At 39.7% G+C, this 565,056-nt stretch overlaps 3 protein-coding genes, 1 long non-coding RNA gene and 1 other non-coding gene across 12 annotated transcripts; 3 read left to right on the top strand and 2 right to left on the bottom strand.

Moving 5' to 3' along the window:
* Positions 1 to 110,393: 110,393 nt before the first annotated feature.
* LOC124515671 (uncharacterized) lies at positions 110,394 to 289,081 on the bottom strand. Its single transcript, XR_006962859.1, has 4 exons — positions 289,023 to 289,081; positions 128,837 to 128,970; positions 113,827 to 113,981; positions 110,394 to 111,738 (listed from the first exon to the last, which is right to left on the bottom strand). It is a non-coding gene; the product is annotated as an uncharacterized LOC124515671 (long non-coding RNA).
* On the top strand, positions 276,087 to 276,192 carry LOC124516732 (U6 spliceosomal RNA). The gene has a single exon (XR_006963140.1). It is a non-coding gene; the product is annotated as a U6 spliceosomal RNA (small nuclear RNA).
* On the top strand, positions 287,751 to 454,935 carry SPATS2L (spermatogenesis associated serine rich 2 like). Of its 5 annotated transcripts, XM_047084682.1 has the most exons (13): positions 288,143 to 288,178; positions 310,326 to 310,375; positions 371,178 to 371,238; positions 394,538 to 394,646; positions 398,080 to 398,129; positions 400,738 to 400,984; positions 417,469 to 417,675; positions 419,027 to 419,162; positions 439,319 to 439,377; positions 445,588 to 445,697; positions 448,266 to 448,368; positions 451,228 to 451,448; positions 454,033 to 454,935. In XM_047084682.1, the coding sequence occupies exons 3-13, from the start codon at positions 371,200 to 371,202 to the stop codon at positions 454,426 to 454,428; spliced, it is 1,677 nt and encodes a 558-aa protein (XP_046940638.1). In that variant the 5' UTR covers positions 288,143 to 288,178; positions 310,326 to 310,375; positions 371,178 to 371,199; the 3' UTR covers positions 454,429 to 454,935. The 5 variants fall into 5 exon arrangements, with proteins under 5 accessions (XP_046940639.1, XP_046940638.1, XP_046940635.1 ...); XM_047084683.1 differs by lacking the exons at positions 288,143 to 288,178; positions 310,326 to 310,375 and adding an exon at positions 287,751 to 287,851; XM_047084679.1 differs by lacking the exons at positions 288,143 to 288,178; positions 310,326 to 310,375 and adding an exon at positions 342,707 to 342,779.
* Positions 454,936 to 465,285: 10,350 nt separating this feature from the next.
* On the bottom strand, positions 465,286 to 552,012 carry KCTD18 (potassium channel tetramerization domain containing 18). 2 transcript variants are annotated; one of them, XM_047083933.1, is made up of 8 exons: positions 551,939 to 552,012; positions 524,616 to 524,703; positions 483,783 to 484,018; positions 482,031 to 482,242; positions 479,537 to 479,730; positions 478,373 to 478,467; positions 473,343 to 473,445; positions 465,286 to 466,110 (listed from the first exon to the last, which is right to left on the bottom strand). In XM_047083933.1, the coding sequence occupies exons 3-8, from the start codon at positions 483,949 to 483,951 to the stop codon at positions 465,630 to 465,632; spliced, it is 1,254 nt and encodes a 417-aa protein (XP_046939889.1). In that variant the 5' UTR covers positions 483,952 to 484,018; positions 524,616 to 524,703; positions 551,939 to 552,012; the 3' UTR covers positions 465,286 to 465,629. The 2 variants fall into 2 exon arrangements, with proteins under 2 accessions (XP_046939889.1, XP_046939890.1); XM_047083934.1 differs by lacking the exons at positions 524,616 to 524,703; positions 551,939 to 552,012 and adding an exon at positions 486,443 to 486,486.
* Positions 510,524 to 558,688, top strand: SGO2 (shugoshin 2). Of its 3 annotated transcripts, none has more exons than XM_047083929.1 (9): positions 510,524 to 510,591; positions 518,132 to 518,263; positions 520,074 to 520,249; positions 521,048 to 521,125; positions 528,910 to 528,995; positions 542,664 to 542,791; positions 544,018 to 547,215; positions 548,190 to 548,340; positions 558,361 to 558,688. In XM_047083929.1, the coding sequence occupies exons 2-9, from the start codon at positions 518,134 to 518,136 to the stop codon at positions 558,374 to 558,376; spliced, it is 3,963 nt and encodes a 1,320-aa protein (XP_046939885.1). In that variant the 5' UTR covers positions 510,524 to 510,591; positions 518,132 to 518,133; the 3' UTR covers positions 558,377 to 558,688. The 3 variants fall into 3 exon arrangements, with proteins under 3 accessions (XP_046939885.1, XP_046939888.1, XP_046939887.1); XM_047083932.1 differs by lacking the exon at positions 510,524 to 510,591 and adding an exon at positions 510,940 to 511,110; XM_047083931.1 differs by lacking the exon at positions 510,524 to 510,591 and adding an exon at positions 510,940 to 511,121.
* Positions 558,689 to 565,056: the final 6,368 nt, after the last annotated feature.

Below are 565,056 nucleotides of genomic sequence, written 5' to 3'. Positions count from 1 at the left end.
TTATTTCTGCTGTGTTGGTTGTGATCTCTCCTCTTTCATTCTTGATTTTATTTATTTGGGTCCTTTCCTTTTTCTTCTTGATCAAACTGGCTAGTGGTTTCTCAATTTTGTTAATTCTTTCAAAGAACCAGCTTCTGGTTTCGTTGATCTGTTCTATTGTTTTTTGTTTTTTGTTTTGGTTTTGATAGCATTAATTTCTGCTCTAATCTTTGTTATTTCCTGTTTTCTGCTGGCTTTGGGTTTTATTTGCTGTTCTTTTTCCAGCTCCTTAAGGTATAAGGTTAGGTTGTGTATCTGAGATCTTTCTTCCTTCTTTAGGAAGGCCTGGATTACTATATACTTTCCTCTAATGACTGCCTTTGCTGCATCCCAGAGGTTTTGAGTTGTGGTGTTATCATTTTCATTGACTTCCATATACTTTTTAATTTCCTCTTTAACTGCTTGGTTAGCCCATTCATTCTTTAGTAGGATGTTCTTCAGTCTCCAAGTATTTGTTACCTTTCCAAATTTTTTCCTTTGGTTGATTTTGAGTTTCATAGCATTGTGGTCTCAAAATATGCACGGTATGATCTCAATCTTTTTGTACTTACTTAAGGCTCATTTGTGTCCCAGTATATGGTCTAATCTGGAGAAGGTTCCATGTGCACTACAGAAGACTGTATATTCTGCTGCTTTAGGATGAAATGTTCTGAATATATCTGTTAAGTCCATCTGGTCCAGTGTGTCATTCAAAGCCATTGTTTCCTTGTTGATTTTTTGATTAGATGATCTGTCCATTGCTGTGAGTGGGGTATTGAAGTCTCCTACTATTATGGTATTACTATCGATGAGTTTCTTTATATTTGTGATTAATTGATTTATATATTTGGGTGCTGCCACATTTGGCGCATAAATGTTTACAATTGTTAGGTCTTCTTGGTGGATAGACCCCTTGATTATGATATAATGCCCTTCTGCATCTCTTGATACAGTCTTTATTTTAAAGTCTAGATTGTCTGATATAAGTATGACTACTCTGGTTTTCTTTTGTTGACCATTAGCATGAAAGATGGTTCTCCATACCCTTATTTTCAATCTGAAGGTATCTTTAGGTCTAAAGTGGGTCTCTTGTAAACAGCATATAGATGAATCTTGTTTTCTTATCCATTCTGTTACCCTATATCTTTTGATTGGAGTATTGAGTCCATTGATGTTTAGAGTGAGTACTGGAAGATATGAATTTATTGCTATTATGATGCTTGTAGAGTTGGAGTTTCTGGTGGTGTTCTCTGGTCCTTTCTAATCTTTGTTGCTTTTGGTATGTATGTATGTATGTATGTGTGTGTATATATATATATATATTTTTTTTTTTTTTCATCTTTTATCCCCTCAGAGAGTCCCCCTTAAAATTTTTGCAGGGCTGGTTTAGTGGTCACAAACTCTTTTAATTTTTGTTTGTCTGGGAAACTTTTTATCTCTCCTTCTATTTTGAATGACAGCCTTGCTGGATAAAGAATTCTTGGCTGCATATTTTTCTGATTCAGCACATTGAATATATCCTGCCACTCCTTTCTGGCCTGCCAAGTTTCTGTGGATAGGTCTGCTGCAAACCTGGTCTGTCTTCCCTTGTAGGTTGAGGACTTTTTTCCCTTGCTGCTTTCATGATTCTCTCCTTGCCTGAGTATTTTGTGAATTTGACTATGATATTATACCTTGTCGATGCTCAGTTTTTGTTGAATCTAATGGGAGTCCTCTGTGCTTCCTGGATTTTGATGTCTGTGTCTTTCCCCAGGTTAGGAAAGTTTTCTGCTATGATTTGCTCACATAACCTTCTACCCTATGTCTCTCTCTTCCTCTTCTAGGACCCCTATGATTCTGAGATTGTTCCTTTGTAATAAGTCACTGATTTCTCTAATTCTTAAATCGTGTTTTGCCTTAATCTCCCTCTTTTTTTCTGCTTCATTATTCTCTATAAGTTTGTCCTCTATATCGCTGATTTTCTGTTCTGCCTCATCCATCCTTGCCGCTGCTGCATCCATCCGTGATTAGAGCTCAGTTATAGCATTTTTAATTTCATTCTATTTTTTACTTCTTTTATCTCTGAAGAAAGGGATTCTAATCTATTTTCTACTCCAACTAGTATTCTTATTATCGTGATTCTAAATTCTGGTTCAGACATCTTGCTTGTATCTGTGTTGGTTAAATCCCTGGCTGCCCTCTCTTCATGCTCTTCCTTTTGGGGTGAATGCCTTTGTTTTGTCATTTTGAAGGGAATAAAGGAATTAATGGTGTAGAAAAATTAAAATTGGGGCGCCTGGGTGGCGCAGTCGGTTAAGCGTCCGACTTCAGCCAGGTCACGATCTCGCGGTCTGTGAGTTCGAGCCCTGCGTCAGGCTCTGGGCTGATGGCTCAGAGCCTGGAGCCTGTTTCCGATTCTGTGTCTCCTTCTCTCTCTGCCCCTCCCCCGTTCATGCTCTGTCTCTCTCTGTCCCAAAAATAAATAAACGTTGAAAAAAAAAATTTTTTTTAATAAAAAAAAAAGAAAAATTAAAATTAAAAAAATATTAAAATTAAAAAATTAAACACACACACACAAATCGAATAAATGATGCTAGATCCTAGGTGTGTTTTGGTCTGGGTGTTGAAAATGGTTGAAAGGGTTGGGGGTGGGGGTGAGAAAAGAAAAAAAAAAGGAAATTGAGAATTTGACAAATTGAGTACACTGAAGTAGACTAAAATGAAATGATGGGAGTAAAATAGAATTTGAAAAAATATACACAAAAGTAAAGAATATAGTAGGAAAAAATTAAAGAAAATATTTTCATAAAAATTAAAAATAAAAATGAATTATTTTTCTGTATTCAAGAAAAAAATGAAAAAGGGAAAAAGATTAAAAAAAGAAATAGTTTGAAAATTTGAAAAAGTGAATACCCTGTAGTAGACTAAAATAAAATGATGGAAGTAAAATAGAATTTGAAAAAATTTACATAAAAGCAAAATATATAGTTAACAAAATTAAAGAAAAATATTTTTAATAGAAATTGAAAGTAAAAATGAAGTTTTTCTGCATTCAAGAAAAAGAAAAGAAATGAAAAAGAGAAAAAAAGAAAAAAAAGGAAATCATTTGAAAATTTGGAAAGGTGAATACATTGAAGTAGACTAAAATAGAATGGAAGTAAAATAGAATTTGAAAAAATTTACACAAAAGTAAAAAATATAGTAATAAAAATTAAAGAAAGATTTTTAATAAAAATTGAAAATAGAAATGAATTTTTTCTCTTTCTGTATTCAAGAAAAAGAAAATAAGCATAGAAGAGAAAAAAAAATTGAATAGATGGAGCTGGTAACAGATTGAAGTAGGACTGAAATTACTTTGTTTTCCACTAGAAGTCAGACTATGTAGTGCTTTATAGTCCATAAACTAAGCAGCCGGTGTGATTTGTGTTCTTGAGGAGTGAAGTTGGCCCAGTTGGGCGGGGCTCAGTGTAACAGCTCAGCTCTCTACTAGATGGCACTGCTAGCCTACTGGGTGGAGTGTTGTGGCGCTCGTTGGTGTGTGTGCACATGCACGGGATAGGTGAAAATGGTGCCACCCAGCTACCCAGTCTCTAGTTTGGGAACTCTGTTCTCCAGGATCAGCAATCACGCACCTGTCCTCTGTCTTCAGCTTTGTCCACTCCCCACTTTTTCACTCTCCGTGACCAGACTCCAGGCAGTACCTCTCTCCCGAGTTTTGTCTCAGATGCAGCTGTTTTCCCTGACCCCTTACTTCTGAAGGACTGTGGCTTTGACCCGTTCCGCCCCTCTATGGGAGGGTCTCACCAAGCAATGACTGAATGAGCAATGGCCAAATGTCGGCCGCACCCAGGAATGCTTGCTGGACCCTGCTGCTGCCGGTGCCCCGAGACTGCAGCCAGGTGCCAGCCCGCCCCAGAAAAAGTTCACGAGTTAGTGTAGCAGCAGCTTTTCAGGGATTATGGGAAATCACATCACACATCTGGCACCAGGCTTAACCACCTTGTTCCTGCACCAGTGAATGTGGTCGTTTTCTGGGGTCTGCTTGGACCAGGTGGCTTCAACAGTCTCTACCAAATGTCCTTCCGGCAGTGGAACTGCTTTTTCCTGTGTGGCCTGAGAACCTCCCGGACCCCACTCTGTTCCTGGGGATTCGCCCTTCCCACCAGAGCACCACCAGGTATCGAGCTGCAGAGCTGCAGCCTTTGCGATCCCCTTGTTTACAGTCTTACTGGAATTTAAACCCTCTCCTTTCTCCTTTCTCCCTTTTTAGTTTGGTCCCTGTGGCTGTTTCCAATTTTCCACTTTCTCTCCAGCTGCTTTTGGGGAGGGGTGCTTTTCTTGTATTCTCTCCCCCCCACCCAGTCTCCATCCTCTCTCTGCTTGCAAAAGCACCTCCCTTCCTGTGCCTTCTCGCTCCCCAAGTTCACTTCTCCGCACCAGGTGCCTGCTGAATTCTGTGGTTCAGGTTGTGCAGATTGTTATGTTAATCCTCCAATCAGTTTTCTAGGTGTGCAGGATGGTTTAGTGTTGGTCTGGCTGTATTTCATGGATGGGAGACACACAAAAAAACTTCCATGCTGTTCCCCTTCAGTATCATTTCTAATGTTACCTATATTATGTATATACATAAGCTAATTTTATAGACAGTAAAGAAGGTATTGAAAAAACTACACATTTCTAAATTAATAGTCCTTAAATATTTTGTGGTTAATACATCTATACCAATAATTCAAGTATGTCTAAGATTTATTTTTAAAAATCACTGCTGCTATTTGATTACCTCTGTTCACTAGCTAGTTGAGAAGGACTAGATGGAATTCTATATCGGTCACTGCAGAACTAAAGATCAATGAAGTTGAAGCTTACTACAAGCACCAAGAGAAAAATATTACAACAGTGCCTCAGCCACCTCTGGGATAATATCAGGTCTTCTAACATTCTTGTATTTCAAATCCTAGAAGCTGGGGTAGGAGAGACAAAAACAATGTGAGAAATAATGTCTGAAAATTTCCCTAATTGATGAAAACTATAAACTCACAGATCCAAGAAATTCAACAGGAAGGGTGACACATAAAGAAAACCTCTCTAAGGTATACCATGATCAAACCAGAGAAAATTGTAAAGCAGCTGGAGAAAAAAAAAAAAAAGGATACATTCCATACAGAGAATGACTGTATATGTCTTTTCTCAAAGTGGAAATTAGAGACCTTGGTATAACATCTTTAAAGTGCTTAAAGAAAACCCTGGCAACCTAAATTATATATTCAGCCAAAATATCCTTCAGAAAAGGTGAGAAAAGACTTTTTCAGACAGGGAAAAGATGAGTAAATTTGTTGCCAGTAGACCAGCACACCTGGTTTATAAGAAATGTTAAGGACCATGCACAGAATGGAGTTCAGAAATAGATCCATGCCTATTGGACATTTGGTTTTTGACAAAAGTGCGAAAGTAATTTAGTGAGGAAAAGACAGTCTTTTTTTTTTAAGTTTATTTATTTTTGAGAGAGAAAGAGCGTGCATGTGTGTGCATACGAGTGGGGAAGAGCCAAAGAGGGGACGAGAACCCCGATGTGGGGCTTGATCCCATAAACCATAAAATCATGACCTGAGATGAAATCAAGAGTGGGACGCTTAACTGACTAAGCCATCCAGGCACTCTGAAAGGTAGTCCTTTTAACAAATGGAAAAATTACATATTCAAATGGGAAATAAAGCTCAACTTTTGCCTCACACCATACGTAATTTTAGTACAAAATTGAGATTGTGAAATGGGTCATAGACTTAAATAAAAGCTAAAACTCTAGAAATTCTAGAGAGAAATTGAATTTTGAAATCGCTTTCTTTTGATAGACAAAGATTTCTTAAGACACACAAAGCATGAATCATGAAGAAAAAAATAATTGGAATATATTAACATTAAAACTTATGCTATATTTGGGATAAATATATTTGACAAAAGACCTATACTTGGAATATATACATAATGCTTATAGGTCAATAATGAGCTAAATATTGAGCAGGGAGAAGCTCCAGCCTAATTCCAAGCCCCTGAGGCTTCCAGGTATCCACTGGAACTCACTGCTGGCTTCAAGGCTGCACAAAAGGCAAAGGGCCCACCTTCAGGGCTGATGTGCCAGGTTATTCCTGGGGTCAGAACATCCTCATGGAGCAAGAAAGAGGCCTTCTTCCAACAACCTCCAGTTAAAATCTGTCCTGGCCTCTGATAGAAACCCACTAAAAGCAAACATGCTGTATGACCACGGGGAATCACCAGGAAGGCTCTCTCCAGTTATCTAAACTGCAAGAGAGATCTCACCTAATAAAGGCTTTAAGGAAATTTAAAAAAACAAAAAAATGTCAATGGATGTTCCATGAAAGACATTAAAATTGCCAATAAACACATAGAAGGATGCGTGACATCCTTAGTCCATAGGAAAAGAAAACCACATGGAGATACCACTACAAACCCACCAAATGGTTTCAAGAACAAAAACTGCCAGTACCAAATATTGATGAAGATCTGAAGCAGCTGGAACTCTCTAACATTGTCAGTCCTCAAAATGGTACGGCCATTTGAAAGGTATTTTGGCAGTTTCTTATAAAGTTAAACATGTGCTTACCATAGGATCCAGCAGTTTTATTCCTAGGTACTTATCCAAGAGATGTGAAAACATACATCTACACAAAGTGTTGAATGTTCATAACAGCTTTTTTCTTAATGACTCCAAACTGGAAAGACCCCCAAATGTTCAGTAGATTGATGGATAGACAATCAAGTGAAGGAAGTCAGATACAAGAGAGGACTTACTGTATAATTATATTTCTGTGAAATTCTAGAAAAGTTAAAACATGCTCATTGCAGCATTATTTACAATTGCCAAGGTATTAAATTGGGAGCCAGTTATTTTATCTAAAGGGACATAAGTTTGGTTTGATTTCTAGCTAGTTTACCATTTAAAGCTCTTTGAAAATGTTCAGCTACATGTTAGAACTCTCCAAATTGGCAAATTTCCATTTCATTGTACTTTTTTTGATTAAATCCCCTATTTTAGGTGTGAGCCCAGTCATGCTAAGAGAACAAAGTTCCTTTCTTTCAGGTGGTGGGTGTACTCTGTCTACTCTGTTTAAAAGTTTCCTGAAATTTATTTTTAAAGTCTGTTATTAATTTATCATCACTTCCTTTACAATTTTGAATCTGCCTTCAATTATCCATAACAGAAAAATGACATGTCCCTATGTAGTGCAATTCATATATATATTTTTTCCCCTTTCGAAGCCATTTTCTTATGCACAGTTGGGTTATTTAAATCTCCTCCTGCTGTCCCCCATCCTGCTGCTTTTAATCATTTTTTTGCTTTTTGAGAGGCTAGAAATTAAGCAAGCTAACTGTATAAATTAGATAGCCAGGGAAGATACATATACAGTAAAACCTTGGATTGCAAGTAACTTGTTCTGCGAGTGTTCTGCAAGAGGAGCACACATTTCTGGGGCACCTAGGTGGCTCAGTCGGTGAAGCATCTGACTTTGGCTCAGGTCACGATCTCACCATTCTTGAGTTTGAGCCCTGCATCGGGATCTGTACTGACAGCTCTGAGCCTCTCCAAGCCTGTGTCTCCCTCTCTCTCTGCCCCTCCCCCACTCATGCTCTCTCTGTCTCTCAAAAATAAATAAACATTAAAAAAAAAGATGAACAAGCATTTATAGTAAATTTTAACTTGATAAATGAGCAATGACTTGAATTACAAGCAGTATGTGACGTCCAATGTCACATGATCACAACTGGGCCAATGGTTCTCTCTCTCTCTCTCTCTCTCTGCGGGATTGTGGGTGATCGTCTCCTATGCTTGGATGCTCAGTCTCAGGGTATGGTGTTTGGCAGAAATTAATGATTTTTCACAACGTTGGAAGGTGCCCACAACTGGCACCAGTGTAATTTTTGTCACTTCAAAGCACATATGGAGAGTCCTTTCTTTTTCCATGCAAGAGTAAGCTTAGGAATGCTTTGCTTCATTCTAGGTCAGGCTGTCTAGAGATATAGACCCTTTCCTCTGCTGTCTTATTGCCAGTTACATTAAATACAGTATATTACAAGAGTTTATTAGTAAGTACTGTAGTCAACATCTGTGCAAGCGAATATAATGGCCCCATGCAGAAAAAAGATTCCACTGAGCCAATAGATAGCAGTGATTCCATTAGCAATAGTGGAAGTCGTCCTGCACAGTAACCCTCCTCTCTCTTTTCTCTCTCACACCAGCCACAAAGGTTTTCAAAGGTAAGTGCAGTTAATTTGTTTTTCTTATATTTTGTATTTTCTTTACTATTTTATATTATATTACAGTATTGTAATAATCTGTATGTGAATATTTTGGGTTGTGGAATGAATCATCTGAGTTTCCATTTTTTATGAGAAGTTCACTTTGATATATAAGTGCTTGTGATTTCAAGCATGTTTCTGGAACGAATTTTGCTTACAAACCAAGGTTTTGCTGTATGTATATATATATATATATATATGTATACACACACACACACACGCAATATATATACAGTATATATATACAGTGTATATATATATATACTATATATATATATATACACAGTGTGTGTGTATATATATATATATACACACTAGTATGTAACATATATATCCTATTATGTGTGTGCTATATATATTATATAATGCTCTATATATGATATATAATAAAATATTTCCTGGTATACATGTGCTAGAGAGAGAGGGAGAGATGGAGGGAGAGATTTTAAGGAATTGGCTCATGTGATTGTGGAGGCTGGCAAGTTCAAAATCTGCAAGATAAGCAAGCAGACAGAAGACCTAGGGAAGAGTTGATGCTGCAGTTCAAGACAAAAGTGGTGTGCTGACAGAATTCATTCTTGCAGGGGAGTGGTATCCGTCTTCTTCCGTGAAAGCCTTCAACTGATTAAATGAGGCCCACCCACAGTATGCAAGAAAATCTGCTTTACTCAAATCTCCTGATTTAAATGTTAATCTCATCTAAAGATGCCTTTATAGAAACATCTAGAATAATGTTTGGCCAAATATCTGAGTGTAATGACCTAGCAAAATTGACTCATAAAAATAACTGTCACAGGTACAAGATACAACTACATACTCTCTCCTTAGAGTCAAAACACATTAACATTTTGCCATAATGTTTGCTCTTTCTCCCACCTCTCTACATATACAGTTTTTATCTAAATCATTTGAAAGTAAGTTTCAGGCAGTGTATATTTCACTCCTAAATATTTCAACATTCATTTCCAAAAAAAAAGGACATTATCCTACATAAATATCAGAACATTAGCAATAATTCCACAATATCATCTAATATTTAAGCCAAGTTTAAAGTTCCACCAATTGTCTTTAAAATAACTTTAAACCAAGATCCAATCAAGGTTTATACATTGCATATATTTATCATGTTTCTTAAGTTCTTTTAAAACTTTTAAAGGAGAGGAGCACCTGGGTGGCTCAGTCAGTTAAGCGTCCAACTTTGGCTCAGGTCATGATCTCACGGTCTGTGAGTTCGAGCCCTGCGTCGGGTCTGTCAGGTTCTGTGCCGACAGCTCAGGGCCTGGAGCCTACTTCTGATTCTGTGTCTCCCTCCCCTCACCTCCTCCCCTGCTCACACTCTGTCTCTCTTTCAAAAATAAATAAAGATTAAAAAAACATTTTTTTTTTCAAACTAAAAAAACTTTTAGAATATCCTTCATTCATTTTTATGACATTGTAATTTTGAGGAGTCTAGGGTAGTAAACACATAGCATGTCCCATATATGGAATATGTGTTGTTATTTTATTATGGTGTCATTTCTGTAAGCTGGCTGGAACTTAGGGCTAAAGGTTTGATTAGATTCAAGTTAAACATTTTTGGCAAGAATATCCTACAAGTGATCTGTGTACTTCATATCATATATATATGTATGTATATATATATGTGTTTCTGTGTATATATATGTATATGTATATACACATATATATGCACATACACATATATTTACACACATATATACACATATATACACACATATATATGTGTGGTAGGCTGTATAAGTCTCCAGAGATGTTTATATCCTAATGCCTGGAATCTGTGAATATGGCAAAATGATAGTTTGCAGATACTGTTAATGATCTTGTGATGGGGAGAGTATCCTGGATTCCCTGGGTGAGCCTGATGTTATCACAGGGGTCCTTATAAAAGGGAAGTAGATAGATTAGAGTCAGAGAGAAGAAGATGCAATAATGGAAGCAGAGGTGGGAGTGATGTGAGGCCATGAGAGCCAAGGAATGTAGACAGCATTTAGAAACTAGAAAAGGCAAGAAACAGATTTGCCCTAGAGTCTGCAGAATGAAAACAGCCATGCTGACCCATTTTAGACTTCTGACTTCCAGAACTATAAAATAATAAATCTGTGTTGTTTTAAGCCACTAAGATTGTAGTAATTTGTTATGTCGGCAAGAGGAAATTAATATACAAGATGATCCTTGCATGAATTTCTATTACAGTTTGCAAAATAATGATTCTCTAATTCCATAATACCTTCTATTGGCACTCTATAAAACAGAGCCCCTTCCCTTCAAAGAAATAAATCACCGCAAACTCATGATTTTTAATCATCCAATGTAATATCAATTATAGTTAATGTTCTCTTGATGCTTAACTAGTCCCCATTTTGGCTAATGGGAGCCCCTATAATTTGTTTACTGTGACAGGTTAAAGACTATCATCACCCTGTTTTTTAGTTTTTGAATGCTTCTGCATTTTTTAGCATAACAAAATGTCCCAGGATCTTCATATCTATTTCCTGCCTCAGACTTGAAAAAAATCAATGTTACCTCAAAGAATCATGATTTCTTTTCAGAATGATTGCTATAGATTGAATGTGTCCCTCTCAAATTCATATGTTAAAATCCCAACCCTCAATATCATGTCATTAGGAGATGAAGCCTTTGGGAGGGATTCAGTAATGGGGGAAGAGGCCTCATGAGTGGATTAATGCACTCAAAAAAGAGACCCCAGAAAGCTCCCTAGCTCCTTTGCCATGTGAAGACACAGTGATAAGATGGCCATTTACAGTCCAGGAAGGGGATTCTCACCGACACTGAATCTGCTGTCACTTTGATCTTGGACCTCCCACTCTCCAACTATGAGAAATAAATGTTTGTTGTCTAAGCCACCCAGTCTATGGTATTTTTATTACAGCAACCTGAATGGACAAAACAGGATAATGTTTAGAAACCAAGCTTTGGGTATCTTGAAACATTGAATATCTGCAAGAGAATGCTCATATTTATATATATTTGCAAATTTGGATCATTTATCTAAAGTAACTTTGGGGCAGCTAAATGTAGACTGTTTTCTTTTATTTCTGTCAACATTTAAAATAATTCCTTCCCTTTCACTCTCTATGCCCTGGCCCAGATTTATTTTGGTTTATAGGACTTATCATATCTGCCATTGTAGTATATATTACTTTGTTGATTTATTCCATTGTCTGTCTTTCCAACTAAGGCAAGGACTTTGTCTATCTTGTTCATTGCTGTATTTCCTGGGCCCAGAACAATATCCGGTACATGGCAGACCTCAGGAAATATTAGTTGAATGAATAAATCAATGAGCAAGCCTCACTACTACTGAGTTTCCATGCTCACATGACAGGAACATTTTCCCTCCTGCTTTTGATTGGATGCCCTAGCAAGGTGTATGTAGTTTCTTTTATTATGTATAATCCCCTTCTCAATGGGTAAATGGTATAATTTGATAGGTGAACTTGCTTTTACAATCCTATAATAAATGTCATTTATTCTAAATACCACACGGTGGCGCTAATTGTGTATAGAATCTAAATGCCAGGATGGGCAGTAAATTTGATAGGGTCTGAAGTCACTGAGCAATGGGAAGATGGCTTTGCTTACGGGCAGACTTTTCGTAGATGGATATGTTGTAGGAAACTGCTCAATAAAAAGTTTAATAGACAGAATTTGTTGATGTTAAAAGGGTTAAGTGCATCAGTCAAATCAGAGGGAACTTACCTACATCTCTTCTCTGATTGCTGGAACCACAGATTTTATCATTGAGTTCTGCTGTGATTACCCCCATCCTCAGAAGGTTTTTTTCTGGATGGTGTAGTATATCAGGATAATATAGATTATGCAGTAACAATCAATCTCTAAATCTCAGTGGATTCAAACAAACAAACAAACAAACAAAAGGTATATTTTTTGTTCACACTACGTGTCCAGTAAGAGATACTTGGGGGCTGTGCTCCGCAGTGGTATCACCTGCCCTCCTGGACTCAGCTGATGGTCAGCCTCTACCTGATATGATGGTAAATGAGACAGTACCTCTGAAGGATCTCACATGAGCAATTAAATCCTAAACCTGGAAGTGATACAGTTTATTGGCCAGAACATGACCCTTCTCAACTACAGAGGTCCCCCAAGTACAATTTTATCATGTGGCTGGAAGATTGAGAAGCATTGGGTAAGCAGTAACAATAGTTAGCACATGTTGCAGGTAACTATCTCTCTTGTTTTAATTCTAAGAATGGCTATTGTAGAGCCAATTAACTCATACTATTGCATCAGAAAGATCAGGAAGCTCAGGAGAAAAAGGAACTTCCCAGATCTTCTGGTGACTTATTATTAGTTGAGAATTATTTACTACTCTTCTATAGGAGCCTGAAGGTGAAGGTCTCTATTTCTATATACCAATGATTGCAGATCTTAAACCAGTGTTAAATGAAAAAGGCCATAGAACACCTGAATTCCATTTTCTTCATTTGATGAGATCTACCAAGGTTCATTAAAACACCCCTTTGAGGGCTAGTATCCAAAATCTATAAAGAGCTCACCAAACTCCACACCCGAAAAACAAATAACCCAGTGAAGAAATGGGCAGAAAACATGAATAGACACTTCTCTAAAGAAGACATCCAGATGGCCAACAGGCACATGAAAAGATGCTCAACGTCGCTCCTTATCAGGGAAATACAAATCAAAACCACACTCAGATATCACTTCATGCCAGTCAGAGTGGCCCAAATGAACAAATCAGGAGACTATAGATTCTGGAGAGGATGTGGAGAAACGGGAACCCTCTTGCACTGTTGGTGGGAATGCAAATTGGTGCAGCCACTCTGGAAAACAGTGTGGAGGTTCCTCAGAAAATTAAAAATAGACCTACCCTATGACCCAGCAATAGCACTGCTAGGAATTTACCCAAGGGATACAGGAGTACTGATGCATAGGGGCACTTGTACCCCAATGTTTATAGCAGCACTCTCAACAATAGCCAAATGATGGAAAGAGCCTAAATGTCCATCAACTGATGAATGGATAAAGAAATTGTGGTTTATATACACAATGGAGTACTACGTGGCAATGAGAAAGAATGAAATATGGCCCTTTGTAGCAACGTGGATGGAACTGGAGAGTGTGATGCTAAGTGAAATAAGCCATACAGAGAAAGACAGATACCATATGTTTTCACTCTTATGTGGATCCTGAGAAACTTAACAGAAACCCATGGGGGAGGGGAAGGAAAAAAAAAAAAAAAAGAGGTTAGAGTGGGAGAGAGCCAAAGCATAAGAGACTCTTAAAAATGGAGAACAAACTGAGGGTTGATGGGGGGTGGGAGGGAGGGGAGGGTGGGTGATGGGTATTGAGGAGGGCACCTTTTGGGATGAGCACTGGGTGTTGTATGGAAACCAATTTGACAATACATTTCATATACTGAAAAAAAAAAAAGAATAAAACACCCCTTTGATGCAGGGCATCTGGATGACTCAGTTCGTTGAGCATCTGACTTCGACTCATGTCATGATCTCATGGTTTGGGAGCTCAAGCCCCATAACGGACTCTGTGCTGACAGATCAGAGCCTGGAGCCTGCTCTGGATTCTGTGTCTGCCTCTCTCTCTCTTTGCTCCTCCACCACTTGTGCTCTCAATCTCCCTCAAAAATAAATAAGTGAATTAAAAAGAACAAAACCTTTTAGATTAATGGGGGCATCAAACAAACTCAAAATTGATTGGCTAAGACTTTATATAGTGTCAACCTTTATTATATATTGTTTATTTTTTAAAGTTTATTTATCTTTTTTTTAATGTTTATTTATTTTTGAGAGAGAGAGGGACAGCATGAGTGGGGAAGGGGCAGAGAGAGAGGAAGACACAGAATTGGAAGCAGGATCCAGGCTCTGAGTGGTCAGCACAGAACCCCATACAGGGCTCGAACTCACCAACAGCGAAATCGTGACTTGAGCCAAAGTCAGACACTTAACCAAATAAGCCACCCAGAAGCCCCAAGTTTATTTATTTATTTTGAAAGAGAGAGAGCTTGAGCAGGGGAGGGGTGGAGAGAGAATCCCAAGCAGGCTCCATGCTATGACTGCAAAGCCATACAACGTGGGGCTCCATCTCACGCATCCTGAGATCACCAGCTGAGCTGAAATCGAGAGTCGGATGCTTAACCAACTGAGCCACCTGGGCACCCCGATAAGTTGTTTATTGCTTCAAAATAATAATTTTAAGAAACTTAGATAAAATAAGACCTTATGAGAGTACTTAATCTTGGTCATTCAATCTCAATTTGAGTAGATTATGCAAATATCGATGTATCATTTAGGATTAGTTCTGACTGCATGAAATAAACTTTTTTTTTTTTTTTAAACGTTTATTTATTTTTGGGACAGAGAGAGACAGAGCATGAACGGGGGAGGGGCAGAGAGAGAGGGAGACACAGAATCGGAAACAGGCTCCAGGCTCTGAGCCATCAGCCCAGAGCCTGACGCGGGGCTCGAACTCACGGACCGCGAGATCGTGACCTGGCTGAAGTCGGACGCTTAACCGACTGCGCCACCCAGGCGCCCCGAAATAAACTTTTAAGATCATGACTTAAATAATATAGAAGTAGTTGATTTTTCTTACACACAAAGTCCAGATATAGGATTCTTTGGACTGGTATGCCAACTCCAGAGTTGGGCGTCTCCACAGAGTTGGGAGTCTCCACAGAGACGCTCTTTAGGCATCCACGCTTCTTCCAGTCAGCATTGCCTTCCTGAGAGTATGACCCTTGTCCTCATAGTACAAAATGGCTAGTGGAGCTCCAGCCACTAAATCCACATTCCAGTGGCAGAATGGGGGGAAGGAAAGAATAAGCAAAGATATACATCAGTTGTCTTTTAAGATGCTTTCCCAGAGATCATACAAAACCCTTCCACTTAATTTCGTTAGCTGGGAATTAGTCATACGACCATACACAATTTTGTTAGGTCTGGGAAATACAGTGTTTTAGCTGGGTACATTTAATTGCCCCAAATAAAACTAGGGGTTCTAAGACTAAAGGAAGAGGAAGACGCAACTAGCAATTTGCTCTAATTAGGTTACTTGAATCGTGAGTGTGGACTCTGGTAGATGGCTGACAGGTTCGCCTTGCCAGATTTGCTGACTGAGAACGAGCTTTTAGAGACCCCACATGCTTTCTAGCTGGGGTCTGGTAGTAGTCCTAAACATTGCCCAACTAGTTTTTAAAACCTTGATGTAATAGAGCACCCAGAGAAAATTTTGATTCCAGAGTGGCTTAAGGATGCTCCAGATAATATATCCAGACCTTTGAGGGCTCACTTCCTGTTGTTTACACCACACACATTCCTGCCTGGAGGACTCTGGATATAGTTTATCCCATATTCAAAAATAGAAACCTCCTCTTGACTGTCCTCCCCTCCATTTTATAAACCAAATCAGTCTATTGGACATTCTATCAAAATTTGCCTCATACACTTGCTTAATAAATTACAACTCTGGTTCAATTTTGTATGAGTAGTAGTTAAAGTATCCTGTGATACTTTTTGCCTTCATGTGAAGAAATCCATCAAGAATGGTGGAAAAAGTACCTAATCAGATCCTTTGGTGAGACTTTCCTTAGCCTCTGATTGTGAGTGCAGAGGAGATATGGGCAAAGCTGCATGGGTTTAGCGGAGCACCCTGTCTGCCCCCCTCCCACCCCCTATCCTGGCTTTATCCCTCCTCAGAATGTGCATTGCGATACAGCATCCTACTCAGGGCAAAAGCTCTGATGGAGCAAAATACGCTTGATCTCAAACAGAAACAGCAATTCCAATAATTGGCTAATTTATTGTTAACTAATTTACTGCTAGGAAAGAGGCTCCCTCTTATTGCTCCCTAAAGGAGGAAAAAGACCAACTTAAAATTTACGCCACATACCAAATCATGTATTTTAGTTACCATCAGGTGCTTTGAGGCAACATTTTTTCCTAGGGAGTACACCACGAGGCAGCATTGTCCAAAAGAAGCCATTCTGTGTGGCCTGATTGGAATTTCACTTGCCTTTCTACCTCCTTCCTCAGCACTAGCTTCCTATTCTGCTCCTGAGGCACATCCAGGTTGTCCCTACGGTGGTATCTCTGCAAAACCTGTCCCTTTGCCAGCTCCGTGCTCTTTGCTCAGATCTTCAATGACAGAAGGTTCCAGTTTAAATGTCACCTCTTCTAGGAAGACTTTCTGCTCGTCCAGTCTGAAGCAGCCCAACCCGATCATGCTCTGTTCCTGCTTTATTTTTCTCACAGCATTTACTGTCATCCAGTAGTTTCTTGTTTATTTATTTGTGTATTGTCTGGCCTTCCTCCACTAGGATGGGGGCTTCTGATTTCAACTTAGTGCCTCCTCATATCTGGCAAAATACTTTTTACCTCATTTGTGTTCGGTTCAGGGCAGAGTTTCTTAACCTCGGACCTACTGACACTTGGGCTACACACTTCTTTGTTGTGGGAGGAGCCGTCTTGTTCACTGGAGGGTATTTAACAATATCTCTGGCCCCGAGTCTTTGCAATTGCCAAGTGTCCCCAGGGGAACAAACTCGCCATCAGTTGAAGAACACGGGTTGAAGCTATTGGCTGCTGTGTTGCCGTGTTGGTATTCAGGAGGCAGTATTGTCGGAGAGTGATGGTACCTATCATTTAGCGATGGCTACAGATATTGGGCACTGTTCTGTGGGTTTTACATGTAATCAATGCAACATCCCTTACTATAGGTACTGTTATTATCCTCAGTTTACAGATCAAGAGACTGAGGCACAGAATGATTCGTTAACTTGTCTAAATTCACACCATTAGTAGGTGGTACAGCTTGGGATTCAAACCAGACAACAGGGTCCCGGACTCTGTGCCACGATGAATGGGTAGTGCTGTGGGTATCTAACTGTCCTGCCTCTGGTGGTGGAGACTGGGCATCAGATGGGCTCCCATCCCCCCAGCCCACACGGCAGTTCCTTCAGTGACCATGGGCAAGTGACAAGTTTCCTCTCCAAGCTTCATTCACATCCGTATATAAAATCAAACACATAAACAAAATAATCTAAAAATTCCATGCAGAGTTGCTTTAGGAATTGATTGCGATAGCATATTTGTACATACCCTGGTTTCCAGCACAGTAAGTCCTAAATTCATTTCTGCTCTCCTTCCCTTCCACTTGGCTCCATGCTCCAAGTACTGAGAGCAGGTCCTAAAGATCTTGGTTAGACAAGCCCATTGGGAAATCTAACCTTTAAGCAATCTGCAGGGTTTTTGTTATTGTTGAGCAGGAGCAGGTCAAAGCAGCCCCCTTACAAACAGCCTGCCAGGCTGGCATCTCATCCTCTTCAACTAATGACCAACAGCTACAAGCCATCAGCACTTCCCCATTAAGCCAAATGGAACTTCTAAATCTGCACTGATTAGATGCCCCAGAGCCTGGCTGACAAGTAGCTTTCCTGCTCCATTTCTTGATATGAGTCAGTGAATTAATTGCCTGACCCATTGTTTTCCAACACGGCCAATTAAATGAATTTTCCGAGGACTAGTATGAGCCCTCCGGCCAGCAGGGGGCCTCCTTTGCCAACATAACTGAGTTGGTGCTCAGGCTAGCTCAGGCTAGCTGGGTAGCTCAGGCTACCCACCAGAAATTGGGTACCTCTGAAAAGCTTGCTTAGAACAGGGCTTCTAAATCTGGGGGCCACCATCTCTATGGATAGAATTCTGTGAACTTGGGTGAGGGGAAAACTGTGTTTATTTTCACTAATCTCTAACTGAAATTTAGCATTTTCTTTAATTATGAATGTAGGTAACGAATCACAGGTATCTGTGGATCCCAACATAGTTGTGGCAGAGATCTTGAAATATTGGTTGTATCCCTCATTACTTCAAAATTCCAGTAGCAAGAGGACCTGCTGCTGGATCTTGTTATTTAATACATTAATAAAGAAGGACATATGGACCATAGAGCAAATTTGTTGTTTTTTGTTGTTGGTATTTTAATATTGAGAAAATTAGTTTACTTTGCTTTGTTTGTATTTTATTTTATTTTATTTTATGTCATTTTATGTTATTTTATCTTATGTCATTTTATTTTACTTTGTTTTGTTTAAAACATTCTGAGTAGAGGCCCATGGACTTTACCAAACTGTCAAAAGTATTCATGGTATAGACAGAAGGTTAGGAACACTTGGCTGAGAAGCCACTAGGCTGGTCTCTGGGAAAAAGAAGTTGGTCTTCAAGGGAATCTTTACACTTAATAATTTTTAGTTGTGACTCACCTCTTGCTCTTCCATCTCCTCTGGTGACATAAAGATATGTCAAACATATCAAAAGTATTAGTTACAGTGCTTGTCAGTGTACAATTTATATCAGAATGAAATTTTAGTGTATTCAGAATTGTGTTGAGTAAATTTTAGGGCCTGTCATCCTGACCTTGGGGAGGAAGGGACCTAGCTTTTCCAGTGCCTTTGATTTCACATTTTCACTACACTTGGTTGAAATCACCTGAGGAATCATCTGAAATTGTAGGAGTTTCTGTCCATGCTCAGCTCTGAGAGAGAGTCACTTACTTTTCAGTGAGAAGGCCTCAGCCCATGGGAGTGTGGCTTCCAGAATCTCTTCTTCTTCCACTCCTGTAAGAAATGTTCTGAAATATGTACACTAGAAGTGGGGATGTGGAGAGTTTCTTTCCCCAGATTCTTCTGTTCCTTTTCCCTCATAAAAGTTCAGCCACACTGGGAGATGGCCAGGCTGTGCTCAGCTGATGTCCAGTTTTCCTGACCAACGTTGATAGCTTGTCCTGGGCCTCAGCCTTGGGGGCACTCAGAAACCCAGCAAGCCCACACAGTAATTGTCACCTCAGCACTTTCTCCTCCCTCTTTCTGAACCTCCTACTTTCTCTGGCGGGCCTTTATGCTGTCCCTTCCCCTACCACTCCTCAGGCCTGCCCTTTCATTCCCAGGTCAAACCTTTTTTAAAATTCTCTAGGAAGAAAATGGCTCCAGGGGCTGCAATAATATCAAAACCAAGAACCATTCCTTTCTGAAAGACCTGTAACATGCAAGTATTGTGTGAGGCACTTTTCATGTACCCTGTCCCCAAATTCATGTCCACTTGCAACCTCAGAATTTGACCCTATTTGGAAATAAGGTCTTTGCAGATGTAATTAGTTAAGAATCAAGATGAGATCATCTGAATTAGGGTTGGCCTAAATCTAGTGACTGATGTCCTTCAAAGAAAAGGAGAGGACATAAAGATGCAGAGAGAAGGCAGTGAGAAGATGAGGCAGAGATTGGAGTTATGCTGCCATAAACCAAGATATGTCTGAGCCATAAGAAGCCAGAAGGGACAAGGAAAGATTCTTCCCTAGAGCCTTCAGAAGAAACATACCCCTCCCTGCTAACACCTTGATTTTGGACTTCCAGCCTCCAGAACTATGAAAGTAAAAGTCTCTGTTATTTTAAGCCACCCAGTTTGTGGTGCTTTGTTACAATAGCCATAGGAAACTAACACGCCAGCCAATGAGAGGGGCATTATTACTCACCTTTGTCAAATGAAGACACCAGGCTCAAGAGGCTACATACCTGCATAGATTTGCACAGCCGGTGGAGGACCTGGAATCTGAGCCCTGATTTAAGAAACCCCCAGTGCCTTCCAACTTCCCTTCAGCAATATTGGATTCAATTAGTTGTTAACTTTGATAGTGGATTAAAGTAATTCATTTTCAGGTTCCAGGGAGACATTGGGCACAAGCTGTGGCTGCATTGCAAAGAGGGTATGGAATTCCTAAAAGACCTCTAGCCCATCTGGGGAGGGGAGAGGAGAAACAGGAACCGCGTGCCAGCCTCCTGCTTAGTTGTTGTTGGAGAGCCACCCTGGAATGTGCACTCCAGGACCATTCTTTGGGGAGGCTCGTTCTCTCCCTTCACTTGCTTCCTTATCCAGGCTCTTTCCTGGGCTCTATGGATATTCAGATGAAGAATCAAGATCTTCCTCTAAGGCAGGACTCTTGTTATTACAGTGAGCCCTCTATTTCCCAGCAGAGTAGGGTCCTAAAGGCTATTAGGGACTTTTTCATAAGCCCAAAGTGGCATATGTTGGTGAAAAAGGCTTGATTTAGCTCAGGTGCACAATTTTTTTTTTTCACAGGAACATTTCAAAGAAAATGGGTGTCTGTCCTTATAAAATCATTTAATTCCTGAGGCTCTTAGGGGTTTTGTCGTATTTTACCTATCAGGCCTTATAGTGGGGTGTGAAGTTCCTGGGGATGTTGGACACCTGTGTACCCCATCAGCATGGTGGACGGCTGGCCTGTGACTTGCTTTGGTGATGCTTCCAGGAACTCAGCAGTGTCGGGTCATTTGACTGAGGGGCTGGCAATTTATTAATGTCCCTATCCCTGGCCTATCAAGAGTTACAAGGTTACACGCTGACAGGAGAGTTTTTATTTAAAAACTAGGATTTCTAAGACAAGATCAGTTTTAGTCTTGGCAGTCCTAGTACTGTCACTATAGGTAAAACTCATAACAAGTTCAAATCCCAGCTCAGTTCTTACCAGGTGGGTGTCCTCAGGCAAGTTCTCAATCATCCGTGGTTTCTGGGCCTTCCCGTTTTGAAAACACTAACCCATCTCAAAGGCCTGTGGTAGACTGAAAATTTAAAAGTCAAACAGGATATAAAAATGGGAGAAAAAAAGTAATAAAAAAATATGTGCTATCCTCTCCCCAATTTAATACTAAGGGCTATAGTCAGATGTGAAATGACCACAGTGCCACATGCCCAAAGCAAGAAACAGATTATCCTAAATGATTTTTTCCTAAAAAGCTATTGATCCCCTTCCTTTTGTTTCCCACCTAGCTCCTAGCAGGAGAATAGATGATGGAGAATAATAACCTATGTCAAGTTGGCAGTTTTTGTACTGAAGTACATGATTGTGCTGTTATCAGTCCTGTGAGATCAGGGGTCCCTAAATATGTGAGACAGGCTTTCTTTGTAGTTATGTTTTAGTCAGGACCCTTGAGCTTTTTTGTAATAGGATCCTAGTGTCTTGTAGAAAAAGCTTCAGTGTCAGCTGGTCCAACCTCCTCATTTGACAGACAGGGAAACGGAGGCCAGAGAGTCACAGTCTCTTCAGGCTTCATTTTCCTAATCTGTAGATGAGGCCCTATATTTTTAGGGCCTAGAAAGGTGCCTGGCATGTGATAAGCCTCATATAAATGTTTGAGAGGCAGCAAAGCTTGTTAGTGGAGAGAAAAATCTCTACATCAGACTCCTGGGTTCATATGCTGGTCTTCCCCTTACTATTTTGTGGCCTTGGGTGAATTAACTAAAGTCCCTATTCCTTTAAAGAAAAAAATTTTTTTTAATCTTTATTTATTTTTGAGAGAGAGAGCGAGACAGAGCATGAGCAGGGAAGGGGCAAAAAGAGAAGGAGGCACAGAATCTGAAGCAGGCTCCAGGCTCTGAGCTGTCAACACAGAGCCCAATGTGGTGCTTGAAGTCACGGACCTCGAACTCACCGACTGTGAGATCATGACCTGAACCAAAGTCAGATGCTTAACCGACAGAGCCATCCAGGCACCCCAAGTCCTTATTCCTCATAGAAATGTTGTAAGGATTAAATTAGTTACTATATGTAAAACACCTAGTGCTCAACACATAATAAGCACTAGACAGGGATTAATTCTTAATATTGCTATTTTAAAAGAGATTACATGGTTTGGATGAGACTGCCTACTTAGTGGCAGAGCCAGAAAAAGAATAAAACTTGTTGGCTCCTACCTATGCATACTCTCTACCAAACCAATGTTCCTCCCCAAGGAAACTAGTTACGTTTCTAACCTCTTTGAGGCTATTTCTGATTCCTAGGATTATGATAGAGCTGAATTGTTTATTTCACCCACAAGGATCGTAGAGTTTGCAATACAACTTACTCGATAAACTGTGAATAAGGTTCATCGACAAGCTATACACAATTCCCTGGGACTGAAAGGAAAGCTCTGCCATTTGTCTCCATTAGGGGGCGCCAAAGAGGAGACAAAGGTGCAAGGAGGAGGAAGAACTAGCTGCTTCCTGTTCTTTCTGTTCCCGTGGGGGTTACCCAGCAATGGCCCTTCCCCCTGACTCTCGCCCAGAGGCAATGATTTCAGTTGTGCAGTTTTCCCAATCTTCGCTGACACCCCTTGTCGGAGATCTGAATTCATTCTCTAAGATCCTCAGGCACCAGCACCAGCCAGGCTCCCTTCCAAACGTCTAAAATGTAATAATCCAAAAAATACTACTACTAATAATCCTGGCCTCTCTTTATTCCCTAGATGGAGGTGGTGGGTACTTTGTGCATTTATTACCTCTGTGATACTTCAGTGTTCTCTTTATGCTTTTTTAATTCTTTTACACCTGGTTAAAAATTCTTTATGTTAAATTCTCACTGTTAAAATAATTAGGGTGGTTTATTTCTTCTGAGACCTTGGCAGATACACAGGGGAACATGCATTTACAAAAATAAAAATAATCCAGTAATAGAGGCAAATGCAAGTCCTTAATCATCCTTTCTCCCTTCTCATACTCCATATTGGATGTGGTCAAGTAAATTAGGTCTTTTCTGAGTGCCTATCAGTTACTCCATTCCCTAGAGGAAGTCACAGTTATTAGCAGGTATCTGTCCCTCCAGAATTAAAAAAAAAATTTTTTTTACGTACATGTGTGTACACACGCATATATCATAGACTATGCTTACATAATGAAAACATAATGAAATAATGTAGCATTAAACATAATCCTATATTAGCATTTAAAGTCCTTTTTGTCTTTTCTAAGAAAGTTGATTTCTTCCCTTTCAAATCTTAACTAGAATTAGATCCCAGTTCTCTAATTTTCATCTGTTCCTACTTTATTTCCCCACTCAAAATGCCATAGTCTTTCATTTTTTTATTTGATATAACTTATGCTAGGTACAAGGTAAACACACAATAAATGGTGTCACGAAAAGAAGAGAATGCCAGAAGGGTTCAGAATAGGAAGAAATCACTTTCAACCGAAGAAGCCAGCAAAGACTTCACAGAGGGGATAGAATTTGGGTTGAATCTTGAAAGATGTGTTGGGCTTGAAATAAGAGAAGAGAAAAGCCAGAGAGAACATTAAGAAGCCTGATGTATGTGGTCTAGAATCTCTATGACGGTGAAACAACCTGCTTTCTGCCTCACGGAGTAGGATTACACAAAACCCACCATGAGGCTGATCCAAGAAGAAAAATATCCATACATAAAACCATGAGATGGACCCAAAGAGGAAAATATCTATTTCTCTGGTCTCGGATGGGATGAGTCTACCCTGCCATGTCCAAGATGCTATAAGATTCATTTCCTTCTTTGTTTATCCTTCCCACTGTTCTGACAGCAGCTCCATCGTGCCCTCTTTCCCAACACTGCTCAAGGCCCCTCCCCACCTCAGAAAACCCAAGCCCTCACCAATGAACAAACAGGATTTTTTTTTTTTTTACATTTTTAAAATTCACCTAAATTTGCAGACCCTGGTCTTACATTCAAAATCAAGCAGCCCTGTTGCATTATCATTTGTAATCCCTTTAGATTTTCCCTTAACATCTCAATGAAATTCTCTCATAAATCCCCTTCTTTGCTGACCAAGTGCTGTGCAGTTGCTGATTTTGCAAGATACGTGCTAATGTAAAGTATGTCTCCTTTGAGTCTCTTTATCACTTGGTTGCTCTCTGCTCCACCTTCTCCATATTTATGTCCTTATCAGAGCTGCACACCGTATTTCAAATGAGCCTGTGTTCTTCCTGCCATGCCAGAATATTGACTGTAACCCGATAGCCTATCTCAAAATTGGTGAGGGGGGGGGGTGGGGAGGATTCTTTTTCTCATTGTGGTTAAAATAGCTTGCCTTGTAAATGCCAGAATATATTTTGGCAGATTAGGGTTTTTACAAAGAATGGTGTCAAATGCTTTCCAGAAAGGTGTTTGAATTATTTGGATAGGCTGCTTCAGCCATTAACATGTTCCTTTGCAGCTTAACCTCACAGGTTTGCAAGACAGTTTCCCTGCTGAAAATGTGTGCTGATTTCTTTGTAATTAAACATAACTTTCTTAGCAATCCCTACATTCAAGCTGTGGCTTGGAGCTTCAAAACGCTTTCCCTGCTGCTGAAATCATGAAGCCCGTGGTCTCCTAGATATTTTCTAAAAGCCTCGCTTAACAGAGAAGAAGGCTTCACAGCTTCTGTCTTATTCAGCTGTTGCCACTGATAATTTCAAAGACATATTCACAGACTCTGCTCTGCATCAGGCAGCTGTTATGTGGTTACTGAGTGTTTGTGTGAGAGTTTGTGGCTCCATGTCTCATTTCAAGTTTCTACTTGCATGGAAGATCGTCTGTTTGAGGAAGGTTTTGTGTCCCGCCCCCCCCCCCCCTTCCCTGTGCAGCGTGTTTCCTGTTTTCTTTGGGAGGGCTCTGTGCTGTAATCGTTTTTCCATTCCAAGTGCCTTCTGGGCTGATTTACTTAACTGTTTTGACGCCTTCTCTGTGTCTAAATTTGCATTTCCGCAATAACAGTTTTGGCATTTATTTCCTATGGGCAGAGCACATTTCACTTCTGTCTCCTCCCTATCATTTCTCTCGGCTCAGTTTATCTCTGCACATGCCGCATCCTTCCAGACCTGAGACCTGAAACCTCAGTTTTGCTTCCCTACTGCTTGGATTGATGTCAAGATGATTTATAAAGCACTCTCATCCCAGTGCCATGGGCCAATGATACCATCATTTTCGCCGCTTCTGAACTGCTTACCTGGACTCGCCTATTGATTAAGGCCACTACCAGATGCAGCTATTCCATGCGTTCCATCCAGCAAGCCCTGGTTTATAAGCCAGTCATTTATGATGAGCATCATTTCAGTCATCATTGCTCGATGTGCCTTTGGCACTTTTTTGATTCACATTCATAGTCTGCAGTCACCCATAATTAAGTCCTGTTGCTGTTGCATGAATTATTTTATCTCGTCATATTTAATTCACCTCTCTCTTCTTTTGGAATCTCTAGTGAGCTTCAGGCTTCATCCTGTAGATCTTTTGTCTATTTCTGAAGCTAAAGCTAGATTGATTACACATTCTGGCCTTTGAATACTTCGTGCTCGTCCTCATGCCAGGAATAAAAAGCAACCTATCACCAATTTCATTTTCTCCTTGCTTTCTTCTGTGGTATCCAAGGCTTTTCAGATCACTGTAATCCACCTGAAGACAGTAAGTGTTTCCCTAGACTGGTGGTTCTCCACTGGGATGATTTTGCTCCCTAAGGATGTTTGGCAATTTCTGGAGACATTCTTGGTTGTTTATAATTGATGATACTGGCATCTAGCGCACAGAGGCCAGAGATGCTGCTGCACATCCTGCAACACACATGGAAGCTCCTCACAATAAAGAATTATTCAGTCCCTCAATAAAGCATTATGGAGGCTGAGAAACCCGGCACTAGACCATATGGTTCTAGATGTACTTGAACGTGGTAATGATATATTTCTGCATGTGCCTTCCCAGATCCCGGATACCTGGTCTCTGGATACAGACGCCATCAGACTCTCCTTTAATAATATATCTATACTTCCAACTCCGGTTTTAGGATTATGCATGTGAGTGGTTGAAACTGTGTGTGCAGAGCCCAAGTTCACTGTTAATCCTTGCTACTTTCTTAATTTAGTTACACATGATTCTTTCTTTTAACCAGAAAAGAAATAATAGCCAGCCGGTGTACATTGTTCATTCACGAATATTTCACAAATATATTTTGAGTGCTGAGCGCTGTGCTAGGATGAACACTGTACTAGGTGCTGGGAAGCAAAATCAAAATGCTTTTTTGTATTTTTGGAATTTACAGTCTAGTCAGGAAGACTGACAAAATGGAGAAAAGTATTATGAAGAAAACCCAGACTGGTGATACAGAATAATGGGAGGGAGGGAGAAGGGCGGAGGGAAAGCGGTTCACAGAGACAGAGGACAGGGAAGACCTCTCTGCGGGGGGGGGGGGGGGGGTGACGTTGTGGCTAAGGAGGATCCAGTCATGCAGAAGCAGAGATGGAGGGAAGAGCATGTGCTAAGGACCTTAGGCCAGAGCAGCTCGGCTTGTGGGAGGCACCAGTGTGGCCATCCCACAGTGAGCAAAGGGACAGCAGGCCTATCCCAGGTCAGAGAGAAAGAGGAGGGCTGCCCCTCGCAGGGCTTTTCAAGCCATAGGATACAGTAGACTTTATTCAAAGTGTTTTGAGGTTTCCCCCACTCCAATAACCCCATCAGTCCTTCCTCCCCTCATTCTTTACTTGCTGCCTACACAATGTTAGGTAAATGACACTCAACAGTCCTTCTTCCAACCTGTATAGAAATTCTGAAGCTGCAAGTGCAGTGGAGGCTTTAGCAGGACAGAGATATCATCTGATTTGCATTTTAAAAGATCATTCTGGCTGCAATGTGTGGAAAATGGGGAACAGAGAGAAGAAAAGGAAGTGTCTGGAATTGTAATCACACCAGTCTCGATTTGGGCTGGGCTGGTGGCAGTGGGGATGGAGAGAAGGAGGTGGCTTTGAGAGATCTATCTGAATGTCTGGCCTATATACTGAATTTGGAGGGAGTGGAGGAAGGGGAGGAGTCATGTCAGTGCCTGTAGCGCTACAGAACTACTCAGTGAAGGAAGTAAAAGGACTTTGGGTTCCTACTGACCACAAACATCAATCCAGAAGCCCCCTAAATCCTCACTTGTAAGCATCCCAAGTGAGTTATGATTGAAGGCAGAGGAGAAGAGACTGAGTAGGAATTCATTTAGTCATTAATTCTGACCAAGTGACCTCCACTGAACCTAATCCAATGAGGTAGCAGTCATGAAGGCAAGAGGCAAAGGAGGGTGTAATGGAAGCATTGGTAGTAGAAGCCACGTGGAGAACAAGAGTACAGCTCTGGTCATCAGGGGGACTGCGCCTGGCCCAGTGGACAGGCCCCAGCTTCCTTCAAAGGCTTGGCTTACAAAGGAAGCATGTTGGGTGAGGCAGGGAGCTGGGAGCAAGCATTGGCCCTGTTTACCATCTGTGGGGAAGAGGACAGCCACAGGAATGACAACAGCCACTCGCTTCTCCACCTCACCATGGATCCATAGATGGTGGGACGGTCCTCTCTCTGTTCTTTCTAGAGCATGTATCTCTCTCAGTAACCCACAGAAATATTGATGCTTACCATTCCATGTATAATCCCATTCCCCATTAATTTAAGCAAGCCGGCAATGGCTCAGACCTCTCTCTAAAGTAGAAATTCTTCTGTATTTAGAGACCAGGTTTTCTTGACCTGAATTGTCTAGAATATATCGACTTGTACTCAGAGCAAAAGAGAATCTACTTCAATTGCAGAGTAAAGTCTGAGAGTGCAGTTTGCTCTGAGCTCTGGGGAGTCAGCTCTTATGTTCCTTGGGTAATCTAAACATGACCTTTCCAAATGTTTTCATCTAAAGCAAATGATTTCACTCTCTTTCACCAGAGGAACATTGTCCTTTTATTATTTTCCTTATTGTTTCTGAGATGTGTGGGGTTTCTTATGTGCTCAGAGTTGTTCTTTGGAAATCAAGTCAAACCACTGCACTGGTGTTCCATACTTCTATATCCAAATAAGGATTCCTATTTTTTCTCTGGCTCCAATATTAACTGGGATTTTTGTGAATGTCTTAAATCCTTTTCACAGCTCACTCTACCAGACTTGTTTACTTGGTCTACCTGAGCCAAGGTATACAACAGGTACACTGTGAAGGAGTGGAGGTTGGGGGGCTGCAGACCCAGTCAAAAGGAATCTTTGCTCAGACTCCAAAGTCATGACTCATCGAGAGTCAAGCCCACGGGACTCTGGCATTTCCACAGGTGTTCTTTGGAAAAAAACAAAACAGTGGCCCAATCATTTCTATCTCTGTCTCTATCTTTATCTCTGTCTCTATCTCTGTCTCTATCTGTTTCTATCTTTATCTCTATCTCACTATCCCTCTGTCATCCCTCTATATCACTATTAATGTAGGCACTTATAGCAATAAATATACTTCTCTTAATTGGTACACAGAATAAGTAGGTAAAATAGAGTAAAAAAGAAGTGCTTTTTTGAACCACAACCTGAAGTCACTCTGTTTCTAAGGCACCAGACTATGTCTGTATTTATTTGAAAGGCAAGTGTTGCTTTTCCCCTCCCATTTTGCTTTCTCCCACCACCTTCTGGTTTAAAAGAACAGGAAAAGAGCATTAAGCTACTTTTGAAAAGAAATCAGGGGAAGAACAATAGGAAAGGAGAAGAGGAGCCATGAAATGTCATCCGTGGAAAGTCACCAATGGCAGGTGGTGGTGGTGATGGTGGTGGCTCTAGGACTTTTAAGAACAAGAATGCTTAACATTGAAATTTAAAGCTATTTGTTGCTCAACATTGAAATTTAAAGCTATTTGTTGCTTAGTGCTGAAGTGTAAACACTGTTGCTTCCCTGGCTTCTTCTCCATCCTGACTAATGCTCCAAGACTTCAAGAAAGTCTGCTTCATCCTCAAATGCCTGGTCAGGTGGTGTTTGGAACCAATGAGAAAGCCATTTCTCATCTGGGTCATGTTGGAGCAGAAATCTAAGAACAGCTTCGTGAGGAAAGATGTGAATGAGACGGAGAATTTATAGGAGCAGCAAATTAAAACCAGAAGTGCTCTTGAGAACATAAGACACCAGGAATTCATAAACATCCTGAAGAGGACATTGAACTTTTGCAGGAAAGAGAGTTCCTTTCAACTATATGTAAATCTGAAAGAATGGGTACCTCAGGCTGATGTCTGAGTTACTTAACATTCAAATACCTGTGAAGGAGGACCAGATATCTCAAGGATGCACATGTAAATTGACAGATGAGGCACATCTGAGTCATTCACTCATTATTCAATAAATACAGTATAGAGCAAATGCTGGTACATATACCAGACCCAGTAGCATATGATGATGGACAGGACAGACACAGCCTCTGCTTTTATGAAGTTAACATTTGTGTGGGAGGAGTAGGGGAAGACTCAGGGGGAGAGACAATAAACATTTACACAAATGGTCAAAATAATGATAGATTCTGGGGTGCCTGGGTGACTCAGTTGGTTAAGCACCTGACTTCAGCTCAGGTCAGTGGGTTTGAGCCCTGCGTCAGGCTCTGTGGTGACAGCTCGGAGCCTGGAGCCTGCTTCGGATTCTGTGTCTCCCTCTCTCTCTGCCCTTCCCCCGCTCACACTCTGTCTCTCAAAAATGAGTAAACGTTAAAAAAAAATTTAAAAAAAAGATAGATTCTATCCAATGTTAATAATGGGAGGACTGTAATAAAAAATACCAAGGCAGGCTATTTATGTAGGATAGTCAATGAGGTCTCTTAGGAAAGGAATATTTAAGCTGAGACCTTAATTCTCCATACAAAGAGCAAAGAGAAAGAACACTCCTAGGCAAAAGGAGAAGTGAGGGAAAAGACCCTGAGGCAGAAGGAAATTGGAGATTTCCAGGAATTCATGGAAGACCAATGACTAAAAGTTAATGAGAAAGTTTGAAAGGTTATGAAATGAGGTCAAAAAGTTAGAGCCATTCAAGTCTTTGTAAACCAAAGAATGGAGTTCATATTTTCTTGCAGCCCAGTGGGAAGCCTCTGAAGGATTTTAAGCAAAGGAGTGATATCATCTGATGTTATAGAGAAAACAGATTGGCAAGGAGCAAAAGTGGAAGCAGCAAGACAAAAAGAAAGGCTATTTCAGACATCCGGGTAAGAGATCATCAGAATGGTAGCCATGAGATAAAGAGCCATGGGCAGGTGGGAGTATGGTTAGAAATAGAAGTATAATTAATCAGATTTGCTGGTGGATTAGGTGTGGAGCATGAGAAAAGTTAAGGGAAGCATTTATTCAACAAATACATATTGAGTGCTTACTATGTGCCAGTCACTGTTGTAGTTGTCGGATATGCCAGCGAGGAAAACAGACAAAAATCCCTTCCCTTGTGGATCTTACACTCAACAAGGATCACTAGCGAGAGCAACTAACTTGGTAGAATTGCTATGCCTTTTTCTTGGTTGAGGAATGCTGAGGAATAAAAAGAGGTTTAAGGGAATCAAAAGTTTCATTTTGGCCATTTGCAAATAAATACCTATGAGATCCCCAATGGAGAATTCTAGTGAGCTGAGTCTGAATTTCAGAGGTGAAGTTTGAGGAATATTTGTGAACTGAGGAGTAATCAGCATATAAATGGTATTTAAAGCGATCTAAACCCAAGAGAATTGAGGAGACATATCTGGCCCTTGATAGGGTGTAAAGAGGGAAATGAGGTTCGGACTGAGCAGTGAGAAATCCCAGTATTTAGGGGTTGGACAGAAGAGGGTAGACTAGCAAAGGAGCTGGAGAGAGAGGGAGATTAGTGAATAAGGATGGAAATCAGGAGACAGTTGGCATTATGGATGCCAAGGAGGAAAGGTTGAAAGGACAGTGGTCAACTTCACTGAAAGCTGATGTGAAGTCAAGCGAGATGAAGATAGAAAATATTCTCCTAGATTTTCCAACATGGAGATCATTGGGGGTCTTGATAACAACAGTGGCAGCAGAGAGAAAGGAAGGAAAGCCACAACTATGACTATGTCGTGGAGGGAATGGGGATGAGAAAGAGGAGGCAGATAGTACTGACAATTCTTCTAAGAGGTTCTGAGAAGTAGAATAATGGTTGGAGAGTGATGCAGGGTGAGGAGAGAGTCTCTTTTATTTTGTTTATTAAGTGGGAGATGATAAAGTGTGTTTGTATGGTGTTTGGAATGATCCAGTCCAGAAGGAAGCATTCATAATGAAGAGGAGAAAGGAGATAATGGCAGACACCATTTCAAGGACTGGGGTGTGAGCCCAAGCAGAGGGCTGGCCACCAGGGTCCTGGCCCTGTGGCTGCAGGAAGAAGACAATAAGGCAGATGCAGTTCTCCCCAGTGTGTCTTATTGAGAAAGCAAGTCAGGATCAGGAGCAAGTTCTGTGTCTGCCACTCTAAGCCTCTAGGGTTAACTGGATTCCCGGTGGCCAGGCTCCTTTGGCCACAGCTGATGTCACAGGTCAGAGGCAGTTGAGGAAGGAATGAGGGGATTTGAACTGCAAATACGTGCAACAGCCCAGAAGGAAGTTTCCAGGGTTCCAGTTTCTCCAGTTAGTCCTGTATCCTGCTCTGATCCAAGAGAAGATTTTAGTCCCTGTGAGGGTGTTGTAGAGGGCCTTCAGAATCAGGGGACGTTCAGCTATGGGGACTGCATGTTTTCACAGCTGTGGATTTACCGTCACCCTGGACTGGCCAGAGGCAGGTCATCTGGGCTGAGGTATCACTTAGCCAACAAGCAGTTTTCTGTAGCAGGAGAAATTAAAGACTTCCTCCATGAGTCTCTGGGGCAGGGAGAACTTGATGCAGGCCAGGCAGCTGTTGAGGAAGGACATGCTGTGACTGCTGAGAACAGAATTGGATAAGGGTGGGGCTCCATCAGAGAGTCAGGAACAGCAGCCCGAGAGGGAGTTTGTTGTTGGGAGCAGTGGGGGTGGGCAAGAATTGTTAGATACAGCAGGTCTTCCTGGCCAGGTTCTACATACGCTTCGGTGTTTCCAGTGGGGAAGAAGGGAAGATGAAAGGAGAGTACAGCTCATACACCTGAATGGGCCAGAATGGATTTGGGGTTTTATTCGTACTATCTTGACTCAAGCCTCATAGCAATCCTGTGAGGTATTTCCCCCTCCCGTTCCTTTTACAGGTAGGAAAATTAAGGCTCAGAAAGCTACTATGTTTAAGACTACATGGGGAGCCTGGGTGGATCAGTCGGTTAAACATCTGATTCTTGATTTCGGCTCAGGTCGTGATCTCACAGGTCGTGAGTTTAAGCACCGCTTGGGGCTCTGCACTGACAGCGCGGAGCCTGCTGGGGATTCCCTCTCTCCCTCTGTGTCTGCCCCTCCCCCACTCGCGTGCGCTCTCTTTCCTTCAAAATAAATAAATAATTTTTTTTTTTTTAAAACCAGACTATGTAACTAGTAGCTAGCAGATCTGGAATTTTAACCTGGTCTACTTGGCTCCAAACCCAAAGCATCTGCCATAATGGTGCTCTGCCATCCTGTGCCTGCAGTGAGTGATAAGAGGTGGAAGGATCAGATCAATGAGATCGTTGTTCTGGTGAAGGATTTAGCAGGTGAGGCAAGTTGGTGCTGGGAGTGAGCCTGAGTGGCCACTTTGCTGGTGCCCCAAGGGACTTGTACTGCCATCTTTTCTTCCCTAAGCTGCTGTGTGATGGCGTGTGGAAGACTTCCGTCAATAAGCTCCCAGGAAGTCTTTGGTTTCGAGGGGCTAATCAGGAAGGAAAAGGACAGACTCTTATAGGGAAGACTCCACTCCTTATTTTTTTCCCTTTCCCTCATTTCAACTACCTCTCCTTCCCTAACTTTGCCACACTGGGCTGATAGGATTTAGACTCGCCCCTCCCCACAAGGACTGGATTAAAGCCCTCTCAGGACCCATTGAGCCAAGCCAAACCTCCTATGATTTACCCATGCAGAGCACATCCTCAGTGTTTACATGTTGAATAGTTTATGATTTGCTCTACATCTGATCAGGCAGAGTCAACTACCAAAACTGCTGATCCGTGGAAACTTCACAGCCTTTCCGGGCATAATAACGGCTACAGCTACAGCTCATTCAAAGAGAGAAATAGCCTTTGATGAGCAGAGCAAGGACAAATTAAGACGTGACTCTCACCCAGTATCTAGATACCTACTGCTGCAGGCTTTTCTTGAAAAGGAATGGGGCTGGGGAGTAGTGGAGGTTTCTGTCACCCCCTCCTAAACAGCAGCAGAAGGACCAGGGTGTAAACATGAGCATACCCTCGAGGACCTTTCAGTGTATCAGAAGCAAAGGGAGGCTGTTGCTAAGGCAACTTTGTTACCTCTTCTCTTCCAACCTGTGGCAGAGTCCCTAATTGTCTGATTGTCCCTAAGTCTCCATTCTATTCTTTAGTAATAGAATCCCTCATTTTAGGGAAGTGAGAAGATAATCCAAGTTGACTGGAATAAATGCCATATTTCCAAGCCTCTTGCAGTTGGATTTGGCCATGTATCTAAGTTCTGGACAATGAAATGAAAGCAGAAATGCCTTGCGGGACTTCTGAGAAATGTCCTTAAAAGGATAGGTATATACTTTCTTCTTCTTCTTTCCAGCTTGCTAGGATGTGGATGTGATGACTGGAGCCTGAGCAACTACCTTGAGCCATGAGGTAGAAACTATTATTCAGAATGATAGATAGAAGGAGTCTGGGCTCCTAGTGATTGCAGCACCAACACTGCAGCTTGGACTGCTACTATATAAGCCATTAATATTTTTTGGCATTTGTAGTCACACCTAGTCTTAGTATACCTTCAAATGCCCCTGATGGCCCCTGGTAAGCCATGTATCCTACTAAAACAGCCTTATCAAGCAAAGAGAGGCAACAACATTTGCACTGTTAGGAGCAGTGATTTTAGGGGCATAGCAAAGCTCCACTGTCTAACAACTTTCTACCATCTGTCAGTTAGTATGGGAAATCCCACTTAATTTTTTTCTTTAGCTCAGTGATGTTCAAGTTTCTGTTATTTGTGTTTCTTTTTTTTTTCCTTTTTAATGTTTATTTTTGAGAGAGAGAGAGAGAGCAAGCACAAGCAGGGGTTGGGGCTGAGAGAGAGGGAGACACAGAAGCCAAAGCAGGCTCCAGGCTCAGCCCGACCTGGGGCTTGAACTCAAGAACTATGAGATATGACCTAAGCACAAGTCAGACACTTAACCGACTGAGCCACCAGGGTGCCCCTGCTGTTTGTGGTTCTTTGATCAAACTTTACATCCAGATTTCTCTTCTTTTATTTCCTTTTCCTTTTCCTTTTCTTTTTGAGAGAGAGAGTGAGAGGGCACGCAGGAGTGGGGGAGGGGCAGAGAAAGAGGCAGATGCAGAATCTTAAGCAGCCTCCATGCCCAGCGAGGAGCCCAACTTTGGGTTCCATCTCACAACTGTGAGATCATGACCTGAACTGAAATCAAGAGTCTTAACCGACTGAGCCACCCAGGGGCCCCTACATCCATGTTTCTAAAGGCTTTCAGGACATCTCCACGTGGGTTTCTGGCCACATCCTCAAATTGGACACATCTAAAGCCAAACTTCTTCATTCTCTCCTAACAGCCTCCAGGCCAGGAAGAGGAGCCCTGCATTGCACCTCAGGCATTACAGGGCCTCATTCCCTCCCTTCCCCACCAGTCCCCACAAGACAAGAAGTCCATGGGTCACAGGAACTCTCCATTTAAAGCCACATCCCCTTCTTTAGGCCATACCTGCGTGGGTATCCAGTACCCCAGAATTCCCTGTCCAGATAGCCTCAGGCCTGCTTCCAGGGCCTGTGCTGGCCTCTTCCCTGGGTTAGTCACCCCAGGGATGGGGTGGGAAAAGGAAACATGTTTTCAAGGAAAGTGGATGGAATGTGGGCATGAGGACTGGGATGCCCGTCCACACATGTCCTTGCACGATTGCTCCCCATGTGGAGCAAAGCCAGGTCAGAAAGAAAAGGGGGTTGTCGGGCAGGTTGGGGCCTAGTTCTTATGCACCTCCACACTCTGGCATAAAACTCTGAGGAGTTCAATAAACGAATTTTCAATCTAGACTTCAAGGACAGTGTGAAGGTATATTTGTCCAGATAACATAATAGAACATGTTTTATTTAGCGGTTGGTTGGCCTGATGTATGTAGAACTTCAACATATTTAGACATGCTATATATAGACCTCTATTTGTACTTCTACTTGGGGCCCAGGTCCTCCACGTGACCCTGCCCGGGACACAGGGCCTGTTGCCCCAGGGAGGGCACCAGGAATCCCACCTCTCCCAGGCAGGAGGTGACAAATCAGATGCTCTACCTGGGTGAGCAAGAAGGTATGTTGGAGCACAGGACACAGCTTCTGCTAGGAGCAGGGAGCAGAAAGAGCCAATGAGGGAAGCCAACCAGGGGTGGAAAGAAAGTGGAGCAAGGAGATGCTGAATTGAGAAATTCTGGGCTGGAGGGATGGGATGAAAAGGAGCTCCTAGCCACAAAGGCAGAAACCGGGGACCATCAAGGCTGGAAACAGGGACAGCAGAGGCCAGATGTATGGGACTCTGCTTGAATCAAAGACTTGCCTCTGGTTCTCTGTGTTCACATCTCATCTATCCATTTAACTAGTTTGATGGCTCCCCACTGCCCAGGACGTGAAAGGGAAGAATAGCTCCAGACAAGCTCAATGGGGCCCATGCCAGCAGGTGGGGAGGGGCGTGGGGATACAGGCAGCAGGTTTCACCACAGCCAGACAGGTAATGGCACTAGGCATCTAGGTCATTTTATTGACTGGGGCATCCAGTCCCTGTAAGAGGAGCTGGGAAGAACTGGAAGGGTATCAGGGCTCCGGTCAAGGACACAGGAGTCAGGGAAGCATTCTAGCTCTAGCAAGTGGACTGGGACAGAGCCTCAGTTGTATGGACTTTGCCAGTGTAGCAGGCAGTGGGATGAGCCAGGAACAAATATCAGATAGAAAGCAATGCCAGCTCCAAGCAGAAGTATGGCCATAGCAACTGCTCATAATCTGTGTCTATTTTTACCGGTAGAATGGTTGGATGATTGGATGGTACTCATGCTATGTTCATTTTAAAATAGCTTTTAGGGGCACCTGGGTGGCTCAGTGGGTTAAGCGTCCAACTTCGGTTCAGGTCATGTTCTCACAGGTCATGAGTTTGAGCCCCACATCAGTCTCTGTGCTGACAGCTCAGAGCCTAGAGCCTGCTTCGGATTCTGTGTCTCCCTCTCTCTCTGCCCCTCTCCCACTCGTGTTCTGTCTCTCTCTCTCTCTCTCTCTGTCTCAAAAATAAATGAACATTAAAAAAAATTTTTTACAACAGCTTTTAATGTCATCACCAACCTCTTCTTGAGTCATGGCTTGCTTTTGAAGATGGAGAAAGGGAAGTGGTGAAACTGAGAGCTGAAGGTATCAGGAGTCTATGGGACAAAGGGAACACAGCCATTAAGGGGACCCTGACTCCCTTTCTGAACCATACTCCAGGTATCTAGGGCCCTAGAAGTCTCTGCCCAACAGGCCCACTTCCTGTGCAAACCACTGCCTGGGCCTGCCTTGCTGAATGTGGACAGTACTCCCCCAGCACACTCTTCAGCCTGACCAGTGGCCAAAAACACTAACATTTATGGAGAGTATGGTTGGAGCTTGGGCTTGAGGACAGAGATGTCCACATGTGTGTGATCTTAAGACCCCCTCCACGTGCAGGATGGAATATAAAGGGTGAGCTAGGAGCCACCATGTCCTGGAAAGGAGGTCTGAGAAGCCTGAGGAATTCTAAATTTGAAACTGGCCTTCAAGGTCAATGTTTGTCAAAATATGAGAATACAATATATTTACCTAACCACTATATTATTTCACTTGGTACTTTAAAAATTATTTTTTTTTAGTGTTTATTTATTTTTGAGAGAGAGACAGAGTGCAAGCAGGGAAGGAGCAGAGAGAGAGGGAGACACAGAATCCGAAGCAGGCTCCCGGCTCTGAGCTGTCAGCACAGAGTCCTACACAGGGCTCGAACTCACGGACAGTGAGATCATGCCTGAGCTGAAGCCACCGAGGAGCCCCAGTTTACTTGATACCTTAAAAATATTTACACACAGAGAATGTGGATTCCCATTCTTCCTCCTGCCCCAGGCCCCTCGAAAGTCAGGGGGTATGGATAAAAGGAGTGTAGAAATCCTGCAGGCACAGAAAGTGTCCATTGATCCAACGTGATGAGTGGCACCCTGTGAGTGGCAAAACAGGTTTCATCATCCCCATTAGTGAATGGGAAAACTGAGGCTTAGTGAAGTTACATAACTCTGAGATCTCATGGCAAATAGAGGGAATGGCCTAGGTAGGAAACCAGGCCTCTCTACTCTTACGTTAACACTCCTTTCACCTCATATGGCCCCAATTTAACTCAGAAATAGACGTGCCAAAAGCAAACTCCAGCATTTCTTTTCTGAGATAGCCTGTGAACTGTATTTGCTCAATAGTTGGCCCGTCTGTATATGAGACTTCTTTAGTTCCCTTTGGTTAATGATATTTAATCACATGTACCTTGTAGTAAGCCAGCATAACGGAGAAGAAATACATAGAGGTCAACTAACAACATGTAATTTGATAAAACCCTGAAGCTTTTAGGGAGCAAAACTGATGCATTATATAAGGTTTCATAAGCCAAAGGTAAAATTAAAGTCAGAGAAACTGCCTAAAAATGTCAGGTAGGTGTACTGGACCATGAAGTTTCTTTTTCTCAGGCAGCTTCAGGATCTGATAACCTCGCAAGATTGCAATCCTTATGTGTGAAAGTTGGATATATAAAACAAGTCAGTAATCAGAGTGGCCAGTGTTCCTTTGGATAAGCTGGGAACTTTGATGTCTCCAGTGAGCCAGATAATGAAGCCTTCTGCAGCGCCATCGGGAGAACTTCACAGCGGCTGTTGGTGGTGATGAGGTTTCTATCGCCGAGAGATGTGGAGTTACTACATCAGTTCAACTGCGTTATGTAACAAACCATCCCCAAAACTTAGCGGATTAAAACAACAATTACCAATTAGATCATGATTCAAGGAGTTGGCCATTTGGGCTGGACTCAAATAGGCAGTTCTGCTGGTCTTCCAGGCTTACTCATGTGTCTTTGGTCAGCCCGTGGATGGACTGGATGGCTGCAACCTATTTCCATACCCTCTTATTCTTTAGGAGGCAAGTTCAAGCTTGCTTACATGGTTTCCAAGCAATAGTTCTGAACCCCAACATGCAAGCACATTTCAAGCTTCCTTTGGTATGTTTGCTAGTGTCCCATTCATAAAAGCAGGCCACAGGACCTGCTTTTGTGGTCCTGGGTTCAAGAAGGTCAGAAGCACAGGACAGAGTAGAATCTAACACCATGTCAGTGATTTCTCAGTTGGATGAGGCAAGCTAAAATGGACGGACACTTTCCATGCTGGACTATTGATTAAAACCTGGCAGGTTCAGCCTTGTAAGTTAGTCCATGATTTTAGTTTTCAACAATATAGTTACTAGTTCTCTAGATCAAATGCCTAATTTTTATAACATTCTTATTTGTTCTTGGCTTCAATTATTTGAGGGACCCTCAAGTTGTCCCCTCTCTCAACCTGCCCCTAGATTCAAGTCTTGTATGCTTTAAGATACTGCCTAAGGGCCAATTAATTGATCCTTATTTTTTAAATGGTATCTCATACTAAGATGCCTTAGTCAGGGATACCTTCCCCTAAGACCATTTGGAAACATGGAGGAGAATTTTTGATTGTCATAATGTTTAGGGGGCACAATGACCATTCATGAGATAAGTGTCAGCGATTGTATATATTCTGCAATAAACAAGATGGTTGTGCATAGTGAATAATTGATGCATGATCTACACGACTTTTAAACATCCCAAAAGACATCAATGTAGGTGAATAACCTGTTTATAATTATGTAAGCCTAAAGCCTAACTCTCCTTTCACATAAACACAGACCATATTGGGTATAGTTTAAATATATACTGAATTATCTATGAGTGCAACTACCATGCAAATTGATGGAAGATTATACTTTGCTTTGTTGTGAATTTAACAAAACTTGTTAGCCACTTCAGAAAATTGTTATCACTGACCGCAATACTGCTTGGGGCACAGGAGTTGCCAACACAGTGCCTGTAACACTGGCGTTTTTAGGTGTTGTGGTCATAGTAATCGTACATATGGGTACCAACATCTGACATTTTCATTCTTGTAATGCAGGCATGTCTGAGCTTTTACATATTGAAATATACAATATTTTATTATAAATTACATTCCTTTTATTTCTTAAAATTTCAGCTATGGCATTATATTGATTTTTTCAAGTTATGAGTGAAGTTAAGATACATTATCTGTGATTATCATCTCAAAATAGGAAAGAAGAGTCTATAAAATACTTGCTCTATAAGGAGATATTGGGTCTGACAGGGTTTTGAAGTACTACCCTAATACCCGAATATCTCTGAGGCTTAAGTAGCACACTTTAAATATGATAGGGGCTGTGCATTCCATGAGTCATACTCAGGGTCATGTGTAAATAGAAAACTATCTTTAACATTGGAAATACTTAGAAACTAGATAAGGTTCTGATGGGTTTTCTTAGCACACTGCTAAACAACATGATTTTTTTTATAGGTTTAGAAAGGTATTTTCTTATTAATTTTTATTTCAATATGTTCCAGAATTTAGCCACGCCTTTATGACCTCCTTAGATTATTTCAGTCAGTGGTCTTGGGTTCCAGGCCATTGTGTGGAAGCAACTGTCCTGTGCTCAGTTCCTCATCCCCTTCCTCCAGACTCCGGCTTGGTTGGGAGGTTGCTGCTGCTCTTGCTTCAAGGCCAGAAGGAGCTGTGGTTCCCAGCAAGGCACTTGCCTCTCACAGTGTTCAGAGAGAAGATGAGCCAATGTGATGCCTGGACAAGCCAATTCTGGCTCTGAAACTGGCTTGCCTCCAATCCTGCCCGACATTTGTTTCCCAGGTTTGACCCGCATTTTGGTCATATCAACTCTGCCGATGTTAACCTTCACCAAGTTGCAACTTTCTTCTGGGGCTTTTGGTATCCCCTACTTTAAAAACCTGGACTTGACTAAATCCTCAGAGGAGACTAATTTAGATAAGAAGTGGAAATTTTGTTATTTAGTTCCAGAATCATTGTTTGTCTCTGTTTGTGAAAATGAACCTTAAACAATCTGGTTTTCCAAATCCTTGACTAGATTCCATCATGATGGATAGCAATTTTTTTCACCACAATAGAAAGAAGATGGTCAATCTGCTCACCCAACCCCTTTTCATTAGTGTGGGTCCAACAGGAACATTTCACTCTGCTCTACTTCCAGACTTGCTTGGCCTAGCAAAGCTGTTAATCTTTTGTAGATAGTAAATCAGCTATTTTACTTTTTTGACACCTTCCTTTTCCATCTCTGCAGCTCTGATAGAGGCTATAAACTAACCAGCTGGCATTTAAAAAGAGCCCTTCTTTCTTCCATCCTAAATTATGTCTTTTGGGAGGTAGATGTATCTTATTTGGCTTTAGAAGTTTTCTATTTCAAAACTTGGTCTATCACGCTTGGTAGGTATATTGTAATCCATTGCTAACTTGCACTCTTGATATACCATGTCAAGGTGAGTCAAACGATGTTTTTAAAGCCATGAAAACATTTGGGCTGAAGAATGTGCCATTCTTTTTGGATGGAAAGGCAATACTCCCAGCCGTTGTTGAAAGTACTCTGGCAAAGTATTGAAGAAATGCTTGCCAGGCAAAGCAATAGACAGAGGGGTTGCTGAGCTTCAAATGCCTCTTGGTGTCACCTCTCAGTTCACAGCTATTTCCCCGTGCCTATCAGAGAAATGCCCTATGGGAAGACGGGGAAGTCCTCAGCAGCCATATTATGTCAAAGTGCTTTCCCTTCTGGCTAAAGTTGAATGATACAGCAAGGGACATCTGACCTAAGCTAAGAAAATCAGATTCCAGAAGGATTCTCCAATTTGGGATTTTGAATGGAGACACACAGAGATGGGACTACTTGGAGCTGATTCATGTCAGGGGCAGTGCTACAGAGAGAAGGTCCAGGGATTCCTGCTGCCAAGATTTCAGCCAGCAGGCTTGGCTGTTTTCTTCATCATTAGATTTTGAGAACTGCTTCACCATCCTTTCAATAAACTACTGTTTTACTTAACTTAGCCAGAGACTGTTTCTCTCACTTGCAACCAAAAGAATGTTAACTAACATACAGACTATGGCAGAGAATACCAATGTAGCAAAATGTCTGCCACACTTTAATGATAGAGAATGAAGACAGACAGCCTGTATGGAAACAGGGCAGTCTTTTCATCGTGGGTGTACTAGTGACCTTGGTCTCCAAATTAAAATAGCATAACATATTTGAAAGCAGAAGTGTCTAGAAATATGTAAGATGTATGGTTACTTGATGTGTAAGTGTACATACAAGACAAAGAAAAACATAATGGGGCATACAGAGGAGGGGAATAATAGAGGATTTGACAAGCCATTCTAAAATTAAAATTAAAAGCCCACTTTACTTTACCCTGGGATGGCCCTGCTTTCTCCTGCTAACCCCAAATTCAACGTTCTCTCTGGAAGAAGGCAGGAACAGCATATTAATGAGAGTTCAACTTTACATTCTTATGATCAGTGAGAACAGCCTAATATTCTCTTGATCACATGGGGTCACCTTCCTGTGCTGTTTGTTTGTTTCAAATGCAGCAGAAAAGCTGATTTGTCTACAGCTCTGGAGGTCATTGGCTTCCAGGGGGAGAAAGGACAGGGAGATGGAAGGAGCCTGTCATGTGTTGCTTAGAAAGGTACCTTTTCAGATGTGAAGGATAGTTTGGCTTCCTAAACCTGATTACAGGGGGTCATCTCTAGGAGAATACACTTTAACTCCTGGTCCCCTGAAAGAGTTAATGTTTCTCCCTAGTCCTGACTCAAAACAACAGAGTACCATGATGTCAAATGGCATGGCAATATTTATGATTTGCCAGGTGATCCATTTTTCTTTGTAAGTTTAATGTTTTCAGTTCGATAGGTGATAACTCTGATTGGATTTATGCATCCAATAATCAACTGGGAAATAGTCCTGATTCAATAAGATACATTATACAGTTGCATCCATTTCAGTAAGTAATGTCTCTGGATTCCTGTACACTACTGGGGAATTCATCAAATTTTTTGTAAGGAGGGCTATATCAGATTTTTAGGACAGTATATCTATCTCAGAACAAAGACAAACTATTGCCAGTAACATAAGCCTGCTAAGTTAATCTAGTTTGCAGTAATGTAGTCATTTTGAGGTCTAATTCATGGATACTGTTGGTAAAATCTGAAGTGAAATGAAGATGTTCATGGCCTTTGATCAAATGAAGGATGAACCAATAAGAGCAAATGCACCATTCTGTATTCCACGAGTAGTCTGACTAGTTATAGTTTATGTAATTTGGAGAAAACAAGCAGACACAATAACTGCCTCAGTTAATGGGATGTTCACTTTACAATCACTGGATGGGAAGGAATGCTTTTAACCCCAGTAGTGCCTTTCCCGCCCAACTGTGGTACGCAACATAGTGAAACCGTTACTACAATTCACAGCCTCTGGATTCCCTGCGAAAAGCCCTATCAAGTTCATAACTGCCTCTTCCCTGAATAGAAACCATTATTTTCAGAGAAATACATAGGCAGGTTCAAATTTTCAAAAGTCCATATATCTTTTTTTTTTTTAACTTGGTGTATTAAGACTTGCACAATAGTGTATCTAAGCAAGAGGATCCACTTTACAGTTCTTTTTTGGTTTTCTAAAAAAGAACAAGATTCTAACATTTATCAAGTACTTCTTATATACCAAGCACTTTTTAAGAGCCTTATGTGTGTTAAGTCATTTAATCCTTATAGTGGTCCCACTAAGTGAGTGCCATCATTATCACCATCACCATATTACAGCTGAGAGGTTAACTAACTTGTCTAGGGTCTCATACATTTCATGTGTGCTAGAATTTCAAGGTCAGTGTCTATTACTGGGTCTCCAGAGGAACCAGATATGCTAAAAACCTTGGAGTTGAACAACAAGCTGGAGCATGTTTCCTCTGAATGCATCTCACCTCTGTTCTCCTGTTTTACCGACTCTCTTTTTTTTTTATGTTTATTTGGAGAGAGAGAGAGATAGAAAGTGAGCACGGGAAGGGCAGGGAGAGAGGGAGACAGAATGCCAAGCAGACTCTGAGCTGCCAGCACAGAGCCCAACGTAGGGCTTGAGCCCATGAACCGCAAGATCATGACCTGAGCTGAAATCAAGAGTTGGATGCTTAACCAGCTAAGCCACCCAGGCACCCCTACCAACTCTGTCTTAGTAACCGTTTTTGTCCTCTTATATATCTTTTGGTCAAATAATATCTTTACTTTCCTCTCACAGTAAAGTGCACACATTGCAAGTGTAAAGTTTGATGAATTTTGATGAACATATGCACTTATAAACCAATATTCCAATCAAATTATAGACCATTGCCATCACCCTAGAAAATTCTCTTTGAAGTCTACAACCTCTCTCCTCTATATATCTCCATATATTAAATTTGCCTGTTATTGAATACACAGCATGTAGGTTAGGGGTCTAGCTCCATTCACTCAGTAGTCTTTTGGAAATTCATTTATGCTGTTGTATGTATCAGTAGTTTCTTCCTTTTTATCACTAAGTAGCATTCCCTTGTGTGATTATGCCATAGCTGGTTTCTTCATCTTTTTGTTGATGGACAGTTTGATTGTTTTTAATTTTATACTATAATAAGTGATACCATATGCTATATGTGATACTTTATGCTATAATAAGTAAATTCTTATTTCAATATTTTTCTGGACATGTTTTCATTTCTTTGGGGTAAATATCTAGGAGTGGAATTGCTGGATCAAAAGGTAGATACATTGTGAACTTTATAGAAAACTGTTTTCCAAAGTCATTGTAACATTTAACAATTCTGTAAGTCATTTATGAAAGATCTAGTTGTTCCACATAATCCCCACACTTGGTATCACCATCACTTAAAATAAAATAATTTAAAAATTCTTGGCTATTTCTATCTCCATAGAGTTGCAGTCCCACTTTTGAGTAGAGTAAGTTGACTATGGGTCATGTAAAGGTAATGTTCACACACTGCTTCCCTAACCTGATTTGAGATCCAAATCAAAAGTGAGGCAAATGCATTTCTGATATCTGCTTTGCTTGCCTTTCTCTGAAATTCTGGCAGAAAAATGTTAAGTTATCACCATCTTTAGAAGTCTTGAAAATTACTATAGTGGTTGAAAAGTTTCTTATGCGTGGTTGCAAGAACAAATTCACTCAAGTTGGGCTAATTAAGGAGAAGTTTATTTTAAGGATATAGATGCATTTCAAGGTGCCCAACTTTAGGATGTATAGCCAAATTTTACAGAACCAAACAGTTATCAGTGAAATTCTCTCTTTTGCTCACTTTTTTTTCTTTCCCTGTTTCTTTGGCTCCAGGTCCTATCCTGCTGCACCTGCTTCATGCTTTTGTCTGTTGAAAAATATTCTATTACATATGGCCCTAAAAATAGCAGCTTCCATCTCCAATTACAAATGGCATTTTAGTTTGCATATCCAAAACCAAGAGAGAGAATGTAATGGCCTCAGGTTTGGGGAGATTTCAACCTTGGTCCAATCAGCTCACGCTGTCTGCTAGGCAAGGACACATTTTCTAGGATCCCTTCTGGTCACAGTCAGACATCTTCTCTAAGAGGAGAAAGTGGGCAGCAAGAAAATGACTGGTGGGTAGAATGGTAGTCATCTCCAATATAAGGTCTTGCAAGCTGGTGTTCATTTAATTTCTCAATTGCTATTACCAATTATCAATAACTATCTTATCTTTAGACTTATAATTTGGGATAGATTCACCAAATGATGGACTACTCACCCATTCCCATCTGTCAAGAAAATGTTATTGCATATACACTTTGATTATAATTCCTTCCAAATTATTATATTTTATAGATGCTATGAAAAAGTATATAAATGGTTCATATCCTTCAATAATAATGAAATCTATCTTAAAAAAATTTTTTAAAACATTTATTTATTTTTGAGAGAGAGACAGAGTGTGAATGGGGGAGTGGCAGAGAGAGAGGGAGACACAGAATTCCAAGCAGGCTCTAGGCTGTCAGCACAGAGCCCAACCAGGGGCTTAAATCCACAAACTGCGAGATCATGACCTGAGCCAAAGACTGAGGCTTAACTGACTGAGCCACCCAGGTGCCCCAGCATTTACATCTGTCTTAACATGTACTCTCAGTGACTCACAATGGTGCTTTGTGAAGCCTGAATGATAATAAACTATGTTTATTTTTGTTGCCAGTGTGAAGCTTTGATAAAAATCCTGAAAATGATCCCCCCTCCCTTTTTTTAAATGTTTATTCATTTTTGAGAGAGAAAGAGAAAGTCAGTAGGAGAGGGGCAGAGAGAGAGGGAGACACAGAATTCGAAGCAGGCTCCAGACCCTGCGCTGTCAGCCCAGAGCCCAATGTGGGGCTGGAACCCAGGGACCGTGAGATCATGACCTGAGCCGAACTCAAATGTCTAATTGATTGAGCCACCCAGGCGCCCCTGAAAATGATCATTCTTAATGAAACCAGTTGAGAAATGATACCTCATATTTAATATATATGTTCTCTTTCTGGTATGTGATATTAAAATCATTTACTTAAAGATTATCATTGAACTTTTTCCTTTAAAAATAAAAATCCTCACATATTCAAATTAGAGAGAAGCTAAAGAGAATGACTTCAATCCCTAAAAGCAAGACTTTGGTAATTACCTTTAAGAGCTAAAACATTACCATAAAATTATCATAAAATCCTTCTTTTTTTTAAATTTTAGAGAGAGATGCAGGGGAGAGGGAGAGTATGTGGGAGCAGAGGAGAGGGGCAGAGGGAGAAGGAGAGAGAGGGAGAGAGAGGGAGAGAGAGAGAGAGAGTGAGAGGGAGAGAGAGACTCTTAAGCAGGCTCCACCCTCAGTGTGCAGCCCAATGTGGGAATGGATCTCACAACCCTGGGGTCATGACCTGAGCTGAAATCAAGAGTTGGGTGCTCACATGACTGAGCCACCCAGGTACCCCATAAAATCCTTCTTAACTTTTTTCTCTCTCCCTCTCTCTCAGAATTACAGATATTATAGACACTTAATAATTGGTCCTAACAAAATTATATATATTTAAAGATTCTCAGTTATTGGGTGTGAATTGCCCATTTGGTAATTATTTGTGGCAAATGGCTAGTCCCTGGCTAATGGACAACTGCCAATGAGCATACCTGTGCCATTCATCCCATTATAAATTAGTGTGTGGTCAGGGATAGCAAATGAATTTGAGCATTAACCCAGGGAATATGCAATTAGAAAGACCTAGCTGCAAGAAAAGGAAGTAATTGATTATGCTCCCAAACTAAAGAGCAATGTGTTTTTGAATGATCTACTGTTGGGATTATCTCCATCTCTCTTTTTTTTTAATGTTTATTTATTTTTGAGAGAGAGAGACAGACAGAGATAGAGTAAGTACGGGAGGGGCAGAGAGAGAGGGAGACACAGAATCCAAAGCAGGCTCCAGGCTCTGAGCTATCAGCACCAAGACCAACACGGGGCTCAAACCCACAAACTGTGAGATCATGATCTGAGCCAAAGTCAGACGCTTAACTGACTGAGCTACCCAGGCGCCCTGGGATTATCTCCATCTTGCTACTCTCCACTAATGCAGGAAATTGGGGGGGAGTGCATCTCTGATAACAGTTCCTAAAACCAGGCCTGTTTCTGTGCATGTCCTAAGCACTTATAGAGTCAAAAATTACATTTCCTAAAAAATGCAGATATCAAAATTTTCTTAAATTTACAAAACTGACTTAATATCCTAACAAAGAAAGCTGCTCCCACAAGAGAAAATGCCCTTCTAGTTAGTAGGACCTTTATAAGTTCCTGTATCTTAACTTTCTGCATAATATAAAGTGGGATAACCATGCAAATAAAAAAAAGAAGTGGAAAGAAGATACGCTTGGATAGCCTCTATAATTGCTCGTACTGTGGCTTTTCTTGGATTTCTTGGTGAAAGAATTCACTTTGATCAAGTTCTTCAAAGCTCCCAATTACCTACAGGATAAGGATTACAGATACCAATTTACACTGATCATAATTTAGAGACTCTAAGTATTTAAATGTAATACTATAGAATGAATAAGAATAATTAATATTAATATTACATATTTATAACACCTCAGTTTTCAGAGTGCTTTCATATACCTTATTGAATTCAATTTCTAAACACTTCTTTATGATAGTCCAAGAACATAAGGGTAATATGAAAATGTACCACTGATTTACCAATAGTAAGCATATATTTTGGCCTGTTTTGCCAATAGTCCATTTCTTCTCCAGCCAGTCTTGCAACTGCTGCCTGATTAACTTTCCTAAAGAACATCTTTTATCACTCACTTCTCTCTTCTGCTCCTCATAACCTTTCCTGGAAGGTAAAATCTAGGCTCCTTCACCTGACATTCAACCCGCTGCATCTTTTTAGTCTTATTTCTTCCTCAGTCCCCTTCTCCACTGACCCTCTGTTTTAGTCCAGATGGCCTTCCTCTTTTTCAGTATGAGCACTGATTGGTAATATCTTTTTGCCAAAAATTACTCCCTCTTTTTTCAACCCCCTCAATTAATTCAAATCCTGGTATTGCTAACAGTTTTGGATTCGTATGTTTTGATATTACTCTGAGGCTCATAAGTCAGTACTCTTAAAGCTTTTCATAGTCTATGGCTGTCATCAGTATTAAATAATCCTTTTCTTTCATTCAATGCTTTTCAACTTGAATTTTATTGTTCAATAATCATATTGCCACCCCTGCTTTGCTTATTTGTTTGGTCTGGTTTGGTTTGGTGTAATTTTCCCAGCTCTTTGTTTTCAGAAATTTAACTAATTTGTTTTAAGGTGTTCTTTCCTCTCCTGCTTTCATTTTCACTGTTATTCCCTTTCTCCCCTTGTATTAACATAATTTAAGACACCAGAATCTCTTTATTTATTTTTTTTAACGTTTATTTATTTTTGAGACAGAGAGAGACAGAGCATGAACAGGGGAGGGTCAGAGAGAGGGAGACACAGAATCTGAAACAGGCTCCAGGCTCTGAGCTGTCAGCACAGAGCCCGACACGGGGCTCGAACTCACGAACTGTGAGATCGTGACCTGAGCCAAAGTCGGACGCTTAACCGACTGAGCCACCCAGGTGCCCCACATCAGAATCTCTTTTAACTGAGGAATTTAACCCACTCATATTTATTGAGGTAATTGTATGCTTAGTGAAATCAGTCAATACTTGCAAAGCACTTAGGGCAGTCCCTAGGACAATACAGGTGCTGGGTGTTTGCTAAATCTACTAATTAGTTCTATTCCTACCTTCTTGTGTTGTGTTTTCTATTTGCAAGGCTTTCTTGACTTCGATCTTGCTTTTTTTTTTTTTGCCTGTGTTTTTCCCTTTTGCTAATAAAGTTTTCTTTTTCTTCCCATGGTATTGGAAAGTTCTAAATATTGTCCAGTATTATTTTATTGTCCAATAACTGTATATAAATTTACACTTTTTCTTGAAATTTATATTTAATCTATATCTAAAATCTCACTCCCCTCAAAACAAGGCAAATCTTTTCATTTAATTTCTCTACTCCTTTCCCTTCCCCAGGTTTTGTTGAAATTACTCTGAATTTAAAATTCTAATTATTATGGGGGCACCTAGTGGCTCAATTGAGCTCCCAACTTGATTTTGGCTCAGATCATGATCCCAGGGTTGTGGCATCAAGCCCCAATTGGGCTCCATGCTGAGCATAGAGCCTGCTTGAGATTCTCTCTTTCTCCCTTTGCCCCTCTCCCCCACTCACACTCTCTCTGTGTAAAATAAAAAACAAACACATAAATAAATTCTAATTATTATAAATTATTTTATATCTTTTCTTAAAAATTATAGTGTGGTTTATAGGCACATTATCAACAATTATTTAACTTTAATTTTTTTATTTTGTAAGTTTACTGATTTATTTTTGAGAGAGAGAGAGGTGAGAGAGAGAGCACAAGTGGGGAGGAGAAGAGAGAAGGACAGACAGAATCCCAGGCAAGCTCCACACCATCAGCACAAAGCCCGATATGGGGCTCAAACTCATGAACCATGAGATCATGACCTGAGTTGAGATCAAAAGCCAGATATTCAACCAACTGCACCACCCAGGCACCCCAACAATTATTTCACTTTAATTAAAATATCTTTTAGTATCTATTGTTTCCTTGAATTGCACTTCTTTCTTTAAAATCAACTTTTCAGTTTGCCTATTTCATCTTACAATAATTGCTCTAAGGAGGGTTCAAAAGTGGTGAACAGAGACCGTGCATGTCCAAACTTGTGTTCCTCCACATGTGAATGCCAGTTTTGCTGAAAAAAAGGAGTTCTAGACTAAAAAAAATTCCCTTCAGAATTTTGAAGGCATCACCCCATTGTTTTTTAGCATCTTGCAGTAGGTAAGATGTCAGTATGATTCCTATGCTTTGGTAAGTAATCTACTTTTTCTCTGTTGTGGTGTTAAGATTCTCTCTTTAATCTTAGACTTCAGAAAATTCAGTGTGAGGTGTCTAGGTTTGTTTCCTTTAAAATTATTCCTGCTCAGCATTCAATGAATTCTTTCTGAAGACTTATAAGTTCAATGGAATTTTACATAATTTTTTCTTCTTAAAAAATGTCTGTTTAAATGGAAAAGCTATATGTAATACACTTTGTTTTGTCTCAAGATTTTTCATTGTGTCAAAAATATACATAACATAAAATTTACCAGTCTATTTTTAAGTGTACAATCCAGTGGCATTAAAAACACAAATTATGGGGCGCCTGGGTGGCGCAGTCGGTTAAGCGTCCGACTTCAGCCAGGTCACGATCTCGCGGTCCGTGAGTTCGAGCCCCGCGTCAGGCTGATGGCTCAGAGCCTGGAGCCTGTTTCCGATTCTGTGTCTCCCTCTCTCTCTGCCCCTCCCCCGTTCATGCTCTGTCTCTCTCTGTCCCAAAAATAAATAAACGTTGAAAAAAAAAATTTAAAAAAAAACACAAATTATGGTGTAATCATCACCACCTTCTATCTCCAGAACTTTTCATCAATCTAAACCAAAATCTGTAATCACTCATCAGTAACTCCTCATTCTCCCCTTCTTTCAGACCCTGGTAATCACTACTTTACTTTCTGTCTGTACAAATTTTACTACCCTAAGGATCTCAAGTAAGTGGAATTATACAATATTTTAACTTTGTGCCTGGCTTACTTCATTTAAGCATAATGTTTTCAAGGTTTCAGCATAATGCTGAAGTATGTATCAGGATTTCATTCCTTTCTAAGGTTGAGGAAGATATTTGCATGGATATACCACACTTTGTTTATCCATTTATCCATAGATGGACATTTGGGTTGTTTCCACTTTTTGTCTATTGTAAATAATGCTATTGTGAATATTGATATGCAAATATCTGTTGGAGTCCTTACTTTTAATTCTTTTGGATATATACAAAAAAATGGAATTCCTGGATCATATGATAAGTCTGTTTAATTTTTTTTTAGGGAAACATCATACTGTTTTCCACAGCAGCTACACCATTTACCTTCCCATTAGCCATGCACAAAGTTCCCAATTTCTCCATATCTTTGTCAACATTTGTCATTTTCTGATTTTTTTCTTTGATAATATCTATCCTAGTGGGGTGAAGTGATATTGTATTGTGGTTTTGATTTTGCATTTTCCTAATGATTAAAGATATTGATAATTTTTTCATGTGCTTACATAATTATTTATTTGGTTACTTCCTCTTGGTTTTCTCCCCTTCTAGAATTCCAATTAGATAATTGTTGGATTTCCTGTAACTATTTTTCCTGTGTCTTAATTTTGCACCTATTTTCATCTCATTATTTTTTAATGCATCCTGAGAGATTTCTTTGGCCAGATATTTTAATTTACTAATTTTATCTTCTGTTATACAAATTCTGTTATTTGGGCCATCTGGTGTTTATTTTGGTGATTATATTTTTAATTTCCAAGGATTCTGATAAATTCTGTTTTACAACTATGTGTTCTTCTATGGATGTGACATGCTCTTGACTCTCTTTTGTTTCTTCTATTAACTTTGTTTCTTCAGGAAGTAGTTCTTCCACTATTTGAGTTTGCTCCCTCTCTTTCATGCTCTTCATTTTCTTCAAATGATTGATGATTGTTGGCTGTGTATTCATATTTGTTAATATTCTATATTGACTGGATTGGTGGCCAAAGTTCAATTCCTCAGCTCAAGTGAAAATCCTTGCTTCTCTGGTATTGGCAATTTCTGAATATAGCAAACTTTCTTTTGAATTTGATAAGAGAGGTTGAGGGAAAGATGTACAAGGTGCTTGTTGTTTCACTAGGGATCACAATGATTACATTTTATCTAAGGAGCTCCCTGTTTTTCTTGTCCCAACAACCACCCTGGGGATACTCTGTTATCAGATTTTTCATTTATTTGGGCAATGGAAGACTATATCCTCGGCCAAACGACAGAGTAAGCAACTCTGAGGGCAGGGGACTGGTGCAGTTGTTCTGTCCCTTTTAATTATTTACCCAACCTACCTCCCCATAGCCAGTTCTTCTTTAAATTCCTACTATCTTTGATCTTAAGATTCTAAGATTCTTTTGGGAAAACTTCTTTCCTTCCTTCAATTTTTTTCCTATTTTCTCTCTCTTTTCTCTTTTTTTCTTTTATTTTTTTTTTATTTTTTGAGGGGTGTGGGGAGGGGCAGAGAGAGAGTGATACACAGAATCTGAAGCAGGCTCCAGGCTCTGAGTTGTCAGCACAGAGCATGATGCAGGGCTCAAACCCATGAACTGTGAGATCATGACCTGAGCCGAAGTCGGTTGCTCAACTGACTGAGCCACCCAGGCACCTCTCTTTCTCTTTTTTTTAAGGGACGGTGCTCCTCTCTTTCAACTACTTGAAGTTTCAGGTTCTTCAGCTTTAGGGGAATTTTCCATTTGCTTTATACCTTCCAGAAATTCTTTACTTGCTTGGAGGTACCCCTCTCAGTTTTTTCAGTAGTACAATGGGTTTGTTATTCCTTTGACATTACTTATGACATTTTGATTGGATTTGGAGAAGGAAGAGAGATAAATATATGTATTTAGATAGAAAAATTAATCTGAAGCTTTCAGTTTACATTTCTTCTGCACAGTTTTAAGAGTCACAGTCATGAATTCAAGTCATAGCTCTTCCCAAAAAGCCATTCCTTACCACATGGGCCCACAATCTTCCCTCCCTCATGGGCCTGCACAGAGTAGTTGTAACAGAGGTAAAAATATTGTATAAAATCTAAGCTAAACATACCATTTCTACCCCATTCCTAACTCTCAAGGTTAGGTGGTAAAGGTTAATATCCCTAGGAAAACATATTAATACTGGCCTAGTTCTCTTGTAGAGACCAATGAGGAAGTAGATGAACTATCATCCAACAGCTAGAGAGTCTGGATGTGCCAAGAGAGGCCTGGGGCTGAGTTAAGGAGAACTGAATTGCACTTCATAAAAATGTGCAACAAATTATTGGCAAGGAGTTAGAGAAAGAGCAGGCTAAAATGCACTGTAAAATGCTGGGGACTGAAGTGTTGGAAATAGCTGAAAGACTTTTTAAAAATGTAGAAATCAGGGGTGCCTGGGTGGCTCAGTCGGTTAAGTGTCCAACTTTGGCTCAGGTCATGATCTCATGGTTCATGGGTTTGAGCCCGTGTGGAGCCTTGCTTCAGATTCTGTGTCTCCCTTTCTCTATCTCTCCCTTGCTCACACTCTGTCTCTCTCTCAAAAATAAACACTAGAAAGAAAGAAAGAAAGAAAGAAATCAAATACTTTTTTTTAACCTGTTCTCTCTTCTGTGATGTGAGTCCCCTCATTTGACTACTTTGACTACTTGACTACTTTGCTATACAGTAATGCTCCCCTTATCTGTGGTTTCATTTTCCATGATTTCAGTTATCCACTGTCAACTGTAGTCCAAACAGATGATCCTCCTTCTGAAATATCATCAGATGGTCAATAGGACCCCAACACTATATCATAATACCTATGCCACTCTCCTCACTTCATCTCATTCTGTAGACATTTCATCATCTTACATCATCACAAGAGTGAGTACAGTAAGGCATTTTGAGTGAAAGAAAGAGACCATATTCGTATAACTTTTTATTACAGTATATTGTTGTAATCTTTCTATTCTTAGTTATTATTGTTAATCTCTTACTATGCCTAATTTATAAATTAAGCTTTATAATATACCTTTATATACCTATAATAGGTATATAGGTATAGGAAAAAACATAGTATCTGCAGGGTTCAGTACTATCTATGGTTTCAGGCATCCACTGTGGGTCTTGGAATGTATCCCTGGAGATAAGTAAGGGCTACTATTCTCAGATATGCCTTTTTTCTTTTCTTCTCTTTTCTTTTTTCTTTTTCTTTTCTTTTTTTTAATGGGAGTATTGCTGGTTTGGTATAGAGCAGAGAAAAGGCAGCAATTGTGGGGCAGTATAAAAGTGAAAATAAAATTCCAGGGTAACAGATACTAAGATTCAAAAGTGACCTTGAATATGGAAGCCTCTGGATTCTTCAGGAAACTTTGGGAGGGAAAGCAATGTGTAGTTCCTACTGACATCTGGGTTATATATTTGTTATTTGAGGTTTCAGTTAATTGTATGTGCATATATTCATTACAAACTCCTTAGGTGTAGGAAGTTGTAGTTTTTGCTGGGTCTGTCTTTTTACTGCCCATGAGGATAGCACTGCAGTGTGCACATAACATGCTTTCATTAAATAACATTTAAATCACTGAACAAATTGAGTTTCCACTAATCTATTCACACTCTTATTTATTTTTTTATGAAAAAAAAAAAGATAAAAATACCTATTCTTGTGGTTGGGGTAAGAGGTAAGGCTTAAAGGCAACTGGTTTGTTTAAGAATTAAATCCAGGGGCGTCTGGGTGCCTCTGCCCCTCCCTGTGCTCTCTCTCTCTCTCTCTCAAAAATAAATAAACATTAAAAGAAAATTAAATCTGTAACAGGGAGCGCCTAGCTGGCTTGGTTGGGAGATCATGGGACTCTTGAGTTCAGGCCCCATGTTAGGCATGGAGCCCTCTTAAAAAAAATAAAAAAATTTAAAAAATAAAATAAATTGTTAAATCCATAACAAATATACCATAAAACCAGGTATTGAGGGATTGAAAATGCTTCATTTTAATTAAATGAAAAAATAGGTACACAAATAGAAAAACATGCAGTAGAAAGTATAACCAATGAGTGAGCTAAAATATGACATACCTGTTTTGCCTAATAATCACTGATTTTCTTATTCATATAAAATAAAGAAATCTCTGTAGAAGTGAATACCTGTGTATTTTGTTTTGTTTTTGCCTGCTTAGAATCTCTTCCCCTTTCTTTGGGTAAACAACCATTTTATTTTCCTTTAAGAAATCACCCTTCATCTATTGCAGATTTGGTGGGGCTTTTAATCAATGTGTCCCCCTTTCCTTGGTCAAGATTTAAGTAGTGCCATTAAGACTTTCCCCGGAATGTGAATGTTAAGCCAATGACTGAATTGTGACAGCTGATTCATGCCTACTATGCTGCCCTTAATAGAGTATCCATTCATTTCTGTTACTACCATCCCCTGAGCTGTCTTGATTTTTGTCTTTTCTGAGTTCTTTTTTTTTTTTAATTAAAAAAACTTTTTTTTAATGTTTATTTATTTTTGAGAGAGAAAGAGAGACAGCGCAATTAGGGGAGGGGCAGAGAGAGAGAGGGAGACAGAATCTGAAGCAGGCTCCAGGCTGTTAGCACAGAACCCGGCATGGGGTTCAAACCCACAAACCGCGAGATCACAACCTGAGCGGAAGTCAGACGCTTAACTGTCTGAGTTCTTTAAGCTTTCTGTTTGTTTGTTTTTCTAAACAAATCCAGTCCCAAAAATTCCTTTTTTGCCAAAGTCAGCCAGGGCCAGTTTCTGTTGCCTCTAACCAGGAACTCTGACATAGCTCTTATACTGATGGTACGTATTCAGAGTTTCTACCAATACTTGATAAGTTGATTTTTGCCATTGGATGGTGGGACCCCTGGTGGCTTAGTCAATTAAGCGTCCAGCTTCAGCCCAGGTCATAACTCAAGGTTCATAAGTCTGAGCCCCTGTCTCTCTCTCTGCTGTCAGCACAGAGCCCGCTTCAGAACTTCTCTCTCTCTCTCTCTCTCTCTCTCTGCCCCTTCCTGGCTCAAAAGGTTTCTCTCTCTCTCTCTCTCAAAAATAATAAATTTTTTAAAAATTAAAAAAAATTGGATGGCAACTCTGCTCAAATAAAAATTGGCTTCCTCAATCAATGACTGGAAGTTTCTGGTTATTGTGGCATTCCATCAGAAAGAATGGAGGGGCTTTCAAGGCTTCATGACAGAAAATGGGAGGGGCAGGTATGTTTCTTTACTTCTAGAGCATGTAGGTTGACAGAGGGAAGATGTATACAAATCAAAATTTGTATTGTGCCTTCTCTATTTTTGTTTGTTCCATTAATGACAAGTCCTACCTGAGTACAAAGACTAAAACTAAGGCCCAATATTATGTGTTCCTTGCTTGACTTCTGAGGAAAATTGAGAGGACCTAATAACAAATTCACCTCCTGTCTCTGCTCCTATGGCTAAAGTCTTCCAGCCTAGCATTTCTTCTCACTACAGGGATCAGGCACGGTGCCTGGTTATCTTTGAATAGCAGGCTTCAGTTCCCTGTCAGCTTGTGGAATTATTCAAATAAGCCAATTACATCCTCCCATGGAAATCAGGGGCATCTCACCCTCTTCATACTACAGCACCTACCTCCCACAGCCCCCCTTGATGTTCATTCTGTTCCCTAGTGCAACCCTCATGTGGCCATGTGTGATGTGATCCTCCTCTCCTGGGCTGCTAGTGTACATGACTCATAAATTGCTGTTGACCTCATCTGTGTAGAGTTGGCTTCATGTGTTTGGTCATTCGCATAACCCTAGGGTGGGGATCCCTCCTTCACCAATGAGGTGAATAAGAGATGATGAAAATATTTGACTCTAGAAGAGCTCAGGGCTTTATCCCTCAAGCCAAGGGAATTGCAGTTGGGTGTGAGACAAAGAAACAACTTGGCCAAGGGTACTGTGCATCCTTTTCTTCATTTAGGAAATAATGCTAAGGATTAGAGCAAAACTCCAATGGGAGAGGTAAAAGCTAAAAGCTGTCACTCTTCACAGAGAACCTCATTTGTAATAGGGCAAAGAGAAGGCCCAGGACTATCGCCTGCCTGGCTGCTCTTAGAAGACCAAGTGGGAACCAAATCTCACAGTGGCTCCATCCTACCTTCCAAAGAATCTACATTCGGCTTTGAAGTCCAAAACCAGCCCTGTAATCAGGACTGTAACTTTATTTGGAATGTTACCTATGCATGTCCTCCTCTCAGGTAAGGATTGGAGGATTCAAAATCCAGGCCATCTTTCTGTTGATCATGACTGGCATGTGTCATTTACAATCACACCAAATGAGTGACTGTCAAGGCATTTGGTTGACTGGTTTTTCTTTCCCATCACTTTCACTACTTTCCCCCATCAAAGCCAATCTACCCTTCTTTTATGTCCTGACTACCAAGATGCATATGAGGTATCAGCATCCTTCCATTCCTTTGAATATTAATTTAATTTAATTTAATTTAATTTAAAAATGTTTATTTATTTATTTTGACAGAGAGAGAGAAGCAGAGGGAGAGAGAGAATCTCAAGCAGGCTCAGCATGGAGCCCAACATGGGGCTCAATCTCACAAACCAGTGAGATCATGACCTGAGCTGAAATCAAGAGTTGGATGCTCCACTGAGTGAGCCACCCAGTCATCCTGAATATTATTTTAATTTTAATCAGGGATTTGCTTCTAGGATATTTACTTTATAGTTCATTTACTTGATCTTGTAGTGGCTCAAAGTTGGAAATTGGAGTCTGTAAGATTGTGCTTGAATCCTGGCTTGGTCTCTTACTAAGTTGTGAAATTGTGGTAGGCTCTGGATGTGGGTTTCCTCTAATGTAAAATGGAGATATTACACCTTCATGGGGGGTTGCTGTTAACATTTAATGAGGTTATACGTGTCAGTCCCTGGCACAGTGCCTGGTATATAACAGATCCTCAGCTCTTGTTACTTTCCACTCCTATTCATCCCTTTAATTTGTAAATGGGTTTCTTACTCATCAAAGGTTATTGAGTATAAACAGAGGCAAGAAGACTAGCTCTATATGGAGTGTAAGACCCAAAGAAGTAGAAAAAAAGTATATGGGAGGGGGTGTATGAAGGATGTGTACTACTGTTACTTAGAAGTATCAATAAAGTTAATTATAGCATAAAAGAATGATCAGTGAGTAGGGCCAGTCCTATGTGGATGTGAATGCCTTTTACAGATAGAAGAATAAAGGTAGGCTTGCTCTAAATCTCTTTTAGGCAGACTTGTCAACAGTCATAGGGACTCTGGTTACAGCCTTCTTACAGAGTCCCAAAGCCCCTCCACAAACTATGGCCCTCCTTATACTTCCCACAATCATTTCCCTTTGTTTCCTTGAAACACTTACTCCCAGCTTTTTATCAAGTTATAAAGGATTTGACACTGGAGTTGGTGATTAGTAATACTGTAACTCCTTAACATGTAATCCCCTTCAAAAAGGAGATTGCCATTTAATAAGGGACTGTGTCATGCCAAACAGGTGGCTTTCTAATGGCAAAATTTAATAAGAGTAAAGAGTTTAGCATATGGTTCAGAACTTGGACTCTGCAATTAGATCCGGCCATATTCGAATCCTGGTCCCATTACTTCGCAGCCATATTAGGCAAGTTACTTCTCCCCTTCTCTCCTCTAAGCCTCAGTTTCATTATCTATAAAATAAGGACAATTATACTTACCTCAGAGGATTATCATGAGGATTCAAGGAAATAATCTTTATGAAGCATTTAGCCTCATGCTGGCACTCAGTAAATGTTAGTTATTGTCATTATTGTTTTTATTACTTATGTAGAGTGCCATCTCATTGGCAATGATCAATTCTATTTATATGTAAGGACAACCCAGTAACCAGGAAAGGTGGAGGATTCATTTAATCTGAATTAGTTGTGGAAAGTGGCATATTCAGGTCATTTGAATCCCTGCCTGCCCTCGGTTGAATTCATGGTCTCACAACAGAGCCAGAACATTTCTTTTCTTTTCCAGGCAGAGTATAGAAGCTGCCTGTTTCACTGCTGATGACTTTAATTCGTAGATAAAATATTTTACCTGTTTAGCATATTGTTAAATTAGGCTGGCTCCCTATCTTCTGAAATGCACATTTTGGGATTGATGAATTTAGAATACTTTTTTTTTTTTTTTCCTAAGCATGTTTTGCTGAGTCATTAAGTCTTTTTATCGCCTCTTACATGGATAAACATTGACAAAAATCACTGAGTGGTTGGTCTGAATAAAATGGAACAGTCAAAGAAGATATAATGAAGCTTAGGATTTGGTGGTTCTTGGTTTCCAGTTTTACTTTTTCAAGCTATAGCCAACTGGAGGTTGAGGATGCTAGATTTGCCCTTTGTGAATAAACATACAAATGACTTGGCCTTCCATTTGGTCAGGCCTTGATCTCTTGAGTTAAAGAAAAGAGTGTAAGTAATTCCTCCTTTGGAGCAACAGCCTCCAGGGACAGCTGTTTTCCAGCTTATGGGGAGGAAGAATTTCTAGCTGTTACCTAGATTCAGCTGCAGGCTTTGCAGACTTCCTGCTCTTCCCCAGTTGGCACTAATGCATTCCTGATTGTCTGCGGTCACTGGCCTGCTCTCCTCATTAACAATAGGAATGAGGATCAATTTTCAAAATCACAGACATCTAAATGTATGCAGAATTTGGCTATTTTAGACATTAGTACCTAAACTAAGATGAAAAACCTCAGAGGTAGCAGTTTATATTTCAAGCTATGGAGTAAACTTCTTCTCTAAAAGAACTGCCTTTAAAGAATGAACACGGCCTTAAATGAGAAAGAATTCCAACTTCAAAACTTAAAATGAGACCAACTCTACTGAAGCATTTTGACAATTCCAATTTCTTCATCTTTAACATGAATGCAATCATTGAAGCCAGACTCGCTGACCAGTTGTGGGAAGTATATGATTTCATCCTATTATGTTTTTATTTTTGGAGATAGAAAAAAATTCTGGGCATTTATACCAGAGAAATGAAAACTTTATATTCATACAAAAACATGTGCACAAATGTTCATAGCAGCTTCATTTGTAAAAGTCAAACATTAAAACCACCCCAGAAATCCTTCAATGGGTGGATGGATAAGCAGATTGTGGTACATCCACACCGTGTACTCCTACTCAGCAAATAGAAAGGAACTGCTATATGTAACAACTTGGATGGAGCTCAAGTGAGTTATGCTGAGTTTAAAAAGCTAATCTAAGAATGTCACATACTATATGACTCTTCCATTTATATGACAGCCTTGAAATGACAAAATCTTAGAGATGGAGAACAGATTAGTGGTTGCTAGGGGATAAAGATGGGGGCTGTGGTCGTAAAAGAGCAGTACAAGGGATCCTTATGGTGATGGATCTCTTCTGTCTCCAGATGGTAGAGGTGATTTCATGAATCTGTACATGCAATATAAAATTGCATAGAATTAAATACACGATTAAGTACATGTGAAACTCATGAAGTATGTAGAAGATTGGCAGATTATACTAATGTCAATTGTCTGTGATATTACACTATGGTTATGAAAGGTGTTATTGGGGGGAACTACGTAAAGGGTACATAGGAACTCTCTATATTATTTCTTACAACTGCTGGTGAATCTACGATGATCTTAAAATTAAAAAAATTAAAATTTTAAAAATACAGAGAGTAAAAAAATAAAAATCTCTATTCCATGACTGACCAAGTAAGATATTAATCTCTCCTTTTTAGGTTAGTTGAATTTCTTGGTACTTTCTGTATTTCTGTACTGTATCCGTCATTGCTATGTGTATGGAACAGAGTGAGTTTTCAAAAATGAATTCACACTGCTATATTCGCCTAGCAGACTTAGCTTTAATGAACTAGAGAGCCATTAAAAACAGTCCTCAGGCTATATTCAGTCAGTGCTGAGCCACAATTCCACTCAGACAGTCCTCCCATGAGGTTAACATCTTCATGCTAATTTGAAGTGTTCACAATTTACTAACTTCTTTACAACAGTTTTATTAAGTTACACAAGTAATTCGTAACCTCTATAGAAAAGGTAGAAGTTCAAATAAGTGAAAGAAAAAGATAAAAACCAAAGAACCTGACTAATTTCAGATCTGATTTAGAAAGTAAACTTGTTACCTGAGAATAAATTCCAGAGCCACTTGCTCTTAATTGAGACTTTTAGCAGGAAGTTTATCAAGCTAGAACATGGATGGTACCTTACTTATCCTTCTGTATTTGTTGGTTTCCTTGTGTGTAAATCTGAGATACTATACCCATTTTGATTTTAGACTAATGAAAAAACATAGACAAGTGAATAGATCTAACTCATCCAATATGTTGCATCAAAAAAAAAAAAAAAAAGAAAATTTGTGCAGTGTCTTACAGCAATAGGACAAAACTTCACAACTTGGAGCATAATCTTCTGGAGAAATACACACTAAACCAGGTAGTTTAACTGACACATTCTGAGAGTTGGTGCTTAAATGTCCTGGGCCTCAGTTTTCTCAATGGCGAAGGACAGCTGTTGGGCTTAATGAGCACAATCATATGATAATAGTTCTATGAGGGAGTTGCATGTCGATATCCCTAAAAAGAGGTAGAAGACTATTAAAGATTCAAATGAGGTAATCATTCTTTAATAAGTTTTTCTAAGGCTGTAACATTAGGCCATTAGAAAAGAATTTGATGAGCAACTGTCAGGTTTCCAAAACAGTTACTAGTATTTGTATCAGAAGCAATCAAGCACATGTTACATGAATGCCCAGGGAAGGAGATGGCACACAGTCTTGGCGTAAGAACAAATTATCATCCTATGATAATGAAGGGGGTTAATGCTGATGCTAGACTTATGTGGAAACTCAAGCAGGTGTTTTGGGAAAGGCGTATGTGTGGTGAAGTGCCTGTCTCCAAAAACAGTGAAGAGATGACTAGGCTGCCTGTTATCTGAATGGCTTGTGGAGATGCTCCACTTTGTTCTGAAGGCACGAATGCCAACCGGCTATTCCTGGTGGTTGCTGACTCTGTAATAGCCATCTAAGTCTTGCTGTTTGGACCTCTCTAACTTCTGTGCTGGCTGAGCAGGCAGACACATAGGACTCTGTTTACCTCCATTAACTTAAGATGGAGATGAACAAGCCTGACAGCAAGCCCGGAACCCCCTTTCTCCTGGACCCCACCCACTGCCCACAAGGCCCTCAAAAAGGAGAAGCACTTTCCAAGCAGGAGCCCCTCACCCACCCCAAACTTGCCTCCAGTTGCCGAGGAAGAAAGAAAACTGGAGAGAACCAAAAAGAGGAAGCCTAAATTCATCTTGCTCCTCCTTCTGAAATTTCTATTCCCTTAGCAGAGAAGACCCCTTATATCCTCTTAAAAAGTGAGTGTAAAGAAAAGGAAAGTTTTAAATGTGCCCTAAAGGTTGAAGTATTTGACCAAGACTATATGGGGAGAGAGCCATTCTCCTCCTGTCCCCTTGTCGTATCTCAAGAACCTAGAGCAGGACAATGGTGACAGTCTCAAGTCCATTGGGTCTCTCCTGGATGTATCTAATGTGCCAATGGCTCTTGCTAAACCTTGGCTCACTTTTTTTCCTTTTTGGATTTGTCTGACCTCAGAAGGAGTTGCTTCCTACAGCCTGATCTTCTACAGCTGCTTTAGACCTTCACCTGCTGGGAAGGTCTGCATCTCTCCAGCTTTTTAGTTTCACTGGTGGTTAGGCTCAAATAGTAAAAATCAAGCTTGCCAATTCTCTACTATGTTTCTCATCTGATTCCTTAAGTCCATTTATAAATTGGTTACAACTGATAAATGAGGAGTGAACAACTGGTCCCTCTCCACTTCTAACAGCAAAGTGAAACAGGGGTGTCATTGAACCTAAACATGATCAACAACTCTTAAAAGAGAAAGAAGGGGCCGGCTCTGTTTTCAGAAGGAAAGAAATATGATCGGGGGATATAGGGAACATATACATGCTAATCCGGTAGCAAATTTCAAGAGCTACATGCACATGGAATGCCATGGTTAGGCAAATTTGGGAAAATGTCAGATGGGCCACCCAAAGTCTATTTAAACGAGTCCAAGGAAATTCCTGGAAGAAAACAAACTCATTCTAGAAAAAGGAAGCAGTTTCAATACTCTGAATTAGAATGTTACTAATTCTTAAATATTAATAGGAAGGTGATTCTGAGTATAGCAGAGTGTTCATTTTTTTGGATTTGTCTCCTGATCCAGATCTCCACCAGAAATATGTCTGGGTCTGCTCTATTGCCTGAGTGGTATTTTATTTTGAAACAGTTATGTATGAACAATGTGATATATGTGTGTAAATTAATTTTATTCTACATCTAAGGGTTAGTATATTCTTCAGTTAGCATTTGAAATTCCTTAATCTTGGGGTGCCTGGGTGGCTCAGTTAAGTGTCTGACTTCAGCTCAGGTCATGATCTCAGGGTTCATGAGCTTGAATCCTGCATCTGGCTCTGTGCTGACAGCTCAGAGACTGGAGCCTGTTTCGGATTCTGTGTCTCCCTCTCTCTCTGCCCTGCCCCACTTGCGCATGCTCTCTCTCTCTCAAAAATAAACAAACATCAAAAAAAATTTCCTTAATCTTTAATTCAAACTCCAAAAGTAGCTAAGAAAGCATTTCAAATATCCTTATCAATATCCAGCCAAGCACCATCTTGAATACTGCTAATTTCACCATTGAAAATTTATTTTTAGTGTCTTTTTTTTTAGTTTTTATTTATTTATTTTGAGAGAAACAGAGACAGTGTGAGTGGGGGTGGGGCATAGACAAAGAGGGAGAGAGAGTATCTCAAGCAGGCTCCATGCTGCCAGCTGCAGAACCTGACACTGGGCTAGAACTCACAAACCTTGAGATCATGACTGGAGTTGAAACCAAGAGTCAGATGCTTAACCGACTGAGCCACCTAGGTGTCCCTCTTTCTAGTATCTTTTATGCTAATTAATCAAGTCACATTGCTCTGATGTTCCCCTAAGAGAATTTCACACTGAATGAAGAAAGAGACATTTCCCACTACTTCCCAATAGCAGCCTGGGGGGGGGGGGTCATGTTCATCTTGAATCAACACTGGAAGCCTGCAGAGGCAGCAGGCTTGGTGGATGGGTGGTATGTCCAGCTGAGGCAGTGACTTCCAGAAGACAGGATGGAAACAAGAGAGTCATGGGGAAGCCTTGGTGAGCCCAACAGGTTCAAGAGATAATGAATATGGCAACACCCAGGAGAGGGAGGAAGAAGAGAGAATAAAAATATCAGAAGTCACTCATGAGTAATCTCTGAGAATTCCCAGAAATATTTGATAGAGATTTTATTGGGATTTGATGTCGGAATCTGGAAACATGGATTGCATATATATAATTGCATCAGAGTAGGAAGATAGACATGAAAATACTTAATTGGCATAGAAATCCAAAAAAGATCTCCCAAAGACTTTCAATGACACACTCGGCCCAGCCAAAAAACAGTTGTTTTGAGTCCTTATAAAGAAAGAACAAAAGCTGCTTTATAGAAACAGGTTGTCATAGATGCATCTAGTTCCCAGGAAGGCACATAGTTAATATAATGGAAAAGGTGTGTAGCTGTGAATTACTCCAGGCCTAGCTTGGGGTACCCACCTAAGTTCAAAGCAGTAATTTCCATTTGGGAGGCAGGTTGGGATGGAAGGGGTAATTATTTGAATTACCTGGAGAATCTTTTCAAAACACAAATTGTTCAGGTGTCACTCTGAATACTGAATCAGAATTTCTGGTACTGGGATTGAGAATGAGTATGGGAGCCTAGAGAATTCTAATGTGTTCAGTCTACTCCCCGTTCCCTACTCTGGTGGAAGACCAGCTTTATTTATAATGTGCCAGTATCCAAGAGAAGGAGTTGCAAGAGGAGAAGGGAGAGAAAAGATCCACAAGGAAAAAGTCAAATCACGTCAACAAAGGGAGAAAGTTTATATGTATTTTATAGATATAATCACCAAAAAGTATCTTCCTGTACAAATACATAGGCCAGAAGCAGTTTTCTTTTTCTCTCCTTTATTTTATTTTTTTTGATGCAACATATTGGATGAGTTATATCTATTCACTTATCTATGTTTTTTCATTAGTCTAAAATAAAAATGGGTATAGTATGTCAAATTTACACACAAGGAAACCAATAAATATGGAAGGATAAGGTGTTCATGTTCACACAAGCAGAAAGTGGTGGAACTGTTCTTTGAATATACCTTTGCCTAACTTTTAATTTTTTTTCAACGTTTTTTATTTATTTTTGGGACAGAGAGAGACAGAGCATGAATGGGGGAGGGGCAGAGAGAGAGGGAGACACAGAATCGGAAACAGGCTCCAGGCTCTGAGCCATCAGCCCAGAGCCCGACGCGGGGCTCGAACCCACCGACCGCGAGATCGTGACCTGGCTGAAGTCAGATGCTCAACCCACTGCGCCACCCAGGCGCCCCGTTTTGCCTAACTTTTAAAACTCTATAATATACATATGAAAATGAAATGAGCAATTCAGGGAAATATTTTTAAAATATCAAAATAAATACTAAATATTAAAAAGAATATCTGAAAGACTCCACCAAAAAGTTGCTAGAACTAACACATGAATTCAGCAACTCACAGGAGATAAAACCAATGTATAGAAATCTGTTGCATCCCTACATTCCAATAATGAAGCAGCAGGAAAAGAAATCAAGGAATCTATCCCACTTCCAATTGCATTAAAAACAATTAGATACCTAGGAATAAACCTAACCAAAAAGGTAAAAGATCTGTACTCTGAAAACTGTAGAACACTTATCAAAGAAAGTGAGGAGGACACAAAGAAATGGAAAAGTATTCCATACTCATGGACTGGAAGAACACTGTTAAAATGTTGATACTACCCAAAGCAATCTACACATCTAATGCAATCCCCATCAAAATACCACCAGCATTTTTCACAGAGATAGAACAAACAATCCTAATATTTGTATGGAAACATAAAAAGCCCTGAACAGCCAAAGCAATCCTGAAAAAGAAAAACAAAACTGGAGGCATCACAATTCCGATTTCAAACCAAATTATAAATCTGTAGTCCTCAAGGCAGTACGGTACTGGCACAAAAACAGACACATAAATCAATGGAACAGAATTGAAAACCCAGAAATAGACCCACATCTATATAGTCAACTAATCTTCAACAAAGCAGGAAAGAATATCCAATGGAAAAAAAGACAGTCTCTTCAACCAATGGTGTTGGAAAAACTGGGCAGCAATATGCAGAAGAATGAAACTGGACCACTTTATTACACCAAACACACAAATACATTCAAAATGGATGAAAGACCTAAACTATCAAAATCCTAGAGGAGAACACAGGTAGCAATCTCTTTGATCTCAGCCAGAGCAACTTCTTACTAGATGTGTCTCCAGAGGCAAGGAAAACAATAGCAAAATGGACTATTGGGATTTCATGAAGACACAAAGCTTGTGCACAATGAAGGAAACAATCAAAACTAAAAGCCAGCCTATGGAGGAGCGCCTGGGTGGCTCAGTCGGTTAAGCGTCCGACTTCAGCTCAGGTCACAATCTCGCGGTCCGTGAGTTTGAGCCCCGCGTCGGGCTCTGGGCTGATGGCTCAGAGCCTGGAGCCTGCTTCCAATTCTGTGTCTCCCTCTCTCTCTGCCCCTCCCCCATTCATGCTCTGTCTCTCTCTGTCTCAAAAATAAATTAAAAAAAAAAGTTAAAAAAATTATATAAAAAAAATAAAAGCCAGCCTACAGTATGGGATAAGGTATTTGCAAATGACATATCTGATAAGGGGTTAGTATCTAAAATCTATAAAAGACTTATCAAATTCAATACCCCAAAACCAAATAACTCAGTGAAGAAATGGGCAAAAGGCATGAATAGACACTTTTCCAAAGAAGACATCCAGATGGCTAATAGACACATGAAAAGATATTCAACATCACTCATAATCAGAGAAATACAAATCAAAACCACAATGAGATACCACCTCACACCCGTTAGAATGGCTAAAAGTAACAATACAAGAAACAACAGGTGTTGGTGAGGATGTGGAGAAAGGGGAACACTTTTGTACTGCTGGTGGGAATGCAAACTGGAGCAGCCACTCTGGCGAACAGTATGGAGGTTCCTCAAAAAGTTAAAAATAGAACTACCCTATGATCCAGCAATCGTAATACTAGGTATTTACCCAAAACATACAAAAATACCGATTCAAAGAGGGTACATGCACCCCAATGTTTATAGCAGCACCATCAACAATAGCCAAACAATGGAGAGAGCCCAAATGCCCACCAACCAATGAATGGATAAAGAAGTTATAGTATTATATATACAATGGAATATTACTCAGCCATCAAAAAATGAAATCTTGCCATTTGCAGCAACATGGATGAAACCATAAAGTGTATTATTCTAAGTGAAGTAAGTCAGTCAAAGAAAGACAAATACCATATGATTTCACTGATATGTGGAATTTAAGAAACAAAACAGATAAACATATGGGAGGGGGGAAAAAGAGACAGATGGAAACAAGCCACAAAAGACTCTTGACAATAGAGAACAAATTGAGGGTTGGTGGAGGGAGGTGGGTGGGAGATGAGCAAGATGGGTGATGGATATTAAAGAGGGCACTTGATATGATGAGCACTAGGTGTTGTATGTGAGTGATGAATCACTAAATTCTATTCTTGAAACTAATATTGCACTGTTAGCTAACCAGAATTGAAGTAAAATTTTGAAAAGAAAAGAAAAGGCTATCCAGAAAAGGCAACAGTATCCAAAAAAGAGAAAAGTGAGAGTCAATGGCCCCCAAGTGTCTCCAGAATGAGGAGGTAAATGGAGGGTCAGGGAATTTCAGGAGAGAGCTGGGGAATATTTGCTCATGTTAATTGGGGTTGGGATATGAGGACCAGATGGGAAATACAGAGACTGGGATTCCAGAGGGGGTAGGAGGGAAGAAAGGCAAGCACACGGGTGGCCTTAAAGGGAGCAAGAGGAATGGCACTCCATATTTTGTTAGAAAGTGGGTGAAAAAAAAGGTACAGATATAGATGAGCCTAAAGCTGGAGCGTGAGGCAGAGAGCCTGAGGTCATGACTGAAGTTCACCATTTTCTCTATGTATGAGCATGGCTGACTGTGGGTGGGGAGAAGGGCAGCTCTGAGAGGTGAAGTAATTTCTTCCAGCTTAACTATGGCTTGTGGCTGATCTGCACTACAAACAGGTCTGTCTCAGTCCTAAGTCTGGTTTTCTCTGACTCCAAGAATGGTATTCGGTCTTCTCTCTGTCCAGTGTTGTCTAACAAAAAACCCTGATATTATACCTTTCTATGTAAGTATCTTCCTTGTAAATAATTTTTGTCACAATTAATTTGGTGGATGCTGGAGACAAAACAGCTTTTTACATTAAACTACATTGTTTCCACGTCTCCACCCTGTCTCTTTGCCTCCAAACGAGGCTCCTCTAAGTCCCTGGTTAGTTAGGATCTGTGATCTTTGTCACTTGATGTGAACTTGAATTGGAAAGGAATCTCTCACTCTCTTGGTAACAATGTACAATTGCCATACATTTTTGGTCTGCCCCTTTCCCCCATTATCCTTCTTTTTTTTTTTTTTTTTTAAATTTTTTTTTTCCAACGTTTATTTATTTTTAAGACAGAGAGAGACAGAGCATGAACGGGGGAGGGGCAGAGAGAGAGGGAGACACAGAATCGGAAACAGGCTCCAGGCTCTGAGCCATCAGCCCAGAGCCTGACGCGGGGCTCGAACTCCCGGACCGCGAGATCGTGACCTGGCTGAAGTCGGACGCTTAACCGACTGCGCCACCCAGGCGCCCCTCCCCCATTATCCTTCTAAAGAGAGCTCTCGCTCTCTCTCTTTTTGGATTTTTGGCTGCTGTTTGATTCTGCAAAAGCACAATAGGAAAACAACTTCTCCATTCCTACCAGCCTAAGCTTTTTCTAAACAAACCATAGAGAACAGCCTTCCTTCCTCGGGCCAACATGTATTCATATTCCCAGAGAAGCCACTGGACTTCTGAATACTGACTCCCTGCTGCCTACTGGGAGTCTCTCCCCACATACCATCTGTATGACAATAACAGTGCTTCCCCCACTCATCATAGAAACTCCACCCAGTCACCCTAAAGAGAAAGCCCACAGATGTTCAGGAAAATGCACAATAATCCTTGGCTGATTAATTTAATATCCTTTGGAGACATTCTATAGATCACTAGGCTGCTGTTTTACTCCGGAAGCCATAACCTCCACCATTGTCACTCCTGTAATGTTTCATTTTGATTCATCTCTGGGCAAGGCAGATGATACCCAAATGTATGAACAAAGGGGCCGAAACATATATCATTGCCTCTCTGATAAGAATATCAGTGCCTAGAAAGGAAGGCTTCAGCATCAAAGTTGAAATGACACATGAAGGGACAAATGATGTGGGAATTTATAAACCATTGCACATCTTGCCAAATGATTTTATATATTTGTAATTTTTTTAAGATTACAACTTTTTAATTTCTATTTTATACATTTTCTATATCATCAGCCTAGAAAATAAGCCTTCTTACTTTAGCTTTCTGTATAATAAACAACATAAGCAGAAACGTCTATCTAAAATCTGACAAAAGTATACTGATTGTGTAGATTTGTTTTATCACCACAGTAAGCGTGTCTATAGCAGGGATTAGCAAACTTGTTTTTTTTTTTTTAAAGAAAAAGGCCAAAGAATAAATATTTTAAGTTTTTCAGGCTGTATAGTTTCTGTTGCAACTATTCAGTTCTGCTGTTGTAATATGAATGCAGCCATACACCACATATAAATGAATGAGCATGTCTGTGTTCCAATAAAACTTTATTTACACAAATGGGCAGTGGGCCAGATTTAACCTATAGGCTGTAGTTTGCTGATTCCTAGAATGCAAGCTACATAAGGACAAGTGAGTCCTCCAACACATAATGTTTGCTAATGATTGATGGGAAAACATAGTTACTGTTACTGAGAACTAATTATGTGCTAGACATTGTGTTAAGGATATATAAATATTGTCTGATGAGGGGAGTATTACTACTCCATTTCATAGATTGAAAATCGAAAGCCAGAAAGTTTACATCACTTACCTAAAATCACATGGATAAGTAGTGGGGTCCTAGGGCCTGCCTTTCTGTTGGTGAGGGTGTGGCATGCTGGGTATAGTGAGTATTCTAAAGCACTCAGTGGGATTTGTGTTGCAACACTTAGGAGATACTTGGGCTCTGGACCCCAGGAATTGTGCCCTCAATTTTATATAAAAGCCAAGATGCTAAACAATCTTGGGACAAGTATAACTGTTTTGTCCTTTATGTTTTCTCCCAAGCTATCCAGTGAAGTGGGTATATGTGCTCTGGAGCCCGAGTGCCCAGGTTCAGATCTCAGTCCTACTATACACTAGTGTGACTGGGCAGGTTGGTTTGTATCTCTGAACTTCAGTGTCCTCGTCTGCTCAACAGGAGTGGTGGTATTACTCCCCAAGAGGTTTGTTGTATGGATTAAAAGAATCAATACCTGTGAAATGCTTAAAACAGTGCATGATGAGCTTTGCTATTTTAACACCACATATAGGTCATGCCAAAAAAGAAAAAAAAAAAGAATACTGCTTATACATGTGGCTGACTGACAAGATTTGTAATCAGTGGGCAGGCAAAGGAGAGAAGGAAGAAAAAGAAAGATGAAGAAGGAAGATAAGGGTAGAAGGAATGTACATGAATATGACACGAGTGTGGTAAGAGCAAAGGTTTTGAAAGTGACATTTTGTGCATGTGATCATAATACATACGAACTGAAGGAAAAAATGCATATGCCCATAACCCCACTTACCCTACGCATATTGGATATATTTCCTCCCAGAATTTTGTATATTTCTCTCTTGCCTGTTCTAGAGAGGCTTCATATGTTTTCCCCTTTCCTCTAATATTAAAAGAATATCACTTGAACTCCATTCAAGGCAAATAAAGAAGGGCAACCCCTTCTTAAATATTTCCACATGGGAAGGACTGTGTGTTCCACCAGCCCATCCTGGTTGCTCTCCTCACCTCTTGCTGTGGACTGGCAGCTGTTCCACGCCTCTCTCTCAGTATCTCCTGTGAGTGCTTCACTAGGCTTCTGCTGCTTATGCCTGTTTGGCTGCTGTGTGGGGACCAGCCCCTCCCGTTATTCCCCATAGCCCAGCTAGCACAAGGCAGTCATGTTTAACAGACTTTATATGTCTTGAGGATCACACAAGGGAATTGCAGTGCAGGAAAGGAAACTTACAACAGAGTATTCTATACTGCTGTGTCCATTAGCCATACATATCCCACCGGATGTCTCTTTGCCATACCCTGACTTGCTGCTACTACCAAGAAAAAAGTATCAGTAGACTGAATAATGATGATGACTGATCAGACTGTAAACTCCGTGAAATCAGGAGCTATGTTTTTGTTGCTTAATACTGTCTCCCCTTCATCTGCCACAGTACTGTGGCACATAATGAGGGCTCCATAAACACTTCCTATTTAAACACATGGAGGAGCTCTTTAGAGACTCATATTGTCCATAATGAAGGCAGACTTTGGTAATATTAAACAGAATACTTTTTGCAATTGGATTTGGCTTTTTCTGCTGGCTCAGAGCTTCCCCAAGGACAATGCCCTAGGCACACCCCTTTGCCCCCTAATCCCTAACACACATTTCAGCTTCTATCCTGGAATTCACAAACTGCTACAGTTTTTTTTTAATTTTTAAAAATTTTTTAACGTTTATTTATTATTAAGAGACAGAGCGTGAACAGGGGAGGGGCAGAGGCCGACGTGGTGCTCGAACTCACAAACCACAAGATTATGACCTGAGCCGAAGTTGGACGCTTAACCGACTGAGCCACCCAGGCGTCCCTTTTTTAAATTTTTAAAATGTTTTTTTTGAGAGAGAGAGAGAGAGAGAGAGAGAGAGAGAGAAGGAGGAGACAGAGAATCCGAAGCAGACTCTGTGCTGACAGCAGACAGCCCAATGTGGGGCTCGAACTCATGAACCAAGAGATCATGACCTGAGCCGAAATCACACACTTAACCAACTGAACAATCCAGGCACCCCTTTAAAAAATTTTTTTTAATGTTTATTTATTTTTGAGATGGAGAGAGAGACAGAGAGAGAGAGAGAAACTGCTGAAGTTTTAAAAATAACATCTTTTGATGTCCAAAATGTGTTATATTATTTTAAATAGTCAAGATCATGGGGTATCTATTGTTCTATATCCTATTTTCAATCCCCCTCTGACTTTGAAAATATTTGTCAACATGATTTTGAATGACTGTATAATGTTCTATTGAATGTGATAGACATACATAATTTGCTTGAGCATTCTTCTCTCGTTGTACATTTGACTATTATAAATGAATGGCATTGCAGTGAACATTCTTATATTTAAATCTTTATCCACGGTTTATACTATTTCCTTAAGATAGATTTCTGGGAATGAAATGATGGGATCAAAATACATGAATATTTTTACAGCCCTTATATCTCTTGCCAAATTGCTGTCCAGAAAGATCGTTCCAATTTACATTCTCACCATAAGGTATGACAGTGCTTATTTCATCAACTCCTCTTCAGTATCGCCATCATTTAAAAACTCTACTCATCTCATAGGTGAAAAATAGATTGTTAGTGTTATTTTACATGTTGCTTCTTTGATTACTAAGTTGAAAGGAATTTTTAGAAGCCAGTTAGCAGTTATAGCTTTCGGTGGTAATAGATATTACAACTACAGCTATTAATCTGTGCAAGCTTTTTGTACATAATTTCTCCAGGACCAATACCCCTGCTGCTGAACAGAAGGCTATGATGGGTTATGCAGCCCCATCTCTGCCATATGTTTGGTGTTTATTATTAAGCCCAACTACTGAGCAAAGAAAGACATAATTAGCCTTTTTGGGAATTATTTTAAGCCTTCAGCAGTAAAAAGCCTGAAGTTGATTTATTTCCCAGAATCTATTTGTATTTGATGCCTTTTTAAGTCGAGTCAGACTAAATGACCAGGCATGGTTTCAACCTTCTGTGAAGGAGTTTCTCGAGTTCTAGGAGATGTTCAAAAATAATCTCCTTAGCGCCTTTGCACATCTCCAAGATACCATTTGAAGACAAAAGATTGAGTCATTTGAAAGGAGAGAGAACCACTGGGGCGCTAGCAGAGACAGCGCAAGCTGAATTTATCTCAAATTACCAGTGATCGGGATTGAGGCACTGAGCTCTGGCTTGAGAGAGTCATGAGCTCAGCTGAGGGGAACTTGGCCTTTGCTTCTAAGGTGGGAATTAGGAGAAGGCACTCTCTGTAATAAAGACACATGTTCTTTCATGGGACTGACTTAATCAAGAAAGCTGCTTCTGCCAGTGATTATCTGAGGCCAGACTTGAATCTGTGCTTCCAAAACAAAAGCAAGTTGTCTGATTCTAAAGCCGTCCTACACATTATTGTGCTTCCAAAGACTTCATTGTTTTGCAATGATAGGAACGGATTTTTACCCTCAGAGCCCTTGGAAACACACTGTAATTCCCATCCTCACCCTCCACCCAAATTGTCGCCTAGATGATTTTGTTCATTTGAGCTATTATTCATCAATGGCACATTTGGAAACAAAATCCTGAGGTTGTCACGGGTCTGCACGTATTTACAAAGTTCTCAAATGCCAAAATGACAAACACTGTGCAGATGTTCCACAGGACAGTAACCCAGCCTGCCTTTGGCAGTTTCACACGCAAATGACTAAACACATCAGCTCTGGAAATAGATGCTGTGGTATGAGTTCACTGACTTTTCTTTTCATGAAATACTCAGGGGCCAAGATTAATTAAAACCAGGAGCCTGTTACTTTTAAAGATAACATAATGATAATGGTTCCAAATGTTCCTTAGTCTTGCAGTTGCAGCAAGCTGAGGAATTCAGAACGCATGAATATAGAAGCTGTTGGTGAAAGTCTATAGGCAGAGCCCATGCCTATTTGCACACCCAAGCAAATATTTACTGAGCAGTTGTAGTATGTAGTATTTTTTAATAAACAATAAAATAAATGTACAAACGAAAGATTGAAGTAACTTCTCTAGTTCTCTAGCTTACGATGCAGCATGTAATGACCAGTAATGCCAGCCTGCACATACTGGGGATTTATTTATTTATTTATTTATTTATTATTAATGTTTATTTATTTTTGAGAGAGAAAGAGTACAAGAGCACACATGTAAGTGGGGGAGGGGCAGAGAAAGGGTAGAGAGGATCCAAAGCAGACTCTGTGCTGACAGCAGCAAGCCCAATGTAGGACTCGAACCCACAAACTGTGAGATCATGACCTGAGCCAAAGTCAGACACGCAACTGATTGAGCCACCCAGGTGCCCCCCCATACTGGGGATTATAGGTGCCTAGCCTTGTGTTGAGTGTTCCCCACACCTCTTCTCAGGCATTCTTTATGATGGCACTATGGAGCAGGTATTTCCATTTCCATCTTGGAAATGCACAGACTGAGGCTGAGGGCGGAAGACGTGAAGTGTTAGGATGAGGATTCAAGCCCAAGTCTGCTGGATTCCAGGGCCTGTGTTTTAAACCCATGTCCAGGATTGCTGGGTACTTAACAAGAGGCAGTGTTCAGCAAAAGGACACCATCTTTTCATGGCCTTGGTGATCATTTCTCCAGCCACCAAATCTGATATATTAGATTTGGAAGGCTCCTGAGAGATCACTTGGCCCAAGCTCCCTCATTTTGCAGGTGGAGAATCCAAGGTTCTGCCCCACGTCCACAGTCATTCAGCTGATCTGCGCAAGTAAGATGTATGTCTGGAACAGGTCAGCTGGCACCTGATCTGACATTTTCCCCACTGCCTCACTTTGGAAGTAAGATCAAAATGGGAATCATGTAAACGAAAAGAATGAATTTAGATCATACATATTTTCTAAAAAAACACTTAAATCAATAATGTGGTAGAATCATCCTTATAAGTTATATGCATATGTTAATTTCAAAAACTCCCATGGTAAAAATAAATGCTGAGAGGTCAGATGCACGAGAGGTACTTTCACTTAAAAACATTATTAAAATGGTGAGAATGTGATGCACTCATTAATTGTGCAGTATTTTAGTAAACACTTAAAGATGGCCTTTTAAAAAAATCAATGTGTGCTGCTTATGGGTTCTTGACAGGGTAAGAAACTGATGATACATCACTGGTTAAAGCTAACAGTGGGAGTGAGGTTAAATATGAAAAATATCAGCCACCAATTCCTCTGAACTATGTAAAGGCATCTCCTTCACCCTCTTACCTTTACTGCTCAAACTGAACCCCCCCCACCTTCCTTCAGTGGGACCAATGCACCTGCTCCCTATCAAGTTACTTCCCTCTGGCTCTGTCCCTCATGGTCCCTAAACTGTGTGTTTGCCTAAACCTAGACCGAATGTGTCTGCTGCTCTCCTGTGGAAGGTCTTTGCAGGCTCATTGGTCAAAGCTCCTTTGTATTGCTTCCCAGCCTCGTCTCCTTCCTCTGCTGTTTCCTTAAGCTCCAGAAGCACTTATAATTGGTAAAGACTCCTCATCAAAAAATGGCCATGCATGCACTCTGGAAAACAATGTGGAGTTTCCTCAAAAAATTAAAACTAGAACTACCCTATGACCCAGCAATAGCACTACTAGGAATTTATCCAAGGGATACAGGAGTGCTGATGCATAGGGGCACTTGTACCCCTATGTTTATAGCAGCACTTTCAACAATAGCCAAATTATGGAAAAAGCCTAAATGTCCATCAACTGATGAATGGATAAAGAAGATGTGGTTTATATATACAATGGAACACTACTTGACAATGAGAAAGAATGAAATCATGCCATTTGCAGCAACGTGGATGGAACTAGAAGGTATTATGCTGAGTGAAATAAGTCAGTCAGAGAAGGACAGATATATGTTTTCATTCATATGTGGATCTTGAGAAACTTAACAGAAGATCATGGGGAAAGACAAGGGGAAAAATAATAGTTACAAAGAGAGAGGGAGGGAGGCAAACCATAAGAGACTCTTAAATACAGAGAACTGAGGATGGATGGGGGGTGGTGGGGGACAGGGGAAAATGGGTGATGGGCATTGAGGAGGGCACTTTGTTGGGATGAGCACTGGGTGTTGTATGTAAGCGATGAACCATGGGAATCTACCCCAAAAACCAAGAGCACACTTTACACATTGTATGCTAGAAAACTTGACAATAAATTACATTAAAAAAAGAATTAATTGGGGCGCCTGGGTGGCTCAGTCGGTTGGGCGTCCGACTTCGGCTTAGGTCATGATCTCGCAGTTCATGGGTTCGAGCCCCGCGTCGGGCTCTGTGCTGACGGCTCAGAGCCTGGAGCCTGCTTCGGATTCTGTGTCTCCCTCTCTCTCTGACCCTCCCCCATTCATGCTCTGTCTCTCTCTGTCTCAAAAATAAATAAACGTTAAAAAAATTTTTTTAAATAAAATAAAAAAAGAATTAATAAAATAGAAAATAAAAGCTAAGCAAAAGAAGAAAGAAAGAAAGAAAGAAAGAAAGAAAGAGGGCCATGCATGGAATTCTTGGACAGATGAGTTTCTGTACCCCCAAAATTACAAATCACACTCAAGGGCTGACCAAGACCTCCAGGCCTCTCTCTAGCCCTGTGATTCTATGGCATGGATAGAATACACAGCTCACAGCCACCAAGATGCTTATGGAAAAGGCATGCTAGCTTTGAGAAAAACTAAGAGAGGATTTCTCAAGGGGGACTAAAAAATAGAGCACACACCCTCCATCCTTAATGCTAAGTCAAGTTCCTGTGATGACAGTCATTGACTGTTTGCTGGTGCATCTGCCCCTGGCATGAGCAAGATGGCAAAGGACACAAGACAGGTTCTTGAGGAAACAGCAGAGTAAGCTGTGGTGGTTATTAATTTAGCCTGTTTAGAAAGGCTTCCCACCTAGGGTTGCCAGATTAAATGTAGGATGAACTTTTATTTGTTAAGCCTGGAAACCATACTCCCCATCCATCCCATTTTTTGGTTAATAGATGCCATCTCCCTGGCCACAGAAGTAAATCCGTGCCAATTCCCATTCCAAAAGAGGTTGGCCCAAGTCATGTGCACATAAACCAACCAGGGACAGAGTCATTTCTTGTGGTGGGATTACGCCCTTTGGCTAAGATTGCTAACCTGGGGTTACTGGCAGCCATGCCCCACTATTACAAAATAATGAGTTTAAAAAGGCAAAGAGAAGAAAATTAAGCAGTGAACAAAATGGACACAGAACACTGGTAACTTTGAGTCCCTAGCTACAGTTTCTAAGACCCTGGTTCCTGTAGCTTTTGCTTCATCGCTGTGTGCTTCCCACTCCACATATAGGAACTGGTAAATACTTTTTTACCCCATTAGCCTAATTTGAGTTGGGTTTCTATTACTTGTTCCTGAAAGAGCTCCTGACTCAGACAGAATTCTGGTTCTGGGCTTTATCATTTCCTTAGGTAACACATGCAAGATGGAGAAGGACAGGCAGGACACAGGTGCATGATGCCATGAGCAGAATTCACCTAATGAAAGTGCTAATTCACCTCATAAGTGGACCTAATAATATGCACTTTTAGATTTTGAAAGCATTTGTGGCAAAAATTGAATACCAGACAATGTTGTCTTCTGGGATCATCTTCGTTCCCTTTCTCTACATCATAAAATCGAAGATCTCATTTTACAGATGAAAAATCTTGAACTAGGTGAGATTAAAGAACTTTTCTTAGACACAATGATGAAAACCCAGGTTTCAAATAAATCATTGTGTGTTGAGGTTACAGAAGTTAATTTTAATATGAGCCTGAGATAGTAAAAAACAAGAAAAACAACTTGCATGTATAAAACTCCAATGTAGTCAGTAAGAAACCATAAACGCTTATATCGCTTTTATAATTATTGATTGCAGCAAATTACACATTGGAGAGACTGTCTGTTGGTGATTCTCTTGGTAGTTATATCTGCTATCACCCTTTCTCTTCTGCTGTCAGATCTACCACTTTGGAAGCTGGTCTGGGAGCACAACCCAGGCCTGCTAGGTCATAGTACAGAACTCCATCCTCTGAGCCACAGGGATGGGTCTGGAATGGGTCATTGCCTGAGAAAGAAATGACCAGTGACTAAAGGGTAGTATAATTAGACTCCTACTCTGAGATTTGTTTTTTATTAGATCTGATGGGGAACACATTTCCCTCTCTGGTTGTTGAACTGGGAGAATGTGTCTGGAATGCTCTGCACCCATTTCTCATCCCATATGGAAAAAATCTGTTTGCAGTTGGAGAAAAGAACCAACACGAAGAGAGAAGCAGAAACAAGTGGCAGGCTTGGTTTTTACGACTTTCAAATCCCCAGATCCACCCATTTCCGAGCAAGGATCCATCTCTGCTCTTTCTTGCTTTATGAGAACCCCCCCAAAAATGTCATGTCTTACCAAAGTTATTTTGACAGAAATTTCTGACACTTGAAACTAAAAGAGTAGGTTTTTTTGTGACACAATTTTTCTTTGTTGGCATTGGTTATTGAAAGTTGCCTGCTTGTAATTTTCTAAGTTAATAACAGTCTGGTAAGAACTAACAGAAAATCTAAGGGTAGGTTTAAATTCAACATGCATTGGCGGGGGGTAGTTACACTAGTCACATACAATATTCAAAAATAAAGTTTAGTTTTAGACTTTAATGTAAAAAAAAAAACCCTAAAGACAGAATATATGAAATGTTAGAATATATCTTAGGGTAGGGAAGGTCTTTACAAGCAATTCCAAAACCTTGTAACCGGAAAGGAAAATATTGACAGATTTGACTGGGGAAATATTTAAACTGTTGGAATACAAAAGTTGCTACCAGCAAAATTAAAAGACAAATGACAAAATGGAGACTATGTTTGCAAAATGCATAATATGTAATGAGTTGATATCTAAGGTACATAAAAAGTTCCTAGAAGTCCATAAGTGAATATAACCCAATATAACAACAGTTATGAAAAGGCAATTCCCAGAAGAAAGAAGAGCAGTGACTGATTTCAACCTATCAGTGTGCAAGGAACACAGAAAGGACACAGAAAAGAAAGTTGAAGAAAAATCGGAAATCATAGCGTTTCCTTTGAGGAAAACCCCTTTGCTCACAATGCCCTTCCCTCTGCTGCTGGCCTGGAGACTCATTTTGATTTTTCCACTTCAGGTCCAAGCAGAATCCATGGAAGAGGCCTCCTTTGTGCCTCCGGTATACCTTGTGCCTGCAGCTCTTACTGCCCTTCAGCCACCGCATTGGGTGTTTCCTCTCCCTCTCTGACCAAGGGCCACATCTGTCACTTTGTCTTAGCGACAAAGCCTTAATCTCTTTGAATTCCTGATACCTTGCCTAATATGTATCCATAGAACAGACCCTTCATAAATGTAAATGAATAAATATAATTTTGGCAAACGAATAAATAGAAAATAAATGTTGGGTCTTCGTGGACATTGTTAGAACCAATACCAACATTGGATACGAAAGTGCTTTTCAGTTTCATTTTGACTATAGATATTGACACATCTTATTTTACTCATATGAGAAAGGGGGAAAAGTAACAGGGAAGATTCTACACTTGATCAATTCTAATTTCCCAGTTTGGGTGTCATTGCTGTGCATACACCAAGTAGATTTTTATTCCTGATGATGTGACAACATAAAGGCAATTCCTGCATGTTTCAATCAACAAATGATTCAATTGTGATTTGAGAAAGAACTATCCATCCTGGCATTGAATGAAAACCTTATCATTTTATAAGATCCAGGAAGCACCAGCATGAAAACTTGTAGGAAGAGTGTGAGTGGTTACAAGGTGATCTAGCATCTCTAACACGCTTGATGCCTGGAAGATACGGTGTGGAAAAAACACAGCCGTCAGCAATGATAAGTCAAAAAGCAATTCAGGGAGTCAGAATGTAAAGTTTAGAAATACTAAATTTTAGAAAAATGTAGAAAATTTAGAAAAGAATTAACCAATTTTTTCACTCATATCTTTTATATATGCACGAGTGCTATATGATAAAACCTGTCTCCATCTAAAAAGACTGTCTTAATAAATGTAAAATAAAAATTCTAAGTAATGAAAAAGCAAAAACATTACATCATAGTTGTGTAGTTGAACTGGCAGTGTTTTTTTGTTTTGTTTTTTTCTTCTGTAGTGGTATATACTACAGTGGTATATTTGCAGTCACTGACATTAGATTTGATGAAACGTGTTAATAATAATGCCCAACATACATTTAGGCCTATGTTTCCAAGGCATTTATCCAAGGGACTTTATGTGCACTATCTCATTTAACTGTTGTAACAACTCTTAAGGCATACTATGATTATTCTCATTTTATGGTTAATGAAATTGAGATTTAGAGAGATTAATTACCAGCAGAACTAGAATGTTTGCATGAATCAGAGACTATGCTGCTAATTACTGTATGCAGGAAGAAGCAACAGAGATTTCTTAGGACACATAATTTTTGCAGAGCCTTGGATTTGGGGAAACACAATAGTATGTTGTAGTGCCTATCCTGTTAAGATTATGATAAAAGCAAATTAAATAAGTATGAGTGTGGACTCATGTTTATAAATAATAAATATGAATGTCTCTTGTAAACATGACATGTCAGATGTAAATATTTGTTGTACAGTGGAAGGTGTGTTTGTAGAGCTGTATATATACCAACTAGCACAACTGTGACAAGGCATCCTCTGATGTGACAGATTAGTCAAGTCTTGTCCCTATGAAGGTGGCAGAGCATAGCCTACCCCTCTCTTTCTATCACAGAGCTTGTAGACACCAGCTGCCATCTTACATTTCAATGGCAGTTCTACTGTATTTTAAAACCTACACTTACAGTATGAGTTCACGGAATCAATTTGGTAGTAAATAAGCCAACTTGGAAGAACCTCCTAATAAGAAATATAAAGTCAAGTTAAAAAATGCAGCGAATCAGAATCAGCTATTGAACCCATATAAATATAAAGCATCTGGAATGAATCAGCAGTCTTAGCTAAAAGTGAATTAACTCTTAACACTTCTCTCAAACCTTCTAGCAGACAGTCTGTTTTAAACCCTGACTTGACCTTATTAGAAAATCATTTGGAAAACTGCTTTATTAGCTACAGGATATCTTCCCAGATGGTAAAAGTCAATACAGAAATAATTTTTAAGGCTTTTCATAGGTGTCAGGAAAAGCTGTGTGCTTCAGTTCTTACTTATATAGTTTTCTATTTATGAACATCTTCATTTCTTGAACTGATATTAGAATGACAGCTTTGTCTGAATGTTAATTAGCTGGGGGGTGAACACAAGTCTATATAAAAGTATTATCCATCATGGTTTTTAAAGAAAATATCCCTTACTTCTCATTTCATCCAGTCTGCATCTCCTCCAATACCACCCATTTTAAGGTTAAAAATACAAGTTTGTAATTTTTTCTCTTCACATAATTTTCCTGCTGGTGGGTTGCTAAGTGTCAGTAGCAACCGTCCTCAAGCTCTGAAGGTACAGTAAGATTAGTGGTTGCAACTCTGAGGCAGGGTTTTTAGTACTTTCTATTTCAAATTCTGTCAATGCTAAACCATTTGTGTCACGTAGAGGTGGATATTTATTGTTCCTGCTGTTCAGGGGAGAAATGTTAGATCTTGGCCATGGGCCCTTTGAAACAACAGCCAGTGGGTTTTTGCATCAGAGGGCATGGAGGGACATTGTTCTGAGTACTTTCCTGGTACATTTGAACTTTGCCAACAGTACACTGGAGGTGAGTTTTCTGTGTGGAGGCAGGGGGAGAGGTAGGATATTCTGTTCTCTTTTCCTATCAAGAAGGAATTTTTCTCATCTCCTTTTTGTACATACAAATCTGGGCTAGTTACCAGGGTGTCAAACAACCAGAGAATTTAATCTATAACAGGTTTAGGTATAATCCTATTAAATGGTCTTCTGTACCCTTTGAAATTTTGATTAGCTAGGGAACTACCCATGTTGAAAGCCATACGGTCTTGTACAGAAGGAATTATGCTCCTAGCTACAGTTGGCCACTAGGATCATGTTTTTGTTGTTGGGTTTTGGGTTTTTGGTTTTTGGTTTTTTCTTTTTCTTTTTTTCTTTTTCTTTTTCTCTTTCTTTCGATCCCTACCCAAGATCATTTCTCTTCACCCACTATTCTTCCCTACTTAAGAATTTTTAAAAGTCTGTGAAAAGTGAAACAGCTCAGGGAATAAATAGGAGAGTAAATCTATTAGTTCTGTATCAGACTAAAAAGACAGTCTTCTCACTGGCTTTCTGAATGTCAAATACTTCAGAGCCAGGAACTATGTCTTGTTGATGGCCAAATTCCTTCTCCCTAGAATTGCAGCTGGCACATTGCAGGCACTTAATAAATATTTGCTGAACGAATGAAAGAATCAATGACAGTTTGGCTAAATTTGAGACATTGACTGTAACATGCCAAAGATGATCACTTATTTTCTTTATTTACGATCAAGTGTGAACAGGATAGGCTAACCTCAATGTCTCTCAGGCCATCAAAGTGCTAGAATGCTATTTCATTATTATAAGCAGACAGGTCCATCTCTGTGGGAATACCGTATACAGATTTGGTGAAGCTGAAGCTACATGATAAAGGCAAATAATACACATGCGAATCTATCTTCATGGTTCTTCCAGACTGACCAAAGGATTTTTGCATTGTCACCCTGCTCTGCCATTTCATTAACTCAAAAGAGGGGACACTAAGATTCCTTTGTTCTCTATGGATGTTCCCTAGATCATAATCATATCTGCTGCTCCCCATTAATCTCTTCATGTTCCTGGGACCCTTTTTCATTATGGCTTTGGGATCAAATAAGAAAGAATTGAGCAGCATTGGATTCTGTGCTGGCTCACACACGTCTTCCAAACAAGTCTTCCAAAGAGGCTCCAGACAAAGATGGTAAACTAGAACCCATGTCTATTCCATGAGTTCTTCCAAAGGCAATTTGGAAGGAAGGGTGACAAGCTGGATCCTTTCCATTTCTTATTATAAGTTTCCTTCATTATTATTTTCCTCTCCATCTTTTACTTGTTTCCATTTTTATTTCTTTTCTAAGATTTTCTTATTTTCACCTTTTTTCTCCTTAGTTTCTTCTTTTTTAAAAAAATGTAATTCTAAAAAAGAACTTTATTAGCTTTATGTGAATAATTCTTCAGCTAGTGGTGTTTACTCTCTTTTTCTACATACAAAGACCTTAAAAATTATTTCCCTTCTTGAATTCCATGTTCGAGGTGTTTTTGTCTACTAAGTTGCACTTAAGTAAACATTTATTCCTTCTTTCTGCCTCTTTAAAAATTCATCAACTATATATAACCACCTATCAGACCTAATTGGCATGAAATAGTGAATGTTAACATTGGTACTCTATCCAAAGTCAAGCAACTTGAAAGTTTGTCTTTTAGGCAACTTATGAAGCCTGAATCTCGGTGACCTTGCTGACTACCCAGGCAATGACAAATTATTTCTAGTTGGATTTACCTTTACCCCATACAGAATGAATGCAAGGAAAAGGAAGCCATGGCTTATAAAACAAGGTGGCCATGACTGAATACTTAAAGAAAATAAAACATAGATTAATAATATTATATTGAAATTATTCAGCAAAATTAACTCATTTTATTGCAAATTTGATGCTGTCGTTTAATATTACATCTTTGATGCTGTCACAGAGATGATGCCATTTTCTCTCAGGGAATCAAAAACAAACAAACAAAAATATATTAATAACCTGTCCTATAGAGACGCTCCTAGAGAAGCTTGTAGATGCTGAATTCGGAAAGACTTGAGAACTATGAATCCTTTTTCCTTTTATCTTCTTTATTAAGCAGATGTGTTGCAATGTTTATTATAGTTCCATACTCATTGGAGGACTTCTCTGAATTCAGTTATAGGGCTCAAATGGATTTCTGAGCATTAAAAACATTCATTTATGTATAAAATAAATTTACAATAACTTTTAGATGCAAATAATGTTTATTAAATGCAGGGGGTGAATGTTCTTTTCATGTCTTTTACATTTTGCTGGCTACGTCACTGAGAGGCTAAGTGACCTTATAGAACGCCTTACATTTTCCACCAAATTTAGCAATTAATAGACAAAAAATTCTTATCTATCTTGAACAAATGCAGAAGGAAATTAAGTTCATGAAGTAACTCCAAACAGAACTGTATTAATTGAATAGATACTTCAATCCAAAGGATAGCGGTAGCCAAGACACTGGCTATAACCTAACAAATTCTATTAGCATGTTATATTAGTTTGACTCTGTAAGACTGGGAGAAAAATGCAGACACCAATTACTCTCAGTAATGAGGATTCATGATAAGGATACAAGGAAAGAACTGTGTTTTTAGCCAGCCAGATACTTCTTGCTCCAGACCTTCCAAAATGGAAAAAGACACCACCCAAAAGGAGAACTTCCACTTGGAATGCAGTCTAGCCATGTGATCTACCTTGTAATTAGCATCTTGGTCCCCCTAAAGAAAAGATGCTCCGCTCCTATTTTGTATGGAAACTCCCTCTGGACCAACCTTCAGGTAAAGCTGTTTCAGAGGCAGCTGCCGTCTCTAGGAAAAGCCCAGGCACCAATCTGTGATTGTACTGTTGTGAGCAGGATGGAAGAGCTAGTTCCACTCAATATAGAAGACACTAGATACAGGAGCTTAATGCAGACAAATACTTCTGGATTCTGTAATTTTTTTTCCTTAGCAAGAAAGAGTGCTAACAAATGATCACTTGGAAACTTCATGGCTTATTCAATACAAGTGTGGGCTGCAAGGAGGCTAGTTAATTTCCCTCAATTATCTGGATGAATCAGGCAAAGTTGTTGGTATTTAACCTCCAAAAGGGAGATAATTAGAGCTAAATGGGCTGCTTCAGAAGGCCAAAAAGTCTTGGATTTTATTTTCAAAATGTTTATCAATAGACCTATGTAGCATGTTTGAATTGTAAATCTAGTCTGAAATAAGGCTCACTTGTAAAGACAAAAACAACTAACAGGAATAAACTTTCCATCTCAGTTCTCCTAAGTTTTCTTACCTGTAAAATGGGGACAATGATAGTAGCTACTCCAGAAGTGGCTGTGAGGATTAAATGAGTTAATACAAATAATGCACTCAGAACAGTCCCTGGTGTGCTGAGCAGTTAATATATGTTGGATATTATATTGTTATTAATAATCATAAATATAAAACAAACGTATACCAACAGAAAAAATAATCCAGAAAAAGGTAGGAGTTCTGAATCTGCTAGATAATCTATTAAGGTACAGTTTTTAAAAACTGAGACTAGAGGGGTGCCTATGTGGTTTAGTCAGTGAGTGTCAGACTCTTGACCTCAGCTAAGGTCAAAATCCCAGGGTCGTGGGATCGAGTCCCACATTGGGCTCCATGCTGAGTGTGCAGCCTGCTTGGGATTCTCTCTCTCCCTCTGCTCCTCTCCCCCACTCACACACATGTGTGCTTTCTCTCTCTTTCTCTTTAAAAATGAAATAAATGAAAAATATTAAAAAGGGTCTTAAAAAAACAGACTGGAAAGTGTATTAAAATCTTGCTATTCAAAATGGATGGTTCATGTACCAGCAGCATATGCCTTACCTGGGAGCTCATTAGAAATGTAGTATCTCGGGGCCCAACCCCCTACCAAACCTCCCCAATCAATACCTGCAGGCTATCAAAGTGACTCCTGTATATATTAATGCACAGTGTTCTAAATCTTACTTAGAAGCATTGTTTTCCAACAGATCTTTGTCTTCAGCTTATAATACAGAATGGTACGTTGATATGCCTAATTTTATTTTACTTTCATTTTTTAAATAATTTTTTAAAGTTTATTTCTTTATTTTGAGAGAGACTGAGAGAGCACAAGCAGGGAAGGGGCAGAGAGAGAAAGAGGAGAGAGAGAGAGAGAGAGAGATAGACAGAGAGAGAAAGAGAAAGAGAAAGAGAAAGAGAAAGAGAAAGAGAATCCCAACCACTCTCTACAGGGTCAGTGCAGAAAGCCCAATATGGGGCTTGAACTCAGGAAACTCTGAGATCATGACCTGAGTCAAATCAAGAGTCAGATGCTTAACCGACTGAGCCACCCATGCACCCCTCTGATTTTATATTGCCTATTAATGTTAGACTTCAAAAACATTCGTTTCTCTTGACTGTCTCGGGCACATTTTGCAAAATAGGCAACACAGAAGCTTGGCAGAAAGGGTAAATGTGAACACCCGGCATGGCATCATTACCCCTTTTGCCATCAGCAGGATGAAGGGTCTTACTCTGTCTGTTGGCCTGAAACAGGTGCAGACCTGTTTCCCCCAACCACCCAGTCACCCTATCTTTGCCTCTCTTGTTTTGTACCAGTCAGTACTCTTTTCTACTTCACAGTCAATTCTTTCTAGGATATTTAGGAAAGAGACAAATCTTATTTGCTGTCTGTTTTGGGGTCATCTGCTTGCTCAGCATGTTCCTCCTATTGCCCCTGCCTCACCCCACTGATGTGGGCAGCAGTGGTCTCCACGTGCTGGTGGGGACTCTGTGGCATCCTTGGTGCAGTGCGTGATACATAATTGCATCAGCTCCTTCTCTGGGGAAATTACTGCATAGGAAGAAATCAATTGTGGTGGAATGTGCACAAACACACACACACCACTCACACCACACACACACTCCCACACACACACATACACCACACCATACATATACATCTTCACACACTCACACCACACACATACATATACCACACCACACATATGCATATTCACACACATACAGCATATACTTACACACACATACATAAACCACACCATACTTGTACACGTGTCACACACCCACACACCATGTGCACACACACACACACACAAACACACACCCTTCTCTCCCAAGGACAAAATCAATTCTCAGAGAAAGTACAATCTAAATCAATGTTTTTCAAAAGGGGATTTAGTTTAGAAACAGTGGTGTAAATCCACAGGAAGAAGTAGAATTCTTTCCCTGAATGTCCCGTAGTTTCTCCAACCTGCCTGTCTCACGACAGTGTTCTTTTATATGTGCTACAGCTTCATCCCCCTAATCATTGCCCCACCTCATAATCCAAATGGACACCCGTCTCCTAATGGCTGGTCCCCTGGCCACCCTGCAGCCATGGAAGGAGTTACTTAATCTCCCACACTTGGAGCCAAATTCTTCTCTCTCTGTGTGTCTCTGTCTCTTTTTGAAACTGCCTGACAGAAGGGGCAGGAGGGATGGCTGTCTGGCAGCTCCCTCTGTATTGGTGATCTGGGGTCTTACTCTCTTTGGAGGCCACTGGTGTCATGTTGGACCCTTTCTTGTCTGGGGTTGAGTTGACTGCAGCATTGACAGGTCCCTGAGGAATTAAAACGGAGTGTAGGGAAAACTTTCTATGTACCTAGTTTAAGATGTTTGCAGATATTTCTCAACATTCTAAAAGAAAATCATCTTTAGAATTTGTGGTATAGCAAAAGAAATCCAGGACTGATGTTCCTGAGACCTGGTGGTGTGCCTCCTTTCTCTGCCTTGAGCCCCTTAACTATAAAATGAGTTAAAACACCTCACAGCGCTGAAAAAACAGTTATGTTGTTCTTAAATATATAGTACATGATTTATTTTATTTGTTTTTTCATACTACTTATTTTTTAAAATTTATACTCTACCTTGTCTCAGAATGGATTTAAGGGGCTTTACAAGGATACATAAAAAATAGCAAGATGGCATATATTAGAAATATGTGGAGAACAAAAGGGAAAATCAAAGAGAAGGACATAAAATGGAGCCAGTCTATAGCTACCACATTCAGGTATCCATTAAAGTCTTGCCCTCTTGCTTTAGGAAAATGTTGCAGATTGCTTTTACACCCAGATAAGGCACTTGGAAGGTAAGGGACTTAACTCTCCCTACAAGCCAACCAACCAGTGATAGCATCTGTACAAGCATGCAAAATCTTCTCATTTCTAAGAACCACGGACCTGCCACAAAGGTCTTTGTATAAGTCAAAGACTACTTATTTGTTTATTTATTTATTTATTTATTTATTATTGGTTGGGGCTGATAGATATACTCGTTCATTATATTTCTTTTTAATTTAAAAGCAGACACCTCACACACAACAATATTCAATAAATTAGTCCATGTATGAAACAATCTATTTCAGTTCCATAGTGTAGTCAGTTAAAAGAGGGAAGAATTCAGGAGGGTGATGTCTACAGGAGGCTGGAACACATTTCGCAGAGAGAAGGGACACAACCACCGCTCTGAGGGGCCAGGAGGCTTAAGGTTTGGGATTCAAAATGAGTGAGTGGGCAGGGCAAGTCTGATTTTAAGACAAGGGCTGACGAGAGAGGCCAGAAAGGGATGCCTGAAAAGGCTTTTGATATTTGAAGCCAGTTCTGATGCCTCATCTGTCCGCTAGGCAGTGGTGGTGTTCAGTGGGAAAGACTATTATGCTACGGACAAAGAACTAAAACCACAGACATCACCATATAGAAATGAGGTAAGGTTCTTATCTCTCTTTCCTTGGCCTTTGCTAGCCTCCAAGCCCCTAGACACACCCTCAAATATATTCTCATAAATGCACACAGTCTCGTACACACATGCCTACTCACATACATACACATTCATACGTACACACACATTCACACACACTGAGCCTTTGTAAATTGCAGAAAAGGCCATGCTCCCTCTTACCTCCTGTCTCGAGCATACACCAAACTCCTCTTTGCAAGAGGTTTCTCCCCTTTTCTATCCCCATTGGCTTTACTTTTCCCAGCAAAGCCCACTTGTCCCTTATGATCTGCCTTAAATGCTACTTCCTCCCAGAAGCTTTCTCTCCGAATCCGGGACTAGTAATTTCCCTTAAACAACAGCTTTCACAACAACTTTGCTCAAAGCAGTACACGAAAGAGATGCAGTGTGTAACATTCACAAAAGAAATTTAAGAAGTCTACTGTGTCAGGGAAGATCCACCGGGGCGCTCCAAACACACCTTCGACCGCCTGACTCGCGAGTACCCCATGCGAGACGAACGCAGAGGAAGCAGAGGAGCTTAGAAAAATTCAGATGGATAGCAACAGATGGGATGTTTATTTATTTTACATGATTTTTGCTGGGAGAGCCACATGAGATGTATATCTTATTTCCAGAGAAGTCTCAGGGGAACCAGCTGTCATGCGGTTTCATTCCAGAACTCTTTAGTACAGTACAAACAATATAATGGAGGACAGACAAGCTAAAGAGCAGACCGTAAGAGAGAGCTGCCTCAAGTGCAGTTCGTTTTACCCCGTGACTTCTTAACACGAAGGGAAATGTTCCTTACAATAAAACAGTGCAGTGACCTTTGGATATTAAATCACGTTTCATGCTCCAGGACTATGATCAAAATATTCTCGTGCTATTTTTTTCCTTCTGAATGGCACCAAAGTGCTTTAAGAAAATTTACTGAATCCTTGAAAAACTAATGGCCCGTTACAGCCTCAGGTAAGTTACTGCAAAATTTAATTTCTGCTAACCTACCCAAGATTGCAAACAACGAAATAAATGCATGGTACTTACCTGTCTGCTGCGTTTTTGTTTTTCTCTCTGACCCACATGCCAGAGTGTGTCATTTCCTGCACAACACTCAGGGATGCCCAGCGTCTTGCAGTGACTCCTGGCATTTGTGACATTGACTTTTGTCCCTCATAGCTCATATGTAGAGAGAGTCATGGTTCATCCTTTACAAGCTCATTCATCTTGTTAAGAACTTCATTCAACATTTTTTCTCAACCAGAATGAAAATCAACTTGTTTCCAAGTTTCATCATTGCAATAAAAGAAAAGATACACAGGATTACATATAATACTTGGTGTCATTTAAGCATTTATTGTATTTTATTTGTTTATTTGCATTTATATTTTTATAAAATGTAATATATAAATATAACATATATAAATATAACATATTTATATATTTTATATTTTTGCTACCTGGAATCTAATTCCCCTTTTTTAGACAACACTACCCTAATGTCCTTTCGGTGAGTTACCTTTCTTCTCTTTATGCATCCTCAGTAGGACCTTCACTCAAGGCATGCTACCCTCCCTTAGCCAAAGGAAAGCTCCTTGAGCTAGGTTAGACCATTTTTGAGTTAAATGATAGAAAACAAAATGGTTGTCACTGACCTATTCCCATGCTGGGACCCTGATGAATTAAGCTATAATTAGGACTTATGGATTAAATCCTGCTACCTTATCTTCCAGAACTACCTCGATTGCTGTTCCCTTCCCAGTCTGATTTTTCAGTCTTCCCATCAATTCTGTGAATCACTAATACCTTTATGATATACATTTTTTTCTGCTTAATAAGTCAGAATGGGCTTCTGGTGCTTGGAACCAAAGAATCTTTATTATGAAAGCACAGGAAACCAGATGTGATACTGAAGACAAAGATAAGAAATGCTACAAAAAAAATTTAAAAAGAGAGAGAGAGAGAAGACAATAGCTCAGTGTATTAGCAGGGAACAGTGGAAGGATAGCCAGCTAGAACTGTGACCAAAATCCTGCCACAGGCTTAGTCTAGGCTCTGTGGTGTGGAGAGGGCACCACAGCTGCTGCCACTTTTCACTGAGTGAAAAGGACGTCCTGGCCCCAGGATGCCACTGCTGCCATCATGGCAACCACTCGTTTCTGAATAATGGAGGTGGTGGCTGCCCTCTTCACCAAAGGAAATCTTCACAGACCAGAGTCAAAGCTCTAGTGGGTGCATATAATTAATTGACGGAGTCGAGGTCACATGTTCACACCGCAGCTGTCCAGGAGGAGAATATCTGCCACTTGAACTGTTCTAGTGGAAAGGTGAGTTCTATGGTGCAGAATTCTGCATGTTTGGCAAAGAGGTGGGGGTTTTGCTGCAGGGCAGTTCACATCTTCACTTTTCAGGAAACTTAGTTGGGTGGAGTCAGAAATGGGTCAAAAGTGAGGATTACAAGAAAAATTACAACAATGTAATTGATGGTAGCGTTTGAAATTAAGGAACTTAATCTGACAGTCAAAACTAGACCTGTATGGAATATATAGAATATAGAGCAAAATGGTTGATTAAGAAATACAAGAATCATAAATTTCTTTCCAGTTAGAAGCCCTTGGACGGCGGCATCCAGCTAAGCTACACCTGCATTCTTGACCCACAGAAACTATGAAATGATAAACGTTTGCTCTTCCAACAAGCTAAGTTTTAGAGTAACCTGTTACATATGATTTGGTAACTAATATATACCCCAGTTAAAAGGCAGAGATACTGGGGAGGAGCCAAGATGGTGAAACAGCATGGAAGTCTTTTGTGTGTCTCACTTTCATGAAATATAGCCAGACCAACACTAAAACATCCTTCACACCTAGAAAACTGATCTGAGGATTAACACAACAATCTGTACAACCTGAACCACAGAATTCAGCAGGTATGCAGTGCGGAGAGGTGAACTGGGGAAGAGAGAAGCCACAGAGGTCAGGGAGCCACTTTTGCATATGGAGAGAGGAGGGAGACGGGGGGGGGGGGGGAGCAGGGTAGAGGGAGGGGGGAGAATACGGGAAAAGCACCCCCCACAAAAGCAGCTGGAGACAAAGTGAAAAGTGGAAACAGCCACAGGGACTGAACTAAAAAGGGACAAAGGAGAAAGGAAAGGGTTTAAATTTCATTAAGACTATAATCAGGGGGAGTGCCGAGTCTGAAACTCCGCAGCTCGATAGCTGGCAGTGCTCTGGTGGGAAGGGCAAATCCCCAGGAGCAGAGTGGAGTCCAGGGTTTTTCAGACCACATGGGGACAGGCAGTTCCCCTGCTGGGAGGACACTGGTAGAAGCTGTGTGGGTCTCCAAAGGCAAGGCCCCAGTGGACCCAGGAGAACAACCACATTCGCTGGTGCTGGAACAAGGTCGTTAAGGGTGAAGCCTGGTGTCAGATGTGTGTTGTGATTTTCTATAATCCCTGAAACACTGTTGCTACAGTATCTCGCGAACATTTTCTGGGGTGGGCTGGCACCTGGCCACAGTCTCTGGGCATCGGCAGGAGCACGGTCCCGTAAACGTTCCTGGGTGTGGCTGGCACCCAGCCATTGCTCAGTAAGACCACCTTGCAGAGGGGCAGAACGGGTCAAAGCTACAGTCCCTCAGAAGTAAGAGGTCAGGAAAAACAGCCGCATCTGAGACAAAACTCAGGAGGGAGGTGTTGCCTAGGGCTTGGTCACAGACTGTGTAAAAGCAGGAAGTGGACAGAAACCAAAGACAAAGGATGGGTACACGATTGCTGATCGGGGACAACAGAGTTCCAATACTAGAGACTGGGTAGCTGGGTGACGCCATTTTCACTGCTCCCCCCCCATGGGTATCCTCACCTACAAACACCACAACAATCCACCCCAGTAAGCCAAGCAGCGCCATCTAGTGGAGAACTGAGCAGTTACACTAATTTCCACCCAACTGGGCCAACCTTGCTCTTCAGGAACACAAGTCTCTCTGCCTGCTTAATTTATGGACTATAAAGCACTTCATAGTTTGACTTCTAGGGGAAAACAAAGTAATTTCAGTCGTATTTCAGCCTGTTCGCTGGTCCATCTATTCAATTTTCATTTTATTCTTTTTTCTTTTTTCTCTCTTTGTTTCTTTTCTTTTTCTTGAATAAACAAAGAGACAAAATATTTTTATTTTCAATTTTTATTATAAATATTTTTCTTTAATTTTTTTCTATTTTTTACTTTTGTGTAAATTTTTTCAAATTCTATTTTACTTCCATCATTTCACTTTAGTCTACTTCAGTGTATTCAATTTTTCAAATTTTCAAACAATTTCCTTTTTTTTTTCTTTCCCCTTTTTTCTTTCCCCTTTTTTCAAAAATCTATCAAACCTCTTTCAACACCCAGACTAAAACAAAACTAGGAGCTAGCATCATGCATCATTTATTCAATTTCTTTTTTGTCTGTGTTTGTTTTTAATTATTTTGATTTTAATATTTCTTTCATTTTAATTTTTTTATTTTAATTTTTTTACCTCATTAATTCCTTTTCTCCTTCAAAATGATGAAACGAAGGAATTCACCCCAAAAGAAAGAGCACGAAGAAATGATATCCAGGGACTTAACCAACACAGATATAAGCAAGAGGTCTCAACCAAAATTTAGAAACATGACAATAAGAACACTAGCTGGAGTCGAAAATAGATTAGAATCCCTTTCTGTGGAGTTAGAAGTTGAAGCTAGTCAGGATGAAATAAAAAATGCTATAACTGGGCTGCATTCTCCAATAAATGCCATGGTGACATGGATGGATGAGGCAAACAGAGAATCAGCGATATACAGGACAAACTTATAGAAAATAATGAAGCAGAAAAACCAGAGGGAGATTAAGGCAAAAGAGCATGATTTAAGAATCAGAGAAATCAGTGACTCATTAAAAAGGAACAACATCAGAACCATAGGGGTCCCAGAAGAGGAAGAGAGAGAAATAGGGGTAGAAGGGTTATGTGAGCAGATCATAGTGGAAAACTTTCCTAACCTGGGGAAAGACACAGACATTAAAGTCCAGGAAGCACAGAGAACTCCCATCAGATTCAGCAAAAACCGACCTTCAACAAGGCATATCATAGTCAAATTCACAAAATACTCAGGCAAGGAGATTTCATGAAAGCAGCAAAGAAAAAATGTCCTTAACCTACAAGGAAAGACAGATCAGGTTTGCAGCAGACCTATCCACAGAAACTTGGCAGGCCAGAAAGGAGTGGCGGGATATATTCAATGTGCTGAATCAGAAAAAAATGCAGCCAAGAATTCTTTATCCAGCAAGGCTGTCATTCAAAATAGAAGGAGAGAGGGGCGCCTGGGTGGCTTGGTCGGTTAAGCGTCCGACTTCAGCTCAGGTCATGATCTCACAGTCCGTGAGTTCGAGCCCCGCGTCGGGCTCTGTGCTGACAGCTCAGAGCCTGGAGCCTGTTTCAGATTCTGTGTCTCCTCTCTCTCTCTGACCCTCCCCCGTTCATGCTGTGTCTCTCTCTGTCTCAAAAATAAATAAACACTAAAAAAAATTAAAAAAAAAAATAGAAGGAGAGATAAAAAGTTTCCCAGACAAACAAAAATTAAAGGAGTTTGTGACCACTGAACCAGCCCTGCAAGAAATTTTAAGGGGCACTCTCAGAGGGGAGAGAAGATGGATGAAAATGAAAACCAAATAAATAAAAACCAAAAGCAACAAAAACTAGAAATTACCAGAAAATACCACCAGAAGCTCCAGCTCTATGAGCATCATAATAGCAATAAATTCTTGTCTTTCAGTACTCACTCTAAACATCAATGGACTAAATGCTCCAATCAAAAGACATAGGGTAACAGAATGGCTAAGAAAACAAGGTCCATCTATATGCTGTTTACAAGAGACCCACTTTAGAGCTAAAGACACCTTCAGATTGAAAACAAGGGTATGGAGAACCATCTATCATGCCAATGGTCAACAAAAGAAAGCCGGAGTAGCCATACTTATATCAGACAATCTAGACTTTAAAATAAAGATTGTATCAAGAGATGCAGAGGGCATTATATCATAATTAAGGGGTCTGTCCACCAAGAAGACCTAACAATTGTAAACATTTATGCACCAAATGTGAGAACACCCAAATATATAAATCAATTAATCACAAACATAAAGAAACTCATCGATAGTAATACCATAATAGTAGGGGACTTCAACACCCCACTCACAACAATGGACAGATCATCTAATGAATCAAAAAATCAACAAGGAAACAATGGCTTTGAATGACACACTGGACCAGATGGACTTAACAGATATATTCAGAACATTTCATCCTAAAGCAGCAGAATATACAGTCTTCTCCAGTGCACATGGAACCTTCTCCAGAATAGACCATATACTGGGACACAAATGAGCCCTAAGTAAGTACAAAAAGATTGAGATCATACCATGCATATTTTCAGACCACAATACTATGAAACTCGAAATCAACCACAAGAAAAAATTTGGAAAGGTAACAAATACTTGGAAACTGAAGAACATCCTACTAAAGAACGAATGGGCTAACCAAGCAGTTAAAGAAGAAATTAAAAAGTATATGGAGGTCAATGAAAATGATAACACCACAACCCAAAACCTCTGGGATGCAGCAAAGGCAGTTGTAAGAGGAAAGTATATAGCAATCCAGGCCTTCCTAAAGAAGGAAGAAAGATCTCAGATGCACAACCTAACCTTATGCCCTAAGGAGCTGGAAAAAGAACAGCAAGTAAAACCCAAAACCAGCAGAAGACAGGAAATAACGAAGATTAGAGCAGAAATTAATGCTATTGAAACCAAAAACAACCAGTAGAACAGATCAATGAAACCAGAAGCTGGTTCTTTGAAAGAATTAACAAAATTGAGAAATCACTAGCCAGTTTGATCAAGAAGAAAAAGGAGGGGCGCCTGGGTGGCGCAGTCGGTTAAGCGTCCGACTTCAGCCAGGTCACGATCTCGCGGTCCGTGAGTTCGAGCCCCGCGTCGGGCTCTGGGCTGATGGCTCAGAGCCTGGAGCCTGTTTCCCATTCTGTGTCTCCCTCTCTCTCTGGCCCTCCCCCGTTCATGCTCTGTCTCTCTCTCTGTCCCAAAAATAAATAAACGTTGAAAAAAAAATTAAAAAAAAAAAAAAAAAAGTGAAAAAAAAAAAAAGAAAAAAAGAAAAGAAGAAAAAGGAAAGGACCCAAATAAATAAAATCAAGAATGAAAGAGGAGAGATCACAACCAACACAGCAGAAATAAAAACCATAATAACAGAATATTATGAGCAATTACATGCCAATAAAATGGGCAATCTGGAAGAAATGGACAGATTCCTAGAAAGATATACACTACCAAAACTGAAACAGGAAGAAATGGAAAATTTGAACAGACCCATAACCAGTAGGAAATAGAATTAGCAATCAAAAATCTGCCAAAAACAAGAGTCCAGGGCCAGATGGCTTACCAGGGGAATTCTACCAAACATTTAAGGAAGAGTTAACACCCATTCTCTTGGAGCTGTTCGAAAATAATAGAAATGGAAGGAAAAGTTCCAAACTCTTTCTATGAAGCCAGCATTACCTTGATTCCAAAACCAGACAGAGACCCCACTAAAGAGAAGAACTACAGACCAATTTCCCTGATGAACATGGATGCAGGAATCCTCAACAAGATATTAGCCAACCGGCCCCAACAATACATTAAAAAATTATTCACCACGACCAAGTGGGATTTATACCTGGGATGCAGGTCTGGTTCAATATCCACAAAACAATTAACATGATCCATCACATCAATAAAAGAAAGGACAAGAACCATCTGATGTTCTCAATAGATGCAGAGAAAGCATTTGACAAAATACAGCATCCTTTCTTGATAAAAACCCTCAAGAAAGTAGGGATAGAAGGAGCATACCTCGAGATGATAAAAGCCATATACGAGCGACCCAACGCTAATATCATCCTCAATGGGGAAAAACTGACAGCTTTCACCCTAAGGTCAGGAACAAGACAGGGATGTCCACTCTCACCACTGTTATTCAACACAGTATTGGAAGTCTTAGACTCTGCAATCAGACAACACAAAGAAATAAAAGGCATCCACATCGGCCAGGAGGAGGTCAAACTTTCACTCTTTGCAGATGACATGATACTCTGTATGGAAAACCCAAAAGGTTCCACCAAAAAACTGCTAGAACTGATTCATGAATTCAGCAAAGTTGCAGGATATAAAATCAATGCACAGAAATCTGTTGCATTCCTATACAACGACAGTGAAGCAACAGAAAGAGAAATCAAGGAATCGATCCCGTTTACAGTTGCACCAAAAACCATAAAATACCTAGGAATAAATCTAACCAAAGAGGTGAAAAATCTATACACTGAAAACTACAGAAAGCTTATGAAAGAAATTGAAGAAGACACAAAGAAATGGGAAAAGATTCCATGCTCCTGGATAGGAAGAACAAATATTGTTAAAATGTTGATACTACCCAAAGCAATCTACACATTCAATGCGATCTCTATCAAAGTAACACCAGCATTCTTCACACAGCTAGAACAAATAACCCCAAAATTTGTATGGAACCAGAAAAGACCCCGAATAGCCAAAGCAATCTTGAAAAAGAAAACCAAAGCAGGAGGCATCACAGTCCCAGACTTCAAGCTATACTACAAAGCTGTAATCATCCAGACAGTATGGTACTGGCACTAGAACAGACACTCAGATCAGTGGAACAGAATAGAGAACCCAGAAATGGACCCACAGACGTATGGCCAACTAGTCTTTGACGAATCAGGAAAGAATATCCAATGGAATAAAGAAAGTCTCTTCAGCAAGTGGTGCTGGGAAAACTGGACAGCGACATGCAGAAGAAGGAACCTGGACCACTTTCTTACACCATACACAAAAATAAACTCAAAGTGGATGAAAGACCTCAATGTAAGACAGGAAGCCATCAAAATCCTCGAGAAGAAAGCAGGCAAAAACCTCTTTGATCTTGGCTGCAGCAACTTCTTTCTCAACACGTCTCCAGAGGCAAGGGAAACAAAAGTAAAAATGAACTACTGGGACCTCATCAAAATAAAAAGCTTCTGCGCAGTGAAGGAAACAATCAACAAAACTGAAAGGCAACTGACAGAATGGGAGAAGATATTTGCAAACGACATATCATATGAAGGGTTAGTATCCAAAATCTACAAAGAACTTATCAAACTCAACACCTCAAAAGCAAACAATCCCATGAAGAAATGGGCAAAAGACATGAATAGACACTTCTCGAAAGAAGACATCCAGATGGCCAACCGACACATGAAAAAATGCTCAACATCACTCATTATCAGGGAAATACAACTCAAAACCACAATGAGATACCACCTTACTCCTGTCAGAATTGCTAACACGAACAACTCAGGCAACAACTGATGTTATCGAGGATGTGGAGAATGAGGATCTCTTTTGCATTGTTAGTGGGAATGCAAGCTGGTACAGCCACTCTAGAAAACAGTATGGAGGTTTCTCAAAAAACTAAAAATAGCACTACCCTATGACCCAGCAATTGCATTACTAGGCATTTATCCAAGGGATACAGATGTGCTGTTTTGAAGGACACATGCACCCCCATGTTTATAGCAGCACTATCAACAATAGCCAAAGTATGGGGGCGCCTGGCTGGCTCGGTTGGTTAAGCGTCTGACTTTGGCTCAGGTCATGATCTCACGGTCCGTGAGTTCCAGCCCCACGTTGGGCTCTGTGCTGAGAGCTCAGAGCCTGGAGCCTGTTTCAGATTCTGTGTCTCCCTCTCTCTCTACCCCTCCCCTGTTCATGCTCTGTCTCTCTCTGTCTCAAAAATAAATAAACGTTTACAAAAAAAACAATAGCCAAAGTATGGAAAGAGCCCAAATGTCCATGGATGGATGAATGGATAAAGAAGATGTGGTATATATATACAATGGAGTATTACTCAGCAATCAAAAAGAATGAAATCTTGCCATTTGCAACTACGTGGATGGAACTGGAGGGTATTATGCTAAGTGAAATTAGTCAGAGAAAGACAAAAATCATATGACTTCACTCATATGAGGACTTTAAGAGACAAAACGGATGAACATAAAGGAAGGGAAACAAAAATAATATAAAAACAGGGAGGGGGACAAAACCAAAGAGACTCATAAATATGGAGAACAAACTGAGGGTTTCTGGAGGGGTTGTGGGAGGGGGAATGGGCTAAGTGGGTAAGGGGCATTAATGAATATACTCCCGAAACCATTGCTTCACTATATACTAACTAATTTGGATGTAGATTTTAAAAAATAAAAAATAAAGTTAAAAAAAAAGAACCCTGGGTATATTAGGAATGGAGGGAATCTACCAAAAATAATTACGACAAACATCATACTCAATCGTGAAGCACTTAATGTTTGCCCCCCAGATTAAGAATAAGGTAAGGATGTTCCCGCTCACCGCTTCTGTTCAACTCTCTACTGAGGTTCTAGCCAGGGCAAGCAGATGAGCAGGAGAAATAGAAGGCATCCATATTGATAAGGAAGAGATAAAATAGTCCGAATTCTCAGAAGACTATGATCATCTTCCGAGAAAATCTGAAGAAATCTACACAAAAGGTACTAGAACTGGTAAGTTTCAGGATCTAAGGGCAAGTACAAAATCACCTGTATTTTCCTACACTAGCTCTGAATGATTGGATATCGAACTTGTTTTTAATGTTTATTTTTATTTTTAATTTTTTGACAGAAAGAGAGACAGAGTGTGAGCAGGGGAGGGACAGAGAGAGAGGGAGACACAGAATCTGAAGCAGGCTCCAGACTCTGAGCTGTCAGCACAGAGCCTGACGCAGGGCTTGAATTCACGAAATATGAGATCATGACCTGGGCTGAAGTCAGACCCTTAACCAACTGAGCCACCCAGGCGCCTCTGGATATTGAAATTTTAAAAAACTACCAGCTATATTAACAAAAATATGGCTTTGGGATGAATCTAGAAAAAGATGTATAATATCTGTAAAACATTTCTTTTTTTTTTTATTTTTTTTAACGTTTATTTATTTTTGAGACAGAGAGAGATAGAGCATGAACGGGGGAGGGTCAGAGAGAGAGGGAGACATAGAATCTGAAACAGGCTCCAGGCTCTGAGCTGTCAGCACAGAGCCCGACGCGGGGCTCGAACCCACGAACTGTGGGATCGTGACCTGAGCTGAAGTCGGACGCTTAGCCGACAGAGCCACCCAGGCGCCCCTGTAAAACATTTCTAAGAAAATCAAAGGAGACTTTAATTAAATGGAGTTGTAGGTCGTGTATTTATGACTTTATTAAAGTTTGGGTGTAATGAATGGTCCACGGATTTCAGAAACACACACATAGAATATTAGAATATTATAGAATATATATATTATTCTATATATATATAGAGAATATATATTATATATATATATATATATATATATATACACACACACACACAACCTTTCATCAGAAATCAGAATCCTGCTTGATACTGGTTCCCCCATCTCCTCTTTTGCACCAGCAATGCCATCTTTTCCCCTCCAGACTCCTCCTTCTGCCCCTTCCTCCAATTTTGATTAATTTTTCATGAGGTTTGTTTGGACAGTTTGTTTCACTATGCTTTCATACTCTACCCTAAAGATGTCATCTTCTCTGAATATCAAAGAGTTTTGCTAAATGCAAACGCTTCTGTCTAAAGGAGCTCACAGGGCCAGCTGTTAAAATATGAATTGTTTCTCTCCACTACAGGCAAAGAAGAATGATAAACAGTACAAGATTTGGAAACTTCTGTACACAGATTATAAGATCTCCTACGCTTTGAAGGGGTTGAATGTTTTTATTTCAAAGAAGTTGCACTGTTAATACACTTGGGAGGCTCATTTAAGTGGTAACTTAATGAGCTAAGGTGCTGATTAAGATAGATGTGTTTGTTGCTGCTTCACTAATGGGTAGCAAACAGAAAATGGTATATTTATGTGTATGTGACATAAGTATGGGCTATATATGTATACGCATGTGTGTGTGTGTAATGTATTAAGTGCTTTGCCAAGTGATACACATCGAGTACCTCGTACATCCTCACAATTAGGAGGTCTCTACTGTTATTTCCTCCATTTTACAGGTAAGGAATTGAGGCTTAGAGAGGTGAGACACCTCCCCCAAAGTTGAATAGTTAGTGATAGAACCCATCTCCAGCAGCATCCTTGCTCTTAACCTGGTGATCTATCACCACCGAAGGACACATACTAAAATGCTAGCAGTGGGTATATCTGCGGGTAGGACAACAGTTGATTAAAAGGTCCCTTTCCAGATTTGCTAAATTTCCTACAATGGGCATATATTACGTCTGTAATAGGAAGGCTGCTCCCCCAGCACCAATAAATGTTATAAAGAGACAACCATACCAGTTTCACAGCTGACTAAAAATGCAGTGCTGTTATGAAAAAAGTCAACATTAAACTAGAATAATATAATATTAATGCCTGCTGTTCTGTATAATGATTTATAAAACACAAATTATGTTCACATGCATTATCTCATTTAATCCTTGCAATAACTCTGTGGGTTGTAGAGGGTAAATATAATGAAATATAATTATATGCTCCCCTCCTCCACCTCCCCCCCCACCCCCCACTTTTGTTTATCAAACAAAGATCAGAGAATAAATTGGCTCTTTACTCTCAGACAGTCATGGAATGGCCTAACTGGGCTGGAAGCTCCCTGAGAACCAGGAGCATGTCTGAAATGTCCACATGGCTGTATCTCCAGCCCCTGGAGTATGACACACAGAGCATGTCACGCAGTAGGTGCTGAACAGATATTTGTTGATGAATGAATGAAATTCAGTGCCTCACTCTTACATATGTCTTCTACCCATTGAACTCTGTCTCTGGTCAACTGAAGTGTAATCTTTCTATTGCAGTCTTTTTATTGCAGTCAGGCCTTTAGGGATCCATCATTGTCATCACCACCCTTTAAAGTGGTTGCAAGTAAAAACCAAAGGGCTTCAGAGAACTGTTTTAAGTTGTATGTATGTGTGTGTGGAGGGGGTAAAATATGCATGACATAAAATTCACCATTCTGATCATTGTAAAGTGAACAATCCAGTGGCATTTAGTACATTCACACTGTTATGCAACCAACACCACTATCTAATTCCATGACAGTGCCACGCCCCGAAAAGAAAACCCATGCCCCATCAAGCAGTCACTCCCCATTCCCCCTTTCCTCCAGCCCCTGTCCCTGTGGAGTTGCCAGTTCTGGGTATTTCATATAAATAGACTCATATAGTATGTGACATTTTGTGGCTTCTTCCACTTACCATAATGTTGTCAGGTTTCGTCCATGTGATGGCATATATCAGTGCTTCATTCCTTTTTATGGCTGAATAATAGTCCATTGCATGTCTGCGTCATTTAAGCACTTTTTTAAAGAATTCTTTTTTTTTAATGTTTTTTTTTGAGAGACAGAACCCCATGAACCATTCAAATCCATGAACCATGAGATCATGACCCGAGCTGAAGTCGGATGCTTAACCAATGACCCAGTCACTCTATTCTTTCTTTATTTCTTTTTTAAGATTTATTTATTTGAGAGAAGAAAGAGAGAAAGAGAGCACAGCAAGGGGGAGGGGCAGAGAGAGGGAGACACAGAATCCGAAGCAGGCTCCAGGCTCTGAGCTGTCAGTGCAGAGCCCAACATGGGGCTCAAATCCATGAACTCTGAGATTGTGACCTGCGCCCTTAACCGACTGAGCCACCCAGGCACCCCTAAGCATTTTTTTAAAGGTAAAAAGTGGCTCTGGTAGAACAGAAGCCTGGGCTGGAGGAGAGGGAACTAAAGCGTCTAACTTGGACTTGGTTTACGAAGAATTTCTTTAGGAAGTTGCCAAGAAGGTATTCTCCAGGTTTGTGGAGTACAGAGTCCAAGGAAACCATTGAGGAGGGAGGTAAGAGATTCTGGGCTGAGATCAAGTGAGGATCTTCCTGAAGATCAGAGCAGTTAAAACAAGAAGGCACTATAGAGAGGAGCTGTGTGAGTTGGAATCTCTGACCTTCAGAATGAGAAGGGTCATCTCTTCATCCCAGATGAATATTTGTGGCACATTTACCGCCCAAAAGTACTGGACAAGGCTGGGTGATGTTTCAAAATCATTCTCGCACTGTAATTCTAGGACCATGAGAAGGAAAACTCAAAGAATAGAAAAGTAAATCATGGAGGGTTTATGAAGATACAAAACTGACCATTTAGGTAACTGTATAAACAGCCTAAAATTATGTAAATTTGCTATAAAGTTAGAAAGGGGCAGGTGACATTTTGACAGAAAAACAAATTAATGAATGGAATAAAGCAGCAATTGATGGCCTTGATTATAATTTATAGTGCAAAGAAAAAGGTCAGCTCATCTTCTGGATTTTATTTGGATTAGAGATAATTATGTTTAGGTAGAAAGAAATGAAACTCCTAATTGCAAGCTAATGTCAGTTCTTTAGAGACCATCTTGTGCCTCCCCACAAAAGAGAAAAGAAAGTACAGTTATTATTTCCTTAATTTCAAACTCAAGTTGAATATAAATTACCTGGAAGAGAAAATTACCTATGAAGATTAAAAATATTGTAAATTCTCAAATCATTAGACGTAGATGCTTTAAGAAAAACACCCACCAGTGCTTTCAAACCAGTTTTAAGTCCTAATCCCTGCATGCTTAAATAAACATTACACACACAGATGCAGTGTGTGAAGCAGGCTCAGCTTTAAGAGAGGAAAGATTACGTTTCTGTGTTTACCCAAGAGCCAGCTAAAACACATTCCATTTGGCCCTGACACACAGAAATTAGAGTTTTAGAAACTGGAAAGGGAGCTTTATGTCTTTAAACACACAGACTGAAGGTGGTGTATATTTCACAGATATCATGAGAAGTTTCTCTCTTCCACCTTTTACTGAGCCATCAAAGAGGCGATTGTGTGAACAAAATAACACAGTAACATGTCACATTCCATATACATCGATTTATCAAGTCCAGGAAGAAACCTTCACACTTTCTGGACTAGTGATCAGCACTGGACCAGCATAAAAATCTGAGAAACACAGAGAGTTCAAGGGAAATATGCATGAAAAATAAGCATCAAAAAGTCATTTGGGGGGCATACTTTTAGTTACCTAGGCTCCAAAAAATTAGTCCAGGGGCCTCATCATGACTGTCAGGGCTTCGAGCCATCTTGGCTTTCATGGGCCCCTTCCTACATTAAAAGTTAACACAAATTATATTGTATGGCTTTGTTGGTATAGAGATGAATATAATATAGGCCACATTTGTTAGTATGTATTTATTATTCTATGTCCGTTTTCTGTTCTCTGATTTTAAAAGAAATGAGAATTAACCATTTCACAGCTCTCTAGAAGTTTGGGGGGCCATATGTCTATGCCTGCTGCGCCCAGGGGGTCCATCAGCCCTGAGTCATCAGTCAACAGATAGCCCATCTGATGAGCAGAGTTCTGGAATGGGCCCTGGGGGGACAGGAGGAAGTATGAGATGTACCTTACCATGTAGCTGGATTGAGAAAACTGTCACTCACAGAGGGGGAAGAAAAGAAGCTAAGAATCCATAGGAGATGGTGAGAGGTATGGTGTCTGGAAAGGGCAGGGGAGAAGGTGGAGGGAGGAGTGTAGGGGTAGCAGATCAGGTAGGAGATTATTGTTGCATGCATATTGTTGTCCTAAGGGCCTGAGTGAGCTTGATGACAGTGAAAATGATAAGAAGGAAAGAGATAGAAGAGAAAGAACATCAAAAACAGGAAGGGTAGGAAGTCACCGATGATGCTGTGGTGTTAGATGGCATCTTAAACCACAATTCTTAAAGGTTTTATGTCACATTAGTATGATTTCCTTGTATGCTGGCCTTCAATATTTCATTTAAAATGTTCTCTCTTTATTTCCTCTTCCCACAAAAGGACAGAGCCAGACTTAAAGGTATAATTATAACGTGACTTCCATTGAGCTATGTGGCCATGTTTCCACCTTGTTCTCAGTAGCCAGCTGGTTCGAACCCCCAACCCCCAAATAATTTGCATTTGTTAAAAAAAAAAAAAGAAAGTGTAATTTAAAGGCAGATTGGTTCAAATTCATGTTCTGGGCCTTTTCAATTATAGCAACCTGGTAAGAATGTCCTTGCCACCCACCGCACTCTGGGCAGTTCCCTAGTAACAGACAGCGAATAAATGACCTAGTTGAGGGGAAATTGAAATCAGCATTTGAATACTATTTTAAATGTGGTTTCAAAACCAAGTGCTTCTTCCTCTGAAACTGGCATCAGTCACAGTGGTAGCTTGTAGCACTTTGGAATAACCTTCCAGATATTTTTAGTGTTTTCTCTGTGAAAATACCAATGTTCCAAAAAAGGGAGACAAGAGTGGAAAACCCAGACCCAGGAGGTGCTCTGAAATACACCACAATATGATCAATTATCCAGGGACCAATTTCCCAGGCCCTGTGCTAGGAAGTTCATATGCAATGAAGATGGTGCCCATCATCAGAGAATTCACAGTCAGTGGAGGAGAAAAGCAAGCAAACCAGGTGGTGGCAATGTGATGTAATACGCATGACTGCAGAGGTCTGCCCTGGTGCAACAGAACACAGAGGAAGGTTGCCTCATAGCTGGAGGGACAAGAAGAAAGTGACTCAGGAAGTCTTCCAGGAGAAGGTGATATTTAGGCAAAGATTGCTAGTTGCCTACCCAATACCCACTCCCTTCCTTCTTAAACTGATGCCAGTTTTTATTCAGTGTGACAATATGCTGTGCTGAGAGATGACATTTCTCAGTCTCCCTGATGATCATGTGACTAAATTCTGACCAGTGAGATGTAAATGGACATTTTGATCAGTTTATCAGGAAGACTCCTCAAAAGAGAGGACAGCTGGAACTTGCCCTTTTTGCTTTCCCTCTTTTTTTATTCCCATCTGGAATTCAGATGCATTAGCAGGAGCTCTAGCAGCCATATTGTGCCTTTAGGTGAACTCAAGAATAGGATCCAAGGACTAAAGCTTGCAGAGCAGAACAATATAAAGACTCTTGAGTCCCTAATGATCATGGTGCCCACCATAGAGTTCTGGACTACCCACTTCAGGATTATGTAAAAAATATAAACCCATATATCTTAGCTATTATCATTTTGAATTTTCTTAATCCTAACCTATATTGTGCCCACTGAGCTCAGTTTTGAAGGATTCATAGGAGTCAGCAAAGTAGAGAGTTTTCTAGAGAGAGAAAAAACTTTGACAGCACCAGAGGAGCATGAAGGTACATGGAACACAAAGGGACTTGTAGATAGTTCTGCTTGGCTGAAGTTCTAGGAGATGAAGTGAGGGAGTAGGGTAGCTAGTCTCTTTCAGGTTAGCTGCCTCTACTAATACAGATAGTCTTTTTGTCATAAATGTGCAGCCACACTAGAGGATTGCCATTTACTTACCGGCTCCAGAACACAGGTGGGGACCTTGGTTTTAATGAGGTAGACAGAACACCTGTGCAGTAATAGGAGGAGAAGAAGGGGACAGAGTAGATGCCAGTAAAGGTGTGTGCTCAGGACCTGCTGTCTGGGTGGGTGGATGGTATCTGTTTCTGCCGCGAGGAGGAGAGGGTAAGCCTGGAAGAGAAAGGATCTGAGGAAAGTAGAGGAACTGAAACAGTTGCTGCTCATTATGCCTTTGTGTCTTTGTTTACCTAACTTCCCCTAATTAAAATGATTTCATGGTTAAAACAAATTTTTTTAATGATTTCCTGTTTCTTTCTACCTGATCTGGAACTTGTTTGATTCCCTCATCTCCAATCCCCACTGCAGAGACTCCCTGAATGCTGGGACAGGCTTCCCCTTCTCTGAACTCTTGCCTTGCAGCCATCATACACAACGTTGCTTGGTGTTGTGCTTAGCACTGTGCCTTGTGTATAATAGACACTTAATATGAGGTAGCTTTTAGCACTATTTCTATAATACATAGTATGCAGCTAATAATCATTCTTTTTTAAAAAAAATTTTAACATTTATCTATTTTTGAGGGACAGAGCACAAGCGGAGGAGGGGCAGAGAGAGAGAGACACACACAAGATCTGAAACAGGCTCTAGGCTCTGAGCTGTCAGCACAGAGCATGACTCGGGGCTCAAATCCACCAACTGTGAGATCACGACCTGAGCCAAAGTCGGATGCTTAACCGACTGAGCCACCCAGGCGCCCAGTAATCACTCTTGATTATGGTGGATCCAGTCCCCAGGATCCCTGACCCAAGGTATCCATCAACTGGAAACTTCTTTCTATAGCACCCCCCACCCCTTGCTTTCTCAATGACCATATCACCTCTGGATCATGGAAGGAATCCCGCTGCTCATTCTGGTTCTGGGCTAAGAGTCCTAAGGTCTGAGATGCAGAATGGAAGCTCCATTAGAGTAGGGAATGAGTCTGTCTTTAACTTCAGGGCTCATTTGTGTGAGGAACTTATAGGGGGCACTTAATGCATATTGATTTGTTGAATGAATGGAAGGAGGGAAAGAAGGAAGGGAAGTGGGGAGGGAGGAAGAATGGGTCTGAGGCAGCAGGACTTCTCTTTGGCAGGAGTTTCTTTTCCCATTATTTCCACTTGGGTCACTGAAATATACCTGTCCCCTCAAAAATTAGTACTTACACATTTTTCTTGAATCTTTACCTGTGCAACTTAACTCCTCATTTCTTTATTTTTGTTAATTTAGTTTTAACAGAACAGTAATAAAAAAACAAAGGAAGATCTTTGGGAAAAATAGAACTCTTAAAACCTTTCTGAAAAGAGTGCTGAACAGGCCAAGTGTGCGTTCAGCTCCTACCTGTGCTCGGGCAGGGACTAGCTACACAAAAGCAGGGTCTGTGTTCGTGCTCCACAAAGCACCTGATTCATGAGACAGCTTTGCAGGAATTTAATTAGTGAAGGAATGTGCAAAGCTTAAGCACTTCAGATGTCATTAAGCATTGGGGAGGGAAGAGGGAGGGGAGGAAAGCCCAACAGATGTTTGATTCAGCCTCGTTCCTGCGAAACAGATCGTTGCGCACGTCGTTTTTCTATTTGGGTAGCTCTTGGGTAAATCTTGTTAATGATATTTCATTCTTTCTGGAGTCTGGTTTAACATGTATCCAGTTTAAAGCGAATAAACATGCACCTTCTACCTCACGGAGGGAAAGAGACTGGTTTAAAAAAACAAAAACAAAAAAAAAACACCTGGATGTTTCAGGATTGCTTTTGTGAAGCCATTATTTGAACACATCGTGGAGTGACTGCTGATCCGTGAGTTGAATGAACGTGAATCTTTAGTTTCAGAAAGTCAAGTTACGGTCAATCTGTGAAAGGAACTGCATGTTTTGGTTTCAGTGGTTGTACGTGTTTAACAGCACTTTACTCCTTTTAAATCGGATCACCATGCTGTGGGCAAGAGAGTGTTCTGTGAGGTTGTTAGCTATAAGCGGCCAGCCATCAGGGTGGCTCCATCCAGGGCTGGCCTCTGGGCCGAAGGACTGCCAGAGAGGACCTGTGCTGGACTCCAGTTTGCTGCAATGGACAGCATTTGCTGCTTTTCCACCAAAACCGGAACGCCCATTTTACACAAAGGAGCAGGCCACTAGATTTGATGGTGTCATAGAAACAAGAAACGCAAGTCTCGAGGCCATCTGATTTATCTATCTACCAGCTCCTGTTTACAGCCTATTTGTCAGTGTCTATTTCAAGTTCTTTCTGCTGTTAACATCTCAGGATACTCAATTTTGGGTGGTAAAATTAGAAAAGGAAGGAAAAGATGCATACCAACTAGACTTGCTTTGAATTCCATGTGTAGGCTCCACTGACTTCTGAGAAATTCTAAAGAGCTAGTTCCTAAAACTTTTTTTCCCTAGAAATGTTAGCATAATGGTGTTCTGCAACTGATTGCTGCCATGCCGAAATTGCACTCTTTCAAAGCGTAATAGTAACCACTCATGAGATGAAAAAAGAAAATCAGCAGAGCAGACTTCTTGTCCTGGGCTCCTTGATTTCTGGACTTCTGTGCTCCAAACCCATAGAAATTAACACTTAACTATCTGCCACTATTTTCGGGGTCACTTTATACTCTTTTCTAGTTTAACCATTTAGTATTTAGCAGTGTATTGTCATGTGGGGTAATTCATACCAAGAATAGAAAGGTTTTCTAATATTTAGATAGGACACAAAATGTTTGTTTTTAATGTTTCTTTATTTTTGAGAGAGAGAGAGAGACAGAGTGTGAGTGGGAAAGGGGCAGAGAGAGAGGGAAAAATAGAATCCAAAGCAGGTTCCAGGCTCGCAGCTGTCAGCACAGAGCCTGACGTGGGGCTCAGACCCACATGACCTGAGCCAAAGTCGGGTGCTTAACCAACTGAGCCACCCAGGCACCCCTGACACAAAATGTTTTTGACAGTTAGCTCTGTTTCTTCCATAGTCCTTCGCTTCCAACTTTTTTTTTTTATTGTATTGATCATTTTTTAATTTACTCATTCAACCAGCTATTCAACTATTTTGTTGAGGGCTGGGCTGAGGCTAGGTGCACAGGAGAAATCATAAAGAGTTGTCAGGATCAGGGTCACCATGTACTGTCACTGGGTCACTGTCGTGTTGGGTTTGCACTGATGGCAAAGCAGCCATTGGGGCTCTGTAGCAGTCTGAAACACCTCCAACTGAACGGAGGGAGCATTTTCCTAAATCTCACAAAGGCATTTCATGTGTTAGCAGCAAACCAGTCAGGATACATACAACTGTTACTAAGCATAGTTTTTAGGTGATTCTGTTTCATATTTCTACACAAAGAGTTTTTAGCCTTCTCATTTTTATTTTATGCTTGTTTAGTTCCATATCCCGGAAACAAGAGAATACAACTATTATAGAATTTGTAGACAGTTCTGTTAGGTGATTAAGATAGTGCATCAAGGGAAATTATATTTGTTTCACACTGTTCACACTGCATGAAGATGCAAGAGTAACACCTCTCTCCCCCACCTACAGTAAGAATCAGAAAAAGCCAATTGTTAACATTACATGTGCAGTTTGCAGAGTGTTTCAAAAAAAGTAAAGCCAAAGCAGGTTTAAAACACATTATATTTAAAGTCCATAGAGGCAAGTTTAAAACTTTAAAAAGAATGTAGACTTCTGGGATGCCTAGGTGGCTCAGTAGGTTAAGTGTCTGACTCTTGGTTTCAGCTCAGGCCATGATTTCACGGTTCATGGGTTCAATCCCTGCATCTGGCTCCACGCTGACAGCGTGGAACCTGATTAGGATTCTCTCTCTCTCTCTCTCTCTCTCTCTCTCTCTCTCTCTCCCTCTCTCTCCTGTGCTCTCTCTCTCTCAAAATAAATAAATAAACTTTAAAAAAAAAAGGATAGAGACTTTCAAGAATAAAACTCTTGGCAAACTCTCTCAATAGATAGGTTTTTACACCAATATTTCCTAAAACGTTGAAGAAGATTTAAGACAAAGACACCTTCCTGGAGAAAGTTTTAAGTATCAACAAATCAAGGGTTTTGCTTGTCTTTTTTTCCCCTTCAGTTTAAAAAAGATACTTAGCACCAATTTTTGTTTGCTTTTCCACAAATGTTTTCTAGGAGATACTGCAAAACCTCCAGCTCACCAACTACAGTATGTTTTAGGAATGGAACCTTATGGTTAGCAAGGGATTACTGTATTCAAATAGTAAATTCAGAGGGCCTCCCATACCATACTGGGTTTTGACTGTCATTTAGCGCTTCATCTAAATGATTTCAATTGATTGTTGGAATGTTATCTGGGAGGCAAATCCTGTGTCTGCAAGTATGCAAAGAAACATTTAGAATCACTCCACTGAAATAGGTTGGATCAGTTTGAACAACCTTAACCCAGCAGATTGGGAAAATTCCCACAGGTTCCCACAGGTCTGGTCCACCATTACTGCTTACCCCATGACCAAATGGCAAGCTGCCCTCTCAGGAGGACCAACACCAGATGGAGTCCTCACATCCCCTGCCTGTTGCCTCACTGATTTTTCTGTATAAAACTCTCACATCTCCCTAAGCTCTGTGGAATTCTGTTCTTTTTTTTAAGTTTATTTATTTTGAGAGGGGGAGGGTGCGAGTGGGGAAGGGGCAGAGAGAGAGAGAAAGAGAGAGAGAGAGAATCCCAAACAGGCTCCGCACTGTCAATGTCTAATGTGGGGCTTGAACTCATGAACCATGAGATCATGACCTGAGCCAAAGTCAAATGCTTAACTGACTGACCCACCCAGGTGCCCCAGCTCTGTTGAATTCTTTTAAAAAAATTGTTTTTTAATTTATTTTGAGACAGAGAGATCACACAAGAGGGGCAGAGAGAGAGAGGGACAGAGAGAATCACAAGCAGGTTCCATGCTGTCAGATGTGGGGCTCGAACCCACAAACCATTAGATCATGACCTGAGCCTAAATCAAGAGTTGGATGCTTAACCAATAGAGCCACCCAAGAGACCCTTGAATTCCTAATTCATTGCTCACTGACTTTCACTATGACTTGGCAGAGAAACCAGAGTTCAAAACTCCTTGAAGAAAATCATGGTCTCCCTTTCATAATTATAAAAGGCCTTTGTGCTGAGGTGTATTGGGCATCCTTTGGGAGCTTCCATTCAACCTGTTATACTTTAATACTACTGCCTCTGAATAGAGGGTCTAGTTTCTTTTAAACCTATTATTCTCCCTAATGGAAGTTACAAAAGCACTTATCTTGTCCTCCTCTATCTTTTCTAGGTCTGACTCTAGAAATTTATGCACAGAAGCTATAACCACCCTTCCATGAGAGGAGCTGGGGCTTATCTCATTCTCCATTAGGACCGTCAGGGCTGCCCCACCACTGACCAGCATGACCTTCGACCTGGGCAAATGGCCCGCTCCACTCAAGCCTCAGAGGACTGTGCACTTCAGCAAACCTTCCTCAGAGAAGGCCAGTCTCTAATTGAAGGGACCAGCTGGAGTGGTCAGTGCCATCTGAGCAGAGTACCATGAGGTCATCTCCATCTTTCCACACTAGGGTGCTCTCCAAACTTCTACCCCGATCCAAGGTGTGGGATCAACCAGATGCCTTAAAATGTTTTGTGTTTTTTGTCTCTGCAATTGTCCCAGTCTGTGGTCAAAAAGGTTCTGGGAGGGCTACCTGGCCAGCAGATCATAGCCACTGAACTGTAAGGTATTCTTTTCACAGGATCACATAAGACTGGGCCACCAGAATGGTACTGGCTTGCTGATTTGGGGTGACTCTCTCTGATGTTGGCCACAGAACAAAATTAGGGCTTTGAACTCTTGATGGTAGACTGCCCACTCTTTAAACCTGTTATTCTCTCTTGAACTACACTTGTGGGCGCCACTTGGCTCTCGCTTACCTATATATGCTGACCATGGTGCCATCTGGTATATAGCACCCACATAGGGGAGAGGTGGTTCTACTGTCTTTTATTCTCTGCAACCCCCTCTGCTGTGGGCACCCAGGACAGTCCCCCTACCTCTTCTGTGGGCTCTGTGCCACTGGTTGGAAAGGTCCCCAGGTGTGTCTGTTCTTTGGTCCAAGAGCTTTTGAAGCTGTTGCTCCATAGCCCAATAAGCCCTTCTGAGTGGTACACTCTTCTGCCTCCAATGTATGTGATGATGCCTTGATCTTGAGGGCAAGTCTTAGTGAGGGACCAATGTTCCTTAAAGGACTTGGACTGCTCTTCTCATTCAGCCATAGGCTTCTTGCCTCTCTTCCTCTTTGGTGATGGTATCCTGGGCTACATCAAAATCAAAAGAGATACATTCTAGAAATTCAGCAATCATAGCCTAAGAGGAATATCGTACTATGCTTCCATTATAACATTCTAAAAGGAAAATTTTACCTGACCAGAAAATAAATCATTGCTCACATTTTTGCTGCATACTCTGGGTAAGACTTGCATGTTTGGTCATCATCAATGAAGCACAGAAACGACCTTTGAGAGAGCCAGTGAGGCAAGTATGGGGGCAGGCTATATGACATGACATCGTAAGTGACTCTGTGACTGACATTAAATAGTTGGTGGTAGGGAACTTCAGAGGCCAAAGATCTGTATCGTTTTGATACAAACTGGCTCTAAAGAGCTGTATCATTGTGGGTAATAGTGGTATTTCTACCTCTTACTTGTGGTGAAAGATACAAAAACTCACCAGGACCTGCACATTTGACAGTAAAGAACATAATGAGATGGTTCCTGGACTTGAGCAGGAAAAGATGGCGTGTGGATATTATGAAGACTCTTCAGATATACTGACTGGACTGTAAAGAAATACGTAAGTGCCTTTTTTTTATCCATTATTCAAAATCCTCTTCATTAAATTACTATACCCCATACAGGCCCATGGGTTTTGTGATATATTTTTGTAATCAAATTACTTATATAGACAAAGTTCCCAGAAAAAATATTTTTACCTGGGCCCCACATCATCTCAGGGCAGCCAGGCCTCTGCCTCCTGTGGTGGGGGCGGGGCCACAAGCTTGCTTCTAATCCCCTTTGTCGCTCAGTGTGCTGAGTCTTAGGACATCCTGCAGGGCCCCTGGAGATGAGAACTGAGCCCCGGCCCTGCAGAGCAGCGTGCTGCCCTGTGCTCTCTCGTATCGGTGGAGAGTGGCCTGCCACCATACTCACAGGATTGGCTGATGGTCACAACTCATTGTATGGACTTGATCTGGGCTGGGGGGCTTTGAATTATTTGACAACTCATTCAACAAAGACACTTAGTTCTTGCTACGGACCAGGAAATGCGATCAGCACAGGACTTAACAAAGATGAGTAAGGCTTGCTTCACGTCCTCTAGGAGCTCCCAGGATAGTGGGAGACAGATCAATAAGCAGATGGGGCAACAAACCAGAAAGAGCTGTCAATGGACGTGTGGGGAGTACAGATGGAGCGAGGAGGGCTGTGGGTCCTGCACAGAGTGACACCTGAGGAGGCTTCACAGAAGTCTCTTAAACAAGTCTGTTTGGACTAAACTTTGAAAGACGTGTGGGTGGGGTTTGGGGGACCTCCTGGCCAGAGGATGGGATAAGAGGAAGAAAATGGGCCATTAAGCCATCAGGCGTAGGCAAGCAGCCAAACAGGGTGGAGGGAAGCTGTAAGTAGGTTCTGTGTGGCTGGCGTGCAGGGAGGGGCTCAGTAAGGACATAACTGGAGAGGCACAAAGGGCCAAGATTGAGGGCACTTAATATACCACACAGAGGTATCTGGGCTTTACACCATGGACAGTGGAGAATGACTGATTGAACTGAGTTTCAGAGGCACAGATGGTATTTTGTTTTAGAAATCTGTCTGGAAGAGGTACAGATTATGGTTTGGGGAGAAACTGAGGGCAGGGGAGAATTAGGAGGATGCCATGGTGTGCGGTTCAGGAGAGACAGAGAGGCTAAACCTGCAGCTGCTGGGGAGGGCAGGCAGGCCAGTGGCTGGGAACCCCACACCCATTTGGATGACTTGTGTGGTGGCAAGTATTAGGACAGCATATGTTACAAATGATTCTGCTGCAAGAAAACCTGACTGACAGTGGGTTCTTTTTCTCCCCAACAAGTGCAGACCTGGAGGACAGTTGGCATTGGTGGAGAGGCTGAGCACTTTCAGGGCTGGTGTTTTTGCCCTGGGTATCACGTAAGCATTCAAGCAGCAAGAAAGGAGAAGGGGTCGCATGGGCAGTGACTGCCCCAGTTTCTTCCCATCCCAGCTGCCAGCTGCCTTCCCCCCTTCGCCAAGAGATGCAAGGCAGCAGGAAGCAGCCTCTGTAATATGGGGTGGCACGGGGAAGAGGTAAAGCAGGTCACCCCCGTCCGTGCCTCTTGCCCAGGTCAAACTCACCCCAGGCTTTGCTGATATCCTGTTGGCCCCGTGCTCCGATTTGCTCCCCATAGAAGCTGAAATAGGAAGATGGAGGGGCGTGATGAGAGGTCTCATCCCCAGTTCAAGCAACAGAAGCTATAAGCAAGGAGGCTGAGCTGGCTTCCTCGTGGGGCCTGCATGAGGAGACCAAAATGACAGCATATTAATAATATCCACAATTGATCAAGCAATTTTCATTGGCCATGTCAGGCACCACTGAGTGGCTTATCTTTTTCCTCAGCTAATCTCATATTTGATATAGATATTACCATCCCATGTTTAATAAAAAAAATTGAGGCTCGCGGTGCTTCCCTTGCCCAAGGCAACACCCAAATCTAGACAACCCACCTGAATTTCCATATGTGGTCAGCTCCTTGGCAACAAGGGTACAACCTTGACCAGGGGAGGACCAGGGCTCAAAATTTATCATGAACTGTGGCTTCAAAGTTGGGGGAAATGCTACTGACCAGGCCAAGATCCTTCCTGATGAATAACTTTCCTTTTAGCTCACAGCCCAACATCTGTATGTAGGAAGCCCTCTGTGTAGTTTAAGGGCAGAATGTTTTTCCCTTTTCCTTTACCTGCATCATGTGACTGATTACCCGAACTGCGTCCTGACCATTGGCTCCTTGGCCAGACTTGCACTAAGAGCGGTCCAGCCCCTGGGACGAAGTCTTGAACAACTCTTCCTTGGCTCCCACATCCATTGTCAGCTACCAGAGAATTGTTCTTGTTTGCTTTTTTGTTAAAGTCATCGCATTAACATTCACTCCCAACACTACCTCTATAACATTTCGATATGCTTAAAACCAGTAGAAATGTCGATAATAATTATAGGAAGGCTGGAATAATGAGTTCTTCTTGAAAGAAAACTATAAAAAGGGAGGCAAGAGATTTTTGCTCTCATTTTGGTAGGTCCTGAGTACTTTGGCAGACTGTTTGGTGGGATTAAATACAGCAAAGGTGGAGTACCGTGGCTTTGGAAGGAAAAGAAGGTGAGTGAGGCAGGGTCTCTTCCCTGGCAAAGCTGAAGAGCTCGTTTACACCAGCAACTGTGTCTCCTGGGTTCTGACTGGAATCATCCCAGGCACCCAGGCATTGCTCAAATTGTACGCTGAATAATTGCCCTTAAAAAATAGCAGCTGAATGTCTTTTCAAAGGAGATTATGGAATCTGTTCTGGCCCTCTTTAAATAAAGGACATTTGCTTATCTCCAGAATTGTTTTATTGGCTCTTCTGGAGGTGGGCATGTGATTTAGTGACCTTGTAAATTCCTCTGCAGCCCCTGGATTCCATAGTTCTGTTTCCTCCATAGCGGGTGAAAAGCAGCTGTAGCAAACCTCTTTGCCTTCTTTCTACTTTTCTATGCTGTCATCCTCCTCAGCTTTAGAGTGTATTGGTTCCCATGGAAACGGCAATGTCCTTGCTGTGGACCGAACTTAATCACAGCCGAAAGGGTGAAATAAAGTACATTTTTATCTTGGATTGAAATTTGTATCATGATTCATGCAATGGAAGACAGAAAGAAGAAGAAGGAAAACAGAAGGAAAGAAGGATAAGGGGAGGGGGGAGGAAAGAAGGAGGAAGAAGGGAGACGGTGGGGGTTGAAAATGATTCTGTGTGCATCTGCCTGAAAAAAAACTGTTGGAGCGGAGGCTGGCTGTTGAAAGGTACTGTGTCGTTTACTACGTGCCAGGCTGGGACTGTCCCAGCTCTTGCAAAGGCTCTGTAGGACCAGAGCTGCGGCTGGCCCTGCAGGCTGCTAGGCCTGATGTGATCTGAGAGACACCTGTCCCAGAGTCTTTCCCCAAATGGCTGCTGTACCTGGACTTCCACCAAGAGAGGTTAAGCTCCTTAGGAACATTTTTCGGTCATGACACAGGTCCCACTAAATGAGGGAAAAATTTAAGCCGTGATCAACTCATGTTTTTAGATGATATTTTGCTAGATCCCTTTCAAGCCCTAGCTATTATAATAGTTGAGGCACTGACGCTTAGTAAACAATAAAAGTCACAAGTCTCCAGAGAGACTCCCAACCTGTTCTTGCAGGTCCTCCGTCCTGCTGACCTTGTCACCTACTTCCTGCCATTTGAGTGCCGACCCTATACATCCACCTGGGAGCAGGCCCAGGTTTGTGGATTTTGAGAGCTTATAGGATTTTGCACCCTCTTTAAGAAAAAGGATGCATTATTACAAATAAAAAGTTAGGCACAAGGTCTTGAAAAGGGCCCATGCAAATGAAGAGTTTAATCTTCATTAGCTTCATGGTAATTCATCTCTGCATCTATTATCCAAATTAATCTTTAAAACAACACCATGAAGTACATAATTATCTCCTTTAACAGGTAAGAAAACTGAGGGTCTATGAGAGTCATCAAACTTTACTAAAAATTTACAAAAAATTTACTAAATTCATGGACACTGTTGTGATTCCTTGGGATTGGTAATTGGAATAGATCATCTAGGGGTGTCTCCACTAGTTTTTTGTTTTGTTGCATGAGCATCAGTTGTAACATGTTGAATCAATCTCACTTTTCCAAAATGTGACTTTCATTTCCCCTCTAAATCCAAGCCAGCTGATGGAATTGGATTTCAGCTGTGGTTGGAGGACTGAGATGGTATCGTGTATCCCACTTGCAAATAATCGATCGGCTTCCTGCAATGCATTGCGTGCTCTCGCCACAGAACAGACACGGAAACTGAGACTGTCAATTGGATGGCTAGTTAATATCCACAGGAAATGTGTGTCTGGTGTTCTGGGACTGGAAATCAGGGCCCACCTGCAAAGCAACTGGATAGAGCAGTTTCTGGACGCCTCCTGTTTGCAATGAGTTACAGGAATCCTCTCAGATTGACAATGGAACCAGCCTTCCTTTTCTTTCTTTTATTAGTATTAGCAGTATTGTCTAATCTTCCATTTAAATCCAATCAACTTAAAATAGGTACATGCACAAATATCCTCACTTGCAGGTGTGAGGTGTAGCTTCCTTGGTACTGTCTTCAAAATGGCAGAAACTCAGGTCAGAAGAGCTGAATGCTCTCCCACCTCATCCTCCCCAGAAAACCATAGTGAGCACATCGGAGGAGGGTAATTTAGCAGCATGTCTTCCAGAAGACCAGCTGCCACCCAAGAGAGAGCATGGGTGGTGAGAGGCAGGGCAGGGAGCCATCCAGGACAAAGTCACAGAGAATAGGATGGGAAGAGGAGATGCCCTCCCCCAACGAGGGAGCCTGGGTGTGAGAGAGAGTTGGGACCTCTGACCTGAATCTGGATTTACATATTGTGGGAAGTATTTGCATCTGAGGCACAAACCTCCAATCCAAATCTTTCTCAAGGGCTTTTGTATACAAAGTGCCGTTCTTGGACCCATAAGATAGCACAAGTTTATTTTGAAATTGCCAAGTGCCGGGTACTAAACTAGATATTTTTATATCCATGATTAAATTTAATTACCATCTAATTTATTCCCACAACACCATGAAGAAGGAGCAGTGGTAAGTAACCCCTTTTTACAGATAAGAAAACTGAGGTCACCAAGCTAGTCAGTGGTACAGAGTTCATATCTAGTTCTATTTGACTCTAGAATAGTGCTCCAGACCTTGGTGGCATTTGTGGAGGGCTAACCATGTACCAATCCCCGCGTTTGCAATTTACAGTCTGTCTCTCTCTCTCTCTCTCTCTCTTTTTAATGTTTATTTACTTTTGAGAGAGAGAGTGTGTGTGTGTGATCAGGGGAGGGGCAGAGAGACATGGAGACACAGAATCCGAAGCAGGCTCCAGGCTCTGAGCTGTCAGCACAGAGCCTGATTTGGGGTTCGAACCTACGAACCGTGAGATCATGACTTGAGCCAAAGTCAGATGCTCATCAGACTGAGGCACCCAGGTGCCCCGTTACACACTGATCTGTAGGGTATTTTATTCCTGTCTTCAATTACTTATAATTTAGTCTAGAGACAGGAGTGAGGTAAGTGGGAAAGAGATATGTATTTTTAAAACTCTAATACAAATCAGTAAAATAATAAGTGCAAAAGAAAGATGAAGAGTTTAACCAAGTCCATGGTTCTGGATTGTATTTATAAGGATAGTTTGCATTTTCAACCCATTAAGTTGAAGAAACAGGGGATTCCTCATGGAAGCATCCATAATGAACAAAGGCAGGGGCATATTTAGGAGACGGAATGTGTAGGGACTATGGTTTGACTGAAGCATAGGTTATGTGTAAAGGATACTTGGCTGGGGAGGTGGGTTGGTAATGACCACCAGGTTGAAAATCCTCAATCTGGCAGACAGAGGGAGAAAGATGATCAGGTTGGAGCTAAACTTTAAAAAAAGAAGTTGCCACAGCATTTGTAGACCGGACCAGTGCGGTAGTTTGAACAAGCGTAGCAAAGGTCTGAACTTGAACTTGGGTGGGAATAGGGAGGAGGTAAGGGAGGGTCATGCAAAAGGCATGTCTGAAACATTGGATCTTGCATTCTTACCTATGGGGAAAAGACTCACACCAGAACCCTATTCACTCTGCCACGAGTCTTTAATTGTGCCAGGATCCCCATGGAGAGCCAGAAAGTGTCTCTGGGGGAGATTGTTTCTTCAAAGACATTGACTCCCTGGAGCGCCTGAAGCCTGCACAATACCACAGGGTGGCCCATCTGCTGTATTCACTATACACTGTTTTTCCCGCATCTGTGAGCCTGGAAGCTCAAGGTAGGGAAGAGAATGGGAGAGCAAAGAGCTTAAGAAATGGTTAGTGGGGCTGGCAGAAATGTTGGCTGTCATAGGACACAAAATCTATATTTTGTAAGCATAATTGTTTTACAGATTTCTATATTTTCTTTGTTGTTTTCCTGTTCATTCTCCTTTTGTGTTTTCTGTGGTGGTGCTTTCTCAAATGAAGTTCCTACTGATAATACCGCCTGTTTCAGCTACACTGGAAGGAAATAAGAAAGAAAAAGGGATTCTTTTGCACTTGGATCTGTATGTTAAAGGTGCAAGAGCAGGAAGGCTCAGGACAGGCTATGGGGCAGTCGGCGCCCCTAACTCCCGTGCTGTTCCAGGGTCAACTATAGTTGGTTTACAAGTCTGCTTTCTGAACCAGACCACGGACTCCTTGAATATAAAACTGAGTCTTCTTCACATTGGTATCCCTGTGTCCAGTAGTCACTTGTGAGCGCTCAAGAAATGTTTGAAGAATGAATGAACCCTGAAAACTGTCCCATGTGATGCTGTGTCTGCACGGTCCCAGGTTTTCCCTGCTGCAGAGATGTGTTAATCATCTGCACAAGGAGAAATAGCATTGGTGTAGAGGGACATTATACTCACTGGGAAACAAATAAAGATGAAAAATATATTGATTGGTTAAGTGTAGGCTTCATTCAGAATCTCTAGGTTACAAGCTCCGAGCCCATTGATATTTCATGTTTATTTGTACATGGCAAAATCTAGCTTTCTGTTTTGAGAGAAAATGTTTCTCACAAAGCTTTATTAAAATGTTCAAATAGTCTCCCAGACATCAAATCGCTCTCACAACGCAACTCTTTAGTGTAAACAATCAGAAATGCAAGGATTAAATTCCCCTTCAAGTGTATGAGGGCTTAAAAAGAAAGAGCAACCATGCTTGACCAAATGAGCTCTGAGCTTTATTGAACCTCTTTTTCGATGGAAGCTCAAGACTGTCAGTCAACCAGAGACACATCTGGGGCCCGCCATGCTGACTGCAAGGAACCAGAGAAAGGGATGCGCCAGGACCTTGCAAGCCAAATATTTTCTTCTCCTTTATAATAAGGAAAAAAGCTCGAGTAGATGCCATTAGCATACCAGCTGGGCAGAGGACTCATTTTTCTTTTTCAAACAACTAGACCTAAAAGGCCAGACCTCCTGGTTATCCGTATATGATTCCCATTGACATGGGAAAGGGTGAGCAGTTATTTTGTGTGTTGTTGTTTTATTTTTAAATACACCGTAGTCTGGGAGTCTAAAATGGGGCACAGCAGGGAAGAAACAGCTACACCTGCTTTCTCAGAAATGCAACAGTGCATACACACGAAGGGCATGAGTTGTCACCATTATGTTGTTGTCACTGTTTCCCTTAAAGTGCACAATTGAAAGCAAACAATCGGGAAATCAGAGGACAACTTTTCTTGAGAATCTCCCCTTCTGAGGGTCTAGACTGCTCTTGCCTGTGTGCACAATAGATTCACTAACAAAGAAATTTTTGAAAGCACAGCACATATGCTCATATGTACATTTGGAAAACCACATAGGGTTTTTCTACATTTTAGCTTACACTCAGAAGCTGAAGCTGTCATAAGGAAAGGGAAAAGGCTGCTTTCAAGCATGAATCATTTTTCACAGACTTCATTAAAATAAAATAAACTTCTTTGCTCGTTAGTGAAAGGCAATGGGGGAGGGTGGGGACAGAAATTCTGATTCTCCCTCCTGTGCTGAAGATAATGAAACATGGTTCCATTCTTGCCGTTTCCAAGAGGTGGAAGACAACACATCCATTCTAAAGATAAATCAAATGAAGCCTGAGGATGTCACTGGAGACAGACTAGCCCAGAGACTCGAATCAACGGCAGAAATGTGGAGAGAATTTAGGTTTTCGGATTCCAAGGCCATACTTTGTCCCCTAAGGTTTAGGGGTGCTTCTAGAAAATGTCATCAAACTGGAAGGTTCAATAGTTAGACTTACACATTTTAAGGAAGATTCTCCTCTCAGACATCTGAAATATACCACAATATCAAGTCTCTAATTATAACTTGTCTTTCTCCTGACGAGTTTAACAATATATTTTAAATAGTTTGGGTGCCTCCCTTGTAAATTTTGAAATATTTTTGACCCATCAAGAAATAATATAAAAACATCTGTGTATCTACCATCCAGCTTAAGAAATAAGATTTTCAAAATATAGTTGCAACTCCCTTTGATATCGAGACTCACACCAGTGACAATTCTCTGGAATTTGATATTTATCATTTGCATTTATTTAACAGACACAGATACTCTGACAGGCACTGTTCTAAGCACTTTACAAATATTAACTCATTGTTAATCCTTATAACAACCCAATGAATTGGATACCACAATCATCCTTTCTTAACAAATGACAAAACTGTGATACAGAGGAGCTAAGTAACTTGTCTAAAGTCACACAGCTACCAAATTATGGAGCCAGGATACAAATCTGGGAGATGGATCTAGAGTCTATGCTGTTATTAACAAACAAAACATACTACTACTATCCCCAAACAAAACATACTACTATGTCAGCAGCATCGTGATGCCATTATTATACAGTATGTATGCTTTTGAGGTTTTTCCTCTTGCTAGAAGATTCATCCACTTGGCTGCAGGTAATTCTAGCTCACCCATTTTCATTGCTGATTATCGCATTATGGTGTGAACACAGGGAATTATGCATTTTAATATCAATGAACATTTAAGTTTTCCAGAATGTTTTTCCATTACAAACACTGCTGTTATGAACATTTCTGGGCATGGTTTCTGTGCACACATGCTTTTTTGTTTTCCCCGTCTACAGGGTATGTGCCTAAGAGGAAAACTACTGGGTCAAAGGGTACATTAAACTTCAGGTATACCATGTACTGCCAGATTATTTTCCAAAGGGGTTGCACTAATTCACACCCTTTCACTAGATGAGTTTCCATTTTCCACATTATTGCCAAAACCAGGTATTTTCTGAAAACTATCTATTTGGGGATTAGGTATTTTAGACTTCTTACATTCTTGCCATCTTGTTTTAATTTGCATTTCCTTGATTACCGCTTAGGTAGTAGGGCCTTGTAAGCAGGCTCTTCTGAGCATTGCCTGTTCTTTTACTTATTTATTTATTTATTTTTTCCAGTAATCTCTATGCCCAAACTCACGACCCTGAGATCAAGAGTCACATGCTCACTGACTGAGCCAACCAGGCCCTCCTGCCTGTTCATGGTTTTTGTTTTTTGGGTTTTTTTTTTTTAATCACTTTCTTCTTCAGCTGTTTTATTCTTATTAATTCATAGGAGTTCTTTGTGTATTCTGCCTAATAACCAATGTCTATAATATTCATTAGAAAATTTTTTCTCGGGGTGCCTGGGTGGCTCAGTCAGTTGAGCGACCGACTTTGGCTCAGGTCATGATCTCACAACTTGTGAGTTCGAGCCCCGCGTCGGGCTCTGTGCTGACAGCTCAGAGCCTGAAGCCTGCTTCGGATTCTGTGTCTCCCTCTCTCTCTGTCCCTCCCCTACTCATGCTCTGTCTCTGTCTCAGAAATAAATTTAAAAAATAAATAAATAAAAAAGAAAATTTTTTCTCAAGTGTTTTTTAATGGACATAATGGATATGGGTGCCAAAGAGACTAAAATACCTAGAAAAAGAATTTCTAGGTCATATGGTAGGTTTATGTTTAACTTTATCAGAAACTTCCAGACAGGTTTCCAAATTGGTTGTAATATTTTAAACTCCTGCCAGAAAGGTAGAAGCATTCTAGATGTTCCACATTCTTGTCAACATTTAGCATGGTCAGTCTTTTTTAATATATATTTTTTTAATATTTAAAAAAAGAGAGAGAGAGAGAGGAAGAGAGAGAGAGAGGGACACAGAATCCAAAGCAGGCTTCAGGCTCTGAGCTGTCAGCACAGAGCCCAACATGGGGTCCAAACCCATGAACCACAAGATCATGACCTGAGCCAAAGTCAGACACTTACCGACTGAGCCACCCAGCGCCCCTTATCATGGTCAGTCTTTTTTACGTCAGCCATTCTAGTGGGTGTGCAGTGATATCTCATTGTAGTTTCATTTGAATTGTCCTGGTCATTTATGGTGTTGAGCACTTTTCATTTGTTTCCTGGCCACTGTGCATCTACCTGGTGAAATGCCTGTTCAGATATTAGGTTATGTGTGTTTTTATTATTCACTCGTGGGAATTGTAGTTGTCTTTATATATTCTAGATACAAGTTCTTTGTAAGATATATGTATTGCAAAGATTTTATCCCAATGTGTAGCTTACCTACTTATTTTTTAACAACGTCTTTTGAAAGTTTCCATTACTCCATTTTATCAGTCTTTTTTTTTTTTTTTTATTGTCAGGTATTTCCAGAAGTTCTAAATCTTTCCTTATTTCTAAGTGTGTATATATTCTCCTAGAAACTTTGAAGTTTTAGCTTTTATGTTAAAGGTGTTATGGTGCTTTAGCATCTTGGTCAAAAGTCAACAAGTCATATAAACATAAGTCTATTTCTGGTCTCTCTATTTGGCTCCATTAATCTATTTGTCTACCTTTGCAGGAATACCACACTGTCTTAATTTCTTCAACTTATATTAAGTCTTGTAATCAGATAGCTTAAGTCTTCCACTTTTGTTCTTCTTTGTTAAGATTGTTTGGGCTATTCTAGGTCTTTTGCATTTCCACATAAATTTTAGAGTTTTTTTAATTTCTACAAAAATCTTGCTGAAATGTTGACTAGTATCGAATTGAATCTACAGATCAATTTGGTAAAAAGTAACATTTAACAATATTGAGATTTTGATGCATGAACATGGTATACTTCTCCATCTAGTTAGGTCTGCTTTCATTTATCTCAGTAATGGTTTGTAGTTTTCATTGCAGAAGTCTTAAATATATTTCATAAAATTTGTCCCTAGGTATTTTGTATTTTTAATGATATAGTAAATGGTGTTTTTTAAATGTCATTTTCGAGTTGTTTGTTGCTAGTATATAGAAATACAATTGAATTTTATATAGTGACTTGCATATAGTAGACAGCTTCTTATAACCCCCAGTGATGATCCCCTCTTCCGGTATTCATATGGTTGTATCATCCCCTCATTCTATGTGTGGGCTGGACCTAGTATCTATTTCTAACACATAGAACACAGCAAAAGAGATGGGATTTAGGTTACAAAAAGACTGACTTTTGTGTTGCTAATTCTAGCTTGCTTTAATTTGCTTTCTTGCTCTCATGGGAGTCAGCTGCTCTGCTGGGATATGTTCAATGGAGACGATTGTATGGTAAGGAACTGAGGGAGGTCTCTAAACATTACCAGCAGAAAAATGGCAGCCTTCACAGTGCATGAGGAACTAAATCCTGCCAGCAACCATACAAGTGAGATTGCAAGTGTGACTCTTTCACGTAACTTGTGCCTCAACTTTTGACCCCAAGAAATCACGAAATACTAGATGTTTTTTGTTTTATGTTGCTAATTTTGAGGTAATGTTATGCAACAATAGATAATGAATATGCCACAAACTTGCAAACTCACTTATTAGCTCTAATAATATTTTTTGCAGACTCTAAGATTTTCTACATACAAAATTAAGTTTAATTAAAAGTTTCATTATGTACTTTCCAATCCATATTCTTTTTTTTTTTTTTTTGGTCTGTTTTGTTTTATTGCATTGACTAGGAACTGAAGTACAATGTTGAATAGAAGTGATGATATTGACTATCCTTGCCTTGTTCCCCATTTTAGGAGAAATGTATTCAACTAAGTGTGATGTTGGCTGTAGGTTCTTTGTAGATGTCTTCCATCAATTGAGGAAGTTCTCTCTGATCCTAGTTTTCTAAGGGTTTTCATCAAGAGCAGATAATGAATTGTTTCCAGTGTTTTCTCTGCATTTATTAATATGATCATATTATATTAATTTGATGATTTACATTAATTGATTTTAGAATATTAAACCAACCATGCATTCCTGGCAGAAACCCAATTTCATCATAAAGTATCATCCTCTTTACACATTGCAGGATTAAATTTGCTAATATTTAGCTAGGGATATTTGCATTAATATTCATGAAAGATATTGTTTCTTCTTTTAATGTCTTTTACTGGTTTTGTTATCAGGGTTATGCTGACCTCATAAAGTGTTTTGGGAAGTGTTTTCTCCTCTCTATATCATAAAAACATAAATTAAAAAAACCAAAGAGTAAAGCAATCTGGATCTAGTGTTCATTTGTTTTCAATTTATTAATTTAAGTTGAAGTTGTTAATATGCTTTTCATTACAAATTAAGTCTAATGAGTATGTATAGGGCTGCTCAAATTTTCTATTTCTTCTTGTATGCATTTTGGTGACTTTTTTTCTTTCAAGGAATTTTTACATTTTGTATAAGTTGTCAAATGTTTTGGACAAATTTTTTCATAATATCCTCTTGATGTCATTTTAATGTTATATGATCTATAATGTTGTTCTTTTATTCTCAATATTGGTAATTTGTTGTTTGGTTGTTTTTTTTTCCTCAGTCGAGTTATGGGCTTATCAATTTTATTAATCTTTCAAGGAACTAACTTTCTATTTAATTGATTTTTCTCAATTATCAGCTTTTTATTTTGTTTCTGCCTTTATCTTTAGTAATTCATTCCTCCTGATTATTTCGAGTTTAATTTGCTTTTGTTTTTTAGCTTAGCTTCCTAAGTTGGTACTTTGATCATTATTTTTAATAGTTTACCCTTTTCAAATAAAAGTATGAACTACAAATTTCCTTTAAGCATTGCTACAATGCAGACTTTTGTATGCTGAATTTTTATCATTCAGTTAAAAATATTTTTCTGATTCTTCTTCACATTTTTTTCTACCCCAATTTATCTCTTTTCTCCTCCTAATGTTGTCCGATATTATAAGCCTTTTTTTTTTTTCCTTTCTGGGCTTTAGTTTGTATAGATTCTACTGCCTGTCTTCAAATTCACTATTTCAGCAGTGTCTAATCTATTAATAATAATATTAAATCAATAAATGATTTTGGATATTATATTTTTCAGTTCTATAATTCCTATCAACTCCTTTTTTTTATAAATTTTCTTTCTCTATTGAAATTCCCTATTTATTCCTTTAATGTGTGCATGTTGTCTTTTAAATCCTTGGGCATATTTATAAAGTATTTTTCCATGGCTTCCATCATCCCAATAATTTCTGGGTCTGTTTCTATTGCTTGATTTTCTTTCTGGTTAAGGATGCCATTTTCTTTTGCATATCTTCAGTACATTAGATATTAGACATTGTGAATGTTACACTGTTGAATGCAAGAATTTGCCTTGTTTTTAAGGGTGCTCGACTGGGGAGGGCAGGTATTTAGTTACTTATGAATCTGCTTCATATTTTTGAAGCTTATCTTTAAACTGTGTTAGAATGGGTCTGGTGTAGCTAGGGCCACTTGAGCTCCTTTGCAGGATCTCTACCAAATGCCCTGTGGGTTCAGTGAGGTCTCTCTGTTCTGGCTGGTTTGGATATCAAATGCCTCCCAATCTTTGTGAGTGCCACTAGTTGTTCAGCTCATTAGTTGGTCCACTCGTATTACTTTCTTCCTGGGTCATCTTTTTTTGCCTGGCTTGTGGAGTCTTGCTCTATGAACAGCTCAGTATTTGGTCAAAGACCCAGAGAATCTCCTGTTTAGACTTCTTTTTCTGTTTAGCTCCCTCTTCTTTGTATACTGCTCTGTAAATTCTAGCTCACCTCAAAAGCCCTGAGTTCCAATGTCTATCTCCTGTATTCAGCAAGACTACTGTGCTGTTTGACCTTGCTCTCTATACCACAGTCTGCAAAGTGCCTCCAGGTAAATAGCCAAGTTGATCATGGGGTGATCATCTCATTTCGTTCTCTTCTCTCAGGGACTGTGGTCATATGTTATTTTTATTCAACATCTGAAAACAGTTATTAATATATTTAACCTAGTTTTATAGTTGTTTGCAATAAAAAGAGCTAATTACTTCATCATGGCCCAAGAGTTTTTACTTTTTAATCATAAATATGTTTTAAACGTTATTGAATGCAGTTTTTTCACCTATCAAGGTTATCTTGTGACTTTTCTTCAATTTGTTATGGTGGTGAATTACTTTAATAACTTTTCTAATGATAAAATGTCCTCATATGCCTAGGATAAACTCAACTTGATAATGATGTTTTATTTTTTTAATACTTGCTTGATTTGTTTTGCCAATGTTTTGTTTAGGATGTTTATTCAAGAGTGAGATCAGCCTCTATACTTTCATCCTCATACTGTCTTGGATTTTGGTAATCAAGATTATGCTATTCTTTAAAAGACTCCCGGGGGGGTGTTCATTTCCTTTTAGTGTTGTAATAATTTATTATAAACTCAGTGACTTAACACAACACAAATTTTTTATCCTACAGTTCTGGAGATCACAAGTCTAAAATGAGTTTCACTGGGCCAACAGTAAGCTGTCAGTATGTCCATGCTCACTCCACAGGCTCCAGGAAAGAATCCGTTTTATTACCTTTTCTATCTTCTAGAGGCTACCTGCATTCCTTGACTCATGGTCTCCTTCCAGCTGGCAATCACATCACTCTGACCTCTGTTGTCAGTCACTTTTTCTTTCACTCTGGTTTTTCTACTTTTATTCACTTATAAGTACACTTTATATTGGATTTACATTGGAACTACATAATCCAGGATAATCTCTCGTAATCCTCAATTTAATCACACCTGCAAAGTTCCTTTGCCAAGTGAGACAAATATTCATAGGTTCCAGTAGTTAGGACATGGATATCTTTGGTGGCGGGCATTATTCTGTCTACCACAAAAAAGAGAACATTCCCCAGTTTTCTTTTCTTTGAAAAATCTTATGGAAAATTTGGATGATCTATTCCTTGAATATTTGATAAAATTTATCTGTCAAATTATATGGGACATGTTTATGGATAACTTTTTAAAAGAAACATAGCCAAAATGTATGTGTGCGTGTGTATGTATGTTTGTGTTTCTGTGTATGTTTCAAAATAACCATAAGAAAATTATTACTAAGAATATGATTATTACTTTTAAGTATTTCTAACCATAGGACATATCTTTCCATGGTATACATATATACCATCTTCCACCAAAATACAATGTTTTAAAATCTCTTTAAATAATTTTTTTCTATGTAATTAAACCACCAACTAAAGATATAGTTGGGTTCTTTTGTCTTTTTATGTTTCAGAATTCTTATAATTTTGATTTAATTTTGCCTTGTAGGGGCACCTGGGTGGCTCAGTTGGTTAAGCATCTGACTTCAGTTCAGGTCATGACCTCGAGGCTCCTGAGTTCAAGCCCTGCATTGGGCTCTGTGCTGACAGCTCAGAGCCTGGAGCCTGCTTTGGATTCTGTGTCTCCTTCACTCTCTCTCTGCCCCTCCCCCATTCGCACTCTGTCTCTCTCTCTTTCAAATATAAAAAATAAAAACATTTAAAAAGTTAAAAAAATAATTTTGTCTTATAATTATGTAAACATTTGTATTGTTCCAATATCAACACTATAAAACAGGATTTATTCAGATAAGTCTAGCTTCCTGACCAGTCCCCTAACCTTATTTCTTTCTTCACCATGTAAGTAATCATTTTCACCAGTTTTTTTGGTTTATTATTCCAGGGTTCTATTTTTAATGTTAGCAATTATGTATTTGTATGCATGTATGTATATTAGTTCGTAATTATAGAAGTATATGTGATTATATGTATTTTTTTTTACATAAAAGATTGCATGGTAAACACAGTGCTCTAAATTTTACTTTTCTTACTTTTTTCTTACTAACACTATATTTTGGAGACCACTTCATGACTATAGGCAGAGAACTCCCTTAAGATTTTTTTATAACCTCATCGGACTCATTGTGTGCATGTACCATGTTTTTTCCTTTTCAAATAATTCCATATCTTTGGACATTTGAGTTATCATAGTTTTGTTTTGTTTTGTTTTTTAACAACTGACAATCAGTTTATTAAAAAAGTTGATTTAAGCATCTTTGCTTTGATGGTGACTTCAGCCTCAACTCCTGGCTCAATACTGATGGAAGTAATCTGTTTAACAATATCAGAAAGACCGTGCAGATCAATGAGTCACTTGTGAATCCTTGTCTAAAAATGATTCCAGGTCTTAAAACCTTTACCACAAGGAGTTTTTCTTGTACTGATTCTTGGAGTCTTTAGGCATCCAAACTGGTCCTTTCACTTTGAGATTCTTTTCCTTTGCACCTCTGATCAAGTCAGCACATACCTTCTCCAAAGATTTTACATTGTGTCTTGTTAGAGTAATTCTAATTCGATGAATCGCCACCTCTGGTGCCATGGGTGTCTTTCCGGGGTCTTTAAAAGTCATGGCTGCAGTGCAAGTTCCTGGCTGACTTGTTCCTAGGGGAGAGTGAACAGCGGGGAGTCAGGAGCAGGAGCAGGTCTTCAAAGCTCTGTTGTAGCTGTGGCCCCCGTCCGTCCTCAAAGTGGTGAGTTACTTTAGTTTTTGTCTAATAGTTACTCAACAAAAAACTTTAGGCATATGTTATTTTATATTTTTCTAGTGTATTTTTATTTCTTAATTTTTTTTGAAGTTTATTTATTTTGAGAGAGAGAGAGAGAGAGAGAGAATCCGAAGTAGGCCCCATGCTGTCAGATCTTGCCAACTGCAAGATTATGACCTGAGCCAAAATCAAGAGTTGGATGCTTGACTGACTGAGCTACACAGGCCCCCTGCTAGTGAATTTTTACTATAGCTTCCTAGAAGTGGGACCACTGGTTCAAAGAGTTAGTACTTTCCTGTACATCCACAGAATCATCACAGAATATCTTGTCAAGTTTTTTGGATCATTGCCAGTATGATAGGTAAGAAATGGCTTTGCAGTATACTTGTTGAGCATCTTTCCCTAGGTTTTTTACAGTTCCTTTTTGTGTTTTATTTAAGATGGATAAAAGTATAGGGGTGCCTGGGTGGCTCAGTTGGTTGGGTGTCTGACTTCGGCTCAGGTCATGATCTCACGTTTTGTGAGTTTGAGCCCCACATCAGGCTCTGTGCTGACAGCCTGAAGCCTGCTTTGGATTCTGTGTCTCCCTGTCTCTCTGCTCCTCCCCTGTTCATGCTCTCTCTCTCTCAAAAAAAAAAAAAAAGATGGATAGAAGTATTATCTATACTTTTCTATAGGGCTAATGGCATTTTCCTTTAGTTTTTAGATATTAGATATCAACAACTTTTTGTGATATAGATTGCTAATATTTTTTAATTTGTCTTTTCCCCTCAAAATATCAAGTTTCATTCTTCTACCTAACTTCTTTTAATTTTTTAGTTGGACTTACTTTCTTTTGCCACCTACCAGTAATCATCAAGGCAACACTTCCATTAACTTTTAGTTCCCCTACTTAAACAGAGGCTCTTGAAAATTACTGTTTTATTATAAAATAATGTATACCTAGAGTAAAAAAATACAGAGACATTCTTCTGCAATTCTGTTATCCAAACATAAATATTAATACTTTAAAGTATGTGTTCCTATTTTCAAAATATAGTTTTACAATGGTAGATACATGTCATTATATATTTGTCAAGACCCATAGAATGTACCATAATGTACCGTAGAATGTACCAAGAGTAAACCATAATGTACATTATGGACTTTGGCTGATAATGATGTATCAGTGTAGGCTCATAGATTATAACAAATATACCACTGTGGTTCAAGATGTTGAGTGGAGGAGGCTTTGTGTATGTGAGGGCAGGGGGTATATGTGAACACTGTACTGTCAGCTCAGTTTTGCTGTGAAAATTGCTCTAAAAAATAGCATATTAAATTTCAAAAATATACGTATGTTGTTTTATGTAATATTCATATACTGTTATGGGCAATCTGCCATTTTCATTTAATAATGCTTTATGTTGTATAGGATTCTATTTTATTGTTTTTTTCCACTTAGTTTTTATCTTTTACATTGCAATTGAATGTCCTTATAACCAAGTCCATGATATTTCCTAGTAAAAGTTCATAGAAATGAAATAATTGCTCAAAAGAAATGCACATTTTAAATGCTTGTGATATTTATCATCATCTCTCATAAGGGCATAATAGATATTTGTTAACTGAATGAATGAAAACTGGTAGCTTTTTGTGAGGAGGGAGGAAGTGAAGAGTCGGGACAGCTGGCTTTCACTTATGAGGGCACCTGGTACTGAAGAGACAGTGGGAGAGTGAAATTGCAAACATTTTTCAAACCACACCCTACCATCCCATCTCCCAAAGACACCTGGCTTTTCTCCAAGGGGGAGAATCTCAAATGTTAGGCAGCTGTGGAAATGCTTGTGTTATACCCCTCCCCCACTGAGCCTCACTGCCTTATGGGACTTGTGATTCTGTGACAGAGAATATAATGAAGAAACAAGGCAAGTATATTTGACTTTCTGAGGCAGGAGATTCAACTAGAGAATTTCAGATTTTCAAAATGAGGGTCAAATTAGAAGGGGCTTGGTTATCTCTGAGCCTGCATGGGGCAGTAGAAGGAGCTGAGGTTTCAGGCAGAGCTATGTCTGGGCTCACTTCTTGGTTCTGCTACTAACTGTCTTTGTGGACGTGGCCACTGGACTCTTTCTGGGTCTCAGTGATGTCAACTGTTCCAATCAGTTTGTGAGGACAGAGAGAGTATAGAAGTACCCCTTACCCACGGTTTCACTCTCTGCGGTTTCAGTTACCTTCAGTCAACTGTGGTCTGCAAATATTAAATGGAAAACTCCATAAATAAACAATTCATATGTTTTAAATTTCATGCCATTCTAAGTAGCATGATGAAATCTCATACCATCCCACCGGGGATGTGAGTCGTACCTTTGTCCCACGTATCCACACCATACACACTACCTGCTCATTAGTCGCTTAGTGGTCATCTTGGTTATCAGACCACCCACCTGGGTATTGCAGTACTTGTGTTCAAATACCCCTTATTTTACTTAATAATAACCCCAAAGCACAAGAGTAGTAATGTTGGCAATTCATGGCCAAGGAGAAGCCATGAAGAGCTTTCTTTGAGTGAAAAGATGGCAGTTCTCAACTTTAGGAAGAAAAAGCAATCGTATGCTTAGGTAGCTAAGATCTACAGTAAGAATGAATTGTGTGTGCTAGTTTTATTGTTGTTGATCTCTTATTATGCCTAGTTTATAAATTAAACTTTATCATAGGTATGTATGTATAGGAAAAAACATACTACGTATAGGGTTTGGTGTTATCAGAGGTTTCAAGCATCCACTGGGGGTCCAGGAACATATCCCCCACAGATAGGTATGTGTGTCCAGGGCTTAGCACATCTGTTGCATAGTGAACTTTCACTAAATATGTGATCCCTCCTCCTTTCTGTAACCAGAGTGCCCGATGATATGGACGAGCTGAGGTGTGATGTTCTTTTTCATGGTATACCCCATTTGCAGTTCCCTACATATAAAAACCCTGCTTAGGAGCAACCTGTCCACAGAATGACAGTATCAGCCATCCTCTTTCATCTCTGCCACCAAACCCTCGATACTACTTTTGTGGGACTCTCTTCCCTGGCCTAATCCAAGCTCTCCCATTCGGGGCACCAAAGACGTGCTGCCCCTTCATGGATATCAGCTGCCATCACTGCTCTCTGCACCTCCTACCTGCCAGTATCGCCAGACTCCCACACCCCCTCTGCCCAGGAGAGTACCAGCACCACACCCTCTAAAAACTGCACCCAAATCCCTGTTCCTTTGTCCCTGGATCAGCTGGGCATTCAGCTGGTATTCCCAGTTTGAGCTCCAAGAGTGTTCTCGAGATCATGTGTCTACAAGTAGTGGGAAAGTTGATCCCACTGGCCCCTGCCTTATTTTGTGACACGCAAGTTGACACAATAAGAAGCCGCTTTAACCATGAAATACCTGGTTCCTAGTTCCTGTTCTGCCACAGTCTAGCTGGGGCCCTTGAGCCTAGTCATTTCACCTCCCTGTGCCCCAGTTTCTGTAGATGTAAAAAAGAAGAGGTCAGATTAAGTAATAATTCCTCTAGTTGGGCATTCATCATTTCCCTATGCTATTCTTTTATATGATGGGGAGAAAATAGTGGCATATTGTGATCACAGTCTCAACTCTTGGGCTTCTAGTGTTGTAGAAACACAAGTGCATCAAATCCCTTAGCCCTTGGGGTGACCCAGCAAAGCCTCAATTACTTGTCAATGACAGACCGAGGTTCCTTTCACATAACACGATGTGGTGATGGGAATAACAAGCAACTCAGCTTTCACACACTGCCCAGGATCGTCTCATTTCATCCTCATGACAAGCCTGTGAGGCTGGTTTTGTTCCATGTAATACATAAGGAGAATGAGGCCTAGTGGGATTACATACCCCATAAGGTTACCTACTTAGTAAATGTGGCCTGACTTCAGAGCCCATGCTTTCTGCCTTGGTGTGTGCTACTCAGTGATTTCCAAGCTCTCTTTCATCTTTATGATCCTAAACAGACTTTTTGGGCACTAGCCTGGGAACCCTTTCTGGTGGTGTTTTGATGGGTGAGCATGTTTAGATGGCCTAACAATTGACTTTCACATGAAAGGTTTTAAAAAAAATACAATCCAACTAAAATATAACCTGTGGGTATGGGTGTAAAAAACCAACAAATCAAGCTTTGTTATGTTTAGCTACACTCACAGCTACCATTTCTGCTCTCCCGCCTGCTTACTTTCTCAGCTCTCAACCATATCATCTCCATCACTCAGCCACTCTTGACTCCTATAGCCATGGCTAAACACCCTCCCTGCATCCCCACCCACTCTGCACACACTGTCAGGCATCACAACTGAGCTGTTCTTCTTTAAAATTGCCTCCAAGGGGTGCCTGGGTGGCTCAGTTGGTGAAGCATCAGGCTCTAGATTTTGGCTCAGGTCATGATCTCACAGTGGTGAGATCGAGTCCCAAGTGGGGCTCCGTGCTGGGCGTGGAGCCTGATTAAGATTCTCTTTCTCCTTCTCCCCTCCCCCGCTCTCACTCTTACTTTCTCTCTCTCTCTCAAAAAAAAAATTACCTCCAAAACCTGTCCTGTCTTCCAAGGCTTCACTGCTGCCCCTCACACCTCCCACATGGCAGCAGCTTTCCAGGTCCTGTGCTGTCCTTCCAGCTGGCCAGGGAGTGTGATTAGGGCATATCAAATGGACAGCAAGAACCAGGTCAAGAGTAAGGGATAGGTTTCCTGAGACCTGAAGCCCTAGCAACCTCCAAGACTGTGCAGAGAGAGGTCAGTGCAAAAGTGATGCCAAATCCAGGGTGTCAGCAATGCAAGCAACTATCTCACCTTGAACAAAGACAAGGGGAACTTTCCAGAACTGCCTCAGAACAGAGGAAATGATGTTCTGACCATCCTGGAGAGGAGAAACGTGTTGGGAGGATTTGAGTAGCTCTCTGCCTCTGACATTGGTGCAAGCCAACCCCATCTCAGGAAAGATGCCCTTCTAGGCCCTTCTGGGCATGCTCATCCAACATAGATTTGGGGCAAGGAAAAAGGGCTGGGAACAATCAGAAAGGGGGATGTGAGCACTTTGCTATCCTTCAAATCTAGAATCCGAGAAGCCTTCCTCTCTTTCAGTTTCTGCCTTGAGCCCTGCAAGATTGCTTATTGCATGTCTTTTAATCCCTGCCCCCTTCCGAGAATGACTTTGAGAGCCTCTCTCTATTCCTTGCTATCAAACATAAGGAGCCCTTCACCTCCCAGCACTCGAACCAGTATTACAGCTCTTTGGGGCTGTGGGGTTTGTGGAGAATGGATTCCCAAACAGCTGCAGGGCAACTACAGCCTCTTAGCAGACTGCCTAGCACATAGAAAATTTGTTGAACTAAATTACTGAAACAAGGCAGGCAGAAGGATTGCATTTAAAACACCCTGGAGCATATGTTCCCATGAGGTGCTGGGACTGCAGGCTTCACGGAAACAGCAGCAGCCAACATCTCAACCTGGTAATCAGAAAAGAAGATGTTGAGGGGACCCAGAGGTCACAAAACAGAGATACATAGAAGTCCTATAGACTGAGGACTTGTGAGTCAGAATTAAGCCTTCTCAGACACGCCCCCAAATCCTAGCGATTCAGAACTGACAAATTCAAGGCTCCCACGTGACCATTCCCCACCCACCGCTTGCCCCAAACGTTAATTGTGCACAAGTCTCTGTCACGGAGCCCGTAAACGCCTCAGGATCCTTCTCAACACAGTACTTCAGGAAGCCATTAACATCAAAAGGTCGGCAGTTGGGATAAAACTTATCTGCCACCCTTATGTAACATGTCTCTCTCGTTCAAAGGGGAGGAAACTGAGCTAATGACGTTTACTGAATTCTCCATTCCCCTTGATTATTTAGTAAAAGAATTCAAAGTAGCACATAGAACTTTTTACTCCTTTCCCAGTGCTCTTTCTAGTAACTATCTCTGAACCTGGAAATGCCCATTTGCAATAATATTGTCTTGGAAACTTAAGAGATTTCCCAACACTTATGACTCACAGGGTGTCTTATGAACGGCTATCTAGACTTCACCTCAAAATAGTGGAAATGTAAGTCAGTGGTGACCATGGCAGGTTAGATGTGAACTTGGGCATAATTCTTTTTGTCTCCATTTCCCATGTTTTGCCTCTCTCATCATTTCTCTAGGGGAGTCTAGCAGCTGAACTCAAATGACCATATAAATGGCAAATGCCTATAAGAGATAAATGCTGAAGCAAAACAGTCATGTTTGGGGGCATTTTAGGATCGATTTCTGTTTTCTTAAGCTTTTTTGCTTTGTAGCAAGAGCATCTTTTGAGTGTATTTTGCTCTCTTTGATTGTTCACCTTCTCATAAGGGAAAAAAAATCTTAATAAATCTTTTGTCTGTTTTGAATTCTATAGATTAAATTTTTACCATGCTAATATACTATAATGCTGAAAGAAGATAATTATGCGGTAAAATTAAGACATTCTGCAATTATATCTTGTAATATCATTAATTTCCAGATGCACACAAATTATATCTACCTCAAGAAGAATGGTAATTTCCTTTGTTTCGCTCACAAAAGCAGGTAATAGCAATCTTTCTCCTGCAATTATTTTAGACAAATTTTCCAATTTGTTATCTTAGACCTCTCAGAGCAGTAATGATACATTATCTCAAGTTTCCAGTTTTACTTTTATCATTGTATCACTAATGATCTTTTAGATTAAAAATGTTGTTTTCTTTTTGAAAAAGCATTGACACTTATTGTCATATCTTTCCAGCCTCTTCATAATCTTAGGAGAGAAATCATTAATGGTAATGAATGAACGGGCTTATTGAAAAAATTATGCCATAGATAACATGTTCCCATCTATGCTAACATGAGATCTATTTCATGCAAGACATATAGAGAAAAAATTAATGGCACAGAACAAAAGAGCTTAAAGAAGCATCCCATGAGTAGCTTATAAAGTTATTCCAATCTTTATTAGAATTTTGTATTCACACCAAATCAACAAATATTATTAAGCACTAATTCTATGCAAAACACTGTATCAGGGAGTAAAAATGTCAATGGGCCCTCTAAGAGTGCATAGACTGGCTGGGGAGACAAGAATGAAAGAAATCAGTATGGAAGAATGAGTAGCAAAAGAAAGCAAGAGGTCCAGTAGTAATACAAGACTATTACCAGGTGAATCTTAGAGAAAGGAATTCTGTGGGCTCAGAGGAAAGAAAGCACATGGGGTTTGGGGTTCCTAGAGCAGGAAAGAGATACATGGAACTAAATATAAGAGAAAAGACCCCATGGCCAAAGTAGAATTTGATCAAGTAAGCCTTCTCCATGAACTCATCTTTCACTGTCATCATCTTTCCACACCTCACCAAGACTCGCCTCATCTGGCCTTGCTTTATTTCTCATTTCTGTTTTCTCTTTGCAATATCACTAACTCTCATGGATTCAATAACGTTATGTCTTAAATCTCAGTCTCCAGCAAATCTGTGTCTCTCCACTTGGACTTTGAATCCCACTACGCTTCCTGCTTGCACTGATACCTTTCTTTCCACTCAAGTATGAACAAATCTTGTCTATCGAGCCAGTCCAGTTAAGTGCAACCTCCAGGAAGCTTTCTCTTGACCCTCTCAGTTGGAAATTATATGTCCCTTCAAGTCCTACAGCACTTTTTTTTTTACCTCTACCATGAACTACCCTTATTGTTTGCTAAAAGACTGAACTATGGTTATTTGCCATCATGATTTCCTCTTTAAGCATATGTGTATCTATGTTTCCACCACCAAAAGAAGTAGACCCAGAAGCCTAATTTGTACTATATGTACTATATGTACCTCCTGGCCATAACTGATTCTGCCATAGGTGGATACCTGTCTCTGGTTGGGCAAAGTCAATTTTCTTTCCCAGCAGTTGCAACCTAGAGAAGCAAATGAGTTTCTACTGGTTCTTGAATTTAAAATACATTTGGAATCAAACAACACTTTCAATAGCATGTAAAGACAATGCACAGAATGGAAGAAGACAGTTGCATAAGGGTCTATTATGCATAATATATAAAGAACTCTTACCACTCAACAACAGAAAGACAAACAATTCAATTGAAAACTGGGCAAAGGATTTGAATAGACTTTTTTCAAAGATATACCAATGGCCAACCAGTATGTGAAAAGATGCTTAACATAATTAGTCATGAGGAAAATGTAAATCAAAATCATAATGACATAGTACTCACACACACTAGGTTGGCCATAATAAAAAAAAAAAGGAAAAAAACAAGTGCTTGCAAGGATGTGGAGAAATTGGAGCCCCCACACATTGCTGGTGACAACGTAAAATGGTGCAGCTGCTGTGGAAAAAATGTTGGTAGTTTCTCAAAAAGCCAAACATAGAATTATAATATGAACCAGCAACCCCAGTCCTATGTACATCTTCAAAAGAATTGACAATGGGTGTTCACACAAAAACTTGTACATGACTGTTCATAACAACATAATTAATAATAACCGAAAAGTGGAAAAAACCCGAGTGTCTATCAGTGGATGGATAAATAAAATGTGGTATATCCATACAATGAAATGTAATTCAGCCATAAAAAAGAATCAAATATTGACACATGCTACGACATGGATGAATGCTGACAACATAATGCTAAGTGAAAGAAGTCAGACACAAGAGACATTGCATGATTCCATTTATATAAAATACGCAGAAGAGATAAATCCAGAGAGACAGAAAGGAGATTGCGGTTGCAGGAGACTTGGAGATGAGGGGAATAGGGAGTGACTACTTAATAGGTATGGGGTTTCTATTTGGGAGAATAACAGAGTTTTAGATCTTAACAATGATGATGGTTGCATAACATTGTGAATGTAATTAATGCCTCCAAAGTGTATGCTTTAACATGATTTAAATGATAAATTTCACAGTGTGTGTATTCCTAAAGTTATTCCAATCTTTACTCAAATGTATTCATACCAAATCAACAAATGCTATTCCATGCATATTCCATGTGTATTTTACCATAACAATAACAAAAGACATTTAGAACGGTTGTTGACTTTGTCCATTATATTCATGGAGAATCAGAAAAATCCAACCCACAAAGAGTGAATGATGAAGCAACTGAGCAGAGAGAAATGTGAAGCCTGAGAACAGGAAAGAGAAGTTGCTCCTGTCCTTCCAGAGCTGGCCTCAGCCTTCAAGAGGCTCACATGGATTTGCAGCCTTGGACTTCTACAAGCATCTGAAATTCCCTCTTCACAATTCAGTAATTTGAGGGGGTTAGTGCCACAAAGAGCTGGTAGGACACACACCCTCCCTCCTCCCCAGCTCCTTAAGGGCATGGTCTATAGGATAACTCATCTCCACTGTTTTGCCCACGGGGCTCACATAGCCTAATACCCATGGTTTAACTGGCACACAGTATATGTGCATTAAAAAGAAAGAAGGAAAAATAGATTCAAAACCAACACAGGCCAAAAAAAAGTAAAAAAGCCCCAAAACTTTTTGACCTAAGTAAAAACAGACCTAATGGAAGAATTTCCTCCCATTTCTCATAATAATTTAAATCAGGTTGCTTAGTAACCATCTTCCTTAAAATGGTACATTTATAAAAAATAGTGTTTTTATAAGAAGCTGTGGATTTCCAAGCCAGATTTTATAACCTCATGCAGGCCCATATGTCTTTTTTCCAGGCCAAATTCCAGCTGGCTTGCAGAGGGATATGCATGCTGAAAGCAATGCTGAGAATGTGGAGGGTCAGGTCGATAGGGGAGGAAGAATTTCAGTGTAACAGTAATATCAAAGGGTGCCTTGAAATGAAAAAAGATCTTGATTTTAATGCTGTATATTTATTTTCTTGGAAAGAAAATCATTGGATAGTATTGGCCAGGAGTGTCATGCCCATGACTTTCTGGTGTTCCTATCAAGTCACATGAAGACATGTCTAAAGATGGCAGAAAGGAACTCTTAATCATTTGGATTTTATATGAAAACTCCCAAGCCCTGAACAAAAACATGACCTAGGAGATACAACCATCTTGTTATTTTTTTCATGTAATGCAATTTTGGTATTCATTCTCAATTGTGTATCATAATAAGAATTACCATTTAACATTATATATTATTGCTACATTTGTATAGTTCTTACCAGTTTTCATTGATCATCTCCTAAAACAGGATATCTTGAATCAAAGAATGAAATAGGATGATGGTATTTGTTTAAAAAAAAAAAAACTTACCCTAACCAATTTTTTGGTATCCTCAGGGCAAAAAGTGTATCTCATTGCATCCTTTCTGGGTTATGGCTCCTTTCTGTGCTTGATTCGGAACAGAGGCAGACACTGGAAGAGAAAACACTCAATCTGAAAACATCCTAAATCAAGGAACTCAAAAAGTCAAGTAGGCAGTCCTCAATTGGAGTAATTAGCAGAATAGCCCATCTAATGTCGAAGTGCCAGCAGGTACCAGAACCACATCTTGATTATTACACTGTTTAAATGCACTCATAGCATAATAGTGTACTACAACTAAAGAGCCCCTGGCATTTTCTAGGTCTGCTTCCCCCCTAAGATTCCTGTTCAGTCATTTTCCCTGGGGTTAAGATGGCTGGACAGTATCTCTTTGGGAACAATATGAATTTCAATAAAATCATAAAAGGACACGTTTGAGGAGCTCAGCTGTGCTTGAGTTTATTAGTTAAATAATTTAGAAAAACTTCTTTCTGCTTGACATCTCCTTAAATTGTATGACAGGATGAATTTGTCATAGAAACTGACAGGTAGCATTCTAAGTTGTCTGTCCCTGGTCCCAGCATCCAGCTGAGGTGATGTGTGTGTGTGTGTGTGTGTGTGTGTGTGTGTGTGTAGTGAACAATGGGGTTACCTACAAGATACAGTTATACCAGGAAGACTCAGCTCAGGGGCCACTTTAGCCAGAGGAGCTCACGATGGCCCCTCCCCAGTGCCACTGTACCTTGCTCTGGCCACCAGCAGTGGCAGAGGTGGACTCTAGAGATGGATAGGTAACTGATGGCCCAGTGACCCAGGAGCCACTTCTAGTAGTTATTGCAGCCTGGCCCAGAGCTCCCAGCCCAACTCTACAGACAAATCGTTTCAGAACAACCGCTACCTGTTCAGCATGGAATCAGGTACTGTCGGGGGTTTAGAACCTTGTAATTAATGGCTCCTACTCATACTGCTTACCAGTAGTAGTCACACCCAGATATAAAAAGTTAGGCCTATCTCGCTGAATTCCTTTGTATGTACACTACGTTATTCCAGATGAAAAACACTTTTTTCTCCCTCACTTGATAACAAACCACTTCTGAGATGAAAGGCACATACTTAGAATCCAGGAATGGCAATCCCAGCTCTATCTAGCTGTGTGGCCATGTGCATGTCGACTTCTCTGCGTCTGTACTTCCCCTATTTGCAAAATGACACATGTATGCCACATGATCTCTAAGTTCCCTTCCAGCTCAAAATTCAGTATGAATGGAGTTTAAGTCACTAATATTTTAGTGGGATCATAGAATGATAAAGAGGTATATTTTGTTTTTTAGGGTTTGAGTTCCTCAATTCATTAATTTATAGTACATTTTCAATTCGGTTGAAACTCCAGTTCCACTAAGAATTTAAACACTTGAATTTTTTATGTGTTATTCAATTTGTGATATTCAACAAATATTTATTCAGTGTCTACTGTGAGCTAGGTCATTGTTTGAGCTATAAGTTAGAGATAAATGAGGAGTGAGGCATGGCCCCTGCCCTCAGAAAACTCACAGCCTAATATAGGAGAATTAAGCCAGCATTGTGTTGTGTGCCAATTAGTAGGTGCTTTGGGGGTGCAGAGGAAGGGCTTAAAGAGTCGGGCAGGCACACGATATCCAAGAGAACACCTGAGGGAGACAACCATGAGCAGGACATGAGAGAGACAGAGATGAGGAGTGGTTTGTGCAAAGGCCCAAGGGTGAAAGAGAGCATGACAGCTTGGGAACTGTAAGTAGGGGCTGGAGCCTAGGGACTGAGGACTGGAGATAAATAAGGCCGAGGAGGTTTGGAATTATCACTATTTAATAAAGCAAATTACAAATCAGAAAAAGACAATCAGAACCTCGATGATGTACTATTATACTCTCAACACATGGGCAACAATTTTAAAGGTGGACAATACCAGGTGTTGTAAAGTAGAGCAATTGAATCTCCTACATGTTGTATGTGGTGAGAATACACACTGGTACAACCACTTTGTAAAACAGTTTTGAGATCATCTATTACCAGCAATTCTAATCCACTCATCACAACATTGTTTGTAATACCCAGAAACAAAAGCAACCCAAATGTCCTTTAATGAGTGGAATAGATATGTTAGTTGTGGTAGGGTCATGTAATGGAATACTATACAAGAACAAAGTAAACTATTTATAAAGATGTGCACTAATATGATTGCAGGGGGCACCTGAGTGGCTCAGTTGGTTGAGTGTCCTACTTCGGCTCAGGTCATGATCTTATGGTTCGTGAGTTCAAGCCTAACATCAGGCTGGTGGCTGGCAGTGCAGAGCCTGCTTTGGATCTTCTGTCCTCCTTTCTCTCTGCCCCTCTCCCACTCGGGGGTCTCTCTGTCTCTCTCTCTCTCAAAAATAAATAAACATTAAAGGATAGTAATAAAAATATGATTTCAAATCACAAACTTAAGGCTGAAGGGGGAAAAAGACACAAAAATGTATATAGTATTATTCTGTTTATATAAAGTTGAAAAACAGGGGAAACTAAACTTTCCTCTTTAGGAACTCATAATATAAAGCTATTTTCTATTTTATATAAATCTAGTTTTAAAAGGAAAAATTAGGGGTGCCTGGGTAGCTCAGTCGGTTAAGCATCCAACTCTTGATTTTGGCTCAGGTCATGATCTCACAGTTTTGTGAGTTTGAGTCCCACATCAGGCTCTGCACTGATACTGTGGAGCCTGCTTGGGATTCTCTCTCTCTCTCTCTCTCTCTCTCTCTCTCTCTCTCTGTCCCTCACCTGCTCGCATGCTCTCTGTCTCTCTCAAAAATAAATAAATAAACATAAAAAATAATAAAAAAAAGAAAAGAAATTATCATAGGTCAGGGTAATGTTACCTCTGGGAGAAAGGGGTCTGTGATTTGGGAAGGGCTGACATGGAGTATTTTCTATAAAATTGTGTGTTAAACTGGATGTATATGTTATGTACTCTTCTCATTGCCTATTACATTGCACAATGAAAGTCTTAAACAAAAAAGGAAACACTAGAATCAAACATGACCCCCCCCCAAAAAAAATAGAGGCAGAGCAGGAGGGAAAGGAAAAAAGGAAAGAAGGTTAACATATACACTTAGTAGCCCTGATTATATTTGGGGCATGACAAGAGGGTCTTGGTGCAAAGATATTCGGGAGGAATGTTTGTCTCCATCTTAAGAACAACCCATTGTCTCCTCCCTCAGCCTGAGTGTGAAGTGGGAGACCACAGCCAAGGACAGAGCAGGAAGAATGACAAATAGAGTCAATCCCTTTCCTATGTGCTTTGTGGGTTTCTTCCACTTCTCCTGGAAAATCTGTTGCTGATCTCCTGTGTCCCTTCGCCCTGCCTTGTAAGTGTAGACAGGGGAGACTGTTGCCGGGAGAACGTTCTCAGGCCTTTTTCTATTCAGTTCTCTGGCATCTGAGGCCAACCAACCATGGGGCTCCAGGCCACTTACTCACATTTTCCCACTTTCTCTGCTGTATTGTTGAAACCCCTTTCATATTTTTCTCATTTGATGCTTCAAACAGTCTCCAGATGTGGGTAGAGCAGGTATTGTTATATTCATGGAAGAACAGCCTCTAAGCAAAATCCAAGGTCACACAGCTTAGACTAGGATTTGGGCCCCCCATTCTGAATCCACTTCAGTGTGCTATCTTACTGGCTCCACATGTCACCAGAATGTAGGGTCCAAGTCCCACACCCCAAGGTCAAGCGGCTCTTCCCATTTGTGGGAACTGCTAAAAGCCCAGAGATGCTATGAGGGGAAATTGCATTAACCCACATATTAAAGCACTAAATGACAAAAACTCTAATCCCCCCCAAACTTTTGAGTTCAGTCTAAATATGTCAGTAGAGCTTGCTTTCTCTGATGTGAACTTCACACGGTTTCTTCATTTCACAAAGCACTAAGGAAACAAAGGATTCTAAGGCTTGCCAAAGGTTTTAGCCCCTTCATTGTTTTATCTCAGAGAATGAGGGAGAAAGTGAGAGATTCTCCTGTGTTTCAAAGATCTAATTTTGGTGTGAAAGAGTAAATGGCTCAAAGCCAACACCTTTGAAGCATGTGGTAAAGAATGAAAAAGGAATGGACAAGTAGAAATCAATACTTCTTTGCTATTATCTATCAATGCAGGGAAACCAATCCCAAATGTGCATTTCTTTCACTATTTCAGTTGCTTGTAAATATCGTACACTAATATCAAGTTTGGGGACAAATTTTTCAGTTTTATAATATCATCTAGGAAAATTTTCAATATTTAAAATTTCTTTGTAGCTGTGCTTGACTTTTAAGAAACATACTGCACTAAAATTGTAACTGGCAAAATAGATGTGTTGGTAGATGCTCATTTGTGTTTCAAAATGATTCTTTGCTTTACAAAAAGATTCATTGATCACATACAATCTTTCTCATAGCTCTCACATTGCATTTTGAAATTGGATTCAGTGTCATCCTAAAAAAAATGTTATTACAGTCTCTTAGGAGCCATCTATTACATAAAGTGAGAACCATTTATATATTCATTTGATTACAAATTCAACACAGTCCTTTTTAAAAATACTTCAGAAATTACTCCATCACTTTCTTCTCCTTGAAGTCTAAAACCAGCTTGTGCTGTCACCAAAGAAAAAGAAATAAGAATGTGGTGAACCCAATAGTCAAGCAAATGTCTTAAGTCTTTTCAAGAGATAAAAATCAAACTAGAATTCTTAATTGCAATAAAAATCAGAACAGTGGCTATAATAATTGATTAAAATGATCATTTTTCTAATTTATAATAACTGCATCCATTTAAGTTCATAATTTATTCAAAATATCAGGTAGAATTAGGGGTAGCCCTCTTATAACTCTTATAGTCAATTTGAACAAAGATAGCAACATTACTGAATTTTTCAATTTGAGCAAATATTCCACCAAATTTTCCATATGAGCTACTTTGCTGGCCTCTTTAAAAAAATTTTTTTAACATTTATTTATTATTTAGAGACAGAGAGACACAGAGTGTGAGCAGGGGAGGGGTAGACAGAGGGGGAGACACAGAATCTGAAGTAGGCTCCAGGCTCTGAGCTGTCAGCACAGAGCCTGATGCGGGGCTCAAACTCACGAACTGTGAGCTGAAGTCGGTTGCCTAACCAACTGAGCCACCCAGGTGCCCCTAATCTGGCCTCTTTAATACCATCCTCCAGACACCAGTACCAAATCCATGGGCACCTTCTTCTGAACACCTCGTTTAGAAAACATGGAGCAGAAGAGACAGAAATGAAGAGCTTTGCCAATAGATTTCGCCACTGAGTGATGAATCGCCTTCTCTCTCTAAATTTTAGTTTCTCTGTCCATAAAATGGAGACAATAACCAGGCTCCCAAAGTTGTGAGGATTAAATACAATAATAAGCAGAAAGCTTTCAGCACACCACCTGGCACAAAGTGAATGACAGCTGTTCTTTGAGCTGGGGGTTAGGGAACATGGGTTCTACCAGTAGCTTTGTTGCAGCTAGCTACATGGCCTTGGTAAGGTTGACCCCCACCTTTTGCAGGCCTTAATTTCCTCATTGTGGCATGGAGCTGTTTTGGGATCACTAACTCAAATGCCTTCAGAGATCAGGCAATGAATATACATGCAGTAGACCAGGTGTAAGACAATTGAACGGGTTGGAAACTGTCTGAACTTTGGAGTTCTTCCCAGCCTAGTGGCATTTAAATTCTGAATTTGTTAAATACACGAACTTGCAACATCTGGGGGTCACTCTGTAATACCTTTTCAGCTCTTGCATTCTTTTCCTCTTCTTTTCCATGTTCTTCCTCTTCCCAAAATCTACTCCAGGTGGATTTACATAGTGAATCAACTAGTGGGTCAACCCAAGAGGTTGGTGATTTTTGAAAGTAACCCTGGTGTCTGCATTCCCTCCACAACTGTTCTCCTATTTTCTACCTCCAAAAACTCATTCATAACCTTCCCCACACATATACCTTTTCCTGAAACTATGACTTCGAGGGTATAGTTCACATGAGCTATGTACACATACAACTCTCTGCTAAACTACCTCTCTGTGTGCTTGAAGAGGAAGACATGTTTTATACGTTTTGTTTGGGCTCCACACTCCATGGACATTTAAGCCATCATAATGAAAAAGAGTGCCACACACGTTTCCATTTAAAGGTATCCCATTTCAGGCTCCTAGATTTTTCTTGGTTCCCTAAGCAGACAGCATAATCATATGCTTCATAAGTCTATAACAAATAAGGCATGTTCCAAAGTGCTGAATTCTTTCCCCTCTTTTTGCTTCCCATTCAAGGCTTAATTGATGCAGAACAATGACTTAAAACTATCTTTTTTTTTTTTTCCTCATGGGTTATCCACAGAATGAGTACAAACAATATATAGTAGCAACATTCTGGGTGCAGAATATACCAAGAACATCCTATGCCTACAGAAAGGAGTAAGACACAAAGATGAAAGGCGCTACCTACTTCTTTGAGGCTTTGTTCCTTGAGAAAAATCCTTTTCCTATCCCTTTCATTACCTCAGAGATGGAGGCAAATGCTTTAAGAGGGGTCATATAATACTTTGAAAGGCCTTTTGCCATAGTGTGGTTATTAAACCCTTGGGAAACAATGGGCTTCTCTCAAAGTATATGGAACAGTTGTACCCCCTGAGAGTCATCTTGGATTGGAATGAAATAAACTGGTTACTCTAGAGAGCAAAATATGATTGATTAAGGCTTAGAACCAGTGGTGTTTGGGTCTCTCACCTCTGGCTCTTTCTGACCTATTCTGTAGTACAACAGAATTCAGGTTGAGTCTTTGAAAAGCTCTCTGGCTTCTAGCTATAATGTAACATATGGTAAAATGAGCTCAACACGGAGTTATGTTTTTCTTTTCTTAATCCTCCCAGTAAGACCAAATTCCAAGAATGGGATTGAAAAAAGGAGGCGGACAGCAGAGACATACAAGCAGGCTGTGGAAGTAAAAGCTACATTAAGGCTTTGAGACTGAAAAATCACGGAAAATGCGTATTCATGATGAAGAAACAGAAAACCCCGGATGGTCCCCTCCCAAGATATTTGTGTTCCTTTGCCCAGTCCTGGGAAGTTAGGGCAATCTAAGTATTTGTTTAAATACATATAAGTAAACCGGCTTATTGGTCCAGGGGGAGAATACTAATGTGGCTCTCCTAATACTATACAGGAGAATATCTAAAACTTGAATCATCTCTTTTTTTTTTTTAACTTACTCCTTAAGTCATTTTCTATTCTGCAAGATATTTCTACAAGTCAAGCCAAGTCTGTAATAGGGAAAGGCCTTGAAATAATTCTTTCTCCCTTTTTCCCTGTGGTGCTGAAAGTTCCCAGTCAGCTCTACAGGCTACTTAGTTAGCAGGGTTCTCAACAGGCTCCGGCCACAACATCAAGGTTTTCCCTCTCTCACTGCATGAGAGGGAAGAGTAAACAATATACAATATATGGGGCTACCGGTAGTTTGGGTACAGAGGACAGTAGAGTGGAGGAAGCAGAAAATGAAAGATTTCGAGCCACGAAGGGGAGGAGCACCTGTCCAACCACATGGCTCCCGGTCACATGAAGCTGCATGGCTTCCTAAAGCCCCTGCATTATGCACATTTACTGAGAGCTTCAGCTTAAACATGGCTCTCCATTGCACTCAATTTAGAGTTTAGGAAGTAAAGCTAGTATCCAATATATCAAGATTGATCACTTTTTGAAGTCTACAGAAGAAAGGCACTTGAACCTACACATTTATTGTTTTTTTTGACTCTGAATACACATTTATTGATGTCTGGCAATTGCAGTTAGTTATAATATTTTAATAAAGAACTCTGTTTTGACTTTTAAAAATCAATATTAAAGGAATCATGTCTTCAGGATAAATTCTCTGGGATGAGATAATTGGACTAAAAGATATGAGTGAGTGCCTTTCTGTCTCTTTGGGTTCTTTTTCCTAAACGAGGTTTCATGAAGACGAGAGCAATGTAGCATGCCCGCGGCTGGGCGTGAGGGCACCAACTTCACCAGGACGTTGTCCGCACTGGATTTTCATTTCACTTTTAAGTAAGTATAAACAGGCATTTCAAAGTTACTCTACTTTCACTGCATCTTAAAGTAGTTTTAAAGTAGTTTTATCTCATTAATTTATACCAATAGGAAGAAATTGGACTCCTTCATAATGGCGTAAGTCTCCTTTCAAGATCTAATTTTCTCTACTTGTGTAGTCAGTACTAAATTGGGCTATGGATTTAAAAATGAAGTATGGTATTGAGGCAATTATCCTTCTACCCTCTGCTCTATTTTAGGAAGGAAAACAAAAAAATTTTGTTGCCAGGAGCAGTGGTAACACTACTGCCATCAGGAAAACTGGCTATGAATTCTAGATATTTCACTCATCAGCTCAATGAGCATGGTCAAGTACTTAACCTCTACCCTCAGTTTCATCTGTTGCAAAATAGGCCTACTATTTGCTCAGTTATTCACAGGATTGGTTTTTTTTTTTTGTCTTTTTTTTTAATGTTTATTTATTTTTGAAGGAGAGAGACAGTGTGAGTGGGGGAGGGGCAGAGAGAGAGAGAGAGAGAGAGAGACGCAGAAACCGAAGCAGGCTCCAGGCTCTGAGCTGTCAGCACAGAGCCCCATGCGGGGCTTGAACTCACAAACTGCGAGATCATGACCTGAGCCGAAGTCAGACGCTCAACCGACCGAGGCTCAACCAACTGAGCCACCCAGGCACCCCTCACAGGATTAAGTATTGAATGGAATGATAACTGTAATGGTGCTTTGAGAAGTAACAGTTATTTAAAACATTATAAGAAGTAACAAATGAATAACAATAAATAACAATAACCCAGAAGTTTGTCAGTAGGAAAGTTGCTATGTGAGAGAGGAAAGAAGGTCAGAATCCAAGAGAGAGAGCTTAAAAGTCCTAGCAGGAAAAAAAAAATTATTAACAAGATAACAATCCCATTATTTCCTAAACCTTTTGGGTTTTTCTAAAAAGACATGCAGTTTTCAACTAGATTTATATGTGGTGTCAAAGCTGCCGAAGAAGGTCAGTAAATATGAATCAAATTTAATGTTTATCAGTCAAAAATTTTTTTAAATGAACATATTTATACATGATCCATTGACAGATGAGATCCACAAATCCTCCCCCAAACAGAGGTGTATTGGGAGAGCAGTATCTGTTGAGGTGGCTTACATTATAAATGATAGGTATTAGATTTTCTGATGCTATTGCATTTTTTATTTCATTTTCCAATTGGTGCTTAAAACTAGAAAACATTGAAAAGAGAAATTAGCAGGCAAATTAAGACAAATAAAAGGAGAAATATTCCAAGTTTCTGGCTTGGACAACTCATGATTAAGATGTCACTTCTCCCCCAAAGTGATCAATGCAACTGTGATTCAAGAGATCCTATTACTTTTTTAAAGTGTTTATTTAAATTCCAGTTATGGAACATGCAGTGTAATATTAGTTTCAGGTGTACAATATAGAGATTCAACACTTCCATACATTACCCAGTGCTCATCACAACAAGTAGACTCCTTAATCCCCATCATCTATTTCACCCATCCTCCCACTTACCTCCTTTCTGGTAACCATTAGTTTGTTCTCGAGAGTTGAGTCTGTTTTTTGGTTTGCCTCTTACTCTCTCTTTTTCCCTTTGCTTTTTTGTTTTGTATCTTAAATTCCATATATGAGTGAAATCATATGGTATTTGACTTTGACTGGCTTATTTAGCTTAACGGTAATACTCTCTAGCTCCGTTCACGTCATTGCAAATGGCAAGATCTCATCCTTTTCTATGGCTGAGTAATATCCCACCATTCATCTTCTTTATCTACTCATCAACTGATGGGTACTTGGGCTGTTTCCATAATTTGGCTGTGATAGATAATGCTATGGTAAGGGTGCATGTATCCCTTTGAATTTAGTATTTTTGTATTCTTTGGGTAAATACCTAGTAGTACAATTGCTGGATCATGGGGTAGTTCTATTTTTAACTTTTTGAGGAACCTCCATACTGTTTTCCAGAATGGCTGCACCAGTTTGCATTCCCACCAATAGTGCAAGAGGGTTCCCTTTTCTCCATAACCTTGCCAACACTTGTTGTTTCTTATGTTGTTGATTTTAGCCATTCTGACAGGTGTCAGGTGATACCTCATTATAGTTTTGATTTGTATTTCCCTGATGATAAGTGATCATCTTATCATGTGTCTTTGGCAGTCTGTATGTCTTCTTTTGGAAAAATGTCTGTTCGTGTCTTCTGCCCATCTTTATTTTTATTTATTTTTAATTTTTTTAATGTTTATTTATTTTTGAGAGAGTGAGAGAGAGAGACAGAGAGACAGAGCATGAGTGGGGGAGGGGCAGAGAGAGAGGGAGACACAGAATCTGAAGCAGGCTCCAGGCTCTGAGCTATCAGCACAGAACCCGAGGCGGGGCTTGAACTCACGAACCATGAGATCATGACCTGAGCTGAAGTCAGATGCTTAACTGACTGAGCCACCCAGGTGCCCCTCTTCTGCCCATTTTTAAATTGGATTATTCATTTTTGAGGTGTTGATCTTTATAAGTTCTTTATATGTTTTGGATGCTAACCCTTTATCTGATGTGTCATTAGCAAATATCTTTTTTTTTAAATTTTTTTTAACGTTTATTTATTTTTGAGACAGTGAGAGACACAGCATGAACGGGGGAGGGGCAGAGAGAGAGGGAGACACAGAATCGGAAGCAGGCTCCAGGCTCTGAGCCATCAGCCCAGAGCCCGACGCGGGGCTCGAACTCGCGGACCGCGAGATCGTGACCTGAGCTGAAGTCGGACGCTTAACCGACTGAGCCACCCAGGCGCCCCGCAAATATCTTTTCCCATTCCATAGGTTGTTTTTAGTTTTGTTGATTATTTCCTTCACTGTGCAGAAGCCTTTTATTTTGATATTGACCTAGTAGTTTATTTTTTAAATTTTGTCTCCCTTGTTTCAGGAGACATATCTAGAAAGAGTTTGCTATGGGAAATGTCAAAGAAGTTACTGCCTGTGTTCTCCTCTAGGATGTTTATGGTTTCAGGAGAGACTTTATCTCTTTGTGTGTGTCCACGTACATGTGTGTGCAAATTGACAAGTTGATTCTAAAATGTATATGGAAATGCAAAAAGCCTAGAAAAGACAAGACAATTTGAGTAAGAAAAAGTTGGAAGACTTACACTACCAGATTTCAAGACTTATTCTAAAGCTAAATAATTAAGACATAATGATACTGGTACAAGGATAGACAAATGGACCACTGGAACAGAATGGAAAGTTCATAAATAAACCCACACATGTACAGTCATTTAATGACAAAGGCAACATTGCAATTCAGTGAAGAAAGAATGATCATTTGAACAAGTGGTTGCTGGAGGGGCGCCTGGATGGCACAGCCCACTTCAGATCATCGGTCCCCTCTCTCTCTGCCCCTGCCCTGCTTACATTAGTCCCCACTCTCTCTCTGCCCCTGCCCTGCTTACATTAGTCCCCCCTCTCTCTCTGCCCTTCCCCTGCTTGCATTAGTCCCCCCCCTCTCTCTCTACCCCTCCCCTGCTTGCATTAGTCCCCACCCCCTCTCTCTGCCCCTCCCCTGCTTGCACTCTCTCTCAAAAATAAATAAATATTAAAAACATTTTTTGAACAAGTGGTGCTAAAGAAACTGGATATCCATATTTAAAAAAAGTGAACTTGGACCTCTTTCCCATACCATATTGTTAAAATTAATTCAAGATAGATCATAAAGCTAAATGTGAAAACTAAAATAATCAAACTTTTAAAAAATTAATCAAGTTTTTAGAAAAAACATAGAATATCTTTACGAACTTGAAATAGGTAAAGATTTCTCAAACAGGACACAAAAAAACAGAAGTGATTACATCAGAAGTGATGATTTGGACTTAGTAAAATTAATAACTACTATTCATTATATTTATAATATAAAGATATATACAACATTTTATGTTGTACTGATGTACATGTATAATTATATACATATATAATTACATAATACATATATACAATTATATATAATTAATACAAATGAATATTTATATTACTGACAAAGACACATCCAGAATATATGAAGATCTTTCACAGATCCATAATTTCAAAAACTAAAACACCCAATTTTTCTTGTCACCCATCACAAAAGAATGTCTGAATCATGAGAAAAGATCATTATAATTTGTATGAGGGAACTACAAACCAAAACCACAATGGGAGACCACCACACATGGTCCAAAATGGCTAAAACTGAAAAGACTGACAATAACAATTTTTGAAAAGTATGTGGATCAATTGGAACTCCCACACATTCCTTGTAGGAACGTAAACTGGCAGAGCCACTTTGGAAAATATTTGGCAGTACATGTGTCCAAAGCTAAACATATGTTTACCCTATGAATCAACAATTCCACTCCTGGGTGCAAGCCCAAGGGGGAAACTGTGCAGATATGTCCACCGAGAGACATGCACAAGAATGTCAATGGGCAGCTTTACTCCTAATAGCCAAAAACTCTGAATGATCCAAATGTTCTTCAATGTGAGAATGGATAAACGAATTGTGATAAATTCATATAATGGAATACCACTCAGCAATAAAACAAAGACTACTGATCTATTCAACAACATGGATGAATCTCATAGATATTATGTTGAACAAAAAAGTAGAATCTAGACATCGTACATACTATGTGGGTCCATTTAAATGAAATTCAAAACCAGACAAAACCTGTTTATAAAAGTCAGAATAGTGGTTTACTTCTGGGGAGCTGTTGATCGGGAAGAGGCATGAGGGGACTTTCTAGGGTGGAGTACATGTCCTATATTTTGATTTGATTTGTTATTAAGGGTACATACATATGTAAAAATGCATTGACTTGTACACTTAAGATTTGTGATCATGACTCTTGTAAGTTATATTTCATCTAAGAAATAAAGAAGAAAAGGGAAATAAATGATCCTTCACTATAAAGATATTAAAAGTTAATCTCCTTTCTGAAATGGAATTCTAGACTCCTGATGTTAGAGGATGCCTTAAAGATCAGTCACCTTGTTTTATAGATGGACCTAATGACTGGAGGGTATGCCGTCTTGCCCAAGGCCAATAACAAATTAGTGACAAAGTTAGGATCAGACTCCAAGATTCCTGATAACCCTGTCCAGTGGTCCTTCTTCTCCCTCACTTCACTTTCCAAAAGCACCCCTGAGAATGATACTGGCACTTAAGTGGGCTCTTCAATCAATCCCTATGTCCTAATAAAATGTCTGCGGAACTTAAACTTAGTCCATGCATCCCCTCTGCTGGAATTCTCATTCTTAGCTTGTTTTTTTCTGCAGCATCCCTATCACCAACTTATCTCTCAAGACTTTGTTCAAGGTTTCCCATTGTTTAGAGGTCTTTCTTTATTCTTTTCCCCAGTAGAACTGATCCCCCTTTTACCTATGATAATAATATCTATTCTTTTTACCAGTACTTATTGATCATCTACTATGTACTAGGTGCTGTTGTAGATGCTTGGAATTTTGGAATCTACATTTTGGTGACAGAGAAATAAGGTCAGGAGATGAAAAGACAGCATTAAGTAATAGTGTCAGGAGGCAGTAACAGGAAGTACTCTTTAGATCAGCTGGGCAGTAAAGGTATCTTTGAGAAAAAGACATTTGAGCAAAGATCTGAATGAAGCAGATGAAGAATCTATCTGAAAATAAGACTCTCCAATGTATCTGTTTACATGTCTGTTTTCTCCATGCAAGAATCTGATTCTGATTGAGGGCAGAAATGGTATCTTAACTCATCTTTGTGTTTTGGATCCATATAGGGACTCAAAAATGTTGGTAAAAAATAAATAATGACATAAGCAACAGAAGAAACTATAAAGTGGACTTCAAAATTTTGAACTTTTGTATTTAAAAGGAAAATTAAGAAAGTGAAAATAAAATCCACAGAACAGGAAAAAATAGTTGCAAATCACATCTCCAGTAATATATCTAGAACATATCTATATATCTAGGATATTTAAAGAATTCCTACAACTTGACAATAAAAAGACAAATAACCCAATTTAAAATGGACAAAGAATATGAATAGATATTTCCTTTAAGAAGATATATAAATAGCCAATAAGCACATGAAAAGATGCTTAAGACCATTAGTCATTAAGGAAATGTAAATCAAAATCATAATGAAACACCACTTCCCACTTGTTAGAATGGCTACAATAAAAAAGACAGACAACAACAAGTGTTGACAAGGATGTGGAGAAACTGGAATGGTCATGCATTGATGGTAGCGATGTAAAATGGTGCAGCCATTCTGGAAAATAGTTTGGTAGTCTCTCAAAAAGTTAAATACAAAGCTACCATTTGACCAAAGAATTCCACTCCAGATGTTTACTCAAGAGAATTGAAAACGTAAGTCTGCCTACAACTTATATGTGAATGCTCATGTTCACAACAGCCAAAAAGTGGTAACAACCTAAATGTCCATTAATTGATGAATGTATAAAGAAAAAGTGGCATATACATACAATCAAATATTATTCACCCATAAAAACAACTGAAGTACTGATATATGCTATAACAGAGATGAGCCTGGAAAGAATTCAAATTCAAAAGGAATATTGTATGATTCCCTTTATAAGAAATGTCCCAAATATACAAATCCATAGAGATAGAAAGGAAACAAATGATTGCTAGGAATTCGGAGGTGGGGAAACAGAGATTGACCACCAGGGGGTGTGGGTTTCTTTTTGGGGTGCTGAAAATATTCCAAAATTAGATAGTGGTGGTGGTTGCACAACTTGGTGAATAAACTAAAAACCACTGAATCGTCTACTTTCAAAGGGCAATTTTTTAGCATGCAGATTATATCTTAATTTTTTAAAAGAACAAACGAATGAATATCCAGGAGACAACTCAGGCTTTGTAAAATTGTAACAAATATGAGCTCCCAAAATGCTACATCCACCATGAAATGGCAAAATACCACCAGTTCATTCCCACAGTTTTTCCTGCACTTGGTCAAGCGGCTGCCAGCTGCACCATCACTGAAGACGGTATCTGGCCCATCAATAATTGAAGCAGTGAGCCTAAACCAGGGCTCTGGCCACAAAGTCAGCATCCAGTGCCAAAGGTTCAGGAGAACATCTGGACTATGTCACAGCCAATTCAGACTTCACCCACACATCATCTGATCATCTGATTACAGCTCCTCAGAGCACTAAAAATCTACAGAGGAAAAATTCACTCAGAACAAAAGATGTCTGGGTGAGTTCATTCTCTAACGAGCCAATCCAAGGGGTAAAGCAAAGGAGAGCATAATAACAAAAGAAAGAAAGAGAGAGGGACCTTGAACAAAAACAGCAAGCTCTTTTGATCCACTTGTTTGTCAGAAATCAATAGAAATGTTTTCTTTCACTTTGGAGAGTGAGAATTGGAATTTGTTGAAATTGGATCTTGAAGCACTTAGAATGTTGTTTTTTTTCTTGGTACTGAAACAATGGCACACATTCTGTTTACCAGGAAGCTCTAACCACTGGGGCAAAAATTGTAGCAATTGTAGTAATTCTATACGCAGATTTCTGTTTTCAGGGTTGAATAGAATGGGCTCAGAGATATTAATGGGCAGTACACGAAAAAAGCCCTTAAGAGATTTTTGAAAATATGTAAAATATTTCCCTTCCTATAAACGCTTGTTTCTGGAAATGTTATCAGACTGTGATGTTGACTGGTAGGTATAACAGAGAGAACACCATTATAAACTCTGAGTGAAATTTTCACCTCAGAAATAGGAAATGATTATGGTAAATGAATGATCTCAAGATAAAACAGTTTTATGCAATAAACTAAAATGAGTGTGGCAGTGCATGTTGGCTATCTTTGTATGGCTTTGTTTTAATTAAGGACTGATACCACAGCTGCTCCTCGTTTACTTAATAATGGAGTTTTGGTGTATCAGAAGCAGAGGACCTCAGGGCTGGAAATGGTGCCTGAGTGTGAGAGGGAGCATGTCATGGTAACCTTCAGTGCACAAGCTATGAATTGCTGGAAGATTTTGCCTAAAGCCCCATGAAATTCATGGCAAAGAGAGCATTGTGTTGAGCTATGGAATAAAAAGCAGCTGTCCAATAATGCCTCCAAATAGGCCAGTGTGGGCCTTCTGCATGCCCCTGCTGTGACTCAGAAAATTCTTCACCAAAATCCCCCCTAGCTTATTAGATCTCGAAAAGATTCCCTGTCTTCCCTACAGCAAACACTGTGATCCAACTGAAATGAGGACATTCAGAATTACCTTTCTTCCTGTACAGTGAGTTTATTTCCATGTCCTTTCATGTGAGTGGACATAAGATCTGTAATAGGTTTTTTTGGGTTGATAGGCCCTTTAGGCTGATCTGCAAGGCAGTGCTAGATTGGGCCAGTGCTACAAGTACAGAAAAAAATTATTTGTTGGCTGCAGCATGTGAAAAGTTCTGTCTAATGGGACTGTTCATCCCAGCCACTCTCCAGCATGCCTACATTTTCTCTCCCCAAATCCCATCCTATCCACCCCTTGAGCTGGGCCATCCTGAGCTCTGATGCCTAAATCTTAAACTGTGTAGAGGTGCGTTCCTCTACATCAGGTAAGAATTGATAAACCCAGATGAAAAGGAGATATTGGACTGGGATAGTGCTAATATTCTGTACCTGTCCTGTCCTCAGCTCCAAGGCAGGTCTTTGTCCCTAAATGCCATGCTGAGTGAGTGTCACTGGACCCTGACTTCTTGTCTAGAGCTGGTTGGGCTGGAGGCCCCAGCATCTTAGCTAAAATCAACTATTAATAATGGACAACTGTATATGATTACTCCCCACTTTTTAAAAACACAGAATAGGGGCACCTGGGTGGCTCAGTCGGTTGAGTGACCGACTTCAGCTCAGGTCATGACCTTGCAGTTCGTGAGTTCAAGCCCCGCATCAGGCTCTGTGCTGATGGCTCAGAGCCTGGAGCCTGCCTTGCATTCTGTGTCTCCCTCTCTCTGCCCCTTCCCCTCTGTCTCTCTCCATCTTTCAAAAATGAATAAATGTTAAAAAAATAAATAAATAAAATAAAATAAAAAACTGGAACACTGTTATTTTAATTATTCTCATACAGCTTTTGCATCTAGGGTAGCTGATTCTGAATGATGAAATATTATTGTTCAATTTCCCAGTAAGATAAGTCTCCATGGCTATTTATTTTCCTGTATTTCCTAAACTTTTTCTGCATTTTACAATAAACCCTAAAAAAAATCTCTAAAATCTCTTTAAAAATCTGATTTTTATCTAAAGGAACCTACTTCTGTTCCTTGTAACCTGATGAAGCTTAACAAAGCAAGGAGCTTGATAAATGCCAGGAAGGCAGGGATCACATCTATTTGTTCACCGCTGTAGACACAAGGCCTAGACTAGAGTAGGGGGCTCAATAAATATCTGTTAAATGCATGGAAAGCAACTTCATGGTTTCTGCTTTTTATCATGGAATTTAGGTTGTGGGAATATACATTAATCTAGGTGAAGGTTCTTAAACCCTGAATATTGTCAACATTGCTAAATTAGCCTGTCTGAGAAGGATAATTTCGGGTCAAAATGAAAAGCTATTCAATTGAAGTTCAGCTGATAATTGGGAAGAATTAATTGGAGTTTGTAAAGGAGAATTCTTACTTAATGAGTTTCATCAATATGGTGTAGTGTTTTACTTGTCTTATTGATTGATGTAGATAAGAAGCTGAATGGTCTCATTTAGGGAACATTTAGGCCTCCTGCAAATGCACAGATAGATCTGGGTCTCAGAGTTCTCCAGCACTGGGGCAAGGGTCCTGGGGCTTATAGGGCAGCAGTTCTCAAACTTAGTTTGCATCAAAAATCAGTTGGAGGTACTTTTTAAACTCAGATTGCTCCAGAATTTCTGAATCAGAAGATATCCAAGTCAGGGTTCTCCCAAGAAATGGAACCAATAGGTGATAGATCTGTGTTGTATTTATAGGCACACATATGTTATAGAGGTTGAGAATTTCCATGATATGCCATCTGCAAACTAGAGGTCTAGGAAGATAGTTCTAATCCAAGTCCAAACACCTGAGATCTTTAGGAGAATGAATGCCTTAAGTCCCAGTCCAAAAGGAGGAAACCAATGTTTCAGATCAACAGTCAGGCAGAGAAAGAGAATTCTCTCTGCCTCCACTGTTTGCTCTACTTGGGTTCTCAGGGGATTGGAGGAGGCCCACCCACACTGGGGAGAACAATCTGCTTTACTCAGACTACCAATTCAAATGCTAATGTCTTCTGAAAACACTCTCACAGACATACCTAGAAATACTGTTTAGCCAGCTATCTGGGCATTCCAAGGCCCAGTGAATTTGCCATATAAAATGAACCATCACAAGTCCATCCTTGTCAAGTAGGCAACCATAAATATCTCTTTAAACCATATTTAATCACAAAATAAAGACAATAACAATGTTATAATTCTACCTAACATGAAAGAACCATCCTGCCTGTAACTGAAAATGCACTAATTCCTTCCTCAGAAGAGGAGGTAAAAACTTTGAATGATGTTCACTCTTCCCCTTGATACATAATACTATAATGTAAAATTAACAATACTTAAATACTATGATATAAAATCTATACATCTTATGTTACATGATAGGGGGATAAGAGAAAAGAAAACAAAGGTACATACACACACAACCATGTTCATAACAAAATAAGGAGAAAATACTCATGACAATTATAGTCCTCATTTCTGTAACTGGTCATGTGGTTGTAGCTGGTATTTATAACTACCTTCTTCCACTATGCATTTTGTATTCCCTTTATATTCAACAAGCACGTCAACTGGTCATGGTTTTTTTACCTGGTGGGATGACTGCAATCTTCATTCCTAAAGGGCCTAGGCCATTAGCCGTCCTGCCTGGATTGGATTGTTGTAATTTTCAATTGACCTTAATCACAGGGTATGAATGCCCTAATGGATCTCCTGTCTTCCAGATATACTCTTCCATACCTCCATTGTAGAATAGTAGTCCAATTTCCTCTTGTAGTCAGAATCAATCCCCCAGGCAACACCTTAACTCCCTTCTTTGCCTTTTGATTGAGAGGCATGAGGATCCCAAAGTGGCTGGGTGTCAATCTTAACTCCCAATTCAATGGAATCATTGTTGTATCTCTTGCAAGAAGCATTCCTCCTTTTGGAACTAAGATCCCTAGGCCAGCAGAGCATAAGGTCACAGAAACAGGAAGCAAAAATCTTGCTAGTGGGTCACCAGGTGTAGTAGTGAGTGGTGACACTCCCATTTCTCCCCCTTGAATTCTGGACCTGTCAATCTTGGCTATAGGAGATACAGCACCATATATTGGACAACTGTCTCAGAGCATATACAGCCTTCTGAAGAAATCCTGCCCCAGCGCTGCAAAGGATTGCCACCCAGCTGGCACTACAACTGTCTTCAAAAGGCCATTCCACTGCCTTAGGATGGTGAGGGGAATATAGTAAGACCAGTGATTTCCATGAGCGTGAGCCCATCACCACACTTCTTTTACCATGAAGTCAACTCCTTAATCAGGAGCAATTCATAATGCATAATGATGGATAAGGCATTCTATAAGTCCACAGATAGTAGTTTTGGCAGAAGCATTGTGTACAGGGAAGGCAAATCTCTATCCAAAGGAAATGTCTATTCCAGTAACAGGAAAATACTGATCCTTCCATAACAAAAGCAGTCTAATGCAATCAACTGACCAACAGGTAGCTAGCTGATCACTTCAGGAAATGGTGCTATATTGGGAATTCAGTGTTGGTGTCCGCTGCTGTGAGAGTAGAAGTTCATGTTACTGAGTTCATGTATAACCTCTATCCCTGTCACATGGCCACTTTGTTCATGAGCCCACTGGGTGATAACAGGGGTGGCTGGGCACAGACACTGGTATCCACAGAACAAATCATTCTATCCACTTGATCAGTAAAATCTTCCTCTGCTGAGGTCACTCTTCTGTAAATTTTCACATGGGACACAAATATCTTCACAGTGGTTGCCCATTCAGACTGGTCTATCCATACATCTTTACCCACATTTCCTTGTAACCAGTTTTCCAATCATGTACCTTCCAAGTCCCTGACAATCCAAACTATTGACCACAGTCTATGAATCTGTATTTAATTGTACATCGGACATTTTTCCTTAGAAACAAGATGAACAGTGGGGCGCCTGCGTGGCCCAGTTGGTTAAGCATCCAACTTCAGCTCAGGTCATGATCTCATGGTTCAGGAGTTTGAGCCCCGCATCAGGCTCTATGCTGACAGCTTGGAGCCTGGAGCCTGCTTCAGATTCTGTGCCTCCCTCTGTCTCTGCCTCTCCCCTGCTCATACTCTGTCTCTCTTTCTCTCAAAAATAAATAAACATTTAAAAAAAAATTTTTTTAAAGAAACAAGGTGAACAACCAGGTGCATTGTTCATAGTTCTGCCTACTGGGAAGATTTTCCTTTACTACTACTGTACTTCAGGGATGCCTCAGGAAGGGCTATAGTGTCACAGCTGTCCACTTCCAAATAGTGCCTGCAATTGCATATAAAGCCATCTGTAAACCAGGCCTGAGTTCTCTCTTCCTCTGTCAACTGACCATAGGGAGCTCCCTATGAGGCCATAATTGCAGGCCAGGAGAGGGAAGGCAGTATAGCAGAAGTAGGGACCGTGGTCATTTGGGCCAATTTTTCATGTAAATTACCTGTGCCTTTAGTTTCTGCCTAGGACCAATCACATATTACCACCTCCATTTGATAATGAAGTGTTACTGTGCATGCCCAACTTCATGATCCAGTGAGTCAATTAACATCCAGTTCATAATGGATCACATGGTAACTTTGTGGCTCATGGTCAAATATTCAGTCTCTCCTAAGGCCCAGCAGCCGGCCAAGAGATGTTTCCCAGATGGAGAGTAGTTATCTGCAGAGGATGACAGGACTTCACTCCAAAGGCCTAAGAGCCTGTGTTAGTGATTCACCTGTAGGGAGCTGCTAAAGACTCCCAACAGCATGGCTATCTGTCACTAACCCTTCAAGCAGCTTGAAGTGTTAGTGACAGATCTTCTGGACCTTATGGTCCAAATGGCAGAACAGATTGTACAGCAGCATGGACCTATTGCAGACCTTCTTTTCTTTGGGGCCCCGCTCAAAATTAGCAGCTTTTCTGGTCACTCAGGAAATGGGTTGGAGTTACAGAGACAGATGAGGAGTATATTTCCTCCAAAATCTAAAGAATCTATTCCAAGTATACATTCCAGAGCTAGAGAAATAACCACAGGATGTGTTCAGCGGCCCACTGGGCCCATGGACCTGAGATAAAACTCTGTTGCTCTCCTGATGTCCATAAGCCTCTACTCTGACCAGTGGACCAGAGTGACATTTCAAATCTCCTGAAATTAGTGTTGGTTGGTTCAGAGTCAGTATCTAGTGGTCCCCCTCAAAGCTCTGATTATTTCCTTTCCTCCAATTCATAGCTACTCTGGTAAAAGCCATAAGTCCCTTTGGGAAACACTAGAAGAAAGATGAAAAGTACAAATATTTGGTAGTTTACCAGGGCTCTTCTCAAGGGGATGTATTTTCCCCGTTATTCAAGGAGTTCTGGGTCTATAAACTGGCTCAAATCTGGAAATTGATTAAGGATCTATGACTCTGTTTTTATGATTCAAGTTACACTTTTATTCACTTGTCCTAGAACTTTTCCACTTATACAGATTAAGTAAGAATTTAGTAAGTTTCCTATCTATTTCACATCTAGGAACATCACAGTCTACGCACCAACACCAGGGGTCTATGTCAGTCAGTCTATTCTGATTGCTGCTTTAACTCTGCTGGCCATTATGGTAACCACACCCATCTTGCCTTTGGCAGCTGAATGATGCCACTTGGCCCCTGCCACCCTGGAATCCAATTATTCCCACTGCATTTAGGTTTCTCCATTCAATAACTGCAGCTCCCACTGTAAGGTCTGGTCTACAGAGAAGAGCAATCACAGAGCTCACAAATTTATTTCTCACGGTCATGGTGAAAGGTGTGTCTTCTGGAGCCTCCCAGAGTGAGTAAGTAGCTCTTAAAGACAGATCAAATCTAACATCACTATCTCCTTAAGCCTTTGAATCCCTCCCTCTGCATTAAACCAAGGAAGATCTGGCATTTCCAATTTTCTCAATGTAGGCCACCTTTTGGTTCATGTTTCAGCCAGGCAATCAGAGTCCTTTGTAACAAGCTGCAGCATCAAATGCAGAATCCCTGCTTAGGGAGCCATATCAGTAAATTTGGCCTGAGCCAATTTTATGTTCCTTCCTTCATTATCCTATACCCTTAATATCCATTCCCATGCATGTTCCCTGGATTCCTATGTCAACAAATCTGAAAAGTCAAGTAGTTCTCTTGGAGTATAATCTGAATTCCTAAGTTCATGCTTAAGTTCAGTAGGGAATGGTGAGGCACCCAAGAGAAGAGCAAGAGAAGGAAGTCACTACCAGCTCCTTGACCTCAGGAACAACAGGTGGAGGTAGTGTCCCTAGAATTAAGGGGCAGAGGGTGGTGGGGAAGCTAGAACTAGAATGGGGTCTTTCTGGTGGAGTGGGAGCCCTGGAGGAGATTTACTAGTTGTGGAAGAGATGTTGCCCTGGACATACAGAAAAGGAGGACTAGAACCCCCTGGTTTCTCTGTAGCCACCTCCTACACACACCCGTCCTACACATGCACACACACACACACACACAGCCCAGAGGCGGCTGGGCTGGCAGGCTGCCCTAGGGCAGGCAGGCACAGGGCCAGAGGGTCTACTAAATGACAAGTGGTGGATGAGACAGACATGTGCCCTGCCTTCATTGACCTTACAGTCTAATAGATTGTACAGAGCCTCACAGCCCTAGAAGATATTGGGGGCCATGGGGCCTTATGCTCAGTAGAGAAGTGTTATGGACTATTTAGGTTCCCCCAAATTCATATGTTGAAATTTAATCCCCAATGTGATGATATTGGAAGTGACATGTTTGGGAGTTAATTAGGTAATGAGGGTGGGGCCCTCATGACTGTGATGCAGGCTTTTATAGGAAGAACCCAGAGAGTCACGCCACCCTTTTTCTGCCATGTGACAGTACAACAAGAAATTGGTGGTCTGCAACCCAGAAGAGAGCTCTCACCAGGACCCAACAATGGTGGTACCCTGATCTCTGACTTCCAGCCTCCAGAACTGTGAGAAATAAACTTCTATCATCAACAAGCCCCTCAGTCTATGGTATTTTATTACAGAAGCCCAAACTGACGAAGGCAAGAAGCTTTTAAGTAAGTTGATTGTGTCACTTTATAAAGGTAGGAAAAGCAAATGTATCTATAAGAGAAGCTGGGCTTAAAAATTATAGCAATTATAATTATAATACAATGCATTTTTACTTGTCTGTATAGGAAGAAAGTTCTAGAAAGAAATGTTCTTTTCTTTTGCCCAAATAATCATACTCTGTATAAAATTAATGTTTTGAAGTGGAAAAGCTCTGGAAGTGGCAGTGGTTATCTTTTGAATTTGTGAATATTGTTACTATCATATGTTACATTAAAATTAATAGGAGCTGAGGATGTGTATTGAGGGGAAAGGAATGGATCCCTCACTGAGCTTTTGTTGGGGACTGCGGTTGTGCTGGGAAATGGGATTTTAGGTATGATGCATAATCAAGCATGAATTAATAGCATGGTAGAGTGGGGTCTACAATAAAAACGCATGGCTGTCTTTCACAGCTCAAGTGCTCTGCTCTGCTCGACATCCTAGAATTAAGCACTTAAATCAGATATCTTTTAAGTTCTTGCCAGAAAAGAAAAAAAACATATTTCTCTTGTAAGCCCGAATTTTTTTGGAGGAGGGAGTGGGTGGGTGGCAGTATTACAGAACTGTTCCTTTGAATGTTGTTCATATGGAATGTATTTGAACGACACTGACATTTGGGGGAAAAGATTCTGTGAGGATATGAGCTAACTGTGGGACTGTTTGCTGGCTGTAGTCATATGGTAACGATAGCAGCTTTGCCTGGGAAAAATGACGGCACGAAATTCAGCTGATTTGCCTAGACGAAATTACATGAAATTGCATGTGTTTGTCTGGAGCATTCTGGTAATAAGCATTAGAGGGATAGATTTTTGTTTCTTAGAGAGCAAATAATTTGGAGGCATAGTTCATACCCAATATATCATTGTAGCAATAAACAAGTGTCAGAAAAACGTCTTGTCTTTCTTTAGGATTACATGTTCCTGAGTAGCTTATTTAGTAAGATAGCATATTTTCTTCACAATCTCACATTTTAAGTAGACTATTTTATACATCTTACATTCAGGTCATCAGCTGAGTTTATCTTATCTTTGGGGAAATAATAAAGTAGTGCCTATTAGTAAAAGAACATTTTATTTTTCTTTCCACAAGATTGAGTCAGTGCTAGTATGCATACACAGTTGTGCCTCACATGATAAAATAAATGTATTCCTGAAAGGTGGTGTATAAATTGAGTCATTTTCCTATTGGCTGATATTATCTTGTCAAAGATGTTATATTTTCCTTCCAGATTGAACTTTAATTAACTTCCAACACGTTAACTTTCAGTTTCTCTTTATTCCCGCACTCTTTCCAAAAAGTTTTTCATATTAATCTTGGTAATTTTAAAAGCTCAAAAATATGGAGGAAACTTCACAACTATCCCAAGAGAGATAGATGGAGTCTCAGGCATTTCTCAACCTCAACCACCCTGGAAGAATCACTCTTTCGGGCTACTAAGAAAAGCTCAGTGGTCTGATATTTGTATAATTCTGCTTTTTTGGGGGGGGGGGAAGAGGGGGGTGATAAGGGACTGCTCTAGGGTACACACTTATGTGCAAAATCTTTTATTCCCTGTTACCATCCGTTGAATGACTGACTCCTGAAAGCGCCTCTCTGAAACATGCTGTTTGGTTCTCAGCAGTCAAGAGGCACCTTGATTTCTCTTTTTCCCCTTCTTCCATTGCACTCTGGATGTTTTCTACTAAACAGCCTATCATGTGATAGAAGGATTGAGATTGTAGGGTCCTACAAATCTAGGTTTGAATGCTATCTCTGACATCTACTAGCCATCTGACAGGTCAATTTTCCTCATCATTAAAATGGATTTAGTCAGCACTATTTTTAGGACTGTCACAAAGATTAGTAATAATATATGTGAAACACAGTGCATGGTGCACAAGTGATACACAAATTATGATAGTCCTCAACATAATCTTCTTCTTCATTATCATCATAGTCCTCATTAGGGTTAGTTATTGATTTCTCATTACTACTTGATTTGGAGACCTGTAACTTCAGAAGCCAGCACAGCGCCAGGCATAGCAGGTGCTCAATAATTCTTTATTGAAACAATTCACAGGTAAAATTGAGCGTGTTAATTATACGTCTGGAAACTCTGGATTCCTCATGCTCCACTAGCCTATGGATACCAAAATAATCCAGATTTCTGACTCACACACCTGTTCACATAGCTCCCTAGTCTCCTAAAATATGTTTCTTCAGCATTTCTGTGCATCTCCAGGGTCGTCTCACATATGCAGAGAAAGAAGTTTGGTTCCAGAGGGCTCCTGTTCCATTGCCAGCAGGCAATGTTCCAGAGCCCCAAAAGCACCGAGCTGCAAGGGGGTTGACAACAAAGGGGTGTGTCTCTCTCCCTTTGGTATTAAATCCATTCCAGAGGCTCCAAAACAATACTGCTTGGGAACCAATGTTACTGACAGGTTCTGGGCACGTGCACAGGATGGAAAGGAGAGACAGCACTGTGCCATATTCAAAATCAGCTCTCCTCTGGCAGAGGCTCTGTGCACCAGATCTCGAGCCTGGCTCCTTCTTCCTTACGCAGAATTATCTTCAGGAGGCAGCTCAGCCATCATGAAGATAGGTGTTGCTCAGGTCTGTCCCAGTGGCTCACCAGACACATGTGAGGACACATCTGAGCTCCAGTAGTGGTGGACACAACATTAGTTCAAGTTGTAACTCCTGCTACATAGCTGCATGCTGGTTGGAAAAATCAACATGCTACCTTAATCTGCCAATGACAATCTATACCTCCAGCCAAGGGCTGATTTGTTGTTTTCTACAACATTGATAAGAGTCTTATGGGAGAGCTGAGGTTTCCTTTCAGGAGCCCAGATGTAGAAGGCTCAGCCCCGCTGCTGACAGGGCACAGCACGGCACCACAGTCAGTCTGACGTCCATCTTGCCACATGTACCACAGGACTCCAGGGACTGCCAGACTGCCCTGGATTCAGAGTCCCTTTTGGAGTTTGTCGTTAAAGCAGAAACAGCAAGTGTGGCCCAAGGAATCGCAGGGTTAACCCTCTGTCGAGGCACTGGGAGCCAGGTGGCAGGACAGGCCCGAATCAGGACTTGCCTCTGTATCAATCAAGTATCAGCTAATTACTCCGAGCTCTCAGCATGTGGAGAACCTGTAAGCCCTGGGGAAGACGTGCAGCTGCTCCAGGAACAGGCCAGGAAGACCAGTGCCCCAGTTCGGGCGAGCATGAAGTGGGGGAATCTGGGTCAATGGCTAGAAAGAGAGCCTAGGAAAGAATCAGCTTTGAGGAAGCACATTTACCAACAAATGACTGCTAAGCACTTTGCGGTTGTCAGATTCCTAGGCACTGAATAATAATGAGAGGGGGCTTGGAGAGGCTAATGACTAATGGCCCCTCAATTTCCTGCTGATGTTGGCAGTTTTGTGTCATTTTGTTTTTATGTTAATTTATGCACACAGGATTAGAATGTAGCATTATGTGGTCATTTAATTTAATTGAAGTATGGAACTTCATGGGCCCAGTTTTACATTTCCCTTATAGATTTCAGTGATTTTATCTTTAGCATTTAATCTTCCCTCCAGATCACCATTCCTAATAGCAATAATAATACATTTACACTTACATCACGCTTTTCCTTCCTAGGAGCTCAAAGCACGTCATGGCCCATTACCCCACAAGAGCTGTGCAAGGCAAATGCCAGGGAGGATTTTAAGCACTTTCCTTAGGTTTAACATACATAAAAAGGTGCAGCCTTTATCATAGAGATAAGTTTCCCAGCCGTTTAAATTACTTTCGAATGCAATGAGAAGCTTTGCTTATGCATGAGGCTTCCAGTGTGCTCCGTGTTTTTCATACCTCAGAAATATGTGACCTTTAAGCCTGACAGAACCGCTCAGGGTGCTTGTAACTTATTAGGGAGTTTTCATTGATCATCCCGCCCCCTTCTCTTAAAGAATGAGGTGTTTGTGTCACACAGCCTGGAAAAACTGCCAAAGGGCATGGGGAAGAGCCAGTTGAGAAGTGGAGGAGAAAACATGAGGCTAGTGAACTCCTTTTAAAAAGCCACTAGCTCTTCTCTGGTGAATACAGATGGACCCAAGGAGCACTCTCAGCCTGCGACTCACTGGATCTATTCATGCTCTTTCTGAAGAGCCATGCAAGTAGCCACTTGGAGACACTGGCATTCAGCACTCTTTTTTTTCTAAAGGCCAAAAGAATAAGGGGAGAGTGGCAGTGAAATCTGCTGAGGTGACAGTAGAGAAGGAGCAGCTCATGAGCCTGATGGGGACAGCCCTCCCCCCCGTGTCTTAAATACGGGGCCACGGAAAAGGAAAACTAGAGGGATGGCCGTGTCATATGTGCCTTTTTCTGAGGGGCCACGAAGTAGCTGGGGCATTTCTTTTACCAGGACGTCAGAGAAGATACGATCTGACTTAGGTGCCCAGTCATTGCCAGACCGTGTGCAGCTTGGCAGCGTCTGTTGAAGCACAGGAGGAAGAACAGAGATGGGGTTTGGGGCAACAGCCAAGGACCTGCCCACAGGACTGATGTGGAGGGTTCTGTTTCAGCCCCACTACTGTACTTCAGTTCAGTTATGCACTAGAGTTAGTGCAGACACCATGAGTTCAGTGCTCAGTCCCAAGAGACTGCCCCTCCCCCTTTGATGCCAGCCACAGGTGGAGTCCCCAGGGCACTTGAACTTCTGACCAACTGGCTGCAAACTCAGGGGGTTCCCATGACCTTCCTCAGGTTCAATAATTCACTGACTCACAGAATTCATAGAATAAATGACTCCTAGAACTCAGGAATATACTTATTAGAGATTTATATTATATTATATTATATTATATTATATTATATTAATTATATTATATTATTATTATAATATACTTATTATTACAGTTTTATTATAAAGGATACTAATCAAACCAGCCAAATGAAGAGACACATACGGCAAGGTCTGGGAGGGTCGGAAGGCAGAGGGGTCTGTGCCCTCTCTCCATGGAATTAAGACATGTAATTCTCCTGGTATGTTGATGTGTTCACCAACCAGGAAGTTCTGCTGAGCTTCCTGTCCAGGATTTTCATTGGGATTTCATTTTGTAGCCATGATTGCTTGAACCTTTGGTTATATTATTTAGCCCAGTCCCCAGCTTCCCCCATAACCCTCCCCTGAGGTTGGACTGACTCCAAGTTCCAACCCTCTAAACATATGGTTGTATTTCAGGTGACCAGCCCCCATCCTGAAGCTATGTGGGGGCCTACCACTAGTCACCTCATTAACCTAAAATCAGGTGTGATTCAAGGAGCTCATGAATAACAAAAAGCCTGGGACAAAGTCCAGACAAATTCCTTATTATACAGTAAGAGGCTTCTGAATCAGGAAGTGGGGAATGTGACACATATATTCCCCACTCTGGAGATTTCACAGAGCCCCCAGGGAGAGAGTGGAGAGAATGAATCCTTGAAATTAAAGTCTTAGGAATACTTACAGTTAGGGGCCAGGAGACAAAAGACGTTTGGCTTACTTATTAAAATACTTGGATTCTAGCATCTTGTAGTTCTAGCACCTTTGGACTTACTGTCTGTTAGCAACTGATGAGTAGCCTTCTTTAATTCACTCAACACTAATTAATACCTGGACCTATATTCTCATTGTCTTCATTTACTTAGTTTGCAGTATTTTCCATTGTTCTAAAGTAAAGGAAATACTGTGTCTCCAATTGGACTTGTGGTGCATACCCGCATTAGCAATTATGTGCGAGATCCTTTGGAAGCACTTTGCTAAGTTTTCATAATCAAGTCATACTAATGCAATTGGGCATATGATATACCACAAGATAAGGTATGCAAAATTATGAATATATGGATTTGAAATAACTGTAAGCTACATGAACTGGGCATGAATTTCCACCACAATTGAGTTTACAAGAATTATTAACTTTATTTTATTTAAATCATATTAAATCTGACGCAGAAACCCCACTGCTGGGTTGTAGAGAATAACATTCTTGGTCATTATTAGGCCTTTCATTCACCCCTCAGCCCCAGTCATTATGACAAAATATTGGGGGGAGCTGTCCTCATCTCTGTTCCATACCAGTCCTGATAAATCCACTGTCAGAAGTCACAGGAGCCCTTAAATCCAGGAGTTTATTAGAAAATGCAAATTAGAACCACGAAGAGATACCATCATACACCTATTACAATGACCATAATAAAAAAATGCTAACAATATCTAGTGCTAACGAAGAAGTGGAACAATTAAAACTCTCATAGATTTTTGGTAGAAATGTTAAATGGTACAGCTTCTCTGGAAAACAGTGTGGCAGTATCTTATAAAGTTAAATATACTCTTACTATATGACCCAGAAATCTCACTCATGGGTATTTACACCAGAGAAAGGAAATATGTTCATACAAAAATCTGTACATGAATGTTCATGACAGTTTTTTTGGTAACAGTCAAAGCTGAAAACAACCCAAATATCCTCCAACAGGTGAAAGATAAGGAGATTGTGGTAAATCCATACCATGGAATACTCCTCAGCCATAAATGAAATGAACTGTTGATACACACAAAAACATGGATGAATCTCAAAAATACTATGCTGAGTGAGAGAAACCAGCCTCAGAAGGATACTGACTGTATGATTCCATTTAGTTGGCAGTCTCAAAAAGATAAAACTATGATAGAAAATGTGTCAGTGGTTTTCAGGGGTTATGAGTGGGGGTGGGGTGACTATAAGGGAGTCAGTGGAGCTTGGGGGAGTGATAGAACTATTCTATATCCTGATTACACGAATCTATACATGTCTTAAAATTCCTTGATTTGTACACCAAAAAAAAAATGTTAATTCTACTTTATGACCATTTAAAAACACTAACAACAAAACAATCAATCCAAGGGCACTATTCCCTTAATGCCATGTTTGGTTGTAGTATTCTACAGACCCTTGTGCTCCAGTGCCTGGGATCCAGTCTCCCTAGGCACAGGGGACATTCCCCCTTAAAGAACTCGTCACTTCCCCTAGGAGGCATAAGGGAGACTGTGGACCCTTCCTGGCTTTCTAGAATGTTCATCTTCTAATATTTTTTATCTACTCCTCTCCATTCTCTCCCCTGTCAGGGGACATTCTCATTTAGTATTCTCAAGACTTTCAGGAAAGCCAGAAAGAGAAGTTGTTTCAAGCACTTTCTGCTTTCAGCTCTTTAAATACCCCTGAGGCTTTGACCCCTTCCAGGAAAAAGAAAGGGGAAAATAAAGAGAATAAAGCCCTAATGGTGCTCAGTTTTGCTGAAGTTTTTAGAAGCAAAACAAAACCTAAGTTATGCCTCAGTAAATTAGCTCACACTGCTCAAGCGACAAGGAGAAAGTTTTGCTTAGGCCCCTGTTGCTCTTGATGAGAGAGCGTGGAGCAAGCTGAGGGCAAAATACAGGCTGGCACCCTCCCCTCCTTCTCCCCTGCCCTGTGGAATATGTGTGATATTCCTTGGACACTCCTGGCTACCCAAGAATGAAGGAAAGGGGTTTAAGTGCTTGCCATGGTAACGTGGGAAACGAAGACAAATGAAAAATTAAATTCCCTTACTGCCTACTGCCCATTGACAAGTCCTTGAAAAAACGTGCAGAGTGCCCTCCCTTTAGGACCTCAGCTGCCTTGATGGTGACACTTTGCTGGGAGCAAAAGAGAACTTTAGCTTAACATTATCCCAACCTTGAGGATCCTGTAAGTCTACTTCCTTTATCTCAACTGCCCCGAGATCTAGGCTGGCATTCATACTTCAAGCTTGTGGCCCCCCGACGTATATCTGAAGGGTCTCATGACTGAGGTTTTATTAAAAGGTAATAAGTGGTGTTTCCTGAACAATAGCTAGCCTCTCAAGGTCCTGGAAACCTGGCTTCAAAATACCTTAGAGACTTACTCTACACCTGACCCCCTCCAACCTGAGGTTATGTAATGAGTTACCCGTCACAACTCCAGTGCAGGGGTCCTGCCCCCATGCTTTAATAAAATCACATTTTTGCACCAAAGATACCTTCAAGAATTCTTTCTTGGCTATTGGCTCTAGACCCCGTGAGCCCCCCATCACCCCAAAACTTCATCATTCTGGCCCTTGTAATCAACACAATCATAAAGTATGGGAAAGATCAGTTCACAGCATTGTGTACAACCCAAAAATGTGTGTGTGGATTTGTGTAAATTAACAAGAACAAGAGGAACAAGAGTCAACCAAGAGTGAGATATATGAGACCCCACCCCCACCCCCTGCTCCCGATATAGAACCAGTAGTTCACCTGCTGGAAGATAAATGATTTCAAAATCATAACATCAGGCCCAAATCCTCAGGTCTGACCTAGTGGTAGAAGGGGGACCAGCAAGAGCTCTGTGACGACTGAGGTCAGGATCTGCCCTAAGACTTAAAGACTTGCAAGATGGAAAATGGTCCCAGACATTAAGGGGAATGAGCAGGGGCCATGGCTGAGGTTCATAAATGCATTATATTGAAAAGAGCAAGAGAGAGAACCAATGATGAAGTAAATGAGGTAAAATATTCATAATAAATGAATCTGGGTAAAGAAGTACAGTTCTTTGTTTTCTTCTTATTCTTGCAAATTTCCTGTAAGTTTAAAATTATTTCCAAATCAAAAGGTTTTTTTAAACAAAATATTCTTTTATAAAAGGAGTCCTTTTGTATGATACTATGTCTACATATCATAAATGTGTGAATACATGTCATAAATTTATTCAAAACCATAAAATGTGCAAGAGTGAACCCTACTGTAAATGAAGGACTTTGGATGGTAATGATTTATCAATATAGGTTGATCAATTATAACAAATGTACTGCTCTGGTGGGAGATGGAGATAATGGGGGAAGTGATGCATGTGTAGGAACAGGGAGTATGTGAGAAATCTCTGTTCCTTCTGCTCAAAATTACTATGAACTCAAAAGTGCTCTAAGGAAAGTCCTTTTAAAAAAAAAAAAGAGAGAGAAGATTCCTAATGCTCAAAAAGTTTGGGAACAACAAACTTCAAAGAATGAGTAGTTAGCATACTTATTTCCAATGGCAGCCTTCTGTATGTTAGATCATAGTAAATATACGGTTAAATTCTGAAGAGTGACTGAAGAGTTGATAGTCTTTACTGTTGATTAGAAAATGCCTCAATATTTAGCCAGCAGACAGCCAGATGGCATTCAGTTATGATAATTTGGAGTTTCCCATTCTCCGACCATCATCCCACTTTATTTAAAGAAGATAGGTCCCTACAATGCCTAGGGACGTGGTGCCTCAGCCACAGAATTTAGAAAGATTTTTTTACTTTTTTTTTTTTACATTTCAGAGGAAAGTCTAAGCTGCTTATAAGTGTGAACTGACACAGGAAATCAGTCTTCCTTCCATGCTTTTTCCTTAGGCAGTAACTCTGGACTGACTCTTCAAAGAGTCCATGAGCAATTCTGATGGGCAAGAAGTATTAATAAGAGTGTCAGGAAGGTGGGTCTGGCATTTGAGAATTTGACAGATTGGGAGTGGCACCAGCGGGGCATCAAACTCAGATCAAACTGGGGATCATTACAGTTGGGATATTGGTTTCCTATGTAGCTGTGACATTGGACATCTGGCTTCTCACTCATCAGTGGTTTCTTCCTGGCCTCCTAAACACCAAGGGGAAATACAAATTGGGTTAAGAAATGTCAAACCGTATGTCCAGAGGTGAGACTCTGACGCTGTAATAGCATTGTAAACTATGACTCGCCTTTCATCGTACCTTCAGAATCGTAAATCTTGTCCCAAGCTAAATCTGGATCTCCCCAAAGGAGAGGTAGGTAGGGGAGAGGAAGAGATTCTGTATTATGTTACTTCCTGAGAATTCTCTTTCATTAATCTTTGCTCTGAAGGTGCCTTTGAATGGCTCTTGGTGCAATGAATAATGCTCACACACAATCTTTCCTGTCAAACATTTTACTCACTCCAAAGTCTGACGACAGTTTGGGAGCAGTGTCTTTTGCTATTATGTTTTTCAATTGGCTTTCTATTGTCACTTCAAGAAGTGTGGAAACACCTGATTTATGAGAGCCTGGCTTAAAAAGTGTCATTTTCATTGCTTCCTTAGTAACTGCCTCAAATAAGCAGAGGACAGCAATTTGGCTTGAACTTGCTTTGAGAAGCTTTCAGTTTAATTTATACATTGAGTAGAGTTCTCCAACTCATTGAAATTCTACGTGATGCATCCTCAGAAAACACCTGGAAGACAAGAAAAACAAAGCTACGGTACGCACGACCCTAGTTAAGGCGACAGCTGTGTGTTTGTGAATACAGTCCCCAAGCAGGTTCTTGTTTCTCTTTCTTCCCTCCACTGTCAGAACCTACGATAAACAGAATTTCAATGAACTCAGAAACTACACCGCAGTTAATAATTAGACCTGCTTCTCAAAGGTGCTTTAATCTCTTTATTTCCTTAAGTACCTATCTATACTTTGTCTATGTTATTCCTGTTATATTTTTTCCAATAGCCTCATTTATGGGGCATGGCTTAAAAGTCAGCAGCAAAGAACTGGCAGTTTGTGAAAAGAGGAAGTTTAATTTAATATGTGCAGGCACTGGAGTCTCTTAGAAAATGATTGGTGCCAAGAAATTTGGAAGGTCATTATGTGGAATATCTGTAGCTCAGTATCTTTTGAACCTTTGTAATGGGTAAGGAGGAACATTTATGCATAATGATATGGGACTTATTGTACCCTTGTCCTCAAAGCTGTCAGTCACCTGCATGACTCTAAGATTGGTTTTGCAAATGCAGGCTCACACCAAGCTGAACAAGCGGTTTGAAAGCTCCTCTCGGCCTCAAGTGGTGAGAGTTTCTTAGACACTGCTTTTCCAACTTTAATATGCATGTACAGCACTTGGGGAAAGGCTAAAATGCAGAGTCTGCTCCTTAAGGTCCAGGGTAGGACCTGGAATTCTGCATTTCTAACAGGCCCTCAGGTGATGTAGACGCTTCTGGTCCATTGCCTATACTGTGAGTGGCAAGGACTTGGAGGACAGTGTTCCCCAGCTTTCCTCCCCTATGTGGAAAAAGGACTGGGTTACTGGGGTTCATACAGCTCTCCTGCTGTGCTGGTGGATGCTCTTCAGTTTCATTTCCCTTATTTATTTGCACTTTTTCCGGTCAGCTACAGAAGGCCTTCCTGTAAAAAGTGAAGAAACTGAGGCAAGAATTCAAAAAACTTTATTTGAACGTCTGAGATTACGGTCTTATGCTTTACTTTGGTTTAGAAACATGATTTTTTTTTCTTTTTTTCTTTTTTTGCCCAGCTTTGAAACAAAAACAACAGCAGGCAAATAGTAATTTGGAGATGTAAAAGAAGCAAAATGTACATACAAGGATGGCTTTTCTGTGCTCTCTCTTTTCTCAAATGAATAATAAGGCCAACGTGGGATTGCCAGGTTTTGCCATAATTTAGGCAATTGTTTCCATGTGTGGAAGTTGACTTAGGATTCTCTATTGGTTGTGTTTATCATTCCCTTTTCATTATTTCATTAGGGCAATGTATGCTTTCAAAAGGGCCAAGATCACACCACATGGATATGTTAGGGATCCAAAATTTGAAAACAACACAGACTGTAGATTTTTTTTTAAGGAATATCTTTGTGGTTCTGGGTATTCCTTTCTAGCCTTCTCAAGCATTTTTCAGTCACTCCATTTGGAATATGGAAATTTCCTGATAAATTCCACCAGCCAAAGAGTTCATACTAAGTGGGTGTCTGTATTAGTGGTGGAGAGGGGTGGTCAAAGCCTGGGACGGTAGAACTCCAAAGGGTCAACATCAAAGTCACAGTGTCATGATAGCAAACCAACACTGACACATCTGGATAATACTTTGCTGTTTATAAAGTTCTTTACTGTGTGCTTTGATCCTGAGAGTAAAATAAGAAGGTTAAAAACGGCAGCCTCCTCTTTACTGATTCAATTCTAGTGTAACAAAGAATGTCTGGTGCTACAAGAAACTATAAAATCCTACAACTACAGAAAATACCTATTACAGCTAAACCAGCTAAACTTAGCCTCAGAGATCAGCTTCTTTTTTTATTTTTTATTATAAATGAAAGTTTATTTTTGAGAGAGAGAGAGCACATGCATGCACGTGTGTGCTCACGCACATGCGAGCTGACGAGGGGCAGAGGGGGAGAGAATCCAAAGCAGACTTGAACTCACTAACCATGAGATCATGACCTGAGCCGAAATCAAGAGTCAATTCTGAACATAGCCGTTGGAAAGATCTTTTGCAAATGTAAGTCAGATGATACTCCCATCCCCTCAAAACTGCTCCTTTCAGAGGAAAGACTCAGATTCTTTCAGTGACCTACAAGTACCTACACAATCTGCATTCCTCCAATACCTTTCTGAAATCACTCACATGTCTGCCAATTGATGATGCCTATCATCAGCCAGAACAGCTACATGTGGCTTCTCCATGTGGCTTCTTGGGCTTCCTTATGGTATGGTGACTGAGTTCCAAAAGTGGATATCCCAAAGAGCACCACATGTATGCTGTATCAGCTCTCATGACCTAGCTTCAGAAGTACATAGCGTCCCTTTCACATAGTCACAAACCTACCTTGGCTCAAGGGGAGAAACATAGACTCCCACCTTCTGATAGGAGGGGTATCAAACTTACATTCTAAGGAAAGTATGTGGGATGGGAAATACTGTGGTAGCCATCTTTAGAGAATACAATCTGGCACACCTTCCCTGCCCACTTTATTTTAAATTGCAATCACTTTCTGCCTCCTGCCTCCTCCACCTCAAAATTCTCTATCCTCATTCCTTTATTTTCCCCATTGCATGTAACAAATTACCACAAATTTAGTGGTTTAACACAAGTTTGTTTTGTTTTGTTTTGTTTTGTTTTACATTTCTGGGTCAGAAGTCTGAAATCACAGAGCTAAAATCAAGGTAGGCAAGCCTGCATTCCTTCTGGAGGGTCTAGAAAAGAATCTGCCCCCTAATCTTCTCTTCCCAGCTTCTATTGGCTGCCTGCATCCTTTGGCTTGCTGCCCCACATCACTCTGACCTCTCCTTCCATGGTTGCAAACTCTCCCTGACTCTGTCCCTTCTGCCTCTTCCTTACAGGGCCCCCTGTGATTACATTGTGCCCACCTGGATAATCTCTTCACTTCAAGATCCTTAATGTAGTTATAGCTACAAAGTCTCTTTTGCCATATTAGGTGCCATATGTGTAGATACCAGGGATTAGGATGTGGACATCTTTGGAAATGATTATTTAGCCTACCAGAGCAGCTATCAGCATTTTAAACACATGACACATTCTAATATTTATGTGCTGTTTACTAGAATATAATCTCCATTACATTAAAGACTTTTCCATTTTATTTTCTGCTGTATCCCATGAGCCTAGAACAGTCCCTGGCACATGTTAGGAACTCAATATATATTTGTTGAGTGAGTTATTTGCTTGTCAAATGAATGGTCCCATAAATGTTATTGACTGCCTATTATATGCCAGATTACATGCCTGAATCAAAGCTTTGCTAACACTTTTTCCCTTGTTCCCCTTTTCAATACATTGTGTCCACAAAGAAAGCCTCATGTGTAGTTCATCAAGGTAAAAAGGGGTCCAGACCATAACCACAATAAAATTGACATTTTTCATGTCTTTTTAAATATTATGCAAAAAAGTTATTTTCTCTATTAACACAAGCATGCAACCTGAATCTCTGTGATCTCCCCAGCCAGTCACTTGCCCTTTATAAAGATATCATGGGTGGAGGGAGAGTCAGACCTCGGGTCTTAATTACCTACACAGGGTTTGAGCACTGTTATTCATTTAGCTCTTAATTGAACTGTCCCACGGCCATGCTTAGAGTTTTGTTTCCATAACATTCCATGATATTTCTCTAGACAGTACACAAATAAAAATGGTTTTTATTTTGACTTTGAATTTCCTGATTCTCTCTGGATCAAGCCAGATGTGTGGAAGTGTGTGTGTGTGTGTGTGTGTGTGTGTGTGTGTGTTTAGACACCAATCCATATGCTTGCACGGATGTGAATTCTGTGACCTTCTGTTCTTTCTTTTGCTTGATGACTTGTACACACAACCTCATAAGGCAAATCTCATAATTAAGTTGGATCTGATTCAACCATGAATTTTTCAAAAGATCATAATCATCATGGTTTTCATGTTCATTTAAGAAACAATGTAGTCACATATGTCCACAAATGAACCTCACAAAATACTGCCCTTATCAATTTGGTTTTGGAACAAGGGCCAAATTGGACTTATTTATATTCATTAAGATGTAATGCCTTAGCCTGTCACTAAACATCACACAGAAAGCAGAACCTCAAAACAACATAAGATTAAAAAAACCAATACTCTTTTCTGTGTTAACTAAAGTTAGAGACTATAGGAGCAGAGCGACAGAGTAAAGAGCTTAAGTTTCTTTTCAAGGCTCTGTTTTCACAGCTGTGAAATGGGAACACTAAAATCTTGTTGGCAACCTCCTTGATCTCTATAAACTTGAATTCTTTATATATAAAATCGAGATGATAGTAATACCTGCAACACAGGGAGTTATTGGGATGAAATTAGTTTCAGGCATAAAATGTTTCTTTCAATGCCTGATGCTCAGTTAAACATTCAACAAATTCTAACCCATTATTAATATCTACTCATAGCATTTAGGAATTCTAGACATTTGATTTACATTAATTAATTGGTAGTTATTGTTTTTGCAAGCAGAAAAGACTCCTCTAGCTGAAAGACTGAAGAGTCACTCATATAATGTGATCTCAGAGGTACTAAGAATGTTCTACTTACCTTTAGAAGGTTCTCTTCCACCTTGAAATAAAGCCTGATGCTTCTCCAGCAAAGCTTAATTTATCTGACTTAAAATGTTAAGATGAAAATACTCCTAGGAGAAATATTACTTTAAGCATCGTTTGCTATTTACACTTTAGAATGAGTGAGTTTTATGTCTTGTTCTGAGAAATTTCCCCAGGGGTAGAAAGACACAACATGAGACAATTGGCGGCAAGGAAAACAACTTCACCTGCTCCACAATTATAAATAACTTATATGAATATCAAATTTAATGACATATATAATGTTTAGTCTCAGTGTGTATCCCACAACTGCCTCCCGACACCCCAACTGAGTCACTATGCCTCACAGATATTACACATAAAGGCAAAAACCCTTTTACTGACCTTGATTGGACATCAAAATTATGTGGGTAACGTTAAATATTTTTCAAAGGAGTGTTATCTCTGTTTCTAGAGGACATTTATTTGTTGTAAATCTCATGGCTGGGACTAAAGCTTGAGAAAAAACATAGCCATTGCTTTTTTGCTCCTGTTTCTCCCTCTCTTCTGACCTTGCCAGGCACCCGAGATCCACACATCCCCCCCCCCCGACAAGGCACCCCAGCCAGCCCTGGTCCTGCCAATAGCTTTACTGGCGGAAGGAGAAACACTGCAAAAAAGCCACAGAGTGCAATTAGGTAGATTGCCTATTGAGGAAGCAGTGAATATTTCACTCAGCTGGTAAGGACCGAGGCGCTCATCCCAGCTTTCACAAATGAGCTAACCCTGGCAAATCATATCCATTCTCTTGGCCTTGGTTTCCCTATGAGCGGAATGAGGATCACAGATGATAATCTGTAAGACAACTTCTCTAGTTCTAAGACTCTATGATTACTCCTTGACAGTTTTGTGTTTAACTAAATGCCAGATGTCATTAGTTCCTAGGGTTTCATGCCCAACTGGAAGGTAAGCTCCTTTAGGCTATGGCATCAGTGCTCCTAAGCTCCTGGGACAACTTGTCTTTCATTGCCTACATGCAGCAGTGATGGTGCCCAAGGATTCCAGCCTCTCCTTTTCTCCCCCAGAGTCATCCAGGTAGAAATTCTGGAATCTTATGCCTCACTCAAACAGGTTATCTAAATTCTCTGAGCAGTAATTTCTTCTTTTATAAAATGGGAACAATAATCCCATCTCACTGGGCTTGTGGTGAGAATGAGTTTACATAATGTATATGAATTGTCTAGCATGATGCCTGACCTCTACTGGCAATTGTCTCTTCCCTTCAGTTTCACTGCTCTGTGCTTTTAAAATTCTAATTCTTCCTCCACATTAAAGGAAAGGAAACTATTTGGTGAAGCTGAAACTCATTTATATTGGATGATGGTTCCCCCAGGCTCCCGTGGGGTTCAGCCTTTTATCTCTGACTGTGGAAGGCTTTGACGGTTCTAAAAATGATCCTAAACATCTGGGGTGCAGGTGGGAAGTAGGGTTCTCTTGCTAAGCTGGGACTTTGCTCTGATTCTGAGCTCAAATGTCCTCATCAGTTCCTATGTCTACTTATTTCCTAGGAAGTCACAGAGAGCTGGGTAAGTCTGAGTCGGAAGGAATGGCAAATCTCTACCAGCTCCACATGCCAAAATGACAACTGTTTGGGCTCCCTTGGGAAGCAGCGGCAGCTGCTGGAGATTCTGGCCTGGGAACTGGTGGTGTGGAGGGTGAGGTGCTGGCATCGAGGGTTGTTTGCACTGAATCGACTATCCCCTCCAGCTGGCCACAGGAGTCCGGGTGAGGAACAGGTGGAAAGAAGAGGAGGAAGAGCCAGGAGCAGCTGGACTGTTGCAAGGATCCCACAGAAAAGGCTATTCCAAGATCTGAGCACTTGGACCCAGTTCAGGGAACTCAGTCCCAGGTCATTAGCAAGGGACTCCCTCCCGCTGCTGCCTATTGCCTTCGAAGGGAAGTCCAAAACCCTTTCATGGTATCCAGGGCCTTTCCCAGCATAATTGCTACCCAGCTTCATCCCCCACAACTTTCCCCACACCAGCTCCTCAGCCTCCACGCCTCCCTGCCCCCTCAGTCTGGAAGGCCCCTCCTTTTCCATACTGAAAACTCTAACACAGTCACAAAGACCCATCTCAGTCTCACCTCTGCATAGGCCTTCGAGTCTCTGCCCTGTGCCTCCACTGCATGCACACCTGGGCTGTGACCTTTCACACCACTGCATCACTGCTGTCTACTTACATGGCTTATTCCTCCTCTAGGATGCAGGCTCCTTGACAACAGGGACCTTGCTTGATCGCCCCTTATCGCCAGCCCTAAGCCTGTGTTGGCACAGGGCAGGTGCTCAATAAATGCCCTTTAAGTGGATATTGAGCCCTGGTTGCAAGAGAATTTATAAGGAGAACATGGGATTCCCCCCATGACTATGTCTAAGAAGACCAAGAGGCTCATAGTACCAGGAACTTAATCAGCACTGACACTGATCAGTCTATTAGAAGATTAACCAAAAATAAAAACTAGAAACTTGACTCAACTGTTTAAAAATAGTATTCATTTTAGCCACTTTCTTCCATATTCAAAAATATTCAAATATTTTTTCCTTGCCCATTAAAAAAAAATCCTTTTATTGTGATAGCAGAATCGCATGCTCAGCCTCCAAGGAGACTCGCGGTGCATTTCACCCCCTTCCTTATCTTTATTATCCTAGAGAAGCAGCTGAGAGAAAAAAAATAATGATCATTCACTGAGGGTTTCAGAACTTGGTCACAAAATGGACATCAGGGCAGCTAGCTGAGGGTAATTTTTCTTTAAGAAAAAACTCTGTACTGTATGAAACATGCAATAGCATTTTCTAGCTTCTCTATCCATTTCCTCCACCCATGGAGGAATTCCAAATCTAATTATAGGCATTTATGGGAACTGCTTTCATTTATGCCTAATTACCATGTAGTACGATAACTATTATGTACCCCACTATATGTGTCAGATTAACTTTGCTATCAGTTTTATTGAATTATCATATGAAACTCTACCAAAGCACACTCTGTCTGGTTAAAGCAAGTTTGTCCACTCTGCATGACTGACCATTTGCTGAGGACAGTTATCTACCCATGTTTTAGAAAAAGTGGTCAGAGATTTGGTGACAGTTATTTCCTTTGCACCTTTGACAATACCTGCATGCCACGGGGCCACCCTGAGAAATTTCTTCAACATCTGCAGCAACCGTCTACATCCGAGAGAATGTGGAGTGCCGTGGAAAACGCCCGGAGCGTTCAGAACGTTTAGTGGCACAGAAGTCTTTGGAAGACTCCCTGGGACTTCTAATCTGGCAGGAAGAGCCACACATTTTGAAAGGGGTCTTTTGAATAGTTATTTAAAGAGAAATGTGATTTTAATTTTTTGTTACCTTTGGACCTTTCAGACACCCTACCATGAGTGCCTTAGGTCTAAGATGGGAGCAAATGTCCCCTGGAGCAAATTTCCTAATATGAGGAGGGGCAGGGCAGAGTGGGGTGAGGGAGAGAGAGCCCTGAGGGGAGTCAGTTCCAGTTCTGTCACTCCCTGGTGACTTGGGGCATTCCCTCTGGGCTTCCCACTCTGTAAGATGCACCCATGGCCCAAAGCTGCCGACTGCAGGCTAAAGTGGTGTGGATGTGAATGTCGTGAGCTAGGCACTGTGGAGGGCCGGGGTGAGATGTTGCTGGAATCGGTTTTCATTTGCAGCCCTCCTACATCTGTATGTGGATCAGGGCATTGTGGAGGGAGGGAGATGTGTAACAGAGCCCTAAAAACCACAGGGAATATTCACTGCTCTGAAAGTCGTCCCAAGTTTGCCAAGCACAATGTCACCTGCCCTGTCCCCACGGCCCTTCTAGGCCGTTTGGGCCTTTTCTCTCTGAGATATCCCTTCCTGATATGTGCTACAAATGACTGTTCACTCTGACATCTCAGGAAAGCTAAGGAAAGAGCCCTTGTAAAATCACTTGTTTGGATAGGCTGGGAAGATGGGGTGGGAGCAAGTCCGTGTGGCTGATGGAGTCATTAGATAGTCCCAAAATGGGAGTTGAGCCCCCAGTTACTTGGGGTTCACCATGGAGGACACAGTCCTGAAAAGCACTGTGTTCACTGGAAACCAAGAACTGAAGGAATGAAGCGTGTGGATGCTGAGGGAGAAGGATGGTGGCAGGAACGGCGGCCGGGCTCAGATAGCCCTGGAAGAGAGAACCTGCATGGGGCATCTGTGAGCTGAGGGCCAATTGGTGGCGTTGGGGTCAGGCCACCCCCTTCCCAGGCTGCAACTGAGCCGGCAGGGAGCCGAGGCCTGGCTGGAACCACCTAACACGACCTTCTTGGAAGAGGCAATCGTTGCTCCAGACGGGCCTCCTCACTGGGCTAGCCAAAATTTCTCAGAGTTTCACCGCAGCCAGTCCTCTCTCCTTCCCTCTCTCCTTTAGGGACAGCAGACCTACCTCCCGATAGGAAGGCTATCCCCTGCAACCCGCACCCCCCCCCTCCCCGCTCCCGCTGCAGCGGCTCCTTCCCTTTATCTTTCCACAGTGGTTTCCCCCAGATTGCTTACACTTCTAATTCTGCTTTGATGTCTGCTTCCCAGAGGACCTGAACTGATCATGGGTATATGCCCCCAAGATAGGAGAAATTTATTGTGCCTTTAAAAGGTTATTTTGACTCAGAATACAGGTTCATAATATTTTACTCACAATTTAAATCCAAAAATCTCTGAAAGCACCAAACCTTGATCTGACCTTCTATCAGGCTAATTGTAGTCTATAGTTATTCCACTTGAGTCGTGCAGTTTATTACAGAGTTATAAGGTGTGTGGTTATGGGGCTGCCCCAAAGTCTGCTGGGTATATAATACACAGTACATGCATTATATTCTCTGTAAAATATTTTAGAAACCCGAATTATGGAAAATACGTGTGACTCCAAGGGTTTTGAATAAGAGATTGTAGACCTGAGCTATATAGAAATTAAAAGCAGCATGAAATAGCTGGCCTTTAAAACAGGCTGTCAACGAACCCTGCCTCCCAGTCTTCACACCCTTGTGTGAAGATTCAAGGTCCTCTCACTTTGAACCTGGGTGCTTTACCCAGAGCATATGGCATAAGTGATGTTCTGAGTCTAGGCCTTAAGAGATACCAGGGAGTCTGGCTGCCCTGGTAAACAGATCACATCAAGAAGCTAGGGAGACAGGGGCGCCTGGGTGGCGCAGTCGGTTAAGCGTCCGACTTCAGCCAGGTCACGATCTCGCGGTCCCTGAGTTCGAGCCCCGCGTCAGGCTCTGGGCTCTGGGCTGATGGCTCGGAGCCTGGAGCCTGTTTCCGATTCTGTGTCTCCCTCTCTCTCTGCCCCTCCCCCGTTCATGCTCTGTCTCTCTCTGTCCCAAAAATAAATAAAAAACGTTGAAAAAAAAATTTTAAAAGAAGCTAGGGAGACAGAGAGATGTCCTAAGATTACTTGAGGAGTGTTCCATCTGCATCCATCCTTCTGGCCATCCCATCCAGGAAACTGACACGTTATTTAAGCCATCTGGAATGTTCCAGCTCCTGCCATCTGACTTCAGTGGTGTGAGACACTCTAAGTGAGAGCACTATAAGAACCATCCAGCTGAGCCCTGGTCAGCTCACAATCTTGTGAGAAATAATAAATCATTGTTGCTTTGAGTTACTAAATTTTGTGGCGGTTGTTAAGTGGCAGGAGATAACTAAAACATTGCTAAAGCCCTTGATGATAAATGAGTTAAGGGTCACAGAATGGGAATAGGAAAAGCTAGGATGCCACCAAAGATGGAATGTTAACAATTTCCACAACGGCCCTAGTATCTATCGGCTATTGAGCTTACATGTGTTGTCTCAGAGCAACCCTGAGAAGAAGGCTTTATTACCTCCATTTTAAGAGATGAAAACTGATGGGAAGAGGGGTTCTGTAACTTGTCAAAGGTTTTTCAGCTCATATGTGATAGAGCTAGGGTTCACACCTAGAAATTTCTTGCAAGACTGACCCTGGCCACCTCCCTGCTATTTCAGCTCCAGTGGAAAGTAATCTCCTTTACGGCGAGCATGAGTCCTCTCTGCTCTCTTGCATCCAATCACCCCAGGACTGCACCCTCAACCTCCCTATGGGGGATCACCCACCCTACTCTCAATGCATGTGCTTTGGGTGGCGCTCTGTCTCATGATCTTGGCCTCAGCCCATAAGCACACCCATTCCCCAGGACACTGTTCAGGCTGGGGCAAGGACAATGACATTTAGCGGGGAAAAAACTCTCTCCTGTCTACACCAGACTTGATACAAAGGAATGTGCCCTACACCTCCTCTTCGACTTCATCAAGGTCTTCACAGGTTTTTTACTCCAAGTCTTACTGCATCCTTAGCATTTCCCTGAGCACATCCTTGCCTGGAACACCCTCCCCCCACCTTCTGTTTTTGTCCAGTTATTTCTCATCCTCAAGGCTCAGTTCATATCTCCCCTTGACCCAGCCTGACCTAGTCTCACCCACCCCCCTCACCCTAGAACCTGAGTTTGTGCTTCTGTGGTGCTTGTACATATTGTGTTACATCAATGATCACATTGCTATATCACCTCTGGTCTACCGATTCTGCAAATTGCTCAAGGCAGGCAGCATGTCCTACCCATCTTTATATCCTCCTCATCTTATACAAGGCTCAGTCTTTAAATGATAACATAAACTAGATGAATGGGTGAATGACTATAGGGTTATCGTGACCATCTTCACTTAGGGTGGTTTTCCCGTGGCATTTAATAGCAGCAAATAAACGATGAAAATGTCAGAGTCTGCTTTCGGTTTTCCAGGTGCTCTAGGTTGTTGATAGTTGGCACTGGCATGTGTGAGAGTTGAAATACTGATTAGTTTTAGGGTTGGGAGATCATAAATAACTTCTTCTTCCAGTTAACTGAGAGCCAAGACATAAAACAAGAACGTTAAGATTCAAATGTCAGTTTCATTACAGTTAAAACCAATTGAAGAACATGATTTTAATTTGGTGGCCAAGCTGGGCTTTCAAATACTCTCTCTCAAAGGGGGAGTTTGGGTCTGCAGAGCGAATCATTCATTCAGAATTATTGCCTCCTTTCATGACAGAGAAAGGACCCTTCAATGTTTGCAATGTTTTAATGGTTTCTACCCACACATTCAAGGAGCATGACCAATAGATGTTAATTCTTTGCAAGCCCAATCAATCACGTCACTATTCCTCTCATGTGGGAAAGTGAGAAGGAGCCTATGGGAGAGACCAAGAGTGTTACCTAGGAGAAGTCCCTTCCTGGAAACACAAAGCCAAGGGCATGTGTGCACATTATGTGATGGACATGTGGAAATCAGGAACACCAGAGCTTGGAAAGCTGGTGCTATGTCCCTGGAGAAACACAAATGTGCTGGTGTCTTTGACAGTTGAAGGAAAAACCAAAATACCCAGTGAAAGTGCAATCATGAAGCGCCTATATGAGTGCTTGAAAACACTGATTAGGAATTTAAAAACCGTGCATTTTACCCACTCAAGCAATAATATTTATGGCATGTAGAATAACAAGCCTCTTTGCTCACGTATCCAATGACATTTCTGAAACATGAACAATTATAGCGTTCTTTAGTTTACTTGGATATGTGGTAATTTCTTGGTTTTAATGGGAAATGCTGAAATGTTATATTACAACGTTCAGGCTGAAATAAATGAGTTTTTTTTTTTTTACATTGTTTAGAAAACTTGGGGGAAAAGTGCAACCCTGGCTTACTTCCTATTATAGATTCAAATGTGGCGTGTAGTTGACTGATTTTTCACATTTCAGGCTTAATTTTGTTCTGAGGTAATAAATGAGAGAGAAAGTTGAGCTATGTATTTTTTAAATGGCACTGGAGACCTGGATTTAAGTGTTAACATGGCCAAGTCAGCCATTTCCATGCAAGTCAGTCCCCTGATCCCCATCTGTAAAATGGGGATATTACAATACCTACATCCATGGGCTGAAGTAAGAATCAAATGAGATGAAGGGCATAGACATCTGCAGGTCAATGCCAGGCATAGAACTAGGTGCTTGATAAATGTTTTAAAAAGTAGTCGATGGGTCATCCCATAATGCATTGCCAAGCCTCCAGCGGCCAGAGGACTTGGGGGGGGGATCTCATTTCACAAGTTTATACCCTGATGTGGACTTGACCCTATGAATAGAGTACATCTGCTAATGTGGAATTAGAGACACACTAAGAGAAACCACTCTTGGAAAGTGTAGAGAAAAAAAAGTTTGAAGGACTTTCTCTAAGCCCTGTGCTAAGGGAATGGAGACTGAAATTGTTGTAGGGCTACTCAGGATGTAGGGACAGAGAGATGATGGGACTTGAGGGAGAGAAGCCTCTTCCTGTAGAGCATATGCAGTTGGCAAGTAGCTATACAATGTAAGAAGTCATTCATTCGAACCTGAACACTCAGCATCTTTCATTAAATATTCAGGTATGCATATTCAAGTATGCCAAGAGCCAACAGTATAATTCAGGCTTCATGATATGTGCTGTACAGACCAAGTGACAAGAATACCAGACAAAAAGAGATCTGAAGGAATGATCATTGCCCATCTGAAAGTTTTCTGTAAGCATTTGTTTACAATTCAATCATCCTCCTGTGGGAACTTTGGACAGTGAACAGAGAAAAAAACAACTAGATAACATGATGGAAGCACATTTCCCTAGCAAGTTACTGTGTTTCTTGTATTAAAGCACCATTGAACAGGATGCGTACCAGGTTTTTGTTCAAGAAAGGAGTACATGTATACCTATCTTCAAATTGACGTTTGAAATTTTCATTTCTTCATTTGACTATGCAAATAGGGGACTTGCAGAATTAATTTGATCACAGATATTATTAGAACTATATACAGGAGGGGCACCTAGGTATCTCAGTTGGTTAAGCATCTGACTTCGGCTCAGGTCATGATCTCACGGTCCGTGAGTTCAAGCCCCGCGTCGGGCTCTGTGCTGACAGCTCAGAGCCTGGAACCTGCTTCGGATTCTGTGTCTCCCTCTCTCTCTGACCCTCCCCCATTCATACTATGTCTTTCTCTATCTCAAAAATAAATAAAAATTTATTTATTGGGTTCAAGCCTAATATCTGGCTCTGTGCTGACAGCTCAGAACTTGGAGCCTGCTTTGGATTCTGTGTCTCCCTCTCTCTCTGCCCATCCCCTGCTTGTACTCTCTTTCTCAAAAATAAAAATAAACATTACAAAAAAATTTAAAACTATATACAGGATTTTAAGCTCATTGAGAGCAGAAATTATATCTTTTTAATCATTGCACCCTTCTTAGCACCTCTTGTACAATGTAGAATCTCAATGCATATCAAATTAATATAAATAAATGTAAATGGGTTTCTCAATATAGCAGATTCCAATTGTTTTTCATATTTTTCTGCATCCTATAGTAGCAAGTGAGATGTAATTACACACATGGGTATTAGCTACACCTTAGTTCCTTTTTGAATAAGCATAATGACTAAACAATAAATACTACTCTTCCTATATGGCTGCTGTTTGAGAGTGAGCTTGACAGAACCAAAAAGTCAAGTTAACTGACTCAGGCCACTGGGGTATCGTTTCTTGTGTGGTAAGAGTGCTCAGAATCTCGCAGCACTGCGTCCAATATCTCAGCCCTGCCCTGTGTCAGTGTCACCTTTTCTTGCTTTCCTGAATACAGCCAGGGCTTCACTATTGGGTAGGTATCGGGTTTCTCCATTAGAGAGGACAATGCAGCTCATAAAAGGTGATCAAAATATTACCTCAAATAAAACAGTTTTAGATGAGAAAAGAAAGCACCCATAAGTTTTCCTCTTCGCCTGCCCCCAAAAGTGTCAGAAAGAAAGACAGTTACTCTAACAGGAAAAAGAAAAAAATGTTCCATTCTGCCAGTTGTGCGGGGGTTTACTGTGTAATGTCGCAAAAGAGAATAATTATACTCCACCACCTTGTTTTTCTTCAAGATAGACTAATAGCAGAGCTACACAGCTCAACTCTGGAAAACTCTGAAATGAACAGTATGGGAAGTGGATCACCTGGGATCAGAATTGGGCTGCAATGTTTTACTAAAAGTTAAGTATTCTTCTGTTTAATTTCCTCCAGGATTTATGAAGGCAGAGCCACCATAAAGTTTTATTTCCCAGGACATTCCCTGAAACACTCCAGGCACCGGGGCTAAGAGAATTACCCCTAGGTTTTTCTTGTTGTAGCTTCAACTTGAACTGTCTTCTTTTGCTGTGGTTCACTGCCAGTGCCTCACTCTTATGCCACAATGACCCAAACTTGGAGATTGATAGCCTGAACTTCACTGAGCCAACACAGTTTCCCAAGGAAACTTGTGTATTTATTAACTAAAGAAAAATGAATACCTTCTTTTAAGCATGTGTCTCAGAAGCCTCTGAATGATTTCTATAAGCCACAGACAATAGGAGAAAATCCAAGAAGCAAGCAGGAGAAGAGTAGATAGGATCAACTCAGAACAGCTCCAATGAGACGGAGAACAATACGGTGCTTTGATTGATAAGGTGATTTAAAAATTAAAAGAGAGGAGTCTATCTGTGAGCTGAATCCAGTTACCAGAGATTGATGGATGGCATGAGTCTTCTTTTCTTTGTGGCGTCTTTCAGATAAAGATGTGTTTCCTTTTAGAGAGGATCTTTGTAAGACAATTGCTAGACTAGAAGGAGGGTGTGTGTGTGTGTGTGTGTGTGTGTGTGTGTGTGTGTGTGTTCACGTGTGCACTCACTGCAGCATTTTAGGGCAGGGCTCTCTACCTAGAATGCAAGCCTGCTCCGTAGCTTTGTGAACTCTCTGTACTTTCTATAGCTTGTGCATAGATAGCATTCTTAAAAAACATCTTTCCTGGATAAGCCTTCATTTCCAATTGTGTCTATGCACCATGTGGTAGCCAGCATGATTAAGGAAAAAGTGATTGTGTGAACCTCCAAATCCATCTGTCATGTCATTGGCATTGAAGAGCCTTGCTGAAAAATTAGCCTCCTCCTTCCCCCACTTGTGTTTTCCCATCCTCAAGACAATACGGGAAGCTCTTAGCTAGGACAGAAGGGAACAAAGGGGCAAGGAATTCAATAAAAAAGAGATCCTAGGCAAAATGAAATATTGTTTCCCTGTCTGTATTGCTTTCTTTCTCTCCAATCTGCCCGAGTATTAACCACTTGTCTGCTGCGCTACGAGGCAGAATCATTTCTAGGATTTGTCTGCAGAAGACTGTGATCTCTGAAGACATCAGGGACATCCAGAGTGATGAGTAGTCTGGAACACAAGAGACTAAACTGGACATAAAACTTACAGCCCAATGTGAGAAAATACTTACATTTCCTCCTCCGGAATTTGTCTAGTACACTTGCTTATTAAACTGCACATACAGGCTCAAAGGCTTATTGGATTTTTACATTCTCTGTACACATTTGAGGACCTCCTGAAATTGCATACAAAATTTTATTTACCTGTGCATGTGTGCATTTTTCTGAGGAGAGGATTTTTGCAATCTTCGGTTTCTTTAAAGGGTCTATGACCCACAAAGTTAAAATTCACTGCAATAAGGTATGTGCTGTTCTGTTTATTTTCTCAGTTATAGAGGGTGCATCTTCCCTCTATAATTCATTGGGGATTAGGAGTTGGAAGACAAATTCTATCCACAAAATACTTAGACTGAGAATAGACCACAAAGAAAACACAAGTAAACCAGGCAACAGATGCTGAATTAGATGATGGAAGAGGATGAGGTGAGGGATATTAGATTTATAAGGACTTTTGCTTTGTGTCACAGTTGGAATTCAGACTCAGCCAAAACATATAACATGTACCATATATGGATTTGGGTTTCTTTTTACTTTTTTTTTTTTTTTTAGAAAAAATTTTTTTTGATTTCTGCTTATTTCAGTTGCTGAGAGGAAAGGATGTTGAGTATTTGGACTAATGAATTCATTTAAAATGTCCTCAGTTGATATTAGGTTTAAAGAAAGTCAATTAAAAAGGGAAAATTACAGGGTAGCAAACTTGTTTCAGGTTTAGGGGCTTTGGATGGAAAGGATTATTAACATAATAGCTTGCCACAAGCAGGCTGGCTTATAGTCAATGAAATTTTTAATCTATGTACATTCATCTTAACCTGAATATTTTCTAAAAGTTAAAAAAAATCAGTATTCATAGGTATATTTTATAATGGCGAATTTTAACACTAAGAATAAACGATTTTTAGGTAGGGGCGCCTGGGTGGCTCAGTTGGTTAAGCATCCAACTTTGGCTCAGGTCATGATCTTGAGGTTTGTGGGTTCGAGCCCCACATCAGGCTCTGTGCTGACAGCTCAAAGCTTGGAGCCTGCTTCAAATTCTGTGCCTCCCTCTCTCTATGCCCCTCCCCCACTCGCACTCTGTCTGTCTCTCTCAAAAATAAACATTAAAAATTTTAATAAAAGATTTTTAGGCAAAAAAGAAACCCCTAATATTGGGATTAAATGGAGATACTATCTCTCATGAAGAACTGAACCCTAACATTGATTGCTCATTTATCAGAATATGTAAAGTAACCTTGGAGAGACTAAAAACATCCCTTCACAATCAAAACACTCAGCAAACTAGAAATAGATGGAATTTCCCCAAACTGATAAAAGACACCTATGAAAAACCACAGCTATCCTCATACTTAATGGGTAAGAGTAAAAACTTCAGTTGTGAAGGTCAGTATGTTAATCTGAAAAGTCTATTGATTAACCATTTGTGGTAGATTGGATTATTTGTTCCAATTCTTTATTCTCTTGGGTAATAAGAGTATAAGGTCAAACTATATATAATTGGCATTTTTGGTTAAGCAAAAAAATGGTTGGATATCAGCAATGGTTTAACCTAATACACTCATATCTTCATGTGGTTTAACCTAATACACCCATATCTTTTGCCATATAGATTTTCACCACTCTCCCAATGTGGGTGGACTGTCCTCCATCATCTCACTGATGTTTGGCTTAGGCTTGGCCATTTGACTTGCTTTGGTTGGTAAATGTTTGTGAGCAGAGGCTTTAAAAATGCTTGTGTGGTTTGGCTTATACACCAAACTGTGCACATGGGAAGAACTTTCCCCGGGTAATCCCTAGTCCAAGGAGGGTGAGACACATATGGAACACACCTGGAGTCAGCCCACAGCCTGGAGCTGAGCCCAACAGACTTGCAGCCTACAGCCAAGCCTCCCAGCCCCGAGTGGCTGAGCCCAAATCTTCCTGCAGGCTATTGTATGAGAATAATTGTTTCTGTTGTAAACCACCCCGGTCTTGAAGCTATTTGTTACTCAGCATTACCACAGCTATAGCTAACTGACAGCATGGAAACAGTGAGCAAGGGAGAGCAGCTGAAACAAAAGCAGGTTGTCTGTTCAAACAGTAGTCAGAGGAAATGGAGTGTTATTATACTTCAACTGGTAAGTTTCCTAAACTCTTAACAGAAGACAGGCAGATGGTTGGAGAGCAGCAGTGGCAGTGGACCACCCCCCAAGCAGCAGACCATAGCTTGAAGACAGGCCTGGGATGGTCTCAACCTTGACCAAGGTCTGTGTTGCAGCCCTGCCTTCATAACTAGGGGGAAAATCAAGAAAAGAAAGTTTGGATTACAAGCAAGGGCATGTTATTAGTTATGATTGCAACATGCTGAGGAATAAGCGCTTGGATTCTATATTGCTTTCATTTACTCTGAGTTTTATGCTCAGTATTTTTCACTTCTGCAAGTCCTAGAGTTGAGAACAGTTTCATAAATGAAACCACAATTAACTAAAGTTGTTGGAAAATGTATAATCATGGGCTCATGCATTTATTTATGTCAACAGTTCCAAAGAAAATTGCTATTAAGTCTTATCAACTGTCATCCATTTGTCCTTTTTCATATCCTGGGTTAAACTATTACAACAATATCATCTAGTGTCCCTAATCACAACAGTAGCTGCTGTTTATTAAGTGCTCATTACCATGTATCACCAGCTCTGCTAGGCACTTTTTAAACATTGTATCTAATTCTCACAATAGCATGGAAAGACAGGTATTATTATTTTAGAAGTGAGGTACCTGCGACTCTAAGATTGAGTAACTACACCAATAATATAAACAGCTAACGAGAGGGGGAACTGGAATTTGAACCCTGGTCTAACTATAATCCTTTTTAATGTTGAGCAAACATCAGTTTAAGCTGGAGGTTTAGCTGTTGAAATAAAAATATTCTATCCATGGAGATTTAGCTACTTGTATAGAAAAAGATCCTTATGAGAAGGTATAGTCTCAGTTATCTTATTTATCTATCTACTGAAATCCATCAAAATTTTACCGGAAAATGCCAGTTTGATCTGGATTCTATGTCTCTTTCTTTGTCCCAACATTTAATTCATTTTCACTTCATTTATTTCCTGTGTCCTTATAATAGGCTCATCATGGACCTTTGGCTCAGTACAGAATGGAGTTGTTTTTGAAAAAGCATAGTCTAAATGAGAATTCCAATCTTTACCCATATTTCTGAAAAATACAGTGTGGGATAGGAGTACAGAATCCCTAACAGTTTTTAAAAATCCTATATCTCTTGGGAGTCTCTTGCTTTCAACCCCAGAAAATTCTCTCTCTCTCTCTCTCTCTCTCTCTCTCTCTCTCTCCTCACCCCCAGCTTCTACCCTCCTGCCCCTTTCCTTTTCAGCCTATCACTCCTGGGCCCTGCCACCCTCTAGACAACCTCTCCTTCCTCCACATCCCCACACTGCTCCCAGGCACTAGCTGACACTCAACCTACCCAGCCCCATAAAGTATTTATTTAGTGCCTCTTTCTTTATATAGTAACAGCCTTTTAGGCAAAATCCTCCCCTGAGGCTCTGATGTCTTCTGGCCCTCCCCCTTTCTTCTGTCACACATCTTCCTCACAAAGGTCCAAGAAAGCAAAGTAACTCAGAATACTCTTCAGAAGTGTAACTACGTGGGCAACCTCGGAATATTCTATCTATGGAAAACAGTCTGTGGTAGAAAAAAATAAAAAGGCTGAGACCTTCCTAATCCCCCATATGAATGTTGTTTGCCCACCATGTGATGTGTTAGTTTCTTATTGTTGCTATAACAAATACGACACATTTAGTGGTTTAAACAACAAGGTAGCATACTGTCTTACAGCTCTGTAGGTCAGAAGTCCAACATGGGTTTTACTGGGTTAAAACCAAGATGTCAGCAGGCTGCATTCCTTTCTGGAGGCTCTAGGGGAGAATCTATTTCCTTGCTTACTGGTGTTGTGGGCAGAACTCAGCAACTGGGAGTCAGACACAAGGATTGAGATCCCTGTGTTGTTGCTGGCTGTCAACTAAGGGCCATTCCCTGCTTCTAGAGGCCATCCACAGTTCTTGGTTCATGGCCTTTTCCTTCCATCTTTAAAGTCAGTAAGTGGTAGGTCAAGTCTCTCTCATGCTCCAACCTCCTTCTTGCATCTCATCCATCTAACACATCTGGGAAAGGCTCTCTGCTTTTGAGGACTCATGATGAGACAGGGCCCACCTGGATAACCCAAACTACCCTCTCCTTCTCTAGGTCCATACCCTTAATCACATCTGCAATGTTCCCTTTGTCATGTAAGGTAACATAGCCACAGGTTCCTGGGATTAGGGTATGCATCTTTGGGAGGGTCATTATTCTACCTAATACACGTGATAAGTTTCACTGTTATTTTATAGATGGAAAAAACTGAGATCATGAGAGCATTGCATTGAACTGGAAATCTCACTGTAATACCAAGATAATAGCCAAGAGCTGGGCTAACCTAGATCATACACGTCTCAGCCTAGGCTATACCCTTACGTCGTATATGATTCTTGTAGAAAAATAAAATCATTACCTTTGAAAGTCATATGATAACTTCATTTTTTTGACCTGTCCTCCAAATGTTTTTATTAAGCTGCGTGCATTTAGAAAGTTTTCACTTGTAGTAGAAGAAAAGATACAAGTTACAAGATGTATGTTCTTAGGGGAAAAAAAACTTAAAAAATAAGTACATGTGGTCAACAAAGAGAAAGCCCTGTTAGTATTTCTGTCAGGCCATCTTCCTGTAAGATTTGGTAATTTTTTGCTGAAAGTTCTCCTCACAATGGTCTTCCAAGAAAATAACATTTTCCTGCAACACCCTCTCTGAATGTTTTGAGTTGGATAGGTTGAGATAATTCAAAAGTCCCTAGTCACCATCACACCAAAACATCACATTTTGCTTTGCTTTGCGGAAGATGTTGAAGATGAGACATTTTAAAATATGTGGCTAAATGGAAGGCTTGTCAAGAGAAGGTGGGGTAGGGAATATTCGTGTTTATTACCTTTCCGAGTAGCTACTGCTGATACTTTATGCTGTCTAGGAAAATTAGAAGCCCAAATGACATCAGGTAATTGCAACACAGAGAAACAAAATAGGATACACACACGGAGGCTGCCAGGAGCAACCATGATTACATTATCAACGATGCACAAGTCAAAAGGAAAAACATGAAGCAAACTGGAACACCAAAGCTGAGTGAGATATCATCACACATCAAAAACTCACAAGAAGGAAAGCATGTGGGAATTTTGAGGTGTTGCCTGAAAATGAGATAAGAGGCTTTACGTGTGGGACAGTCTGGGGGGGGGGGGTCTCTCGAAGACCTTTCTCAAAATATACTGTATTTCAGAAGTCTTGGCAGTAGATGTAATGAAATGCTGCAGCGCGTGCCTTGTTGTGGGGGGTTTGAGCTGTGTTCTTTGTTGTGCATTTTTATCCCACCTGCCAGAACTTTCTATTTATGCTTTCTCTCTTTTTTTTTTTCCATAGAGAACAGGAGAGTCATGATGGGCAGTTGACAAAAAATGTGGGGCTGAATTTCCATAGTCATTCAGTGACTGTCACACACCCTGATGCTTACAGAGTACAATTAAAGAGAGTCTCTAATCTGAATAAAAATCTGTTCTTTTGGTTTCGTGTCATATACAATATCACTACAAGCTCATCTACATAGTCTATTATAATGCATACTTTTATACTACTATAGCCTTCACCTAATCAGTTCTCTACAAGCTAATCAGCTCAAATACTGTCACAAGTGGCATAATGCATGCAATTATCCTTAATTCAACTTCTAAACATGGAGGTGAAAGATCAGATTTAACCAAACAGGCTTATCAGGAATTCATGAATTGATAATCATGATTAATGGGAAATCACAGTGCAAAACTTGTTTTAATTTACCTGTTCATGTGTTACAGAGAAATGTGAACTTTCATCCAGAGCAAACAAAGAATGTCTAGACTATCAAATGAATTTTAACCCCAGGATAAGAAACATGCATTCCCTATTTCAAGGATAATCTTAAATGACAGAAATCAGTGTGGCTAAGTCAGGATTACAGTTTTGAAAATATCCCGACCTTGACTCACTGAAAGAGAAATAATTACTCAGAAATGGAATCTCTAGTTATCACCAATAAATGTTTGAAGGGGGGATTTACTTTGAATGGGATAAATTTAACTGCTTGTCTCTGTAGATCCTCAGATTTCTGTAGAGCTGGGCTATTTTTGAAAAGGGGCCTTTGAAGATATCTGTTCTAGTTTGTGTTTCCCTAAATATTGACTACTTTTAAGGCACTCAGAATACTGACCTATGTATAATTCATTCATCTATTGAAATAATATTTATTGAGCAAATATTATATGGCAGAACCTATACTAAGTATTAGAGATAAAAATGATAAATAAAAGAAATCTCATCTTTGAGAAACTTGCAGTCAGTTCAGCAGGCAAGATAATACACAGAAACTGAAATAATGGATGTAACAGGATGAGACGTTGAGGAAAATGCTGATGGGTGCCTTACTTTGTGAGTGTTGTACTATGATGAGTTCACCAGGGAAGAGTAAAATATATAGTAGCACAATCCCAGTATTATGTCTCTGAGAGGCTTGGATTTCCCTTCTAGACCTTCTGTGGTAGTGGGAGTAAACACCTTTCATGTTCCTAGCAGGAATGTAAGGGGTGAGAGCAGATTGTGCCAGCAGGGAAGAGTTGGGCTGGTATTCAAGGTTAAAGTGGGGGACTGGCCTAGACCCAGGAGGCAGCTTCCCCCAAACTGAATGGGGATGGTGGTTATATGCAGGAGGGAGTGATGGCCAGGATGGTGGGGATAGTTGTGGAATCCTTATGGAAACTGGATATGTAAGGGCTGTGGCTGGGGTCTGTGTCACTGAGTCTTTAATCCATGGAAAGGACCCCTGACAGGCACATCTCTGAGCTTGCCCTGCTCCCCCATAGCATGTCAGCATGGACACAGAGACAGCAGAGGACCCACACTGGGCAGAGCAGCGATGACAGGGTTGGTCCCATTCTCTGGGAACTGCTCCAGCACAGAAATCGTATACATTCCTGTGCATGTTTGGGGACTCCACAGACATGACTGTGATTGAATTTCTTGCTGAGGAATGTATTGTTGGGGAGCAAATCCATACCAGGTGGTGCAAACTAGATGCCCACAGGTACTACAAGCACCACAAAGGAATCTGGTGATGAAGTGGGCCTGATGTGACTAACATAAACCAGAAACTACCTGCCTTTTAAAGAGAGAGATTGCTACCCAGATCCAACCGGTTATGACCATGTGGGAATGCTGGTGGAGTATAGTGGAAGATCTTTGATTTTTCTGATTTGTTTTCAAGAGAAGCTGAAGTTTTATGTAAACATCTTGAATTTTAAGTATTGCAACTAATTCAAATTTTAAAATGTTGTGTAGACCAAACAAATTTCACCTGTCATATTTGATCTAGAAATAGGTAATTTGCAACCTCTGGGCTACGAGGAAGGCAACAAAATTTTTTTTAAGTTTATTCATTTATTTTGAGAGAGAGAGTGAAAGCACAAGAAAGGGAGACAGGAAGAGAGAGAGAGAGAGAGAGAGAGAGAGAGAATATCACAAGCAGGCTCTGCGCTAAGAGCACAGAGCCAAAATCAGGGCTCCAACCCATGACCGTAAGATCATGACCTGAGCTGAAACCAAGAGTTGGACCCTTAACCCACTGAGCCACCCAGGTACCCCTAAAAATTTTTTTTTAGTGTAGAAAGTTGTGGGAAGTGGGTAGATAAGTTAGATTTTTGAAATGGGAATAGGGGAATAGATGTGGCTTCTGATAAGATATAAGATACCAGAAACAACTGAAAAAATGATGCAGCAGAATTCTTAACCTTATTTCTCATTCAATCAATATTTACTGAGTACCCCCCTATATTAGGCACTGTGCTAAAATTTGGTAAAGTTGTAGGTGAGTGTAAACAAGGCGTCTCTGCAGAGCCCAGGATAGTCTGTGTGCCTGGATGACAGAGTTCAAGGGGAAAGTGGTGAGAGGTAGCCAGAGAGGCTGGCAGGACCAGAGCCTGGAGTGCCCCATACAGAAACCCTGCAGAGGAATTTGTACTAATCCTAAAGGCAATGCAAAATTAATGAAGGATTTTAAACAAGAGTTCCATGATCAGGTGTGAATATTCAAAGATCACTCACTCAAGGGTAGATTACAGAATGTAGGAAAGAAGGCTGAGTATGAGTCAGTACTATAATTCTGGTGAGAAAGAATGGCCAGGTAAAGCAGGAAGAAGTGATTTGAGAGAAGTGAATGGATTCATACCATTTAGGAGATGGAAGGATGATAACAGGTAATTGATGATTAAAGAATGAAGGAGATAAAGGATTTAAGGTAACTTCCCCAAGTTGCTGATTTGGGCACTGTGTGAATGATGGTGCCATTCCCTGAGACAGTAAACTCTGGTCCGAACAAACAAAAAAGAAGTAGGTTTAGGGGAAAAGTTTATTTGTTCAGCTTTGGCATGTTAAATTTATGGTGTCAGAGAAACCTCCACGTAGATATACGCACAGGCAATTGGGTGTGTGGGCTATGAAGTTAAGAGGAAGGTATTTAAGGTATGAGTAGAAAGGAAAAGATTATAAAGACACATAAGAAGGCCAGAGAGGCAAAAGAAGAATCAGATGTTTGTAGCCAGAAGGCAAGAGGAGAGGATTTATTTTTTAAAGACAGCAAAACAACTAAAATATCCTTGAGATTTCATGACAGTGTAGGACATTGGAAATTTAGGTAAGAGTAGTTTCAATGGCCTGGGAAGCCCAAGGTTTATCTTCATCCTTGGTAAAGAAATATAAACAGCAAATGTAGACAGTTCCTTAAAAAGTTTGATAGTGCAAGAAGTTAAAGAGGAAATTAAAAAGTATATGGAAGCCAATGAAAATGATAATACCACAACCCAGAACCTCTGGGACGCAGCAAGGGTGGTCATAAGAGGAAAGTATATAGCAATCCAGGCCTTCCTAAAGTAGGAAGAAAGATCTCAGATATACAATCTAACCTTATGCCTTAAAGAGCTGGGAAAAAAAAACAGCAAATAAAACCCCAAACCAGCAGAAGACAAGAAATAATAAAGATTAGAGCAGAACTTAATGCTATAGAAACCAAAAATAAAATAAAATAAAACAGATTGGTGAAACCAGAAGCTGGTTCTTTGAAAGAATTAACAAAATTGATAAACCACTAGCCAGTTTGGTCAAGAAGAAAAAGGAAAGGACCCGGATAAATAAAATCAAGAATGAAAGAGGAGAGATCACAACGAACATAGCAGAAATAAAAACCATAATAACAGAATATTATGAGCAATTACACGCCAATAAAATGGGCAATCTGGAAGAAATGGACAAATTCCTAGAAACATACACTACCAAAACTGAAACAGGAAGAAATGGAAAATTTGAACAGACCCATAACCAGTAAGGAAATAGAATTAGTAATCAAAAATCTGCCAAAAAACAAGAGTCCAGGGCCAGATGGCTTTCCAGGGGAATTCGACCAAACATTTAAGGAAGAGTTAACACCTATTCTCTTGAAGCTATTCCAAAAAATAGAAATGGAAAGAAAACTTCCAAACTCTTTCTATGAAGCCAGCATTACCTTGATTCCAAAACCAGAGACCCCACTGAAAAGGAGAACTATAGACCAATTTCCCTGATGAACATGGATGCAAAAATCCTCAACAAGATATTAGCCAAGCAGATCCAACAATACACTAAAAAAATTATTCACTACGACCAAGTGGGATTTTATACCTGGGATGCAGGGCTGGTTCAATATCCACAAAACAACATGATTCATCACATCAATAAAAGAAAGGACAAGAACCATCTGATCCTCTCAATAGATGCAGAGAAAGCATTTGACAAAATACAGCATCCTTTCTTGATAAAAACCCTCAAGAAAATAAGGATAGAAGGAGCATACCTCAAGCTCATAAAAGCCATATATGAACAACCCAACACTAATATCATCCTCAATGGGGAAAAACTGACAGCTTTCCCCCTAAGGTCAGGAACAAGACAGGGATGTCCACTCTCACCACTGTTACTCAACACAGTATTGGAAGTCTTAGACTCTGCAATCAGACAACACAAAGAAATAAAAGGCATCCACACTGGCCAGGAGGAGGTCAAACTTTCACTCTTTGCAGATGACATGATACTCTATATGGAAAACCCAAAATGTTCCACCAAAAAGCTGCTAGAACTGATTCATGAATTCAGCAAAGTTGCAGGGTATAAAATCAATGCACAGAAATCGGTTGCATTCCTATTCACCAACAATGAAGCAACAGAAAGAGAAATCAAGGAATCAATCCCATTTACAATTGCATCAAAAACTATAAAGTACCTAGGAATAAATCTAACCAAAGAGGTGAAAAATCTATACACTGAAAACTACAGAAAGCTTATGAAAGAAATTGAAGAAGACACAAAGAAATGGAAAAAAATATTCCATGCTCCTGGATAGGAAGAACAAATATGTTAAAATGTTGACACTACCCAAAGCAATCTACACATTCAATGCAATCCCTATCAAAGTAACACCAGCATTCTTCCCAGAGCTAGAACAAATAATCCTAAAATTTGTATGGAACCAGAAAAGACCCCAAATAGCCAAAGCAATCTTGAAAAAGAAAACCAAAGCAGGAGGCATCACAATCCCAGGCTTCAAGCTATACTACAAAGCTGTAATCATCAAGACAGTATGGTACTGACACAAAACCAGACACTCAGATCAATGGAACAGAATAGAGAGCCCAGAAATGGACCCACAAACGTATAGCCAACTAATCTTTGATAAATTAGGAAAGAATACCCAATGGAATAAAGACAGTCTCTTCAGCAAGTGGTGCTGGGAAAACTGGACAGCGACATGCAGAAGAAGGAACCTGGACCACTTTCTTACACCATATACCAAAATAAACTCAAAGTGGATGAAAGACCTCAATGTAAGACAAGAAGCCATCAAAATCCTCGAGAAGAAAGCAGGCAAAAACCTCTTTGATCTTGGCTGCAGCAACTTCTTACTCAACACGTCTCCGGAGGCAAGGGAAACAAAAGCAAAAATGAACTGTTGGGACCTCATCAAAACAAAAAGCTTCTGCACAGGGAAGGAAACAATCAGCAAAACTAAAAGGCAATCGACAGAATGGGAGAAGGTATTTGCAAATGACATATCAGATAAAGGGTTAGTATCCAAAATCTATAAAGAACTTATCAAACTCAACACCCCAAAAACAAATAATCCAGTGAGGAAATGGGCAAAAGACATGAATAGACACTTGTCCAAAGAAGACATCCAGATGGCCAACCGACACATGAAAAAATGCTCAACATCACTCATCATCAGGGAAATACAACTCAAAACCACAATGAGATAACACCTTACTCCTGTCAGAATTGCTAACACGAACAACTCAGGCAACAATAGATTCTCTGCAAGGATGCAGAGAAAGAGGATCTCTTTTGCATTGCTGGTGGGAATGCAAGTTGGTGCAGCTACTCTGGAAAACAGTATGGAGGTTCCTCAAAAAAAACTAAAAATAGAACTACCCTATGACCCAGCAATTGCACTACTAGGTATTTATCCAAGGGATACAGGTGTGCTGTTTCGAAGGGACACATGCACCCCAATGTTTATAGCAGCACTATCAATAATAGCCAACATATGGAAAGAGCCCAAATGCCCATCGATGGATGAATGGATAAAGAAGATGTGGTATGGCAATCAAAAAGAATGAAATCTTGCCATTTGCAACTACATGGATGGAACTGGAGGGTATTATGCTAAGTGAAATTAGTCAGAGAAAGACAAATATATGACTTCACTCATATGAGGACTTTAAGAGACAAAACAGATGAACATAAGGGAAGGGAAACAAAAATCATATACAAACAGGGAAGGGGACAAACAGAAGAATCTCATAAATATGGAGAACAAACAGAGGGTTACTGGAGGGGGTGTGGGAGGGGGGTGGGCTAAATGGGTAAGGGGCATTAAGGAATCTACTCCTGAAATAATTGTTGCACCATATGCTAACTAATTTGGATGTAAATTTAAAAAATTAAATTAAAAAAATAAATTGTACATTTAATATTAAAAAAAAAAAGTTTTGTTGTGAACAAGAAGAGTGAGGTTTCTTGGGCCTTGACTGAATGGTTGCATGGGAATAAGGAAAGGTAGGTGTGTGTGTGTGTGTGTGTGTGTGTGTGTGTGTGTGTGTAACAGACTTGACCTTCTCTAGGTGTGGATAGAAAAAGGAACAGGTAGAGAAACACATATTGCAAATATGGGGAAAAAATGAATGATAGATGGTGCCAGCCCCGAGGAACTGGTAGAGAGGGGTCCTGTACAGACTGGAGGAAGAAAGGGCATCTCTTCCAGTACAAGAGATGCCAGTGGACGTGTAGATGTGGAGACAGAGTCAGAGGCACTTCATTCTCACAACTCTTTCCCTGCGAAATGGGGAGCAAGATTCTCAACTGAGAATGAGTGAAGGACATGGGGAGCTGGAGACTGGAAAAGACGGGGTAAGGTTTGACAGATCTTGTGAAGAAAGAGGGTGAGAAATACAATTCTGGGTGGTTTGAAGAGGCCTTTTGAAATTGGTGCTCATAAATGTGTGGTGACACAGATCTATTGCACTGTGATGTGTCCTTTGGCAGAGTTCAGTAGCCCAGGTAACAGCTATAGCATCAGGAGTGGGCAGCTGGGCTCCTCCAGTGTTGGGGTGTTGCCAGAGAATACAGCAAAAGGAGCCTCTCAGGATGGGGATTCTAGAATCTCAGAGAAAAAATAATTAAAATGTTGGACTTTACAGTAGTCAACAAGGCCTTCATTAATAATAAAATCATAATATTTTTTTAAAGTTTATTTTGAGAGAGAGAGAAAGCACAAGTGGGGGGAGGAGCAGAGAGAGAGGGAGAGAGAGAGAATCCCAAGGAGGCTAAAGCACAAAGCCAAAGAAACTAAAGCACAGAAAATTTAATTAATTTGCCCAATGTTACACAGCTAATAAATGAAGAGTTAAGAATTGAACCCAAGCAGCCTGACTCTAGAGAGGTCATGTCTGTAACAGTTGGTAACACGTTACAGTTGGTAACTGTCTCCATCCTTTGTCAGCAGGTCATTCTCTGACATCCACACACAGGCATTCTTTTCTACTCCAAAGGAGAAACGGATGAGCCAGACTTGCTACATTAGAATATGAACACATGCAGACATAGCCCGGAAATAGGAAGCAGAGTTGGGAGGTTCTTAATTCCATTTTTCTTTATTCTAAAATACTTAGATCAGATGCAAGGCTTAGTGTTCCATCCCAGAAGGACTGGGAAGCATGCTTCTTTGAAAACCAGCATGTATGACAATTGTAGCTGCACCCCATCCTGACCACCATCATCCTCCCTGCCCACAATGTGGGCAGTGGTGGTTGGTGTAGCATCTATCAACCCCTTGATGCTGCGGAACATCGAGAAAGGATCACTGTCCCGCATTTCCCTCCTCTACCCTCTGGTGCTCTACTTCCCTGGTGGAGATTTACTCCTTTGCCTTCAGTTAAAGGCCACATACTCTGCTGAACCTACCTAGTCATTTCCATCTCATTGTGAAAGTGTTTTCTGAACTCAGTGTTTAATAGATGGTTATAGATAACAAGGTCATGAAAGGGAAAGAAAAAGAGGAGTGTAGAGCAGACAAAACGCTGTGCCCACTTAAATTTTATCTCCCAGCTGATGGCGACCATAGGGTTTACAGTTACAGAACAGTTAGACTGAACTATTCAGACCAACTCTAGGACTTAATCTGGACTGCAATTCACTCCTAAATCAGAAGAATTTTTTAGAATGAATGTATTTTCAGTGTCTTTTAGACAATGGAATCTTGCTTGGTCTTTTTTTTTTTTTTTAAGTAAAATAGCATTTTTTATAAAGTGTGGTTTCTTTGAGGTCTTTAAAAAGACTCCAGCTGTATAGAAATATCTCATTAGTGACAAAGACAAAGCAAGTTTTTTCTGCTTTGTTTGATCTAACAATGGAGGACTCATCACACACTGGTGCCTTGCGTGCTTTCAATGGATTGTATAAATTGGGCATTTTGTTACCATTTTTTAAACATTTCCTCCTCCTAGCATTTGTCCAGGTGCTCAGCTTTCTTTCCAAAGTCACAAAATACAATATGAATTGAACATCTGGCTCATAAAAGTCCTTTTGAAGGCAAAACAGAATGCCTCTCCAGTCAAAGAAAGATGCAGAAGAAAGTATACCTGAGGATTCCTACCAGATATGGCTTGGGGACTCATCTTGTTCATTGAAAACTGGAAAGTTATTGTCCTTCCTGGATACTTAGCTGCCTGGTATTGTCATCAGGAAGTATTCACAAACTGAGCATTCACCCAGACAAAAGACTGAACGCACATCATCTTGCCCCTAAGCATGCAGTCCAGAGAGGGGTAACAAGTATTTAATGCAAACTACCCAGCTGGGTGAAGTTGCTATTAACACAGTAACCCTCTAAAAGATGTGACAAAAATATAAAGCTCAGAAAGCAAGATGGAAAAGGTTGACACCAGGGCACCTAGGTGGCTCGGTCCGTTAAGCTTCCAACTCTTAATTTCGGCTCAGGTCATGATCTCACAGTTTCGTGGGTTCGAGCTCCGCATCCGGCTCTGCACTGACAGTGCAGAGCCTGCTTGAAGTTCTCCCTCTCACTCAGACCCTCTCTTGTTCTCACTGTCTCTGTCTCTCTCAAAATAAATAAACCTAAAAAAATGCTGCTAATTAAAAACAAAAAAATGTTGAAGTCACTCAGAGGAATGATGAAAAAAATCAGTATTTGATAAATCCTGTATGACCTGTCAAACTTAAGGCTAAGCTACAATAAAAGTTCACTTCACATTACATGTAGGGGTAGTGGGTTTTGCTTGGCCATCCACGTGTCAGCCAGCATGCAGGCCCTCTGAGGGCAAGAATCTTGCCTATCTTAATCAACAACTGGATCTCTTTTGCCTTAGACAAGGCCTTGCACTAATTGGACCCTAAATAATTTGTTGACTTCTTTAAAGACCAAATTACCTAGCCTAAACCATTCTATAAATTACCCATGAAACCATGGTAAACACACACACACACACACACACACACACACATTGAAATATGTTATTACTAAGATTTAGTCTTCAAATAAATAGCTTATTAAAGTGGATTTTTTCCCCTCAGATTTGTCCATGTTTTAATAGACACTTAATTTACCTCAGGTCTTCTGTTTCAACAGGAAAGAAACAAAATGATCTTTTCCCTCAGGTAAGGCCTTCCAGAAGGATACATTTTCTCCAGAATTATTTAGTAAATTTCTACCCTGTTGGGTTCAAATCCTGGACACCCAATTTAGCCAGAAAAGAAAAACTATTGCCTCAATAATTAAAAGGGAAAAAACCCCAGGCCCCTATTGCCCAATAAACCTCCAAGCTGTGTGACAAACAGATATCGAACAAGCACAAAGCCTGAGAGAAATCCAATAGCATCCACCTCGAGAACAAGCTAGTCTCGGGGGAGGACAATTATCAAGTGACCAGCGCTTACCTCTTGGTTATTTAGTGCAGTAAAGTACAAAGGCACCTCTGAGATTTCCTGATGTTTCCTCAGTGCTCACCCATTGCCTTTGACTCAGCCCTCTGAAATTTTCAGAGGCGCTAACATTCACAGATGTCTTTTACTCTGCTTTAGCAACTTCATAAACACACCCTGTTTCTTTCTTTCTTTCTTCCTTCTTTCCCTTCCTCCCCCCTTTCTTTCTGTTTATTTTGATGGCTCAAGAGCTAAAATTACACAGGAAGCAGAGAACGTATGGGAAAAAAAAAAGATTATTTGAGAAGAGTTTAATAAAGGGGCTATTAACAAAAGGAGCAAAAGCATAAGGAATAATGTAGCACTCATCACCCAGGCTAGCATCCGTGGGACTCACCACCCCTAGACTTGAAGGAGCAGGGTAGGCAGGGCTTGGTGAGAACAGGTGGGCTATGTAGGCAGGGCCTCCTGACAGGAGCTTAGACCTCCCATCACTTTTTGGGTATCCCACAGGAAGAAAACAGCCGAATAAATACCTGCTTCCTACAGTCTCCTTCCTGTGCTTCCTGTTGACCTAACCCAACTAGAAGCCAGAGGACCAAGGAACCTGTTAACATGCTCCATACTTGTCAGAGTCCAGAGGCACAGAGCAGGGCAGAAAGAGGTAGAAAGTAAATCTGGAAGGGTAAACATAAGACATTCAGCATTGTACTAAATCCCTGGCTCCCACATTTAATTTCTAGCTTCGTGACATAATTAAGATGTCTCTAAGCCCAATTGTTCCCTCCCTCAATTAGATTTCAAGGCATCTTTATTCTTCTGTCTGCTGACTATATAACCTATTTTATTTTAATTTTGTAGACTTTGATTGCCTACTTTCCAAACTCTATGATTATTTCAAAAGTCACAAACCAGAGTGATCATTTAGAAAACCAATCTGGTATTTAATATCAGACAGACAATGACGGGTATTCAAATACTCACTGTTAGCACTTTAAATATGTAGGGTTTACTTCAACACACTCACACACACACACACACACACACACACACACACACACACTTTTCTTGGAGCTTACAGCAAAAGACTAAAAACTACAATCCCTCAGTCAGAAGCCCAGCTAAAGTGCTAGTTCTCCTAACATTAACCACATAGTCACCTTTGTGCTAAAATTCACCCAGAGCAGTTTATACTTCTTATGCAACAGGGGCTTGAATCTGAAATGATACATGCAATTCAAGCTTGGAAACCATAAAGAACGTTTTACCTGCAAAGTTTTTACATTGGGCACCTCTCTTCCCTGCTCCAACACCATAACATGGGCAGAGATTCTGCTCTGCTCCACCACACTCCACCCTCATGTGACCATAATAAAACTCCCCCAGTTCAGGTTTCCTAGGAGAGCCATCAGCTGATGATATCTAGCCGGAGAATCATTTTGGTTTTAAACACAAAATTACTTCAAGTCACACATGGGTCGTTTTTGCAGTATGCACCAGTTTATATGAGTGTATCTTCAATCAAAACTCCATGTCCCTCAGGATAGCTATTTTGGATACCATATTTTCCAAGATTAAAAATAATCATGGTAGATAAAACCACCTGGCCAGGCACATCTCTCCAGCACTCCACATCCAAAGCAGCCATGACTGAAGGCAGATGCCAGTGAATGTCTCAAGACAAGTGAACATAAATACATGGAGACACTTGAGTAGCAGACATTTGATACTATCTCTTAATTTGTTCCACATATCTATACTCAAACCAAAGTTTCTTGAAAGTAATTTAAGAATGATCTAGTCCACAAGAGTACCAGGAAAAAGGAGTCACAAGCCCTTTAACACAAGCTCTTGTATATATGTATCTATATCTATCTATCTCTATCATCTATCTATCTATCTATCTATCTATCTATTTATCTATATTACTTACCACAGGCTCCAGTTGCATTGTACTTAGAGTTAATGCTACTTCAGACATGTCCATGTTTGGTCAAGAATACCTTTAAGGTATGGTAAGGATTCTAAATGTCTCCCATGATTATACTTTTTTATTGTTGAATTGTGTATGGTATCGTAAATATTCCTTGACATCCACTCTTGCTCCATACGTCAGGCAGCAAACTTTGGTCAAAAGCAATACAATTCTGACCTCTTGGTACACTGACTTAATTCTCTTTGTCTATTTATTTGACCCCTTTATCAGGTAATCATATAATAGGCATTTTTAGGTCCCACCATGTGCAGTATGATGTGATAAAAAGAAATGAACCTTAGGGAGGGTGCCTGACAGGAACCCTCTGGTCCAGAGAAGCAGCCAGCCTTGGAGACTCCCACATGGAGGGAGCTAGGGAAACAAATACCTGACCTCACTGACTTCCCTCTGCTTGGTTTGAATCCCATTTTCTCCACTTATCAGCCATGTGGTCTTAGACAAATTTATTAGGCTCTCTTAACCTTGAATTTTTTTTTTTTTTGCAAATTTGGGATGGTGATAAAAACCTTTTCTACTAAGTTGATGTGGATGTTGCTGATCAAATGAAATTATAAATCCCTTAGGATGTCACCTATAATACTTATTAAACAAACAATACCTTCCATCCCTCTTCCCTCCCTTCCCCACTCCAGTGAGCCAGGTAAAAGCAGCACCTGCAAACAACCTAGGAATAACAGAATTTTACCCTTCAAAATGATCATAGCTGTCACATCCCCTTGCTTCCCAACAGGGACCCTCTCTCCATCATCCTATCTTTGTTTCTCCTATGCAGAACTCATTTTTAAAATAAAGTCATTCGGGACACCTGGGTGGCTCAGTCAGTTAAGCGTCCAACTCTTGGCTTCAGCTCAGGTCATGATCTCACAGTTTGTGAGTTCAAGTCACGTGTTGGGCTCTGCACCCATCATGTGGAGCCTGCTTGGGATTCTTTCTCTCCCTTTCACTCTGCCCATGCTATCTCTCAGAATAAATAAATAAACTTAAAAAAAATAAATAAAGTCACTCATTCAGCTCTTATATAACTCTAACTGTTAAAAGTTATTTCTCATTGTGAGTAGAAATCTATCTTCAGCAAACTTCTATCCACTGGCTATACATACAATGTCTAACTCTGCTGTGTTATGGAAACCCTTCTGGGTTCAGAATGAGAAGCTGTGAGGTTTAGGCCTCATTCGGACACAAGATAGCTTTGTGACCCTGAATAAATAAATCAACTCCCCTGGACCTCAACTGATCTAGGAAATGGGGACAATAGCACCTGCCCAGACTCCTTCCGGGGGGGTCTTATGGATACCACTTGACATTTCTCTCATGCTCCTCCTCACAGGCCATGCTTCACCATTTCTCCACATGACAGCACCCTCATTTCTTTGAGCAGTTTTTTCATTTGAAAATTTCAAAGGACAAGGAATATTATATAATAGGATCTGATGAAGAAAAAGTGCTTAACAAAAAGTAACAGTGAGCAAGAGCCTTCCAGACAACGGGCAACGTGGAAAACGTTCTGACTATGAAAATAAGCACTCAGGACAATGGGGAGATGGTCTCAATATAATTAAGGAAATAGCATGCCCTCCTCAGAGTGTGGCTGATTTGAGGAAGGAATTGGGATCCAGCTAAAAAGTTTAAATGAGATACAATAGAAAATAAGGATGTTCGGGGCACCTGGGTGGCTCAGTTGGTGAAGCACCTGACTCTGGATTTTGGCTCAGGTCATGATCTCATACTTTGTGAGTTCCAGCCCTGTGTGGAGCTCTGCACTGACAGCACAGAGCCTGCTTGGGATTCTCTCTCTATGCCCCTCCCTCTCTTTCTGCCTCTCTCTCTCTCTGAAATAAATAAACTTAAAAAAAAAAAAAAAAAAAAAAAGAGGGACATTCTAAAAGTTTTGAAGCCAGAGAAGAAACATAATAAAAGTACCATAACAAAAGTGTCATCTCCTTAAAGGAAGAGAACCTGGCCCAAACGTGCAGGAAGGATGAGAAATATGAAAGTTTAGAGTTAGAGATGCCACGTTTTTTTCATGCAGTAATGCTCACGTGAGCAGATGGCAACCCACACTGGTGGATAAATACACACAGAAGATAGTCTGAGGGAACATCCGATGGGGTGAGAACTTCCTAGATGGAGGAGAAAGCAAGAAGAAGAACGGGAGTCAATTCTGAGATTTCACATCCACATACCTGGCAGAATGTGGAGGCTTGGTCCAGAGGCAGGAAAGTGAGAGGAAGATTTTTGTGGAGTCCAGAGCAGAGATACCAGTTTACCAGTCACGTGTGCAGTGGTAATAGCCACAGGGGAGGTAAAAGCATGGTAGATGGGCCTCTCCAAGAGAGCAGAGACACATGGGAGCAGATGGCCCAGTCTGTTTCCTATACTACACCGACTTGGTTTATTTTGGTTTATTTATCATCTTTGAGCGGTAGTACTTTTTCTGTATCTTCATCATTTTACTCATACGGTTTATGAATCTGTGTGATATTGTAGTTATTTATGTATATCTTGTCCTTAGCAGACTATAAGCTCTTTGAGAGCAGGGATCATCTCTGACTTTTCTTGATATCCTCCAGTATGTCTAGAAAAGTGTTTACACACAATGGGTGCTATTCAATATTTTGAAGAAATGATGAGCCCGATGGGCTGTATGCTCGATGAGATCTTTTACTAAAAACACTTGACAAGCAGGCAAGTCAGCACTGTAAGTTTGATTTGAAACCTCCAGGCACACAACAGTGAGAGATAACATATGAAAAGAGTATTTATTTTTTAAAAGTTTATTTATTCATCTTTGAGAGAGAGAGAGAGAGAGCATGCGAGAGCGAGTGGGGGAGGGGCAGAGAAAGAGGGAGAGAGAAAGAATCCCAGGCAGCCTCTGCACTGTCAGCACAGAGCCCATGTGGGGCTCAAACTCACAAACCATGAGATCACGACCTCAGCTGAAGTCAAGAGTCAAACACTTAACCGACTGAACCACCCAGCACCCAGGAGCCCTTGAAAAGAATAAAAGGTACATCAAGACTGGGGCTCTTGGATGGCTCAGTAGGTGGAACATGTAACTCTTGATCTCAGGGTTGTTAAGTTTGAGACCCATATTGGGTGTAGAGGTTACTTAAAAATAAAATCTAAAAAAAAAAAAAAAGAAAGAAAAGACAGTTCGAAACCAAAACCAAAACCAAAAGTTTTCTTGGATAAGAGATGAAACAGTAACTCAAAGCAGGAACCCAGGAGCCAAGGTCTGGGTGCACAAGCAGACAGAGGCAGCCAGAGGTCAACCCCTGCACTGCAGTTGGGGCTAAAAGGGTCCCACACCAGGCTGAGATGATCCACTGTTCCTTTTATGTATGACAGCCTAACAAGCCACCCACAAACTCAGTGCTATAAAGCAACAACCATTTTGTTAATTTATTTTTTTGAAACTTCTCTTTATTTGGATTCAGAGCAGCCCAAACTTACAAGGATCTTTTTTTTATTATAATTTGTCAAATTGGCTTACATACAACACCCAGTGCTCATCCCAATAAGCACCCTCCTCAATGCCCATCTCCCATTTTCCCCTCTCTCTCACCCCCTATGAGCCCTCAGTTCTCTGTATTTAAGTGTCTTTTATGGTTTGCCTCCCTCCCTTTCTGTTTGGAAAAAAAAAATAGTTACAAGCAACAACCATTTTATTATGCTTGTGGATTCTATGGGTTGGGAATTCAGAAAGGGCAAAGGAGACCACATTCTTTGCTCCACGGTATCTGAGGCTTCACCTGGGACAGCTCACACAAGAGGGAGTGATCTGAATGGCTCGTGGCAGGAACAGCTGGGGCTGGAGAACCCATTTTCAAGATGGCTTTTTGACTCACATGTCTTGAGCCCAAGCTGGGCTGACTGAAGTACAGAAAGTAAGGAAAGTAAGGAAATGTAGGAAGAAATGAGAAAAGATAGACAAAATAACAAGTGTTAGTAAGAATGTAGGGAAATGAGATCTACCACAGGTAGAGGTGTATGTAAACTAGTCAAATCGCTTGGAATTTAGGAATTATCTAGCACAAATGGATGAAAATTCATATCCCTGGTAATCCAGCAATTCCACTTCTAGGTAAAAATCTTAGAACTCTCCTTTTATTTACAAGGGTATCTACCATATTAATTAGACGTTGTTGTGGAACAAAGACTACAACATCTCCATGGCATTCAAGAAGAACCGTGTATTAGGCTCGTGCATCTGTAGGTTGGGTGGAGATTAGCTGAGGTAGGTGACTTTGTTCCTGTCAGCTGGGGTGGTTCACACCCATGTGGGTGTCAGCTGATATAAGCTGGCCTCCACCAGGCAGCCCTCCTCTGACCCACTTCGACCATCTTCCTCCTAGGTCTAGTTAGTGGTTTAAGCATGTTCTCATGGCAATGACAAAGATGTAAGAGTACCAACCCAACAACACAGTTTCTTTCCAAGTCTTCGATCATATTACCCCAACTAACATTCCACTGGACAAAGCAAGTCGCAGGGCCAAACAGAAAAATACATTCTAGTAGGAGTAACTCCAAAGTCATCTGGCAAAGGACATGGTTTCGGGGATCAGTGAAGAATTGAGTCTATTTTTTTAATGTTTATTTATTTTGAGAGAGAGAGAGAGAACACATGTGAGTGAGGGAGGGGCAGAGAGAGAAGGAGAGGGAGAAAAAATCCCAAGCAGGCTCCTCACTGTCAGTGCAGAACCGGACGCGGGGCTCAAACCCACAAACTGTGAGATCATGACCTGAGCTGAAATCAAGAGTAATAGGCTTAACTGACTGAGCCACCCAGGCACGCGAAGAATTGAGTATATTAATGTAATCTACCACATTCATTGCAAAGTTGTTTGTAAAAGGATGAAAAGAACCTAAATTTTCATCAGAAACAGGGGATGGGTGTTTTTACCCATCAAAGCACTGTATAGCAATGAAAATAAGTAAATTAGGGCTACCTATATCAAAATGCATAAACATCAAAAACAAATTGTTGATTGAAAAAAGCAAGTTGTAGGATGAAATGTGGAGCCTAAAACCATTTATGGCAGGTTTTTAAAAGCTCCGGACTGTCATACATATTTCTTACAGATATATACATAATATAGTAAAACGATAAAACATGGATAAGAAGATTGACCTAAGCCTCAAGACAGTGATTACCTCTGGAGAAAAATAGAGATAAAATGGGAACCTGGAGAGAGACAAAGTGGGCTTCAGCAGTCAGTATCTGTGACGTTACATTTCCTGACACAAAAGATACAAAGCAAGTATGGGAAAATATTAACAACTGCTAAATCTGAATGCTGAATGACAGATATTTCTTACATTCTTCTGAAGGCTTGGTGAGGAAAGGGTTACAAAGAGCCAACCGAGTAGTTTTGGGGCCCTGGGCTAGAAACAGTTCCCTACAAAACACAAGGAGATTCTGCCCAATCTTTCTGCCGGTTCCACTCTCTGTCAACAATTGAAACTGTTCCAGATAAGGATGCAAAGCAAACTGGACCAAAAAAGATCACTAAGAATGAGCAAACTCCATTCACCTCATTCTGATCACTCGTGGGCTTTGGTTTTAAATCTCAGACACACAAACTGCTGCTTGTTTTTGTGACATGTTTGGCTGCTTCATGAGTCAGCAAATCAAGTGACTAGGACAGAGTCAAGGTGCCTTTATGGAGAGGACTGAGCTTAAAGGGACTTATTTCACTCACCTTTTCTTTTTTTCTTTTTAAATTAATTGTTTCTCAGAACACCTCAGCATCTCTTTCTACCCCCGGGGAAAGGAAAAGGACTGTTATGGAAGGAAAATGACACCCAAATTTGGTTAGCAAATATTAGGACAATTTTAAGTCATGGCAAGGAGAAACTGCCAGTTCGCCTGGAAGTATACAGAAATGTCCATGTGGGAGTTGCAAAGAAGGACTGCAAAGTCCTTCACTTTGAACATCTGAGTAAAGCAAAAGTCAGAAAAAGAACATTGATGTTTAAGTAATATAAGGTCCAGTACATTTTTCCCCTGTAAAGTTAAATTTACTGTCATTTTATTTTCCCTGTGATATTTCACTTTAAAGATGTTGGCTTGGAATTGAAATGTACATGCATGTGAAAAAGCATATAAAAATTGCACAAGTATAATGTAGCCTTTCTAGATGGTCTCTGCTGTTGATCCACGGATGGCTGTGTTAGGATGCATTAATGGTAAACAGATGACATGTCTTTGAAATAGCTGCTTAATTGAAGAAAATAGGATTGTTGGATGCAAGGCCACGAAGGGGCTAGCCGGCATATTTTCCAGAAGCACTCAGCCCAAAATGAATATATCTGCCTATTTGCAATGTTACATAATCTGAACGGTTTATCAATGGAATAATTTTAGAGTTATTAACTATAATTTTTGAAGTTGCTTATGGTGGTTTTTAATCAAGAAAAATCTCTCATCCCTCCTCTTACACCCCTCTGGAATTATTTACTATAGACTTCGACTTCCAAAGACCCACTTGAATTTTTTCCACTTCTCTCCAACTCTCATCCAAGCCAGCCTCCTCTCTCACATGACAATCTGGTCTCCCCATATCCACTCTGGCTTCCTCTTTCTATCTGTTCTTGAATAGAGAACAGCAAAAGGAACCTTTCTAAAATATAAAACAGGTTATGCAGTTTCCCCTTTGAAAATATCTTTCCTTCACTTGCTTCCTATTGTCCTTAAGATTCATAATATGGCCTGGAAGATCCCACCTCCCACTTATGACTCTACTCAGGCTGCTGCCTGCTTCCTCCAGATACTCCTACCAGTGTGTGGTTTTTATTTTCAATCCAAGTTATAATACACTTATAGAAGAAAGAAAGAAATTTCTGTGAAGTTCGTAATGGCCCCATCTGAACAAATATCACATGCCTCTCCTCCCATAACTTCCATCTCCCCAAGGGCAACCCCTTAAAACTTTTAGCTGATTCTTTGGAATTTTGTGCTCACAATTCTAAATACCATACTTTTAAGCCTTTATTTACTTATTTACTTATTTACTTACTTATTTTTAAGTAACCTCAAAGCCCAAGGTGGGGCTTGAACTTACCACCCCAAGAGTTGCATGCTCTACTCTCTGAGCCAGCCAGACACCCTTTTTTTTGTCTTTATTTATTTTTTATTTATTATTCATTTTTAAAAACTTTTTTTAAAGTAATCTCTTCACCCAATGTGGGGCTCAATCTCACAACCCTGAGATCAAGAGTTGCATGCTCTACTGACTAAGCCAGCCAGGTGCTCCCTATTTTATTGTAAGCATACTATTCTATTGAGTTCTTACTATGCAAGGTAAGAATTCATTCTCTGCTGCTGTTCTCTCATCCCGCCCCCAACAGTGTCCTTCCCATTCCCTTGTCTTCTCAACACGACTACCTGATAATTGTGGTTAGACAATACCCTGTGTTTACATTTCTGAGGCTACGCAAACATTTTTATAGCTGAGCCAAGTTGTATCAAACATTACTTTTCCTTTCTTGAATAAATTTTACTTTGCCTGGAGTTAATAGTTGTCATTTTTGGGGCGTCTGGAGGTCGGTTAAGTGTAGGACTTCGGCTCAGGTCGTGATCTCTGGGTTCATGGGTTTGAGCCCCTTGTTGGGCTCTGTGCTGACAGCTCAGAGCCTGAAGCCTGCTTCGGATTCTGTCTCCCTCTCTCTCTGCCCCTCCCCTGCTTACGCCCTGTCTCTCAAAAATGAATAAAAATGCTAAAAAATTTTAAAAAATAATAAAATATAATTGTCATTTTTTCCCATTGGCTTGATTTTCTTATCACTAAGTCAGCTCTACACTCTCCATTAGTGTGTAAACATCTTTGCCTTACTCTCAAACAACTAAGTTCATGACAATGGCTATACAAGACATTTCCCTTGCGTGGGCTCCTACATCTGATGAGCAACTATAATCCTAGGTTTTCCCTTTATTCTCATTCAGGAGAAAGCTTCTGTAATTTTAGGAAAAAAGCAAAGTGCATGCACGTATCCCATTTGCCATCTTTATCCACACTTCTGGCTTTCTTTCAGATCCTTACTTAGAGGCCCCAGGGCCTTCACACATGCTGTTCTCTCTTCCTCAAATTTCTTCCCTGGTCTTTGCCTAATCTCTTCTCATCCCTTAGATCTTAACTGAAAAGTCCCTTTTCAGCAGCATTCCCTGATTTCCCAGCCAGTCATCCTCAGTGCATTTTTTCTTAACATCCTGTACTTTGCCTTCACAGCGCTTACCACAAGTGTTAGTGCAGTGTGATAATAACTTGAAATATTAATTTTTTTTCCCTCCACAACTTACACATGACCTTTTCCCTAATCAGATGCATTCATTTTTTTTCAAGGACAAGTAGGATTTTTATACAGGGAGTGACAAGAGCAAGAAACATTTCATGCTCAGTTTTTCGTCTTCCAATAGAAGCTTATAAGAATTCAAAGGGCAGGTTGTGAGGATGCAGGTGGAGGGAGAGCAGAGCTGATGCTGTAACCTGGGGACGAGGTAAAGAGGAAAAGTAGAGTTGACATCAGGACACGTCCAAGGCTTATCCTTGGCCAGCACCAGGGAGCCCGGGAGGGAGCAGCAGCATACAGCCAGGAGTGTACTTCAAAGATTTCGCAATCTGATGTTAATATTTACTAGTATATAAAGCAATATATAAATCAAAAATTAAAAAGATTCCCTTATTGTTGAGGTTATCTAAATTAGAGTATGAAACTGTTTGCCATGAACACAAGTTATAGTATGAGTCAGTCAATAACTCATTGTAACAATTGCCAAAGCATTTGTTGGGTTGTAACAATTGCTGTGTTCGTGTGTTTGATGCAGCTGTCACTATCTAGGGAAGATTCTCCAGGCACCCCATGCCTCCTCCCCTGGGCCTCCCTCTGATTTCAGTTGCAGCTGAGGTAGTTGGCTCCCGTGGACACCATCAGCATCCCAACACAAGTGTCTGCTGATCTCTTCACTTTCCTGCCTCGGTGCTTTCTCCAAAGCCACAGGAGTTCACCCAACCCTTGTGCAGACACAGCTTGGAAGTACCCAAGGGCAGATACCCCAGAGGCCAACTTCAGACAGTGGTAACCAGGCATCACAGGGAAACAGTGGCCCCCAGACTCCCATCCTTTGGAAAGACAACTTTGAGGTGTGCTCTACATGGTTTTTCAAAGTGTCCCTAATAGGATCTGGTCCCAGTTGTCCATAGTGAAAACCAATATAGTGACATCTCATCTGTTGACATCCCTTTCTGCCCCATCTCATTCCTACTCCCATACTGCTTTCTGGGACCAACTTGCAAATGCACTCCCTACACATTTGTACATTTGTCGTATCCTTGTCTCAGGCTCTGCTTTGGAGAGAAACCCAAACTAACATGCTCTCTGAATTATTTCCTGGAACGAATCATGGTTCGATACTGGGTATTGTATCAAAATTTTTCAATGACTTCCCTCTTACAGTGATAATCATTAGGTGACTAGAGACCCTGTGAAGAACTGAGTGATGGTTCATGCAGCAGCCCTATCGCAGCTCAGCTGTGGAGTGCTGCCATCCCTAGGAAGACTTTAAAACTTGGAGTAATGAATATGATCTCAACAGGATGGGAGGAAGGCTTTCACAATGCGTATGTGTGTACATATATAGCACTCAAAGCCAGAAAAACAGTCTCAGTACTATAGTGCATGGGGTTTCTGTGATAACCACATGTTCTGAGATATGCATACTGTAGTTGCTGTTATAATTCTTCCCAACTGGCATGAAAATATTCCCATATTTTAGTAGCCAGTGAAGTCATATTAGTGGACCTGCCAGTGATCAGTCCTGCCTGCAGACTTTTATCTCCATTCCAGGACAGGCCTGAAAAGGCCTATAGAAAAGCCAGCAGATTACCTCTCCATTCCTAAGACTTTGTTAAGTCCTGTCCAAACGTCAACATGTGGAATTCACCCACCCCACCCATTTCAATGCCCCTTCAAAAATACAAGTCCAGACCCTGTTCCAGTTTTCTGCTGCTGTGTGAAAAACATCCCAAAACCTATGATTTAAACAAACATTCATGACAATCTCCAACGGTTCTGAGGATTGACTAGTCTCAGCTGAGGTCCCTCATGGGGTTGCAGTAGACTATCAGCTGGGGTTGGTCATCAAAAGCTTGACTGGGTGGGACATCCAGGATGGCTTCTTCACCATCTTCATGTCTATTCCCTAGCCTGGGATGCCTGGAAAAGCTGGAGGCTGTCCAAGCATTTTTCTCCCCATATGTCCTCTCCATATACTAGCTCAGGCTTTCTTGCAGCATGGTGAACTCAGGTAAATATCTGGTTTATCTTACAGCAAGCCTTCCAAGAGGCCAGGTGAAAGGCTTCTTCTGATCTGGTCTAAAAGCCACACTATGTAACTTTTGCTATATTCTCTTGCTTATAAGCAGGTTATAGGCTAGCCAGATTTAAGGGGATGGGATGGCTAAAACAATCTAAATCCTGGGAAGCCCAGTTCACTGGGGGCCATCTTTTAGAGACTACCTACCACAGGCCTAGATATTAGAGGGGGTGAGTGGTAGTGAGAAAGGTACTTGGGTAAAATCAGACAATAGTCAAACCAACCCACTTTGCTTAAATATCTATTTGTTTGTGTGATCACGTGTTTGATTAATTCTGTCAAGACCAGGGGTTGGCAAACTTTTTCTGCAAAGGACGCAGTAGGCTCTGTGAGCCATGCATCTCTGTCACACTTATTCAACTATTGCCCTGCTAGTGTGAAAGCAACCAGAAACAAGATGTAAATGAGTGGGTGGGGCTATACAAAATAAAACTTTATTTATGAACACTAAAATTTGAATTTCTTACCACTTTTTTGGAGAGAAAGAGAGAACATATGCAAGGGAGGGGCAGAGGGAGAGGAAGAGAATCTTAAGCAGTTTCCACGCCCAGCACAGAGCTGGACCTGATACTCGATCCCACAACTGTGAGATCATGACCTGAACCAAAATCAAGAGTTGGACATTTAACCGACTAAGCCACCCAGGTGCCCCTTTTATATATGGAAATATATATATATATATTTAATTTCTTACAGTTTTCAGGTATCACAAAATATTGTACTTCTTTTGATTATTTTTTCCAATTATTTGCAAATGTAAAAACCATTCTTAGCTTGCAGCAGAACAGAAACATGCAGCAGGCCAGATTTGGCCCATGGACTATAATTTGCCAACCCCTGGTCTAGACTAAGGCAGGGACTGTGTCTGCCTTATCCACCCTTATAAACCCTGTATTTAGTACATCATAGCAGTGCTCAATAAATATTTATTGAATGAATAGTTGATTTATAAACAAATTATAAAGTCCTGAAATAAGAATTTCTCTGAAAAGCCTTTAGTGTTCACCTCAACATCAATCTCCTCCACTTAAAACCTAGGTCAAAAATTACATTTGCAGCTTTATTGACATTTTCCTGGAAATATAGCAGGATCAGTACACCCAAGTCTCACTTACCCATGCTAAATGTGCCCAGAGTACCTTGAATAATCTGAGATTTCAATACGAAAGAGTGATGGAGGTTTATTGCCTTCTCAGCTTCTCAGAGAGGTGCAAGTGCAAGCCATGAATCAGTAGTATCATAACTCCTGAGCCACACATCGCTGTTAAGTGCTAGCAATATGACACCAGAGAATCCTAGAATTGCCAAAAGTCGTCCTGGAGACTCTTGCTCACGTTGCCTCACTTCCCAGCCATCCTGCTGGACATCCCTGCCATTGACGCGCTAACCACAGGACCCGATGCCAAACCAGTGGTCTTCTTTTTTGGCATTCCAACCTGCTCCTCCTCCTTCCTTGTTTCTTCCTGACTTCTTTGTTTCTATTAAGGGCACAATCGGTCCTCAGTCCCTGAGGCTCAAAACTTTGGAATTTCCTTTTTCCTCTCCCTCTCCCCCATTATCCCATCTTCTCCTTGCTACAGGCCCAATGTAGATCCTATTAATTCTTGTCTAGACTCTCACTAATGCAATCTCCTAATCCTCCTACCTCCCATCCCCCACATTCCTACTCACGTGCACACACCTTTTGCCTCTTCCACCTCCAACACAATCTCTAGATGTTAAACTAGGAGTCACTCTCAAATGATACTTCATAGTTATTGCCTTACTGCATAATCATTTCAGTAGCAATCTTCTTAAAGTATAAATTTGATCATGTCACTTGCCTGCTCCAAAAGTTTTAATGGTTGTTCATTGCCAACCAAATTAAACAACCTCCTTGGCCTAACATTCAAGCGCTTCTAATGAAACTTTCTAGCTTCATCCATCATATAGAGCCTACTTTTTTTTGGCAAAGTGGGGGTGGAAGAGACTTTCTGCTCTCAGTATGTATTCTTTCCAGTTTCCTTAGAAATAGCACAGGGCTAGGTTTTTATATAGGCACAGGGCCACTACATTTTCCAGCCTGCCTTGCAATTAGGCATGTCCGTTGAGACAAAATTCTGGCAAACAGATTGTAAGCAGAAATGTGTGCATCTTGTGAGAAGTATCTTTAAATGGTAGAGGGTACACCTTTTTTTCCCCCATTTTTTCTATCTAGTTGGGCAGAATGTGTGTGTGATAGCTGGACCTGGACTACCATCTTGGGCTGCAAGCTAGAAGCCACTGATGAAGGATGGCAACATAACATGATGGAAAGAGCCTGGGTCTTTCATGTTCATGGTCATCCTACCAACCCTGAACTCTCAACTCCTTTGAATCAGAGAGAAATAAGCGTCTATCTTACTTAAGCCATGGTTATTTTGTTGCCTGTTCTTTTGTTTTATCGTTTGCAGGCAAACCTAATCGTGAGGGATATCAGGGGTTACTTCTCATTTTCTCAGAACTTATCATTCTTGCCTCCAGGTCCCTCTGTTGTCAATGTTCCCTCTGGCCATTGTATGCACCATTTTTATATCCCCATTCTCTTCTGCTATGCCTATCTCTATCTTTATAATCTACCCATTGTCAAGGCCTATCTCCAATGTCTTCTCCATGAGGCCTTTCCTAATTCTTCAGTCACTAATTTCTCCCACTCCTTAGATTTCTCCAGAATTTTTAATTCCCTTATGCAATGTCTTCCCTCAGAGTGGTCATCTGTAAACTAATCTTACCCCATAACCCTCCTTTCCTATGCGAGGGCAGATAGCCACCCACGAGAAGCAGGTATTTGTTGAAACACATTTTGGGTGTTGCTCCAGCTCACAGAGACTCTCCTTTCTTTGGGAACTGCCACGGCCCCACACCCACTCCTGTGACCACTGCCATCACATTTTACTATATGACTGCCCATGACCCTGGCTGACTGGACAAGTGATGGACACCTCCCTTTTAGCTGGCCCAGCCAGAGTCTCTCATCTGAGAAATGAAAGTAGAATTCTGAGGCAGCATGTAAACTTGAGAACTACGGGCAGCCATGTTCTACTACAAGAGCTGGAGAAGTGATAAATGTCAGTCTGCAATATGAGAAAAGATGGATAAGTGATGGAGAAAGGTTCTGATGACTCTCCACCTTCTTGGAATTTAATTTAACTGAACTACTGGAGGGTCATCGATTAGTCAGTAGCAAAGTAAGGGAGTCCTTCAGCTATATCAATTTGGTGGAACAACCACATGGGCTGAGAATTTCACAAACTTCTTTTACTTTCTCCCTTGGCCCAAATTGTACACTCTTTTGGCTTCTGTGGCATTTATTATCTGTGGCATTCACATGACATTTATTGTTTACTGCCTTATTTGGTTAGTCTCGATGTACAAACCTAACTCATAAACCACCGAGGGGCAAGGCTCTCTTACTTATCCTCCTGTTCCTAAAAGCTCAAAGAATCCATTGGTGTGTTAGCTTTTCTGTGTTTGCATTGGGAATAAACTGAACTATCACAGGCCAGTGTTTATTATCTGAATTAGATTAATACCAAGATTGAATTTGTTTTTAATTTAATTTGGTAGAAAACTAAGTCCACAGTGGAAAGAAAGAAAGAAAATGTTATATTTTCTGCACTACCTAAAAATCCTGACCTGAAAGAGAAGGAAAAACCAGAAGTGAGAACGTTGAAGAAAAATAAGTTTCAGTAAGTGAATAACTTTAGACTTTAACGTGAAATTCACTCTCAAGTGTGCCGTGCTATGGAACACGTATTCTTCTGTTTTCTGTGTTCAGCAGACAGCTGGAAACCCACACAGGATGCCAAAACTATGTGACCTACATTTGCAGCTAGACAGCATTTGCTAAAATGAAATCTAAGATTTAGAATCTTTTCGTTTAAATTTCTTTGGGAGTATTATGTGTACTGGATGATGGGGTAACAAATGCATTACTTTGTTTTCTTCCAGGTATGTAAAACCATGTTAATATATCTCTACATTCTTAAAACAAAATAAAATTAACAAAAACAAAAAAATACCTCACTTTTTGAGGGACTTTTTTCAGGTATGAAATATTAATCTATTGAAACTTTAACCACATTTTTGCATCTTTGGAATTAAGGTAAAATCTAAAATAAATGGAACTTCTTGCATTCTGTCTTCCATTTGCTTTTTTGTTAGTGTGGGTGAATAAATAAAGCTAAATAATTAGCATTGCAGTCAGATTCATTCTCTCTTTAGGCAAATGGTCTGTGAGTACATCTTCAGAAGTCAAAAGCAAATGTTTTAAGGGGAACTCCACATTTTCACAGGATTCCCTGAATAGGCTGACTCAGATCTAGCAGCTAACTCCTTAAAGTGGGCACAGAGTTCGTTTTGATGATCATGGTAACCATGGAGGTGGGCAGAAAAGTATCTTTTTCTGAGGCCTGGTCAGGGAGGGATTTCCCTTAAAAATCAAGATCTGTTCTGAACTGAAATGTCCACACCCTCTGACTCTCAATCCCCAAATTGAGCAAAGGCAGCCTCAACCTCAAGTGACCACATATCCTTGCAGCCTTTCGAGTCAACTCACTGGGAGCCTTTTATTTTCCTGACTATCCAGGAGAAATTAACAAGCTATTTCCACATTTCCATGGCTCACATTTCTGTCTGGAATGTTTTTCCTACTCCTCTTTATTTCTCCCCTGCTCCCCCCATCCAACTAATGTGCTGAGATGTATCACAAAGGTCATTTCTTCAGGAAGTCTTCACAACCCACCAGAATGAATCATTTTCCTCTCAGTGCCACCCACAGTTCTGCTCTCATATCTACAGCTCTTACAAATCACCTTAGTAATGTTTCTGTCCCCTTTTCCAGGGGGCTGCCCCTCCCGACCCATCCCCCAATATATAACATTTCTTTGTGATGTGGCCCTGTTTTACTCATGTTTGCATCTCAGTACCCAGACTAGTCAGAGTTTAACAGAATTGCAGAATAAAAGTTAGATGCTTTGCTACATCAATTATGCACTCTCCCTCCCGAATTTTCCCTGGCTTTTTTTTTCTATGCCTCTAAATGTGCTCAAGTGGTTTTGTTTGTTTGTTTGTTTGTTTGTTTTAAACTACCCAGAGTAAGAATGAGACCTTGGCATTTGCACCAACATGGATGGACCTGGAGGGGTATAATGCTAAGTGAAATAAGTCAATCAGAGAAAGACAAATACCATATGATTTCACTTTTATGTGGAATTTAAGAATCAAAACAAACAGATAAACAAAAAAGAGACCAAAACACAAACACATAAATGCACAGAACAAACTGGCAGTTGCCAGAGGGGAAGTGGGGTAGGGGTAGGGGTGAAATAGAGGATTAAGAGCACACTCATCTTGATGAGCGTCAAGTAATGTATAGACTTGTTTATTTACACATGAATATACACATGAAACTAATATAATGCTATGTATTAATTATACTTCAATTAAAATAACTACCCATAGTAGATGATTTTAACTCTTTGAATGAGTAAGAATCCATGGGTCCACAGTGACATGAATGAATAATTAAATGAATGGAGGAGAAGGGAAAGCTCTTCCTCATACTCTGAGGGAATTAAATGTAGAAGGAATAATGAATTTAGAAAATTGCCATTTGCAACCAGTATAATAGTAATTGATTCAACAAGAATCATCAACAGATGCTATAGCTAGGGGTGAAAATTTGAAGAGAAATGGGCCATTTACTTAGTCCAAAAATATCTCCCGTAAGATTCTTATTAATTATAAAGAGAAGAACAGAAAGTTTACAGTGAAAAAAAATCTATCAAATGTCACCACCTTGATCAAATAATTACAATGACCAGTACGGAACAAATCAGCACCGTGTGCCTCCTAATATAATGCACTGAGAAAGACACAACATCACTTCTATAGTATTCCTGCAGTAAATGCGTTACCAGAATGTAATCAGGAGAAACATCAGACTAACCCAAATCAAGCAACATCCTACAAAATAACTGGACTATTTTCTTCAAAAATGCTAGTTCACTATAAAGTATGAAGAAAGACTGATGAACTATTCCAGGTTAAAGGAGACTCAGAGTTATGACAAATGAATGAAACACTTGATCTGGGATTTTCTTTTGCACTAGAGGACATTGTTGGAACAATTGGCAAAATCTAAATAAGATATGTAAATTAGATAATAATATTATATCACATCGATTTCCTGATTTTGATTATTGGATTATTGTTATGTAAAAGAATATCCTTCTTTTTTAGGAAATACACTGAAATATGAAGTATAAAGCAGCATCGTATCTGTGACTTACTCCCAACCAGTTCAGAAAAAAAATAAATAATGAGGTGTGTGTCAGGGGGCAGGATAGTACATGGACAGAGAGAGAAATAAAGCAAATGAGGAAAATGTGATAAAAATATTAACATTTAGGAAACATGAGAGCTATACAGGAACTATCTGCACTATTGGAAATGATCTGAAGTCCAAAATTCTGTCAAAAAGAAAAAAACATCACCACAAGTCAATCATACTTCTTTTAATTCCTCATCTTGCAATCAAGATTCCAGAAGAAGGTGTCTGGAAATCTCTGCACCTCTCATTGACGCTCACCCACTGCAATCCATTATCCTTATCTATTACCCAACTGAAATGACTTCATTTAATCTCCAATGATCTCAGTGCCACCAAATTCAATAACATTTCTCTGTCCTCCTCTACTTTTCGTCCCTGCAGCATTTGACACCCTTTGTAATTTGTTCGTAGAAGTACAGGTCCTTAAGCCCAAACACAGTTTATGACCTTTTCCTCACGTGCCTTTGTAGCTTCCCTCCCCACCAATCCCCACAAGGATTCTTCTTTACCATTATTGGAAGAGTAGTACTATTTATGTATGGCTCTTCTCATGCATTTACTTTTCCTAGATTACTCTCATTTTCAGTTAGCCAAATGAAACTCATCCACCACTTGTCAGCACACATATCACCTCCTTTGAGGAGTCTTCCCTGAATGTCACATCAGATTTTGGTGACTCCTCTCCATAGCACTTAGCATCATATAATATAGGTGTGAATTTAATTATCTTTCTCCCCGCTATAAAATCCTGAAGGACAGAGACCATAGTGTATTCATCTTAATATTCTCAACATCTAGAACAGCTCCTGGCACAAATGGAGCACTCAGGGTGCAATGGGTGAATAACTGATTGAAAGAAGTAACAAGTTGAATCTGGAGAAAGAATCTGGCTTCTAGACCTCGAAGAACAGAATTTTATTCTAAAGCAGAATGTTGTGGTTGAGAGAAAGCATTCATTTTTTTAAGTAAGCATATTTCATAGTTATGGCTATTTAGTACACTGGAACTGTAATACCATTTGTGGAACTACTGTCTGACTCCTATAAAACAGACTGAAATGGGAGAGTAAAAGCCTTCCATGTAGACTCTCCTTGATTTGCAGGGCTTCTAGAGATTAATGCTGGTTGTATTTCTCTTTATACTCTAGTTTCCTACGGTTTTCCATTTTATAGAGAAAATGAGGTCTGGCATAGGGCATAAAATTTGTTCATTAATCTGACAGCAGCTTCAAAATGATGCTTAAATAATGGCTTTATTCTTCTGAAAAAAATATTGGTCAAATTGTTGAAACAAAATTAAACTCTGGAAGAGTTTCACAAGAGAAACACTTTATTTTTCCCCCTAAGGATTCATCCCAGATACTAGCATTCATAGCATCTTCTCTCAACTAGAAACGAACTGAACTCAATCTTGCATCTAAAACCAAGAAGATGGGGGCGCTTGGGTGCTCAGTCGGTTAAGCATCAGACTTCGGCTCAGGCCATGATCTTGCCGTCCGTGAGTTCGAGCCCCGCGTCGGGCTCTGTGCTGACAGCTCAGAGCCTGGAGCCTGTTTCAGATTCTGTGTCTCCCTCTCTCTGACCCTCCTCTGTTCATGCTCTGTCTCTCCCTGTCTCAAAAATAAATAAAACGTTAAAAAAATTAAAAAAAAACAAGAAGATGAAATAGAGATGACACATTAAACAAACCCTTGACAGAGTTTACATCAGGTGACATCTTATGGAATAACAAATTGGGTGTTGCTATTCTTTCTTAATAGTAACAAAAAGAATTACTTTTTTTTTTTTTTTGAGGGCTATACGGAAAGGCACATTCAGAGCTAAAATTGGCCTAGAACCCAGTTTTATTGGGCTGAAGTCAGTATCCTTCTGTACTTTTGCTTCTTCTGTTATCTTAAGGAAAGCATGGCTTCAGCTCAGTGTGGTTTTGTGGGGTTTGGATTTGGATAGGCATTCTGGAGGGACAATAAACTATTAAAGCACATAAAAGTCTCAGCAAACTGGGAGGGAGGAGAATTGCTAAGAATTCAAGGGTTTTTCTCAGAGTCCTTTTCCAAACACCCAAAATATAAATGCACGTGTTGCTCTTGTGCAACACTCTGCACACAGAGATTCGACATTTAGTGATGGTGATGATTTAGAATACACATAGTCTCTCTTCCTTTTAAAAAATTTTTTTAATGTTTATTTATTTTTGAAAGAGAGAGACAGAGTGTGAGCGAGGGAGGGACAGAGAGAGAGGGAGACACAGAATCCAGAGCAGGCTCTAGGTCTGAGCTGTCGGCACAGAGCCTGACAGGGTGCTCAAACTCACAAGCTGTGAGATCATGACCTGAGACAAAGTCGGACGCCCAACCAACTGAGCCACCCAGGCGCCCCTAATACACACAGTTTCTGACATACAAGACTGGAAGTGTTACAGAGCAATCTTTCTTGTTCCACAAGAGTACGAGAAGGAGAAAAGGTGACAACAGGACAAGTGGGGAAAATTAAGTATTTGAAAACTAGTTTTCAAAGAAGAGTACAAAAGACACAGAAGAACATCTTTATGCTTTTGAAGTAGGCAAAATGTCTTAGGCAAGACACAAATAAAGCGCTGAGCATAAAAGAAAGATGGATAAATTAGATTATCTTAAAATATATACCTTCTGTTTATAAAGAGATGCCATTAATGAAAAGAGAATATACCCCCAGAAGTAAAGAAAATATTATTAACATAAAGAATTTGATTCTAGAATATTTAAAAAGAAAAAAAAAAACCTCCTGCAAATCACTAAGAAAGGAAAAGAAAACTCAGTAGAAAAACTGGTTATTGATTTGACAGTACTTCACAAACAAAAATATCCAATTGGCCAATAAACATATGAAATGGTGTTCAACCTCATTAGTTACCAGGGATTAAATTTGTTGATCATCCCCAAAGATAAATGGCTGTTTCTATCTTTGCTCATATGTATAGCCAAGTATTTGAAGATGTGGTAGGACATCTTTTTACTCTTTCTGTTTACTTTGTCCTGAATTGCATAGAGGGAAAAAGAAAAAGGGGGGGGGGGTGTTCCAAGATGCTAAGCCTCTGTCCTGAATAACAACAAGTGAATTTTGAGAACAGATCTCGGATGTTCATTAACAGACCTGGCCCTCACTGAGGAAGTAGACCTTCATGTCTGGCCTCCCTTTTACATGTATTAGTTTTAAAAATCACAACTCAATCACATCAAATATCTAGATGACCATAACTGTCTCAAACCATTCTCTTTAAAATGAAAAGCAAAAAAATAAACAAAAGCAAATCTTTAAAGTCCCAAATGGCAAATAATTTACCCAAATTCCAATAACAAATAAGAAATTTTAGATTTTAATTATTCACGTATTATTTGATCCTTCCTTCAAATAAACAGTCATTTCTTAAGTATCTACTAACTGTCAGACACTGAGCCAGGGTTCCAGGGATGGGTGGATATACACACTTGTGACAGGTCTCATATTTCCAAATAACTAGCTTGGAAAAGCACACATGCAATTTATTTTTTGCTAACTGGAATCAGCTTCTGTCTGTTGGCATATCCCTTAATTTAGTCATTTCCAAATAAAACCAGTTGTTTGGGGGCAACTTGGTGGCTCGGTCTGTTAAGCATCCAACTTCAGCTAAGGTCACAATCTCACCACTCAGTTCATGAGTTTGAGCTCTACATCGGGCTCTCTGCTGTCAGCGCAGAGCATGCTTCAGGTCTTCTGTTCACCCCACCCCCCACCCTCTGCCCTTCCCCTGCTCTCTCTCTCTCTCTTAAAAATAAACAAACATTTTAAAAAATCCATTGTTTCAAAGTCTACTCCCAGATTTTTCCTTTCCAACCTTGCCCTCTCCAGGTCATGGGGTTCTGAGTTCCCATAGGCTAATGTAGCAGGAGGAGGAGGAGGAGGGATCCGCTTGTCAGTTCTGTGCTGGCATATGCCAAGGTGACTAATCAATCATTTGGGTTCTCAGGCATAGCTACACCTCTATCTGGCATTAATCGAGTCATGTCTCCAGTCCACCGTTTCTGTGTCTTTCTCATCCAGATATTACAAGTCTACCCTCAGCCATTTGCATAACCCTCTTGGAGCAGAATTGTCAGAGACTCTCTTAGGCTGATGGGGACGGTGTCAAGCCTCCCAGTGAGCACATGCCATGATGAACATTTGTACTTTATTGAAACCACACTGTTGTAATGGGATTATTGTTGCTCTTTACCACCTTTTGGATGTGGTAGGCCCATGTTTGGTAGCTTAAAGTTTGGTTGGATTAGATTTCAAGAGAAGAAATTCAGCCGAGTCCAAGGTGGGGTGGAAATACTTTTATTAGTAAATCAACATGACATCCCAATGGGTGCTCTCCAAGAACTTACAGCCTCCTAGGCGAGATAGACTTTTCACCAGTAAATATGAAGAAAACTCTCAGATCTGTGTTAGATACATGTATGCAAGGAATTTATTGCAATCCAAAGGAGAATAGTAAGTTCCATCTGGAAAGAGGCATGAAGAAAAAGTTTCCTGGAGAAGACGATTCCAAAATAAAATTTAAAAGGTGAACACAATTCCCACTGGTGACAAATTAGGATAAAGCCATTTTGGCAGAAGAAGAAATATGAGTAGTCTGAAGGCTTTCTTAAGTATAACCAATTTTGAAAGAGACATATTGACATCTCCTATTATCATTTTTATTAAGTTCTCCTTGACTTCCCAATGGATTTTGCTTTATTTTCTAGGTTGTTTGGTACATATGGATTTGTAAGTATTATAGTTTCTTCATATATTATGCCTTTTACCATTGTCTAATTTGCTTCTTTGTGCTATTTAACACTTTTAATCTTAAATTCTAACATGTTCAATATTAATATTATTTTCCTGCTTTCTTGATTTCTTTTTTACCTTTTTATGGTTTTCTGTTTTTGTCTGTTTTGTTTTGGTGTCTCTTACTTTACTTTTATCCTTCATTTCAAGTGATTCTTCTTTAATCAGTGTGTAATTGAGTTTTGTTTTGATCCTAATGTAATAGTCTCTGCCTTTTATGGAAGAATTATGTCGGATCCTGCATACTACCATCACTGATATAATTCATTTTATTTCATTTATTTCATATTTATGTTTTATATATTTTTTCAATATATATATATTTATATTTATATTTCAAATAGTCCATATTTATTTTACATTTTCATTTCTCCCTTTTTCTCTTATTTTTCCTGATATGATCAAATTGCTTTTCATTCCATTTTTCCCTAGTCTTTCTTTCTTTTTTAAGTTTATTTATTTATTTTTGAGGCAGGGGAGGGGCAGAGAGAGAGAATGAGAGTCCCAAGCAGGCTCTGTGCTGACAGCGGCATCCATATGCAGGCTCTGTGCTGACAGGCCCAATGCGGGGCTTGATCTCACAAACTGTGAGATCATGACCTGAGCTGAAATCAAGAGTCAGACACTTAATCAACTGAGTCACCCAGGCACCCCCACAGTATTTTTCTAATCTATTAAGTTGCTACCTCTTTTACACTCTTCTCATCATTATTCATCAACTTCTCTTTTATTATTTGAAAACAAAATACTATTTTCACCAACACGATATACTGTTTTCCCATTGATAGGCCCTTTTCCTTCTGTTTGTCTTCTGCCTCAGTAGAAGATGACCTTTAGAATAATACGTTTACTTCCCTCTTATGCCCTCCCACCCCTAGTTCCTAAGGTTTTATCAGACAACTTAGCACTTTAAATCTCAGACTGCTTTAGAATTCCCCCTGAAGTATGTCACTGAAGAGTTTTAAACATGGGATTGAAATGGTTGAATTTGTATTTTTAAGAAAGCACTGTGCTTCAGTGGAGAAGCTTGATAGGAGACAGATATACTTTATAGCTCACATTTTCAGATCATCCATATGCAGAGTAAACATTCAATAATAAATGATGCAAGCATGAATGAGTTATGTGCAAAAATATGTATATTGTTTCCTGTGACAGACATGTTTTTATATTTTGTACTTTACAAACATTCCTTCAAAAACCTCGTAAAGAACAGGTAGATAAGCAAGAAGCAACTGATAGAAATTCAGATGGTGATGGGATCACAAACTGAGGAACTTAATTTTCTGATCCCCATCCTCAAGTCTAGAATGCCCGAAGCTTAGCTTTATGGCAAAGAGAAATTAGGGAATAAAAGCACTGGTCTAGAAGTCTCAGAATGCCAAAGAAATGAAATGTCTAATTCTACTTCTTTTTCCAATGGTTTGTGCTTTGTTTTCATGAGATATATGCTATGTATCCTATTTTACCTTTACAGGAATCATGGGATATACTTTCTTCATCAAAGGGTGGTATTCCTCTAACATTGTACCTCCTTACAGTAGAACTTTAACAGTAGAACTCCTAAGTCTGATGCCACAACATCTCAGGATAACTCTATCTCAAAAGCATAGCAGTGACAGCAATAATATCTAATGTGTATTGAGTGATTATGATATGCCCAATGTTGTTCTAAGTGCTTTATATGGATATTGAACAATTGTAACAGAATTCTCAAAACACAAGAATTTCAATTCAGGCTAAAAATGCACTGTGCCTAATCTTCTGTGTTGGATTCAAGCCTAATGAAATGATTCAGAATATGGAAAATACCATTTACATGATTATGAATATTGCTCAGAATAGGAAACATTGGGGAAATAGTTAAGTAAAACATGGCCTATCCACCTGATGAAATATTAGCTACAGATGTTAGATGATCACACAACTCATCATACTTTTGTGATTATCTCTTTAATGCCTAACTGCCCTTTGAGAATGCCCTTTAATCTATATGCCTATTTTCTTCCCTACTATATTCTTGGTGGCTGCATAGTCTCAATTAATAATGTTATATTATTATTAATAATAATTTGCATTCCATTAATAATGTTAAATTATTGGATAAGCCATATAGAAATAGGAAAAGTGCTCATAACCAAATAGTTGAGCAACCAAAGGAAAAAAAAGTCATTAATATTGAATTTACGACTACATAAAATATGCCTACAAAAAGGACTGGAGTAGAATCCTGAAGCTGAAAATTTCCCTGCGGGGGTGAGATTATGGAATTTACTTTCTACTATTTTCACAGTACCAAGGTTGTAACAAGAGTCTAAACGGGACTTTTCTAGTTTATGAATTGAGACAGAACAATACCTGTTAGTGCTCACACATTCTTGTAACATTTCCAAACCCTGTGTGCATCACTTCTAGGCTCTTCTGCCTTCAGTGTCTCTCTATAAGAAAAGGTCAGCATGAAGAGAAGGTTAGCAGAGAAGGTATCTGGGGAAGAGATTTACTGGAGTGCTCTGCTTTTCTCAGCCCCTTTCGAAGAAGGGACTGGCTCAAGAATACCCCTCAGAGGGCTTGATGTGGGCCCATGAGGTTTGAAGGACATAGACCTATACCCTCCTCTCGCTTAGATAAGTCCAAAGTGAGGGCTGTAGGCAGAGAGAGCTGCAGTGGAAATAGTCAACACTTCCAGCAGCTGTCGAAGTGAATATTCCTGGTGCTTCACCTGGAAAAGTGGACATCACAACAGGCAGCCGAGTGTGATCTGTCTTGGGATGACCTCATCCCCGATTCTGTGAGAAGGGTACCATTAGAAGTAGTAATGAGCCGCTGCACTGCCCAACTCCATGTGAGATAGGGTGGTACTGAAGGGTAAGCCTATGTGTCTAGAAAGCGTACAGTGAAAGAATCTTAAGAGCAGAAGGTCGCTAAAGAACAGCCAAATGTCCCGCATTAGAGAAAACCATTGCTTGCACCTCTCCTACTCTGAGTCAGGTAACAAGGAACAAGAAGAGAAAAGAGGGCCCTCTGTCTCCTCCTCTCCTCTCTGCAAGTGTCCAAGCATGGGTCAGGTGGAAGCACTGAGAAGGAGCAAAGCTTTAGAATGCATGAGAGATGGGAGATTATGACCTAAATGAAGCTGGATTTTTTTAATACCTGAGGCTAGCATTGTTTGTTAGGATATAGAAGTGACTGGAGAAAATGATGGGGCCTGCCTTAGATGTCTTTGAGTGGCAGACAAAGGAGGGCAGCTAGAGCAGCTCTGAAACACTCTGGTGTGAGAAAATAAGGCTGCCTCACAATACCACTCCACAGACTCTAGCTCATTTATTAAACTTGTTCTATGCAGCAAAAGAGAAAAATATGCTTTATGCCTTTTTATTGCGTACATATATATGTGTATATATGTGGTGAGGAATTGTGTTTCTTGCAGAAAAACACAAAAGTAAGTAATAGGCATCTTGATTATAAAGAACAGAAGGAGGAAAGAAGGCAACGGTAAATCTTGATATAAAAGTGACAGAATAAAGCAAAAACTTCAGTCACCAAGTATTTCTTGATTTCCCTCTTGGTTTGCTTCTCCAGATCTGCTGTCTACTGTCTCTTTCCCACCCTGAGTCCTAGGAGGCTGACTTCCATGGACTGCTTCACCTAGTCCCTTGTCTTTGGTTGTAGAGACATCAGTAGTAGATCAATCAGTAGGCTGGAGTATTTATTTCCTGTCACCCTACCTCTCCCCATCACAACCCTGTGCCAGTCCAAGGATTTGGGCAGCGACCACATTCCTCTGGATTCTTCTAGGCTTCTTGATGTCCTCAGCTTTTCTCTAAAGCTTCCTCTTTTAAGGACTCAGTTTGTACTGGATTCCAGTAATATCACTCCCCTTCCTCTTCAGGCTTAGGGGTGGTTGTGGCTTCCTGCTAACTCCTGGGTGCCTCACGATCCCCTGCTGGTTCTTCTTATCCTACCCACACCTCTATAAAAAGAACTTTTCTTAAATTCTATCCATTAAACCTCTTGATTTAACCATCTGATTCTTTCTGAGAGTATAAATAAAACAGTACCTCTCCTCAATATTTCTATTATTCAAGGGGAAGAGACAAGATAACTCCCTTTAAAGAATTTACTTGCAATCAATCAATGATGAACAAGATTACTGATGTGCCAGGCATATTAGGCACTGTGAAGGGGACAACAGAGGTACAAGATCAATGTTAGTATGATAGTGAGCATGGAATCAGAAGAGCTGGAATCAGAAGAGCTGGAGCTCAGCTCCAACACTTACTATTTGCACTTTCTTGTAATTACTAAAGAAGAATAACCTTAACCCTAATTGTTTCACAGGAGTGTTTAAGAAAAAAAGAAAAGGCTGTACATGAGAGTGGTTTGCATATCAGGCATGGACATCTTTTCAGAGTTTTACAAGGATATGACACAGTGCATTGGCTTCTACTGTCCCCTAGCAGAAAGGGACACAGAGCACTCAGAATATGGGTGAAACAGTGGCCATAGGAAAATGTTCCTATCACAAACTTCTGTCTGCGAAGGATCAAGAAGGGGTAAAAAGGACAGGGAGGAGAAATATGATCCATTGAGCCCCCAGCCTTTAATCAGGCACCCTGAGCCTCACTCTGTATGAATCATCACCCTTGTTTTTAAAACCAACAAGACTCCACAGTAACTTTGCCTTTACCATCTTTCTTCTAGCATTCCAACATTTCTCACACTTTTCCAGATTGCCCACTATTTCCAGACCCCATAGAAGCCACATGATACAAAATTATCTGATGGAGACATCACACGTGTATGCATTTTGTGCATTGTAGGGAAGCACTTAGGCAGATGAGCTCAGACAGAGAGAACTTTACAAGGCACACAGCTTCTTGAGGTTGTGCCATCGCCATTCAGATGTTCAGAACACATAATCACATCACTTCCTCTGATGATCAGGAATGGCAGAGACAAGATTAGGTGACTATCTCTGATCATCTGTTTGCTGGCACTACATATTTATTAATGAGACTTTTTAAGCACGTACTTTTAAACCACTCAGAAAATTTTAAATACTTGTGCTTTAGAGGCTAGTTGGGCATATTAATTTTCCACTGGGACAAACTCAATTGGTTCTATTATATGCCTCAATATTTGCAGATCTTGAAGATCAATACATGCCAGCAAAGAGTTTGCTAACTTTTAATTTGCCCTTTAATTTTTAAGCTGTGTGGTTCTTAAGAAAGAAATTTAATATATTGATTTGAAATTTCATTCAATGAAAAATTAGTTCTCTCTGGGCTGCAGCCTTAAATTAATCATCAGTGAATTTATTGAGTCACTACAAAGGACCTAAATTTCTGTTACATGGGTGGTGGCATGCCATTAAGCAGCCTCCTTCTGCAAAGTGGGAAAAAGATGCTCACGCATGGGGAATGAGTGAAATGCTTCTAGAATGGAATGAACTTTTCTGAACGTTTGCATTCAGCAAGCATACTTAAATAATGAGGAAAATAAATAACAAAGCAATTTTGAAGAAGAAGAATGACTTGAAGACAGGTAAAACTTCTGGCCCTAACCTCATTACCCTTTTCTTTTTACTTGGTACTTCTTTCCCTTCTAAAATCTCTCCAAGACCCCCAATTTTTAAGCCATAAACAAGAACCAATTTAACTTTAGTAAACTTGCCCAAATTATATGTTATATCTTTAAAAGAAATCCATTCATTTGTTCAACAAACATGCATCTATCACCTTCAGTGTAATATTCGATGAGGGAACACATACAAAGTAGACATAGGAATTTAACTGTGTGATTATGTCAGTTACACGATGAGGATAGTCATCACCATGATGATGATTTACCAAGCATTGTGCTAACTGCAAGATGTATTTTTGTGAACCAGAAAAATATGGTCTCTGGCCTTGAGTACCTTCCTTGCTCATTGGGCAAGACATAAGATACATAAAAATAAGCAAGATAGTAACAGTGTGATAACCACTTTGAAGGAAACAATGGAGTGTTTGATAGAAAAACCGGGAAAGTCATTTTTGTAAAGTCTTGTGTAAAGCGTTGAACCAAGGGGTTTAGGGTTACTTCCTTCTGTTAAAATACCCTATTTTTTTTTAAAATTATCATGTGAAACTAAATCTCTTAATTTAAGACATTTTGTTACAACTGTTAAGAATAGCAGATAATCATCCCTCTCTTCTTTCACTCGGGCTGTATATGGTTGGATCCAATGTTTACTAACTTTATCAGGAGCAGAATATAATTCATAGAACTGTCTTCTGAGAGGGAGATACACAAAATGAATCACCCTCCCACCATGAGGAAACTGAGATATCAGAAATAACCAATTCTAAGTCAAATCTGTCGTTCTAATTCCTGCCTAAAATTAGTCGTTGGATTCATTCCCCCCCTTTTTTTTTTCTTGAGTGTAATCCAATTACTAAATGGTTTAGAAGAAATCCTAACGAAGCAAGAGTACTGGTTAAAGGGGAAAGAAAATTAGACTTTGAAGTACAACCCCAAGGACTGATTTTTTTTTCTCTGTTTCTTTGCAAGCATGATGTTTTTGCGTAATTTAATTGGCTCATTTCTCATTTTTTGTCATCTCTTTCTTGTTTCCTAGCCCAGGGCCAGACCACTGTACTTTATACCATTGTTTTAACCTCTATCAAAGGCCTTATTATGCATACCCCATCATAAGTAATATCAAAATCCATAATCCTTACCTTCAACGGAGTTAAATGTAATTGGACTTAAAACAACCAATTATGTCCTCAATTCAGCTGGTGTATAAGGTGAAGAATGCAATTTCCCTGGAGGAAATGGGAACACCCTGATTCTGTAAAATAGTTCTAAAGGAATTTTATAATTGTTACTGTTCCCTGCCAGGCCTATCTCCCCACACCTCCCGAAACACAGATTCCATTTGTGTATGCTACCTACTTTCCCCCAAACACCCCATCTCCTTCCCGGCAGTGCTTTTGTTCTTTCCTCCTCTGTAGAGAATGCCTCTCTCCCCTCCCTGCAATTCCCCTGCTGAAATCCTACTCATCCCTCCAAGCCCAGCTTAGATGTTCCCTCCTTCTCAAAACCTCCCTCATCCCCAGAATTATTCCTCCCCCTTGTTTGCTCCTATAACATCTAGCATCTCTCCTCACATTGTGCCTGATTTTATAGATATTTTGTAGTCTTTGCTGTTTCACTTTCTAATTTGTAAATCTTTAAGAACAGGCATTTAGAAATGTATGTTTAGATCCCTTTATCTTCTCACATGTTGCCGTTGGCCTACAATGCATTCCATAATTGTGTTTAGTGAATGAATAATCAACCAGTCTACATACTACATCCATCATGGTTCTCTTATGTTCCAAATCCTTGTGGAGTAGAATATGTTTTTTCTCCCCAAAAAAGAATTATGCACTAATAGGACTTTTTTTTTTTTTTTCTGCTCACGTTTATAGGAAATATAAAGCCTGGTACAGAGGGAAAGGCTAATGTTGGCTTTTTTTTTCCCCCGCAGCAATTGCATGTCTAGAAAACCGTTTTTCTCTAATCATTGCAATGAACATGTAATGTACTCTGGTAAACACTGCTGTCTGATGTGAACCTTTCCTTATGCAGTCAGCTCCCCAGCCAGGGTTTTCATTAAACAGTGCACCATGCTGGGAGCTGGGAGCTGTATTATGCATATTCTATGACAAGATGTCTGACTCTTTTATCGGCATGTATCTGATGGTTTCAGAGTAGTAGTATTTTCCACCTCTTAATTATTGAATGCGAAGGTAATTAACATATGTTTATTGGATTGGTAATTTCTTTTCATTAATTCCCGATTTGAGAAGGAGTCTCCTAGAGGATGCCCAGTCCATGTGGACTCAGAGTCTCCAAAACGGAGTGGTCAGACATTCAAGTCATTAAATCAAAGAATGCTCCTCTCCCTCGCTAATGTTTAGAAGGAACTTTTAGCACACATGCATACACACACTCACACACAGTAATTGGTTTTTAGAATACTTCATCAGCTTAGCTAATCTAAAAACAGAGCAGAACATTTGGTTTTTACATGTGTTGGGCTGATCACCAAACTAGATTACCTCTGCAACAAAAGGCTTTATGAATGAGTTTAAGAGCGATGTCCCAGTTATGAAAACATTTGCATGAGGCTCCAGGCTTTCGGCCACCCTTTCCAGACCCCTCAGACTTGCCCTGTGGTCATGGACTGCGTTACCTCCAACTCTAGCAATTAAATTTTCAGACAAGCTCCAGACCATGCTCTGGAGAATGGACACAGTGACTATTTTGGTTCATGCCTCACAAGATGTGCATCAAGATGAAGCCAGGCTGTGCCGGCTGCATACCGCCCTCCCACCCCCACCCCAGAAGACCATCTCTAGTTGTGCGATGGTTGCCCTATGACACAGCAGAACACTGCAGACGTTTTCCTGCAAGTTTGAGACTTCACTGTGTCCAAAAATAACTAGACAGGCCGGGTTTGGATCTAGGAAACTTTTTAGCTCATAGACATATTTAATAATGGAAACACTGGTCCAAAATTTCCTACAGAGACCTCTGCTTTGGAAATGGTTTTATTTATACACAGCTAAAAAAATATCATTTCTGAAATAGTTATGTGGGGCCCAGTATTTAATCTTTTCATGACTTCTGGAAAAGTTCTTTCAACTGGCAAAGTCCAAAGCTCTTCTGTTTTTCCTCAACAGCCACCTCTGTAAGTGTAACCAAGACTACAAAAAGCAAGTAAAACAGGGCCCATCCACCTACTTATGATTTGATGTTTCCTTGATAAGGATTTTTTTCCCAGAAAATCTAGGTGCATTTTGTTCTGTTTCATACCATCCTATATTTAAACTTGCAAAAAATGGTAGTGGATATTTTTTATTTCATTTAATGTTTAAAAATGCTATGCATATTGTCATTATGCAGCTTAAAATAAATGTTATAATTTCAAGGGAGTTTTGAATTCCCTGGAAAACCCTGCAAAATGTTTAAATCTCATTAACTCCAAAAACTACTCTTTTTAATCGCCAGAGTCTGTGCCACTCTGTTTTTCACTTTTTAACACTATCTTAATTAATTCAGACTTCAGGTCTGTGGTCACTGCTCCATTGCTGGATATAAAAGGAAAAGCATCTTCCAGCAGCAAAGATGACAGACCTTTATAATGTCCCAGGCTGGTGCTGGAAATACAGCAGCAAACAGGACCAAGCCTTTTATCATCTCAGAGAAGAAAAGGACTTGGGCTCTAAAACTGTGGCATTGAAGTGCTGGCTTTGCTACTCTTGGCACAAACTTAACTTCATTTTACAAAGCCTTTATTTTCTCATCTGTAAAATGGGGCAATTCATTCTTCCTTTCCTACCAGCAAGACTGTCGGCAGAATCAAGTGATATATCATATATGTACAAGTACTTTGCAGGCTCCGCGGGATCAGAGAAACACATGTGTTACTTTAAAAAAAGAGAGGGGCATTAAGCATCTGCCTCTTGATTTCGGCTCAGGTCACAAAGTCACCATTCGTGAGATCAAGCCCCCAGTTGGGCGCGCTCTCTCTCTCTCTCAAAATAAATAAACATTTGTAAATAAGTTAATAAATAGAAATGAAAGAAGTTATTTTAAAACTAAACCTACTCTGGCTTTCTTTAGATGCTGAAATATACTGTCTTTTACTTTCTTAATTGCTATGAAGAGGCTATCACAGCAGAAGAGAGTTTTTCTTTCTGTTCTCTTGCTTTTTGACAGACAGGCAGAAGAAACTAATATGCATTCAGAAAGTTTTGGTCAAAAAGGTGAGCAAAAGGCAAAACTACTAAACACATGTTCTATGAGTTCTTAAACATGCAGGACAAAAACACAGAACCTAAAACAGTAATTCAGTACCTCCAGCTGCTGGATGTCTCTGGATTAGCGAGGGTAACACTGACTCTCAGGACAAACAGCCCCTCACCATTTTATAATAGTCCAAATACAACAGAAGTGTATTTCTTGCTCATGTGAAGACCAACCAAGATGTCCCTGAAATGTAAAGGCTGTTCTCCAATCAGCATTTGAAGTACAGGCTCCTTGTATTATTTTGAATCTTATATTAACCGCTAAATGTGTATACACACACACACACACACACACACACATTTAGAGTTGTGTATATATTTATATATTTAAATGAGAAGATGACCACTTATAGAAATATTACCTGTAGTTTATAAATATTTAAGTATTTTGAATCGAGTAAGTTTAAAAATAAGGATTAGGTTTTGTTTTCCCTTTTACACATCTGTTTTAATCCTGAACTCAAATTTCTCTCAGAAAATATTTAAATTCTAAAAACGTCTTGCCTCACAACGCTAAATATACTTGTTAAATCTCCACTCTTAAAAAAAAATTCTAAGCACACAGGTATGCAAAATTCTAAAATGATATGTGGGCTTCCCTCTTTTTTCACAATGTGATTTTCAAATTACAGGGTCGCTTGGAGAGTAGAACTAAAAGGTAGCTTTTGGAGGAGGAAGAGCACCATCCTTGGTGGAAACACCGCCATCTCGGTCTTCAAGGAACACCAATCGTTAAGAAGCAAAAACATCTCTGAAACGAACACGCCCTCTTTAAATTCAGTTGCGTTTTTATTTTTCTTACATTCTATGCAAGGCTTATGATGTTCTTATGATCTCTTGCCAACGCTTTTGATTAACAAGATTGTGTGGGGGAAAAAATGCTTTTTTGAGCACACCTCATACATTTTCCTAGAAGAATTGCACTGCAGAGGGTAATTAGTGTTATAAATAGTGAGTGTTTATTTGTATGAGCAAACGCCTAACTAGGTGCAGGTTCCAGCTGGCTAGGTGAGTGTTTCCTCAACTGAGAAATGCACACTGCAAGCACAATAGCACCATTACCAGATACTGGTGCGATGTGGGAGAGGAGCTCAAGGATACTATCCTAGGGAGGAGAGATGTCCACCATTTCCTCCAAGTTAACAGGAACTGGCTTCTGATCCTGGAATTGGACTTCATTTTCTGGCAGCATCAGTGTGGCATCAGGTAGTAGACATGTAGAAGGAAGCTGAGAGCATGAGCTTTGGGCTCAAGCAGACCTGGTTCTAAGTTCTGACTCTTCTTCCTACTACCTAGGTGACTTTGGGCAATTTTCTCAACTTCTCCAAATCCTCCTCAATTAATTTTGTAAAACAGGACTACCTACATTACAGGACTATATGAGGATTGAATGAGATAATGCTTGTAAAGTACTTGGAAAACCTCTGGTATATGGAGAATGAACAATAAATGCTATTATTAAATTAAATTTTAGGACCCAAAAAAGGAACTTCACAAGGACCTATGAGGCTTAATTTTTTAAATTACTCATGAGCAGATCCCTTTGGGTTAGAGAGGCACTATTATTGTTATAAAACTCCAGATTTATTTTCAAAGGCTTCTATAGACTGAATTTGGTCTTCTCTAAAATTTAATAAAAAGGCCCTTTACTGGCATCATGTGGCAAAATAATACAGCTGATTAATTTATATTTAGGGAGAAAAAGATGTATCGTCAGTCTGATGTAGTGACATACATATCACATTCCAGAGTGTAATTCCCTCTTGCACTCCCCTGATCATTTGCCTGCCCAGAATCCTGGATGAGAAACACTCTGGGACTTTCCTGGGTTTCAACACCACATGCCTCAACAGATATACAATCCTGGTTTGCTGATTTGAGCAGTGCAAGGAAAATCCCTTTACATTACTAAAAGATCTGGAGAACTAAACAATACTAAGTCTTGTGTTATCTAGCATATCACTCAGGTCATCTTTAAAGGTAGAGAATTGAGACAATTATCTAGATAATCGACAAGTCACGCTATGTCTCAGGGAAGGAAATCGAGGCTTTTCTCAACGCGATTTCCTTGTCGTTCTTTTCCTGGCTCTTACGCCATGTAAATCTTAAAGACTTAGGAATTTATGAACTTCAAAAATTATTTTCTATTTAAATGCATTACTTACTTTGAGAGAAGATTTCATCTATTAAACACCAGTATCAAAGCATGATATTTTCTGCCTTTTGGGGAACTTTCTTTTTCACTCTAGGGACAAAAATAATAGCAATTCTATATTTGTTGGTAACTTTCAATTTCTGCATCATATCACATTAGATTGACCCCATAAAATACTTTATTTCAAAGGCAATTTCACAGGAAATGCTAGCTTACCTCTTTGGCAATTACTACACAACAGCTTTAATGGTTTTGTTAACTGCTGCATCCCAGTACCTAGCACTGCGCTGGGCACATACTTGGCACACGGGAAGTATTAGTTGAATATAATAATAATCCATTAGATCAACCTTAGACATATCATCATATTATAAACCATAGTTTTAAAATAAAGTTTGCTGCAAGATAATTATGGAATCAAAATAGAAATCATGATTATTATTCATTAAAATGAGACTACTAAAACATCTTTATTGATTGTCATGCATTTTTCAAGAGTCAGTAGTAAATAATTGAACAGAATTGTCACCCATATTCCTTTCTACAAATAAATCTTTGATTCTTAAAGTTTAAAGTCAAAACCATCAGGCCCTATGAACTCTTTCGATCAACTGCAACTATTCCTTTGCTCCAGGAACTGCTCCAATGAACAGAATTTTCTTGTTTGCAATTTTTAGCTGGCAGATGAGAAACGCATGAAGCTTTATCCAAATGGAAAACTCAGTCATTCTTGGTAAAGGAGAAGGAAAAAAAAAACCTGTCAGTTCTAAGAATTTGTCACTGGGAAGAATATTAAGGTGATGCACCTTATTTGCACTTTATTTGAAATGCAACAGGCATAGACTGGCAACTCCTAATTTTCACACTAAACTGGACTCTCATCACAATTATCCCTACTCTTCATTCTCTAATTGTCCTGTAACACATAGCCACACACTCACTCACTTATTCACTCACTCACTTACGAGTGGTTTCTAGGAATTTCTTGGTGGGACTAAAAGGGTAGCAGACAGGAGAGAGATTCTCTCCCGCCTACAGTTGCATCCAGTCCCACTCGGCCTAGGACTCAAGGAGGAGAGGTGAGGCAAGGGTAGCTCTTGTGATACTCCTGGGTCAGCTCTCCCCTCACCCCCGCCTGCAAGTTGCATGGGAAAGTGCATATTGCTGATGATTGCAGAGGCCCTCCTGGGAGGAAAAGCAGTGTTTACACAATTATTACTGAGCTGGATTCCAAACTCTTTATTGTTTTAGCTGTCTGTTTTAAATCAGAGAGAATGGTTAGGAAGTATTTTGGAAACCAACTGAAAAAGAGAAGTGATGTGGACTAATGCAGAGGTTCCCAGACTTTTGAGTTTCATGGACCAGTAACATGTCAAATAAGTTTGAGAACCAAGAGACAGTTGCCTCCTTGTATTTTGCCAAGTAAGACATTAAAACAATACCAAGTCATGATCACCAGATCCTTCATAAAAGGAACAATACTCTAATACCAAAACAGCAGGAAGAACATAATCTCAGAATAAAGGACCATTGTTCCCAAGATAGGATGGTTGGTAACCTTAAACAGTGGGGGTGGAGGGAAGCACTTTTAGGGGATCCCATGGTCATCCTAGATCTCCTCTGATCTCTCTTACTGGTTTTTGTGCTCACCCCCTAGCTTCTCTGCTGTGCTTCTGGTTGTTTTCACCAGCAACTTTCTTTAGAGGACTGCCCTCAGGCTTCTAGAGTTGCCTTGGGTTCATGTCCAAGAAAGCCAGAAGTAGTTGGGTGTGCCTGAGTGTGCAAACCTTGCTCCCTTCCTTAGAGGTGGACAACCACTGGGGAGTAAATTCTTCATGTTCAAGCTGAGACTGGGATTGTCCCTGAAGTCATACCCCTATTTGGCTTCCCTCCCATCCTGTCCTGCTTCCCCCACTCCTTTACTGCTTTCTCCCGGGAGATATTCCCTGATATTTCCCGTGCACATAAATCCTTGTCTCAGCGTAGCTTCTGGGGAACCTGACCAAAGACAATTGGGTAAACATTTCTTCCTAGATCAGTGTCAGTGTGTTTATGGCCTTTGAAGGAACATCCAGAGAAGAGACTTGAATGAGAGGGTTTGGGTTCAGGTCCAAGCCTCACCATCAACCAGCTGTCTGATCTTGGTCAAGTCCCAAACCTTTGTCTTTTTCTGTTCCTTATGCATGCAATATGGTGGCTGTGTGGGGGATACGAATGAGGGTGAAGTTGGGAGGCAATTTCACAAACAAAGGTAATGGGAAAAATGTAGTTTCTCTACTTCCTAGAGCTGATCTCGTTTTTCTTATAAGCCTCTGGAATATGCAGTTCCAGCCTAATCAATGTAGTTCATCCAATAATTTAAATAAACTCTATATATAAGTCAGTCTTTATCAGGCAAATGCTATTCTTTCAGATGTCCTACTCCTCTCTGAGGTGTCTGGGAGAACAGAAGGAAGATGTGTTACCTCCAAATTGCAGGAGAAAGGAAGACCTTGGAGCTGTGGGTCAAGGACTCAGACCTGACTTCCTGCTGCCTGGTCTCTTTGACCTTGTCCACCGAGCTCTCGGGCACCTGCTGGTATTGGGGACTGAATCTATGGCTCGGCAACAGCCAGCAGTTCCCTTGGCTGGATCAGAGCATAACCCACTCCTCTGCTGTCTAGACTTCCCTAAGAATCTCTCTGACATTAGGACCTCCTGAAGTTTAGCTGTGACTTCCATTTGATAGCCACCTGGATGGCACTCTGTACATCTTGTCACAGGTCATTATGTCCCTGCTGTGGTGACCCCTCTGGCAGGTTCCCCAGCCACACTCTCAGTCTGCATATGTTCCTACAGATGATGAAGGACATTCAGGTCTCTGTAATGCCACAGAAAAGCAGAGCAAGCCTAGCCCCATCTTCCTCTCTGCCCAGTCACACTGTGTCATCACTTTATAGTAAATACAAGCTACATGCAGCAAAAGGGTATCTTCCTGGAGTCTCAAATAGAAATAGGAGTAAATGTATTCTTCTTTGAGCTTTCCCCTAATACTTATCCCAGATGCCTTACCCTCTGGGATTTCTCTCTGAAGAAGGAAGATCAGGGCTCATAGTTGATCTTTCTCTTATCGCGGTCTTTCTCCTCCCCACAACCCCCTGAGGCCCCGCAGGATGAGCTGTATTTAGCCAGGTTCAGCCCAATGGTACATCAGGGGCCACCACGTACACTTGTACAGATTTGCCTGCACAAGAATGCCCAAATGAGACAATGAGCAGGACTTGAAATCCTGCTCTCTGCTTACCCAGCCAGGTGTTCTGGCATTGGGATTTTTCTCCTCAGAGCTGGGAGGTCCTTTTTCTAGTTGGCATGAAAGCATTGTAGGGATGAGCGGCAGCTCTGGTCATATCCATTCTCTTCTGAGGGCATTACCCCCCCTTCTCTGGAGCTTCAATGCTGTCAGAGGACACAATTTATGAGGGAGAAGAACGACATACACATTGCTGAGTATTTTCTAAATGTAATCCACATTGCAGAAGATGAAGGCCTGAGACCAAAGGGGTTTGAGTGATTGGTTAATGAACAAGTAGCTGTTGTGCTTTGCCATGAAGCAGTGCTGTGCAAAGACTGGGGTGATGCAGGAGACGGAGGGGGGATGTACAGCATGAGCCCTAAAGAAGCAAAACTGAAGTGAGCTTTGGGGAAGAGAGTAAGACACCACGCCATTGGTGCAGCGTGGGCTTCCATTCTATGGGGCTTCAGTGTAGATGCAGGCCCATGAGGTCAGGAGCGTCCAGGCAAGGCTGATGTCCATGACTGGGATACAGGCAGGGGTGGCCTTGCTGACCTCTTAAACATGGCACAATCAGACTTCTCTTTTCAGAATTTTTCATCAGTCTTGGGCTTTTCTCTACTCTATCTATCTCTATTCAATCCCTTAAAAAACAATAAAAGACAAGCTCCTAGAGGTGGCTGATTTTTACACATGTTCCTAGAACAGGGAGGTTCCTGGACCGCCCTCATGAGGAAAACAGATACTTCTACTGATTTCAATTTGATTTATTTTTCCCGGTTAGAAAAAAACTCAAATATGATTATTAAAGAAAAACTTTAAGCGGAAAACACAATGCTGAGCAACTGTGGATTTAATCCCACCTCCTTAACAGGACACAGACCTGCCATTTAGTTTGTGCCCCACCCCTACCTCATAAGACATGGTCGGGGGGTGGGTGGGGGTTGTGCCGAAATGTTATTTGGCCAGTGTCCATAATATGACATATGGACATCTGAACTTTGGTGGTCAGGTCTCTTTACTTCAGATATATCCCTCAGGCTGTCAAGGATCATGCCTTTGAGGGCCTCCCTCATACCCTTGTTGGTTGCCCAAAGAGGTAATTTGTGTCCATCAAAGCAATCAGCTCACTCAGAGGTGGTTAGCATAATGGTCCTCCAATACCTCACAGACTAAGTAAGAGTCAGCATCCATCTAAAGAGGGTGCACATTTCAGAGATTCATAGAAACCAATGAATGACTTATTTTTAGTGAACTAGGGTCCATATCTACTTTATTTCTATAAACAAATAGATTTATGAATCCATGTAATATCTATAAATATTACAGATTGTTTCTAACGAAGAGGGGGGAGAAAAAAGAGAGGAAGAAGAGAGAATAAAGCCCTTCTCAGAAAATGTTTTCGAGTGCCTTTTCTTTTCTTGTATTTATCAGAATAGATGCACTATGGAAAAATAATGCACTACGTAAATTCTACTTATATTAGCATAAAAATGAAAAGTAATCACAGGAAATGATTACAGTGTAAGTATGCTTATAAATTCAATATTTTTCTTTATAAAAGATGCAATGCATGATTTTTAGTAAGAAAAAAATGCTTATTTCATACCTGAAAGTGGACTTTTTTTCAGTTTGAGGAAAGAAAAAATACCAGGATGCTTAATGTGAGTTAATAGAATTACAATTAGTGTGAACAACTCTCCGTACTGTCTGAATCACTCACCAACATTTCACAGAAATGCCAAGTCTGATGGGCTATCACATGAGAATGGTAATATTCGTAGTGGTCCCTGCCCATCCCACAGGGATGTTCTGGAAAATAAAATGAGCCAGTAGTATGCACAACAGGGGTCCAATTCTGTACCAGCACAGGGGTTTTTCTGTCCATTCTGTCACAGCCCTCTGATCATCAAGGCCCAACACTATCTCTATATAAGACGCAGGGTACACATGTCTTGGGTCATTGAAAAGAATGTGCATGTATCAAGGGAGTTTGGGTGGAGCCTGGCAAAGTCTCAGAGATGGGCCATTTTCCTCCCAATAGGCAATCCAGGGCCACTGTGCAGGCAACTGTGGATGACAGAAACATACCTCAGGGCCTTCAGGGAACAGCTAACATGGCTCCTACCCCTGGTTGACATGCAGGGCTACCTCTAAGTATGACAATGAAAGAAAAAAGAAAAAAAGAAAAGAAAAGAAAAGAAAAGAAAAGAAAAGAAAAGAAAAGAATCAGCATTTTAAGATTTCTCCTTTTTTTAAGTGCTTATTTATTGTGTGTGTGTGAGAGAGAGGGCCTGCACAAGTGGGTGAGGGGCAGAGAGAGAGGGAGAAAGAGTATCCCAAGCAGGTTCCACAAACCACAGAGCCTGATGGGGAGCTTGACCTCATGAACGGTGAAATCATAACCTTAACTGAAATAAATCAATCAGAGGCTCAACCAACTGAGCCACCGAGGTGCCTCAGATTTTATCTTGAAACAACTTACATTTGTGTCCTCTCAACTTCCCTCTCTCCCCTACCTTAGAAATAGCCTTCTTTCCTTGCCTGTTTCCAGGTTCTGTGCGGCAGAATCAGGTAAATGGACATGTGAAAAACAGGACTCTTGTATAAGCCTTGGTAAGAGACCTGACCAGAAGGTAAGGGGTGAGAGTTAAAAGGATGAGAAGCAAGGTGCCTGGCTGGCTCAGTCAGTTGAGCATCTGACTCTTGATTTTGGCTCAGGTTATATTCCAGGGTTATGGGATCCAGCCCCGTGTTGGGCTCTGTGCTGATCATAGAGCCTGCTTAAGATTCTCTATCTCTCCTGCTCTCTCTCTCTCAAAAAAAAAAAAAAAAAAATGAGGAACTTCTGTTCACTGTGTCTGAGAAAATGAGAGGAAGAGAGACCCTCAGAAAGGTTTCTAAAGATTGTAGAGTGGCCCATAAAGTAAAACCATACACTAGCCAGAAGATAAAAGTTCCTTCAGAAGCACAAGTAAGGAGGCACCTAGGTGGTTCAGTCAGTAGAGCATCCGACTTTGGCTCAGGTCATGATCTCATGGTTTGTGGGTTCCAACCCTGTGTCAGGCTCTGTGCTGACAGCTTAAGAACCTGGAGCCTGCTTCTGATTCTGTGTCTCCCTTTCTCTCTGCCCCTCCCCTGCTTGTGCTCTCTCTCTCAAACAAAATAAATAAATAAACATTAAAAAAAATTTTAAAGTAAGGCTTGAATGGCTCTTTTTTTATTAATTAATTTACTTTTTGAGAGATATCACAAGCAGGGGAGGGGCAAAGAGAGAGAGGGAGAGAATCCCAAGCAGACCCTGGGCTGTCAGCACAGAGCTGGATGTGGGGCTTAATCCCATGGAGCATGAGATCATGACCTGATCCTAAATCAAGAGTCAGATGCTTAACCAAATGAGCCACCCAGGTGCCCCAGGCTTGAATGGCTCTTTAATTACCTTTGGTTGCTAGACTATGGTTTTTTTGGATGATACACTAACACAAGGCTGCATGAAGCTGGGGTGTTAATTTAGGTGTTTATCTAGGCACCCTAGCCACAGTATCTTTTAATGGCATATATATTGTCTGAATGATATCACTGACAAAACTCATCTGATATACCTAGTGAGAGTTTAGTAATAAGACCTTCCTCATGTGCCTCAAAAATTCTTGAAACAACTAGAAAATCTTTCAGATCTTCACAATGATGTGGAAAGCAAAAGATTCTGTTTTCCACATGAAAGTGAGTATTTCTAAGGATGCAATATGCTCTAGTAGGAATTAATATGTGAGTCGTGAGTCTTATCATCTATTTCCAGTTACAACCACAGATATTTTTTCACTTTGGCTAAGTCATCCTTTCTGACTCTTTATAACTCTCCCGAGAATGTAGTAAGAGAATAAATCTGAGTATCATTTGTATCAGTATCATTTGTGCCATATTGAACATTTCAACAAAATGAGCCATGTTATCACAAGGCTCGTGCATTAGTCAGCGTTCTGGGCACCCTGTGGCCCAGTTAAGTTGACATGTAAAGTTAACCATCACAGCTGGATTTAAAAATTTATAAATAAAACCATGTTTTCATCTGACAGAATGTAGTATATGATGTACCTTTCTGCCTGAGAACTAGCCAAGAATTCATCTTTTTGGGTAAGGCCATGCCGATGTTGAGGGAGGCCCTTCATAGATGTTTTCCTATTTGGCGTTGCTCCTGAAGAACAAGCCCTCTCATGAGTTGAAGTGAAGGGAGGTCAAATGCAGGGTCAGCAGCAGGCTGAGAGCAGGATGGGCAAGGTCTGGTAAGAGTCAGAGAGGGCTCATGGGAGCCCAGAGGCTCATAGCTGGATGTGTCCCTAGAGCACATGCATGGAAACCACTTCCTTCCACACGAAACCCCCAAGACCTCGTGCCTCCACACTAGAGATTTAAGAGTTGGACAACCTTTGAGATCTACAGCTAAGGGCATGATGAAGTTGCTCAAAGAGGAAACAAAGGAAGCTCAGACCAGTTGTTGAGCTCATACGTCAGCCCCAGAGAGCCAATTTCTCTTCTTTGCTTTGTCTCTCAGAGTTCATTTTGTTTTGCAACCAGAAATAAATTTCATTTTAAAACTGTATCTAAGTCACACCCCCACTCTTCTATATTAGGGGCACCAATTCTTCCCAAGGTGTGCCTTGCATCCAGATGAGAAATCCTTAGTGAATATCACTCTGGAGTAATAGCTTCTTTATAATAATGACTTACAAGTAACTCATTACCTTCTCACCAGCCAAAAATATGCACTTCTCCAGGGCATATCTACATGACAGTAAGTAAATATAGAAGGAAAGAATTAACTGCTTTACATGGAAATATGCGTTAATTTCTTTTCATGAAAATTGACTTGACAGACTGATAGTTCTGCCCTGATTCTTCAATAGGTAACTGTTCTTAGTTGATTAATTCTCATAATAAACAAGACTCTAGTATACTAACTTGTTGCCCAGTCTTCAAACTGATTTTTCTCTCTCTGTCTCTCTGTCTCTGTTTCTCTGTCTCTGTCTTCTCTCTGTCTCATTTATCTGAACATCTCCTCTGGATCATCAGTCTTATAGTATAATTACTTAGGTATACATTTTACCTTTCTACCACACTGTAAGCTCCTTTACCTTTGTGTGATTCACCTATCACACTTTTGTCTGATAGCACTTAGAACAGTACTTTGCTAACAGAATGCGAATGTGTATTTGCATGCAAAAGCTAGTTAATACTTACCGAATAGCCACTAAGTAACCAACATTATGCTATCCCAATGGAAGGACATGATCTCCAACAAATATTTAAAATCATGTTAGTGAAAGGAGAGTTACTTATCCAAGAAACCACCAGACATTTTATACACAGGCTGTTAGAGATCTACCTTCTCCTTCAATTAGTATCTACTTCAGCTTAGTGCAAAGACAAATATAAGAAATTGTTCAAATAAGTGATACTGTATTATATATTACATGGTTTTCAAAAATATTACTGCAGTGTATTGAGAAATACCAATGTATATGTAGGCAAGAAAAATAGTAAATATAACTTAACTGGCAAGATATTTCTGTTTTATGGGTGAGTAATATTCCATTGTGTATATATACATACACACACATATATATACATACATATATATATGTCTTCTTTATCCATTTATCATAAAAAGAATGCAATCTTGCCATTTGTAATGAGATGGATGGAGCTAGAGAGTATAAGGCTAAGTGTATTAAGTCAGTCAGAAAAGGAAAAATGCCATATGATTTCACTCATATGTGTAATTCAAGAAACAAAACTAATGAGCAAATGGAAAGAGAGAGAGAGAGAGAGAGAGAGAAGTAAACCAAAAAACAGACTGTAGAGAACAAACTGATGGTTATCAGAAGGGAGATGGATGGTATAGGTGATGGGGATTAAGGAGTACACTTGTTGTGAGGAGCACTGGGTGTCGTATGGAAGTGCTGAATCACTGAATTGTACACCTGAAACTAATATTACACTGTATGTTAACTGGAATTTAAATAAAAGTTTTAAGATTTTTAAAAAGAGAAAAAAGATATTTCTGTTTTAGTAAAAACCATATCTATTAAGAATGAGGACGTTAAGTTCATTTTAAAGTTCATTTGCAAGAAAAATAAGCAAGAGTGGCAGGAAAAACGCTTTTTAAAAATTTGTACAAAAATAACCACACACAACTAAGCAATAACAGCAAGGAAAACTAAAAAAGGATCAATTGTGAGGAGGTATTTTGAAATATATTATCAAGCCTCTATAATTAAAATTGTGTGGTATTGGCACATAAAGAGAGGGAGAGACCAATGGAAAGGAATAGAAAACACAGAAACAAACTCAGGTGCACGTGAGAATATAATGTGTGATGAACTTGAAATCTCAAATCAGTGGGGGAAAATGTACGTTTTAGTAAATGGTAAGTGATAATTGAAGAATTACAAGGAATAATGTAAAATTGGGTCCATTCCTCACACCACACACCAGGATAAATTTCAAATGGATAGGATACTTAAATGTAAAGAAGTAAAACCATATAATAACTAGAAGAAAATGACATGAGTGAATTTGTAATCTGGGAATGGGAAAGACTTTTGTAAATTTTTTTTAATGTTTTTATTTATTTCTGAGACAGAGAGAGAGCATGAGTGGGGGAGGGGCAGAGAGACAGGGAGACACAGAATCCGAAGCAGGCTCCAGGCTCCGAGCTGTTAGCACAGAGCCCAATGCGGGGCTCAAACTCACAAACCATGAGATCATGACCTAAGCCAAAGTCAGATGCTTAACCAACTGAGCCACCCAGGTGCCCCATGGGAAAGACTTTTGTATCCAGAATTCAAGTATCCAGAAGTAATAAGGGGAAAGATGGATGAATTTGACTATATATAATTAGAAAAAAAAATCTTTCAATGGTAAAAATATACTATAAGCAAAGTATAAAGATGAATGACAAATATGGAAAAAATATTTGATAAAGGGTTAATGTTCCTAGTATACTTGATGATATGAAAGAATCATTGCCAAATTCTTAGGTGTGATCCTGCTCTTGTGGTTATGTTTTGGAAAAATAGTCTATTGTTTAGAGATACTTATTCAAATATTTATGGATAAAATTGTATGCTGTCTTGGATTTGCTTCAAAATAATCAAGAGGAGGGAGGAAAAGATAGATGAAATTAGAATGACCATGAATTGAAAATTGTTGATGTTGGGTGATGGGTACATAGGGGGTCATTCTACTATGCTCTCTCCTTCTGTATATATTTGAAATTCTCTTTTACAAAATGATCAAATCTTTTTTGGGGGGAAAAACTATATAAAGCACACAATTAGCTTCAGAAACTGTCATTAGAGTCATGCTCAATACATATGTGTGAACACAAATGAAATGCAAATAGTCTCACTCATTTGGCCTAATAAATCCTTATCCTATGTATTTTTAAAATAAAGGTCACCACCTTCATCATTATGGATGACCAGATGCTCTGAGGGACTCTCCTTCTGCAAAACAATGAAATCTATTGAAGACAAACTCTGAGACCTGACTGATTTCACAAAAGATGGGGGATGTGTTCAGAGGTCTTTCCCTCCCCTATCTCTCCACACCCCCCAAATCATTGGAAACCAGAAGTACCAGAGTCTGGTGCAACTGGAAGGGACAGGGTTACCTGAGGCTGCTTGGGCAGTAGTGGGCCGGTTGGCCCACTGGGGTAAGTGTAAAAGGAACCTCAGACTCTCTGTGCTAACCAAGACACTTAGGAGGCTGACCTGATCCCTGATACAGAGCTCCCTGGCCACCAACAGAAGCAAATCAAATCTGGGGAAACACAGCCATGCTCATGTGTTTACATATTACCCATAGCTGCTTTTTGCTACAAGAGCAAAGTTGAATAGTTGCAACAGAGACTGTAAAGCCCACAAAACCTAAAATATTTATCATCTGGACCTTTACAGAGAAAGGACCTTTACACCTTACAGCCTTAAGGATGATGTCAATTCCACTATCACCTCCCTCCTCCCAAATGGATTCTGTTCTTGATTTACTATGATGGCTGGGCAGAGGAGCAGTTTCACAGGCCTCAACTTCACTGCCCTCCACCCCCACAGACAAAAGATCTAATATGGGGGTTATTCCAATTGCCATGTATAGGAATTCTAACTGTAGATTCTGAGATCAAAGAACTGACTATGGACCACTGAGTCAATAAACCCAGGGAATACACTATAAGTTGACTTTGGCCAGGACTTTATTTGTTACCTGGCCCTTATGTGCTCCATGTTAATGGGCCATGATGTCACCTTCTAGCCAATAGTCCTGGAAATATTCAGGCATTACCCTTTCCCAAGTGTATAGTTACCTAAGTAAATGGTCATAAGTCTTTGTGGGGAAGCTCCGGGGTAATCATTATCATGTGCCCTTGTCATTGTATACCAAATTCTTCCTCCCCAGGACCTGGCCTTCTATTCAGTCTCTGGGTCCTAGGTTTACAAACTGTTGCAGGTTCAGAAATTAAACAAAGGATTGTGACTCTTTATTGGGGCTACTGTCTTTAGTCTCCGGTTATTTACCTTTTATTTTTTTCTGACTGCACAAGCTAAGAACCCTTGTCAGCTGCCCATCTATTTTGCATCTAAAAATGCCATGTTCAAAAACAATAAATAAGTAAAAATAAAAATGCCATGTCCTATTACCCATCTCTGTAAGTCTCTAGAGGGCAGGCTCCCTTGCCTGACACTCCAATTTAGCCACTTACTACAATAATTGTGTCTATCTGGCCTTTATCGTATCAGGTCTTATCATCTCCCGTGTCATCCTGCTTGCAAATGTAGACCTCTCCTAATCCAGCTCTGGACTACAGAGGAGAGCCACCACTGAACCTTCTGGTGACATTGATGCCTCTCTCACCAGCAATTCCTATGGCTGTTACCAGTATATCCTTTGGATACTCCCATGGAACATAATTTTCCAATGAGACTTCATGCTCACTTCACTAAACTTTTCAGTTGCTTCCTCTGCTGTTTCCCATAACAATTTGGGCATTTCAACTTCATGTGAACCATCATATTTTCCACATTTCTAGAAGCAGCTCTAATAGCAAGGTTGAAGTATCTCCTGAGGTCCCTGTCATAGTATTAAATCCTAGATCTCAGGACAGTTATCTCAAATCAGTATATTTCTTCCCATCCAACCTTAGGTTCTTATCCCCTCGATCAAGGTCCCTTAGACCTCATCCCATGCACATGCTCCTTGCTTGTACTGGTATGTGCTGATTAGATGCTGTAGCTCCTTTAGCGTATAGTCCCTTTCTTCTCTTATCAATCACCTTACATCTCTAAGCTGGGGGACTTAGACTTAATTATAGGTCAAGAGGTCCAGAGGAGGGCTAGGGGCAGATCCTGAGGGGGCACATGTTGTCATGGGCGGTAGAAACTGCTCTATTGTCTCAAGGAAGTGGAGTGTGCTCATTCTTAATAGTGACAAGTGGAACACTTCGGAAAGCTCAGAGGTGCAGGAAATATGTGCACTCAAATTGCAAGGGGTCATTAACCAAGATGTCTACATCCCAAAAGTGGGGCTCCACTTTTCCCCAAACTGGGCCTGACCTGGCATAGCAGACCCATTTTGGTTGGATCCTTAACCTTCTCTGGGGCTTGGTCATTTGATTAAGTCCTGGGCCTTGATGTTATATTCAACTTTCTCCACCCTTCTGTTGCAGGATCTCCTTTGTAAGTTATCAGAGCTCCTTTGTAAGTTATCAGAGAAGTCCTCTGTTTTTCATGACTGCTTTTCAGTTGCTTGTTCAGCATTTATAGTGTTTCATCATCGGTTTCTAAGGCATCAACAGTGCTTAGCAATAGTCATCCAATCTCATTGCCCTTAGAGTTGCTATTTCCCACATATTTCTCAACTGCCTGATATGTCATACCAGCTAGTGTATTACACTCCCACACACCATGCCAATTCATCTTTGGTGAGAGCGTTAACCAGCAGATTGCCATCTTGGGCCAGGTGCTACATGTACTCATCCTACCACAGTGATGGGGGCCTTACTTTCAATGTGGTCCAGGTCCAAAGTCTCATCTTATCATCCAGTTTCTCTGACTACTCCTAGTACCCCAACTGTCTCAGATCAAGTTACTTCTGCAGGAGAAATGGGAGCTATAGGGCAGAGCAAATAGATTTATGGAAATTATAGCTAATGTTCTTGTTCTTGGGTTGAGTGGTTGAGATTCGCTGTTGTTTATTTTATTATCTGGTAATTTAGATATATTTACATATAATCTTTTGGGTCTTTCTAACAATATTTTTTAAAGATAAGTAGTCAAAAAATAAATTGCTTATTAATTGTTTATAGTGCATAGCATCTTATGCTACCATAATTAGAAAATTATGAAAAAGCATTACTGTAGTAAAAACATATTAAACCAGTATACATATTCTTTTGTTGTTGTTAAAAGTATACATAGTCTGTTGGAATTAACTAAGAATAGTGGTAGTTCATTATCTTTGTCACTTTTTATTGTAATCTTGGTAATTGATTTTGAATAGAAAAATGGCTTAATTAACTTTTAATAATATATTCTATTTTAGCTTTTAACCAATCAATGTTTTAAGTCTCCATTTTGAGGTGCAGATAGAGATTGATATATCTCCGTAAGAAGTCATGATCTGAACAGGACTCTTGAGGTAGCATTCTCAATGTGATAAAGGATAGTTTCCCAGGTCAAGTTTTAACAAATTGCTTATGCTGATCTTGCTTCATTGAGTTTTGTCTTTCCATAAACTTTGTTGCAATATTAATGTATTCATTCTCAGTTCTTTGCATGATGGAATCCTTAAATATTGATAAGATTTTACATGGGCCAGAGTCATCAACAAAAATCTTGGACGACTATTTTCAGTTTTTTAAACAAGAGAGTAAATGACTATTTATGTTTTGTAAAAAATGTATCCTGCTGTTTCTGTGGATAATTAATGGAAGACAAGGGTGCAGGGAAGAAGAGAAAGAAGGCACTGAGGAACTCTTACCAAAGTCCAAGTGAAAAACAGTAAGTGTTGGAGTCAGATGGTGACAGTGATGACGGAGAGAAGGAACCAAACCAAGAAACCTCCTGGGTAATATCCTGGAGAAGGACTTGGTACTCAATTTGATAGAGAGATAAAGGTAAACTATTCAAAGGTAACTCAAGTTTCTGGTCAGGTGGACTGGGTGGAAACGGTGTCATCCACAATTTGGTAATCAACGATGAATTGACAAGTAAGGAAAAAACTAACTCAAGTTTTAGCCATATTGATTGTGAGAAGCCTGTAGGGCATAGAGGTAGAGCCGTTAGGGATTATCAAGCAAGATATTTGCCAAAGAAATACTTTGTTAAGATTTTTTAAATTAAAAAAACAAAAAACAAAAAACTTCTTCTCTGCTATTACCTCAGTCATGCCTTTCCTATTTCCTGAGAGGAAACCAAACAGATCTCGAGGACATGTGGGAAGGAAGACAAAATAGCCATAGAGACTGCCTGAACTTGAAACAGCCCTAGGCCAAGCCTAGTGCCATGTGCAGGTCCATGGAAGTCTAATATGGAACTGAATTTTTCTCCATATTATTTTATATTTTATTCTTTTTAAAATCATAGTACAAAATGTTGTCAAAACTATGAAAACTCCAATTCTTTGTAAGTTTGTAACATATGGCTTACACTAAAAATGAATGATTATACACTGATGACCACACAATCCATAATTCCCATTTGGGATAACATAGAAATAATCAATACATAACAACAGGCCCACCAAATATCAATATACAGCAATAAGCCAACCACTCCTTTAATAGATGGGATGTATAAAACATTAGCAGCAGGCCCACTTTGGGCTTTTATTTTTAGTTGAGCTTAGCTGACCTTTAAATAGATTTGCATTCAGAGAAATGTAAAACTTCCTCAAATATAGTACTACTTAATTCAACACAAGCCATGGCAGGGGAAGGGGTGTCTCTGGAGAAACTTTTTATCTTCCAGTAACTATAAAAGAAAGGTTTAATACTAAGCTATTTCCCTGAAACGTTCACATTCTAGTGAAGTTTATAAATGTGTCTTTGGGATTAATAAAAATGCCATGGAATTGTGTGCCCCCTCAAAGCTGTGCTTACCTCTGGGATTAGTTTTTTGGCATCTACTCTCAGGGTGATTGTTTCACTTTGAAAGCTGTCCTTGCAATTTTGTTGTGATGCCACCAGGTGGTGATAAAGAAAAAATATGATCAGGGGCACCTGGGTGGCTCGGTCAGTTAAGGGTATAATTCTTGATATTGGCTCAGGTCATGATCTCACAGTTTGTAAGATGAAGCCCCACATCGCCTCTGCGTTGACAGCATGGAGTCTGATTGGGATTCTCTCTCTGCCCCTCCCCTGTTTGTTCTCTCTCTGTCTCAAAATAAATAAATAAACATAAACACACACACACACACACACACACACACACCCCACATTGCGATCAAACTATAGAGGCTGTACTCCAGGGATGCAAGATGGGCAGGCAATTAATTGATTAGTGGACACATCTTTCCCACTAATGATTTTAGCTTTTGTTATCACAACAGCGCAAATACATTGTTGTGGGCAAATCTTAAATAAATGAATTGTCTCTTGGACCCTCAACTTTTCCAACTGACCCCTTATGACTGCAGTTACTTCCATTCTCTTGCCAGGTTTCTCAAGTATTATTTCAGTAATTCCTCATATCAATCTGTGAGGTAGGTGTTGTAATTACTCTTTCACTGAGGAGAATAATACCAAGGGAAACTGAGAAGCCAAGAGGTTGAATAATTTGCCCAAGTTAACCCAAATTATTGGTAATTTCATTAAACATTGGAATTTTTTTATTGAGATATAAATGACATATTGGTTTCATGTGTACAAAGTAATGATTCAATATTTGTATATATTGCAAAATGATCACCACAATATGTCTAGTTAGCACCCATCACCACACAGATACAAAAACTTTTTTCCTGTGATGAGAACTTTTAAGATCTACTCTCCTAGCAACTTTCAAATATGTAATACAGAATCACTAACTATAGTCACCATATTGTACATTATATTCCCATGACTTATTTATTTTATAACTGGAAATTTGTGCCTTTTTGACCTCTTCACCATTTTCTTCCATCCCCACTCCTCACCTCTGGCAACCATCAGTCTGTTCTCTATGAGCTTGGGCTTTTGAAGCCTCTGGGTTTTTTTTGTTTTGTTTTGTTTTGGTTTTTGGTTTTTGTTTTTTTTTTTTTTAGATTCTACATATATGTGAGGTCATACAGTATTTGTCTTTCTTTGTCTGATTTATTTCATTTAGCATAACGCCCTTTGGGTCCATCCATGTTGTCATAAATGGCAAGATTTCATTCTTTTTATGGCTAAATAATATCCCATTGTGTATATATACCATATTTCCTTTATACATTGATTCATTAGTGGACATTTAGGTTGTTTCCATGTCTCAGCTATTGTAAATAATCCTACAGTGAACATGGGGGTACATATATCCTTTCAAATTTTTTCCGGATAAATACCCACAAATGAAATTTCTGGATCATGTGGTAGTTTTATATTTTATTTTTTTGAGGAACCCCATACTGTTTTCCAGAACATTGGACATTTTTAAACCAGGCCTAACTCTAAAACCTCAGCCATTATTACACTATGCTGATCTCATATGTTACCTGCCTGGGCTCCTCTAAGGTCTTTAGCTAAAGAGAATCCTTTTGGGGAAAAAAAAGGTAAAATTTTCAGTATGGAAGAATTGAGGGAAGCTAGAAATTCTCAGAGGATGTAGATTCTTTAGCTACCCACCAAACCCCCAAATGACATGTTAGGTTGGCCTACTTGATTAAATTTAGCAAGCAATGATTTAAGGCCTCCAGGTGCTAGGCACTGTGCTCAGTGTTATAGCAGAAATAGAGATAAATGAAACCAAGTTCTACATTCTAAGAAGCGCATATTTCTTCCCATCCTTTTTTTTCAAATGTTTTTTATTTTTGAGAGATAGAGAGAGACAGAGCACAAGTGGGGGAGGGAGTGGGCAGAAAGAGAGGGAGACACAGAATCAGAAGCAGGCTACAGGCTCCAAGCTGTCAGCACAGAGCCCCAAGTGGGGCTCAAACCCATGAGCCGTGAGATCATGACCCAAACCCAAGTCAGATGCTTAATGGACTGAGCCACCCAGGTGCCCCTGTCTCCATTCTTGGATATCAAACATCACTGAATGGCATGCTATCCTAATGGAAGAAATTACCTTAATGAAGGCAGCAATAACCTAAGGTTTATTAGGTGTAGATTAGTACATAATACAGGACTTTCTTGGACCTATGCCAAATCCATACATTCCATATAGTATCAAAGACCACCCTGAATGGCAGAGGAAGAGCATGAGTGGAAAGGAGGAGCAGCTGGTAAACTCTTATTTATTTTTAAGCCTATCAGAGTTGTATGGACCACTCATATGTCGTAGTGGGCTTTCTTTTTATGTGTCACCATCCCTTCCTTGGAGAATCTATTCCTTTCATTCATGGTGAGATCCCCATGGAGCTATTAATCACACAGCCTTGCCTCCACTGGCCATTGGAGTGGGCACATGACTTCTCAGATTATACAGTCATGTCCCTCAAGGCATGGTGATTGGTCCAGAGGTGTACATGTGTTCCAAATAGAGCCAATAAGAATCCACTTTTGAAATTGATATATGGACACCAGTAGAAGAAACTATTTTTCCACTGTGATTTCTAACCATGGACTATGTAAAATTTGCCCACTATGTGGAGCAAAATAAAGTGTGCAGGTGAAATAAAGCCAACCAAAGGCAGAGCAGTGCCAAGACATGGAATGAGTCACAGGACTCTGATGACATCATTTGAGCTCTTGGTTATATTACTTAGACTTTCAGTTTTATGAAACAAACCCATACACCCATAAGCAAAACATCTTGTACGCATCCATTTTTTCAGAGTTTGTTTGTTGTCAGTTGATCCAGCTGAAGAAGCCGAATGAGAAGTTAGATTGAAAGTATAAGAAGTTAGGTTGAGTACCTGTTGCTTGGAACCAAGAGTCCTGACTTAAAAAAGAAAAAAGTCTGTAATACCCTTAAACCTAGCAGTTAATGGAGCCACATCCTTAAATCTCTGAGGTTATGAGGCACAAATTAGAGGGCCATGTGCAGATGCCCCATTCTTCATTTGCTGTGCCCATAAAAACAGCTGTCTTGGGTATGAGTTCACTGTGTTTCCCAGGTATCTTCCGGAAGAATTTAGAGCAATTTCTGCTATTGTCTGTGAGTACCAAGGATGTCACTGAAAGCAGCATCTTGGAATCCTAAGTATCAAAGCCAGCCTTCACCTCCCTATTAGAAATTTGAACAGTTTGCCATCAGGTGTTGGGACTTGACCCTTCTTCTTTGCTCTGACTCTCTGCAGATGCTGAGTAATGAATTGAGATCGCTGATCTAAGGTTTCTATCTCCACAAAGAGAAATATTTTAGCTCATTCTTCTTAGTGCTGAATAAATAGACTTCTGACTATGAATAATCTGAAAATAAGCATTTTGCGGGCCCTCACTGACCATTGTTAAATTGCTAAGTCATTAATCAATTTCAATGACCTGGCATGATGGGAAGGTGAGGTCCGGAAACTAACCTCATGGCTGATATGTGGTCTATGGTGTACTGGTCTGGAATTCAGCTACTGAAATAGGCAAAAAGTAGCTGAGGTTTCAGCCTCACAAGCTCTGATAATTTACCACTAAAAATAAACATGTGCTCAAGAGACAACTACTATGTAAACACCCTCAGAAAGATTTTTCAGCATCTGCATACAGAAACTGCCATCCAATACCCAGCGAAGCTGAGGGCACAGCACACAAAGAACGCTTTATCTTTGGGGGAGCCAGCATCTGCTGAGCATGAAGGAAAGGCAGGACAAAGAGTTGCTTCTCTTGTTCAGGCAGGGAAATGAAACGTGATTCATTGTTCGGTTTTAAGCAGTCACACGTTTACTATTCCAGAACTATGCTAAATACTGGAGTTTGCCTTTCATTAGAATAGAATGTCTATCCCTAGCATTGGTGTTGGGCTTACAAGATACTTCCAGGAAAGCAGAGGCATCTTCCCTGAGTCCTCTGTGCCATGTCCAGAATATTACCTGGCACTGAGTAGGTGCTCAGTCGTTTGTATTTCTTGCCCATCTTTCCACTAATACCATCTTCTTTAGGCAAATACAATTTGTAAAAAACAAAACCATAAGGCAGCTAAATTAGGACACAAATATGCAAAATCAAAGGACTCTTTCCTTTGCCTCAGGTTAATTTTAAACTGAAAGTTTCCTTACTTGAGGTGCATTTAAAATGCACAATTTACATACAACTTTTCAGCAACACTTTTAGTATGTAAGATACAGGGCAAACGTTTGTGCGTGCCGTTTCACCTCCATCAGGATTTGCAAAAGAAGGCTAGAGGAAGAATTGACGGAATGAACAGCTGTTTCATGAGGCAAGAAGTTAAAAACTTAAAAGCTTTTAACTTAAAATTAGGTTTGGGGATTATCTGAGGTCTTCAAATATTCATACAAATTGTATTCTCCGTTATCACAGGTCATAGGAGAGACTGCAATGCATGAGAATGTACTGTCCAGCATTGTGACAGGAAAACCTCCAGAATCATCAATTCATGGATTTATGGGTTTTGAATATGAATTTTTGCCATGGATCACATACTTATCATGATGAGGAGTTGCTTTGGCCGAGCTGTGTGGGACACAGAAGCCCCTGCCAAGATGAGGAAGGGTGGGGAACCATATGAGAGTGGGAAAGAACTACAGAAGCGCCTAGGTGACTCAGTCAGTTAAGAGCCTGACTTTGGCTCGGGTCCTGATCTCGCGGTTCATGAGTTCGAGCCCGCATCAGGCTCTGTGCTCTCAGCACAGATCCTCTGTCTCCCCCTCTCTCTCTGTCCCTCCCCCGCTGTGCTCTCTCTCTCTCTCAAAAATGAATAAACGTTAAAAAAAAAAAAAGAAGAAAGAACTGTATGCTACTTGATTTCCTGCTTTCTTGGCTTGTTTGGAAGTCTGAAAGCCTAAGTCTGCCCCTCAGCAGAGATCAAACTTCCCTGAATAGAATAGCCTCCCAGTTGTGGGGCACCTGGGTGGCTCAGTCGGTTAAGCGTCCGACTTCAGCTCAGGTCATGATCTCACGGTCCGTGAGTTCGAGCCCCGCGTCAGGCTCTGTGCTGACAGCTCAGAGCCTGGAGCCTGTTTGAGATTCTGTGTCTCCCTCTCTCTCTGACCCTCCCCCGTTCATACTCTGTCTCTCTCTGTCTCAAAAATAAATAAACATTAAAAAAAATTAAAAAAAAAAAAGAATAGCCTCCCAGTTGAGCTTAGCTCCTCACCAGCCCCAACCTACCCTAGGCTGTGGTTATTTACATCTGTACTAGACGTAATGAAATTCTCCGCCCAGATCTCCCAGATCTAAACTTGAACATCTCTACAGGTGTCTTTCTAAATTTAGGCAGATGGTTTCATTTCTTTTCTCTTATTTTGAGTTTGTTTATGAATTTGTGATTTTACATAGTTACACATAACATTTAAGAAGGATTTTGGTTTCTCATGTTCCTAACTAGCTGGGGTCTGATTCTTTCTTTCAGCATCTGCTGAATAACTGACATTTCTGACCACCAGCTAGCTCCTTTCCATTCTTACTCCCCACATCAGAATTTATGAAAAACTATCATCTAATTCTAGTGCTCAGTAAGTCTCTCATGAGGCGTAAATGTCAGAGACAAGAATTTTAGAAAACATCTTGTGACTAACTCCATAGGCTTGAGTAATTCCCAGACTCTAGGACCCTGGTGATGGTTAATCTTATGTGTCCGCTTGGCTGAGGCACAGTGCCAAGCTATGTGGGCAAATGCTATTCTGGATGTTTCTGTGAGGGTGTTTTGGATCACTGAACTTAGTATAAAGCAGATTGCCTTCATAGTGTAGGTGGGCCCCATCTAATCAGTTGAAGGCGAGAATAGAACAAAATTACTGACCTCCTCCAAGCAAGAGAGAATTCTGCAGCAGACAGCTGGCTTTCAGATTAACTGCAACATTGACTCATCCCTGGGTCTCCAGTCTGCTAAGACTTGCCAGTCTTCCAGTCTCCATAATTATGTGAGCCAATTCCTTAAAGTTAATCTGTTTCTCAGTGAGTGTGTGTGTGTGTGTGTGTGTGTGTGTGTGTGTGTGTGTCTAATTGGTTCTATTTTTCTGGAGAACACTGCATAATACAACACGTTTTCTTCCATTTTAAATTATGGAGTAAACTGAATCCATTCTACAGACATCATGACTGGTATGATGAGCTAAAGAAATAATATGGGCAAAAGAGATTTGAAATAAAGAGCTGAACAAATAAAAGGAACTTAAGATTAATAGTGAAAATCAGCAATTTACTTAAAGATGAGCACAAGAAATTTCTTTTTCTGAAGAGAAGCCCTTGCATGAATTTCTCTTCTTTGGTCAGGCCCCCACCAGTGGGCTCTAACAAGTTTGACCCAAGTATGGCCCCAAGGGCCTCAGATGAAGTGGCACTATTTCTAAATGAAAATCAAGGTTGCTCTCTCTGAGTTGCTTACCCAGCTCTTGGGAAGAGAGGGGTCCTAATCAGTCTCTAATAGGTCTGGGTTTTCCAGATGACCTCTGATATTCATATACATTCATATACATTTTGTTCACCAAGACCAGACTGATGACAGAGATCTCTTTGTTCATTCATATTTTTAAGCATTCAACAAGGCTTTATAGAAAAATCCGTTGGTGTGCCAAGGGTCCAAAGATGATAAAGACATCCCTGCCCAAAAATATACCCTACAGATTCTTAAAATTCTTAAAATTGACTGAAACACCATCAAGTCCCTAAAATTGAGAATATGGAAATGCTTTATAGCATCCTGGCTTTTCTCCTGAATCATATTTTTTGCTTGGAGTCACATACAATCTATGAATATTTTCACACCACACGTAAACCACCTTTTCAACTTTACTCAAGCTTAATCTCTTTTACAAGGCAGTCATTTTTTCCTTATGCACAGAAACAATTGTTTGTTATGTGTTTGCTCCTTTTACCAGAGATATAATCAGTGATGAGCAGAGGGTCAATAGAATCAATGGGTCAGGAGGTTTATCCATTTACCTGATAGCCAGCCTTGGACCAGAAAACTATCTGTCTGGGCCTGATGTCCAGTCTCATAATTGAGCTGATGCCCAAGTGTACATATTGACATTTTTCTCTTTGGTAGTTGACAAGGTGTGTATTAAATACTTAAATGCCAAGAGTAGACCACAAAATAATCTTTGTTCTCATGCCCAACTTGGTTCTCTAGGTGCTGATGCCATTCTGTCCTCTGGGACTTCACACCTTGCCTAGTCATTCTTTATGGTAATGTTTGTTCCCCACCCACCACCTCTGGCCTCCGTTCATAGGTCCCTCTCCCCACTCTACCTACCCCTCCCCCCACCACCAACTGAAAGGCTTGATCAGATTTGCCAGATTCTACCAGATTCATGCCAGTCTGCATGGACTGCCCTAGTCCACACTGGTCCATTTCAGCCCAATTCTAAGCCCTGACAAGAGACTGGGCCAATTTTTTCATTTTTTATTATATTTGAAGTAATTACTTGATTTTTGCCTCAAACTCTTTGCTATTTTCTACTACATTAAACTCTTCAATATTATTTTTCTTTCATTTCATCTTTTGATGTTAACATTACCTAATAGAGAAAAATACTACCACTATCTTGACTTGTCTGTTGTTAAACTTTATGTAAATAGGAGCAAATAGTATCGTAGCAACCACAGATATGTGCCATTCAGATCTCCCTTGAGGAAAGAATTTGCGATGAGGACTGCAGTGAACTGACTGCCTCTACCTATTACACCATCAAGATCCATTGCAGAGTTTATACCAAGACCATGTTCTCCCTAGGCTGCACCCAACCAATGATTGAGCATAGTGGGGGTACCATAATCAAGCTATTTCTGCTCAGTGCTGGACCCACTAATAGGCAATCTTTGCTCTAGGTTATCCCCATCAGCCTAGCTGCCCTATTTTCCGAGAGTCTTCTTACCTATCCTCCTTCCTTCCCCTTTTTCTTTCACAGGTCTCAGACTACACTGTGGTATGACAGCTCTCCCTGTCTATTTCCACTCTCTCTCCTTTATTTAGCATATTACATCTCTTGGAACTTCAATTCCATGTGGAATCTGCTCCTAGAGGACCTGAACTGATACACTTTTTTGGGGTCTGGTTTCTTTTGCTTAACATTATATATGTGACTTCAAATGCTCAGTAGTCACATGCAGCTAGAAGCTACTGTACTAGACAACAGATACAGAACATATCTGTTACTATAGAAAACTTTATTGGCAGTACTGTTCTAGTGGTTATATAGTGTTTTACAGAAGAGAATACCCTATGGTAAAATAGACTGAATAATGACACCTAAAGATAATCAGTTCTTAATTTCAAACCTGTAATTGTTACCTTATTTGGAAAAGGGTCTTTGCAGATGTGATTATGTTAAAAATCTTTTTTATTTTTTATTAAAAAAATTTTTTTGCATTTATTTATTTTTGAGAGACAGAAAGAGACAGAGCACAAGTGGGGGAGGGGCAGAGAGAGAGGGAGACACAGAATCCGAAGCAGGCTCCAGGCTCTGAGCTGTCAGCACTGAGCCTGATGTGGGGGCTAGAACTCACAAACCATGAGATCATGACCTGAGCTGAAGTCAGACACTCAACCAGCTGAGCCACCCAGGCTCCCCTATGTTAAAAATCTTGAGACAGAAAGATTATCTTGGATAATCTCTGTGAGCCCTAAATCTAATCACAAGTGCCTTTATAACAGGGAGGCAGAAGGAGATTCCATGGTCAAAGGAGGAGGCCATGTGAAAAAAAGCAGAAAGAGGTTTGATTTTGGCCTTGAAGATTATGAAGTGGTACAACTTTAGGCTAGGGAAAGCTGGGAGCCACCAGAAGCTGGAAGACTCGAGGAACAGACACAGTCCCACCTTGCCCCTCCCCCGCCAACCAAGAGTGTGCACTTGATTTGACTCTGTGAAACTGATTTCTGATTTCTGGCCTCGAAAATTGTGAGAGAATAAATTTCTGTTGTTTAAAGCCACCAAACAAACAAACAAACAAACATTATACATGTGAGATTGATCCATGAGCAATCCTTTTATTAAAAAGTCTAATTATAGGGGCGCCTGGGTGGCGCAGTTGGTTAAGCGTCCGACTTCAGCCAGGTCACGATCTCGCGGTCCGTGAGTTCGAGCCCCGCGTCGGGCTCTGGGCTGATGGCTCAGAGCCTGGAGCCTGTTTCGGATTCTGTGTCTCCCTCTCTCTCTGCCCCTCCCCCGTTCATGCTCTGTCTCTCTCTGTCCCAAAAATAAATAAAATTTGAAAAAAAAAAATTAAAAAAAAAAAGTCTAATTATAGGGTCACCTGGGTGGCTCAGTCGGTTAAGCCTCTGACTTCAGCTCAGGTAATGATCTCGTGGTTCCTGGTTTGAGCCCAGCATCAGGCTCTGTGCCAGCTCAGAACCTGGAGACTGCTTCGGATTCTATGTCTCCTTTTTCTGCCCCCTACCTCCCTGCTCCCTCTCTCTCTCTGTCTCTCAAAAATAAACAAACATTTAAAAAATAAATTTAAAAAGTCTAATTATATATCAATAAGGCTATTAAAAATCTATGGATACATATGTTAAAATTTTACAACTCACTGTAGTCTCTCATCTTTGTGATTAGATCTATTCTCCCAACTGCCTGCCTCCTTGAGCCTCAAATTCTCACTGAAAGTCTAATATAATTTGAAGTGCATCTCTGATAAGAACATGTCTCAGAAACCACTCACAAACTATCAACAGCTTATTCATTCATATAACACATAGACATTAATACCTATACTGCCAAACACCAGGAGGAACGCCCATTGGCAGGTCAAATAAATTCCAAATTCAGTAAGTATCTTAGCAGTTGAGAGCCCCACAATGTAGCTCCAGCCTGCTTTTCCAGGTGCATCATCATGTAACCCATACTTACCCATGAAGATGTATGTTCCTTCATTCCAAGGATTCCTTAGAATTTCCTATTTGTACCAGTCTGACCCTCAAGGCAGATCTGGGCAGGACTGCATTCCCTCCCTATTGCACCCCCAAAGGCAGAGCCCAGTTTTGCCTTCAGCATTCAGGGAATGTCTGTGATGCTGGTAATAATAGAGATAAGGCCTTAGGAATAAGGGGGAAAACACTGGGCTGTGAATTGAGAGAACGGAATTCAAGATTCTGTTCTTCCACTTACTGCCTTTGTGATTTGACCTAGTCACTTAATCTTTCTGAGCCTCATTTGTTCAATAAAAAGATCAAACTGGATTGATCTAAAGTCCCGTATGGCCCTACCGAAGACACCAACCTCTGATCAAACACAGAAGAGACACTACTGGTGGATTTGGCTGCATGATGAGCCACAGCATGTACTGAATGGTTTGGTTACTTTCATTTTGTCATTTACTTGGATATAATCTTCTGTACTGCCTTGCCCAAATACTGGGTAACCCTGGTCTCCATCTGGTACCTATTCTGTGGGCATTTCAGGGACTTTCATTTCCTGTATTCAAGTCTGGAATCTTTGAGAGCCCTAATTTCAATTTGGAATGGGATAAAATCGGACCTGCATTTCCAAACTTAGAATAAGTTCAACATTCTATGGTCCATCTGTGTCATTAACATGTTCACACACAAACACACCCAAAAATCCAATGACATTAATATGTAACATCTGTTGTGCATATTAATAACTTTGATTTTTAACTTGATTTTATACAATTGAGTCTTTTGTATGGGTCTAAAAATTTTAATTGTAAGAAGCAAAGTGTTCATAATTCATAATTAGTCATTTCAATAATATTCTTTTGGTTGAGAGTTCCTGCCAATGACCTAAAAATAGTTAAAGAAGTTTTTACTTTGATTTTAAATATGAATTCCTTTAGACTTGATCATCTGTCATGTGAGGTTCCTAGCTTCCCTCTGAATTGGATTCCATGTGTGAATTTGTAATGCCTGAAAATAGTAGTTAAAAACACAAGCATAAACAACATACACACAACTACACTCAAGTTAAAATGTTTACTATTAATGAGTGTGATTATATAATATTTTAAGCACTTACTCACACTTAGAAATCTTCCTATAGCTCTAATTTTCCCCAGAGTTTTAATTTCATTTTCTAAGTATATTTACTTGCTGTGTTAAAAATGACCAGAGAAAGCCTAGATAAATGTCTGACCAGAAATTTAGTTAAGTCTCTTTAGGTTTATGCTATAACGGGGAAAGAGAGGACACTAACATTGATTATGCGTATATATGCTAACTCATATGCCAGGTACTTTCATATGTATATACTCTCATTTAATTATAGACAAAAATATTATAGTAAAACCAAAAAAAAAGTATAAATGAACTTCTAGGATTTAGCAGAAGTCTGATGACTTTACTGAATTTATGAAGATTTTTTCAATGCCTACTTAAGTTCAAGTTGAATAATGAGTATTTATTTGAGTTCTCTAAAAACATCCTCTCTGATGTATAATTAAAGTAAAATCTTCCAGGATAACCTTGATTATTTAAAAACAGGTTCAGCATTTTGACCCTTCTATTTCTCCTATTCTGTCATGTTCATGTAATATTAAAATTACATTTTTATTTAGTCCCCTTGGCTCAGTTTATTTTCTAGGAAGTCTGAGAACAGATTTTCATTAGGTATGATATGTTCTTCATTGAGTGTTGCAAAAATGGGTATCATTTGTATCTAATAGACTTCATTGACATAAAGTAAGACATTTTTAGGTTACTTCTAATTCAAGTTTTGAATTGTTAATGAGTCTGCAGCAAAAAATAGCAATTAAAGAAATAATAACACTTAAATAGACCCATTCGTACCTCTAAAGTGTACTGAAATTGTCCAAGCATGTTATCATAAAATAGAAATTATTGGAAGGGCAAAGCTCTTTTATCCTGATTGGCAATGAAAGTCACCAAGAGAAAAGATTACAAAAATTCCATCCTTGTAGAGAAAGAACAAAACAAAAGTCTGCCCCTTCTAAGAGCAACTTGTAGAAAGTATAGTGTAAGAACACATTCTTTAACTATGTATAAATAGAAAAACATGGCTAAGAGACTAATAAATATTTTCAAATATTAAAATCTACAGTAGCAATGACAGTGGCATTTTTACTGATTTAAAGTTAGCATTTGGGGGGAATGGCCACATGCTATTGCAGTTCACTAAAGTGGAAATTTAATAAATTGGACTCCAGTGACTTAAAAGAGTCATGTTATTAGAAACAGTTATTGACATTTGGGAGCAAGGAACCATCACATTTACCTTCTGGTTTGATTTGCACAACAGCTCAGGAAGTTCTCCAACATTATTACCATTCTCTTATTATAGATGATATTGATGTTAAAAGCAGGCCAAGATAAGAATAATCCCTAACTGACTTTGAACTCCCTGTTTGGCTCCATTTTCCAAGAGGTTTAATTAGGGGCATCAGACATATGCACTTATTTACCTTTGTTCTTTCTCACCTATGTTCAACTCCTGTTAGCTTAGCCAGTCAAGAGATTCTATAAATTATAGGCCAGTGCTTCCCAAACTTTAACCCGCATAAGAATTACCTAGAGAACTTGTTAAAACACAGAATCTCAGACCCAAACCCCAAAGATTCTGATTCGGTACATCTGGGTGGGACTTGAGAATCTGCATTTTAACAAATTCTCAGGTGATACTCCTTATGCCAGTCCTATTGATTATGCTTCTCTGGAGAATCGTGACTAATACCAGTATACCATGGGAACCCCACCCAAATCATCTTGGCATCTTGGCACTGCCTACTGCCATGCATGCTACTCAGTGGGTTCTAACTGAAACACTTGCAACTCTGTCTAATGGATTTTTCAGGGCAATAGAATCTACTTGACCAGTACACAGAGCAGCTGAAAGTGCCAGACAGAGAGTGGATCCTGAAAGCACCCTCAACCACTGACTGACAGGAGTTGGTTGTCCCTTACTTCTCAGGGATAATCCAAGGCACATTCTACACTACTTCTCAGACTTCATCCATAGGACCGCAGGACACTGCAGCTGTCCACAGTGGCAATATGCTTGAAACACGCTCTTTATGAGGATTTCTTCCCTTCCCTCTCTCATTTCCCCGTAGTCCTACTTGCACTTCTAAGGACTACCTCCTAAGCAACCTGTTTTATTCAAGTCCTTGATTCAGGGTTGGCTCTGGGTGCACCCAAGCTACAACAGTAGTACATACAGTGTGAAAGCATCAATAAATAACAGTCTGTAACAGTCTAAGCATATTATTTAGAAACATTGAGAACAATGCCAGAAGAAACAGATAAAACAGCTGAAAGTATTGTCTCTGGGGAGGAGATCTTGTAGAGAGCTAGGGAAACAGGTAGGCAAGGAACAGCTGGTGTTTGTTAAAACTTTGCAATATTATTTGATTATTTGATATATATACATGTATTTCTTTTATGAAAATAAAAGATATTAGATATGCTTTTGACTTACTTCCAGAATAGGAGCAGCAGGGGAGAACAAAAATAAAGAAATACTGGTTGATTAAGCTGGAAGAAGAAAGAGATTTTCTTGGAAGAAATGGGACCTTAGTAATCAGGCCAGAAAGATATAAAGGGAAAAAAATCTACACGGATTTCATCTACACAGTATAGAAGGGAATATGTGCCTGAGTTTGAGTCTAACCACTTATAAATATGGGAGGATAAAACAGTGTAGTTTGTTTTAGTCATTGCTAGTCCTTGAAAGGCAAATAATGCTCAAAAGAAATGTAAAAGAGAAAAGACCCAAGATTTCAGGGAGCAAAGTAGAATAGCATCCTTTGAGAGAATTCAGATGTAAGAAGTAATGAATAGCATTCTCTTAAAGCCATAAATAGGATGCCCATAACAATACAAACTGGGAAGTACCCCTTGGAGAATGAAAATATCTCTACTCAATGATAACAGAAAACTTGAACAGCTTTTGAGAGAAAACAACTAAGAAGATCAAGATAGAATATGCAAAACATTATTAGGTAGGTGAATTTCACAGTGGCCCATTTATTGTAGCATGAACCCAGAAACTGCCAGTCCTAGGAAAGAACACACTCCAAGCATTCACAGAATTAAGTGGTTCAGCTTCTAGAAATAGCTGAACAAACTCCTCTCAGACCGCAGATGATAACTACGAAGTCCAGGAAAAATACAATAAGAGAATAATCTCAAGTCTAAGAGAGTGAAAGAAAGAAGGTAGATTTTGGAAAGAAGTAGAGGTTTGGAAGAAGAGGATGAACTGAGGTGAATTTCCCATTTTTGTGACTTTTAGCTCAGGGATAAGCTGCAGTTGGCATCATGCAGAGGAGCTAGAACTCTGAAAGGAAACCAGTTATTCCGTCTTGGAGAACCGGAAGATGTCGTGTGAGGAAGTACAGCTGTAAGAAACGGAGAGAATTCTCCCAGAAAGTACTTAGAGCTCCAAATAACTCTTCACAAATCTCTGCTGGACCCCTCAAGTCTAGATAATGATAAGAGAACTGAACTGAGATTTGAGTGCCCACCTAAGAAACAGGGTTTGAAGTATGAACCTAAGCAAGTCAATTGCCTGAGAAAGCAACCAAAATTGAGATAAATTGGAGAATCCTGACTAATACCAGTACACCATGGGAACCGCACCCAAATCATCTTGGCATCTTGGCACTGCCTACTGCCATGCATGCTACTCAATGGCTTCTAACTGAAACACTTGCAACTCTTTGTCTAATGGATTTTTCAGGGCAATAGAATCTATCTATATTTATCAACTGAGATAAAACAAAAATTTGATAACCCCAAATTATTCAGATATTAAAATTAGGAGACAAGAGCATTTTTTAGAGAGAGGGAGAGAGTGCACATGAGCAGGGGGAGGGGCAGAGGGAGACAGAGAGAGAGAGAATTTTAAGCAGTCTCCACACCCAGCTCAGAGCCCAATGCCAGACTTGATCTCATGACCCTGAGATCATGAACTGAGCTGAAATCAGGAGTCAGATGCTTAACCCACTGAGCCACCCAGGCGCCCTGAGACAAGAGTATTAAAGCAGCTATTAAAGGATGGTCAATGAGGTAGAAGAAGTTGCTCAAAATACATGCAAGATAAAAAATCTCAGGAAAAAATTAAAAATTAAAATTTTTCTCAGGAGAAAAATAAAAAAGTATAAAAAAAGTCAAACAATAGAAATTCTAAAACTGAAAAGTAAAATACTTGAAATAAAGTATTCACTGGATGGAGCAGAATGGAAATGACAGAGGAAAGAATCAGTGAACTCAATAGAATTACTCACTCTAAAGAATAGACAAGGAAGGAAGGAAGGAAAGAGGTAGGAAAGGAAAGGAAAGGAAAGGAAAGGAAAGGAAAGGAAAGGAAAGATTAATGGACAGAAACTCAGAGACCTGAAAGACAATATCAAAACATATCAAAACATCTAACAAATTTATAATTACAGTACCAGGAGAATGGTAGAGAATGAAGCAGAAAAGAACACTGAAAGAAATCATGGTCAAAATTTTTCCAAATTTGGTAAAATTCATAAACTGACAGATTGAAGCAGCTCAGGAAACCCCTAGCAAAATCAATATGAAAAAGCCCTTACCTAGCACATGATAATCAAACTGCTAAAAAACAAAAATAAAGAACAAGTCTTGAAAGCAGTCTGAGAAAAATGCATTTCCTCTTGGTTATCGTTAACTTCATATCTGAAACAACAAAGGCTAGAATACAGTGCAGTGACATATTTAAGGTGGTGCTGAAAGAAAAAAAATTACATCCAGTGAAAATATCCTTGAAGAATGAAGATGAAATAGAAACATTTTCAGATTTAAGAAAAGGAAACTAAAAGGATTCATCATCAGAAGTCCAGTACTACAAGAATTACAAAGAACATTCTTCAGGCTGTACAAAATGATACTAGATGGAAATATGAATCTTCAGGAAGGAATAAAGAACACTGGAAATGGTAAACAGCTGGGTAATTTTATATAAAATAGTAAAGAATAATTCTAAAAGGCCATAGAACATTAAGGGTAGATATTATAATTCCTGTAGGAATTAGTTGAAACATATAATGGGAACAGGTATAGCTAAACAGCCAATAGATAGATTAAATAGAAATTCTAAAATATATTCAGTTGATCCAGAAGAAGGCATAAAAGGATAAACAGAGGAACAAATCAACAGCAGTAACAAACAGAAAATGAATAACAAAATGATAGACATAAGTCCAACCCTATGAATGAAAATAATTCAATGGTGATAGGAGTCTTTCAACAAATGGCATTGAAATAAGTGGATTATCCATATGGAAAAAAAATTGAACCCTAGCTCACACTGTACACAACTATTAATTTGCCATGGATCTGCCAAATCCATAATAAAAATCAAAATCATAGTGCTTTTAGAAGAGAACCTAGGAAAACAGTTTCATGACTTGGGGATAGTCAACATATTTTTTAGGCAGGATACAAAAGCGATCATGGATTATGAAAAATGATAAATTCTACTTCATCAAGAACAAAAACTTCTGCTAGCAAAAGTCACTGTTAGGAAAAAAGAATAGACAAGCCACAAAGTAGGTAAAAACTGAGATTTATTTAGAAGGGGACTATTTATAAGGATGTGATCAGGATATAGGGAAATCAAAAGAGATAGTGCCGGACCAGAGCTGGTAACAGCAGAGGGCAAGAAGAGGTTACTGGAACATAGAAGGAGAGAATCACGTGGAAAAAGTCACCTTTTATAAAAGCTGAGCCCACTTCTAACTTCAGGTGTAAAGCATTGATATGTTAGCTTTATGAATGCCCCTGGCTCTTGAGATTTGTTCACGGATGGGAATGTGACCTGAGTTGACTCAATGAGAGTGAATTGAGGAGTTGTGATCTCCAGAATGCAGATCAGTGACCTTCAGTCAAGAAACATAGCCAGCTTGGGGCAATCCCATAGCATAAGAGCCAGGGAAAAAAACAGCCTACCATGACTCTCTTCCATCTCTCGTATCTTTCACTAGGGCTCCCTTTTAACTGAATCCAGCCAGAAGCCAAGGGCAGGGAAGCTGGTTGATACAGTCGTAGGAGACACTGTAGGGGGCCCACCCTCATCACCTTGGCGTTTACATTCCCATATGATTTTTGTCAAAATCACATTTTAACGTTTTTATTATATGATTACACAGGACTTGCCAACAGGACCATTCCAGAAGTCCCCATAGACACATGATCAGATCTCTGCCAACTCTCAGCTTCTCAGCTCCTTCAGCTCTCACACTACCCATCATAAGTTTAGGGATTCCAGAAAGCATAATCTTGGACAGCACGTTCATGGTGCCTAACAGACTCCTTTCTGAGAAAGCTCAGCATAACTTCCATACCCACAGCTTACTGTGGAAGATTCCCTTACCCCCTCGTTGCCATGCTTTTTAACACTCTGTCTTGGGTTGATTAAGCCAGGTATCTGTACATTTGCCAGTGATGTTTGACAGAGATTTTGAAATTGTAACTGTGACTGAACTAAAATTTGAATGTGAGACAGAGTCAGGTAACTGGTAGTATTTGTAGCAGAAAGCAGCTAAATCACTAGTATAATAGAGCACTTGAATAGAGTTAGATTCTAACTTCTGAGAGGATTTTTTAAAAAACCAGATTTGCTAAATCTCAACTGTTTCTTGAACCAATTTTCAATTTTTTGAGAGGCCTGCTAGGGTTTTGTGCTATATCCCAATAAACCTGAAGAAACCCTAACAGATCTCAGTTCCTTGCAAACTTAATATACCCAATTGTATCTTACCTTTCATTCAGTGACAGGCATAAAAGAAAAAGGAAACTTACTGCCTTCACAGTTGAGCAGTCTTGAAGTAGTCAAGTGAAGTTTGATCTAGCCACCCAATTATATCACCAAGGACTTTTCTCATTGTCTATTCCTTCTGCCATCTACAGTGTTGGCTTCATTTCTAGGTTTCAGACAGAACCTATCCTCTCAGCTCTTACCATTCTATTATCAAGTGCTTAGAGGGGTAGAGAAAAAAACTTCTGATAGTTTCTGTACAAGTCTTGAGATTCACTCTCATTGAGTCAACTCATGTCACATTCCCATCCATGAACAAATCTCAAGGGCCAGGGGCATTTATAAAGCTAACATATCAATGCTTTACACCTGAAGTTAGAAGTGGGATCGGCTTTTATAAAACGATCTGACTTACTAAAGATATGGGGGCTATGAAGAATGAGGTAAGTGGAGAATGGATGCTGAAAGCAACACACCTATCCACATATGTCCACCACCTAGCCTAAATGGCGACCCAAAGATATACATACCTCTTCCAGTGACTTATTGAGTCCTGGCATTTGGCTTTAGGACTTCAAAGACCATTTCAAATATTTCAGATATATTTCATTAAACTCTGGTAAGCCACACCAAAGGGGAAAGATGGGTCTATCCCAGGACTTGTCTCTCTACTGAACTGAAGTAACATCTATAATCAGCCATCTTCTTCCTGCCTCCTACTAAAACACACGGACATACACACACTGTTAAAGTATTCAATTCTTGCATGGGTCAAAATCCACACAGAAAAGATGCTTCATGCAATAACTCTGGATTTTCTCTAATATGGAAGTTAAGGGTTTTTAGCATTTTAATGAGGTACCAATTAGATATATTCATCCCCATTTCATACCGACCCTGTTTCCTATTATTTCTCTCCTACCTGCAAGGCCCATGAGCTATCTAAATCAAAGCAGACTTATAGAACTCACACTTGGTAATAAGCCAATGGAACACAAGATACAAACAATGTTGATTTATTCCTTTACTATACAAATAAAAAAGTTAATAAGACACCTTGAAAAGACAATAAAGAATATGTTTTTAAAAATTAGGCATACAGTTAGTTTGAGCTGTTAGCATATTGTCCTTGATTACAGAATTTTAAAGTAAAAATGTCCACTGATTCACAAGAAAAGGCTCTCTTATAATTTGTTTAAATTTATATGTGTTTCAACAAATTAAATACCCTCTTGCATCACAATGAACTTGAATCCATACCTTCCATCATATATGAAAATTAACTCAAAATGGATCATAGACCTAAAAGCTAAAATTATACAATTTCTGGAAGAAAATAGAGGAGAAAATATTTGTGACCTTTGGTTAGGCAAAGATTTCTTGGAAATTATATCAAAAGCACAATCTATAAAAGAATAATTTGAACCTCACTAAAATTAAAAACTTCTGTTCTTCAAAAGACAGTTAAAAGTGTGAACAGACAAGCCATAGACTGGGAAATAATATTTGCAACTCATATATATCTGGTAAAAAAAATGTATTCAGAATATACAGTTGATCCTTGGACAACATGAATTTGAACTACCGTGGCCTACTTTATATATGGACTTTTTTTTATAAATACAATATCATACTATAATGTATTTCCCTTCCTTAAGATTTTCTTAATAATATTTTCTTTTCTCTAGCTTATATTATACTTATACAAAATATGTGTTAAATTGACTGATTATGTTATTGGTAAGGCTTCCAGTTAACAGTAGGCTATTAGTAGTTAAGTTTGGGGGAAGTCAAAAGTTCTAAGCAGATTTTCAGCTATGTGGGGGAGTTATTGCCCTTAACCCCAATGTTGCTCAAGGGTCAACTATAAAAATAGCTCTCAAAATAACACATTTTAAGAATGGGCAAAGAAAATTAATAGACACTTCACCAAAGAAGATATAGGAATGGTAGGTAAGCACATGAAAAGATGTTCAACAGTATTAGTCAATAGGAAAATGCAAATTAAAACCACAGTGAGACACCACTTTGCATCCGTTAGAATGGCTAAAATTAAAACTATTGACCACATCAAATGTTGTTGAGGATGTAGAGGAATTAGAACAGACCCCTAATGGGAATGCAAAATAGTACAAAACTTTGGGGAAAGTTTGGCAATTTCTTATAAAGTTAAATATATACCTACCATATAATCTAGTCATTCTGTTCTTATTCATTTATTCGAGAGGAAAGCATATGTCCACACAAAGACTTTTCCACAAATGTTCATAGCAACTTTATTTGTAATTGCTAAAAACTGGAAACAACACAAAGAAAGGTCCATCAATAGATGAATGAATAAACAAATTGTGGTATACGGATATAATAAAATACCATTCAGCAATAAAAATGAATGTACTATTGATACATGAAGTAATATGAGTAATTAAAATAATTATGATGAATAAAAGGAGCCAGTCTCCAAAAGAGAGTGCATAATATATGAGTTCATTTATATAAAATTATAGAAAATGGGAACTAGGCTATAGTGACAGAAATTGGATCAGTGGTTGCCTGGCAGTGGGGGGTGGGAGGCAGGGAGGACATGAGGGATGGATCACAAAGGGGCACAAAGAGGGAATTTCTGGGGGTATGACTATGCTCCCTGTCTTGGTTGCAGTGAACATTCAACAAGTGTACATACGGCAAAACATCAAATTGTACAATTTAAATGTGTGCAATTTTTTGTATGTCAATTACATTTCAGTAAAATGTTAAATAAATAAATATTTACTGCTTGCTTCACAGCATATATACTAAAGTTGGAAAGATACAAAGAAGACCAATATGGCCCCTGCACAAGGATGTGAAGCAAATTCGTGAAGCACTCCATATTTATAAATACATACATACATACATACATACATACATGACATTTAAATGTGTTTGTTGAAAATATCCAGCCATGTTGTCATTTGACAACATTTACTGAATACTTCCATGTACTGAAGAAAATGTATGAGACTTAGCCCTGTACTCCAAAGGCTTTCAAAGTTGTTGGCGAGTTCTCATTTTGAACTCATGGGGTTGGAGCTATTTGTAGGACATATAATATAGATTTAGGATCTAGAAGTCTACAGCCAAGGAACAAGGTATGAGCTGAAAATATAGATACTGGAGTTGGGATACAGAGAGCTAACAAAAACCTTGCAAGAGAGAGGAGTCTAGAAATAGATTATAAACTGAAAAGTGAAAAGACTGAGCCCAGAACACTGGGGACACCAACCATCAGAGGCAGGAGAGGGAAGATGTGCCCAGTGTGAGATGGATAGGAGGTGATCGGAGAGCTTGGATGAGAACTCTGAATGATGGCACAGAGGAGCTGAGCCTTCTCCAAAAGAAGGCGGTGTCAGAGGAGGCCATAGATAAGGAATGAACAACGTCAATTGAATTTGGTAAATAGGAAGTCTCTTGGTGACAGCATTTTGAATGTCATTGTAGAGAGGAAGCCAGACACCAGTGCACTAATATTCTTGCATTGTGCTTTGGTTATTGTAAAGGAGGCAGAAAAGAATCAGTTTTAGACATTTGGATCATCCCTTGTCAGATAAGATTCTATAGCACACCAGAGCACTGAAAAGATAACGTGTGAGTCTAAACTTCTGGTTTTTACTGCTCTTCTCTTTCATTTCTCCAGATAAACACAATCATACTCTCCTAATTTTCATCAGAATTAATGGCAGGCACCACTTCATTATTCTCTTTCTCCTGCACTCAAGCCCTTCATTTAAATCCCTTATTTGTCTCTAGCTCCATCTCTGTCCTGCAAACTGAATTTCCACTTTCTCCTCTCCTCCCCATCTTCAGGCATCTTGACATCTGGGTCTGACATGCTGGTGGGTGGGGATTGTAGTGTCAGATCAGGGATAGCCTAGAGAGTTTGATCACCAGACTGTGAGAAGCCAAATGTAGTTGATCTTCTAGATGGGAACTACAGTTTCTCATGAAACCTTTGCATGCCTTGAAATCTTCTATATGTCTCTGAAATCTTCACTACCAATGCAGCTCACTCTTTAGAATAATGACCTACTTGGCCCCCTTCCCTGAGGTGGCCCCTCTCTGTTCACAGCCACCAGGCACTTGACTGCTCTCTCTAGACCATCTGCTACCCTACTTTTGACTTATTGGCAAAAGGCAATGCTGGGTGGGTGACTTTAGAATTTGGGTTTAAGTAGCTCTTTCAGAGAAGTAGGTTTCAAGTAGTATTGCTAGTTTGGCTCTTATCTTATGTCCTTGTCCTAGTAACTATGCTTCTTCCTTCTTTTCTACCTTGTACTAGAATTCTTGAAATAAAATCCCCATCTCTGCTTCCTTCCTTTTCGTTGGCACCTGGCTTATTGGCTGGCTATATCAGATAAGAATTTAATTTGGTACTAAAGTAGTGAACAACAGTGGCTTAAACAAGATAAAAGTTTATTTTTCTCTAATATAAAAGACACCCAGAAGTAGATAGTCCAGGAATGTTATGATGGTGCTTCAGTGGTCAGGGACCAAGATTCTGTCTTTCCTTCTAGAATAACATCGTTAGTACTGTTTCTATTTTCAAGGTTACTTCATGGCCCAAATTGTCTGTTGAAGCACTAGCCATCATTGCTGTCTTTCAAGGAAAAAGCACAAGAAAGAGGTAATGGGGTTGGGGGGGGGGAGTAGGCAGGATAGAGGAGGCACATAGCTCTTTGTTCTCTTCTTACAGAACTTTCTAGAAAGTACTACCTAGTACCTTATTGTGCAAACCAAATAAAACAAAGGTTCTAAGTAAGAAGGAAAGAATGGATTTTTGGATAGATAATCAGAAGTCTCTGACATAATTGCTCAGCTTAGGAACTTTTGCCATTCATATTATATCCACCTCTTTCCCTGGACCAGTGTACTAACCTATCTCTCTGAGCCTAATATCTGCTGATGGACTTCTACAAATCTGACTGTCTGCTGTTTACCCATCTGGGTCTCCAAATTTTGTCTGTTTCTAGAGTTTCTATTGCTGTCAAGTGTCAATATACTTGTTTAAATTACTTGATTAGTCCTAATTGGGCTTCGATGATGTTGACACCAGGTTTAGACTTCTTGTCTATGAATTCCTGGTGAACAATACTTTCCAGTATTGCCAAAGATGCTTGAAGTTCCCTCAGGGACAGGAAGATAGATGAGCATACTACACAAGAGGCAAATGTGGAGAAGGGTGATGACAATCATTATGTCGGACAGAAACACATCTGTTCTGAAGTAAGCAGATCCTTGCCCTGCTTGAACTACATCATCTTTTTCTCCTCCTTGTCTAATCAGTTGTCATGTCTGGGATATGCCCCTGCATCCAAGGCCTTCATTTTCTGTTTGCTAACCAGATTGCTACCTTCCAAAATTTCTCCCCATTGTGGCCTCCTTGGCTCAGAATCATTTCTGGCTGTAATTCTTCAGTCTTAGACTTTATCTTAGAAATTATGTTTTCTTCACTTTCTCCTTCACCTGAGCTGTCAGACGCCCATTCTCAATAATAGCATCTCCAGGCTCTACCCCTGAGAATGGTGATAAACAAATTTGTGAGAACAGGCTCATACTGGCTTGAGAGAGCCAATTGTTAAATTTAAAATATATTAAAAATACAAATAAATATATAAAGTTGTTGAACTGTTGACAGCTTGAAACTGGCTGTGATAGGAGTATTTAAAACATGGAAATTGGCAAATGCTACCAATTAGGGCCTTTTATTCCCCTAAAAAGTGGTTTAGCAGCACACCATTGCTTGTTTCTCTCCATAATCGTCCTTTGTGCATATGCATGTGTGCGTGCATGCGCACACACACACACACACACACAGCGGACAGTCTAACTCCAGATCCTCATCTCTTCAGTCTATCTCTTAGCTTTCAATGGCAGATAATCTTTTAATAGTTAGCTACATCCAACAATTCAATATTTTGGCTCCTACCTTAAAACAAACACTTGTAACAGTTGATAATTGAATATATATTTTAGAAATACATTCTGGACCCTAAATAGACTTATCCAAAACTCCTGACCACACCATTTGAAAATTGCTAATGCAGCATATCTGTCCGTCTGCAGAACACATATAACCATACGCAGAAATCATTTGTGGGGGGGAAACCTAGATACTTAAAATGGTGTTTCAGTAGAGGGAATTCATGTATCAGCATCAGAGATGCCTCATCACAGAATATTAGCTTCTTTAAACTTAATATTTGAAGGAAGAGAGTCAATTTGTTATTATAGGTATTTCGGAAAGCCTTGTGTAAACTGTGCAATGAAAAAGCTTCATAAGCCAACCAAAATTGTCAAGTTGCTTTGCCTTTGACAAGAATTATCAATTCAGATAATTCTGTTGCCTCACAATGATCAGGAGCTTTGTGACATATATCTTTGATGAATAACAATAAAAAATGAATTATTGCTTATCATTATAGTATTTTAGTAAATAAAACCATCCAAAACATGGAAGGGAAAATAATAGAAGGATGATGGAAAGCTAAGGACCACTAGACTATGAATTTTTTAACAGTGTGTCAATTTCTTACTTTAAAAGTCCAATGTTTATAAACATGTTTATAAACATTAGAGCTTCCACATATAGTGACTAGAAGCACAGGCTCTGGAGACAGACTTCCTGGGTTTGTATTAGAGTTTCGTCACTTACTAGCTCTATGATTTGGGTCAAATTACTTCATCTCTCTGTGCTTCAGTTTTCTCACCTATGAAACAGAAATAAAAGCACCTACCTTACATGATTACCATGAAACCAAAATGAAATGACTCATAAAGTGCTTAGAATGATGTCTGGTATGTACCAAACAACTAATAAATATTTGCTATCATTTTTATTATTAATGCTATTTTTGGAATGCTTATAATGTGTCAGCAACTGTGCTACACGCTTTAGATTCAATCTCCTGTAACAGTGTGAGGTACAAATTAGGCCCATTTTATAAGAAAATAGACCCTCAATGAAATGATACAACTTTTCCAAGTTCTCCTGGATGGTAAGTCAAAGAGCCTGGCTCAATGTGGTCTAGGAGTTCCCACTTAAATGATAGAAAGGTGTAAAACCAATCCATTCCATCCTGATATTTAGTATTCTATTGGGAAATTCTTCCTTCGTAGTCAACCGAACCCCTGCATACTGTAGCATAAACTATTCTTGTTCTGTCTTCAGCAAAGACAGAAAAACCCAATAACATCCTGTGTTTCCACTCAAAGATATTAAGTTTCCCTTCTGACTTGTTTTCTCCAGGTTTTGAAAACACACAAGTCCCACAGGCCTTCTTCATGAACTGTATTTATTAACCATAGAATAATCTCTGCAGAAGCATTTCCACATTCTCTAACCATAATTTTAAAATTAGACTTTAAATCTGAAGTTCATTATTAATGTAATAATGAACTTGCTTTGTTTATGAAGCAGCTGGATATAAGGGTCCTTATCCTGTTTTAGACTTTCTTATCCCACCTTCTTATCTAGAAGCTGCTGTCCACAAAATGTTCCGACATAATAAGAATTTAAAAGCTTTTCAAGTTTGCACATCATTTTATTTCATGGGGGTGAGTACAGATTCATTTACATTTAGTTGTGAAACCAAGAAGACATTTAAATAGTTATGTGGACTGGTGTTCCTTAAAAGATGAATATTATGTCATTGTTAATCATTCATTCATTCTCCTTGTCTGAGTCAGGCACTGTGCTAGATATGGGGAACAAAAGACACAGTCCCTTCTCACAGGGAATGTGCAGGTCTCATCAGGGAGATAAATGCACAATTACCTAATTACAATAGAGCAATGCAGAGAAAGCAACAGGAACGTGGGGAAAAGGGGCAGGGAAGGTACCCTGGAATGTGGAGAGGGAGACCCAGGCTCTAAACACAGGCTTACTATTTACTTTGTTATTTATTATGCCATCTGTTATGGTTGAATCATATTCCCTCCCATAAAAAGAAAAGAAAAGATATCCTATCTCAGAATGTGACCTTACTTGAAGATAGGGTTATTAAAATGAGGTCATTAGTGTAGACTCTAATCCAAAAGAGAGGAATTTGGACACAAGGACAGAAGCACACGACGGGAAGACAACGTGAAGAGACATAGGGAGAAGTCAGCCATCTATAAGCCAAGGAACGCATCTTCTCTCACAGCCCTCAGAAGGAGTCAATCCTGCTGACACCTTGATCTTGGACTTCTAGCCTCTAGAGCTGTGAGGCAATAGATTCCTGTTACTTACACCACCCACCCAGTCTGTGGCATTTTGTTATGGCGGCCCTAGCTGACTAACAGACCATTGCACTGTGACAAGTGTACCCCACATCTCAGGCTCCATTCTAGGCAACGCACTTAGAACACAACCAATCAGAAAACTGCCTGAATCTGCCTTTGGTTCATTAGTATGCTGTGACTCAGAGGAATCTTGAGGTTTCTTTAAATAGTGACTCTGAGTCTGCAACAAGTTTCTTTTACCCTCTCTAGTATGGATACCACCCATCGGCCTTTGTTTATAAGGTAAGTAATAATACAAGAATATGGGGAATATTAGAGTACAAGCAATACCCAATGGATAAAACTTTCTGGTAAGTAACAGATCAATATGGCACTACTTACAAAATGGTTAATAAACATACAAAAAGAAGTTCCATCTCACATGTGATCCGATTTTTGACAAAAGTACTCTTGGTAAATGAAAGATGCTAATACACATCAGAGAACCGACAAATGCACGCATCCAGAGTGAACTACAGCCTATTCACCTATAACACACACACAGACTGGTGCCATTTGTCTTCCTGTTAGCACAAGGTTGAATGAACCCGAAATTATCTTCCTAGGATTTACAGTGACATGTAACCTCTAAAACCCAAAACCAAAACCCCCAATACCCACCTTCCACTAGGTGTATATTCATTTCAAGCAACAGATTTTGAGAAGAGGTTTTTAACCTGAACAAATGTGAAGCAGTGAAAAGATAACCTAGTAGTTAGCTCCTGGATAGACGAAGCAAGTTCAGCCAAAGGACATTACTTGTTTTGTTTTGTTTTGTTTTGTTTTGTTTGTTTGTTTCCAGCATGCTTTGCCCTCAGGCCGGCAGGGTTACCCTTTCTTTTCTCACCCCAAGTCTTCCTCTTTTCTGGAAAATTTCCAAGCAGAACCCTGGTTCCAGGTCATGACAGCTCCATCTGCTGCCATTGGAACTTGGAGGGAGTGACTCACGCCTGTGCATTTGCCTCAGCAAGCCTTCCACAAGCCTTTGTTCCTCTGCCCAGCCATCCCTCAGCCCCTTGGCCTTGGCCAGTGTCCACAATGGGCTTTTCTTTCAGTCTTTCGTGACTTACGTCCTTTTACTTAAAAAAAATTATAATTATAAAAATGATATACAAAGGGAAAAAAGAAGTGTATAAAGTTAAAAATGGAATGAGTCCTTCATTCCAAGGGTTATCAGTGTCAACAACGTGCATATCCCTGAAGATATATAGATTTCTACCTCCTTTCCTCCCCGCCCCCTTTTTACAGGACATTCTGTACAGATTGTTCTGACTTGCTCTTATCACTCAAAAATATGTCAGCAGATATATGTCTCTCTCATTTTTAACAGTTATTATTCTACAATGTACATGTATTAAATTTATTTAACCATTCCTCTACTCATAAATGTTGAGGTGTGGTCCAGTTTTTTTTGGCCCTTATGAGTGGTACTATAATAGACATACACATAAATATATTTTTGCACACTTAGTGTTTCTGTAGGATAAATTACTTGTGATGGAAATGTTTGATCAAAGTACATATGTATTTTTAATATTTATACATACTGAAACTTGCTTTCCAGATTTTTATCAATTCACAGTCAGTTGAGTATGCAAGTTGTTACTTATACAAATTCACAAACACTTGATATTGAAAATTTTTTTTGCCAAACTGATAAGTAAAACTTACTATCTTGTTTTTTTACTTACACTCTGATTATTGGTGAGATTGAGTATGTTTTCACATACTTATTAGCACATATTCCTTCTTTTGAGAATTCCTTCTTCATATCCCATGTCTATTTTCTTACTTTGCTGCCTCTTTTTCTTATTGATTTCAAGAAGCTACTTGTTGTTTTGCATATCAACCTCTTCCTGTTGTGTACATATGTTGCATATATTTTCTCCCATTAGGTAACATTGTTTATAATATCTTTCACTGCACAAAAATGGGGGGTTTTGTACCCAAATCTGTTTAATCTTTTTTGTTATAGTTTCTAGAGTTTTTATCATGATTTTTCTAACTAGTACTATAAACAATATTGTGAGTCTGCCATGCTTTAAGTCATTTTTATTTTTCTTTGTTTAGATTATTAATTCACCTGGAATTTTTTTTCTGAAATATGGAATAAGATAGTGGAATAAGATAGTAGTTACACTTAACAGGTTTTTTTACTCAGATAACAATTCCCCATAGGTAGTCAGCAAGTAGATACCATAGAGTGACTCAGAGACTCAAGTTCCTTTCACTCTTACTCTCCTCTAGGTAACTAGTCAGTAAATGACTACTCAGGACACAGTGACCTACTGCCTGGTTTTGTAAACAGAGTTTTATGAGAACACAACCATTTCCATTTGTATACGGAGAGTCTGTGACTGCTTTCCCATAAAACAACAGAGTTGAGTAGTTGCAATAAAGACCTTATGACCCACAAAGCCTAAAAACGTTTACTATATGACCCTTTACAGGAAATGTTTGCTGACTCTTGCTCTAGAGTCCCAGATTCCCTAGTTTTCACTTGGCAGATTAAAAACAGAGATCATGTAGTAGGTCTTCCATGGGTGGGGCCTGGAAGTGGGGTATAAAACGGTCAGAATTCAGTCACATGGCCTCACCTAACCACACAGGAGAATAGGAAATGTGAATTAGCTGTGTGCCCAGGGTGAAAGAGAAACAGATTTGTGGAATTATTAGCCAATCTCTGCCACAGGTACGTTGCAATGATTTGTTTCTTTCTTCCTCTCTATTTTTAATCAGAATAGGCTAGTTTATACTGCAGAAACATTACAACCCCTAAATCTCAGTAGCTTTAACAAGGTTTATTTTCTTGCTTGCACTACATATCCAGTAAGGATGAGCAGGGGTGGCATTGCTCATTGTGACTGCACACTCCAATCCAATGGAGAAGCCACCACCAGGCACCTTGCTGGTTGCAGGACTAAAGGGAAAAGGGAGTGTAGTGTGGTGATGGATGAAGCTCTTAACTTCTGCCCAGAACTGATACTCATCACTTCTAAGCAAGTTGCAGTGCTACACTGCCCTTCAGTAGGGTGGAGAAGTGCAATCCTACCATGAGCTTCAAAGGAAGTAGGGCTGGAATATTTGTGGACAGCCCTAATAAATGTCACACTCACATACAAAGAACACATTCATCTCCTCCCTGCGGGAAATCACCCAGACTCCAGTCACTCCACCTAGTCAAAGTCAAGGATTTCTAAATAATGGCTCTCCAGCAGGTCTGAACAGTGGTCTGGAGCCTGGTGGCCTAGTAGTCTTACGCTAAAGCCTAGCAACTAAAATCACTCTCTGTCCCCACCACTTATTCAGATGCCAAAATTCTAATAGAGACAACAACTGATTATGGCCTAAAACAGTCTTCTGGGATCTGAGCTGCTTGTGTGAGAGTGAACCCTACTCTGAATGCCCAGAGAATCAGGAGCTCAGCACAATCTAAAGGGGTGGAATATGGGATTTTGCCGAAATCCATACTGCAGAGAAAGAGTCAGCCTCATTGAGAGATAGATCAGTGTTGCTCCACAATTACAATTAAGCACATTGGACAAAGGGTGTGGGTGACAATATGGAAGAAAGCATATTGAAAATGCCTTTATAGAAATATTAGAATATATAACATACTTTGTCCATCTTTCAGAGAACATTTACTCTTATGATTCTTGTTTGTTGGCATAAGAAAAGACCTTCACTTTTTATTTAGTTTAGAAAATGGTAAAATGAGATTCATGGATTATAATTATGGAGAATCATTTTGAACAACAGCATCATACTAGCATTAGATAAGCCCCAGATAAAAATTTCAAATAATATAATTTTTCAAATAAATTTTCAGTATCTGGTACAAACACTGATTCATATTTTTCCATATTCTATTTTTCAACTTTTATATCTCTATGCAGTTATAGAAATGTAATTCGTATGTTTTTTTTTATCATTTATGCTTAACTCATCAAAATATTGCTTTGTGAGTTATTCGATGTGCAAAAAGTTTTTACACACTTCTCAATAAGCATTTTAAACCCTCTCTCCCAGAAACAGAAGTTTTCATTTTTTCCAGAGTCAATAATTATTTTCTCTAGTTACTTTATAATTGTCTTTCCATGGGCTAGGCCATTTCCAGGAGAAGATTAATTTTAGTCTAGTTTGTGGTACAGGGGTCACTACTACACTCCTATTCTCCATTTGTTTTTTTTTCATCAACTCAGTGCTTTAACATTTTGCTCTCAATACACATGCCAGTTATTGTTGTAGCTACTATCTCCTTGCTGGGAAATAGCCCTCAAATGCAAAAGGCCAAGTATGGGCTTCTGAAAACTCTTTTTTCTCGCTGGCCATATTCAGTTCTTGAAAGCATTTTTCTTTCAGATTTTACTAAACAAGTCAGATTTGGCATCCTGGGAAGAGTATGAAATAGTAGAGGAAAGGAATGAAGTCTGAGTTCAATGTTATTTCCCAAGCCTTCCCAGGAAAACATTAATTTATTATTCATTTTGGAATTCTAATTATGGAGATAACCCCCTCCATTAAATAAATTATTTTGCCACAGACCTAAAAGGTACATCAAATTTAAGTCTAATTGCTACAAGTTACCTTTATACCTAAATTTAATAAGCAATGGGATGTTTATCCTTCATATTTATATGTGATATGGCTTTTATTTTTTTACATTTACTTATTTATTTTGAGAGAGAGAGAAAGTGCAAGTTGGGGAGAGGCAGAGAGAGAGAACTCCAAGCAGGCTCTGCACTGTCAGCGCAGAGCCCCATGAGGGGCTCAGTCTCACAAGCATGAGATCATTACCTGAGCCAAAGATGGATGCTTAACAGCTGGAGCCATGCAGTCCCCCCATATGTAATATGGCTTCTAGAAGCAAGTTTTCCTATTTGCAGCATAGGTGGGGCCAGACCGTACAAGTTCAAATCCTCACTCCACCATTTGCTACCAGATAACCTAGGCAAGTTATTTAACTTCTCCATGCTTGTTTCTTTATCTAAACAAACAAACAAAACAAAACAAAATGGACAAAAATAGTACCTACCTGATAGGATTGTTTGAAGATTAAATGAGTTAATACTTATAAAGCATTTGCAAATATTTAAATAAATTATGTGATCAATACATAAATCCAGTGTGACAAGTATTGCCACCACAAGTCGCATAAGAAAATGAGTTCCTGAACTTTTAACTCCTCCATTTATTATGGCTGTGCTTTGTCAACAGAGGCACATAATGTTAGCAGACTTGAACTTTACCGGAAAGGTGTTAGATTTTATATCAAATTATGAATTCCTAAAGACCGGATGATGTACCATTCTGCTATACACTCAGGGACCCCTTAGGAGTTCGGAGTGTGAGATACATAACTACCCCTGATCTGAAATTTGTTAAGGGGCTTTGACATCCAAAGAACCGTTGAGAAACAGTTACTAGTATTGAGAATACGGGAGGCTAAGAAGTCACCATTTTTAAAAAATAAACTAAATTGGAGCGCTGCCTGCATTTCACTCTACTGCCTCTGGAAGAGGTGTGTTATCTAAAGTGCTTCCATCATGAATAATGATTGAGAAACTGCCTTTACTCTCCCGACTACTGTACTCCCAGGTACAAATCCGTGGACGGATGCCCAGGTGTCTATCTGGAACTTGGTTATTACACACGTTAGAGTAACCCATCCTCCAGGAGCCCATTGTGAACAAGAAGGAAAGGAAGGGGCGGGAACACTCCGGGTTAGCAGGGTTTCTAAGGACAGACCAGAGCCCCGGTACTTTTTGAGCGCCTAGTTAGTTCTTCAGGTCATTTCGAAATCTGCTATCTTTGTTTACATTTTGAGCTTGGCCCAGCACCAGAAAGCATTACTACCTTCTAAAAGGAGAAGCATCCCGCATTTGTAGATAGTGCTGGGGGGAGCAAAGTTCATTTTCCCTCGTGTGGGAGGACGACTCTCCTGCAACACGTGCGGGTTGTGACAAAATCTTTGAATAGCAGGGGCAGTTTAAGTGAGGTGGAGGATTGGGGAGAGGCGAGGAGGTAGGTGTGGGGCAAGCAAGCAAAGTGCGGAAGCTGTACGGGGATTCTTCTAGAAAGTGGGGTGGGAAAAGGAGCTAGGGAGGGCGTGTGGAGGGAAGGCATCTGTGTCAGAACGTGCGTGTGAGCGGATACAAAACCCGAGAGAGGCGTGAGCAGCGCGCTGTGTGTGCGAGCGGGAGCGAGGGGCGCCGGCTCGGGGTGTGTGCGCCTGGGTGAGTGACACTGAGGGGCGGGCTGGCCGGTCGGCCGGCGGGCGGGAGCAGCCTGCGAGGGGCGGGAGTGTCCCTGCGTGGAGCGGGCCGATCCGGAGTTGTGTCAGTGAAGGAATCCAGTCCGGGGGCCGAGCTGGCTGCGCCCTCCGCCGCGAGCGCCGGCAGCGCGGGGCGAGCTCCGGACGGCGCGCGGCCCAGGCAGCGGCTCCCGCTCGGCCCGCCCTCCGCGCCGCAGGGGCCGCTACTGCCGCTGCGCCTCCCCCGGCGACCGCGCCCCCGGCCGCCGTCTCCCGGCCCGGGACAGAGCGACCAACGCTCGGCACAGAGGTAAGCCCGGGACTCGCGGCCGCCGCCGCCCGGGACCCCCCCTCCCCGCGCGCCGGGCCCGGACCGGGATGCGGGGCTCAGGCGGACGCGGCGGGGCCTGGGCGGCCGGGACGGAGGCTCGGCCCGGGCCGAGCGTTCCGCAGCCTGGGCCGCCCAGCCCCCGCCGCCTCTCGGGGCGCTGGGTGTGGCCCCCGCTCGGCGCCGACGCGGGCTGGCGGCACAGACCGGACGCGGAGGTCGCCGTCCTTCCTTTCTCAGGCCGGCGCGAGCGAACGAGCCGGCGGGCGGGAGGAGGTGCCGGGTCCGGCGCACATTTGCGCGCCCAGGGCGAGCGTGTGGCCGCCGCGCTCCGACGTGGACCCGCCCGCCCCGGATCTGAATCGGCCGCGGTCCCTCGCCGGCCCTCCCCGGCGCGAGCGCCCCCTTCCACTCACGGGGCGGAGTGAGACCCACGGCCACCCGCCGCCCTCCTCCCTCGCTCGGAGCCGCGGAGCTGCCCGCCTCAGCCGGGACCGGCCCACCCTCGACCGCGTCCCGGCGCCCGGCGGGAGCGGGATGCGGTGGCCGCGAAGTCGCCGCGATGGCAGGCGGGGTGACGCGGGCAGACGCCGGGCGACCCAGCCGCGGGACAGAGCGGTCGCGCCGCCGCGTCCGGGCTTGTGGACCCGGAGTCCGCAGGCGGCGGCCGGGGCTCGGGTCCGGCGGCGGCGGCGGACTGAAGCCCAAGGCGTCAGTTGTTTCAGAAACGCGGAGAGCGTTCTTCGCGCCCTCAGCACGCTAGACTTTGCGTGTCTCAGAAGATCGGCCCTGCTCGCTCGCACCGTGTTGGGTTGTTAATACTTACTGCAGACGTAGGAGGTGAAGGGCTGAGACTTCACCTGGACCGAGATGCTACCGAGGCTTCACATCTTCGCAAGTGGAGGCTTCCCGTTCTTGGGGGGTTGGGGTGTGTGTGTTTGTGAACTTCGTGAGCTTTCAGTTCCCAGCAGTCCTGGTTTCAGCGGATGTCAAGGTTTTGGAGACCTGACGCTGTAAAGATTCTTTCGGTACAGCATTTTCTTTTCAGTGTATTACAGATTCTGTAGCTTGAGAACTAGTGAAAAACCTTGAACTTCAAACACAGCCTCTTTCTTTACGTGAAATGTTGTATGTAATATTTTTCACTTATTTAAAAAAAATTAAATGTTATGTTAACTTTACTAGTCCTCTCAAAAGTAAAAAAAAAAAAAAAAAAAAAGACTCACATTTTAGAACCTATGCAGAGGAAAAGGCTTATTCCAGTATTTGAAAGAGTATGGTTGTGTGACCTTTATGACATGGTTTTAGTTGGTCTTAGAGGAACAATTCATTGCCATTCTGATTGATTTTATTTTCTGGAGATTAAGCAGATGTGCAATATGGCAGGGGAAAAAAGAGGACAGGAAGTCAGAAATTGCTTCATTCTGAAAAAGAAAATATTCAAGCAGCAAATCCAATTATTGTGAAAGATTCTCTGAAAATTAAAGACTAAGGTTGCCTTCTGGATGAAGTATTTCATTGGCTTTATAAAACTGTATCATTAAACCAGAAAGCAGTGTGTTGCATGCATGGGGGCAGTTTTAACAAGTAACTGTACTGTTAAATAATATCTGTGTATGTTAATATTTATTGGATCTTTAACTTGGGCAAAATCAACTTTGGGAATGATTTTCTATTTAAACAAAGCAAACATTGCTGCAATCTGTAATTAGTGTTTTGGATTAAACTCAAGCTTTGTTAAAACCTATTTTATGGAGGAATAGAATGTAAAATATATCAAATTCTGTATCTGTGTGGCTTTACACACACACACACACACACACACACACACACACACACACGACTAGCCCCAAAGATAATTTGCATAAAAATACAAATGACTTGAATGCAAAGAATATTTAAGAGCATAGTAAAAACTCAACATCTGGGAAAGGAGTAATATACTCCTTTTTTCTTTCTTTAATCCCTGCCTCTGAAAATATTAAATTATTTCCTAGAGATCAATTAGTTTAACGTACTAATTTAGACAGTCGAGACTCCTTTTGTATTTACGTTGTTTTAGGGAGCTCCCTAGTGAAAGTCTTAAATTGATTTGCTTCTGTGTTCCCACTGGTTTTCAAGTGGCCATTGTGGGGATGGGTATCTATGGGCTTGTGAAGCTGTTCCACCACCTCATGATGATCAGGGAAAGAAAATGCTTAGGCCACACCATTGCAGTCTTTGAAATGCTGCCAGTCGGAAGCATCTCCTAGATCAATTTTGCTGTGCAGATAGAAATACCGTAAGAAGTTAAGCTTTAGAGATGTCTCATTTTTGGTTCTAAGTTTTATCAGTTTCTCAGTCTGTGATCATAGAATGGTCCTGTCATTAACAATGAATTTTCACTTATGGCATATGTGTGAAAGGCACCTTGGTGGTCTTTATTCTATTTTCTTTACATAATTTGAATCAGCATCTCATGATGTGAGCTAGGACAAGAACTTTTGGTTACAGTTTTGATAAAATGGAAGAAGTTGAGGTTGCTGGTAGTAAGATCCAGGCTGCCGCCACCTGTCTGGCCACATTGATAAAAGTGGAGCGGGTTTTGTATGCAATAGAAAGATATTGCCTGCTCACTGCCCTGTCCTGTTCTGTAGACCCTTTCCTGACTGTGATAATTATATCATATGTCTGTTACAATTTTTGTGCGCAGAATAGCCACTTTTATAAGCGTGGCACAGGACATGAGGGAAGATACATAATATGGAAAGACTTAAGTGATGGAGGCTGTTTATTGATTTTTGAATGATTGTGCATAATTCAGCTAATCAATTCATTCCATCACTGTTATGCCTTAGAGTGTAATCACACAATTAAAATATGATTTTCATGACACAAACAGTTAAAGACCAAGTACACATAATTATAGAGGAAAAACAAACCTTTCTTTTTTCTTTCCTTTTTTGAAGTAGTCTGCTATGAAGGTGTTATTTCCTTGACACATCAAAATGGCTAATTTGGAGTTGTGATGCTTGTTATGTAAATAGGCCATATGCCGTATTTCTCCAGTTTATTCGTTCAGTGTTGTAATGGATAGGATCCCCTAAGTACCATAGCTAAGAATAATAGTCTGTGAAGATGTGTTTCTCTCTACTATTTATGTCATTTCCATTATTTTTGTTTAACAGCTAGTATTTTTATTTTCTAATAAAAAATTCTTAAACGTGGGGTGCCTGGCTGGTTCAGTCAGAGGAGCATGTGACTTTTGATCTCAGGGTTGTGAGTTTGAGCCCCACGTTGGGTTTAGAGATTACTTAAATAAATAAAAACTTCAAAATGTTTTTCTTAAATATGATGGTGTTACCTATTTGTATAGCATGCAAATTTTTGTCTCTAGTATAGACAAACTCTGTTCCCATTTATGCACCTGTTTAATAGACTTTTCATGGCGGATGTCCTGCTGTCAGACTAAAGGCTGCATGCCTGACACAAAGTTTTTGTATTCTTTGCTAAACCTATTCCTTTCACAATGAGAAGATGTTCCTTGATACTCGGCATTCTCTTTGTCACCTGGACTTGAGACCCAGGGACCATCCTCTGGCTCCTCCTTCTTTCATACTGTGCATCAAGTTCTGTTAACTTTTCCTTTTTAATAGTGTCTCTGAACTGGTCCCCATATCTCCTCTGCATTCCTCACTCTCCTGGATAGCCCAGGTCCATGGCCATCTCTGTTCTAGGATGATTAGAGTGAGCTGTACCTTGGTCTCTCACTAATTGAGTTCTCCCCACTCTGTGTGCTCCCACCACATCAGCCTTCCTAAACTCTTCTCCTTAGAACTCCTCTCCAAGGATTGTCTCGCTGGAAGGCTGTGTTGACCTCAGGTTTATATGATTCTAAAGCCAGTACTCTTTCCACTAGTTCATATACTTTCCATGCCCTTGCCTTTAGTTCCACCTCTCAACCTGGTTTGAATGTACTTTACAGTCTTGCCCAAATTTGGTTTACCAAGTTTATTTTCTAGTCCTTTCCAACATGAGCCTTCTATTCCTGGTAATCGGATCTCACTGCCCTTCTAAGATGACTTTGTACCCTTTTGTTCATGCTCTGCTTTTTAGAACATTTTTTTTCCTTTTTCCTCTAACCTAACAACCATCTCCCAGTTAAAGTCAGCCTGATCATGTTACTCACTGGTTTCTTCTTCTTCTGCCCTTTTGTCCGCACCATCCCTTTAGACCATCAGGTACTCTCTGGTACTCTTGTATGCTTAATTCTTGCTCTTCCAACTAGACTGAAAGTTCCTTGAGGGCACTGTTCTAACTTGCATGCTATCCTTTAACCGTCTATGGGCCTTGGCATAGGAAGCTCTTGATAAGTATACCAGTGGAGTCAATAAGCCATAAGGGTGAATTTTTTCTAAATAATGGGCTTTGATATTGCCTGTGTACTGCTCACCATTGTGTCCCCAGAGCCTAGCTTGTATCTTGACACCTAGTCATGACCTCAATAAATATTTGTTAACATAGAAATTAATGTTGACATTGGATAAAAGGGAGAGGCATTTGAAGGAGGCATCTGTCAAGGAGTTTTTCCCATTTTTCTTCTGTGGTTCTAATCAGCCTCTCCATTCATCAGCTGTGAGATTCTGAGGCCTCGGCATTTTCCAGTCTTGAGATAATGATGGAGGCTGGCAGTTGTGAGTTGGAATTAAGGAGGCTGTCGTTATTTTAAGGTGGAGTGATGGGTCCCAGTAGTGAGCAAAAAATAAAAGTATTCAGGCTTTATGCCAGTATTTTATACATAAAACAATTAGGCTAGAGTTCTCAGTTAAATAAAAGTTCAGCTAATCGGCCATAAAATCCCAGACTGTATCACAGGACTGCCCAACCTTTTTCATTTTAAAACTTCCTTGTAAATTAAAAAAAAATCATCTGGGGATTCAAGCAGGGATGAAAGGTAAGGTAGGGAAGAGTTGGCACCCATCATACTGTGTTCAGGACAAAATTAAATTCTTCAAACTTCCAATAAGACTCACCTTGTACAAGACACTGTTTTTTGCCAGGAAGGAGTTTATAGTCTAACAGGAGAAATGACAAATGTATCCCAGAAACAAAGGTCTAAGAGAGCTCAGAAGGGAAAATTTCCTTTCCTGGGATATGGTGGGGATCTTGAGTTGTTTATTGCAAGAGTTCAGTAGCTATCATTGGGAGTACAGGGGTAAGGGAATGGTGGCTGGGTGTGGGGGTAGGGAAGGGCAGGCCTATTCTAGAGTTCTGAGTCCAGTATCAGTATTCTTTTACCCTGCCACTGCTCCTAAGCTGAAATCCCACCAGAGCTCTCCTGGGCATTGGTGGGCTGCAGTGTTCAATAATGAAACTTAAAGCATCTACAGATCCCTGCAATAATTACTTTTGGTGCCAAGTGCTGAACTGACCATGACATAAAGCACAAAATAAATCTTGTAAGCAGTATAACCAGTGCATTCCTGGGTAGCATCCAACTTGCTCAGAATGCTCAAAAAGGTCTCCTGCATTGTGGAGACACAGCTGAAAGTTGAAACTTTTATAGTGCTCTACATAGGGAGAGGTCTGCCCTGATTGTGATCTCAAGTAGCCAGCCATCTGTGAGACACTGCCCAGTGCATCCAGCAGAGCTCAATGAATGAGTAAACATACTATTATACAGAACCCTAGTTCTGATTCTGTAGAAGTATTCCCATGAGCTGTAAAACTTGGACCAATGGGTTTATGTTTCAGGGAAGACAGATTTGGGGTCAGTGTAAGACAGGTGCTATTTCATGAGGTGGCTAAGCCCCACATAACTAAATGTATTCAAGCACATGCTATAATACGTAGTGTCTCATTTAAATACATGCCTTATCTCCTTTTTTCCTCAAAACAGTGCTCTGAAGTACATACTTTTATTACCCCTGCCTTACTGAAGAGCAATATTGAAGCCTAGAAAGGTTGAGTAGTGAGTTAGGTGTAGAGCAGATGTCACCCCTGTGTTTGAGGGCTGACTGAATATGTATCGTGATGAAGAAAGGACACAAACATCAGATGGCCATTAGGATTTTTTTTAAGTTTATTTATTTTGAGAGAGAGAGAGAGAGAGAACATGTGCACAAGCAAGCTGGGGAGGGACAGAGAGAGAGGGACAGAAAATCTCAAGCAGGCTCCATACTGTCAGTATAGAGCCCGATGCAGGGCTCGATCCCATGAACCGGGAGATCATGACCTGAGCCAAAATCAAGAGTTGGACGCTCAACTGATTGACCCACCCAGGCGTCCCCAGACGGCCATTAGGATTTTTAAGGACCCTTCCTAACAGTACGATTGGTGGTTTAATTCTCCTTAGGGATCAAGGTGTTGATTGTTGCAAAGCATAGATTCAGCAGCAGCAGAGCCCAATGCTAGAAATTCAGAACAAAGTGAATACAATTATCACCATCATGATAGGTATCACTTATTGATTATCTCATTTAAACCTCAGGGTTATCTTGCAAGGTATAGATTATGTACCTTTTAAAAGAGGGAGACACCAAAGTCAGGAAAGTTACAGAATTTGATTGAATCTGCATCGTTGATAAGTTGCAGGAGAGTCTGTTTGGTGTCTCACCCCCACAAGTCCGGGCTTTCTTACACCGCTCTTTCTTACACTGCTTTTTTTCTTACACCGCTCTGCCAGGTAATGTGTGGTGATACTGAAATGTTTACCTATCAGTTCAGCACAGACACTGACCAACCAGAGAGGCCACAAACTATAAACAACTGCTCTGGCTCTCCTGAGTAACCTGAGGTGATTTAGTTAGAGCCCAAAGGTATGCAAAAGGCTTGGTAGTATACCAAGACCACAAATCTGGGCTCCAGGAAACTAGTGACTTCTATGCTCAGTATTTATCTGATTTTCTACATGATATGTAGGACTATTTTTAAAAAGCCTTCCTGTGTAACTTGGGGTGCATGGGTGGCTCAGTTGGTTAAATGTCAGACTTCGGCTCAGGTCATGATCTCTTGGCTCTTGACTTCGAGTCCCGCATTGGGCTCTATGCTGACAGGTCAGATCCTGGAACCTGCTTCGGATTCTGTGTCTCCCTCTGTCTCTCTGCCCCTCTCCCACTCACACCTGTCTCTCTCGAAAATAAATACATATTTTTAAAATTGTATTTGATTTCTATTTCTAAATAAAGAAAAATAGTTTTGCAACGGTAATGTTATATCTTCCTTATAAATGGCAGGTTCTTCCTCGTCACACCTTTTCTTCCCTTTATTTTCTGTAGTCGGAGACTAATCTCTCTGGACAACATCCCTTCCTGCTTCCTCAGGGACCTTGTTCCATTATCTCTCTTTTCTTCAGGGTCTCAACCAACCTTTTCTTTCAGCGCATTAACACACGCAAGTCTTCTCATCTTTTATAAAAACAGAAGACAAGACGAGCAAAATCCCCTTGGCCCCTTCCCTCTTGGTCTGGTTGTGTTCCATCCCATTGCTGTTGTCAGAAGGACCTGTTCTTACACAGTAACTGCACATCCCTTTTTCCCCTTTCTCTCCAAACCCCCACAGTCCTGTCCTCTCACGATGACCACCTCTGACCTTCAAACTGGCAGATCCTTTGTCTAGGATTCTCTTCTGATTTTTGACCTGTGTGCCTTTGTGATTACTCTCTGCTCTTTGAAACTTTGTCCACTTGTTTTCTGAGGCGTTCCTCTCTCCTGCTTTCCATTTACAGCATATTCCTAATGTATTTTCTCTCTCAGTCAATGAAACCCACTTCACCAGTTTTTAAATCTGGGAGTCGTTCTAGATTCCTCCCTCTTCCTCAACCCCTACATTTCATTGATCACCAAGGCCTGTAGAAGCCATATCTCTCAATCTCATTGGAATCTGCCCTGACCTGTCAAGACCACCATCACCATTACTGCTTTGGTCTAGGCCCTCATCACTTCCCTTGAGGATTACTGCAGTGGCCTCATAACTGGCCTCTGCCTTCTGCTTGGCCTGCCTCCAATCCATTCCCCACACTGCTGCCTTTCTAAAAGGCAGATTTGGTCACGACTCTCTGCTGCTTAAAATCCTTCAGCAGAGTCAGAGAAGCAGTCTCCAGGATAAAATCTAAGCTTCCTAGCATGGCACAAAAGCTCCTTTGTGATCTGGGCTCTCCCTTCGTGTGTGTATCAAAGTCTTCTCTAACGATCCTGGTCCCTGCCCCTGCCCATGGCATCCTTACTAGAGGAAACGAGTTGTTACAGGAAAGAAATGAGAGGAAAGATGGGAACAGAGAAGAGATTATAGAACTATGCTAGCCAGTACTGTAGCCACTAGCTGCATGTGGCTGTGGAGCACTTGAAATAATGTGAGATGTTTTGTGAGAGTAAAATACACCACAGTTCAAAGACTGTATATGAGAAAAAGATGTAAAGTATCTCATTAAAAGATTTAAACATTGGTTACTTAATGAAACAGTAATATTTTGGATATAGTAGTTTAAATAAAATATATTATTAAAATTAACTTCACATATTTATCTTTACCTTTTTTTTAACATGGCTACTAGAAACGTTTAAATTGCCTGTGTGGCTCTTATTATAGTTCTGTTGGACAGCATTGTTACAGAACATCTCCTCATTCCCAGGAGATGCATCCTGTATGAGCCAAGCCCATGAGCTTGTTGAATGATTAAGTCAACCCTACAGATATAGAGAAGCAGCAATTGCTCAGTTTCTTAAATCCAGAGATACAAAGTGCTTTAGATAAGATTCGGAATCAAAGAAACAGATTGTGAAAGCTACAGCCAGGAGTCATGCATACAATGTGCACAGTGCTGAAATCATGATTAAAGCACATCTGTCTCCCTAGCCTACCCAGTCGCTGTCAGGAGTGAGAAGCAGGGATACTTGTGTAGTAGAGGGAAGATTTGAGATAAACTGTAGGAGCTGGGGAAGGGCAGGTCGAGTCACATTCCTGAGAAGCCTTCAACTTGTGTGGCACCAGGTGGAGCACCGGGAGTCTTGCCCAGGTCTCTGAGATGCCCCATCCTGCTATTGATCCCTTCTGGTGGGCCAAAGCCCAGCTTCCCCACTGTCTAGCTCTGGAATTCTGAACAAACTAATGAACCAGTAGGTCTTGAGCCTTAACAGTATGTGTGCTATAGAGTCATTGTGCATCAAACAAAGTGATGTGCCAAACAACTGTTGGTAAAGCACTTAAGATACTAAGAGCAGCAGTCTGTGGATCAGTTGGCCCAAAAGGCTAAGGGCATGAGGGTGGTCAGAAAGACCCAGAAGATAATATATGGTGCCCTAGGAGATACACAAAGCTTTATGTTTTCACAGTGGAAAAGCCAACCAGTGATAGAAACCAGAGCTTATCGAGTTGGAGCAAGAGGGAGATACCTGGAGGTGAGGGGAAGAAACCATAACTATCATGATAAAGGTTCAGCAGGATCGGATTCCAGCGAAGTCTGATAGGCAGAGTGACTCAGTGCCTTCTCTCTTGGTCTTTTGCAGATTGTTCTGTTAAGCCCTTCATTTCAGGGGAGAATCCCTTTGAGCAGTTGTTTTTATTTGTGTCTACTTATTAGGCATTAGTCTACAAACGGAGAAAGTTTCATGTGCTAAAAAGAAAAGTTTGAAAGTCATATATGTACAGAAAAGGGCCTGAGAAAAATGGCGACCAAGTCGATGTGGTTATTGTTCCCCCATCTGCAGGGTGTGGGACCAGTGTAGGTTCTTTGCAGGAGGGTTGCCACTCCCTTGCATATGTACCTTAGGGACTCTCCATGGGATTGGCCCTGCAGTTTGCCTAGGAAGCCAGAGCTCAGCCTCATTCTTGGGTACCACGTTTTCACTTTGTGCCCCAGATTTCACTTTGTCTCCTTCATTCCCAAGTCCCTGCTTTTCGTTTTCATGTAGGAATCCCAAGTTGCCTTAGGTAAGGGTCCCATCATGTACTTCCACGCTTTCTTAGGACAGTAGTCTTGCAGCTGAGCTACAAGCCTTAAAGGTAAGTCCCCTGCTGCTCCCTTCCATGCTTCTTCAATACCGACACCTGCCAGCAATGGGCAGGAAACTCAGTTTGATAGATGTTTGAATAGCTTGCCTGGATACTGGCTGTTACCTGGTTCCAGACCCATGACACTGAGCACTGCTTATTAATGAGCTGCCCCACTGGCCTCTGGGTCCCATTTGTACCATATGTGCAACTTGGGAAGAGAAGAGGAAAGCAAAAATAGGGCTGTTTTTCCTAAATTATGATACGTCCACTTCTTTGTCTCCTGTGGGAAGGCTGGTCTCGTGTGTAGATGAGAAAGGTAGCCTTCGTGGTGTGATTTCAGACTCTGTACTACTGGAAAGGGCAGTTCAGATATCAACAGCTTCTCTTTTCCTGCTCTCTAATACGTGAAAGCCTACATTATACAAACTCTACTCCCTTTCCTAAGATCAATATGGTTTATCGGAAAAAAGAGGACAAATTTGTCACTTGAAAGACTTGGTTTTGACTTATGTAATTGACTGTCTATATTATTTAAATTATTTAATCTTCCTGAATCTCCATTTTCTTATATATGAAGTGAAATTAATAACACCCGCTTGTTTTGTTATGACTAAATAAAACAAGATATAAAGTGCCCAGCAGCAGGGCCTAAAATGCAAACGCTAGGGAAGTGGTAACATAAACTTGTTAGATGTGTGTTCTTTAGGTTGAATCATTTTATAGACCCTTACCCAAAACTGATAAGGAAGAGAAAAAGCAATCTGGGTCAAGGGGCCCAGATTTCACCCATGCAAGGGTGACAAAGGACCATAAGGAAGTTGCCTTCATGGTTTGCTTAAGGCCAGTCCTACCTAATGGTTTGCATTTGTGAAAATATTCATCTGGGATTATGAGTACAGCATGAAGGCATGGAAAAAAGGCTTGTTTACATCGTCTGCCAGGATAGCATAAGAATAAACAAAGCAAGTTTTTGAATCTCTGAATAGCCAGGTGCACTGCCATCAAAATAAACTTTTATTTCTATTCTTTGCTGATACATTACAAATAAAGGAAGTCACTAAAATACCCTGAAAAGGAAGATTCATATACAAATTAGACACTGGGGACAGATTTCACACTCATTTTGTTGGAGCCATTCTTTCCTTAACTGTGGATGTTTGGAAAGTTCTTTTGTTGTAGTCTTTGTTGCTTACAAGAAGGGAGGAAAAGCTTTAGTATACTAAGGAAAGAGTGGTTTTGATCGGAGGCAATATTGTTCTCAGTGTGGGCTGGTTGTAGTGATTTCTAATACATAGCTGAGAAAACGCATTTATTGAAGAGCCGTAAACAGCAGTGAAATACTCTGATCTGACATACTGCCACTTCTGATCGATGAATGTTATTATAGGAATGTGGGCAGTCCTGTAATTTTTAAGGGAACAGTAGATGTTATGCTGGCTATTGTGGCTGCTAACATCCTGATCTAGAAGGTCTTTGTCCCTTCTATTTACTTCCCCTGTGAGGTCTGAATAGTGGACTGAATTCAGTGCACGCATGGGTCTCCCAGTGACTTCCTCAGCTCTTGATGCAATTGACCCCCCCCCCCCGCACTGTAATACGATAGCCTCAGTATAGTGTCATGTGAAAACTGTAAACTCTCAAGGAGAAAATGCAAATCAATTGCCCCCAAAATTAAAAATAAAAGCATTAAAAATATTATTTAGTGCTGGTTTGTAGCATTGAATATATAAACTCGCTTATTGTTTTGATAGTCCCAGAGCAAGAACTGTTTCAGCTGCAATGGATGATATCAACTAAGGTTGCCATGACAACATTAATTTATAATTTCCAAACTTTGGTAGAATTTCACCTTCTGGACTCTTCCAGATTGCATTTAAATTTATAGTTATTTCTCATTTATTAAGGCAGGCATTTTTAGATATTGCATCCATAAAGCCCTAGGACTGTCTTCATGAAAGTTACTAATGTGAAATTAGAAGTGTAGAATGCGCGTTGAAAGGGGATAGAGGGTGCTATGGTTTAATGTCCCCCCACAAATGCAGGATTCCTTTCCGTGGTATCCCAGTCAGCCAGCTGCCATTTGAACGCTGCCAGGAGCGAGAACTTCACGATTTTGCTATGCTGAGGAATTTTGACAGTCATCACAATGCTTCTAGATCTTAAGCGCCTTTAGATTTGGACCTAGTCTCATGTGTGGTTGGACCAGTACTCATTATGAAGCACAGGCAGACAAAAGTGTTGAAATCTGCTTCCCTGCAGCTTCCCCGTTTGTCTTTTGTCACCCTTTGGAGTGCCACAGAATAGACACCTTCTGTGTGGTAGCTCTTCAAATATTTGACCGTAGCTATTGGACCTGCTACTCAGAGTCTTCTCTTTTCAGGCATACGTGGTCCCAGCTCTCTGAACTGAAATCTCCCATCCTGTTAACACTCCTCTGGTCGCCCACTGCTCTGCCCATGCTGTTTTAAAAGCGAGGATCTTCAACTCCACTCCTCCTCAGTTCTCTGAGCAGTAGGAAACTACCTTGTTCAGGGCACCCTTCTTTTATTAATCTAGTCAAATATTGTATTGGCCTCCGTTTTAAACCTGGGCCAGCACATTGTTGGTTTGTCACTAAAGTCAAATAAAATTTCCAAGTCTTTTCTTAAACAACTACTACAAAGCCAAGTCTCCCTTACTCTGTGCTTATGCAGTTAATCGTGTGAACCTGTGTAGATGATTTTACATTTATCCTTGTTATATATTGTCTCTTTTGGTCAAATCATTTTTCTTCTCTAGCAAGACATTTTTGACTTCTAATTTTTAAATTCAATTTATTAGTGATACTTCTTTCACTTATTATTAATTACACATTTGAGAATTGTACTTTCTCATTGATAAAATGTTGACCAGGACAGGCCAAAGATAGAGACCTGTGACTCTCTACAGGAGACTTGGCATCAGTATGTGAATTTTGTTAGTCTTGTCTTGTCTTTTTTTTTTCTTTTTTCTTTTCTTACTAGTTTGATAATCTTTCACTTGTGTTTCCTTTCTTCTCCCCAGGCTGCCTAAGAGGATAGAGTCAGGAAATATTTAGTCAAATGCCTAAGTAATGCTATCATTGTTGATCTTCTTATTGCCAATCTTAGAACCTCCATTTTGAAGTGAAACAAGATTAGTTTGGGGTTACTTTTAGATGGCATTTTTCTTTTGAAAAATTTACTAAAATCATATCTAAATGACCTTATTTTAAATTTAATTTAAAAAGAACAATTTGGTAGAATAAATTCTTGTCTCATCTGTACATTCAATTCATATGAACTTGTTTGGTTCAAAGGAATTGCTTTTTTGTACATCATTCAGTTCTCTTTATAGAATCATTGCTCTGAAAATGTACCAGTGGTGTGACAGGAAATCACTCCTTAGGTGTCACTTCAACACATCATTATATTCACACCTTCTGGGGTAGACAGTAATCAGGCTGAGGCATGTCCAAACAGTGTGCTGGTGTCTACGTAAATGGCTCCGTGACAGTATCACTTAACACGACCATGACAGGGAATGCACTAACGGCATCATGTCACTAATGGATGTGTTTTCACTAAGTGGAAAATTCTGTATTACTTGAAAAGATTTTTCCCCCTCACACAAGCTCTTTCAGTTTTTGTATTAATATCGAATGTCTGTCAAATACACATACGGTGTTTCCCATACTACATTTGGTTGTATTCATATTCAAAATAGTTTTTCTTTTTAAGAGAGAGGGAGTGTGTGCATGCTCTCATGCATGCAGTGGGGGGAGGGGCAAAGAGAGAGGGAGAGAGAGAACCCTCAGCAGGGTCCACGCCTAATGCAGAGCCGGACCTGGGGCTCGATCACGCAACTGTGAGATTATGACCTGAGCCAAAGTCAAGAGTCGGATGCTTGACCAGCTAAGCCACCCAGGCGCCCCTCAAAATAGTTTTTTACATGCTCTTTACCTTGGACTCAGTGGAAAGAAAAAAAAATTTGAAGGAATACTAGCACTGAATCTATAAGTCAAATCTAGAAGTCTATGGCTTCATAAAAATACTTGTATTTGTGTAATACTTCACATTTTACAAAGTACACTCACACATTTCCTTCTTTGAAATTTTTTTTCTGATTATAAAAACAATTCATACTCCTTGATTTTGGAAAAGATACTAAAATGGATAAAAATAATTAAAAGTCAGCTAAAATTTCACCACTCAGAGATTGTCATTGCTAGCATCTGGTGTGTTTTCCTTCCAGATATGCATGTGTGTGTGGATCTGAGTATGCATGCATGCATACATTTGTGTGTGTGTGTGTGTGTGTGTGTGTGTGTGTGTGTGTTTAAACTAGTCTCCTGGTGGAGCTAGGAAGTTTGTATTGAAGAATCAGTGTGACATAGTAGTTAAAAATGCTTTGGAATCAGACAGTTTGAGATTCCAGTACTGGCCATGCTACTTTATATAGTGACTATAAGTTGCCCAAACTATCAAAATTGTAGTCTCTCTTTCTATAAAATGGGGATAATAATAGTATGCATCTAGTTGGTTTATTGTAAGAATTAATAAGGTAATCCATGTAAAGTACATAGCATGGTACGTGGCTCATAGTCAATGCTCAGTAAATGTGAGCTGTTATCATTATACAGACCTTCTTGTCTGTTTTCCTCACTTAAATTCTAGGAGAGCAGTTTCCCTTGTCATAAAATATTATTGGAAAAATATTTAGAATAACTGCATACATTTCAATATATGAATATATCTTAATGTGGTCATTTCCCTATGCTTAGACCATTTCAGTTCTTTGCTATCATAGGAGCACCAGCATTAATATCCTTTACATTGTTTTTTTGTGCATAGACAACAGATTCAAAATGAATCACTAATCACATTTTACAGGGAGGTGGGAAAAAAATGAACAGTTCCTTCGTATATACTAAAATACCAGGTTGTATGCTAGGTTTTTTATAGCAAAATTCTTGTTTGCCTCTTTCACAGCCCCTTTGAGGCAAATCTGTTATCCCCATTTTTCAGACGAGAAAGCTGTGAGGGGAGATAAGTAGTTTGCCCAAGGTCACAAAGATAGTGGTAGTAGAGATGGTATTTGAAGCCAGCTGTCTGATTTCAAAGCTTAAGCTTTTCCATTCTGGCATGCAGTTCATGCCTATCCTTTTAAGGCTGGCGGAATGAATAGTTACCATTGTGCTTTTTACAAACTGTCGCTTTGTACCACGTAAAAGATAGGACACTTGGCTGGAACTCTTGGCTTACTCAATATAGTACCTCTTGTGTGCGTATGTTCTTATATGTTTTGGAATCAAACCTCATTAAAATAAGGTGTTAACTAAAGGAAATAAGACATTGATATGATTGATGAAAGCAAACCTCAGGGAAGAAGACATTTATTTGGTCAATAATACAAAAGTCGTCCGTGTTTTAGTTGTATGGACTAGGCCAGAATTACTTCTCTCCCCAGGAAGCAGGGTATTTCACACAAATCCATATAGGAATTAACTGATAATAATGGCCAAAGTAAATTGATGGTGTCAAAAGGAATGGTAAGTTTCATTACTTGTATATTAAGGGTTGAAAGGAAAAATCTTTAGCTTTAGCTGTAAGATGATACATCAGGAAAGAGCTATAATATTTGCTAAAGGCATAAGTATAGGTACAGGGGAGACATAGAATATACTGGGATAAACCCCCACAGAATTATTTGGTGAACTGACAAGTTGTCTTTAAAAAGTCAACCATTCGGAACATTTATCTTGGCAGCTCTCAAATCTGACTTACAGCATGTAGTGTGGCAGTCAATTTTGTAGGAAAAATGCATAATTAATATGAAGATCAAGGTGTAGATATTGCCAGTCAGTACCTAACACAGTTTCTTAGAACAAAGGAACAATTGAAGTTGTCTTTTAATAGGGTAATCCTGGTTTGTCATTTTGTAGGTTTCAGTTCTTAGTAAAAATGAACAAAAAAAAAAAAATCCTAGTAGTAAAATTTCACATTGAAGAGGTACTTTGTTGCAGAGTTTATAACCAACTATTGTCTAGTCAAGGAAGCTATCTTTGGTTTTGAGCTCTTGAATTTTTATAGCCTTTGAGCTTACACATTCTTACCTTAGAATTGTCCCAGTTTCCCTTAAGTCATTTTAGTTCTTGCAAGGGATAAACAATGTTGCCCATAGCCCAATAACTAAAAAAATTTTGAATCTTGACAGAACATGACTACCAATTTGACCTGATGAGAGTATATCCCCCATGGTGATATCTTAGCTGGGGAGGCCCAACAAATTAAATCTGGGCTCTGTGTACAGCTAGTGAGGTTTTAACTGTGAACAGAGAATTGGATATGAATCTGCAGATTGGAGTCAAGAGGTGGCTTCATTGCATAGTAGCTGTCTAATCCTGGGCAATGTGCTTTACTGTCTCTGATGCTTGACCCCGTGGGCTCTAAAACAGAGATGATGACTGTTGCACAGGCAAAGGGCATATGGAGGATTAGATGTATTGAGCAAACCATTTGGTTAACTCAAAACGCTTTTATGATGAGTTTCCAAGTTATTAATTAACGGCCACAGGTCATCCCTCTCAAAGAGAAGCTGATTTACCTTTTAAAATGTTTTCCAGGGACGCCTGGGTGGCTCAGTCGGTTAAGCGTCCAACTTCGGCTCAGGTCATGATCTCACGGTCCGTGAGTTTGAACCCCGCGTCGGGCTCTGTGCTGCCAGCTCAGAGCCTGGAGCCCGTTTCAGATTCTGTGTCTCCCTCTCTCTCTGCCCCTCCCCTGTTCATGCTCTGTCTCTGTCTCAAAAATAAATAAACGTTAAAAAAAAAATTAAAATGTTTTCAAATGGGTGCGCCTGGGTGGCTCAGTCGGTTAAGCATCTGACTTCGGCTCAGGTCATGGTCTCAAGGTTTGTGGGTTTGAGCCCCACTGTCAGGCTCTGTGCTGACAGCTTAGAGCCTGGAGACTGCTTCATATTCTGTGTCTCCCTCTTTCTCTGCCCCTCCCCTGCTCATCGTCTGTCTCTCTCTCTCAAAAATAAGTAAACATTTAAAAAATAATAAAAAATAAAACAGTAAGACTTTGGGGCACCTGGGTGGCTTAGTCGGTTAAGTGTCCGACTTTGGCTCAGGTCATGATCTATGGTTCGTGGGTTCAAGCCCTGCATCAGGCTCTGTGCTGACAGCCAACTGAGCCACCCAGGTGCCCCACAAAACTTTTATATTTGATGCATTATTGTAGCTTTTAATAAAAAAGACTCAAAGGAAAAAACTATCAGGTGGTAAAACATATTCCAAATAGATTGCTTTATAAAAAATTATAGGAAACTCTTTGATTATTAAAGTAATCATTGTTGCTGGAGGCGAAAAGAAAAGAGAACAAGAAATTAAGAATTTAGACACTGGATAGTGTCTATGCAAGCTTTTCAGTAGTCCCTCTTGGTTTTTCCCCCAGCCTTGGTTATGTCCTCGTTAAAGGCACAGAAACTGCTTCTGAGTCTGGCTGTAAGAAAGTAACTCCCAATTCTGGAGCTGTGCTAACTCCCTTTCCCTGGGCTGCTGTGGGCCAACCTCTCTGCCTTTATTGCCCCCCAGTCATGGTGGTCCTTTCTCAGTCCTTTAGAAGGACAGAATTTGATCAGTAGCTGCCCTAGAGCTGAACGTCTGTAGGACTTTTATGAAGGTGTTTCAGGTAATTAATGATTGAAATGTCTCTGTGGCATTCCCCATCGATGGGAGTGTGTGAGCTGGGTGCTGGACATTTTAGACAAGTCTCATGACCATTTAGCAATAGGGAGCCAACCGAAGGTCCACAGATGCCTGGACACCTTGAACATGCTAGCTGGCAATGGCTCAGCCTGCTTGCTGTACTCATTTTGAAGCAATTTCTAAAATCTATTTCTCAGGGCTCCTGGGTGGCCCAGTCAGTTCAGTGTCCGACTTCAGCTCAGGTCATGATCTCACAGTTCGTGTGTTCTAGCCCCACATGGGGGTCTGTGTTGACAGCTCAGAGCCTGGAGCCTGCTTCGGATTCTCCCTCTCTCTCTGTCCCTCTCTCTCTCTGCCCCTCCCCCAGTCTTGCTCTCTTTTTCTCTCTCTCTCTCTCAAAAATAAACATTAAAGAAATTTAAATTTATTTCTCTTACACTGGGGATTATTTCGAATTTTCCTCATTTGCTTTGGTACCACATTTTATTCAGCTCATTTCTTCATCAGCTTTTTTTTTGAGTGTCTACTCAGTACTAGGCACTGTGAGAGGGAATAAGAAGTAATCAGATAGTGAAAAGGAGAGAACATTATATAGCTTTGGTGGAAAGCAAGATATGCCTCCAGAGTTGGGAAAAGGGAGAAGTTAAATACATAATGATTTTCTTTTCTTTTTTTTTTTTGTTGTACTTTCTACAATAAATTATACTACATAAAAATCAATACCAATATTCATTTATGTAGCAAACCCCATTGTAATGAAAATTCATGTTATCTGTGACTGGGGCAAGCATCATTAGAACACAGTTCCAATACAGTGGAAGACTTTGGACAGTCCCTTGGAGGGAGGTGAAATGGGACTTGACCTATATATCAAGCTGTTCATGGATTTGATATTTTTCATTTCCACGTGTCAACAAATACCTGACTTGATATTAAAGCCAGTTAAATCAATATTTCTTCCTGTAGTCAAGGTACAGCAACATATATCCAAAGGCAACATATCCCCAACAGCCATATTTTGTTGAGTACATATATTTTGTCATAAACCTAACTGATTGAACTACCTTCAGCTGAATAGGATGAAAATATCAACATAGCTAGCATTAAAAAAAAAAGCCATAAAAAATATCTTGTCCCTCACCCCTCATTTAAGCAGTCCCATACCTTATTTTGCTCACTTTACTCATAAGGAATGACAAAATGGAAAAGATCTTGATTGTGATAGCTGTGGTTTCTCTGTGCTCCATTGGGCCCGCCTTAACCCTTCTCTCAACTCCCATCCCAACCAGAGGATTTCTGAACATAGCATAGTGGCGTGTGCAAGTGAACCCAAGAGTTTTAGATTGTAAGACCCTAATAATTGTGATAGAAAGGAGGGTAGGATATAAACCCGTTCCTACTTTTCTTCTGAACGTTTAACTATCAGAAGATTTCTGAAAATTACCTGTTAAAAACTCTCAATGTTTCTATAAACAAATGGCTGAAATACAATTTATAAACACCAACAATTTATTTACTGTTATCAGGAAGGCCTTTCTTCCTTGTGTGCTCTGGATGGAAGAGTGATTATCATTCACTGGGCTCCTACTCTGTGCTAAGCAATTACAATATATCTTACCTTTAGTAGGCAACATGGTACTTCAAGGCATGTGTTATCATTTCCATTTTATGTACAAACTTGGTCTGCTGAGTAGCTCATTTGAGGGCACCAAACTAAAAAGGGATTTGAACCCAAGTTTGTGTGATCCCAAAGCCTTTTCACTTTTCATATCAGGCAATTTTCCATAACATATCATGAACTTGAAAAAACTTATTTTTTTCAAAATGTTCAAGTAACACACGCTCATTATAGGAAGTTTGGAAAGTAGAGGGATTATAAAGAAAAAGGAAAAAGAAACACCATAATTCTTCACTCAGGAATAATCACTACTAAATTTCTAATTTTTTTCTTTCCAAGCTTAAGAAAGCTATAATTTATATATCCAAGAGAGTATTGTTCCTCAGAGTTGTCATCTTTGACATTTATGCATGTACTCCAACAATGTTGTCATTGCTTAAAACATTTTTGGAATCTCTTTCAGGGCCAATTTAGGAACCAAATTCTCTGTAGAATGCCATGGACAGGTTACTTTACCTGAAAACCTATCAAAATGATACATTTTTTTATATGTTATCTCATTTTTTTGCCACCTAAAATTATATGCTGAAAATATTTAACCATCCTGCAAAGCATACCATCATAGCTTTTTTTTTTAAGAACCACAAACATCTTGGGGCTCCTGGGTGGCTCAGTCATTTGAGTGTCCCATTCTTAATTTCAGCTCAGGTCATGATCTCACGGTCATGGGATCAAGCCCTGCATCGGACTCCACACTAAGCGTGGAAACTGCTTAAGATTCTTTTGCTGTCTCCCTCTGCCCCTCTCCCCTGCTCATGCATGTACATACTCTCTCTCTCTAAATAATAATAATAATAATAATAATAATAATAATAATAATAATGGAACCGTAAACATCTTGTGTTGACTTCTGTTGTGGTGGGAGGTAGAATTTACCAAAATGCTACTTAAAGGTTGATGGACATTTTGAAGTATGTTTAAAAGTCTTTGCTAAAATTATATCTGTAAATATTTAATAGCTCATTTGACAACTCATATTATTCATTAAATTGTCTCCACAGCAGTGTTTACCTTTTTTAGTTCATAAATAAAGTCAGAAATTGTTTTTGTCAAAAGTTTGAAAAGCACATTTTAAAATCAGTTTCTTTTCAATGGAAGTTTTATACTCATGGAATTATTCCCCTCCAAGGAGTTTCTGTGAAAGCGAACATAGTTAAGTGTGATGAACTTATCTTTAAATAAAGTCAGTAGCACCTTGTGTCAAAATAAATGCTTCTCGAAGAAGCAGTCACATGTGCAAACATACATGGTATCCACACACATACATAAAAAAAAAGATTGCTATCAAAGTGGCCATTAGTATACATTAATAAAGTCAAGTAAAGTATCAACAGTTTTCATCTCTTTGGTTTATTGCATACAGCACTTACTTTTAGAAAACAAACCTAACCCTCAGCCCCCTTTCACTGGTCTAGTTTCTGCCTTATTTTTCATAGAGATTCTTATCTTCCCCATCATACTTAGCATGGCACCCTCTTGCCCAGTGTGGGACCCTGGATTTTGGATTGGTGCAAAATTCATTGGAGCCACTCCCAAGGTTCACATTGGGAAGAATGGGCATGTGCTGCTGTCCTCAGGGCTGCAATCTTCCCTGAGATTTCCATGATAGGACTGGATCATGCTCACAGAGCTAATTACAAAATGTTAAGCCAAGCCTTGTGTTAATATCCTGAGCACTGTTCACAGTGCCTGGCATTGTGTTCAGTCAATGTTTGTTGGATGAATGAAGGGTTATAATGTATTCTCTCAAAAATGGACTGTTGGGAGAAAATAAGTCAAATTGAAGGAGAGAATAGAATTGTAAATTAGAATCTCTGAGCTTAAGAACCTCTGGGCTAAGAACTTTGGGCTAAGAATCTCTGGGCTAAGAACTCATTTAAAGATGAAACCCAGTGAGGTCAGCTGACTTGGGGAAGGCCACCAAGAAAGCTAGTGCCAGAGCCAGACACGGCATCCAGTGTCCTGACACCACCCTCTCCTGTCCTTTCTATGCTTCCTTCTTGTTGTCATTCCCCATTTGCTTCGTGAAGGTTTATCTGACTGCAGGGTCAATGACCAGAGCCCTTGAAGTCCCACATGGTACTTAACAGAGCATCAGGTACACAGGGATTTTCAGGGAACACTTGAAGAGATTGTTGACTTAGTGAGTGATTGGTTGGTTGACTTATGACCCTGGCACCTATCTCTGTGCCTAAGTGGTTACTAGCTAAATGGTGAGCTCCCTGGGGTCGGAGAGGAGAATATTATAACAGCAATAATAACAATAGATAACATTTACTTGTAATAAATTAGGCAGGATATCACTATCCAGCTTCAGAGGCCAGATGGTCCTATGTCCCCACCCCACCACTTGCCAGGGATACTTTTACGAAACATGATTTGTCCTTTCAGTGCCTCACTTTCTACATCTGCAGAAGGCCAGTGATAAATGTTGAAGAGTTAGCTTATTTGAAGCCCTAGAGAAGTGGTAGGCACTGTCTAAACAAGCCTTAAATGTTAGCTCTTGTACTTGTTAAAATAGCACTGTTGTGTTTTGAATTCATGGTACGAATTACGGCAACTCTGTGAGGAGGGTACTGTTATTATCTCATCTTACAGTTGAGTAAACTGAGACACAGAGAGGTTGCTCTCCCTAGTAGCTCTTAAGTCACAGGTAAGGACCAGTTCCATGTCTGCTTGACTCCACATCCTGTGCTTGGATGTGGATGTGATGGAAATGGGTGGTGTGGCTGCTAAATGTGAGATCTGACCTCCCAAATTTACTTTTTTCCTAGAGCATTCCGAAACGCAGGCTGCTTTCAGGAATATCTCTGTGGATAGTTGGGTAAGTAGAGATGTTCCTTCCCCTCTCCGTGTGCTCCTCCACTGCCCACCACCAGAGGCTTCTGCAGACTCCCAGAAGCCTCCTCACAGCCTTATCAGTCTCTCAGGATCTCAACACCAGTTCTTGTTTATAGATGGGTGGACTAAAGTCACTCATGATGGGGTGTGGGGGAGGGGAAGTGGACCCAAGGCACTCCTACCTCCCCTGCATCCCCCTTCACCACCTCCATTGGCATTTCTGTGGATCTCTTCAGAGTAGTGTCATGCATGTAAAATATTTCAACGCACCAAAGGGTATTTTATAGATGCCCTTGTGATGTAGAAAGGAACTATGGTTAAGAGTGGCGGGCTCTGGAGCCAGACTGCCTAGCTAGCCCTCCTTGCAGTGATCGCTATTTTTGCTGCTGCTGTTGTTGTTGTTGTTGTTATTGAAGAAGTTGCTCCAGTGACTCTAGAAGTCTGACTTGCAATCTTCAGTGCTGACTCAGTGTTGAGTTGGGGTGAAAGGACACAGGCTTCTGAGCCAGACCACGTGGCTTTGCATACTGCTTCGGCTGCCTGGTGATGGTTATGTCTTTGTGTGTTACCTGCTTCTCTGAGTCTCAGTTTCCTCCTCTCTGAGATGGGGATAATTATATACATCTTGCAGAGTTGTTGGGATAGTTCTAGCTCATGTATGTAATGTGAGCTATATAAGATTGACAATTAAATGGTAATTATTATGGTTATCAGTCACTGGTATTTTAATGGGTTCATGAAAATTGCTTGCTGTACAGGAAGCATGTTGTTATTTTTGATTCATCATACTTTACCTGAATTTTTATTTTCCCCCCAGCAGTCTTGCTCGTTTAAGTTAATTTGCTTAGCAAGCTGTTGTGAAAAGATCATCACTGGTCCAGACAACTGTCAAATGATTGTAGATTCTAAACTGAGGTAGTCCAAATGAATGAGGTCTTATTGCACCTGAATATTGTTAATCTGAACTTGATTCTTTTTCTATAACCCTGAAATTTCAGTATTAAGGTGACTGTAACTTTTTGAAAAGAGCCATTAACATTGGTGGGAGTTGGTGGTTTTCCATGAGTGGAATAGAATACTTTTACTCCTCATATTTGAAATCTGAATCACCATGGAAAACACTTTGTTTATAGTTGTTCAAAGAGAATTATTATGGAAACTATTGGCTCTCTCTCTCTCACTCTGTTGCGCACACACACGCACACACACATGCTCACACATACACACATTGCTTAGTTTTTCTTTGGGTTAGGCAACTGAAGAGTTACTATGTAAATTCTGGCAGCCTTCTCCCTATCAGACAAGCAAGGGCACAATCAATTACTGTTTTCTTGGAACATACCAAATAATCAGAAACTCTGATTATTTTGCTGGAAGGCAACAAACAGCTTGATGGAAAGATATACCAATTGAAAACAATTCTGATCATATTTTTGTCAGGAGAATGAGATGCCTCCAGCTGTCTGTCACTAATCATATTAGAGGTAGAAAGCAGGAATGTTTCGGCCTGCAAAAGATTACTCTAATCGCATGTTGGGACACTACTTTTACTGGCTGCTTATCCCAGAACAGTGACATTGGACATCCATTCTGTAACTCGCCTCGCCAGTTGGTCATAGTCTCAAACATATGTCACATGAGCACACTTAAGGAATTTTCTAATTACAGTTCACAGGCTTTTCTTTTATCTTTTTATGCTCGCTCTGCAGACATCAATGATTGAAATGATTTCTCCCTCAGTATAATCCTATTGCCAGCAGTTACAAAAGAGTAGGAAGATGGCAAATGAAGCCCACAATAACTGAAGAGGTGTCCGAATTCAATTAGGAAGAGGCTCTCCCATGTGGACACATAAGCCATATAAATCCATTTTAATTGTGAGCTTGTGGTACTTATCTGGTCGTGTTTATTTTGGATGCAAGTGCCAAAGCTGGATATAGACCAGAACTCCAGATCTTTGAGCTCTGATGACTAATTTGGGTATCCATTGAATCCCTTAATTCATTTCTTAATTACTTCTCCCAGAGTTAGAGTTGCTTGGTTACAGTCATTTTCACAAAATTTTCATAAATCAAAACAAGTGTACATAGATTTCCCCGCCCTCCTATTGGTTCACACATTTTGCTCTTGTCTTAGAGAACTATTCTTGGTGTTATCAAAATAATCACAAGGCCAACAGTGACAACAACAAAATGAATAAATGTGTTGCCAAGCAGCGTAGTAGGGTCTGGACTGAGACACCGGGAGGCTTGGTTTGGATGACTAACTCAACTACTTACAGCCATGGACATTGGTCAGGTTACTTTCCTCTCTGTGTCTCAGCTTCCTTTTGTAATTGGGACCTATTACATAGGGTTATGTACCTATCTCATAGAGTTGTTTTGAGGATTAAAATAGCACTGTATATGAACTAATATGCAGAAAGTACCTGGCGCTACAGCAAATGTTAGCTACTGTGTTTATGGTCAATAAGACAATGGGAGACTGATGAGCAGGACGATTTTGCTAGTGCCGCAATATTGTCATCTAAGCATGCCCCGTTTACGCACTCAATTTGGAGATCATTCATGATAGTTATGAAACATTGGAGATTCTAAAGTTGGAATTCATCTCTTACTTGTATTTGTATTCCTCAGTTTGACTATAGAATTAATATTTTTGGCTTTTCATGTTTGATCAATATGAGTGTTAACTTGAACCCTTTTGGTGCAAAATTGCTTTAAAATTTGAATGAACTTTTTGTAGATATAATGTTTGCCCTCATTAAAGTGAAAAATGTGATTATAATATATAAAAAAATATATATATATATGAGGGGGTGGGTATTGAGGGAATTGGCCTCAATAAATTCATTGGAAATTTTCAAACTATTTTTTAACAGAGTTAAATGTATTTAATATTGTGGTTCAAACCTAACGAATGTGCAGGAGTGAAAATCCAGGGAAAGATAAATCTAGTAATTTAATGAGCTTTCATCATGGCTACGGAAGAATTAGTTGATATTAAAATTGATTGCCAAGAGATGCACTAGAATTACCTTCCCTTAGGTGTATTTTGTTTTTGGGTTTTGTTTATAAGCTGTAGTAATCTCTATTTTCTTTTCTTTTTTTTTAAGTAGAAGTTTCAAAAAAATAAAATATAAGTTTCAGGTGTACAGTTTATAATTTGACATCTGTGTACACCACAAAGTGACCAACACGACAGGACTAGTTTACAGGTCATCACCATACAGTTGACCCTCATCATCATTTCACCCACCGCAGTTTCCTTCCTCTCTGGTATTATCTTCCTCTCTGTCTATTATCTGTATCTGGGAGTGCGTTTTTGGTCTGTTTTATTTTTTTCTTCTGTTTTTTGTTTTGTTTTGTTTTGTTTTGTTTTTTTAGTTTCCACATGTGAGTGAAGTCATATGACATTTCTCTTTCTCCATCTGACTTGTTTTGCTTCGCATCATAACCTCAAGATCCATCCATGTTGTTGTGGATGGCAAGATTTCATTCTTTTTATGGCTGAATAGCATTCCATTATGTAAATTGACCACATCTTTTTTATCCATTCATTTGCAGACACATAAGTTGGTTTTATATCTTGACTATTGTAAATAATGCTGCAGTGAATATAAGGGTGCATATTATCTTTTTGAATTAGTATTTATGTATTCTTTGGATAAATACCCAGAAGTGGAATAGCTGGGTCATATGATAGTTCTATTTATTTTTTTGAAGAACCTCCATGCTATTTTCTATGGTGGCTCTACCAATTAACAATCCTACCAACAGTATGCAAGCGTTCCCTTTTCTCTACATCCTCTCCAACCCTTGTTGTTTTTTGTCTTTTTGATAATTACCATTCTAACAGGTATTAGGTGATATCTCATTGTGGTATTGAAATGCATTTCCCTGATAATTAGTGATATTGAGCATCTTTTCATGTACCTCTTGGCTATATGGATGTCTTTTTTTGGAGAAATCTCTATTCAGATCCCCATTTTATAATAGAGTTTGGTTTTTTCTTGTTGTTGAGTTATATAAGTTCATCGTGTATTTTGGATATTAACCCCTTATTGGATATATGGTTTGCAAATACCTTCTCCCACTCAGTAGGTTGCCTTTTCATTTAGACAATGGTTTCCTTTGCTGTGCAGAAGCTTTTTACTCTGATGTAGTCCCACTTATTTTTGCTTTTGTGTCCATTGCCTTTGGAGTCAGGTTCACAAAGGTGTCATGGAACTTACCACCGGTGTTTTCTTTTAGGATTTTACAGTTTCAGGTACTACATTCAAGTCTTTAATCCATTTTGAACTAATTTTTGTGTATGGTTTAAGACAGTAATCTGGTTTCACTCTTTTGAATGTGACTGTCCAGTTTTCCCAAAACCATTTATTGAAGAGACTGTCCTTTATTCATTGTATGTTCTTGGCTCCTTTGTCATAAATGAATTGTCTGTATATGTGCAGGTTTATTTCTGGTCTCTCAATTCTGTCCCATCTTTCTGTCTGTTTTTTGTACCAATGCCATACTGTTTTGATGACTGTAGTTTTTGTAGTATAGTTTGAAATCAGGGACTGTGATTAGGGTTTTTAACTATGTTAGGACTCAGCAGTTTCACTTGTGCACAGTTGCATGTGCATGTATATATGTATTCTAGACACATGTATACCCATGAGCATCCAGAGGCAGGTGTAATATGTCCCTAGTAGCATTGCTTGTATTCATCTCAAATTAGAAACATCCAAAATACCTCTCAGTAGCAGAATGGCTGAATAAACTGCAGATGTGATTGTAAGATAGAAAGCTACACATCAGTAAAAAAGAATAAACTAGAGCTATACACATTAACACAGATATATCTTACAGACAGGATGTTGAAAGGAAGAATATACAAAAGAATATATAACAATCTTATTCTATTTATATGAAGTGTGAAAACAGAAGAAACTAAACTCTGTTGCTAAGGGGTACATACATAAGTGGCTAAAACTATAAAGAGAAACAAGGAATTTATTACTGAAAGAATTAGGATAGTGGTTACCTCTTCGAGGAGGGTGTGCTAGGGAAGAGAAAGGACCTGGAGGGCTTGCAAGGTCCTAACAAGGTCCTGTTTTTTTACTGGTCTGGTAGTTACAATGTACAGCACACTGCATCAAACATTAATGTTTTATGTGCTTTTCTGGTTGTGAGTTATAGTTCATAATCTTAAAAGTTTTTTTTTTAATGCAAAATAACTTCATTTGTGGCCTGAGTTGGTTTGTCCCTTGTCCTGCATAGTTTTAGGCCTAGAGATTCCTGTAATTATAAGGTGCTCTAGAAATAAACTATTGCTTTGTTTCATGGCAAAGTGGCCTCCAAGTGGAATATACACCCTGGGGAGCTCTTGAGAAGAATCATTTGGGTGGAAAAGAAATTGATTAGAACTTTCATTTAGATTCATTTTGCTTTCATGAAACATTATGATAACTGATGGTGACTGTACTGACACTGGCATCGTCCCTGGGCCCACATGTCAGGTGATCAGTTATCACCTGGAGAGAGGGAGGTGAGGCCACCCCCTTCACAGCGACTTCCCTGCTGGTTCCTCTACTTGGGTTATTTTGTGAAATATATCATGCCGTTTTAACTGGAGTTGCAAATTCTATATTTTAGTTTTAACAAACCCTCACAAACGAACACACTCTTTAAAAGATTCTATAAAGAATTTCCATAAATGGAAGACAGTTTTCATATTGCAGGCAACAAGAAAATGACCGAGTTGAGCATGAACTCTGTCAGCCACATTACAAAGTGATGACTGTGACCATCTAATCAGATCTTCTAAGAATCTAGCCACGAAAACTATAAATTACTTGGGACACATGTGGATTTATGTTCACTGTGGTTAATTGATCCTTAACCTTGTCCTGTGTATATTTGCCTTGAGATAATCATGATTAGCAAAATCTGTCCTTTTCTATTTTGTTCATGTTTATAAGGTATATAACATGTTAATATAATAATATATGTGTATGAATTATAAATAAACAACCACACATATTTGAAGATACATGTTGAAAACATCTTGAACACCACTGCCGTGTAGTTCAAAGGACATTTCCTGCTAATAGTTAAAATATGTAGAAGATGGTAAGCTTGCTACCCAAAAGGAGGCACCTCTCAGGCCTGATGGTTTTTTAGATGTTTATTTACTTATCTTTGAGAGAGACCGCATGTAAGCAGGGGTGGGGCAGAGAGAGGGAGTCAGAGAATCCAAAGCAAGCTCCATGCTGTTAGCACAAAGCCTGAAGCGGGGCTCAAACCCGCGAACTGTGAGATCATGACCTGAGCCAAAGTCGGATGTTCAACCGACTGAGCCATCCAGGCGCCCGAGCCCTAATGTTTTTTTGTTGGCAAATATCAACACCAAGGCAATACCTTATATATTTTACTTTATTAAAACTTTTCTCAAGCCTGAGTTGGAGTTGGAGTAGAAGAGCTCAGAATAGTTCCATTTTTCTATTTTGCTTGTATTCTTTGTATAAACCTAACCTTTTTTCTTTTTCATTTTAAGTTTATTTATTTTGAGAGACAGAGAGATTGGAGGAGACAGAGAGGGAGAATCCCAGAGAGCCTCCATGCTGTCAGCGTGCAGCCTGATGTGGGGCCCAAACTCACGAACGGTGAGATCGTGACCTGGGACGAAACCAAGAGTCAGATACTTAACCAACTGAGCCACCCAGGAGCCCCTAAACATATCCTTTTAATTAGGGTCTGGTATGTTAAGAAAAAAGTTGATTACCATCCAGTAGGCATTCCCATAGCATAAGTGATAGAAAGTGCTAGATGGCGTATAAGTCATGGGTTGCAATGGGAAGGGCACTGCCAGCAGTCAGGAGACATGGGTTCTAAGCCTGGTTCTGCCTCTTGCCAGCAGCCAGGCCCCACAGCATGTAGGTGCTACCCTCTCTGAGCTGCATTGCCTTTTCTCTATCATGAGGGTGATAATAGCAGCCCTTCTCCAACCCTTACAGAGATCATGTATGAGAGCATCTGTAAAATGTAGAGTTTCCTACAAATGTGACCAATTATGATCATGTCTCTTATACTTCTCTTTTAATGAAATGTAACTTTTTATTAAAGTGCTGATGTCCTTAACCTACAAGATTCCTTGATTGGAAGCTACAGAAACTGACTGACTAGCTTAAACAAAATTCCCAATTATTTTAATATTGTTTATTGGAAGTATCCTGGGGTGTCTCACAGACTTGAAGGAAGGGAGGAACCATGAAACTGCATGAAGGGCCGTGACCAGGGAAGCTGTGGTAATCACAACATAGGGTTCTGTGTCCCCCTTCTCTAAGATATTGTTAGTGTGACCAAGCACTGATGTCCTCTGTCCTCTGTTTCATGCTTCCAGGTTTGAGGCCCTTGGAAGAGAGAATCTAATTCATCCAATTTTGGTTGACTGACCACTTTTGACCAGTCATCCTTGGGTGACGGGACAGCATCACCTAGTATAGACAGCATTCCCGGGAGGTCTAGTCTCATATGCCCTCGGCCATCTCAGAAAATCAGGGATCCCTGGAGCCCCTGGGTGGTTCAGTCAGTTAAGCATCCAACTCTTGATTTCAGCTCAGGTCATGATCTCACGGTCCTGAGAGATGGAACCCCACGTCAGGCTCCATGCTGATAGTGTAGAGAGCCTGGTTGGGTTTCTTATTCTCTGTCCCTATCCTGCTTGTGCGCGTGCATGCTCTCTCTCTCAAAATACATAAACTTAAAATTTTTTTCAAAAAAAAAGAAAATCAGGGATCCCAGTGAGCTTCCACCTACAATTGGTAGTAGTATTTCAATAATTGCTGATGACTCAATTTTCTTTAAGGAATTTACATAAAAAGAATCAAGTATAAGTATGAAATTATATATGAGCAATTTCTTTAACAAATGTCAACACACCTGATTGAGCCTGCGCTGCTTCTCTTGTTCTTCTTTGGGTGGACACTGACCTTGAACTCACTTTCATTGACGTGGTAATTGCTGTGTAGGTCCCAAGGGCCATCCTTCTGCCTAGGCTACTTCTCTAGGGTTTGACTCCGTGTCTGCCTTTAGCTACTGCTTGACCTCTTGTTAGAAACAAGGTATTAAATCCACCTTATCATTCCTAATGCCTATGTTCTCTTCACTGACTGCCTGACTTGCCCTGAAATTTTATGCCAAAGCGGAAAGATGGTAAGAAAGGAGCACAGGATCTGTGTGCTGTCAGCAACTCATCACACTATTGAAGGACCTTAACTTTTTTCTCTTGGGCACCTATTAAAATATATTTGAATACATCACAGCCATTCTTAAACAGTATGTTTATAGCCATTCCTCACACCAAACCAGTATTTCATAAGTACCATTTGTTCTGCCAGAGCTTAAGCAACTATTTGTAATATTTCAAGAATGGAAATGATAAAAATATATGCCCGAAAAACTGATGAATATCTTCCAAAACAAGTTAAACATCACTTTCAAACATTGCCCTGATAGGTCCTAAATTGAGTATTGTCCCATTTGCATCATTTACTATAAACCTATAAAGAGTTCCAAGATTCTTTGTTTCTCAAGCACATATATACATCTGAAATCACCAGGGTTTTTATTGTTAGTACACAGTGACGTGGTCCTTCTGTAAAAAAAAATTTCTTAAGAAGAGAAAGTGTACCACTAAGAAAGAGAGACATTAATAGCAATCACCATTTTACTTAGCCTCCATTTTCCAAAATGCTGAGTTACAACATAATCTATAGTTCATTTTTTTTTACCAACTCTCAATACATTACCAACCAAGTGCCTCATGCTGGTTACAGGGATGATTTATTATTCATCATATTTTAAGTGCTGAGCCATGAAATGTTAAACTTGTATTGGCAGCTGCTGTCCAAAAGTTTGCAGGTGTCCTGTCTAATGCTTTGAAAGTCCAGCATTAGCAATAAATCACAGCATACATAATTTTTCAATAAAGTAATGGAAAAGATTGTTGTATTCTGGTTCCTCTAAGCTTTGGTATTTGGAAGTTACTTACATGGGAAATTCAAGTCAAGGGGTAAAACATTCTCAGGCTTTAACCCTTGAACTTTGAGTCAGCCATAGTCAATAGCAAAAGCATCTTGGTAGCTTTGTTCTCCTAACCCTGAGATCTCTTGGCTCTGGGAACTGACAAAGTGCCAAGTATAGGCCTAATTGCATTCCTTGTTACTGAGGAAAAAAAAATCTCAAAGGAATTTTCCTTTTCTTTCAAAGGAGTACCTTGAACATTAACATTTTCCAGAATAGCAAAATTGTTTCTAGGACTTTTGCAAAGCTTTCTGAAAGGAGATCTTGAAGACGGCTCTGGCAGCCAATTAAGAAGGCATGCGTTGCTTACCTAGAGCAACCAAGAGTGAAGGGAGATTAAATCAAAGAAGTAGGAGAGATATGGCTTTGTCCTCTGTGAGCTTGCACTCTGATTAATGAACCGATGTCTTCTTTCCTTCTTCTTTCTCTGTGGTCTGCTCAAAGATTTAGCAAGATAGCACCCGATATATTCAGCCAGACCCATAATAGACCACCGGCTGTCTGAACGTAAGTTCCGTTCACCAGTATGCCCAGTGCTGTGCCCATTGCCAGTACATAGGGATGTTCAATTAGTATTTGGTGAAAGAAGGAATATATTCTGGCTGTTCTTTCTGGGATCTGTATATTGATGAATTATATATTGGGTCAGATAAACTCTGATCAAGGAATCGGTACCCAACTTTAGTAGATTGGGATCTTCCAATACACAGAGCTAATATTCTAGTGGAGGAGCCATACAATGAAGACACAGGTAACCAAGTGAATACACACAGTAATTACAACTAGCGATAAGGGCTACCAAAGACCTGAACAGGGTGAATGATCAGAACTAAGGGATTGGAGAAACCAAAACCTAGAAAAATGTAAAAACTCAGTGGTACAGAAGGAATTGATACAGAAGGCTTAATTTACTCCAGAAGTTAACATATCCAAAGAAAAGCTTCAGCTGATTGCAGCATTTCTTAGTGTAAATAGGTTTGCAGAGTTCTTACCATACTGACCATATGTGTTTCTACTTTGTAGAATTTTGCTTTAACACATCAGTTAATGCCGAGGCCAAGGGTTAGCTCTCTGCTTCACTTCCCTTCTCCAGGCTGCATCTTCTGTCCCAAAGCCAGGCAGCTGCCTCCCCAAACGTATGATGCCGGTCACATAGGAAACCAGGTGACCAAAAGAAGGTAGATCAGCACAAATTTATCATCAAAGCTGAAAGAAAGAAAGAACCTCAAAGTGAATGCTCTGTTGACGGTGGGTCAGAAGTGTTATCTTTGTATCTCAAGGACAGAACATTTAGTAAGATTTGGGTACAAAGTACACATCACCCTCCAGGCATGCTGAACTATGTCAACCAGAAAACTGTTCCTTAGGGTTTACAATTTCCTCTTTTTCCTAAATTAAAAAATGCTAATGTGAACCCTTGACTCTCAACAACACATGTTATTATTGTATATAGGGCAAAGAGTAAATAAGACACTCGCCTAATGACATAACAGTTCATTTTAACTCAGCAAGCTAGAAGTAATTTTAGCTTATTTTCTATTCTCCCTGCTTCTTTATGGAAATAGGCCACAATCATTTTTATTCTACCATTCTTCATAACCGTATAGCATGCTTCCTGTTGATGCTGTTAAGAGCTGTTTTTAAAGACCCTTGAGGGATATCTTTTAATATATTCGTTTAAAAATAATTACTCATCTATAGTACCCCCTTAGAATGTCTGAGGGTTTGGAAATATAGAAACTTCTTAATGAGATATGCTTAATGGTCTATGCAGAGTATAGCAATGTTTACACCTAGTTCAGTTAATGTAAATTATATTTAACTAGTCACTCTGGAAGAGTAGTAGATGTTTTAGAGTAGATTCAATACCTAAAACCCACCATTTGGCTTTTATCTATAATATTTATAGATAAAATTCTATGAGTAGTATTTATAGACTTAAATGTTTGCAGTAACATAAAAGTCAATTGTTAGGGACTTTTATAATGTGAAGAATGTGTCTTTTTGGGGCATAAAAATATACATGTGAGACAGATCACTTGTATTAAAATTCTTTATAAACTTTAAAGTAGTATACAAATGTAATTCATTATTGTTCTTTTTAACACTTGTGACATGCAGGACTTCTGAGCTGAACAGCAGTCTGTAACTGTGTGTTTTAAGGCTCAGTATGTTCCTGTTTCAAGTGAGATTTCCTTTTTCTTTTTTAAATTTTTTTTTCAACGTTTATTTATTTTTGCGACAGAGAGAGACAGAGCATGAACGGGGGAGGGGCAGAGAGAGAGGGAGACACAGAATCGGAAACAGGCTCCAGGCTCTGAGCCATCAGCCCAGAGCCCGACGCGGGGCTCGAACTCACGGACCGCGAGATCGTGACCTGGCTGAAGTCGGACGCTTAACCGACTGCGCCACCCAGGCGCCCCAGAGATTTCCTTTTTCATATAACTCTTTTTTTTAATGTTTATTTATTGTTTGAGAGAGAAAGAGTGTGAGTAGGGGAGAGAGAGAGAGAGTCCCAAGCAGGCTCCGAGCTGTCAGCACAGAGCCCGATATAGGGCTTGAACTCATGAACTGTGAGATCATGACCTGAGCCGAAGTCAGATGCTTAACTGACTGAGCCACCCAGGCACCCCCTTCACATGCAACTCTTATGTTAGAGACACCCTGAGTTCCTTAACTTGGTTCCTTTACACTACACTTGACTTTTGAACCCCCAGTCCATACTTGTGCCACTAGAAGCATGCTTCGCACGTTGCTTTAGAAGGAGGTGCAATTTCTAGGAAGGAACCTCAGCCTACATCACATCTGCAGTCTAGATGGTGGCTCAGAACCCAGTCCTTCCCGTGCACGAGAAAAAGACTGAGCGGTCACTCATTGCTGGTCTTATGTGGCTCCTTTTATGGTCCTCTGACATGTCCACTTTTCCAGAACCTCTCTGCCATGACGCTCTCTTTGCTCTTTGCATGATACTTTCTTTGGTGCTTTGGTATGTTCTGCAGGCTGGTTCTTTTTTCATAGTTATTCCAGCTGCCTGCGGTTTTCGTCTGACAGCCCTGAGTATTGGTTGTTCTCTCTGTTCCTTCCTAGCCTCCCAACACCACGTTCTCTGCACTTCAGCCTCTTCCCCCCGCCCCCCACAGCCACAGGAAACTACAAACAAGAATGTGTCCTGGTGGTACCCCTCTGCTGATTCCCCACTGCCCTCTTCGCTGAGGGAAATTGCTGTTTTCCACAGCACTCTAGAGTTGCCAGCTGCATCTTTGTTCTTCTCCCTTCACAGAAAGCTCACGTGGAGTGGGTGCCGAGGGAGGCGGAAGGGCTTGGGGGGAGCCACAGCCCTTTCTCTCGGCACTCACCCAGAGAAATGCTTCATTGTCCACATCAAGGACCAGACCATGGGAAACAGACTCCCCGACAGTCACCGTGGGCTACACAAATATTACTTCCATTTAGCCTGACCTTTCATTGTGCTCGAAAATGACTGAAAATACTTAAATCGTGTACAGTATTTTTCTGGAAACAAAAATTAATGGCGTTCTTTCAAGAAACCACACTTGAACTTTTGCCCTTTTCTTCCTTTTTGACTCATTATATCCAATTCAAGGTTTCCTTTTAGCATGCATTTTCCTTTTGTGAGAAATAGCTAATTTCTCTACTGATAAAATTATGAATTGTAGAAGCAATGTAATTGTTAAAAATAAGGATACCTCATTTGGCCTTATAATATTTAGCTCTGGGAATTGAGTCTTCTGAACATTTAAGTGCTTACTGTGTAAGCCAGACTGACTTTCTAATTCTATAACTGCTCTAATGTATTAACTCAATTAATTCTCAAAACAGTCCTATAGTATTGTCATTTGTCTATATTTGATGACATAGACACTGAGGCACAGTGAAGGTAGGTTGCTCAGGTTCCCATAATTAATGGTGGGCAGGGCCTGGGCTTGAACCTAAGTGGTCTCACTTCAGCGTCCATGTTCTCAGTCGCTGAAAAAACTACCTGAGTGACCCGACTGTGTCATGTAACCTTGGGGAGCGTAAGTTTCCTCATCTCTGAAGTGGGAATAATAACACCTACCTTACTCAATTATGGGGAGGATCAAATAAAATAGCTATTTGAAAGGGCTCTGTACATTGTGAAGATCTACAACATGATGTTTAAGTTTGGGCCAACTGTTGATATTTTCTATTAGTTGTGTGGGTCTTATTATTGACTTTGGCCCTTGCTCCTTGGATATACTGCTGGTTCAGATGAAAAACTGCGTGTTTTTCTTGAGGTTTCCTGGAAATTTCAGCAAAACCTCAAATTTCACAATGAAAATGATTTTTTTTCTTCCAAAATGGTGGCATTTGGGAATATTTAGAGCATAGGCCAACTCAGCCTAGCACTTTTAATATGCCAGGGAATTTCAGTGACACTTGTTCCCTGTAACTCTCCCTGATTAATGTAGCCCCTAACACCCCTTCCTTTTTTTTCCCCCTAAAATGGGGGGGGGAATCAATTTTCTTTCAAGTCTCTGCTCACCATGTACTGGTGACTTATCATTAAGTGTCCTTGAGTGTGTAATACAGGGTCTGGGACCTTGTCTCTTACTGCTAGCATGGGCCCATGAAACAGAAGAGATGTTGGACAAGGTTTAGGTCAGTGGAAATCAAGTGCAACGGATGAGAATTTAGAAAAGCTATGCTCCCCCCCCCGCCATCCCACCTCCCCTCAAAAAAAGCTTCAAAATGTAGGACAGAGAAGCAGAGCTAGACCCCAGAGAGATGTGATGGGTGGTGCTGGAAGAGGAGGATCAGGGAACAAAAAGGAAGAGGAGATTGGGAATGACAAGCCTATTGGAGATGGGGTTTCCTTGCCACTGTTCTAGGGAAGTGGGAAGCTTCCTCTTCCTTCTGATGTTGGGCCTGCCTTCCCTGCTGTCAGGCTCCTGAATTTTCAGGTCTCACAGTTCTCTCACAAATTAGAATGTTGGGATCTGAATTCTTACTGTCCCTTGTGGGGAATGAATAGCCCAAGGGCCTGACTTTTTGTGATTCTTTGAAGCTTTTATGCATCCTAGATATTGAGTTATTCCTGTTTTGGTTTGTTTTTGGTGGGACTGGTATTGCATACTGAGGGTCACTTTGTTTTAAGGGGTCTTCCAGGCAGGATTCATGATCGTAATGAGTTATTTTTTCCTCTTTTCTGGATAAGAACAATATCTCTGTCATTCAGTCTCCAAATATAGCAAGCAGTTATGATAGAAGAATATCCTTCTGTTAGGAAAGAAGTTGGCAGCCTCAGTGATGTGAAAATGTCCAATTTAGAAAACACGTTTAGAAAGAAAAGCTGCTTTAAGTCCTTTTTGGAATCAGGTGGAATAAAAAGGAATAAATAAAAAACTTAAAAGAATATGTGTGGTCTGACACCACATTCCACTTCCCCTCTTTAGTCTTACAGGTACTTGTTGATTTTGCCTGAACTTAAGATGTTATTTCTATCATTTCATTAAAATGTCAGACTGCAAACTGGTTCTGGCATCTAATTGGGAGCATAACTTGGATGATAGATTTTTTAGCTGATGCATGTAATCAGAGCACTACAAGAATGTTGCCAGGGACCATCTAGAATCTCTTTACGAATGTTGTTAAGTTTATAAAAAGACTATTTAACCAGGGAAAGAGAAAAAGGCATCAAATCCCAAAGAAAGAGTCAAAATGAAATGTATAAGTTAATCATGGCTGGAGGTGTATATATAGGGAGCTTCTAGTATAAAATCATCTAATTGATTAAAGTGTCTATAGTTAACATTCATCAGAATTATAGATATAAGCACATCTATCCCATTTGACCAACCCAAGTGTACCTACAATTTCTCTTCATGAAGTGCTGAACTGACCAAAAAACTTGATGTGCAGGTAACTCAAGTAAATTAAATTGTGTGAGTCCCTTTGCAGAGGGTAGTTTGGCAATATGTGTTTTTTTAATCCTTTACTTAATTTTTTTTTTATTTTAAGTAAACTTTGTGCCACACGTGGGCTCAAACTCACCACCCTGAGGTCAAGAGTCGTGAGCTCTCCTGACTGAGCCAGCCAGACTCCCCTTTTAGTCCTTTAAAATGTGTTCACTGTTTCATCACAGAAATTTTATCTCTAGGAATTTATGCTGAGGAGGTAACTAAGGATATGTGCAAAGGTTTTAGCCACAAAGATGTTAATCACATCATTGTTTATAATAGGGTAAATAAGAAATTGCTTACGTGTACAAAACAGATTAGTTAAAACTATTATGCTGTATGGTCAGAGTGAAATACTATTCAGCTACTATAGATGATATTGTAGATAAATGTTGATGATGAAAAGATGTTCATTCTATATTGTTAAGTGATAAAATCATGTTCTAAAAGAAGAATATGCCCAGGGTGATGACATTTTTGTTAATGTATGGATGTATTCTTAGAAAATGACCCAGAAATATATTTAAGGGTTAAGTGGTTCTCTGGGTGGTATGATCATGGGCATTTAAAATGTTCTTCTTTTGTGTTTATCTGGGTCTTTAATTTTCCTAAACATACACTGCTTTTATAACAAGAAAGAACCAACAAAGTTTATTTTTAATTGAAGAAAGGAAAGTATGTGAGCCAAACCATATGAAAATGACTGATTGTGGATAACTAGAGACCTCATGTGATGTGTTTCAGCTGAATTTATTTGTAAACACATTTCAGCTGAATATGTATGCCATGATTTGAGAAGAGCAATTGCTGTTTCATACACCTGATTTAGCAGAGATTATGAGCTTTTTTCTGAATCTCTGCAAAATGAAGGAACTCAACTTATTAGACCAACTCCGGGGTTTCTTCCTATCCAAACCCCAGGTCTACACTTTCTAGGTTTACGCAGAGAAACTGCTGAGTTGGGAACTCCCTGCATTTCTCTTATTTATAAGTTGTCAAGTGATGAAAGTATATTAGGAAGGATTCATCTTATTATTTGTAGTACACAAATTAACCCACTCTACAAGTTTCTCCCTGATGTCTATTTTCTGCTCTTTTGAAGGGAGACCTTCAAAAGATCTAGTTTTTCCATCACCTGTTGATTACCCTAGTTTTGAACTTTTGCCGAAAGCTTATGGTGAAGGTCACACAGCTGAGAACCACTCCGTGTTCCAGGGAAACTTTGGCAGTAAGTGGGAAGCAGTTGAAGCAGACAGTGGCAAAGAACTCATTTCCATTAGAAAATAAAATTTCCACTAGCTGTCAAACCCTGATGACCTCTCAGCCTCTTCCTTTGGTATCATGGAGGCCTCTGTCTGTCCACGCTTCCTGGGCCCAGTTTAGTTCAGGGATGGGTGATATCATACGTTTTCACTCATTTATCACTCTTGGCAGATGTCATGGTATTGCAGTCAATTTTCAGGGGCGCCTGGGTGGCTCAGTCAGTTGAGCATCCAACTCTTGATATCAGCCCAGGTCATGATCTCATTGGTTTGTGGGATCGATCCCTGTGTTGGGCTCTTCACTGACAGCACAGAGCCTGCTTGGGATTCTCTCTCTCTCTTTTTCTCTGTCTCTCTCTTTCTCTTTCTCTCTCTCTCTCTGCCCCTCCCCAGCTCACAAGTGCACTTCCTCTCTCTCAAAATAAATAAACAAACTTTAAAATAAGAGTATAATTTCAATACAAGTTCACAATAAACATAGATGTAAATTATGGTACGCATCTGGCGGGCAAGCTTCTTCATTCTGTATCTTCTGAAATGGGCGTTAGTGGAAAGAGTGTTGTGCCATGGGGTAGGGAACCTGTGTTTTGAATCTGTCTCTGGCATGAGCTTGTAAAACATTAGAGAGATGACCCAGTCTCTTTAGGTCCAAGGTTTTCTCTGTACAGTGAGTGGGCTGAATTCAGTGGTTTTCAAGCTTCCTTTCAGCTCTGAGATTGTATGAAAATGATCTGCAAAGGCCATTTATTGTTGTCTACATAACTCAAGACTGAAGGCAAAGCTTCTGTTAACAATCCAGCCCTGTGACTCCCCTGCCTCTTATCTCTCTTGGTGTAATAAACCATTGTTTTCTTGTTTATCTTCCTTTTCTCATGCCACACTACATGATTTCAGGGAGAATCTCATTTTGGCATTCTCCATATCCTCTAATGTATGATATGTCTTTGTGACTAGTGAAAAAAAATTCTTAAAAGCAGCTACTTTCATTATTCTCCAGTTTTAAAAGCTATCCCCTGAGAACTAAATGTCAATTCAAACATTCCTCCATTTTTTATCATTTCTAACCTAACCTATAGAAGTCTAAGACATAATTTGAAACAGAGAAATTCCTGCCTTGACAGTGGGCTCATAAATATGTAGTATGATTTACCCCTATAATTTAAGAAAAAAATTAGGATATTTGATATTTTTAGCAACATTTTTTCAGTATCTACATTGAATATGAAAAATTGTGCTGCTGCACATGTGCCAATCTTGCATTTTTAATTGTAGATAGCACGTTTTAAAATTGAGCAACAATTTCAAATGAATCTACTATAAAAGAAAAATCAGGTTACTATAATGAAAGATTTACAAATCAAAGATTTTACTTGTGTGTTTTAGCTTGATGTCTCGTTTGTAGACTCTGAAAAATGTAATAGCTCTTAACCCTTGTATATAAGAGATCTGCTTTCTGCAGTAAGCACAGAAAACCCAACCTAAACAGACCACAGAAGAAACTGGGAACTGCTCACTCAATACCAGTTCTTTCTTTCTTCCTTAGTTACATACTGATTTGATTCAAGGAGGCAATGTGCCCAGCCAAAAGACTGCATTTCCCAGCCTGCTGCCCTTAGAGGTGGCCAATAAAGAAATCTTTAGACGGGACTTCGAGGAAACCTCTTCAGCAACAGTTGCCTGGGCTGTGCATTTCTTGACTCTGCTTCCTCTACGTTCCTCTGTGTTGGCTCTTCTCTGAGCTCCACATGTTCACAAGATGGCTAAGGCAGCTTTAGTCCCATCATCGTCTTCCTTCAGACCCAGCAGAGAGAAAGTCCAGTTTCCTAATAGCACAAACAAAGCTCCAGATTTGCTTCTCCTTGGCCTGATTGCCTGTTGGAGGTTGCAGCAAAGCCATGGCTGCGACACACAGAATGATGTGCTTCGGGGTTCATCCTGAGACATCTCTCCCCTGCCCCCAGCTTCCAGCCCGTTCTGAAGGAGGCTTCGCTGAGTCCTCCAAGCAAACTAGAGCTGCTGTGGAAATGGATAGATACTGGATGATCAGGGCACAAGTACCCACCCTACCGAGTTGGCCAGTTTCTTCTCTTGAGTTATTATAGCCTCTAGTAATGGGGCAAACTAATCATTTGGTTTGCAGAGTTACAGCAAACAACGATTTGGCCATTGTATTCATTTATGGTAGATGAGATTGAAGTCGAAAGGTCATACCATTAATCCAGATTAGATATCAAAATATATCTGTCTTTAACTTTCCAGATCAATGTCTTGCAATAAGCCATCTAACTTCTCTTTCTCATCACCACCCTATATGTGGCCCTGTACAAGGGTAGAATCAAAGTTTAGCAAAAACTGTTTTTAAACCCCAAACAACTGTATTTTCTAGTATAGCTTGTCGACGCAGCAGAGGACATTGTTTCCGAACATAAAGTTGTATAACAAGTTAGAGCCAAATGGAATTTAAAATGACTTGTGATAAACCCTGAAAAAGTGGTACTTTCAAACAGTAATGTCAGCAAGCTGCCTATTATGTAACCATAATACCAGTGCTCTGAGTTTAGATGGAGGAGCTACAGGGCAATGACAAAAAATATTGCGGGCTTCTGTTTTGTATGAGTGAACATGCAGAAGTGATTTTGAAGTGATTTACTGCAGTTGCATGTTGGGACATGGTATGCAGCAAGACAGATGATTATGGCCACAGTTCTGAAAATGTTCAGATGGCTTTCAATTAGCTTTGGGAAAGTCTGCTTCTTGCAGAAGCCAGTATTGATTTTTCAGAATGCCTCATAGCTGTTCAGCAGAAGGGCTGATCATGTCAATCCTTTGAAGTCACAGGAAATGTCATTGGAGAGTAGACTGCAGAAGCTTTCTTGCCGCAGCTGGGAGACTGGCTATCTGGGTTGAAGATAGTAGGAACAAGAGTACGGGTTCGGTTAGAGCGAGACCTGGGTCTGACTCCAGCCCTTTCACATGTACCAGTAGATCACGCCAGCTCTCGGAGCCTCGATTTCCTCGTTTGTAAAATGGAGGTACATCAGAATCTAATGAGAAAAGGCATGTAAAGCTTCTAGCAAGTGCCTCAGACCTATCTAAGTGTTTAGTAAGTGTTAACTGTTGTTCTCTTTTCAGAGTTGACCCTTGAAAAGAGGGAGGAGTATTGAATTTTTCACTCTTTTTTCTTGAGTTTCATTAAGTAACAACAACAACAACAAATGTGTGAGAGTACAGAAGTTGAGTTTGGGTTGACTCTACCTAGTGATGCTTTAAAAAAAATTTTTTTTTAATGTTTATTTATTTACGAGAGAGGGAGAGAAAGCACAAGTTGGGGAGGGGCAGAGAGAGAGAGGGAGACAGAGGATCTGAAGTGGGCTCTGTACTGACAGCAGAGAGCTCGATGTGGGTCTCAAACTCACGAACCGTGAGATCATGACCTGAGCCAAAGTCAGATGCTTAACTGACTGAGCCACCCAGGCAGCCCTACCTGATGATGCTTTTGCTTTTTTTTTTTTTTTTTTTTGGTTTCGTTTTTGATGATGATGATGTGGAAAAATGGAGAGCTGATATTGGGATGCTGTAGGTCCCCTAGAGTCCTGTCCTGTACTTACTTGGGATGCAAGTGTGTTGAAAACAGCCTCTCTGGAAGGATGGTGTCACTGCATTACATGTAAGAATGGCAGCCATCTGCTGTGGGAGCAACTAGGATTCCAAGAAGTCAGTGAAACTTAAGGCTGCAGATGGCGCCCTGTTGAAGACCCCTGACATTCTGTCTGTCTGTCATCTTAGACCTGCTGGTAACAGTGAACATCTGAAAATTCCAGGACCCAAGGATGAGAAACTGAAGCCTAGAAAGGAAAAGTGACTCAGAGGTCACGTGAAGAGTCAGTGACATAGACAGGACCTAAAGCCAAGGTTTCTGATGCCCAGGTCAGGGGAAATAATGACTGTAGCCACTAGAGCCACTAACTCTGTTGGTTATCCTCAAAACCTCTCCTTCTGGTCTCCTGTTATTTGCCAGGCTCATCCAACCGCTGACAGACAGGAATTCATTCCCTTCTGCAAATTCAGTTTGTTAGAAGCTACCTGCCCCCTCCCCAAATGTCAACATCTATAGGTCTTCCTATTGTGGTCACTCTATTTCCCATGAATTGAATCCATATCTCTTGCCTAGAGGTCTAGAAGTAACCCCCTCCTAAGCTGTTGAGTCAGAGAAGGGCCAAAGGTCTCACTTTGAGTGCCCAGACTTCCTCCTAAGCCCCTCGTTTCCGGCCTGGTGCCTCAGACCACCTTCCGTTACACCTGAAGCCTCCTGTTTCTTGGATGCAATTTTTTCAGAGAATAAACCCGTGTCTCAAGGGCTGGGGAGGATGGTTGCTTGGCTGCTCTGAGTGGGGTGGATATGTCACCCTCCTGAGCCCTCTTGGGGTTCTTTGGGAGCCAGTTGGCTGGCTTCTCCTTTGTATGTATGTCTGTGGGCCCTGAGGTCTCAGTCTCCTCTGGGGAGTCAATTGCCACTCTTCAGTTTGCCTTCCATCTTCCCAAATTGTGTCCCCTCTTGGCCATTTGTGTCTCTTTGCTCATTTGTTGTTCCTTTTGGACTTTTACTGTTTCTATTTATTTCTCACCATCCTAGTAGGTTTTGGAAGGAAGCAGAGATCACCATATCTATTAACCACCTTCTCCCAACCCCCCAGAATGTTTGTAGCCTCCCTTTTTGGTGTATTGTCCAAAAATTCATCTCTCTTAATAGAAGGATGGACTAACAGGAACCATTAGGTCTAACATGGACCTAAAGCCTGGTGAGTAAGGATTGACCAGGGATGACTGCACGTATTTATTTATTTATTTATTTTTTTAATGAGTGTTCCAGACCTTGGCCTTCAGCTACAGAGAGCGGTTTAAGGAAATCTCTCAATACTGATGTGTGAGGCGTTGCCCCCAGCAACAAACACACCATATGTTCAGTCACTACCAAGAACCTTCCAAAAGATAAATCTCAGGTTTTGTGTTATCACTAAAAATTAACCTCACAGCATGGTTCACAATCATATTTATGAAAGTGTTTTGAAAATGAAATGCGCCACTATGAAATCAATGGTTGGAAATCAATGAGAACTCTGAGAGAGAGGCGGATTTGTATATTTCTTCTGTAGCTGAGTGCTTGCTGGGAGGAAGTGCCAAACAACTCTCTCAGTGTTTTGTGTTTTTAGAGGCACTAACCAGCAATAGAAAGCCTTCCCACAAGTGTGCACATATCAGGGATGCAGGGGAACAAATATGTGCTAAGTGAATACACTTAACGTATGGTAGTGGATTTTTGTGACTGAAGCAACATGTTTGCAGTAAAAACATTTGAAGGCAAGACACTTTTCAAAATCCTGAGAAGTTAAAATTAAATGAGTGGCACATATTTTATTTTGCCAAGGACTAAAATTTTCCATTAAAAAATAAATATATTAGCCTTTCAGTAACTTTTCTCCAACATCTGATGTATTTTGGTTAATACTACTTTATTCCTGGTGCTCTGACATGCATAATTGTTACCAAAGGGAGTCACTAATACTGTATTCGGAATTGATGACTGATTTACATAGCCTTAAACTGAAAGGTGAGGCATAAAAATTTTTGCATTTACCCCTTCCCCCATTCCTCCAGTGGGAGATTATAAATTGAGCTTTTGCTTTAATACCACTCCAGTTCAGCCTTGTAAAAACATAGCTAACAATAATGTAGACTTTAGTGTGAAGTAGCCCTGTGGACTGCATTCAAGATGTACTGGATTCTAGAAATACCTAAAGAGCTTGGTTATAAATCCCTGCCCCTTGACGTTGTTCTTTAAGAGGGTAAATCTAGTTCAGTATTGTTCAATTAATGGTTGCTTTCTATTACCTTTTAATGGATTCTGAGAATGTTGTCCTATGTCTTCTCCAGTGTATTTGGCTACCTTTCTGGTTTGGGTAGTTTCCCATTTCAGTGTACATCTCAAGTGTTAAGTGTATGTTCTTTTTTTTTTTTTTTTTAATTTTTTGAACGTTTATTCATTTTTGAGAGACAGAGAAAGAGCACAAGCGGGGGAGGGGCAAAGAGCGAGGGAGACACAGAATCTGAAGCAGGCTCCAGATTCTGAGTTGTTAGCCCAGAGCCTGACGCAGGGCTCAAACCCACGAATCATGAGATAATGACTTGAACTGAAGTCGAATTGCTTAACCAACTGAGCCACCCAGGCGCCCCTACGTGTATGTTCTTGAAGAAAGAACCAGAGACTAATGTGTTTCTGTGTCCCCCCTCTTGGCGTTTTGTTAGTGCCTAGCTGATGAGACAACGCCTCATGGTTTATAACCAAAAGAGAAGCATGCTGCATTTGTATTCAGAGTTTGTTTTCTTGTGTGAGCAAAACTGCCGATTTAAGGACAATAGAAAAGGGCATACACTTAAAGACATAAAATGAGTTTTGCAAGCTCTCTATAAAATACAAAACGTTTTGGTTTTGAAGCTGCTGTATAACCAGCAGAAGCTAAAACAAGAAGTAAAGGCAAACAAGCAGTGTTTCTCTTAAACATCATTCCAAATAACTGGTTTAACTAGTTTTCCCCCACTCTATTGATCAGTTGCTCTGGCCTCGTACAGATGCAGCTATGGAATGCTCTTGTGAACCTGCTGCCTTTTTTTTTTTTTTTTAAACCCTTGGCTTTAGAATAGCTGGATTTAATGGCAGGGGGCCTCAGCCTCTGTTCCTGAAGGCTGTTTTCCTCCCACTCCCTTGGAGAGGGAAGCATGATTAATTTCTCCCCTTCCCTTTTGATTATAGGAAAAATCGGGTACAACGTTACTCAGTGCCAGCACACCTGAATTCAGGGGGCAGCTCCCCAGACAATTGCTCTCTTGTTCCTTAGTCTCATGGGCCTGGGGAGCAGAGAGGGCGAAAGGGTAATGAATTCCTCTAGGTGGTGATAAGAGCTACATTCCAAGAGGATTAACAGCACAAAAAGCCAGCTTCTAGGAGGAAAAAAAACTGAAAAAGTGGGGGAGGGGGAACACCCACATTGACACACAAACATAGGGGCACAGTGAGCTCTTTCGTGTGTGCTCAAAGCCACATTCCAACTTTAGCTGTCAGAAAACGAAGCTACTTTGACGAGAGCATCTACAGGTTGTACATGGCAGAGATGGTCTTTAAAAAGGCTTGGGATCATACTTGGTTTGCAGAAGGGGACTGTGGTCATATCCTCTGCTTTACCATAAGAATTACATCCAGCTACCATCAAGTACCTTCTTAATCATAAACATTTTCAAAATACCTTGATTTCAGATTTTTCAACCTAGAGGAGCAGAGAAGAGGGGAAGAAAAAGTCCGTGTAATTTGTTAACCACATCTGAGAATGGTTCTGCAAATGGAAATTTGGCCCCATTTAAACTTTGCTCAAACAGCATGATCACTGCATTGAAATGTGGGATCTTGCTTGTGCAACTCAAGTGGAGGCCCCTTGTATGTGTTTCAATGGATATATTTGGTGAAACGTAAAGGCAGTATCATTCCTGTGTGCTAATCAAGGGCCAGAACCAACCCACACACATCTGCCTAGCGATTCCTCACTGCTGTTATGAAAATAAACCTCTCATTTTTTTATAGGAAGTCACTACCCCCAAAGGAGAAAATGAGAGCATGTGGATTAGTCCCTGATTTTCTCACTCACTTCTAACCCTTAACCACCCCACACCCCAGTTGCTGCAATCCCCCAAATGTTCAAAATTTAAATCTAAACACTCCTTGTCTTGTCATATCCCCTCTTGCACACACGCAAAATCTTAGTTTAGTTTATCTGCCAAAAAATAATTCTGAAGGTGTTTCCTAATCAGACACATTTCTTGAAAAATAAACATATAATCAATTCTTATTGAAGCAGTGACTTTTACAAGTACTGTGCTGTAACCAGAAATACATCACACCATTGTAGGAAACTACAGTTTTTACATTTTCTTGTCTGAACTCTGCTCCTCTTTTTAGTGAGAAGAGAACATTCCATAAATATCCAAGTGGACCTTGGGTAAAGATGCTCAATCCACATTTTGCATGGCAGAGTCCATTGGAAATCTACCCTCTTGATGTCAGTACAGGCTTAATGAAGTTAAACATTTGCCTAGTGAATTTGTTTTTGAGAGGAGTTACTTCAGGAAGGCATGTTGGAACAGATCTAAGCTTAGCTAACCATGAGTAATTCTTTGCCTATGTCCATAATTTTAACAATGTGAATCATTAGCTCAGACCCTCTCTTTTATCCCAAAGAAGAAAAAATGCATTGGCCAAGACCATGAATTTTAGTGAAGGCTCTTTGTTCTTAGTAGAAAAGAATGTTGATGTTCCTCACCTTTGTACGATGAGATGACTTTAGCGTTAGCCTCATGACCCTAGAAATGGAGCCTCAGGTCTTACACAGTGTAACCAGCCCTAGTAAAGCGCCACATTGGGCAGTTTCCATCTTGCCTATGCACTTTGGTCACATGCCTCTGGAGTCCTCACCAAAGTGATGCCAAGGATTCTTGTTACTATCCCTTCTTCCCATTTTGAGGGGTAGTTTGTAGAAAATATAAGTGGCTTTAACTGTAGATAGGTTTTAAAGTGCTTTCTGGGATACACAAGAAAATGCTTTTCAATTGAGTTTGTTAGTCCTTTGCTGTGACCAAACAAACCAGATTTTAGCAACAAAGGCACTACCTTTCACGTCTTGCCAGGGTTGTGTTTTGTAGCTAAACATGACATTTAGGAAATGTCAACTCTGAATGACTTTTTAAAAAATTGTAGTAAAGTATATGGTTGGATATACGTACAATCCCTGACTTACAAGAACTTGACAAACAAGTTTCCAGTAGACATAAAAGGCTGCCCTTCTTCCCTCTCTCCCCTTTCAGGATCCCTTTCATTTCTCCTCTTTGCCCTACTACCCACCTTCCTCCTGTCCCCCCTCAGTGCCAGGCCATTTCAACACTGCTATGGAGACCGCCTGTGGAAAAACTTGACTCTTCTGGAAAAAGCTTGGTTTCTATAGAAAAAAAGTGGAAGAAGAAGCTATATACAGTAGGCACAACTGGGCCTGGCCCCAGAGATAGCTCCTGGGGAGGACCAGGTGGATTCACCAATATTTTCTTTTTTTTTTTTTTTTTTTTTTTTTTTAAATTTTTTTTTTCAATGTTTATTTATTTTTGGGACAGAGAGAGACAGAGCATGAACGGGGGAGGGGCAGAGAGAGAGGGAGACACAGCATCGGAAACAGGCTCCAGGCTCCGAGCCATCAGCCCAGAGCCCGACGCGGGGCTCGAACTCACAGACCGCAAGATCGTGACCTGGCTGAAGTCGGACGCTTAACCGACTGCGCCACCCAGGCGCCCCTCACCAATATTTTCTTTAATGTGGCATGATTCCTTTTAATTTCATTTACTTCTATTCATCTTGACTTAAAAGTATCCTTTTTTTTTTTTTTTTTTTTAAGATCTAGATGTTTTTGAGAGAGTTGAGGAAAACCACCTTTGTTCATTTATATGTTCATGTGGATTGGGTCAGGCTATAGTGACCACACATACAGACACACAAACCTTGTGTATGTTTAGTGCTTTCTGTCTCACTGTTTACAAAAGGTTTCCACACACACATTTGTTCTTCAGCTGCTTTACAAATGGTGAGACAGACTCAGAGAACTTGAAATATTTGAGCTGCTAGAAGCAGAACTAAAAACTGCAAATTTAAATTCTGAATTTAGTTCTCCTTCCATTCCATATTCCATTGTGTGTGTCAATATTTTTATGCATGTATGTGTTTTTGTATATGCACACATGTGCACACATCTCTGCCTTTTTAAATAGTGAAGCAAACCCATGGGCAGATGATTAAGAAACAATACAATGCAGAGAATCTCAACCATCTCTCATCTTGATATGCTGCTGTTTTATAAGATCCTTATACCTGGATGGTGAAAATTAGATAACTGGGCTTTATTTCAAGAGCTTTAGAGATTTGAGAGTATTGTGTGTGCCTATAAAACATACTTAAAAACCTGAATGTTAAGGTTTTACAACTTGACTAAGAAATAGCTATGTAACCATTAATTAAAAAATTCATAACATTCATGAAATATATTTTTATTAACAGGCCTAATCCCAACACTCATAGTATTTTTCCATCTGTGGTTTTGAATTCCTTATATACAGTAAGTCATTCCACTCTTGGTTAATGGGTATTACTTGTATCTACAGAGTATATTTGAATTCCATACCAGGAAGCCAGGTTCATTAGATATTTTCATGTGTTAACCTTCTGATCAGGGTTTAAATAACAGAGTTCTGAAACTGAAAATGATGAAACATGCAGAAAAGCACATTTTACAGGTCTATTTATAGTCATAATAATGAGAGTTCTAAACAGATTGTTTCGCTGGCAATGAACATACAATGGGGACATCATAAGAGATGAACTAGTGCCATTTTCTGAGATAGAAAATTCTCACATTTTACATAAAGCCAGAAGTAAAAATGGTTTCCAAGAAAAAACATGTGTTAAGAATTATAAGTGTTTAGCTTAGAAGGAGGGAAAAAAATTGGGTTATCACAAACATTGCTTTTTTTCCTCCCAAAGTATAGAAACAGTTTCCATTCTCTAACTCCATGATGTCATACTCTGAATAAGAAATGGTGAAGGAAATGGAATTATGCAAATGAATGATAAACTTGTTATCAATCAGATTTAATAGGAAATGAAAATCTGAAGAGTGTGGTAAATAGCTAATAAAGCCTTAAGGATCATGCGATTATTATTTGTTAGAATCTTGTTTATGATTAAAATTATGTAAACTTCTACCTAAATGTTTTTTTCAAACTATAGCAATTGTCCTCCAGCATTCTTCATAGATGTTGAATTTTTGTGTCACTGATTTTTATTTTATGGCCAGGTTTTTGAGGACATATATCTACCCCTCTCATCTGCCTCACCAGGATAGGTTACCCCTATTTCCTGCTGGTCCTCCCAATGGCAGTATCTATAGAATTACGCCTGGACTCTGCTGCAGTCTTTAGCATTGCTGGCCAAGTGAGACCACTGAGAAATGAAGCCAAACCCAATGTCATGAAAAGACTTCTTCCTGTCTGAACCTGGCAGAAGTTTATAGGCTGTAAATCTCAGCTCACCCTCTCACTTTCTTTGGAGGCAGGTAGGCATCTATAGAGACCAGCAACTTCTGCCTTTTGAAAGCTACTATGTAACTGATGTGATTTTTTTTTATTATTAAATACCTCTTTTCTTAGTTTAAACATGATTTTAAAAACCTACCCAGACCAAATTATTTTTTCCGTGCTTTAATACATCTTGGCTAAATTTTAAAGCACAGGTTGTATTTTATATACAGTGTCTAGAGTTTCAGTCCATTTACATGCAAGTAGACCATCATAATGTTAACTGTGAACTAACATTGGGTTTAAAGTCTTCGTAGTTAATTTTAGAGCAGTGGTATATATGCAGGAGCAGTACCTGTCTCACAGCGCATGGCAGACATCATGTTTGAGAGATGACAAGGACAATCAGTTTGACTTCATAGCTGAAGGCACCCAGGCACACAGAGCCAGGGAGAGACTTACTTAACCACTGAGACAAGGAAACTGCCCTCGTGTCAAGCAGCTAATGTCTTGTCACTTGCCAAACATTCCTGCTACAGATTCATGTTCTGAAATCTTCATGAACCAACTAGACTAACAAACTGTGTGGTCTGGATTAAATAATATCTGCCGAAAAAGAAAGAAGTGAAGTTAGCCAGAAGGCCAGATGGCAGCTGTATTTTCTGCAGAACTCCATTTGGAAAGTAAGCTTTATGTAATTTTTGGTCATTTCTTCCCATCTTAGGAGACTGTTTTCAGAATAAGTCACACAGGTTTCAAAAAATGAACTGCATGGACATAGACACATCATATAACCTGTCCACAGGATTATAGCTATTTGACAAAAAAGCTTGGTTTCTTTTCCTTCCAGCATTGTTATCTGTTCTATCCTCTATCCTTTTTTATTATTCAGCTGTCTGAATTACCCCAGAGTAAACTCCATAGCTTAGAATAATGTGGAGTTCACATATAGGAATAAACGTGGCAGAAAAGGTCATGAACTTTTTACTAGTCTTCACTTTGTGGTTGACTGGATTGTTCAGTTGTGTGTGGGAAGCCAGTTGTTGTCAACTACATACACACAAACATGATGTTTCATTTTTCTTCAAGGCCAAGTGCCATTTCTCAATTGCATCTTCCAGCAAACTTAGTAAGTAGTACCTTGGACTCATGAAAATTTAGTCCGTGTTCCATGTTTCAGCATTTTACTTTGAAGTTACAGGGTGAGCCTCAAGCATTTAAATAGGAACAGAGAAACATCAATTCACACTGGGAGGGGCGCCCGGGTGGCTCAGTCGGTTGAGCGTCCGACTTCGGCTCAGGTCGTGATCTCACGGTTTGTGAGTTCGAGCCCCGCGTCGGGCTCTGTGCTGACAGGTCAGAGCCTGGAGCCTGCTTCTGCTTCTGTGTCTCCCTCTCTCTCTGCCCCTACCCCACTCGCATTCTGTCTCTGTCAAAAATAAATAAACATTAAAAAAATTTTTTTAATTCACACTGGGATTACTTACCATAGCAAATCAAGATAGAGGAAAATTTCCAGAAATCAAGTAAGATTGTTCATTTTCCAAATGGTGGGATCATCTCTAGACATATTTGGTTTCTTCTCTTTCTTCCTTCACATCTTATTGGTTATGAAGGTTTGATCATATTCTTTCTAATTGACTATTTGTTTCATACTTTCTTTTCCCTTATCTCCTTCATCACTCTAGCCAGACTCTCATGGTCTCATTCTAGACTCTTCAGAGCTGCTCTAACCAAATGCAAATATTGTTCCATCTGATATGCCTCCTAACCCCAGTCTGATCTTCATAAAAGATAAAATGTGATGATGTTTACATCTTTAAAGCATCCAGAAGTTCCATATTTTGTTCTTACAGGGAATCAGATGCTGATATATCTGCCTAGATTTCATGGCCCAGAGCCACCTTCTCACTTCTCTCTCTCTTCCAATAACCAACTTCATTTCCTGCTCCTTCACATTATGTGGTTCTGAAGCCAGTGTCTGATGAAAGCCAACCTCTATCCCATTTCTGTGATGTCTGGTCTTGGAATAAAGTGTTCCAAGATAAGTCTCACTTGGAATATCCTTCCCTTTTTCCTTCTAGATCAATAAACATCCATTCATCCACTTTCTCCTTCCAAGTCAGTTCAACACATTCTTCCTGAGGATGCACCATTAAATAGAAAATGTTGTCCTTACTACGCATGGTGAGGAGTGCAAGGCTGTGTGAAACAGGGTCCCTGCTGTGCTGCCTGAATCTGTCTGGACTGCTCCAGACCTCCAGATTCTTCTTCTCCAGACTTGTATAGTACTTCAAGTCTAGACCGGTGGGCTACAGAGTGGACTGCTCAAAATAATCCACTGGTGTGCAGGAAGAAAGTACTGGAACTTAACATTTACATTTTGTCACCTCATTTCAAATTTCTATTTTAGAGTATTTTTATAAAGTATATATTAGTACAAAGGTACATGGTTAACGTTTACAAATAAATAGTATACACATATTAGATGTCCATGTGCAAGCATTTTTACTAATGGAGTGAATGATCGAAAAATATAGATTGTTGCCTGGGTGGCTTATTCGGTTAAGCATCCAACCTCTTAATTCCAGCTGAGGTCATGATCTCACTGTCATGAGATCGAGCCCCACATTGGGCTACATACTGGGCATGGAGCCTGCTTAAGATTCTCTCTCTCTCTCTCTCTCTCTCTCTCTCTCTCTCTCAAAAAAAAAAAAAAAATTGAGCCTCAAATTCAGAACTTTCTTTGGGGTTTTAGGAGGTCGGCAAACTGGCCCACCCAGGTCCATTTATTCTCTCATTCAAAAACTATTTGCTAATCCCCTAGAGTGTGTCAAGCAGTATGGAGAGAGAGAAGTCAGGTAAGAGGAGATCAAAATGTGTGCATTATTTCTGATAGATGCTCACTGGAAAATGTAGCTTTATATCAGGGCCAGGATGGTTTGCTAATACTTTACCCCTGCAGTAAGCAGACCCAGTCACAGGCAAAGTGGGCAATTACAGCACAGTTTCTACCTCCCTCCTTCCTAGCCCGGGGCAGGGCCTTTGACCAAAGCTTTTACTGCATGACCAAGAGCAGCTAAGAAGTCATCCTCTTTGTATGCAGGCAGAAAGATCCTAACAGAGGGGAGAGAGGGAAGGAGTTGAGTGGGATATGCTCAGTTTATTCTTTCAAATGCACTTACGAGATAAGCCACTTCTTCACAAGGGAGGGAAAGTAGGTAACAGGTGGAGAGAGATCACGGTGTTTCTCTAATATAGGAGTCCCTCCTGATAAATACACCACTGTTTTTTTGGCTTTTATCACCTCTTAATAAATAAGATTTTTCTCTTGTTTCAAATGTATCTCCCTAAAAAGGAGCACTCTTTTCACTGAAAGTACAAGCAAAACACATAAAACCTGTTGACAGGATTTTGAATTGAGTGTTTGAAGGCCTAAGATGTATCTGGACTGAGGCCTAGAACCTGATGCCATTTTATGGCCCTTCCCCAGAGTTCTCGATCTGATTTCCCAACCCTGCATTAGAACAGAATGCGTGTGTGTGTGTGTGTGTGTGTGTGTGTGTGTGTGTGTTTGAAAAGAATGGCGTGGCTGTCAGTCTTATCTGGATATATTGTAAAACTCTTTTCCTAGCTCTCCCTCCCTATTCCCCACCATACACGCACACACACACACTCACATGCACACGCATGTGCATATGGTTCCCTAACATTAAATTTTGCAGTTTGGAGCACATAGTGGGATGAAAGACCCACTATGATGGTGGTGGTGATGAAAGGTGAAGGCATGTGGTCTGGGAAACAAAGCAAAGAGAAACAAAAGCTCATTGCTTCTCATTGTTTGTAAGCAGAAGGTAATTTAATGTTATTCTAGAAAGAGAGAGGAAGGGAGAAGGGGAGAGATGCATTGAAAGCACACCCCATCTTGGAGTGAGGGACTTCGTTAAGGTCCATTCTAGTCCATCCTCGCTCCTCCTGCCTGTGCTCACAGGGCAAAACTCTAACATGACATTCTGGAAAATTAAAATCTACCCAGTTTTTAAATACTTACAGAGAAAGACTTTACAGCCTCCCCTCAATAACTAATTCAAATGATTAAACATAAGCTCGGATAGCACTTTTCTCCAAACTGTCAACACATTCTTGCTTCAGTTTAAAATGGTTTCCTTTCCATAGTGGAAGAGACAGTTCATCACCATCTTCTGTGTGATATAGCAATATTAAGTTGACCACTAGATTTACAACTGAGCAAGTCAATCCAGTGCCATCATATACTTCTTTTTGTTTGCTTTGAATCTTCTGTGTGGTGCCTCTCTGTATCCTCTTCAGTTTTTCACACCCTGATTTAGTTGTGGAAACTAAACAAAAGAATTATATGGTGGTTTCTGTGTGTTTCTGTGTGTGTATCCCAAGTAGCCAGCTTGAAACAAATACAGTGCTAATTTACAGCTTCTTACCTGTGCATTTTGATTTCTTTGGGGTATTCGGACATTAATACATAGTTCTTTAAGATACAGAAATCTTAATCCAAAAATGTGAATCCTGGAAATTTTAGGAAGGTCAGTGAAGGAAATTTTTGAGTAAATATTAGTTAGGATTTTCTGCTGTGGTAAAAGCAAAACAACAGTGGCTTCAAAATGTACAAATCAATTTGTCCCTGTTTAAGTGTTCCTCAGCATGCAGACTGACATAGAGGCTCTACGTTGAAGGGACTAGTCTTCTTATCTCGTTGCTCTGTCATCCTGTCTTTATGGCTTCCATTTCAAGATATCGTCACCCTTTAGCTGTCAAGAGGGGGCGAGAGGGAGAGGAAACCGCATCTCTCGTTTTAAGGGGACAACCAAGAAGTTGTGCATTTCCCTTCCATTCACATCCAACTGGCCAGAACGAAGCTGCATGAGCATACTGACTGAGCTGCAAGGGAGGCTGGAAAATACTCCGGGCCCTCATGTGCCCAGGTAGGACTTCACAGTTCTAGTACTAAAGAGAGAAGGAGAGAATGGATAATGGGGATAACAGCCCTGCCCCTGGCTTTGTAGATAGAGCCAGCCTGAGAAGCATGCTTTGACCATGAATTCGGTGAGGGGACTCTTAAGTGGTGTAGAAAATACCTAAGGATGTGAAGAAGGAGAGAATCTTGCTCTGCCATAGAATAGCCCAGTCTACTGGGTAAGATCGGCATTGTAACCTAGTGGATCTCAGGCTTGGCATTCAGTAATAAAGGTACACCTCTCCTGCTACTAGGAGTGAAGTTGAAACTTACTTAACTCCGAGAATATTCTTTGGCTTCTGTACAACCTAATTAAAATAGTTTATCTAGGGGCAACTGGGTGGCTCAGTCAGTTGAGCATCCGACTTGGGCTCAGGTCATGATCTCACAGTTCATGAGTTCAAGACCTGCATCGGGCTCACTGCTGTCAGCGCAGAGCCTGCTTTGGATCCTCTGTCTCCCTCTCTGTCTCTACCCCTGCCCTCCATGCGCTCTCTCTGTCAGAAAAATAAATTTAATAAATAGATTATCTAAGTGAAGTTTCCAAACTAACTAGGTTCGGCATAAAACCAAGATCACAGCTTTGCTCGGTTCCTCTCTTTTCAGGACACAGAAACCACACTGCTCTATTGCCCCTTGATCTAGGTCATCCTATTAGTTTAAGGTATTACTACATTTCCATGAAAGAGTCAGTAACATATATTTGAGCACTGTAATGAAAAAAAAATAAAACTTTTTAAATGATAGTAAATGAAAATTTTAACTTAAAAAAATTGTACTACCCCATTGTAAGATCTGCATCACTTTACGAATGTCCTAGGAAAATAACCATAAAAAGACATTTTGCTGATTACAATGCTATACATACTCCATCTGGGACTTGCAAGTCATATTTGTTTACTCGATTAGCCAGGCGCTTTTTCCTGTTAGTGTCCACATTCATCTTTTTCAAATGTAACCCTGGTTTTCATCTCAGCCTGATAAGACCAACCTGGATTTTGACAGTCACACTGATTTTTATCTATTTAAACTGCTAGAAGCAAAATCTGATTTTGTTCCTGGCTTTTGTTATTGAGAAAAGTAATAAAAACCAAGCCAGAATTAGATCAGGGACATCCATTATTTTAACCAGGAACACAAAATAAATATATAGCTTTACCCAAGTATTGGATTAATTTAAGTATATGGGGATATTAAAAATTGCATTCAAAATATGTTTCTCAGCTGATTATTTATTTGATGTACACATTTAACATTTCTATCGTCTCTTGTAGAAATAATAATATAATAATAATGAAAACTCTCATGTGTTGAGTTTTCAGTATGCACTTGCCCTGCACAAATTTTTCTGTGCTCGGTGCTTAAGCCTTGAATCCATTCCATTCAAACTACATGGCTGCTGACACAGCAGAGGAAGAAAAGCCAAGGAGCTTTGGGTGGAAGATAAACAGCAGTTCTAGCTCAGTATTAATACTCCCGGGTGAATAGATTGTGCATTCTCAACAGGTGCTACATTACCCCCAAGAGGGTGAAAACTGGCTCCTGAGGCGTGAAAGAATCAGATATTATGGCTGAAGTCAGAGCGTGGGGGGGGAATTGTGACAGTGCAAGAACGATCAGAGAGATGCCACAATGCTGGCTTTGAAGATGAAGGGGTACAGGAGCTAAACCATGGAGATGAGCCATAGAATCTGGAAAAGGTAAGGAAGCAGATCCTCCTCTGGAACTTCCAGAGAGGAATGCAGCCTGGTGACACCTTGATTTTAGCCCAGTGAGATCCATGTTGGATTTCTGACCTACAGAACTGTAAAGATAATAAATGAATTTGTGTTCCTTAAAGCCCCTAACTTTGTGCTAGTTTATTATAGCAGCAATAACAAACTAGTACACCAGTTTCCTCACTGTTCAAGAGATGGATAGAATGATCTATGTCACAGGTTTCTTGTAAGCATTAAATAAAATAATCCATGAGAAGTACTTAGCATCAGGAGCATAGGGACATCCTGGCCTTGCCAGTATTCAGATGAGCAAGGTTTGCATTCTGAGTGTACTTTTCCCATGTTGATGTTGCTGATAGATTTCTTTCTTTATGTCAGTGACAACAGTCAAGTTTTATGCTGGCCCTGTCACTTTAAAAGGATTTTGTAGATTTCTCCTCCGATCCATGATAATATTGATTGTATATTTCAATTGTGGGAAATTCCATTTGCTAACTTCCGTGTACAACCAGCTCTTAGGTCCTTCCCTCAAAGCTGTTCTCCTCCTGTGTCTTCCCTCTCTTCTGCCCTGTCTGAAGTAATACCTGAAGCTTTGGTGGGGTCTATGAAGAGGTAGAAGAGGAAATTCCCAGCAGTGGTAGAGAGGAGAGAAGGGCCAGCTACCAAGCACCCCAGTAAGGGAGGGGAGTGCCATGTGGGACTTCCATTCCAGGAAGAGGCATTCCAAGTTAGAGCCTGGCTGGGCTGGGAAGGATGAACTCGGGTGTATTGTTTTCTTTTTTTTAACTTTAAGAAAGTGTGTGTGTGTGTGTGTGTGTGTGTGTGTGTGTGTGTATGTGTGTGTGTGTTTGTGTGTGTTTATTCTTACTTTTTTAACAACTAAGAAAATCCCTGCTGAAAATGAGAATCTTCACAATGTAACATTCACTGACTTGCTTCATTAAGTGAGTTGGGTAGAGCCTAGTGTAAATGAAGTGAAGTCCACAGGTTTTTCTCTATCTTTGTCGAGTCAATTATTTTCACAGAGAACAGCTTTTGCATTATTACAAGAAAAGAAACTAACAGTATTGTATTCTTAATACCCAGTGTAAAAACTCTGTGTGTTTATATATGTTATCTTTTAACTCACAGCATTGCTATGAAATAGATATTACTACTCTCATTTCCTGCTGAGGAAGAGGGAGTGTCCTCACAATATCATTATGGAGTAGATAAGTAGATATAATTAGCCCCATTTATAGCTAGGTGCTCAGGGGCCCAGGGACGGTGGCATCTGTACTGGTTTGGCTGCAATAGCAGTGTGACTCTTGACTGGGACTGCTGCTAGCCTGTTGCCTATGCAGGACCTTTTGGTTGAGGCCATATTTTAAACCTTGGTTTTTAGTCTTCAAGGTCCATAAATTGGACTTTTTCTGTGAGCTCAGAGATGCTCAGACTCTACAGTGCACTAACAAAGTTTTAATAAGAATGATGGATCAGGGACACCTGGGTGGCTCAGTCAGTTCAGCATCTGACTCTTGGTTTCAGCTCAGGTCATGATCTCACGGTTCATGAGTTTGAGCCCTGCATCAGGCTCAGTACTGGTGGTGCAGAGCCTGCTTGGGATCCTCTCTCTCTCCCTGTCTGTCTCTCTGTCTCTCTGCCCCTCCCCTGCTCTCTCTCTCTGTCTCTCTCTGTCTCTCTCAAAATAAATAAACTTTAAAAAAAAAAAGAATGATATATCAACCTTTATTATTGGGGCATTTATTTCTATCTAAGGATCAGGACATCCCCTTTCCAATATCAGGGGCTCATAGACTTCTCTTGCCCTCCACACCAGTCTGATCCCCACACTACCCTAGCATTCTTTCTGAAATGTACACCTGGCCATTTCACTCCCATGCTTGTGACCCTTCAGGGACTACTTGCTACCCTCAAGATAAAGTTGAGGCTCCATAACCTGATTCACAGACCTCTTTCTCTCTAGGTTCATCTTTTTTCTCTTCATTTGGTTCTAGGGATACTGAACACCCTGTCAGGCCTGAATGTCTTTTGCATCTGGGTTTTGGTGTATTTTAATCCCTCAGCTGAGATCACGTTCTTCCCTTTTGTTCCCTCCTCACTGCACCCCATTCATTTGGATAATTCAGGGCCCAACTTAGATCTAACACCCAGCTTGAAGGTTTCCTTGACCCTCCTGATCTTATTTGCCCCCCAAGTCAAAGTGCTCTAATAAAACCTTGTACATCCTCTATAATAGCATGTGTTGACTTGTGTCTTGTTTATTTGTCTGGTAACCTTCATCAGAATCAAAGTTCTCTGAGGCCAGAGTTTGTATTCCGCTCACTGTTTTTCTCCCTAGGTACTTGGTACAAGTCCGTGTATATAGGACGTTTTTGATAAAATGTTCTTGAATATATAAAGAACAGAAAACCTATATTCAAGTCCTGGCCCTGCCACTTTCTAGTTGTGTGACTTCTGACAAGTTCCTTATACACTTAGGGTCTCAGTTTCCAAATTTATAAAAAGAGAAATTTCACTGAGATGTTACAAAGTTCTCTTCAAACATGAACATACTGGGATTCTAATGCAACTCATTAGCTATCCAGAAACCATAAATCCACAATCAAAGTTTACAAATGACAAGTTGGGAGATTTCCATGGACTTAATTTCTTGAACATGGATTGATTATTTCATTCCATTCACTTATATACATTAATAGTCAATAGATTCATACCTGTTCTTATGTTGATATTTTTGTTCTTGACCCAAGGGTTTATTTTCTGAAGGATACTCTCTTCATCTTACACTGATTGATACAAACGAAAAGAGCCTCATAAGCCTGAGAAAATAACAAAGTCTGTGTATGTCTACTCTCTTATTCTTATGTCCATCTGTTTTTGGGAGTTAATGAAACTTTTTGCTGTACTAAGAATTTCAAGTGAAGGTAATTAAAAAAAAAAACTACTAGGTGAGAACAGTAGTTCCAAATAAGAAAAAAATCTGCAATTTTTACTGATTATTCACGGACTTGAGTTGGTAATAGATATAATACCATATATAACTGTGTGAAATATTTGAAATAAAAGGAAAAAAGAGAACCACTAACATCTGTTGTAAAATTGTTAATGGCAAATGTAAACCATTGTAGTAACTCACACATGGTGTCTGTTAGGTTAACTTCCTGGTGAAGGAATCCATGTCAAACTACCAGATTGTATTTGTGCTTATATACTTTGGAGGTTGCTTTCTCCTACATTCCTAGCACTAATTATCATAGGAACCAGAATCTTAGTATATCTCAGATACTTCTTGCTAGTAAATTAAACATGTTTAGATATTTCATTTGTATATGTAATAATCTAAAGTAGTCATTTACTAAGAATTTCTATTGGTATAATTACTTTTTCCTAAAATTTCCTCTATATTTCCTGTAATTGTGAATAACTCAAACTTGAAAACAGACTTAAAATTTTTCAAAGTTAGTTCCTAAACCTATTGCAAAGTCTTGATCAATATTATTGAAATGATACACCTACTGCGATAAAACATCAGTACTCTAAGTAAACTCACTACAAATGATTTTTATTTTCTGCTTTTAATTGAAAGTTTTCTTGCCCGATGCCAAATTCCTTTTATCTTTGGACAAAACTGTATTTGGCCTAGCTTATGGGCTAATTAGCATTAGGGTCTTTTCCCCTCTGTCTCCATTATTTTTATGCATTATTGCTTACTTAGCAATCCATGGTGATCTCTGACCTCCTGACTCAGCAGAGCCCATTTCCAGGTCAGGTGGCCATGACCTCATGTAGACAGAGCAGTTTATTAGCAACACACCAAGAAAGCACCAAAGACAAATGGATTTGTTGTTCCTTTACTGACAAGTTACTCTGAGCTCAATTCACAGCCAGTGAAAATGACCTGATTCAAATATTTGGTATAGAAACCTTGATGAAAAAATGTATACTTTTCAGGAAGATAAGAATATATCTTCATTTCATATGGAAAATAAATTGGCATTTATTGGGAACACAGTTTTTGCATTTTGATTACAAATTGCTTAAATTACTTTGTAAAAAGTAGATCAAAGAAATTAAGAAAATAATGTTCATGTTTACATGCCTGAGTGTTGAAAGTGAATTCTAATTTTTAGGCTGCATGTGGGGTATACGGATATATAAATTAAAGTTCAAACCCTAAAAGTTACTGGTCATGTTAATGACCAACTAAATTATACTAGAGATTTGACTATATTCTGTTAGCATGTTAGTTATTCCCATCATTAAGATCAATGATTCTTAATGGCAGTTAAGATGCAGTTCATAAACAATGTAGTGCTTTCTCTCGTAGCTCTGATTTTTAAAAATTACTTAATTTGAGGGGCGCCTGGGTGGCTCAGTCGGTTAAGCAGCCGACTTCAGCTCAGGTCACGATCTCGCAGTCCGTGAGTTCGAGCCCCGCGTCGGGCTCTGGGCTGATGGCTCAGAGCCTGGAGCCTGTTTCCGATTCTGTGTCTCCCTCTCTCTCTGCCCCTCCCCCCTTCATGCTCTGTCTCTCTCTGTCTCAAAAATAAATAAAACGTTAAAAAAATTTAAAAAAATAAAAATTACTTAATTTGATATTTCAATAGCATCACAAGAAAATAAGAATGTTTTCCTCATCAAAAGATTGAGAAACCTGCTTTAATTAATCTGCACTTAAGAAAAAGTTAGTAAACGGCACAGTTTTTGACAGAGACAAAACAAGGAAAATGAGTTGTTCCTAGGGAGCAGGAATCCAGATGTTTTAGGATAGACAGAAAGGTGGGTATCTAAAAATCCAAGAGAGGACACACTTGGCGAAGTTAAAAGGAGGAAGGAAAAAATAGTGTCCAGAACAGTTTCTTGCATGTAGTATGCACTCAATAAATCGTTTTCACTGAATGGATGAACTGAAACCACTCAGCCCTATAAGCATGGGTGTAATTTACTTCTGATACAGCATACAAAAGTAACACAAAAATAGTAAATAGGAGTGACGAAAAACTTAAACTATTTGGGCATCTGCTAGAAGTCTTAGTCATGTTTAGGGGCACCTGGGTGGCTCAGTCAGTTAAATGTCTGACTCTTGGTTTCAGCTCAGGTCATGATCTCACGGTTCGTGAGTTTGAGCCCCACATTGGGCTCCATGCTGACAGTGTGGAACCTGCTTGGGATTCTCTCTCTCTCTGTCTCTCTCTGTCTCTGTCTCTCTGTCTCTCTGTCTCTCTCTCTCTCTTTTGCCCCTCCCCTGCTTGTGCTTTCCCTCTCTCTCTCTGTCCCCCCACCCCTCTCTCAAAATAAATAAACTGAAAAAAATAGAAGTCTTATTTGTGTTTAAAGGAAAACAGGGTTTCAGATACCAATTTACCTCATTTTCTTCTCTAAGAGGGTAAAGGAAATGAAAAGAACTGCTATTTTGGATCTGATTTTCACCAAGAGATTGGTTGGTAAAATAGAAGTAGAAGGAAACTTTATTCATTTATTCAATAATATTTGAGTGTCTACTGTGTGCTCAACATTTGGAAAATTGTGACCATGTCATTTTAGCTTTTGTGATAACCAAGGACCAGGTGATGGATATAGCCAGATGCGTACCACAGATTTTAGGAGGGAAATTTCACATTTCAGCGAAGAAATGGCCTGAAACTCTAGACTAAAGGGATGAGAAACTCAATTCTTCAAATGAAATTGGGGCTCTTGCTATGTGCTCTCAGTGTCATGCTAGATCAGGATTGCCTTTTTAGTCACTTCTTTTTTTTTTTTTTTTGAGACAGAGAGGGACAGAGCATGAACGGGGGAGGGTCAGAGAGACAGGGAGACACAGAATCTGAAACAGGCTCCGGGCTCTGAGCTGTCAGCACAGGGCCCGACACGGGGCTCGAACTCACAGACTGTGAGATCATGACCCGAGCTGAAGTCGGCTGCTTAACTGACTGAGCCACCCAGGTGCCCCCAGTCACTTCTATTTGTTGCAAAACTTCAGGCTTCAAGAGGGCAGGAGTGTATCTATCATGTTTATCTTTATATCCTAGTAAATAGGACAGAACATGGTACATAGTTGATAACCAATAAATCTCTCTCTCTCTCTCTCTCTCTCTCTCTCTCTCTGACACACACACACACACACACACACACACACACACACACATTTTATTGTATATATGAGTTAAGCAATAAACAGTAATGAAATTCTTATAATCATGAGTATTTTCCCAAATTATCAAAGCTAATGCACGAGCACACACACACACACACACACACACACACACATTTGTCAAGTCTAATAGTCTACAATGTTTTGAACAATTGCAACTAGAGGTTTGAATGTTCAAAAACAATGAGGAAGAGAGATGGCTATGGCTGCAAAGGGCATGCTCAGATTAACTCAAAATATAAAAGATTATTTAAAGAAGAATGCAAGGACAGGCAAATAACCAAGAACAAATACCAAAGAGAGAGATAATCCCATTAGATTGGTGTCAAGAAGCCTAAAGTCCAGAGTGAGCTGAATTATGTTAAAAAAAACAAAAAACTAAAACAACAAAAGAGACTTAAAAAAGCTTACAAGGAACAATCCTACAAAAAATTAAAGTCATAAAGTAAAGTAGACATAGAACACTGGAATGCTCATGATGTCAAGTGTGTTATTCTCATTTTTGATAATGACATGGTTATAATTTCTGTCAAGAGTGGAATATTATTTTTAGTTGTACTTTTTAGCATAGAATTTTGTTTTACTTTTGGAGAAAAAAGAACAAGAAAAGTACAGGACCTCTGATGGCCAAAACAAAGGACTGTACATCTCTTCTTTTTCTTGGCTTTTAATCAAGGATCATGATTTCCCACCTGATAAGGGTAGAACAAAATGCGGATGAGGGAATTGAGGTCCACCATAGCATTATACCAGATCCTAAGCCCTTCCTCACAGATTGGGGTCTCCTGGCCCAGATTGCAGCTATGGGACTGAGAACATCACATCTGTGACTCTCCCACTCCAGCCAGCCATCTTCAGGGAATGTCAGCAAACAGATAAATCCCCAAATGCCTAGAGATTAGCAAAAAGAGAAAACGTAACATCTCAGCAAAATTTTAGAATTTATTCTGAAAAATTTTGGAATATTCAGAAAAGAAAGTGATAATTATTAGTCACCAGCAAGAAGTCCAGGGGGACTAAATGATACTCCTGGTCAATTAAAGTAATTGGAATGCAAGATGAAAATGTGGTAGTTATGGTAATATAGAAATATGATCCAGCCAGTTTTCACAATATCTCAAGATTTCATTGTGGATTTAATAGAGAAATATAAATGGAATAACAGTACTTAAATGAATTCACAAGTAGGCTTGCATAACCAAATCCAAAGAGTGCTAAAGAATAGGTCCATGTTATCACAGAGAGGGATCTATAGACCTTTACGTCTGTTTTATTCTAGATTTTTCTTTAGCAATGACTTCAATGATGATGAATTTGATAAAAATAATAGAAATAAAAGACACCTCTTAAAAACAGAAAACAAACTGAGGGTTGATGGGGGCGTGGGGGAGGGGGAAAGTGGATGATGGGCATTGAGGAGGGCACTTGTTGGGATGAGCACTGGGTGTTGTATGGAAGCCAATTTAACAATAAATTATATTAAAAAAATAAAAAAATAAAGTATTTAAAAAAATAACAGACACCTATTAGATTCTTAGGTATGAAATACTGTTCAGTTACTCTGCATGCATCAGTTTATTTAATCCTTACAATAATCCAATGCAGTCAATACTTTTATTACCACTTTATATATTTTTTAAAGTTTATTTATTTATTTTGAGAGAGAGGGAGCCCAGGAGGGGGAGGAGCAGAGAGAGAGGGAGAGAGAATCCCAAGCAGGCTCTGCACTGTTAGCACCGAGCCCGATGTGGGGCTTGAACTCAATGAACCACGAGATCATGACCTGAGCTGAAATGAAGAGTCAGATGCTTAACTGACTGAGCCACCCAGGTTCCCCCTTATCTCCACTTTATAAATGAGTAATCTGCAGCACAGACAGTTTAAGTAACTTCCTCAAGGTCACACATTTCTTAGGTGTCAGCACTGAGATTCAAGCCCAGACTGTTTACTTAATGGCATAGTTATATCAATGATATCCTTCAAGCTTGTTAATGACCAAAGTGAAATGTATAGCTGAAGTGGCAAGGTGTAGATTTGGTGTCCAAAAAAATTCTAGTAGACTGTAAAATTGGCTGAATTGATAAGATAAAATTAATTTGAAGTAAATATAACCTCATGCACTTAAGTTCCAAAAAAATCATCTGTAAAAGTAAAGACTGAGGAAATGAGACTTACTAATTGATTGAATGAGCATGTCTTAGGGGTTTCATTAATATAGGCTCATTATGACCAATGTACAGTGTGATGTGATTGTCAATAAAATGCAATCTTAGGTTGCATTAAAAAAATAATAGGGGCACCTGGGTGACTCAGTCGGTTGAGCATCCGACTTCAGCTCAGGTCATGATCTTGCAGTTGATGAGTTCGAGCCCCACATCAGGCTCTGTACTGATGGCTCAGAGCCTGGAGCCTGCCTCGGATTCTGTGTCTCCCTCTCTCTCTCTCCCCCTCCCCTGCTCATGCTCTGTCTCTCTCTGTCTCAAAAATAAATAAACATTAAAAAAATTAAAATAATAATAATAATAAAACCATAGAATCAATATATATACATACTGGTATATAATATTTTGGTACATGATAGATATAACAATGTATATGGTATAGATATCATATATATCAGAGTGAGAATACTCAACACTATGTCACATGAAGAATGAGTGTACTCTCAAAGTTCTAAAGGTCTGACAATACAAAATGTTTTGTCCATAAAATAGTTTAGAGATTTATGAAGTCCTTTCCAAGTCTAACATCCTGTGATTCTGTAAATGATTGTGTACTAGTATAGAGAAAGCATACTTAGGACAAATGTGACACTTGGGGAAGAGTGGTTAGATTTATGGGTTAACTGAAAGCATGACTAGGAAATCATTGCATGGGAAGTTATAGGAAGGCGATTGACTCAGTTTTACCTAAGAATTTACTCACAACTAGCCTCATGCAGAAGAAGCTATGTTAAGAGGCATTGAATCTCCATCAGGGAATTTGTTTGAGAAGATGTTGGATGGCCACTTATTGAGGATATTGGAAAGGAGATTCATTTACAGGTTAGGAAGACAGGAGAACTCTGAATCCCTTATAACTGCAGATTCTGGAAACATGGACAATTACTAGACCTTTCTTTGTGAAATAAGTAGTGAGGGATGGATGGTGAGTGTTGAAGCTGTTCCAGCTTGCAGGACTGTAAGTTGAGACCTGGAGATGCATTCCATGGGAGTCAGGTTGAGTTATGAACCAAATCAAACAAAAAAACTAAGTTACACAGAAGGTATTCATGCCTTTCTGGTGACAATTTTCTTTAGATTTTGCCTTAATGGTAAGTCATATATTGTTTTCCAACAGAGCCGTATTTTGGAAGCATTTCCAGTCTTGTCTGCAAGCAGGCCTTTTCCATGACCATTTTAGACTCCTGGGCACAAAGAGCCCAAAGGGAAGCTATCACTTCTGGGAGCATGCCTAGCAAGTGTCAGCTAGACCTAACTTGGTTTCAGTGTTCATTTCAAGCTTTCAGACAATACGTGACTAAGACAGAATGAAACCATTCTAGATGCTTCATGGGAAACTTAGAGGAAAGACTGAGGAAAGATTACAAAACTAGTTTGTCTCCCCTTTTGGAATCCTGGAGAGATTCTCCAGGGGGAGAATCAAGGGACTCAGAGGTCCCCTATTTTCCTGAATTATAAGTGAATCCCCTCTCCGGCATCCCACTAAGTAGTCAACCAGCCTCTGCTTGAACAAATTCTGTGACAGGAGACACACTACTCTTAAGATTTGTCCTCCCTGAGAAGTGGAGAACAAAAGTTAAAACACAGACAAAACATTGTTCTTCCCATTGATAACTTTTTTGTCCCATTTGACTTTTTTGCCAAGCCAGCTTTACATTTCTGATTCTAATTCTTGTGAATACAAAGATTTCCCAAGTGGAGTGAACCCATTAAATATAGTTTTTAAATTGTTTTCCTTTATTTGCATTGAACCAAAATAATGACAGTAGTCTAATAGAATAAGCACAAGCTTGGGAATCAGTTTCAGAGGTTTTGAGTTCCTGCCTTGCTATTGACTGGTTCTGGGACCTAGGCCTTAACTTCTGTATGCCTACTTCCCCCATCTATGAAATGAAGATAATGATACTTACTTTGCAGGAGCATTGTGAGGACTTGGTGAAATAGACATAAAGGGATAAAATCCAGCCTGGTGCTTGAGGAGTCTATTTTGTTTGCTGTTGTATTCCTCAGCACCTAGGACAGTGCCTGGCAAAAGAAGGTGCTCACTAAGCATTTGTTGAATGAATGAATGAGCTCCTCATATGATAGCTCTTACTAAAGGCATGGCAGTGTTATCAGATATGGGAAGCCTTTGTAAAGCAAGAAGCTGATTGATTATTCAAAGGTTTGAAGAAGGAGAATGCTTTGTCACAGCTAAATTTATTTTCTTCCCATAATGCAGCATAGCTTCAGGATTTTTAAAAACTTAAACTAAAACTCTAAGCATTATTTAGTCTTTGTAGTCTTTCCTCAGTCCTTACCTTATGTTTTCCATGAGATATCTAGAGTGGTCTCATTCTGTCTAGTCATATATTGTTAGAAAGCTTGAAATGAAAAATGAAACCAACTGAAGTCTGGCTGGCAGCCGTTCAGAAATAGATTTTTTTTAAGTAGATTAATTTCCAAAGACATTTTCTCTCTTTAATACTTACTCATATTTTTAAAAGAACCACTTAGTAAAACAAACAAGAGTGTCTTTTCAGCATCTGGTTATCTCTTTTTCAAGACTGAGTTTGGTTAAGTTGGTTATCTCCCAGGATGCAAAACCAGGTAAAAATAAAACCAAATGAAATCTTCAATGTAATTTATGAGTTGCTTTCCTGGAGCGAAATGAAACTCAGCTACATAGCTTTTATTTGTTTTGGCGTGTATATTTAATATTAGTCAGATTAAAGAGTATATTTTTGCAAAACTAAAAGGACAAAGAATTAATTTGCTTCAAGTTGAAATAATTTTTTTTTAAAAGTCAAGTTTCGGGGCGCCTGGGTGGCGCAGTCGGTTAAGCGTCCGACTTCAGCCAGGTCACGATCTCGCGGTCCGTGAGTTCGAGCCCCGCGTCGGGCTCTGGGCTGATGGCTCAGAGCCTGGAGCCTGTTTCCGATTCTGTGTCTCCCTCTCTCTCTGCCCCTCCCCCGTTCATGCTCTGTCTCTCTCTGTCCCAAAAATAAATAAACGTTGAAAAAAAAAAAAATTTAAAAATACTTTAAAAAAAAAAAAAAAAAAAAAAAAAAAAAAGTCAAGTTTCAATTCAGCATTTCAAAAATAATAGAGAAAATTGGGTCTAGTTTCAGAACCCATAACCAAAATGACAGAGGAATGGGTCAGAGAATTGGGGTGGGATGGGGATGAGAAGGAACTCTCCCATTTGCTAAAAGGAAAACAAAACAAGGACATTATCTCTTTGCAGCATTATGAACACAACAAGCATACAGCTGAAACCACACCATATAACACCTTTCACATACTGCTTTCTGTTGTCATCTAATCGCTTACTGCCTGCTAATCTTATCTCTCTTCAGAGCTAATCTTAAAATTATACTGCATTACAATAAGCTGAACACATTGCATCTAGCCAAGATACATAGTGGGCCCCCAATAAATATTTATCAATTGACTTCTCTGCACTATGGAGGTAGGCTTTCTTTCTGGCCTCACATGTGACTTACTTGTTTCTCCCGGAGAGGTTTCAGTTTTGCTTTTCTTCTTACCTAAAAGGCTATTCCCATTAATTGCCACTACTTCCTTAAAGTAGTACCAAAGAGCACCTCGCCTCAGGAGCTCTAATATACCCACCTAAATTAAAGCTGTCTTCCCCTCTAGAAGCCCCTTTAATAAACATGATTAGTCATTTCAGAATGATTTAAGATTCCATTACTGGCATTCTTAGTTCTCTTGGTTCTGACCAAGAGAACCGATGCCCCATAACATGCACTCCTCAAGAATAGGCATCGAGTACCATTTGCCATATTACACACACGTGTGGATGCCCCTCTACATGCAGTGTCCAGCCCATGGGGAACTCACTCAAAGGATATGTTCTGAGGCTGGATGATGAAATTTTTAGCATTATTAAAAAATCAAGGGGCGCCTGGGTGGCGCAGTCGGTTAAGCGTCCGACTTCAGCCAGGTCACGATCTCGCGGTCCGTGAGTTCGAGCCCCGCGTCAGGCTCTGGGCTGATGGCTCAGAGCCTGGAGCCTGTTTCCGATTCTGTGTCTCCCTCTCTCTCTGCCCCTCCCCCGTTCATGATCTGTCTCTCTCTGTCCCAAAAATAAATAAACGTTGAAAAAAAAAATTAAAAAAAAAAAAAATCAAACAACACTAATTGCTTGTCTCTATCAGACTGCCAAGAATGGGTATAAGTGGAATCAAGGCTGTGAGAGATGGATCTTTTTCATCAAACAAGTGATCAAAACCTAATACATTTATACCTGAAAATTGCTTTAAGGTAGATTGGATGACTAACAGAAAGTCTTCCAAAGGGAAATAATGTATTATATTTATTTGAGAGGCCTGTACAATATTTGAACTACTGTACAAAAAACCAGTTTTGATTCAATCTTTATAAAAATGATTTGGAAGAGATTAAGCTACATATTGCTGAGGACTGTAGACCATTGTAAGCATTTGGTGCTTTCCCAACTTCCCCCAATGTGAGTTGAGCTGCAGGGCAGGCTAGAGCTCAGTGCAGGGAGAGATGGTGCGGTGTCTGTCTGCTCCCCTCTTACAGCTTCATGCTGTAAACTAAAGGAGTAAGCAGGCAGGCCATGGGAAAGGGTTACAAAGAGCCCTTACTGTCCACAGCAAAAAAAAAAAAATCTGTATCTATGGGTAGAGTTAACAGGGATATATAAATGGTAAGGGTAGTGGTTCAGTGTATTTAGCATTGGGTTGTAAAGCAACTATTTTTTGTTTTCTCATATTCCATAGAAAGGGTACAATTTCAGTCTTCTCTTTTGGACAGAGTGTATATAGGTTTTGATAGAGGGGAACTAGCAGGCCAGTCTGGTGCCCTGGTTACCCCAAATACAAGACTCTGCATGAAGAAGAGGTAAAATAAGTAACAGACGTTGGGGAAGTCACCTGGTTAAAGAGTTGGGATATATGGGGTTCGATATGGGAAGATGTGGAGGGCTTAAGTGCTCATGATGGGACCTTGGCTGTGAGAATGACCAACACATTGCAGGTTTGGTAATACGAGGGGAGGAGGATTAGGAGTGAATTGGAGTGTGTGTAAAGTGACATGACTAGAACAACATTTGACAAAGCTGGGTTTAATGGTGGCGTTTAAAGTGATAACCCAGTCCTAGGTGTTGAAAACTAGGGAATGAATTAGTAAAGATTCACTGCAACCAAGAAGGGAAAAACAGAATGAGAGGACATTTATTCCTCTTTTTTCCACGTCTTTCCTGAACACTTACTTATCAAAGGCATTCTCCTAGGTATTTTGGAAAAGAGAAAGAAGTGTAATTTATCAGAGATAGGCTTGTTAGAGGGAAGGGATTCTTTTTGTAATTCATTAAATCTATTAATATCTTGTACATTTGAAATGCTTTAAAGGACTTTACTAATTTTCCCATTACAGCATATTTCAGGTGACAGATTTCTATTTTTTATTACAGTTAGAAATTGAAAGAAAATTTACTAAGATAGTAAATATGACCTGTAGAATTTTTAGCATATCATAAAATGGTCAAAATGAGTTTTTATTATCTGTGATTGCATTAGAATAAACCCAAGGGCATTAAAATCATATTAATTCTCTCTTTTTTATACATCTTAATACAATTAACCTGAAATCAGAATGTATAAAAGGAGATTTAGTAATTTTTAAGTTGTTCTCTAATTAGCTCTAAGGCTTTATTTGAACTTTGCTCTTTCTATATTGTAATTGTTTATTGTCCTCTGAAGACAAGTACCTTAGCTATGAATTTGGTCACCAGAGCACTGATCACATCTGGCTATGAAACTGTGACCTGGCATGAGTTTCCAATCCATCCTAGGGGAAGAGGTATTCGTGAAAAAGAACATGAAAAACAAATGACCCTGTGGACATAGCCCTGAGAGTTTGCGTCCTTCTTAGTAATGCTGCATTCGGGCCTTAGCCTGCCACCCACTCCCCTCCAGAGCTTTCCCCATCCTGTAAGGTGGCAGTGTCCGAGATGGAGGTTAGGGAAAGTGTAGACATATAAGGGCAATTTGTCTTTGGAAGGTTGTGTTTCAAGGGCCAGCTCCCTCACTGGCTAGATGCATGACCGTGACCTCTTAAGGCTTAGTTTCTCATCTGTAGAATGAGGATTATAGGAAAGCAACCACACAGGCTATGGAGGAATCTAGTGAGATTATTTCTCCATTTCTATTTATTTTGTGTGTGCCAAGCACTGTTTTAATCACTTTTACAAATATGAACTCGTTTCATCCTCATTGCCACCCAGTGAGGTACTTATTATTATTATCCTCATTTTACCGATGAGGAAACAGAGGCATAGAGACGTGGAGCAATCTGCCCAAATCCCAAAACTAGTAAGAGGCAGAATTGAGTTTCAAACTTGGTAAATTGTAATTATTTGTTTTCTAGCATAAGAAGATAAGGAAGAAGCTGAATAGCAGAAAATAGACAGTTTCCTCTCTGCAATCAGTTAAGGGCCCAAGATGCTATGCACGTCGTAAAAAGCACCATAATTCATGCACATGCCTCTGCCACTCTGCCACAGGGCCAGCTGGGGGTGGGGGTGGGGCTCCCTGGTGACTTTGCCTGTGGGTGGTTACTGACATGGCGGGGACCAAGACAGGCCTGACCCTAAAGAGAAATAGCACCTTTCTGACAACATGTTGAACTTACAGGCTGGGTTTTTAAAAATCAAACCGGCAAACAGAGGTAACATATATAGGACTAACTTGCCTGCAGGCAAAACAGATGTAACAGTTAAGAAAGCCTTGCCCATTCTGCCCTCCAGCCCCCCACCCATGGTTATCCCCACCCTCATACGCCTCACATTAGCTTTTCACTGGTAAAGACTGAATGTTCACCATGAGAACTTCATTCCTCTGAGCAAGAGCATGACCCCTGGTAAAATGTATATACATGTGGACATGGTAGTACATTATTCATTTAGTGCAGAATTAGCCAACAGATGCTTCCAGTTAGGTCTAGAACCAAGAACAGGTTTTATTTATTTATTTTTTTAAGTTTGTTTATTTATTTTGACACAGAGAATCCCAAGCAGGCTCCATGCCGTCAGCCCAGAGCCAGACGTGGGACTCGATCTCAGAAACTGGGAGATCATGACCTGAGCCGAAATCAAGAGTCTGACATTTAACTGACTGAGCCACCCAGGCACCCCTAAAACCAGGAACAGGTTTTAGAAGGGGGAGGGGAGAGAGCAAGCCTCAGGGTATAGTGCCAGGAATGTTTGCTAATTGATTCATATGCTGCACTAGTGTCACAGGAAGATTAGAAGCCTTTAGCAGATGACCATACCCAGAAACTGACCTTTGGAATGATGACTGGAGTCCCAGCCTGTACTGTCTCTTAGCCTCTGGGGCAGTCAGTGTAAAGGTTGCGAGTTCAGTCTTATAGTTACGCCTTCCCTAAGATAAGAAGAATGAAGAACTGGGCATTCACTAACAGGGACCCGAAGGCAAAAGCACTGGCCGGTTTTACAAAAAGGGAACAAGCCGTTTCTCAGAGGGTGAGTCCTTCTGAGCCTCAGGTGGCTGAGGCCACCAGCCTACTGCCGGTTACTCAGCCACACCCAGGATCCGGCTACCTACCCTGTTTCTGACTCCACCTGCGTCACTACTGTGATGACGTACTGGTCATGGTAAAAACGTGTTGATAAAGGTGGGCCAGTTGGGGAACAGGGCTTATCTGCGTGTTGACAAAGCCAGAAACTTGGGCTTTGCGCTGGGAGCTGATTTAGAACACACCAGGAAGCCTTAAAAAGTGAGTTGAGGTTGATTTTGTTGGAAAGTCTCAGGAGTAATTATGTCCAGGAGTTTGGGGGTGGAGGTGGGGTTGGTGTCATTGTGTTAGAGGGGCTGGCTGCTGGTGGGTTCTCTCCTGCTGGATATTGAGGAACTGCCTCAGTTTCCTAGTATTCCTTTCCCACCAAATGCCAGTACATGTAAGGTAGACATCTTCTACTGTCTTTACTCAGTCAGTGCCAGTGCCGTTTCAAGACAGTAGGAAAAACCTTTCTCTGCCCCTCTGAGAAAATCATTAAATGTTTCCTAAAAGAGTTCTGACTTAATGAATCAGGAATATTGTGAGCTCCTTGGAACAGAGGTTTCTGAAACCAGACTCTGCACTGAAAAGATGATGGTTTCTCTACCGGTGTTTATTCCGTGACAAATAAGCCAGCTTCCCGAGTTGGCTTTGAACGTGTAGCCTTTCTTTGCCAAGTTTAGTTAGGACTTCTCTTTGCCATTCTGGAGTTATATTGCAGAACCATAATGCATGTTTTCTTGGGAGATGAATATCTATGTTTTCCTTATAAAGTTGCTATAAAAAGTTTTAAGAAAGTATACAGCCCCTGCTGACTGCAAGCATGCCTCCAGCCCTCCGCTATGCCTGGTCTCTGCCAGGAGACTTGCAGGCTGGGCAGACCACAGTCCTGATTCTGAGCCCTGCCCAGAACCTTAAGCCAGCTCAATTCCAACTCTGATTTCCTGAGTCCACACTCTGATTTCCTTCACCACCTCCTCATCTGGCTCTTGTCTGTGTTTTTGTGTATACATCTGTCTCCATCCAGTAATAGAAGGAATCAGGAGGTCCAAGCTGAGAGCTCAGCTCAGGCACTTATTAGCAGTGTGACTTGAGTAAGTAGCTTACTCTCTGTCACTCCATTTCTTTTTTTTAATAAAATGAGGATAGTATACTCCATAGAGTTATTATGAGAATTAAATGGGTTAATATATGAAAAGTGCTTAGTGCTGTGTCAGGTACACGGTAAGAGTTCAGTAAGTGTTACTTTGTAACCACTGACAGCATTCCGCATAGAGCCAGGTACCACCAAGGTGTTTAGTGAATGTTTGTCAGATAATAAGAAAAGCATTGCCCTCTCTGTAGGGATTGCCCATGGCTAGTTGAAGAACCGGGAGCAAGGGAAGAGAGGGAAAGCGTGTTCTTTTTCAGCATTTGGGGAGTCTGTGTAAGGCACTTGGTGCTGAGGTGTGCGAAGAACTTGCTTGGTTTTTTGTCTATACCCCTCTGGGATTAGAAATTCGTTCAATGGGCAGTAGGGGTATGGGGGGCAAACTAGCGTAATCTGCAGAAAGAGAAACTATTATGGCGTGCTTGGAGAGGATAGAATTTCTTCTTCTGAACCTCATAATGCCAGTCACTTCACCTTTCCAGAGGCTTCTCTGAGGATGGGCATGTTTTAAAGACTTGAGCTGACATCACTGCATCTTGAAACATAATTGAACTGCTGGTACAAGTAGGTACTCGCACCAGGCCCGGGTCACCCATATCTCTATGGAAACACGTGTTTGCTTGAAAGCCCCTCGATCAGAAGCGGAGCCTTCCAGGAGCCAGCGTTGGGTCACTTTTAGAAAAAGGCATTTATTTATATTCTCAAGCTGTCAAAGACCTATGAAATGAAATCATTTCAAATTAAATAGGAAAATCTTGCCACAGCTGAATGCTAATAAAGCCTGCCACACACCCACCCCATGTGCTTGCAGTGCCTGAGATCTGCCGCATTCAGTTTAGCTGCCCTTTGCTCTTTTGCTTCCATTTACACTCTGCTGGCGTGGAGAGGTGGTTTGGCACTTTATGCAAAAATGGTTAATCTTCATTCATACGCCTTTGCCAGTACTAAAATGGAAAAATTCAAAGCTGGGCCGGCCATAAAGTGTGCTTTGTGCTCTTCTCTGCTGGCTCTGGGTGTGCAGCATATACAAGGGCGCACAATTGGGATGACTCTGCCCTCCTACCCCCGCTGTGGGGCTGTTGAGTGAAGACGTTCTCCCATAGAGGTCTGAAACTTGCATCAGCACATCTTGCCCTAGATGCGCTCAAGTGATATTCTAAGTGATTGGAAGCTTTTATCTGCCTCTGGAAGCAGGCCTTTTCAAATAAGTATTGACTGTTAATGACCTGTTTAAATAAAACATTCAATTTTCTTTCTTCCCCCCACAAAGAACTTCGTAGGCAGCGACATTTCTAAACCAAAGGCTAACCCTGCCTTTCAAAAGAGGCAGAGCCTGGGCTTTTAAATGTGAAATTTTTTCTGACATTTGCCCTTAAAATGCTTTTCAGCAAAGTTGTTCAAACAGTGAGTTTAGTGAATTGAAGTGTCTTTGAATAAAAATGCAACCTTGAGGGGTTTTTTCCCCCTCCGAATTAGCAAAATTAAACAAAAAAAGTCTAGGTAAGTATCTTTATATGAAATTCATATTTTAATCACCATTCTCTGTTTCATTGTTTATGTGTCCTCATTCCTAATAATTAAAGCAGCTTTCCTCTAAGGAACAAGGCACTGCACAAGAACTTTTATTAAACTGTGGGAATTAAACCACAGAAGAAAGAGCTAAAGCACTTGGAATATAAGAGACCTCAGTAATTACAGCACCAGATAAGGGGCAGCAAAGGACTGAGGGAAAGGGAAGAGGGCACAAAACAGAAGAGAGGGCTCAGGCAACAGGAAAGTCAAGCAACAGAGAACCTATGTAACGTTAAATTTAAGCAAAGCCCCAGTTTCATAGAAAGAACACTATTTCCCTCTTCAGCTGGCATGCAAGTACCCCTGGTCATGCTTGGGGGACTGGACAGTTAGTCCGTGACCAGTTTAAGGGTGATCTTTTTTTTTTTTTTTAATTTTTTTTTTTCAACGTTTATTTATTTTTGGGACAGAGAGAGACAGAGCATGAACGGGGGAGGGGCAGAGAGAGGGAGACACAGAATCAGAAACAGGCTCCAGGCTCTGAGCCATCAGCCCAGAGCCTGACGCGGGGCTCGAACTCACGGACCGCGAGATCGTGACCTGGCTGAAGTCGGACGCTTAACCGACTGCGCCACCCAGGCGCCCCTTAAGGGTGATCTTTACAGGAAGACAGCCTAGTACATTGGAGACAGCCCCCATGCTTTTTTTTTTTTTTTTCAGGTGGATTTTTAGCTTTCTGCTGCCTTAGCTGCTAAGTGCTCCCTTCACTCCCAGGGCCCTTACAGACTTGCAAGGTCTGAGTGCTGAAAAGGACCACAGAGGTCCTACTCGGAAGGGTAGAGAATATGCCACCCCAAAATGTGATTGTAGGAGTTCAGGACGTACTACCAAAATATGCCACCTTGACCTATTGATTATTGTGAGCTCTTGGCATTTGAAAAACAGCAAAGGCAGGGAGAGGCTATCTCTGAACTTCCCTCTGGCAGTTTTGTCAACCAAGTTAGACTGTTGACTCCTGTCATGCCTAAACACATTGGTTGCAAACTATCAGATCTCTCGTCTTTCCTTAAAATCATTTGCTGTCCTCTGAGAGGCCTATCCCCCCCCCCCACCCCTTTCCCTGTTAACATGGTATTTAATTCTGAATTCTAAGCCACGGTGAGAGCGCCTCACTTTCCCCTGCGTACCTCCCTTCTATACGTGAGTGCACATGTTAATAAACTTCTGTTTGTTTTTCCCTTGTTAATCTGCCTTTTATTATAGAGGGGTCTCAGGTAAGAACTCAGAAGGGCATAGGTAAAATTATTTCACTTCCCTTATAACTCCAGCTTCTTGTTCTACAGCTGGAGACCTGAGGCCCTCATGCTATATATTGTGATGATCTAGAACCTTTCTTTAGATGTCCATAAGGATGTGGTGCCCCATATAGACAGACCTATTGAAACCTTACCTGACCTGTTTCTCATTCTCTCAGAGCACTGCTCTCTGCTGAGTGCCAGTTGACGGCAGTGCAGTAAAATAAGTTAATCTGTTACAGTGCACCTTCTTCCAGAGGTAATAGCGTGCTGTAATAAACCGAGTAAAAATGCAGATGTCTGTTAAGTTTATACAGGTTAGGAACTGGCACTCTGGGAGACCGTTGGACACTCTGTTTTGACTGAGAAGCTTTTTGCTGCTTCCGCCAATCACATCAAGGGGTTGACTTCCAGCTCACAAGATCAGTCCTGATTCTTCTCTCTGAGGCAGCCATGAGAAAATGTCTCAGGAGCTACCCACATGATCACAACACTGTCTAGGCTGTACCGAAGTCACATACATAGACACTGTAACTACTTTAATTTAGAAAGAAGAAGCAGTTAAAACATTAGGCCCTGGAATGTCATGGAGCCCCTGGGCAGCATTGGAGAGCCAAGGAAACACTTTGTTGGCTCAGGGCCCGCTAAATGCAGCTTTCTACACTCTTGTCTGAGGTAGGAAGCCGCAGGAAAACAGCCATCTCTTTATAACAAGTATATTCCTGTCCATTCCTGTGTGAGTTTAGCAGTTTTGCTCTGCAGTTTGTATGCCCTGCATAGATAACAAGGCATATATCACATGCCTGCCTGGCCTGAGAAGCCAAAGCCTGGGATGGGTTCCATTCTCCTTGCAGAATTCTTGCTGCAATTCATATACACTGAGCCCCATAACTTGTTTATGATGACTTTGAGGTGCTCTAAGTGGACTCCAGAGTCAGTGCCTGGGTTTGAATCCTGGCCCTGCCACTCTGGCTTAATTACTGAATTCCTATGCCTCAGCTTTCACATGTGTGAAATGGGGGATAATCATCATTTTTACTTTATAGGGGGAGCATTAACTGAAAAAAATGTGTTGAGTACTTAGCGTGCCCCGCAGTATAACTACCCCTAAGTGTGTTAATCATTATTAATAGTATGTTGGTGGAAAGATCATTCTTTAATATAATTTGTGGGAAACTGGGCCCGCATTTATCTCTCTAGGCTTCTATAAGAATCTGTTTGTTGTTTGTAGTGATTGAGATCAAGGAAGAGGCCCTTTCTTAATATTCCCAGGATGGAGAGTCTGGAGTAGTGGCTCTCAGAGCTTAGTTTGTGTGCATCTGAATGCCCTGCTGTGGGGATGGGGGGTGGGGGGTGGGGAGTGGGGGGGGGGTAGGGGCGGGGATGGGGAGGGCTAAATGCTGATTGCTGTGCGCCTGCCCCAGAGCTTCTGATTCATTCTGTCTATAGCGAGAGACAGAGAATTTGCATTTCTACCAAGTTCCTAGGTGCCGCTGATACTGCTCTTCGGGGAATCAAACTTTCAGCACAGCTGCTCCAGGACTGCACTTTCCAGTAGGGATATAATGTAAGCCGCATAGGCCATTTACAATTCTCCAGTAGTCACCTTTAAAAAAGTATAAAGAGGGGCATCTGGGTGGCTCAGTCGGTTAAGAATCCAACTCTTAGTTTCGGCTCAGGTCATGATCTCACAGTGTGTGAGTTCGAGCCCTACATCGGGTTCGGTGCTGACAGCACAGAGCCTGCTTGGGATTCTCTCTCTCTCTCCCTCTCTCTCTGCCCCTCCCCCACTCACTTTCTCTCAAAAATAAATAAATAAAACTTAAAAAATATTTAAAAAAATTTTTAAAAATGGTAAAAAGAAATGGGTAAAATTAATTTTTATGTTGCATTTGATGTAACCCAGTATGTCCAATATTATCATTTCAACACGTAATAGGTATAAAAAGTATTGAGACAGTTTACATTACTTTTTTGTAGTAAGTCTTTGAAATCTGGGATATATTTTATAGCCCCAGCACATTCCAGTGCAGTCTAGCCACAGTCAAATCTGGCTTTGCATGAAAATGACCTGGGGGGGGGTTGCTTTTTCCAGGCCTCAAACCCCCCATACCACTTGGCATTGGGGCCCAGGAATCTCTGTTTCTAAAAGCTCTCCAGGTGATTCTCATGATCAGCCAGAAAGCCAGTCGATCCCCATCTTCTATCAACTTGCTCATTTACCTACTCTGCACCTTATTGGCAGGATATCTGACACTTAACCTATTCCCTTCAGCTATATTATGATGATTTATGAAATAGTCTGTGAACAGCTCTAATTATGCATTGTGACCTTTATACTTTTATAGATCATGGGGGAACTTTGCATAAATGATCTTGAAAAAAATTGTTAAAATCGTTATTTAAAAATTTTTCTTACATATCACCTCTGGTTCCCTGAATCCAATTCAAGAAAAATGATGTCATACCTGGGAAAAAGAAAGTGACTCTAAGAGCAGTAATAGGTTTTAGAGAAACAAAAGTGAAACTTTATTACTGTCTACCCAGTAAAGCATGAGGGAAACGGAGTCAGAAAGCAATTTGGCATTTCAATAACTTGTTTTCACTTTTTATGTTGAATATGATTGTGTGAGCATTATAAATACATACATTTTTTAAACTCAGAGTTTGGTAGTTGATTAGATTGTCACATATATTATATTTCACTGAATTGTATTAATTAGAAATGCTGAAACATATTTGCTATTCAGGTTTATTTTTCATAAAGAATATTTATCTTTGTTATAAACTAATAGATTTTTCTGACTGTCATTAATGTATATTAAGTAAGATCTTGCATAATGAGTAGTACAGTTTGATATAACTTTGCACATGAATTGATTGGTAACCATATTTGTGAGTTATTAATTTTACACTGGAGAAGTATATAGATGATATATTGGTGATAAATTGTGAAATTCTTTTCTTTGGGGTTAATATCTTTTCCTAATAAGTTTTGACTTTGGAATATATATATATATATATATATATATATATATATAGTACTATTTGTATATGTAATATATAACTAATATAATGTATAATATATAACTATTTGTTACATATTTCTCTGGGATGTATATAAAACTTAGATGGCATCTATGTATGTTTGTAATGTTATTACTAAAAGCTAAAGTACAACTTTAAGGAAAAAAATTTCAAGCAACATCTAAGCTATTGAAATGTTACATCAATATCAAGAATTTCTGGTTATTTTAATTTTATATTGATTGATATGTATGGAACATGTATTTACGGATTTGAATGATTAGGCTTTAGTCACTAGTCAGTTCTGAGAACACTTTTAAGTGATAGTAGGAATTAGAAACCAGGATTTAAAAGCTCTTTTGATCAAAGTAAGTTAGGATATGGTCATCAATTGTGTCCAGTAGTGATAAGCTACCAAATGTGTCACCATGTGTGATGTGAGGTGTGTTGGTCCCAAACACCTATCACTCACAGCATTAAAGGATTCTCAGATTAACTCAGGGGTCTGCAACTATAAGGGCTGGGATTTCAAGCTGTCAATCTCTGGGCTTGTTTTGTTACTTTGGAGGAGATGACAATATGTGTAGTGGAGGAAAAGATCTTAACTATCTAAGTGAAACAATTAAGATTCGGATCAAATTGATCTGACTCTCCAGAAAGAGTTTGTAGCAAAACACAGAATCCCAACAGAATAGGGGCACAGCATAGTATCATTTTCAGAGCGGAGAGGGAGTCGGCTCTGGTAGGGTAATGGGCATATGATGCCATGCCAGCGTGAGGTGTGCTTCACAATAATCCAGAGGTAGTGCCAAACTGAGGGTGTGGACATTTAACAAGGACCTTCAGCACACTGATAATCAACCTAGCCCTAACGTTTGTCCTTATCAATAGAACTGTTTGACTGTCTAGCCATTTAAACTCTTAATTCTTTAAGTTTTATTTAGATTAATATCCTCCATCTAGTTTCCATAACCGGAACTGTAGCTGATTCCCCAATCTCTCTGTTATACACCAGCCAGCAGAAAGCCTTGATGTAGAGAGAGCATTGCAATCCACCTGGAAGGGAGAGCCTAGAGGCAGCGCTCCACACAGGTGAAAAAAATTAAGGGAGTAAAATGAGCAAAGAACGGTCCTGTAATTATCTTCTCTTTCCGTCTGAGAAACCTGTAATAGCCCCATTCCACCCTCGGAGCCAGCTTTTCCTTCCACACACATGCACACAAAAATGTTGTAATTAATCTTACTGGCACCACTACCAAACAAGAGTCTTCTTGAGTTAGACTTTGAGGTCAAAGAGAAAGGGAATTGCCAAAGAAATATGTGTGTGTGTGTGTGTGTGTGTGTGTGTGTGTGTGTATTTCATCTACAAATACAGATCACCATTCAGTTTTGCCACTTCCTCAGATCTCAGAAATTTTCTGTCCTCAATGAAATTCTTCCCTGATTCTCTGTGGATTATAACACTCCAGCTTTAGAAAATGCTTCACACCCAAATCCTAGACATCAAAGCAAAACAAAAACACAACACTTTTTTCTATCAGATTTCACACATCTATAATGGCAAGATTAGATGTGTCCAGAAGATTTAGCTAGTCTAGTCTAATGAAAGGAATTGTGGCTCACAGATCTATCCTAACAAATAGTACCAAAGCCAGCTGTCACCTTTGATCCTTCATAGTTCCATAGGTATAATCTATATATTCCCCTCCCTCCCCCCATCCTTGTTCCCTCTTACAATGTCTCTCTCTCTTACATACACATACAGGCAGGCATACAATGTCCCATGCAGAAAAATCCATATATGTACTGTTCATGTTTACATGCCTAAACTCCCATTTGAATAAGAAAATCAACCATCCAGATGTTTTCAAATATGATTGTAGACCATTTTGCAGGTGTTGTGATGACTGATCAAAGGTTCCACTTTCATCTGTGGCTTATCAACAAAAACTCCTGATTATTTGTCCTTGTACCTCATATGCGATCTGTCTTCACTGTTATAGATCATCAGAAAATAATCCCGTTCTCTTTTCCTAGCAACTCTTAGGAGCAGGAATAAATGAGAATGAAATTCAGGTATTGTTTGCCAGCTATTCGCTTTCTCCCATATGCCAAGTCAGAGAATACAGAATTTACCATTTGCAGGGTGGGGGGTGGGGGCAGGACACCTGGGTGTCTCAGTCGGTTGAGCATAGAACTCATGATTTTGGCTCAGTTCATGTATGATCTCATGGTTTCTGAGTTTGAGCCCTGCATTGGACTCTGTGCTGACAGCACAGAGCCTGCTTAGGGTTCTCTCTCTCTCTTTCTCTCTGCCTCTCTCTCTCTCAAAATAAATAAATATTAAAAAAAGAATTTACCATTTGGGACAGTTATTTAACTGGGAGTATTCAATGGGACAGACACTCTTTGCAGAGCATTTGGGAAGGAGCTGTCTTACTGGGGATTGAGTACGCAGGGTCTAGCCTGTTAGTGTGCCCAAATGCATGTGTTAGTGGCATTAGCATTTGGAAACTTACAAGAATGAAATCCTATTGTTTATAATGTCTGATAATGCATAATAATATATGTGGATTCCTATTTGAAGGGTAATAAAGTTTACATATTGCTAAGCTTTCATCCTGAATCAACAAAATGTAATAGATCTGAATTTATGTTTTATTTAAGACCTAGGTTTAAAAGAAAATGATGAGGAGAAATCAGAGAATTTTTGGAAGTTATCCCTGAAATGTATCAACTCTAGATGCACTCATTGTAGCATAAGTCAAAAAGAATATAAGAAAGAGTTTCAGGGGGTTTTGATTGACAAAAAGTGTAAAACATGCAAAGAGGAAGTATATCGATACCTTGGCCTGTCCTGCTGCTAATTTTTGAACCAATCTGTTTGGCCATTTAAGTCATTCATGTTCTATTTCAAAAAGAGATTGAAACTATTAAAGACTTAAGATCTGTCTTCCGTAATAATCATGAAAGGTTTAGACCAGATGAGAAGAAAGAAAACACCACTGCTTCTTATTAAGAATATAGATCTTCTCTGAGTGGGTCACTTCATAAAAAAGATTAGACACCAGCAGTAGAAAGCCTAAAGAATTTAGGGAAACAAAGATTATGGGCAATTTTAAGACTCCATTTGACAGAGATCATGAATTTATGGTCATTAAAATTATGGTGAAGGGTTATATATGCATTGATCTGGAAGGCTGTTCATATATTGATAAGTGAAAAAGCCAGTTTAAAAACTGTTATGTCCAGTGTTTATGTTTAAATCTGGAATCATTTCTCCTGTTTCTTCCTCGAGTGCTTTGGTATAGTTATGTATATGCAGGAAAGACTCAATAAATGTTTGTTAAATTAACTAGCGGCTAATAAAAGCTTTGGGACAGCAAGGATTGGGATGACAATGCTTAGTTAAAATAGGTATGCTTTTCCTCCTCTCACTATTTTTGACTACCTTTCTTTTACTTAATAAAAAAACACAGTTTGGGTACACACCCATCTATCTTTGTCATTTTTCGTGTCAATATAGTATGAATAAAAGATTTTACATTGTCTTCTAGAGTTATAATATGCTTTTAGAACATATCTAAGACAAATGCTTAGCTTGAAAGCATTTTTACATTCTAAAATGGTATTTATGATTATGGCTGAACGAGAGCATTTCAGCATGGGAGAGAGCATTAAAATAACACATTGAGAAATCAATTTTAAAACTTTAGACTTAATCTTTTCTTCCTTCTTTACAGGGCTTATTCCACTAGAAGCAAGATGGCTGAACTCAATACTCATGTGAATGTGAAGGAAAAGGTATGATATATTTCTGTATTGGCTTATAGAAACTTCACAAACTGGATAATGTAGTCTCCAGCTAGTAAAAATTCAATTGCAGTGGAAGAAGAGAAAAGTGGTTTTGGGGGATACATAGTAAGTTTGACATGCTAGCAAACCATTCAACAGGGGCACCTGGATGGCTCAGTCGGTTGAGCATCTGACTTCGGCTCAGGTCATGATCTCACAGTTCGTGAGGTCGAGGCCCACATTGGGCTATGTGCTGACAGCTCAGAGCCTGGAACCTGCTTCAGATTCTGTGTCTCCATCTCCCTGCCCCTCCCCCATTCGCTCTCTGTCTCTCAAAAATAAATTTAAAAAATATTTTTAAAAAAACATTCAACAGAAAGAATCATAAGGAACATTTACTAAGTGTGTGTTAACGCATATTACATTCATTTTCTCATTTAATTTTGACCATAACCCCGTGAAGTTAATACTGTTGTTATTAACAGAGGGCAGAACTGAGACACAGAAAAGTTAAGCAATTAGCCTCAATTTACATAGCTAGTAAGCTACAAAGCTGGGATTTGAACCCGGGTAGTGCCATTCTACAGCTCATACTCTCAGCCCCATTCTGGGTTACATCTGGGGTATTATGTTACATCTCCAGAAATGGCCTCATACAGAGATGTCCATAGCATTACCTAGTGGTCCTGCTGGATAACCTATAAAGTTTCTTTCAGCTGGAAGTTCATGACTCTGAAAATCCCCCTTCTCGTTATTTGTTGGAGGCTGATTACACTTCAAAGCCCTTCCAAGTCTTGTCCACCTCTGTGAAGTTTCCTCCCCTTAGGGTCAAAACCCCTCACTTCCTATATATGCTACCTTGCACTGTTAGCTCCTCATGATCATGAACCATATGAGACCATGGTATGAGACCACGGAGATAAATTTGTCCAAGCCATTTATCTGCTACTGTAGAGACTGAGGCCCTAGAAGAGATATGTCCATGGTTGTACAGCAGAGTGAGAAGTCCTCTCCACCTTCCACAGGGCTACCTCCCACCTCCACTAGACCATAAACTACTTGAAGGCCAGAGTTTGTCTTTTATCTCCTTGTATCCTCACAGTACCTAAAACATAGTGTGAAGGATGAGAGAAGTAGCACTAATGGAGTCTCCACGTTTTTTCTTTCATTTGGCAAAGACGTGTTGGACTGCTACTTTGTGCCACTGTTCTGGATGCTGGGATGATGGCGCTGAACATGTAGAGGAGGTTCCTGCTCCCATGGAGCTTGCTCTTTAGGACAGAGAAACAGAGAGTCAATAGAGAACATATAATTTCAGATAGTGTAACGATGAGGGTGGCTGTGGGAGGGGGTACTTTAGATGGGGTTGGTCAGGGCAGCCCTCTCAGAGGAGGTGATTCTTGAGCTGAGATGAAGACAACAAGAAAGAAGTACCATGCAGAGACCTGAGGGCAGATTCCAGAGAGAAAGGCAAAAGCCCTGAGGTGGGCTCAATGGAATGTGTTTGAAGATCAAGTGCTCCCTGTTGCCAGAAAGTAATGGGCAAAGGGATGGGAAGGGGAGATGAGATAAGTGAGCACAGCAGGAACCAGTGTTGGTGGGATATTGGCTCTTCATCTGTGTTCCTGGACCTCCGTAAGATCCATGGGTGGACTCCAGGGCTCCACAAACTTGCATGAGAAAAAACACATTTTCATCTTCACTCACATCTAAATGAAATTTAGCATCTCCTTTGATTATGAATGCAGGGAAAGGAGAAAACCCACAGTTGCAGCAGGAGTATCTGTGACTTTCACAACTAGAAACCACAGATCTCTTCATATCAAATTACATTTGCTGCAGACAACCCTGAGATGTTTGTTCCTCACTACTTCAAAATTACGATAGCTATTGAAACGGCCGCCACATTGTGCGATTTGTTGTTAATAGAGTAGCACATATATTACTGTAGCATACGTTTTTTAAATTTTAACTTTATTTCAATATGAATGATGGTTGCCTTTATACTTATATGTATTTTATTTAAAACATTCTAAGACCCCATAGGTTTCACCAGACCGCCAAAGGGAATTTGTGCCCCAAAAGGTTTAGAACCTGAGAGAGAGCCATGTAGGGCTTTATTCAAAGGACAAAAGTAACTGCTGAAAGCTTTTAAGCAGGAGCGTGACTTATGTGGTATTTTTTAGAGCTCACCCTAGCTCTGTCCACTACTGTGCTACCTATTTTACAGATCTTCATATTAAATAACATTCTGAGGACAAGGGGGCTTAAGGTGACATGACTTGGTCGAAGTCAGACTCTCAGGAAATGTGGAGGAGCAGGGGTTCAGACTGTGCTGTGTCTGGTTCTAAAGCCTGTCCTCTTTCCACTACATTACTGCTTCCCACAGTTTTCCACCAAAATACCCTCAGGGCAGGAGAACAAACTTGTGACCCCAGGTCTCCGAGGACATGGTCAAAACCATTTTCCACAATACATAATTTGTTTGGAGTCTCATGGGTTACCTTAGATATCAACACAAATTTTTAGCCATTGTATTCTGTAATATATTGCATATATTATTTTAATACGAAATTGTTTTTACTTATTGAGTATTGAACAAACACTATCAGAACGACGTGCCCCTTTTATATCATGGCTTCACATTCTTACTGACTCATAGTCTTAATCTTGGGTGAGACTATGTGTTTCCCTGTTTGAGAAGTTGGGTCTGGCACCAGAGTACCGACCAAAGGTTAGCCCTCGTCTGAATGCCTGTTGATGGATGGATTGAACAGCTTCTAAAGTTGGGTTATGGGAAGGAAAAGCACTTTAAAGAATCAGAGTCATGGTAATTGATTCTTTGCAAAACATGGCTAGTTGGATAGAGCGACACTGTAGGCTCAGCCGGAAAAAGTGTCTTATTCAAAACAGAGGTGACATCCAGCCAGTAAGGGAAGGAGGCCGATCTGTCAGCGCCCCAACCACAGAGGTTCTGTGTGAATGCTCCCTGCATTGGCTTAGACGCCACACCAATCCACTTGTCATGATCAATGTCACATATGCACATGAAGATTAAAAGTAGATGGTGTTTTTGCTATTGCAGTTCAGTAACTTATCAAAACATTGGCATTGTTTTGAAAGAGGGTGATGTTTAAGTTGTAAATGTTATTAATCTGCATGACAATGAGAGTAGGGCCCCTCCAACTCAATTAGTACCTTCCGTCTTCCTATAGCAAAAGGTTAATAGATCTCTCAACTCAATAAAATAAATCATAATAAACAACTGAAAATTCTGTGATCATTTATAATTTTACGTTGATTTACTTTAGTGCATTTATGGCCTTCTTATGATTAGTTTGTTTCTCAATCTGTCACACAGGGCAATGACATTTTAGTTCTGAAAATTAAGAATAATAACAACTGTTTTGTCTTAAGTTATAAGCTTTTAGAGACCTGAGAACAGGTGTATGCAGTATTTTTATACAATACCTAGTGGAGCACTGTGGGAAATTAATACTTAATAAAATCCTTGTGATGAAATGAGTTCATCAGTTACCTCTAATGGATCCACTGTTGGATGAATTGAAAAGGAGAAGGTACTTTTGAGGCAATCATTTCTGTCCTCAGGCAGCTTTTAGTCCAAAGGAGAAAATAACAGCTTAAGGTGTAATATCCAAGACAACTGAAATTTATAGTTGACATTCTCTGTGGCTGTTTTATTTTAAAATATCTTTCTATTATTGGATTATAACTGTAACGATTTAAGTTGGAAATGCCATTGGACTTAAAGTTCAGTCTCCTTTTTTTTTTTTTAATTTAATTTTATTTTTTAATTTACATCCAAGTTAGCATAAAGTGCAACAATGATTTCAGGAGTAGATTTCCTTAATGCCCCTTACCCATTAGCCCATCCCCCCTCCCACAACCCCTCCAGCAAGCCTCAGTTTGTTCTCCATATTTATGAGTCTCTTCTGTTTTGTCCCTCTCCTTGTTTTTATATTATTTTTGTTTCCCTTCCCTTACGTTCATGTGTTTTGTCTCTTAAAGTACTCATATGAGTGAAGTCATATGATTTTTGTCCTTCTCTGGCTAATTTCACTTAGCATAATACCTTCTAGTTCCATCCACGTAGTTGCAAATGGCAAGATTTCATTCTTTTTGATTGCCGAGTCATACAACATTGTATATATATATACCACATCTTCTTTATCCATTCATCCGTTGATGGACATTTGGGCTCTTTCCATACTTTGGCTATTGTTGATAGTGCTGCTGTAAACGTTGGGGTACACATGTCCCTTCACGACAGCACACCTGTATCCCTTGGATAAATACCTAGTAGTGCAATTGTTGGGTCATAGGGTAGTTCTCTTTTTAGTTTTTTGAGGAACCTCCATACTGTTTTCCAGAGTGGCTGCACCAGCTTGCGTTCCCATCAAAGTTCAGTCTCCTTAGTGTGACGTACATCCTCTGAGATCTGACCCTGTCTTCTTTTGCACCTTACTTATTGGCACTTCCCCACAGACCCCCTTCACTGCCACCATCCTGACCTCCAATGTTCCTTGCCTGTAGGCCTTAGCAAAAGTCGTTTCCATCTCCTCCTCAGACACCTGGCCCTCATTCACTTCCATTTCAGGAGCGCTTTCAGAGGAATATCTCCTCTCTCTTTCTTCCTGCCCTACCTGAATTCTTTGCCCTTCTCCTTTTAGCTTCAGCAGGGCTCTCTGCATTCTGCTCCAAAACCACTATGCAGATTGCAATGGTTAGCTCTGTCTTCTCCCCATGAGACTATGTACTCCTTTGGGGCAGGGATTGGGCCCCTCTTATCTTCATATTCTTGGATTTGACACAGAGTTGACCCCCAAATACAGTTAGACAAATGAATGACTAATGAATGAATGAACATGCCTACTTGAATAGTTAAGTTCTTTAGAGACTACATTTCCCATTCATGATATTTTGCAAAATCTCAGGCCTTCTTGAAAACTGAAATATAGGCTAATGGAATTGTCATCATATTTTAGTACTCTCTTTGCTATTAAATAAAGCAAGTTTTAAATTACTTCTAAAAACAGAAAGTAGGGTTGCTTAGGTTGACTGACTACCTGTAGTTCTGCAAAAAAGCAGCATCTTCATAAGATGGTTGTCAAATACAGGTGGCTTCAGGAAGGTGTCCTCATAACAAATAAGGTCCTTTGGTGAGTAAAACTCGTCATATCCTGATGTACCAAAAAAAGAAATAAAAAGAAATTAAAAAAAAAAAGAAGAACCCAAGAACCCAAAGGAAGAAAAAAAACAATCCCCATATCTCACTTTGTTGAGGAAAGATACCCAGAACAAAATCTTTACACTAATCAGGGACCTTATTATTTGGGATATAATCACTTTTTACAACTCTTTTCTAAATGACATATTTTTTAGGAAGTTCAACACTAGAAACTCATGGATGAGTTAAGGATATAGGGCTCAGTTGTTACTATTATATTATTTCTCATACAAAACACTAGATTATCAAGCTAAATTGACTTATAAAATTTTATATGTAATTGTCAACTAAGAAAAAATTATTAGAACTGACATAGGCAAACTTTTTAGTCAGATATTTTCATGCATTATTATAAATCAGTTTAAATAGAATACAATTCTGCAGTACAATTTGGTGATGGAAAGCAGACGGGATCCTTGCTTGTAAAATGGGGTTACAAAATATTTGCTGACTGTCCAGTTATGAACTGATATCTAATTCCAACAAAGAGTGATCCCTATGCAACTTTAGGGAACCATGTATGCTTGGGAAGTGATCTCAAGTGAGGTAAGGTTGTGGAGTTTGGAGATAGAGGCAGAGATTATTAGCCCCCCAGTTACTAACTGAGCAGTCTGGAGCAAGTCACCTAACTTTTCTGGGCCTCAGTTTCCTAATCTGTAGATTGGACATGGTAATAATACCACTTAACAAAGTCAGCAAATACAAATTGAGCTTTATGAGCTCTGAATCATGTAAACTATAAAAGATCTTGGGGAGCTCATCTGTTTATTTTACAACTTAAAAAATGGAAGAGGAGGGGCGCCTGGGTGGCGCAGTTGGTTAAGCGTCCGACTTCAGCCAGGTCACGATCTCGCGGTCCGGGAGTTCGAGCCCCGCGTCAGGCTCTGGGCTGATGGCTCAGAGCCTGGAGCCTGTTTCCGATTCTGTGTCTCCCTCTCTCTCTGCCCCTCGCCCGTTCATGCTCTGTCTCTCTCTGTCCCAAAAATAAATAAACGTTGAAAAAAAAATTAAAAAAAAAAATGGAAGAGGAGCTCTAATTAGCATTTTTGTCTGGAACTCAAAATATAAACTCACATAGAATTGAGATTAGAAAAAATTAAATAAATAAAAATCCCAAATGAGAAAAAGAACATAAAACTGGACTTGACTTTTTCAAACTTTTATAGCTATTGCTAAGCTTCACAAAAAATAAGTGAGGCTAGAAAACAGAATGATATGGAAATGGGGAATAGCTTAGTCTAGAATATACTTGTTGGGATATACCACTTATTGTAAATAGCTTTTAGAGCTGGTAAAGTTATAGAGGTAAATTGGGTTGTAAACAGTAATCATAGAGAGTCATTAAAATGAAGAAGGAAGAATAGAAGAGCCTCTAGTCCACTGTGGGGACAGAGAAGGGTCATCTCAACATTTCTACAGATGACTGAGGTAGACTGTGTGTCCTAGAGTCTGTCCTCAACAGATGGGCAGATGTCTCATTTTATCTTTTTTTTCCCTGTAACTATCTTGATCTGTGTTTTCACAAAGTACTAAAATATAGTTCAAGGCTTTATGTGGAGTGGAGTATGATCAGAAAAACCCAAGCATTTGATTAAAGAAATTTTAGCAGGATCAGAGCATCTGTGAAATATTAACTTCATTTAACAGAGAACTCATTTCATAGGATGTGGAATAGTTTTAATGATACACTGTTGTGTTTGTTTTTTTTAATTCCAGTGTAGTTAACATACAGTATTATATTAGTTTCAGGTGTATGATACACAGTTGTTTCTAAAGACCAAATCACGCAAGCTTTGAGGCAAATCTTAATTTCATAATTTTGTAGGAGTGTTTAAATCAGTTGAGCCCAGTCCTTGAATTCGAACAGCAAAAACACAAACCACACAAACAGCTTCCAAGTTTCACCACAGACAGGTTCTTGTCATCATTTTCTCATAGGAAAGGGTCATTAAATTTCCCTTTCAAAGGAAGGAGAAACATTGACAATAGTTATTGCCTAATGCTTATGTACAGAACTGCTGTTATTGTTGCTTGGCAACTAGAAGAGATTTGACAGGGAGTCTAAAGGAACTGAATGAATAAATGGAAATGTCAGCATCAGTTTCAGGGGATAAGAAGAAATTTACTATTGCAGGATTAGCATCACATTGCTTTTTCTAGGTTACATGATTGGAATTCACAGTGTTTCTGTTCGGCTTCTCCTGCCCCCCTGCTTCCAGCCTTTTGCTAGAAAAGGAGCCCCTTTTGCACTATGGCTGAGAGGTATATGTAAACAGAGATGGTTAATGCTAAAATATACAAGAACACACCAAAAATTAAGACTTTGGGCAGCAGAGAAGAAGTTACCTCTGTTGGCAATCTCTTGGAATTTATGGGCGCTTCACCAATACTCTAGCTGTTTCTCACAATGATCCTTCATATTAAATTATCCAGTTGGTACAGATTTTTTTAAAAAATGACAAGGCTACAATGGTTTTCTCTCTTCTGACCTTGAGCACTAAAAATCTATCCAGATACGTTAGATTAGATTAGATGAGATTAGATAGATTCAGCACTTAAAAGTGTGCTGCTTGTGTTATTATTAAAGCTTCTCTTTCTCTGTACATCATTTCTCTACAACTTGATTACATGCTCCTTATAAACACAAATGGACTTTTAATTTAGTTGTGTACCCAGTGACTCCTGTAATAGCAGTATCATAGACTTTATGCCCCTAAAATATTTGTTAACCAATATAGAGCTAAATAACTGAGCCAAGATTCTGTAATGGAGGTCCTCAGCCATGAGGAAGAAGGGAGGAAAGAGTGGATGATGTCTCCCTGGTTTGGGGCAAGCATTAGAATGTCAGTGGGGAAAGACAGGAGTAATTAGAAAAAGCCTGTTTGTGTTTGTTTGAGTCCTCCAAGAGGTAGATGCCAGATGATTAGAGGAGCAAGAGATTTCTTAGAGGTAGGAGAAGGGAGGGAGTGCTTACAAAAAGAGAGAGGAAGCATGAGCAAGCAGAGAGAGTCTACACACTGTGTGCAGGTCTGGTGTCTTTGAAAGAAGAGAGAGATGAAGGGAAAGTCGGGTAGGAAGAGTCTGAGCTAGGAGTGTGGTTTGAAGGATGTTTCCGCGGAAGGGGAGTCCTAAGGCCAAAGCTGTCGGCTGGAAGGGTCCTGTATCCTTTGGGAATGATCTTCCACCACCATGTACCATCACAGTCACTGGCTGGGAGCATCCCGTGGGGAGCGTGGCTTGGGTTCGGCTCCACTTCCCGCAGAGAGAGATTTCCATGGTACCACAATATTTGAGCATATAGCAAACGTTTATAGTAAAAAATGAAATAGAAATACCTATTTTGAAATTCAATCGTATAAGAGAAAAGCATGAGATTTATATGTTCATTGAAAAGAATTAATAGAAAGTTTGAGAACCATTGTTAATTAGTAAATTAAAATGCAAACTCCAGAATCCTCCTTCCCTTAGCAAGCTGAGCCATACTGCCACTAGTATAGGGGTTCTTAACTTCTTGGACCAATGATGATTTGTGGGTCCCATTTTCTATTAAAAATGTAGTCTATTTCTAACATGTTCATTCTACTGAAAAAACTGTGTGTCCTTTGGTAGACTGTGTAACCTCTCTGGACTTCAGTTTCTTTATCTGCCAAATGAGAGAATTCATGTAGAGGATTTCCAAAACCCTCTCCAACTCTAACGTTGGGTGAATTCATGGTCCTTCCCACCTTATAGGTGTCTTATAAGACTGGAAAAGGGGACTGTGTCGTGGATCAGAGACCATGGAGTCAGTCTTAGCTGTGATACAAATTAGCTGCCTCAATTCAAAAGTAGGACATAACCTCTCTGTACCTGCTTTCTTGTAAAATAAAGGAATTTGATTAAACCAGCCATATGCTCCATTTGTTGTTCACTAGTAGGGCATTTCTAATGCTACACTGTCTACAGACCCTTCAGAACTCTGCTTCTCAATCCTTGAAGATAATTACCAGTAAAAATGTATTGAAATGATGATGGGGATCAGTTATGTAACTTAAAGTTAACAGTTTTTCTCTTATTGTGGTAAGAACACTTCACATGAGATCTACTCTCTTTAAGCATACAATGTGTTATTGTTGACTGTAGACACAGTGTCACACAGCACATCCCTTGAACTTAATCGTCTTGCATAACTGAAACTTTATACCTGTTGACAGCAACTTCTCATTTTCTTTTCCCCCAGACTCTGGCCACCCTTGTTGTTACTCTCTGCTTCTATAGGAGTTTGACTGTTTAGATACGTCATATGGTGGAGTCATGCCATATTCGTCATGTGTCTGACCTATTTCCCTCAGCATAGTGTCCTCAAAATTCTTCCCTGTTGTCACATATGAGAGGATTTCCTTCTTTTTTAAGGCTACTACTATTCCATTGCAGTACATACCACATTTCTTTATCCACTTATCCATCAGTGGACATTTGTTCCCGTTTGGCTTTTTTATTGGCTGAGATTGTAATTTCAGCTCTTCAACTAAGGCTGAATGTGCAAACAAGTTTTAACTTTCTACTGCTTTTAGAGGAAAAGCAAGTGAAACTCATTAAATTATGGGGAAAACAAAATCTAATCAGTCGGATGATAATTTTTACTGATGTTGAAACCAGCCTGTGTGTTTTGACTTGGTCAAACCCATTGGAATTAAAACATAGTATATAGGTGAACAAGTACACTTCCCCCAAAGTGAGTGTTCCTGGTTTCTGTGGCGTTCAGATAGTCTCCTTACTTCATGCCACAATGAAGAAATATCCAAAGTTGATATAATTGAGAGATTAATTTAACTCCTCTATTCTGGTATTGACTAATGGGTCATTAACTTTTTCATTCTGGTATTGATTAACTGGTAATAGTGACTTATATCTCCGTGGTACTGTTTATCTGAAAAGTTCTGTGAATGAGCAGAGGGAAAAATTCCATGGGGAAAGTAGACTTCATTAATTACCTTTTTCCCCCAAAGTGGAGAGCTTAAATTCCAAAGAAAGGGAGGAATGATTTTTACTGAATATTCTAAATTAGAAGCAGAAGATCAATTAAAAGCACCTTACTTTTCTATTCTGATTAAAATCTCAAAACCAAAATTCCCTGTAAAAATAACATTGCCCCCCTTTTTTTGTGTCCTCACTAATAAGTCCAAATGTGGAATTCATCAGAGAAAATAACTAGACAGAATATTTACCCAAGTCCTAACACGGTGTGGGTGTAACAGGCTGGCTGAAAACAGGCTTCCAGTGGGCTCAGGGGCTCACCCTGCCCTAAGTTTTGTGCAAATCTAACTGGCAGTTCTGGGAAAATATGAGGGATCAAGCACAAGTACAGTAAACATGCAGGGAGACACTGAATCCATGCTAGCTAAATGGATAAAATGAAATGTGTATGAAGCTCATTCCTTGTCTCCATGTGGATTACAGGGGCCAGTGCTGCTAATAGCAGCCATTTGATACATATTTTTTAAGCCTACAAGTGCCAGATTAAAGGTCAGAATTCTACAATGAAAAATTTATCATGGACTAAATTAAAAGATTTCAGACATTTGGTTATCTGATTTTAATTTGACTATTTCTTTAGATGGGAGAAAAGTCCATGTGAGTATCTCTTGGTCTACAAGTCATCAGGTTATTTCTAGAAATTAGAGAAGTTGTATAACTTTAAGATACCAATTTTCATTTAGTATTATAACAACAGTTAAATTAATTTGCTTTTTCTTCCCTCAAATGTACAGTGACTTTGCAAGGTATAGATCTAGAATTGATGGAAAGAAATCTGGGTGGTGGCTGTTGTTTTCAACCCTTTGAGTAGATTGTATTTTCCAATAGCTATAACAATATTTCTCCCATTGAGAAGTGGGGTCTGTGCCCCTCCCCTTAAAATTAGGTAGGTTTTTGGAACTAGCTGACCAGGACAGTAAAAAGGAGGTAACACTATGTGACTTCTGAAGCTAGGTGGTTCAGCTTTTTTTTTTTTTTTTTTACTACTTGGGACACCCGTGCTGGTCCCCTGGGCTGCCATAGAAACAATCTAACTGTTCTAAGCCCACCATGCCGTGGGGAAGCCCAGCCTAGCCCACAAGGAGAGGCCACACGGAGAATTGCTGAGATACATAAATACAGAGAGATGCCCAGCCAGACCCCACCTGCACCTGCATTCCTCTGCCTGACTCTACTAGCTCCTCCATCTACATACACGAGACCCCAAGCCGGACCCACTCAGCTGAACTCCTCCCAGATTCGTGACCCACAAAAATGTTGAAAAATTACAGGTTGCTGTTTTTAAACCACAAAGTTTTGGGGTGACTTTTTATGAAGCAGTAGATAACTGGAATGCCCTCTCTAAAAGTAAAACTGTCCTAAACTAGAACTGATATTTTTGAAGGTATAATGTTGCGTAAATAATGGAGGTGTGGGCGGCTAGATAGTGCATTCAGGTAAATGAGTTGATAGGTGAGCAGTTATACCTAAAAGGAGGTCTGTCCCATGCCACTTTCTTTTTCTTCCACACTGCCCCACCCTATCTATGACTTCCCATATCTCTCATTCATGGTTCTCAGAGTCTGGATAGACATTAAAATCACTAAGAAAACAAAAAAATAATCAATGACCAGGCCCAGATTTAATTGTTGGAGATGGGGCCTGGGTATAGGAATATTTTTAAAATTCACCAGGTAATTTCAGTTTGCAGTCAGGGCTGAGAACCAGTATTTGATGCTGACAGTGCCCAAGTCTGTTTTCTTGGCTAAGTTCTTCCTTGGAGCTGCAGATTCAGAGGTTCAGCTGCTCTCTAAGTATCTGGATATGTGGATACCTCAAGAATAGTGCTCCATCTCTACCATGGCTCCTCATCTCTCAGATGACACCGCTATCCACATAAATGTTCAAGTCAGAAACCTGGGTCATCCATATTCCTTTGTCCTCCTCGTTCTTCGCATCTCCTTACACACAAATCAGTCACTTCCTCCCAACTAATTTGTAAGTGAGTCATTCTTTAAACTGCCCCGTCTTTGTCTATTTTCTGTTCCCTGGACACTGCATTAGAATCCTGCCATCCACTTGACCTCCTCCTGCTAATCCACATAGAGACCACAGTGACCTTCTCGAATATGCAAATATCACTCTCCTCTTCTGAGTAAAACCGTTTGATGGCTTGCCCTCAGAATAAGGCTGAAAATTAGAAGATGGCTTGCAGGGCCCTGCACATCTTTGCCCCATGCCTTTCAATCCAGCTTCCTCCAAAATCCCCTTCCTTTGAACCTTTAATGCTCCCACAATCCTGGACCATCATTGCTTTGAACATGCTCCTAGTCACTCTGTCCTGTCCATTAACAGATGTTGTGTGCTTTTCTTGGAACACTCCCATTTCTTCCCCCCTGACCCCTCTGGGTCTTAATCACCCTTCATCCTCAGTTCTCAGGTGGGGGTTTCCCTGACTCTAGATTAGGATAGGTTCTCCTGTTATCAGCACCCAAAGCATCTTTATTTCCCCTTCTGTAGCATTCATCAACCATCTGCCTTCCTACACTATAAACTCCAAAGTTGGTCAAGGAGTGTATCTGTCACCACCTACAGTCCAGCTTTTAGCATAGTCTGTACATTGTGACTGACTGAATGAATAAACAAATGAACATGGATTAGGAGGTAAATATTAGCTCCGAAGGAAGTTCTTGTAGTAATACTCTGGCTTCTGTACTTGGCTCTGGCCCATCCAAATTCAGATCAATTTGGATAAGATATACAAGATCTCAACTAATTTAAAAAATGATGCAAGGTCAGAAGGAATGGCTAATGCACTCCCTGATTTTGGTGGCAAAAGCAAGGTTCTAAAGGCTAACAGCTGGCTTGAGGGATAGGTCAGAATTTACAGATTGAAATTTAACAAAGGTGAATGCAAAATCCTACACTTGCATTCTAGTTGGTGCACAAGTACAGAACAGGGGACACTGGTCACAGAAACAACCTAGGGTGTGTTAGCAGCAAAGGAAGCTCCATCTCAGCCAGTAATTGGTGTGGCTCCTAAAAGTGTTAGTGCCATCTTAGATTCCTTTAATGGATAAATGGAGCCCAACCAGGACAGGTGCAGGTCCCACAGTCCTCTGCTCAGATCCAACCACTTCAGGAACAATAAGCTTCTTTTATAGAAGCACATTTCAGTCAGATACACTTAGAGGAGCTTGGCCAATGTGGTTAAAGCTTGGGAAGCACAGCTGATTTAAAAAAAAAAAACTGCTGAAGAACATACATTTACTCCATAACAGATGGAATTCTGGGGCATACTTTTGGTTCCTTGAAAAAAGTGAAGGGCTGGTCTTTAGGAAAAGGATTATATTTACACTCTGGAAGACGAGGACCACGGACTGGAAGTATCTAACATCCTCTCTCTGGCCACATCCTTTTTATAATGACCTTTCTCAGCCTCTTGCTCTCTTTGACATCTGCTCTGGGTTCTCAACAGGATCTTTCATCCCTCAGCCTTTCCCTACTCCCAGTCCATCATCCCTCTTCATAGACCACAGATGCCTTGATCGGCTACATTTATGATTCTCATGCCCCATATCCCTGAGCTCTAGGATGTCCTAGTGTGTTCCTTAGAGTTTATAACCTTGAATCGTTCCTTTTCTCTGCTCTGGGCTTACTGAACAGTCTAGGGAAAATCATGACAAATCTGCACTATCCAACATTCGTGGTTGCTCACTCCTGCTCAGCATTCTTCCACGTATAGAGGCCACTCCCATCACCTTCCCATAAGGCAGCTCTAAGCCTGTTCCCACTTTTTAAGCCCTGAAGCAAGCTCTAACACTCTCACGTAGGAAATAGTCTCCTTACATTTTCCTCTCCATGATCTCAAATTTCCATTATATCTTCACTTTCTTAGCATTTGAGAATGAGAGAGAAGAATCTCCACTCCTTTCCAAACCTTGTTTTTCCACATGGATATTGATACCGTTTTCCTTCATTTCCTCCAGGGCTTTATTTCAGAATTCACCTCCTGTCTTTCCTCTGCTCAAATCCTTTCTCATTGCCGGCTCCTTCCCTTGGTCAGATAAGCACACTCAACCATTTTGGGGAGATTAATTGTACAGTGATTGTTTTAAGATGGATTGGAGAAAGGAGAAACCAAGCCTGAGAATCCAATCAGAAAGCTTTTCCAGAGTCCAGGTGAAAAGCAAAGGGAACGTGTTGGGGGTAGTGAAAGAGAGCAGAGAGAACACGTGAAATCAGATGATTTCTTTGTCAAAATGATCCTTGAACTAGTTGTTATTTATGATTTTGCCTTATTTTCCCACTGTTTTGTCAGTTCCTGGAGGCAAAGATTGTGTCAGATTCATGTCACTTTACCTCACAAAATCTGGCTTGAATGAATAGTTAGAATTCCCTCAAAATATGTGTGTGTGATGGGGGAACAGGATGGTGTATTTTTTTTAAAAGAGATTAGTTGGTGAGCAAGGGAAAGACATCTCCATTTTAAGAAGAAGAACGGTGTAGACCTTCACTCCTCAAATTGTGGCCCATTGTACTAGTTTCCCTTTGTTGTAGCAAATCACCACAAATTTAGTAGCTTTAAATAACATGAATTGATTATCTTACATTGATGGAATCGGAAATCCAGATGGTTCTTATTGGGCTAGAATCAAGATGTTGGCAAGGGTTATGTTCCTCTCTGGAGGCTGTAGGTGCAGAATTTGTTTTCTTTCCTTTTCCAGCTTCTGGAAGCTGCCTGCACTCCTTGGTCATGGCCCCCTTTCATCTTCGGACTTAGCAGTGGCTGGTCAGGTCTTTCTCACATTGCATAGTCCGACATTGACTTTCTTCCTCCTTCCACTTAGAAAGATGCTGTGGTTATAGTGGGCCCACTGAGATAATCCGGGATAATCTCCCCATTTCAAAGTCAGCTAACAACCTTAATTCTATGCAATCTTAATTTGTGTGTAACCTAACATATTCATAGGTTCCAGCGGACTGGGGGCATGTATATCTTTGGGGGCCATTATTATGCCAACCACATCTGCAGACAAGCAGCATGTATATCCCCTGGGAGCTTATTAGAAATGCAGAATTTTGGGCTCCACCCCAAGCATCTGAATCAGATTCCGCATTCTGATCAGATTCCTAGATGATGTGAATGTACTTTAAAGTTTGAGAAGGCACATCTCATTTTTTTCCACCTTCAAATCTTCATTATTCCTTCTAATCCTGGTTTCCTGCCAAAAAGAAAAAAAAAAGTTAATTTTGATTTGTACCCCTGGTGTTAATTCCCAAAAAGTCAGCCAAGTAGAACATGACAACACCTCATGCATATTTTTTTTTTTTTCCGCTGGCAGAAAGTAGATGTTAGAAAAGGCAATTAAATTATAGCATTATCCATGATGCCTGGATACTGGTCTACAAAGAGTATTTTCTTCCTCAAGAAGATTCTTGAGAGAACTGCCTTCATTAGTGTGTGGATATTAGTGGTCCAGCAAGTGAAGCAAAACATACACAGATGAGCTGTGTTTAAGGCATCTCTGAACGGCTCAGCATTTGAGAAATGTGACCAAAGCTGATTATAAAATTCCTTTCAAAGTTGCAAGAATGGCAAACCCATAAATGACTCTGGTTCTCACTGGTGTGCAAAGGAGGTTGCTGGCTGTTTGACTTCTGTCCTTAGGGTAGGGGGTGGGATGGAGCGACAACACTGCAGGCTCCTCAGGGCTAGGACCAGCCATGTACACCACATACACGGTATACAGCCATATACCATCCTCCTGGTACCTAGGAGGCACTCCGTTCACTTTGGGCTGGAATACTTTTTAATCCTGTAATACTTTACACTGAATTTCAGAAACGCACTGGGGGGAAAATGGACAAATAAAACTGTAATATTTCAGTGGCCGTATTACTAGGCTTCCTACTTCCTTTAGTTCATTCAGTTGTACGTTCATCGATCATCTTCTGATGCCACCCATTGTTCTAGACCCAGTAGATATGTAAATGTGATCTCTCTCACTCAGGGGCTCATGTCCCAGTGGGACAAATAGTCACATAAGTAATTATGCCAACACAAGTTGCTAGAAGAGGTATGTGAACAAGGCTCATGGGCCTTCTCCGTTCTGTCCTTCACATTCTAACTGGATTTACCTGTAAAGTCGTCCGTTTCTCCCTTTTGCCAATTGAATTGATTATTTGGCTTTATTATTTTTATTTCCAGCCCTGGCTGCTAGTGTTGTGTCTAGCACTTGCTGCTTATTGTAGAAAATGAAACCCTCTCAAACTAGTGCAAGTAAAAGAAGTTATTATAAAGGTCTGGGGTAGGGTCTTATGGGACTTCAAGAAGAGCTAAAGAAGCAGGCAAGGCAGGAAGTGAGGCAGCTCCAGAACAGCCCCTCTTCATCCCTCTTTTCTTCTCTCCCTTTGTATGAAAAAGTCCAGACTCCCAAGGCAGAGACTCTGATTAGCCCACTTGGCTTTTCTGCCAGGTTACTTCCTGACCTCAGTGATCTTTGTCACTACATTCTGATTGCTTCCTACATATCACTCACTTAGTGTGAGTTGCAGTAATACACATTTTAAATTTATATATTCACTTCTCTTTTCCTCTATGGGTTTGTAATGACAGTATCTGTTTCGTTAGTGCTATATCCAGCCACTAGTATGGTACTTGATCACAGAAAGCATTTGGTGAGTAAATGAAGAATGAGCAGGCCGGAAGAGGGGAAGCAGTGATGGGCTTCCTTATGGTACATCAGCTTGCAGGTGAGGGAGGGCTTCAGGAGAGCCTCGGGTCTGCTGACTGCTCAGTGAGGCTGTACAGGAAGGTTCTTAAGGAGAGAGGTATACAAATAAATTTTCACCGGCACCCTAGCCACATATTCTGTCCATTTCAAAGACGTGCCGATTTTTACACCTAGAGGGACCCTTCTCCTTCATGGCCCAGTGTAAATGTGCCAACCCTTTTCTTTTTAAAATTTATTGAGCAGCTAATATGTGCCAAATTCTATATCCAACACTTAGCATGCATCATCTCTTTTCATTTTTACTGAGACTCTAGCAGGTCATATCCTCATTTTACAGCTGCAAAACCAAGTTTTGACAGTTTAAACAGTTCATCCAGGGTCCTAGAGCTAGGATGGAGCAGGGCCAAGATTAGAATATAGGTTGGTTTCAGTTCAAAGCTCCTAAGACATTTAGCTGTCTGCTCTGTAGTCTGCCTTCTCCAGGCAAACTTTACTGGTTCTTTCTCTGGAGTACCACAGTACCTTGTTCATAAAGACAGCACAGGGTTACTATACACTTTCAGGTGCAAACGGTTCTGGCTCCACTGCTCCACTGTCCCCTTCAGGGCAGGAACTGTATCTGTTCCCCTCTGTGTTCTCTGTGCCTGTCACTTAGTGGGGGCTCAACCAACATCTGTCTGCTGGGCTGACCTTTGGAATGATAGGCACTTACTACGCTATTTTATATTTTTAAAATTTCACAAAATATGGTACCTAACATGATCAGATCTCATAAATATTCCTCCCATCTCTGTTATTGAAATTTAGAGGACATATACACATTCTCCTACCCATATAATGTTTAGGTCACATCACAGTCACCTGACCTCCACCCCCATATTATTGTGGATGGCAAACGCAGAGTGATAGGATGGCCCAAACCTGCTCGCAGAATAGGCCTTTGACCCCAAACAGCAGCTAGATACAGCTACAAGTTGGCATTGTCTCACTCAGCAAATAGTTGTTAAATACCTACACATGCACATGATCAGTCAGGCGGGGTGGGCATGTTGACTATGCAGAGGTGTCTGAGCGGAGGACTCTTGCCCTCATGCCGCTTACCATCTAGTAAGCACGGCACGTACACACTCAGCACGTAGGGTAGAAGGCACTAAGTGTAAAGAGACACCTGCTGATAAGAGCTGTGGGAATTGTAAGGAGGCAGGGTGACTTCTGGCAGGGCTAGTGGAGAAGGACCCCACAGAATACGTGGCACTTCAGCTGGACTCTAAGATTCGGACAAGCAGACACCTCTCCTGTCAAGGACAAAGCTCACAGGGGTGGGGATGGGGAGCCAACACTGGGCAGAGCGAGAGGGGCGTTGGGAAGGGCAGGCTGGAGCTGCTGATGGCCATGAATGCTCAATCGTAGAGATTTAGCTTTCTTCTCAAGAAAGGGAGTAGAATGGCCATGATTATACTTTAGGAAGTGCAGTCTGGCAGGAACCTCAGAATGAATTTGCAGAGGAGACGCCGGAAGCAGAGAGAGCAGTTATTTTATGTTTATTTGATAATACTGGGTCTCTACTGATCACACAGCTGTGTAGGTGGATTGAAAACTTTGGTCAGAGAACCGTTTTTGAAACTCAGACACAGTCTAAGTGACTCATCAGTAAGCCAAGAAGAATTTCTAAGGAGTCATCACAGACAGGTTCAAAAAATGCACAGTGTGAATGAGGAAATCTGCTAACAGCTCTTAAAGCAGACAGCGCAAGTCCAGGGGAGGGAGGTTAATGTGGGAAACTGAAACTGAGCAGCGTCTGTGAAAGCCACTCTGCCTGGCTGCTCAGTGCAGGCGAAACGCCAGCAGGGCGGGCCTGAGGCAGAACGGGGCAAAGCCTGCCCGGCCAGATAGAAAGCCCCAGAGAGAGGAAGGCAGGAGAGATTAAACCGCTGAAGGTAAAATCAAAACAACTTCTGAGATGCAAAAGGCGGATTTCTCAATTGCAAACTGAATTTGCCAAACCGGATTTAAATTAGTAGAAGCCAAACAAGGGAACGATTTGAGAAAGGTAAAGCTGTTGCTAAATGAACCGCTACCTAGAGGTCCCGACGGTCGCCCAGCAGCCTGCACTGCCGCCTGCTCCACCCCTCCTGGACCGCTCTGTTCGTGGCGTGAGAACCCTGGAGGGATGCAGTCAAGTGCAGCTTCAAACAGTGGGCTTCGACGTGAAGCTGCAGCAGCAGGCACACCAGCTTGGGCTGTGGCAGTGGAGTAAAGGCTGTATGTCTGAAGCAGCCCCAGAAACAGCCTCTGCGAAACAGTCACTGCAGGCGTGAATTTTATGAGTTCCCCGTATGCAAACTACCATTAGTCACGCATTGATTGATCCATTCCTCCAGGAGCTTCATTTCCAAATGCAAAGGCAGCCTTTCAGTACAACCTCACTATAACACTGCCTTTGTCATCCACTCCGTATTTTTAAAGCTACTTCATAATGAGATCTTTTTTAGATTTAAATGCTTAGACCCTTTATAACTCTGCTGCGTCATGAATAGGGACCCTGTGAGGTTCCTGTATTTTTATGTGCACGTGGAAGCACGCAGAATTTCTCCATCTTTCTCAAAGACATTTTCACTGGAAAGTAGACGTAGTGAATTTATAAATAAGAGGGTGGAAAAACAATACTCCCTTCACATTAGCCAAGCCCTGGGATTAAAGCAAACACAGAGCTTGGCCCAGAAATACAACTAGAATTCAACATTACTATGGAATACCTAAGAATAGGCAGAGATTCTTTTTTCCCATTTCTTTAAAACTTGACATTCCTATCTTAAGTATCTTCCTCTGAGAATTGTGTGCAATATTCATAGTTAGATTTAGTATCAGAACTCAGTTATTGACAATTTTCTTAGGATATGTTCGGAGCTAGAATATATAAAATGACAAGGATAGATGTTTTCTGTATCTGACCGTGGTTTTATTTTTTTTTTTTCCTTTTAAAGAGGAATAGGCAAGTGTTGTATAAACGTCTAAAAAGAAACTGTCCCTATATGCTGTGGTTTATATATTATGTTTTACTTTAATATAGTAAAATATGTTTTGCAGAGGAGAGACTGGAAGCAGGGAGAACAGTTATTTTATGTTTGTTCCATAATTCTGGGTCTTTACTGATCACACAACTGTGCAGGTGGATCGAAAACTTTGGTCTACATGGGGGGGAAAAAGTTACAGAGAGGGAGGGAGGCAAACCATAAGAGACTCCTAAGGACTGAGAACAAACTACATGGAGAGTGGGGAAGAGAGGAAAGTGGGTGATGGGCAAGGAGGAGGACACTTGTTGGGATGAGCACTGGGTGTTGTATGGAAACCAATTTGACAATAAACTATATTTTTAAAAAAGAAATCTTTGGTCTAATGTAATTATAATGCAGTTAATGTAATTAATAACTAATCATTGCATTATTTAGAAGGGTATGGCTGATAAAATAATAATGTAATATTTAAGGTTTTGTTAATGTTTATTTTTGAGAGAGAGAGAAGAGAGAGAGAGAGAGAGAAAGAGAGACAGCACAAGAGTGGGGGGAAGAGAGAGAGGGAGACACAGAATCTGAAGCAGGCTCCAGGCTCTGAGTTGTCAGCACAGAGCCTGCTGCGGGGCTCAAACCTACAAACTGTGAGATCATGATCTGAGCCTTTGTCGGATGCTTAACCAACTGAGCCACCCAGGCGCCTCAGAAATTTTATTTATTTTTATTTTTATTTTTTAAAGTTTATTTATTTTCAGAGAGAGAGAGAGAGAGGGAGGGGCAGAGAGAGAGAGAGAGAGAGAGAGAGAGAGAGAGAGCATCTCAAGCATGCTCCAAGCTGTAAGTGCAGAGCCTGACTGGGGAGGGGGGACCTCGGTCCCACAAACCATGAAATCATGACCTGAGGTGAAATCAAGAGTCAGGCTCTTAACCAACTGAGCCACCCAGGCACCTCAAGATTTTTGTATAACACTAACCAACCATAGTAGCTTGAAATGTTAGAATTTTATTTAAAAGAACTACATTAGAAGGGTAACATGTAATGTTTATATGTAACTCCAATGCACTGGTAACTATTAAGCCAATTGTATCTGTTGTTGGACACACATTGTTAGTGATTTTCCTGGCTAAATGCAGGTGTTTTTGTTCTTGTTTTTCTCAGCTTCTCTTTAAAAAAGAAGGGGGAAATGGGGATGTATTGGTCAAAGAGTACAAACTTCCAGTTATGAGAATCACAAGTTCTGGGGATCTAACATACAATATGGTGATTATAGCTAATAATGCTATATGCTGTACTTGAAGGTTGTTGAGGGTAGATCCTAAACGTCCTCACCACAAAAAAGAAATGGTAATTATGTAATGGAATGGAGGTATTAGCTAATGGTATGGTGGTAATCATTTCTCAGTATATAAATGTACCAAATCAACACCTTGTACATCTTAACTTACACAATAATAGAGATAGAGATAGAGAGAAAGCTATCTTTCTAACATGATGAATGAATAAGAAAGTACAACTTAACAAAAGACAGGATAGTTGAGAGATCCTCACATGGCCTTTGCATAGCCTCATAGGCCGTGCATGATTTAGTCCCTGCCCACCACTGGTCCCTGCTTATATTCTAAAAGCCTCAGTTCTGCCTCCCTCTGTGCCTTACTCCACATTCATACTGTTCCCTCTACCTAAAATGTCTTTCCTCTTACCTCCTACCCATCTCTTCTCACTTGTCCTTCAGATGTTAACATACCTATATAAGGTCAAGTCTCCTTGTCATATGATTGAATGGCATTAATCACAATGTATACATATATATTTATTTATGTGATCATTTGATCAACACGTACATCCCCCTCTAGTCTGTAAGTTCCAGGAAGTTTGGTGCCTTTGTCACACAATAGGCATTCAAAAAATGTTCACTGAGTGGATTTTTAGAGAGGGGAAAGAGAAAAGGTGAGAAGGAACCTATATCTGAAGAAGTAAATTTTTTAATATAGAATCTAAAAAAGTAAGAACTATAAAAGGTGAGAATAGGAAAAAAAAAAGCAAAGGAATCTTGAGACACATACATACAAATACATATATTACATTAGAGTCCTTGGTTAAACCCACATGTTTATGAACGTCAAGATTCAAAACCAGCTTTCTGATCAATAGTGTCAAACCTCTGTAAGTTATGTACTTCCAGCTTGTGCTGTTTTCTCATTATAATCTAAGTACTCTCGTGTACAGATCTATATGAGATAGGCTGCCTATTTTCTGACATAATTAGGAACTAGGCTATATTTAACTATACTTAACTAAATGTTCTGGTTAGGAGAGTCACATTACACATATCGTACCCATATAATCTGTAGTCCATGAATCTGATTACAGTAAACTGCATGTAACTCTAAAACTCAATTAGCCATAATTTAACCATTGATAAAAACACACAAAGATTGTGCTGTGCTTTCATGATCATCATTATGGCTACCACTTACCTTTGCACCATGAGGACTCTAGAATCTATCAGTAGCAGCTACAATAATCCCCTTGATAGAAAGCTGGGTGAGTTAGGTTTTGCTCAGATAAGTAGAGCATACTGTAGTAATTCCAAGTTCTGTGAGATAGAGGTCAATGAATTCTATTAGTAAAGAATACATGCTAAATTTAACTAAGAAATACATATAGGTCATTAAAAATTTATTATCAGCTTAGCTTAACCTATTAAAATCCTTAGCTTTCATATATGTATTTACTTTTACGGTGTTTTAAATGTTTGATTTTTAGAAATGTGTTTGGGAACATTCTGTATTATGGCTAAGATTGCCATTTCAAAAGTACAATGCCCCACACTTTTATGTCTTTGTAAGCATTAATGGAGTTTTACAGCACACTTGTGTGAGCTTTGAGATGACTGCTTGCATTGTGCAGATAAGAGAAGCTGAGGCATGGGGCTATTTCTGTAAGTTTTCCAAAGATGCCCCCTGAGCCAGTGTAGAGGAGAGCTTGAGACAGAAAACGATCTGTGTCTTCACTGAAAACACCTCTTGTATGCATCCTTAGTCTTGGGGATAGGTTGAGGGTGAAAAACCAGAATTGGCTTTTCACACTTACTACCACAGTCCTAACAAGGAGCTCTTGGTGGACATGTATACATAAATAAAAAGGGTATCAAGGTGATTAGCAGGATGAACTTTTGCTGGTCTGAAATGCTTGAGTCTGCTTGATGGCAAGATAGATTAGTTGGCTTTTCAAGGCCTTCTAACAGTTATAGTCTATCCAGTATGGACAATATTTAAAGTGTTTACCTTTCTTTTTCTTTTCTTTTTCCTCATAGATCTATGCAGTTCGCTCAGTTGTTCCCAACAAAAGCAATAATGAAATCGTGCTGGTGCTACAACAGTTTGACTTTAATGTAGATAAAGCAGTGCAAGCCTTTGTGGATGGTAAGCATACATGACCCCTGAACCTGTTAGAACTAAATATTCTATATGTTCTGTGTTTTTCCTCAAATGCATTGAATGTCAATTAGCTACCGACAATGTAATTCTCATAAAAATATGCTAAGCTTTAAAAACACATCCATATACTCAATAAGAGCAGAATTTGGGATTTCTTTCTCCCTCGTGTAAAAAAAAAGATTGTACCTAGTTTCTAAAAGATACCTATTATAATGATGCTAATTCCATTGTCCACCAGTCTTTCCAATTTGTTATTAAACATGCCCTTTATTTGATGGTGTCCTTGTGAATGGAGGGTAATGCACTTCCTTCCTGATCTGGAAAGCCTCCTCAACTCTTCAGCATAGCAGTACTTAGCTGCAGTCCTTGAACTCGATGCTTACATAGTCTGAGAGGACTGGTTTATTCTTTTTTTTTTTTTTAATGTTTATTTATTTTCGAAACAGCATGCTCACACCCCTGTGCCGGGGAGGGGCAGAAAAAGATGGGGGGGGGGTGGGGGTGGAGACAGAGGATCAGAAACTAGCTAAGCGCTGACAGCAGAGCCCGATGTAGGGCTCAAACTCATGAACCATGAGATCATGACCTGAGCTGAAGTCAGATGCTTAACCAACTGAGCCACGTAGGTGCCCCAGTACTGGTTTATTCCTTAGTAGCCTTAGTCTATGATTTTGAGATTGCCTAATTAATCAGAATATCAATTCTGCTCATCTACCTCTAGATCCTTTTTGCTGTCTAAAACAGAATTTTCTTTAGACAAGCAATTGCCAGTGATATCATAGAATCCAAAGTCTTAGGAATATGTTTATCTTATAAATTTGTAACCTACGACCTTATATTTCCTGTATATTATGGGGAAATTCTCCCCTCCTATTTGAACAATTTCCACTTATGGACAGAGGTCTCGTACTTGTCCTCAGTTACCATATGGGTTCTGTCCTGGTATTAGTTTCTATGTTGTAAATATGGACTGGCTAAATATAATCTGATAAATCGGGTCAGGGAACACCTGTCAGCACATTTCTCAGTTATATCCTATTTATACTTTCTTTGTTAAGGATGGTTTGATGTACTTATTTTCCTAGGATTGGGATAATTTTCCTAAAGTTCTACAAGTATGGTTGCATTTCAGGCCAGGTCTTGAAACCAGGCCACACTCTAAATCTAAATTCTCTCAACTAATCTCAAGATTTAGGGTCCTAACTGATTTAAAAAATGATTGTCATTCAAAATAGACCTGCAAGCAGACCCATAATGAGCAACCTTTCTGTTTCTCTTTGTCTCATGGACTGGCAGATACAGAGTTTTTAGTCATAAGAAAAAAATAGTAGAAAATCTGATATTGATCTAATTCGCAGCATTTGGTGCAATTTGTCTCAAGAAAAAAATTTTGGAAATCTGCACATACTGGCGCAGATAAACTCTCAAGATTCACTTGCCAACGTCATTCACATGGAAAAAAGCTTTAGGACAGGAAAAAGGTTATTATCCCCATTCTTCCCCACCCTCACTTGGATTGAAGCCCCCACATTCCCCATCATGAAAGTTTTCATTACAAAGTGACCCTGATGAAATGCACAGATGCTCAGTAACTGATAGACTGTCATCAAATCCGTTTGTATTTAAATAGAGCACCTTGCTTGTCCTTGAAATTGTCACCTCGTTGTCAGTGTTAAGATCTCATTGAAAAAACCCATTGATTGCTGAGAAATCTCATATCACTTTGGTTGGGGACCAGTTGGAAAACTTGTTTAAAAACCACTGAAGTTCGAAAATATTTGTTAGGAATCACTTATGAGGCATATTAAAAGCACTATTTCTGAGTGGCTTCAAAAGCTTCAAGCAGTTTCAGTATAATTAAAATTTAATAATAACACTTTCAAAATTCTCTGTGAACATGAGTATTTCTTCTTCAGAATTGCTCTCGAAAAGCTCATTGTCCAAATTGCAAATAGAATTTATGTCAAAATGTGAAAATTAGAGGAATAATTGTAAAGCCATAAGCAACTCACCTCCTTTCTCTGATTAGAAAGAACATTATTTAACGGTGCTTTTTAATTTTATTTTATTTAGAAAACTGAAGTTTAGCTGTAAGTAAAAACTACCCTAATGATTATTAGCCACTGGATCGGCTAAGAAAAAAGCCTAATAAAAGTGACTTTCTAAAGTTCTTCAAAAGGAGAATACTGTGAAACATTAATTCTCTGGGCAAATGAGAGAAAGACCAGCTCAGTTAATAAAAAGTCTGAATTATAACTTACTTTTAAGTGCGGTGTTATTATTTCAAGTACATGTAACTCAGAAAGCCTAAGAGGGGCATTGAATTGGAAACTTTGAATAGATAGGAATAATTAGCCTGTCTAAACATTTGTCAAAGCAATATGGCCTTCTGCTTATCTAACAGTGACAGTGGACTCAATAATTGGGACCCTACTAATTTGAAATTTGTTATAAAGACCGGCCTGAAGTTTATCTCTGTTTAGCCAACACAGTCATTGTACAGAACTATTAGTATAATGAGATTGTATGAAAAGGCTTAAAATTGTTAAAAGAATACATTTAAGAGCTACTCTTTTAGAATTACTTATTTATAGGAAAACAAATGATGTACTCATTACCAATAACGTATTGTTGAAATTACCCCCAGCCCAGTTGGAATGAGGGAAGAACTTTGTTACACCACGTGGAAAACGGTTATCATAGCTGACTAACAGTACGCATGTCTTTTAAAATATTTTACAGCTTAATCAGGTTAGACTTTTCCTCTGAGTCTGTGCAAGGCCACATATGTATGTGAATAGCATGGAGAAAACCTGAGATTAATATGTCAGTCGATGAATTTCTTTTGTTTCAAAGTAGAAGCCTCGCAAAGAGCACATCCCATCCTTATGCACAGTGACGAGAGCAAAACCAACCTCAGATAATCTGCCCTCCTTATCACGCTGCTCAAGTTCAAGTTGCAAACATAATGAGTGGGGGCAGAAAAAGAGCAGGAGTGGCCAAGCAAAAAGCTTTGATGCACTTGGTTAATAATATTCAAAATCCCATGTTTGGTCTGGAAGATTATAGGTATTTTGATTCATATATCAAACAGAACAATTTTAATTCCACCTATGGCAATGAAGCTAACAGAACATTCTCAAGATATATTTCATTTTCTCTAAGACAACATAATGATAAAAAGGTAAGCTTCATGTAGTGGGGCTTAATACTTTGATAAAACCAAGATCATGCAGTGAATTAAATGAAAGTCTGGAAATAAAAAATGAAACTGGCATTTTTATTAAGGTAGGATGTATCAAAACAAATGAAAAAGCCACAAAAAAAAAAATTGCTACCAGGATGGAAAGACAGAGATGAATTTTGTGTGGTGTTTTATTATGTGAATACGTGTTGAAGGTTCTTTGTCTTTGTCTAGGCAGTGCAGTTCAAGTTCTAAAAGAATGGAATATGACAGGAAAAAAGAAGGTAAGATTAATACTGATTGTAAATTAATCACATCTCCAATCAAAACATCCATGGTTGTTACCATTTAAACAAGGTTACCGATTTTATGCTTCTTTCAAATATGTTGGCATGTAGACCGAGAAAACTTGCAAATTCAAGACTCTCTTCAATTACCAGCCACCCTCACTACTAATGCCCTTGTTTTCTGTTGGAGTGTTTTTAACCACCAGGTGTGCTTTAGAAGTCCCAGAGTTTTTCTTTTTAAGTATTAAGGGGAACCCAGCCAGAGAATTCAAAGGATTCAAGACGTTAACTTGCCTGAACATATTCCGTAGCACAAAGGAAAAAATTAGGGAGTGTTTTAAAGATACTTGAAAAGCTCTAAATATATTTTCACATGTTTTTCCAACTGAAAGAATCTGTCCAAAGCTGCCCTGAGTTGGTTTTTTTTTTTGTTTTTTTTTTTTGTTTGTTTGTTTGTTTTGCTGAGTTCTAAACTAGATCTTTAACAAAGGAACAAGAAAATACCTTAAAGCCATAGTAAGAAAGGGACCAATTTTTTTCCTTCTTGATAACCCTGGCAAACCACTCTTTGAGAACAGAGGGAAGGAGATTTTACTCTGCCCTCTTCGAATTATTTTCCTTTCTTGGCTAGTCACAAAGGGTTTGACTTCTGGGCACATGTGAGGTGCGCCTGTGTGCACATGGCACTCTGTCTCCAGAACATGCCTGCCTAATCTTGTGTACATATATGGAGCTCACTAGCTCCTACAAAGTGCACCAGTCTTGTTCTTGGTCTGCAACCTGTTTTAGTCTGATTCTGTTTTCACAGGAACTGCCCCATCCGTACCCATAATTTCCCAGCCAGGCCTTGTGTTTTGGGTATCCCACAATATAATACTCCAGTCTACCCTTCCCCATGAGGGAAGATCACAGGCCCACAGAACAGGTTTTGAGAAAACAAAAGGCAGCATTACTTCCATAAAATCCTGAGATGACTGAGATTACTGAAATTACCCTTCGCCCTCTGTTCTCCCTTTAGTTTCTTGTGGAATAGGAGGAATTGGGAGATTTTTTTTTAACCCTTGTGTGTCACCCTTTTTGACAATCTCTGCTTATCTCTACTCATGGTTTCCCTGACTTCTGTGTGAGCTGAAAATGGTTTGCAAGTGATTGAACGGCAATATTGACATGTCCGTGGAAAAATCTCAGATGTGCAGTTTGGGTATCAGATTTCTCTGATGTGAAAAAAGGAGCAGAGGAACAACTGCAGACCCAGCTCACTGAGCCTCCATCTTAGAGGTTCAGTGGGAAAATGGTCTCCCCAGCCCAGCAGACATGCAGCTTGCATGGGAACCTGTGCCGCCAGCCCTTCCCTTCACCCAGGGAATGGCTTCTCTCAGCCAGAGGAGCACTACCGGGGGAATGATTGTGGTTTCAATGGGAAAGAAAGGGAATGAGGAGGAGAATTAAAAGGAAACAGTTTCTTTTTATTTTTTCTGTTCAAATGTGTTGAAGAACAAAGCCAGGCTGATGTTCCACTGGCACTCACTGCCGCAGCAGGTGGGTGGGACAGGGTCTGCTCTAATGGGTCAGGCATCTGTTCTGCTTGGCCAAGGTCTGCGCCATCCTGAATGTTAAATACATTGAGTACCCCGAAGGTACAAAACCAAAGTCAAGTAAAGCGTGCAACATAATTGGGAACATCTTCTTAATTTCCTGTATATTATTGTGTATCATCCATTAGGGCATCTTAGGAGAGGTACCGTAAAACCCTGCCATATTGTGATAATTGGGGTCCAAAAACATTTTAATGGTCTAAAATGCAGGGTGGTGTTATTTCAAAGTAAATAAAGTGAAACCATGTAATGCTGTTCGCCTCATAGCCGAGAGGTCGTCCAGGATTCCAGCTGCACAGTCCAAATCCAGGTGGACCCAGATCGGTTTGGCATGGCTTTATAGCAGTTATCTGAGCCAGCTTAAATTCTCATGGGGATGATTATGTGTCCTGTGGCTGCCTTGCACTCCGTGGACAGTGGCAGCCATGCCAGGAATCTCCTGGTTGATTGGTATCTATCTCGGCAGACCCAACCTGGACTTTGGGGACCTGCCTTCTACTTCTTCATCTTGCAAGGACTTGCCTGCCCTTTTCCTACTGATTCTCTTCCTCAACCTCCTATCCTCCCCGGAGGATCAGAACCCTTGTCTCCCACCACCACATCACCAATTTAAGAAATGTGAGCTCTTCTCCAGTGGCACAATATCTGAATTCAAGTTGTTTGAAAGCAGTTCTCACAAGATTTTACTATATTACCGTTCATATATATATATGGCTTCAATTTGCTCCAATAATATTTCAACTTTTAGGCCATTCCCTGCTATTTTTTTCCTTTTAAGGGAACTTTTATTTGCTCACTATGTTTATGAGGTAAAAGTTTACACAACTTACTGTGAGAAAGAAGATACTTACATTAATGTGGGCGGTTAATAAAAATGTAGGTGTTTTCGCCCATTCTAAAGGGCCAGAAAGCAAACAAGATAACATACTTCATTTTGATGTCTAGGTTCACTTTGTATCTAAAGGGTCTGAGCTGAATAATATTATCTTCTCATTTGTTTCTCATTCTAGAACAATAAAAGAAAAAGAAGCAAGTCTAAGCAGCATCAAGGCAACAAAGATGCTAAAGACAAGGCAGAGAGGCCGGAAGCAGGGCCCCTGCAGCCACCACCGCCCCAGATACAAAATGGCCACATAAATGGCTGTGAGAAGGACAACTCATCCACCGATTCTGCCAGTGAAAAACCAGTCCTTATCCCTCGTGAGAAAAAGATCTCGATACTCGAGGAACCTTCAAAGTCCCTTCGTGGGGTCACAGGTCAGTAATTCTCGTACAGAGTTGCTTAGGAAGGCACGGAAGAAAAGGATGCAGAGGGAACCCACTGAGTTGATTGTTTCTACTGTTGATATTGTTGAAAGAGAAGGGTTGTTCTGCATCGTGCAGGGATGCAGACATCTTCCCATAGGAAGGGGGTGGGGAGGATGTTGCAGGGCCAAAGAATAAAACTCAGCTTAGCCCCGCACTAAGTCAGAGGATTATTTTTTCCAAGGAACATAGTTCTAATCTGTATTAGCATCATCAGGAAAACAGAAATTCCAGTTAAAAGAAATTTTCTTTCAAGACACCTTTTCCTGGGATAAGGGAGAAATAATTGATGACAAGAGCAAATGTTATTAAAGGGTAGATCAAATTATTTTAACTTTTGGTATTTTATATTATGTGACAGAACCTAACCTTCCAGGGTGTTAGAACCTGGAATATTAATTATTTGTGCTATAGCTGTATCTTAATCAGTCCACCAAAGGCTACTTTTTAATCAAGTGTATGATGTTGGGTGTATCATTTCATCTCTAGTGTCCCATTTCCTTTCTGTAAAATAAGGAAACTATACTACAATGTACTAGATCAGTGGCCCTCAATACCGTCTTACTGAATGCTCCATTTGATAACAAATCCTAAAGTAAAATTCATAGATAATATAATCTATATAATCTATCTAGAAACAGGATTTCAATAAAGCAAAAAATGTGAGAAATCAGGAACCACTAAAAAATAGAAAACCTGATAAAATGGTCTGATATACACATCCACTTATAATGAATCGCTTTGCACTTAAAAGAGAACAGTGGTCAACAAGATATTGTAGACAGTGGTTTTTTTTGTATTTCACCTGTGATGTAAGAGCTGAATGAGAATGTTTGTATATAGACACAGCATCACTAGGAAAACAGCTACTACAAATGCAGGCTGATGCAGGGGTGCTAGTTGTTAGATACCGTGACTACAGGTGTCGTTGGCCATGTGATTTTCCCAAATGGTGCAAAACTTTTGATTGGTTCCGAACACCATAAAATATAATCTTTTCTTAATTTACCCAGTATTAAATCCCAGAAATCCAAGTAAATCCTGGAAATCTGTAGGAAAATTATATTAAAAAATACTTGTGTTTATATGTAAAGCGTCCAACAGGACATGAGAAAGTTCAGGACACAGGATGATTCTTTGTTGTGCAGGATGCCTGTGATTGTAGGTCACCTGGCTATAGGTGTAGGCCCCTCTCCCACACACAAATTTTAAAAATGCCCCATCAGTTTTTCAAAATGCCTTCGAAGCGGTGGTAGATTCTCCCAGTGAGGACCAGATAATTCCTGAAGTCCTTCTAGTTACAAAATCCTGCTTTTATTGACTCAGTGACTCTTTAAATTCTTCCTACACACAAAGCACTGTGCTCTCAGGCCACAGTAAATTCAGAGAAGGGTATGGTATGGTTGAGGCCCTGAGGGAATCACATCCTGTTATTTATTCTTGAAGAGAAGGCTGGGTTTACAGTTTAGGGAAGAGAGGTGCTACATCCAACTGAGTGATCCGGGGAAGTTTTGTGGGAGTAGTAGTTATTGAAGGACCCATAAATTTGAATGAGGAGAGGGGATTTGGAAGGTTGAAAAGAAGTGGAGAAAACTTGACTCCATACTCTTGTATGTCTGCAGTCTCTGAGTAAGACAGGCCCTGCCTAGGAACAATTCAGTCCAATAGAAGATGATGCAAACAGAACATCTCCTGGTGACATGTCCCAAATCAGGGCTCCACTGAGGAAGCAATACATTAAATAACTGACATGCTACACAGCACACTAGTGAGTTTGCAACTTGCTCACGAAGCACTATTTTTCTTCCATAAACACATTACCTACCAACTCTCTTAATAGTGAGTGCCGTAATTCAGATCATCCTTACTGTGCAATGCTTCCTTAAAACCAACCTGACAGGGGCGCCTGGGTGGCTCAGTTGATAAAGTGTCCAACTCTTGATTTCGGCTCAGGTCATGATCTCACAGTTTCATGAGTTCGAGCCCCATGTCAGGCTCCATGCTGACGGTGTGGAGCCTGCTTGAGATTCTCTGTCTCCCTCTCTCTGTCCCTACCCTACTTGTGCTGACTCTCTCTCTCAAAATAAATAAACTTAAAAATTAAAAAAAAAATAGCCTATTTCCCTTTAGAATCTAAATTTTCCAGGAATTTTTTAATTCAGTTTTTACTACGCCTACAGTTTTGAGAATGTTTTGATTTATAGTAAGGGCAGGGGAAAGAAATTAAATAATTGAGTGGCAGATTCCCAACTTTGCTTGTTATTGCTTTCACACGAATTACTTTCAAAATCTAATTACTCAAGTTGCTGTTTTGATATCAATCACAGACTAAAAGCCTAGCACGTATATTTGTTCATTTACTTATAATTTATACCTTCTTTCTAAAACAATTTCGGTAACTCTATCAAGTATATGACATTAGAGCAAATTCAATATTGAAGCGCTTCACTTCACAGTGGATAGCTGCCTTGAAAGTTAAGTACCCACTGGAGGAGTTCTCTGTACAAGGAGGTTTTTGTAAACTCTAACATGAAACTTTGTGTGAAGAATCCTTCATTGCACAAAGAGCCATCCCAATATCCTTTCGGTTTTGTAAGTTTAGCATGAAGGCATTGAAGTATGTCAGTATTATTTGTTAATGTTACTGGTTCACTTCAAATCTATACTTCACGTAAGTTTTCCTGTTAAGGACTGAATGATGATCATGGAAGATTATTAGATGATTTTGCAAAAGGAAGGGAATCCTCCTGGTTGACCATTAACATCAGCAGCAGCTCACTCATAAATTTAAAAATGAGTTTGTCACTAGTTAGGTTTTCCTTCCCAAAGATAATGGAAGTTCATCAGGAACGTGGTGCCAAAACTGTGAAATGGCCTTAAAATGCTCATCCAATCCATTGGAAACCCCGAGACCCCTAACAGGTATTTCACAGATGAGTGTTAGGTCTTGGACATTCTGTACCCCATTTTGAATGTAGAGCCTTGGCACTGGAAAGGATGGCAGTGATCCTTGAACCCCATCTCCTCACTTTATTGCCGAGGAAGCTAGAGCCCCTCAGGTTGAGAAGATAACCCGCACCCCTGGGGTAACTCTTTTTAGTTTGCAAAAGCCTGTAATTTAATGCATGCATTCAGAGAGTCTCTGCTGAAACCGTGGGCTCCATAACTCCTAAATGATGTATAATTGAAAAATTAGGAAAAGGTAATCCTAAAAAAGCCATATAATGATATTCTGTACTTGAGTGGGTTCAAAGTATGAGTGTAAAAGAAATCTCCAGTCTGCTTGCAGTGGAGCATTTATCAATCTTTCCAATAATGAAACTGGTTCAAGAAAGCTTGCCCTGAATGCCCAGCTGGGCAGCAGGCTGTGAACATGTGGAACACACATTTTATCTTTTTATAACACCTTGACATTCAAGATTTCTCTTTTTCAAAAATTTTAAACAGAATTACTTTCTGGTAGGGGAGAAGTTAGCTTTAAGATATATGCAGGTGGTTCAGGGGTGTTAGTGTGACTTCCTACGTGAAAAATAACCACCAAACGCATCATCACTGCAGGCTGTAAATATAGCACTGTCGAGTGGGACAATGCTGCCTGTCAGCATGTAGCTTAGAAGTTTGGGAGTTTGATTTAAACTTAGTACAAAATTACTTCTTTAAGCCTTGGAGTAGTTGTTTTTTTTTTTCTGTATTTCGGAATTTTTAATAACAGCTCAAATTAGATCTTTTACATAATCCAATCATGATCATTCTGTGTCCAAGTACAAAGTCAGACAAGGAATAGATTAAGATTTATTTTTACCAAAAGTAATGCCAAGGATCATTTTTATTCCTAAAGTCCATCTAAATGTCTAAAGCACATTATGACTTTAGGGTTCAATTTTCCTAAATATTCTTCCTGCTCTACTTTTCTTAAGGCGTGTATTACTGAAATGTTTAGGTGGTTATCACCGGATAGGTCAGAATAAGAATTCAAATTCCTGTGTGGCTTTCTCTCACTGGACACAATTCCCACTGAATAGGAAAGGAGCGGGATTACAGGCCACCAACTGACTCCATTGAGAGAAACTTTGAGGCGGGGCTTTTCTTGGCTTCAGCTCCCCTGATGGCCAGCAGGCTTCCTTTATGTCCCCTGGTCTTGTGAAGCATCCTGGGAAGGCAGCTCTTGTGTTATTTGTTACCTGTCTCAAACAAAAAGCTCCATGCTGTGTTCACTGACCTGCACAAACCGGACTTCACAATCTGCTCTGTATCACAGAACAGGAGCAGCCCAGTCATTTTGCCTTGACAATACACATTGTCTATTTGGGCATGGCACTGGCACAGAACTGCTTTCTCATTCTCAAAGTGAGCGGAACCAAACATGAGAGAAAGGATCCCGTTATTTTAGAATGTTCGCTGCTTGTCCCTCATTTGTGCGTCTTGTTAACACCCCACACCACCACACACACACACACCTCACCAGACTGTTTCACAGTATTTTTATGTATGCGGTTTCCTATAGGATTTCCAAGCAGATTTTTTTAATGCTACTGTCAGTCCTAGCCTCAAGATTATCTCCCCTGCTTCTCTAAGCCCCTATATTGGACCAGAGGATTAGAAAAGATCAACAAGATGAAAGCAGCTTGCCTGGGACTTTAATAGTAAAGCCAAATGTGTATATTCCAGGATTCGGCAGTGCCAGCCCTCCAATGGAAGCAATATAATATTGTAGCTAAGAACCAGGCTTTAGCGTTAGAGGTGTTTGGATTCAAGTCTTGGCCTCATCGCTTACTAGGTGTGTGACCCGGGACAAGTTAGCCACTCTGTGTCTCCGTGTCCTCACCTGCAAAATAGAAAATATGACTCCACTTAACAAGACTGTGGTATGCAGTAAGTGAGGTGTCTAAAGTGATTAGCACAGCATCCAGCACAGAGTCAACCCTCAGATCATTTATGTGTCTAGTAAACATTTTTAAGCATCCTGACATGAGCCAGGAATTCTAGACGAAGCAAACAAGACAGCAAAACTTCTGCCCTCATGAAGTTTGCATACGTTTTGGAAGGTGAGGTGAAGAGATGCATAATAAATCAGAATACAGCTAAGTTACCATGAGAATTCTAGATGATAGTAAGTGTTGCGAAGGCAGTGAGTAGGAGAGAGATTAGGGCAGGGGTCAAGATCACGTGTGTAGCAACCTGAAATAAGGCCGTCATGTCCCGTGAGTGATTGAAGAGGAGACATGGGAGATGAGACCCAGAGGCCTCAGAGCAGGTTCTCTCACACCAGGGTACAGTGGTCCGAGCAGCCAATGTTTTATTTAAACCTTAATTAAGGACTTTAGCTGAAACCCCTGCAGAGCCATAACCATGGGCTTTTTACTCTTTTTTAAAATTAAAGATACAATACTTTCTTAATCTATGTAGCCAATACTAAGTAGTGTCCTATGAACTTGCATTTTGAAAGTTTACATTTGAAGCACAGTAATTGCTATTCTCACTCCTCATTAATGATTATTTTAGCATGTAAATACTCAGTGTTAGCTCCTGTTCATGGTTGTGCGCTGTGCAGTCACACCCTCAGTTTCACACCCTCAGCAGCACCATGTCAGAACTGTTTGGGGAACGTTAGGGGAGGCCTTCAACTGCATTTTCCATGACCAAGACCTCTGCTTCCTTTCTCTGGGTGTGACAAAGCAGAAAGAGACAGACACAGACATGGGGTGTAGTGACAGGAGGGCATAGGAAACACACAACCCCTCGGGTATTTTTCTGTCACCCGGGTAGAGTGAAATCCACAGCCCTCTCCCTTCTCCTTCTCATTTGAAAACTACTTTTGCTGGGGCGCCTGGGTGGCGCAGTCGGTTAAGCGTCCGACTTCAGCCAGGTCACGATCTTGCGGTCCGTGAGTTCGAGCCCCGCGTTGGGCTCTGGGCTGATGGCTCAGAGCCTGGAGCCTGTTTCCGATTCTGTGTCTCCCTCTCTCTCTGCCCCTCCCCCGTTCATGCTCTGTCTCTCTGTCCCAAAAATAAATAAACGTTGAAAAAAAAAAATTAAAAAAAAAAAAAACTACTTTTGCTGCAACCCTGCAGCAAAAACACAAAACTACTCTCTCTGAAGAGCTGATATCTTCATAACTTCCCACCCATACCTTGTTATGGCGATTTCAGTAACAAAGAGACTTAATTAAATGGAATGCACTCCTTGCAAAGAACAAAAGGCCTTCCAAAAAAAATTGTTTTTTAAATTTTTGAACAAAGATTTAAATGGTTCTATCAAAATATAATGAGAATTGACTCTGTTTTGCAGTGAAATAAGTCAGTGAAACAAATTAAGGCAAATTGTCCACCTTGTGTCATTGGGCAGCTTAATTCATGACTTTCTTATCTATTATCTTTTAATATAAATAAACCTGTAAAGGTATTAGTAACAAATGAGACCTTGAAAGGTAATGTAAATAAAACTAAAAGGTCTGCTTCCAATCTGAAAGTTACCAGCTTTATGCCCACCGATCTGATCAAGTTTAATAGGACTTGAAATAATAAAGTCTATCTGTCTTTGATAAAGAACTTACAAAGAGGCAGAACCAACAGACATTATGTCTTTGAAATAAGCCTGTCTGTTTGGGTCTCTGTTTCAAAGTTGTTGGTTCCTCTGACTCTCTGTTAATTATCCTGTCATGCAGTGACAGAAGAATGACGGACCATGCAAATCCAGGTGCGTCGTCACTGTAATGTGAAGAGAGTTTTCTTGGGGCTTTATCACTAGACCGTTATTCTGTAACATCTAAAAGAATTATCTTTACTCACCGTCATCTCTTCACCTCTGTCTCTCACTTATCATCTTATTCAGTATGGCTTACAGCCCCATCACTCCAAAGAAATTGCTCCCACGATGATTATCAATGGCCTCAGTGGATTAAATTTAGCACGCATTTTCCAATCTGTACTTTATCTTTTTCTGTCTGTAACATTCAGTGCTGTTGATCACACGATCCTTAAGGACTCTATTTTTTCTTTTCAGTTCCTCTGACATGACACCCTCCTGATTTCCCCTCCATCTTCATTGCTCCATTTTTTCCTTTGAGGGTCATTCTTCTCTACGTAGGCTGTTAATTGGTACAGCTTGTCAAGACTTGGTTTGTTCCAAGTCCTTTCTCCTATAAGACCCAGTACTGTCTTCTTAGATCATTTCAACCATGCCCAGGTTTTAATTATGTAAGCTGGCTCACAAATTCCTCTTCCCAGGCCAGGCTCCTCTCTGTGTTCCAGACTCTTACTTGACACTTTCACTTCAACAGTTGAAAGCACTTCGACAATATGCTTAAAGCAAACTCATGATCTCCCTTCCAGTCTTAGCTTTCTTTTAGTGTTCCTGATCTTAGTGAACTATCTATCCAATGTGCAAGCCAGGAATCTAGACATCAGTCCTGACATCGTCTCCTCATCCAATCCATCAAGTCCTGTCGATTTTCTTTTCCAAATGTTCCTAGAACCCATCTGTTTCTCACAGTCTCTACCTGTGCCTCCCCACCAAAGCCATCATCCTCTCTTGCCTATGTTGCTGTACGAGTCCACCGATTAATGTCCTAGCTTTTAGATTGTTCCCCTCTAAGTCATTCTATATCCTGAAATCTTTTCAAAACACAAATCTGAACTCTTAAGATAAGAACCAAAATTCTTACTATGGCCTACAGGCCCAGCGTGGTCTGGCCCCTAAGTGATGCTCCAACCTCACTGAATGGCCTGCTCCTTCTTGCTGTCTCTACTCCAACCCTCCTGGTCCCTCTCAGTCCCTCATATAGACTGCGTGTGTGCAGTCAGGTTCAAGTCCAGAGACAGAAACCACACAGTTTATTTGAATGGGAGGAATGTAATACAGGGAATTACTAACTAAAACACTAGAAACACGAAGAGGTGATTAACTACTAAAAGGAATAAATGAGGATTCTAAGGGTTCTAGACATGGCAGGAGAGTAGTTACTGTCTCTAGAAAGGCTGGACAATAAAGAGAGCCCTCCAATCCAAGATTGAGATTGTGACCTCATTGAAAGCATGTGGAACATGCAACCTTGTGGCAGCAAAACAACTACACTAAAAACCAAACAAACAGACAAACAAAAACTGTCACAGGGCATGGACTGAGCTGTTCTGTAGAAGAACTTTACCATTGCCAGAGGGTGTAGATAGACTGGAACTGCTTGAAGCCACTGCCAGTGCGGGGGATGCAGGGACCATGGCATGACTGCAGCTGGAGCCCGTCTGCTTGGCCCCCACCTCCTGTGATGAATAAGCATAACAACAAAGAACCGGAACTAGAAGAGAAGTGTATTCCTGTCCTCTTAGCCCTGCGTGGTCACTTTATTGCCCTCCACTGATAAAGCTAACATTCTGTGAGCTGGCAAAAGAGAATCGTTTGCAGGGGCCAGCTCCTGTATCACAAAGTAAGGCAAAGAGGGGCGCCTGGGTGGCGCAGTCGGTTGAGCGTCCGACTTCAGCCAGGTCACAATCTCGTGGTCCGGGAGTTCGAGCCCCGCGTCAGGCTCTGGGCTGATGGCTCAGAGCCTGGAGCCTGTTTCCGATTCTGTGTCTCCCTCTCTCTCTGCCCCTCCCCGGTTCGTGCTCTGTCTCTCTCTGTCCCAAAAATAAATAAACGTTGAAAAAAAAAAATTTAAAAAAAAAAAAAAAACAACAACAAAGTAAGGCAAAGAAGGGTGGATTTGAGCCAAGAGAAAATAACTTGATAACTGGCATACAGGGCTTTCTCCTGCCTTAAATGCTGTCTCTGCCTGGAGTGCACTTTCCTGCCTTCTTACCTGATGAGCTCACAGGATCTATCTCTTGGGGAGTTACTCCTTGCTGTCCCTACATCAAATATGCCAATTACAGATTGCAGAATGCTATGTACTTTTCTTTCATAACACTTACCATCGTTGTAATTCTACATTTGTTTGTGTGCTGGTGTGATTTATATGTCTTCCTAATACACTGCAAGTTCTGGAAAGATGGGGGCCACATCTGTCTTTGATCACCATTCTTGTTCTGGTGCCTGAAACAGACACCGGACACAATAGGCACTCAGACAAACAAGCCTTTCTCATGGTCTTCACTGAATTATTAGTGATAGAATATGTAAAGTACATGTTAAATTTAGTAAAGTAGCTATGCTGCTTTTTAAAGATAATTAGGGATTTTGTATTTCTGATTTTATTTTTTTTTTCAATATATGAAGTTTATTGTCAAATTGGTTTCCATACAACACCCAGTGCTCATCCCAAAAGGTGCCCTCCTCAATACCCATCACACACCCTCCCCGCCCTCCCACCCCCCACCAACCCTCAGTTTGTTCTCAGTTTTTAAGAGTCTCTTATGCTTTGGCTCTCTTCCACTCTAACCTCTTTTTTTTTTTTCCTTCCCCTCCCCCATGGGTTTCTGTTAGGTTTCTCAGGATCCACATAAGAGTGAAAACATATGGTATCTGTCTTTCTCTGTATGGCTTATTTCACTTAGCATCACACTCTCCAGTTCCATCCATGTTGCTACAGAGGGCCATATTTCATTCTTTCTCATTGCCACATAGTACTCCATTGTATATATAAACCACAATTTCTTTATCCATTCATCAGTTGATGGACATTTAGGCTCTTTCCATAATTTGGCTATTGTTGAGAGTGCTGCTATGAACATTGGGGTACAAGTGCCCCTATGCATCAGTACTCCTGTATCCCTTGGGTAGATTCCTAGCAGTGCTATTGCTGGGTCATAGGGTATGTCTATTTTTAATTTTTTGAGGAACCTCCACACTGTTTTCCAGAGTGGCTGCACCAATTTGCATTCCCACCAACAGTGCAAGAGGGTTCCCGTTTCTCCACATCCTCTCCAGAATCTATAGTCTCCTGATTTGTTCATTTTGGCCACTCTGACTGGCGTGAGGTGATATCTGAGTGTGGTTTTGATTTGTATTTCCCTGATGAGGAGCGACGTTGAGCATCTTTTCATGTGCCTGTTGGCCATCTGGATGTCTTCTTTAGAGAAGTGTCTATTCATGTTTTCTGCCCATTTCTTCACTGGATTATTTGTTTTCCGGGTGTGGAGTTTGGTGAGCTCTTTATAGATTTTGGATACTAGCCCTTAGTCCGATATGTCATTTACAAATATCTTTTCCCATTCCGTGGGTTGCCTTTTAGTTTTGTTGGTTGTTTCCTTTGCTGTGCAGAAGCTTTCTATCTTCATAAGGTCCCAGTAGTTCATTTTTGCTTTTAATTCCCTTGCCTTTGGGGATGTGTATTTCTGATTTTAAAAGAAATTTATACTAATGAAGAAATTTTAAAAATGCAGTAAGGTTTAAGAAAAAAAAAACAGAAACAACCACTGTTAAATTTCATTTCAGAATTTAACTGCACAGATATATAGGATTTTTTAAGCCAAAGATCACATTATGTAGTATGTGAACTTTTGTATTCTTTTTCCTTAGCATGACATTACAGACATTACCTCATACCATTATATATTCTTTAAAGACATTATTTTAATGGCTACATTGTGTTCTTATGAATTTGACATATTTCTTTTTAATTCCCAAACTATTGTCCCTATGGATTGTTTCCATTTGTTTATTACTATTATAAATAATGCTATAGTGAATACTTCTATATAAATCTTTACAAACAACTATGATTATTTAATTGGCATATTTTCTTAGAAGTGGAATTATTGGGGTCAAAGAGTATGAATATTTTTGTAATTCTTAATATATTGCTGTCCACAAAGAGTGGACTAATCTCATTGTTTTCATTTGTAAAACTGACAATTGGGGAATGGAACATTTTAAAATGTTTAATTTCCATTTGCATTGTTCTTTGTGAATATTTAAAAACACTAAGATTATGATCAAAGAACTAATTTATTATTATTATTATTATTATTATCAGTTATCATAAAACACTAACATATTCACTTAACTACTTTTAAGTGAATGTAATATGCTTTAAGCAACACGGACATTAGAAATTTTAGGCATAATTTTATAACAACTAAATTATACTGTGTCTTTTTATCAATTTTTTCTAAGTAGAACTACTTCACAATACTTTACAATGTTAATCATCATCAGACAATGTGTTTTACTGTGTATTAGGAAGATCTTAACTCAGTGGCTTAAAATAATTTCTTTAGACCTACTCTTATGGTTATACATTTCTTAAACTTAGATCTGAATTCTATGTGTACTTCTTTCAGCCTACTTATAAGTACATAAAACTTTCACTGAAAAGTAAAGTCTAACAAGAAAAAAGAGTTTTCAGAAACTTCCAAGTCTGAACACATACATGTCTATACATATATTATGAAAAATCTTTGAATCCAAGTCCTGTATTTCTCCCAAGAGGAAGAGTTGTTTTCTTTGGTACTGTTAGCAAAAAAACAACCACCACAGTTTATGTTTTGTTGTGTAAAATAAATCCACACAAGAAGCAATCAAATGTGACCTATAACGAAGAAAAAGATTAGAAGCAGAACAATATTGCTCATGAATAAAGAAGCAAAATCTTCAACAAAGTATTAGCGAATTAAAGTAAGCAATATATAAAAAAGATAGTACACTATGACCAAGTGTGCTTTTTCCCAGGAATGCAACATTGGCTTAACATTTAAAAACCAATTAATGTAATTTTCTGTGTTAACAAAACAAAAGAGAAAAGCAATATGGTCATCTCAATTAGTGAAACAAAATCACTTGGCAAAATAATAAAAACTCCCAGAAAACTAGGAATATAAGAGAATTTCCCAATAAGCATATGAAAAATCTGCCCTACAGTTAATATCATATTTAATAATAAAATGTTGAATGCAGTTTCCCTAAGATCAGAGCAATGCAAGGACTGCAATTCTACATTGCACTAACCTAGGATTCCTAACCTTTGGAAAGAAAGAAGTTAAACTGCATTTAAGGATGTCATTATTGCCTATAAAGAAAATTTTAAGAAATCTACAAAAAAAAACTAATAAGGAAATTAACAAAGTATCTAGGTGTAAAGTTCAATATATAAAAACTCAGTTGTATTTTTGCATTCTAGCAGCCAACAATTGGGAAATGAAATTTTTAAAAATACTATACAATAACCTAAGATACATAAAATACCTATGAATAAATTTAACTAAAGTTGCTCAAGACACTAAAAACTGAAAAACAATGCTGAGACCAGTTAAAGAAAAGCTAAATAAATGGTATGATGTATCATGTTAAAAGATCAAAAGATGCAATATTGTTAAGATACTGATTATCTACAAATTGATTTGTAGATTCAACTCAAGCCCAATCAAAATCCCATCCGATTTCTTGTAGAAAGATACTGATTGTTTTTGTAGAAGTAAGCTGATTCTTTTTAAGTTTATTTATTTTGAGAGAGAGAGAGAGAGAGCTCAAGCAGGGGAGGGGCAGAGAGAGAGAGAGAGAGAGAGAATCCCAAGCAGGTTCCACGCTGTCAGCATGGAGACCAATGCAGGACTTGAGCCCACAAACTATGAGTTCATGACCTGAAATCAAGAGCCAGAAGCTTAACTGAGCCACCCACGTGCCCTGAAATAAGCTGATTCTTAAATCTGCATTGAAAAGCAAAGGTCCTAAGATAGCCAAAACAATCTTGAAAAAGAAGAGCAAAGTTGGAGGGCATATATGACCTGATATTAAGACTCGTTATATAGCTACAGTAAACAGGAAATGTGGTGTTAGGGGTAAGTATAGACAACTACATCCATGGAATAGAATGTGGTCCAAAAATAGACTACACATATATAGTCAATTGATTTTCAGCGAAGGTACCAACATAATTCAGTGGGGAAAGGTGAACTCAGGTTTACTATGCTATGGTCTTAGGCTACATTTTCACATTTTACATATTAGTTGTTAAAGGCAGAGAGACTGTGTCTCATTTATCTCCTATGAATAAGCCAGTGCTAGCACGTAGCGGGCCCTCCATATATGTCTGTTGAGTTAGATTGAATCAGAAACCAGAATGATACTCAGGAAGATATACACCATGTGTGTTAGGATTTGATAAATATCTTTAACAAAGGGAAGGCTCAGGTGATAGTTAAATTCAAAAACATTAAAGCTTCTAAGAGCCATTCTTAAGATTAAACTAAAATATATAAAAATTAAATTGTATATAATATTTATTGAAATCTGGGCAGATTGGGTGTTTCCAGAGATAACATTTCTTTCTAAGATGTAACTACTTGGGCTCAAGTGTTTGATGAATATTGGATAAAGTCACAGCCAGGGACACATATCAAACTAGGCTCCCTCTAACTAGAAGGGTCCCAGGCATGGAAAGTACCAAAGTAATGCTGATTCATTCATTGATTTTTTCAGTATTCATCATGGTACCTACTATGCACCAAGCATGTAGTGATGAACTAGACATATATCACTCTATCACCACTTATCTCATGTAGAAATTGCAGAGGATATTTTAAGGTTTCACTAAAATCAATACTCTCTTAGCGTAGAATTAATAGTGATTGCAGATTTTAGACCAATAATCTCACGCTCCTTCTGATTTAGATTAATGCTCCTCAGTAGAAATATAATGTGAGCTACAGATGTATTTTTTAAATTTCTAGCAGCCACATTAAAAAAGTAAAAAGAAACTGGTAAGTTAGATTGGGTAATATATTTTATGTAATTTAATATACACAAAATGTTATTATTTTGACATGGTCAATATTTTTTAAATTATCCAAGAAATATTTTTAATTCAGCACATCTCAATTTAGGAAAGCCACATTTCAAGTGTTCAGTAACCACATATAGCTAGTGACTACCTTGTTGGACAGGGATAGGAATCAACTCTTGGTAAGCTACAGGCTGGTGAAGTTTACAAGTAGATTCCAGAAAGATAAAGAACCGATGGTACTTCTGGCCATAATGTTAGAGGGAAATTACTGTATCCAGGAAAGAACCCCCATTATTCTGTTGCTAGAAATGTCAGGATTCGTGGTTAAGATGAACCTAATTCTGTTATAGCTGAGTAACTCACCACCAGCTTTTATGTGAAAGAGCCCCAGAGCTTTACTATATTTGGAGACAGATCTGTACAGCCAACGTGCAAATATATCCAAGTCATCTTTGAGAATTTCAGATCTTCCCAGTGTTCAGTGATTTCCACCAATAATGAGACAGCTTTTCAGGACCCAAAAAAAACCCTGCTACTCAGATTTCTCAATGGGTATTTGTTGCATGAATGATGAAACGAAGCAGTAGCCCACATACCAGTTCTCTGAGACACAAACAAAATATTTTCAGCTCTAGGTCACTGAACTCATGCTCATTTGCATGCTTGCCTTCCATTTAAAATTCTAAAGCATCCAACAGAATAATTTTTTTCCCTTCATTCTAAGGTCATTATTTCCATTAAGCTATAATACAAATCCCCTTATTTTCAAGAATAAGACTAATTTACTACACTATGCACAATAAGCTATATTTTAGATTCTCAATTTATACTATTTCACCAAGGCTGAATCTTCTCTATGATTTAGAGAGGGAATGAATTGTAGCCAGCCTGTCCTTTATCACAATTTTAACAAAACATTTACAGACTCATCAAAAAATTAGTTTTCCATCTTTTCCAATAGAGTTTCTCCAGGTGGGTGGTGCCATCCACCTTCACCCCAACAGAATCACCTGGCAAGTAGAATCATGGGCCCACTGCTGAATCAGAATCCCTGGATGTGTTGTCCAGGAATTTGCATTTGTAACAAGCACTGAGGGAGAACTCACACACACTAAATCTTGACAACCACTGCCCTATACAGAAGTTCTCCTTTAGTATACATAAAGATAAAATTGTATACTACCATTTAAATCTGTTTAAATCTGTTTACTACCATTAAGTACCATTTAAATCTGTTTACCATTTAAATCATTGCTGGAGGAAATGGTGTTTTCAGTATTTAACTTGTTCACTGCCTTTGCTGAACATTTCATTGTGTAATGTAATTTACCTTTAAAGAGTATTCATCATTCAGACCATAAAATGTATGCTGTGCTTTCTTGATATATAGATTATGAATGATGGATTCAAGTAAAGTCAAATTTACACTTGTCTTAAATAGGCTAATGTCTAAAATCAAATTGACCAAGACCCAGATCATATTCTTTTGCACTTTCTGAGTACAGTCTCTATAATGTTTGTGACAAGTGTTAGGAAAAATGTTCTTTGTTCTTTGTTTTTGTTTTCCTATGAAATCATTTTAAGAGTACTTTAATTCAGTCACAATTTTACAGATAGCTATTGAGCCAGACACAGTACTAGGCTTCAGAAATGAATCCGATTTCAGTATTTGACTTCAAGGGAGTCCTAGCCTCCTCAAGGCAAGGATGAAGGGCAGACACATAAGCCTTGTGCTAAAATACAAGGCAGTAAGTTTTTAAGAGGCAACATGAGAGCAGAGAGAAGTGAGGCAGGGTGAAAGGGGCTGGGATTCATAGAGATGACGTTGTGCGCTGTTTGAAAGTGAGCCACAGTCAGCCAGAAAAGTGAAGTCATTCCTACAGGCTCATGCAGGACATAGGGAAGCTCAGAACATTGGTCTCCTGGGTCTAAACCTGCACTCTTTCTACTACACTCAGCTTTCTCTAAGAACCTAGCCTTCAAAACATGCTGGCTTCCCTTTTTTTACACCCATAGCTTTCTCTGGTTGTGAGTAAGATGTTAAGGGTGATACATTTCCTTCTCAGGCCACTAAGGTGCCATTTAATTCACTCCAGCAATAACTAATAGAAACCTACCTTTAAAAGATGCTGAAAGCAATGTGTTGCTAATTTATTGCTACATCTATTAAAGCTCCAGAGAGAATTTGACTCCCTAGATTTTAAATATAGTTGAGATATTATGATGTTTCCCAATTTAATCCCTCCATAAATTAAGTGAAATGATTATAGTACCTGTTGTCACTTCATTCTTGCCCTATCTCCAATCACTCTTCTGCCTTCATTAATTCAGAATAAAATACTACAAGACATTAATGTAGCGCTTGGAGATAGGAGGGCTGCATTTTTATAGCCTCCATATGAAATCATACTTAAAGATGCCTATACCTTTACTGAATGGGGGAAAAAAATCTTCTCATCTCCTAATAAATAACCTTTGTTATGAGTGAAGAAACCAAGGCTCAGAGATGTTAAGTGGCTTGGCCCAGGGTCACCGTGCAAGTAATTACCAGAGCCAAAACACCCACCCCAGGTCTACCAACTCCCAAGTGCAAGGCTCTATTTTCCAGTACATCCTCAAATCTTCTAGAGATTCTATTAAAACAGTTTCCTCACTGCTTGCAATGAAGGACATTGTTGCCAACATGTAAACAAAATGAAAATCTTGGCACCCCCCCCCATCACTTTCTCATCAGTGTTTTTAGCTTATCACTTCACAGTCATTATTTGGTGTTTTCTTACAGAAGGCAACAGACCACTGCAACAGAAACTGTCCTTAGATGGGAACCCCAAACCTATACATGGAACACCAGAGGGGTCAGATGGCCTACAGTGGTCAGCTGAGCAGCCTTGTAACCCAAGCAAGCCTAAGGCAAAAACATCTCCTGTTAAGTCCAATACCCCTGCAGCTCATCTTGAAATAAAGCCAGATGAGTTGGCAAAGAAAAGAGGTAAAGTGATTTCTTTTGCACAAATGATTCAACCTATTTTACACACACAGAGAAGTGCCAGAATGATAGAACTTTCCAAAAGATGCTGCTTAGTGAAGAGAGATGCACATGAAATTGCCTTTCTTTCTGTGACCAACATAGATTGAAAAGTAGATGTGATTCCTCCCATATAAATCAAAGGTCTCGAGTGTTTAAGAGGAATTACATCCCCTTTCTCTGCCTCTCTGTGGTCATTCTTCTCTTTGTAGGCATGGGTAAATTTGCACCACAAATACTTTCTACCCCAATGTCTTAGGAAGCAAATGTTAATGCAGGAGCTCTTTTAGTAACTTGAATGCTGAATGTTTCCCAGACACACATGTTCTTAACTTGCATTGAATGAAGATGAATCCAGAAGCTGATGATGTCATCTTTAGATGATCTTCTTCATGTAAATTCAGTTCTGTGTTAGAACCTTCAGACGATGTAACACCGAAAGAGGGTTTTATATCTGACACGCTATATTTTTATTATTTTTTGAGCTTTGCTATACTTTATACATAACTGGCATTAAAAATGAAAGGGGATAAATCACTTCCTTTCTGATTCCCAGCAGATTAAATAATATTCTTCTCATTCAGCCTTAGTTGTATCTGATTTCCTTGGCTTTGGTTTGATATACTTCCTTACTTTTCTGGAGGGAGATTTCTTTCTTCTAAGAAACATGGCCTTGTTGGGATAAGTACAATCCGCCTATTCACACTGTACTATCTGTACACCTTGGTGACGGTTTCAGGAAGTCAGGCAAGATTGGCGCCTCCAGAGCAGCTTTCAGTGCTGTTGCTCTAATTACAGGGCTGGCTCAGGACTGATGGGCCAGAGCCAGCGTACCTGGCACCAATGCTCCGTCCTCTCTCTAGCTCATTTGTACCTCTCCCAATCTCCATGTCATTTTCCTCATCCAAAAGCCCTGCTGGCTTCTAACCACACAGAGTGGTGAGAGCCAGCAGCACAAATGGTCTTTAGACATATCAGATTCTAAGAAACAGCAGTTCGTGATAGAACATGATGATCAGAGCCTCTTTCCAAAGCACAGAGGAGACACGTATGCCCAGAATGGCCCACCCACAGAACCCACTGGTAAAATCACAGCAGTCTCAGGGGCCATACATATCCCCACTGTGGATTTTTAAAACTCTGGGTTATAAACATATAAACATCTTCTTGACAGAACTTTTTTTTTTTTTCATTGAGAAACAAAAGATAAATCTCTTATTAGGGGGTGGGGTGAGTTAGCTGCTTTTGTCACTGTTGCTATTTAGCTCACAAGTAAAAAGACAATTTAACATTTTTTTCATGACATTACTTGTAGGCCCAAACATTGAGAAATCGGTGAAGGATTTGCAACGCTGCACTGTGTCTCTAACTAGATATCGTGTCATGATCAAGGAAGAAGTGGATAGTTCAGTGAAGAAGATCAAAGCTGCCTTTGCTGAATTACACAACTGGTAAGTAATTTGACTTAGAAACTATAAACTTGTGGCACTTGAGCTGTTCCTACAGGTAAAAGCATCTGATGGAAAACATTGTTTATTTAATGCATAAACATCACAGAACAACTCCTCAGTGAATTTTTTTTAAGTCCTATAGGCAGAGGCATATATCTTGGGAATAAAAATGAAGGGAAAGTGTTTGAATAAAAAGAAACCTGATACACATAATTCACTGGAGTCTGAAGTTGGCCCCAAAGTATATGAATGATGTAGAACACAACCTCAACAAACGATATTTTTGACAAATCCCTGGGAGGCCAATATCATGAGTGATACTGAGAACAAATATTTTCCAGCTTTATCATTATAAAATAAGAAAGACTCCTTAACAAAACTCAGAAACATCTTAGGCAAGCTGAGTGATAGAATCCCATTCTGGGGTGTCTTGAAGGCTGGAATTAAGAAATGGTACTCTGGTGTGGCTTTGGTCCTGCCCTGCCCTGCTCTGCAACTGACTCTGAAAGAAGGCATCTCTTTGAGCCATGTATGTTTGCTCATGTCCACAGCTGCAGTGAAATATCTCCTGGTAAAGGTTAAGTTATTATAAGTGGAAAAACTTCTTAGTGTATCAGTCAAGACTTTTTCAGTTTCAAGTGATGGAAACCCAAGTCACACTAGTTAATGACAAAGGAGAATTGTTTGGCTGATGTACATGAGAAATCCACAAGATTCTTTTAGGCGAATTTGGTTCTAAGCCCAAATTATGTTATGAGAATTCAGTTTCTCTCTACCTTTCTCCCTTTCCCCTTCTCACCCTCCTTTCCTCTCTCAGTGTCTCCTACAGTCTCCTGGTTCTGCTTATCCTTGGCTTGATTCTTAGGTATGATCTCTCCATGTGGTAGCAAAGATGACCCCCAAGCGGCTCCAACCTTACATGATCCTTAGTTCCTGTGATCTGAGAGAGAGCTTTGTCTCTAGTGTTCCAACAGAAATCCAAGGGCTAATTTGCACTGGGTGGGTTGGGTCAATCTTCTGTCCCTAAACTAGTCACTGTGGCAAGAGGGACAGGGTCTTCCCACTAGCTAGGCTGGGTCCTGTGCCTACCACAGAGTTAGTGGTGGGGTGAGCCCCACCTGAACCCCATGAACTGAGAGTGGAAAATCACTGGAGAGTTCCCCAGAGGAAAATCAGGGTGCTAAAAACAGAAAAACATGTCCGCAGTGCCCAGGCTCACATGTGTTCTCTGTATCTCATTGGCCTCCCATGATTCTAGAATTTGGTCACATCTTCTGCATGGTTTTCCTTTCCAAGTCCTTTCTTTGACATAGATGTGCTTTTTAGCAGATTATAGTTGTGTAAAACCAAGGATTACGCTTAACACAATCTAAAATTCTTGAATTTTAAACCATCTGCTATGTATAAGATCCCCATGTGCACAAGATACCAGAAACTTGAAAGAAAACCATCTCCTTCAGTTATCATTCAGTGAGGATTCACTTACCCTCCACCCAGTCACGTCATCTCGACCTTAGTGGAACTCTTCTCTGTTTGATCAGACAATAAACCAAGTAATTGTTCAAAGTAAACTCCAAGATTATGTTTGAAAGTACTTAGAGAACATGAAGATGCTATACAAATGAAAGGTGTTATTATGATGGTTGGTTTTTAAATTTTACAGTTCTATGACTTTTTAAAATCTATCCTTAAATTACCCTAATATACATAAGCGCACTCAACTTCCAGGCCTGTTTTCTAGAGCCAGAGTCAGCAAACTTTATCTATAAAGGCCCAGCTAGTAAATATCTAAAGCTTTACAGTCTGCAAAGTCTCTGCGCAACTACTCAGCTCTACTGTTACGGCACGAAAGGCAGTGGGCCAGATTTGGCTTGTGGGGGTCGTAGTTTGCTAGTCTCTGGAGGCATTAGTTAACTATTCAGAGAAGACCACTCTGTCTTACTCTTTTGTGTGGCATTTTAGAGTAAACTCTTCCTCTGAGGCCTCTGTATGATACCTTCCATCTGAGTGACTCACACTAATTGACAAAGTGTAGCAGTGACCTCAAATTACCTCTCTCCTCCAGCTGCTTTGAGTACTTTTTTTTATTTCCTTAGTAAAATGAATACCACATGGGTCACGAGACATCTCGAGATTTATAACAGACTCTTTGACTGTTTCACTCCTCGAGATGTGAAAGTGTGGGGCCAGGAAAGTCAGCACCCAGAGAAGTTGTGTATCTTTTCTCTGCTTGTAATTCACATTTTGTTTTAAACTGACGGGTAAAGATCACTCCTGAATGAGCTCTACCAAGCAGTACTGCTGCTTAAAAGTCACCTCTTAACAAATGGCACATTTCCTCCAAACTGAAGACGAACAAATATAGATTAACCATTTTTTTACATGCTGTTGCTACAAAATTAGTAAACAGCAGCACTTGTTTTGTTATCTAACCTTTAATAAAATGATCCCAAAATAATTACATATATATTAACTTAAAAATAAAACAAAAGTAATTCTTTTTAATAGGCCATTAACATACATTTCTACCAAATGGAAAAACTTTACCTCTGTTCCAAGTTAGCCTGCAGCCCAGCCAACATGGTGATTTACTTGAATAACTCCCTTTTGTTTTCTGAGGGGGAAAAAGGGATGAATTTTAGGGATTTTGGCACTCTTAAAAAAAAATAGTGGATCACAGAATTGAAGAAGGCAGCTTACATGTTTTAAAAAATGCAGCTTTCCTATTGGTGGTGAAATCATGGACCCCAGGCATTAGAGAGACTTGCGAATGCAGTGCTGTTCACATGTAAACCTCAGGATCACATTGTAAGGCACATCCAGATTTGGAAAATGTGGGACAAGTCTTCCAGAGAGTTCCAAAATGAATGCTGGTTCAGGGACAGATGTTAACTCACCTGGTACGCAGCGACATCACACTTGTGGTCCTTCTGTCCTTACTCCGGGCCATCCGGTGCTCTCACCGAAGCATTCAGCAGGCATTGTGTGTAGTTTAGAAATAAAAAGAAACTCTCAGGTAAGAAATTCTGAACATTCGCTTTGCTGCCCAGCTTCAGGAGATGAATCCTGCCTGATCAGATTCCCCAAAGCCTGCCGGGATTCATGGGAATGGTGATTTTGGGGGGCTGGGAAAAAGTACCTGCTTGCACGTGCTCAGTACCCAGCGGGCACACATCAGAACGAGATGAACCAAATGCTTGTCCTTCCCAGTCTGGCTGTGAAGAATACTTTTTTCAGTGCAGTTATTGAAGAAAACCATTAAGTAGCTAAATTATAATATCAAAGTGGGCATTTGGCCAGGACACAGTTACATAGGGCTAAATGACCATTATGTGGATCATTCTCTTTTCCCAGAAAGAATCGGAGATTTGAGAGGGCAGCAAAGATGACACGGTGATCCCACACTGTCTTAACAGAAAATAAATTCTGCAACATGAGTGTCTATGAAAAGTCACATCAGGAACTAACATGAAACAGCTGGTTTCTTTCTATATGATTGGCCCCCCACCACAACTGGAAAATATTTGTCCTTTGGAATCATAGCTGCCAGATTTAATTGGTTTGTGTGCAAACTAGTCTAGTTTCTCATCACAAATTTGTGTGTGTGCGTGTCCAAGTTGATGGTGAAGGCTTAAAATGAACAATAAACATTAACTTCAAAAAACATCAAGGCAGGAGAATAATACTTGATAGCTGTGCCATATGCCAGGGGAGAAAGTATTCCAGAATAGAGCTGTAAAAATTGCTAGGTGCTATTGTCAATTTAACATCTAATTAAAAGCACTCCTAAAAGGAAATGGAAGATGGTGATGAGCCAGAGGGTAGAACGTGTGCTGGGGATGGGGTAACAGGGCCATAGGGAATGGAGGCTGGAAGGGACAGTATTTTTAGGCTGCTTTGCTTCCATACAGGAAAGGGAAATCAAAGCATGATTCCTGTACAGTGTTCTTACATCTCATGTTTATTTTTTCCTGAAGTGGCGCCAAGTCGTACTTAAGCAGAATTTGGAGTAGGCCAGTTCCAGCCCTGGCCCCCCAGCCCTTGCCTTCCTCTTTCTTTGCCTGCTTTCTCTCCACTGTGAGTGTCCTCCCTCCCAGCAAAGACAGGTGAACCTCCTGCAGCTCCTCACAGGCCGGGGGCTCCTCCCCACACCACTGGCTACCAGATGAACTTGTAATGGGGTCCCCGTATCGCGTTCCTTTTTTCCATATTAACGGTTGAAACTCACTGTTGTGTCACTGAGAAGCTCATCCTTTTGATGACCATGGGTCCTCCTTCCCACAGTGACATATTTTTATGCTTGCAAGTGTTAACCAGAGTCTCTTGAGACTCTTCTCCATCAGCCGAAAGAATAACCCTATAAAAGTGAGAATTTCAGGCGGAAGAAAAAGCCATTCTGAGATTAAGTGTGTCTGCTTCCGTCATCCCTCAAATTCCACTCCACAAAAGGGGCTTCTCATCTGCTGTGGAAGCTTCGCTGGTAGCCGTGCAAGACCACACATAGACCACAGGGTGGTCAGCTGGGCGGCCCCGCATATGGACCAGATAGCATCACTGTGACATTTGAAACATTATGTCATTTTTCCAAGGGCTCCCGAAGGGGAAATTGCCAGTGGAGACTTTAAGAACAAGCAATGCAACAATGTGCCATATACTCCCAGTTTGCTGCTCCTTGGGTGCCCGAATAATGTAAAAATATTGGCACATACCACCTTGGAACTGCTTCAGTTTGAGTCCAAATAAGACCAATTTTCTTCCCTTGAAGGCTTACACATAGCAGGATTCTTTCCTCCTGCTGTTTCTCCAGCAGTCCTGGGCTGGTTCTCCCCACCATCCCCCCTACCACCACATTCCCCAAACTTTTAGCTGATTTTTGGTCAATACCTGGCTTCCCATTTAATGCTAAGAGCCTGGTTTCCCCAGGACGTTCTCTTTGTGAATAACCGAGCATTGACTGAAAGATCATGCTTGTAAATTAATATTTACTTCTCTCCATACCGAAGTATATGTGTGTACACTATAATTAAAAGCTCTGAGAGCACTGTGGTCACCCTTTGCCTAGGTGCCACCACCAGAGATGTGGATGCCACTGGTCTGACGGGGACTCCGGAATAGGCTGTTGCTGTTTTTTTTAAAGAACTGCCGGTGATTCTTCTGTGCCTCTGTGGTTGAAAACCACTGGTTGAGAGTCATACAGAGGGAGTGGTACATCTGGGGCTAGCGCACTATTCTCAGCTGGATGCGTTTGCCTCCCAGAGACTGTTGGCACGTCTGGAAATCATTTTGGCTGTCACAACTGCAGGAAGGGAGTGCTACTGGCATCTGGATACCCCTCAATATCCTACAATGCACAGAACAGCCCTCCCCTCCCAGCACCCATAACAAAGAATTATCTGTCCCAAGACATCAATAACACTGGGAAAGCCCAGGCAAGAGGAGAGTGAGAGGAAGAGTCCATCAGTCCTTCTACAGGCCCTGCTGTGGCTCCTTGAAGGAGGGACCGGGGTTCCTCCCCTTTGCTGCACCTCTGAGTATCTATCTGCCCCTCTCTCAGTTGCCCTCCTAACCCACTGCTGGAAACCTGAGAGAGGAAATTTCCTTTCCAGTCATTTCCATACCCAAAAAAACATAACCATAGTGTCCTCTTCTTTTCAAGGAAATTTTAAATGTAAGCTTTCTAACTATACATTTTACAGGTTAAATTACATTTTTGTTTCCTTAAGACCAGAAAAAACAATTATGTTGAAGTGTAGAAAATTGAGGGCTTTGCTTTTTGTCTATTTTGCATTAGAGAATTCAACTCAGTCCTTAGGAGAGAATGGAAAAATTAAGAACCAAAGGTCGCAGCTAACAACAGGCAGTCCCTTTCATTAGCCATTCTGTCTCTACCTGAGTCTTTTTCTCATTTTGCAATAAAACCAATACCGCAGGGTGGGGGGTGGGGGAGCCGAGGATTAGGATGAAGATCTGAGGTACGTGAAGGTAAATACAGTAGGGAATTGTTTCATTAAGTGTCTGTTTAAAGGATTATTATTTTTCTCTGGCTTCAGCCAGCCAGCAGTATTACTTGGTGCTCCTGGGCATACGTGGCCTGTGTCCAGCTACTGTAATGCCAGTGACATCCTCAAGTGTGCCAGCCCTTGAGCTATTTAAGCTGAATGAAAACAGGTCTCTTTGTGCCTTATGGTGCAGTTGTGGTTGAGCAAACACTTGGTGACTGTTTAATTAGGAGAATCATGGAAGTTGCGGCCGGCGCTACGTATACCTCGATGGGTGAGGGTAGGAAAAATATGTATTAGGTGAGGCAGGTTCTAGAATCAGAACTGTACCACAGAACAGATGCTGTGACAACAAGCAGACTTAGTTTTTGAGTTCAGTCACATGGAAGATATTGACGTAAGCGTGGATAAGGGATAGAGACTCCATTTTAAAACCATGGCTGAAGTGGTACGCATTCCTCTTGCACCGCGGAGCTCAAGAGTTCTGGAAGAGCGTGTTGTCCTTTTCTCCAGGCCATTCAACAGGGGATGTTTGTAATAGGATTCCCTGTAGGAGAGCTGACGTTGGGAACCTTTTCAGCCATTGTGATGTAATGATTTACAGACTTTGCTTCCCTGTTAAAATACCAGCAATGTGTTAAATGATTGCTAGATTTTGCCAACTCCTTAGACGTGTAATGAAGACAAAGTCAGGAGTCTGCGTTGTATTTTTTATGGTTTTTTAAAGAAATTTAATAAAAAAAAGTCTCTATGTCCTTTCTGCTTTGGAAATAAGTATAATCTTCCCATTGATCAAAACCCATACCAACAAAGATTTTCTGACTAATCTCTTTCCTTCTCATCAGATGATTTTTCTAAGTGCCCACCTGCTTGCGACTTGTACAAAGAACTATACAACGGAAATTAAACAAGGCTGTTCCTCCTCCCCACACCCAATATTCGAGGTTATGCCAGCATATTAAAAGAACTCACAGTATGGAGATAAACATACACCTGCAAAGGATATCAAGAGGCAATGATGGAAGAGGCTAATAAATATATTTATGCCTCAGGAGAGCCATATGTATGGTTTTTGTTGCTGTCCTAGCTGACAAATTGCCCAGAATGACTCCTTTTCCTTACTCTGCACCAGTCCAATAAACAGAAATAAGCTCCGGCATCCATTCTGAAATTGTGAAAAGGGTAAATACCATAAACCACGGAGAAACTCAAGGTTCTTGTGACATTGTGACTAAGGCAAGTCCCTGTGGTACACTGTATTTCAAATCTTGCCTCGTTTGTGAATATGTGTCATTCTAAATAGGTGTAGCTCACTCTTTGGAGGTGAAAGCTGCTTTTTTCCTATTTTCTCTCCTCCCCGAGGTTTTCCTCTACATTAGATGTTTCCCCAGGGCCACTGCAAGGACTGAGTGAATCAGTCGACATGAAGGAAGAGCAGGTTGATAAATTAAAAAAAAGTACCGGACTGGCCTTTTCAGTTGGGGATGGTCCCCAGGAAACCAGCATAAATAGCACCCTGTATTGATAGCCTTTCTGAGCTGCGTGTGTGATTACCTCCATTCGTTATGTTCGTCACACACTCGGCAGTGGAGGTCAGCTTCCCTTTCACCGCAGCCTTCTCTGTGAAATAACAGACCCACAATAAGAGCTGGAGGACAAGAAGTTGATTGAGATTTCAGCTTGAAATCTGAAAAGATTTCTGAATCTTTTCAGCAAAGGAAGGCTACGAATCATACCCACCTGGAAATGTGCTCCCGAATACGGGGTTAGTTTTCACCACAGAATAGAAATTGAAAAAGGAATTAAGCAAATTGTTCTCTCTGTATAATGCCATATGGGAAGTATGTGTTGTGTGTGTGTGTGTGTGTGTGTGTGTGTGTGTGTGTGTGTGTGTGTTTCACTCTATAGTATCATCTATTTTCACTAGGAAAATAAGACAAATTTGTTCATATATATTAGTATAAATATAAAATACAGTATAGTTTTCAAAGTGGGATATCCTAGATCACAACTTCAGAATGGATCTTAGAACTTATTTCTGTTTATTACACGGATATAGAGTAAGACTGTAATCTCTGAGGGTGAGACTAAGGAATCATTCTGGGCAATTTGTCACCTAGGACAGCAAGAAATCACAGAACAGGCTGTGCCTGAAGTCATGTAACAGAATTGCTTATATGTCAGTTACATTCTTTCAGTGACTGTAAACTTTTGGTTCTTAGTAAGCCATATTATAACAAAAGTCACATTTTCCAAGGCTTATTAACCACGTAATTAGGAGGCATATAGTATAGACTTAAAATAGCATTTTAATCTCATCTCCACATATTCTAACCCTGAAGATGGTTGAGTTTCTTAACTTCTACTCAGCTACAAAATGGGGTACTACTGTCACTATCTAGAGGTTTTATGAAGATTCGTGTACAAGATTCATGTACAATGTATGCATTTCTCAGATTATTCTGGTAAATCTGTAGCCTGACCCATATAGGTTGGTTCTCTTCCCTTCCAGATAAGCATTTAGTAAATTTATTTCTCTCTGTACCAAGACGATGGGAAAAAGTGGTCCTTCTCCACTTTTCTGTTTAGCATGCAGTGGATCCCAGCTATGAGATATGGATATCTCAACACAAGTTTTTACTGTTCATTGCTTGATGAAGAGAGAAGTAAGGCAAAAGCCTTTTGACCCCTGATTCTGAATGGCCACCAGATCAACCCTCGTTCCCCCTTTCACACCTTGCCCTGCCTTCTCTCTGCTTTCTCTTCCCCTTTCTTCATTCACCCATCCAGTAGGAAGATGAATGTGTCGCAAGCTGGTGTTTCTCAAACTTTGGAACACACAGGGGGCACCTGGGCCCCATTCCTAGCGGCTCTGCTTCTGTGGGTGCAGGTGGAGCCCAGGCATCTGCATCTAATGAGTGCAGTGGGTGCCAGTGTACCTGGTCTCAGGACCACACTTGAAGAAACACTGCTAGTAATACTGAGGGATAGAAGATGATGTCTTTACAAAAAAGGTCCAAAGTCTAATGAGAGTGTACAGAAGCAAGCTGTGTGATGCAGTGTGGCGAAAACTGTTGGGAAGCACGCATGGGGTAGGGTTTCTGGCTGGCAGGGAAAGGGTCCACCACAGAGGTAATGCTGGAGCTGGCACTTGAAGTAAGGCTAGGAATTTGCCAGACTGAGAAGGGAGAGAGGATTCCATGCAGAAGAAACAACACAAGGAACCACAAGCATGAGAGACCCTGGTGCACTCTCTGGGAGGAGCACATTCCCTGGGTCTCATTCCATTAATAAATGAACTATGAGCATATCCCTCTCGAACCAGAAAACTTATTTGTAAGTCACATATGTATGCCACTGTTTAATCTGTATACTAGAAATGAGGAAAGTCTACTTTCTAAAATGAAGAGTAAAGTATATGAAGTTTAACATTTCATTTGTTACCCCCACTTGGGAAGCCAGAAAACCAGGGCAGGTGCTGGCATGTGAGGCTGGAGGTGCTGGGCGGTGAAGAGCATCAGGTGCCCAGGTCCCCTTCTCACGCAAGAGCCCATCAGGAGGCCAGGAGCCATCTCCACCAGGCTGGGGCCTTGGGCTGGATGTGGGCCAGCATTGCTGTGACTCCTTGTGCCACATCAGTCTCTTCCAGTTTCTGATCCTCTTAGTTGTGTTCAACAACACTGATGGCTTCTGCATAGATGCCTCCCCTCCCAACCCCCCAGATTGGAAAGAAATGCAACAGTGTTCTGAGTGGTTGACTCTATTTCGGGTATGAAACGAAGAGATATTTTGCCTCATTTTGTTTTATTTTGAAATGTGTTTTATTTTATCCTGCTTTCTATATTTTCCAGCTTTTTAAATGAGCATGTAAAATGAAATTAAAATGTGAAGAATGTTAACTCTGTTCCTTAAATGGCACCCTTGTGCTATAAGACAGTTAACGTCCACAGATAAAAGTTTGCTTTTTGTTCCAGAGTTAGTATAATTTTTTTAATAAGGGGGTGGGATTAAATGATAATTTTTACAGCTATAGAAACTGAAATACAGTTAAGTTACTTTCCCTGAATAGTGATCTCCAGGGAAAGAAACAAAACTAAGAAATAATTAGCAAAGGTGTGCCTGGTAGCACGCCTGGGTGGCTCAGTCAGTTAAGCGTCCGACTTCAGCTCAGGTCATGATCTCACGGTTCGTGAGTTCGAGCCACACATTGGGCTCTGTGCTGACAGGTCAGAGCCTGGGGTCTGCTTTGGATTCTGTGTCTCCCCCTCTCTGTGCCCCTCCCCCACCTGCACTCTATGTCTCTCTCAAAAATAAATAAACATTAAAAAATTATATTAAAGGGGTGCCTGGGTGGCTCAGTCGGTTAAGCATCCGACTTCGGCTCAGGTTGTGATCTCACGGTTTGTGAGTTTGAGCCCCGCATCAGGTTCTGTGCTGACAGCTCAGAGCCTGGAGCCTGCTTTGGATTCTGTGTCTCCTTCTTTCTCTGCCCCTCTCCCACTTGTGCTCTGTCTCTCTCTGTGTCTCAAAAATAAACAAATGTAAAAATAAAAAGGGGGCGCCTGGGTGGCTCGGTTAAGCGTCCAGCTGCAGCTTAAGTCATGATTTCGCGGTTTGTAAGTTCAAGCCCCACGTCAGGCTCTGTGCTGACAGCTCTGTCTCCCTCTCTCTTCCCCTCCACCACTCACCTCTGTCTCTCTCTCTCTCTCTCTCTCTCTCTCTCATAAATAAACATTAAAAATTTTTAAGAAATAATTAGTAAAGATAAATTATATTATTAAATGAAATCATATGTAAAATTCTAAATGGAGGTATATAAGGAGTGTAGATTTTTCAGCTGAACGTGGGGTATTGCAGAATTTGTACAATTTATAGGATTTTGCAACTCTGATATCATTTTTAAAATTCCGAGAAGAAAAAGAATCCCTGTTTTTTTTTTCAATTAGCTATTTGCTTTTTGAGGAACCCTGGATTTTATAAGTATTAGAAGTCATTCCTTATGCTAAAATCTGCACGTGTCTCATTCCACAAGTGCACCTCACACAGTGTGATGAAATATTCATTGACTGTGATTTAAATCATTGTAGGATCCCAATATAAAATACGAAACTAAGAGATATTAACATTAACAGATAATATTACCTCTGATAAAAGAAACAGAACTAAAACGAGTTCAGCCTGATTGGCAAACTGAGTGCAGTTACTGCATTCATTGACAGCCAGAGGGATTTTAACTGCTTTATATTTTAAGTGTGATTCATGCTCAGAGGCACCATGCACTGCTTTATTTCCCTGATAGTCCCAGTGACTAAGCAGCTTTCCAGAGGGCTGTCTCAGCTTACTCTACATGCTGTAGACATGTATGTTGGGTTTTGTTATGTTTGCCAAATAAAAGTGTGGGATTCAGGAAGTCTTTAGAAAGATCAGTTTGTCACCATGGCTGCATTCAGAAAAGAAGAATCCCAGTTTTCAAAAAGAATGCCACTTGTTGTAAAATCTAAACGTAAAAAGGTACCGAGTAGAATGTGACAGACCCCAGGATCCCTGTACAACTAAAGAATGCAACATAACCAGCTACTTAGTACTGAGCCTGGAGTGTAAGCGGCCACAGTGGGCAAGGAGTAGGGTGGGGGAGACATTTCTGGGGTAGACTTTAGAGGACGTGATCACGTGGGAAGAGAAGGAAAAGGAGTCACAGAAACTGGGTGAGTGACGATACCAGTGACCAGCCTCCAGGGCACAGGAGAGGGGACAAGATGGGGATATAGGGCAGGAAACATAATCTTCCCTCTACCCTTTTTGTTCTCGGCCAAGACCCCTGTAATAAAAGATTAATAAGAGAAAAACAAACAAGTTTGTTAACATGTGCACCTCATGTATACAGAGGAGATACCCAGGAGGAAGCAAGGAGCTCCCACGGTGGCTTAGAATTCAGAACTAAATACCATGTTAACAGGGAAAGGGGAGAGGGGGACATAGGCCTTTCAGGGGAGAGTAAGTTATTCTTAGAAAAGATGAGTGGGCCCTTAGAAGAACAGATGGAAGGTATGGTCATTTGTGACAAAGTGTGTCTGAGTGTGGTGTTGACTTCTAGGCTCCTCTCCTGAGACAGGAGTCAGCAATCTTACCTGGTTGGCAAAACTCCCCAGGAGGGGATTTATGACAACTGAGTTCCTTTGGAGGCTCCGCCTTCAGGCAGATGAGGGGAGTTCAGAGACAACATCTCCCTGCACCGGCTGTTTTTCAAGTGCCTGCAGCTCACAATCATCAGTACATCAAAGTGCCATATTTGGGGGTGGGGGGCATACTCTGCTACCCTTCAGGAAGCAGAACAGAGGAGGAACAGGGAGTTGGCAGCATACAAGGTCATGGGTGCTGTTTGCAGGCACCTGTTGTAAGTGGTAGAGGTGCCAGTCCTCCGACCCTAGGAAGCCACACATAGTCTCACGGCATTTGTGGCTACCAAGCCAGGACAGGAGCTCTGTTGACAACAGCAATAGTTGAGAAATGGGTGAGCTGAAACCCTGGGTCCAAGAATTCCTGCTAGTACTTGGGGAGTTGGACTGGAAATGGTACCCATGGTAACAGTGTAGCGCAACTTAAATGTTTAATAAAGGTGGCACCTGGTGGGCACAGTCCTCTGACCCAGGAGAGGGGAAGTCACGGGCAGGACAGGCAGCCTCTTCCATCAGCGCTAGCTCCGCAGCTGAAGGCCCACGTGGCAGCCACCAGGCACTATGAGGCTGCAGGGAGCTCAGCTGGCATTCCTCTGGGCATTCACAGTTCCTACTCCTGATGCAGTAGGAAGGGGCACAGCCCACAGTGGGGGGGGGGTGATTTTACATTACTCTTTCTCTTCAGTGAAAGAGAGAAATTCTTTATGTACAAAGTCTGGCTTTCTGACTTTATCACTCATTTGCCCACTTTATGCTCTTTGGTACAGGCCAGAAAGGTTGAAACATCACCTTCTTTCCCCCCAGCAGTTCCCGCATTCCCGTTCTCTGTACTGGGTGGGGGGGGGGGGGACAGGAGGCTCTTCTGCAGGATTCTCATCCTGCCCCTCCGCTCCGCCCGCTTTATTCTGCTTGGCAGCTTAGGAGGTAAGCACTTCATCCACAAGAAGGTCCTGAAGCCAGATAGTCAGGGATCAGATGGTCTGGGCAGTTTCTCTCACCACAGCCTCCCTGAGGCAAACTCATGGCGATGAGCTGTGGTCTAGTTTTAACTATTTAACATGGAGTCTGGCTGCTGTTGCAGATTGATGTCTTGAAATTCCCTTTGAGATCCTGCTTTCGTTCCCCCGTACCCACCAGCAGGTTCTGCTCTCCAGCTTATCAGCCACTGACAGTCCTGTGGCTGCCTCCCCATCACAGCATCTTTATTGACGAAGAGCACTGGACTCAACGTGGTGCACCCAGCTTCCAAAGGAAGCCGTTTCGTCACTCGGTGTCTTAGCCTCTGGATTTAGAGAAGAGCCTTTCACAGAGCAGAAAATAATAAATCTCTTCTTGCTGAAGTGCCTCTCTGATTCTTTTTATTATTGTTATTATAAGTCCTCTACAGAAAAGAATCAAGACAGTGGAAACATTTTTATAAAATGACACTTTATCTCTGTGATTAACTATATAATAAACCATAAAGGCTTTGCCATGGTAATCTCTTCCTTACACCTTATTGCTTTAATAATAAAAGCTTTTTTATGGCAACAGAATAAAATTTTACTATCCAGACAGTTTAGATAAAATGAGAAGATGTGTTTTTGGAAGGATAAAGGGCACATCTGAAACATGTGAGGTCAGCATAGGTTTTATGTGAGCTCAGTTTATGTAAAACATGTTCAATGTGTCTTAAGTCTGGTGCCCTCCAGAGGACTTTATCCAACCGTTTAAAGAAGTTTAGTGGTCAGTGAAAGGCTGAAGAGTTCTGTATTTCTGTCAAGTACAGAGGATTACAGTTCCAAAGCAAAAATGTTCAAAACCAGATGATTAGTGGGGGAAAGCACAAATTTCAATAATTTATTACCACCCTAATTTGCATACAGAATCATCAACTACCTGTTTTGATTCTGAGCCAAACCCTGTGTGGTTTGGTGATTATCATTGCACTTTTATTCATAAGCTTATGTCTCAAATGATTAGATTCCATCAGTGACAAAAATTATATAAATTTTTGCTTAAACATGATTTATATGCAAGCACTACAGTATACCAATTAAAAAGTTTCATTATTGCTATCCCACGGGAAAAAAATGAATATGTTGTCTTCCTTCCCATTTATCACTATTGAGCAGTTTCTCTTTTTTTAATGTTTCAAGTTTTTATTTAAATTCTATTTAGTTAACATATACTGTAATACGACTTTCAGGAGTAGAATTTAGTGATTCATCGCTTACATACAATACCCAGTGCTCAGCACAACAAATGCCCTTCTTAATGCCCATCCCCCCCCCCCCACCTTTCCTCCAGTAACTCTCGGTTTGTTCTCTATAGTTAAAAGTCTCTTATGGTTTGCTTCCCTCTTTTTTTTTCTTTCCCCCCGTGTCATCTGTTTTGTTTCTTAAATTCCACATATGAGTGAAAGCATATGGTATTTAGCTTTCTCTTATTTTGCTTAGCATAATCCTCTGTCTCCCTCCACATCACTGCAAATGGTAAGATTCTTTTAATGGCTGAGTAATATGCCAGTGTGTGTGTGTGTGTGTGCGCACATGCACCACATCCTCTTAATCCATTCATCAGTCGATGGACATCTGGGCTATTTCCATAATTTGGCTATTATTACTATTGAGCAGTTTCTTGTCAAGCAACCCACAGTTGTCTAAGACCATAAAGTAGAAGTTTTTTAAACTCAGAGCTTCCCTGAAAAAGTGATAATTTTAGTGGAGACCTGAAGGAAGACTCACAGTTAATGAGGTGAAGAAAGGCAGGGTCGGGGAGGAGGGTTGTCTTCCAAAAGAGGGAAGGGCATGTGCCAAGGCCCTGTGGTGAGAAGAGAACAGAGCTCATACGTTCTGGGATTTCATGAAGCTTAAACAAGGTCATTCCAGTAAAGTGTTAGTGCTCTACTTGTTGTGCCTGCCACACAGTAAGCACTAAGGATGTGTCAGTTATGATCAGCTCTCCTTTTAAGGCAACTCAGGGCTGACGTCTTGTCTGCACAGGTATACCTAAAAAGCAAACATGTGCCCTTTCTGTTCCTCAGTAGGAATGTGGTCTGTGACACTGCCTTTGATTTCTCTGTGACTCTTCAACTCTCTGATGTCATTTCTCTCAAGACCCTCCCTCCTGCCCTCCATGTCTGGTACTCCAGATTACCTGCATATCTGATACTACCCTCTGTCCTTACCGGCCTGCAGTGTTTCTCATCAGGTGCACCCAGTGTATGTATCTGTCCTAGGACCTCTAAGAAGATCCAGTAGGACTCATACAGGGCACTGATGAAAGTGCTCATGAAGCTGGATGTGACCTCAGGTCCTGAGGGCATTTGGAATTTTTTAGACACAGTCTTTCATACCCTTCCTTCGATCTGGTTCTCAGCTTGATGTAATGCTGGCTCCTCACTGTCTGACAGCCTGTTAGGGAACAGACTGGCCTTTACTATGAAATCCTCTTCACCCTCTGTATCTACTTCCCTTCCACAATCCTGCTGCCTTGTAAGTGAAAGCCAAAGAAACCCTCAGGTGTATCTTACTGAGATTCTTGAGGGAAGTTTGGAGAGAGCTGCTTCAGTCTGGCACCTAATCCTGGTTTGCATTCAGTTCATGGGTTCTGAGCAGGGTCCTGACTCAGCAGAGATTCCTGGCTTGCCTTTCTGCACATGAGGTTTGAAAGCAGTCATACGTAGCAATGCTTGAATTACTAAGATGCTTGAGGACAATCTTTTGTTGAAATACCCAGAGGAATGGAAGCATGGTTTGATGCCAACCTCACAGCTTTATCACACCCTCAAGTGGGCATTAAGCAGATTAACAATTTATTGTGAAAACCTTCATTCCTCCTGTTGGGCCCCAGAAGGCCCAAACTAACCACTGTATGAATATCCAGCTTTGTTATGCGTTAGACCTGGGGATATGTGTTATACCCAAAATGTCCATCTCGTAAACCCTCTGGGCACATAATTATGTTAACAAATTTAATCAACAAGAATTTACCATGATCTTGTAGCTAGTAAAGAAATTAGCAAAGGCCCGTTCCTCCACCATTGTCTCCTCCCAACATGCACACACAGGCTGCAGGGTTCCCGGGTCTCGGCCTTGTTCCGGGACTGAATGCGTGGGAGGACTGTGGGACCCTGCCAGGGCACTCCCCGTGCTGTGCTCCTCCCCCACCCATGGGAAGGCTAAGGACACCCACTCTTGTATTGGGTGCATGTATGTCCTTTAGTTATGTGTACCTTGTGTGCCCTCAGATCCCACAGACTCTAATTAGGACATTGGTTTCGGGTGGAGGAATTTCTTCTTGCCCTCATTTTCTTCCCTGACCGTCTGCTTTTTGCTTTTCCCCAGTAAATTTGGCAGGTCCTCTCCCCTTCCTCTCAGCTTTCCCCAAAAGACTGTAGGCTCCACAGGGATGGCAGGGGGCTTCATCCACAGCAGCATTCCCTGCCTCAACACCCTCGCTGGCACATGGCAGGCACTCAGCAAATACTTGTGCAGTGTGTGTGGTTTCTAGTGCTCTTTGTGGCACATTCCTGCACTGCCGTCCCAAACCTGTGCAATCCTGCTACACTCCATTGCTTAAGAGAATGGAGCACAAGCTACCTGCAGGGCTCACATGACCTGTAGCCCATCCTTCAGCTGGAGTGTCCCTGCTCCTAAGTTCCTAAGAAGTGGTCCTGGACTCCTATTCATGTCCAATGGAAGTCAAAAGCCCTCTCTAAGATTTGTGCCAGTTCCAGGGTTGAGGCTGGGCTCCACATTCTCACCCTCAGTCTGCCTTCCCGTCTGTTCAGCATCAAATTGACCCAAACGTGGAACCCAGCCACCTCCTCAGCTGACCATGTGTGTGTTCACTTGCGCACATTCAGACCGGCTGCACCAAGCACAGTGAAGATCGGGCAGTCCCCAGGGAGGCTCATATCACAGTCCTCACAGTGCACACCTTAGACTTCTGGCTCCCGGAAGTTCTTTTGCCCATCCCACTACTGGTGATTTCTCCCAGGGCCTTCACTCTGTACAATTCCCAGCCTTCTTGATGACTCTTCTCCCTCTCTCTTCTGCCTCTCTTTCTGTAGGGGCTGGAAATTCAACACATTTTCTTAGGCAGAGTAGCTTAATCGCATTGTAATTGGGGCTCCTGAGTCCAGATTTCTAGGTTCTCCTCTTATCTCCCTAATAGCTCATCCATTAGCCTTCTTTTCCCTAAACTAATACAGAACAGCCCTCTCTGAGAGGGTTGTTAAAAACAAAAACAACAAATTGCTTGGCCTGTATTGGCTACATGTGAACTTGACAGAGAAGCTAAATATACCTTATAATCACAGGAGCATAAGCCTGTTGGCCTAACTCAGCATTTCATATGATTAATAAACGCTGGTTTATGAATAGATGGCCTTTGGAAAGAAATTCAAGAAGCTAGTGATGGTAATGGTGGAGACCTCCAAGGAAGGGAACTGAATAAGCTGGGACAGAGACAGGATAAAGACTTCCTTCTTTTATATTCCCTGTGTTTAAAGCACATTGACATCATACCTATTTAATGTCAATAAATAAGGTACAAGTATCCTGATGTGCTGGCTACACCAAAGTGATCATATCCAGTGATCTTAAGCCATATGCTTCATGGGGATAGTTGATATCCATACTTGATGGATTAGGCTTAGAGCCCAGCTCTGGAGAATGTGCCATTCACTCTACACGTCAGTTCTTTCCATGAGGATTTCCTGGTTGGAAAGAGCTGAGCTTCTCGGCATACTGTCCTTGCTCTCCAGGTGTTCAGGTTACATCATCTGGATGAAGAGCCCCAGAACTCCTATAGATATATCCCTTCTTACCTTGACAGAGATTACAAAATATTACTCTTAAGAGGAAATAAATTTTCAAATCACTTTAAGTTTTAAAAGTACACCCGATGGGGAAAAACTACATCTGTTGAAACAGATAATAATTATGGAGATAACTGCAGTGTATTAAAGCATGTTAATTATGAGTTCATAATCAAACTATACAAACAAGCAAAAAAAAAAAAACCTCATTGGTTACTTTGGGGGGATGCTAAGGAACCAACTATCGTTTTGAAAACTGATACAACAGCATTTACCCTGCCTTACCTATTTAAACGGCATGATAACCCAAATAGCTGATAAGAGAAAGTTTCTCTTTGTGAAAGTCTTCCAGTAAATAAATGAAGGAGTGATAGAATTTGAATATCCCCTTTTTAAAACCCTATTGATCTAGGCAACGATCATCAATGGCTAATATAAAAATGGAGATGTCCTTTGTATTTCCTATCAACTTGTTGTGAGATGGAGGAATCCAAATACATTCAGGTTTGGTTTTTTTTTTCAAGAGGAATATTTATAACTGTGTTGTGTCATTCTGTGTCTGCCGGTAGAAGCAGATAACAAGGTATTCTTCTCAGAAGAAAAAACAAATCTGAATCTAATCAAATTTCTGTATCTCATCACAAATTCATAGGAAAATTAAAAGAATGGGTTAAATACCCATGGAGATGTAGTCAGCAAAATTCAGACTGTGGATAGTGTAGCAGGACAAGCAACCTGGTGTATTCAACAAATGAGTTGCAAAGAAGAAAAAAAAGAGATGGGAGGGAATCTATAGATTAAAACAGATTTAATGGACAATCAGCCAATTGCAGTGCTCGGAACTTATTTAGATCCTGGTCAAACTGATAAAAAATCTGTATAGGACAATTAGGGAGATTTGAACACTGAGTAGATATCTGATAACATTAAATTATTGTTAATATTTTTAGATATTATGGTAATACTATGGTTATAGTCCCAAAAAGTCCTTATCTTTTTGAGATATGTATTGAAATATTTATGATGGAAATGAAAATTTTAGAACATCTCACATCTATGCTTATATATACATAAGGATATATCCTTATGGAAGGATATGCTGTTGACTCTTGAACAATGCGGGGGGGGGGGGGGGGTTGGGGTGCTCCCCCCATGCATAATCAAAAGACTGCATGTAACTTTTGACTCCCTGAAAATTTAACGTTCAGCCAACCATTGACCAGAGGCCTTACCAATAACATAAAGGGTCAATTAACACACATTTTGTATCATATACTGTGTTCTTACAATAAAGTAAGCTAGAGAAGAGAAAATGTTATTAAGAAAATCATAAGGAAAATACATTTATGGTAATGTACTGTATTCCCCCCCCTCAAAAAAATCCACATATAAGTGCACCTACATAGTTCAAACCCATGTTGTTCAAGAATCAACTGTATAAAGGAAGTCTCATATGTGTTGCTGTTGTGAAGGGAACTGGGAGTCAGGATGGAAGAGAAACAAACTTCTAGACAGATAATTATTTACTTTATGCAGGTAATACTTTTTTCAAAGAACTAACCAAAAAAATAATACAGTGGGGTGGGGAGGGGGAAGTAATTTGAAGTTGAAATGCTTCTTTGGGGGAATGATAAGGCATAGACTCTTTGAACATGTGGATGGGTAGACCCAGATGATATTTCCCAAAGTAGGTCCCAAGACCATCTGAATCAGAGATGGGCTCACCTCCCTGCCTCCCAGCCAGAATCTGGAGGAGCCATGCACAGAGACATTTGAGAACTACCGCCCTTGATAACCTGAATGGCAGCTTTTCAAATACTCATTACATTGTTGTGGAACTTTGGAATTCATAGGGCAAAAATACTCCCAAATTTAAATTCAAAGCAGCACAATTCTGAAAGTCTGAAAAGGCTTTTTTTTTTTTTTAGATTTGCTGACAATGATTTAATCAGCAGATGTCACTATGAAATACTTGAGAGCATCCCTTCCGTGTTGCCTCATTTTTGGAAAAGGCAGAGTGTGCTGCTGGCATTGTAACATAGAAATATTTATGATAATTTTGTCTTTTGTTTAATGAAAATAATTTTTCTTTTGCTTCCAGCGCTTATTAAAAGTTTATCTTTGATTAAGCATTCTTTGCTTTTGTTTTTGTTTCCCTCCCCCTTCCCCCCCCAGCATCATTGACAAAGAAGTTTCATTAATGGCAGAAATGGATAAAGTTAAAGAAGAAGCCAGTAAGTAGACACATGGTTGTTTGGTCAGGAGCCTCCCAGTCAGAAGCAATCCATAGGTCGACTGACGACTGATATGGATTCTGAGTGGGGTCCTAAAACTCACACTGATTAATGAGCTCTGTAACCTTAGGCAAGTCACTTAGCCCCTGGAAACCTCAGGAACCTCATGTGGAACAAAGTCAGAGGAGTAGCACCACTGAGCGCACAGCAGAATAAGGCACTTGGCAAATAATAGCTGTTAGCTATTTAAAATTTTGTGCGTATAAAGGACGACTGATAGTTTTAATCAGGTTTAACATGACATTGAATTTAAAATTAAATTTTAAAACATAAGTTTTTAAGCTTTCACAACTCACACATCTTTTTTTTTTTTTAGTGTTTATTTTTGAGAGAGAGACAGAGGGCAAGTAGGGGAGGGGCGGAGAGAGAGACGGAGACACAGAATCCAAAGCGGGGTCCAGGCTCTGAGCTGTCACAGGGTTCTGACTCAGGGCTGGAACCCACCAACCATGAGATCATGACCTGAGCCAGTCAGATGCTCAACCAACTGGGCCACCCAGACACCCCAGCAATTCACACATGTTGCTATGTTACTTATACAGTCCTTTTCACTTGTCCTTTCTTAGGTTCAACTAACACAAGTTTAATAAACTAAATTCCCCTAAAAAAATTTAGTCCATTTGAAGTTTACTTAAATTCCCTCAAACATTTTGAAGTACATTTATAAATTTAATCCATCTGATTTTTTTCAAGCACTTCAGATGCCTGACAAGGCAAACTCACAAACCTAAGAGCAACATATTCCAAGCTTTTAAGCAGCTCTTATAAGATTAATAATTCAAACTTAGAATTATACTAAATGAAGTTTTCTTAAAACCCTCCCGCTTCTGTTTACAAACTTAGTCAAATCGGCTGACACCTGCCAGATTAACACCTCAAAAGAAAATCAGTTATGTGTTTTAAATCAAAATCACAAATGGGGATGGTTTAATGTAATAATGTAACTGTTTAAACAATAAACAGATGATCTTGATCATTGCAAAACTCCTAAATTTAACACAAAATATCAGTATACCTTCAGTTTGATTTGTTTTATCTTTATACTTGTTTCTAATTCTGAATTTTCCACTGTTGTAAGGTAACTCAACAGCCAATAGGACAGGACTATCTCAAATAGGCTGAGGTTCATGGGCTGGAAATTTTAACTGAGACAAGATGGCTCAGTCAGATTCAACACCAAGCCGAAAGTGGAGTTGCCGAGCCCTTTTTAATTATCGAATTCAGCCTGAAGTTGTTAATGGGAGTGCTAAAACCGTATTTTTCAGCTGGGATTTAGTTTTATAGTTCTTATCTCCTGGGCATTTAAAGTTTTTCATCCTTACCCAAATTTTATCTTGTTAATTGAATGAATGGCACTCTGTACCCCAACCTGGTTTCAGCTAAATTCCTTCCCCTTTGACTGCAATGCCTTTCTTTTTATCAGAATGAAGGATCAGAACAGATTCCTCATTCTTTTTGTATTTTTCTTGCCTGGCCCTTGGTCATAATTCAGTAGTCACTTTTTATGGAAAATAGCTATCAGTGTGTTTGTTACACAGTCTTTTAAAAATAATCTTAAGTAATATGTTAGAATCTAAAATGCAGCAAGTTTTATTAAATAAAACTAAATGTGATCCAGGGTTCAGCTGTGGAATATTTAGGTAGTTATGCAATCCGTTTGATTGTGAAATTATTTTACTCTTATGAAATCTGTTGATTTCTTCAGTAAAAGTTGATTACTACATGATTTGGGATTTTCCCTGTTTCTCAGGTATAGCTTATTTTTTCTTTTAAGTTTCATGTGCTATTGATAAAAATATTCACAGCCAGCACAGACACAAATGTTTCTCTAGTACCAAAATGCAAAGTTACTAGCACGTCACTTTCTAACAGGTTAACGAAAGACCACAGATTTCACATGTTCATTCTATCTCCTTGAGACAATAATATTAGGTGCCAAGACCTGTGGGATTTGGAGTATCTCAGGAGAGCATCCTTGTTTTTCAAGTTCATTCAATCAATAAACATGTACTATGTGCTTTGTATGTGTTATATACTGTCAGAAACTGTGTTAAGCAGCAAACAGTAAACTTTGGGACCTGCACATAAAGAGTTTCAGCCTAGCTGAAATGGCAAGACAGTTGGCAGGGTTTGCCTAACTTCAGTAATTGATGCCATAGCTCTGGTTTTAGAACTGCCCAGAACGTGGGGAAGCCATTTTGCATGCATTGGAGGCAAGCAGAACTGAGTTCAAATCCAGGTTCCACCTGTTTATTGGCTGTGTGACCTTGTACCATTTTGTTAACTTCTCAGAGTCCAAGGTTACTTATCAGAAAAGGGGGAATAAGAATAGTATGTATCTCAAATAGTTATTGTAAAGATAAAATGAGAAATATATGCCAGGCACTTAGCACAGTGCCTGACACAGTACAAAAAGGGAAAAGTACTTACTGGTAAAGAAGTTGGTCCAGCCTTCTCATGTGACAGCCAGAAAATGGAAGCCAAAGGGGTTATGCAGCATCTCTCAGGTGACATGCCTGTGTCAACTATATGTCTTCTCCACAGGCACAAGGAACCACTGAATTTCCCTCCACTAAGAACTGAACTGTCTTTACAACCACCATCTTGAGCTTGTTCATCTATGATCTCAAGTACTTTCCATATTTTCTATTTGCTGCACATGTTATAAATCTTATTTCCTCAATTATGACATAAGCCCCTCTATCTGTCATGGCATCTAACACAGTGCTGAAAAGACTGTAGGTACTTCATAATATTTGTTAAATGAATTACTGTAATTAGTTAGTGTAGGCTGTCGGATCCAATATTAGTAATTGCAAAAAGAGGATGTATATTCTAGATGACTATATCTCACTTTATTAATCACATTTGAGGTTAGCATCTTTTAGTGTATGATACTGAACATGTCACGTCAGTGATGTCATTTAGCTCCACAACAGCCTTACAAGGTATATATGATCATGACATTTACAGATGAAGAAACAAAGCATGTTGCAGTGCTGTGGTCTCAGACTTTGAGTGAAATTTTTTTGAAATTTGTTTGAGGGTAATTTTGTTGAAGGCCAAAATAGGTGTGTTCTTGGGATATCAAATTGATTGCCGATCTGGGAAGAAAACATTACTTTATATTAACAGAAACACAGATATATTATGAGGTAAAAATGCAGGATTCCCAATAATAAAAAGGGTTCCAAAGAATCTTTGTGCTTGAAAGCTTTGTGCCTATTTCAAGTCCACCCTCTGCTAAGGAATATTACTTGAGAAGCCCTAAAATTTTCCATGGTTCAAGCAACAAGAGCAAGCTTCCAATGTGTTGCAAAAACTTGAAGGAATTATAAATCCTATTGAGAAAATGGATTTCAGCATACCAGATACTGTTTATAAAAGTACCTAAATAATATTAATGAAGTCATGAATGCAGTGAAAATTAAATCTTTATGAAACTGTCTCCCTCTACAGATTTCCAAAAGGATGGTGCTTGCAAAATATAACTTATTATTCTATTTTAAATTTGGGGATCAATGAATCTTAGGATCTGATCTGGCTTTGTTTTTGCTTTTTGTTTCTGTGGTTGATGTTTTTGAGGTGAAAATGTTGGTGTCCCCACAGAATTCTGGCTTTAGATCTCAAGTTTTAAGCCTTTTTCATAATGAAATGCTTTGAAATGTTAATGAGACTATATGTAAAACTCATCCCAACACTTGCTGATGCAAAATATTCATTTCCATGCACATTTGCATGAGGGTAAACTCAGAGTTTATTGGTGATCTTGCACCTGCATTCCTATTTTAGGGCCCATTTATATCTATTTCTACAAAATCTTTTGTGTGAAGGCCCAAGTTTTTCTCAAAAAGTACAATTATCCCTAATTGTCACCGGTCCCACAAATGATCCATTAAGAAAAGTCAGATCTGTTTAATTGTGTAGTCATGGTCTGCTGACCCCTTCACTATCTGCTCATCAAGTCTAGGCCTTCAGAATTTTTTATCTTTGCAAGAGCAAAATACTTTGTTTCATCTTCCTGCTCAAGAATCGTCTTTTCATACTCCAGACTTTAGTCCCATTCCTGTGGTGAATTATAATGGCAGACAAATAAATAATCAGCCAAAGGTATAAGTGCTGAATATAAGTGGCCCTTCTAGAAAAGGAACTTCTCTCCTTCTTTGCATATTCCTTTTGAATAATGGATTGATTCAATCATTCAGTCCTCCATTCAGCAAACATACATAGTGGGCACCCACTTTGTACCAGGTCCAAGTCGGCATGGACACAACCGTAAAGTGCAGCCTCTGCCATGATTGGAGACGCCTACAGGGGCCAGGCTGGTAACCTTAATGAGCAGGGCAGAGGGTGACCATGGCATGCTGGGCGCCATGCTCCATCTATAATGGGCAACAACAACTCAGGGGTAGCCAACGGTTGCCACATGGCAATGCTGGCCAACTTTGGCCAGAAATGCCAATATTTTAAGGGAAGCCAGAAATCCAGGTTCCAAATGGAATCTCCTAATTTTCAAATGTGGACAATTAATTTGTAAAAGTAATGTGTGGACCAAATAAAACACAGGTACACTATGGCCCGAAGTGTTAGTAGGCCACCTTTTTGTGACCTCTGGTCTGACTGGGTAACTGGGACATCATTCAGTAATACATCATCTGTGTTCAGATGGAAATTCTATTCACAGCCATCGTAGGGACACATTTTACACTAGCTCCTCTGTATTTTGAAAGACTACAGGCACAGATCAGCCTCTGCTCAGCTACATGGTATTGTAAATGGGAAGCAGGGGGAGTCCTGGTAAAAAATCAAAGCATGATTAGAGTAGTTTGGCAAACAATTAGGCTTTATGAGTTACAGATTACTTATTTTATTGACTTCTCAACATTGGTATCAGCATAGAAAGACAATGTTTCTCTGTTTGTGGAATAGTTTATAGTTTGCAGGAGATCTTAACTCTTGATTGCTTCTGAACTTTTTTGGGAGTTTTTAAAGTGACTTTTTGACATTTATAAATTAAGAACTCTTACAATCAGAAATCGTATTGTTTGGCTCTGCAGGTGTGCTATAAATCTGGTCTAATAAAGCAGTTGGCCTTTGTTCAACCAAGAAGTAATGTGAATCCAACATGGATATCATCTTAGTTGAATGGACTTCTTTTTTCTTGTAACTCAAAATTCTTGTCCAAAAGAAATGAAGGCAATTCATATGTGACTTAAATTCAAGAACTTCAAGTTATCTATTGGAAGATGAAATTTCATATTTAAATCTCACCCTATGTGTTTGTATGCATTGCTTTTGAGTTCTGTGATCTTTTGAGAAACACATACACGCACACGCACACACACACACAAACACACGTTCACCTGTGGACTACTACGTTTACTTGAACCTTTAGGTCATCTGACAGATGTGTGAAATATGGCACCAGAAAACTCCCTGGTGTCTTCTCTGCATGTGCAGATGCTAAAGAGTATACACAAATCCAGTTCAAGCAGGCTTTTACTTAACCTTGAAATTTTTCCATGGGGGACACTTAAAACAAAGACAAGACACTCTCTGGTCTGGAACTTCTCTCTGACTGCAAAAATGAAAACAGATCTGCAGAGTATCAAAAGCAGACGCATTTTTTAGCTCACATAAAGCCAGTAAAGTAAAACTTCTATGTCGTATTCCAATAATAAACCTAGTTGCTCTAAAGGAGTGTTAAAGGTCTGATAATGTTAGAATTTAATAGTGGACACAAAGAATGGTTTTTGTTTAGTGGACTCCTTTTCTTTGCAATACCATTCAGATAGGATTTTACTAAGTGTCTTTTTCTTGGTGATAGTTGTTCTGAGTAATGCACAAATTTGAAAGTCCAAATTAAGTAAGTGAGATCAGACGCCAATGAAGAAAACAAAGAAGACTGTGGGTGTACAGTGAATCAGAAGGGACCGTGTTTGATTTGGGGATTGGCAGATAAGGACGTACAGAAATGGGTGATTGGTCATGAGCACCAGGAGCAAACCCACCTCGGTGACCAACTCAGAAAACATAGTCATGGTCCAACAGAGTGATCAGTGTGTTGAGAGAGAACTGATACCAAGAAATTAGGTCACTTAATATGTTTAGGTCTCTGGCCCTAACGTAGTATTCTTTCTTATTTGGCAGTGGAAATCCTGACTGCTCGTCAGAAGAAAGCAGAGGAACTAAAGAGACTGACAGATCTAGCCAGTCAGATGGCAGAGATGCAGCTGGCTGAACTCAGGGCAGAAATTAAGGTCAGTTCTAAAATATCCCAGCCTGAACTCTGAGCCAGAGATCTGATCCCCATTATGTTTGTTTTGCATCCATAGAGTGCTGCTCTCTGTGGACCTAACATCATATACCCAGCTCTCTTTCACAGTGTTGAACTAGAGCATTCAGAAGGGCGAAGAACCAACTTAATCACTGTATTTAACTATGCTATGGTTTGAAGGGATATATTATTACAGAGAAGTACGAGCTATTTTCTTAGGCAGTGGAGACTGACCCAAATAAAATCTATTCAACCATGAATTATAGCTGGAATGGGGGGTATTATTTTCACCATATGTAATTTAGGTGTATGTATATAAACACACGTGTGAGTACACAGTGAGTATGAACTGAGTGTAACAGTAAGGATTCTAAATCACACACAATATACAGAGACTTCTTTTCTGTATCCTTTTCTAGCTCACTTGCCCTTTTATTGAGAATACCACCACAAATATGTATTTATTGGATTTCTACAGTTGCAAGCAATAGAAGCTGACCCTGGCTAACCTCAAGAACAAGTGGAATTTGAAAGAATATGAGTGCAGCTCACCAAAGTGTGATCTGAAGACTCCAGGCTACACTTAGGCAGAAACCCAGGCAGCCACCTGGGTAATACAGGCAGCAGTAATTACCAGACACTCTTCAGGGCCCCATTAGAGTGCGTGACCTTCAGATGTCATCACCCTTTGTGCCACCCCACCCGATTCGCATCCCAAAGAAAGAGATTCTGATTGGCCTCCACTTGGATCACATACACCATTTGGCCAAGGGATGCCTTGATTGACAGACCTGCCAACACTGCGGATATCTGAAACTGCACTGGGGTATGGTAACCAGAAAAAAATGGTTACCAGAAAGGCGAAAACAAGTATCTATAACAAACCAGGAAATTACAATTTATACATTTTCCCTTCTCCTCTTCTCTTTCCCCAGTATACTAAACATACACACATGTATACATGCACTTGGCTTCTAACCACCTTCGAGAGTCTCGAGTACCTTGAGGACTCAGCTGCTACTAGGTTTTACATAGGATTGTCTGCTTATCCAGGCAAAACCTGGTCGGGCATGGTGGAAAGTGGCAAGTGACTTTTGAGTCCCTTCTGCCCTGGTGAAGCATGAAGGGGAGCCCTGTGAGGATAAGGACTTCCTCCGAGGGTCCTGTGAAGTCCTAGTGGCCTTTCCTTCCTCATCTGCTCTTCTGGTCGTTGTTGCTTGCAACCAGTCAATTGCAACTTCTTCCTAACTAGTCTCTCTCCCTCTGCTGTCTCCCTCCAGCCTGGTCATCCACCCTAAGACCAGAGTTACACCCCAGAGCAGATCTCGTCTCCCCCAGTTTGGTCCACCCTTCCCAACAGAATAAAATCCACAACTGGACTCCAGTATATATATTCCAACTTCGAGCTCTCATCCCTTGTTAGAACATCAGGTGAAGAATATGAAGTTGCCAGTTTCCTAGTCTATTGAAATTTACTTATTTTCCAAGTTTCATTTCTGCCTACCAAAATCCCACTCATCATAAAATGGATAATGGCACAGGCTTTGGAGTCAAACAGTCCAGCTCGTGTGACCTTGGGTAAACTACTTTTCTCTTAGATTCCTAGAACCTTGATTCCCCTTATATAAAATAGAGATAATAATAGTACTGACTTTGTAATAATGTGATCAGATGAAAATGAGATTATCTGTTAAGAATTTGGCCCATGTCTGGTAAGTGATCGGTAATTTTTTTTAATGTTCCAGCACAAATGCTCCCCCTTACATAACTCTTTCTCTGTTCCCCTCTGTAGGAAATAATTCTTCCTCTTTTATATTCTTAAAGCACCTTCCACATTCTACCTTATATTATGTTAGTGGTATCTGTTTCCCTTGCCATGTGGTAAACTCCCTGGCAAATTCAGGAGGGACTGAGTCATAGTTATTTCTGTATTTCTCACTCTGACATCTACACACAGATCTAAATTTTAAATGAATTGAAAAATAATCTCTTTCCCACTTCCTGTTAAAGGAAGTGGGAAATTCTACCATTGAAGACATTGAAATCTTGAAATTCTACCATTCAAGATAATGTTTTCTAGTTACTAAAGGCTTTTTGCGCTTCCTGGTTCCTGGCTCCCTATCACAACAGGGAAGGATGACGTGTCTTCTCTCCAGGGATAATACCTGAGCAAGCCATTGGCCAACTTAGGAAGACTGACAGAATGCAGCCCCAAAATTTGTAACAGGACAAAACATGCCAGAAGGAGCGCAAGGGGTGCTAAAGGTTAAATACATGAGTCCAGACACACATTTTGCCTGATCACGGTTTTCTCCAAGTCTAGGCAGGGGAAAGACAGGATCCTCACCTATTCCCAGAACAAGAAGGTGATGATGCTCCAGACCGGTCAAACCAAGCCTGATTTAATGGAGCCACACGGTGACAGACCGGCATGACTGCCTTCCTGGTTAACACCATCAGTGGTAGCTGAAGAGCAGAGTGAATGAATCTGCAGTGTGCCTCAGTCATTTCTGTAACTGTGGGGCTCCTGTTTTACTTCTCTTTCCTCCAGCACTTTGTCAGCGAGCGTAAATATGATGAAGAGCTCGGGAAGGCTGCCCGATTCTCCTGTGACATTGAACAGCTAAAGGCCCAAATCATGCTCTGCGGAGAAAGTGAGTTTTGCATACTTGCTAAATAATTCTGTGTGAGTAAGCTTGGTGCTATTTGGAGTTGATATTGGAAATGTCAGGTGTGCGGTCCCCCAGCGGGGTTAAAGCAAGGTCTAAAGAGATTTAATGATCTAAGGTCATGACACAAGTCACTAGAAATGTCAAGATTTGAACGTTGAGTCTTCAAATGCCACTGCCCATCAGTAAATCCCCAGGATTTATTAAGCAGAACAGAACAGGTCAACTAGTCTATATCTTTTGCAAACTTTTCTTAAGCACTGCCAGATAAACTGCCTCTCTGATTTCAAATAGTCTGGTTCCACAGAGACCTGTTACACTGAGAGCCAGTCTCCCTAACAAGTCTGGGAACAATCGGCTCTTGTCGTAAAGGGCCCAGCTGTCATATGTGCTCTGCTCAGCAGTGCTGGGAGCCTCTCCCCTGGTCGGCTCTCTGTGCTGAGTGAAGTCTGAAGATAATGAAAGACTTCGCTTCAGCCATTAGCTTTAGTCTTGTTCGCTATTAAGCCTTAATTAGAGCAGTTAATGTGCAACAAAATTGGCTGATCTTTTTTTTTCTCCTACTCCAGCCCACCCACCAGGGGAGGTGGGAATGAACAGTGAAATGGCTTTAAGGACAGGCACAAGGGGGAAAGAAGGACTAGTGAGGGACATGGAATACCCACAACCTCAGAGTCAGCTGAAAATTTGAGATTTGGCTGCATTTTTTTTTCAGAGTCGAAAGTGCTTTTTTTCTTGATCTAAAGCTTGATCTAAAATTAGAGAACTATGTTAAAGAGAACTTGACATTACTTCTATGTAGCTTTTGCACTTTTTATGTGCATGTTTAATTTGTGTAAGTTATATATTACATCTATAATTATACTACATGTTACAATTTATACTATACTACATAATATATAGTAATATGAGATGCTTTTACCATTTTATAACATATGGCTGAGACTTTTCCATGTCAATATATTTAACTCATAATTTATATAAATATAATTGATGTGAACAGTCCCCTGATTGTGGACATTTAGGTTGCTCCCAAATTTTCACCATTAAAGTAACACTGCTGTAAGCATCCTTGTTCACATATCTTTGGCAGTTATTTGATTTTCTGACTGCATTTCTTTTTTTATTTTTTAAGATTTTATTTTTAAGTAATCTCTACACCCAACATGGGGCTCAAACTCACAACCCCAAGATCAAGAGTCATATGCTGTACCAACTGAGCCAGCCAAGTGCCCCCTTATTGCATTTCCTTTAAATTATTTTCCTTTTTTTAATACGTGTTCTCTCCCATATATAAAAATCTACCCATTTATCATTCTCTACCCCCAGCTTTTGCCCCATCTCTAAAAACGCAGACAGTCTGCTCCACAGTTGGCAATTTAACTGCCCAAGCTACTTTCCATTTCAGCCTGGTGATGAGCAAGACCCTGATGCCAAGTGACTGAAGAGGGGTGGGCAGCTCAGCTTGCCTGCTTTCCTCCAGAGCACATCCAGTGCCATCTAGTGGGAGGAGCCATCCCTTACCAAATTCCAAGGGTCCACATGAAAGTCAGCCTCCCCTGTTGCAGACAATAGTCTTCAAAAGGCTCTTTCCAGATCAGCTTTGTTGACAGCATATTGGAAACCCACAGCTAATGAACCAGATATAGTTGTCCCTGAGCTGTAGGAAAGAATGACCCCCGTGAAACTGATCTAGTGAGCACAAGAGCCACTGAAACCCCCTGGTCATGTTCGGACAGCCCCCAACGTGCTGTCACACCTTACCTATAAATAAGGGGACTGTTTATCCCTTATTTGGGGGATAAATGATGCATCCCTGTCCTTTCCATTTCTAATGTTCTATGATCCCTACTAGTCACTGCTAATCCTCTGGAAGAACCCTAGGATTAAATCTGATCCAACAAGGGTAGCAGAGAAAATTACTTTTAAAAATTGGTGACAATTTTAAGATTCAAAGGTCTTACTGTCCAGCATGGCATTCAAATTCTGGTGAACTGTGAGAGGGAGGTCATAACTTTATCCTTGAGTGATTCCCTCCAGCCCTGATTCAGCATAATCACATAGAAATCATCCCATCAAAAACCACCTCTTTCAAAACCAGCGGGAATGGTGATAATAAACATTGAGCAGACCTGCCTGAGCCTGCTGGGAATCTGTCTGATTAGTCTGCATTGACTTTAGCATTGGAACTGGTGCAGATTTGCAGTGGAGCTGTAGCAAATGGGGTTGAGAAAAGGCCAGATAATGTGGCTCTCATGGAATATGCAAGATGCTTTAGGTCATGTTTGGGGCTGGTAGGTCTGGCCCTGTTGTCGCAAAATATGCATGACCCAGGCTGACAAAATTCCTGACACCCAACAGGACATCATGGCTCTGATGAGCCAGGTGTCCACATGCCTCCTGGTTTTTCTGCGTCCCTGCAGCACCCACTGGTCTAGAGGTCTGACAAGGAGGGCAAAGAATGGGTTTGGTAATGGGGCAGTCAAGAGGCAAAATACACTTGTGGACAGACATGAGAGGATACTTCCAAGATTTCATTGTCTCTCTTCCTTTTGTGGTGCTTAACCTAAGGAATAATATTAACGTTGCTCAGATATGTCTTATTTCCTACAAATGTTTCCCAACTTGGATGATTATGCTGTAATGACAGTTCAATGATTCACACTGAAGAGCTTCACTGGCCTCACAAACACAAAAGTGCCCTTTCAAATAACAGCTTTAAAAAAAAAAAAAAAAAGGAATGTTTTTACGAAGCTTCTGCCACTTTCTCCCATCTTTTAACCGGTTACTAAGGCAGGAGTGTTCATGGCATAGCCCATAATACCACGCGCTTTCTTGTTGCAGTTACACACCCAAAGAACAACTATTCCTCAAGAACTCCCTGCAGCTCCCTGCTGCCGCTGCTGAACGCCCATGCAGCAACCTCTGGAAAACAGAGCAACTTTACCCGAAAATCATCCAATCACAACAAGGCCTCAGAGGGTAAAGCAGCAAACCCAAAAATGGCGAGCAATCTTCCCAGTGCTGCCGACAGCTCTCACCAGGCCGTGCCAACTAATAAGCAGGTAAGCCGCTCTGGGGAGGCAGACCCTGGTGCAAGGTGCCGGGCAGAAACCACCTGCCTGACCTCGGAGGCCTCCATCAGCCACTGGCCTCGAAGAACTCCCCTGGTCTATCCAGCCACATTTCACAGGCACTTTCCTAGGTGGAGGAAGTGTCCTTAGTACACTGTGGCATTAGGAGAGTCCACCTGAATGAGCCAGCTCTTCCTGTGCCTTTGGGGCCACCACCCCCAAGCCCTGGTCACTGGCCCGTGTGCAGAGGGGACTCACACAGACGTGGGAACAAGACTGTACCTGGCCACTGACGCTACTGGAGGGAGGGAATCTGACATTTGGTTTTGAAGATTCTTTAATTCCCATTGATGTGTAGTTTATCAGTAAGAGGCCAAAGTTAGCTCAAATTTCTCTCTCTTGGGCTTTTGGTAAAGAGAATACATTTCAAAATGACATTATTAATTCTCATCTGCCGTAACACCTAAAAATGTAAGTGTCCAAAGGTCAGTCTTCCTTCATTCCTTTGCTCCTCCACTATATGCTTGAGAAGTGATTTCCCTCTTATCATAGGAGAATGAACAGGAAATGGAATTTGATGATAACAGACGTTGGGCATGCTATAAAGACACCTTTCATGAATTCTAAGAAAGAGAGCTCAAATAAAGAGACTTTTTAAAAGCATTCCCAAATGCTGGTTTTCTAACAAGTGCCCTGTTGGATTTTGTGGTCTAGGTCTTTTAGAATTCTCATTAATTACACTGACAGACATTTCTCTGGCCCCAGGTATCTTCACCAACTCTAAAACAGCACTTTGACAAGGAGCATTTCATATTTCACATTTTCATGGCGTTTGTTCACAGCTTTTGTTCTTTGGTCATTATTAAACCCCATACTAAAATTAAGTCTAAAATTTAGTCTGGGCTTCCCTTTCACTTCTTTAAAAACAAAAGCAGCCAGGTTAAATGCTAGCCGCATAGATACTTTTTCAGCTCACTGTTATCATTTTCAGCAAAGCATTTCAGGCAAAGGCTCATTTAAATGGAAACATATACACAAGCCAGAGCCCTGTAGACCCAGGGAAGAAAGGCCCTTGTACCAGGCCCTGTGCTTTCTCCCAGCCACGGCCATCCCTATGGAGCAAGACCAAAGAGATGTCACTACTCAGAATCTGTATTCTCCCAAGTACTCAAGATCCTGGAATTCTATTCCCAAATGGCACCAAGCCTGCTCTCAGGATTTTGTTGGACCACTTCCCTGGATATATCACCTTGAGGGCAGACCATACTACCAGTATGCACACTCCTAGGTCCAAAGGATGATTGTTCATGGGTGTGAGGACAAATCTTAAGTGTGCAGGCTGAAGTGTCCACATTTGTGTGTGCAAGGCCCACTCACAATGTTGGAAGGAGTCAGAGGGAGGAAGAGACAATATTCACTCATATGGTACATGGGCTTGCCTTTGTGCTCTTGGCCTGGGCCTTGAATTATTAGGGGTGGATCTGCCATAAACCTATACCATCCCATCACAAAGCACAAATGTAGAACTTTATAAATTTGTAAGTCATAAAATTACACATTTTAATAGTAGAGATTTGATTTTCAACCAAGGCCCGTATTCATGGAACAACCTATTTATGAATCTTGTCAGGAGACAGTATGTGAAATGGGAATAGCTCCACCACTTTCTAACTGTAGACCTTGGGCAAGTCCTTCAAATTCATTATCCTCATCCATAAAATGAAGCAAATAATAGCAACTGTCTTAAAGGGTCAGTGTGATGATAAATGAGATGGTACCTTGCTTGATGCCTGGAACACTTTAAGCCCTCAATAAATGTTGGCTGTAACTGACCTCATAGAGTTCAGAAATCTTTCCCTTGTACAGAGACCAACAAGCTAACCATTGCTTCCTTTCTACTCGTCCATTTATATTCTTGGTTGCTGATTTGTTGAAGGCTGCCAATTTTCCAGTATGATGTTTCGAAACTCGTTGGCTAAGAACTATATAAGGTTTAGAAGAACTAATTACCTCCATGAAAATACATGTTACTTCTATATCCTGCCAGGATCTACCAGATACACCTCATCCTTATACTTACCCAAGATAATATTTCTAAACTATGATATTTGTTTCAAGATGATAAAATAGAAAAACTGCTTTAGACAAGAAAAATTACAAACCGAATTTTAAACAGAATTTTACATTTTTCCTCATACATTGTAATGAGAATTCATATTTCTAGTCTATTTAGAAGGTCCAAGAAATTTTCACGGTAGAGAATCATCATTATCCTGCCTCTGTGTTACATTCATTACATTATATTTTAAGCATATTTTATGGGATTTCTTTATCCTGGTTCTTGATTTGTCTGTCTTATACTCTGAAACCTCTCTTCCAACATCAGTAATTGGAGTTCCACTTGCAAGACTGTCCACTGTTCTTTTAAGCTTTTATCAGCTTGACCTCATTTTCATCTTGTCATTGTCTTCTAGGATGTAAAAAAAAGCTTACCTGTGGCTTAGAAATTTGGTTTCCCTGATGGTATCTGCGGTTTGTTGGCACCTAATACCTATCTCTTTTCTTCTTTTGGTAGAATGGATCTTCTAGCCAAAGACGAAGATTTAATCCACAGTACCATAACAACCGGCTAAATGGGTCTGCCAAGCCCCAGGGCAGTGGTAATGAAGCTGATTTGATGATGAAGGGCAACAACCGCCATGAACACAGAAGACAGCCGCACAATGGCTTCCGTCCCAAAAACAAAGGTGGCGCCAAAAACCAAGAAGCCCCCTTGGGAACAAAGACCCCTGAGGCCCCGGCCCATTCAGAAAAGCCCCGGCGAAGGCAGCACGCTGTAGACAACTCGGAGGCCAGGCCTTTCCGGGGTAATGTCACTAGGGTTTCACAGTGCAATCTCTGCCCTACAAGAATAGAAGTTTCCACAGATGCCGCGGTCCTCTCAGTCCCAGCTGTAACGTTGGTGGCCTGAGCTAGGAGAGAAAAAAGCAGTTTTCACTCAGTTTTGGTTCCCTGCCCGAGGTGCTGACCCAATTCGCTGCCAAAAGAGAGTCAATCAGAATATACAAACCCTATATGGTTGTGTCATCCTCTCTTAATCATTTTTACTAATTCTAATAATCAGCTCTAGCTTGCTTTCATAACATTTCATGGCTTTGCTTGATCTGTTGATGCTTTTTCTCACCAAGACATTGCAGCATTTTAGCCAGGCAGTATTTACTCATTTGTTAGGAAAATCAAGATGTGGCTAAAGATCAGAGGCTCAGTAGCAACCTGTGTTGTAGCAGTGATGTCAGTCCATTGATTGTCTTTAGAGAGTTAATGTTGGAAAAAAAAAATCCTTACTGATCAGACAAACATGATCTGCTGAAGACACATGCGCTTTTGTAGAATTTAACATCTGGTGTTTTTCTGAAAAAAATATATATATACATATATTGCTTTATTTGAAACAAATTAAAATATGCTGCATTTGACACCTGGCTTGCTTTTTTTTTATTGATGCCTACTTTATTATTAAATGTAGTACTTTCAGGAAAACTTTAGAGGTTGTGGCACAGATCTCTCCACAATACTCTTTCTCTTCGGACAAGTCTTTTTTCAGAAAAAAAAATAATGCCTCACAATGGCCCCTGCCAGTATATTGCCCGCATATAAGTGGATATGCACCCCAGTCATCTTACACACAATGTGGTAGTTTGGAAACCTTGGTTGCAAGTGACATAAACCTCAGCTCAGCCTAGCTTAAACAATAAAGACAATTTATTGGTTCAGTGACTGAAAAGTCCAGCAACAAAGTATGCCTTGGGTCCAATTTGATCAGGGCTCCAGCTCATTTCTCTTGATTACCTCCGCTCTCCTTCCTCCATAGGCTGACAGTGTGTTCAGAGTGGTGGCAAATAGTTGCCTTACTTCTAAGATTCAAGTCCATGCCCTACACTGTCTAGAAGAAAAGAGATGCTCTGCAGATAGCATGCATGGGGAGCAAGTATCCTTATCAGAAGTCCCTGCAAGGGTCTTAAAAATCATTGGCCCAGATTGCAGGTAGGCTTGTCACTACACCAATCACCAGACTGGGGGAGAGGGCAGCAAATAAGATATACTTATTAGCATAGACTAATGGGAGTCCAGCCCCGCAGAAACACAGGGGCTGTGTGGGAAGGGCTACTGTTTCCTCAGGAAGAGAGAATGGACACTGGAGGGCCCAAGCCCCACAGAACCCCACGTCCACTATCTTTGCAGGGCACTTCAATAAGGGCACTTCTTCCGTCCAACTTCTTTGTGTCCTACAGATTGGTTGGCTTCTTTCAAGTGCAAATGCTTATTTTGAGCTCAGCGTTAACATTTTTTCTGGCGGCCCAGGTTCAGTGGCTCCCCTCCACAGAGCGGCCCTGAGCAGCGGCCCTGAGCCACGCAACCAAGTACAGGAGGATGTTTGCCTTCTCCGCAGAGAGCTTTCTGAAGTCTCTGGATGTACCTAGAGATTTAATAGGAATTTTAAATGTTAAGTCACATTCCAGGAAGGAAGGAAGGAAGAGGTGTTCGTTCAAATAAGAAAGATAAATGTTCAGGACTGCAATCCCTGTTTACTCCATCTGAGGCCCTGAATTTATATTTTACAAGACAGAAGGACTTTGCACAAATTTTGTGTAGCAAGATTTGGCCTGCCACTGAAAAAATGTCAGTTTAATATGTGACCGCTTTAAAGATGAGTCAAATAATTCTTGCAGCAGGAAAACACTACATTTTCCAGGTCAGGAGTGTACCTGCCTTTGTGAGCCTTGGCCCCTACCACTCTCAGCCTTGACTGACTGCTCTCAGGGTTAAGACAGCTCAAACACATTCGTAAGCACATTGCAAATGCTCCCAGCTCACAGAAAAGAAATAAAACAGAATGCTAAAAAGTGTTCAGACCTAATTATGGTTCTTTTCCTAGATTTTGCCTTTCTTATGAGACCCTGGGCATGTGAGCATTTACTAATTTGTATGTTTGAAATGGTAATTTCAATATTGTAGTGTCACTGTCAGGCCATTTAAATACTATATTATGTCTGCTCAGGTGGAACCATTGTGATCCTGTCACATTCTGCCATTCTTTTAAAATGTTTTAAACTCCTTTAAAAAAAAATCCACAGGCAGAAGCACTCTCCTGTCTCTGCTTAATGCACAATAGCCAGAAAAATAGATTCTTCACTCTTAAACATTTCTTTAGTAGAGGTTAAAACATTTTAATACCCATGAAGATTGAATAACTTCAAAACTCACCTACATTGTACCAAGACCCCATCTGTGAAATTCAAACCTCCCTGTTGGGTTCCCATTACATTCCAAATTTCCATTCCATTTGAGAATCTCTGCAGACTCCAGCTCTGTCCTGTTGAGCCTATCCTAGGGGTGCTGAATGCAGCAACACTTAGAAAGTTCAACAGAAGTCATACAAAATTCATCCTCAATAAAAGACATTATGACAGTTTGAGGGAAGAAACTAGAAACACAACATATCCAAATTAAAGCTCAGTTCACAAGTAGTTCAATTCTGCTGGCATCAGAAAAAGAGATTCTAATTAAATATTCCTAGGGAAGCAACATCAAATGAGGTTAATGGGAAAAGTTGCCAGACCAAAAGTGACCTGCAGATTTTTGCCAAAGTAAGAGATTTGGAACTTGTGATTCTGAAAGCCTAGATTTGAGCCTCAATTTCAATTTAATCATGAGAAGAGGGAATCTAGGACCTGATCAGTTCTTTTCCTAGGGCAACTGGGGTAGGGGAAGGGTCAGTGGAGTTGGGAGAACTGATTAAAGACTAGAGGTAGGGGTGCCTAAATTCAAAACCTAAATTCAATTGCCTGAGAGTTTTCCCTCTCTCCCTTTCTACCTTGTATCCTGCCCTGCCTGTTTAGAGTGCCCTCTGGTGTCTAGAGATGGTAAGATTTTCACTTCTCTACAGACACGCTAAGGAGAGCATCCATAGGCCATACCTAAATGCAGGCACAGGTGGGCTAGGACTCCAGAGTTATCCCAGGCACCAAAAAAGTGAAACAAAAGAGAAATAACCAGTTACCTGCTCCCACATTTCTTCAGCAAACTCATCATCACCATCCAAATCATTCATCTGGCTAATATGCTGCTCCCTGAAAGTACTGAGCCATCCTAACTGCTCTAATTTGGTGAGAAAAAATATGAAGAGTTGCTAAGTGCCAGGGATTCTTGTTACCTCAGAATTTGAAGCACGATTTTAATACTATTCATTGCAAGCTATTAGAAGGAACTTTTTTTCATCCTTTTGCTTTTTCTAACAAGGCTTTATAAATCCTAAGGAAGTTTTCTGACTATTCTTAGTTTCAAAGAACTCCCTGGTCCTTGGAGGAAATCAGCCCAAACCAGTGTTTAATCCCATTACAGCAGCCCCCTAGGCAAAGGGCACTCTGGTCTGGACCCAGTCGTGCTGTCCAAGAAGCACACAAGGTTGCTTTCATCATGCAGGTTCTTATAAATTATTTTTGGTGATTGATTTTCACAGGACCCCTTGCTTGTGAACTCTGCTTCTTCTCACAGCTTTTGGTGCTACCAGTAAGTTCAAATCTCACAGGTGACATTGCCATACACAGTTTTTAGGGAATAAATAGGTTCTAAGCAAATTTGTTTCTTTGCTTGAGAAAATATGTAGATTTCTCACACATAGAAATAATTATTTCAGAGCTGTAAGTGCAACAACGACCAAAGAATTTCTACAGAAAATGAATGTAAAAGGTGCCTCCCATCAAAAACAGAAAATACCTATTTTTAACTTCAGGTGCTTAAGTTTGAATTAGATTTATCAGTTCCTAGTCTCTTGTGAGAACATACACTTTCTATAAATTAGTATCACCGTGTAACAACCTGGCCAATAATGTTATTACCCCTCTGCCAATGCCTAACACACAGTAGGAACTCAATAAATACAAGAGAACAGATAGGAAAGAGTGGTCAACTCCAATATGCCTAGAACATTGTGGAGTCTAAATACAAAATAATCCAATAAGTCAATTCTAAAGAAGATGGGAAGAGAATAGAGCTACTAAAGTTTTGACCCTTGTGGCAGACTAGCTTGACTCACATCCAGGCCTCACCACTTCCCAGCTGTGTAAACTTGGGCGTGTTTCTGAACATCTCATTGCCTCAGTTTCTCCATGGGCTGATAACCATACATACCTTGGAGGTTTTTTGTAAAGACTGAACGAGTTAATCTTTGCAAACCACCTGGAATAATTCCTGGCACTTTGTATGGGTCAGGTAACCACCAAGTAATTACAATGGGAAAGCTTTATAAATTTATATGGGGAAACTTTATATATATGTTCTTTTTTATGTGTGTTTGTGTGTGTGTAGGTGTTTATGAATGAGAGAAGAAATAATTAGTAACGAGGGATTAGCTACTAAAGAGTACAGGAATAGCAGACACAGGGACAGTTACCACTGGAGTTGAGGCAGACTGTCCAAGGAAAAAACAAGTTTGGGAGAGCCACCCACCCCTACTCACCCTGGCCCCATAGGCTGAGATTCTGATCCTCTAGAGGAGGGGGTACCTGTGGTCCACTGAGGGTCAAGAAGTTCACTGAGATGCTGGCAGCAAGAAGCCACCTATGGGACACTGGAGAGCCAGAGAGGAGCTCCAGAGGAGGTGCTGGCCACTCTGCCAGGGGTCCCCCTGCAGGGGTGCCACTGAACTCACTAAGAACCTGGCTGGGGTACCAGCAGGGATACTGTTGAATTATCTGGGGAGCCAGCGGGGGTAGGCTGGACTGGAAGCTACTGCCAAAACTGAGGGTGAGGGCTTCTGGGGGTCCCATACCCCAACTAAGCACCACAGGAGCAAGAACACAGGGATGCTCAATGAGCGAAAAAAAAGCCCCTTCCTCACTCCTGTGGTGTCCCTCCAGTGACAAAGCGAAATGGCTAAAGAGAACTGCTTATAGGGTCCAGCTCCTGGATCACAAGCAAGGCAATAAGGAGTGGATTTAGAACTGTAGGGCCCAAGGGCAGGCCACCCCTACAGAACCAAGAGGCAAAAGAGTTGATAACTGGCATAATCTTAGAAAGCACTAGCCGAGGATTTGATAAATAATAGCTATGCAGCATACAGAAGACTAAACAGCATGCAGAAGTCCTGTCCCACTCATCTTCAGAAATGGAGCAGCAAGCTTCCATAGGAGGCCCACCATAGTGCTTGAGAGCCTGTACTCCAGGGAGATAGCATTCATGGGAATCCTGCCTTAGCCTCCTACTAGCCGCTAGGTGGCTTACCAAACCTCTTGGTGCTTCAGTTTCCTCCTCTATAAACTGGGGATGAGAATAATAATATACCTACATTCTAGAGTGGTGTACTAAATATGTCAGTATATAGGGCTTAGGGGAGTACGTCTTCGTTTTTCTTAGGTAGTTGCTTGCTCAGAACAGCAAACAAGTGTTTTTAGTATTATACATCAGGGAAAAAGAATTTCCCTGCCCTTCAAAGTCCTTCTAGCTAGACTAAGAATCAAACTGACATGAGGCAGATTAACAGGAGAAAATAAATCTTATTTTCATACATATGGGGAATCCACACAGACATGAAATTCCCCAGTTAGGCAAAATGAGGTATACATGTATCCTGAACTAAGGAGAAGTGGGCAGGGGTCTGGAACTTCAAAGGGAAGGAATGCAATTCACAGAAAGATGAAAAAAAGTAAATGTTTGGTAAATAAATGTTTGCTGGGCCACTCAGAAATAATGGGACATAGGGGACTTTGATCAGAGGCCTTGCTAGGTTCCTCTCTGTCTAGGATATCTAGTTCATATTATTCTATAGTTATCTCTGGTGAGTGCTCTCTTCTTGGAACAAGTCCTCTATCTAAATTCTGTTTAGGTCCTTGATGGGGGAAAAAAGGAGCTTTTCCTGAATCTGCTGGGTTTTGATTGCTTTCAGCTCAAAATAATCTTCACGCCAAGTGGTCCATCTTGGGGCAGGCTGCCCTTGGCTCCTACGATACCAAAATCAAAAATGTAACTGGGGGCTAATAGGATACATTTTTAATTGGCGGGCCTGAGACATCCTTTAATTCTCACGGCTCCATTCCTGCTTGGGATGGACAGCTGTGATGTTTCCTCAATATACCATGGGCCCCGGTTAGGAGAAGTGATTATTTTGCTCAGGTTAAGCCACCAAACTGAAGCAATGGTTCTCAGCTAGGGGTCGTCAATCTTGTGCCCATCCCCAACCCCTAGGAGACACTTGGAAAAGTCTGGAGACATTTTGGTTATAACAACTAGGGCAGGGATCCCTGGCCAGGGATGCTGCTTGACATCTTACAGTGCACAGTACAGTCACCCACAAGAAATAATTATCCAAAATGTCAAATAGTGTCAATGTAGAAAAACCCTCATCTGAAAAAAAAAAAAAAAAGAAAGAAAGAAAAAGAAAAACCCTCATCTGGAGGGTACAAGGGGTTTGGAGGAAGGAAAGAGAAACAGAGCTGATGAGCAGGCACATGTTGCCTTGTTCCCCTAGCTATGCTGGGTTCTTGATTGGTTCAGCCTAGCTTACCAAATCCAGATTGTATAACCTACAGCTGAAGTCTAAATATATAGCTTCTGAAGCCCTTGGCCTATTCCCGTCATCTACATAGAAGTTGAGTTCCCACATCTTTCAAACCGAGAAGTTAAGGGCTGAGTTCTTGAAAGAGCTGCTATTGAAGCAGAATGTCCAAAGTTTTAAGCAATCTCGGCAGACAGAAGCAATAGTTGCCTTTTCCCACCTAGCAAATATACTCCCTTTTTCTTTCTGTAACATGCTCTCTGTCTAAAACAAGTTTCTCTTCAAGGCTTCAGGCCCCCAGTTCATTTCCGTAGCTGGGAAAAATTTTTACTAAGGTAATGAGGGCTTCGGGGTAAAGGAAGGAAACGAGAAGTATGAGAAGCAACAATACAGCATGAAAAGTTGTTAAATAAACAAGTAGGGAAGAATACTGACTGACAGTTACTATAAAGTTCTATTTGTCTTAGCCAGAGCCTACATCAGGAACCGTCTAGCTATCAAATATGAAATGTATACAGGCTGTCCAAGACAACACATGTGAACAAAGAAAAATTAGCTTTTCTGTAACAATGTGAAAGAATGTGTAAGCCATGTGTATCTCATGAGGCTGACAGAACTGTAAGTGAAAATGGCCCCTTTGAGGCTGCACCACCAACCAAATTCCATGAATAGGAAATTCTGAAAACAGCTGGAAACCAATTTTTTTCTGTTAGCTATTCATGATGTTTCCTTTTTTGGCTTGAAATCATGCATACTAACTGCAGCCCTCAACAAAGAATCACTCATCCACTCTTCACTGAGGAATCAGCAACTTGTTGACAGTTTTCAAGGTTGTTTCCGCATATGGGAAAATGACAGTATTTTCCATCATTAGAAAGTTCCTAGTTAACTTAGGAATACACATATGTAAATAATTTGAATACTTTCCATTTGCTATAGAAGTTCTTTCCCTTCATTTTATCCAATTCATACTTTCCACTTAGTATCTAACCAACATCCTACCAAATATAAATTAAAGCTATCCAAAGGGATTGCAGGTATAAGGCAATTCTTTTTTTTTTTTTTCTTAAGTAGGCTTCACACACAGAATGAGGTCAAACAGGGGGCTGAACATGGTTCCCAGCGTGGGGCCTCGAACTCACCAACCTGAGATCAAGACCTGAGCTGAGATCAGTTGTCAAAAGCCTAACCAACTGGGCCACCTGTGTGCCCTTAAGGGGCAATCTCTTTTAAGGTACCCTTATATTCATACAAATGTTAGCATTCTCCCCTTTACAGTACAATTTATTACAAGTCTTTGTGCACGTTCAAAATGCTATTTAAATAAAAAACCCTATGCACAATCTCTCAGATAAAGTCAAATATACTTGCATATTAATTCCTTCTTTAAAAATCAAGGAATAGCTGGATTATAATTATACTGTATTTAACCACAGACTGGGAAGTGAGTCAACAATTTTTTCAGCGTTAGCACTGGAATAGGACTCAGTCTGTGAATGAAAAAGAAATTGCATCAGCAATTCTAGCAGAAGCAATAAAGCAGGAGGGGAGAGGCCAGACTGCTTTTTTCCTTTCTCAGAAGTCAGGCAGTGTTGGCACCAACCTCTCTGAGATCTCGCGATCCATTGCTCTGGATTACTTTAAACAACTTGACAAGTTATCTAACTGTTATGGTCATTACTAATGGTAATTTTGGTCATTAGCAGTAATCACCCTACTAAGGAACCTCCACTACCACCTCTTTTGTTCTGACTGTATCAACTCTGCAAGGTTGGAAATCAGTTTCCACACCCCCTGAAGATTGCCACCAGGCACATTTAAAAAAAAATAATTGGGGCATGGGGGAGGAAGCTGGGAATTGCCTTAACTGTTTAGAAATTTACTGAAGGACTACCACATACCAGGCATTACACATATAGAGGCAATGGAGTCCCCTCTCTAGTAGGAAACAGATATGTTATCCAATAGTTTAATACCTAACTGCTCAACAACTTTAAATATTAAACAAATTCACAATTTTAGTCTACTTCCTCCCTCTAGCTTTTCCTTTGTTCAGTGATGTTGTGTCATTCAGGGGCCAATATGGGGGGATGTTATGGGGGGTGTCATTATTGTACAGCTCTTATTTTGTTCAACCTCATTTTCTTGATCTTTAAAGAATTGGGAAAGACTACCTTCATTATATTGTTGTGCTGAAACTAAAAAGCAAAATGAACACAATAAAACAAAGTATATGAAAATACTTTATAAAATATTACAATGTATTGCCTTATAAGGCAACATTGAAGCAAAAAAATATTATTTAAAAATATAAAATATAAAATGCCAGACTTAGGGCTTTCCATGATATAACTAACCAGTTTTAATCAGGACAAACCAGTTTTCAACACAGATTGCCTAGAAGGGCATAATCATATATCTTTTTGATACGAGCAGTACTAAAGGTCCTACTCATCATAAGAATTTCTTGTCTCCTCTGACCCAACAACTGCACAAACCTACATTTCCAAAGTAATGACACTGAACTATTATTTATAAAGCGTACTTTCTCTTTTCTTATTTTTTATTTTCCTGGAAGACCAGAGGGTTATGATGAGTTACTCCTTTGTGTCTACAGAATCTGGAGAAATGTGATTTCATGCAAAAGTACCTAGTCCCCAGGGAACCACCCCAACTAAAGTAATTTTCAAATTACTTGAGCATTCTGAATTTGACTTTGACTCTTGCTACCCATGGTCCATCAGGGACCATTTGTCTCTTTCCACTTTGGCTGCACCATGGCCTAGTAGCTGTTCCAAAAACCCCCTTCTTACAAAGACTAGATGTGCTAAATAGACTTCCTTTTAAATTGTTAGAGGCAAAGAAAAGAAGGCTATTCGCAGAAACACCCATGAGTACAGGCAAACCTCTTTTAATTGCACTTTGCTTTATTGTGCTTCATAGATACTGCATTTTTTTTTGTTTTTACAGATTGACGGTTTGTGGCAACCCTCCATCAAGCAAATCTATTGGTACCTTGGTATAAAATATTCTTATATGAATCAGTAATTCAAGATATCCGAGATCAAGCAATACTAGTAATGTCCTAAATGGAAGTTCTCAAAATTCACTATGATCTTTGATTTTCAGAATGCTTAGAGTCTTTATAATAGTATTTTTCAAGGTGACTAAGTATTTTTTATATTCTACAGGGAAATGTAGTTCATGAACCATCAGTTATATATTCATTTTTTTTCTAGCCAGATAAAACACCTATTTTAAAAGGCTGCTGGTATTTGAATAGATATACAAAATTTGTTTAATTATTTCATACATTATCTAGGGAATAAAGAAATTTGGAAACCAGAAATAGATAACCTACATAAACAAACAAGCTCTCATGCTACCAATGGGCTCTAGGACTTAAAAAAAAGTATAGTCACAGAAAATGTTACTTTTTATGGAAAAGTTTTACTTTATTTTGTAAAAAGTAATGTTTTGAGTATATTCACTCTTTCAAAGTAATGCAAGTACAATGATAAGCATTGAGTAAAAAGTACCCTGCTTTATGGACTTATTTTTAATACACTGTAGGCATACTGCTTACTGAAGGCAGAAATATGGGATCCAATTATAAAACTTAACATGTAAAAGTAAACACATACAACTGAATAGTTGTGAAAAAATAGAGGATTAATTAAAAGATTGTTTAAAAATATTAAGTTCGAGTTAAATGGGAATTTTATGCATAAAAATCATATTATATGGTCAGAATGACTCTTCAGTGGTCATTCCTGAGAAACAAATAGTAACTTTAGTTAAAAGTTAATGTTTAACTTCTTTTTCAAAGTACTTTCAAAACTTCACTTATTCAAATTAAAACATTTTAACAATTCATTCTGAAGACATGTTATATGGTTCTCATTCCAAGATATCTTGTGATGTATAAATAAATCTGCTAGCAGAAAAGACAAAGAAAAAAACCAATCTAGGAAAGAAAATACTTTGAGTCAAAGTGTGATCTTCAATTACTCTTTTTTTCCTCCTCGTATCTTTTCATGACGGCTTTTGAGACTGAAAGTAACCTGTGTGGGGGGGGGGGTCACCTTGGTGCACATTTTCTCTCAAATCTCTCTTGGCTGGGACACAGCGCATGGAAGCATTAAAGCCACCCTCTCTTATTCTGTTTCAGCAGACGGGAATACTAATCCCACTCTTGGCCCTGGGCAGCAATGAGTAACATTACAAAAGAGCCTAAAGTCTGTAATTACTCAGCAACAAAGTAGACTTCTCTAGTGATGGTTCTGCTGTACTGTTTTATTGTACTGTGCTGTTTTGTTGCCTTAATACGGATTAACCATCAAAAAAAAAACCCCCAAAACCCAACAAAACCACCCTGAAATTCAAACTATCAGTAGACAAACCATGTCAAAGTAAGGAAAATGAAAAGTAAAGATAGGCTCAACCACTTAAAGCTTCCTTCCTCCATTCCTACTTGACTCACTTCATTTTTCCCATAACGATCCTAAAGACCAGCATAAGCTATCACCTCTACTGCACCAAGAACAGCGCCACTTATTTGCACCCCACGGGTCGGGCGCTCCGAGAGGCGAGCTGGAGGTCAGGAACCCACTTTTCTGTCAATCAGCCTGGCCCCGCCCGTTTTCAGTCCGCGCGTGCGCGTCAGGGTCTTCCGGGGGCGGCGCTGGGGATTCCGCGGGTAGCGGTGCTCCCCCGGCTGGCGGGGAAGGCCCGGCGGCGCACAGTGGAGTTCGCTTCAGTTTTATCACTCGCGGCGGGGTGGCTTTCTTGTCTGAGAGCAGGACCTTGGCCGGAGGTGGGTGTGCGGCTCCGTTTTCAGCAGCGCTCCTGGCCCCACGGGAAGCCTGGGGCTGGCCTGGCAGCACGGTGCCCACCGACGACGGGGCCTTTGGCGACGCAGAATGCTGCGCTGCCTTTCCGCCTGAAGAGTGGAGGGCGCTGGCCGGAGACACTCGGACCGACGCCGAGTTCTTGACTTTAATTTGGGTGCTGGTGGAAGGGCCCAGAAATCGGACTGGTTTAGGACCAGTCTTACAGTTCACTTCTTCTTCTTCTTCTTCATTGAAAGCTATCAGTCGCCTGTGGATACAGAAGCATGTCAATGTCAGCATTTACAGGTTTGGTAACTCCTGAAAACGTCCGCAAAGTTTATCTTCAGGGTGAGGAAAATCGTTTTCATCAAGAATTTGAGTCAAGAGGTTTAGAGGGATCAGGTACTTCATCTCGTCTCCCACCAAGGTCAATAAGTAAATTACCAAGTTTACAAAAGATTGTTTCTACTTGAATATGAACTCTTAAAATCACCATGTTTTCTAAAATAAAATAAAATCACCATGTTAATACCAACGACAAATTAAGATTTGGAATGTTACATTAGAATTATCTAGTATATCACTTGGTTCCTAAGAATCCTCACAGTGATCCAGATGATAACCAGGATGATCTCAAGTTAGGGGTTTCCCCCCCCCCCCCAGAACAACAGTTGATTTACTGAGAAAATTTACTGTTTCATAAACTCTTTGAGAAATGCTGTTGCATATTTTACTCTCCTCTTGAAAGTTAATAAAGGTTCTGAGGTCTAAAGTAAAGACACCTATTTAATTTTGTTGCATCTGTATTTCCCAATATGGATCTGTAATGCAGCCTTTGGCACCCAGTAAAATTAGCATTCTGTGAAATGCATTTTGGGAACTGCTAGAATGGTCAAACCCATGGTATAGTTAGATGCTTTTTCAATTTAAGAAGTATTAGACAAAACTTAAAAGATTCCTTGGGGCGCCTGGGTGGCGCAGTCGGTTAAGCGTCCGACTTCAGCCAGGTCACGATCTCGCGGTCTGTGAGTTCGAGCCCCGCGTCAGGCTCTGGGCTGATGGCTCAGAGCCTGGAGCCTGTTTCCGATTCTGTGTCTCCCTCTCTCTCTGCCCCTCCCCCGTTCATGCTCTGTCTCTCTCTGTCCCAAAAATAAATAAACGTTGAAAAAAAAATTAAAAAAAAAAAAAAAAAAAAAGATTCCTGAATTGAGTTTGCCATTCATTATAAAAAGTCTAAATGGAAGACAATGTTTTTTTTTTTAATTAAAAAAAATTCAACTTATTTAAATTAAAAAAAAAAACCAAAAAACTAGTTTACCCATTTCTCCCCCTCCCCCACCCCTGCCTCTGGCAATCACCAATCAGTTCTCTGTATCTACCAGCTTGAATTTTTTTTTACTTCATTTATTTACTTCATTTTACTTTCATTTATGAAAAAACAAAGATCACATGATATTTGTCTTCCTTTGACTTATTTCACTTAACATAATGCCATGGAGGTCCATCCATGTAGTCACAAATGGCAAGATTTCATGCTTTATAGCTGAGTAATACTCCTTTATATATATATATACCACATCTTCTTTATCCATTCATCCATCAATTGACACTTAGGTTTTTCCGTATTATAAACAATACTGCAATGAAGTATTCAAGTTACTCTTTGCATTTTCTTTGGATAAATGTCCAGAAGTGAAATTGCTGGATCATAGGGTAGTTCTACCTTTAAATCTTTGAAGAACCTCCAACTATTTTCCATAGTGGCTGCACCAGTTTACATTCCCACCATAAGAGCAGAAGGGTTCCCTTTTCTCCACATCCTTGCCAACATTTGTTATTTCCTGTCTTTTTTATAATAGCCATTCTAACAGGTCTAAGGTGATATCTCATTGTGGGTTTGATTCACATTTCCTTGACGATTATTGACGTTGAGCATCTTTTCATGTACCTGTTGGTCATCCGTATGTCTTCTTCAGAATGATGTCTATTCAGATTTTCTGCCCTTTTTTAAAATTTTATTTTATTTTATTTTTTGCTTTTGAGTTGTATGAGTTCTTTATATATTTTGGACATTAGTTCCTTATCAGATAATATTATTTGCAAATATTTTCTCCCACTCAATAGATAGTCTTTTGATTTTGATGGTTTCCTTTGCTGTGCAGAAGTCTTAGTTTGATATAGTCCCACTTATTTTTGCCTTTGTTGCTTTTGCTTTTTGTGTCAGATACAAAAAATCATTGCCAAGACCTATGTCAAGGAACTTACTGCCTCTGTTTTCGTCCATTTTGAGTTAGTTTTTGTGTATGGTGCAAGATAGGATCCACGCAAAAGTTTCATTCTTTTGCATGTGGATATCCAGTTTTCCCAACACCAAAAGAGACTGTCCCTTCCCCACTATATATTCTTGGCTGTTTTTGTGTACATTACTTGACCATATATGTGTGGGTTTATTTCTGGGCTTTCTATTCTGTTCCATTGGTCTATGTGTCTGTTTTTATGCCAGAACCATACTGTTTTAATTATTACAGTTTTGTAATATACAGTAGCCCCCCCCCACAGTTTCACTTTCTGCAGTTTAAGTTACCCACAGATGACCATCGCCTGGAAGCAGATGATCCTTCTTCTATCATCAGAAGGTCAGTAGTAGCCTAATGCTATGTCATAATGTCTGTATCATTCACGTCACTTCATCTCATCACAGGGATTTTATCATCTTACATCATCTCAAGAAGAAGGGTGAGTATAGTACAATATTTTGAAAGACCACATTCACATATATTTATTATGTATATTGTTACAATTGTTCTATTTTATTGAGTTACTGTTATTACTCTCTTACTGTGCCTAATTTAAAAAAATAAATTTTACCACAGGTATGTATGTGTTGGAAAAAACATAGTACATACAAAGTTCAGTACTATACAGTTTCAGGCATCCAGTGGAACTCTTGGAATGTATCCCCTGTGGATAAGGGGGGACTATGCTAGTTTGAAATCATGGACCATGAGTTTTCCAGCTTTGTTCTTCTTTTTCAAGATTGCTTTGGTTATTCAGATCTTTTCTGGTTCCATACAAATTTGAGGATTGTTTGTTCTATTTCTATAAAAAATGCCATTTGAATTTTGATAGGGATTGCATTGAATCTGTAGAATTCTTTGGGTAGTATGGATATTTTTATAATGTTAATTCTTCCAGTCCATGAAGACAAAATATTTTTCCATTTATTTATGTTCTCTTCAATTTCTTTCATTAATGTCTTATAGTTTTCAATACATAGGTTTTTCACCTCCTTGGTTAAATTTATTCCTAGATATTTTATTCTTTTTGGTGCAGTTGTAAATGGGATTGTTTTCTGAATTTCTCTTTCTGATAGTTCATTAGTGTATATAAATGATTTTTGTATACTAATTTTGTATCCTGCAAATTTACTGAATTTCTTTATTAATTCTAGCAGTTTTGATGTAATTTTTTCTATATATAATATCATGCTACCTGCAAATAGTGACAGTTCTACTTCCTTTTTTTTTTTAATGTTTATTTATTTATTTTTGAGAAAAAGAGCATGAGCAAGGGACGGGCAGAGAGAGAATCTCAAGTGGAGCCAATCAGAGCCTAATGCGGGACTCAAGCTCACGAAACATAAGATCATGACCTGAGCCAAAATCACGAGTTGGATGCTTAACCAACTGTGCCACCCAGGCGCCTGTTACTTCCTTTCTAATTTGGATTCCCTTTATTTCTTTTTCTTGCCTAAATGCTCTAGCTAGGGCTTCCAATACTATGTTGAATATAAGTGATGAAAGTGGGTATCCTTGTCTTGTTCCTGACCTTACAGGAAAAGCTATCAGCTTTTCACCATACAGTATGATGCTAGGTGTGGGCTTGTCATATATGGACTTTATTATGTTGAAGTGCAGTCCCTCTATACCCACTTTGTTGAGAGTTTTTATCATAAATTGTTGAATTTTGTCAAATGCTTTTTCTGCATCTATTGAGATGACCATATGATTTTCAATATGATATCAAAACCATATGACAGGTTTCTGTTCATGATGGTGATGTAGGAAAATCTTGAATTTATCTCCTCCCACAAATACACTGAGTCTACAGCTACATATGGAACAATTTCCTCATAAAAAAAAAAAAATACCCTAAAGAATAGCTGAGTGACAACTACACATCATTAGTAGAAGGAGAGAAATAAAGATTGGAGCATGCTGGCACCTGGGTGGCTCAGTCAATTAAGTGTGCAACTTCAGCTCATGTCATGATCTCATGGTTTGTGGGTTCGAGCCCCACATCGGGCTTTGTGCTAACAGCTCAGAGTCTGGAGCCTGCTTCGGATTCTGTGTCTCCCTCTCTCTCTGCCTCTCCCCCATTCGTGCTCTGTCTCTCTCTGTCTCTCAAAGATAAATAAATGTTAAAAAATAAATAAATAAAAGATTAGAACAGTTAGAAGTAAATGAAATAGAGACTATAAAGACAATAGAAAAGATCAATGAAACTAAGAGCCAGTTCTAAAAAGATAAACAAAATTGACAAACCTTTAAGAAAACTCACTAAGAAAACTCACTAAGAAAAAGGAGAGAGGACTCAAATAAAATCAGAAATGAAGAGGTGTTACAACTAATACCACAGAAATACAAAGGATCATAAGAGCTTACTGTGATTAATTACGCACCAACAAACTAGACCAGACGGATAAATTCCTAAGGGATTAAGAGTTACGAACTTCTAGTTATAAAATAAGTCATGGGGATGAAGCACAGCATAGGGAATATAATCAATAACATTATAGTAACACTGTATGATGTTACTACACTTATAGTGAGCACTGCATAATATATAAAATCGTTAATTCATTCTGTTGTACACGTTAAACTAATATAACATTGTATGTCAACTATACTTCAATTAAAAAAAAAGGACAAATAAATTTTTTTTAATTCCTAGAAATATACAACCTACCAAGACTGACTCATGATGAAATCGACAATCTGAACAGACCAATTATTAGTAAGGAGATTGAATCAGTAATGAGAAAGCTCCTGGGGCACCTGGCTGGCTCAGTCAGTGCAACATGCAACTCCTGATCTTGGGATTGTGAGTTCAAGCTCCATGTAGGGCCTAGAACTTACTTAAAACAAAAAAAAACAGGAACTCCTGGGTGACTCAGTCAGTTAAGCATCCAACTCTTGATTTCAGCTCAGGTCATGATCTCACAGTTCATGGGTTTGAGCCCCATGTTGGGCTCTGTGTTGACAAGCATGGAGCCTGCTTGGGAATCTCTCTCTTTCTCTCTCTCTCTCTCTCTCTCTCTCTCTCTCCCACTCTCTCTTTTCCTCCCCCACTCATGCTCTCTCTCTCAAAATAAATAAATAAACTTAAAAAACAATAAAACAAAGCAAAACACCTCCCAATAAACAAAAGTCCAGGACCAGAAGGTTTCACTAGTAAATTCTACCAAACATTTGAAGAAGATTTGATACCAATCCTTCTCAAACTCTTCCACACAACAGAAGAGGAGGGAATGCGTCCAAATTGTTTTTATGAGACCAGGATAACCCTGATACTAAAACCAGACAAGAATGCCACAAGAAAAGAAAATTACAGGCCAATATCGCTGGTGAACATAAATGCAATAATACTCAACAAAATATTAGTAAACCATATTCAACAATACATTAAAAGGATCATATACCATGATCAAGTGGGATTTATTCCAGGGATGCAAGGATGGTTCAATATCTGTAAAGAGCCAGTATGATATTAAGGTTTAAGGAAATGACCTTAAAACTGTCAACCACTGTCGAAATCCTGCCTGCTCCTGCCACTGTTTGCATCAGTTTCACCTTCTGAACAGGAAGTATAATGGCAATCCTCCAATTTTTCTCCCTTTTATCAGTGTGGGTATATTTTCACAGGCAAATAAATATAACATAATGAATTTTGATCTTGGAAATAGGATCATAATGACATGGTGATTTGAAAACTGACATGTAATAAAGAATGCAAATATAATATATTCAACCCTAAAACTCTACTGAACATAACTAAATTTTCTCAGGTGAAGCAAATGATTCTTCAGGACCTCACAATTGTTTCTAAGTTATCATTATCATTATCCTATCCATGAATCAAAAATAATGCTTAATAAACCCCAGAGGAAAGAACAATTAATGCAGAGGAGAATCTCCATAAAACCATCCCTGCTTGCTTTGTTTTCTGCCCACATCTTCTACTAGAGTCTTGACCAAGATTTCTCCACCTTAGCTCTATTGCCATTTTTGGTTTGTTTCTTTGTTGTAGAGGCTGCTCAATGCATTCTAGGATGTTTAGCAGCATCCCTGGCCTCTACTTACTAGATGCTAGTAGCATCCCCCACCCCACAGTGTCTCTAAACATTGTCAAATATCCCCTGTGGGACAAAACTGCCCTCAGTTGAGAACCACTGCTCTGGACCCAAACAGTATTTGCTAACTGTAAGTTCAAAAAGCAAAATAAATATTGATAATAAAATGAGGGCCTTTAAGAAAAAAAAGATGTTTTAACCAGAGATAATTAACTATTAAAAACTGAAGAAAATTCTCTGCATTTCTATGAAAGATCCAAAAGGAAAAAAAAAAAAAAAAGCAGTCACAGATTCTATAGGGGCACTGAATCAAATTCACAACAGATGATCAAGAAATCAGAACATCTAAAAACCATGAATGATACCCAGATAATGAAAAATAAGTATGATTTTAAATGTATTTAAAGTACAGTCAAGGGGCGCCTGGGTGGCGCAGTCGGTTAAGCGTCCGACTTCAGCCAGGTCACGATCTCGCGGTCCGTGAGTTCGAGCCCCGCGTCAGGCTCTGGGCTGATGGCTCAGAGCCTGGAGCCTGTTTCCGATTCTGTGTCTCCCTCTCTCTCTGCCCCTCCCCCGTTCATGCTCTGTCTCTCTCTGTCCCAAAAATAAATAAACGTTGAAAAAAAAAATTAAAATAAATAAATAAATAAATAAAGTACAGTCAAAAGCACAGATGTGGACTGAATTTGATAATAATTTCAGAAAATACAAGAAAATACCATTAAATAAAAATACTATTGGTGGTAATAGGAAGGAGAAAGGAATTCAGAATAAGTCACAGGAAATTTCAAATATTAAGTCTAACAAATAATTTTTTTGGCTACTGCCAATAAAGCCTAGGATTTTACTTCTGTAGGGAAAAATACTTACCACAGCATTCTTACTATGTCCACTAGTATTCTTAAAATCACATTCTCCCAAAAAGAACATACTGTAACTCAGTTTTAGAGAATTATTTCCAGTTTTTACATAGTTTTGGAAACTTTGAATTTATCAAGATTTATATTTTGATGGTAATGCAGAATACTCACCTAGGTGACTAATAAACTTAGTAAGATCAAGAACCATTATTCATTTCCCCAGTAAAGGCAGTAAAAATACAGGTCACAGATTTAAACAAAAAACAATATCAACAGAACACAAATAACCTCTTTCGAATTGGGGCCATGTGACGCAGGCTTCCAAGTAAAGGCCGCTCTTCCAGAGTCCAACATTCTATCAGCTCATGAGGCACCCGCCAGTAGCTAACACCTGGAAGATCAAAAGGCATAATTAAGAGAGCCACTGTCCACTGCAAAAGGTTCAGCAACACTTTTGTGTAAGACTAAGCAGAAAGAGTTTGAGATTCATGCCTCCCATTTGAAGAAAGCAGGTGTATGCAGGAAGTGTTCCCATGAAGAAACAAGGCAATAGTGGGATAACTCATAACCCAGGTCTAGGGAACTTCTGGCTACCAGCCCCAGATCTACTACTGATAATTAGTAGATCATTATATGGGTTCTGGGCAGATGAGTTAAAGGCACAGGCTCTGGAGCCAAGACTGCCTGGGTCTGAATCCCACTTCTATCACTCACTAATCATGCGACCTTGCGAAAGTTACTTAACTTTCGTGTCTAAATTTTCTCATCTGTAAAATTACAATAACAGTATATACTTCATAGGTTTGTTGTGATGATTAAACGAGTAAATAAGTGCAAAATGCTTAGTATAGGGCCTATAACAGACTAAGCGCTTAACAGATGTTTGGTGCCTTTATTTTATAAATTCTAGTGTTGACAGCAGTGCAAGGATTGGACAATGATGGTCTTAACACTTGCCATGTCAACATCATTCATCATCAAATCAGGTAAATTTTGTGAACTACTGTAAATTTCCTTTGACCACTATATGAATATGAACTATCACTGTTAGGGTAGTGTGTTAGGCCAAGATTGTGGTCAAACTCATTTTAACTTTTAAATCTGAGAAGTTTCTCAATGAAAGTTGGAAATGTATTTTTATGAACCTCAAAAATGTTATCCTGAGTTAAAAAGCCAGACACAATACGTCATATATTGTATGATTCCAGTTACATGAAATATCCAGAACAGGCTAATGCAATGAAACAGAAAGCAGACTGGTGGTTGCCAGGGGCTGAGGAGAGAAGGGAATGGGGAGTAACTGCTTAACAGGTACTGGGTTTCCTTGTGGGATGATGAAAATGTTTTGGAACTAGACAGAGATGGTGGTTATACAACATTGTTAATGTAGTAAATGCCACTGAAGTCTATACTTTAATTCTATATTATGTGAAATTCACCCCAATTTTTAAAGAATCATAAAAAATTATATGTAGATGCATTAAAAAAGGCTTAAAAATGTTGAATAAAAATTGGTTCACGTTTTTTTAAAAATAACTTTGAAGTCCCAAGAATGGATATGGTGTCGTAGGTATGTGGTTTTTTGTTTTTGTTTTGTTTCGAGAGAAAGAGAGTGAGAGCACGAGCAGGGGAAAGGGGCAGAGGGAGAGAGAGAAAATCTTAAGCAGGCTTCATGCTCAGGACAGAATCTGATTTGGGGCTTGATCCCATGATCCTGGGACCATGACCTGAGCTGAAAGCAAGTCAGATGCTCAGCTGACTGAGCCATCCAGGAACCCCTGGTGTCTTGTTTTTTAATCATTAAAGGTTTAGTAATAAATATTAACCAACTTAGCAAGCTGGGCATATAAATTAGTATATGTAACAGATATATCCAATACTCACAGAGCCTATGGACCTAATTTTAAGACAATAATTTTCTGGAACTGCTTGATCATGCTCCCAAACATACTGCTGCTACAAAAACATTCCCAAATCCCATCCATTAAGGTTTGTTTGTTTATTTTTAACTCAGGTTTACTGAGATAATTTACATAAAATAAAATTCACCCTTTTAAAGTACTCACTTCAATGAGTTTTGATAAATGTATACAGTCATAATTATAGCCACAATCAAGACATAGAACATTTCTATCACCCCCAAATTTCCCATGTACCCCTTTGCTATTGATGCCTTCCCCTCCATTCCATAGTTTTTCAGGGGTGTCATACAAATGGGACCATAACAGTGTGTACCCTTCTGTGTCTGGTTTCTCTAGCATTGATATTTTGAAGATTCATCCATGTTGATATATGCATTAATGATCATTTCTTTTTATTGCTGTGTAGTATTCCAGTATATAGATATGCCACAGTTTCTTTTTAAAACTTTTATTTTTGCCTTCCTATAAAATAATTCACTTTCATTGTATAAAACTTGGATAATATAGAAAAGTATATATTAAAAAAAAATCAAGATCACTTCTAATCCTAAAACTAGGAATCATGATTCATGACACTTCAATGAATCTGATTCCAGTCTTTTTCTCATTCATAGATATGCACATTACTGAATATACTTTACATTTAATTTTTTTCCTGCTTTTGATAATTTCTTATTGTATCATGGGCATTCATGTATGTAAAAAATTATTCAAAATAATTTTAATAGCTATTGCTCATCAGTTTCCCATAGATGTGCCAATATGTATTTAACCTTTTATCATAGACATTTATATTGTTTTTATTTTTTCTCTATTATAAATAATGCTTAATTGAACACTTTGTTCATAAACCTTTATCTGCATTTGGTCATATCTAGAAGTAGAATTATCAGGTCAAAGAATATGAACAGTTCTGATGCTATCAATATGTAATGATAAATTACTTCCCAACACAGTAGTATTAATTGTTACTCCTGCCAAAAATGCATGAGATCTTTACTAATCTGGTATGTAAAAAATAGTTCTCATTTAATACATATTTCACTGATAAATAATGAGTTTGAACCTCCTGCCACGTGCTGATTTCCTTTCCTGAAAATTTTGTGGTCATGAACCTTGCACATTTATTTATAATAGGCATTGAGTTGATTTTCTAATCAATTTAAATCCTCTCTATTTTAAGGATATTCTTTGTCCAGTTAATGTAATATTTTTATCCAAGTTTTTATTAGCCTTTTAATTTTTTTATACTTTTTTGTTTTAAAGTTATATTAAATATTATGTAATCATTTTTATTCATCTTTGTCTTTTATGATTTATTCATCTTTGTCTTTTATGATTTATTTCCCTTTTAAGAAATCAGTTATTTGTTTAACTTTCATTATAGTTTATTATAGCTTCATTTTTCATCCATAAATTCACCTGGGATTATTTTGATAAGTGACATGAGATTAAAATTCTGTTTTCTCCTAAGCATATTTCTCAATTTCATATTAAATCATCCATCTTTTTTCATTGATATTTAATACTCCTTATCACATAGCATTTTTATTCTTATAATTTCATTGGGGTTTACTCCTGATCTTTGCATTTATTCTTGTACCAGAAACATATGGTTCTTACTATCACAAATCTATATATAGTATTTTTACTATCACATAGTTAGATTCATTCCTCTGATGACTTCTGCTCTCCAAAATGTTCTTGGCTATTTCACTGCTTTATTCTTTCAAGGAATATTAGAATCATTTCCTCAAGATGGCCAAAGGGTTCCACTGATGTGTTGGTAGGGATTGTGTTAAACCTATAATTTGATCTGAGAAAAACTGATATCTTTATAATGAATATTATAAAATCTATCTGAATAGATTTCCTGTTTGGGAACATGGGTGGTCTTACCATACTCTTCATGTCTTCTTTTTTTATCGATGGATGGATGAATTGATGAATGGATGAATATATTTTAGTAGTTTTCTTCATAAAAGACTCAAGTATTTCTTGATAGGTCATCCTAGTTATTTTGTTGTTTATTGCCATTGTAAATGGGATTTTCCCCTATGATTTCTAACTAATCTATCATAAGTAAGCTGATCTTTGTGTTTACTTACATTGTATCCAGCTGGTTTGGTCTACTAAACTCATCACTTATAAGATACCTTTAGTTGATTCCTTTGGGTTTTCTAAAAAGACATACTCTCCACAAATAACTATCTCCTTCCTTCCAATATTTCTTTCTCTCACTTCTGTTTCTTGTCTAATGGCTTTCCGTAGGGCTTCCAGAACTGTGTTAAATACCCATGATACTCCATTACCTGCTTATTAAAAAGTTAAAATCAGTCTCACACTCTGTAAGTCAGTGATCCCAGCTCTTCACTTCAGCTTCCTGAGTCAGTGGAGAAAGAAGACCAGCCAGGGCTCTCCCGAAGCCTTCTGGGCAGTCTGCCAGTCCAGAGGCACAATAGGAGACACAGAGAACACCAGGGGGTTTGTTCCTCAACTTAAGCCTAAGTGTCTCAAAGTCAATTAAATCTAAGATAAAAAGCTTAAAGAGAATAGCACTTTTTTCTATCTGCCTGAGGGGTGTAATCTGGGGGAGGGGAGGAAGAGGAAAAGTGAGAGGTGCAAAGTTGAGGAAAGAAAGGTTGGTACTAGCACCCTACCTGAAGAGAAGCAGGTGATGAAGAGTTTTTTTAAACCCCCCTCCTGTCCTTGTATGCAATCTTTTGTGACTTGCAATGTCTGTCTCTACCAGCTTTTAGGACTATTTGGGGACCAACATGTGTCTTATTTATTTGCGGACCCAATTTTAGAACTTAGAGTGTTTGCACCTAATAGACACTCAATACATACTTGTTAAAGAAGGAAAAAAACTTAGGCATAGAACAGCTAACGCTCTGTGATCCATAAGCAAGTGGCATGGCCTAAGACTCAGTTTTCTCATTGATAAAATGGTAAACAACATCCAGAATTGTTTTAAGACTAAGAGTTACTGAATGTAAACTACTTATCACACTGAATATTAAACAGCATTATTATCAAATGATATAAGAAGCTTGGTAAAAATGGTCAAATTTCAAAGTAAGGACAATGCTAGGTACAAAGTGGATGCTAAATAAATTCCTGTTGAATTGAACTAAATAAGCATAACTAACAGATGCTGAAATTATAAACTATTTTTTAGGTTACTGGATTATAAACTATTAGTAATATCTAGCAACTCATGGGGTCTAAAGATTTTTAAGTAAATTGTCTCAATCAACATACTTTGAAGTGACAAATGTCTTGACCTTACAAAGAAATACTTTCTCAAAAAAGAAAAATGCAGCAATTGAACTCACTTTGTCTTATTATGGGAAAGTCTACCTTCTGCCATGAAATAAAAGAATTGTACTATACCTTTTCCTTCCCAGGCATCAAAGGCATCCATCATTTTCTTCAATTCAGCTACTGAATAATAGCTCCAAATGTACTGAACATTATTCCCCGCCTCTCTAGAAATATTGCAAAAGATGATGAAAACATACGAAGTATGAATGTATGTGTGTGTGTATGTATATACAGCTAATACTCGATATACTACCAAATACTTGTTAATTAAGGGAAAAAATATGTTGGCATTGAATAGTTGTTCTTCTGCAACTCTTAAGGACATATATAGATAATAATATACTATAGATTATATCTATGAGTATAATATACTATACTCATATACTAACCTATATTCAATCTCTTTTTAATGTGGTAAAGTACTTGTTAATTCCACAATATAGACTGTACAGACAAATCAACAAATCTTTAGAAATAGGTTTTCTAAAAAAAATTACCTAACTCCAGGAAAATTTTAAAAGATTCAACTTTGACTAAAACTTTCATAGCACTGTTCCAGGCACTCATATATCTTATATAACCATCCTGTAAAGAATTCAGAAAATGATGACATATTTAGTCACCTAAAAAAGCAAGTTCACGTGATCATTCATTAGTCACTAATATGTGACCCAATCCAACCACCCAGAGAATTAGAAAAACAAACAAACAAAAAAAAAACAACCATAATGTGAATTGACCACTGTGTTAAGTCAGTTTACAAAAAAAATATTAAGAATAACCCTTAAGAATTTTACATTCAAGTCATCGGATTTTAAGGCTGATAGGGACCAGGGAAGTCCTTCATTTCTCAGAACAGGACATCGAGGCACATGCCAGTCCTGTGCCACTCAGCAGGGCTGCTGACTTCTAGGCAGTGCTTCTGTTCCTGGACTATGGTCTAGGGGAGGACAGCCAGACATGGCCTGTTAGGGGACTTTGATGCCCACTCCCAGGTGAGAGGCAATGTAGTAGACCACTGTGGATGTCCCATAGTTTACATATATGTGAAGTGGTCTTAATTACAATCTCCTTGAAGCAGGCTTGTCTCAACAGCTATAAGAGCTCACTCTGTGTGTTGCCAAGTGTTGAATGAAGATCTTTTCTAGTCAACCACATATTCCATTCAGTAACACCTCTTACAAGAGACCAAAACTTTATTCTGTTCCCTTTCATATTTAAATATGGGCATACCTTTTAAAAATGCTTTTACTGTGAATTCTTCCTCCCAGCTGCTTATCAATAGCATCTGTTCCATCAGTTTTTGTGGAATATACACCAATAATTCTACTCTCACAGCTTGCACCAGATGTGTTAAGATAGTGGAGAACCCAAACTGTTGGCTTATTGCAAACTAAACCATATGAATCACAGAAGTCTGTTAAAGCCTGGAGCAAAAAAATATATACAAAATTTGAATTTAATTCTGGAGTAAAGTAGAAATGAATTTGGTTCTATTACTTTCATGTAAAGCTGCAATTTCAGTTGGTCATAAGGGAAATAAAAAGATGATAAATTTCAGCCTGGTCTTTACACCTTGAAAAACCAAACATGCTTTTGTTGAATTTGGCATGGGCGTGGGGTAAATCACAAAAAGCACCACCCAAAAACCCAACACCTTTTCATCTAGAGAATCCTCTTCCACATGGAAGCTGTAATTTCTTTCCTCCTCCTTTAGCTTCACTATCAACATTACTTTTAATTTTAAAATCTTCATATGATTAAGAGTCAGACCTTTTTCTTTTCCTTTTATTTTCCCCCCAGTTTCCCATTTGACTCAATATTCCTTTCACCTTCTACTGACTAAGCCCCATAGTTGATTTTTTTTTTTACTCCAAATCCAATCATGAATTAACCAGATTAACTTGTTCTTTTCCACTGAAAGATATACAAATCAGTGCAAACTCTAAGAACTCCTTTGGCGTTTATCTACCTATTCATTCATTCTCTTGAATATTAAGAAGTTACTAACGTGGTTGAGCACTAAGGTCCTATAGATATAATGATAAGCAAAAGACAGGGTCCCAGACCTTCTAGAGTTTTATAGCTAATGTAAAAGACAGACAGTTGGGGCACCTGGGTGGCTTAATCAGTTGGGCATCCGACTCTTGATTTTAGCTTGGGTCATGACTCATGGTTTGTGAGATTGAGCCCCATGTCAGGATTTGCGCTGGTAGTGCAGAGCCTGCTTGGGGTTCTCTCTCTCCCTCTCTCTCTCTGCCCCTCCTCTGAGTGTGCTCTCTCTCTCACTCTCTCACTCTCTCTCTCTCTCTCTCTCTCTATCTCTCTCTCAAAATAAATAAACTTCTAGGAAATTTAAAGACAGTCAATAAGCCATCAGCACATAGGATAACTATAACCACGTGAGCCTAGGAGGTGCTAAGGGAAACAGAGCTGGAGCGCTTCACCCAGCCGAGTGCCCAAGGGCCTTCCCTGAGAGAAACAGCATTATTCCTGTGAGGGCCCTGAGGACAGGCACTTTTGTCTGTTTTGTGTTGTATCCCAAGTGCCTGGAATAGTGCCTGACACAAAGGAGATGCCTAATATTTACTGACTCAGTGAATGAAAATAGGACTCTAACATGTCTTACATTTTCATTTAATATTGCTGTCTAACTGTATGTCATATTTGTGTCCCACACAGTCCAAGAGCAGTGCTCTATATACCAAAAACATTTGAGATAAATATGTGTTGGCTGACACAGTCAATGTACACATGCTATGTCCTCTTTGCGTACAAATCAGAAATCAAAAGACTACAGTTGAGACTTCAGAAGATGAATGTCAACCCACTCCAGCTTTCCAGTCAGGATTTCTTAGCCCCATTCTGCAGATGTGGCAAACAGCACCCTAGAACTGTTTGACAACTCAATTTCTATATAACTTCAGTAGCAGAACCCATACAACCATGCAAATTCCTGAAGACGATCTGGAACCAAATCAACTGTCTCTTCATGTTACACTCCTAATAACCATACTGTCAGCTTGCTCTCCTAAACTGATACCCAAATCAAACCCAATTCAGGTCAGTTTTCACTACTATTAATCATCTAGGGAAAAAAATCTTCTTAGATGCCCAAAGGTACTAAAAGCAAATATAATACTTATCAGTAAGACAAAAATAGGTAATGAAGTTTTTCAAGATCTTTCATGTAAAGATCTTTAAAATGTGATTTAAAGGAGAAATATCTTTTAAAAATATTTACTGATCTCAAAGTGAATTAATCAAACCAATGTTTTAATTTAGTAACAAACTGCTACACTTATTAAATCAGGTAGATTTTCTACAATCTTTTATTTTTGTGACCATTCTTTAAAAAGTCATTTCAGTAAATAAAATACCACTATACTCTTACATACTACAATATTGCTCTTTATTTACAAAGAACCTAAAGAGCAGAATATTTCTATTAAAAAAGCCATCAAAAGGTATTAAATCTCCAATGAGAAATAAAGAAACTATAAACCTTTGAGTGGCAATGTAATACACTTTCCTAGAACATAGAATTTGGGCCTTCAAAAGATTAGTAATTAAGAAATGTGTCTTCAAAATTAGAAAAAGTAACTTTCTCATGTTTGGTTTTCATGGCAACACAGGCTATGCAAAATAACACACATTGCTTTGTGTATAAAAACATATATATATGTATACGTATGTACTTTTTTAAAACTTAAGAAAATGCCAAGACCTTTTTAAGTTCTATATTTGACCTTAAAGAATATGTCTCCATTTCATTGGCCAAGTGGTCAGACAGGCTGTATGGATACGGGATGCCAAAATAATCAGCCTCTTCCTGCAGAGCAACACGGGTTTGCTCATCTGTGGGAATGTGAACTTCTCCATGAAGATAATCCAAGAGATATTTAAATAGATGTCCATCACGGTCAATAACACAAGCCCCTAGAAAACATCCAGTTCAAAAATCACTGCATAGATACATATGACCATAAAGTTTCAACATGTCAAACTAAAATCAGACTGCAGACCTCTACAATTAGAAATGTTTCTTTCTCACAAGAAAGTTAATAACTAGTGTTCAAATGGGTTTAGCCATATTTGGTGATCCTCTGTATTCTCACCTACCATATAGGAAAATGTATTCTGAGCTCCATGGGGGAATTTTAGATGCAATGACCATATTCCTGCTATGGCCACTCAAAAGCCATGGAGATCCGACTGCTGCTGAAATGTAACTTTACCCCTAAGCTCAGTCCTCCCCGGCCAGGAAAGATGTATGGAGTTCCTCCCTAATGAGGACATGCTCATTTATGTCATATTTGTATGTTAGTCAACTTGTAGTGTCAATGACATGTAAACCCGGGGTTCCTAGCTCCAGGCACACTGTATGTTTAGCCTTAATAGGTTAGTCCCTTTGTACTGTGAGAACCTAAACTTTAAAAAAGAAATGTTATGCTGGTACTACTTTATGACAAAGGCTTTCTTAGACAATTTAGCAGAATTTTTAAAAACACTTCTGTGTGAGGCTACTCAATAATTCCTTTTCTCCCTTGGTTAGCTTAGAAAAGAAGGGATTAAGGAGGTGAAACTTGGGGGCAGAGGAAAAACTCAATCCCTGCTTGCTATCTTTTTGCCAACAACGTTCCTGCCCACATGGGCACCAGCCATCAGTGTTTTCCATTCTTTCAACTGCCATCCAGCTGGCAAAGCAATCTCTCAAGACCCAGGGTTACTAACAGTGACTCTTGCTCAAGATCCCCTGAACCCCCTCTTCTGACACAGAAGCAAGAGTGGGTTCTCTGAGCTCCAGAACACCAAAGATGTGCAAAAAAGACTTATTTGCACTGTTGAGATTTCTTTACAAACGTGAGTAGGTTAAGCAAATACCAGAGCACTCCAAGCAAGAAGAGCAGCAGCCCCAGATCCCTACCCTTGTGTTTTACAGTTTCTTCTGGAAGACCAATTTTCCGTCCTCTACCACTAGGTGACTGCTGGTACACTGCACTGACGTTTTTGCAGGAGTCCACATCAGCCCACACAAGGCTACGCAGCTAGACTGGGTGGCCAGTTTAACACTAATTCTACACTACAGTGACTGCCCTGTGAACTATGAGGGCAGCTGCTTTCTCCAGAGAATAAATGTTTTAACTGAAGAACACAGAGAGAAGCCGCAATATCGTTACCCATGGAGTTGCACGAACGTAACAACTTTCAAAGTATAATCAATCCCCATATTTAGGTGATGGTAGGCCTTAACACACATTGATTTTTTTGTCAACTTTTAGTGACAGCATCACAGATTCTGGAAACTGGTATTTAACTTCTTCATGTGTTTAATAAATCTCCATACAACTCTAATGATCTCGATAATTACTACACTAGTCTAATACATTCCATTGTAATTAGGAAAACCAAAGGGAATTTAAACTAGACTATTTTAATGAATATTCATGATCATGCTTTATGGACTTTAGTTATTTACCTGATTCGTCTGTTTTTAGAGGAAAACGACCACTGAACATGGATGCCAGCATCGAGTCTTTAAAGCGGCACAAGGACTCACGTCTGGCTGTGTAAATACAGCCACCCACATTCAGTCGAAGAATATCTACCACCTTTTCTTCTGCCTTGTGACCTTCCATTGCTCCCATCAACACCTAAATTTTTGCTTTGAAACACTTTCAGAAACTGCAAAATAATGGTGGTCCTGGTCCACCTCTGTAAAAACAAAGGACAATCACATTTCCAATAATACACCAAATAGATAATAAAATAAATACATCTTAATGTGATTTAAAATAAGGTGCTCAGCACTAACAATATTGGAGGACTTTATATAACATGAAAGAAGTTTGAGATATGCCGAGAAGCTGGAAAACTTTGGTTCAGAGTATTTTTAAATGATGAACTATTACCAACCAAATCATAGCTATTGAAATGACTGTTTAAAGAATTTAACAAGAAAATGCATTGTCTGTCCCATATAAAGCAAAGGTGAGGTTTGCTCATGTTCTTTGATATTCACATATCTTTTTAAACTATAATAAGTCTGAGGGAGCTATCTAGACTGCAGAGGGGGTCAGCATGTAGCATGGAATTAGGCTACTAGGTTCTACCACTAACTAGGGACCTTGGGCAAATACTTATCTTCTTCTGCCTATTTCCTCATCTATAAAATGGAGCCAGGGATGGGGCCTACCTCAAAGGACTATCAGAGGAGTAACAGGACATATAAAAAGCACATAGAACAGTCTCTGGCTCAGAGTAAGTACTCAATAACAATATAAATTTTATCTATAACGATATAAATTTTACCATGAGGCATATACTGAAGGATTGATATTGGCTCTGTAGATTTAAGGAAACATAAGCAGAAATTATTAACAATGCTAATTGTAGTTCCTAGATTAGGTAACTAAGGAATATATAATTTATCAACTGAGATCAGAATTCTATGTATGCCAGTAGCCAGACTGGTCCAAAAGAGCAACAAATAACAGCTCTAAATCATCTGGCTTCTTCATTCCAAAATGGCTGAATGAAGCTTTAGGGAAGTTTTAAGGACTTGACTTCTTAATCTATTCTGGAGATGGACGAACCACAAGTGACTGTGGTGTTTCTCTGGAACCTAAAACAATACTGTGATAAAAAGGTACTCCTGATGTGACTGCGCATTTCACTGCAAATGCAAAATGGCCACCAAGAGACTCAACTATATTCATGGCAACTCACTTTTACTATGCGATCAACTAGGATCCTTTTGTAGATGCTCTAATTTAGCCAGTCTCCAATGAGATGGGAAAAGGAGACCATCAGTGTCTGACAAAAACAATATGTGTCAAACGTGGTCAGTAAACAGAAACTCTTATGGATCAACAGTTTAGCCTTCAGAAAACACTTATCAACATGACTTCTTTTGCTGCCTCAAAGTCCCAGGAGCAGCCCTGCAATGACCCATGTGAGAGAACCACCTCTGAAGCACGGGATGGAACTGGCTCATGCTGCCCCAGTTACCAGCTCCCTGGAATCCAGCTATTCTTCAAAGCCACAGGCAAATCTCACAGGTTGCATGACCTTCCCAAGCATCCCCCAGTTAGAATCTGTGCACAGTCCACCAAATATACTGTGTACCTCTCTCCACGTTTTTCTCACCTATTTAATCCCTAGTTTGGGAGACTATAGCTCTAGGAAGACAGAATCTATATCACTATCAATAATTCCCATTTGCTCAATGTTTATTATGTGACAGTTACTGCAGGAGACACTTGGTAGACACTACCTAATTCACACAAAAGCCCTATTGGATAGGAATTACTGTCTCTATTGACAGATGAGGACACTGGAGAAAGAAATAGTGATGTGAGCAGGGTCCACACTAGGACTGCCCTGCTGGTAAGTGGCGGAGTCGGCCCCAGGTCAGCAGGACTGGCTCCAAGTTTTCTGCACCCTACACTGTCTATTTCAGCACTGTTTCATCCCTAAGGCTGCTGACCGGGGCACTTTACTCACTAAGCATCTGTCCATCTGAAGACTCCAGTGGTGGCAACAGGAACATAGCAGCACCCTAGTGCAAGGATTTAAGAGATACCCCCTGCCTCAGTCAGTTTCTCCTAAGGCAGAGGACCATCCAACACCATTTCAAGGCCAGTCAATGGCCCATCCTCAATGCACCCACTTAGACTCCCTGCTGTGTCGGAAATGCCCTGCCCTCTGAGGAAGTGCCCCCAAAGTGCGGTTCTGTGACCACCTGCATCAAAACCATCAGAGACGCTTGATGTATATTCAGATTCCCAGGCCACAACACAGAGTCTGGTTCAGAAAGTCAGATGGGGTCGGGGATCCGCCCACGGACCCCACTTTAATAAACTCTGCTCAAAGGACTCGCTCTCCTCCCACGACGCAGGACGAAAGGGGAGGGGCTGGGACACCCGAAAGCCCCGCCGGTGTCCCCGCGGCCCGGTGTCCCCGCGGCCCGGGGTCCCCGAATCGGCCCGAAGCCTGAGCCTGCAGCCCGGGGCTCCCGTGTTGTCGGCGCGATCCGGCCCTTCCTTGGGGCGCCCCGCCGCCTCCCGGGCCCGCGGCCCACCCGGCGCCCCGGTCCTCTGCACGGGCGGGGCCGGGTTGGCGGCCTCCCCGACTGACCTGCGGCCAGCCCGGCCCTCGGCGCGGCCGCCGGACGCCGCGGGGACCGACGCGGAAGTGAGGGCCTCTTCGGCTGCTCAGCAACTCTTGGAGCAGCGCGGCCCCAGCGGCGCCCCCGTGCGGCCCGGCTGGGCGGCGGCTGCAGCCGGAACGAGGGAGGCCCCGCCCCAGAGACTCCAGGCCCCGCCCCCAGTCTGGTCCCGCCCCTCCGGCCTCCTCAGCCTGTGGGCGCGCAGAGCCGATTGGAAGGGTCTTAGCGCCTGCAGGGAAGGGCAAGACCTGGAAGAGAGACGCCGGCTGGACCCCTGAGGAACGTGGTGTCCGTTTGGAGGCTGCTTTTACACATGAAGAAAAGAAACGACACTGAAGTTGCGATTGTTCAGGGTCAGTTAAGTGGTAAGAGTTAGGAAGAATTATGTCTTCCGACTCCCAGGTGAAAGCCCTTCGCTCCAAACTGGGCTGCTCACTGCCAAGATTTAGTAAAATTCTGCCTGCACTTGGGTAAGTCCATTCGGGTTGTGTTTGTAGTTTACAAAGCTGCCTCACACGGGGGCGCCTGGGTGACTCAGTCGGTTAAGCATCTGACTTAGGCTCAGGTCAGGATCTCATGGTTCGTGGGTTCTAGCCCCAGGTCGGGCTCTGTGCTGACAACTCAGAACCTGGAGCCTGCTTCTGATTCTGTGCCTCTCTCTCTGCCCCTCCATGCTCACGCTCTGCCTCCCTCTGTCCATCGAGAATAAATAAATGAAAAAAAAACCAAAGCCGTCTCAAACAAGAACATTCTTGTTTGAGTCTGTGTACTACCCCACACTTTTATTCCCATCACAGCAAGGAAAATTGAGGCAGGAGCAAACATTTAGTGAACACTTACGTACACCTGACATTATGCTGAGCCCTTTACCTGACAACAACCCCAAAATTTTATCTTAACAACAACCCCAAAAGAGTTCTTCCAGATTCCAGCAGCACCCTACCTTGTGCAAAAGACTTTACTAGGTATTTCAAGATGAATAAAACACAGTCCTGTTTTCAAGGTACTTTTCTAGAGCCAATAATAATTGGTTCCCAGTTCCTCTGGGTCTTAGAAGGGCATAAGCCAGTAAGCCCACCTACTCCCTCAGATAGTAATAGTCCCTGGAGAGTGGTAAGGTTGATTCATCCTATAAATTGAGCATTAGCCTGGACCACACACTAGGAGTGATGGACTGAACAAGACAATCAATGCCCCATGGCACTTGCATTTTAGTGCCAGGGTCAGAACATTGCTTCTGGGAGCACCTGGCTAGCTCCCTCCTAAAGCATGTGACTAATGATCTCAGGGTTGGGAGTTCCAGCCCCATGTTAGGGGTAGAGATTACTTAAATAAAGAAAACTTTTTCTGTAAATTAGGCTCTGTGAGCCATACACACCTACTCAACTTTGCTGTTGCAGTGTTAAAGCAGTTATAGATAGTATATAAATGAGGGTGGCTGTATTCCAACTTTAGTTGTGGACACAGAAATTTGAATTTCACATAATTTTCATGTGTTGTGAAATATTCTTTAAAAAATTTTTTTCAGGGGTGCCTGAGTGGCTCAGTTGGTTTAGCGTTTGACTCTTGATTTCACCTCAGGTCACGATCTCACCGTTTGTGAGTTAGAGTTTGAGCCTCATGTCAGGCTCTACGCGGTTGGTGCAGAACCTGTTTGGAATTCTCTTTCTCTCCCTCTCTGCCCCTCCTCAGCTTGTGTGCATGCACCCCCCCCCAAATAAATTTAAAAACTTAAAAAATGTTTTTTCAAACACTTAAATATGTAAAAACCATTCTTAGATCATGGGCCATGCAGAAACAATTGGCTGCCTATGGGCCATACTTTGCCTACTCCTGTTCAAGCGGGAGAAACAGACACTAAGCTAAATAGTTACAGATAGTGGTAACTACTTAAGAGGAAATAGGATAATGTTTGGTGGAGATGATGGCTGGGGTGGAGAAGGCCCTGGATGCTGATGAGGGGACATTCAGGTTGAGCACTAAGGATGAGAATGAGCCTGCTCTCTGAAGAGATGGGGGGAAAAGTAATTTATAAAAAAGAGAGAGCAAGCAAAAAAGGCCCAAGGCAGGAAAGGATTTGACAATTTGTAAGAAGAGAAAGGACACTAGTGTGGCTGGAGCTTGGTGAGCATGAGGACAAGGAGGAAGGTGATATGAGATGAAGCTAAAAAGATAGGCAGGAGCCAGGTTTTAAAGTACTTATGGTGGTTGTGGGAGTTTAAATTTTACCCTAAGCATAATGGAAAGCCATTGAAAGGTTTTAAGCAGGGAAATGGCATGCTTGATTTACTGTTAAAAAAAAAAAATCACTCTTGTTACTGTGATGAGAATGGATTGGAGAGGCATAAGATGAGACTAGGCGACCGTTGCAATAATCCAGGGGAGAAATGGCATAGCTTCTACTCAGTGATGATGGCAATAGAGAAAAGTAGATGGCTGCAAGATATATATTTAGGAAACAGAAATAACATAAAATTGCTGATAGTTCAACTATGGTGTGTTCAGGTTCTTTGAGGAACAGACTGTAAGGTCAGATTAGACATGCAGAAGACTTACTGGGGAAGACATCTGTGAGGGAAAAACAAGGAGGGCTCTGAAGGGGACTGGGAAAACCTTTAGACTGGATGCTGATTCAACTCTCATGGAAGACAGGGAAAAATGGGTAGGAAAAGTTGTAGATATGATGCAATTCTAAGAATCTTTCAAGAAAGCCAATGGGGAGTCCTCAAGCCAATGTCCCCCATCAGAGGAGTCCTATGTCTCCTGGGAAGGGTACTGTTTTAGTGACCCTGTCTCACTCAGTCACTGGCTGGAGCACTCGGTGGGATGTGCAGCCTGGATCATGGTGATAGATTTCAGAGCACGGCAACTGGGGCCATCAGTCAGTAATGCTCCCTGTAATCAGAGATCTGAGAGATGTGTTTTCATGGCTGCCACATATGGGAAAGGGAAAATATAGGATCACTTCTAAATTGTTGGCTTGACCAACTGAATGATGGTACCATTTACTGAAATGGTGATTTATGGGAGCGATCAGAAACTGTAATTAGGACTTTAATGATTGAGATGTTTACTAGACATCCAAGTAAATAGATTACATAGCAACTGAATAAATCTGGAGCTCAGGAGTGAAGTTCTGTGCTAAAGGTGTGAATTTGGAAGGCATCGGCATTTAAAGCCATGGGACTGGATAAAATCGCCTATTCAAAGAACAGGTAAATGAGATATAGGATGGAGCACTGTCTCCAATACTTAGAGTTCAGGTTTAGAAGGAAAATCCAGAGGGGAGAAGAATATGGAACGGCAGAGAAGAAAATGTCATTTCTGTCAAATGCTGTTACGAGGTCAAGAGTCCATTAGATTTGGTAGTATACACATTCTTGGTGACCTTGACAAAAGCAGTTTCAATGCTTTTGAAGGGTGAATGTGAGATGGGAAATTGGCTATAGAGAAGACGTATGGTGGAGAGAATGAGAGAAGTGGGGCTGTAGTTAAGGTGGGATGCGGGGTCAGGGAAAGAAGCTAGGATGAGAGTTACTATAGCAAGTTATGCTGGTGGGAGTGATGCAATGGATAGGTAGAGATTGGTGGTGCAGGGGAAAGAGGGGACCACTGAAGGAATATGATACTTGAGAAGACAAAATGGTACTTGGAGCGGCACAAGTGGAGTAATTTCCTTTCAAAAAAAATTATTTTAATTCCAGTTAGTTAACATACAGTGTTATATTTGTTTCAGGTATATAATATAGTGATTCAACAGTTCCATACAACACCTGTGCTCATCATAACAGGTGCACTCCTTAATTCCCATCACCTATTTCACCCATCACCCACCCACCTCCCCTCTGATAACCATCAGTTCGTCACAGTTAAGAGTCTATTTCTTGCTCATTCTGTCTTTCCCCTTTGCTCATTTGTTTTGTTTCTTAAATTCCACACATGAGTGAAGTCCTATGATATTTGTCTTTCTCTGACTGACTTACTGAGCTTAGCATAATATTCTCTAGCTCCATCCATGTCATTGCAAATGGTAAGATTTCATTCTTTTTCATGGCTGAATAATATTCCACAGGTGGAGGACTTTCTGTTAGATAAGAGCAGAGAGGAGAAAAAACAGAGAAGATAAAGTTCCTATGAACTGGTAAATCTCACAGTGGTTAAATGAGGAAATTCTGATTGAATGGTTTCTACTTTCTCTATTAACTCTAAAGCAAGGTCATGGGGCGCCTGGGTGGCGCAGTCGGTTAAGCGTCCGACTTCAGCCAGGTCACGATCTCGCGGTGCGTGAGTTCGAGCCCCGCGTCAGGCTCTGGGCTGATGGCTCAGAGCCTGGAGCCTGTTTCGGATTCTGTGTCTCCCTCTCTCTCTGCCCCTCCCCCGTTCATGCTCTGTCTCTCTCTGTCCCAAAAATAAACGTTGAAAAAAAAAAAAAACGTTGAAAAAAAAAAAATAAATAAAAAAAAATAATAAAGCAAGGTCAGAGGCTGACAGTAAAGAAGATGAGGTATGGATGAGGTTTGAGAAAAGATAAAGTATGAATTATTTATTTTGAGAAATTTAAAAATCAGACTTTCTATGGAAATATGATAACGATTGCCAAGAAGGAATGAGAGCCTATTTGAAGATTATAATCATTCTAACATGGATGATCATTCCAGTTATGTGACTTTTATCCAGCAACATTCAACAGCTTCATTTTAGAGAATGATAATGGGACTCAGCTAGGGTTGAAATATAATACAAGGAGAGAGGGGCAAAAGAGTTGAGGATGTTTGTAAGTGATTGATTCCCCTGATGGACAATGGACTCTAAACTGGGTAAGGAGAGAAATAACTATCTAGAGTTGGTGACGGATAGTGAAAAAAGTAGTGAGGTTAATGGATTGGAGAGCTCCATGAAGTTAAGGAATTATTTAAATAGGAGTACTAGAGTAAGTGAGCTGGAAGAATTGGGGGCAGTGGTCAGAGAATATCATATTATACTTATTTTATTTTACTTAGGTTTACATACTAAACTTTATTTAATTGACATATGTATAATTGACATACAGTGTTACATTTCAGGTGTACAGCATATTGATTAGATAATTCTATATATTATTGATGCTCACCAAGATCAGTATAGTCACCATCTGTCATCATACAATGTTACTACAGTATTATTTACTATATTCCCTATGCTGTACTTTCCATTTCTTCAACTTATTTGTTTTATACTGGAAGTTTGTGCTTCTTAGTGTCCGTCCTCTACTTTGCCCATCCCTCCACCCTTCTTCCCTCTGGCAGCCACCAGTTTGTTCTCTGAATTTAAGAGTATGTTTTGTTCATTTGTTTTTGTTTTTGCTTTTAGATTCCACCACATATAAGTGAAATCATATGGTATTTTTCCTTCTCTGTCTGACTTATTTCACCTAGCGTAATAATACCCTCTAGATCCATCCATGTTGTCACAACTGGCAAGATTTCATTTTTATGGCTGAGTAATGTTCCATTATATGTGTGTATGTATGTGTGTTTATATATATATGTATATATAATTACATATATGTGTGCATATATATATATGAGTGTGTACATATATACATATATATATATGCACACATATACATACAAAGATGTTGAGCATCTTTTCATTTATCTGTTGGCCATCTGTATGTCTTCTTTGGAAAAATGTTTATTTAATCCTTTGACCGTCTTTTAATTGTAGTGTTTTTTGGTTTTGAGTCGTGTCAGTTCTTTATATATTTTGGATATCAGATATATCATTTGCAAATACCTTCTCCCATTAACTAGGTTGCCCTTTTACTTTGTTAATGGTTTCCTTTGCAGCACAAAACTTTGATTTTGGTATAGTTCCAATAGTTTATTTTTACCTTTGTTTCCCTTCCTTGCGAGACATATCCATAAATATATATTTTTTTTTTAATTTTTTTTTTCAACGTTTATTTATTTTTTTGGGGACAGAGAGAAGGAGACACAGAATCGGAAACAGGCTCCAGGCTCTGAGCCATCAGCCCAGAGCCTGACGCGGGGCTCGAACTCACAGACCACGAGATCGTGACCTGGCTGAAGTCGGACGCTTAACCGACTGCGCCACCCAGGCGCCCCCATAAATATATTTTTAAGGTGGATGACCAAGAGATTACTGCCTATGTTTTCTTTTAGGAGTTTTATGATTTCAGGTCTCCCATTTAGGTTTTTAATCCATTTTGAGTTTATTTTTGTGTATGGTGTAAGAAAGTGGTTCTGTTTCATTCCTTGCATGTAGCTATACAGTTTTCCCATTTTCCCATTTACTGAAGAGACTGTCTTTTTACCATTGTAAACATATGTAAAAACATATTCTTGTCTCCTTTGTTGAAGATTAATTGACCATATAGACATGGGTTTATTTTTAGGTTCCCTATTCCTTCTATTGATCTATATGTCTATTTTTGTGCCAGTACCATACTGTTTTGGTTACTAAAGCTTTGTAGTATATCTTGAAATCTGGGATTGCGATACCTCCAGCTTTGTTCTTTCTCAAGAAGCCTGAGAAATAGCTTTGGATTTTCATGGCCTTTTGTGGTTCCATACAAATTTTAGGGTTATTCTAGTTCTGTGAAAAATGCTATTGGTATTTTTATAGGAATTGCATTGAATTTGTAGATTGCTTTGGGTAGTATGGACACTGTAATGATACTCTTTGAATCCATGAACATGGCATATCTTTCCATTTATTTGTTTTGTCTTCAATTTCTTTCACAAGTATCTTATACTTTTCAGAGCATGGGCCTTTTACTTCCTTGGTTAAATTTATTTCTAAGTATTTTTTTCTTGTTGATACAATTATAAATGGTATTGTTTTCTTAATTTCTCTTTCTTCTACTTTATTGTGTATAGAAACACAATAGATTTCTATATATTAACTTTGTATCTTACAACTTTTCTGACTTCATTTATCAATTCTAATAATTTTTTGGTGAGGTCTTTAGGGTTTTCTATGTATATGGTGTCATGTCACCTGTGAATAGTGACAGTTTTACTTCTTCCTCACCAATTTGGAAGTCTTTTGAATATCTGATTGCTGTAGCTAGGACTTCCAGTACTGTGTTGAATGAAAGTAGTGAGAGTGGACACCCCTGTTTTGCCAGAAAGTATCATACTTGATTTCAGTATTTCAGAGGTATTATTATTACAATGACTGTAATGCCAAGGTTCCAGGTGAGTGAGGTAGAAGAACAGCTAATGGAAGTAAGGAGTTTAAAATATTATTATTATTAGATGAGTTACCCCATAAGTAGTAAAGTCAACAAGAGTAGAAAGAAAGAAGATTAAACAGAAGCTAATATCATCAATAATGGATGATTAGAAGAACCTTAGAAGACTACATTGAGGAGACAAGGACAGATACTATATCCAGGTGGCACAGAGTTCAGATTAGCTAGAACTTAGGGAAAGGATGGAGGAAAAAAATGTTTTTTAACAGTAATGGGAGTAAAAAAGACACCAACCCCACCTCCTAGCCTTGACGTATGCAGGGAGTGGAAGGAAAAGCAGTCACTACTTGAGAGGCTGTAGAGGAAGCAGTCTCTAGGAACAGACAAGTTTCAGTTAAAAAAAAAAAAAGAAAAAGAAAAAGAAAACAGGATGAGAGAAATGAAGGGAGCATTTAAAAAGGGAACTCTAAGAAGCTCAGTGGAAATGTTTAAGAGGAATGAGAAGAGTCGGGAATTGGTTCAGACTAGTGGACACACTAGCAGTATGGGCATGGGAACCCAATTGGCAGTGGACAACTTGAGAGGTTGAGACTCCTGGAGTGTTAAGGTAAACAGGGATCTGAGCCAGGATGAGAACAGTCCTCATGGTCTATTAGTACAAGGTTCAAGCCAAAGCCCAGATATTTAGCTCAACAGCATTGGGGTGACCCCACCCTCTGGCTCTTCCCCACTGTATAGTATAATGAATGGAGGGGAAGATCTTATAAGGAAGCCAAGCATCAGGAAAGCCCTTAGCTGACTATTCTCTCTACCACCTCGCCAAGAAGTAAGGATAATCCCAGCTCTGATGCAACGAAGCTTGAGGGGAAGGAAAAGAGAAAGCACCATATAAATCAAAGCCTGAGTCACAGGCCTGATCAAACTCAAGACTACTCTTCTCTTCCAGCTCTCCCTGGTATGGGAAAGATAGGGACTTCTCATGGTTGAGGAGGAGCAAATAACTTCACATATATTCTTTGGAAAAAGATTCCCAAACCATAAACAATTTCCTCCTTCCAACCTTGGACAAGGTTATAGGAAGGAGAATGAGGGGGTCTTGTTGCCCCTTTATTTATTTAACCTCAATGGATTGCAGTGTTTTTCTTTTTATGTGATTTGCTTTTTATTTTCTTAATGTTTGTTTATTTTTGAGAGAGAGAGACAGAGCGAAAGCAGGGGAGGGGCAGAGAGAGACAGAGACACAGAATCCGAAGCAGGCTCCAGGCTATGAGATCATGACCTGAGCCAAAGTCGAACACTTAAACTTAACCGACTGAACCACCCAGGTGCCCCTGCAGTGTTTTTCTTTTTAAAATGCCTCGTGGGGGGCGCCTGGGTGGCTCAGTCGGTTAAGCGGCCGACTTCGGCTCAGGTCATGATCTCGCGGTCCGTGAGTTCGAGCCCCGCGTCGGGCTCTGTGCTGACAGCTCAGAGCCTGGAGCCTGTTTCAGATTCTGTGTCTCCCTCTCTCTGACCCTCCCCCGTTCATACTCTGTCTCTCTCTCTGTCTCAAAAATAAAAATAAAAAAAAAACTTAAAAAAAAATAATAAAATAAAATGCCTCGTGGAAGAGTGCATTTCCATCAAAATAATACTAATGTAGAATTTTTGAGTAGCCAAGATAATAGCAGCCATAGCTGCATAAATCTGAATTTCCCAATTCCTTCTCCAAAAACATAATACAGTACAATAAAAAGAACAAATAAAACTACATGAAACTCATGCTATCTGTAAAACTAAAAGAGAACACCCAAACTTCAAATTATCCATAAATAGAAAAATAAACACCAAACTTTAGCAAATTGTGTCCCTTGGTCCTACTGCAAACTTGCACAAAGATAAAGCGCAGTCTGGAAAGAATACATGGGAGAAAAGGAGAGCTTTTGACAAGCCTATAACTGATCTAAGATAACCATGACAAAGAAAAGTCTACTCTTTTGCTAAAATAGTGATGAAGAATTCTGGTAGATCAAAACACTATATAATAAAAAAAAATGCACATGATTCAAGGTGACACTGTGTGAAAATCATTGCTTCTAGAGGGAATGGAGACACACCCTTAAGAAAAGAAGTAAAAGGAAAATTTAGGGTCAAGTAAGGAAAAAGATATCCCAAAGTGTGAAAATATGCAATTGTTAGCCCATACCGCACCTGCATGCATGCACATACATACACACACACACACACACACACACACACCATCAAGAATCTGTATTTCACTACAGAAGAGGGCACCCTTGAACTTGAAATCTTACCAATCATCCAAAATATTTGAAGCGAATAGGTGAAAATAGAGTAAATATATTCAAAGCTATTATAAGAAGAAAACAGAAAACAAGGTTTTATCAGGTCTGATAAAAAAGTATCCCTCTAACAAAGAACAACCCAAAGTAGAAGAAAACTGCACCACACACCCCAAAGTGAATTAAGCATCCACATAGAAATTTAGGGGGATATGAAAAACCACCTTGAACCCCAAATTCAGTAATTAAAAAATAAAAATTGATTTTTTAAGAAAGGAAGAAATAAAAAGATTGAACCCAGGAAGGAAACAGAAGAAAAAGACCAAAATTATCACAGAAATGAAGTATAAATTGCAAAATTTCTGAGGAAAATAAAGTCAAGTGAAAATTTAATAAGGGGCATTGAAAAAAGTCAGGAAAATAACCAAGATAATGAAAATGAGATACAAAATTAAAAGTAGTTAGAGTCAGAGAAAAATAAAGATGAAGAAGAAACAACATACAAATAATGGCAGTACCTGAAGAAGATAAACAGAAAAACACTGGAACAGAACTATAAAAGAAGATGTAAATCTATGTACTGAAAGGACCCATCAGTGTATGGGAAAATTAACTAGAATTATCAATTTCAAGACATAAGCAAGTGGGGTGCCTCAGTGGCTCAGTTGGTTGAGCGTCCAACTCTCTTGGTTTTGGCTCAGGTCATGATCCCAGAGTCGTGGGGTTGTGTTGGGCTCCACACTGAGCATGGAGCCTGCTTAAGATTCTGTCTCTGTCTCTCTCTGTCTCTCTCTCTGTCTCTCTCTGTCTCTCTCTCTCTCTCTCTGTCTCTCTCTGTCTCTCTCTCTCCCCCCCTCCTACCCCTCTCCCCCACCTCTGTGCTCTCTCTCTCTCTCTCAAATAAAAAGAAATTAAATATATATATATATATATATATATATATATATATATATATATATATTTTATATGGGTGGCTCAGTCGGTTAAGCGTCCAACTTCAGCTCAGGTCATGATCTCGTGGTTTGTGAGTTTGAGCCCCACATCAGGCTCTGTGCCTGACAGGCTCTGTGCCTGACAGCTTGAGGCCTGGAGCCTGCTTCAGATTCTGTGTCTCCCTCTCTCTCTACCCCCGCCCCCCCCCACTCACACTCTGTCTCTCTCTCCTTCAAAAATAAATAAACATTAAAAAAATTTTTTTAATATATATATATATATATATATGTAAAACTATTGGATTTCAAAGATAAGTACCCAAGCCTTCAAGCAACAAAAGATCAAGAAATTACAAGAATGAGAGAATTAAACTGGCTCAAAAACAACACACCTTGAAGGCAACAACAGAACAGCACTTTTTTAAAACTCAAGGAAAAGAAGTGTGAATAAAAAATATTCAGTCAACTTGTTTTTCAAGTAGTAAAGCAAGAGGAAATGAATTTTCAACTGGAAAAATTCAGGGAATTTTGTATACATGAGCCCCTCTTGAAGAATCTGGGAAAAGATGTTTTCCATCCAACCAAGTGGCAAAATTTCATCAAAAGGGTTGATGATGATCATTTACCATATTTAATTGTAGATCTAAAATTACACAAAGGTGAGAACAAAACTCAAAGAATAATGTGTAATAGGGTCTAACAAAGTAGAAATAATGTAAATAAAATGGGAGACACTAGAGAGATAAAAGAAAGTAGAATAAGTTCATTGATTGTGAATAAGCAATAAATAGGGGTCAAGGGTAATATTAAAATTGGTGAGTCAGGTGATAAATGATTAAACAAGAAAGAACTAAGGGCTTTAGAAAAGTTATGAATACAAAGATAACCACCAGAATAATACTATAAACTTTCCTAAATACAAAAGGAAATTTTAAAAATTAAAAGCAAAGAGGGGCTCCTGGGTGGCTCAGTGGGTTAAGCGTCCAACTTCGGATCAGGTCATGATCTCTCAGTCCGTGAGTTCAAGCCCCGCGTCAGGCTCTGTGCTGACAGCTCAGAGCCAGGAGCCTGTTTCAGATTCTGTGTCTCCCTCTCTCTCTGACCCTCCCCCATTCATGCTCTGTCTCTCTCTGTCTCAAAAATAAATAAATGTTAAAAAAAATTTTTTTTAATAAAAATAAAAATGAAAGCAAAGAAAATGCACCATATACAGAAAGAAACCTAACAATTACAACAATGTTAATATCATTACTTTATATAAAATAATTTTAACATAAAATGATAGTAGAACTAAGCACATGTCATATCAATCAATATGAATAAGTTTAATTTATGTATCAAAAAACAAAGATTTTCCAGGAGACTATAGATGCTGGAGAGGATGCGGAGAAACGGGAACCCTCTTGCACTGTTGGTGGGAATGCAAATTGGTGCAGCCACTCTGGAAAACAGTGTGGAGGTTCCTCAGAAAATTAAAGATAGACCTACCCTATGACCCAGCAATAGCACTGCTAGGAATTTACCCAAGGGATACAGGAGTACTGATGCATAGGGGCACTTGTACCCCAATGTTTATAGCAGCACTCTCAACAATAGCCAAATGATGGAAAGAGCCTAAATGTCCATCAACTGATGAATGGATAAAGAAATTGTGGGGGCGCCTGGGTGGCGCAGTCGGTTAAGCGTCCGACTTCAGCCAGGTCACGATCTCGCGGTCTGTGAGTTCGAGCCCCGCGTCGGGCTCTGGGCTGATGGCTCAGAGCCTGGAGCCTGTTTCCGATTCTGTGTCTCCCTCTCTCTCTGCCCCTCCCCCGTTCATGCTCTGTCTCTCTCTGTCCCAAAAATAAATAAACGTTTAAAAAAAAAATTAAAAAAAAAAAAAAAGAAATTGTGGTTTATATACACAATGGAGTACTACGTGGCAGTGAGAAAGAATGAAATATGGCCCTTTGTAGCAACGTGGATGGAACTGGAGAGTGTTATGCTAAGTGAAATAAGCCATACAGAAAAAGACAGATACCATATGGTTTCACTCTTATGTGGATCCTGAGAAACTTAACAGAAACCCATGGGGGAGGGGAAGGGAAAAGAAAAAAGAGGTTAGAGTGGGAGAGAGCCAAAGCATAAGAGACTCTTAAAAACTGAGAATAAACTGAGGGTTGACGGGGGCAGGGAGGGAGGGGAGGGTGGGTGATGGGTATTGAGGAGGGCACCTTTTGGGATGAGCACTGGGTGTTGTATGGAAACCAATTTGACAATAAATTTCATATATTGAAAAAAAATAAAAATAAAAAACAAAGATTTTCAATTTGATTCACAAAGAAAGCAGATGTGGGGCGCCTGGGTGGCTCAGTCGGTTGGGCGGCCGACTTCAGCTCAGGTCACGATCTCATGGTCCGTGAGTTCGAGCCCCGCGTCGGGCTCTGTGCTGACAGCTCAGAGCCTGGAGCCTGTTTCAGATTCTGTGTCTCCCTCTCTCTCTGACCCTCCCCCATTCATGCTCTGTCGCTCTCTGTCTCAAAAATAAATAAACGTTAACTACGTGGCAATGAGAAAAAATGAAATATGGCCTTTTGTAGCAACGTGGATGGAACTGGAGAGTGTGATGCTAAGTGAAATAAGCCATACAGAGAAAGATAGATACCATATGGTTTCACTCTTATGTGGATCCTGAGAAACTTAACAGGAACCCATGGGGGAGGGGAAGGAAAAAAAAAAAAAAAAAAGAGAGGTTAGAGTGGGAGAGAGCCAAAGCATAAGAGACTGTTAAAAACTGAGAACAAACTGAGGGTTGATGGGGGGTGGGAGGGAGGGGAGGGTGGGTGATGGGTATTGAGGAGGGCACCTTTTGGGATGAGCACTGGGTTTTGTATGGAAACCAATTTGTCAATAAATTTCATATATAACAAAAAAAAATAAATTGTACTTCCATAATAAAAAAAAATAAAATATGAATTAAATAATAAAAAAAATAAAATAAACGTTAAAAAATCTAAAAAAAAAAGAAAGAAAGAAAGCAGATGAAAATAAGAAACATGTCTAAATCAAAATGATTCAGAAAGTATAAAACTAAAGGAATAGGTAGAGGTTTACTAGGTAAGTGGAAACAATAAGAAAGTGGAAGTTGTGATCCTGATATCAAAGTAGAATTTAAGTCAAAATACATTAAATAAGACAAAGAAGGACATGTTTTAATGTCACATTCACAATGAATATATAACAGTTATGCATCCTATTCACCAAACAACTCAGCAATACATTTATAAAGCAAAAATCATGGAGCACGCAAAGAAACATTGACAGAAATACACTAATTGTAGAAAACTTAAATACACCACTTCTAGTACATATGAAGTAAACAAAAAATAAGTAAGGAAAATAGATATGTAAATAGCATAAGCAATAAAGTAGATCTTATGGATATATTTATTCTATACTCTGAAAATAGAGAATACAATAGTAACAAAGAAGATAAAATATTTCAGAATAAAGTTATCAAGAAATGTGCAAACTTCATACAAGAAAAACTTTAAAACACCCCTGAAAGATACAAAAATGGGCTTGAAAAAACTGAAAGACATTCCATAATGTCATAAAGATAACTAGTTTTCTCTAAGTTCATTTATAAATTTAACAAATACCAGCAAAATTACCAACAGGATTTGTATGGAGCTAGTTAAGTTGATATTAAAATTCGCTTGGAAAAATAGACATGCAAAAATAGCCTGGAAAACACTGAAAAAGAAAAGTTTATGAGAGGAGAGTGGCATATATTAAAATATACTATAAGCCTGGTTTTTTATCTTTTCATGGTACCGGTGCATGAATTGACAAATAGACCAGTAGAATAAAATAGAAATTACAGAAATAGATCCAAATACATATGGAAATTTAATGTGATAAATGTGTTATCTCAAATCACTTGGGAAAAGGTGGACATTTTAACAAATACTGGTGGGATAATTGGTTTGCTATTTGGAGAAAGATAAAATTAAAAGCCAGTCTCATGGGGCACCTGGGTGACTCAGTCGGTTAAGCATCTGACTTCAGCTCAGGTCATGATTGAGCCCTGGAGCCCTGCATCCAGCTCTGTGCAGACAGCTCAGAGCATGGAGCCTGCTTCAGATTCTGTGTCTCCCCTCTCTCTGCCCCTCCCGTGCTCATGCTCTGTCTCTCAATAATAAAGAAATGTTAAAAAAAAAAAAAAAGCAAGTCTCACACTATAAGAATAAACTCCAAAAGCACCAGGGATATAAATGTCAAAGATGAAGTCATATAAGTACTAGAAGAAATAATGTATGGTTTTCTCTACAACCTGCATGTAGGAAAAGACTTTCTAATTACAACTAAAAATTCAGATGCAATAAAAAATAAAATTGATAGATTTGACTGTGTTTAAACATTTTTTTGAACAAAAAATAGAGAAATTCCTAACTGTGAGATGATTTACATGCACACACCATTTTTCACATATTTCTCAAAAATATGAAAAGATACCTAAACTCACTCATACGTGAAATGAAAGTTAAATCTACCCTGATGGTATACCACCAACAGTGTGAATATTCTAAGCACAAAGCTAGTGATTGCAGTATTGTACTTGCAAAATATCAGAAAAAAAATTAAATTTCTATACATAGGAGAGTGTGTGGATGGATCCATAGGATGGAGTACTATGAAGTTATAGAAAAGAATGAGGTCATTTTCTATGAACAAATGTAGAGTGATTTCTAGAAAATTTTGTTAAGCAAAGAAGATGAAATGTAAGATTTTTTACAGTATGTCACTTTTTGTGTAAAAATAGGAAATGAGAAAACCTACATGTATGTAATCATTTGTACAAATAAAAGCATAGGAATCATTAACAAACAAAAAACTATTAAGATTAGTTATCTATAATCGGCTTATAATAGCCACCAAAATTATCCAGGTGCTAATCCCTGGAAACTGTGAATGTTACTTTATGTGGAAAAACTGTCTTTGTAGATGTTATTAAATTAAATACCTTCAGATGGAGAGATTATCTGGGATTTTCAAGGTGGGTCCTACACGTAATCATAAGTATCTTTGTAAGAGGCAGGCAGAAGGAGATTGGACTACAGGTAGAACAGAAGGCTGTGTGATGGAAACAGAGGAAAGCAGAGTCACAAGAGGTGATGCTACTGGGTTTTGAACAAAGGAAGAAGGTCCCCAGAGTGGAGGAATGTAAGGAATGCAGCTCTGGAGGATGAAAAAGGCAAGGAAAAATTCTCCCTGGAGCTTCAGAGGGAGCACACCCTTGCTGACATACTCAGGTTAGCCCCATAAGGCTTGACTCAGAATTCTGGCCTCTGGAACTATCAGAAAATCAATTTCTGTTGTTTTAAACTACGAAATTTCTGGTGATTTGTTACAGCAGCCATAAGAAACTAATGCAGGCTGCAAGGAAGTAGGAGTGAGAAAGGGATAGAAGAAAGGAAGAGTGATACTTTTGAATACATGTGTTCATAAAGTTCTGACTTCTAAAACTAGTTAATGTTTCACCTACTAAAATGCATATATGAGTATAAACATGCACGTATCTAAAGATAGGGGAAAAAACTAAAACTATATACAAATAGACATAAGTAAACCTAACCATAATTCAAATGAATAACATAGTCACCTTGAATAGAGGGGAGAAAATTAATGAATCCAAGAAAATTTAGGTCACAGTATTTGACTGCATAACCTTAAGCAAGAGATTAAAAAAAAAAAAAGAATGGTAAACAAATAGTCAACTCTAGTTAGTCAAATTTTCACAGAATTATGTGTCAGAAAGTTACTTTCTGTGTATTCTAAGACTGACAAAAAAGCAAATATATTGTAGGTAATAGGAACCAGATTTCTCACTGTCTCAGTATTTACTGTCTCAGATTTTCCATTGAAAAGGAAAATAGTAGAAGGAACCCCATTATTTTTATTGGAATTGGAAGTATCAGTGTGAATGCATGGTTTTTAAGACAGATAAGACGATGGATACAAACAAATGGTAAATATAGAAATATGGATGTTTGTATACATGTATGTATGGATATATAAAGGTACATAGATTTTCAAGCTCTGTCCCCTAAGAGAGCCTGGAACTAATAACACCCCAGTAGCAATGGTCCCACCAAGTGCCCAAGTTTTGGCTTCTAAACCCATTCTGCCATTCTTTAGTAAAAGGAACCAAAACTTCTTGGTGAAATTGCTGATTGAGTAATTCCCAGGGCTGGGACTGAGAAACTACAAAATGAGCCGGAAACATCCTGCTATTCCAGAAAGTTGTTCAATGAGTGATGGGGACTATCAAAGGGACACAGGAATCATCTTTAAGGGGCTGTTACTTGCCAAATGTGGGACAATTTGCTCATCAAAATTTATTATGACAATAATAGATTATAATCTATTGAATAAAATAAGAATTCATGAGTCGATACTGATAGATACTGACAGATGGTGAGAGATACTGATAGATGAGTCCATACTGATAGATAGGGGTGGAGAAGAAAGCTCTTGCCAACCAATAAATGTAAAAAAAAAAATGATAAAATTAGAAAAAAATCACCATTTGACAACTATCATAGAAATAATTGATTTAGGAAAGATACATCAATAGATGTTAAAAACTAATGACTGGAAATTTTGATTAGAAGAATAATTACACACAACATATCTCCTCACAAGATTCTTATTAATTATAAAAAGAAATTATAATCATAAGTTATAATTCTTATTAATTATAAAGGGATTTTACAGTGGAGAAACCTGGCAGACATCACCTTAATCACGTGATCAAAGTTGAACTCACCAGTTAACAGTACAAACCAACATTATGTGCTCCTGATGGGGATATACTGAGAAGACTTCAACATTACTTCTACCCAAAATGAAAATATGAATTTAATCCTGAGGAAATTTCAGACAATCCAAATAGAGAAACATTGTAATTTAGTGTGCCTCTACTCTTTAAAAAATGTCAAAATCATGAAAAACCAAAAAAAAAGCTTTGTAACTTTTCCAGATTAAAGGAGTCTGTACAGTCAGTCAAAATAAAAAGTATTATAATTAATATATAAATAAATTTATTTCAAAATAAAAAGTAAAAAAATATAAATACAATTCCATGTTGGGGGCTAAGTAGAGTTTATATGAGCTGTCTATAAATTATTCTAGCAAGACCAGAAGTCTTTCTGCAAGCTGCTCTCTCTCTCTATATATACATATATATAGATGATAGATAGATATAGATGTAGATATAGATATAGATATATAGATAGATATGGCTATATATATAATGCATAGCCTTGATTATGTCCCTTTTCTGCTCAAAAACTCACCTGTGTCCTCATTGCCAAATAATTACACCATCCCTCCATTTCTACCTAATCCTTTATATTTACATTGTATTTGAACTGAACTATTTATCAGATAATTTACTCACTTTTACATTTTATTCCCTTTATCTTGCCCTTCTCTCAACATAAAATGCCCCTTTCCATACATTGAAATTCTCATCTGGTAAAACCCTACACATTCTTCACAGCCCCTTTATTGGTTTCCTGAGGCTATTGCAATAGTTTCCCATGAACTGGGTGGCTTAGAACAGAAATTTATTCTCTGACAATTCTGGTGGCCAGAAACCCGCAATCCAAATGTTAGCATGGCTGCTCTCCCTCTGAAGTCTCTAGGAGGAATTTGATCCTCGCCTTTTCCAGTTTCTGGTGACTGTTGATGTTCCTCAATGTGTGACTGCATCCCTCTCTTTTTTTTTTTTAATTTTTTAAATGTTTATTTATTTTTGAGAGACAGGGCATGAGCGGGGGAGGGGCGGAGAGAGAGGGAGACCCAGAATCCAAAGCAGGCTCCAGGCTCTCAGCTGTCAGCACAGAGCTGGACGCAGGGCACAAACCCACTAACGGTGAGATCATGACCTGAGCTGAAGTCAGACACCCAACCGACTGAGCCACCCAGGCACCCCTCCAACCTTCTCTTGTGAGTCTATATGTCAAATTTCTCTCAGCCTCTCTCTCATGAGAACACTTGTGATGACATTTAGAGCCCACCTGGATAATCCAGGATACTTTCCTCATCTCAAAAGCTTTAGCATAATTAAACCTTCAAAGACTCTTTTTTCAAATTAAGGTAATATCCATGATTTTGCCATATGAAGTAATTTTCACAAGTTCCAGGGATTAGGAAGTCAATATCCCTTTTCAGCCTACCACAACACCTAGGTCACATGAACTGTCCTCTATGCTGGCCTCCTAAATCTACAACCAAACAGGAATCACTCTCTCTGCTACTGTTGTGGCAATCAGCATGGACCACCTTGTATTGCTACAATGATAAGTCAGATGTACTGGTCTCTAAAATTCTCTGACAACATGAACCTTCCATCAGTGTAACCTCATAGAACCCATTAGCTGTTTTTCCTTTTTTCTAAATAATTTCTACCACTTTCTGTATAATTCATTACTTACAAAAATGGCAAATATGATCTTAAGAAAACCATGTATGTGATCTAAATAAAATTAAGATGATGGAGAAGATACATGATATTTTGTGAGTGAAAAAAATTACTAGTCCGTTTACTGAGAAAAGTACTTCATATTTGCATTTAGGGTGAACATAGCAAAGTTTTCTACAACCAACTATTATGATAAATATTTAGCTACTTACTGATGCCTGCCTTGGCTGAATAAAATTTGATTTGCTGAGCATATTTTGGGGGGGCTTATTTATGTTAATTGTCTAAATTTTCACTCTGGGAGGAATCTGCAGTTGTATTTATCTTTTCCCTCTTAAATTCTGTAGTGCTTCAGTCAGTTTGAAACCAGTACTTTTTATTTTTCTTTTTATGACTAACTGTATCTTAAGAGGCCCTACCTTTGTGTATGGGTTGATACAACAGTGGGGAGTTTTAGGTACAAACTATTTCCTTTCATTCTGTTAGAGAAACTATAGGAGAAAAAATTTTTTAAATGTTGAGATGGTTTTTTTCCAAAAGAAGCAAATGTTTGTTTTTTTTTAATGTTTATTTATTTTGAGAGAGAGAGCTGGAGAGGGGCAGAGAGAGGGAAAAAGAGAATCCCAAGCAGGTTCTGCCCTCTCAGCATGGAGTCCAATGTGAGGCTCAGTCCCATGACCATGAGATCATGACCTAAGCTGAAATCAAGAGTCGGGTACTTAACTGACGAAGCCACCCAGGCACCCCAAGGAACCAAATGTTTTAAATAAAATGAAAGCTCATAGTCCTACATTTGTATGAATTTGAAAGTTTACCGAGCACTTTTGTGTTCAAACTCACCTATGTCTACAACATCTGGGATTTAACCTCTTCTTCCTGCCTCAGAGGAAGAGGTAACCCTTCAGCCTATGGCTTAGCTCTTCTTCCAACCTCTGGATCCACATAAGTCTGCTCCACCCCTAGCCACCTAAGTCATTCACTCTCCCTCTCTACCAGCTCCTCCCTCCAGCCTATAAAAAGACTGCAGATCCTCCTTCCACCCTGGATTCCCCTTCTGCTTTTGTCACTTCTCTTTTTATCCACAAAGAATTGTCTGCCCTCATCTTTGCTGGGAAATGAATGACTTCTTGACTGTTAACCCCCAGGGTCGTTCTTGCTCACATCTTCCTGTGGTATAAGGCAAGGTTGCCTGTCCCCTCTTTGAAATGAGCTCTTCCCTTGGCCTGCATGAAGCTTTTGTCTCCTCCTGCCCCTCACTGCTTCCCTGGATACCTTTTCATCTTTCCTCCATGTTGATGATCACCAGGGTTCTGCCTTCCACCCTCCTTGTGCTTCTACATACCCTCCCCCCATAATTTAATCACCTCCAGCAATTCCTATTACTGTCCATTGCTGACTCCCAAATCCAGATATCTCTTTAGAGTTCCATATTTTATATCTCTGTGCCTGCTGGACATTTCTACCTTAGATATCCTGAAGGGACTTCAAACAGCTGAATTCATTATTGTCCATGACTGCTATTCTTTTGCATTTGTAGTGAGGAGTTGAACAAAAACTGGGTATGTTGAGGAAGGGTACAGATGGAGGTCTCTTGGGACCCACTCCAGCAGCCAGGGGAATGTCCATGTGGAGAGAACTCTGGAGTTTTGGGCTTCAGGGCCCTGCACTGTTGGATAGTGCATGTTAATGTAAATCTGTTAGTGAAGCTAGTGATTATGACAGCTGACTTTTCAAGCCCTCCCCAAGCCTCCAGTGTGTATGGTTTGGATTTTATCACAGGAAATCTTGAGTAAAGAGATGCTTGAACCTCTTTGGAAAATCCTGTGGAGGCACAGGCTAGAGATTGGGAAGTAGACTCAACCCCTGTCTCAGTACAGCCCAGCGTGTGGATTAGGGTAGAGGTGATGAAAAAGTCCTCTGGCTGGAGGTCATCCAGCCAGACAGCCAGTTAGACCAAGACCCCTGATTATTTTATCCCTCCCCCAGAGAAGCCTCCCTGCCACACATACATAAACTTAGGTCAGAGATAAGATTGCTTAGTTCCCCTGTTACATATTCCCTGCCCTTGCCGAAACCAGAGAGACCATGTTGAATCATCTTAAATCTCTACTTATAATGTATGAGAATGGATTGTTTGCTTGTCTGCCTTATCCCTTAAGGAAACAGGATTTGCCTCATCCATTTTCACCTCTAGCATAATGCCAAATGCAAAAAGGACTAAAAATAAATAAATAAACTGAAGAAAAAGAGAAAGCTGGCAAGCAGGTAACATAAGTAAATTTACATGATGAATGTCATGCCTTGAAACTGAAATGACAGTGACCAGCCATTTCTTCCACTATCTCAAAATGGCCCCGGCCAGACTGCCTGTGTTCAAATTCTAGCTGTATCACATACTAAACTTTGCAGAATTTACTTAAATTTTTTTGTGCCTCAGTTTTCTCAACCATAAAAAGGAAATAATAGTACCTACCACACAGGATCACTGTGAGAATTGAAAAGGCATATAAAGGGCTTGACACAGTGCCTAGGACATGGAAAATGCTAGATAAATGTTATCTGCTGCTGTTATGATTATTACCTATTCCTAACCTGGCACAGCAGGAAGTCTTTTCATTGAAGACAATAGAAATAATTATTATAATACAGTAGCATAAAATGCTGAAAAGAACCTTTACCATTCTTTTGGCTGCCCAGCTCAAAAGCCCTTCCTGAGACTAAATGGGAGGTAGAGGTGGCCCCTTACTAAGAAGCTAAAAAAGCCAGACCCTGGCTGAATGTTCAGGACTCCCTTCCAGCTAGACTTTGTAGCTTATGATCCAGGCTTTACCAGTGAGACACACTCAATGCAGGCCTACCAACAGGAGCTAGTGGCACCAGGCAGCAGGGATGAGGGACCTATATTAGGGTCATGCCCACTTTCTCTAAAGGTGGCAGTGGTGGAGGTCCCAGTGGTAGCATGTAGGGCCACTGCTGGCTATGTAAATTCAACAGTATCCTCACAAGCTGTGCTGGTAGCATGACCGTGCTGGGTCTTTGTTGCCAAGACCCTCTTGTTCCTGTTTTCAAGTCCACTTCTCTATCCTCTCCAGAAGTGCTTTAAACCACCCAATGCCCTTTTCTGCTTCTGTCAGCCTGGGTTAGTTTTTCTTGGTGCAATTCAACCTGCCAGATTGATATACATTATGCATTCAGATGGTTTAATAAAATGTAAGTACACCATTTCTATTTTGTTTTATTGGTTTATTGATTTGCAATATGTGTCTTCTACTCAGCTCCTAGACAGGGACTGTTTTTCTTAGATGATTGGCGAGGGGGGGTGGGTCAGGGCAATCAAATTTTAATTGACTGGAATCTACCCTTAGGTAAAAAAAAATCAGGCAATTAATGGGTGTAGGAATAAAGGAAAATGGAGGAAGAGGAGCAAAACCAGTACCTTGTGCAGGTATGATAAGAGTATCATAATAGGACCAAGAGCTCATTTAATTTAACTGGTTTATTTTACAGATAAGGAGACTACAACAAAGAACACATAGCTAATGTGTGTTCAAGGTACAACTAACTGTCTCTTCACACTCCTAGTTCAGGGTTTCTGCCTCTATCCATTCTACCAAGAGGCAAATGACCTAAAGGCAGGCTGAAATCAAGGTAAATTCAGTTCAATTAATTATACCTTTTAAGTTTATGATTGTGAATGAAAAGAATTTACATTTTCAAGAGATTTTTACAATTTACAAAGCATTGGTTTGTGAAATTCTTTCAACTGCCCAAAATAAGTTAATTATCACTTTTTTTAAAAAATAGGTTTTGGTATTCACATCTTGAAAAAGTTTTGAACATCTCTTTTACCTCTGGCTACTCTCCCTTTTCTATTTGTTTTGGTTTTGAAGTAGAAGCTACAAAATAAGACAAGAAAAAAGCAATGTAAGTGTATTTAGTTTTTTAAAATATTAATGTATTTGAACAAAATGATCTGCTGATTGGAACCATCATAAAAATATATTGGATGTTGTTATTAACCTCCATATTACAAATGAAGAAACAGAAGCTTAAAGAGATTATGTGACTTGGCCAAGATTAAATAGGCACTAAATGGCAGAGCCATGTCATGGTTCATTTAAAAATCACGTAACATATATTGAGCATTTAATGTGTCAGGCTGGGTAAACAAGATACTGTGCTAGTTAATCCGTAGATAAACCAGAAATTTCTAAAACCAGTATATTACATACTGAACCACTTATATTGAAGTTTTTACTGAACTATAAACTGTAATTTTAGCAGCTGGCCAATCAATAAATACTCTTCTACTTATACAAGATTCATGTAGCCAGATCTCTTTGGACACCAATCTTTAAAGATATTAAACTAAAAGATCTAACTCAGAATCATGTTTGACATAATTCTTCTAGATTTTCTAAGGTAAAGTGGAAATCTGTGATTCTCAAATGTCCCCAAATGGACAAAAAAATGACAGGAATATGAAGTTGACTGCATCACTCTATAACCAATTATTAAAATCTAGATTTAGTAAGCTATTTTCAGTTTCTGTCTAATGACATACAAAGAGGATATTTTATTCTCAGTGTAGTTTTCCCAGGTTTTTCTATAGATTATAAAGTCACTCGTGAAAGGAAAACTAACTGACTTGGAACATAAAGTGAATAATATATGTTTTAATGTAGTTGGGTGTAACGGAAAATGCCATTCTTGTATATTTAGTTGAATCAAACCATTTGTTTAAGACCTAAATGTTCAAAGAAATTTCATTGCCACTTTTCCTTAAGCAAGTTGAAAGAAAAATAGGGAGTGCTTTTAAGTGAAAAACTAAATAAAGGTCCTGGCATCATAATGCAAAGATGACTGTTACGCCTTTTAGACCTCTAATAAAGGCATTTTTGTTAAAGGAACGTTTCCTTTTCGGTCAATGCATCAAAAGACAGAACAACAGCCACCCGCCACCACCACCCCCAGCCCCGCCCATGGTCCAAGCTGCCACTTTCACCTTCGTTGAATAGCCCCTGCCTTGCCTGGAAACGCCCCCTCTGGCCCTCAGCTCGAGGTACCGCCCCTTCACCTCCCACTTCCTGGTAACCGCACTCCTTTGCGCGGCCTCCTGGGAATCTGATTGGCTGATGTGGCAACCGCTAACGGCTGCGGAGTTTAAACCAGAGCCGTAGCCGCTGGCGCTGAGCTTCTCAGGCTGGGTGGTCGTCGCCCCCATGGTGAAAGGGCGGTAAGTCAGGGACCTCGGCGCGGCCGCCCCTTTGCTTGGGGAGATCCGTGCCTTTCCCAGCCGAAACTCTCAGCGCTGCTCTCTTGAGTCTTCCGTCAAGGGAGCCGTGCGCGGCCCGTGGTCCCGCCCACCCTCCGCCCTCTGGTATCGCGAACTGAGGCCGCGTTCTCAGGGGCTCGTTGGGGAACTCTCCGGTTTGGATCTGAGTGGCTACATCTTGTCTCTTTGATTTTGTGCCCGGCTGGGTGAGAGGTACGAGCGGCCAGTTAGAAGGTCAGCTCCTTGAAGGAAGAGATTTCCGTCTTTTTGACTGCACTACTCCTGCTTTTTAGAGCATTATCTAGGTCATTGTGAACCTTCAGTAAATACCTGCTGGGTGAGCGTTGGAGACTGCTTACCCAGGTTCTTAAATGATCCCTCTCCTTTGGAGTGATCATTTGGAAGGAAGGCTGGCTGAAGGCGAAGGGGTGATGGAAGACTGGGAAAAACTTAGAACTTGAACTGCGTCTTGATTTACAGGTAGGACTAAGGTAAGGAATAGGGACTATGATTTTTCTAGATGAAGAATCCAATTCAGAACTGGATGTGGAATTTAATATTTCAGATATAGAGTTAGCCGAGATGATGGCCAGACAGGAGCTACAGAATAATAATAAATAGGTCGTATTAGTGAGTGCTATATGCCAAGTCCTGTACATACATCGGCTCATTTAGTCCCTACAATTAAATGTACTTACTATTACTTTATAAGCCTGAAAGTTGAAACTTAGAGACATTAAAATAACATAGCTATGAAAAGTTAGAACTGAGACTCCCAACACAGTCCCAACGGGTATTTAAAATACCTCAATCTCTGTATTATAAGTCATCCTTGAATGGTACTCCAATGGCCTGGCCTTGGTTCCTAAAGTGTTACTTGGTGAGGTTGTTAATGTGGAGGGTGACAGGGCAGTGTTAAAAGGAAGACTCTGATTTCTGGCATGAGCATGTGGGTGGGTGATTGATAGTGCCATTTATTAAGTTAGGGAACCAGGGGCCAACTTATTGGGGAGGATAATTCAGCGGTGGTTTCCTAATTAGTAAAATGAGATTTGGTCTTCCTGACTGGATTTTTTTGGAGATGGACTAGATATCTATGCCAGTGTCTCTTCACAGGTGTAAGATGCAACCATTTATCTGTGGAATTTCTGTATGTGCCTGTGTTCTATCTATGTAATAGTGATCTTTGATTTTAACTTTTTTCTTTTTTGACAAAATTTTTAGAATACTTTAAACTTCTTTCCCATTGCAGAAAATTCTTCTAAATCTGCCCAACACTTTCAAAGGAGACTCATTCCAGCACTGGTCAGTTTTAGTATTTGACACTTTTTCCATTTATCCATAGTTGTTTCTTCAACAAATGTTTAACCAGTAGCTGCTATGTGCCAGGCACTCTTTTGGCTCTAAGGGTACAGCAGCAAACACACTTGACAAAAATCCGTGCCCTCATGGAACAGATTTTAGTAGAAGACAGTAAATTAAATAAGGAAATTATGTGGTCTTATATTAGACACTGATAAGTTAATGGAGAAAATATATAATAGGATAGTGAAATGGGGTCAGGTGAGTAATTTTAAATGTTTGGTCTGGGAAGGCTAAGAAAGTGACATATTAGTAAAGACTTGAAGAAAGTGAGTAAACCCCATGATTATTTGGAGGAAGAGTTGACACAAAGAAGAAAAAAACGGGAATATAAAGATTCTGCAGTGGGAGTATGCCTCCAGCCAATGGCTAGAGCTTAGTGAGTGAAGGAAGAGTGATGAAGAGGTCAGAGAGGTACTGGATGGGGAATTGGGGAGGGGGGGAAGTGTTAAACTGTGTAGTACTTTACAGGCCATTGCAAGGATTCTGACTCTACTCCAGTGATATGGGAACCACTGGAGGATTTTTAACAGAGGAGTGACATGAATTAAGTGTAAAGGGATGATTTGGTTACTAGGTTGAGAATAGATAGTAGGAAGGAAGGTGGAAACAAGAACACCATTTAGGTAGTTACAGCAATAATGTACATGAGAGAGAATGGCCACTTGGATCAGAGTGATAGCAATAGGTGGCCCATGTGAACATGTTGTGAAGGTCAGGCCAGCATGACAGATGATCGAGTGGATGTGGGATGTGAGAGAAAGATGTTTCTGAGCTGAGCAGGTGGAGATGGAGTTTCCAATAAATGAGATGGAGGAGACACAGTGGAGCAGGTTTGGGTGTGTTGAGTTTAGGACATGTTAAATTTGTGCTGCAGACGTGCTTGGGTGGCTCAGTCAGCTAAGCTTCTGACTCTTAGTTTCTGCTTAGGTCATGATCTCACAGTTGGTGAGTTCAAGCCCTGCATCACTCTGGACTGATGGTGCAGAGCCTGCTTGAGATTCTCTCTCTCTCTCTCTCTCTCTCTCTCTCTCTCTCTCTCTGTCTCTCCCTCTCTCTCTGTCCTTCCTGCATCTTTCTCTCTCTCTCTCTCTCAGAATAAATAAAGATTTTTTTTTTTTTGAGATACATATTAGACATCCAAGTTGGAGATGAGGAGTAGGCAGTTGGATAAATAAGTCTGGAGTTGATCAGGGATATAAATTTGTAAGCCGCCCCACATCACTCTGTACTGATGGTGCAGAGCCTGCTTGAGATTCTCTCTCTCTCTCTCTCTCTCTCTCTCTCTCTCTCTCTCTGTCTCTGTCTCTCTCTCCCTCTCTCTCTGTCCTTCCTGCATCTTTCTCTCTCTCTCTCTCTCTCTTAGAATAAATAAACTTAAGATTTTTTTTTTTTTGAGATACATATTAGACATCCAAGTTGGAGATGAGGAGTAGGCAGTTGGATAAATAAGTCTGGAGTTGATCAGGGATATAAATTTGCAAGCCATTGGCATTTAGATTTAAAAGCCAGAACACTAGATGATACTCTCACAGTAGTTTATGTACATAGAAAAGAGATGTGACCCAAGGATTGAGATTTGGGGCACTCCAATGGTAAGAGGTTAGGGAGATGAATAACCAACAGAAGAGACTTAGAAGAAGTGGTCAGTGAGAAGGGAAAAACCAAGGAGAATGTTTTTTAGAAGATTGCTAAAGAAAGTATTTCAGAGAGAATGACCTGATATTAAATACTGTGATTAAAATTAGATCAATTGAGAACTGTATCTTGACTACTATATCTGATTTAGCAATGCTGCAATTTAGTGACTACAATTATCAATTTCCATACGGTAGTGATGAGAGCAACAACTTGAGTGGAGTAGATCAAGAGGGAATGGCAGGGGATGAATTGGAGACTGCAAGTATAGACAACTCTTTTTTTTTTTTTTTTCAATGTTTATTTATTTTTGGGACAGAGAGAGACAGAGCATGAACGGGGGAGGAGCAGAGAGAGAGGGAGACACAGAATCGGAAACAGGCTCCAGGCTCCGAGCCATCAGCCCAGAGCCCGACGCGGGGCTCGAACTCACGGACCGCGAGATCGTGACCTGGCTGAAGTCGGACGCTTAACCGACTGCGCCACCCAGGCGCCCCTAGACAACTCTTTTAAAGGAACTTGCGATAGGGGCGCCTGGGTGGCTCAGTCAGTTGAGCCTCTGACTTCGGCTCAGGTCATGATCCCGCGGTCTGTGAGTTCGTGCCTTGCGTCGGGCTCTGTGCTGACAGCTCAGAGCCTGGAGCCTGTTTCAGATTCTGTGTCTCCCTCTCTCTCTGCCCCTCCCCCACTCATGCTCTGTCTCTCTCTCACTCTGTCAGAAATAAACATAAAAAAAAGAAATTAAGGGAACTTGCGATAAAGAGAAACAGAACTAGGGTAATAACATTCCAGCATCAAGAGATCACTTGTATCTTTTTAAATGTTCCATGTTTATGCATTTACACTTGCCATCCCTTCTTCTGGAATACCCTTTCTAATCTTGATACCTGACAAATTCTTTGTTTTTAAGACTTATTTGTTCATTGAACAAATATTTGTTGTGTTCATGTTATTTTCCAGGCCCTGTTAGATGGGCCATGGAATATATCAGTGAATAAAACAGAGAAAAATCTATGACCTTCTGGAACTTAAATTCTAGTTGGGGAAAACAGGAAGTAAGTAAATTCTGTAGAATATTAGATAGTGCTTTAAATGCTATGGAGAAAAATAGAAAAGGGTAAGAATGATCAGACATGCCAAGAAAAGGAGCTACAGTTTTGAATGGCCTCAGTGAGAAGGTGACACTTGAGCAAAGACTTGGAGGAGAGTGAATGAGCCTTTTATATATCTGGAGGAAGAGCTTTCTGAGTAGAAAGAATGACCAGTACAGTGGACTTGAGGGTGAAGGATGCCTACCATCTGCCAGGAGCAATTAGAGCTTGGTAGCCAGTGTGACCTGGAAGGAATGGACTAGTGAACAGAAGAAAGTTCAAATTGGAGAAATGGAAAGAAGAGCAGATGTTGAAGGGACTTCTTGACCATTGAAGGCATTCAGCTTTTATTCTGAGAGAAATGGGACCATCAGGGAGTTTTTTAGATTGTCTAGACTAAAAAATGCGCTGTAGTGAGGGCAGCAGTGGGAATAGGGGGATAAGAGGCTGTTGCAATAATTCAAGTAAGATGAGTCCGTGCCTTGATCTGGGCTGATAGTAGTGGAAGTGCTGAGAAGTGGTCAGGTTCCTAATGTACCGTGAAGGTTGATTGGGATAGGAGAGAGATTTTTGGCCAGAGCAGCTAGAAGGATGGAGTTGCCATTAACTGAAATAGAGAAGGCTCTGACTGAAGCAGGTATGAGCAGGTTAAGTTTGATATGCCCTGTTATAATTGTTTAAGCAGAATTGTGAATCCAGGGAGGTTCAGGAAAGAGATCCAAACTGAGATCATAAAGTTTAGAGTTCTTGGCATTTTCTAGGTGGTATTTTAGCCATGACTATCAAATCACCAAAGGAGTGAGTATAGATACCCAGAGGAGATCCAAGGAGAAAATCTGTTACAAGTTTGGAACATTTGTAAAAGAGAAAAGAAACAGCTAATTAGGTAGAGGAAAAAAACCAGAAGTTTGGTATGCTGGCAGCCAAGGAAAGATAATTTTCGAGGAGGAAAGATAAATAACCATGTCAAATGCTGCTGCTGGATCAAGTTAGATGAGGACTGAAAATTGACCATTAGATTTAGCAGTGTGATGGTACTTCAAGATGAGCACTTTTGGTGTAGTCATAGTGAAAGTCTGAGTGACATAGGTTTAGGAGAGAATTGGAAACTGAGTACAGACAGTTCTTTCAAGGAGTTTTGCTATAAAGAGCTTCAGAGAAATGGAGGAATAGTCTGAGGACGAAGTGGGAACAAGGGAAGGTTTTTTAAGATGAAGGAAATAGCAGTATGTTTGTATGTTGATGAGAATGATCCAGTGGGAAAAAATGACAATGAAGAGGAGAGAATTATGGAGTTATGTCTTTGAGGATGCAGGATAGCATGAAGTCCAGTGCATGGATCCTTATCTAAGCAAAGCAGGACTGAGTTTAGAAGATAAATGGTTCATCCATCATAATGGAGAGAAGACAAGGGCACAGATACAGATGATAATGGGTAGGTAATTGTAATGAGAGTTTTGACAGAGTTCTCTACAGGTTGCTTCAGTGTTCTCAGAGAGAGTAATAGTGAGCCAGGATATAAAATTAGCAGCCAATAAAGAGGAGTGACCCAGAGGTTGGCTATACCATCAGGATGTAAAGGGTTATAGAGTCTGATGACATTATATTCAAGGCTGGGGATTTTTAGGGAGGAGAGAGAACAAATGGTCTGCAAGCATGAATGTAGTGCATCCTTTAGGAGGTGAAAGGGAGAAAATGGCCACCTCCTAACGGGGAGGGGAATCTGCATCTTCCTGGGAGCAGCTGGTTCAAGAAGATGAAGGGACCATTTAGAGGAGGGACTGAAGTTAGAGGTTTTGATAGTGACGGATTGTGAGTTCCAGAGACCTTCACAAGGTAGGGCAGGGGTGAGATATGAAGACTCTTCATTTTCTGTGGCTGTTGTAACAAATGACCACAAACCAGGTGGCTTTAAACAGCAGAAATTTGTTTTCTCACAGTTCTGGAGGCCAAAAGTCCAAACTCAGTGTCGCTGAGCTGAAATTCTGGTGTTTGCAGGGCTGTAGTCCCCCTGGAGGCTCCAGGGGAGAATCTGTTCCTTGCCTGTTTCAGCTTCTGGTGCCTGCCAGCAATCCTTGGCTTCTGGCCGCATCACTCAATCTCTTCCTCTCTCCTGTATGGACACCTTTGAGGCCATTTGGAGGCCTAACTAGGTATAATCCAGAATAACCTCCCTATCACAAGATCCTCAACTTAATCACGTCTATAAAAACCCTTTTTCCACATAAGGCTTAGAATGTAAGGATTAAGACTCGATATCTTTGGGAGACCATTTTTTAGCCTACCACAGAGCTAGAGGAGGATTAGGATGAGGGAGATAGGGAGATGACAGTGACCTGGGAGTCCAGAGATTCTGTGATTGACATAAAGAGCATAGTGAGATTAGTCCTGTGGATTTAAGTCAGGTAGTGGTGGAAAGGTTGAGTATTGGAAGTTAGGCAAGTGCAGGTAATGGCGTTTCTTCTTGATCTCTGAAGATAGAGACAAAGAAGCTTGGGGACGGAATGGGAGCTTTGAAAGGTTAGTCTTGTCTAAGTACATAGCTCAACGTCAACTGTCCCTTTTCAGTAAAACCTTTTCTGATCATTTTCCTCTGCCCAGGCAGAGTTAATTACTTTTATGCATGGTATATTTTATCAGTCATTCTTGTCATAGTATAATGTGATTATCTTCTTCTTTCCACTTTTAGACTTTAAGGTCTAATAGACCATAACTGTAATGGACAAATAGACACACTCAAGATATCCTGCCTAGTCCTCCAAACTAGCTAGCATGCCTCCTCTCCCATAAGATTAGGTATATCTGTTCTGTGCATTCTCTAAGGTTACACTTCTTACATTGTCAAAATAGGATCTGTACCTACGGTGGACTCTACATTCCATGACTGACATTCCTGTACAACCATAGCCTGTTTTCTGTCTGCTGTGCCTAACCTAGCTCCTGGTATGTAGACATAATAATATAGATTTGAATGAAAAAATAGTCATTTACCTTTTTTGGATACCACTTTAAACCACTCCTGGCTACTTGCATACTTTCAGATTTTATACAAAGCGTTTTGTAAATACTTTTTTTTTTTAATGTTTATTTATTTTTGAGAGAGAGACACACAGAGTGTGAGTGGGAGAAGGTCAGAGAGAGAGGGAGACACAGAATCTGAAGCAGGCTCCAGGCTCTGAGCTGTTAGCACAGAGCCCAATACGGGGCTCAAACTCACGAAGAGTGAGATCAGACCTGAAACGAAGTTGGATGCTTAACTGACTGAGCCACCCAGGCACCCCTGTAAATACTTACATACAAACAAATTGTACCATATAAGTCATGATTATTACCTTCTAGAATGTATCAGATACCCTTTTTTCTTTTATTAATCATTGCTCTGATTTCTTTCTTTCTTGTTTTTACTTCAGTGATGGAGAACCCAGTGATGGAAACTAGCTCACTTTTTACCTCAGGAGTTAAGAGACATGTGAAAGACAGAATTTCAAAGACTGGGAAGTTGAATGTTTCTCTTGCTTCAAAAATCAAAACAAAAATACTAAGTAAGTGCTGTCGGTTTTAAAGTATGCTCACATTTTTACTTTCCCTTGGAGAATTGATACAGTATTTGGCACTTCATTTTATCATGTATAGAAAATGACTAAAATGACAATTTTTGTTAAGCGATACTTTTTGTCCATTCAATCCTTTCTGTCTCCTTCAACTCTTATTAGTTTAATGGATATGATGATTTACCCTCAGTGGTGACAGCAGAATTTTCAGCAGTGAGGCCAGGGTAGCCTAAGGCAGCTACCTCCTACACTGCAAAGAAAATACCAATGTGACATTTCAGGAAAAGAGCTAAAAAACAAGTGACAGATTGTTCTAGTATGCTGTAGCAATTGGATGATGGGTAATCTAGAATGATTGGCCCAGGTAGAGTGTCGTCATGGGTGATTTTATATAGCCAAAGCTCATGATGGTATTGAACATTTTGGAGATAGGTTTCATGGATTCTGGAACTAAGAGGTCAGAAGGGAAAAAAAAAAAGTGGGAAAAACTGCCAATATAAATTTCCATGACTTCTGAAACTTATCTCAGTGTTTCCTGTCCATCTCAGCAGGAGTAGAGAAGGTTTCCTGTAGATATAACATGTTTGAAGGGTAATTGTGTGTGCCCTCTGAAATAGCTGAACCTCCTGAGTATCTTTAAATCTTAATGTTGCTCCTACCCAGGTCTCTAGAATCATGTGGTATATTAGACCACCTTGTGTAGTGGCTGTTTGCTATTCTCTTTGGCAGGACCATTGCACACTCACTATTATGAAGGAACATCCGGAGTTTGAGGAGTGCGACAGGAAAATATTATCCTTTAACTCTGGAAGTCTTAAACTGGTTCTAGTCTGTTTTCGTTCTAGTCTGTTTTCTGTGTCAAAGGTGGCTGTGTGAAGCTACTTTCTTTATGCAAAAGATAAAGTACTTTTTTGGACCCTTTTTTTGATGCCCAAACAATGCTTGAATATTTAAAATATGTTATTACTTTTATAAACTTATTTTATAGATACTAAACTTCCATTCAGTGAGATATGTTGTTGAATAGTAGCATTTAAATCTAAATTATGAAAATGTAAGTATGGTTTATGTGTACTAAGGGAACACACTATATTTAAGGTGAGCTTTACCAAGGAATTCACGATTCAATTTCTCTGCTAACAACACAGAAGCATTTCTGATTTAAATTATATTTACATAGTGCTTGTAAAGAGAAGGCATCGAGTTTAGATTGCAGTAAATGCCAAGAAATAAGAATTGGATATTTAGGGTAGCAATAGAAAAATCCCACAGGGTTTAGATGGTCTGTCCAACTTTACACTCATTATGGTCCCTTTCACTCAAAATTTTGAAAAATGGGCTTTGGAAGCATTAACTGATGTGTTCCATTCTGGAGCCACAGAAACTGGCTTTGAGATTTTAATGGCTACCTAATATCTATGGGACATCTCCAGTTAGAGCTTTGGAATCAGCTTCTCCATTCTACCTCCTAGTCAAAGTAGGAAGGAAGGTAGGGCAGCAAGTATCAAGATTTAGTTTTTATGACTGGTCTAATTATCTAGGATCCTGCATCTGTCCTAGACATCCTTTAACCCTAACTCTATTTACAACATTCTGCATTCCTTACAGTTCTTTTGTTCTTCATCTTCTGTCTGGCTTTTATTTCTGGTCTGTATACATTTTTTTTTAATATTGTCATTCTGTTGTTTTCCAGCCTTTAGTTAAGACTTATAAGTGAAATATATGTTGCCTAAAACAGTTTTATAAGGATATGAAAACTTAAGATATAAGTTCAATATTAACTTAAAAATTTTTTTTACAGATAATTCTTCCATTTTCAAAATTTCTTTAAAGCACAACAACAGGGCATTAGCTCAAGCTCTTAGTAGAGAAAAAGAAAATTCTCGAAGGATTACAACTGAAAAAACGCTATTGCAAAAAGAAGTGGAGAAACTGAATTTTGAGAATGCATTTCTTCGCCTAAAACTAAATAATTTGGTATGAATACTATATTGTGTTTGAATTCTAAATTATAACTAAAATCTTAACTGTGTTATTAAAGAAGCTCTGAAAGTGTTTTTCAAATACCTAATTATTGTAAAAAATTTTTGAAAGAATATGCCATGTTAGTGGACAAACTTAATGGGTAATAAAATAGGTGTCTTTAACTCTACATTCTAAATGTCACTTACAGCCCTGCAAACCAGTATAATACCTTGATCATTATTTGGTTGTTTATCATTAGCAAAACTTGGTGCATTACAACGATGGGCATAATTCCTCCAATGAAAGGAGGGGAGTTCCCAGAGTGTTTGTATTCTCTTTAATCCCAGCATTTCACTGGCTACACACCAAATAGAATGAAGATTGTAGTCGTTGTTTTCCCTTCCAATTTCCAACTCTGTCCACAGACAGGTCAGTAAGAGCCAATGGTTAGCTAGGCTGCAATTTATAGATCTAACACCAAAATGAGCAGAAATTAATTTAAAATGGAAAAATTGATCTACTATTCATGAGTGTTCAATTCCCTGATAAACTATGTTAACTTGCTGTAGGATGTATTATTACTGTGAGAAGAAAGAGAAATGTTCGTAGGAAAATTTATAATTGAGAACTCAGAAGCATTCAAGGTGTGTGTGTGTGTGTGTGTGTGTGTGAACTATAGCATGTAGTACCTTTTTATTTCAGTGTGATCTCAGTTATTTTCTAAGTCTTCTCAACTGATGACATCCATACATGTATGGTATAATAAGCTCCAAGTCTTAATTGATTAAAAGTGTCTTTATTTTAACACAGAATAAGAAACTTATAGAAATAGAAGCACTCATGAACAATAACTTGATAACTGCAATTGAAATGAGCACTCTTTCTGAGGTAAGTAGAGTTTATATGTAAGTAGTGTAATTTTTTAAGCATTACTAAGGATAATTAAGATTAAGTAGCATTAAACTAACTTAAACTTTGTGCAAAGAAATGATAACACCAATTTTAACTGGCTAACAGCACATTATCATATGGCATAATTGGTTTATTGAAATTTTTACATAAAAATTAGATTTTGATTAGAAGTAACATAGGATTAGACAGCTCAGTGGAACATAATGGCCCCTGAACGACTAAAAAACAGCTAAAAAAGACATTGATAGAAAAAATAGTATTTCAAATTAGAAAAGGATTTGTATTATTAAAAAAAAAAGATGGGCACAATTGAACAACTATTTTGGGGGAAAAAAAATAGAGGCAGATCCTACTATATACCATTCTCTAAATTCTAGATGGATTTAAATGTAAAAAAAGAAATCATATAAAATAAGAAATACAAATATATTCATTTTAAATAGGAGAGGCCTTTCTATACCTAGCAACAAAGCAAGAAGAAGGCATAAAGGAAACTATTGGTGGATTTTCTCAAAGAACATTCTTAGAAGGCTAAAAATCATAAAAATAAAAAGCCAATGGCAGACTGGGAAAATTAAACATATAGCAGATAAAGCATTAATATTGATAGTTAAATACCTCTTGTAATCTATCACGAAAATAAAATCAGTAGTAAAATTAGGAAGGGAGGAAAGCCAAACATTAGTGAAGTTAACTCAATTATCTAAATAGGAAACATAATTGTTGTAAAGTAGTATCTAATGAGAAGGCAAAATATACATAATAAATAAACTGAAGAAAGGTTAGTAAAGTCCCAATTGTAGGTAAATTCTTGATAGTAATGGAGTTTAGTGCTTTATAGGGCACCTTTTATTTTTTTTTTTTTTAATTTTTTTTAACGTTTATTTTTGAGACAGAGAGAGACAGAGCACGAACGGGGGAGGGGCAGAGAGAGAGGGAGACACAGAATCGAAGCAGGCTCCAGGCTCTGAGCCATCAGCCCAGAGCCCGACGCGGGGCTCGAACTCACGGACCACGAGATCGTGACCTGAGCTGAAGTCGGACGCCCAACTGACTGAGCCACCCAGGCGTATAGGGCAGCTTTTAAATGGAATTGCCTATATTTAGCTCCCAGCTCTGTTAACTTGCTGGTCCTGTGACTTTGGCATTTAATTCTGAATCTTAGTGTCCTCTTGTGCCTAGTGTGGCTAATGGTAGTACATCTATGAAGAATTAGTGTGAGAGTTAAATGTGGTTAGCATGTGTCCTCACAATAGGAAGAATGCAATAAATGTTAGCTGTCATTACTTTTTTATTATTGTGTGTGCATCTTCCTGTGTTTTCTAATTTTCTGCAAATCTCTCCTTTTAAAAACTTATTTTTAGTCATTTATAAAAAGGCTTTTAAATACATAGTCTTTCTGGTAAGAAAATAGGAACTCTTTCAACCTTTGTGATCAGTGGTTAGCTCCTTTGTCAGAAGCTTTATAAAAGCTAGCCAAAGAATGTGTACTTTTATCTCCTAACTTCATCCACATTTGGATACAGAAAAGATTTGTGTACATGTCCCAGTGAAATAATGTTCACAGGAGATGTAGCTCTTAGCATTATAAATTTGATACCTAGTACAACCAGTGAGCAGAGGTATACCTTATACATTTAGTATCCTCTAAGGAGAAGAGATGCTTGCTTTTCACTGGGTGGGTGGGTGGGTAGGCAAAGTCAGGGAGGGGGCTCTGTTTTGCTGATCAGCTTGCAGGGCTGAATCAAGTTGCCTTGAATAAATTACTAAGATCAGAATCAGATATAGCAGTGGGGAGTCTAAAGTTAGTACAGGAATTGACTTAGAGAGTAAGGGAAAGAAGCTAATTAATTAGCAAGATCTGGAGGAACTTTGGAGAACAGATAGCCCTAAAAGCATTGTTCAACTACTTGTGAATTATGTGATACAAAGCTCCTTCCTTCCACTAGTTCTTTAAAAGATATTTAGTAAAGTCAACTTTATTCCCGATGCTTTTTGTGTGGCTCTCTTTGGAGAACTCAAGGCTGAGATCAGCATCTGGATTTAGAAGAAGGTAAAAACAGTAAATGGAGGAGCTGGATGATGAAGGGACAGCATATAACTTTGGGATCTACTTTCTTAGACTTGCTATTTAACAGACTAACTTTTGCATATCAAGTTTTGAGTTTTGTAGTTCCTTTTTATTTGGGGAAGAGAATGATGGGGACTATAGATGTTCTAATATCAGAACAATATAATAAAGTATATAGAATGAAATCTCATATAAGCTTCTGTTCTGCTTTCAGCCACTTTATTCTTCCTCCTTTCATCTCCCCACACTACCTACATGTAACTGCTTTGTTTCTTTATATTAAAACAAAACATATAAATATTTTCTTAATTTTCTTTCTTACACAAAAGATAATATACTATCCCTAATTGTCCTATGCCTTACTTTTTTTTAATGTGACCTATCTTGAAGATCTTGCCATATGATTACAAGAAATGCTTCCTCATTCTTTTCCAGTGCTATTTAGGATAGATCCAGAGTGGACCTCTAATCTATTTAACTAGGTTCCTGTTAACACTATCCAACACTATGTTGGATACTTGGGTTGTCTTTTGCTTGGCTTCACATTAGTGTAGAATGCCCTTTCCTCTTGCATTATTAATTTTTTCCCTCTCTTCTGGATTATTCCTATTAGAAGCAAAAATGTTATCTCCCGTCTTTAAAAAATAAAACAAAACAAAATGAAACCTCTTACTCCAAATAACTCCCCACCCCCAGCTACTTTCTCATTTTTCTCCTTTATAGCAAAACTCTGAGAGAATTGTTCACACTGTCTCCAGTTTCTCTTGAACCCACACCAATTGGAGTTTCATCACCACTCCACTAAAAGTGCTTTTCTGGAAATTGACCTCCATGTTACCAAAACCTCTTGATAGTTCTTGGTCCTTACGTTGACCTTCATGTGACTTTTACAACACTATATTCTCCTATGTTTCTTCCTACCTTTCTGATTATTCTTTTTTAGTCTGTTTGCTGTTTCCTCTTTATTTTCCTGACTGCTAAATTTTGGGTGCCCCAGAACTCAGTTCTTGGGCTTCTTCTATCTACATTTGTTCCCTAAATGATTCATCCATTCTCACGGATTTGATTATTGTTAAATGCTGATGACTCCCAAATTTGCGTCTGCAGCCTCCCCGTCTCCTCTGAACTCCAGACAATACCTAGTCCACTACTTATTTCGCATTTCTATTTGGATGTCTAAGAGGTATCTTAAATTTTGCACTTACCACCAAACCAGTTCCTTTTGGGGGTCTTCATTTCAGGTAACTGCAATTCTGTTTTCCTGTTTTTTCCTCACATCCCGTACCTGATCCCTTAGCAAATGGTTTTAGTGCTGCTTAAAGCTCAGTCCAGAGTCTTAACCACTTCTCACAACCCTCACTTTCACCACCCATCCAAGCCCCCGTTTTCTCTTACCCAAGTTCTTGGAGTGGCATCCCAACGTGGGCTTCTTGCTTCTGCCTTGCCTCTATATTCTCTTCCCAACGTAGCAGCCAGATTAATACTGTTAAAACAGAAGTCTCTGCTGAAAACTCTCCAGTGGCTTCCCATGTGATCTATTTGCCTATTATTTTCTGAATATTGAAACTTGTGTTCTTTCTCTCACCTCATTGACTACTCTCCTCCTTCCGCTCTTTAACATCTTCAATCTGCAGGCCTCCTCCCACTCTTCAAACACAGGCAAGCTGCCACCTCTGGGCCCTTGGTCTTGTTCTTCTTTCATATGGCCTACTCCCTACTTCCTGCAAATCTTGACTCAAGAGTGACTTCAGTCAAGCCTTCCCTGGCAACCTTATATAAATTTGAATCCTTCCCCATCCCTGCCCCTACATTTTATACTCTGCTTCTCTGCTTTAATTTTTCTCTTTAGAACTTAACACTATATGACATAATTTTACTCATTAATTTTATTACTCACCTTACCAGAACATAAGATTCTTGAGTATAGAATTTCTGTCTATATAACAACAATGTCTAGAACATACTAGAAAGCAATAAATTTTAATAAAATGTTGGATAGTGTTTCCTCATTGAGAATGATCCTGTTTTTGTGGCTCTGGGTGGCTCAGTCAGTTAAGCTGCTGACTCTTAATTTCAGCTCAGGTCATGATCTCTTGGTTTTTAGGGTTGAGCCCATGACAGGCTCTGTGCTGACAGCACATGGATCCTCTCTCTCCCTCTCTCTCTGCCCTTCCCCCAATCATGCTGTCTCTCTCAAAATAAATAAACATTAAAAAAAATTAAAAAGTAAAATATTTTTTTTAAAAAAACAATGATCCCTTTTTTAAGGGTAATGTACATATTTGTCTCATATGTTATTTAGCTTTTTATTTTAAGTGTGTTTATTTTGAGAGAGAGAGAGTGCATGCATGCAAGCAGAGGAGAGAGAGAGAGAGAGAGAGAGAGAGAGAGAGTGGGAGAGGGAGAGGGACAGAGGGAGAGAGAGAATACCAAGCAGGCTCTGTGCTGTCCGTGTGGAGCCTGAGGCAGCTCTGGATTTCACGAACTGTTGAGATCATGACCTGAGCTGAAATCAGGAGTCGGTTGCTTAATTGACTGAGCCATCCTGGTGCCCCCACTTAGCTTTTTAAATAAAAAAATGATAAACAATGTAAAATACTTTTTTTAGCATCTATGGTGATAATCATATGGTCTCTCTTTTTAGGTGTATTATGATAATTTATTTTAGTAGCTTTCCTAATTTTGTAATTCTAGAATAAATTTCAGAAATGATTTATTATTCTTACAATGTGCTGCTAAATTCTTTTTGCCAGTGCTTTGTTTAGGAATTTTTTTATTGTTAATTCACAAGTGAGATTTTCTTTTTATACAGTCTTCAGGCATTGATAAAAATATATATGAACTGGAATTTGGATGTTTTCCTTTTCCTCTGATCTGGAAAGATGATACAGTATTAGAATTATTTTTTCTTTAAATGCTTCATAGAATTCTGTGGAACCATCTGGACCTGGGTCTTTCTTAGTAGGAATGGTCACACTTTGTTAACTTTATTTCTTCTGTGGATATTAGTTTGCTTAGGAAAATTTCTTTCTTTTGTGGTTGGTTTTATTCAGTTATATTTCCTTAGAATTATTATCTCAGACATGTTTTCAAATTGATTTGCACAGAGTTGACCAAAGTAGTCTGTTATTTTTTAATTTTGTCTGTGTTATATTTTCCCAGTTGACTAATTTTGTGTATTTGGGCTTTTCCTTTTTTTTCTTTTCCCCTACTAGTTTAGGTGCTTGTGTTTTTTTTCATTTATTTTTTTTTTCTTTTTTAAAATAGTAATCTTTGGGGTTTAATTTTCAACTTTTAATTTTATTTTGTTGTTTCAAACTTACTAATTTTTGCTTTTATCTTGAATAGTAAGTCCTTTCTTCCCCTTTCCTGTGGTTTATTTTATCGTTACTTCTTTACCTGAGTCAGATGCTTATTTTTTTTTTCATTCTTTAATAACTCTGTAGGAAGGTGCCATTTTTTCACAGTGCTCTGAAGATTTTTATCTTTAGCTTTGAGAAATATGACTATGATGTATCCTTGCATGGATTTCTTAAAGTTGTAGCCTTTTGAGGATTCACTTGGCTTAAATATATAGGTTGATTACTTTTGCCAAGTTTGGGACATTTTCAGCCGTTATCTCTCAAACTTTTTCACATCTGTCCTCTTTATCTCCTTTTGGGACTTCAGTGACATGAGTGTTACATCTTTTGTTATAGTCCCATAAATCCCTGAACCTCTTAATTATTTTCAGTTGCTTCTCTCTTGCTCACATTGGATGCTTTCTGTTGCTTTCTGTTCAAGTTCGCAGGTTTTTCCCCCTCTGTTTTTGAGTCTATTGAGTTTTTAACTTATTTTATTTTGGTTATTGTATTTTTGTTTCTTTTTTATATCTTCTTTTTATTTGCTGAGATTTTCTGTTTCTTTGCAAGATTTTCTATTTTTTTCATTTGTTTTAAGCATGTTTGTCATTGTTTATTGAAACATTTTTATGATGGTTGCTTTAAAATCCTTGTTAGGTAATTCCAGCATCTTAATGTTGGTGCTGTATTATTATCTTGTTGTTGCTGTCTGTTGATTGTCTTTTCATTTTCAAATTTATAATTTTCAAATTTAGGCCTTTTCCTAATTCTTGGTGCAATGAGTTATTTTATATTAAAATATCTTGGGAGATGCCTAGGTGGCTCAGTCGGGTAAGCATCTGACTCTTGGTTTTGGCTCAGGTCATGGTCTCACGGGATCATGGGTTCCAGCTCTGCATCAGGCTCCACGCTGACGGTGTAGGACCTGCTTAGGATTCTCTCTCTCTCCCTCTCTGCCCCTCCTCTGCTCATACTCTCTCAAAAAAAAAAAAAAAAAATCTTGGCCATTTGGGTATTGTATTAAGAAATTCCAGATCTTATTTAAACATTCTGTTTTGACAGGCACCATTTGATAGTATCATAATGCCAGTGATAAAGGGATGTGCCACCTACTGCCAAGTTGGAGGGGTCAAAGTTTAGGTTCCCCACTCAGCTTCTGTTGTCACCCTGGTGAAGAGGGTGTCTCCTTACTGATGGATGGAGCTAGGACTTCAGGCTGACACCACCCTGGCTGGGACAGAGTAGGGTGCCTCATGACTTCATGGCCTCCACTGACAGCAGGATTGGGGGAATCATAAAGGGGGAGGTTGTTATTATTGAAGAGTGGTGAAAAAGTTGACTTTCTACTAGACCTCTTCTATCCCCACCCTAGAGTAGAGGAAAAGGGCTCCTTGTTATTAGCAAGTAAGAATGGATGTCCAGAGTCCCCATGTGTTCTCCACTGACATTGCTGGTACAGGGGGTATCCTCATTACCCCTGGGATGTCCCACCTCTCTTCTTGGCCTTTTCTGACAGTACAGTTTGGAGGACAGTTGCCTTGTGATAGCCTGGTGAATATGGAAGTCTAGGCTCCTCATTTGGCTTTTGTACCTTTTTCAAAAATTAATTGACCAAATATGTGTGGGTCTATTTCTGGACTCTTATATTTCACTGATCTTTTTGTCTGTCTTTATGCTAATACTATACTATGTCAATTATAGCCCTCTAACTGCTTCTTTTTCAAAGTTGTTTTAGCTATTCTGGGTTCTTTGCATTTCCATGTGATTATCAAAGTTAGTTTGTTGATTTGGTTATACCCTTGTTTCTATTACAGGTTAGCACCATAATAAAACATAGTTGTGTGTTGCTTAATTTTATGATCTTTATTAAATAAATAAAACCTGTTCAAAAAATGTCTGAGAAAATTTAGAAAATACTATAGATAAGCAAAAATTTAAAAGATATATTAAAATCACCCAGACTTTAAATGTAAAAGACCATTAAGAAATATGGATTATAAAGTGCAATCATATATTACACAATGCATATGTGGCATGAGTATATTGCATATTTATGTCAAGATATTATATAGGTATACACAGGTATATTTATTCATATGCACAGAAGACAATTTATTTGGGAATTTATATACCAAAATCGTAGTAATGATTATCTTTGGATGGCATGATAAAGGATGAACTATGTTTAATCTTATCACATTATTCTCATTCAGCTATCAAAGGCTAATGCAAGAATTGTTCTATTGCTATTGGTATACTTGTATAATTTGGTGCTTCAATAACAAACATTTAATGAGATTAGAATTTTTTTTCCTTTTCCTTTTCTTTATTCTTTATTTCAAAAATAGTTTCACCAGAGTCCCTTTCTACTGCCAAGTAGCAAGAAGAAACGGACTAGTAAACAGTACAAGTTGATGCGACTTCCATTTGCAAGGTAATTGCTTCAAACTTGGTTAAATACTTGCACACCTCTACCTAGATAAAACTTTGAACAGTTTTTATTTGGGTCTTCTTCCTTGAAACATAGAAAAACATTTAAAAATAAATAATGAAATACTTGTTAACATTGTACCAGTGAAAGAAATTGAAAGCATAATCGAATAGAGTTCAGTTTTAAACTTTGAAATAATATTCAGCTTTCCCATAGACTGTAGAGAAGAAAGAGCCAAAGGTGAACCTTTAGTTACATGGGTTTGAATTATACTGGTTCAGAGTGTTTAGATTTTTTTTTTAATTTTTTTTAATGTTTATCATTTATTAACGTATTTATCATTGAGAGACAGAGCATGAGCATGGGAGGGGCAGAGAGAGGAGAAGACACAAGGTCAGAAGCAGGCTCCAGGCTCTGAGCTGTCAGCACAGAGCCTGACACGGGGCTTGAACTCACAAACCGGGAGATCATGACCTGAGCTGAAGCTGGACGTTTAACCAACAGAGCCACCCAGGCGCCCCCAGAGTGTTTAGATTTTTATGTAGCACATTGTGTTTGTGTATGTTGTACAATATTTTGGGTTTCATCAACCTATAGTTGCCTAGTAAGGTAGGAATGAGATGATCTGTAGTTTCTTGGTACAGGTTTTATCTCCAGGGCTCCAAGGAAGCTTACCCATAAATTCAGTAATTATGTGCATCTGTAGTATCTGCTACTCGTTAGTTCTTTTCTTTCTTTTTCCTTAAGTCCCCACTGGCCTCATGTTTTATGCTGGGTAAATCTGGTAACTATTTCTATCTTTATTATCTTGAATACTGCTCCAAGCTTTAAAATTAACTTTCATCATTGCTATTTCCTAACCAAAATTACCACTTCTTGATTAATTTGATTATAAATCATAGTAAACAGCTTATTTCAAACCTGTCATTTTAAAGACAATTTCTGAAGTCCAGAGAGATAGAATGACTTTTCTGAATTGATGGCATTGAATAAAATTCTCTTGTCTGTTAGAGACAGAATTCTTTGTTATGTCATTTACAGGTTTAATGCTTTTATTTAAATGCACAAGTAAATGCACTTACATATTGAAATGCTATCTGTAACATAGTAAAAAATAGTAAAAAATTCTGTATCTACTGTGTCACTCTATTCTTTACGTTTATTTTTTGAGGGTGGGGAGGAGCAATGGAAGGGAAGAGAGAGAGAGAGAGAGAGAGAATATGAATCCAGAGAGAGAGAGAGAGAGAGAATATGAATCCCAAGTAGGCTTCACACTGATAGCAGAGGAGCCCAACATGGGGCTCAAACTCATGAACCACAAGATCATGACCTGGACTAAAATCAGGAGTCGGTCCCATAACCAGCTGAGCCACTCAGGCACCCCTAATTGCTGTAGTTTTAAAATAGATACATTTTACTGTCTTGTAGTTCCTTTAGTTTTTTGTTTTTTAAGAATATCTTGGCTGTCGGGGCGCCTGGGTGGCGCAGTCGGTTAAGCGTCCGACTTCAGCCAGGTCACGATCTCATGGTCCGTGAGTTCGAGCCCCGCGTCGGGCTCTGGGCTGATGGCTCGGAGCCTGGAGCCTGTTTCCGATTCTGTGTCTCCCTCTCTCTCTGACCCTCCCCCGTTCATGCTCTGTCTCTCTCTGTCCCAAAAATAAATAAACGTTGAAAAAAAAAAATTTTAAAAAGAATATCTTGGCTGTCATTATGCACACATTTTCCAATTAAGTGTCCTCTTGCGCTATAAAAAATTTCATTTTTTAGTAGAAATTGGAGTATAATATAGATATTGGAAATATTAGAAAAGTTGTAAAATCTTAGAGTCGTCGTGAATTTTCATAAGTAAACACTGTTGTATAATTAGTATCCAGACCAAGAAACAGAACATAGCCAGTACTTCAGACGCCTGCTCTGTGATCCTTTCTAGTCACTACTCACCACCCACCCAAGTATGAACATTATCCTGACTTCTAACATCACAGATCGAACAATTTTGGCTCATTTGAAACTTCTTATAGTGAAATCATAAAACATGTATTTTTATCTCTGGCTTATTTTTGTTGAGCATTATGTTTGTGAGATTCATCTGTATTGTTGTATGTACTTGTAGATCAGGCATTCTCACTGCTGTGTAATGTTGGATGATTATCCCATCATTTATTCATCCTTATGATGATGAGCATTTACTTTGTTTTTGTTTTGGCCTGTTTGTTACAAACAGCGCTGTCATATATAAGCCTCTTGACGGATGCACATACAGATTTCTGTTGGGTATATAGCTAGGAGTAGAATTACTGGGTTTTACATATATTTGGCTTTAGGAGAACCTACCAAACAGTTTTCTAAAGGGATTATACCAATTTACATTCCTAATAATGTATAAGAATTCCTGTTCTGTATCTCCATCAACACTTGTTATCATCTTTTTCAGTTTAGCCATACTGAGCCATAATAATTAATCATTCATTTCCTTGATAAACAATGAAGTTTAAGCACCTGTTTATATGTTTATTTTCTATTAGATTGTCTTTTTCTTTCTTTCTTTCTTTCTTTTTTTTTTAATTTTTTTTTTTTTTTCAACGTTTATTTATCTTTGGGACAGAGAGAGACAGAGCATGAACGGGGGAGGGGCAGAGAGAGAGGGAGACACAGAATCGGAAGCAGGCTCCAGGCTCTGGGCCATCATCAGCCCAGAGCCTGACGCGGGGCTCGAACTCACGGACCGCGAGATCGTGACCTGGCTGAAGTCGGACGCTCAACCGACTGCGCCACCCAGGCGCCCCTCTTTCTTTCTTTCTTAAGATTTGCAGTTTCTATACATTGTGTGTAAATTACAAATATCTTTTACTCTGGCTTGCCTTGTCATTCTCTTAATGGTGTCTTTAGATGAACAGAAGTTATTTATAAGAATCTGCTTTATATGTCTCTGTTTTGCCCCTCATGGTTACTACTTTCTGTGGCCTTTCAAGAAAATCGTTACCAGTTGGAAGGTCATGAGACATTCCCTTATGTTTTCTTTTAAAAGCTTAATTATAATGGGAAGAAAATAAACAAATAAGTAAATAGCAAGCTTTATTAACTTCCCTTTAATTTTTCTTTTTAAATTTTTTGAGAGAGAGCGGACACAAGGGAGCAAGGGCAAAGAGAGAAGGAGAGAGAGAGAATCCTTCAAGGAGCAGAGAGAGAAAAAGAGAAAGAAGCAGACCTCGCACTCACCCGAGGCAGGGCTTCAGCTCACCCAATGCGGGACTCGAACTCACGAACTGTGAGATCATGACCTGAGCTTAATGAAGTTAGATGCTTAACCAACTGAGCCACCCAGGCGCCCTTCCTTTCATGTTTAGATCTTCAGTCTACCTAGAATTTTGGGTATGATGTGAGGGAAGGGTCATTTTTTTCATGTGTAAATCCTGTTGACCTTGTATCATTTAATGAAAAGACCACCCTTTCCCCACTTCACTGCAGTATTATCTGTATCATAAATCAGATGACTGGGTGTGTATGGGTCTGTTTCTGAACTCAATATTATATGAGTTTTGTCAATATCACATCATCTTAATTACTAGCTTTGTAATAAGTCTTGATGTTTGATAGTGTGAATATCCATTTTCTTTATTTAGGTTTTTGTTCTTGAACATTATCTTGGCTCTTTTGACCCCTTTGCATTTCCAAGTGAATTTTAGAATCAGCTTATCAGTTTATACACACACATGCTCTCTCTTTCAGTTTTGGAATTTTGATTGGGATTATATAGAATATAGTTCAGTTTGGGGAAAATTGACATTTTATAAAATTGAATGTTCTATCAATGAACATGGTATATCATTGTTTATTTAGATATTATGTATATTCTCTCATAGTTTTATACTTTTTTGAGTAGTTATTGCATGTCTTAGATTTTTTCCTACTTATCTGATCTTTAGTGCTATTCTGAATGTTATTGGTTTTATTTATTTATTTATAAATGTTTATTTGTTTTTGGGAAAGACAGTGTAAGCAGGGGAAGGGCAGAGGTGGGGGGGACAGAGGATCCGAAGCGGTCTCTGCCCTGATAGCAGTGAGCCTGATGCAGGACTCACACTCACAAACTGTGAGATCATGATCTGAACCAAAGTTGGGTGGTCAACCAACTGAGCCACCCAGGCACCCCTGAATGTTCTTGTTTTTAACTTTAATATTCTTCTTGATGCTAGTATATAGAAGTACAATTAATTTTTGAATATCAACCTTGTTTCCAGTGACCTTGCTATTAATTTTAATAGTTTATCTGTAGGGTTTTTTCCATTTTCTATGAATATAACTTTATTATATATTATATATATTGTAATAGGGACAGTTTCCCCTTCTCTGCTTTAGTTTGTACACCTTTAATTTTTTTCTTACCTTATCGTAGTGACTACTTTTTGTTCATTAATGAATAAAAGTAATAATAATGGAGATTCTTACTGTGTTCCCATTATTTAATATGTTTGCTTTTGGGTTTTTGTAGGTTCTCCTTAACAGAATAAATAGTTCCTTTGTGCTCCTGGTTTTCATGAATGGCTTTTTAATTTTATCAAATGCTTTTTATGTCACTGTCAAGAATATGTTATTTTTTTCTTTTTTTTTCTATTAATGTAATGATTTTTAATATTTTTTCTATTAATGTAATGAATTTTAAGCATTGATATTTGAATGTTAAATCATGATTACAATTGTGGAATGAACTGCTCCTGATGATATATCCTTTTGATATGTCAGTAAATTTTACTTGGAAACTTTTTAAAGGATTTTTCCTCATACGTTAATAATAAAGATAATTTATAATATTTCTTTTTTGTAATAACTTGAGGTCCTAGTATTCATACTATGCTGGTCACAGTAAATGAGCTGATAAGTACATTTATTTTTTATTTTCTAAAAGTATTTGTGTAAATTTTTTTTCTTTAAATGTTTATGAGAAGTTATCTGGGCCTTTCATAGATAAAGGAATATTCAGGTTTTCTGTTTTTTCTTGTGTCAGGTTTGTGTTTTCCAGTTTGTCCCTTTAATCTAAAATATCAAATTATTGGCATATAGTTGTTGATAACAGCCCTAGTTACATGTTTAATGTTTGTAGGATATGTACTGATGTTCTCCTTTTCTTTAATATTGACTTTTCTCAATTTTTTTCTTGATTTATTTTGCTTTAGGGATTTATCAGTTTTATTCATCTTTACAAAATGAATTGTCTTTTGGGCTACGTTGATGTTTCTTTTTAGTATATTTGTTTCCTGTTGAATTTAGTCTGCTCCTTATCATGTCTTGCCTTTCTGTTTTGCTTCTTTTCAAATTAACACTGTGATTATTACTATTCTTATTTATTTCTTGAGCTAGTTTAGATTATTAATTTTCAGACTTTCTTTTTAAAAATATGCATTTAAGGTTGTTTTTCTGGAAGTATAGCTTTAGCTGCACTGCACAGTTTTTGATATGCCATATCCTTATTATCACTCAATTCAAAATATTTTTTTTTTCTGTTCTGATATATACTTTTATCCATGGGTCATTAACAAGCATACCAAATTTCCAATCAGCTGGATGTTTTTTCAAATTACTTTTTATTGTTGATTTCTAGCCAGTTTCCATTGTAGTTACAGAACATAGATAAATGATTTTAGTCTTTTGAAATTTATTAAGACTTGCATTAAGACACAACTTGGTCTAATTTGGTAAATATTTTGGGTGCACATAAAAAGAATGTATTTTGTGGTTGTTGGATGCAGTATTTTATATATGTCAGTTTTATCAAGTTTACTGATTATATTGTTCAGAAATTCCATATCTTTCTTGCTTCTGTTACCTATTCTATCAGCTACTGAGAGAAGTGCATTAAAGTCTACATCTATGATTATGAATTCATCTGTTTCTCCTTTTAGCTTAGTCAATTTTTGCTTTATGTACTTTAAAGCTGTTAGTAGATGCATGTAAGTTTAGAATTGATTTGTTTTCCTGATGACTTGTTTTGTCAATATGAATTATTTCCAGAAATGACTCTTGCTTTAAAATCTACTTGTCTCTGGGGCGCCTGGGTGGCGCAGTCGGCTAAGCGTCCGACTTCAGCCAGGTCACGATCTCGCGGTCCGGGAGTTCGAGCCCCGCGTCAGGCTCTGGGCTGATGGCTCAGAGCCTGGAGCCTGTTTCCGATTCTGTGTCTCCCTCTCTCTCTTCCCCTCCCCCGTTCATGCTCTGTCTCTCTCTGTCCCAAAAATAAATAAACGTTGAAAAAAAATAAAAAAAAAAAAATATACTTGTCTCAGAGACACCTGGGTGACTTGGTTAAGCATCCAACTTCGGCTCAGGTCATGATCTCTTGGTTCAAGGGTTTAAGCCCCACATTGGGCTCTGTGCTGACAGCTCAGAGTCTGGAGCCTGATTCAGATTCTTCCTCTCTTTGTGCCCCTTCTCCACTCACACTCTGTCTCTCTCTCTCACTCAAAAATAAATAAACATTTTTTTTTTTAAGTGTACTTAGCCGATAGAACATTTCTCTGTACAGTAGAACTTTGGATTGCAAGTAACTTGTTCTGTGAGTGTTCCGCAAGATGAACAAGCATTTCCAATAAATTTTAACTTATAAATGAGCGATGTCTTGCAGTATGAGTAGTATGTGACACCAAATGTCACATAATCACAACTGAACCAATGGCTCTTGAAATTTGCTTTGATATTCAAGTGCTTTGGATTACACAAGCATGTTTCTGGAACAAATTATGCTCTCAAACCAAAGTTTTACTGTATATCTTTTTCTATAACTTTACTTTCAAATTCTGTTATATTTAAAATGCATATAATTACAGGGCGCCTGGGTGGTGCAGTCGGTTGAGCGTCCGACTTCAGCTCAGGTCATGATCTCACAGTTTGTGAGTTTGAGCCCCGCATCAGGCTCTGTGTTGACAGCTCAGAGCCTGGAGCCTACTTCGGATTCTGTGTCTCCCTCTCTCTCTACCCCTCCCCTGCTCATACTCTGTCTCTCTCTCTCAAAAATGAATAAACTTAAAAAAAAAATGCATATAATTTCATTTTTTTAAAAAAATTCAGTTTAACATCTCTTTTAATTAGAATGTTTAATATGTTTACATTTAATATAATTGCTGATATAATTGGATTTATATCTGTCATCTAGTTATTTTATTTTTTAATTTTTTAAACATTTATTTTTGAGAGACAGAGAATGAGCATGGGAGGAGCAGAGAGAGGGGGAGACACAGTACCTGAAGCAGGCTCCAGTTCTCTGAGCTGTCAGCACAGAGCCCGACGTGGGGCTTGAACTCACGAGTAGTGAGATCATGACCTGAGCCAAAGTCAGATGCTTAACCGACTGAGCCACCCAGGCACCCCTATTTTATTTTTTTTAAGTTTGCTTATTTCTTTTGAGAGAGACCAAGAGAGTGTGAGTGGGGCAGGAGCAGAGAGAGAATCCCAAGCAGGCTCTGTGCTGTCAGTGCAAAGCCAGATGTGGGGCTGGATCCTACAAACCATGAGATTACGATCTGAGCTAAAATCAAGAGTTGGACACTTAACCCACTGAGCCACCCAGGCAGCCCTAGTTATTTTCTACTTGAGCAACCTGTTTTATGTTCCCTTTTCTCTCCTTTCTTGATTTCTTTTGAAATAAAATATTTTTTGTTATTTACATTTGTTAACTATTAATTTGTTATCATCTACTGTTCCTTTATGATTACTCTAGTGATAGCAGCATTCATCCTTATATTGTTTTAACTCTCTAATACAAATTATTACTTTACCACTTTCTCAATAATGTTAGCACCTTAGAATGCTTAAGCTCCACATTTCTGTGTCCTACCTTTATGTAAATCTTATGTATTTTCATTTTCTATATATTTTAATCCCACAAATTGCTACTTTCATTTTTTTGTGTAGTCAAGATTCATTTAAATGATCTACATATTTAACTGTTCAATTTTTTCATATTGCTTCCTGCATTTTTTTAATTGCCCACTCACAACTTTTTCCTCCAGCTTTACTGAGATAAAATTTACAAATAAGCTTCTTTCATTTTGATATTTCCTTTTAAGATAATATTCCTTCTGCTGAAAGAAATTCTTTATTCTTTCTTTTAATGCAGTTCCTGGCAATGCATTCATTCAGCTTTTGTTTTTCTGGAAACTTTTTATTTCATCTTCATTTTTGAAGAGTATGTTTGCAATTTAAAAATATTAGGTTGGGAATCATTTTTAGTGATTTAAAGATGTTATTTTATTGTCTGTGGCTTCTGGCTTTTCTTTTGAAAAGGTAGCACCTTTTTTGCAAGTTGAAGAAAGACATTCCTTTTTTTTTATTTCTGAATTAACAGGGCTGTTTTTTAAATTTATTTTTAATTTAAATCCAAGTTGGTTAATATATAGTGTAATAATGATTTCAGAAATAGAATTTAGTGATTCATCACTTACATATAACACCCACTGCTCATCCCAACAAGTGTCTTCCTTAAAGCCCCTCACCCATTTAGCTCGTCTCCTAACCCAACACCCGCCAGTAACCCTCAGTTTGTTCTCTGTATTTAAGAGTCTCTTATGGTTTGTCTCCCTCTCTTTTTATACTATTTTTCTTCCCTTCCCTTATGTTCATCTGTTTTGTATTTAAAATTCCACATATAAGTGAAATCATATGATATTTGTCTCTCTGACTGGCTTACTTTGCTTAGCATAATACATTCTAGTTCCATCTATGTTGTTGCAAATGGCAAGATTTCATTTTTTTGAACCCCAAGTAATATTCCATTGTATATAAATATCACATCTTTTTTATCCATTGATCAGTAAATGGACATTTGGGCTCTTTCCATACTTTGGTTGTTGTCAATAGTGCTGCTATAAACATTGGGATGCACGTGCCCCTCTGAATCAACACTCCTGTATCCTTTGGATAAATACCTAGTAGTGCAATTGGTGCGTCATAGGGTCTATTTTTAATTTTTTGAGGAACCTCCATGCTGTTTTCCAGAGTGGCTGCACCAGTTTGCATTCCCACCAGCAGTGTTGTTGCCCAAGTTGTTAATCTTAGCCATTCCGACAGGTATGAGATGGTATCTCATTGTGGTTTTGATTTGTATTTCCCTGATGATGAATGATGTTGAGCATTTTTTCATGTGTCTATTAGCCGTCTGGAGGGAAAGACATTCCTTTTTATTCTGGTTTGCTCATTGTTTTTATAATGAATTTGTATTTTGTCAAAAAAATTTTTTTCTATCTGGAGAGAATCATGACTTTTCTCCTTTATATCTGGTTTCATCAATGTTTTTTCTCAGTTTTTCTTCCATTTCATATTTCATTGGTGTCTGCTCTTTATTATTTCCTTTATTTTACTTTTTAAAAATTGAGATATATTTTTCCTTTCTGTTAATGTGGTGACTTCAGTTTATTTTCATTAAACCAAATTTTTATGTCACAAATTCCACTTGGTCATGGTGTATTATTCTTCCTATATATTGATGGATATGATTTGCTAACATTTTCTTTAATTTTTTTATCTGTATTTATAAGGGATATTGGTCTATAAACTTCTTACTGTAATTTTGATGGGTTTTGATAAGAGTTGTGCTGGCTTTGTAAAATGAAGAAATATTCCCTCTTCATTTTTTGAGTTTGTAAAACTGGTATCTCTCCAGTAAGTGTTTGAAAGAATTAATAAGATAGGTAATTTGGATGTGAGTTTTTAATTAATTTATTTTTTGTTTAATTTTTTTTTTTAACGTTTTATTTATTTTTGAGACAGAGAGAGACAGAGCATGAACGGGGGAGGGGCAGAGAGAGAGGGAGACACAGAATCGGAAGCAGGCTCCAGGCTCTGAGCCATCAGGCCAGAGCCCGTCGCGGGGCTCGAACTCATGGACCACGAGATCGTGACCTGAGCTGAAGTCGGACGCTTAACCGACTGAGCCACCCAGGCGCCCCGAGTTTTTAATTTATTAATTTGATTTCTTAAATAAATATGGAGCTTTTCAGATTTTCTAGTTCTTTTAAGTCAATTTAGAAAATGTTTGTCTTTCCAGAAAATCATCCATTTTATCTAGGCAGTCAAGTTTTTTGTTATAAAGTTGTTTATAAAATGCCCTTATTATACTTTTTTTAAAACGTTTTTAACGTTTATTCATTTTGAGAGACAGAGCGTGAGTGGGGGAGGGGCAGAGAGAGAGGGAGACACAGAATCTGAAGCAGGCTCCACGCTCTGAACTGTTAGCACAGAGCCTGACACGGGGCTCGAATTCACAAACCAGGACATTGTGACCTGAGCCGAAGTCAGGTGCTTAACCAACTGAGCCACCCAGGTACCCCGCCCTTATTAAACTTTTAATTGTCTGTGAGGTCTGTAGTGAGGTTCTTTCTCTCATGCCCATTATTGGTAATTTGTATCTCTCTTTTTTTTTTTTTAATTTATCAAGCTAGCCATAGTGTTGTCAGTTTTATTGATCCCTTAAGGACCCAGCTTCTGATTTTTTAAATATTTCTTTTTAGTTTTTCTTCCATTTCATACTTCACTGGTGTCTGCCCCTTAATTATTTATTTATTTATTTATTTATTTATTTATTTATTTATTTATTTAAATGTATATTTATTTTTGGAGAGACAGAATCTGAGTGGGGGAGGGGCAGAGAGAGAGAGGGAGATACAGAATCCAAAGCAGGCTCCAGTCTCTGAGCTGTCAGCACAGAGCCCCAATGCAGGGCTCCAACTCACAGACCACAAGATCACGACCTGAGCTGAAGTTGGATGCTTAACTGACTGAGCCACCCTGGTGCCCCAAGTATCTGCTCTTTATTATTTCCTTTCTTCTACTTATTTTTTGAAATTGAGATATAGTTCACATAACAAAGTTTTCCATAAGTGGAAATACACCCTTTTAAAGTGTATAGTACAGTGGATTTGACTGATTGATTGATTGATTGGTTGATTGATTGATTTAGAGAGCAAGCACAGGGGAGAGACAGAATCTTAAGCCAGCTCCACACTCCACACAAAGTCTAACGTGGGGCTTGATCTCATGACTGGGAGATCGTAACCTGAGCCAAAATCAAGAGTTGGATGCTTAACCAACTGAGCCCCCAGGCGCCCCACAGGGGATTTTAATATATTCACAAAATTTGCAATCCTCACCACTGTGTAATTCCAGAATATTTTCAATACATCAGAAAGAAAGCCTGTATCCATCAACAGTCACTTCCCATTCTCCTCTTCTCCAGCCCCTGGCAACCACTAATCTGTTTTTTGTCTGTCTCTATGGATTTGCCTGTTTTGGACATTTCATATCAATGGAATCACACAATATGTGGCCTTTTGTGTCTGGCCTCCTTCACTTAGCATACTATTTTCAAGTTTCATCCATGTTGTAGCATGTATTAGTACTTCATTCATTTTTATGACAGAATAATTTTCAGTCGTTTGCATCTACCATATTTTGTTTACCCATTCGTCAGTTAATGAACATTTGTGCTGTTGTTACTTTTTGGCTATTATGAGCAATGGTACTATGACTATTCATACAAAAGTTTTTGTGTGGACATAGTTTTCAGCTTATGCCTACAAGTAGAATTGCTGAGTCCTATAATAACTGTATGTTTAACTTTTGGAGGAACCACCAAACTGTTTGCCAAAGCTGCTGCATTGTTTTACATTTCTATCAGCAAAGTATTAGGAACCCAATTTCTTTACATCCTCACCAACACTTGTTATTACCAGTCCTTTGATTACAGCCATTGTAGTGGGTATGAAGTGGTATTTCATTGTGGTTTTGATTTGGATTTCCCTAATGATTAATGATACTGAGAATATTTGCATAATGAGCATATTTTCATGATCATTTTATATCAGGATCATTCTGTCGGTTATCTTTTTCTCTTGAATTTGAATACTTTTTCCTGTTGCTTTATATTTTGAATAATATTGGATTGTATCCTGGATATTGTAAATCCTGTGTTGTAGAAAGTCTGGATTCAGGTGTTTTCCTCCAACAAGTTTGATGTTTTTATTTTAGGCAGTTACCTTGTCTGAACTCAAATTTATTATTTTCCTGTGAGGGGCAACATATGAAATCTCATTTCAGTTCGTTTATCCTTAGCGGGGTTGGTTGGAATCTTCTTCACATATTTGTGATTTATGGGTCAGCCAGAGATTGGGGGGGGGGGCAGTTTACACACAAAATTTGGCCTTCCCCTCTCTATCTCATCTGTTATTTCCCCCATCACACACATTTTGCAGCTGTCATAATTATCCCTAATTTTGACCTTGAATCAATAAGAATGTAGACTTCTAACTTTTTAAAAATGTGGCACTGGCTGAGGTTGTAAGCTCATCTTTTTTTAAGTGCTTTTTGTTTACTTTCCAGTTACTTCAGGTTGTTTTTAAAAATGTACATATTTTTAGGGGCGCCTGGGTGGCGCAGTCGGTTAAGCGTCTGACTTCAGCCAGGTCACGATCTCGCGGTCTGTGAGTTCGAGCCCCGCGTCGGGCTCTGGGCTGATGGCTCAGAGCCTGGAGCCTGTTTCCGATTCTGTGTCTCCCTCTCTCTCTGCCCCTCGCCCGTTCATGCTCTGTCTCTCTCTGTCCCAAAAATAAATAAACGTTGAAAAAAAAATTAAAAAAAAATGTACATATTTTTAAAATGTTTATTTTTGAGAGAGAGAAAGAGAGGGAGGGGCAAAGAGTGGAAGACAGAGAATCCCAAGCAGGATCTGAGCTGACAAGCCCAAATCACAGCTTAAACTCACCAACTGTGAGATCATGACCTGAGCCAAGATGAAGAGTCACACACTTAACTGGCTGAGCCACCCAGGCACCCCATTTTTTAAAAATATTTTATCCAGAATTTATAGTCATTATGTTTGATAGAGTTGACTTAAAAATAGCTATTCAGCCATTACCAGAAGCAGAACCTCTCTCCTCTCTGTTTATTTTTGTTGACTTGTTTTTTCAAGTGGCATAGAAATTACTTCCCAATGGCTATTTTATTTGTTGCTTTTAAATTTTTAACAAATATTTGTCAATATTTATTCTTATTATTGTCAATAATTTTTAAATATCTGTGATTTGTTTGGCATTCAAGGCAAAGTCTTTATTGTTGGAGGATATTAATCCTCATTCTTTGAACTCAAGGTCAGTTTATCAAATTATTTCTGTAGGTTACTGTCTTCCCTCCACCCCCAACTACATTTAACTAACTACTCTAGGAATATGGCTCTAGTTTACATGGATGCCTTTTGGAAACATAGCTAACTTTAGTTCACACATAACTTTACATATAATTGTACTTCTTTGAAACTAGAGAAAGAGTTTTGGGTATTCCATAAAATTAATTGTAAGAAAACAAATATTACATATGATTGAGTATTTGTAAGTATGTCTGAACTTTATTCATTTAATTAGTATTACCCTAAATGGCCAACCAGTGATTATATCCATTATTTCTTTTTGAGGCCGCTGGGGCTCTGGGAGTAAGAAGCATTCCTGTTCTATACTATTAGAAACTATTTCTTTCCTACCTATAGTTGTCTTCATTGAACACAGAGAGATACCAGAGTGGGTTTATGGTTGGATCTTAAATAAATAGAATATAAAAAAGAACTATCCATGTAATTTTCTAAATAATGTTTATAAAATACAAAATTCTTCATTCATTTCCACTTGCCTTTAGGGTTCCATTAACTTCAAATGATGATGATGATGATGATGATAAAGAGAAAATACAATATGATGACAATATTATAGCAAAGACATCACCTGATATTCCGTTTTCAGTATCAACAAGACAATCTTTATCAAGTCAGTATAACTTGGAATTGTTATTTCTTAAAGAAAATAATCATCATATGTGTGGTTTAGATGATTCAGACATATTTCTTCTATTGCTATGCTTCCCAAAGATGAATATCAGTATTAATTTTGAATATCAGTATTAAAAAGTTACATTCATCGGATTTTTTTTCTTGAGGCCCAAGGTGTATATGCAGTTAATAAGTTGGACCCTCTTATGTTATAGATATGCTAACTTCTACCATTTAAAACTGCTGGTGAAAAATTTAATTTTTAAGGAAACATGCTGACAAATGTCAGATCCACAGTGGCCTAATACTGTTATTCTGCAAGCAATATTTAGAAATGAATCATCCTGAAGAGCTTTTCTTGGTATCTTATTAGCTTATGAATTGAAAGATACCATATATTTATTTAGTTTCATCTCTCCTTTTCATAGACAATAAAACTGGAGGTCTAGATAGATTTAGTGACTTTTTCAAGATCATAGTCAAAACAAAAACTTGGGCCTGGAAAATGGTTGAGCCAGAGAAAATGATGACACTTATGTTTTATTTATGTGGTTATTTCTAAAATAATAATCCTTCAGTGGAGTCTGGCTTATGTATTTGTCATAGAGTTACAGATTGGATTATAGAACCATAGGTATATTTCATTTAGAACTTAGAATTGTTTTTCCTTTATAAAAATTGATGTGTGTGTGTGTGTGTGTATATATATATATATATATACATATATACATATATGCATATATATACATATATATACATATTTATGTGTATATATATATACACATACATATGTATGTGTATATATATATATACACATAAATTTTCACATAAATATTTATATAAATATTAGCTGCCTGTTGATAGCCTTTTGATAGTAATCCTTATCAGAGTTATCACTTTTATTTGGGTTCATTTGCTGGCCTCCTCCCATTTTAGAAATACATGCTAATGGCTCTGTTATCAGCTATATTCCCCAGTACTGTTGGGGCCAAGATAGAGTGAATTCTAAGTATATATTTTCCATAGATACAAATATAATGACTTGTGAATACTCTGATCATTTCTACTTTATTTTCATTAGTGTAGATTCTTTATAGTATCTGAACAGAACATATTGTCAGAAATCCTCTCTGTGAAACAGTTTGATATTTAATCTAATTTGTTTAAAATAACAAATTCCTTGCCATTACTTATTTCTGAATTTTCTTTCCTCTTATTTTATAGAAAATCATTTCCACTCAGACCAAAGTTCCAAGAATTCTCTAATGAGTGAGATTAGAAATGCCCAGTCAATCAGCCACAGAAAGGAGAAACCATCTCCTAGTAATATAACTGAAAGGAAAAAACGTGTATCATCTTGGGAATCAAATAATCCTTCTACTGACAGTCTTCATGTGATGGATTTAGGTCAACAACAGATTTCAAGTCGAGAATTTAATTGGCATGAGATAAATGATTGTACTAATGAAACAAATATCAAAATGCAGAGAAACATACAGTGCCTTCCTGACTCATCTGAGTCTACAAGTGAACCAGCTGCAGAGTACATGAATCCATTTCAGGGTAGTGATGACTATCAATTGCAGAAAACTGTATATGATGCTGACATGGATTTAACTGCTGGTGAAGTAAGCAAAATTGTTACAGTTTCAACAGGCGCTAAAAATAGAAGTGATAAAAAATCAAATGATTGTGAAATAAAAACTTTCAGAAAAGTGAAAGATTCAAGTTCTGAAAAAAAGAGAGAAAGATCTAAGAGACAATTTAAAAATAGTTCAGATATTGATATTGAGGAAAAGATTGAAACTGGACCAGAAGAAAAATCAGTTGTCGTGGATGGCAAAGGGAATTCAGAAGATCCAAATTTTATTTTCAGTGCTGAGCAGCTGACTCAGTTGAACATACTGAAGGAAGTAACCCTTCATAATGGCTTTGATCAAGATGACAGAGAAAGTATACAGCATAATAAAAAAAAGAAGAGAATACATGTAACAAATGAACAAGAGGAAACCAACTCTTTCTCCCAAAGTTCAGATAAATTCCAGCAGGAGAGTAAATTTGATATGGGTCAGAGTTCTGTAGCTTATCATAAAAGTAAAGCTTCTAGACAGACATTTGTGATTCATAAGTTAGAAAAAGGTAACTTATTCCCAAACCAAAAAAATAATGAAACCACTTCTGAAAACCTAGAAGTCACAAGTGAATTTCAAACAGCCGATCTTTCCACCAAAGATAATGGAAGTTTATGTGATTATAAGACCCAGAATATGTCGTATTTGAAAAAGCATGTCACTGATAAGCAACCTACTCAGCAACATCAATCAAAAATAAATGAGAAGCTTAGGCAGAAAGTAAATCGGAGGACAGAAATAATTTCTGAATCAAACCAAGTATATGGGGATAGTGGTAAAGATGTGTATGGCCCAGAAAAAGGTAACTTTTCCTTCCAAACCCAAGAGGATAAAGAAACCATGTCTGGAAACCTAGAAGTTTCAGATGAGTTTCAAAAACCTGCTGTTTCCACCATTGATAATGGAAACCTGTATGATTGTGAGATACAAAATGTGTTGGATATGCAAAAGCAGATCACTAATGTGTACCCTGTTCAGCAAAATGAATCAAAAGTTAATAAGAATCTCAGGCAGAAAGTAAATCGGAAGACAGAAATAATTTCTGAAATGAATCATTTAGATAATGGCAAAAATGTGTATTGCCCAGAAAAGGGTAATTCTTTCTTCCTAACCCAGAAAGATAAAGAAATCATCCCTGAAAATCTAAAAGACCCAAGTGAGTTCCAAACACCTGCCCTTTCTACCAAAGATAGTAGAAAACTATACGATTATGAGACTCAAAATGTTCTAGGAGTGAAAAAGCATATCCATGATATGCAACCTACTTGTCAAAATGAATCAAAAATAGATAAGAAGCTTAGGCAAAAGGTGTGTCGGAAGACAGAAATAATTTCTGAAATCAACCAAGTATATGAGAATAATGACAAAGACATACATGACCCAGAAAAAGATAACTTACTTTCTCTAACCCAAAAGGAAAAAGAAACCATCCCTGAAAACCCAGAAGACTTAAATGAATTTCAGATAGCTGATCCTTCCACTGAAGGTAATAGGAACCTATGTCATGAGACTCAAAACATTTTGGGGGTGAAAAAACATGTTACTACCGATATGCCACTTGCAAAGCAAAATGAATCAAAAATAAATAAGAGGCTCAGACAGAAAGTAAATCGGAAGACAGAAATAATTTTAGAAATGAACCGAGTAAATGAGTTAAAAAAAAAAGGCGTGCATGACCCAGAAGAAGGTAACTTCTTTTCCCTATCCCAAACAGATAAAGAAACTATTTATGAAAACCTAGAAGTCACAAGTGAATTACAAACAGCTTATCTTTCCACACAAAATAATGGAAATTTGTATGATTATGAGACACAGAATGTGTTGGATTTGAAAAAGCATGTCACTGATATGCGACCTGCTCAACAGAATGAATCAAAAATAAATAAGAAACTTAGGCAGAAAGTAAATCAGAAGACAGAAATAATTTCTGAAAGGTGCCCCATATATGGGGATAATGATAAAGATGTGCATGATCAAGAAAGCTATATAAATGGTCTGGATTTTCAAGTAAATAAATCTAAACAAATACTTGAATGCCAAGGTATTATCAGTGGGTACTCTATGGAAATTGATAGCCATGAAAAGGAAAACTGTGATCAAATTTCAAATCTTTACAAACTAGTTAAAAAGCATGGGAAAGAATCTTCAGGAAAGACAACGATTTTGGCCAAAGGTAAAAAATCTATTTTGCAGTTAGCAGATTCTTTACAGACATCTGTCTCAGAATCAGGTTTAAAATCTATTACTAATGAAGCAGATTCTGATCCTGGTAAGCAGGAGAATCCAAAGGAAAGAACTACAACTCTGAATGAAAAAAAGAAAAACATTCCCTTTGTGGAAGTGATAAAAGAAGGAGAGTGCCAGGTTAGAAAAGTTAACAAAACGGCATCTAAATCAAAGAAAAGGAAGATCTTCATCTATCCTTCTTCAGATAACCATGAAGTAATGCAGGTAATATCTGACACTGATCGGGGAATATCAGTTGAATCTGAACAGGCTAATGAGGAAAAAATTTTGGAAAATGAGAAAGTTGTCAAAATGAAGCCAGACTTTTACACAAAGGCATTTGAATCTTTGTCTCAGGTATATTCACCTAACATACAAGATTCTTCCTTTAACAGTGTTCCTGGGGATTCAGTACCTCTAAGTATTTCTTCTAGTAAAAATCTGGTAATAAAAGAAAGTTTTGCCCTGGAGAGCTCACCAATCTTTCAAGTAACAGATGATGTACATGAGAAGATGAAAGGGATGAAATTCAAAGTCAACCAGAGAACACAAAAATCAGAAATAGGTAGGTCAAAAGCTGAAGTGATCAAGTTTTAAAAGTGTATTTTCTTTTTTCATTTAACCAGTAAAGTATGTCCTGATATTTTTATGGAGTTTAAAATAATATTTAACTGTGTAGCTGATCTATAGAAACAATATACAGTATTTGTTTTGTGTGTGTGACTTATTTCACTTAGCATAATGCCTTCAAGATCCTTCTTTATTTTTATTTTTTTTTTGGTATTGTTTCAGATGGTAGGATTTCCTCATTTTTTATGGGTGAAAAATATTCATAGCGTGTATATATATGTTCTATGCAAATAGAATATATATGTTCTATATATTTGTGTGTGTGTGTGTGTGTATGTGTGTATGCACACACATACATGCACACACCCAACTTCTTTATCCATTCATCCATCAATGGACATATCTTGGCTATTGTAAATAATGCCTCTATGAACATGGGGGTGCAGATATCTTCTCAAGTTTGAGAACACCAGGATTTTGGTGTATAAAGCTATTCCAGGTAGAAGGAATATTGAAGCAAATGAAGTGCAAAAGTTTGAGTTGCAGGCCATTATAGAGGACTGGTGAGTCATCTTTCATCTCTATATTCCTCGTGGTGCCTTTCACAGAGTAAACAATCGATAACAAATGTTGAATGAATGTGTAGTAATTTGTATGATTCTGTGAATCAAGACTTGTGACTTGTGAAAAATTTTTATCAGCCTATATGTGGCTTCAGGATAAAATATAGTTTGATACTTTGTTTAAAATATTAAATCTCTTTTCCTCTCATTGTTGGAAAAAACACCTGATTTATAAATAATTTCAGTGCTACTATTATAATATTTAAAATTACAACTTAATAATTGTTAAGTTTAAAAATTTGCTGTCAGCTATTTGCAAACCACAAATATCCCATATCTATTTCTATATGGGAGATATCCCGTATCTCTCTCTCTATGCTTATAGTGAAAATAATATTCTTCTCAGGTGGTAGAACACTGCAGGACTTGACAAATACCAGTTTTATTTCAAATAACACTGCTAACGCTGAAAATAAGTCAGAAAATCCATCTTTAGAGCTACCAAGCCGAAGAAGAAGGTGTACTCCTCTCTATTTAAAAGAGCCAAATCTCAAAAGGTAAGTATTTCAGTGATATTAAAGTGATTTCAGTATGATAATATAAAATATATGCTTTAAAAGAAATTCCTGCCTGAATTGTATTTGAACACTTCTGAATATCAGTAGATTTTTGATATATAACAACCACAGTAATGATCTAGATGAGATTTGAAGAAATATCTTCTTTTATTCTTTGAACAGGCTTTGTAAAAAACTGCTGTCTATGATTTGCATAGCACTATTTCCATGTCTGTTATCTTCATTAGTTTTCTACCTTGTTCCCTAGAAAAATTGAAAGTGGCTTTATTTGTTCTTTGGCCTTAAAGACTAATAGTCTTCTTTCTTTTTAAAAATATCAAATTTCCGGGGCGCCTGGGTGGCGCAGTCGGTTAAGCGTCCGACTTCAGCCAGGTCACGATCTCACGGTCCGTGAGTTCGAGCCCCGCGTCAGGCTCTGGGCTGATGGCTCGGAGCCTGGAGCCTGTTTCCGATTCTGTGTCTCCCTCTCTCTCTGCCCCTCCCCCGTTCATGCTCTGTCTCTCTCTGTCCCAAAAATAAATAAACGTTGAAAAAAAAAATTAAAAAAAAAAATATCAAATTTCCGGGGTGCCTGGGTGGCTCAGTCAGTAAAGCATCCGACTTCAGCTCAGGTCATGATCTCACAGTCCGTGAGTTTGAGCCCCGCGTCAGGCTCTGTGCTGATAGCTCAGACCCTGGAGCCTGTTTCAGATTCTGTGTCTCCCTTTCTCTGACCCTCCCCCGTTCATGCTCTGTCTCTCTCTGTCTCAAAAATAAATAAACGTTAAAAAAAATTTTTAAAAAAAATATCAAATTTCCCCAACAAAGAGAACAAGTACTCCTCCTATTTATACATCACTCAGCTTCAATAGTTATCAATATTTTGCCTTATTTATTTCATCTGTCCTTTTTTGTTGTAGTATTTTTTTTTAATGTTTTTATTTGTTTTTGAGAGAGAGGGAGAACGAGTGAGCACAAGTTGGGGCAGAGAGAGAGGAAGACACAGAATCCAAAGCAGGCTCCAGGCTCTGAGCTGTCAGCACAGAGCCGAATGTAGGGCTCAAGCCATGAGATCATGGCTGAGCCTGAGCTGAAGTTGGATGCTTAACCAACTGAGACACCCAGGCACCCCTGTTATAGTATTTTTAAAGCAAATCCCTAATATTGGGTCATTTATTCCAAAAGCACTTCTATATATATCTCTCTTTAAAAAAGGAACTTCTTAACAAACTTTTTAACAAAACTAGAAAACCATGATCACATCAATTATCAATATGAATTATCAACAATCTCTTACTGTCATCTAATTACCAATCCCTATTCAAATTCCCTTAATTATCTCAAAAAATGTCCAGATGCCTTGTACGTGTGTTTTATTGAAAATCTCACTTAGGGGCGCCTGGGTGGCGCAGTCGGTTAAGCGTCCGACTTCAGCCAGGTCACGATCTCGCGGTCCGTGAGTTCGAGCCCCGCGTCAGGCTCTGGGCTGATGGCTCAGAGCCTGGAGCCTGTTTCCGATTCTGTGTCTCCCTCTCTCTCTGCCCCTCCCCCGTTCATGCTCTGTCTCTCTCTGTCCCAAAAATAAATAAATGTTGAAAAAAAAAAAAATTAAAAAAAAAAAAAAAGAAAATCTCACTTAAAAAAATTTTTTTAAATGTTTGTTTATTTTGGAGAGAGAGAATGAACAGGGGAGAGAGAATCCCAAGCAGACTCTGCGCTCTCAGCACAGAGCCCGATGTGGGGCTCAAACTCAACAAACTGTGAGATCATGACCTGAGCCAAAATCAAGTCTGACGCTTAACCAACTGAACCATCCAGGCACCCCTCATTTTTTTTAAAAGGGTAAATGAAGGGGCCCCTGGGTGGCTCAGTCGGTTGAGCGGCCGACTTTGGCTCAGGTCACGATCTCGCGGTCTGTGAGTTTGAGCCCCACGTCGGGCTCTACGCTGACAGCTTGGAGCCTGGAGCCTGTTTCCGATTCTGTGTCTCCCTCTCTCTGACCCTCCCCCGTTCATGCTCTGTCTCTCTCTGTCTCAAAAATAAATAAACGTTAAAAAAAATAAAAAAAAAAAAAGGGTAAATGAAGTAGCTTGTTTTGCAGAACCTGATCATATTTGGGATCATATTTTCAAAAAGAGAAAAGTAGTCTTAAATGTTCTTGTCCTTTGCATTGTTTCAGTGTTTGCTTCTTTTATAAATGAAAACTGTTGATGGTTCTGACAGGTATTTTAAGACAACCAGCACATGGTAGCAATACAAAGGAGTTATGGTAGAAGAGAAACAAAAGTGAAATAAAGGATCAGCGTTTTTTAAATAAAACTACTTTATCGAGTTATATTTCACACACCATCCATATCAACATTTAAAGTGTATACTTCAGGGCTACCTGGGTGGCTCAGTTGGTTAAGCGTCTGCCTCTTGATCTCATGGTTTGTGGGATCCAGCCCCATGTCTGGCTTTGTGTTGATAGCACAGAGCCTGCTTGGTATTCTCTCTCTCCCTCTCTCTCTGCCCCTCCCCAGTGCTCATGTGCGCTCTCCCTCTCTTTCTCGAAATAAATAAACTTTAAAAAAAGTATATACTTAAGTGTTTTTTTAGTATATTCACAGATATGCATACCATTACCACAGTTTTAGAACATTTCTTCATCTCAAAAAGAAACCCCATGCCATTACCCAATATTCCCATACCCCCCAGCCCTAGGTGACCATTCACCTACTTCCTATCTCAGTAGATTTCCCTCTTATGAATATTTCATATGAATGGAATCATAATATGTGGTCTTTGTGACTGGCTTCTTACATTTGGCATAATGTTTTCAGGTTTTATCCATTGTCATAGCATGTATCAGTATTTCATTTCTTTCTAGGACTGAATAATAATCTATCATATAGATAATAACACATTTTATTTATTCACTTGTCTCTTGATGGACATTTGTTTGTTTCCATCTTTTGGTTATTATGAATAATCTTGCTATAAAGATCATTTGCAAGTTTTTGTGTCTACATATGTTTTGGTTTCTCTTGGGTATATGCCTAGTTATGGAATTCCTGGCTCATATGATAACTCTGTTTAATCATTTGAGGACTGCTGACTGTTTTGCAAAGCTGCTGCACCATTTTATTCACATTATCACCAGCCATGTATGAGGATTCTGATTTCTCAATTTCCTTGCCTGCACACTTGTTATTTGTTTTTTGATGATTCTAACCATAATAATGAGTGTAAAGTAGTGGCATGTAATAGTTTTGATTTGTATTTCTCTGATGAATAATGATGTTGAGCATCTTTTCATGTGTTTTTTGGCCATTTGTATATCTTCTTCAAAGAAAAATGTATTCAGATCTTTCTCCCTTTTTTTCAATTGGGTTATCTTTTTTGTTACTGAGTTGCAAGTTACACTTTTTTATTTTGAACTAATTTTAGGTTTATCAAAGAGTTATAAAAATAGCATAGAGGTTCCTCACCCAGCTTTGCTTAATTTTAACACAGTACAATGATCTAAATTAGAAAATTAGCATTGGTACATTATTGTCAACTGTAAACGATAGCTGTCCATTATCATCCTTTGCTGTTTTAGAATCCAAGATCTTACCTTGCATATAGTTGTTTTTCCTTAGCCTCCTCCAGCCTATGACATTTCCTTATTCCTTCCTTTTCCTTTTATGACTTTGACAATTTGAAGACTAGTGGTCAGTTATTTTGTAGAATATCCCTTAGTTTGGTTTGTCTTTTGTTTTCTCATGATTACAATGCAGTTTTGCATTTTGGGCAAGAATTCTGCAGAAATGGTGTGTCCTCATTGCATCATATGAAGGGGGTTCATCGTGTCAGTTTGTCTCCGTAATGTTAACCTTGATCACTTGATTGAGGAGGTGTCTGCTGGGTTGTTGTTGTTTTTTTTCCACTATAAAGTTACTATCTTTTCCTTTGTCGGTGATGAACATTGGAGAAGTTGCTTTGAATCTGTGCATCCTGTTTTTCCTCAAACTTTCACCCACTAATTTTAGCATCCATTGATGGATCTTGCCTACAACAGTTCTGTTTCTTCCTAATAGTGGTTTTCTGTCTCCCTCTTTCCTTCTACATTTATTGGAATTCTGTAAGGAAAATCTGTTCTTTCTCTCTCATTTATTTATATCACTGTTGACTCATGGATGCTTATTCTGTAAGTTAAAATCTAATACTATCAATAGTTATTTTATTGCTCAGATAATTCCAGCATGGCTATTAGGATTTCCTTTATGGTGGCTTCCTTCTGTGTTCTTTTAACAAGACCATACTATATTTTGAGCGCTTATTTCCTTTCTGACACAAGATGTTCGAGGGTCATCTTAGTGTTTTTCCTACCCCAACTCCCAAATCAGACATGTTTTCAAAGATCCTGTTTCCTTTGATTGAAGAATTTTATTTAGAAACCATGATCTGGGCACTGGGTACTTTTAATATTTATATTGTGTTGCATTAGTTGGCTATATTACTGCATAACAGTGTTACCATAAACCTAGTAGCCTAAAACAACATACATTTATTACTCTCAGTTTCTGTGGACCAGGAAGCTGGACTGGCTTAATTGGGTGCTCTACTTAATGTCTCACAAAGCTGTAATTAAGATGTTTTCCAAGATGGTTCTCATCTGGAAGCTCCACTGTGGGAGAATCTGCTTTCAAGGTCACACAGATTGTTGGCAAAATTTATTTCCTTGTAGTTATGGGACAGAGGGCCCCAGCTTCATGCTGTTGGCTGGAGGCTGTCCTCAACTCCTAGAGGCCACTCTCAGCTCCTTGCCAAATGGCCTCCCAAAATGGTTCCTTATTTCAAAGCTAACTAGAGTCTGTAGAGCAAATCCTTTAGCAAACAGAGTATTATATGGTGAAATGTCATCTTAGAAGTGAGACATCCCATCACCTTTGCCATATTGGTTAAATGCGAGTCACAGTTCCTTAAAGAGAGGGAGTTAACCCAAGGGCATGAACATCATTATGAGTGTGTTGGGAGGGATCTTCTTAGAGCCTGGTTACCACAGGGGTCATTGCTGTTAGGCCCTCTCATCAGACAGAGCTAGGAAATGTATGTATGTATGCTAATCCCTACGTATACACACTTTCATATTTTTCTATTTGTATATGTAGTAAAAACAATGAGTTTATATTGTTATCTCTAATTCCAGTTCAACACCACAGGGTTCATTTTAGCTTTGCTTATTCATGATTTCTTCATCAGCAAGAAGCATGGCTTTCATTATCTATAATACATTTCCTTATTTTTTCATTTGTAGCATACACATAAAGTAGTTTCAGAATTGCTGACTCCTATCCCTGTGAGAAACATATTTACTAACTAGATTATAACACTTAGATTTGGTTCTTTTTGTCATGGTTTAGTTCTTTTCCTTACCATAACACCTTTCCAAAGTAGTTATGTTATTCACTTGTAATTTATTTAGGTACATTTGTTATTGTTGGTATTCCATTTTCTTCTGTTTCTTGGTAGGTTTTGTTGTTTACCTTGAGGTATGTGAAATATTTGATTTATACAAATCAAAGCTATTCAAAATGTGTATGCAGAAGTGTGCCTTGGTGGCTCAGGTGGTTGAGTATAAACCAGAATAAATGAATGGATATAAAAAAAGAGAGAAAAAAATGGTATACACAGAGAATGTCAACTACTTTATCTCATCTACCCTATTCCCATTACCCTCTCTTTCTATCCTATTTTTTCTATACACCTCCTCCTAGGGGTAACCAGTTTCTTTAGTTTCTGGCTTATCCTTCCTAAAGAAATATAGATCCATTTATATTCCCCTTTTTCTTACATAAAGGTAGCATACTATAGCTACTCTGTTGGGCTTTGCTGTTTTTCATTTAACAGTGTATTCTGAAAATCATTCCCTGTCAATTTGTAGAGATTTTCCTTATCCTTTTTTTAACAACTGTATAATACTTAATTGTGTATAGATATACTATAGTCATGCAGTAACATTCCTTTATAGCACATTTAGGTTGTTTTAAATATTTTGCCATTATAAGTAATACTACATTGAATAATCTGTGCATATATCTTTTCATATTGTTGGAAGTGTATCTTCAAGGTAAATTCCTAAAAGTGGGATTGCAGGGGTGAAAAATGAACACATGTAGTTTTGTTAGGTCTTGCCACACTTCCTTCCAGAAGCTAGTACCAATTTGCATTACCAGCTGCAGCCTATGGCACTGTTGCCCCACATTGTAATCATATGTAATATATTGTCATATTTAAAAATTTTTGCCACTCTGATAAGCGAGAAATGGTATCTTGGTGTTGTTTTATTTGCCTTTCTCTGTAAGTGAATTTAAATGCTTTTCTCATGCTTGGGGGTCATTATATAATCTTTTAGTCTGTTCATAACTTTTTTGTTTTTTCATTGTGTTTCTGGTCTTTTGTCCCTCAGTTATTAAGAATTCTTTATGTATTAGGGATATTAGCCCTTGTAGTATGTGTAGCCAGTATTTTTTTTTTAGTTTATCATTTATTTTTTTACTTTATATTTTTAATCATGTAAACATTTTAAATTTTTATATAGTCATTTTTGTCAATCTTTTCTTTCATTCTTTTTGAATTTTAAGTCATAGTTAGAAAGTCTTTCCCTCTACCATGATTAAAGGGGAATTCATCCATATTTTCTTCTAGTATTTATATTGTTTCATTTCTTACATAAAACCCTAGTCCATTTAGAATTTGTTTTCTAGCATGAGATGTAAGATATGGATCTAATTTTGTCTTTTTTCTGAAGGCTACCCATCTGTACTGGCACCATTCATTTATTAAAAAATACATCCTTATCCCTAAAGATTTGAGATGTCAAACATGTCACATTTTAAATTTCTGTATGTATTTGATGGGGGTCTAATGCTGGACTTTTTATTCTACTGCAGTGATCTACCTGTCTACTATAGAGGCTTTATATGATGTTTTAATGTCTGGTAAGGCTACTGCCTTCTCATAGTTTTTCATTGTTTCCTTGGGTGTTATTACATGCTTATTTTTACATAGAACTTTAGACTTTAGTATTTGCTTGGCAAGCTCAGGGTTTCTCAACCTCAGCACTATTGACATTTTGAGCTAGACATTTCTTTGTTGTGGGAGGCTGTTCTGTGTACTGTAAGATATTTAGCAGTATCCCTGCCTTCCATCCAGTAAATGTCAGTAGTACCCGTCCATTTAAATTAATCAAAAATATTTCTACATGTTGCAAAATGTCACCTAGGGAGCAAAATTGTCCTGAGTTAAAAACGATTGGTCTGGCTTGCTGGTATTTTTATTGGGATTGCATTGAATTTCTACCTTAATTTAGGGAGAACTCAATCTTTGTATTGAGTTGTGCTGTGTAAGAACAGATGTCTTTTCTATTTATTCAAGTCTTCTTGTATAACCTTTAGAAGTGTTTAAAAATGTTCCTCATACAGGTTTTACACATTTCTTGTTAAGTTGATTTGTAGGTAGTCTTCTTTGTTGCTATTATAAATGGACATATAACTTAGACATATATAATCATGCTCAGTATTTATTGTTTGTGAGTATGAAAGGTGTTGAATTCTGTGTAAGTTTATAACTTGCTACTTAACTAAATTTCCTTTATTCTGTATCCCTTTGATTCTCTCAAGTAAAACTCAGTGGAAGAGGAATACTTGAGGAGTACTATGAAATCATCTGAGAATAGAGTTAATTTTACTTCTTTACCCATTCATATGCCTCTGATTGATTTCTCTTATTTAATGGCATTGGCTAATACCTCAAGTATAGTTTGACATAGTAACAGGAATAGTGGGGCATTCTTGCTTGTTCCTGACTTGAGTGGAAATACCTCTGTTGTCTCTCCATTAAATGAGATAATGTCCCTCAATGTCTACTGAATGTTTTAGTCATGGGTGAGTGTTGCATTGTGTCAAGGACTTTTTCAGTATCTATGAAAAAATAGTATGCTTTATTTCCTTAGATTTATTAACATGGTGTATGATAATAGGTTTTCTAATATTGAACCAAACTTGCATTCCTGGAATAAATCTCACTTGGTCATGGTATATGTTTTTCATAACGTGGTATTGGATTTGCTTTTGTAACTGTGCTGTGAGTACTTGAAAAAGAATATGTATTCTCTATTATCAGAGTATAGACTTTGATGTATATTCGTTTGATGTATATTCGTTAAGATTTACCCCTACATTGCTTAGATTTTCTATCTCCTCACTTATTCAATGCTTTGGGACTTAAAAGATAAAGACTTTAAAAAATGTATTTGTATTACCTTCCTGATAACTTCTGCCTCGCCTGTCCTCAATGCTTATGATGATCACTCCATAATACATTGAAGCAGTTTCATTCAGGATCTGTCCTCACTGGGAGCCTATCAGAAGCTGTGATATATACCTGCTGGATGCCATGCCCAATCCAAAAAGAAAATAAAAGGCAGCTGGGTTGTCATCATTCTTAGTATTTATACTAAATGTTTATTGTGATATTTGCTTTTAAAACACTTACCAGCTAAACCATTAACCAAATAATCTGTATGCCCAGTACATCTAAATTAAAATAGAATACTATTTCATTACAGCATTTTGCTATATTTAGAATAGGTAACTCTTTTGAAAGAATTATTAAATTCTATCTAATTACCCAAGGCAGTGGTATCATTGACTCTGGAGAGGAGTACAAAGGAGAGAAAGAGACCTACTTTATATCTACCATTTATACTTTGTAATTTGGCCCCGTGCGTGTACTTCTTATCTAAAAAAACATATATATAATGTAAAGAATAAATACAACTCTACTTCTTATAATGTGACCAACCAGGTGCATGGTCAACCTAAAAATAAAATTACTAGGCAAAATATTAAAAAAACAAAACAAACAAAACCCTTGAACAAATCTGTTAGCTAGAAGAAAAGAAAGTTCATATCAGAAACTAAATGAGAGCAGGAACCCAGAGAGGTAGGTGGACTCTGAAACTGGCTTTTGCCCAAAGGCATTTCTCTAATTAAGTGAACCTAAGTGTTGGATTCACATAGCCTTATGGGGCTGAGGACAGAAGGCATATCCTCAGGTTTAGTTAAAATGAAGAGTCTAATAGTAGATCACCTTCAATAAAGTTAAGCTACTCTCAGTAGGAGAGCAAACTAAAAACAACCTTACCACCAGCTTTTTTAAGCCCCAGGAAATAACTCTGGTACTGAGCTGAGGAGAAAAAAAATCTTCTGAGAATTTGTAACCAAAATCAAACTCTCCTGCATTGCAGCTGGAAATCACAGTATCTGGAAGTCACAGAAAACCTCAAGCTGAGGATTTAGTATTAGTCAATGACTTGTAGTGCCCCCTTTGTCTGTCAGGAGCAAATATAAATATTTTCTAGGGCTCTCCTTCATCTCAGTCATCAACAAATTTTCCACAGATAAAGTTCTGAGGGAAATGAGCAGTTACCTCATAGTAAACCCTACACATGCAAGGGAACAAGGTGCCAGCAGAAGCAACTGATAGCAGGATTAGATACAGAATATAAAATAAGACTTTAATGTTTCAGTGAAGGAGAGACTTGGAAATGAATAAAGGTGTTGAAAAAAAACAAGTTAACTAAAGAAGAACAAGCAGGAGATAAACACAGTTCAGGGCAGTGGTTACTTCTTGGGGGACGACGGGGATGTGATCAGAAAGGGGCACACTGGAAGCTTCTGACGTGTGGTAACATTTCAGTTCTTAACCTGGGTGGTAGGTACATCAACATTTATTTGATTGTTTTTAAGTTATACATTTTCATATTCTCTTTTATGTATGCCAAAGTTAATAATAAAAAAGAAATATATAGTAAAGTATGTAATGTGTAAAATCTAAGCTAGTCAATTTTTCTTAACCCCTATTTTATAATTCTCACAATCGTAGAGTATTCCAAATTATATGATGTAGCCATTTTTTTCTCCATGCTTCACAGCAAAAGTATTAGCTTTGTGTTGTTAGTATTGTTTATCTTCCTTTTTTTCTACTTTGCAGGAAGATGAGAAGATGACGTGAATTTATGGAATCTGGGTTTTTTTTGAATTCTCAAACCATAACAATAGTCAAAACAAGGATCAAGAAGATGAAGTGCATGATGAAAGCTTTTTTTACCCCCACCTTTTCATGAGTGTTAATTTATTCATTCTTATGTTTAGATGTATGTGCATAAAGTATCTATTTTGTAATGTTCAACTTCTATAATCATTTTGGTCAGCCTATAACTTATCTTCCTGTTGGTGTAAGCCTCTTTCAACTGAACAGCCATTAACTAAGCAAAAGCTGTTAACCTTTTAGCCAAATAAAATGTGTTGTGAAAAATTTTTTCATTGGTTATCTTGTTGCTTACCAAGCTATCTTGTTTTGTTTTTAAACCATCCAATACATGTGAACACACAGAAGATTTTAAAAGTTGCCTTCTGCCCTGGCCAGTTTTCTGTCACGCTTCATTCTTATACTTTCAGAATTACCTGTTAGGTGTTGATTTCTGAATTATTTCCATTATATGTAATCTGATGACTTGGCTGAGGGGCTTAACCTTTCAGGTTCTTTTAAATTTGGTTTTTATAACTTTCATTTCTTTTTATTTTATTTTATTTTATTTTATTTTATTTTATTTTATTTTATTTTACTTTTTAGAGAGACAGCACGAGCTGGGGAGAGGGACAGAAGGGGAGAGAAAGAGAAAAAAATCTTAAGCAGACTCCACACTCAGCATAGAGCCCAACATGGGGCTCAATTCCACAACCCTGGCTGGGATCATGACCTGAGCTGAAATCAAAAGTCAGATGCTCAACTTACTGAGCCACCCAGGTGCCCCTTATAACTTTATTTTAAAGATTGCTTACTACACCAGTAGTACAAAGTAATAAATCCTATTCATATCCGAGATCAGTGAACATAGCTTAGTGTATTCAAATGACTAGTCAAATTCTATTCTGCCTAGATAGAAAAGCTTGCTTACATAATATCTGACAACTAAAAGGGTGGACTTAGAAACCTACATTTTTAACAAACATTTCAGATAATTCTAGAGCAGACTGTCCTAGGATCAAACTTTGAGGAATTGCTGTAGGAGTATAAAATCTCACAGAACTTACTCATAACACCAACAATGTGGTTTGAATGGAGGCCTTATTAAAGGAACGGTTTACACAGTGTTTAAGAGCTTGGCACCCGGCAGTCTTTGTTCTCTTTCATGTACTATTACTTGAAGACTTTGGACCTCCTAGAGTTAGTCTCCAGTCTTATATTTTTGTTCCTATTGTTTCTTTCTATTTTTTCTCCCTTCTATGAGACTTTTATTGCTGGTGGAATTTGGTCACAGTAAGAAACAATTCTCCTACTTCCAGATTATAAATACATGTACCCACGGTTTCATTTTGATTTTACATTCAAATTTCTGATCCATGGGGATTTTTTCCTGTTATATGAGATATGAATGCAGTTTCCACCTTTTTCCAAATGACTCCCCGATTTATTAGAAGGTCCGTGTTTTCAGGGCACCTGGGTGGCTCAGTCGGTTCAGCATCCGACTTCGGCTCAGGTCGTGATCTCACTGCTCGTGGGTTCAATCCCCATGTCGGGTTCTGTGCTGACAGCTCAGAGCCTGAAGCCTGGTTGGGATTCTGTGTCTCCCCCTCTCTCTGCCCCTCCCACGCTTGTGCTCTGTCTCTGTCTCTCAATAATAATAAATGTTAAAAAAAAAAATTAGAAAGTCCATGTTTTCCACTACTGGTTTGAAATGCCATTCTTTTTTATGTTGTATTTTCATGTGCACTTAAATTTATTTCTCAATTTTCTGTTCTTTTGTGTCTGTTTATTCCCTGCTACCGTGGTCTGTAGACTTTAGGGGGAGTTTTGAGATTTCCCTCCTAGAGCTTTTACATATTTCTTAATAAATTTATGCCTAGTTATTTTGTCTTTCTCTTGGTAATATAAATGGGATCTTCCCTTTGATTCTGTCTCTTCTAATTATTATTTGCATATACCTTGATTATTGATTTCTGCATGTTAATTACTAAACTCTCACTGTTTATAGTATTTTCCAGACTGAAAACTAAGCTCTTTACCTTTTTTTTTTTCTCCTTCCAAATCTTATGCCTTTCCTTGGTTTAATTGCATGGCTGCCACCTTAAGTAAAATGTTAATGGTAGTGAGAATAATTATCCTTGTCTTCTTCCTGATTTTCATGGGAATGCCTCTGATATTACCCTATTAAGTAAGATGCTGGGTTTTGAGCTTATATATAATTTATAATCACATTAAAGTATTTATCAATTATTTTATTGAGTGCTTTCTTTAAAAATCACAAATGAGTGTTGAGTCTTTTGTCAAGTGACTTTTGGAATTGATAGAAATTGTGAGTTAGGGTCCAGCCAAGAGATAGAAACCACAATCATTTTATAAATTGTTAGCCCTATACTAGAGAACTAAACAAGAACTGAAAAGGCAAAAGGGACCACTGAAGTGTCAGAGGAAGTAACTAGGGGGGAGGTACCTTTTGGGGTTGGGGGAACAAAGAGAAAAGGATAGAATTATTGAAACTTAAAGGCTTGAAGGAAGAGTTTCAGGACTCTAGGGAAGGTATGCAACAAGTTGGTGCTGTTTCTCTGAATGACTGTGACAACACTGGTCTGATAGTGTGGAAAAGTTGCAGACTGAGGCCCTCTGTTGCTTCTGAAGTCAGTTGTTGCCCAGGGTGCGCCATTTCTGTGATGATACTGATGGGAACAAGAAGCAAACAGGAAGCAGCAAACTTTTTCCTCCTCCATACTTAACAGTTTGCTTCTATCTCCTATTGCCAGAGGCTGAAAGGGAGCCTGGCAAAGGAAAAATGTGGTTTGCAAAGACCTGGCCTTAACAAACTGGAGACATGGATTTGAAGCTAAAACATAGTAGGTTAATAATTAGCACAAAAATGGGTATATGATTATTCTCCTTAGGTATATTAATATGACAAACTATATTCACTAATTTGTTGATCCTGAAACATTCTTGTTTTCATGGAATAAAACTCAATTTTTAGTATGTTCCAGCTGTCGTCTCTTACCTCCAAGCCCACCTCTCTTATAACTTGCTAAGTGATGCTGGAACTGTACAAATTACGTTTTTTCTTTGCTAGCTGACTTATTTTAGCTTCTGTCAAAAAGGGGTGATAGAAACAAAATCAGAAAGAAGGAAAAAGGACTTGTTTCTTCCTCCTTATTTGCTTGTTTTTCCTCTCAGCATTACCTCAGCAATGGTGATTCATTCGGGGGCAGCAGTTTGTTTGACACCAGTTGGTTTAGCATACCAACCTCATTATACCACCTTGGAGGTACCGACACTACTTGGGCTGTGACTTTTCACAGGCCTCAGGCCTAGCTCCTCAGGGAGACTCCCTCAGGCTCGAGGTATTCTGGCCACCTGTGCCATGAGCCATCTTTGAGATCTGAGTTCCTACTCCTAGAAGACCTTTCCTAGCTCCTGAGGTATTAAACAGTGGCTGAGCAGTACCCTCTCGGTCTCCTAGGTTCTAGATTCTAATAATTCCAGCCTCTTCCTTTTATTATTCAGCTAGTTCCTGTGGTACATTGAGGGAGGGAATGCAAAATGACATGAACTTTATAGAAAAGATTTTGACAATATCCAGCAAAATTTCATAGTTATATACAATCATACAACCAAGTAGTCTCATTTTTAGGAAACTATAGTAAAATTCTCTTGAAAAAATACAAAAATTTCACTATGGTATGGTTTGTAATAACAAAAATGGAAAAAAGAAACAACCTAAGTAACATCACTCAAAAACCAACTGAAATGAATGAAAATAACTAAAAGGTTGGTGACAGAGATACCCAATCTTACAAAAGGCATTTTGAATTTGTATCTTTATTAAGGGTACACTCTAAGAATAAAAAGAACTATAATGAAATCAAACTTTCATTTACTAGTCTCACTGCTGCTAAAATATCAATGTGGCTATTATGAAATAGATCTAAGGACAGATTAAAACAATTAGATTTCAGAATCTTTCAGAAGTTTAGAATCTTTGGTTCCAGAATCAAACTCTGCAACCTTAAATTTTAATTAGAAATATTAGTGTGAACTCATGCTTTTTGCACTCTTTTAAAAATTATATATTTTCTAGCTCTGTCCACTAAAAATATCTAGAAACAGTGATAACTGACTAACAATGAGTACTTCTAGCCTAGATTGTGGTTTCTAAATACTATTTCCCATCAGAGAAACTAGGGGTCTTTGGAGAAATGGCTGATTCCAAGTCTGGGACAGAATATAAACAAGGTGAGCCTGGGATGTCTTGTTACAAAAAACAAGGACATTATTAAAAATGAATGTGACCATATCAAAACGACACGAGTTCGAATTTGAAGGTGTTTCCATTGCCCTAAGATGGGACAAACTGAACATTAGTAAAAGACTATTACTGATTAAAACACATTCTACAAAAAGTCACAAATTCATAATGATAACTCAAAAAAAAAAAACCATTGGATGCTCTGAAAATTTGTAAGAGAAAGTAATAAAGATATATTTTGTGTGTGCATAGTCAATAGCCATAGTGGAGAGGGATAGTTCTTCTCTTCAAAAGAATCGCAGCTGAAGAATGTGGAAGAATGTTAGAATTAGGATGATTACTATTTTGCAACCTCCTAATAAAATAACTGCTTCAGACAGTGGTCAGCAATGGATGGTGAAACCATGAGGTGAGATGTTGATGGAGAAATTCACGAAGAGAGAACACACTGAACCCACTGATCAATTTTAGCATCATTAAGAATGAGACAACCAAACATCCTAAGCCTCCTGATATGTTGCAATGTAAAGTGGATGGCACCACCTATGAAGTATTCTTCTTCCCCCTCACCACCACCCCATAACTGAACTAGAATTTAATCAAGGTTCTAGATCCATAGGCACAGTATAGGTAATAAGTAGGATGGAAGAACAAATAACACCAAAAGAAGCAATCAGCCATTATAAAGTGTGGTTCATTCTATAGGACAATTGGATGGACATGTTAATAACATTAAAAAGGGGGAGTGGGGCAGGGCACCTGGGTGGCTCAGTAGGTTAAGTTTCTGACATCCCCTCAAGTCATGATCTTGCAGTTAGTTTGAGCCCTGCATCAGGCTCTGCACTGACAGTGTGGAGCCTACTTTGGATTCTCTGTCTCCCTCTCTCTCTGCCCCTCCCCTGTGTTCTGTCTCTCTCTTTCTCTCTCAAATAAATTAACACTTTAAAAGTGGGGGAGTGGGTGAGGAGTCTGTTCTACATTAAAACAAACTGAAGAGACAACAAATACACTGAATGGCCCTTGTTTGATTCAGAGAAAGCAAGTGTAAGAAGACACTGGGAAATTTGAGGATATTAAGGAAATAATTTGTTAGGTATAAAAATGGCAACTGGAGTAAGAAAATGTCTTTTTAAAAAATGTATACTAAAGAACATAGGGATAAAATAATGGCTTTAAAATACTCCACAAAAAGTGAATATTGCAAAATGTTGAACCCTTCTTCTATTGTTAGAGCTCAGTGAGTTATATGGGGATGCTAGTTGTACTCTTCACTTTTATGTACAAACTTTGGAAGTGTTCAGAAAATTTTGTGTTCACATCAATAAAATGACATGGGAAAGTGTCCCAGGTATATGAAATGAAAACAAGTCTGGAAAATACCTAGTTTGGTTCTGAGTTTTTAAAAGGAGTTATAGGCAGATTTCAAAACTGTAAAGATTATACTGGTAAATTCTAAATTATAGGCTTACAGGTGATTTTATGTTGACGCTTTTAGGTATTTTCCAAGTTGCATTTTAAAAAAAAGCTTCCAAGATGTTCATATTTACCAGATACACTTTGTGGTAATTTACTAGATAAACTGTGAAGAGTGATAGAGCTTTAAAAAAAAAAAAAAAGCCTATCCCCAAATCAAGGGAGCTCTTAATTTTAAAAATAAACTTGAATAATTATTTCCGAAACTGAGATAAAGTTACAAAACCTTCGTTTTGTCCTTAAGTTCCTTTCCTGCAAAGCTGCATTGGGATTGTTTCTTTAGAACCGCACCAGGCGCGCTGGGAGCGTGGCGGGAGCAGCGGCACAAGAAAACCGACTGTTGCGGACTTCACTTCTGGCTGGAACGCGACTTAAAATGTGTTAACAGCGAAGGACTAGCAAAGAGACGCCGCAGGAGCTGCAGCACCTGCTGAGAGGCGGAGGGCTGGCGTGGTCGCGCAGCGCCCGGGCGTGGAGGGGAGGGGCCCGCTACCGATTTCGCAGCGGGCGGAGCGCTCGCGTGGCGTCCTGGTATTCGGGCGCGTTTTCCTCGCGAGGCGCACGGAACTTTCGGTCTTCCCCGGGTCTTTCTCCCTTGGGTTCGACTGCCCCGTGGGCTCCGGCAGCCGGGCCGGCGGCCCCTCCGCGGGCCCCGCCAGGCCAAACCCCGCCAGCATGGACCCCGCGGCGGAGCTGGTCGGCTACGTGAACGGCCGCGAGGTGAGCGTGCCGGACGCCGGCTTCTGGCCTGGAGGCGGCTTTGCCCCCTCCGCCGCCACGCGCGGCAGGCCTGCGGCGTGCTTTCCACACTGCCCTGGAGCTTCGGGCCCCACTTCCTCGTGTTGCTTTTCTCCCTCCTTGCGAGACGCCCGGGCTGACGACCGACCCCACCCCGTAAACGATAACGGAACGCCTTACGT

The sequence above is a fragment of the Lynx rufus genome, unplaced genomic scaffold (assembly GCF_022079265.1).
Source record: "Lynx rufus isolate CCGP_SWC_20201006 ecotype Redwood Valley unplaced genomic scaffold, mLynRuf1.p SCAF_2, whole genome shotgun sequence".
Classification (NCBI taxonomy): domain Eukaryota; kingdom Metazoa; phylum Chordata; class Mammalia; order Carnivora; family Felidae; genus Lynx; species Lynx rufus.
This window is presented reverse-complemented; position numbering and strand designations above follow the sequence as displayed.

Bases quoted from the DNA above. Each gene is read 5' to 3' on its own strand.
- SGO2 (XM_047083929.1), top strand. From the start codon at position 518,134: ATGGAGAACCCAGTGATGGAAACTAGCTCACTTTTTACCTCAGGAGTT. The intron at 521,126-528,909 runs GTAAGTAGAGTT...TTTCAAAAATAG, and splicing joins AAATGAGCACTCTTTCTGAG to TTTCACCAGAGTCCCTTTCT. The intron at 547,216-548,189 runs GTAGGTCAAAAG...TATTCTTCTCAG, and splicing joins AACACAAAAATCAGAAATAG to GTGGTAGAACACTGCAGGAC.
- KCTD18 (XM_047083933.1), bottom strand. From the start codon at position 483,951: ATGGGAGCAATGGAAGGTCACAAGGCAGAAGAAAAGGTGGTAGATATT. The intron at 482,243-483,782 runs GTAAATAACTAA...GATGTTTTCTAG, and splicing joins TCTAAAAACAGACGAATCAG to GGGCTTGTGTTATTGACCGT. The intron at 478,468-479,536 runs GTATGCCCATAT...CAATATTTCTAG, and splicing joins AGTAAAAGCATTTTTAAAAG to AGAGGCGGGGAATAATGTTC.
- SPATS2L (XM_047084679.1), top strand. From the start codon at position 342,718: ATGAGCATACTGACTGAGCTGCAAGGGAGGCTGGAAAATACTCCGGGC. The intron at 419,163-439,318 runs GTAAGTAATTTG...TTCCCCCCCCAG, and splicing joins TTTGCTGAATTACACAACTG to CATCATTGACAAAGAAGTTT. The intron at 451,449-454,032 runs GTAAGCCGCTCT...TTCTTTTGGTAG, and splicing joins CCGTGCCAACTAATAAGCAG to AATGGATCTTCTAGCCAAAG.